The 488,289-nt window shown below is 43.3% G+C and overlaps 2 protein-coding genes across 7 annotated transcripts; one reads left to right on the top strand and one right to left on the bottom strand.

Annotated features, from left to right (window-relative positions):
• Positions 1-54,718: 54,718 nt before the first annotated feature.
• CDC42BPA (CDC42 binding protein kinase alpha) lies at positions 54,719-383,812 on the top strand. Of its 6 annotated transcripts, XM_075925322.1 has the most exons (40): positions 54,719-56,299; positions 171,131-171,222; positions 181,301-181,384; positions 189,432-189,527; positions 194,285-194,433; positions 253,872-253,965; positions 256,113-256,313; positions 256,904-257,152; positions 260,531-260,610; positions 262,036-262,202; positions 266,293-266,415; positions 272,540-272,673; positions 273,980-274,222; positions 274,503-274,613; positions 281,208-281,455; positions 289,917-290,022; positions 293,965-294,089; positions 302,478-302,583; positions 303,179-303,327; positions 312,386-312,477; positions 315,142-315,218; positions 316,397-316,444; positions 324,922-324,960; positions 338,763-338,882; positions 339,595-339,675; positions 341,762-341,867; positions 342,805-342,941; positions 343,657-343,796; positions 344,544-344,625; positions 349,272-349,488; positions 351,785-351,847; positions 352,911-353,504; positions 357,660-357,757; positions 360,117-360,201; positions 365,782-365,905; positions 367,245-367,362; positions 374,417-374,602; positions 380,931-381,048; positions 381,699-381,856; positions 383,280-383,812. In XM_075925322.1, the coding sequence occupies exons 1-40, from the start codon at positions 56,122-56,124 to the stop codon at positions 383,409-383,411; spliced, it is 5,550 nt and encodes a 1,849-aa protein (XP_075781437.1). In that variant the 5' UTR covers positions 54,719-56,121; the 3' UTR covers positions 383,412-383,812. The 6 variants fall into 6 exon arrangements, with proteins under 6 accessions (XP_075781437.1, XP_075781435.1, XP_014426459.1 ...); XM_014570971.2 differs by lacking the exon at positions 374,417-374,602 and having other exon boundaries at positions 54,720-56,299; XM_075925320.1 differs by lacking the exons at positions 380,931-381,048; positions 381,699-381,856; positions 383,280-383,812 and having other exon boundaries at positions 372,012-374,582.
• A 12,096-nt stretch (positions 383,813-395,908) lies between these two features.
• COQ8A (coenzyme Q8A) lies at positions 395,909-480,380 on the bottom strand. Its single transcript, XM_075925323.1, has 15 exons — positions 480,221-480,380; positions 459,936-460,130; positions 453,179-453,589; positions 451,629-451,695; positions 439,576-439,650; positions 420,538-420,660; positions 412,870-412,955; positions 411,537-411,677; positions 407,812-407,893; positions 405,806-405,899; positions 404,485-404,626; positions 401,757-401,864; positions 399,802-399,867; positions 397,966-398,052; positions 395,909-397,301 (listed from the first exon to the last, which is right to left on the bottom strand). Exons 2-15 carry the CDS (start codon positions 460,110-460,112, stop codon positions 397,002-397,004), a joined length of 1,959 nt encoding a protein of 652 aa, XP_075781438.1. The 5' UTR covers positions 460,113-460,130; positions 480,221-480,380; the 3' UTR covers positions 395,909-397,001.
• Positions 480,381-488,289: the final 7,909 nt, after the last annotated feature.

Here is a 488,289-nt window from a genome sequence, read left to right as displayed (position 1 = left end):
TGTACAACTATAACTTACAGGAGATGTGTGATTTTGCTGAAGCAAGTGTTGCCTGCAGGGGCAGAACATGACACTTGACTTTTGTCCTGTTCCTTATTAGTGTTTGGGTCAGTCCCAGCAGTAGTGCTCTCATTCTCCTTTTAGTAACCATCTTCCCACACAGCTGTCTCCTCCTCCTCCAGCTGAGAACACCTACAACCATTTCTACTAACTTCAGAGATTGGATTCTGTAACCATAGAGAACTTTTATCTGGTAACAGTTGATCAGTGTGCCTCTTTACTAGCTCCTGTAGACTCTGATAAATATGCCACTGGTCCCACTAGTCACTTTACCATACCTTTCCCCCACCATTTTACCCCTGTGAAGGCACTAGTTTCTCTTCATTGCTGCTTTGTCCACAAACATATCTTCCATACCAAAGAGAAAGTGGCCAAATAGATTTCCATTGAATGTGGCCAGCTGCCTTTCATTTCCTTTCTCAAATGAGAGTGGTTGTCATACAAAGATTTGTACTGCACTCCACCTCTCTCTTATCTTCCCCATCACTAGCCACCCCATCACTCAGATCTGTAACCAGCCTCTTGTCCCTCTGTAACATTTCCAAGAACCAGTCTTTTCTGTCCATTCATAACATTAAAACAAGTGAAAAGGTATTCACCAGCAGTCTTGACTACTTCAATCTCCGCCTCCCCGAAACCTACACTGATCCCATGTAACTCAATTCACTGGCTTCCCATCCCCCCTAGCCTGTCTGTCCCAACCAAGTGTCCTTCATGTTTTAGGATAACCCCATAACCACGGAGCACAAATTTCTACTTCACAGGAGGGCAAAGGCCCATTATGCAGAGCTGCCCCTCAGCAAAGCAATACTACAGTGGCTCTACTAACTACATAGTCCTCCACGCATTTCTTTATTTTACAGGTTTCCTGATAGGGAGGGCTGGCGGTATCAGAGCTAGAAATTACAACATATCCTGCACTTTGATGCTAAAGCACAGACATTCCCTGCAGCATTTCACTGACATACTCTGTTATAGGGTGTGTGTACCACAAACTGAACTGGGGATGTAACATTTCATTTAAAAGTTACATTTAATCAGTTAACTGGGACCCCCGGGTAGTGGGCTGCTCCAGTCCAGGCAGGCTGGAGCTGCCCCCCACTTGCAGCATGATGGGCCCTCCCAGGGTAGAGCAGCCTCCCATCCACTGTGTATATCAGGAGTAACTGCACTTAGATCAATACTTAGACCAGGGTTCCCAGTCTGGGGTACGCGTACCCCCAGAGGGTAAGAGAAGCTTGTCAAGGAGGTACGGGGAATATTTGGTAAATAACTAGATTATCCTAATTGAAATATTCCAAAAGTAGTAGTGTTAGTGAAAAAAATTGTGGATTCTAGAGTCTAAAATTTATTTCCTTTCATATTGAATAGGGGGTACAGGAAGGTTTACTAAAAGCCAAGAGGGTACGGGGACCGAAAAAGGTTGGGAACCCCTGACTTAGATTAAATATGGGTAAAGGCTTGACTAATAGCCCATAGAATGTAAGTGGAAAAGCTCTAATTGACTTTGGATCATGTCTGCTGAGAGGACAACTAGGTTGTTATCATGCTGCTAGAGACATAAAGTGTAACTAGAAAACACTCTTAAACATATTAAAAGCAAGGTTGGACATTAGAGAAACTGTCAGGGTGGAAAAGCACTAGAATAAATTGCCTAAGGAGGTTATGGACTCTCCATCACTGGAGTTTTTAAGAGCTGGTTAGACATACAGCTGTCAGGGATGGCCTGTATGGTGACTGATCCTGCTGTGAGGGCAGAAAATTAAATCTGATGACCTCTCAAGGTTCCTTCCATTTCTACAATTCTGTGAATTGAAAGATTTTTTTGTCCTTCAGATCTAGAAACATTTGAATAAATTCAAGTTATCCTTGGTCTTAGCAAGAAAACACTGACTTTTTTCTTAAAAGTTTCTCACCATTGCTACCACTAGTGAAGTCCTACCTGTGGTAACAACAGTGGGAGCATTAATCTTGGCAAGCCATTGGTATGTTAACCATTATATGATCTACTTCTGCTGAGAGTAGGTCTTCATGACATAATGGTCCAAAAGCTGGTGGCTTCTGATGCCTCATTCAGAGAGCAGCATTGTTGTTAGCAACAGTAGGAAATGCCAATCGGAGAAGTCTAGTGGAGGAAAGGGCATTGTGAGAAAAAATTGGGATTATGAGTCAGGAATTATGGGCTTCTAGATCTGTGTTCAGTAATTTGTTCAAGGCCACACAAAAAAGCCCAGCTACCCTGGGATTAACATTCAGAAATCCTTCAGTCCTATGCTCTGTCCATTATTTCTGGATTAAAGGGAAGACTATAGCCCTGAATCTCTGCTTTTCTGAAGTGTTTCAGTGCTTGAAATATACATTATCAATAAGGGAGATTTGGATAAAAGCAAAATAAATCATGTATGCTCTTCTCCTTTCCCCACTGACATTAATTTTGTCCATTTCTTACATTTCACAATTTAAATTAAATACATTTTTTCAGACTTTCAATTGCAGGCAGTGTTAATCTCCAGTTGCCTGTTGTTAATGACAGCACTGCACTGTACTTTCTTAGTACTGTTACACCTTGCTTCAACAAGCTGTCTCATCAAAAAATTAAAATGGGAGTGGAGAAAAGTAAAGCTAAATTAGAAAGAAGGTTGTAAGCAAGTTACCCAAACTTACTATTTCTCTGCTGCTACTGCTTCAGAATCATCTTCCAAATATGCTAGACTGTCTCTCTCAGAAAATAGTAATCCAAGTGAAGATAGGGTTATGAACTTGTTCCCTAAAGAAAGGAGAGAAGCAAAAACAAACTTGCCTGTCATCCAGGACAAAAAAAAAGTGATGATGAAAAGAGATGACCCAATTTTCCTAGCATATGTCCACACAGAAGGTGAAGAGAAAAGTAGTGATCAAATCACGCAGTAGACCTTCATACTTTCCATACATGTTACTTGCATTAGTTTATGACTGACCTCTGCAGTTTTCAATAGCAATGTCATTCACATCTAAAAAGATGTTTTGGTCTGGAGGAGAGACTTGCCCACGTGGTTTTCAATTGGTATAACCCCAGTGAAACACAACTATATAGCACCATGTAAGCAGTCTCATAAGGTGACAGATAATTGATCGACATGAGTGATATCAGGAGTTCAACCAATAATCAGAATGGCATTTCTACTGTGTGAATTCAGTTGCAATGGATTCTAAAATTATATGTCCCATTAGATCAATGAACTCATCACAGATTGTTCTTGACAAGTGGATAAGTAACCTTTCTTCTTCATTTCCATAGCTTTTAATATGCTTACTTAAAAGTGAATAAAATTCAGCTCTGGCTTCAAGAATAGCTAGATAATTTTTGTTGTGAAGAGAGCTGATAACATTTTCCCTTCCTCCTAAAACAAAACCCATCAGCTATGTATATGCCCTGCAAAGCTAATTCTCTGAATTTAGATGGAACTTGCTGCACTGAATTTTGCAAAGAAGCCACAAACTTTTTCCATTTTGTCTTACCCTTTTTTTACCTTTCACCCCCAAATGATGACAGATGCTGTGCAATACTCACACTAAGAGTGAACAAGGAACTGTCCTGGTCCTAAAAACCCTGTCATATAAGATAGTCCTCTCATGATGTCTCTTACAAAACAAGTGGAGTGAATAACGAAGGCTTTCAATGTAGTTTGCAAGAAACAATGAACTGTGCAAAGGAAAATGGTGAAACTCAAAAGGAAGCATGCTCATTGTACAAGGAAGTATGCCAACTGGAAACTATGAATATCTTATGGACTGTGATATCAGAAAAGTTTCCTAAAATAACTGTAAAGCTTTAAAAGCCAGGTCAGAATATTAGAGAAAAGATGGGTGATGTAATATCTTTATTTAGGACAACCTTTTTGGTCAAAGAGAAAATATTTTCATCCACACAGAGCTTTTTGTCTGGTCTGGAAAAGGTATTCCCAGTATCACAGAAAAATGCAAGGTAGAACAAATTTTTTTTATCATAAATAGCACATATTATAAGGCACCATTCAGAGTGGTCTATTAACACCTCTATGTCATAGGTAAGGGTACAATTTTGGCACAGGTATTTTTATTAAAAGTCATAGACAGGAAGCAGGTGATGAACAATAAATCACAGATGTACTGACACCCAAGTCCTAGCCCTGCTGCCTACGGCCAAAGCCCAAACCCTGCCACCTGGTACTGAATTAATGGAATTTTTCAAGAAGTCACAGATATCTCATAAAATGGAATCTATGACAGGCTCACAGCCTTAGTCATAGGATGTTGCTCTGGATGTTGTCATTGCTGTTGACTTAGAATATAAGAACATAAGAATGGCCATACTGGGTCAGACCAAAGGTCCATCCAGCCCAGTATCCTGTCTGGTGACAGTGGCCAATGCCACATGCCCCAGAGAGAGTGAACCAAACAGGTAATGATCAAGCAACCTCTCTCCTACCATCCATCTCCAGCCTCTGACAAACAGAGGCTAGGGATACCATTCCTTACCTAGACTAGCTAATAGCCATTAATGGACCTAACCTCCATTAATTTATCTAGCTCTTTTTTAAACCCTGTTATAGTCCTAGTCTTCACTACCTCCTCAGGCAAGGAGTTCCACAGGTTGGCTATGTGCTGTGTGAAGAAGAACTTCCTTTTATTTGTTTTAAACCTGCTGCCCATTAATTTAATTTGGTGGTCCCTAGTTCTTATATTATGGGAACAAATAAATAACTTTTCCTTATTCACTTTCTCCACACCACTCATGATTTTATAGACCTATATCATATCCCCTCTCAGGCTACATCTACACTGTAGCTTTCTTCCAGACAAGCTTATGCAAATGAATCATGGCGTGGAATATTGCTGCGCTTCATTTGCATAATTAATTAGCAGCCGCTTTTGAGCAAAAAGGAGCTATGTAGACAGTTCCTTTTTGCTCAAAAAACCCTCTTGCACAAGAGCCGTTCTTCAGGAAGAACGGCTCTTGTGCAAGAGGGAGATTTTGCGGAAAAAGGAGCCATCTACACAGCTCCTTTTTGCGCAAAAGCCTCTTGCGCAAGAGCGGCTGCTAATTAATTATGCAAATGAAGTGCAGCAATAGTCCACGCCGCACTTCATTTGCACAAGCTTTTCCAGAAGAAGGGTACAGTGTAGCCATAGCATCAGTCTTCTCTTTTCTAAGCTAAAAAGTCCGAGTCTCTTTAATCTCTCTTCAGTTGGGACTCATTCCAAAACCCTAATCATTTTAGTTGTCCTTTTCTGAACTTTTTCTAATGCCAGTATACCTTTTTTGAGATGAGAAGACCACATCCGTACGCAGTATTCAAGATGTGTGTGTACCATGGATTTATATAAAGGCAATATTCTCTATTCTCTATTCCTTTTTTAATGATTCCTAACATCCTGTTTGCTTTTTTGAATGCCACTGCACACTGCATGAATGTCTTCAGAGAACTATCAACGATGACTCCAAGATCTCTTTCCTGATTAGTTGTAGCTAAATTAGCCCCCATTATATTGTATGTATAGTCGGGGTTATTTTTTCCAATGTGCATTACTTTATATTTATCCACATTAAATTTCATTTGCCATTTTGTTGCCCAATCACTTAGTGTGATCTTTTTGAAGTGAGATCTTTTTTAAGTTCTTCACAGTCTGCCTTGGTCTTATCTATTTTGAGTAGGTTAGTATTGTCTGGAAATTTTGCCACTTCACTGTTTACCCCTTTCTCCAGATCATTAATGAGTACGTTGAATAGGATTTGTCCTAGGACTGACCCTTAGGGAACACCACTAGTTACCCCTCTCCAGACTGAATATTTACCATTTATTCCTATCCTTTGTTTCCTGTCTTTTAACCAGTTCTCAACCAAAGAAAGGATCTTCCCTCTTATCCCATGACAACTTAATTTACATATGAGCCTTTGGTGAGGGACATGTCGAAGGCTTTCTGACAATCTAAGTACACTATATCTACTTGACCCCTTCAAAGAACTCTAATAGATTAGTAAGACATGATTTCCCTTTACAGAAACCATGCTGACTTTTACCCAACAATGTATGTTCTTCTATGTGTCTGACAATTTTATTCTTTACTATTGTTTCAACTAATTTGCCCGGTACTGACAATAGACTTACTGGTCTGTAATTGCTGGGATTGCCTCTAGAGCCCTTTTTAAATATTGGCATTATATTAGCTATCTTCCAGTCACTGGGTACAGAAGCAAATTTAAAGGATAGGTTACAAACCATAGTAAATAGTTCCGGAATTTCACATTTGAGTTCTATCAGAACTCTTAGGTGAATGCCATCTAGTCCCAGAGACTTGTTACTGTTAAGTTTATCATTTAGTTCCAAAACTGCCTCTAATGACACCTCAGTCTGGGATAATTCCTCAGATGTATCACCTACAAAGGAAGGCTCAGGTTTGGGAATCTCCTTAACATCCTCAGCTGTGAAGACTGAAGCAAAGAATTCATTTAGTTTCTCTGCAATGACTTTATCATCTTTGAGTGCTCCTTTTGTATCTCGATCATTCAGGGGCCCCATTGGTTGTTTAGCAGGCTTCTTGCTTCTGATATACTTAAAACATTTTGTAATTACTTTTTGATTTTCTGGTTAGCTATTCTTTTTGGCTTTTCATATTACATTTTTACATACTTCCATGCAAGAGTTTGTCATAAGCTTACGGCTTCAGCTTGACAATTTTGAAGTACAAACAAACAAAAAAAGGGAAGTAATGTTGATGAATCCTACAACAAAAAATAGAAACATGCTGTAAATCAAAAAATTTTTGTAAAGCAGAAATGGCACTATGAGGAAAGGAAATTTGAAATTGAACACTTTTGTGTTGTCCTCAACAAAATAAGGAATTAAAAACAAGAAGTGAATGTCAGCTGAACTATCCAAAAGATTGACATTTTTATGTCTCTTGATCAAGTACAAATTGAAGAAGAAATGAAAACATAGCTTTGATGGGGTACAATCAATGAAATCTCTTTGGGATTGCTTACCACTGTGCTGATAATGACACGGATGCCCACCTTCTTGCTCTTTTAGGCTCCCTATCCCCCATCCTGCTAGGCCAGATCCTCTGATCTATCCAGGATAAGGTACATAGTTGGGATTACCAGCCCTCTGCACAGCAATGCAACTCCTGAACCTGCCCTCGGAGGACTAAGTTTCACACAGGGAAAGGTCATAAGATTAGGTCAGCCCTCCTTACCAATAAAAGAGAGAGATGCATAGTGTTTGCTCCCCCCAGGTAATATGTATTTAAAGTAGACTTGATAATAAACAAAAGAGTTTTAATTAAGTGTAAAAAGTAGGATTTAAGTGGTTGCAAGTGAAAACAGTCAGATCAAAGTAAGATACTAAATTAAAATTAATAGAAAATGCATAGCTAATTCTAATCCACTAAGAAACTTGTTACATGCAAATTCTTACCCTAAATTCTTATTTCAAAATCAGCCTTTTACCCTGACTGAGGTCTACATCCTTCTTCAAAGTTCTTTGGAGTCCTCTTTGGGTATGCCAGGCAGTTTAAAAGTCAGCTGAAGACAAATGGATGATTGCTTCCCATTGCTTAAACAGACTCCCCCCTCCCCCCCCCCCCCCAGGTGGAACTCCAGCCTATCCATTAGATCACAATTCCTCTCTGATAACTCTGTTGGATATAATTCCTATGCTGCATAATGCATTGACCCAATGGAGATGACAGTATTCTTCAAACATCATCTATAAAGGAGATCAATAAAAATACAGTATTAACATATTCTGATACCTTGTTCCAATTATATGTAGATAATTAATATATAATTGCCCCAACTGTCATAAGAACTAGGATGTGGGGGGGAGGGGGTTTTGTTTGGGGTCTGAACTGCCAGCCCCATGCCCAAGGTCTCTGCTCTTGGTCCTGCATCTGGAATCCCAGCTGCAGAATCCATGTCCAGGACTTTATACCTAGCCCCTCCACCCAGGGTTCTGCTCCCACTGGCCCTGCACATGGGATCCCAGCTACAGGACCCATGGCCAAGGTTCCGTTTCTGGCCCTGCATACAGGGTCCTGTGTACTGCTAGACCTGTGCCTGGGACTCCACTTCTGACCCAGCAGGTGGGGTATCAGCTACAAAACCCCATGCCCAGGACTAGGGCCGGACAGAGCCATTCCGGTGCCCCGGGCAGACAGGTTAATTGCGCCCCAGGTTGGGGGAGGGTGCATGCGTGGCCCCGCCCCTGCACCAGCATGTGGGGGAGGGCGCGGCCCCGCCCCCGCCCCCCGCCTAGTGTGTGGAGGAGGGTGCACGGCGCTGGTGGCAGCAGGATGCACATACCCAGCCCGGCCCAGCCTAACTACCACTGCTGGCGTGGAGCCCGGGGCCACCTGAGGCGGGCCGAGCCTGGCCGTGCAGGGCCCTGCAGCCACAGGGGGAAGGGCGCTGCTGGCTGGCGCTGCGGGGGTTAATGTGGCCCCCCGCCCTGGGTGGCTACAACAGGGTGGCTGCTGCAAGCTGCTGCAGCCCGCGCGCAGGGCGCCGGGAGCCGGGAGCCGGGAGCCGGGAGCCAGGCGCGTGGCACCTGATGGCAGCTGTAAGGGGCACTGTGTGCCCCTTACAGCTGCCATCAGGCGCCCCCCCATAGGTTGGCACCCCAGGCAGCTGCCCGGCTAGCCTATGCCTTAATCCGGCCCTGCCCAGGACACATCTCCCCTTTGGTTCCAGCCTCAGCTTCTTTATCCCTGTCCACATCTCCCTACCCGAGCTATGAGCTAGTCTTGGCCCCAGCTCTGAGGAGAGGGCATACAGACAGGGATAAGAGGGGGTGCGGGGTAAAAAAGTTGGGGACCACTAGTTTTCAGCAACCTCTACTGTAAAAAGTGTTCTAGCAATAGTTCAGACTGTTTTCAACTACACTAGTATAAATCCAGAGCAGTTTCAATGAATTCAGGAAATTTACCTCAGGAAAAATTTACTAGTGTACTCTATTTAGTGGTGTAATAAAGAGCAGAATTTAGAGCAGAAATAAAGAGCAGTCTCTTTTTCTACCAGAAATCGTACATCAAAATCAAATTGCAGCAAGGAAAATTTGAATTTCAAGCCACAGTAAAGCTGCAATTCTCCTAAATCCCACAAGATGGCAAGAGCTGTGCAAGAAATCATCTTAAATTAACCTTGAGGACCTGAATGCTTTGGTAGTTCTCTTCCAGCTCATGTTTGACCCGTAAAGAGTTAAATGAAGCCACATTTTTTTAATAAAACAGAAGAGCCCAATAAAAGCATATCAGTTATTGCTCAGATATTTCTCTGGGGCAATGGGCTATTATACCAGTGATTCAGCAGCAGTGACAGAAGATTTGGGGGAATGTATCATGTGGGAACAATCTCCAGTATTTGCTGTCCAGTAAGGGAAAGGAAAGGACAAAAATGGCCATAAGAAACAGTTATTGGCTTACGCAGAGATTTTACTTTTTAATATCCCAGCTTGCAGACATGCTGCCTAGAGTATTGCTCATAGCATGCAGACATGAGAAATCCAGGAGGATGCAGGCAGCTTGTCAAGGCAGAGAGATTTTATTTCCCCCCATTAGTTCACACAACTTACCTTGGTACCGTCCATCTCTTTCTACAAAGACCTGGCTTCAGTAAGCTTGTCCATTACATCCATTCCACACCAAGGAAACTAGTTTTCAGCTAGGGATTATGAAGTGTTCAATGTTAATTGATTAATTGTCAGCTATTAACGTAGTTTAATCGATGGCCCCATAAGTGGTCCTGGAATGTTACAAAATAAAAATGAAGACCACGTTTTTTCTTTACATTGAAGACAGACCAACAGCACATGGAGCAACAGTTCAGATGCGGGAGGCACATCAAGGTAACCTTAGTGTGGCAAGTTCAAGAAAGATTTGCATGCGAAGGAGAGGGAAGCTACTTTATGAATTAGAGAGGAAAATGTCAAATGATTTTAGTGCTGTTGAATGGTGCAAGATTAGCTGCTTCAAAGACACACTTTGCTGATTCAGAGACTCCATCTAGCACAGGCAGTAGCAAGGCAAGCATTTTGCCAGCATACCTCAGCTAGGACCTGAGAGAACCACTTGTATGAGGAGGCATTTCAGAACTCCTGGCCCATTCAGCTCTTGGCTTCTTGTTGATTGAGCCAACAGAGGTGTCCATTAGTAACAGGATCTGGAAAACAACCCACTGGACCTCAGTGTAGTTCCTTCCAGTGCTTCTCAGATGGGCCACCAAAGAGCTCTCAGAGGACAATAACCATTCACGATCAAGTTTGCCTGGATTCAGTACCTGTGCGGGGCAGGGAGGTTGCAGGGAGGGCCACCCAAAGGGGCAGGAAGGGACATGTGAGGGCACCCCATTGAGAAATTAAAATGTAGGCAGGGGCACAGGTAGGTGGCACATGTCCTGAGTGCTACCATGAATCACCCATGCCTGGATTTGAATCTATCAATTTCAGAAATGGAAGTGTCTGCAGCACACTTTTAATCCTCTGAACCATATAGTCTCTCTCTCTCCAGGCCTTCTTTTACTTTCTTACTTTTAACAGTAGAACTACAGCCTTTGGCCCATACTCTGCTCTATTCTATTCCATAGTTTGTTTTCTTAGAGCTCAGACTGGGTTTCTTCTTTCTTAGCGATACATGTTTAAAAATGTATTGGGTTGTTTTTCTATGCTGCTCTTGGAATGTTCCTGCTTTAAATTCATCAATATTCCCCATGCTGTGTGGTTTTGTTGTCTGGCTGTTACTGACTGGTCTGTGTGTTCTCTTCAGGTTTGCTGGAATTATTCATGGCTGTTATATTAACTGCTCCAGATTCATATGTAATGGAGAGATTTCTGTTTGCTTGGTATTTTTGCCCCCTGGTGGCCAAACACTACATTGGATGCCTCCACTTAGCAGTCTGGGTATGTCTACACTACCCCGCTAGTTCGAACTAGCGGGGTAATGTAGGCATACCGCACTTGCAAATGAAGCCCGGGATTTGAATTTCCCGGGCTTCATTTGCATAAGCGGGGAGCCGCCATTTTTAAAACCCCGCTGGTTCGAACCTCGTGCAGCGCGGCTACACGGGGCTCGAACTAGGTAGTTCAGACTAGGCTTCCTATTCCGAACTACCGGTACACCTCGTGGAACGAGGAACGTGGAACGAGGTGTACCGGTAGTTCGGAATAGGAAGCCTAGTCCGAACTAGCTAGTTCGAGCCCCGTGTAGCCGCGCTGCACGGGGTTTGAACCAGCGGGGTTTTAAAAATGGCGGCTCCCCGCTTATGCAAATGAAGCTCGGGAAATTCAAATCCCGGGCTTCATTTGCAAGTGCGGTATGCCTACATTACCCCGCTAGTTCGAACTAGCGGGGTAGTGTAGACATACCCTCTCTTATCCAGTTGCTGTCCCATGTGCATGTGTGTCCTAGACATTGCCTACCAAAGATGTTAACTGGGACCCCTATGCTCCAGAGGTGTCACTTCTCTCCCAAAGGGGAGTTTCCTTCCAGCAACACCCAGAGGAGTCTTGCTCTCTTCTCTCTCACTTTATAACTGATAAGGGCCAAAGTGGACAATATATACTGGATAAGCTCCCATCCAGCCAGGATGGCCATCTTTTCTCTCACTACTGCCTGCCCTGAGCACTTCCCATACATATCAGCACACAATGGAGCACAGTGTTTGTGGTTGCCTCTATCACAGCCTGGCAAATCAGAAGGACAGAGGCATGTTTTCCCATTTCCCTACAGACCTTCCCTGCTACACAGACCTCATCTGTACAGCAAGGGGGATTAGGGCATAGTCATGTAGCTGGAGCCCTGTCTGAGTCTGAAACAAATCACTCCAGAATGAGTAACTGAGAATCTTCTTATGTGTGTTTTGCTGGAAGGCAGCAGCTCTTGGATAAAGTCCTAGTCAAAGGATAACTAGAGATTCAGACACATCTGACTTTATTATAACAGTGGTCTCAATATTCAGAGTGGATTTTGACTATCTCAAAATTTAAGCATGTTCATAACAGGACTATTTTATGCAAAACCTGAAGAATCAAAGCTTGAATTTCTGGGGTAAATCACCCTCTAGAAAGATAGTGACAGTAATATAAAGATACAGGTTCAGATTTCCAACAAACCATCTGAATGTGAGGAGTGTTTGGATTCCTGGGCTATGAGCAAGTGCTTTTCTGATCATACTTTATTATTTTATTAACAAGAGTAATGAGAGCAATTGTCATTCATTATACTGAAAGCTACAAATAATCTATAGTCCTTGACTTTGCAAGTGGAGATCCAACTTCTGCAACTGTTTACATGCATGCTTTACTCACGGGAGTAGTTTAAGCACTTGGAAGAGTGCTAGAAGCCTTAGTTTTTCACTTGGATAAGGGCTAACAGGTCACGTCCGGAAAGCACTAGGGAGACCCTGAATGAAAAGATGAACAGCAGAAGGGTACACTGAAGAAGTGGGCTTAAAGGAGGGACTAGAGGGAGAAGGGGGGCACTTGGAAGAAAGGAACTGTAAATCCATTCCAAGTTTAAAAGGCAGAATGTAAGAAGTTGCCCATCTGAGAGGCAGGATTAGAAATGAAAGCTGCTGTTCAGGGAGATGGGGCACTCTACAGCCTGTGGGAAAGGGAGTTCAGTTCTTACTCAATGTATAGTCTGGGCTTGGTGTGACTCACTTGGCAAACTTTCCATTCTGTTTGTTTTCTTTCTCTGTGCTTTTTAATTATATAATCAATACAAGGACAGTTTTCAAAAGTAAATCCATCTCATGTTGTAGAGATTTCATACATGCAAAGGCTTCCTCCCTCCTGATGTGTTTCCCGAAAGCTGCTCCTGGCTGTATTGACACTAATCTATTTCGGTGATAGTGTTTCATGAAGCACCAAGTACAGTTTTGGCAGCTGGACTGTTTGTGCATCTGGTTGTAATAAAGAATTGGGCTCCAGCTGATGCAGTGGCTCATCACACTTAACCGCCAGGCGCTGGCTGGTCAGTTCTTTTTCCTGCAGCTTGAGTTCAAATCCCAGCAGTAAGCTGGAAGCTGAATACAGAACAAGAGAGCCAGGCCCCAGAGAGGGAGTTACCAGGAGCTAATTGGAGGTTGGTTCTTCTGCAGGAGACGCTGAAAGAAATGAAGTGACCTGCTGAAGGAGTGGGGGATATCCACAGAATGGAATAAGAGAGTGTCCCCAGAGTGGGGAGAGCGGACAGGACAAGAGAGAAAGGACATAATTCCCAAGCAATGTGGGAGAAAACAAAGAGGGACCCTCATGAGAGGCAGAGAGGCAGAAAGACACCCCCTGAAACATGGGGATGGGAGATGAATGGACACAGTGCTCTAAGGATGGGAGCCCAGTTTGGATTACTTATTAAATATAAAGTGGAACTTGCCCTGGATAGGGGCCAGTACAAGCTCCTGGACCACTTAAGCCATTATCTTAAGATCCAGATGCAAAAAAAGGACCATAAAGCTGTCTTCAGTAGACAGGCGAGGAATCCCCCGACAAAGGCGGAAATTCCCAGCTGCTAAAGAGCTGGTGCAGTACAAGCTGCATCCACTTAGGGGGCATGTCAGAAGGGTGCTGGGGAGATGGCTAGAATACAGTGCACTCTGGCAGTCCCCACATGCCAAAATGGCCCTTAGGAGGACAGTATCAGGCAGTGGAAGTTAGAGCATCATAAGGACTCAGGCCCGTACGCAGGAATTTCTGTGGGGGGTGCTTTTTTGTAAATGTGGACCACAAGGGTGTAAACACCCACCTCCCCCCAGGCTGGGGAAATCAGCACCAGCCTTCCTTGGTCCAGACAGCATAGGGGAGGGAGGCTCAGGCAGCACACCTCTACTGCCTTTCCCCAGCTAGCCAGAACATGCTTAGTTGGGGGATCATAGAGGGGTGCGCTCACCCCTTCCTCCCTTCCACCCCTCCCCCCACTCGCATACAGGCCTGATTCAAATTGCTAATTGGAAATCTGCCTGTATTTGAAACCACATTCAGGCTATGACTACACTGCCATTTTTTTGCAGAAGAGGATATGCAAATCATGCTCTCCTTTGCATATCTTCTTCTGATTCTTTTTGCAGAACAGGTTTTGCTGATAAAAAGCCCCTGTAGACGGGGTCATTTGTTGGAAGAAAAAAAACCTTTTTTGCAAGATCCTGTAAACCTCAATTTCTGAGGAATAAGGAAGATATGCAAATGAGAGTGTGATTTGTATATCCTCTTCTGCAAAAAAACGGCAGTGTAGCCGTAGCCTCAGAAGCTGCTCTCCAGCTTTAATCCTGTTGTGCTCTGGAGAACCACGTCTACCCCCATGCTGGTAGCTGAGGGGCTTCCACAAGCCTTAGTAAGAAGGGGATGTATGACTTGCAGTTACTTCCCAGAAACAAGTCTTGTATAAATTGTATTGGACCAATCTGAACTGGTGAGAGAGACAAGTTTTCTAGCTACACAGAGCTCTTCCTTAGGTTTGGGAAATACACTCCTAGTCAGTGTCGCTGTCAAATATAAGATGGAACAGATGGTTTAGCATCAATAGTTAACAAATTTTTCAAAGGACCACTTACTGTGAAGTGGCCCCTTAACAACTCCCCAGTCATGGACAACTTAAGGAGGTCACAGATTCTTGAATGAATCATAAATCCAGTGTGTCTGTTCAGTTCATATTTTATAGCAACTGGCAAAAGCATGAATGTATGTTCCCAGGCTCATTTTTTTGAAGCTGTTGTACAGGTTTCCTCTGAAGGCAAGGCCTGAGGGATCAGATACAGCGTGATGGCTTTGTGAAGTGTAGTTGCTTCAGAGGTATTTCAAAACCTGCTCATACCCTCATTCCCCCTCTGAGCAAACTGCAACACAATCAGATACCACCCAAATAGATGGTCCCCTCACTTCCTATGGCCACGTCTAGACTACAAGCTTCTTTTGAAAGAGATTGTCTAGACAGCAACCAGTATTTTCGAAAAAGCATCTCGCTTTTTTGAAAGAGAACACTCAGGGTATGTCTACACTACCCTCCTAGTTCGAACTAGGAGGGTAATGTATGCATACCGCACTTGCTAATGAAGCCCGGGATTTGAATTTCCCGGGCTTCATTAGCATAAGCGGGGAGCAACGGTAGTTCGGAATAGGACCCTAGTCCGAACTACCTAGTTCGAGCCCCGTGTAGCCGCGCTACACGGGGTTCGAAGCAGCGGGGATTTAAAAATGGCGGCTCCCCGCTTATGCTAATGAAGCCCGGGAAATTCAAATCCCAGGCTTCATTAGCAAGTGCGGTATGCATACATTACCCCGCTAGTTCGAACTAGCGGGGTAGTGTAGACATACCCTCAGGTAGTTATTGCTGTGGTTAGGAGGTCACTAAGCAGAGCAGCAGCACCCTCCCACGCCCCATGCTATGAGATTTTTGAGATGGCAAACTTGTAATGAAGGTCTCAGAGGCCTCCCCCCCACACACTTTTGTTGTGCTCAGAGTTAGTCCATAACGGGCTGGGCAATAATTTTTGATGGGGGGGCACTCAAAGAATTTGGAAAGTGGCAGGCAAGGAGTCTTCCTGAGGCTCCCCACTGCATTCCCAGGCCGAGGATATTTTGCCCAGGCCTGGTCCATACTCTGCCCCTACCCATACAGGAGAGCCACATGGCATGTTAGGATTTGTAGCCCTTTTTTGCCTGCCCTGCTTCCCTCCCAGTGTTGGGTGATGCAGAGGGATGAGGGCGGGACTACAACTCTCAGAGGGCTGGGACCCTTCCCTTCAGTGCCAGCCAGGCACTGGTGGCAGGTCCCATTCTTTGCCAGCTCTGATTAGCCCCTGTGGTCTCCTTCCTCTGGAGACCAAGACAACTTAAGACAGCCCCAGAGATTGAGGCAGCACAGCAATGGCTTAGAGCCACTATCCCCTCCTCCCCTCAGAGCCTGTACTAAACACACAACTTGTCCAGACTCAAGTATTATTCCATTGATCCATTGTCTGCATTCGATTAGAGGGCAGGAACTGGCTGTTAATGAACACTCAGAATCCAGATCACTTTCCAATAGGTGTATTAACTCTCCAGCGCTCACAGATGTAAAACATAGTAAAAATCTTCATTCAGGCATTATTTTAGCAGATATGACTGTCAGGACACATGCAGGAAACAGATGCATTGAGCAGGAAAATGCCATTTTTACACTACTGTTCTTCAGTATTGAGCCAAGTAGATCAGACTGAGCCTAAATTCCTTAGTTACACCGTGTAATATTTACATTTACAAGTCTGTGGACAAATCTTCTTTATCAACCTCAGCACAAGGTGTCAGTATATTAACACAAATAGAATATCAACCCATTTTGCCCTGTATCTCCTTGCTGATCCATACATACTCCATTTTGCAGTCACTTTTGCCTTATTGCAACTTCACAAATCAATGTTTATTTCTCCTTTCATACTTTAATCCTTTACATTGGGGTGCTAGTTTAGCACACAGAGCTCAAAGTAAGGTTGTTTATTATGCAGAAATGAAGTCCATACAAATTTAAAACTCTTGGCACTATTAAACATTTTTCTCTAAGACTCTGTTTCATATTTGGGCTTTGTCTAGCTGACAGGAATGCAATCTTTATTTAAAGTGTTAGTCAGTTAGTTTAATAACAAAATGCAGGATTTTTAAGAACAAAGCCAAAAAAGTTGGCTAATATCCTCTATTCACTTCCTCATCACTTTCCAAAACATTCTCTTCTGGGCTGGAATTTTCCATGTTTGGTCTTTTTCCAAATGTGAATTTGTAGACAATTTCTGCCAGTTGTGTTCAGTGAATTTTTAATGGCTTGAGGCTGAAACATAGCCCTAATCCAGGGATGGGCAAGACAGCCTCTGCAGGCTGGATCCATCCTGCCAAGTGGGTTGATCCAGCCCGCAGACACCCTGCCAGTCCCCCGCCCCCAGGTCAATGAAGACTTCGGGCAAGGGGAGTGTGCAAACTCTTCTCCCTGCTGCCAGGGGCTCACGGCACCTATAGGGAACCTCCAGATGTTCAGCTGGTGGTTATCTCTAAGCGCCAGGGGACAGAGACTTCATGCGTTCTCCCCTCCACCCCCAAGTCAATCAGGGTCTGTGGGTGGGGGAACATGCAAGTGTTCTGGTCCCACCCCTTCCACCTGAGGCCCTGCCCCTTCCAGGGCAGCCAGGGGCCACTTCAAAAATGTTTGACGTGCCCCCCCCCCCCCATTCTAAAATTATTCCCCATTCCTGCTTAGTCCTAAAAATGGGAAAGAATGTCTGTATTTTCTCACAGATAACTCAGAACTGTCTGAAAGCCTAAAGTTCTGAGTGTAAATTGGCATCTTATCTCTCTCCCACCCCCACATATATTCTGTCCTGCCCTTTAGAAAGCAAATACTAGGAAAGATTTACTACTGGGGAATCCCCTCATTACCAGGTATGATGTAAAATCTCTTTCACCTCTACAGATCCTGACAACAGCTGTTCTAGCCCTGTGGTGGTCACTCTTTGCAACTTAGTCTTATAGATAGGTACCATTTAATCTCATCCCTTTCAGAAAAACAGAACACAGAGATCCCCACATCTGGTCGTGAGACCTATAGTTCTCACATCTTTCTCTCAGGATTTAAATTATCCATCTCCCTTAATGTCAGGGGTTTCATGTCACCTTCCCATTGGCTGATGAAGGTAGCCCGTGGGTTCTTCTAAGACAGGGTTCCAGTCCAGGGACCCAAAGACAAGCAACTAAGCAGCAGTTCCCAACTTTTGCCAAAGGGGGACCCGTTTTGACAATTCAGGAGGACTTGGTGACCCAAGGCAATTCAAAAATGGGGGGAGGAGAGGAGGCAGAGCCACCTGGGGAGACACTTGGCGACCCTTTTGAAATGTAATGGCGACCCATATTTGGGTCCAGACCCATAGGTTGGGAAACCCTGAACTAGAGTCTGCACTGTTGGACACATTGCTGCTGCATCCCTGGACTTCTTCCTATCATTAGCTTTCTTCGGGCCTTTTCCCCAGCTCCTTTCTAGGACATTTGTAATGAGCAACACCTTGTTGGGCTTCTTCCGGAAGGGCCGGTTCCTACCCTTGTGCCAGGGTCAGCCATAATTTACGAGTTGCCAGTTTTGGTTGGATGTATTCCTGGAGGTTTCATCACATGACATAATCTTTAATTAAAGATAAACCTTTAATTCCTGAGGAGTTGGCAAACTAACCATAGGTGCATGCCCCAATCCTGTGGATTCCAGGTAGCTTCTCTCCTCCACCCTTGCGGGCTTCCTCTTCACTCTGCAGGAGCCTTCCTGTTCCCCACCAATTCCTCTACTACCCACAGAACAACCTAATAGTCCTTCAATCTCTCCCTGCAGCAATTTTCTTCTCCAGATTGCATTGCTTCGTAGCACCACTAGTCTTCCCTTGCTGGGCTTCATCTTTCCTTACACCTGGCCTGCCCTCCAGAGAAGACAAGGGGTTAGCCTGAGAGGCCAAATTAACACATTAACCCTTTGAGTATCTGGAGAAGTAGGCTTCCCATCAAAGCCCGTCACAGTTGAAATCCCCTTACTGTTTCCTTGTGGATTTTGACACTTATTAATGTACATCCAATAAGACTATTTTGGGACTATGTAATGTGAGAACTAGAGGTCACCAAATGAAATTAATAGGAAGCAAGTTTAAAGCAAACAAAAGGAAGCATTTTTTCACACAACATAGTCAACTTGTGAAACTCCTTGCCATAGGATGTTTTGAAGTCCATGACAACAATCAGATTAAAAAAAGAACTAGATAGATTCATGGAGGTTAGGTCCATCAATAGCTATTGTCTGATATGGACAGGGATGGTGTCGATGACCTCTGTTTGCCAGAAGCTGGGAATGGGTGACTGATGGGGGATAGATAAGTTGATATTTAACTATTCTATTAATTCCATCTGGGGAACCTGGCCCTGGCCATTGTCATAAGACCAAATACTGGGCTATGTGGACCTTTGGTCTGACCCCATATGGCCCCATATGTAAGTGAGCATGACAAACGCTGGATCTTGTGTATAAAGAAGTTTTATCAAAATCTAAGACCAACAGAAATGTTTCCAAGAACTATTTTTGTTTGTTTGCTTGCTTGCTTGCTTGCTTGCTTGCTTGCTTGTTTTTAACCAGTAAGCTTTCCCTTCCAGTGTTTGCAACCCAAATGCTGCAGTATTCAATTAGGGCATGAAAGAGAAAATCAGTTATAATCAAATGAAGCCAATTAGTCTATTCTTCTTGTTTGACCCAAAAAAACCCAGCAAAAAGTAAATAAACAATTGGGAAAATCTTAAAGTGCTTATATTTTTACTCAGAGACCAACTCTGCTGAATGCTATCTTACTCAGTACAGTTCTGTTGATTTTATTAACATCGTTTATGGGTACAAGGTACTATTCAGCATGACCAACGCAATCAGAATCTGTACAGAGAATGAACAAAGACTGAGAGGGAAAGGGAGAAAGAGAAAGGAATGGACAAAAAGGGTAAAGAAGGAAGACAAGGAGGAGAGACAATACAAGCAGAACTTGTATTGGCCCATTGTTCCATGACATAAGCACTAGTGAGATACCAATCCAGAGGGCTCCCAGCACAAATATATACATAGCAATTTAGCCCATCAGAATGGAGTGTGTGTATGTGTAAAAGTGAGTGGTTTTGTCTGAGGAGGAAAAGACACAAAACTGGAAATAATGAAGATAATAGGCCAGGATTATTGGATACAGTCTGGCCTTTTCTTATGCCTCAAACTTCATAAGTTCTCCTACGAAAATTCTCATAAAATGCTTGACCATAAAAATTCCAGACTTTACTATTGGCATAATTGATCTCAGAAATGTCACCACAAAAGGAGACAGATGAGTATTCATGTAAGACACATTCATCTTGGAGGGGAGCCAATTGTAATATATAATCTTTCCTTCTCAGAAAACCATGCATGGCGTTTTTGGAATGGGCTTAAGCTTTTAAATCCTGCTATCCAACATCCAATACACTTCAGGTAAAAAGCTTTCAAGAACACAGTAAAATGCATCCAAATTTTTCAGAATTTTGTGTGTCTAGTTTTCAAAAGCTAAATTATTTATGATACTGTCTTATTTAATGAAAGAGGCAAAACTATGAAATTCTTTTTAAAAATTAAGCTCTTCAAAGGAATCTGTCAGACTGGAAGTCATAGATCAAATTCTCAACTGGTATAAGTGCTCATTCCAGTGAATTATTTGGGGCTTAAAGAAGTATTTTGCCCAACCTGAGTAACTTGTAGTGTAGACCAGACTTAGAGTGTTACAACTGTAAGAATTTTTTTAATCAATTTACCTTTTACCATTTATGCTATTTCTTTATTTTATGCATTTTACTCTTCTTGGATAGTGGGGACAAATCCATTTCAGTTTCTCATCAACTTTCTCCATAGTGGCCTCCTGAGACCCTTCCTCCTCTCCCCAAACCCTCATGCCAACTATTTCATTCCCCTTCTTGAATTCCATTGCTGGCTACCTTTCTTCTGCCACATGAAGTTCAAGTTCTTCATCCTTTCTTTGATGGCTGTACTCCACTTCAACTATTGCTCTTACTATACTTTGTAGTAGAGTAGGCCCTAGAGGCCAGAACCAAGATGAGAGCCTTGTTGCACTGCATTGTAACAATATGGTGGGCACAGCAATATCTTTTATTGGACCAACTATTGTCTGTGAAAGAAACAAGCTTTTGCCCTTATCTTGTTTCCCTCATAACCTGAGACCAACATGGCTACAACACTACAAAACATAACATGCTGTAAGACTTTACTGTACACAGTCTATACAAATAAACATATTAAAAGGAAACATTATCATTCCCATTTTACTGAAGGGAAAGCCAACACAAATGACCATTGAGATTAAATGATTTGCCCAAAGGCACATGGGATATCAGAGTTTAGTTCTGGTCCTACCAAGTTCAAGTACAGAGCCTTAACATGAGATCACCTGTTCTTTGCCCCCCCTCCCCCCCCAGTTCTTCCTATGCCTCTAACTCATTTTCTGTGTTTCTTCATTGTCTTCCACAACTGGTTTCACACCACATCTTTCACATAGCATCCTACTCACTTTTCAGCTGCCTAGATACTTCTTTCTTCCTGCATGCTTATTCTGTGAAATGTCACTAGTTTGAAAAGAATCATGTCATCAACTAACTAGGTGTGTGATGTTTTCCACCACTATGTGGTGTATCTTGTGTGTCTAGTAAAAAAAAAAATACAGTAAAAGAATGTAAAGGTTGCAAAATGAAGCACTCAGAAATTAGGAAATGCAAAAATAAGGTTGCCATTGTCATAAGGTGGTGAATAACCTGGTGAATAATCACAACAAAAATCTTTAATTATGTAATCACACAATTTTTTCCCTACAAGACCCCTGACTCACTTACTTTTTTATCCTTATTATTTAATGCATGGTCCCATGTTATTTACTACATGCCATCCAAACTCTGCAATTACTACAGAATTATTAATTTTGTTCTGGGCTTTACTATGAGCCAATCATTATACTTTCTTAGTTCTTGTTGAAGATTTAACTCCACAATGCCCCTATAAGATGAATGTGTGTTATTGTCCCCTTTTTACACATTTACTGAGGCATAGAGATTATAATCAGAATTGTCAGAAATGTTTAATAGTTTTGGGTGCCCAATTTGAAAGCCTAAAGTCTGATTTTTCAAAATTCTTGGTATTTTACAGCACTTCATATGTTCAGCTCCCATTGACCTCAGTTGCAGCCAGGGCCGGCTTTAGGAAGAGCGGGGCCCAGTTCGAACAATTTTGATGGGGCCCCACAGCAATTTTGGTTGAGCAAAAAAAAAAAAAAAGAGGGTACAAAAAATCCCCCACCAACATACACACACACACACACTCACACACATACCCTTCCGTAGCACAGGTAAACCCTGTGCTAAACTCACACCTCCTGCAGCCGATGCACTCCTCCACCGGGGCCAGCAGGGGCGGCAGATTTGTATAAGTTTTGGTGGTACCCATTAGCCACACTCCCGACCACTTTTAACCACACACTGACCCCCATTAGCCACACCCCCTTTGGAGGCCTCTGGAGATGACAAACTCAGGGCAAGATGGACACATGACCAGAAGTAAAAGGTGTCATGTCACCCCTCTCGAAGGACTTTTCCCACCATCATCCTACCAACAGGGATTAGTTTGGCCCCCACCAAACCCCCCTCATGCAACTATTCTGCAATTGCATTAACTCAATGTGTGTGACATTAACTCGGGGGCAGAGAAGCTGGGGGAAGTGTTCCTTCTAAGGCTCTGACTACACTCGCAGCTTCTTGTGCAAGTACAGCCGTTCTTGCACAAGAACCCATAGAGCAGCCACACTGCCCGCCTGCTTTTGCGCAAGGAAATTTACAGTATGGCATGGTAAGAGGGTGTCTTGCGCAAGAGCTACGCTCTTTTCTAACAGGTGTAAGATCTCTTGCGCAAGAGGGCAGTGTGGATGCTCGGCAGGGATTTCTTGTGCAAGAAACCCCTGTGGCTAAAATGGTCATTGGAGCTTTCTTGCGCAAGAGAGCATCACTGCCATGGATGCTCTTGCACAAAATCACAGCTCGCACATGGCAATGTGAACATGTTCTTGCGCAAGATGTTCTTGCACAAGAAGCCACCAGTGTAGACATAGCGTAAGAGTTTCCTCCCATGAGCAGAATGGATTTTGTGTTGTGCACCTGTACTGAGTTCATGTGGCTTGTTTGGATGTGCCACTGTGGCACCCAAGTTATTAATAAATATTTTATAAACCTTTACCTTTTCTCTGCTGCCATGTCTCCTCCCCTTGCTCTATCAGCTCCCCTGGTGCCTGCTGCCTCCCAACTCCTCAACCTCCTCTGCTGTCCTGATTCCTGCCATCTCACTTCCCTCAGCCCTCCTGCAACCTGCCTCCCTCCACCAGCCCTTCTCCCCTCCCCTGTGCCCACTCCTCCAGTAGCCCCACTCTGATCATGTGAGCTACCCCTCTTCATCCCCTCTTCTAACACCTCCCTCTACACACCTGCCCTGCCTCTCTCCTCTGGTGGTGGTCCCTCCCTGCAGGTGTCTGCCCTTTTGCTTCACGCCAGAATCCCATGGCACCTGCACCTTCCCTTAGCCCTGCACCCTCCTGGTGCCTCCCCCTTCCCTTTCTGCCCCTGCCCCTTTGCCCTCTTTTTCCTTGATGCCCACCCACTCACCACTCTCTGCCCTCGTTTCCTTCCTGCCCCGTGCCCTCACACATGACTTGCTCCATCCCCACTTTCTCATGCCCACGCCTTCTTTCAAGCCTTTTCCCAGCACTTCCCCCTCTCCCCTCTAGTCCCCAGTGCCCTTATTCTTGCCTCTCCCAGCATCACCCTGTCCCCCTTCCCACTGACACCTCTCCTCCTGCCCTTTTCCTCATTGTCTGTACTTGGCCCCCTGGCATTTGTCTCTCTTCCCCCTCTGCACAAGCCCCTTCCTTTCCCCCACTCCTCCTCCGCACAAGCCTCTTCCCCTCCTTCCTCCGCACAAGCCCCTTCCCCTCCCCCTAGTTTTCCCCCTCTCTTACCTTCTGCCTTCCACTTTGTGTGGCCGGAGTCTGCGCTCGGGCCCTGGATGCTGAACCCGGAGCCAGACCACATGCCGCCGAGCAATTTTAAAGTCCCGGGCCATGACGCCACGTCACGCCTGGGCATCCTCCCCACTCACCTGCAACGCCACGCATGGCAGCTGCAGCCGGCGAGGGGGAGCTGCACTGAGAGCTGTGCACGGCGGGGCCGGGCCGGGGGGACGCTTTGGGGGCGGGGTGGGAGGACGTGCAGTGGGGCTGGGAGGGGCTCCAGGGTACGCTCCAGACAGAGCTGGGGGAGAGACCCAGCTCCACATATTGCTGGAGCAGGGCCCCGGCTCTGAATATTAACTTGCCGCCCATGGCACCTGGCACACTTCCAGGTTCAGGGCATGGAGCCCCTTTAGTCACGGGGCCCCATTTGGGGGAATCGGGTGAATCGGCCTAAGGCTAGCCCTGGTTGCAGCTGAGAATGTCAAGCACTTCTGCAAATCAGACCCCAAGGTTCTCAGACAGAGGCGGCAGAAAATGAGGAACTCACAGGGGGCATCTACACAGCAGGGCTTAACTCGAAACAAGTTGCGCAAATTGAGCTACGTCAATTGCATATCTTATTTCAAAATATCTTATTTCAAAATAGGAAGCGTCTACCCAGCACTTATTTTGAAATAGAACACTCTTCCTCCGACTTCCCTAATTCCTCGTACAATGAGGGTTACAGGAGTCAGAGTAAGAAGTCCTCCAGCTTGACAGTATATTGACACTATTTCAAAACAACTGCCTGCAGTGTAGATGTGAACTAAGTTATTTCAGAATAGTGCTAGTTATTTCGAAAGAGTGTTACAGTATAGACATACCCTACAGTGGCCACCTTGGAACACTTTTATAAACATGATTTGTCCGTCATCACATAGTAACCCACATACTGCATGAGTCAGACTAAACTGTGTGGGTACGTCTACACAGCAGGGCTATAGTCAAATTAAGTGACACAGCTTCAGTTACGTCAATTATGTCGCTTAAGTTGAAATACTTAATTCAGCTTTTGGTGCTGTCTGCACAGCAGGAAGTTGAAGGAAGAACAGTCTTCCTTCGACTTCCCTTATTCCTCATGAAATTAGGGTTATCAGGAGTCAGAGTAAGAATTCCTCCAGCTCCACATTATTTTGAAATACAAGCTTGTAGTGTAGACACACACTATGTTCTTTCAGAATAATGTCAGTTATTCCGAAATAATGCTGCTGCATAGATGTACCCTTTATGGGCATGTCTACACTAGGAAACTATTTCAAAATAAGTTATTTTTAATATTTTGAAATAACTCCCTACTATAGATGAGGGCCCTATCTGACTTGATCCTCGTCTTTATGTACGTGAAAATGGCTGTGTGCCCTTATACCTAGACTTTATATGCCAAGATGCTATTAGATGTGGATTGACAACTCCAAAGGGGAATGTTTAAAGTGATACTACTGAGTTAAAAATCTTATTTAAACACCCTAGTGCTTATTTACTGACATAATACAAGCAGTTTAATTAATTAAAATAGAAATCCTAATTTGACTTTTAACATATCAGCTATTTGCTCACTTTTCATATAGATGTATATTTTTAGCTTCAGCAGTAATAAACAGGCTGGCTTCTCTGCCCTGTCATTTCTGTCATTTCACACTCCTACCTCTGCTCTGCAAAATGATACAATCCCAGGAAAAACATATATGGCCAAATATGATGTAAAGTCCATTGACTTCAATAGGTTTTGGATCAGATCCTAACTTCTTAATACAGATCTTCACCAGTGAATTAGGAAAGGCTTGTTGAAGGAGAACAAAGGAAAGCTGTCCTCAGGAGGAAATTGCCTGTCTACACCCAGGCTTCTCATAAGGTTAAAGGTGAAATTGTTTGCCTAAATTGTGTGTGACGTATCACATTAGCGTCTTTGAACTGCTAAATTCACATGGGCTGCAGCTGCTGCCTGCTAATTGTTTGGTAGCCATGACTCACCGACTGACTAGCAGCCTGGATATCACGCTTCATTGTCCTCTCTTCCTCTGCAGCTTCCCATCTGAGCCATCGAGATCAATGATTCTGGATAAGCTGGGAGCAATCCCTTGATTCCTAAGCCATGCAGGAGCTCATATTTCTTGACCAAACACCTTGAGATGCAAGCATAAGTGCATGTGTTGTTGGATTGCTGAGCACTTCAAGAGCAAGACCGAAGGCTTAGATAGCATACAATGCAATATGAAGTTTGTACACACTTCAGGGTAATAAAGGATTCATTTGGAAAGTGTGTGTGCCAAGCTCAAGAAAATATTGGCTTGCACAATATAAAATGTAGAGAAGCACATAGAGGTTGCAGGGTATTGTAACCAGAAAGGTGGGCGGGGCGGGGGAGGGGGGGAATGTACACAAAAGGGAAGGAGAACCACACAGTGACATCATCAAACAATTACGCATTTCTGCAAAATCTGGATGGTGACAAATACTGTGGCTAGTGAAAAATAACATCAGACATGGGTGCACTGTCTCCTCAGAGAAACCATAGCCAGTAGCCTTGATCCACATTGCAATCAATGTGTTCCTGGGAAAGAAACCCTGGAAAACTTACAAGCCAAAGCCCCTATTCTGTAATAAGCTGGGAGTCTCCTGAGGAGTGTCACTTGCCCCCTAACTCTTTTGTCTTTACTGGCAGTTGAAGGTGCTCAGTACGTTTGCCAGAGATGTTCAGTACCTCACAGAATCCTCTCTCTAGTTTGGGGATATTAGGAAACCAAGGGTATGTCTACACTACCCTCCTAGTTCGAAGTAGGAGGGTAATGTAGGCATACCGCGCTTGCAAATGAAGCCCGGGATTTGAATTTCCTGGGCTTCATTTGCATAAGCCGGGCGCCGCCATTTTTAAATCCCGGCTCGTTCGAACCTCCTCATTCCACGAGGAGTAACGGTAGTTCGGACTAGGAAGCCTAGTCCGAACTACCTAGTCCGTGCCGCGTGTAGCCGCGCGGCACGGGGTTCGAACTTGCCGGGATTTAAAAATGGCGGCGCCCGGTTTATGCAAATGAAGCCCGGGAAATTCAAATCCCGGGCTTCATTTGCAAGTGCGGTATGCCTACATTACCCTCCTAATTCGAACTAGGAGGGTAGTGTAGACATACCCCAAAAGACTAAAAAATTAGTTCTTCAAAGGTCTTCTAGTGCTTAGCTCATTGCCAGATAGATGATGGTGAAATGCTGAATGTGAGACTAAAAAATGGGTGCAAGCAGGAGTTGCTTAGAATGGTGGGGCCCTTAAGGCTCCTTTTAGAAGAAATGCAATGTATACACATTGTTTCCAAACACAACTGTGCAGAACTAGGGAGTGGGCAATATAGTGGCAAGAAGCTTAAGATAGGTGTCTTCAAACTGTGCTCAGAGGAACATTCAGGAGAAGGGGCCAAGACTTGTGTGGGTGGAGTGGGAGCACCACACTTCCATCCCCAGACCAGTCCCGCCCCCTGCCTCACTCCTCCCCCAGAGCTGTTCAGCCCCCAGTCCTGCTGTGTTTCCAGGCCTGTGCCAAACCCAATTATGAGAGGGAGTGCCAGGCTTCCAGTCTAGCTCTGCCCCAGGGCCAACTCCATCCCAACCTCATTCAGCCCCTATGCTTGCTCCACTTCCAGGCCCAGCTCTGCTCCAACCCTAGTTCTGCCCTCAAGATCAGCTCTGAATCTAGCCCCAGCTCTTCCCACATCTTCAGTTCTGCCCCAGCTCCACTGCTGAGGAAGCCATAGCTATGCAGTAATGGAGGGATGGGGGCCTGGGTAGATTCTATTAATGGTGGGGGGGAGCAGTGATGGGAAAAGTTTACTCAGCACTGGTATAAGAGCTGAATTATTATGCTGTTGTTTTGTTTTCTCTAGAGTTCCATCCTGTCATTTTAACTGTAGATCTGCCCCTGCTACTAAAGCATGGTGCGTTACCCTGAAAGGGATCTTTTAGTGAGCTGGCTGGGCTGATATGCTGTAATTACTTAGCCAAATACAAAACTTTGGGACTGAATCTATGGGGTTGCACAAGTATAACTGAAGTAGAATTTGTGTGACTGCTGGTGATTGTTAATAACTGTTTATTTTACATTAATGCTCAAGTTGTTCTAGGCAGGTCTGTTGGGGGAGTATACGCGGAAAGCTCGGAGAGGAAGGAAGAAGTGGCTAAAATAAGCAGATGAGTGAACAGATGGAAAATTAACAGTAAAACAGACATAAGGCATAGTGAGGAAAATGAAAGAATGTTAACAGAGACAAAAACAAAGTAGAGGAATTCAAACAAAAAGCAATAAAATGGCTACCACATGGCCATTTCCAAGCTGTGTCTCTGTAAATACAAGAAAAACTAGAATCCATTGTGTATGGGGACACTTCAGTCATCACAGGTTCACAACACATGGCTGAAGAAACAAACCTGTGGACATTAATGTCTCGATCCCGCTGTCTTTACTAGATGGGTAGTAAAGGAGATGGGCCTGAATGCCTGAATACTGTGGTGCTTTAGAAGTCATATGAGTGAAAAGAAGAGGTTAATACAGAGAAAGATCTAATAATGAGACAAAGACTTGGGAAAGCTACAAGCAGACAAAAGAATCATTATGGTCAACCTGGAGTCTGTCAGTAGTGGGAACTAGCTAACTGCTCCTGGTTTAGAAGGAATACAATGACTGGAAGACGAAAGCAGCCTTTTTTAAAAACAATCTGTGAAAAGAGCAAGGCAATGGTAGTAATAAGGTATTTCAGCTACTGGTTTTCCTCAGTGAGAATCTAAAACACAACATTATGTAGAATACCGGTAGCTAATCACAATGACATATAATGATTCAATTATATAGCAAGTGTGCAAAGACTTCAAATCAATGAAGTGTCACTATATCGTTATGGAGAAATAGAACCTATATCACACAGTAAATTAATGACAGAGTCAGAAATAGAACCAAGGAATCCCAACTCCCTATATTAATCATTAGGCCACAGGAAGAAAGTCTGCCCGTGCACAATGGGCCATGTTAATGGCTTAGAGATTTTCAAAATATTTATTTTATATTCCAGAAAAGAAGACCTAAATTCTTAATATGGATTAATGTCCTGCCACATATAATAGTCACTTGAAATAATTCGGAATTATTTAAATATATAAAGGCATCTTAAAATATTAGAACCAAAATATGGCCTTGCTCACAATGGTGGAATCTTAGGGTATGTCTAGACTACATGGCTCCATTGACGGAGCCATGTAAATTAGTTTACCCGGCATAGGCAAAGAAGTGGGGATTTAAATAATCCCCACTTCATTAAAAATAAACATGGCCGCCACAGCTGATCCGGCACAGCGCAGCAGTCTAAGTGCGGATCTGTCGGCCGGGAAAGCCTTTATTGACCAATCCCTTATGCCTCGTGAAACAAGGCTTACAGGATCCGTCATCAAAGACTTCCCCAGCCAAAAGATCTGCATCTAGACTGCCACGCTGTGTCAGATCAGCTGATCATCAGAACAGTGCGGCAGCCATGTTTATTTTAATGAAGTGGGGATTATTTAAATCCCTGCTTCTTTGCCTATGCTGGGTTAACTAGTTTACATGGCTCTGTCAACGCAGCCATGTAGTCTAGACATACCCTTAGGCTACGTCTACATTGGCCCCTTCTCCGGAAGAGGCATGTTAATTCCCAACTTCAGAATAGGGAAATCCGTGGGGGATTTAAATATCCCCCACGGGATTTAAATAAACATGGCCGCCGCTTTTTTTCCGGCTTGAGGAAAAGCCGGAAAAATGTGTCTAGACTGGCGCGATCCTCCGGAATAAAGCCCTTTTCCGGAGGATCTCTTATTCCTACTTTGAATAAGAGATCCTCCGGAAAAGGGCTTTATTCCGGAGGATCGCGCCAGTCTAGACGCTTTTTTCCGGCTTTTCCTCAAGCCGGAAAAAAAGCGGCGGCCATGTTTATTTAAATCCCGTGGGGGATATTTAAATCCCCCGCGGATTTCCCTATTCTGAAGTTGGGAATTAACATGCCTCTTCCGGAGAAGGGGCCAATGTAGATGTAGCCTTAGTGATTTAATGTAACAGAGGACAGAATTTAACTCTTAATACCCTCTTCTGTCTCTTGCGATTCAAGGCTGTTATGTATTCATTAATCTGAGATGTTCTAGGCTTCATGGGCTAGAACCACTGTGACATGAACCCTTTAAAGCACTGCCATATATAGAAAATTGTGTTGGAGAAATACAAAGACTGATATCACTTAAACTATACTCTCCTTTCTCCTTGATGCTATGTAATGGCTGATATATGCCTTGAAAGTCCAGCAGAGAATGAGAAATTTCTCCTCAAAATAGAGGATTCTATTATTACATTAGTCAGTCCACATAATGTACCTAATTTTGCAGCATTGTACATTTTAAAACCCAGCTAATAATCTGTAGAGAACAAGTGGCATTTTAAAAGGATGGAAACAGTACATTTGATTCTGTGCTGAGTAATTACACTGAATCATTTTACATTTTAGATGTTACATTGATAATCATTTTGAATGTCACTGAATGTATTAATAACTCATTTATATTTCTTGAGATGGGCTGAGAAAGGTGCCTTGTGTTTTGTTAAAGCTTTGTCTGTGTCCATATTGGGTAACTGGTTGGTCTCTCTGCAGAGGTAAATTAGATAGGAGTTCTGGTGATGCTTTTTGTAAGATGGGAAACTTGTTTACAGGGAACAAGAAGGAAACCACCAAATTCATTTCACCAAAGCTTCCACCTATGCGTTAGATAGCAAAAATGTATTTCACTAGTTTGAGGAGGGCTGGATTTGAACTGGAAATCCAGAGATGAAAAGTTCTACAACAGCCCCTTATCAATCCCATAGAAATACATCCCCCCCCAAGCCCTCACTTTCATCAACACTAAATTGACTCTTTTTTTAAAAAGCAGACATGCAGAAAGAGATAAATGCCTAGAATGTTTGTTCAGGGAAATGACACACCATCCTTTTTCCAGCATCTGGTTATCCATGAATGACTGTTAAATCTTCAGTAACTTTGTTGACTCACTGAACGCCATGCCATCTACCCCAAGGGAGACCTACGGGGGGAGGGGGGGAAAGAAAATTTGTACTTCAGGGCAATTTGAATAAAAGTCTGATGCAAAATAAGAGAGGGTATGTCTACACTACAAAGTTAGTTCGAACTAACTTTCATAGGCCCTACACTAGCGCTCCGTTAGTTCGAACTTAATTCGAACTAACGGAGCGCTTAGTTCGAACTAGGTAATCCTCATTCCACGAGGATTAAGCCTAGTTCGAACTAGCTAGTTCGAATTAAGGGGTGTGTAGCCCCTTAATTCAAACTAGTGGGAGGCTAGCCCTCCCCAAGTTTCCCTGGTGGCCACTCTGGCCAACACCAGGGAAACTCTACTGCCCCCCTCCCGGCCCCGGACCCCTTAAAGGGGCACGGGCTGGCTACGGTGCCCGTGCCAGGTGCAAGCCTGCCAGCACCCAGCCAGCAGACCCTGCACCTGGCACGGATCGAGCCACCCACCCGATGCCCCCCAGCCCTCCCCCTCTTCCCGGGACCAGGCTGGCGGCTCCCAGGAGCTTGCCCAGGACCGCAAGAGGCGGGCACCCACCTGGGCTAGTGCGGACATCGTGGACCTCGTCCACGACCTCCGCACTAGGCACAGGAAAGTGGCCGGCTTGGGCAGGAGAGCTGCCAGCCTGGCCACCCAGGAGCAGGTGTGCAAGAGAATCAAGGGGGTCCACTGAGACCCCCGACCCTGAGCCCTGAGCTTACAATGACCGTACTGGGTCAGACCAAAGGTCCATCTAGCCCAGTAGCCTGTCTGCCGACAGCGGCCAACCCTAGGGACCTTGGAGGGGATGGACCGAAGACAGTGACCAAGCCATTTGTCTCGTGCCACCCCTCTCCAGCCTTCCACAAACCTTGGACAGGGATACCACTCCTACCCCTTGGCTAATAGCACTCCATGGACCCAACCTCCATGACTTGATCTCACTTCCCTTTAAACTCTGTTCTAGTTGTAGCCTTCACAGCCTCCTGCAGCAAGGAGTTCCACAGGTTGACTCTTTGCTTTGTGAAGAAGAACTTTCTGTTACTAGTTTGAAGCCTGCTACCCATTCCTTTCCTTTGGTGTCCTCTAGTCCTTCTTTATGGGAACTAATGAAGAACTTTTCTGTATGCACCTTCTCCACCCAACTCCTGCTTTTAGAGACCTCTATCCTGGTCCCCCCTCCGTCTCCTCTTTTCTAAGCTGAAAAGTCCCAGTCTCTTTAGCCTCTCTTCATATGGGACCTGTTCCCAACCCCTGATCATTTTAGTTGCCCTCCCCTCTCCCACCATCTCTCTTCCCCTCTCCCACCTCCTTTTCCCAGTCTCCCCCAGTTTTGTTCAATAAAGACAGATTCCATTTTGGAAAACATATTATCTTTATTTTGTACATCAAGAAGAGGGGCTAGGGAAGGGTAAGTGGAAGGAGGTGAGGGAGGAATGGGGCACGAGCCCCCAATGGGGAGGACTGGGCTGGCTCTGTGGGCTTCTAGGGGTGGAAGCTCTCCTGCAGCCCTCCAATTGCCCCCTCTCCCCAGATGGCAGCCTGTGGCAAGTGCAGCCAGGCTGATGGCCGAGTGCTGTGATGTGCCCAGTGTGGGCACTCAGGGCACTCCAAGCCAGGACTGCTTTGCAAGCAGGGCACCCCTGAGAACTGTCTGTCTGGGGTGGGGGTCGGGACCCTTTAAGCACAGCCCTCGGCTAGCCTGAGACAGCAGCTCCACACTCTAAGTCCTCCTCTGATGCCCTGCCGGCACTGCTTCCGGCCATCCTTAACCCTGGTTCAGGGTCCACTTAATGTGGACATGCTAGTTCGAATTAGCAAAACGCTAATTCGAACTGCTTTTTAGTCTGGATCCATTAGTTCGAATTAGCTTAGTTCGAATTAGTTAATTTGAACTAAGTTAGTTCGAATTAACGTTGTCGTGTAGACGTACCCAGAGAGAGAGGATGGGTGCATCTGCATTTATTGTTTCAGTGGCCCAAAAGTTCTACCTTCCTATCCAGACTTCTACTTGCATTTGTCCTTCAGAACTTTAGATCCTATTTACAAAGTGTCTGCATCATTCATAGACAAGTATTTTCTGTGGCAGAGTGTAGAAGGGTGGACTCACCATTGGCACACCCCTTGCAACAGAGCTTGGCATAACAGCTCTTTCTTCATCTAGCATTTCAGTCAACAGTGGTCTGCCTCTTTTTGGAACATGGACTTCCAGGCAGATCACATGTAAGTCCCACCTATTTCAGCGTAACTAAGATTCCAACATATAACAACCTAGTGTCCTTACAAATGGTCTTCAGCCCAGACTCTGGGCACTGTGGTTCTCACACAGTTCTGTCAGGGCTCTCAATCTTCCTTATCCCTTTCTTATGGGCCTAACATCACCTTCCCTAGTGGCTCTTAGTAGAACACAGGATCACTCTCTACAGTGGGTTCCTATGTGGGGATGAACAGCTGAGGTCTGTTCCATCAGAGTCCTTCCGCTGCCTCCCTGGATTTTTCCTACTATGGACTGCCAACTACTACCTCTCACTGCTTCACCCTTTTCTCAGGGCCAGGACTCACAGGAGTCCTTGGAATCTCTCAACAAAATGTCAAACTAACAGTAGAAATGGAAACCAATTTTCCCCTCTTTGGACTTTATCTTTCATCTCTCTTTGTTCCTCATTTGAACACTTCCTCCCTCCCTCCTCCCCCCCCCCCCCCTCCGCCAGTGCTTTCTGCCCAAAGACCAGATCCTGCCTTTTTAGCATGGTTCCACACTACCAGAGTCTTTGGGTTGTGTTGGGTCTCTCCTGGCCTCCTGCTGAACTTTTCTGCCTAGGAAAGGCTGCCATCATCTCCACTATCTGTAGGTCTAGTAATCTGCTGACTTTTCTGGTTGAAATCTCATCTATATGAGACCGATGCAAATCCAGTGCAATTCTATTGACCTCAGCAGAGTTACTCTGGATCTGACTCAGCCTACTAGCAACTCATCATTTCTACCACAACAGATCTCTTCAGTGAACCTGCCGTGGTTATCATTCATGTGCAATGTCAAAGCATAGATATCATCTCCTATATTTTCAGGATACGTTGTTTGGTATCATTTTAACTGGTATAGAATCTGGTCTACTATCACAGTACTGCACACTATATAAATCAGACAAATAGCATGACAAAGTAAATTTCAAGCAAGCAATTGCCAAGATTAAAATTGGCACTAACTCTATAGACTACTTATAGATTTAAATGACTTGTGCTGTCCCAGTACACAAGGAGGAATTTCACCCTAAAAGCCTGTGAACTGAATCTGGTGGCTTAGAGCTCTGTATTCTTAATGTAAAGCTGCTGATGTTATGTGACCTAGTGAGATGTGACTGCATCTGTTGGAAACCATAATAAAAAGTGCAAGAGAGCTGGGGAATTAAACGGGAGGGGATTTGCATTACTGCTTCACCAGAATTAATCAGCTTTGTCCCTAGAATCTGTCTACAGCTTGTGGGATGGACATCATTCTGTTTTCCTGCTCTGGTCAACAGAAACCCAAGGGCTCTGACTTATGAAATGCCCTGCGGAAATACAGGAAGAAGTAAGCAATTGTTTCAGTTAAGTTAGCTAAATGCCTAAGGAAACAACACCCTATTTTAAGAATATATTGGTGCCAAGCCTAGAGACATTGTTTTTTCAAAGCAAGCATATTCTAATGTATCCATGTGTGGTAAACAATGTAAATATACTTTTAACATTTAATTTTTCTTTATGTGGGAACCCAGATAATCTAGGTGACCTAGAAAGTATTTTTATTTATATAATCTTATCCACAAACAAAGGTGTTAAAGTCCATTTGCTCCACATTTCATAATGGAACTCAGTGTTATACTATATAGAATCTTGGAGACCTATGTTATACAAGCAACTAGCCATTTCTTTATGGCAAACACACATTAATGCATTTCTGCAGGGAGGAGTAGCAATCTCATTTTGAGCCCTGTTCTAATGCCATGCATTTGAAAGTTCAGCTCAATGAAGTGTTGCTGCATTTAAATACATAGGAACATAAGACCTGCCATAATGGTTGAGACTAGAGGTCGGTTCCTATAGTCCGGTATCCTTTCTTCAACAGTAGCCCTTCCTTACCAGCTACGGCAAAGGAAGGTGTAAGAAAACCTAAGGAGGACAACTAAGGAATAGCGCTCCTTCAATCAGAGGTTGATTTGTACTCTGAAACATGACAGATCCTCGTTCCAATAATATTTTTGTCTTCTATAACTATCATATAAATGTCTGATTGGTTTTCAGATCCTGTTAAACTCTTACTAGAGACTGTTAGAGATAGAAGAAAAGACTGTGGAGCTCAGAAAAGATAACCATCCAAAAATGTAGGAAATGAACAGAGCTGGAACTGGGCAGAGTGAAAACAAATACAGAAAGAGTCTGAAATGTGGGAAGAATGAAAACCCCTTCTGAAAAACTGAACATGGTACCCATTTGTACAAGCCTAACTTTTTTCTGTTGTGGGGAGAGGTATGGGGAGGGGAGGGTCTCTCTCTTGGAAACATCACAAACTTGCCTTATAGCTCACAAAATACATGGGTTGACATTACATGGGGAAGTAGTTTGTGAATTCAAAACTCTGTACTTCTGGAACCCCAGAAAACAGGTCATGAAAAAAGATCCCCAAGAAGAGATGAAGAAACTCACATGCTCCATGAATGTTGTCCATTTCTGTGCAAATTCTCTAAAGAAAAGTTCTGCCTGAAGATGACAGTGCAGCATCCACTGTGGTTGACCTAGCCCTGAATAGCCAATAGGTGAACATGAAGCTCCTACTGGCCAGGTGCCTTACATCTCTACAGAATCCATCCACACCAAGCCAAAATTAGTAGGCTTGACATAGAAAAAGGATTTGGCTTTTATCAAGTACATTCATCAGTATGGTAAGAGTCAATTGATAAGTACAGGAATTGAGAGTTGCAATTACACTGAAGTCAGTTTGAGTTAGGGTGTTCTAGAATTGGCCAAATCACACCCTTAACTACATGTGCCTTAAAAAGATGCCTCAACTCCTTTTCACTTTTGTGCAATACCAGTAATGTGGGATTGGTAGGAGAATTATTTCTAGAGGACATATGTGGAAAAAACCTCACGGATCACTGGGAACTCACAATAAATGACTGGCAGTGGTCGAAGGAAAGCAATGTAATATAAGGCTACCCACAAATATCGGATTCAGATCTTTTTTTGTATATTCTTTCTGTAAGAAATCCGATTGAAATGGTGACTGTCATATCTTGGGACAATTGGGTAAGAACTACATTACTGGCAACACTATGATTCCATAAACAAGACAAGATAGCAAAGAACTCATAAAATCAGGATTAAATTACCCAGGTAGTAAAAATGTCATAAAAGAGTTTGTAGAATAAATAGAAGATGGAACACTGTGTTCATTGTAACAGACACAAGCAAGCCACTAACACTGGCATTGTGAAATTTCTACAAGTTGAAGAGTCTGTGTATACCTAAGTTCTCCGTGGCCAGATTTTTGGAAGAGTTTAAGAGAATGTGTACTAACAATTTATTTTAAATCTTGTTTTTGATATATATTAACAAGGAAGGACATTTTACATTTTTTATCTTTAGTTGTTCATCATTTGTAAAAACAAAATATGATTGCATTTTAAAACTATGCTGGTAATTTGACACCCACAAATATGCAATCATCTGCTCAAATGTTGCAAGAAATTATATTAATCTTGTTGAAAATTAATCGCTCCTTTTAATATCAGTTCTGGAAATATCTCTGTGTTAATACTGATAAATCACTTCTGCAGATGCTTCATTATGTAGAGGAAACATTGTGTTTAAATGTATCTGTTCTTGAACAGCAGAATGCCTCTTAAAAAACACCAGTAGTTTGTTTTACATGTAAGCTGCAAAAAGGTGGAAAAAAATACTGTCCTCTGAGGGTATATCTAGACTAATCTGCAACATTTGAGGAACACATCAGCTTTTCTGAAAAAAATGTTGGAAAAGCAGACATGTTTTGTTGGCATCCCTGTATACCTCATTTTACGAGGAAGAAGGGATGTTCTGAAAGAGGGTTTTTTTCTGAAATTTGGCCCTGGTTAGACAGGCCAAATTTCAGAAAAGCCTGTTTCGGAAGTAAATTTGAAAAAGATATGCAATTTGCATACCGCAAATTGCGTTTCTTTTTCCGATTTATCTTTTTAGCCTAGACATTGTCTAAGAGAAAAAAGAGAAAGAACAATTATAGATTGGGAAAGGGGGTTACAGAGCCTCCGGTATATAAGAAGCCTCACCCTTGGGTGCAGCCAATATGCCCACAGAGCACAGGTCTGAGATGCTGTGCAAAGATGATATAAAGCTCCCTCGAATGTGGTGTTTTTCTATATATGACCTTACACCAAGCTGTATTAGCCACAATGAACCAAAAATGCAGGTCATACCCCTTTCCTCAGTAACACTCGCTTTTCCTGCTAATGCTGGCACCAAGGAAAATATGTGATATAAGAAAACCCAGTGTCAGCTCTATTGTAACCCTCCCCTATGATCTATGCCAGTGGTCCCCAACCTTTTGAGGTTGTCGGGCGCCAGGGGGTGTGGCCGTTTGCCCGCTGGGCGCCAGGGGGTGGGGACACTTGCGCGCCTGGGGCGCCCCCCCCATAGCCGCATGCCCGGGGGCGGCCCCCCCCATAGCCACGTGCCCGGGGCCCTCCCATAGCCACGCGCCCGGGGCCGGGGCCCCCCCATAGCTGCGCGCCCAGGGCCGGCGCTTCCTCCCCCCACAAGCGCCACGTGCCCGGGGCCGGCGCTTCACCCCCTCCCCCCCGCAAGCGCCGTGCACCCGGGGCCAATGCTCCCCGCAAGTGCCGCGCCATGGCGCCGGCGGGCACCGTGTTGGGGACCACGGATCTATGCTGTTAGATCATATTTACAGGCAGATTATGCTGGAAGAAGGATGCAAAATGGCCACATCATACCAAAGGATCTGGTCTAAGGGTTCTATAACTTTTCTCTGGGGCCTGTTTCCTCCAAGGTGGTGAATATTGTCAACTCCTGAATCATTTGGTGTTAAGAGCACCAGTGTACTGCAACAAGCCCATGTACCTCACATGACTGGGACCCTGGAAAGCATGGTTTATGATCCATCCATAGCTCTGTCCATGCATGAGTTTATACAACTGTACAGGAAACACCTACAAGTCAGGAGTTGAACACAGTAACAAAGTACTCTAGTGAAGCTTCTACTTCTGCTCTTCTGTACAAGCCCTGTGGACAGGAGACATCAGCATGCTAGGTTGTGAATCTAATACTTATCACGAGGGCTAACTTCACTAGTATACTTATCATAGAATCATAGAATAATAGGACTGGAAGGGACCTCGAGAGGTCATCGAGTCCAGCCCCCCGCCCTCAAGGCAGGACCACGCTCCGTCTACACCATCCCTGACAGATGTCTATCTAACCTGTTCTTAAATATCTCCAGAGAGGGAGATTCCACCACCTCCCTTGGCAATTTATTCTAATATTTGACCACCCTGACAGAATTTTTTTCTTAATGTCCAATCCTAAACCTCCCCTGCTGCACTTTAAGCCCATTACTCCTTGTCCTGTCCTCAGTAACCAAGAGGAACAAATTTTCTCCTTCCTCGTTTGGAGTATGTACTTATCAGTTCATGATCTTCTTTTTGGCTTAGACTAGATGCAATAGCTCAGGGCCAATGTTCCTTCTAAGCTGCGAAGCAGCGGAGCTGACTCACTGGGTGGGGCACCTTAATCACCTGTGATGCTTCTTAGAGGGAATACTGCTTAGGATCCAATCACTCTTTCAAGCAAAGAGGAAATTAAAAAAAAATGTAGTACTTTAAAGTTTACTAGGTGATGAGCTTTTGTGGGGCAGACCCACTTCTTCAGATCATAATCCAAAAGTGAATTGGCATGATCATATATTACAAAGGAATATAATGAAGAAAGTAAACAGATTATAAACTAACAAATCAACTACTAGAACAGAAGATGGAGGCAGAGGGACATTGCTGACACATGAAGTATATTGGACAAACTGTTCAGTCACTTCACCAAAGAAGTAATGTCCACAAGTCAGACATCTCCACACAGAAAAACCTGTTATTCAACATTTTAATCTAACTGGCCATTCCCTTAAAGACCTGAACACATGTGTCTTACTTCAAAGAGACTTTAACACCAGATTACAGAGGGAAACCTCAGAACTTGTATTTATGCTAAATTTGGCACATTGCGAATGGGCCTTAATAAAGATTCTAAAGACCTTACACATTACAAAGACAGCCTCCCCACCTTTTGATATTTGTAGTAACTCCAGATTAGCCACTTATTGATTTACAATAAGCTATTTCCTCCTTCCTTATTTCTTCCTTGCCCCTCGTCCCCACCTTCGGTTCTAGTAGCTGATTTGCTAGTTTATAATCTGTTTACTTTCTTCATTGTATTCCTTTGTTATATTTGGTCATGCCAATTCACTTTCAGAATATGATCTGAAGAAGTAAGTCTGCCCCATGAAAGCTCATCACCTAATAAACTATCTTGTTAGTCTTTAAAGTGCTACAAAAAATTTCCTTTTGTTTTACCAAGATCAGACTAATCAGTCTATCTCTATTACTCTTCTAGCAAAAAAGAGGGAGATGTTTAGAAGGAACATTCTTAGAGTTTCTTCCAAATTCTTCCATTTTGGGGTGTGTGTGTGTGGGGGGGGAGGGATTTTATTAAACATTATTGAAGGGGAAATTAACATCAATCATAAAATGGCATAGGTAAAAATCTCCTTTCAGACATCTTCCATCAGGCAATTAACCCCCCAAAACCCTTCACACACAGATACCATTGGATCTCCTGGAGGCATTGTTCATTTGCTCAAAGTGGCCCTTTACCTCTGCACTGGGCCTAGGGCCCCCTATAATTCTCCCATGAATCCCTGTCAACACAGGTATAGTACACTGCAACGATAGGTTTTTACCATGCTAATTCAGTCCTTGGCTTATGCATCAAGACAGTCAACAATGAACCCCACATGACAGTGCAGTGTCATTTGGTCTCACGGTTTGTGGCATGCAGACACTAGAAACTGGAGTAAGAATGCCAGGTGTCTCTATGTAGGCCATCAAACAGCCATTAGCTGGTAACCACTTGGGCTATTACTGAGCTGGGCTAGATTCAAAGCTATGCTTTGAGAGAAAAGGTTTCATGTTCCATCATCTGAGCCAACATTCTGTTTTCTCACCTAGCTTAAATCTTTCCTGTGTTTTTCAATGGTGTTAGAAAACAGTCATCAGTACTTCATTCTATATAGCTAATTTAAGAAAAGCACAACTGAAACAGTGGGATGTGAGTGAGTGTGGATATGGGATGAAGAGGACAAGAGAAGGAATTATTAGTCACAATTACACATTAAGCTTTGGCTTCAACCACAGCTTGGGGAGGGTTAAAGGATTAGTGAGAAAGAAATAATTTTGTTTTCTAATGCCTGACTATGAAAACAGAAATACTGGTAACTGTGAACAAAATGGAAAAAGTAAATTGGATCCATGAAATACAGTGGCGGGAAAAAAAAGTTCTCAAAGAAAAAATATTCAGAAATTGCTTTATATTCTCTGTGGGTTTAAACAACCAAGAAGTTTTTGGGTTTTTTTTGAAAATTTCCTTTGCATCTGGATCCCCATCAGACATGGAAATATGAGCTGTTTAGGAAGGCTGTGGTTTGGAATGTTCAGACATTTAATCACACATTGTTTCATTGTCTTTGTAATAATAGCAAACCTCTTGCATCTGATGTACGTAAGCAGGTCTTTGCTAGTCTTACATGGATTGTTTGTCACCATCCAGAGGCTAAGAAAATTAATACACAATGAAAGATGAAGGTGGATAATTATCCACAAATAAGAATCTATTACACAATGCATGCAGTTGCTAATTATTTGAGGTTGAAGAGATACTAGGCTACTGTCTATGCTATACCCTCAGATCTTAACATTACTCTTACACCTAGTATTCTGTCCCCACTGTGAACAAAAACAGCTAGCTGGGGAGAAGGACCTGGGTGGAGAGAAAATGTCCCTGGCAGCTAGGACACTCCCCCCGCCCCCAACCTACCCCAATTGAGAACCATTGCTACAAGATGTGTGTTTAAATTTACTGCCCAAGCTGTTCAGGGTAATGAATTTATATTTTCCAGAAAACTGATACAATTCCTGTGTGTTTCTCTCTTCTCTCTCATACACACAAGAGCTTGATACAAAACTTTGGGCCTTCAGTTTTCAAAACACAGGACTCCCACAAGTGAACTATAGAAGTTTGGGGAGGCTCACTGAGGTCGCCTGTGGTGGTGAGGGCAGTGCTGCTCCAGTGACGGTAGCTTCCTGGATGCCCAAGGCTGTGCTGCCCAGACAGCAGTTCCTCCTGAGGCAGGTCAATGTTTGCACTTGGAGCAGGCTGTGTTGCCCAGCCCCAGCCAGCAGCAACTCGGAGGTGGGGGGGAGGGGCGGGCGGGAGAGAGAGAGAGAAGGCTAGGCTGCATTGCTGGCCACTGCTGCCAGCTCCTCCTGAGTGGGAAGGGCTGCACTGCCGGCCCTGACGGACAGCAATATGAAGAATCCTGGTCCCAACTAGTTGCTTTCTTTCTTATGAGGCTGTCCCTCTGTGGTCACTCTGCAGTATAAATGTCCCCTGAACTTGCTGCCCTCTGTGGTCATTGTGGAGCATAACTGTCCCTCCTATCAGATCCCTTCCTTTTCATGTGATAGAAAACAATCAGATTCCAGATGCATCCAATTGTCCTGGCACAACCAAGCCCTGTACTTGCTTTAAATTAGGATAAGAGGAAGCTATATACTGAATTTGTTGGTCCCAGCTCTTACCATTTAGGAGGAGTTCTTGAACAAACTGATTAACAGATAGATAGATGGACTCATGGACAGATAGACACACAAACACTCTAAAATATATATATATATATATATATACACACAGAGGTGACTGCGTGTAGGAAATTTTCGTTCATACTGACTTCACCAATGCTTTTATATAGCCTGTTGTAAAACTAGGCAAATGTCTAGATGAATTGATGTATCCCCTGGGAGACTGCTGCATACCCACAGGGGTATGCCTACCCCAATTGAGAACCATTGCTACAAGATGTGTGTTTAAATTTACTGCCCAAGCTGTTCAGGGTAATGAATTTATATTTTCCAGAAAACTGATACAATTCCTGTGTGTTTCTCTCTTCTCTCTCATACACACAAGAGCTTGATACAAAACTTTGGGCCTTCAGTTTTCAAAACACAGGACTCCCACAAGTGAACTAAAGAAGAGCTGATGTGTGTGTCACTGGGAGACGGTCCATTATCCTTTCTGTGAACCTGACACAAGAGGACAATATAATCATACACAAACTCAGCATATTACAACAGTACCTACTTTGGTGATAGAGGACTTCAATTTCCAGTGTTATTAATATAGCCTCTTTCATTATTGCTACATAAATATTTATGTTAAAATGTTTAAGACGACCGGTTTGCCAGTGTGGAAATTAAAAGCAACACATTGTCTTGTTTTGGCATGTAATTTTATCTTTTTAAAAAAGAATTAAACTCATCAAAGGTCCTGGAACTGAGGAAAAATAAATCTTTCATATTAACAACTTTCCCTGGCCAGCAAATCTGTAACCTTCAGCATTCTGACTCAGGTCATTTGAAAGTGAATGTGATGTGTATACATGATAGAGCTTTTCTATTATTGGAAAGTCTAGCAAATTCCAAGAAAGACCTTAGGCTTGCAAAGCACATTCTAGCTGTTCATGAATAGTTGCTAAGAAGAACACATTCTCTCTCTGAAATTGACGGGATCCAAAGAGCAGGTATTTTTACAAAGGCCAGCGAGTGTCAACATTTTTTATGTTGTCAGAAGTGGGAGTACAATTCCCACAAATTGTGTCCAGCTCAATTATTCTCTCTCTCCAACACAGTCTTTGGTTACATGGTTCTGTGTTCTGTTTGATAAGAAATGCTTTTGTCCAAGGCAAAACAATATGTACAGTAAATATGCAAAGCTAACAGAGCTATATTTCTATTGATTGTCCTTTTTTAAAACACTTATAAATCTGTATCAAACCACACAGAGATAAACAATAGGCCTCTCTTTATAAGCATTAATAGATATATTCTTAGCACACTGATGGGGCCCCATTTAAAATAAACAATAAAACAGTAACAATACTTAGGGTGCATCCCATTGTCTGTCAAACATTTTATCATGACGACCCACATGCTGTATCTGATGGAGTGCTATAAAAATAGTTTACATTTACACCTATATGTTTATATGTATCTACTAGCAATAAAACACTAGAATACTAAATTATCTAAAATATATCAACAGTGGTTAGTATGCATGTTTCTGTCACTGCCACTTTTCTATGTTCAACCTGAGAAAGCCAGAAATACAATACATTTCTTCCTCTCTCCTTTGCTGAATCCCACAGCTGCCATGTTTTGTGTACCTCCATGTATGGCATTCCTCACCACATGAAAACAGCCACTGATTTATGTCAGGGGGTAGGGGGCTGATCTGTAGGTGCTATCCTGCATACCCCACAGACATGTCAAGATGTGTGTGGGAGGAGGGGTGGCAGGAACTGAGGGAGTCATGGGACACTTGCAGGAGGAAGGAGGAGTCTGAGAGGGTTATTGACGAACAGAGAGAACTTGGAGCTTTGGGAAACTGCCTGGGTGGAAGCCTCTCCCATTCTGATCCTCTTCACATTATACCCCTTCTTGAGCTCCTTGTTCTACATCTCATCTCTCCAGCCTGCTTCCCCTTGTGCTCCTTTCCCTTGGTTCTAGCCCTCTTACCTGCTGGTGCTACTAACACCTCATCCTCTTCCATATTTTCTCTTTGGAAGCTCCATCCTGACTGGGCACCAGCAGAGGAGCATGGAGAAAAGAGGAAGATACTCTTTCCTTGCTTTCAGTGCTGGTGCTACACCTGGCCCAGGGCCCCATGAGCAGTCACTGCAGAGGAAAAGCTGATCATATCCATGAGAGAGAGAAAAAAACAGCAAGCAAATGGTCTGGTAGCACTTTATAGACTAACAAAATATGTAGATGGTATCATGAGCTTTCGTGGGCACAGCCCATTTCTTCACACTCAGGCTGGCATGTGATCACAGGTGCTGCTGCTGCTGCTGTCAGTGGGAGTTTTGTCACTTACTTCAGTAGGACCCAGGATTTAGCCAAAGGAAACATGAAAGAAAATCCCCTTCATCCATTTGCATTCTCCTTTTTCAAATAAGGGGTGGGAGCAGAATTTCAGGCCCCACTCTGATTGTGTCCATATCCCCCACTTAGGATTGCTTCCAAAGCCTGCGGAAACTTGCTGCCTCTTATCAGTCAGGCTTTCAGTGTGCTGAGCACCTTTATTTTGCATTACTTTTGTGAGAAATGTAGTGGTACTCATGAAAAATAGGCTCCCATGTGCATATATATTTAATCTCATTTTATTTACTGAAGTGACTCATACTCTTCAGTTTTACACTTTGAGATACAAGGAGATCTCACTTTATAAACATGAATGGCATAAACCTTCCCTCATAAAATCCCTGGAAGTCACTAAATGCTCTTAGTTCCATTTCACAAATGGGGAAATTGAGGCACAGAGGTTCAGTGCCTTGCCCAAAACCACACATATCTCTGGCAGAGTCAGGAGTGGAATCCAGGAGTCCTAGATTAAATCCCCGGCTCTAATCACCAGACTACACTCTTGCCCTCTAAAATAGGCTATTTTGATTGAAAACAGATGGTGAACATTTTTTGCATAGTATTTTAACCATATTAAAATGCTCGGAATGAACGTGTGCTTATATCATATCTATCTGTGTATCCATACATACTCTGTCTATGCAAACAGACACAGATATGATATAAAGATTTATTAATGTACATATAAATAAATTAATGGGTATTCTGACCGATATAACCCAGCTCTCATTAGCTACATCCATTTAAAGTATTCTTAATTAGTATTCTAATTGCACACTATGTACTCTTCTCTATCTCTGCTTTTGAGTGAGGGATGCTGCACCGATGCAACTCTTAATAGTATTTATCTTTTCATATGAAACTTTGGGCTTGTTTCAAGCAGGAATGAATCACACCTTTTCTCTCTAGATTCAAGGTCTATCTGCATCCCAGTATGAATAATGTGGTGATTGTACCTTCTATCCTTGTATCTTATTTTTTTCCAACTGAATCTCTGCATGTTACTCAATCATTTTTTATTTAAATATCAGCCTTTTTACTTCTCTGCAGTTTGATCCTTATCAAACAAGCTCTATCCACCTGTTAAGCCCTCTCTACGTACTCTCTCCTATGTGTTAGTCCCACCCATGAACTGGGAAACAGAGGGTATGTCTACACTACCCTCCTAGTTCCACGAGGAGTAACGGTAGTTCGGACTAGGAAGCCTAGTCCGAACTACCTAATTCGTGCCGCGTGTAGCCGCGTGGCACGGGGTTCGAACGAGCAGGGATTTAAAAATGGCGGTGCCCAGTTTATGCAAATGAAGCCCGGGAAATTCAAATCCCGGGCTTCATTTGCAAGTGCGGTATGCCTACATTACCCCGCTAGTTTGAACTTGCGGGGTAGTGTAGACATACCCAGAGTGTGGACTCACTGAGCCATTCTCCGTTGTGGTGCAGGTGTTGGGGAGCCATCATAGAGCTAAGGTAGAGCCTCTCAGTTCTCTGCCTGGCTTGTCCTGAACCCTGGCATAAGTTAGGATGGCCTCCAGGCTGCTGTAACCCATGCCAACCAGTAAAGAACTGACAAGGTCTGTCCACCAGTTGAGAACAGCCAAACAGCAATAACCCTTCAGCCATGACTTTTCCTATCTCCTGCATGTCCCCAGAAACTGGAAAGAAGCAGTGACATAAAAGGCTAACCTCACCAGGAGAATCCTCTGCTGCCTAGATAAGGCTCAGGTCTGATCTATTTACATGAAAGAGATCAGAAAAAGGGAGAGAATTTGGCCCTTTGCATTTTGGTTGTCTGAAGTTTGGTTTTACCCTCCACTCCCCATGGAAAAGACAGTGATATAGAAGGTAGTGCCATCCAAGCTCAGGATCAGAGACTGTGCCTGCAGATCACTCCTAGGTATTTCTTGCCTTAGGCCACAAAGGACACCAGTAGTATCAGAGATAAGATTAGAACTCAGGAGTTCCTGTCTCCCAGTATTGTACCCACAGAAGTGGAACCAGAGCAATGTTTTTATAGTCAGTTTGCATTAACTCGAACTAGACTGGAGCATTGGATTATATAATAAGTCGAGGAACAGTTATACAGATATTGGCCTCACTCAAATCGATTTCCATTTACAGGTCAAGATCAGGGGAGCACCTGCAGCAGGGCTTTTGAAGGGTCAAAGCAAAGGACAACATGCCATAATCCTAGCTCACCTATGGCCAGACAGAATATGGATACAGGCAGTCCCCGGGTTATGTACAAGATAGGGACTGTAGGTTTGTTCTTAAGTTGAATCTGTATGTAAGTCGGAACTGGCGTCCAGATTCAGCCACTGCTGAAACTGATCAGTTTCAACAGTGGCTGAATCTGGACGCCAGTTCCAACTTACATACAGATTCAACTTAAGAACCCCAGGCATCCCCAAGTCAGCTGCTGCTGAAACTGATCAGCCAGGAAGCCCAGGGCAGGGGCTTCCTGTAGTCAGCCGCTGGTCAGTTTCAGCAGCGGCTGACTTGGGGACGCCTGGGGCAGAGCAGCTGAGGTGCTGCTGGGTTGGTCCAGTAGCGCCGCCACTCCTCGGCGCTACTGGACCAACCCAGCAGCACCCCAGCTGCTCTGCCCCAGGTGTCCTGATTTAGCCACTGCTGAAACTGATCAGCAGCGGCTGAATCAGGACTCCTGGGGCAGAGCAGCTGGGGTGCTGCCGGGTTGGTCCAGTAGCACCAAGGAGCAGTGCTGCGGGACCAACCGGCAGCGCCCCACCTGCTCTACCACAGGCCCGGGGCTTTGCTCCATGTCTCCCTAGTCTGCTGGGGGGACGCACTAGCTGCATCCCCCCCCAGCAGACCAGGGAGACGCTGAGCAAAGCGGAGGAGGACCCGGGCGGGATCGCGGCGCTTCCAGATCAGCGCCACGATCCCGCCCGGGTCCTCCACGGCTTTGCTCAGCGTCTCCCTGGTCTGCAGACCAGGGAGACGCTGAGCAAAGTGAGGAGGACCTGGGTGGGACGCGGCGCTGATCTGGCTCCTCTCCCCCCCCCCCTCCCAGCAGACCAGGAAGAGGCAGAGCAGCTTTTCTCGCCCCGGAGGACGGAGGCGGCGGGACCGGGCGTCCGCCGCTCCCATCGTCCGGGGCGAGAAAATCCCCGTTCGTATCTGCGGATCCGACATAAGTCGGATCCGCGTAACTCGGGGACTGCCTGTACATGTTAATTTATATAAAAGAGAAAGAGCATATTCTTTCTGCATAGGAAGGGGTAAAGCAAAATCCATAAAAATCCACTGAATATATTACTTATATAAATTATTCACCATGTTGTTTTCTAGTTTCATTGCTTACACCGTAATATTAAAAAATATCTGGATTTGCTAGCTGTTTTGCAACAACTAATCAGGAGAGTAATTTTAGCTATTTTGATGTGAATATAAAACCAAACAGAAGAGAAGATCATTCTATAAGGCATAAAAATATCTGTAAACTAAACACTAGCAGATTTTTTATTTTGTTTTCCATAGAGGGGATTATAATGTTTAGTTTCTTTTTTTAAAGCCACAAAACTAATATCCAATTACAGTTACAATCTATTCCTACTACATATTTGTCATGCTGATTTCCATATGCATAATAAATGTGCTTTCAATTTACTTGGAGAAATTAGTAAGCATATGTATTCAAGACAGCATTCTTGCAGACAGCACAGTAAATTATGTCCTTCCAATATTCAGTATAGAGATCAAAATGAAAGAAATTAGGGCCTGATACTCCAAACACTTTTGCAAAGTCCAGGCCCCACTGAAGTCAGTGGCAAAACTCCTAAAGTGAGGTCCTCAAAAGTGTTCTGGTGCCTTTCGTGCCTTTAGATCTGGTTAAAGGGCCCTAAAAGCCCCCTATCTGGTGAGCAGAGGCACTGCAGACACACAGTCTTCAGGTTGTCTTATGAAAACACCTTGGAAGCCTTGATATGGGGGCATGTTGGAAGCAGAGCTGGGCATGATGTTGCACTGCAGATATTCTGGGCAGCCCTTTGGCATGCAGGATAGCCCTAGACTTTCTAAAATATGATAGAAGTCTCTCCAAGAATAGCCCAGGATTGGGAAGATACAAAGATGACTCAAAAGCACCATAGCTAGCTCCCAGACTTACCCTGCTCTTCCATCTCCTCTGGGCTGCAATTCTGTGCTACAGCACAGTCTCACTTCCCTTGGCTTCAGTGAAGTCAGGATTATACCTTTATTGCCTAGAATGCACATTAACTTTTAAATATCTGCCATTTAAACATGTTACCTGATAATAGTTCATGATAATGAATAAAAACTTGAAAGATGATCTTTTTTATATATAAACAGGAAAGTATGACAAGCATTAAGCCTATTGGAAAACTGGAGAGATTCCAGGGGACTGGAAAAGAGCAAATATAATGCCAATATAGAAAAAGGTAAATAAGAACAATCTGGGAAATTACACATCAGTTAGTTTAACTTCAGTATCCAGAAAGATAATGGAGCAAATAATTAAGCAATCAATTTGCAAACAACTAGTAGATAATAAGGTGATAAACAATAGTCAGCATGGATTTGCAAGAATAAATCGTGTGATAAATTTCTTTGAGATGGAGGGAAGCAGTAGATATAACATACCTTGATTTTAGTAAAGCTTTAGATTCTGTGTTGCATGACCTTCTCATAAACAGTCTAGGGAAATACAGCTTACATGGAACTACTATAAGGTGGGTGATAACTGGTTGGAAAACCTTTTCCAGCAAGTAGTTATCTGTGCTTCATAGTCAGGCTGAAAGGGCATATCAAATGGGATACCGCAGGGATCAATTCTGGGTTCAGGAGTTCTGTTCAATATTTTCTTTAAGTGGCAAAGGCCTGTATTTTCAAAGAATGCTTTTCATGACTTTTAAAAATATTCTGGGATGCTTTGGTGGATCGATGCTTTTCACACACATTTTTTAAAAATACTAGGTACAGTAAAACCTGTGTTATGTGACATACTTGGGGATTAGGGCATTCTGGTTATCCACAAATTCCGGTTATCTGAGGGTGTGTCTAGACTACAGGGTTTTGTTGACAAAAGTGGACTTTTGTCAACAAAACTATACCTGTGTCTACACTACCGTTGAGTTCTGTCAACGGCGGTAAACCTCATTCTACGAGAAATAACGCCTTTTGTCGACAGAATTGGATACAGTCTAGATCCGTGGTCCCCAACACGGTGCCCACAGGCGCCATAGTGCCTGCAGGGGCATTTGCATGTTCCCGCCAGGTGCTCGTGGCTGGCCTGGCCCCGGGCACATGGCGCGGCGCTTGCGGGGAGCGTCGGCCCTGGGCGCGCGGCGCTTGCGGGGGGGGGGGGAGCGCCAGCCCTGGGCGTGCGGTGCTTGCGGGGGGGAAGCGCCGGCCCCAGGCACGCGGCGCTTGCGGGGGGCAGGGGGTGAAGCGCCGGCCCCGGCCCCGTGACACTTGCGGGGGGGGGAGCGGCGGCCCCGGGCACGCGGCTATGGGGGGGCCCCGGCCCCGGGCGCGTGGCTATGGGGGGGCCCTGGGCGCGTGGCTATGGGGGGGCCCCAGGCATGCGGCTATGGGGGGGTGCCCCCGGGCGTGCAAGTGTCCCCACCCCTTGGTGCCCTGCGGGCGAACGGCCACACCCCCTGGCGCCCGACAACCTCAAAAGGTTGGGGACCACTGGTCTAGATGCTCTTTGTTAACAGAAGCTTTGTCAACAGTATCTGTGGACAAAGCCTCTGTTGACAAAAGCCTGTAGTCTAGACGTACCCCTGAGGGTCCCATCAACCTAGGAAAAAAAATGGATAATAATAGTAAAACTCAAGTTTCTAATATTGGTAGTTTTGTAGTATGAGGTAGTTGGTCTTACATTTCTATTTTGAGTTAAAGATGATTAGTACTTCTTAAATAAAAAATTGTTAAGTCAATCATGGTAAACCAAGCCAGGCCTATGCATCTGAAGATGTGACAATATTGTGGCTGGGGGCAATGCCGGATAACAAAGTTTTCTGGTTAACAGAGTGTCGGATAACAAAGGTTTCACTGTACCTGGTTTGTGTCTAGTCATTATCACCTTTGTCAGTGTCATTGCTTCTGTTAAATTCAATATTCTGATAATACCCTATATGCCATTTATTTAACAAAATTATCCCAGATTAGCTAAATAAAAGAAAAAACAAGGAAATTTCAAACCCAAAAAACTTTGCTTAAAAATATTAAAATTGATCAACATTTTCCAAATTTCAATTTTTAATGGAAGTTTAGGACCATTTTTTGTAAATGACTTTTTTTCTTGCACCTTTACAGGGGTTAGACTAGATGACCCTTGATATCTCTTCTAACACTGTTGTTCCATGATTCTAACCTCTTTGTAAAAAACAAACAAATCCACGTTTTGACCAGCCCCAACATATATATTAGTAGGAGATTTTCCCAACATTGCTCAGGTCCTTACCTCAATTAATTTTTGTTTTTTGGAAAATAAAATGAAAATGTACATGCTGTATTTAAATTATAGCTTTAGAGTGGGACTAGGATTTGCAGGCTGTCCAGAGGAGAGAGGACTATACCAGCCCTCTCTCACCACAGCAGCTTGGGGACAAGTGAAAAGTGCTTCTCCATGGCTGCGGCAGCTCCAGCGGGCCCAGCTTGGGGAGGGATACTCGTTTCCCAGCTAGGGCAGGTCCAGGCTTGTCTGCCCCTGCATTCCCCAACTAGCATGAGGAATGCAGCAAACTGCACTTTCCCTTGCTCCCTGACAAAAGAGAACAGCCAGTGATATTCCCATATGAAGGGAGGCTTCTTCCCCCCCAAAGGACATCTGGGAGAGTGGGAGGCTTGGGACTAGGGTGTTCCATGGGGTGGCACTCCCAGATAGCCTTTATCAGAAGCCTTGTGATTCTGTCTCTTTTCTGTATGGTTTTTATGAGACGCCATCCCATTCTAGGCACATCCCATTATCCTAGCACAACCAAACCCTTACTTTGTTTAAAGTTATGATAAGAGGAAACTCTATACCAAATCTGATGATCCTAGCTCTTAAACTATGTCTAGACTGCCCCCTCTTGTGCAAAAAAATATGCAAATGATGCAAAGCATGGAATTAGGCTCCATTTTTGCACAAGAGGCTTTTGCGCAAAAACCCCTCTTGTGCAAGAACCATTCCTCCTGAAAAAAGGAGGAAAAATGGCTCTTGCGCAAAAGCCTCCTGCACAAAAATGGAGCCTCACTAATTATGCAAATGAGGTGTGGCGATATTCTACACTTCACCTCATTTGCATTTTTTTTGCGCAAGAGGGGGCAATCTAGACATAGTCCTACTGTTTAAGGACTTCTTGAACAGACAGACCCTCTCAAATATATAGTAGATTCTTCAGTTGTTGATAAAGCAAAATACATACCTATTTAGGGTTACCGTATCTGACCTTCCAAAAAAGAGGACACTCCTGAGAAGGAGTGTATCTGTATCTACCAACTCACATTGTATTAATGTATTGTATATTATTATATATATTATAATATTAATTATATAATATATACATATTATCAGGGCTCGACAAACCGCAGTGAAAACCACTCGCCAGCCCCGCACTGCGCATGTGCGAACGCTGGTGAATGGGGCAACTGGCTGAAATCTACTCGCCACAGGCAAGTAGATAAGCTGATGTGTCAAGCCCTGAATATTATATATATGTTATATAACACATTAATACAAAGTGAGTTGATAGATACTGATACAGATACATTCTCTCTCAGAAGTGTCCTCTTTTTTGAAAGTTCAAGTATGGAAACCCTACATCTATGGCACTAAGAAATAATAAGTGCTAGATTTCATTTGTGGTGCTATTAAAATTAGGATGGGTAAAAACTTACATTGTGATTGTTTTAGAAATACTGCAACACAGAGCTGGTCCATTCCCACCCTTCAGTTCTACGAGTTTATGTCAGCTTTATTTGATTTTGTCTGTCTTATTTCATTGGGAGGCAGCATGAGCTAGTAGATAAAACATGGTATAGGGGAATCAGGAGTACCTAAATTATAATCTAAACTCTGTTACTGTTTCGCTGCATGGCCTTTGCCAAACCTTTTTAATTGTTTGTTTCCCTACCTGCAAAACAGGGATGTTAATACTTACATCACGGAGGTTTTGTGAGAATCAAACTGGTAGTATATGGATAATACTGTGAAGATTAAAAATGTCATTGTATAAATATTAAATATTGCTCATTATTCATTTGGAGGGGGTGGGGAGAATTAAATTCCTCATAGTTTCCATGAGGGCAGGGGACTGGACTCAATGACCTCTCGAGGTCCCTTCCAGTCCTAGTATTCTATGATTCTATGATAGTTTGTGTGACAGAACTGGTGCCTAGAGATATTTCTTCTGGTGTTATTATGGAAATTACCTGTATACTTTTGCATGTAGGAATTCTAGAATAGGTAATTGATTGGAAGGAGGAAAATAATTGCTGGGATGAACCATATGTGAACCAGAGAAAGCTACATTCCAACTTCAGCAGAGCTCTAAAGAGAAAGAATTTGAGATGAAAGCACCCAGAGAAGACCTGGTGTGGTGTGTTACTTTCTTCCAGGTGCTGCTAGCAGCAACAAGGTTCAGCTCAAGGATTGTGTGGGTCCTCTTAAGATTAACAAGCATTATCACTTCAAGTCCCCTCTCAGAAATTGGGGGAAACTAGCTATCTTTACTAGGCACTCTTAACAGGCAATAATTCCCCACTTCCAAACACGAGGAAATGTTTTACTGTATTGGAAAGAAGGAAACATAGCATTCATGTGGCAAAACACAGTTTATATATAAACTGAAACACCCCTCCTCTTTCCCCTCAAGATCTTTGGCAGTACTCCTTTAAATCCATTCTACACTCACCAGCATAAATGCCTCATACAAATGTCTCCTAAATATGTCATGGCCCTCCACCCTTCTCTGACTCTTACACCCCACTCACAGTTGGGTGTCAGTAGTGAAGCCAGGCAGACTTTTCTCCAGGCCGTAGAAGTATTTGCCTGATTCAGACTTTAGACTCCACCACTTAATGCAGCCTTTTAATGGTTGAGGATAGAAGACCATTCCATAAAGTTCACTCGTCTCCATTATTGCTCTCTATAGCTTCAACAAAGAACAACCTCAGGACTCTCTCTTCTGTATCCTGTCTTCTATTATAGGATATTTGAGCAGAGTTTTTGCCATGATGGATACATTCCCTACCACAAATTGGAATCCACTGTTCTCTCTTCTTCTGGTCACTCCCATTATGCCAGAAATACATAGTTCATGTACACTTTCAGTGAGTCCTCAAAGTATAGAGAGGATTTCTCTCTGTAATTGTATTTTTGCTGGTTCACCAACAGTTGGTAGTAGAGAGCTCCTTCCTTAGAGAACTTTCTGTCTAGTAGTGTATTTTATAAAGCAGCTCTGTTCACGAACAGATGGTGGCAGGGATCTCCATCCCCACCCTCTACAGCTTTAGCCCACAGGGTTTAAAGATATGATGCTGCCCTGAGTAACCCTGGGCTATTGAAAAGACTCATCTTTCTGTAGGAGTAGGAAAATTGCTTTGGAGTTTCTCTTTTTTTAATCTTGATCATGTAATGTTAAATCTTTGTGTTTTCTTGTTCTTTTGCACATACCAGTACAAACAAAACTCTTATTGCTTGATATTACCTGATAAGAAGGCTAAAGTAGAAAATAGCAGTCTTGTATTAACCATAGTTGTGGCCAAGACCAGCGGAAGCACTTTTGCTGATAGTCCAACCCCAGACATGCACTCCAAGGACAGAAGGAAGGGCATTGTCACTGGAATTTGCTTTCTCTACAAGACCATCAGAGATATACTTAACTTTCAGAGAACAGTACAAGTTCACCTTTTATGCTAAGACTTTGCTGCATGGATCTAAAGCCAAGTAGTGTTTTCGTCTCCTTGCTCTTCTGATTTCTGGTGGAAAAGTGATTAGTTCAAGTTTTGTTTCTTGGAGAGGATATATATTTAAATCCCTGCCACACAGAATGGCATTGCCATATGCTACTAAACAGCTGCCATTTTTCACCCCCCGAGATAAAAATGTCAGTGCTGAAGTGATCCCTGGTGTGTATTAGTTTGCATTGGGCTGTGCAGTGCTTTGAAATGGAAGTTGTTGAATAAGTGAAGATATTATCACAATGAACTATCAGGTGTATTTTAAGAGACTACATTTCTGACTTTTTAAAAAATTTAACGCAGTCAGGATTAGCACCTGAAGCATTTCTAACGGCACAGATTCAAGTTAAACAAGTAGCAATCCTCACACTGCCCTCTCAGGTGAAACAGGACTTCATTTTTAGAGGAAGGGTGTAGTTAGAGGAATGACAAAACACTGCCACCAATAGGACAACGAAAAAGCCCAGGTAGCAGCAAAGGGCAGGGACCATGGAGCGAGAAGTTAGGGAGCTACTAGCCCAGCTGGAGGCGAGATGGGCTGTTTTTGGAGGGGCATGGGAAAGTAGTGACAGAGCAACAGGGGTGGGGCTCCAGATGGGGGTGAGGAAAGGAAACCCCCCACAACCTCACTAGGGAGAAACAGGAGCTCGCAGCTGCCTGCTCCTGCAGTAGCCCTCGGGGCGTTCCATCCTCGTCTCCCCTCCACTTCCTCCTCCTATCCCCCCCCCCAGTCCGCCTGTATCCCTGCATTCCCTGCTGCAGCAACGGCTCCCCCCGCCGTCCCCCTCCCTAAATCCCATCAGTAGCAGCAGCTCCCAGGCTCGGCGCCGCTCTCTGCAGCTGAGCTCAGCGGCTGCTCCGTCCGCTAGGGCTGGAGAGGCCGCCATGTTGGATCCTGAGAGCCCAGCAGCGGCCGCCGCCGCCTCCTGTGGGTGTGAGTGAGAGGGAGAGCCGGGAGCCGGGCCGGTGACTGCAGGGCGTGCGGAGGAGCAGGAGCCGGCGGAGAGGAAAGCGGGGCGCAGGCGGTAAGCCCCGCCTGCCCCGCGCCGGAGGAGGATGCCCGTAGCCCGGTGGGGCGAAGCAGGGGCAGCAGCATCTCCCCATCCCCTGGACTGAAAACAGCAGCAGCAGCAGCAGCACTTATTAGCACCTGGGGGCCTTACGTGGCCAGTGTCTTCTGAGCTGGTGCATCGGGAAAGGGGGGCGCCCCGGCCCCCCGCTCGCCAGGGCCGACATCAGGCAGGAGGACACGCGCAGACATGGGAAGGATTTGACAGGGTTATTCGCCTGCCCCCACCATTCCCGGGTGGTGCTGGTATTTAGGGGGCTGCTTAGCCCCCCATTCCACACTCAGCAGAGAAGAAGGTGGAGGGGGGATGAAGCCTTTTATTTTTGGGGATCACTGAAAAGCCTTAAAAGGAGACTCCGGGAAGAGGAGGAGAAGGAGACAGGAAAAGCCTTCCTCAGGCAGGAGTTGGCTGAGCCCGGAGGAGGGGCTGCTTCAAGCGACTTGTGTCCCCCACCCTTCTGAAGAAATTGCCACTGATGCATTTACCGAGTGGTACTGGAAGAGGAGGTGGAGGTGGTGGGTATTTTGCAGCCCTATCCCCCCCCTCCTCTGTGCATTTAATTTTCTTCTTCATTTTATATATTTTTCCTTTTGCTGCTCCTTCCTGGGAAGTGGATTGCTGATGCGAACTGAATGGGATTTTACACTTTAATGATGCAGTGGGATTCTTTTCAGGATTATGTTGCATGATTTGAATTTTGAATGAAGGAGAAGACCTTTTTAAATATATAAATATACTTATTGCTCTATATATGATAAAATTGGTGTCAATCTTGATTGAATTTCATTTTAATTATTATTATTTAAATGTCAAGAGTGACTATATATTTTTCTTTCTTTTAAAAGCATTAAGATATTTTTAGGATAACTCTCTTCTTTCACATTGTGTATATACTGTATATTTGTGCGTGAAATTGACTTAGAGTCAGTTTTCAGACTAGGAACACTGAGGTGGATTGTAAATTCAGTACCACCTTTATTGCATTGAATTTGTTTAAAAACCATATGTTTTTCTTTTTTTAACAATCCATTTAAAAGTTAGATTTTTTTCTAAAAGTAATAATAATTATAAAAGAAACCACAATACAAACTGAAACAACCATGTCTGGAGAGGTGCGTTTGAGGCAGTTGGAACAGTTTATTTTGGATGGGCCAACTCGGACTAATGGACAGTGCTTCAGTGTGGAAACCTTGCTGGATATACTCATCTGCCTTTACGATGAATGTAATAATTCCCCCCTGAGGAGAGAGAAGAATATTCTTGAGTATCTAGAATGGGGTAAGTCTGAACATATTTATTTTGTTTGCATCCTTACATATTCCCATGTGCCTTGTGTGTCACTGTCATATACATGTATGTCTGGGGTTTGTTTTATAGTCCATGTTTTATTCAAGAGTTTTATGATGTCTGTTTTACAGTTGTAATCATATTTATTGCAATACTTTCACATCAGTTATCATAGGTGAATGTTTCACTAAAAATGAGAAGTTGTCTTTTGACACCAACAAATTCTGGCATGTGTGGGGTTATTTAGTTTATTTTAGTCTACTTAATGTAATTATTTGCATTTGAAGCTTTTTAGGATGATGCTGGGCAGCTCTGTGGATTGGAAAAAAGACAAGTGCAGAGTTCTGTAACTTCTCTGGGCAATCAAATTTATGGCCTATTAAACTAAAAAGCATTGATGGGGGGGGGGAGCGGAAGCCAATCTTTGTCATCTGTACATAAGGTCATTGTTGATCTGAATATATAATGCTTGGTTTCTGGTAGGGAAAATAAAGTTGGAAAGCAGAGTAAAATTGACTTTTTTTTTCTTGCTATTTTCAGATTTAGCACAATAATAGACTGCTTAGAAATGTTAATGAAATAGATTAATGATGATAATTAGTGGTTGAACTATCCTGAATTCAGGAGAGGGCAGGTTGTCCTGCTTTTTTCTTTTTCTAAATATAGATGTAATACAGAAGATACAGTCTCACATAAGAATCCTGGTGAGAACAGTTATTGCATGTGACCTTCAAGCTTCAAAGTCATGCTGTACTTTTAAGTGATATTTCACAAAATGTACATGAACAGACTGCTGTATTTAAGACCACTTTTCCAACCTTCATAGTTACCACTGGATACCTTAAACAAATAGTTGGAATCTTCACAATAAAGTCCCCTGAAGGATGTGTTATCAGAACATACTAAGCAGTTCTATAATGTTTGCTAATTTTATTTGTGGTTTTTCCTATATTCATACTGAAATTTAAAGAATATCTGACTCAATTTAAATTCGTGAACTCTTCATAATCATATTGGTCTTGTGCTTTCATGAACCTGAATAACAGAATATAACACATTTTGAAAAGATAATTTTAAAAAAAGAACTGGTACCCTAAAATTGGTACTGTGACAGTTTTGCCATATTTTCTGACAGGAATTTTTTTGTTTTTGTTTTTAAATTTAGTGGCTACAAAGATGTCTTACATTGGAGAATTTATTGCACTAAATAAGGGTTCATTTGGTTCAGCAAGTTGATATCCTGTAAATAGGCTCAACATACCAATGGGAGCAGAATAATGGGAATTTTTAGAACTTTCTACATTGATTGTTTGTGCTTACATCATGCAGAGAGAGTCACTTGACAACTGACTCTGATAGTAACTGCAGATTTTTACATTCAGTTTGGGGATGTACTTGTGAGGGAACTACTAGATTACTTTTAAGAGTGCAAAGACAAATCAATTGCTATTTTGGAAAGACTGTAATAAACACTGGTGTGCTTGTATCTGTAACTTTTCTGCTTTATCACTCTTTTCTCTTCCTCTTGCAAGAGCTCCACTTTGGAGAGCAAAGTCTCTCTTCACTTTATTTATAGGCATAGGTCTGCTATAGCAATTGCCATTCTGATTTTTAACTTGAAAATTTCAGATGGATTTGTCAAAGATTGCTGCAGCTTTTTACTCTTAACCAATGTCCTCTGATACTGAAGCACAAGAAATGTGACTTTTAGAATGTGACCCTTCATCTGCAAACCCATACTGATGTGAATAGTCCTTTCTCAAGCAAGTATTCCTACTGGTTACTCCCAGGAGTAAGGGCTTGCAAGGTTGGGTTGTTATTGAGATATCTTGTGTTATCTAGGTATTGGAGTGTATAATGTTACCTGGTTCTTTTACACTCACATATAATGCTCCCTCATCCATTTTCTAAATTAATAAGTGTCTGAGTGTGACTACCTTCTAGTAATGTCAGAGGCATCATTGGGGTAGTAATCCAAGCAGGAGCTCTGTTAGTGACACATGCAAGTCACTTCACATCTCTGTCTCAGCTTCCCCATTTTGTGGATGGGGAATATAATATCTACTTTTCTCCTGGGAAGTTGAGAGAGCTGCTGTTTGTAAATCGCTAATAGTTTCTCAGATGAAAAATGTTACACGGATACAAAGCCTTTGAATCTTTTTTTTATTTTTTTTTTCATCCATGGATGTTCACTTATCATGGCTGTGGCCAAGTTTCCCATGGCATACAGTTTTACAGCCACCACTCCTGGCTCTCGGTGTTCTATGCTGTTGTTTAGCTCTAATTTACCCATAAATGTCTTCTAAGAGCCCAGTAAGCAAAGGAAGTGTCAATAATGCTGCTAGACCATATTGACCTCCCATGGTCTAGCAAATTCTCTGGTTCAGCACCAGTCAGGTCCTGAGGGGGCTAGACTAGAGAGGCTCAACCTGTAAAATTGATAAGGGGCCTGATTCTGCTTCCATTGGAAGTCCACAAAGTGCTATTTGGTCCAGGAATCCATCAGCAAAAAAATATTTTGCAAGATCAGGACCTAAGGTCCTGTGAGGAGTTGTCCCATCAAAATTAGTGGAACTACTCATGCATATAAAGTTAAGTGCATTGTATAACAGAATTAAGGTCTTGTATGTTTTTAGCCTGTTATTGAACACAAGTGATGACCTTAAAAAGTAAAAAGCCTCCCCCAAGTTGTACCATCATGTTTGAAGGTTTCAGTAATGTCTTGCAAATTTTATTTAAAAAATCCTAGTATATTAACTAGGATGGGGGTGATGGGTGGAATAATCCGTACACTTGCAGTTTTTATGAACTCCTATAATTTAAAAACTTGTAAATAGATTTGATTTTTTTTTTTAGGGTGGGAAGAAGAGTTGAGGTTTTTTTGGTTTAAAAAAAAAATCTTTAGAAATGAATCTTTTGTATGTTAAATTTCTTGCCAGCTTGAATATTTATAGTGAACTTGTAAACTCTTGGAAAAGTTTTAGGCTAGGGTTTAGAATGGAAAAGTTGACATCTTACCAGAAGCAGTATTACTATGGCTATATTTAGTTAAGAATGTTGATGTTCTTTTATTTAGTTAGTCACTGGATCTTTTAGATCAGTTCTTTGAAATATGTTAACTGTTCATATGCTTCACTTTATAAGTAATGAATGAAGTATTGATGGATATCTTTTTCAGCTTTCATTTTGGATTATTATGGTGAATTTGATTATTATGGTGAATTAGTTGGGAAAGAAAAACTAATTTGAGTGTAACTAGCCCATTTTTTATGTTTAACTTAACTTTCAATCTTTTACATCATAGTAAGTCATTATAAAAACCTGAAGTATCAGGTTAATTTTATTTTTTTTAGAATAATTTTTATTTGTGTTTTAAATCCTTGTTTAGACTAAGGATGTTAAGAGGTTAGTAATTTGGCTTATCGAGTAGATGATACAGTTTGTATTGACTACACGATTAGTCAATAAGGGAAAGTGTTCTGTCCCAGCTCATGCTGGGTCCAGGAACTTCCCTCGCTATGGCTCTGCAGTTTAAATGTAGTAAGAAACAGCCTGGCTCTTACTGCATTTAAAATGAAGAGCCACAGTGGGAGTAGTTCCTGGATCTGGCACAAACCGGGACTGAGCTTACTCAGTTCTCGCTCACGCTGGGTCCAGCAGCCCCTGTCCCCTGGGGCTGGCTGCAAACAAAGGCTGCTCCGGGATGTGACACAACCTCCCCTCAGCATGGAGAGGGGGCAGGCGGCGCCACGGAGATAGTGTTGGGGGGAAACTGGTGTTTAAGCTGATTCCTCCAGCACCGACTCCTGCTTGCCTTCCTCCCCTCCCCCTGCTGCCTCTGATACAGTCAGCAAGAGGGGAATGCGAGTAATCACGTAGTCGACTGGACAATGCTGTAAGCTTAGGGTTATTGGTCAGTCGACTACTCAACTAGGCACTTATATCCCTAGTTTAGACTTAAACAAAAGTATGTTTGTATTCATATTGTATCAATTATGTGACATAATATATGGCTTGATTTATATATTCGTTTGTTTCTGTGAGCTAATAAAGACATTACACAACTACTTGATGGAAACAGCATGAATGAGTTCGGAGTGTTAATCAACATGAATCTTAGAAATAAATGCTATAGCCAAACTTGGTCACACTCCATCTACTGTATGTGAAAACCAATTTTAGGTTTGATGGTCAGTTGTATTTCTGGTTCAGAATAGAGAGATTCTCTACTGGATCCTGCCAACAGGAGAGACTGAGAATGCCAGGCATGTTGTATTTTTTCTTCTACAACAGCATGGGATGTCATTGATGCTTAAAAGTTTAGTGGTGGAGAGTAATGGGAATGCAGGCCAGGATGCAGGGGATTAGAAGAAAAATTGTAGTAAATAGGAGATGTACATATCTTTTTAAAAGGTCAGGTTTATAAATGTGCTTGCTCTTTTTTAAATACTTTCTTATTGTGAGGTTCATTTGGAATAGTTTCTTAAGAAAAATCTAGAGTCTCACATGCTTGGGACACTTCTTCTGTAATTTGTATTGAAAGTCATTTTATATTTCTCATACCATTTTTTTTCTTTTTCTGATACGTAAGGAAAGTTAACCTTACCTTATTTCTAGTGGTGGTTTGTTTCTTGTGTGTGTTTGCATGCGTTGTTGATGGCAATCCAGTTTTTGGAATGTAACTGTTGCCGTTGAGACTGGAAGAAGGATGTGCATCATTTATAGTTTTTAGTTCTGTAAAGTTAACAGTTCTGTAAATAAATGGTTTGATACAGTTTTAAAGATTTACATTTCAGAACCGTTTAAGATAAATGTATATGCAAATATAAAATAATGTATGGTTTTTGTTTTTTGTTTTTTAAATAAAAACCAATTTTCTTTGTCAGATCAGTTTGTAGGTCATGACAAAAATAGCAGGTGTTTTCAGGTACAGTTTAGTCATATTTGTGTGTATATGCAAAACTGATACTTCAGACAAAAACATTCGCATCACCAAATAAACAAAGGTTGTAGACAGCCCTCATTTCTCTAACTAGCTGAGAATTTTAGTTAGGTCTTCTGTTGCAAGGAGGTCATTGGTTTTCTAACATAATTGGTTAGAATTTCCCAATATAATTTCCCATATACAAGGTATCTTTCCCAATATAATTGGTAGTATACAAGGTATTGCAAATTTTAAAATTATACTTTTAAAAATAAACACCTTTCTCTCAAGAATTGTCCTGGGGTATGTATGTTGTTTTTAATTGTTTATTCACTTAGGATCCAGTCATTACTCTTATTGACATTAATACAAATGTTATTAGCTTCATTGAGAGCAGGATAGATACCTTACTTGCTAAAGCTCCTGTTCAGCAGGTAGTTAAACAGGTGAGGTGCTTTGACTGGAGATGGTGGGGGGCTCGGTTTGGGGGCCTTCTGTGTGGAGCCCTTTTAGGATAAGAGCCTAATTTACAAATGTCTGGAGCAAAATGGGTCTCCTCCCTCATCATTCATATGAATGATCAAGGTTCAGTTGTATCTGTTACAGCTTTGGAATTGCAAATGTCTCTTCTATTGCAAAATAGAGGTTTCAGTCTTGCAGTTGTCTTTTATCTAAGTAATTTAACTTCTTTACCAAATTATTAAAAAAAAAGATATGAATGAATTTCATATGCACCAAAGTGAGAACAATAATAGCAGTTTGAGCCATCTAATATACATAAGGCCCTACAAAATTCAGTGTCCATTTTGGTCAACTTCATGGTCATTGGATTTTTAAAATAGTAAATTTAATTTTTCAGCTGTTTGTAATTGTAGGGATATTGACCCAAAAATGAGTTGTGCGGAGGTTGCAGTGGTATTGTATGGGATTGTGGTACTACTACCATTAGTTCTTTGCTGCTGGTGGCGGCAGAACTACCTTCAGATCTGTAGAGTGGTGGATGCTGGCTGGGAGCCCAGCTCTGTAGGTAGAGCTGCTGCTAGCAACAGCATAGAAGTAAGAATGGTACGGTGTGGTATTGCTATCTTCATTTCTGTGCTGTTGCCTGCAGAGCTGGATCCTCAGTCATCAGCTACCACTTTCTGGTCATCCAGCTGTGAAGGCAGCAATGCAGAAGTAAGGGTAGTATGGTATGGTATTGCCGTCCTTATTTCTGTGTTGCTGCTGGTAAGGTACTGCCTTCAGAGCTGGACACCTGACCAACAGCCTCCATTCTCTGGCTACCCAGCTCTGAAGGTAGTGTAGAAGTATGTGTGACAATACTGTGACCCCTACCTTTCCCAAAATAAACTTATAACCCTCCTGCAAAGTCCTTTTGGGTAAATTCACCAATTTGATAAATACTCATCTCCTCCATGAAATCTGTGTAGTACATAGTAAAAGCACACAGGACCAAATTTCATGGGGAATCCAGATTTTATGATCTGTGACATTCATTTTCATGGCCCTAATTATAGACCATCTAAGTTTCTCAACATGTTTCTGATGGTGTACCTTAGTTCTGACCTCTAGCACACCTTTTTCTGTCTTGAGTATAGATTACCAATTATGGTAATTTACCCAGTGTTACTTGGGTCCTTAACTCAACTTTTTGTTTTTCTTCATTGAAATCATTGCTCTGAGGTGGAGCAGGAGATGGAGGGGGCTATTGCAGTACAGCCCCAAGTGTCTATCCATTGCAGTACAGCTGGAGGAGTGGTGCAAGTCCCCTGGATGTGGCAGGTACAGGTTCGTCTGCCTCCTGCACTCCCCAGCCAGAGTGAGGAATGCAGAAAACTGCATTTTGTCCTCCCTCCCTGATGAAGGGAAACAGCCAGCAATGTTCTAGTAGGATTTGTGGGGCAGGAGTGGTTCGGCCTCTTGTCCTCCCTAAAGGGCATCTGGGGTTTAGGAGGCTTGGGGCAGTCCTGTATGGAGTGGGAGTACACCCCCAGCCAGCCACTTTCACCTGCTTGGTGATTCTCTCTTTTCTGTATGGTTTTATAAGAAGCAATCAGATTCCAGTCACATCCTGTTTTCTTGACATAACCAAACCCTTACCTTGGTCTAAGTTATAAGAGGAAGCTGCATGCTGAATTTGGTGGTCCTAGCTCTTACTGTTTAGGATGAGTTCTTGAACAGACAGACACACAGACAAACTCTCTCAAATATATAGCAGTCAAGGCAATAATTTCTGTGTAGTCAACTGAACTATAAGACTACCAAACTAATTTTACTTATCTTAGTTTAGGATTTTAAATTAATCTGCCAGAGACTAATGTATTAACCCACTGAGCTGCCAGCCAGTTTCTTAAATACACAAACTCAAGATATCACAATACTTTAATTTCTAGATTATTGTATTCATTTAAGTATCCTTCAGCATTTATGAGCAAGTAATCTGTATTTGCAGCTATTCACAGGCTGCATGGTAGGCTCTCTTTGGAGCTGTTGTGTACTGGGAGAGTGTAGATTGTTATGTTTTCAAAGGAGTACAGCTCTGTTTGATGAATGAGCATTTAACATATCTTTAGGAATTCTTTTATTCCATATGGAAATTCTTAGCATGCTTTGGCTTAACAGAAATTAAAGGAAAAATATAATCTGAGATATTACTAGCTGTCATAATCCTTATGACATGATTAATATACTAATCAGGATAAAACATTTTTCAGGCTGAAGTGTTAATCTGTTATTTTATTTGTGGTATAATTATGATTTATTTTTAAATATGCTGCTTGGATTGTTTAAGGATTTCTGAACAAATTTGTAACTTCTATGTGAGGTAGGTGCAATTTAATTTACAATGCAGTGTATATATATCAAAATTAATTTTTCCCCTTACACTACTTCAGATATACTACATCTTTTATATCCTATTGTACATAAATAATTCACAAAAATGTAGTGCTAGAAGGTGAGTGGGATTATTTGGCTCAACAAATTATATACTTTGGTCTATATTTTTCAGCAGTGAGAGGCCCCACCTTTTTCCTGTTTGTTGGTACAGTCTGCTCTTGTATATTGGGCCCCTTGTAATTTCTGCAGCTGCAAATATGAGTAATTTCACTTCTAACCTTTTGATTCTCACCGATGATTCGGTAATGATAGGTGCAATTGCTCAGATTTGCTACTGCTATTCAGTTGGAAGAAAAAAAATCCAGGTACAAAATGGATGGAAGCCCTTCTGCTGCAAATTACCCCTCTTTGTGTTGTCTGATCTATTGATTTAGAATCCCCGAGTAATACCTAGAAATTTAGTAGGCTTGTGATCTAAGATCAGGCCCAGCATCATCAGAATTACTGCTTTGAAAACCCTGTGAGGTGCAGTGTGACACCACCATTTAGGGAAGACCTTCTGTAACTGTAAAATTTTTATTAAAATGATTAGTCCAGTAAGTAAACTAATCCAGACAAGTAAAGCGGTATAATACAATACTGTACTCACGGCATTTTTGGGAAGTGTTCTAGAAGCTGAGACAAATCTTAGTCTGACTCTGGTATGCAGCTGAAAAATTTCCAATAGCCAAACCTCAGATCAGCCTGTTTGTATAATAGGGGTGGGAACCTTTTTTGGGTTGGGGACTGCTGACCCACAGAAAAATCACTTGGGGGCCGCATACAAGTGAGAAACAAAACAAAACAAAACAAATCCTCATTGACATGGCCCCTGAGCGAGAAGGAGAAAGATACTTCCCTGTATTCCTCTTGTACACCAGAGCCTAGGGAGGCCCATAGCAAAATGCGGTTGGGGGGCCAGCATATGCTCCCAAAGATGGGGGGAAGCCCCGAGCCTTGGAGGCTGGATCCAAGCAAGCCGGGGGCTGTATCCAGCCCCCAGGCCTGAGGTTCCCCACCTGTGGTATAGACCTTGATGGTCTCAAGCATAAGTATGCATAACCCACCTCTCCTTTACCAAATTAAAACTTCCTCACTCTCATAGTGTTATCATGTAGGTTGGTATATTAAGGAAGGTAAACTCATTAATATTAGTTGTATTACTGTGGTTAACTTGTGATTTTTTTTTCTAATGTTCCCTCCAAAAATATTTTAAAACTGTTACATGTTGCCTTCTTGCAACACTTGTGACTGTTACAAAACAAAAAGCAAAGTTTTATGCCATCTTGTAATTCAAGATTACTGTTAGTTGCTCAGTATGTTGGCATAAGAAAGCAAACTATTCAGGCCTTATGCTAATTACTTAAGCTATTCTTATAGGTTAAGGTATATAGGTCTTTTGTGTTCTGCTGTCAGTTCCTTACCTTTTGTCCTAATGATGACAGCTATAATTATTGCATGCTTGTTTTTTAGAGAATTGTTGTACATTAATATTTATATTAAGGATAGTCCTTTTCATAGTATTAGCCAATATTTTAACATCCTGAATTATATTTAAAAACCAGGAGTAATCTGTTTTGCCATAACTATGACCAAACTGTGTAGAAAACATCCAGAAATAATTAGTTGTCATTGACAAGCAGTAAAATGTAGATAGTGAATGAACTGTTTCAGTGTTGGATAGAGTAGACATTTGAGAATGTCAGTTAAAAATCTTATAAGTTACTAGAAGACTTAACTGGTGTTCCCCCGGGCCTAGAAGGTAGAGGGGCTATGCAGGTGGCCTAGTGGTGTAAGGGGGGCTGTGGCTCCTGTGGCAGGGGGCCAGGGGTGTGCTGCTTGGCCCCAATAGTGCTCTGGAAGTAGGGGAGAAGTGGCGGGGCTCCCTAACCCTCAGTCTGGGACTGGGGCTGAAAGCTGGATGGTAGGGGTTTGGGACGGAGCTCCACTTACCTGGGTCGATGGCTGGCAAAACGGCAAGTTACATCCCCAGCTGGCCACTCGCTTGGTGATGTGGTTGCCCCTAGTGGTCTCTCTGCGGTAAAACTGTCTCACACGCTTGTTGCCCCCCAGTGGTGACTGAATATAGCATCCCCCTGCTTAGCTCCTGCCCTTTCCATGTTATGGAAAACAATCATATTCTGGGCACGTTCCATTTTCTTGGCACAAGCAAACTCTGACCTTGCTTTAAGGTAGGGTAAAAGGAAACTGCATACCAAATTTGATGCTCCTAGCTCTTACTGTTCAGGAGGAGTTCTTGAACAAACAGACTCACCGACAGACACACAAATCTCTTAAAATATATATATTCTGAAGATTGTAATGTTAGAACACTGCCTTGGTTTTATCTTTGGAGAAAAAAATTTTGAGTAATCATTTATTTACATTGATGTACACATATTTCCTTTTTCTGGCCGAGCATTTAGAATACTTTTGTTCCTCCCTGGTCCAAGTTACTTCTACACACTTATTTTCTTACCAAACTAATTAGGATTTTAATGCTACTGATGTGGACAAAGATGTATAAAACTGCAGCTGATTTAAGTCAGTCACATGCAATCTTTTGCTAACGGCAGAATTTTAATTTCAGATAGTTTAAACAAGATATTAGGATTAAGTGCAAGGAAAAACCTCTATTCAGACAGGTCAGTTAACTTTATTCTTGGAGGACTGTCCCTATGGGTGCTCCACTGTAAGAGTCTTGGTGCTTCTGCGCTTATTATTGGAAAATTTTTACATCAGTATTTGCCCTGAGTACTGGCTTGCAACAAAGCGAACGTGCCAATGCGCATGCGCCATCAGCAGCCCCTCATTTCCTTCTCAGCTGCTCCCAGCTTGGTCAGAACCCAGCAGTGCTTCACGATGAGTTCTTAGATAGTGTTTGTTGCTCATTAGTTAGTATTGTATTCTTAGAGTTGTTTGGGTTCTTTCCCCCTTTAAATGTTTTTTTTTTTAAGTTTTTTCTCTTGTTAGTCATATAGTTAGGATTAGAGTAGTGATGCCATGCTCCCCAGTTTTTAAGTGGTTCCTGATGTGCAGAATGTCTGTTCCTATCTCTGATGGGCATGCCCAATGCATTTGTTGTTGTCGTCTGTCACCAATGTAAAAAGCTCTCATTTAGATTGTTGGAAGTGAGGGAGTTACAGCTGAAACTCCTTACTATGGAGAAGACGGAGAGACAAGCGTCAGAACTGGTATCTCAAGCCTTTCCACTCTGTACCTCGCTGACAGCAGCCTCCAACCAGGGCTCATTGGCACCCAGGGATCCTTCCTTCAAGAAAATGGCTAAGAGGAAACACACCTCACCACTTGCAGATAGAGACCATCAAAGAGGCTATCCCATCAGCAGAAGCCTTCCTCCAAGGTACAGGCTTTGGGGATCTGCAGGCACCGGGGCCGTCCAGTATGGACAAACGCCGAGGGGCAGTGCCCTCTAAAGATGCATGCCCTGTGTTTTAGGCACCCAAGCTGTAGATGACCACTCCTGTGCTGTCGGTACCCAAGCTGTCGTATCACCACAGCAAAGGTCTAACTGGAACCACTATTACAGACTCCAGTGAAGAAGGCTCTGACATCTCATACTAAAGTATCCCTGGTATCGACCACGTCAAAGGCATGGGATGACTTGGTGCTGTGATGAATCCAGTCGTCCACACTGCAGGCACCGGTCTTTCCTCCACCAAGGTTGCTCACCACTCATCAGGAGCTGATGAGTTCCCTCCTATTCAATCATGGCAGGGATGGGATTCCTGGGGCCCCATGAGAGCTCAAGCACCAGCACGACTGACAGTGGTAGCAAGACCTCAGTCAGTGGTTCCTAAACCATCTGTATCCACCAGGTCTGACACTACACAAAGGGAGATGGAGGATCTGGAGAACACACACAGGAGCCTAACCTCCATCACACATCTCCTCTTCCTCCCCCAGACAAATCCGTAGTGCCCGACAGCAGGCGATGACTTCAGGTCCTTTCATGACCTGTGCAAGAGGGTGGCTGACTCCCTTGACTTTTCCTTAGTCGAGGTTCCGAAGGTAAAACACAAATGCAACTGATATTTTGCAGGTGTTAGCATCATCAACAATAGTTTTACCAGTCATCAAAACAATAGTTTTACCTGAAAACATTTTGTGGCAAACACCAGCTTCCATTTCCCCAACCTCGGAAAGGTTGCACAGGAAGTACTATGTTCCTGCCAAAGGGGCTGAATTTTTGTTCACCCACCTGGCACCAAATTCTCTGGTGGTGGATGCAGCCCATACCAGAGGCAAACAGACCCAATATAAATCCACTCCTTATGGCATGGACTGGAAGAGACTGGACATTCTGGGTAGGATATCATTCTCCTCAGCATCCGTCTGGATCAGGATAGCAAATTATTCAGCATTCCTAGCAAAATATACTTACTATCACTTGGAAAAAATGAAGATGTTTATTGAACACTTCCCAGAGGACCACAAGGCTTCCTTCAAGTCCAATATAGAGGAAGGGATCCTCATAGCAAAAATAGTTCTGCAGGTGTCGCTGGAAGCAGCAGACACTGCATCAAGGTCACTCGTGACATTTGTGATCATGTGTTGGGCATCTTAGCTGCACCTCTCTGGATTCCTTAGGGAGTTGCAGAACACAGTTGAGGACCTACCCTTCGATGGACAAAGCTTCTTTTCTGCCACGAAAGACACTTCTCTGCCTTCGCTTAAGGACTCACAAGCCATGCTTAAGAGACCATAGGTATGTATGTCCCTCAATCCAAAAATAAACTGAACTGCTTTTCCATGCTGCAAGGCAGGGCATCATCATCATACTCTGCCCAGAGGATTTATGACCGCAGACAGTGGCAGCAGCAGCAACAGAAGAGTAGGCAACCTCAAGAACAGCTTACCACGTCTCAGTTCTCCAGTGGTAGGCAGACATTTTGAACATCTGATGGTCAAGGGTTTGACATTGTTTCCACCAGCCAATCAGTACCAGTTCTGCCTTCAACCATTCTACCATGCATGGCCAGGATTACAACAGACAGGTGGGCCTTGAAAGTAATAGCAAAAGGCCTCCTGATTCCTTTCCTTACCTTTCCACCAACCCAGCCCCTTTCCCTGTCCCTCTTCAGGGACCCTTTTCACGAGACTCTGCTCCAACAAGAGAGTCACAAACTTCTGGAGATGAGGGCAATAGAGCTTGTACCAGCACATCAGAAGGAGAAGGGGTTCTACTCCAGATACTTTCTCACCCCAAAAAAATCAGCAGGCTGGAGACCCATCCTGGACTTATGCAGGCTGAACAAGTATGTAAAAAGGCAATGATTCACTGTGGTAACCCTCACAAAGATAATTCCAGCCCTCAAAAATGGAATCTGGATGTCGTCCCTCGACCTACAGGATGCATACTTTCACATAGCAATTTGCCCTTTGCACAGAAAATTGCTCAGGTTTGCACTAAAGGATTGACACTATCAGTATTGATTCCTGCTCTTTTTGGCCTGTCTTCAGCATCCATGGTGTTCTCTAAGATCCTCACTGTGGCAGTGGCCCATATCAGGAATAGTGGCTTCTATTGAACAAAAGGCCGCAGACTCTACCACAGAGACAATTCAACTATTCAGCACTCTTGGCCTACAGATAAACATGCAAGTCACACATTACTCCATCTCAGGAGCTAGACGTCATAGGCGCAACAAAAGTTTGTGTATAAGCACAGGCACGGCTACCAACACACAGGTTCCACTTATTTGCTGCATTAGCAAACACAGTTATGGACAGCCCTACAATATTGGCCAGACAGTGCCTACAACTATTCGGTCATATGTCTGCGAAGACATATGTGGTCCCTCACACCAGGCTACACATGCAGTGCCTGCAGTCATGGCCTCACGTGCTTTTAGTCACTCAGGCATTCTTTGCACAAACTTCTGAGTCCAACAAACATAGTCAAGGAATCCCTCAGATGGTGGTTGCAGGCCAGCAATCTCTGCTGTGGAGTCCCTTTTCAACAAATGCCACCATCCATACACATAACTACAGACGCTTCTTTAGAGGTCTGGGGTGCACACATCAGCAGCTATAGCACCCAGGGAAGATGGACATCTCCGAAATCAGGCTTGCACATCAACATCCTAGAACTCTGTGCAGTAAGAAGAGCATGTGAGTACTTTCTTCCCCTAATTCAGAGCAAACCAGTGAGAATACTCAGACAATACTGCTTGCATGTTTTACATAAATCAGTAAGGCAGGGTCAGGTCATATCATCTCTGCAAAGAGGCCACAGAACTGTAGGACTGGTGCATTCACCCTCAAGTTACCATGTCAGACACATATCTCCCAGGCAAGCAAAATGTGACCGCAGATTAATTAAGCCAAATATTTAATCAGAAATACAAGTGGGAGATGCATACCATCTTCCAGAAATGGGGCTTTGCAAAAATAGATCTATTTGCCACATTCTGCAACATGAAGTGCCCCAGGTATTGCTCCAGAGCAGGACTGGGTAAGTTCCGTGGGTGATGCAATGATGATCAGTTGGTCTCACAGTCTACTATATACCTTCCTGCCCCTCCCTTCCTCAGCAAAGTCACTCAAAAAATAAAACAGGACAGGGCTAGGGTCATTATGGTAGCACCTGCATGACCCAGGCAGACCTGATTCCCTTACCTGTCTCACCTGTCACCTGCTCCTCTGATTCCTCTTCCACAGTGGGTGGACATACTGTTTCAGGACCAGGGTTGTGTTCTTCATCCCAATGTCCACAATCTCCATCTCAAAGCTTGGCTCCTCCAAGGGTGATACACAGGACATCACCTGTTCCGAAGAAGTTCGTACTCGAATCATGAATGGTCACAAAGAAAGTACGAGAGAGACCTATTTGCAGAAATGGCACCATTTCTTTAAGTGGCCCCCCCACAGAGCACTTCAACATCATTCAACACAGCTGATGACCGGTCTTGGAGTATCTTCTTTCCTCAAATAAACAAAATCTTTCAAATTCATCAATAAAGGTCCACTTAGTGGCTATCTCTAGTAAGCATGATAATGTGGACTGTCACACTGTTTTTTCATACCCAACCACTAAAAAATTCTTAGAAGGTCTCAACAATATTTTTCCCCCAATGAAGGCTATAGTCCCATCTTGGGATGTTAAGTACAAGGTTGAGATCCCACCTTAACCTGCTCTCTGTTTGAACCGATGGCAACATACTTATTGTTGTAACTTTCCACTGCCCCTTTAAAATGGGTGGAGGTGGCATTTTCCAAGGGGAAACTACTGCACAGCTGATTTTGGCCTCCCTGTGGCAGTGGAACCTGGGGTCAGCTGGGGACTCCCCAGCTGATTCTGGGTTCTGGGGAGATGTTGTGGGGAGCCTGGGGTCAGCTGGGGAGTCCTCAGCTGATCCCAGGCTCCAGGGCTGCTCCTTTAAAATGCTGCCTCTGACCCTCATCATCTAAGTCCCGCACTGACCCCGGGCTCTATGGCGTAGAAATGCACAAGAGCCCCTATTGGGGCTCTTGTGCATTTCAAAGAAGGTACCTGCACGCAGCCTGGAGTCAGCGGGACTTCCCGCTGGCCCTGGGCTGTATGTGGAGTGCTGCATTCCTCCTTTGAAATGTACAAGATCCCCTGCTGGGGCTCTTGTACATTTCAAAGGAGGAATGAGGAAATGCCTATTGACTAGTTGATGTAAATTCTGTTAACTAGTCAGGTAACTGCATTTTAACATCCTTAGTGGTTACATGACTATTCAACTACTATCTAACATCTCTAAGGTCAACTCCTTCTGAACATGTCCAAAATTGAGCTCTTAATCTTCTTCCCTCTTTTCTAATTACTCAGTCACCATGGACAGCAGCACTTTCCTCCTTGTCACCCAGACTTGTAACCTGGTCAGCATCTTTGACTTGGCACTTTCCGTGGACCCACACACCCAGGCCATGTCTAAATCTTCTTGCAAAGTGAAGGCAATTGTAAGGAGAAGTACATGGCATTTGTGGCAAGAGACACTGAATTACTCTTTTGGATCAAAAACATTAGCTCTCTGTATTCAGTGTAGAATTAAATTATGATTCATAGCTCACCTTATGTTTATACAAATACATAAATATTGCAGATCCCATGAAAATGATATAATAATGTCAGTATTTAGATATGATATATAGGGATCTTTAAAAATAGCTAATTAAAGATAAGAATTTTGGAGTGTACTCATGTCAGGGAAGACGTGCTCAATTTTTGTAAAAGTTCAGGGAAAAAAATATGCCAATAATAAGAAATAGATGGTGTCTCTTGCTGTATTGTGGACAAGAACAATTAGTTTTCTAGCATGTAGGAGAGGTGTCTCCTTTTCTGTACTCGTTATTTCAGGCTAAACATTGACTTTTTCAGTTTGCTTAGGCTGATTTAGAACATTGCCATTTCTGAATCTGTGAATGCTTCTCTCATTATTAGTTAGCTGGTATTTCACTAAATATGCTACTAACAATACTAGGTTTTTATATGGCCCTGTGCACTCCTACTTAGTATTCTCAGTTTTTGAGTCCCATAACCCACTGAACAAGCCTCCCTCTCTCTTGTGCTGATCTCCAATAAATTTGCTGCTATATTGCTCCATCAGTTCTCTTTTGACTTCAGATTTTGCTATTTTCATTTTTTTAATGTTTCCAGAGGTATTTGAAAAGAAACTTCTGCTGATTAACTCATCATCTGAAGTCTTGTTTCTTGACAGGTCTAGATGCGTCTGTTGAGCTTCCTTCTCAATACTAGAGCTTAAAACTACTTCACAATCCCATATTTAGTATTGGAGAAATATAGCTGCTTCATAATGTCTATATTTCCCTAAAGAATTCAGAAAACTGAAAACTGATTGAAGTGTCGTCAGAGCGTATTAAAATCAAAACTGGTTTCAGGATATATAGGTGTGACCATCATCATCCAAATTTCAAGGTTTTTAAAGACCCGAGAGAAATGGAAAGTTAAAACCTATTAAAACAATCAGCTTTGTAATGAGAGAGGTGGCTGAACATTTTTGTGATCTGGATTGCACGGTGGTTACAGAAAATGTTAGCACTTTGGGATAACCACCATCCCATGATACTTGCAACTCTTCCTCATTATGGCTCTTTCCCCATTTACTATACTCTTTCTTCTGTAGTGAAATGCTCTGTTTAAATATTTTGCCAAGTCACATTCATGGGACCAAGTGGAACAAATAGCACTAGCAAGCTAAATTAAGAATACCAATTTCTACGTGGGTTTAGTTGTGTTTTCTGTCATTCCGAGAATTATGCCAGGCTACATACAGTTTGTCGCAACTTTTGCCATGTCCATTTTATGACTGATCAATAAGGTAACAATCAGTGAGCGTTTTCAGAGTCTCACAGGAATAGCTGGACCCTCTGTTCCGTAAATGGTATACTTTGTACGTATGCATAGAATTCCAAAGAAGGCTTATTTCATGTCAATTTCTTGAAAATAAGTATCTGTGTATTCATGTGTTCTATAGTCCTCAGGCAGTTGCCTAAAATAGTTCTTGAACACACCCAGAAAATTTGAATTTTAGCATTTCAGATTGGAAACTGCCATAAGGCAGGTGTGCAGAGATAAGACTTTTTTCAGTCTGTTTGCCTTCAATATAGCTTATTGAAAGACATTAATTCTTGCCTTAACAGACTTGGAGCAGCTGTGTTATTTCCCTCAGTCTGTGAAAAGCACTTGACAAAACTATGCCATTCTGTTTTGGGATCATTTGAAAGAGAGCCTTTTATAATCTCAGCAGTATCTGACACAAGCCATTTTTGTTATTCTTGTCATGATTTAATCTGTTAGAGGGAAGTTATGCAAACAGCTTTCTTATACAAATAGTGGGAAGTTTATGGAGAAATGTAATATTCTAATTACACTTTTTATTGTCATTTTAGGCATCCTGTTTAGATTTTTTTCTTTACTGTTGATTTACTTTTTTCATGCCTAGAAAACCACCTTTAGCTAGAGAAATAGTAGGTCTGTGTTAAACTTCAGTGGCATCTACTAAAGTAATTTATTAACTCTTTAATAAGGGGGAAATGTCCAAACTATGTTTAAAAATTATCTACTAGGGTTTTAATTTTTTTTGGTATATTACCTGCTTTTTTGAATTAAAACTGTCTCTAAAATTGTGGAATGATAGAAATCTTTCCAGGAATGAAAATTCAGATGTTAGGTATACATTTAAAAAATCAGTCCCTTATATGAAATCATGGATATCAAGAAACAACTGTGTGTGGTACATGTTATGAAGCTGACATTTTTGTTTGTGTTGCAATAATTTTATGTGCAGTTTGACAACATAAGTAGACTTGTGTTTGTGTGTGGATTGTGCACTGCTTTAGGCAATCATTATAGAGCTTTTCTTGTAAAATGGCTAATAAAATAACTAATAAATATCTCCTTTTGCAAGTGTAGTTGAAATGCTTGTTTAAACACCTGGGAGCATTGGTTCTGAAACAAGTTGGGGGGAGGGTGGGAGTAAATAACATTGTTGTGCATAAAACTTTAAGTACTTTTTCCAGTAAGTTCTGAAAAGAGATATGTTTTTTTGGTTGGTGGCCATTATAATTCTGATAACTTGGCAATGAAGAAAAATTTTGCTTCCTTTGGTGTTGAATCCTCTAATTACAGTCAAAAGTATTATTATTAATAATGATGATGGTTTATATTAGCTGTATACACTTGTGATGTTTTAGGTTGGGGGAGGGGTTGGAAGCTGGGTACCAGCTGCTCTCTGTGGCGTCATCTCTTGCTTCCCCCATGGATATATGAATAGATATCCCATTGAGAATTAATTCTGCCTGAACCAGGAATTACAACTGCAAAGTTCCTCCTATGCAGGACCAGCCTTAGGGAAAATGGTGTCCCGAGCAACCATTCTTTGGTGCAGTGGGGGCCACTCAGTAGGCAGTGGCAGCAGGTGGTGCAGTGGCAGAGCTGCAGATGTCATGTTACCTGGATTCTCCTCCACAGCTTCCTTTGTCCCCTCTTACCCCCCCAAAATGAGCATGGGATTTTCTGGAATCTCTTAATCACAAGACCAGGGCTGTTGCCCACGTTAGTGGCCCTGCTTCCAACTGCTAGTGAGGTATCTTAACAATGACTTAGCCAAGAACAGCATATTTCTGCTGGAGCTGTAATGTCTGGGGAAAAGAGGGAAGGACCAAGCATTAACATAGAGTTTCTGACCCTACATGTTGCTGCATCCTGCCCTTGTGCATGTCATGGGCTCCTCAGTCTGAGAGCCCTGGGAAGCCACAGAGTTGGGTGATCTTATTTCCATCTATCCTATGCTCCCTAAAATTTGAGAGGATACATCTTCCAGAATATATCTTAAGATTAAGACTTTAAATTTTATGTTCACCTCCCATGAGGCTTTCCATTGAAGAGAGATACAGCCTCAGGGTCTTTTGTCCACTTAAATTGCACGACCTTGTTCTGGCCAGTTAACTTTTTTTTAAACACTCTTGTCAAAATAAACTATTTAACCATATATATGGTCAGGATAACAAATACAAATTTTTCTTCATAACTATGGAGTAAATTGCTCTGGTATCTCATAAACTGGGTGCATTAGATTCTAAAGCACAAAGAATGTGTGACTATTGCAGTACTGAACTGTCAGTAAACACTTCATATCACAAACTATAATGTGTTTTTATGTAACTTGCCTAACTTCTTTGTATATTATCTTGTTTATATACTTATCATCTTCAAGAAGTAATATTACATGTTTAGACTATCACTTAAATATGCTCATCTGTAGCAAAATCAATATTAGCTCTCACAATCAAAGACAGTGGTTGGCAACCTGTGGCTTGCAGGCCACGTGTGGCCCATTAGGGTAATCTGCTTATAGGGTGAGAGACATTTTGCTGACACTGACTGTCCACAGCTTCCCTCCATTCCCCTGCATCTCCCAGTAGCCACAGTTCTCTATTCCAGTGAATGGGAGATGTGGGATGTGGTGCCTGCAGGGTGCTGAAGGGATGCACTGGCCACAACTTCTCACAGCTCTCATTGACTGGGAACAGAAAACTGCGGCCACTGGGGATTGCAGGGGGCGCAATGCATTTGGATGATCAACATCAGCAAAATGTCTTGCAGCCCACGATCAGGTTAACCTTATGCACCACAGGTTGCCCACCACTGTTCGAAGAACTATTTAAGTTATTCTCTTCTAATAAATGGGAATATTGATAAAACACAGATAATTATTTAACAATTTGGCTCACTTGTGAGTATGGTATAGCTTCTTGGTTCTCCTCCATCCCAAAGGTTAAGAAAATAACTTCTTTCGATAGACACACAAATGTTCTGTTACAAGTGGACTACGTCACTTTTTTTGCATTTTTTTTAATAAAAAGTAAAATTTTTGAAGTGTGTCCCTGAGGGTGCTACATTGTAGGTGTCTAGGTGCCCCTGTGCTTATAAGCAGAACTTTTTAGCAGCAGTATTCCTCCCAGGTGCCGGTGCGTATGCGCAGGACCTTATGTGACGCAGTGAGCATGCCAATGCGCGCACACCGTCAACCGTCCCCTCAGTTCCTTCCGACCAAGCCAGGAGCGTTGAGAACACAGAAGCACTCCATGCTAGAATTTAATTCGAGTAGTTTTACTTGTTAGTATTTAGTATATAGAGTTTAGAGTTTAAATTGTGCCTCACATGCAGGATGCCTATACCCATTTCAGATGGGCATGCCCAATGCATTAGATGTCTAATGCAGAATCACTCCCCCCAAAATTGCCACCATTGTAAGAAAATGTCAGCTAGGTTGTTAAAAGTGAAGGAACTCTAGCTGAAGTTCCTCACCATGGAGGAGGTAGAGCAACCTGCCTCGGAACCAGCTTCGACTGCATCGCTATCCCGTACCTCACTGACTGCAGTCTTGGACCAGGGACCCACACTGAGAGACGAGCCTACAAAGAAAATGTCAAAAAGGAAGCATTCCTTGCTGTCTGGTGACAGACCACCAAAGAAAGCCTCCCCTCAGCACAAGCCCCCTTCACTCAAGGCAAGAGCTTTGGGGGAAGTGCAGCTACCAGTGAAGTCGGGTCTGGACAAACCCAAGAGGCAGTGTCCTCCAAAGATGTACGCCCTGCGGTCTCGGTGCCGAAAATGAAGAAGACTTTGGTACTGATGAAATTGGTGCCCAAACCACCATTGCAGACTCTGGCTAAAGGGCTACCAGAACCTGCCGTGGGGACACCCACGCAATTGGTACCGACCGTACATACAGAGGGCTCCCTGGCACTGTCGACATCCAGGGCACGCAATGACCCCCTGCTGAGTGATCACAGGCCTCTGCACTAGCGATACCAGCCTTCCTGCCTTCTAGACTGCTTACCACACAACAGGAATTAGCGATTGTGGCACACCACTCTTCCGTACCAATACCACTCCTTCATCAAAGGGACAAAGTAGATTGGCAGTGCTGGCAAGCTTGGTACCTTGCTTCTCCAGTGATAGTGATCATAGAATCATAGAATCTAATATATAAAGGAGAATGTTTTTAAGTTTGTGCGCTAATAACTTGGACACTATAAGAGCTACCACAACCAAACTTTGCATGGGATAGATAACCTTTCATCCACGAGAAGGTTTTAAGGTACTTTTGGACCCGATTGGGGTCCCGCCCTGCCCCCTGCAGCACCTAAGGCCCTGGGTGTGAGCTGGGGCACCCCTCCCGTATGTAGCCTCCCAGGACTACCAGGAAGGGGGGGGTCGGCGAACCCCGTCACCGGATTCTGGTCTGCTGGTCCCGGAGTCTAGTCCAGATTAGCGTCTTTGGGTGCGATCACCCCCCTTAACCAAGTCTGGGGGATCCGCGAACCCAAGGGTCACCTGTCCCTTTGCATGGAGCTGTGGTCTCAGCTGGAGATTCCTGCTCACCGGCGCTGGAGCGACTCTCGGCTTCCTATGGTGGCGGGAGGGGAGGGGGACCCGGGCCCACCCTCTCCACCGGGTCCCAGCCCGGGGCCCTAAGCACAGGGGTCTGCTTGCTCCCTGTGTGGTAGACGTGGGATGCACTCCCGAAACACGTCTACCCACAGGCGCCACAAGGGCCCCGCCCTGGGCTTCTTCCTCCCCCCTCCCATGTATCCCGTTGTCCTTCCTGTGGGGGCCCCGGAGCCTACCGTGATTCGGTTGCCCGGTGACGGAGGCATCTGTTCTCCGCAGCAGGATCCAGGATCGACAAGAGCCTGCGTCTGGGGGGGGGTCCTCGGTCTCCGGGTGTTTACGCCTGGGCAGCGGACTCCCAGGCAGGTGGCGTCACCCTGCTCCCGGCTCCAAGCCCCCCTGGAGCCGGCTTCCGGATCCACTGTCCTCTGCGTTGCCGGCGGGCCCTTTTCAAAGGGCCCACCGGAAGTGGCGTGCTCCTGGAGCGCCACTCCTCCTGCACCAGCGTACACTCCTCCGCCCCGTCCGGCCCAGCAATCCCAGTGCCTGCCCTCGGCTGGTGCACGCCGGGAGCCGAGCTGGTCGCAGCACGGTTTCTCAGCCGCGGGCAAAGTCTCCGCGGCTGATGTCCGCTGCGCGCCGGCTTCTGATAGCCGGGCGCCACGGCCGGGGTCGCTGGTTCTCTCAGCCCCCCTCCGTGCTCCTCTGTGTGGGCCGCCTTCAGCCCATCACAGCAATCTTGAAAACTCTGACAGTGTATGTCCCTCAACCAAAAAAGGCCAGTTGTATGTATATGCCCTGTGGCAAAGCGACATCCTACCCACCTCAGGGGGCTATGAGCTGACATGCCGGCAGAGATAACAGAAGCGAAAGAAGCCTCAAGAACAGCAAACAATGCCCCAATCTTCAAATGGCAGACAAACGTTTTGAACCGTTGGTCAAGGGTTTGACATTGTTTCCACCAGCCAGCCACTTCAGTCTGTGACCATTCTGCCATGCTTGGTACAACGTAACCAGTAAGGGTGTGTCTAGACTACATGCCTCCTTCGACGGAGGCATGTAGATTAGCCAGATCGGAAGAGGGAAATGAAGCCGCGATTAAAATAATCGCGGCTTCATTTAAATTTAAATGGCTGCCCCGATCTGCCGATCAGCTGTTTTTCGGCAGATCGGGGGAGTCTGGACGCGATGCCCCGACAAAGAAGCCTTTCTTCATCGACACAGGTAAGCCTCGTGAAACCAGGTTTACCTGTGTCGATGAAGAAAGGCTTCTTTGTCGGGGCATCGCGTCCAGACTCCCCCGATCTGCCGAAAAACAGCTGATCGGCAGATCGGGGCAGCCATTTAAATTTAAATGAAGCCGCGATTATTTTAATCGCGGCTTCATTTCCCTCTTCCGATCTGGCTTATCTACATGCCTCCGTCGAAGGAGGCATGTAGTCTAGACACACCCTAAGTGGGCTCTAGAGGTCTTAGCAAAAGGTCTAGCAATTCCATTCCTCACGTTTTCCCCCAACCCAACTCCCTTCTCCATCTCCCTTCAGAGACCCATCTCATAAGTCCCTGTTGTGACAAGAGATAAACAAGTGGTTACAGATCGGGGGCAATAGAGATTGTCCCAGAACGTCACAGGGGAAAGGAGTTCTACTCCAGATTCTTTCTCACACACAAAAGTCTGGAAGATGGAGACCCATACTAGACCTGTGCAAACTAAACAAATACTTAAAAACAACAACAACAACAATAAATCACCATGGTAATGCTGGCAAAGATAATTCCTGCATTAGGAAAAGGAAACTGGATGTTGTCCCATGAACTTTAGGATGCATACTTTCACATAGCAATAAGACCATCTCACAAAAAGTTCCTTCAGGTTCACGCTAAATAATCAACATTACTAGTGCCAAGTCTTGCTGTGTGGTTTGTCAGCAGCACTCAGGGCCTGTTCCAAGATTCTGGCAGTAGCAGTGGCCCATCTAAGAAAATCAGGCATAGTGATCTTCCCTTACTTGGACGATTGCTTGATAGTGGCTATAACTGAGCAACAGGCCAAACAATTCACCCCGGCCACAGTCAAACTCTTTACAAAGCTAGGGCTACAAATAAACACACCCAAGTCAAATCTTACTCCATCTCAAGAGTTGGAGTTCATAGGTGCCACTCAGGACTACATATGAGCACAGGACTATCTCTGCCAAGATTCCATGTCCTAGCTACTCTAGCAAAAACAAGCATAAACAGCCCCATGGTATCTGCCAGGCAATGCCTGCAATTACTAGGCCATCTGTCAGCAATGACATAGGTAGTTCCTCACACAAGGTTACACATGCAGTCTGCAAATGTGGCTACACACATGCTTCTACCGTGACAGGCACTCATTACACAGGATGCTCAGACCTACAAACAAGGTCAGGGAATCTCTCACGTGTGGCTGCACCAAAGCAACTTTTGCTTGGGGGTTCCTTTCCACCAGCCAACCCCATCTGTCCACGTAACGGCTGACACTTCAGTGGAGGGATGGAGAGCACACACAAATGGACACAGTATGCAAGGAAGATAGTCTCCCATGGAGTCGAGCCTGCATGTCAATGGGCTCAAGTTATGAGCAGTAGGAAAAGCGTGCAAGCACTTTCTTCCCCTAATTCAATGCAAGGCAGTGAGAATATACACTGACAACACTGCCTACATGTTCTACATAAATCATCAGGGAGGGGCCAGATCATACCATCTTTGCAACAAAGCCTTTGCACTATGGATGTGGTGCATCCTTCATCATATCAGCATATCTGCGGTATATCTCCCAGGCAAATAAAATGCCACAGCGAACCAACTGAGGAGTTCCCACCAGAAGCACAAGTGGAAGATACCACTCAAGCCCCGAATTTCATTTTCCAAAGGTGGGGCTTTGACGAAATAGACTTATTTGCAACATCATTCAATTCCAAATGCCCCAAGTACTATTCCAGAGTAGATCTGGGCAAGAACTGCATGGGCGACGCCATGATCAACAACTGGCCTCACAGCCTATTGTACACCTTTCTGTCCCTTCCCCTCTTAGGGAAAGTCATTCACAAGATAAAACACGACCAGGCCAGGGTGAATATGATAGCACCTGCATGGCCTAGACCAGTGGTTCCCAAACTTTTCAGCATCACGCCCCCCTCCCCTTTTTGATTTTTGAAAAACCCTCACGTCCCCCCCCCCCCCCCCCAAAATAGCAGCAAAACTTGAGCAAAAAAGAAGGCAGCAAAACTTGATGGGGGGAGTGGGGCTGGGTCACCTCACGCCCCCCCCCCCAGAATTTCTTCACACCCCCACGCCCCTAGTTTGGGAACCCACAGCCTAGACAGACCTGGTTTCCTTACCTATTGCAGATGTCAGTTGCTCCTCCAATTCTTCTTCCTCTATGGGTGAACATAGTATACCAGGACCAGATCCGAGTTCTGCATCCAGAGGCTCACAAGCTTCATCTAATCACATGACTCCTTCAGGGTTAACAGTGCAACCTTTCTCCTGTTTGGATGAAGTAAAAAAGATAATCCTTAGTTATCACAAACAGAGCACACACAAAAACTTACCTCTACAAATGGCGGTGTTTCTCCCAGTGGACTAACCACAGAGCACTTCAGCCATGGTCAGCACAGCTCACAATGGTCTTAGAGTACCTCCTCGCACTCAAAATGCAAAACCTGTCTAATGCATCTATTAAGGTGCATCTGGCGGCCATATCAAGTGATCATGACATGGTGGACGGACAGACACTCTTTTTTTTTTTTCTCTCTCTCTCACCTAACCATCAAGACATTCATGAAAGGACTTAATGCCTTTCCTCCAACAGAGCCAATAGTCCCATCTTGGGGTCTGGTCTCAGCTTAGTCCTAAAAACATGATTCTCCCTCCATTTGAATCCATGGTGCCATGCTCCGTGGCACACTTTTCCATGAAGGTGGCTTTCTTGATAGTAATTACAAAATCGAGAAGGGTCAGTGAGCTAGCTGCCCTCATGGCTGATCCCCTGTTTACGACAGTACGACTTTGTCTTTATGGAATAAGACCACATAATTCCTTCTAAAAGTAGTCTCACAGTTCCACATCAATGAGCCTATATACTTACCAATCTTCCACCAGAAGCCTCATCTGGACACCAGTGTAGCAAGGCTCCATTCCTTGGACGTCAGGTGTGCTATTGCCTTTTACCCGGACAAAATAAAACAATTTAGACAATCACACAGGCTATTTGTGTCAATAGCAGACTGCTTTAAAGGACAAGCAGTATCCAAACAGACTTTCCAAATGGATTGTGAACTGCATCCAAGAATGCTATCACATTAACAAAGTCGCATTACCTTCTCCCTTCCCCCCCGCCATGTGGGCATGTTCCATGAGAGTGATGACCACATCGACAGCCTTTTTACATAAAGTGCCCATCAGAGACATTTGCAGGACAGCAACATGGGCTTCCGATGCCAGTCCTTCCTAGCGGTTCTTCCTAAAGGCTAAGGGTACTGCTCCACAGTCCCCTACAGTGGAGCACCCACAGAGACGCTCTTCAAAGAAGAGCGGTTACTTGCCTTATGCAGTAACTGATGTTCTTCGAGAGAGGAGTCTCTGTGGGCGCTCCACAACTCGCCCTCCTCCTCCTCTGCTTCAGAGGTTTAACATCTCTCCACAGTAAAGAAGGAACTGAGGGGATGGTTGGCAGTGTGCGTATGTCAGCATGCTTGGTGCATTGCATGCAATCCCATGGGTGCACACCAGCACCTGGGGGGAATACTGCTGCTAAAAAGTTCCGATTATACGTTGAGGAGTGCCTAGACACCTACAGTGGAATGCCCACAGGGGCACTCATCTTGAAGAACACCAGTTACTGCACAAGGTGAGTAACCTTTCTCTTTTTTTGCATCATCTTAACCATTCTAGTACAAACAGTTGAGTAAACGGAGTGGTAAATTTTCAAGACAGTTTTCTAATGTTAAACTACCAGCTGAGTTTGTTTTTTATTTAGTTTTTCCAGTTTGTTTGCTCTTAAACTTGTCAAGTTCTCTTTCTCTCGGTTTCCCTCTCAGCATCAGAAAACCTCAGTGTTCTGAAAAGAATGCTGTGACCAAGTAAGACGATCAATCTTTACTTCTATCATAGCATCAAGGGTACAAAATCATTTCCTGTGGAACGTGGCAGAGGAAAACCGCATCAGGGAGAATATGGTGAATGAAGTAGTTTTTGCAAAGTTACAAGGATTTCTTCTTTGTGGTGTGCTGGCCATTGTTTTGGATAATCCTGCAGTTTAGGGGCCTGTTTCTGCTCCCATTGAAGTCTGTGGCAAAAAAACCAAGGACTTCAATAGGAGTCAGTTTAGGCACATGAAAGGACAGTAATGTCATTGGAATTATACAAGGTAGACTCCCCATTGATTATTGCAGATTTTTGATGTTTAAAAATTTATAGTATAAATGCTTTGTGTTGAGTGCACCTTGTGTCCTCTGTCCTCTTTCCCTTTTTGATCAGTATTTGAAAAAAAATTAATATAGGTAATTAACTGAAGTACAGACATTGAAATATTGTAGCGTACCCAGCTCATTAGTGGATCCTGAAGCTAATTTCACTTACTTCATAGAAAAGTTATGCTGTGTGAAACTATATGCTAGTAATTGGGACATTTATTTTTTACAGAGTTTATACTTTAAATATCATGAGGTGATTTATAGCTGAGGGGTCAAAATCATGACTTACGTTGGTAAAAAGGAGGCTATATCTTGCAGTCAAATTCTGATTTCCATTACACAGATGTAAATGTGGAGTATGTTATTGATTTCACAAGCTTTACTCTGAATTTAAATGGATATAAATTCAAGCAGAATTTGACCTTGTTCTGTAGCATTTCACTGCAGCAATTATTGTATATCATTTTGGCATCTTTTCAGAGACAGAATTTTTTGAAAGGGATACCATCAAGCAGTTGGAAACCTTAAATTTAAATTGCTTGTTAAAATAGAGGGGAGGAAAGTCTAGATTATAAAGTTAAATAGGAATAGAAATGTTTTAAACATTCATTTGCAAATGATCTGAACTGAAACAGCAACAACACTGCAAACAGTCGGTGAAAATGATGAATTTAGGCTAAGTCTACACTGGCACTTTACAGCACAGTAACTTTCTAGCTCAAGGGCGTGAAACCCCATCCCCAAGCACAGAAATTTACAGCCTGGTAAAGTGCTAGTGTGAACCAGACTACAGTGCTGGGAGCGCTCCCAGCACTAATGCTGTGGCCACACTTTGGCCTGGTCTTTACTACAGCAGAAGATTGACTTAAGATATGTTGACTCCCGCTACATATTTAACCTTGCTGGAGTTGCGTGTCTTAAATGGCTTTTCCATGGCGTACGCACACAGCGGGCAGTCGACAGGAGCAAATGCTCCCTTCAGCTTCTCCTTGTGATTGGGGAGCCCTCTGAGTTGGATTTAGTGAGTCTATACTAGACCCACTAAATAGAACCCCAGAAGATTGACTGTGGCAGCATAGATCTTCCACTTTGTGCAGATGTGACCTTTGAGTTTAAAGAACTGCTGTGGCTGCGCTCTACACTTTTGTGTCCTTTAAAGTCCTTTTAAAAAACAAGAACTATTCATGAGACTGTACAATAAAAAAGGAGATTTTTTTTTCAGGTACTCTATAATTTATATAATAAAATGTCTTACATGGTACAGTAATATCAGTGACTTTTTGGTATTAAAAACTAAAATGATGTCTTTAGTAGGGGGATGGATTTATTTTTCAGTTAAAACATTAAAATATTTTAGTTTTATTATTATGAACAATTGCTATCATTTCAGATGTATGTTATGGTAAATCTGTATCTCCACAATCATTAGTTTCTTTCTGATCAAAGCTGTGTTCATAAATACTCTGACAGCTTGGAAATTTATGGCCCTTACACAGCTGAGTTAGTGTGCAGGCTTCCTTTGAGCATTTCACCAAATTCTTCTGGGGGGAGTGGGAGGTTGGCATTTTACCTCCCTGATCTTGCTATTAGCCTGTTCCTCACATCTGCTTTGTTCTCTTCCCCCATCCCACATGCATATTTTCCAAAACTGTGCAGAAAGTCCTCTAGGGTAATGGAGAATGAGGCTGTGGAGGTTACTATTCTCTGTCCCCACTGTTTCCTAATTTATTTTTATTACAGTAATGTCTAAGGACCCTGATCTCTGGTTGAGAATAAGACCCGTGAATCTTTTCTCTTTGCCTATTTGCCAGAGGGATACAGCAATTGTTACTCATTTGGAAAATCTTGAAATGAATTGGATTTTAAAGTAATAAGATTGACTAGAATTAGCTATTTTTCTCTTCTTCCTGTACAATTGAACCCATGATACTAATTCGACCTAGCTTTATAAGTAGATGGGGACAGAAAATAGGCACAATAAAAACATGAAAGTTTACTTAAACCAGTTATAAAAGAATTCTCTTGAAAATATGATGTAAACAAAATACATGAGGATATGGAGAATGAGGATGAAAACCTTTACACCAATACCTTAAACATTTTATAGTCATTTAGATTTATGTAGATTTATATCAGATCAGAATGACAGTATTTTTACATTCACATTGCACAGAAGTCAGTGACAGCACAATATGCAAGCTAGTGGGCAGAATTATCTTTACCCATATGCAGAATGTGCAGCTATGTAGAGCACCTGAAAATTTGGGGCACCACTGTGTGTTAATGTCCATCCACTTACCTCTTCCTATCCTGTTCTGTGACTTCTTCCTCCAGAGAGGATCTAGTTAACTTAAAAGTGAAAAAGCCTGACAAACCTATTAGCAGAACACTGAACCTGTGAAAGAGCCATTCAAGCGGTAATGAAGCCATTTAACAGGCATTTACCAACCCCAGGTATATACTGTCAGTTTCTGAATTTACTGCGTTAGTCGGCAGGAACTTAGTTTAAAATTTGCTTTAAAATTATTTCATTAGTGTGTTGAAGATTATAAAATCACATCTCTAAAAAAATCATCTCATCCTCCCCCACCCCTTGCTGGCGTTGGGCATAGGGGCACCAGTTTAATAAAACTGCGTAGGGCTCCATAAGTCCTAAGGATGGTCCTGCTAGTGGAGAATGAGACCTTATGTTGCCACTTGTTTTGAATTACCTTGATAACTCCTTTGTGGTTTTACTTGTGAACAAAGCAGTCATCCTCATTTCATGTTGAGGAAACCTTTGTACAATACTAGCATGGATTTCTTTGATTCGTTCTTTCTTTCCACACACGCAAAGAGATAGGTATTTATTAAAGTACATAGTCTCCCATTTGGTGATTCCCTTCAGCTAACCAATAAGACTAGCCGAAAAGAGTTATTTTCCTGAGGATTCTTGTCTTTTTATAGCAACGGCAGAGGCATCCTTCCATATAGTGTTAGATATAATATATTTTATCCACTCCACTTGTGAGCTCAGCTGTGCAGTAGGTCCCCTCTGGATTAAGTGAAGAATAATAACTTTATATTCTTGTCCTTCATTTCTTGTGGCACCTGGTTTGTTCTCTTTTACAGTTGATATGCAAAGTGAATATCGCAGTGTTTGACTGGATTTTGCCCATCTCAGCGGCGTTGCTGAACAATCTCTATTTTGGTACTCAGAGTTATGAGTCTTTTTTCTCCCATCATTTTGCTGTGAAAGAAAAATAGGTTAAATTTTCCAAACAGCCCATTTGAAGTGCTTCTACTAAACTTGAGCAAATAAAAGTTCTAGTCAGAAATTGATCAGTTAGAACACTTAGGGCTAATGCCTGCTTACCTCATTGGAGTATTTCCAATGATGTATATTTGTGCGTGTGTGTGTGTGTGGGGGGGGGGGGGTGATGATGTTGGTGATTATTCAGTGAATCTCTGCTTCAGTGTAAAATGAGCATGATTTCTCCCTTATATAAATAAATATATAGATTTTGGTTTGTAGATTTGGAAAATAGTCTTCTCAATTTGAGGCACATTTATTGCATTTATAATGTTATTGATTTGTATGGTTGTAGTGCCTAGGAGTCCTAGTCATGGACCAAGAAGAACCCCGTTATGCTTAGCACTGAACAACCACAAAATAAAAAACAGTATGTAAGGGCTTGAGAAGGCTCGAGGCTGGTATGAAAACAGAGGAATGGGGAGCCAGTTAGCATGATGATATGATAAAACAGGGTTTCCCCAAACTTTTTTGGCCATGGAGCCTCTACGGGGTACTGAAAACTTGGTGGAGCCCTTACTAGTTTTTTCTCCATGTCAGCAGCAAGAATGTGATGCACAAAAGCATTGTTTGACAGCGGCAGTGCTTCCACTTGTTTACTAGATTGCTCATCAAACATACACATTACAATATTTTTTTAACAAGGCTTGATGAGTTTTTCTGCAATTGTATGTGCTTCTGCAGCAAGTGCAATACAGAAGTCTCTTTGTAGTCTTCATTGTCCATTTTAGTAATTTTTTTTCCATTACTGAGAGTTTACTATTTGAAAGTGTGTCAAGCTTTCACTATAAAGAACTTATGCCATTGTTTCTGTGTTCAGAATGATTTCTTTGTAGTTTAGGAGGTATCTGCTATCTATTTGAAAGTATTTGTTTGCACACCATGCATTGCGTATTGTAAGCATCTTTATTTTCAGTGTAAGTAAGTCTGAAAGATAAATAACTCTCCCGTTACTTGCATTTCTTATTGACTGCTGCTAATCAGTGAAAGTGGTTTCTTCTTTGACAGTTTACTTTCCAATTTTTCAGTCACAAAAAGCTGTGGTTTTCCTTTTTCTGTTGTGAAATTTTGGTTGTTTGTTCCAGCCAAAGTCCGATTGTTAGAAGCCAAACTATCTTTTTGGAATAGTAATAGAGATGTAGCCGTGTTAGTCTGGTCTTGCTGAAACAAAAGACAGGACTACGCAGCACTTTAAAGACTAACAAGATGGTTTATTAGGTGATGAGCTTTCGTGGGCCCCTTATCCATGGACGGTATATTTGGTAATAAAGGTAGGCGATGATGTATTGTGAAACGTTGAATGAAAGTGCAAGATGAAGAGCACTGTATTGCAGCGGGCTTAAGTCTGAAGAAAGCAGGAAATCAATAACTTCTTAAATCTTTGATTTGTGAAGAGCTGGGCCAAATTATTGAATTGGGCATTTGAAGCATCTAGTCCCCAGCTGACTGCAGGCTCACTGTGGTATTTCAAAGCATCAGCGCCACATAGCTCCACTGGGGACTCTTGTGCATTTCAAAGCTGGCACGCCGCATTTAGCCCGAAGTCAGCAGGACTTCCCACTGGCCCCGGGCTGCACACGGAGTTCCACATTCCTCCTTTGAAATGTACAAGAGCCCCTGCTGAATGCGGACGTGCCTATGGACTAGTCGAGTAGTTGATGAAAGTTTCATCAACTAGTAAATTACTCACTATTTAACATTCTTATTCAGGACTAGTTCTGGGGAGCATTGAATCTTACTGGACTTGTCACTTTCATTCTGCTGATGCTTGTAAATGTTGAGAGTGGAGGCAGTGGCTTCATAGTTACTAGAACAAGGGATGCTGGGGACTGCTACCTCTTTCCCTTGTTTGACATAGTAATAACAACCCAAATATATAGTTGCCACCTTCAGCAACTTCACTATAATAAGTGTTCCAGCACCACTGAATGGCCCTATAGTTATTTGGTGGTAGCACATCAGTCCATATGGTAGATTATTTTTGTAGTCATGAAGCTTAGAAATTTTTAAAATAGCGATCTTGAACTGGTGATAGTTAGGCACCTGAATTGCCAGTGAGTACTGTGCTATTGGTGAATAGGAAGTAGATTTTGTAAGTACATAATGTGCTAGTTCCCCATTAGTAAAAAAGGCAGTGCTTTGAATATTGCTTTTAGATATTCTATGCAGCTAAGAAATTTTCATAATCCTCAATTGGCTAAAAGTTTGGGGGCCATATAAAAACTTGGAAAAAAATCATTTTTTTCCATAAAGAAGCTAGAAATATAGATTCAGATTAGATATTGGGTATTTAGTGTGTGTTTCTTGAAATGCTTTAATATGATCATATTAAAGCAGGATGCTAAGGAGCTTTACAATTTAATGGTCTTACAATTTTCTATGTTGTGACCCCATGTAACAAGAAGAAAAGCTTTCAGGGTATCCCATATAAAGAAAAGAAAGGTGGTAATGATTCTCTTGGACTTGTTTGCAACCTCCCACAAAGCAGTAAAATGAATGTGTATTTTGAGTAGTATTTTAAAAGTAATCTAAGTGACTTTTCAGTGGTCTTGTGGCTCCTAAATTACTTAAATGCTTTCGAAAAGGCATATTTTGTAATGTAACTTTGTTTTTGTACTGAACATATTTTATTCTTTAATTTATGGATTGTTTATAATTTATCTATAAATTACATACACTTAAATTGAAAGAACCTTATTCGTGTTGCAAAGTCAGGAGCTCAAAGCTTAGAAAATGGCAATTAAGATTTTGTAACTTTAATTCATCCCCACTGTGCATATGTATTATGATACATTCTTTAATTGCATGACCACATACTGTTTTTTTCCATACAAAGATGAACGTGTTCTTGGAGTGGAACAGAGCTGTGAAGTGATGGATGCTGTTGTCTGTAAGACTCCTGTTTTACTAGCAAGTTTCACATATATTTGCTGATAGCAGAGAAATATGGTGAGTCTCAGAAATTGTGGTATCTGTTTCAGGATCTGGAGAGGAGGCTCCGAATACACTATTCTGCCTGTTACCCATCCATCTTGATGTTTGACTCCCTTTTTCCGATTTCCTCCAGCTGTCCTTGTCCCAGTCTTAATTCTTTTACATCCCTAGCTCCACATACCAGTCACTTTCTCCTCACCCATCTGGTTCCAAACTCAACTTCTCAGGCTTCTCGTCCCGGTCTCCTTGCCCAGAAACTCCCAGACTTGTCCTCTGCACTCCACATCCTAGCCTTCACTCTCCTCTAGTACCAGTTCTAATCTCTTTGGAGAAAGGGGAATGATTGGACAGTCTTAACCTTCTCATCTGAGATGTCTTCTCCTTCCACTTGACTTCTGGTTGCCCCAATTACATGTTTTCTGTTCCCACTGGCTCTCAGTTTCCCTCCATGTGCTCCTCATCCAATCTAAATATCCTGTTTTGGGCTCCCCCCCCCCCATCTTGTTGTCCTGTTTTCTTTGCCTAGCCAGTCCCAGTTTTCCCAGTGTACCCTGGTTTCTCATCAGAAGGATCTCCCATTCTCCTACCTCCTTTCTCAACCCTTCTGGTTCCCAGTTCCAGTCTCCTTTCCCAGTCAGTATGTCTTTCTTCCTTTTCCCATTCCAGCCCCCATTACCTGTTCCTTCCCCTTCTCCCCAGGCTTCTAGTCTGCCTCATTTCCTCCCAGGGTCCTTCTCCATACAAGCCAATCAGCTTCCTCCTTTGTGCTCTCTGAGCCAAACATAAGGTTAATGAGAGTACGAGAGACACAGGCTCCCTGCTCTCCGTTCTGGTGCCATGGCCTGGTCCACAGCAGGGAGAGTCCTTCTCGAGCAAGGACTCGTGCATGGAGTTTTTAGGGAGTTTAGCTGTCAATCTCTATCAATTCTCTGTCGAATTTGTGTGAACTGTAATTTTTTTTTCAACATGAGCAAAATGAATTGTCTTTCTTTAGCCTTGTTCTCAAAAGTAGATGAACCATTTTGGCTGGGGGTGGGAAATGAGGAAGTAGGTAGACATCCACCATGGAAGACTTCACTTGCCTACAGCGTTTTCAATCTCTAACTGTTTGATTTGAAAACAGAGGTTTATCATGGGAAGTATTTGGACAACCTTAATGAGAAGTGCTAGTAGCTCCATGTATAATTAAATTTATATACAATATTTTTCAAGTTATTGGGTTTGACACCAAGAAAAATTTTCAATCTATATTTAATAATAGGTTTTAGAACAATTTAAACAAAATTTGTTTATATCATTTTAACTGTTGTAATAAGTTGCTTTTTTCTGAGTTGCATGTTTTTCTTTTTCTTATCCAGACTAAATTATCTGCATACGCTGTGCACTCCATGAGATTCATGTAGACTATGGCTTCCATGTTGCAATCCATTCATCATTCGTTCATGTATAGTAGATCTGAACAGCTAGTTTCTCAGAGATTCTTCTTTGGGAAGAACCTTTTTTTGTTTGGAGAAGATTAACTATCACCCAGGTTTTTCCCCATTTATCATCTTAGTAATAAATAAGCAGTCATTTGGCCCTGAAATCAAATCAAAGGAGTGAGGTAGAGGGAAACTGTGAATATCTGGAGTCCACTCCAAAAAAATAAAATGAAACACTGGGATTCTGGGTTTTCTTTCTTTCTCCTTAATGTCAGTATTTACCAGTGAACCCTTAAAACTCTTCACATGAGAACTTCTTCTTAATGTAGCTTCTTTTACAACCTATTGATGAACATACTCTACTTTTGTGAAGGATGTCAGCCAAACTATTTTGACAACTTTACAGCTGTTGTCTTTCCTTTTGTAGGATCACAGCCATAATTCAAGTCTTGGGATGCAATCCAAAATGTTTTCCTTGATTGTTGACTTTTAACTGACTTTTAATGGAGGAGCCTGGGGAAACCACACTTGCTTCAGCAGATAGAATGATTGACCATTTAAAGTAACATGCTTCAGAGCCAATAGGGAAAACTGCCAATATCTCAGTTCCAGCTCCAACCGCTTAGTCTGAACTGTAGTGTTTGAGCTATTGTGGCCAAAAGATAATATCCAGCTACGGTGATAATGGAAGTTCTATATGTTTCTGCTTAGCCTATTTCAATGCCAGAGTACTATGTTGTTCTTTTGAAAGTGGCAGGGCTGTAGAACAGATTTCCTCTTTCCCTTGCTTCATTAAGATGAGCATGGAGGTTGGGTAACTATGAAGAGACAGAACAGTGCAGTAAGGAGACCTAAGATCCAATATTTTGCATTCTTCCAGAGCTGCCTCAGCCTTTAAGTCTAGTCTCTCTAGTAGAGTGCTCCCTATAGTTTTACAGGGTGGAAACTTGGTCCTCAGTAGGGATGTGAAATTTAGTTTAGCCTAATCAACTAATTTAAATTGTATCAACTAATCGACTAGTCGATTAGCGGGTAACTGTTTACTCTTAATACATTTAAAAGGCTAAAGCGCAGCAGGAGGGACAGCTGGTTCCTTGCTCACACAGGGTCCCCCCTGCTGTGCACCATCCTTAAGGCTTTAGACTTATGTTCCCCCCACTGCACTGCTTAATACATTTAAAAAGCAGATGTGCAGCATCTGGGACTGGGCGTGAGCTGTGCCTGGTCCCTGCTACCCACCTGCCCCCTGCGGAGAAGGTGCTGGGGGACCTGCTTTTAAGGGCTGGTTCCTGTTTCCCCTCTCCCCCTTGCTGCCTCTATCAAAGGCAGTGGGGGGGAAGGGAGGAGCGGAGGAACGACTAGCCGAGGGACTAGTCAACTATCCGATAAGCTTTTGCTTTTGCTTATCGCATAGTGGACTAGTCGATTAGTTGCTTAAATCTCTAGTCCTCTGTAGATTCAGATCTCTTTACTCTCCTCAGAACCTTGGTTCTGCAGAAGAGATCAATAGTGACCCTGTTGCTTGGGCTCTTTCCTCCTCAGGGCCTTGTGGCTTGACAAATACAGAAATTGGCAGGAAGCCAGCTCCAAGAGGCCAACAACCTCAGGGTCTCTTTTTTTTTTGCTACAGTGCTATTCAAAGATGTAAGTACTAGCCACTAGCCCTGACCCTTAGTAACTTACAGCCTAAAAGACAGGACACTGTGACTATGAGAGAAATTGAGACAGAGTGACTGCTGTGGGAGACAGGGTAATAAAAAAATACCGAAAGTTCCTCGTTTTTAATCATCCCTATTGAGGGCATGTTGTAAAAGAGGGAAGTAAAAGTAATGAGCAACCAGTGGTGGTCCATTTCCCTAAATTCACATTAAGAATAATCATAAGAGTCCTGCCAAGGAGAGGCTATGCCCAAAGCACTGGAGACTGCGCTCAGAGCTTCCACTCATTGATTGCAGTGCAACTGCCTCATCTCCTTTACTGCCTCAGAAAAATCAGAAGATATTGATTTCCATTCAGATATCAAGGAACATGGAGACTACAGTGACTGACCTTTGGGTCCTTTCACCCCTACATTACAACCTTTCCTGCTCTTGTAGCAGGATATCCCCCAGTTAATATTCTTAGATCGCACAGCCCAAATGGGTTTCTCTGTTAATGGTCTATTTCAAGGTATATGCTAGATTTCTAGGGCTGGAGATAGGTTCCAGGTGGGTAGAGGTAACCAAACTTTTAACCATAGCACCTGACAAATTATTGCCTCTAAAATAGTGGAGGTATGGGATCTTCCTCGGGGCTCAATTCAATGTGAGAAATTCCATGTCTTCTTCCTGCAGGTCCACTAGAGGAACCTTGCTTGGTGAGCTGCAGGGCAAAGGAGCAGTTTCTGGAAGGAACAAATACACAGCTATGGGCAGACCATGAACCAGAACACCGGACTCCCCTCTTATCCCTCCAATCTGAAGATTCCTCTGAAGACTTTCAGAGTGAATTCTTCCCATTCAATTCATAGTGAAGAGAGAGGGAATCAAAGGAAAGTGGTTACAAAAAGAGGCCCTTCCATTGCAGATATCCCAAGAAAAGGGTTAATGCCCATTCCTGCACCTCCCTTCGGAGGCCTATCCCACTGTTTGAAAACTAGTAATGTAAAGGATATCTTAGTGCCCAGAAAGGGAAAGTGAGACCAGTGGTTCTTCCCTTCTCTTGCCTACAGGTCTGAGGAAAATTCAAGATCAGAAAGAGCGGGTTCTTCAGTGGAAGATGAAGGCAATTTTCCTAGTACTGTAGATCCACATAATCATTTAACCAGCCCATAAAGACCCTTGCACAGATTCATCCCATCTCTGCCAAGACCTAAACGGGAAAAGAATGGGAACAAACATGAAACAATCTGACATTACATTTGCTGCCTTGTGGAATGATAGAGCTCATGTCATTATTATTGTTCTATTCATGATTGTAAAGAAATCTGACAGGGTATGTCTACACTGCCACCCTAGTTCGAACTAGGGTGGCTAATGTAGGCATTCGAAGTTGCAAATGAAGCCCGGGATTTAAATATCGCGGGCTTCATTTGCATCTTGCCGGGCGCTGCCATTTTTAAATCCCCCTTAGTGCGGACTCCGTGCCCGCGGCTACACGCGGCACGGAGTAGGTAGTTCGAATTAGGCTCTCTAATTCAAACTACCATTACTCCTCATGGAAAGAGGTGTACCAGTAGTTCGAATTAGAGAGCCTAATTCGAACTACCTACTCCGTGCCGCGTGTAGCCGCGGGCACGGAGTCCGCACTAAGGGGGATTTAAAAATGGCGGCGCCCGGCAAGATGCAAATGAAGCCCAGGATATTTAAATCCCGGGCTTCATTTGCAACTTCGAATGCCTACATTAGCCACCCTAGTTCGAACTAGGGTGGCAGTGTAGACATACCCACAAGTACTGATCAGTCTTCAGATTATATTTCTAAATCTGCCTTAAATTCTCTTGGTGGTCTTGGGGAAGTCACTTTTATTTTCCTAAGTTTATCCATCTTAAAAATTGTGGACAATGCTTTTTATCCAACTCTGTTATGTGAGGTTTCATTAATGCTCTTAGTAAGCTCTAAACATGCCGAGGGAGCTACACTCTCTGGTGCTCTCTAATGTTCTCTGTCCGCTGCAGTCCAAGTTCTTTGATCCATGCTGCCATAGTTCCATTGTTTGTCTTTACAATACCTAGGTTTTTCAGTCAGAGGTCTGTGCATTAAGAGTGATGTATTTGGAACTCCCAATAGCACAGTGATGGAGAGGCAGGCCTTTCACTGATGCAGTGAAAAGGAAATAGGACGCCACACTTAGTGCATTACCCTGCTTTAGGGAATTTGATTTTATTTTGATTTCCTCATATGCATAAGGATAATAGAGTCCAGTGGCTGTAAATTATGGAATAATAATTGGCCAAGCAAGTCCGTGGATATCTACTTAAGGGTCACACTCTGATTTTTCCGAAAAGAGGTCAAATTGTTTCCTTTCACCAACACCACAAGCCAGTTTCAGGCAAAAATGTGAGAAGTGGCAGAGTTTCAGGCCCCTACAGACCCTTGAAATGGAGCTGCTGTTTACCTCTCTGGCTTTTCCATCTTATAACCTAATTATTATTATCTTTTAAAAGATGCGCAGCTATAGCAACTGTGTATGATACAATTCATGACACTTTCCTTTTGATATAAATTATCACTTAATTTCATCCTGGGGAAATAAAAACAGTTGAAACCTGTACAAGAGACCACTTTTATGATACAACTTCTGTCTTAAAGACCACTCCAAATTATCCTCAAAGGTAGAATATTGATGTGCTCCCAAATGGAGTTTGCTGGATTAGGGAAGGTCAGTTCTGGCCCCTCTCCTGACTGACACAGTGTTCTCCTGGGGTCTGTAGGCTGAGCCAGATGAGCTACCCCCTTAGCTGCTGGGCTTCTCTGCCCACTCTGTGGCCCCAGCTGCTGGGGTCCTCTGCTGGCCTTCCCGACTCCCTGGCTGCTGCCCCCTCCCAGCCACAGGGGCTCTCTGGCGCGACTGCAGATGTTGCCGGACCAGAGAGACCTGGATCAGAGGATTCAATCTGTACATTTTTGTTTGCTCAGTAAATAGTCACTGATGAGGTAAAGGGCATTGCTGTAAACAACACGTTAATTTTTTGCTAAAAAAATCTCATGCAACCTTGATAAACCATAACTGTGGTTAAAAGACATCCTATAGTAATCATGTTGGTGCAGACCATATGTAAGCAAGACTAATTGTGTTCAGTATCATTTATGAATCAATATGGCATTGATAGGGATTCAGCCCTAAAGATTATAAAGAAGTGCAAATTTACATAAGGCTTCTTGTAATGTAATAGAAAAGTGCAGTCCATTTTTATGCTTCTCTTCAACTCTTTCTTCACATCAGAAAATAACTTTACAAGGCAGTCTATAAATGCAGTATTTGGAGGCCTGCTAGGGAGTGGATTGTTGTCCTTAGTCTTAAATTGCCTGCCCACTGTAATTTCTAAATTAGAACCACTGCAAGTGTTCAGATACAAGTGTGGAGAGCACAATAGAAAGCCTATAAATAAAATAATGGTAATGTATTTGATGTGTTCTTTAAGATACATTCCTATTTAATAGCTGCCAAGACACATGAAAATTGATTTAATTGAACAGAAATGAATGAACAGTAATGAACAGAAAGGAAATTGCACATGTGCTAAAAATCAAAATGGAATTGAGATGTATTTGTTCAAGTTCACTTTGATAACCATTGTTGATTTACCTAATTCCACATTGAGGAGAATTGGTTCCAGTTGACTGATTCACGTGAGAGAATGAAGCATAGAAGGTCAGTGTAAAATATATAAATGGGAGTTAAGCATTTTACTCTCTTAAAAATAGTTCAGTTCATTTAACACTAGTACTTCTGAGTGATATTCCTGTTACCGATTCAAACTCAGTGGAAAAAGACTATACCTATACATGTAGTACTATTGAGACTTGGAATGTGTCTGAAATTGTAAGCCAGAGCCTTGCTTTCAGTTATTTGGCATTGTGATTTTTGGAGTGGGTTTCCACATTTTTTGATATTTCTGAAGTCTGTCACACAAAAATAGCACAAGGAAATTTAAGAACTTTACAACGTTTTTAAAAAAATGAACCAACTCCAGCCTTAGAGAAAATAGGTGCAACTGTGTTGGCTTCAGTCGAGTTATTGCTGCAATGTTAGTGATTAATTTGGACCATTTATTCCTGTTGGCCACATAGTGTAAGAAACCTTATATCAGAGCACTTTGATGAGATCCTAATGATCACTGTTTCTCGATTTAGCTGCATAAATTTTCCAGACTATTTTAATAATCCATGTGTGGAGCCAGAGTAAACAAAATTTGGAAGCAAGATCAACAGAAATGCTATTGGTGTTGGAGTCTATAGACTTAGTAATGTCTATGGCACACTGCATCTCCCCCATCATTCAGGGTTTTTGAAGGTGGGATTTGCAACTTGTGAGAATCCAGGGACTCTGACCTTCCCATTACCAGGCCTGCCCAGCAGTCACCAACTCTACACCCTGAAGAAATCAAAGAGTTCTGTTGGCAAGTTCATACAATTCCATCACCCCACTGGGTAGCAGAATCATAGTGGGTCTGTTGTGTTTTGGTCTCTTGTGGCTATACAGGGGTCAGAAACAGTTTACTAATCTATTACAATGGGTTTAAGGGTGTAATGGATTGTTTTAGAAAATAATGTTTATTTTTAAATGAACTATTTGTTAGCCAAATAATATAAACTGGCATGCTGTACATGTTCTGTCTTTATGCCTGTCCTGAAAAGGGTAGTGGTGGGGAAATAGAGTAACTTGCATGTTTAACTGTGCTGCTGAAATGATTCAGTGCTAATCAGTTATGGTACAGTATAGATACATCTCTCAGTAGATTAATTTTAATTGTGTTTATGCTGACTTTGAGTGCCTGTGTGGGGAGGGGAAAGGGGCTAAATAATTAAACACTTGAGATTTCATTTATTTGAACTTGTTATAAATACTTTAATGACTTTCTTTGGTTTTGGAGATGGAAGAGGTTTGACAATAGTAATATTCTTGCCTGATATCAATGTAATGTAGCATACATTATATTTAAAGAACTTAGCTGTCTCAGCTGAGAAGTTAAGTGGCTGAAGCATTCCTCTCTTCAACTGTGCAACTCCCATTGAAGTCAGTTGGAATGTCTGTGTCTATAGGACAGGTTTTGTCTATTATATATTGGGTTTGCATTGAAGAATATAACTAATAATTATAAGATAATCTACATGCGCAGCTTACTTAAAGTTACAAGGGGTATGTCTACACTACCCTCCTAGTTCAAACTAGAAGGGTAATGTAGGCATACCGCACTTGCAAATGAAGCCCGGGATTTGAATTTCCCGGGCTTCATTTGCATAAGCGGGGCTCCGCCATTTTTAAATCCCCACTCGTTCGAACCCTGTGCAGCGCGGCTACACGCGGCACGAACTAGGTAGTTCGAACTAGGCTTCCTAGTTCGAACTACCGTTACACCTCGTGGAATATTCTAAGTTTAGTACAGGCAGTCCCCGGGTTACGTACAAGATAGGGACTGTAGGTTTGTTCTTAAGTTGAATCTGTATGTAAGTCGGAACTGGCGTCCAGATTCAGCCACTGCTGAAACTGACCGCCAGTTCTGACTTACATACAGATTCAACTTAAGAACCCCAAGCGTCCCCAAGTCAGCTGCTGCTGAAACTGATCAGTGGCTGATTCCAGGAAGCCTGGGGCAGAGCAACTCTGCCTCGGGCTTCCTGTAGTCAGCGCTGGTCAGTTTCAGCAGCGGCTGACTTGGGGACGCCTGGGGCACAGCAGCTGGGGTGCTGCTGGGTTGCTCCAGTAGCACCGCTCCTCACTCCTTGGCGCTACTGGACCAACCCAGCAGCACCCCAGCTGCTCTGCCCCAGGCGTCCTGATTCAGCCACTGCTGAAACTGACCAGCAGCGGCTGAATCAGGACCTGGGGCAGAGCAGCTGGGGTGCTGCCGGGTTGGTCCAGTAGTGCCCAGAGCGGCGCTGCAGGACCAATCGGCAGCGCCCCAGCTGCTCTGCCCCAGGGTCCACAACAAAAGCCTGGTCTGCTGCGGGGGGGGGGGGGGCACACTAACTGCGCCCCCCCCAGCAGAACAGGGACACGGGGAGCAGAGCCGCAGCGGCAGTGGGTGCCGCGCCTCTGAGGCTTTGCTCTGGGAAAGCCTCAGAAGCGCGGGAACCCGCTGCTGCTGCGGCTTCAGTCCCGGTGCCCCATGTCTGCTGGAGACGGTCTCCAGCAGACCAGGGGCACCGGGAGCAGCTTACGAACGGGGCTTTCTCGCCCCAGATCTCGCAGGCAGCAATCCGCCACCTCGACCTCCTGGGCGCGAAAGCCCCGTTCGTAAGTGCGGATCCGACATAAGTCGGATCCGCGTAAGTTGGGGCCTGCCTGTACTAAATGTTTCTCAGATATTGTCTATCTGGCTTTTAAATTATATCAGTGGACAGGAAGGAGTCTTGTATTTGGAAATTACTGGAATCTTTGGTTCACAGATTACTTATGCAATACCAGTACAGTGCATGTGGGTGGATTCTAGAGGAAGAAGATTAGCCACCAATCTAACCTAGATATTATTGAGGGGCAGCAATTAAAAATTAATAGTTCATTCAAACACTTTTATTCAAGCATGGATTTGACATTTTAAATTATTTGAAAAGCGGAATACAATGTCTATATCAATTGCAAGATGGTAAAGGGACCATTAAGATATTTTAACGTTGTAAATTTTAAAAACTTTTTTTATTGACTAGAATAATTCATTTAAAAAATGAACGTGCACTTTGACTACCTCTCCCGCCCACTGTAATTCACCTATTCATTTTAATTTGTACCAGCAATGGGGGAAACATTACCTATAAGAGAGGAAAAGGCATAATAAATGAAAATCATCCTGTACCAGATAATTACAGGTTTGGAAATCATACTGGAAAAAATAAGTCTTCAGGTTTTCCACTAATAAATAGCAATGGTTAATTAAGACAACCTGGTCTATAATTTTTAGTATATAGCACTGGCAATATTAAATCAAGTTTATTAGGTGTTTTTCAGACTGGATTCCTTGCTTCTGATCTTAGCACCTCTTGTTAATTTCCCACCTCTTGAAGGTGTTAAATTGATGGTGATGTAAACTAACCATGGGAGGCATGGGAGATCAATAACAGTACAAAACTACAAAGAGCTAGCATGTGAAATTGTAAGAGAGGCAACAATTTAATTAAACAGGCATTTTTTTCCCCATTCCACACCTCTGTGTGCCTTCAGACCCACAGATCTAGTTCACTTTTGCTCTCACAGGATTAGGCAGCAGCATTAATGAAATGACTGTCCAAAACTTTATTTCAGTCTGAGATCCCCAATCATGAGCTGACTGTGTGTATGGACTTAAACATTCCAGATAGATCAGTTGTATATGTGAATTGAAAGACACTCTCCCAGTCCAAAAACAAGTTTGTGGTTCTCTCCTACAGAATGGCATCAGGAACAGTTAAAATAATATAAAAAACTGCATCTCTTAAATAGCTTTTAGTATCTACTGCTACATGGGAAAATACAAAATCCTGTACGTAATTTAGCAGGTAAATAAAAGGGTAATTGATTTTTATCTACAATATGTGTGTGTGCACTAGATCTCATAACTCTGCTTGAAGTATTTTTCATACACTGCTTCAGTTAAACAGTTCTCTCCACACTCAACACCTAGACTTTGTTACTAACACATTTGTGCTGAGTATTGTACGCCACGGTTTCTGTAGCACAGTTGCCTTAAGTAATCCCCGTCAACATGAGGTATTGCAACTGTTTGCTACTGCCATGTTATGAAACAGCTGTCAACCATGGTTCTGGCGCACTGCCATCTTCCTACACTGTTGTAGCTAATGCAGAAGTTCCTCCAGTTTAGAGTGTGACAAAAACTCATTCTTTTCCCGATTGAACACAATCTAATTACTCAGATGAGGAGATTTCAAGGAGAGGTCCTGCGTTACTGAAATGCAAAGATATTCCTTAAAAAAAAAGTGTCAGTGAGACGTCAGCATGTAACTAACTTCATCCATATGCTTAAGTGCTTTCCTAAATAAGGATGGACTTACGTGCTTTCTTGAATCTAAGTCGAAGATCCTATTTCTGATTGTCATTCAGTTAAGATAACATAAACAATATTAGCTGTAGCCATGCTGTAAGATTTTATCTAGAAACCAATATAGAAAGCTTATGCTATTTTCAGAGACACTTTCTTATTGTCACCGGCAAAAAAAGATTGTCGCCCCTCCTTACAAATCATAAACTTGAGTCTTAAAATAAAGTAAATGGATGCTGTAGAATGTTATTTTTATAATTTTTACTGATATTAATCCAGTATTTATTTGTAAACTTTTTTAGATTATCAATTTAGCTTAATTATTTATTTAATTACAGAAGACATTAAGATGTAATCATTTAAAACTTTATAGCTGTTAAAGCACGCATTATGAACATCACATATCAAAACATACAAAGTAAATATCTTTTAAATCAAACTCTAAAATCTCAAACAGCATTTTCTCACTTTGCCTAACCCTGAGTTTTTGTTACTATCAATAAACATATTTGTTGTTGGTTTATGTGTGCATGGTGAAACTGACATTTACAGATTAAAAACTGAATCCTTCCAAATCTAAAAATAAATTCAGCAGGATACAATAAACCATCTAGGAGAGCTCCTAAAAGTGAAGATATTTCACTAAAGCCTATAATTTCTTCTCAGGAATTCTAGTTTGTCAGAATGGGAACTCTACTCAAATTCTGATGACAAAAAGTGCAAATTATAATTTTTCTATATGTACAATAGTTTGCAAATAAATATTTCAATTACATCTTAAAATAATCCACAGTTCTAGTTAGTCTGTATTTTAATTCTTCTCCATCCCTGTGCAGGTTTTACTTATCCTTGCCAGAGCCCTCTTCTTTTCCTGGAAACATACAACTGGAAAAGGGTCAGGATATGGTCATCTAGTGCATGCCCCCCACCAATGAAAGATACTTCAACAGATTGTCTACTCTTGTAATCATCAGCTTTTTGTCAGAGGAAAACTAGTTAAGAACTCCTTTTGTAGTCTGTTAATGCATTTTAACTGGCTAGAGCACTGTCACTTGGCTGCTACATCAGCCTAGTTTTGTCTCCGTTCTGATGTGAGGCCTTGTATTGAATGCATCATGGTGCATAAAAAGTATGATAAACAAGGAGGATTTGGCACGTATGTTGTTTGTATTACCCTTGCATATTTAACATAATGTCAATTGTCTACCTAGAGATAATAACCTGTTATGTTCTCTTAGCTGATCAGTTTCCACTATTTCATATGGATAACTGTAAAACCATAAGTCTTCCCTACTAATGGGTTTTTCTCATGTAACAATTAATATAATAAAATTTAAATGAATTACTGTGCTTCTCCACATGAAAAGACGATTCACCAATTATGTGAATTTTAAATCAGTTTTAATATTTGTATTTTAACTAAATTTTGGTGCAGCATTGCCTTGTAGAAACCACATCTGGTGTGGGTTAACGTCAGCTGGTATGGACATCCATACTAGGTAATGAACTATGAAATTGGATTGGAACGCTGTAGGTTGATTATACTTTGTGGCTAATAGACACTTATTTGCCTATCCCATTTAAAAAAAAACCAAAAACTTCACCTGTGGTGATAAAAACAGATGTCGTTTTCATGGCTTTGTTTCATAGTGTGTGTGCTGCTTTGGAAGACTATTAATATAACATGTCCAGTAGTACTAACTGCCACTGGGATTTGTCAGGATGGTGATGCTAAAATAGTATACAGTTCAGGTCACTTAGGGTGTGTCTAGACTACAGGGTTTTGTCGACAAAAGTGGACTTTTGTGGATAAAACTATACCTGCGTCTACACTACCGCTGAGTTCTGTCGACATAACGTCGACAGAACTCAGCAGTTTTGTCGACGCAGGTAAACCTCATTTTATGAGGCATAACGTCTTTGTCGACAGAGTTCTGTCGACAAAAAGGGCAGTCTGGACGCGGGGGTTTCTTTTGTCGACAGAAAAAGACCTCCAAGGAAACCCCCTGCTGGACAGTCCTTCTTCAGGAAAAACCTCTTCTTGTTCCTGTCTGTAGCCATGTTTTAAAGGCACAGACATCCCTGGCAGGCATTGTGACAGGAAGCTGGCCACAGAGGAAGCCTGTCAGCACAGAGCTCTCACAGCTTCACTTGCACGTGGCCATGTGTGCAGCTCCAGAGCCACGAGGCCCCCAAGGACCTTTGAGGGAGCCAGCCCTGGTGCCGACAGCCGAGAAAAAGAGAGCCCCAGCCTGGTCAGGGACAGAGGTCCTGACACTGCTCGAACTGTGGGGGGAGGAGGAAGCGGTCCAGGCCCTGCACACCCGGCGCAGGAATGCCAACATCTACGGCCGCATGTCTCAGGGGCTGGCTGATAAAGGGCACCACCCAAGGACACTGCAACAAGTCCGGGTGAAAGTGAAAGAGCTTTGGCAGGGATACGTGAAGGCCCGAGAGCAGAGCTCAGCATCAGGTGCAGCCCCAGTGCACTGCGCCTATTATAATGAACTGGACCGCATCCTGGGAGGCCAGGAATCTGTCTGCACCGGTGCTCGTGCAGACAGGGTTGCACACACCGGTGCAGCAGAGCCGGCAGGAGGTCCCCAGGGAAGATGTGGAGGAGGAGGAGGAGGAGCAGACGGAGGACACCCTGACCCTGACTCCGCAGCTTGTCCTGGAGACACAGGAAGCCTCGCTGAAGAAGGAACATGAGGTGAGTGCAGGCAGGGTCACAGACACAGAACAGGGGAGGTGGGAGCAGAGAGGATGCAGAGCAATGTTCACATCTTGGTCCTCCCTCCTGGACAGCTTGCATCTCTCTGTGCATGTACAAGCAGGCGGGCAGGTGGTGGGTATGTGGGTGGGGCCAATGGGAGACCCAAGGTGCTGCAGGCCCCTGTCATACTGTGGCTGCACACTGATCTGGCCTGGATGGCCACAGTGGAGGGCGGGAGGATGTAGAGGGTGGAGGTGGACATTGTCCTAGCCACAATGGGTCCCCTGTGCAGCCGAGGCAGCTGGCAGGGCCAGACGTGGCCTATCAGTAACAATATTCCCATCCCTTGTTGTAAGGACTTTTGTGTGAATTGCTAACACTGATCGGTTCTCCCTCTTCTCCTCCACAGCTGGACCTGCTGCTGCTGACCGCCGAGCAACTCCTGTGCCACCACCCACCCGGTCCCACAGCACCCACAGGCATTGAAGGACCTACAACGATCTCCTGAGGAGGCATGTGGAGGCCATGGAGAAAATTGTGAGTTGATGTCCCTCACCACCTGCAAAAATAGACACATACAAACACACACAAAATATGAAGTAAGAGGGGTTGACCAAGTCCTTGGGAGACTGTCTCCCCCCAAGACCCCAGAACCCCCTCCCCTCCCAGTGATTGCTCCCAGTAGTATGATGGTGTAAGGCACAGGAGCCCTCCACCACCTCCCCTCCATTGCTCCCCACCCACCCTTTTTCGGTTACAGTCCCCTTACGGACTGGTCCCCCCCTCCGCCCCCGAGGGACTTACCTCCATCAACACAGCACCAACAGTAGATCTCCCCACACCAAACTGGTGTCCCACTGACCGGTAGCTATCAGGAGTGGCCCGCTTCCAGAGGGCAATAGCTACCCTTTTCTCCAGCGGGATGGCAGGGCGCAGGTGGGTGTCCTGTCGTTGCAGGGTGGGGGCAAGCCAGTTGCAGAGCTCCAGGAAGGTGGACTTCCGCATCCTGAAGTTTTGGAGCCAAGCCTGATCATCCCACTGCTCCATTACAAGCCGGTCCCACCAGTCCGTACTTGTTTCCATCCTCCAAAATCACCTGTCTGGGAAAAAGTTTGGAGGCAGGAACAGTGCTGCTGCATCCTGAAGGAGGGGCTCCAGTCTGGGCTCAGGTTCCAGACCAGGCATTAACAGCATGAAAGTCTCATGCAGTTGCAGCAGCATTTGAAGCACCGTGGAGTGGGGCCAGTGCCTGCCCAGGGGAAGCTCTTGCTCCATGGCAAACAAAGGTTTGGAAAACCTTCCCCCCCCCCAAAACAAAACAAAACAAAACCCACACTGCTGTGCTGTGCCGTGCCAGGAAGCAGGGCACTCCAAGCAAGCACTGCAGAACCTTTGCTGTCCTTCTAGGAGGTAAGCAAGGCAGCTGCAGCAGCAGAGCAACGGCTAGTCGGGGGGGTAGAGGGGCCCTTTTAGCATGCGTCTCTGCAAAGTGCAGGCAGCAGAACCAGGAAGTACATGCTGCCCCTGTGACCTGGCAGAAGCAGTTCCGGGTACTTTCTTCTGTCGACAGAGCCTCCTGCAGTCTGGACACTCTCTGTCGACAAAGCAAATAGTTTTGTCTATATGCCTGATGTAGTCTAGACGCTCTTTGTCGACAGAAGTTTTGTCGACAGAATCTGTCAACAAAACTTCTGTCGACAGAACCCTATAGTCTAGACGTACCCTTAGTACAGTAAAACTCCATTGGTCCGGCACTCTTGATGGTCCGGCACCATCAGGAACCTGGAAGTGCTCCGGGCAGCCGGACCATTGGAGCTGCTCTGCCCCCAGCTTCCCCTATTCAGCTGCTGCTAAAACTGACCAGCGGCTAAATCGGGGAAGCCAGAGGCAGAGCAGCTGGAGTGCTGTGGGGTAGGTCCCATAGCGCTGCCCCTCGGGACTGCGGGACCAACCGGGCAGCACCCCAGGTGTCCCCAATTCAGCCGCTGCTGAAACTGACCAGTGGCTGACTCCAGGAAGCCCGAGGCAGAGATGCTCTGCCCCGGACTTCCTGGAATCAGCCGCTGATCAGTTTCAGCAACAGCTGACTTGGGGACACCTGGGGTAGAGCAGCTGAGGTGCTGCCAGGTTGGTCCCTGCAGCACCGAGGTGCGGCGCTGCGGGGACCAACCCGGCAGCGCCCCAGCTGCTCTGTCCCAGGCGTCCAGATTCAGCTGCTGCTGAAACTGACCAGCGGCTGACTCCAGGAAGCCCGGGGCAGAGCAGCTGGGGTGCTGCCGGGTTGGTCCAGTAGCGCCGAGGAGCGGCGCTGCGGGACCAACCCAGCAGCACCCCAGCTGCTCTACCCCAGGCGTCCCCAAGAGCAGCTGAGGTGCTGCTGGGTTGGTCTCACCGCGCCAAGGGTCGGCGCTACTGGACCAACCCGGCAGCACTCCAGCTGCTCTGCCCCAGGCGTCTCGGATTCAGCCGCTGCTGGTCGGTTTCAGCAGTGGCTGAATCAGGGACGCCTGGGGCAGAGCTGGACTATTGAAGTGGGGGCTATGAGGGGTCTGGGGTGGCATCCCCATCCCACCCCAGATCCCTCATAGCCCCCCTTCCGATAGTCCGGCATATCTGATAATCCGGCACCCCCTGGGTCCCAAAAGTGCTGGATTATCAAAAGTTTACTGTATATTGAACATGCTGTGGGCATGAAAACAAGAAAATAACCAGCCAGCAAAGAATCAGTCAGGGGCTCCGATTCTACTCTCTGATCAACTTTTGTGTTGATGGAAGTATCGCTTTTATTAGTGGTGCTACACCAACATAAAACTGATGTATCAGTGGGTTGATCTTGTATGTATGGGTGGGGGGTTTAAAACATCCAATCAAATTTAAATACCTTCTCCCTCTGTTTCTTTTTTCTTAGATTGGACATTTTTTAAGGCAAAGACCATCTTTGTATGAACAGCATTAACTTGTGTTGTAGTAGCACCCACAATAGTCTAACCTTGGAATATCAGGGAAATAGTTAATCATTGGGGGTATGTCTACACTACAGCGCTAATTCGAACTAACTTAGTTCGAATTAGTTAATTCGAACTAAGCTAATTCGAACTAGAGCATCTAGAACTAAAAACTAGTTCGAATTAGCGTTTTGCTAATTCGAACTAGCGCGTCCACACTGATTGGACGCAGGGGGGCATTTAAGGGCAGCTGAAACTGGTTCTGGCAGGGCATCAGGTCAGTAGTTGCTTTGTGTGGCTGCTGTCTGAGGCTATCTGAGGCTCGAGCTTAAAGGGACCCCGCCGGACAGCCGGTTCTCAGCTTTTCCTGCTTCCTTGCCAACCTCGCCGAGGGACAGCAAAGTGTTGGTCTCTGTGCCTGTCTGTGTCGGTGCTTCCCTTCGGGGACGCTGCCGCAGGTGGCAACATGGAGCCAGAGCTCGCCCTGCACTTTCTGGTGCACTTTCTGGACTTGCTGCTGCAAGCCTGCCAGCAATGGCTCGAGGCTGCCTGGCACCTCCTGGTGCACGTCAGCCCCCTGCCTCTCCGCCTGGGGGCCATGAAGGAGCCGCGGCGGCGCCCCGGCACCGGTGTGCCCCGCCGAGTCTGGCGTCTGGCGTCTGGACACCAGCACCGACTGGTGGGACCACATCGTCCTGGAGCGCTGGGAGGACCGACAGTGGACCCAGAACTTCAGGATGAGGAGGGACACCTTCCTGGAGCTCTGCGAGTGGCTCGCCCCTGCCCTGCGCAGAAGGGACACTCGCATGAGGCCCGCCATCCCCCTCCAGAAGCGGGTGGCCATCGCCCTCTGGAAGCTCTCCACACCGGACAGCTACCGATCCGTCGGGAACCAGTTCGGCGTGGGGAGATCCACCGTCGGAGCGGTGCTCATGCAGGTATGGCACACGTCGGCCACCGAGTCGGGGGAAAGGGGGGCTGCGAGGAGGGGATGGGCCGCCCCAGGGACAAAGGGGGGGGCGGGAGGAGGCGAAAGCGCTCCGCACCGGAGGGGTCGGTCTTTCCCGGCCGTACTACACGCCGCCAGGGGGGTTGCTACCAGGAGTGGGGCGCGGGGCACTGCCAGGGCACGAATGCTCCCAGCCACCCGGGCGCCCCACTGATTGGCGCTTTGCTGTGTCTCTCTCCGCAGGTGGTCAAGGCCATCAACTGGGTGCTGCTCCGCAGGGTGGTCTGCCTCGCCGACCCGGACGCCGTCATCCGGGGCTTCGGCGCCCTCGGCTTCCCCAACTGCGGGGGGGCCATCGACGGGACGCACATCCCCATCCGTGCCCCGGAACACCAGGCGTCCCAGTACATCAACCGCAAGGGGTACTTCTCCGTGATCCTGCAGGCCGTGTGTGACCACCGGGGACAGTTCACGGACATTAATGTGGGCTGGTCCGGCAAAGCACACGACGCCCGGGTGTACCGCAACTCCTCCGTGTGCCAGCGGCTGCAGGACGGGACCTTCTTCCCCGACCGCCACATCAGGGTCGGGGACGTGGACATGCCCGTGTGCCTGGTGGGGGATGCCGCCTACCCACTGTAGCCATGGCTGATGAAGCCCTACACGGGGCACCTCAATCCCTCCCGCCAGGCCTTCAATGCCAGGCTGACCAGGGCCCGCATCGTGGTGGAGGGGGCCTTCGGGCGACTGAAAGCCCGCTTTCGATGCCTCCTCACCCGTCTGGACCTGGCCGAGCACAACATCCCTCCCGTGGTGGCAGCATGTTGTGTGCTCCACAATTTGTGTGAGCGAAAGAGGGAGGCTTTCCTGCCAGCCTGGATGGCTGAGGCTGACCGCATGGCTGGACACTACGATCAGCCCCGCACCGCCGCCATCCGGGAAGCCCAGCGGGGGGCCGTCCGGATCCGGGAAGTCCTGCGGGAGAGCTTCTTGGTGGAGGAGGAGGACTGACCTCTCCCTGCATGCCCCACTGGGGCCTTCTTCCACCCTACCCCTCTTCCCCTTTCCCCTCCCTACCTACTGTAAAATAAAGACACCTGTTTTTCAAACAAAAACGTCTGTTTATTTCACATAACTGGGGTGGGGGGAGGGAGGGGGGAGGGTAGGAGAGGGGAGGGGGAAACCTGGGACGAGGGAGCTGGAAGGGGAGGGAAGGGAGGAAGGGAAAGGAAAGCTCAGGGGTGGGAGTCCGGCTGCCTCTCCCGTCTCGCCACACTGCGGGTCCGGGGGCGTCGGTGGGAAATGGTTGTGGAGGGGGTGGCAGGAGGGACAGGGGGTGTGGATGAAGCAGGAGCAGAAGCGGGAGCAGGAGGGGGAGCAGGAGGAGGAGGAAATGGGAAGCGGTCGAGCAGGCTCTGGAGGTGGCCTCGCAGGGCACGGCCCTGCTCCTCCAGGGCCTCCAGACTCCTCCGGCGCAGCCTCAGGTCCCCCTGGACCCAGTGGTCCTGGGTGCGGAGCTGGTGATCCATGAACCGGAGGTGCCGCCTTTGGTACTCCTCCTCATTCCTGGCTCTCCTGCTTGCCCGGGCACGGGCAGCTGCTGCAGGCGGGGTGGTGCGCCCAGCAGGCCCAGGTGCTGCAGCTGTGGTGCAACAAGACCAGCGGTCAATTACCCCAGGGGCCCAGGTATGTGAAACCCAGCTCCCCTCTGCAAGGCCAGGGCCCCTGCAGGATCCCCAGCTGCTACTCCTTCGTGGGCAAGGCCCAGGCGCACGGTCCCGGGGCTCCCTCTCGCTCCAGCCCCGCACGGTCCCGGGGTTCCCTCTCGCCCCAGCCCCCCGTACACATAAGGGGAACACGATGGTACTCACATGTGGACGCCTCCCCGGCCTCGGACGACACAGGCGAGCGGCTCTGTGGGGTACCTCGGGGGACCCGGGCAGGCTGGCGGCAGGCTCCTGGCTCTCAGAGCTCTCCTCCTCCTCCTCCGTCTCCTGGAGCGGGCCCTCTGCTCCGGGGTCTATCACGTCCCGGGGGGCAGGGACGGCATGATCCCCCAGGATGCGGTCCAGGGCGTGGAAGTGGGGGCAGGCCTCTGGGTCGGCCCCTGGCTGGCAGGCCCGGGAGTAGGACTGCCGCAGGTCTTTGACCTTGCAGCGGACCTGCTCCCGGCTGCGTTGGTGGCCCCTGGCGGCCAGGCTGGCAGCTATGCGGCTGTAGACGGCCGCGTTCCTGTGGCTAGTGCGGAGATCGTGGACATTGGAGGCTTCCCCCCAAACCTCGATGAGGTCCACGATCTCCGCACTTGACCAAGCGGGCGCCCGCCTTTTGTGCCCCTGGGCAGGCTCCTGGGAGCCGCCAGGCTGGTCCTGGGGAGCAGTGGAGGGCTGGGTGTCGGGTGGGTGGCTGGCTCATGGTGTGTCAGGTGCAGGGTCTGCTGGCACGGGTGCTGGCAGCCTTGCAACTGGCACAAACTGTGTAGCCAGCCCGTGGCCCTTTAAGGGCTCCGGGGCCGGGAGGGGCGCAATAGAGTTTCCCTGGTGTTGGCCAGAGTGGCCAACAGGGAAACCTGGGAAGCATTAGCCTCCCACTAGTTCGAATTAAGGGTCTACACAGCCCTTAATTCGAACTAGCTAGTTCGAACTAGGCTTAATCCTCGTAAAATTAGGTTTACCTAGTTCGAACTAAGCGCTCCGTTAGTTCGAATTAAGTTCGAACTAACAGAGCGCTAGTGTAGCACCTATCAAAGTTAGTTCGAACTAACGTCCGTTAGTTCGAACTAACTTTGTAGTGTAGACATACCCTTGTACATCTTTTCATTTTCATGGATTTCAGGTCACATTCATGCTTTTATTTGTAGTTTCAATTAAGAGTCCTCAAAGAGGAAGCCAGAATCTAAGGAATGTAAAGTAGTAGAAGCAAGATAAAAATGTTTATTGGGAATGTTTACAATATAAACGGTCACTAACTCACTCTAGATAACACTGTTGGAAACCTGGAAAAAAATTATTTCAGATGTCAAACCCTAGTTGAATTATGTTTTGGAGTAGGCCCACTAATCATCTGAATAGTCCCAAAATATTAAACAGGCTGTTACTCCTATGAGTTAAGTATATTGTAAAGTTGATATTGTCTTGACAACAAATGTATTCTTTGTGTTTTTATCATACAATCATGACATTAAACTAGATCAGGATCAAACTTGACTGCATCACAACCCTCTTCTGACAAGAAAAATTATTACTAGACCCCAGGAAGGGAGCCTGAGCTTCCTGGAGCTCTGCTGCGCTGCCCCAAAGATTCATCTCTGGGCTGTGAGCCTCTAACCTGAGACCCACCACCTGTTGCTGAATTTGAAGTCTGGGCCCTATTGCCCATGGCTAAAGCCCTTGGGCTTTGGCTGCAGGCAGTGGGGCTTGGGCTTCAGCCCTGGGCCCTATCAAAACTAAAGCCAGGCCTGACAACCTTATTAAAAATGGGTTATGACCCACTTTCAGGTCCAGACCCACAGTTTGAGAGCCTATGGCCTAGATGCTTTACAGAACATTCTTATTGTTGTATAGAATACATTTTCAGTACAAGTATGGTTTTTTCCCAGTCTTAATGCAATATACTTAAGTGGTGAGGCTTCCATCATTACCTTTGAGTCTGTTCCATACATCTCAAGGTCAGGAATTTTTTTTCTTACATTTGTGATAGTTTATGGGCTCTGTACACATTATAAATGATAGCTATGAAAATGACTTGATCATGAAAGCCTTTTTGTATGTACATGCAGCCTGGGTTAGTAGGGTTGTTAATGTCTTCTCCAGCCAAGGGCAATGGGGAATATAAATACTAAGTAATAAAAATGGTGCATTGAATGGGCAATAGATGCGCTGATGGAATTTGCTTAAGCTGGGGAAAGGGTATGTGGTGTTCTCCTCCCTCCCAAAACAGAGGAAGAGCAGAGGAAAGTTATCTAATCCAGAACAAAGGAGACAAACTAGGGAAACTTTCAAAAAGTAATACAGGAACAGGAAATGTTGAGTAGGAGGAATGAAGTACATGGATGATCCAAAGAGGAAGAAGGTAATCTAGGGATTATGACCCCATGAAGGAAAATGATCCCAGTATACAGAAGGCTGGATGAGGCAAGGGCCCTGTCTAGTTTCCCCACAAGGACTCCCAGTGGAAGAGGTGACTAGTGATGTTTGGGATGTTTGCTACGTTCTGTAGGATGTAGGATTTATACTTTTGCTTTTTTTTGTTAGGTACTACCTTGAATAGTACTTAGCCACCCAATCTTTCTCCTATATTGTTGTTTAAAACTTTATTTTTTACTTTTTGGTGCACTTTTTAAAAATTATTTTTAGTTTTTTTGGTGTGCTTTTAGAAAGACTGTCTTTTTAAAAAAGTGTTTTTTGTATAGTTTTTTTATTCTTGTCTTTTTGGTCTTAAATCTAGTGTTTCAGGTTCACTGTATGGTTTATTTTGATCTGCTTATGTATTTTGAGCTAGACTGTGTTACAAAATGTTTTTTGCACTAGGTAGCTACATTGTTAATTAAAATCAGTTGTGTTTAAGGAAAGGATAAAGGAATTGAAGTGATTGCTCAATTGTTTTGTTGGTTAAAAGGAGGAAGGCTTTGAAGACACTGTAATTCTTCTAAGGCATCTCTATGACAAACATTGTTGCCCATGAATTTGTTTGGATCGATTTCATCGATCTCTACACCTTCCAAAGAACAAAGTCAATTGAGCGCAACAAATGGTTGAGTTGGTGCAAAGTATTTATTGCGGCTTGTGGGATGCCCCATGCTAGTCCCTGCACCCTTTGGCCTGCCTGCATGGGTGGACCTTGTGCCCCTCTCCCCCTGGTTTGAGGCTCTGCCTGTATTAAGAGGGGGGCTGCCTGGCTCACCCTCAGTAGTGCTCGCATGCCGGGGACCCAGGCTGCAGGGACATGGTCTGGGTGGGGACAGAGGGGGTACATGGGGAGCTGGGGTGGGGAGGGGGGTTGGATGTTCCTGCTTGGAGGTGGACTCTGGAGAAGCATTTCGCCCAGGCATAAGAATGGGGGAGGGGTGCTCAAGACGTGTGAGCAACTGGCTGGTGCAGCAGCCTTTTGTTGCGGTTTGCGGGGCGCCTTGTGCCGGTCCCTGCACCCTCGGCTTGCGGGCATTTGTGGCAGTCCCTTTTGCGGGGCTTGTTTGGGGCTCTGCCTGGCTCGGCCGCAGTGGTACTTGCATGCTGGTGACCAAGGCTGGGCGGGGGCAGGAGGACACGTGGGGAGCTAGGAAAGGTTGGATGCTCCTGCTCTTCGTGGTCTCCCATTCCCCTGTGATCTGCACCGGAGAGGCTGCCATTGGCTGCCTGCTTGTGTTGTGTGAGGACTGCGGTTATCCCATGTAGCATTGCTGGGCTCAGTTTTCATCCCTTTAAAGGGACCAGGATAGGGAACATTGACAGACCATGCCTGCCATGTCAGCCACAGCAGCAGTGCCTCCCTGCGAGTGGAGCCGCATGGCGTGGCACTGAGGCAGGCTGCATGACTGGGATCTACTGGTTGGTGCCCACTGCTATACAGGTTGAAACTCTCTATTCTGGTACTCTCTAGTCTGGCAACATCTGTAGTCCAGCATGATTTTAATTAGCTGGATGTCCACTTATCATGGGTGTGGCCAAGTTTCTGATGGTTCCATAAAGTTTGTTTACAGCCACCAGTCCTGGTTCTCAGTGTTCTGTGCTATTTAGGTCTAATTTATCCCTAAATATCTTCTAAGAGCCCAGTAAGCAGTGGAAGTGTTGGTAATGCTTCTAGACCAGGGCTGGGAAAAATAGGATGTGTGGGCTGGATCCATCCCACCAAGCCACTGGATCTGGCCCGTGGACAAAGCAGGGAGCCTCAGGCAGGCTTCCTGCTTGTCCCAGCCCCAAACAACACTCAGAAAAGCCGCTGCTGGGGCTGTTTGTGTTTCTCAGCTGTGAGCCAGGGGGAGTACAATCCCATTGGCTGGTTTCTGGCCAGTGGGAGCTATCTGTTGAAGAACAGGCAGCACGCAAATCACCATTCCCCTCTCCTCGCAGGCTCGCAGCTATTCACAGATGCATGTGGTCCCTGCACCCTGTGCGGGGGGTGGGGGGAGGGAGGAGAGAGAGGGATAGGCAGGGAAGCTGCGTGAGAAACGTGCTGGGCTGCTGGCTGGAAGTCACCCAGGGTAAGTCTCCCAGTCAGAGCCTGCCTCTGGCACCCCAGTCCACCTTTTCCCCCAAACATCTGGCCACCCCACTCCTACCCCTCAAACTCACATAAGCCAAACTCTCTTCCCCACTCCTGAGCCCATACCCCTTCCCAGATCTGGCATCCCAATCTCCTGCCCCAGATCACAGTCCCCTCTTGCTCTAGGTCATAATCAAAACCCTTGCACCTAATCCCGTGCCCCAGGTCAAAACTGCCTCCTTCTCCCAAACTCCCTCCCAGACCTCACAGGTCCTCCTGCACCCCAGTCCCTTATCCAGAGCTCCCTTCTGCACCCAATCTCCATCCCAGACTCTGCACCTCCTCCATTAATATCATGGAAGAGTGCAGACCTTGACCACTTTCCAAAACTTTGCAGTGGCCCCCCATCAAAAATTATTGCCTACACCTGTGCTAGACAATAACAACCTTCCCTGGTCCAGCAACATCTCTGATTCAGCACCAGTCAGGTCTTGAGAGTGCTGGACTGGAAAGGTTCAGCCTGTACAAGTTTCCCAGTGATGTGGGCCTTCAGTGTTGTGGCAGTCTGTGGCTTCAGTTCAAAGTAGGAAATGGATCATGCTTTAAACTTAATACTACACTTATTACGTTGTCTGAATGTTCTACAATATTTTGTACATTGAAATAACATCAAAGAAATTAACTAGACTATTTGGGGAACATAATATGGAGCCAAGTCTTGCAAGAGGGACAAAACTCTGTCCGTTGGTTGCCTTGATTTCTATAATTTGACTGGATAGTTTCTACTGGTCAGCCTTAAGGAAAATCCTAGATTCCTCAGGTGACTAAAAGAAATAAGTATTATCTGTAGAATCAAAACATGGTCTTGGATGGATACAGAACTACCGTAATGATGTCTAATAGATGGCTACGTTTCTGGACTTTGACAAAACTTTTTTTTTTTTCAGTTTAGCAGTGAGAGTATGTAGTCTGGGTATAGCCCCAATATAGGACTCTTCATATTAAAGTTTGATTCTTTTTAAACATTCATATGTTTGACTACTGTTTATGCACAAAGAGTTGTTTGTTTTAGAGTAAGAATTGGAAGTAAACCCTTTATCTTAAAGATACTCTAACTAGTTAAGTATTGCTAAAATACATGGGCTAATAAATCACTTAGTCATGTTTCTTACTTTATAACACATACGTTTGCAATGTTCCCAGGAACACTGACAGGTCCAAAAGTTAATGTCTCTTATTTTATTCTTTTGCATGTCCTTGTTTTTAAAATGTTATTCTGTGCCATGAAACTGATTATATCTTGCTTTGAAGCCTTATTTTCGAGACACGTTACAGAAGTTTCCATTTCTAGTAATTTAAATATTTTCCACTCTGCCGGTATTAAGGGAATCTGTTTCCTATCCAGTCACTAATGTATTTTGGTAAACTCCTGATGCTTGTAGTTTTCAGATCCTGTAATTCTGCTTTCTACTCAGGGACCACTTCCCTGTTGCTTGGGTGGACATTGCCATCATTTTGGGCTTCAGTCCCTGTTGTCTAAAAGAGAATTCCATGGGAACTGAAGGTGGCTTTTTTTGTTTGTATGTTTATACTTTGAGCTGTTTTGGTGCAAGTTCCATTAAAAAACCCTTTTTTGCTAAGGTAAACAAACCAAGGAATAACTACAGGCTGGCAAATTTAAACAGAGTGCATCTGCCTCCTTTCTTGCACATGCCTATGCTATGCATTGTAGGGTTTTATTTTTTAAACAGGGAGTTTTTAAATGAAGGAAAAATAGTTTAAGTATAAAGTTGCTAGCATTGTAATGTACATATTTTAAAATCTTCTTTGATTTGTTATTAAAGGAATTATTGTGGTGATTAGAAATGGGCTAAAGACAATATACTGCTGGCTCTGAAAAAAGTCAGTCAAAATAACAGGTGGCACCTCTGTACCTGCCTTAGCTTTCATTTACTCTGAGGTGTCTCTCTCCTCTATTTAAGCCTCTCCAAAATGAAATTCTCTGGCAGCCTAGGAGAGGCTTTTCTTTTGCAATAGTTTTACATTGTTGGCCTATATATAGTCTGTGATTAACTGGGACCTCTCCTCCTTCCACTCCCCCAGGTCTCTTTCCACAGTACTCATTCCTAGGCAGTCATTTCCTATTTTGTATTTGTGCAGTTTGTTATTCCTTGTCCTTAATTGAATTTCATCCTGTTTATTTCAGACGATTTCTCCAATTTGTCAAGATCATTTTGTGCCCTAATTAGGGATGTAAAATCTCGGTTAATCAGTTAATTTGTTAAACATAACAATGTAACAAGTTAACTGATTAAGTGGGAGCCAATAGGGCTGCCAGTTAACTGGTTAATTTAACATCCCTCTTTCTAATCCTGTCCTCCAAAATCCCTTTCATCTTGGTATTCCACAAACTTCATAGAAAGTACATTTATACTGTTATCCAATCATTTATAGAAATTTTGAATAGAACTGAACCCAGGACAGATTTCTGTAAGACTTCACATAATACGCTCTTCAGCTTGACTGTGAACCATTGATAACTACTTTAGATACAGTTTACTAGTCATTTGTGCACCTACATTGTAGTGGGGTTGTCTGTTCTGTAGTTTGGCTTTTGAGAAAAATCATGTGAAACAGTATAAAAAGCCTTACTAAAGTCATGGTGTATTGCATCTGCTGCTTATCCCATTTTATTATGCTTGTTACTTTGTCAAGGCAGGCTTTTAGGTGGGTTCAATATAATAGATTTGTGACTTAGCACTTTCTTTTCTAGATGCTTAGAAACTGATTGAATTTAGTGTGTCTTTCCAAGTACTAAAGTTAAGCTGACTGATCTGTAATTACCTGGATTGTCTCCTCCCATTTCCCTTCTTTTTTTGTAGATATTTGTCCTTTCTCAGTCCTCTGGGATCTCTCTGATCCCCTACAAATTCTCAGAGGTAAACAGTATTGGCTCAGAGATCCTTAAGATGTTTCACTGTCTAAGTAAGGCCATGTGTGATGTAACAGTGAATATATACACATTGCAGTACTCCTGCCACCACTTTAACTCTCTGTTATGCTAACATAATAAAACCACCTTGACAAGAGACATAGAGCTTAGGGTGACTTAGATCAGCATCATGTCAGTGTAAACACTGTGTTGCTTATGTTGTCCTAAATGGCCTCTAGGCAATTTCCCACAATCACCACCATGATCACTATTTTGAACTCCACTGCCCTGCAGCCAGGTACACAGATGAATGTCCCTACCCTGTTAAAGCCCCAAGTAGTCTGAAATTGCTCTTCCTGTTTGGTGTAAGGATGTTAAAAGGTGAATAACTGGCTAATTGTTTAGTCGATAAAATTTGTATCTGTTGGTGGCCAGCCCCGACCCAGCTCCTACTACATTTAAACTGAAGAGCTGCAGTAGGGTAGGTCTCGGACCTGGCACAAACTGGGACTGAGTAAGTCCGATACTACATTTAAACTGTAGAGATGCAATGGGGGTAGGCCTTGGATGCAGCACAAGCCAGGAGTGTAAGAGCTGGGCCGGGGCTGGCCGCGAACAGAGGCAGCTCTGGCAGCAGCCCCTCTCCACGGGAGTGAGGTCCCAGCTCTCTGCTGGGACCCCCCGTGGACGGGCTGCTCTGTGGGATATGGAGCAGCCTCTGCTTGTGGTGAGCCTGGGCCTGCCATGGATAGAGGCTGATTCGTGGCAGCCTCTCCTGCTGCTCTCCTGCGCTCCTGCCTCTAGTGTGGGAGAGGGGTAGGTGGCATCATGGAGACGGTGCTGGGGGGAAACAGCTTTTAAGGCTGCTCCCCTCCAGCACCAGCTTCTGCTCCCACCTCCCCACTGCCTCTGATATAGAGGCAGCAAAGGTGGGGATATGAGAGTAGTTAAGTAGTCAGTTCGCTTACATTCCTTGTTTGGTGTGGAGAGCTAACACAGCAGTTTTCAAGCTGAGCATGACAGCTTCATGCTGCAACCACATTCCTGCCACCTGGAGCATCTGGGTTGTGGTGGATCTTCTGGGTCTGTGGGGAGAGTAGGCTTTTCATTCACAGCTCCAGTCCACCTGCAGGAACTTGGTCAGGGCATGGAGGGGAAGGTCTATGATAGAGAGATTCAGCCGAGCTGTGTAAAATTGCTGAGCCATGACAGGCATAGCAGAAGTATAAGGGAGGCAAATAGTTGCGTGTGGTGCAGAACTGCAGATATGGTGCTGCTTACAAGCAAGTGGCTGGAGTTATGGTGTTGGTTAATAGCTTCCCCTTTCAGCTTCTCTGATAGACTTGTGTTCACACCACTCAGCACAATACTTAAGAGCAATGCAGGATCCATGCATTCTGACACACATGGCTGGCTCGTAGGTTACCAGGGTAGTTAAAAGTGACTGGACACCTAGTAGGATGCACTTGGAATGATAGGATTCAGAAACCTGCATCATGTGGCACTTGAACCTGCCCCCATGAGGTATTGCAAATCTGTCCCAAAGCACCTTGTGGCGAGTTGCACAGTGGGATAGCTAACCACGGTACGCTGCTCTCTGTGAAAATGCGAAAGCTGCTTTTGTGGATGCACTCTACTGGCATAAGGATCGTCGTGTAGATGTGCAACAGCAGTTTAATTACAGCAGTGGCTGTAAGTCAACATAACTTAAGTTGACTTAACTTTGTAGTGTAGACAGCCTAATTGTTAACTTTTTCCTACACCATTTACACTGATGTTCACTATATTAATTGTCCTCTGTCACTATTAATCTTTTTGATGAGAGCTTGAAATGAAAAAGACATTTAACATTTTGGACATTGCTGCATTTTCTGTTATCTTTCCTTTCCTATTGAGCAATGAATCTACCCTGTCCAGAGTTGTTCTCTTGTTTCTAATGTATTTTTGTCAAATGTTTTCTTGTTACCTTTTATGTCCCTAGCAAGTTTAATCATGTCTTGTGCTTTGGCCTGTCTAATTTTGTCCCTTCAGCTATTAGTATTCTACATTTCCCTAATTTAGGCAAAACTTTAGGTTGACTACAGCCTAAGGAAACTTAAGTTAGTTTAAACACAAGTACATTTACTTGAACATTTTTAAAAAATGGGTCACATTCTAAGTAGGGTGTGTACTGGCATAACTCTACTGAAATAACTTTGTGCTAATTTATATTAGCTGGGGGGATCTGGCTTAGTAAATTGAAACCTATCCATAGCCACCTTCATGTTGCTCCTTTCCCCCCAATGATTTGAAAAAGGACATTTGGTATCCTCTGTAGTATAAGCTCAGAGGAATCTACAGATACACAAAAGTTGAAAGTTTTTACTACAGTTGATAGAAAAATGCTGTAGATATTTTTAGCATTGTAAAAGTGGAAAAATTCATGTAAACAGTAAGTTTTAAATAATTTTCTCTTTGCCCATGTCCTTTTTTATGCAGAGGGGGACAGAATGCCACACCAATAGGCATAAGTTGCATAGTCTTATCAGAAACCTGGAATTTTGGATATTACTGGCACTTCTCTAGCTTTGGGTTGTCCTAAACAAAGAATTATGAGATCCGTGTGGGATCCAGCAGAATTTAACACTGGATGGTTAGGGGGAGGTTCTTATAGGGTTGCTAGGTGTCCAGTTTTGAACCGGACAGTCCAGTATTTGAGCTTTCTGTTCAGGAAACAAATGAGAAAATTTAAATGTCTGGTATTTTCTAAATAAGATGTAATATAGATTGTGATATAATGTCAAGTGTGTCCAGTATTTTTGTTGAAACCATCTGGCAACCCTAGGTTCTTATTCAAAACTAAATACCGGTAGTTTATATTAGATTGGGTAAAGCAGTGGGGATATATTAGATTGGGTAAAGCTAACAACATAAGAAGCATATCTTGTGTTCATAAATATTTTCTTTTCCAGTTGTGCGTAATGCAAATGTCTATTTAAAGACTGTAGGAGGACATATTCACTTGCTGTGGTGGGGCTGTGCCTCTTCTTAGAACATAAGAATGGCCAGGGCTCGCCGAACTGCGGCGAGCCCCACTTTCCAACCGCGCTGTCCGGCAATCTGCACATGTGCAGAACATTCAGCGCATGCGCAGATTGCCCGAACCCGGCTCTTCCAGGTTCCAATCTACTCGCTCGTGACAGGTGGATTGCATTATTTGTTGAGCCCTGAGAATGGCCGTACTGGGTCAGACCAAAGGTCCATCTAGCACAGTAGCCTGTCTTCCGACAATGGCCAGCACTAGGTGCCCCAGCGGGGGTGGACCGAAGACAATGATCATGTGATTTGTCTCGTGCCATCCATCTTGAGCCTCTGACAAACCGAGGCCAGGGACACCATTGCTATCCCCTGGCTAATAGCCTTTTATGGACCTAACCTCCGCGAAATTATCTAGCTTCTCTTTAAACTCTGTTATAGTCCTAGCCTTCTCAGCCTCCTCTGGCAAGAAGTTCCACAGGTTGACCACACGCTGTGTGAAGAAGACCTTTCTTTTATTAGTTTTAAACCTGCTACCCATTAATTTCATTTGGTGCCCTCTAGTTCTTCTATTATGGGAACTAATACATAACTTTTCTTTATTCACCCTCTCCATACCCCTCATGATTTTATATACCTCTATCATATTCCCCCCTTAGTCTCCTCTTTTCTAAACTGAAAAGTCCAAGTCACTTTAGCCTCTCTTCTAATGGGACCCATTCCAAACCCCTACTCATTTTAGTTGCCCTTTTCTGAACCCTTTCCAAGGCCAAAATATCTTTTTTGAGGTGAGGAGACCACATCTGTACATAGTATTCAAGATGTGGGTGTACCATAGTTTTATACAGGGGCAGTAAGATATTCTGTGTTTTGTTTTCTATTCCTTTCTTAATAATTCCTAACATCCTATTTGCCTTTTTGACCGCCGCTGCACACTGTGTGGAAGTTTTCAGAGAACTATCCACGATAACTCCAAGATCTCTTTCCTGATTTGTCATAGCCAAATTAGCCCCCATCATACTGTACGTATAGTTGGGGTTATTTTTTCCAATTTGCATTACTTTACACTTATCCACATTAAATTTCATTTGCCATTTTGTTGCCCAGTTACTCAGTTTCTGAGATCTTTTTGAAGTTCTTCACAGTCTGCTTCTGTCTTGACTATCTTAAACAGTTTAGTATCATTCGCAAACTTTATCTTCCCCCATTTCTGTCATTTTAAGAAAAAATTAATCTCAAGAATGTGCTCAGAAGAAAAGAAAAATCTCTTAGCCTAAATTTGTGGTTATAGGCCAAGCAAATGTGAATAAATGGAGCATAACACCAGCAAAAGAAACAAGAAATCCTAGGTTGAAAAGATTATATTCCTATTTGTAGCACTGTTCTACTTTGGTGTGGAAGATATCTGTCTCCCATGTGTCTGACAAACTGTAGGGTAGAGATGGCTGGAGGGAAGGGAGAATGAGCAGTAGAGTTCTTGACTATACATGGGATGAGAATGCAGTTCTACTTTCAGAAGTATTCCTAAATACAGAATCACAAACTGGTGCCAATATATTTTGCTTGTAAGTGTCTTGGAGATGATATCCAAACATTCAGAAAACAAATGTTTTACTCCCACTTAGTATGCAGCTAGAATAAGACTTTGAAAGTAAAAGCATAAGCAAGTGATACCTGAAAGCACAAAGAGAAATTTTTATACAGAGCTGCATTTTAGAATTAACAGGTTTTGGGATGTTAGTAAAATTTACTGTTAACTTAGGAGACCGCAGCTGTATATATACTTTGCTTGCATGCTGTCATCCCACACTGCTAACTCTAGAAGAGGCAGCAGTGCAGAGTGAAAGGCAGCTGGTGCGTGAGGGGAGCTGGTTTTTAAACTGGCTTCCCTTGTGGACCAGCTCCTACCTGGCACCCCACACAGAGGCAGCAGTGCGGAATGGCAGTGGGCTCCTTTGGAGTGGAGCTGGAGTGCGCTGGCTGCCGGCCCTGCCCCCGCCCCCAGGAACTATAGAATAGTCCAGTAACTGATAAGAATTCATGAGGTTAATTGACTGTTCAGTTAACTGATATTTAACATCCCTAGTCCGGCATCCTCGGGACCTGACTGGTCCCAAGCGAGGGGATTTGCTGGACTAGCCTCCCCTCTTAGCCAGTGCTGCCACTGGGTTAGTGTGCCAGCCTGCCTCCACTGCTGCCCTAGGCCCTGGGGCTCTCTAGATGCTGCTGGCCCTGTTGCTGCTGGAGCTGGAGCACCACAGGCAGAGCTCCTCAGTTGCCTGGCTCCGTGGCTGAGGGCAGAGCTGTACAGCTGGGGCCAGAGGGGCTGTAGCTGGAGCCAAAGCAGGGTTGGGGCTAGAGTTCCTTGGTCACCTCAAGGGCTGGAGTTCCCCGAGATGCTGCTGAGGCCAGTACTCCCTGCCATGCTGCCTGTTCCCTCCCTTCTCCCTCGACACAGGGCTCCCAGCTGAGTTGCCGGGGCTCCCTACGGCACTCCTGACCCACCATCAGACCTCCCTGTGTCTGAACTTTGTGGTCCATGCCGTATCACAGATGTTGCTGGACCAGGAAGTCCCAGTTAAGGGAGGTACAACCTATAGTGTGGCTGCAGCTACACTGGTATAAAAGTGCTTCTACTATTACATCTTATCTGGGAAGAAAAATAGCTACTTGCAGTGTAAGTGCTTTTGTACCATGCTAGGCATTGCCCCAATATAACTATTTCAATTAATAAAAAATAACCTCCTTACCTGAAATGGGTATACTGGTACAAAAACTAGGAATAAACCAAGGCATTAATATTTTTTTTCCCCACTGATTGATTTAAAATATGTTGATGTGTAAGTATGGTGATGGGTAAAGTACTGTTTAACATTAGGTTATTTTAAAGCTATATGCTCGGGTAGTTGGGGGGGGGGGGCGGGATTGGCAGGCAGAAGGGATGAGGAGGGTCCCACTTGCTCTGACCCAGCAGCCTCACAAAACTGTAATTCATCACTGTCAATAGAGATTTGCCAATTTAAGATATTGTGGTGTTTTTGTTTTCTTTTACCATTTAGTCCTGTATTGAACATTTTAGGGCATAATTCTACAAGGCACTGAGTGCTTCCACAGAATTGTTGTATATGCTGGTCTCCCCTGCTTGGGCTTCTGATCCCAGTCAGTCCTAGTTTCCTCCCACTCTTGTCAATCTTTCATTTTCTCCCAACTTGCCTTTAATTGCCTACTTCAATCACTCTGATGCCTAGGATCTGAGAGACTTCAGTATGCTCAGTGAGAATGGAATATGTGGAGGTTTTAGCCATTATATTGTAGTAAGCCTTTCTGCTAAGCATGCACAAAGTATGATAATTTTTTCCCTCCCCCAACAAAGGCTTGTTAGAAATCATTTAAATTAGTTATCATGTAACCGCAACAATTCTTATTATTCCCGGTCCCACTCCTGAGCAGCCCCCTGTTATCATGCTGTAATGTACAGGAGGAGTGCTGATCAGCACCTGGTGCCCAAGGAGTTAAACTCAGGTAGCTAGTAAAGGTGTTGGCCAGGGGGCTGGGAGAACCAATCAGGATAGAGGGATGAAATTTGAATTGGATTTAGATTCCTTGCCTGCTTTCTTTGCATGGGAGAGAAAAAACAGGAGTTGAGAAACACGGAAATATTTAAACCCAGGCAGGACTACCATGCCTCCAAGGAATTCAGGGTTTGGAAGTGGACTGAATAAAGAGAAGATTGGAAGTAAGTAAAAGGGCTAAGTTAATCTAGTCACATTCAGAGTATTTTTTTTCTTTTTTTTGTGATTTGGTTTGAACTGCTCTTTTTTGAATCTGTACCTCTCCTTCCCATTTACCATCTACCATTGTGCACAGAGACTTTTCTCTGTGTTTTAATTTGTTTTCCTTAGTTGCTCTGTAACATCAAGCAACCAAGTATGCTTTATCAAGTATATCTTTTATTTTGTAATAAAAATCACTTTTTTAAAGGTGATGATTTGATTCTCGTGTCCTGGAATGTTTGTGTCTGTGTATTTGTATGCCTCAGACTGAGGGGTCAGCTACCAGAGACTGCAGCTTGTTTTTCTCTTTTCTTTTTTCAAGTTTGTCACGGGGTACACCCCTGGCAAGGGGTGCGCCCTCCCCTTAAGTTCTCGTTGCCTGCTCGGGTCCCCAGATCCGGGCATACACGGCATTAACAGTCCCAACATAAAGTCCATGCCCCTCTATCAGGGTAAATACGGCTTTGGAGGCGTAGCCGCCCAGAGAAGCCTCTCCAGGACCAGGGATTGATTATCCAGGGTAGGAAAAATGGGGGTAGAAGGACCAGGCCCTCCCTCTCCACCAGGTTCCAGCCCAGGGCCCTTTAGGCAGGGACTGTGGCTCCTGCCTGCTCGGCAGGGAATCCGGCCAATACATGCCGAGCCACGCTTTTAGTCCTTTGCCCTGGGCTGCTTCCTACCATGCCCTGGTTCCCCGGGGGCCTATTCGCCTCCGAGTCAGTACTTGCTGGGGCTGCTGTCGGGGTTGCGGGTGAGCTCTTGCCTCCCTGGGGTTGGTGGCTGCTGGCTCTGCTTCCGGGTCGGGCACGGACAGCAACTTCTCTCTCAGCTGCTGCAGAAACACCAGCCCGGCCTGGGCTACTCCCTCATCCTGCGGCCTCCCGGGCTGAAGGGCTCCCTCTGCTTTTATACCCAGGCTCTGCTGGGCGCATGCCCAGCAGGGCTGGAGGGGTGGGGCCTTCTCAGCCAGCTGGGCCTGGGCTACCCCCTGCCCTTCAGTGCGGGAGCTGTCCGCCCCGTCACAAACCTCTTTTGGGGCAAAAAAGCTTGGGGTACCCCTGGGGGAGGGTTCGAGTGTTCACCCCTGGTTTTAGGGATAAAAAATCACTTGACAGTGGCAACTTGTTTGTTTGTTTGTTTGTTTGTTTGTTTATTTCTCAGAGCCAGGGAATCTGTGACTCTGGGAAGTTTTGGTAACCAGTGCCTGTAGAGACAAGGTTTTTAAGCTCTCTTGTGGGCCCTCACCTTCTGCACTCAGAGTGCCAGAGTGGGGATCAGCCGTGACATGTGCTGCTGTCTCTGTATCAAATATAGCAGCGTGGGGTGGCAGCAGCCCTTGTCTGTGGGGGGCCCCCCAAGCTCCCCATGGACAGAGGCTGTTTCAGCATCCCACAGAGCTGTCCATGGTGAGCCTGAACAGCAGTGTGGGGTGGCAGGTGGGAGCTGGTTTTTTTAAACTGGCTCCCTGAATAGACCGGCGGCTATTTGCTGCCCCAGAGGCAACAGTGTGGGGTGACAGACAGCTCCCCTGTGTATTCCTCATTTAGAACTCAGACCAGTGGGTTGGGACTGAGTCAGCCTGCCAGTCCAAGTTTTTTAAATGCAGAGTACAAGGGGGGATTAAATGAGACCATTAAACGGTTATCCAGCTAGCTGCTAACATCTCTACTTGTTACTTGTCCAAATTTGGAAGAGTTGTCACAGGAACTGCAAAAGGCATGTCCATGACATACAGGCCACCCCCTGCCAAACTTTAATATTTTGCTCCAAAGCATCAGGGCACTAGAATACCCCTGCCCTTCTGCCAGAAAATCTACCAGATTTGTAACACTTAAAATAGTTTTCCCTAAACTTGTCCCTGTGAAGGACTCAACTGTTAGGTTTGAAATGTTCCATAAATATATCCATCTGAGGCAGACCTACAACATGGAAAATTTCAGCCCAGACAGTTGAAGTTTGGCAGAATTTTAAGTCACTGAAAACAAGATCTTGTACTGGGAAGTGTTGGGGCAATCTTTATTATAGATCAGGGCTACTCAACATGCAGCCTGCAGACCATATGCGGGCCGTGGCCTGTTTGTTTGCAGCCCTCAGAGCAGTTTAGATTTATGTGGGATTCAACGTGCAGCCTGCAGATGGGATTCTTTGAACATGGCTGCCACTGGGAACACTCTCCACAATGGCAAGGCATCTCCCAGGCAGGGTGAGCATTGAAAGACGTAAGCAGACGGGGCTGGCTGGAACAGACGGGTACAGGGTGTCAGTATTTCTAGACCCCAGAGAGGAGTTGCCGGGAGCACCGGGGCATTGTGGGAAGTGCTGGCTGCTTAGCCTTGTGGGCAGAGCCTGAGTGGTGCTGACTGGCTCACACTGGCCATATTTGGGTCCGGTGCCGTGGCCAGGCAGCCCTGCCTCTGTCCCACATGGACGTCAGTCCAGCTGGGAATCCAGGACAGGGCTCCTGAGCACCTGTACTTTTTTGCCTCTCATGTCCAGCCTGCCTCCCCCAGCTTCCCGCCCGCCAGAGATTGGAGCACTCTGGCTTCGAAACTTTTCTTTTTATGGTAAAATCACTCCAAAAAATGCTTAACCTGAAGCTTCATGTTAAACACCCAAAACACTGGTATACAGTTTTCTTTTTAATAAGAACCATTACAAATGGCAACAAAGAAGAGACGCTTGTTGGATGATCACAGGTTTTTCAACCTTGTTTGGGAGATGGAATTCGGTTTTGTAGAGATAAATGGAAAACCAACGTGTTGTCTTTGTCAAAAAGACTATTGCTAAGTTAAAGAAAACAAACCTGCAACGACACCATGAATCTTGCCACCCTCAGTTCCAAGACTTGTATCCATCTGACAGCAATTTAAAAAACTAAGAGATGTTCCTTACTGCCCGTCAGTGTGAAGGAAGGTATTTGCATATATGTTTGCATGTATATGCAACCACACTTAAGTTTTGGCACTTGGCATGTGCCATGAGTATCATTGTGGCTGCTGTGGCTTCCAAAGTTGAGTAGCCCTGTATAGATGATTCTGTCAGCCCTGCCTATAACATTGGCATATCATTTATGCAACTGAACAGATACATTTTATTTTAAATCAGTCATAGCACAATCTCTACATCCAGGGTTTTAGCCATTTGTGGAGTTTCTTAATTCAGGTTGGGTAAGTTATATTACTTTTCTGTACAAGAGTTTAATAGAATTCAAAGGACCGAAATAGGATGTAAGTGAAAGTCAAGTATTTGACTACCTGATAAGCCTAGGCGAGTCACTACTCGCTTCCCCGCCCCCTTGCTGTCTCTGTATTAGGGTGTGGGGAAGCAGGAACCAGTGCTGGTGGGAGCTGGTTTAAAAGCTGTTCCCTCCCCCCCCCCCAACACCATAACTGCAGTGTTGGGGGGAGGGGGCAGGAGACGCAGCAGTGCAGCAGTTCAGGACCCTCCTGGCTTGCAGTGGGTCCCAGACCTACCCTCACTGCAACTCTGCAATTTAAAGGTAGTAGGAGCCAGGCTGGTACTACATTTTAAATTGCAGAGGTGCAGCAGGGGCCTCTTATTGACTAATTGTGTACTGAATACAAATTGTATTGAGTACACGATTAGTCACTTACCCGCTTCTTAACATCCTTAGATCAAAATGTCTATTTTGTCACAGATGCACATATGCATCATGTGTATCTCATTTATTGGAATCTATTTAAGATAATTTTGTTATTATCCAAGGCACTATGTAGAACATATCAGAGTCTAAATGTTAAGGCAAAGTTTCTTGACATTTTTATTCTGAAACCTTATTTCTCAGTCTTTGTCCAGCCAGAAATTCAATTCTTCTTCCCTCTGCTGTTTTTGGGTGCTCGCCAAGATTTCTCTACAGCTGTGAGGCATAATATTTCTATATAATATTTCTATAGCAGTGAAGGACTCTAAAACAAATGAAATACCAAGATGATTAGTATAACTATAAAACATTGAAGGCCAAGTTCTAAATGGCCTTTTAAATCCATATTTAGTCACCTAAGTAGGTTTTTCAAAAACAATTATGTAATGTAGGAGTTGAGGTCCCATTGCATTCAAAATGCAAACTCTGGTGGAGTTTAGCCTGAAATTTAAAAAATTTCAACTCTTTGATTTTTGGAATTTCAACATGTTGGAAGGTGATGGTTGCAAATCTGTCATGGGCTGTTTGCTTTTCAGTTGTGCGTGTTTTAATTTGGGGCATTATTGCAGTAAGAGTGATAATGAGGCTCAGGACTTGTTTCAGACCATTATCATAAATTCTCATAGTGGGGGGCAGAATGAATTTACAGATTGGAATCCCTACTGATATGAGAAGAAAGTCATTCCATGAAAAGAAATATTTTCTAAAGTCTTGCTAGGAGAGGATAACAATCAGAAAAATACAGTGGAAAATATTTTGCTGCAATAACTGTAGAAAAACTTATTTTCAGGTTCTAAGATTGGAATTCATGTCTTTTCTTCTGATTTAAGTCATAGCATTTTTAACATAATTACAGGATTTGGGGTATTTAATATATATTAAAGAGGCAGCTATGTTAGAAAATGTGCAGCTGTGTTATGACACTTCTGAGATTATAATAAATTAGTTGTCACCATACTGCTTTTCTCATTTTAATATATATAATTAATAAAGTATTGTGAAGTTCGGGTTGTAGACATGTTCAGCATGGAAGCTTTTATTTCTGTGGGAACCCTTGCTCTGATCTTTGATATTTTCAGCTCTAAATTTTACTCTAAATTGTTTGTATTTGAGAGCTACTGGAGGGTAATGCGCATTGTGGTCTGCAGGAGAAGCAATTATTTGTCTCCAACTTTGGCACCATCCCACCTTCTCTTATGTGATTCTTCAGCTGTTATTTCCCTAGTGCAATGTGTCTAATTTTATTTTGGCTGCTCTGGAATTAATTAATCCTTATTATTCATTATTGAACACCATACATTTATATAGTATTATACAAACATTACGTTGCTCTGTGTCTTTAGGGGAACATATGTTGGGGGTGGTACTAACGTATCCTGTTTCAGCCATGCTGCATTTTTATTTTGTTTAATTACAGTATGTTTTGATTATGGGTTTTCAGTACAAGTGCACTAATGGCTATGTGCATCTCTCTCATACTGTGGAACCTTACTTAAATACCATAAAACACCTTGGAGAACCATAAAGAAGCCCAAACCCTGGGAATCGGTGCACATCCTTAGAGTGGTGGTAATCTTTCAGACTATGGGATAGTTCTGCAACAAATGCTAAATGTGATAGAATACAGTCTTTCCCAGCTTTATGGCAAGCAGTGCTGGCAGATCCACTTAATAGTGGCACCAATGACCCTGCTGTTCTATGTGATGGAGCTTGTGACAGGGTGCTCCACTCATCGTTAGGATGACACCTTCTCCTAATGGTTATGGGGAATAGCTCATGAGGTTGTTGTTCCTGCCCACAGTTGCATCCAGTCTCTCTGACTATGTAGCTCTGCTGTCACCCCAAAAACAGCTGCTGCCTCTTTGTGAGGTGGCCTTCTAGCCAAGTTGCTGGATGTTTTTCTCTTCTGGGGTATACATTCTCCTTCAACAGTCTTGGGCTATCTTCCCATTCACTGCCTCATAGTGCTGCTGCCTCAGTTGCTGGCAGGGAAACCCAGATCAGCCTTTACTCTGGGTTTCAGTTCAGGGACCATCTAGTCAGCAGTCAAGATCAGTTCCCTTCTAGACCTTACTGCCTTTCTCTGAGCCTCTGCTACAGTCTGGCACTCTCTGTTGTCTAGGGTTTGCCAGCCTTCTGAGCTACCTATCATTGGCGGCAGGTTTGTATAATTTTTGGTGGTGCCTCCATTAGCCACGCCCTCTGCCCCCGTTAGCCACGCCTCTGGAGGTAACACACTCGGGGCAAGATGGACACATGACCAGAAGTAAAAGGTGTCATATCATTCCTCTCAAAGGGCTTTTCCCACCATCCTCCTAACAACAGGGATTAGTTTTGCCCCCACCAACCCCTCCGCATGCAGCTATCCTGAAGTTGCATTAACCCAATGTGCGTGACATTAACTTGGAGGCAGAGAGCTGGGGGAAGTGTTCCCCCTGAGGCTATGTCTACACTTGTGGCTTCTTGTGCAAGTACAGCCATTCTTGTGCAAGAACCCACAGAGTATTTACACTGCCCGCCTGCTCTTGCACAAGGAAATTTACAGTACGACATAGTAAGAGACGACATCTTGTGCAAGAGCTACACTCTTTTCTAACAGGTGTAAGCTCTCTTGCGCAAGAGGGCAGTGTGTATGCTCAGCAGGGATTTCTTGCGCAAGAAACCCCTATGACTAAAATGGACATCGGAGCTTTCTTAGGCAAAAGAGCATCCACACTGCCATGGATGCTCTTGTGCAACAGCACAGCTCGCACATGGCAGTGTGGATGTGTTCTTGTGCAAGACTTCTTGCACAAGAACCCTTGCACAAGATGTTCTTGCACAAGAAACTGCCGGTGTAGACATAGCCTAAGAGTTTCCTCCCATGAGCAGAATGAATTTTGTGTTATGCACCAGTACTGAGTTCATGTGGCTTGTTTGGATGTGCCACTGTGGCACCCAAGTTGTTAATACATATTTTTAAACCTTTACCTTTTCTCTCTGCTGCCATGTCTCCTCCCCTTGTTCCATCAGTTCCCTGGTGCCTGCTTCCCCAACCCCTCACCCTCCTCTGCTGTCCTGACTCCTTCCCTTCTCATTGCCCTCAGCCCTCCTGAGACCTGCCCCTCTCCATCAGCCCTTCTCTGCCCCCTGTGCCCACTCTTCCAGTAGCCCCACTCTGATCATGTGAGCTACTCCTCTTCATCCCCTCTCCTAACACCTCCCTCTACATATCTGCCCTGCCTCTCTCCTCTGGTGCTGGTCCCTCCCCTGCAAGTGTCTGCCCTTCTGCTTCACCCCCAGAATCCGCTGGCACCTGCACCCTCCTGGTGCCTCCCCCGTCCATCACCACCTTCTACCCCCATTCCCCTCATGCCCCTGTACCCTCACACATGACTTGCTCCATCCCTGCCTTCCTCATGCCCACCCCCTCTTTCAAACCTTCTCCCAGCACCTCCCTTTCCCCCTTATAGTCCCCAATGCCCTTCCCCACTCCTCTCCTAGCATCATCCTGTCCCCCTCCCACTGAAACCTCCCCTCCTGCCCTTTTCCTCATTGTCTGCACTTGGCCCCCTGGCATTTGTCTCTTCTCCACCCTGTCTCTTGGTGCTGTCCCCTTTCTTCTCCTGACCTGTCTCCCTCCCCTCAGCACAAGCCCCTTCCTCTCCCACCCCTTTTGCCTATTTTTCTCCCTCCCTTACCTTCTGCCTTGCAGTTTGCTGGGCAGCGGTGCTGGAGTCTGCGATCAGGCCCTGCCGCCCCACTGTCCGATGAGGGGACATAGGCTGCTCCAGCGTCTGCTTCCCATTTCTTCTGGGGCTGCAGAGTCTGAGTGTCCGCCCCGCGGGGTTGCCTGCCGGGTCCCGGCTGCTGCAGGAGAGTGGGCACCTCCCTGATCTCACCCCACTGGCCTGGGTCGGGGTGGACTCTCTCCCTCTTGCCTGCCACGCCGCTGGCATTTAAAATACCCGGCTCAGCATGAGCATGTGCCGCAAGGGTGCAGGGTCAGGACTGGCCCACCGTGCCCGCTTGCTGTAGCGTATGCCCAGGGGCGAGACCTCTGCATCCCGGCACCCCTGTCTGGTGTGTAGTGTGCGCATGTTCCACAAGGGCACGGGGGCGGGGCCAGCCTGCCGCAACAACTTGCCATGGTGTGACCAGTGGGGGAGCCCCTGCGCTCCGTCACATTGGGACTGCGGGCGCCCCTTTACAAGTCCTCTTCTCCTCCAAGGACGCTCTGGGGCCGGGGGGGAGGAGCAATATTCAGAGCCAAGGGAGAGACCCAGCTCCGAATACTGGTGGAGCAGGGCCCTCTGCTCTAAATATTGCTGGAGCATGGGCACCACGAGACCATATAACTCACCGCCCATGCTACCTATTCCTGTAGCCTCCAAACACTCTTCCTTTCTCCCAGGGAGTGCCTGTTTTCCTGGCTTTATATGTCTAGCCCAGCAACTTCTCCCCAGCTGGGCTCCCTCCTTGAGCCAGGCCATCTCATCCTCAACAACTGTGGCTTGTTGAGTTCACTAGTCCCCATCTTAGTCTTCTTGAACCCTTTATGGGCAAGTGTGTGGGGTATCCCACCTGAAGCTTGTTGACATAACTCTTCATTGTCGCTCAAGTAGCCAAGAGGAAGAGGGCTTCTGATGGCTATGCAGAGGTCAAAATTAATTTTCGAAAGGCTACTATTAACTAGTATCAGAGGGGTAGCCGTGTTAGTCTGGATCTGCAGAAGCAACAAGGAGTCCTGTAGCACCTTATAGACTAACAGATATATTGGAGCATAAGCGTTTGTGGGCAAAGACCCACTTCATCAGATGCATGTCTGCGCTTCATTTGCATAATAATGTTATGGCGCTATTTCGAAATAGTGCCTTTCTCTCGAAATAACTGGTAAACCTCATTGAATGAGGAATAAGGGTTATTTCGAGAAAAGGGTTTTCTCTCAAAATAACCATGTCTTAACAGCATCTATTATTTTGAAATAGTGCCATAACATTATTATGCAAATGAAGTGCAGGATATTTAAATCCCAGCTTCATTTGCAATTTTGAATGTCTTCATTTGCATCCCTCTCTCGAAAGAGGGTGCAAGTGTAGACATACCCTCCAGTGATATGACTTTGTCCGTGATATTTATGTCATAGTACGTGGACCAATGGTACTTTAAGGGGCAAGGGAGAATGGCAATATTTTATGAAGATAAACGCTAAAAAAATCTGGTGGTAATAATCATTTGGATATCAAAAATAGCACTAGTAACTTAGCAATATAATTAACTTATTTGCCAAATTGTTATTGGTGCTTGATAAAAATATGCAGAACGTTAGCCAGAAGAATCCAGAATGATTAGGCTTACAGTGTGCTGCCATTGTGTGTGTGTGTATGTGTGTGTGGGGTAGGGGGGGAAAGAGCAATATGACTATTCTTTCCATGAAACAATCTTGCGGATGGCTAACTGTCACCTCTTTCTTAAGCTCTAGTTTATCTCAGGTCCACACAGAATAGACTGCAGGTATAAGTAAAGTGGTCAAAGTTGCATTCAAACTTCTACAGCTCGCATAACCAGACTTCATGTGTAGGAGAGAAACGTTTCTTCACATGTAGCTTAGTTTGTGGATGGGAGTACAATGATTTAAGATCAGAGATAGAGTGATGACTATCTGGCACTCTTTTTCTGTAGCTGTCGTAGTTTTAGGCAGCACTATCAGGATTAATTGTGCAGTTAAACAATAATAGAATACCATTTATTTACATATTTTTGTATGTTTTCTACTTTTTCAGATATATTGTTTTCAATTAGAACACAGAATACAAGAATCACTTTACATTTTATTACAAAACTTGCACTGTAAAAAAAAAAAACTTTTTCAATTCACTTAATAAAAGTAATTTCTTTATCATGAATGTTAAATTAACTGTATGAAAACTATATTCAGAAATAAAACAATGCAACACTTTAGAACCTATAAGTCTACTCAGTCCTCCTTCTTGTTCAGTCAATCACTCAGACAAACAAGTTTGATTACAATTTGCAGGAGATAATGCTGCCCACTTCTTGTTTACAATGTCACCTGAAAGTGGGAACAGGTGTTTGCATGGCACTGTTGTAGCTGGTTTCACGAGGTATTTTTATGTGCTAAGTAGACCAAAGCAGTGCTTCTCAACCAGTGGTATGATTACCCTTAGGGATACTCAAGAGGAATCTGGGGGATATGTCAACACAACTGAAATTTGGAAAAAACTGAATTTTTGTTTTAAGTTTTACAGCGCTTTATTATTTTTGTACTTTTACACCCAAAAATTTCATCGCCCACCCGGCTACGATTAAGTTGTTTAAGCAAATCTGTTGCAATGGTAGAAAAAAAAATGTTGGTAGGTACTGGCGGTAATTATAATTTTTTTAAAGTGGTACTTTATAAAAAAAAAAAGGTTGAGAAACACTGCACTAAAGATTCATGTGTCCCTTCATGCTTCAACCACTATTCCAGAGGACATGTGTCTATTCTCATAGACTCATAGACTTTAAGGTCAGAAGGGAACATTATGATCATCTAGTCTGACCCCCTGCACAGTACAGGCCACAGAATCTCACCCACCCCTCCTAGAATAATCCTCTCTCCTATATCTCAGATATTGAAGCCTTCAAATATTTTGAAGACCACAAGATGCAGAGAATCCTCCAGCTGTGATCTGTACCCCATGCTACAGAGGAAGGCGAAAAACCTCCAGGGTCTCTGCCAATCTACCCTGGAGGAAAATTCCTTCCCGACCCCAAATATGGCGATCAGCTAAACCCTGAGCATGTGGGCAAGACTCACCAGCCAGACACCCAGAAAGTTCTCTATAGTAATTCCTATCATCCCTCCATTGACCTATTTCCCACTGATAATGAATGGTCAATTAGTTACCAAGATCATGTTATCTCATCAAACCATCCCCTTCATAAACCCATCTAGTTTAATCTTGAAACCAGATAGATCTTTTGCCCCCACTACTTCCCTTGGAAGGCCGTTCCAGAACTTCACTCCTCTAATGGTTAGAAACCTTCGTCTAATCTCAAGTCTAAACTTCCTACTAGCCAGCTTATATCCATTTGTTCTTGTGTCCACGTTGGTATTAAGCTTAAATAATTCCTCTCCCTCCCTGGTATTTATCCCTCTAATATATTTAAAGAGTGCAATCATGTCCCCCTTCAGCCTTCTTTTGGTTAAGGTAAACAAGCCAAGCTCCTTAAGTCTCCTTTCATAAGATAGGTTTTCCATTCCTCAGATCATCCTAGTGGCCCTTCTTTGTACCTGTTCCAGTTTGAATTCATCCTTCTTAAACATGGGAGACCAGAACTGCACACAGTATTCCAAATGGGGTCTCACCAATGCCTTGTATAATGGCACTAACACCTCCTTATCCCTACTGGAAATACCTCACCTAATACATCCCAAGACCGTATTAGCCTTTTTCACAGCCATGTCACAATGGCGGCTCATTGTCATCCTATAATCAACCAGGACTCCAAGGTCCTCCTCCTCCTCCGTTACTTCCAACTGATGTGTCCCCAGCTTATAACTAAAATTCTTGTTATTAATCCCTAAATGCATAACCTTACACTTCTCACTATTAAATATCATCCTATTGCTATCACTCCAATTTACAAGATCATCCAGATCTTCTTGTATGATATCCCGATCCTTTTCTGAATTGGCAATAGCTCCCAACTTAGTGTCATCGGCAAATTTTATCAGGACACTTCCACTTTTGGTGCCAAGGTCAGCGATAAAAAGATTAAATAAAATTGGCCCCAAAACTGATCCCTGAGGAACTCCGCTAGTAACCTTCCTCCAACCTGACAGTTCACCTTTCAATATAACCCGCTGTAGTCTCCCCTTTAACCAGTTGCTTATCCATCTCTCAACTTTCATATTAATCCCTATCTTTTCCAATTTAACCAATAATTCCCCATGTGGTACTGTATCAAATGCCTTACTAAAGTCGAGATAGATTAGATCCACTGCATTTCCTTTATCTAAAAAATCTGTTACTTTCTCAAAAAAGGAGATCAGGTTGGTTTGGCACGATCTACCTTTTGTAAAACCATGAAGTAATTTGTCCTAATTGCCATTAGCCTCAATGTTTCTAACTACTTTCTCCTTCAAAATTTTGTCCAAGTTCTTGCATACTATAGATGTCAAACTAACAGGCCTATAGTTACCCGGACCGCTTTTTTTCCCTTTCTTAAAAATAGGAACTGTATTAGCAATTCTCCAGTCAAATGGTACAAACCCTGAGTTTAGAGATTTATTAAAAATTTTTGCTAATGGACTTGCAAATTCATGTGCCAGTTCCTTTAATATTCTTGGATGAAGATTATCTGGGCCCCCCGATTTACTTCCATTAAGCTGTTCAAGTTTGGCTTTTACCTCGGATATGGTAATATCTACCTCCACATCCTTAGTTCCATTTGTTATGTTACCATTATCCCTAAGCTCTTCATTAGCCTCATTAAAGACTGAAGCAAAATATTTGTTTAGATATTGGGCCATTCCTAGATTATCCTTAACCTCCACTCCATCCTTAGTAATTGGCGGTCCTACTTCTTCTTTTTTTGTTTTTTTTTTCCTATTTATATGACTATAAAACCTTTTACTATTGGTTTTAATTCCCTTTGCAAGGTCCAACTCTACCTGACTTTTAGCCTTTCTCACTTTGTCCCTACATGCTCTAACCTCAATAAGGTAGCTTTCTTTACTGATCCCTCCCATTTTCCACTCCTTATATGCTTTCTGCTTTTTCTTAATCACCTCTCTGAGATGCTTGCTCATCCAGCTTGGTCTAACACACCTGCCTATAACTTTTTTCCCTTTTCTTGGGATACAGGCTTCTGACAGCTTCTGCAACTTTAACTTAAAATAATTCCAGGCCTCCTCCACTTCAAGATCCATAATTTCTTTAGTCCAATCAACTTCCCTAACTAATTTCCTTAATTTATTAAAGTTAGCCCTTTTGAAATAAAAAACCCTAGTCTCAGATTTATTTTTGTTTATCCTTCCATTTAATTTGAACTGAATTAGCTAATGATCACTCGAGCCAAGGTTGTCCCCTACAACCATTTCATCTATGAGGTCCTCGCTACTCACCAAAACCAAATCTAAAATAGCATCCCCCCTTGTTGGTTCAGCAACTACTTGATGCAGGAATTCATCAGCTATCACATCTAGGAAAATCTGAGCCCTATTATTATTACTAGCACTTGTTCTCCAGTCTATATCTGGAAAGTTGAAATCTCCCATGATTACGCAGTTTCCATGAGTATTTACTTCATTAAAAACATTGAAGAGGTCTCTATCCATATCCAAATTGGATCCTACTTGTCTATAACACACACTATCCCAGGGGAGGATCTGATAGTTTTCTTTCCCAATGTAGTTTTTACCCAAACAGACTCTGTTTTCTCCATTCCATCACTTTTTATTTCTTTACAATCTACCTCATCTTTGATATACAATGCGACTCCACCACCTTTACCCTTATTTCTGTCTTTCCTAAACAGCACATACCCTTCAATACCTGTACTCCAGTCATGGGATCCACCATGTTTCTGTTACTCCTATAATATCTGGTTTCACTTCCTGGACCAATAGCTCTAGTTCCTCCTTTTTGTTACCTAGGCTCCTCGCATTGGTGTACAAACATCTTAATTTTTGCTGTTTGGCCTCATTCACATTCTTTACCCAATTTGGCACGGACATCGTACCTCCAATATGACCTATTAGACTAGTATCCACCCTACCCTTCCTCGTGTACATTCTCCTACCCCCAGCTATATCCTTTCTTACTTCGTTTTCCTCCCTCTCAGTGTTAAAACCCAGCGTAGAGATTACCTTGACATCTCCCAACGGTCTCCCCCAAATTCCTAGTTTAAAGCTCTCTTAATAAGTTGAGCCAGCCTCCATCCTAGAAGTCTATTTCCCTCCCTACTTAGGTGAAGTCCATCCTGAGAGAACAGTCCTCTGTCCATAAATGCCTCCCAGTGACCATACATTCCAAAGCCCTCCTTATAGCATCACTGCCTAAGCCATCTATTGATCATCATAATGCTGTCACATCTTAGTTGCCCTTCTCTAGGAACAGGCAGAATCCCACTAAAGATCACCTGAGCCTCAATTTCCTTGAGCATCCTCCCCAGCCTAGCATAGTCTCCCTTAATTCGTTCCAGCGACAATCTAGCCGTATCATTTGTTCCTACATGAAGGATGATCAATGGATTCCTTCCTGCTCCCTTAATAATCCTCTTCAACCTCAGTTCCACATCCTGTATCTTAGCACCTGGCAGACAGCACACCCTTCTATTCTCTGGATCAGCTCTGGTTACTGGCCTATCTATTCTTCTCAATAAGGAGTCCCCAATCACATAGACCTGCCTTTTCTTAGTGACAGTGCGATTCTCTGGTCTATCTCTTGGTTCCTCTGGCTGCAAGTCCTTGCTATTCCTATTTTCCCTTGTAATCCTCTTTAACCCATCCTGTATCCTCCTAATGCTCATTATTGGTGTTGTCTCCATTAACTCTTCCCCTTTATCTATGGGACTAGCCACTCTTCTCTTCTTCCTTACCCTTCTATCTTCATTATCTACCTGCTGTACCCCTTCTTCATTCTCCAGCTCCACATACCTGTTCTTGAGCTCTATTTTTCCTTCACTGACCTATGTTTTCCTCTGCCTGGTTCTCGGAGTCACATGCTTCCACTGTCCATTTTCTTCACCCAGCAGTCCCCCCTCTGAGGCCCTTGGTCCTGCTTCCATCTGCATATTTAAGCTTTCCCCTTCAGCCATGTCATGCCTTTGCTCCATCATCTGCTCAAACCCCCTTCTAAACTCGACCAGAGTTTCCACCTGCGTCTCCAATCCTCGGATCTTTTCTTACATCAGCTCTATCAGGCAAGTGCCTGTAAGTTAATGCTAACAAAACTCCTTTCAGGTACCCCCTCCAGAATCATGTACATACCGCAGCTACCACATCCAATGAGTTCTGATTATGAGTTCTGCTTGATAACAATCCATAATAGAGCAGACAAACACATATTTTGTTTTTTATTATCATGAGTCAGATATCATCAACAGAAAGCTGGTTTTCTTTTTTGGTAGTTTGGTTCTGTAGTGTTTTGTCAAATCTGTTGTGAACATTTTCTTAAAACAAACGTGCTGGATCATCATCTGAGACTGCTATCATATGACACATATGGCAAAATGTGGGTAAAAGAGAGGAGGAAACAAAATTCTCCCTCAAGGAGTTCAGTCACAAATTTAATTTAAAAAAAAAATGTTTTATGAGCATCTTCTGCATGGAAGCATGTTCTCTGGAATGGTGACTGAAGCATGAAGGGGCATCTGAACATTTAACATATCCTGCACATTAAATACCTTGTAATGCCCGCTACAAAAGACCTGTTCTCACTTTCAGGTGATGTTTGTAAATCAGAAGCAGACTTCTTTCTCTCCCGTAAATCTAAACAAACTTGTTTGTCTTAACAATAGGCTAAACAAGAACTAGCACTAAGTGGAATTATAGGCTGTAAAGTTTTACATTGTTTTGTTTTGAGTGCAGTAATGTAACAAAAAAATTCAATATTTGTAAGTTGTGCTTTTATGATAGAGTTTGTACCACAGTACTTGTATGAAATGAACTGAAAGATACTTTGTCATTTTTATAGTGCAAATATTTGTAATGGAATACAATTCTCATTTAGTATTTTTGGGTTGTAATAGAAATATATATAAATATATATAAATATAAATATGAAAATATAGAAAAACATCCAAACTATTTAATACATTTCAATTCACATTCTGTTTAACAGTGCAATCATGATTAATATTTTAAATCATGATACATTTTTTGAGTTAATCAAGCGAGTTAATTGATTAATCATCAACTCTACTTTTGAATCATTTTGGATATTCCTTTACCCTGTGATAAAGTGTTAGGAAACATAAAAATAGAAATTTCTGTGAATCTCTAATATTTACTGTGATTGTCACAGATTTAGAGATTTTGGTACATACATTTTCTAATAACCGTTTATCCTTCACATGCAGACATTACAACTTTAGTATATTAAACTGGAATGGCAAACTGTGGAATCCGGTTTTATAGAACCTAGGCTTTGGACTTAAACTACCTGATATTGATACTTTAATTGTAAATTGCTAGGCAATGTGACACAGTCGTTGTGGCACTATTGAATGGTTGAGTATTGCTGTTAACATTCATTAAATTAATTAATTTGCTACTGTTAAATATAGAATACTAAATATATTCTTTCTGATTTATAATAATTTGAATGTTTTTCATGAGTATGTTGCCAGTATGCTGACTTTTTTTTTTATTGTGGCGAAATATACCTGGATGATGCTTGCGTTTCATTCATTTCAATAAATTTCCCATAGGAAACTGGTACAAGTTGTACATTCCACTTCTAGTGGTAGTGAATGCATTGAAACAACAAACTGGGGCAGCTGGATCCTGTTGTAATTTGATTTGTGAGAACCCAAGGGATTGGGAGAGCAAGGAAGAGGGAACCTATAGTAGCCTAGTGAATTCAAATAAAGGGGGAGGAGTGATCTTTCCCCATTTTTCTCTGAATTTCTACTCTTAATGGAAGCAGTAAAGCCTATTCAGAGATCTGTGTTTTTGTTTTAAGTTTTAATGTGCTTGTGGCTATTGTATCTGAAGAGAGAACTCCAGTTTATCAGATGATGCAGAATTTTCCAGGTCAGACACCCAGCTTAATCATAAGATCATCTGGGGCACAGGAAGCAAGCTTAGAAGCCCTCACAATAACCAAGGAATAAACTCATAGTGGAACAGCTCTTTCATGGGTCACTTCACAGCATCAGAAAGGGGCCTAAGTAGGAAATGGGTATGAAATCCTTTGCACTCTTTAACTCACAGCAATCTTTCAGTGAGCACTTTAACTATTGGACTCCCACAGTTGTAGTTACATTATTTCCTTTCTTCTTCTGGCAAAATAGAAGCCTTTTTATCCTTTATATCAGTGGTTTTCAACCTGTTGTTCACAGTCCCTTAGGAGTCTTCAGACTATGTCTATGATTTTCAAAGGTGTCCAGATCTCCATTTGAATTTTTTTAGGGGGCTGCAAATCAAAAAGCTCGAAAACTACTGCTTTATATGATGTTTAACTCTGACAATATACTTCAGGTCACCGAAGGTAGGTGAAGTTGTTACATTGAAAAAGATACCCATATGAATTTATTATAAGCAGAGTGGGGAAGGGGAAGCAGGGTCTCTTGTATTATCGTACCTCTTCCATTGATATATCTGTGAGTTGAGAACAAGTGTGGAAAACTAGGGTAATATGTTCAGTGACCTGTATTGGTAGGCAGAAGGGCTCCTACATTGTGTACTACAGTAAAACTCCAATAGTCCAGCATCCAATAGTCCGGCACTCCTGATAGTCCGGCACTCCTGATAGTCCGGCATCAAAATGGCAAGAGCCTAGTGAATGAACTTTGGCAAAAAAAGAGTCACAAGGTAACAGCGGCCACAGCTGAACTGAGTGAAAAAAGGGTAAAAAAGGGTTAAAAAAACTAAAACATTACAGTATACAGATTATCGGAAGTCTACTGTAGTTGGGGCTGTGTTAAGGTTATAATTTCTATGATTCAGTCTTCTGGCCAGTCACAAATTAAAGTGGGTGTATTTGCTATCAACTATATAAGCACCCTGTAACATGGAACCCAAAGGATTTCAGGACACTGGACTGATTTGACAATTGGAGAGCAGAAGTCCTCAGATTTTACATAGGATCGAAGCACTTCCAAGTGCTTCTTACACAAGCATAATCACAGTCTGACCAGGGTTCAGTTTTTTCCAGTTGATCTTTAGCCTCTTTGTTAAATGAAAGTAGTAATACACCCTCTTCCTTCCCCTCCTCATGGGTTTCATGGGGAGCAGTTGGCTACTTTTTGTATAGTTTTTGGAACATGAAAAGCTCTGTATAAGTGCTAAGTATTATAATTTGCCCCAGAAGAAGCAATACTCTTTTAGGCCTGAAGTAGAAGTTATATGCAAACTACTAAGAACTTCTTGGTGAACAAGCATTTTTTAAACTTTGGACTTTATATAGTGTGATGTTGCATGCCTTTTCAAGCCTTTATTTTTCATCAGTATTACAGGTGTTCCATCAGTACTCTCTGTGCCTCATCAGTGTTATATTTTGTCCTTTTTATTTATCAACAGGATTGCTTTCACAAATTTTGTATGAAAGAACAGACTGTAGTTTTACATTTACTACCTGATTAAAATATCTGGGGATGTAAATATTCATGAAATATATTTATAAGTAAAGAATTGTCCTGTAAGCACAGAATTGGAGCTTAAATTCATACCTAATGGTTTTGTCATATTTTCCTTGTACAGTCACTGATGAAAAAATTATGGATAAAAACACTTTGGTCATGAAAAAGTAGATAAAATCAGGAAAACCAATTAAGTGACTAGAATTTTTAATCTGATGGATTTATCTTGTCCTATACATCTGATACTTCAATTTAAATTAACTGTTAAAAATTTGGTGTGATTATTTTTTGTGTATGATTGATCAGCAACAATATTAATTTAAACTCACATTTTAATAGATTTTTCTGAGTGGGGTCATAAAAACATACAGGCAGTGTATTCATTTATAATTTAATATTATTTGTAGATAAAGAAGATATAAATGACCTTTTAAACAGTCAAACTAAAGCAAAGGAAGGAAAACTATTACATTTTATGTAATGAAACCTATAAACTATATACTGTCCTCATTCTTCACACACATGATACCAGTGATGCAATAGTTCTGTATATGTATAGAAATTGTCGTACCACAGAGAGGGCTGTGAACAGAGCAGTCATGTGTTGCCATCTTGATAGTGAACACGAAAAGATTGGAAATAGTAGGGATCAGATGTATTTTCTTTTTAAAGTAGGAAATGATGAGATAGCCAGGTGCTTTGAGGATGGCATAGAGATGAGTGGCAAGAGACTCTTGATTGGAGAAAAGGAAGAAGCAAGGGAATGAAGAAACTAGGAATGTGAAGGACTAGTCAACAATGCAATAAGCAAATGCTTATAGTCAACAAGCTTGTTGATTAGTTGTTCGCCCCCACTCCTTTGCTGCCTCTATCAGAAAGAGGTAGCAAGGGGGGGAAGAAGAGGGTACTTCAAAGTAGCAGTGCCTTGTGGAGCCTGGAGCTAGACCCTGGGCTCCACGTAGTGCTGCTGCTTTGAAATGCCAGGAGGAGCCTGACACTGGGCTCCCGCGACAGCATTTCAAAGCGGCAGCACTGCATGGAGCCCAAGATAAGTGGGGGAGTCCCCAGCTGATCCTGGGCGCCGTGCAGCACTGCTGCTTTGAAAAGCTGGAAGGAGCCTGACACCGGGCTCCTGCCATATTTCAAAGTGGCAGCACCGCCTGCGGTCAGCAGGGAGTCCCCAGCTGGCTCCACATGGCGCTTTCGCCTTTAAAGTGTAGCAACAGCCCAAGGGCTATTTCTATACTTCAAAGGCGGAGATGACCTTTCAGCTAGTCAAATAGTCAATTCAAAATGCATTGACTATTCAGTTAGTTCATTGCTCGCTATTTAACATCCCTAGAAGAAACTGGATCTTCTTTAAACAGTTCTTGTATTTTCTCTAAGAATATGTAATATATGACATGTTGGTAAATCTCTACAACAGTAATTGAGGGTAAGTCATTTTTCTGTGTGGTAAAATTATTTGGATAAATGCAAGAGAGGCATTTATTTACTGAAATAGTTATTTTGGTCAAAAGATTTTGGAAAGAAATCTTTTTATATACTCTATTAAGCCCTTAGGCCTTCCTGTTTGATGCTATTTGGTAGAGATAGCTAGGATACTTTTTCCATACAGTGAACAAAGTTTAGTTGGAGAAATAACCTTTTTTTTTTTTTTTTTTGCCTTTGAAAGACATAAAATTTTCTAATGTCTTAAGATAGTATATTTAAAAATATTTCTACCAACAGAACAAAAATAAAGGATATATTTTTATAACATGTGAAGCTTAGAGTTTGATTTTTAGATTAGTGTGTGGGTATTTTTTGTTCTATACTTCTGTAATTTGATAGAATTGTTCCACTGTAGTTTTTATGTAAGACATTTAGTTTTATTTGATAGTAATTATTTTTATTCCATTTGTCAATTCAAATATGCTATTTTCTGAAGTCAGAATGTTTCTCTGAGATGTGAATAGTGGATCAGTTTCAGTTCCCACCTTTACCTTATGCACAGAACTCTTGTGACCACGTTAGAGTTGAGATTTTTTTTAGAACTAAGAAAATCAGTTGTATTTTTCATGTAACCTAAGAGCAAATTAGTAATAAATTGTTCTGCCTATTTCGATGTACAAGTAGGGTAATACCTGAAGAGGTAATAATCACTTCTGCCCCAAACTGTCAGGAATATTTGCTTCTTAGGAAGGTGAAAGGGATGTGTCAGATATCTCTTATATGCTGGTGAGGAAATGATTTTTCCTCCTCAGAAAAGGAATAAGAAGCAAAATTATTTTGTTAACAATTATTCTGGAGGATGAAACAGGGTATTGAAAATTCTGAAAAACAAAAAAATTAGTTTTTCATATTTTCTGTGAAAATTTCCATGCAGTGAAAAAAAATTCCTAAAATTCAAATTAGATCTGTTTGCTTAATATCTGTAAAACTGTTGTCATGTTACTGAAACAAAATATCCACTTGACAGCATAGGTTAAAATGAATAGTAACTACGTTCTTGGTGTTAAGTAAACATAGTAAAAGATTTATGTTGTCAGTTTCAGTAATTCTGCCAAGAATTCTGAACAAATCCAAAATGTTTAATTTTACCTTTTGCAGAAGTAGTTAGTATATGTAGGACTAAGGCCATATCTAACCTACAAAATTATGGCAAACTAACTTTTATGGCTTTAGGTTTGAAACTAGCCCAGAGCAGATAGCAAGTTAAATTGTTAAATAGTTAGTGGCTATTTGGTGGCTTATGTGAAAGGATGCTAGTGGTCTCTGTCCAATTCACAGTGAGCAAGAATCACACACTAAAAATAGCATAACTGTTGGAATGAAATAAAATCACAGGGTTCTGGCCTGTCTTTTTGGTGTAGTTGGCACTGTTCAAGGTTGTGAATGATCTCTAACTAGCTTTAGATTGTATCAGCTGTCAGGATGGCCATGCTGATCTCATTCATGTGAATGTACAAGACTAGGGGGATTGTAGACATATTTAGAAGACCTCGGTGCTGCTGGGGCAATTGTGTGGTCATCACTGAAGGATTTGAAACTATATATAGCTTTATGTCACTTGCCCCTAGGATTCTGTCAATTCTGTTTCTATTTTGGAAGAATGTTTGAATGTTATTTCTGTTTGGGTATTTCTAAGCTACTTTGTCCTCATCCTGGGAAAACAAGTAGTACTACTGACAAGTCATCAATAAGAACAAGTTCATTCTCTTTTGTGCCTCCGTTTGTGGAGGAGATTTACTTGGAGATAGTGAATTTGGCTGAGAAACTTGGCCTTAACTTCAGGCAAGTTCTTCCCACGGAAAGCTTCATGTATTGGATTTGATATAAAAGTGTTTGTCATAATAGCTCAATTTACACAGCCTACACCTCTGTTTATCCCATGACAATCTTGTGAAAGCAGCAAATGTGATTTACAGCATAGTTTAGCCATCACTTCTGGTTCATTCAGGGGGAAGCAGCTTGTTTGCTCATTGGGACCGAGCCAATTGTGAACCCATTATGCCTGCCCTGTAATGTTTACATTGCCTGACGAGAAATTGGTGAATTGACTGTTGGCTGACAGTATTAAATTTAGTCTGATTCAGACCCTGTTATATTCAAGAGTTTCTTAAGCTTCATCCTAACCGGTACTTATAAGTAAACTTTTAAGAATTCCGCCATTGTGCTTTACATCCACAAATACAATAAAACTCCAATAGTCTGGCACTCCTGATAGTCTGGCATCAAAATAGCAAGAGCCTAGTGAGTGAGCTTCGGCAAAAAATGAGTCACAAGGTAACAGTGGCAGCAGCTAAACTGAGCAAAAAGTGTAAAAAAGGCTTAAAAAAACTAAAACATTACAGTATACTGTATACAGTATGTACAATAAAAAGGGTTAAGAATACTTTATATACAGTATATAATGTATACAGTATATATATAACCAGCTTATAGTACCTCCTGATAGTCCGGCATATCTGATAATCCGGCACCACCTAGGTCCCATAGGTTCCAGATTATCGGAAGTCCACTGTAGTTGTATTTTTGGTATTGTGGATAGGCGTGTAACTTGCTCACTCCTGAAAAACATTTTGGGTCAGCTCTATTTTTTTTTAAAAAAGCATCTAAAACCATTTTTCTCAAAGAGATTTCTAGAACGTTGTCTGTTTGTATACTACCTTTCCCTTCCCTCATTTCCTCCTCTTCCTTTTTGCTACATCCATCTCTCAAACTAGTTTTCAGTTTTAATGAGAGAGCTTTTAATACTATTTATTTAATTATTTGGTGTCATTTTAACACACTATTTTGGCTATTTCTGTGGTGCCCAGGATGGGGAGAGTAGCATCAGTAAGAAAAGTATTGTTAAGTATTTTGTTAGTTTCAACAGAGACCAAGAGGGTCATGGAAATGGAAATCCCATCAGTTTTAGAGAGTCACTCCATTTAAAACTGTGATCAAAATATATTTATGAAGACATTTGTGGGAAAACTTACTCTGCTGCTATCTTCTGGTCAGCCTGCTTCCAAGACTGTTAGTCCACTGCTTTTTCACAAGCACTAACTTCACTTGCATTAAAAAAAAATTACTGTTCATAGGTGAGTAAGGAAGTAATGAAAAAATTTGATTAATTCTAGGGATCTGTTTCTTAACATTGATCTTTTAATTAGAGAGTAATAATAGTAGCTCCATGGTTCAAACTGAATCTATCATTTATTTCTAAGTGTTATTTTTGAATCCCTTCTAATTTTTATTTATATAGATTAAAGATCAAATGTATCACATGAATACAGTAATCCCTCTGCCATCAGTGGTCCTAAGTGAACACAATTTGGCTCTTGGTCAGTGCTCAAGTATACAAAGATTCTGGGCTGATTCTTCTTTGCTTCACAGCTGGGGTCTAGATAAAGTATACTATAAACAAGAAATACTAAGTAAATTAAATCGATATAGACACTATCTATTTTATGGGTTATTCATTCAGTTAAATAAGCATATCAGAGTGAAAGCTCTATCCCTTGAATTACATGTCAGGTTCATGTTTAAAATATTTGAAAGGAATTTTATTTTAACAAATAAAGTTCTTCGAGTGGTTGCTCATGTCCATTCGAATCAGGTGTGTGCACCGCGTCTCCGGAGTGTTTTCCCTAGCGGTACCGATAGCACCGTCAGGGCGCTCCCTGGAGTGGCACCGCTATGGCGGTGCTTAAGTACCCCTGCCGGTGCTCCCCCACTTCAGTTCCTTCTTACCGCCCGTGACGGTCGTTGGAGCATGTCTCTCTCTCTTAGAGTAGTTAATGGTTCCCGTTTCTCTTAGTGTAGTGTTGTAAATAGTTATAAATAGTTTTAATTGGTTAGTTAGTGCGAGTTCTTTGTTTTTCTTCCCCCCCTCAGGGGTGAGGAATGCCAGGGCCGCAAGGCTTTAAGGCTTGCGCAGTATGTGCTAAGTTCATGCCTAGGGGAGACCCTCATGATAGCTGCTTAAAGTGTTTGGGTGAGGGTCACCTAGCAGACGCCTGTAAGATCTGCAGGTTGTTCAAGCCCCGCACAAAGAGGGAGCAGGACTCATGTTTGAAGTTTCTCCTCATGGAGGCATCTCTACAACCGGCACCGACTGGTCACTCCATGGTGCGCAGTGTGCCGGCATCGACGTGTGACGCTCCATACCATGCGCGGACTTTGGTACCGAGGGCTCGGCACTGTTCTCACTCCCCGGCACCGAAGAAGCTAAAGACTTCACAGGGTAGGTCTCCAAGCCGGAAGTCCAGGTCGGGCCAGTGCAGGCGTCTCCAAGTGCTGCTGTGCAGCGGAAGCGAGCGGGCTGACCATCCAGTCCAGGCCAGCTACCCTCGCATCGTTCCTCGACGCCAGACACTTTTGAGGCGGTGCAAGACTTGATTAGCCTCACTACCTCCCCTCCGTCGTCTGTTGAGGCAGAGAGGTCGAGGTCTTCTATGCCGGGAGCCATGTTGGTACTGGTTTCTCCTCCACACTGGTTGGATCTGTTGGCAACGGTCACGTATGCAGTGGGACCGTCTCCTGTGGGACCAGTACCGCTTGCCTCTACGCTGGTGCCAGTCTCGGCACAGGCTGCCAGGCCTCACCCGGCGCTCCGCTGGACTCGACCTCCCTCGGTGCTGGGACCTCTCCCGGAACCGGTCTTTGCTGTGCCGGTGCCATATTACTCAGGCCTTGCTGCACCGTCAATGGCACTGTCAGCAGTACTGGCACCGGGCCTCTTACCAAGGGTGCCGCTTCAGTCTTCGGCACCACTGCAAGTACCAGCATCGGCCCCGTGGGCCATGCTGGTACCACCATTGCTGGTGACGCCAATCCCTTCCAGAGCGACCACAACGGCTCCAGCACCTTCAATCCTACCCACCATTGTGCCCACAATGGCACCGATGGGGGCACCGCCTCTGGGGCAGTTGGACTCTGTAGTTCCGCGCCCGCAACTGGCACTGACCTCAGCACCACAGTCCACGTGCACCATGTCAGTGCCACAGTCGGGCCCGAAGCCTGTCTTTCCAGCACCAGCACTGGTACGACCTCACCGCACGCGCGTGGGCAAGCCAGAATCCATGCCAGGTTCGCCCCCCCCCGATGGTGACGGGGCACTCATCATCAGTGCCACCCTGGCCCGAGTCTGATTACTCTTCAGATTCTGATGTGGGCTCTTTCGAATCAGGGTCCTCGAGGGCTTCGTCACAGCATAGATCCCATTTCCGGCACCGGTGTGATCGTTCACATGTGCAACAGACTTGGCCGCCTCAGCCACACTGGCCCTTTTGGATGCCATGGGCATACCATCAGTGGCAAGGGTCCGCCCATTTGGCTTTGTCACTCAATAAAACTGTGGCTAAGATCACTAACGCCCTGTGGCAGACCCTGGCTTCCTTAACCCCTACCTTAAAGGGAGTCGAGAGGTGCTATTATGTCCCACAGTCGGGGCACGAGCACCTTTATTCCCATCCCATCCCAGGGTCCCTGGTCATCCAAGCCGCGGCCCAGAAAGAGAGGCTTCCACAGCCGGGGCTGTCCCCGAAGGCTAGGGAGCCCAAACGCCTCGATTTAATGGCGCGTAAGGTGTATGCCACCAGCGGGGTGCAACTCCGCATTGCTAACCAGCAGGCAATGCTGAGCCAACACGCCTATAACACGTGGCAGGTGATGGATAAGTTCAAAGATAAACTCCCCGCCGAGGTGCGTCAAGAGTTTGGGGCTTTGACCACAGAGGGCAGAACTGTTGCCTGCACAGCTCTTCCGGCTTCCCTGGACACTGTTGACTCTGCAGCCTGTACCAAGGCGTCGGGTGTAGTTATGCACCGTGGTGCCTGGTTGCAGGTGTCTGGAATACCTCCTGATGTCCAGACTACTATTCAGGACCTGCCTTTTGACAGCAAAGCGTTGTTCTCTGAGCATACTGACTCGAGGCTCCACACGCTCAAGGACACGAGGTCCACTTTCCGGTCCTTGGGGATCCACACGCCGGCTCCTCAGCGATGTCAGCTTCCCTATAGACAGCAGGGGAGAATGCATTCCCAGGTCCCCCGTGGGGATTACTAGAGATGCCGTCCTCACGCTCCCAGTGGGGGTGCGAGGGCGGCTGCGGTCCCGTCTTCGGCCAGAGCTCATCATCTCCACCCAAGAGGGGACAACCCCTGTGGGTTTGGTCAGGACCCCTCTCAATAGTCCAAGCACCCGTTTTGATGGTCCTCTGGAGCGTTGCGCACCAGTTTCCCCCTCTGGCCTCCTGTTTGGGGCCAGGTTATCCCACTTTGCCCACGCTTGGGCAGAAATCACCACCGACGCCTGGGTTCTGAGAATAGTCAGGGATGGCTATACTATCCCATTCCTGGGCTTGCCCCCTTCTAACCCACCCGCCCCGTCCCTTTTCAGGGACACCTCTCATGAAGGCATTCTCCGTCAGGAGGTGTTAGTGCTCCTCCAAAAGGGAGTGGTAGAGAGGGTCCCTTCACACTTGTTTTTATTCCTGGTATTTTATTGTCCCAAAACCCAAGGGTGGGATTCGTCCCATTCTAGACCTCAGGGACCTCAACAAGACAGTGATGAAATCCAAATTCAGAATGGTAACCAGGGCCTCTGTTATCCTGGTATTACAGTTGGGAGACTGGTACGCCACTCTCGATCTCAAGGACGCTTACTTCCATGTGGCAGTAATACCCAGCCACAGGAGGTTTCTCCGTTTTATAGTGTCCTGCTGTCACTTCCGGTTTACGGTGCTCTCCATTGGTCTTTCAACAGCACCCAGGGTCTTCACAAAATGCATGTCGGTCGTAGCGGCGTTCCTCTGCAAAAAGGGGGTACACGTTTTTCCGTACCTAGACGACTGGCTAATTCGTGGTCAATCCTACGAACAGGTGGAGGCTCATGTTTCCCTCACAAGGTGTCTCTTCCTAAAACCAGGCCTTATGCTGAACATGGAAAAATCATCATTGACTCCCTCTCAGCGTCTCAGATTTGTGGGGGCTCTCTTGGACACCACGGTGGTGAGAGCATTCCTCCCCAGGAACAGATTTCTGGCCATAGTGGATCTGGTCTCCGAGTTAACCTGGTTTCCCATTACGACTGCCTTAGTCTGTTCGAGACTGTTGGGACACATGGCAGCATGCACTTATGTGGTACACCATGCTCGAATGAGGCTCAGATCGCTGGAGGCCTGGTTAGCGAAGGCGTTCGACAAGTTCTGGGGTCTCTGGGACATGGTTCTCACGGTGCCTCCAGCGGTAATTGCTTCCTTACAGTGGTGGACTCAGGAGGCTGTGGTGTGCAGCAGGGTTCCGTTTACCATACTTCCCTCCTCAGTGACACTGGTTACAGACGCTTCAGACCTTGGTTGGGGAGCACACCTGGGGTGTCACAGGACCCAGGGCTTGTGGTCCCCTGCAGAGCGGGCCCTACATATAATGTCCGGGAGCTCAGGGCAGTCATGAGAGCTTGCGAGACCTTCCTGACAAAGCTGTCGTGCTGCTCTGTCCTGGTGTGCCTGGACAGCACGGTGGCTGTGTTCTACATCAACAGGCAGGGGGGAGCCCGGTTGCCTCCCTTCTGTCGCGAGGCTCTGGGGCTGTGGGCCCTGTGTGTAGCGCACAATATAATTTTTCAGGCGGAATACCTGCCAGGGTGCAAAAATTTGTTGGCCAATGCTCTGAGCAGGTCCTTTGGAGCCCACGAATGGTCCCTCAAGGATTCGGCCCTTCATCAGGTCTTCCACAGATGGGGTTATCCCCTAGTAGACCTGTTTGCCTCGGCACACAACACCAAGTGCTAGAGTTATTGCTCCCTTTTGGGGCTGGGGGACCAATCAAGGGGAGATGCCATGACCGTGCCGTGGCTGGCGGGCATCCTCTATGCATTCCCACCGTTTCCCCTAATTCCCAGGGTTCTGACCAGGGTCAAGACCTTCAAGTCCACGGTCATCCTGATAGCCCCTTGGTGGCCCAGGCAGTTCTGGTTCCCTATCCTGGTGGATATGCTCAGCGAGGAGCCTATAATGCTCCCGCCGGTTCGGAATCTCCTCACCCAGCCTGGGAACGGGGGGCTCATGGTTCACCCGAATCTCAGCTGTCTCCACCTGACGGCCTGGTTTATCCGTGGCTGACGCAGCCAGAAAGGGAATGTTCCCAGGAGGTGCAGATGGTCCACCTAGGTAGCAGGAAGCTATCCACCTTCTTCTTCGTCGAGTAGTGTCCCCGAGGGTGTTCCACTCGAGGTGCTGGGCTCGTCCCGGCACCGCAAACGGAGAAACTTCCTTAGCAGTAGCCCTGCCAGCCCGCACATGCGCTCCTGCTGCCTCGCACCGTTCGAGCCATTACATCTGAGCGCGGGCCGGCTCATCAGTTTCCTTTCAACCGCCCGCAGCTGCAGACGGACCTAGGACGTGCTCCCTCTCCGGCCTGAGGAGAAAAGGGAGTTTTACTTTAGAGTTGTTAATTGCCACTTGGCAGTTTATAGTTAGTGTAGTTGTTAATAGTTAGTAGTTAGTTTCAAAATCTCTGTTTTTCTGTCCTAAGTTATAGTTGTGTTAGTAGCCTTTAAAAAAAAAAAAAAAAGAACTGTTTATTGTGCTGGCAATCTACAAGCATTATGCCTGGGTTTAAGAAATGTATGCAGTGGCAGGATGCAATGCCCGACTCAGACGGGCACTTGCGCTGTGTCAAATGTCTGGGGGATGGGCACATTCCGATGAAGTGCCCTCGCTGTATGAAACTGACAGCCTGCGCTAGACGCGATCGTGAAATGCGGCTCAGAGTTCTTTTATTCAATAAAGCCCTCCAGGCTGAGTCCAGCGCTCCGTCTCCTGCTGACCCTGGGACTCACTCGGCTCGTTCACCAACTAAGGAGCCCAACAAGTCCGGTGAATTACCTCAGCGACGAAGTGCGGGGGACAGATCAGGTACCTCTGGCTCCCTACCGAGGCACCCGACAGACAAGACGGGCAAAGGCCGTAGTGCCTCAGCCCCGAGTCTTGCCCGTCCCAAAGACCTGATCCGGCTTCCTTGTAAAGGGCCACGGGCAGAATTGGCGCCAGCAACGGCTCTACCAGCCGCCTTACAGCCAGCAGTGGCGGCCCCGGCACCGGCTAATGCCGTGCATGCGCAGCCGATCACAATCCTGCCGGCGGCACCGGCTGCTGGGACCGTGATCCCCACGGTGCCGCAAGCACCAGCGTCGACCCCAGCACCGCAGGCGAGCATCGGCACCGCACAGCCCTCTGCACCACAGCCTCCTCCGGCACCAGCACAGCTTCCAGCTCCCACGGCACCGCTGATTCAACAGGGCAACCATTCGACCGGGGCTATACCACTCCAAACGGCACCGTCTTCCCCCATTGATCATTCGGTGCCGACTGAGTCCCTACACAGGTCAAGGCGTGTCCGAACTCCTTTCCTCACGCCTGACCGAGCTGGTTTCTCTCCGGGTCCCTGGTCTCCAGCTTCATCTTGTTCGGAGAACCGCCATGCTTCCCATTATGGCTCCACTAGGGATCACTACCATAGATCACCTCGTCGATCACCTCATCGATCACCATCATGTTGTCACTATCGCTGCCGCGATGAACGGCGTTACTTCTGCTATTCTTGTTCTCCGTCCCGTCTTTCTGGTAGATCTATCTCACCGAGATCCTCGAGACGCTCGAGATATTCACACCGATACGATGCGCCCAGAGCCTACTCTCCCAGGAGCCCCTCGGCGCACCGTCAGAGATATGAGCATTACTATGATGACTACCTACCTTCTCATGGCACGCGATACCCGCGCGTACAGTCTCCCCGACACACTAGTCCAGATTGGAAGAGAGGTACAAGGGCATAGGCGTGCGCACGGGGTGTGCCGGGTGTGCCCAGGCACACCCTAATGTTTCAAAGGGCCGCCCTGGTGTGCGGGGGAACAGACGCTGCGCAGGGTTTGCCACTCATGTGTGGCTAAAACCGGCGGGTCTTAGGACCCCACGGAAACAGGCGGCAGGGAGCAGAATCGTCACCCCGCCTCCCCAGCAAGCGAGGTAAGTTTAAACCTCGGGTGGGAAGGCAGGGGGTGTGCCTGCCCCCGGGCAGGGGATGGGAGCAGCGTGGCTAGGCTGGCGGTCGGCTTGGTTCGGGAGCAGCACAGCTGGGCTTGGGGTAGTGGGGCCTCGGGGAGGGGGCAGCGCAGCTGGGCTCGAGGCGGGGAGACCTGGGCTCGAGGTCAGGAGCAGCGCGGCTGGGCCCGGGGGCAGCATGGCTGGTCTAGGCCCGAGGCTTGGGGTCGGGAGCAGCGCGGCTGGGCCCGGGGAGGCTTGGGGCTGGGGGCAGCGCGGCTGGCCTGGGGCAATGAGGCTGGCCTGGGGAGGAGAGGGGGAGGTTGGGGGCAGCGTGGATGGCCTCCGCATCCTCCAGTGCTTCTTCCCAGCCCTCCTCTTCTTCCCTGCCAATCCCGCGTTCCTCAACCTCCCCTCCCCCCAGCTCTGCTTCCTGCACCTCCTTTCTCCTGGCCCCCCCTTCCTCCCAGCTAGCCCTGCGGCCCCTGAACTCCCGCCAGCTCTGCTTCCCACTCCCCCTTCCTCCTGGCCAACCCTCCCCCCACTAGAGGCTCCCAGTGCCGATTGCGCCCCACCTTCTAGTCATTCCCCTCGCTGCCGCCAGGCTTCAGTCTGGCGCCCAGTGGGAAAACCAGGAAATACCAGACATTGCATGTGTCCGGTATTTTCTGGATGTTTTTTACCAGACAGAAGGCCCAAAAACCGGACTGTCCGGTAGAAAACCGGACACCTGGCAACCCTATGAGTCGGACCTGGTGCAGGCACTAAGTGATGGGGAGACTGCCGGAAGTTTAGGAACCAGAGACTGCAGGGTGGGGGTTTGTGGCCCAAAAGGGGGCTAAGAAACCTAAGAGACAGAGTAGGGGGAGCACCAGAAGAGTGACAGTCAGGGCGACCCTAGAACTCTTACAGACCAGCTGACGGCTGTTGGAGGAGGATGGAAAAATAGGGGGAAAGGGTTGGAGAGGAAGGGGCTTGTGCTGAGGGGAGGGGGGCAGGTCAGGAGAAGAAAGGAGAAGGCACCAAGGGACAGAGTAGAGGAGAGAGACAAATGCCAGGGGGCCAAGTGGAGACAATGAGGAAAAGGGCAGTGAGAGGGGGGGTAGGATGATGCTAGGAGATGAGAGGGGAAGGGCTTTGGGGGGCTAGAGGGGAGAAGGGGAGGTGCCAGGAGAAGGCTTGAAAGAAGGGGTGGGCATGAGGAAGGCAGGGATGGAGAAAGGCATGTGTGAGGGCATAGGGAAATGACGGGAACAGGGGCAGAGGGTGGTGAGGGGGTGGGCATCAGGGAAAAAGAGGGCAAAGGGGGCAGGAGCAGTGAGGGAAGGGAGAGGCACCAGGGCGGTGCAGGGGTAAAGGAAGTTGCAGGTGCCAGCGGATTCTGGGGGTGAAGCAGAAGGGCAGACACATGCAGGAGAGGGACCAGCACCAGTGGAGAGAGGCAGGGCAGATGTGTAGAGGGAGGTGTTAGGAGAGGGGATGAGGAGGAGTAGCTCACATGATCAGAGTGGGGCTACTGGAGGAGCGGGTAGAGGGGGGGAGAAGGGCTGGTGGAGGGGCGCAGGTCTCAGGAAGTCTGAAGGCAGTGAGAAGGGCAGGAGTCAGGACAGCAGACGTGGGTGAGGGATTGGGGGGGGGGAGAGCAGGTACCAGGGGAGCTGTTGGAGCAAGGGGAGGAGATATGGCAGCAGAGGGAAAGGGTAGAGGTTTATAAGATACTTATTAATAACTTGAGTGGCACATCCAAACAAGCCACAAACTCAGTGCTGGTGCACAGCACAAAATGTATTGTGCTCATGGGAGGAAACTCTTAGAGGAGACACTTCCCCCAGCCTCTCCACCCCCCGAGTTAATGTCATACACGTTGGGTTAAAGGAATTGCAGGATAGTTGCATAGAGAGCGGGGGGTTGGTGAGGGCCAAACTAATCCCTGTTGGTAAGAGGATGGTGGGAAAAGTCCTTGGGGTGTGTGTGTGTGTCCATATTGCCCCAAAAGTATTACCCCCAGAGGCATGGCTAATGGGGGTCAAAGAGTAAATTTAAAAAAAAATTCTTTGGGTGCACACCCTAATGAAATGTGCTGCGCATGCCTATGTACAAGAGTGAAACTTAAAGGGGGTTGAATGGGCAGGGAAGACTGGCCACTAGAGACTACTTCCTTTTAGAGCCTCAAGTGGAGCCCAAGATCCCTAAGTTTCAACATTTCTTAACTGTTGGAAAATAGCTATGAAAAGCTACTGATAAACCGTGTTTTTTTATCCCCCACTATTGCTAGTCCATTTAGACCAGTGTTTGTCAACCCTTTTTTTATAAAGTACTCCTTTAAAAAATTATAAGTACCCCCAGTATCTACAGTTTTCAGACACACAACATTTTTTTCTACCACTGCAACATGTTTGTTTAAACAACTTAATCATAACTGGGTGGGTGATGAAATTTTGGGGTGTAAAAAGTACAAAAATAATAAAGTGCTGTAAAACTTAAAGCAAAAATTCCGTTTTCTCCAAATTTCAGTTGTGTCGACATATCCCCCAGACTTCTCTCAAGTACTCCTAAGGGTACTTGTACCACTGGTTGAGAAACACTGGTTTAGAGGATCACAGGTGACTACTGATATGTCACTCCATTAGCTCAAGCATCAGAGGGCTATGCAGTTGATCTATCAGCCTTGATAATAAACTGTATGGATGTCAATATGATATCATATATGCTGGAATATGGGGGAGGTTGTTCCTTTTAAAAAACTGTACTCAATGCTGTGTTAAAAGAACATTAAGGCTGTAGAGTGAAGGCAATCAAAGATAGGGAAACCTTAATTTGCCCCCTTTCTCCCTTTGTGTATACTTTATGATATAGTCTCTAGTCTTTAATTACATAATCACATACTGTTTTTTCCACAGGATCCTGCCTCAGTGCACAGAATGGATTATGCTCATTTTATTTCTCACTTCACTTTTTTTCTTATTGTACAGTGACTAAACCTGTTCATTTATTAGACCCTATTCAAATGCTGCTCTGACTACAGAATTATCAATTTCTTTATGGGATTATCTATGATGCTCATTATTATAATGTTTTACAAACATTAATGGATTTATTTTGCAATATCTAGGTGAGGTGAGACAAGGCAGTACTATTATCCTTATTTTATAGATTGGGGAAACTGAGGCACAGAGGTCAAAAGTATCCACTAATTCTGGGTGCCAAATGTGAGAAACTTAGGACTTAATTTTTAGAGCAAATAACCTGAAGTAACGCTTTATATTTTCAAAGCATGGTTACTGTTGACTTCAGTTGGAACTGTGAGCGCTGAGCATTTCTGTAAATTAGACCCCAGTGTCTCATGTCAGGTATCCAGAAAATGAAGAACTCATATATCACCTGTGAAAAGTTTGGCTTAAGTTACTTGCCGAGCATCACACAGAACCTTTGTGGAAGAGGTGGGGGTAGAATCTAGTTTTCTAGGACAATGTTCAATTGCCTTAAAAATTCTACCATCCTTTCTCTTCCTATAATATCCTGTCTTGCTCACTATAGATCTGCTGCTGCAGCAAAAATGAGGCAGGGATCCACCAGACAGCAACCTCTTTTACTATGCAGCCATGATTTATCCTCATCCAGTGCACTGAATGAGGCAGGCAGGAGTCATGTGGAAATAATGGCATATGATCATGTGAATTGATTGTGTCATAATATGTACACAAAGGTTTGAATGATTGATTTTGCATCCTTGATAATGTTCTTTTAACATAGTTTATTTTTCTGGGACAGGGTGCATTTATCCATCTTTGTTAACATTGGGGTTATTTTGCATGTGATCATTGTTTTTACATGTAAGTGAAATATCACTTCATCCCCTGATCTGAAATCCCTGGTTAAGAATATTTGGGGTAAGGTGTAACCAAAGATGGCTGGATGATCTCCAATTGATCTAGATAGGAACACATTGCTTTCCCCCCCGGCCCCACCCTTCATTACAGTTCAGGAACTTGCAGGTCTATTTCATATTTTCAGGAAATGCCAGCTGCTTTTAAACTGTACTACAGATGTTGGCACTTGCTGTTCATTGAGAAAAATATTTTAAGAAGAATTCCAAAACAGCGAAAACAGAGTCTTAACTGTTAAAACTGAGAAGAATTTAGTGGCTTATATTTTACCTTGGCCTAAATAACATTCTGTAATCCACATCCTATCACTGCTGACTGTAGGGCTTTGCATTTTATATGCTCAGCAGAGAGTTGGCAGCCAGTTCCAACCAAGCTTTTTTGTGTGTTTGGGCTACCCTACAGGCAGGACTTTCTTAGTTTTTCCCCACTTGTTTTCTTGTCTCAAGTAAAATTGGTTGTGTTTTAGAGAGCTCCCTCTTGCTCAGTCACTCCCCCCCCCTTTTGTTTGAAGTGGTGCTTACTGCAGATGTTTGGGTTTTTTACAGTGGTTTAAATTTTCTTTATCTATACATCATCAGATCAGGAAGAAAGAATTATTATAAATAAGAAAATAATAAAAATCACCAAAAGTATATTGTAGCAGCACTTTGGCAGACCTCCACTTTATGCTGATGAAATACCACTTGTATCTGGGCTGCCCTGCCTATATTAGGCTCCGAGGAACTAATCCTGTGCTCCTCATTCCTTCTTTAGCAGTGGAGGTGAAAGGGAACCACGTAATGCATCACCAGATGAGGCCACCTCTTGAAGCTTGATTAGGTCAGAATTTCTGAACTTCAAAGCAGTCAGTAGACTCAACAAGGCCTTTATTGCCTCCATATTTGTTCTAATCTAGAGTCTAACCCTTTGTGTGTCCACCAAAGAAGATGTAATGCATAGATGAGAAAGGAGATGAGATCCTCTATACCCTGATCAGCAACACAGAGTTTCCCTATTTCCTAACTCAGACCCTGCCTCCCCAAATGCGTGGCTTACTCGAGGTTCCCTCTTCCCATGACTGACCATTCACCCCCATCTCACTTCAGATGTTTTTTAAAGTCCTATAGTTAAATTCTGTGGTAAAACCTCAAAAATACTAACAACATATTTCACAGTCACTAACATCCTGATTCAGTACTGATGGAAGACAATGGAAAAACTTCAATTTCAATGAGTTTGCATTAATCCCTAAAGTAAAACATTGAACCTTTTCCTTCCAAATTGTGGTGGGGGTGTAAGTGTGTGAAGTCCTTCTGCAGAAATTACCAAACTATAAAGTTCGTATAATATATGAAAGGAAAATTTGATACTGCATAATTGTTCTGTTGAGTCTTACACTGTGCCTATCACTGTACTATCTGAGTGCCTTCCAGTAGTGTGTTAAACAAGGTGTTTTATGTACTTTCTCTTCCCATGATAAAATTATTGTGGATTATTGAAATTGTATTTAATGTTCTATGTGCTAGTGAAGGCAAGGTAGAAGAGAGGTGAGCCTTCCTCTTAGAATGGAAAGTGATGAAATGTGTTGGCTCATAGTTGTTGAGGGAGTTTATTCCACAGGTTTGGTCCTGCCTTCTAGAAAGCTAGTATCTGCTGCAGGGATGAACTTTACCCTGGCAGTAGACAATTTCATTGTGCAGAAGAAGTAGAGTTCTTACCCTGGCTTCAGAATGTGAAATCACTTGAAAAGGCCCAACAGCTTCAATTCAGTATGGTGTTCTATGGGGAGCCAGTGTTATGAGCAGAGGTTCTTCTTCGAGTGGTTGCTCATGTCCATTCGAAGTAGGTGTGTGCGCCACGTGCACCATGTCTTCCGGAGCGTTTTCCCTAGCGGTACCCGTAGCGCCGGCAGGGCACCCCCTGGAGTGGCGCCGCCATGGCGGGGCATAAGTACCCCTGCCAGCGCTGCCCCACCTCAGTTCCTTCTTACCGCCGTGATGGTCATTGGAGCGTCTCTATCTCTCTTAGTCTCTAGTCAGCTAATGGTTCCCGTTCTATCACTTATCTGTAAATAGTTCTATTAGTTAGATAGTTAGGTTCTTTGTTTTTCTCCTTTCCCCCCTCTGGGGGTGAGGAATGCCAGGGCCGCAAGGCTTCAAGGCATGCGCTGACTGCGGGAAGTTTATGCCCAGAGGCGACCCACACGACAGTTGCCTTAAGTGCCTGGGTGAAGCTCATCTTGCAATTGCTTGCAAGATCTGTAAGTCTTTTAAGCCCCGCACGAGGAAAGAAAGAGTTTCCTGCTTAAAGCTTCTCCTCATGGAGACAGTGCTATAACCGGTGCCGCCGGAACAGCCTACGGTGCACAGTGCACCGGCTGCCACGCGTGAGGCCCCTCACCGGCACCGTGCGTCAGCGTCGAAGTCTCGGCACCAGTCTCATTCTCCCCCATCCAAGAGGGTGAAAAAGTCCCGCGGATGGTCCCAAGCAAAAAAGTCGGCCTCGGTCAGGCACAGCAGTGCCGGCTCACCGGTGCACACATCGCCTGTGGCGCACCGCAGTCGGCGGGGAGGCCCCGATAGCCCCGGTCGCCTCCCTTCGCACCGACCATCCACGCCGGACACTTTTGAAGCGGCGCAGAACCTCATTAGCCTCACGACCTCCCCCTCTGTTGTCGGTTGAGACGGAAGGGTCGAGATCCCCCTCGCTAGAGGCTCAAATGCTTACGACTTCGCCCAAGCATGGCCCAGGTCGGCATGCTAAGGCAACCCATGCGTCAGGACCACCCCATGTGGGGTCAGTACCGATCGCTACCACGGCACCATTCTCGATGCCGGTTCGCCAGTCCCGGTCAGTTTCGGGCCACGCTCGATCTTCGGTGCAGCTCAGCTCCTTGCCAGCCCCCCGCCTGGTGGTACTGGTGCCGTACCCCCGCAGCCATGTGGCGTTTACTCAGACGTCTCTCCCCTTCACGGCACCGGGCCTCCTGGAGTTGACGTCCGTCTCCGCGCCCTCACAAGCACTGGATTCAGCCCGATGGCAGTCGGCGGCTCCTACAGCACCGCCCCCGGTACCGGGCCTGGGTCCCCCGGTACCGTATGTGACGGCGGCGTCTTTCCCGGCACCGGGCGTAGGCACCCCGGTGCCGCAACTAACACTATCCACACTACCAGCACTGGGCCTGGGCACCCCAGTGCCGCAACTGCCGGCAACTACCCCACCAGTGCCGGGTCTGAGCACCCCGGTGCCGCAACTGCTGGCGACTACCCTACCGCCGCCATGGGTCCCCCGGTGCCACAACTCATCTGGCCTCGCCGTACTTACGTGGGCAAGCCAGAATCTATAGCAAGGTTTGCCCCGCACTCCTCTTCGGCTCCGCCTTGGCCGGAGTCCGATTATTCATCAGATTCCGACGCAACCTCTATTCGGTCAGGGTCCTCAGGAGCTTCCTCGTCCCACAGATCTCGGTCCCGGCACCGGCGGGACCGTCCTCAGCAAACTTGGCCTCCGCATCTGCAGTGGCCGTTCTGGACTCCCTGGGCCCACCATCAGCGGCAGGGCCCAGCGCCCCCTCCTGCCAATGTTGGTATGGCAGGAGTCTCCCTTTTTTCTAACCCGGTGGTTAAACGTTTTCTTACTGGCCTGGAAAAGCTGTACCCCTCGGTGAGGGCCCCGCTTCCCGCCTGGGACCTTAACGTGGTCCTCCACAGGCTTATGCTACCTCCCTTTGAACCGCTGGCCACGTGTTCCCTGCTGCACCTTTCATTAACGGTTGCTTTCATCATGGCCATTACATCGGCTCGAAGGGTGTCGGAACTAAGGGCGCTAACTGTAGACCCGCCCTACCTTGTTTTTTCCCATAACAATGTAAGGCTACGGCCTCATCCAGCCTTCCTCCCAAAGGTGGTATCACCATTCCACCTGTCCCAGGAGATTTATCTCCCGGTTTTTTCCCCAAAACCTCATGCCTCCTCTAAGGAGCGGATTCTGCACTCCCTGGATGCCAAGCGGGTGCTGGTGTTCTACATTGATAGGACCAAGCCGTTCCGTAAATCACAACAATTGTTTATTGCATTTGGGGACAGGGTGAAAGGGTCGCCTATTTCCACACAAAGGCTATCAAGATGGGTGGTGCAATGCATCACAGACTGCTATCACCTGGCTGGTAAAACCCCACCCAGGGTGAAGGCACACTCCACCAGGGCGCAGGCGTCCTCGGTGGCCTTTGGTGCCCAGGTACCGATCACAGAAATTTGCAGGGCAGCCACCTGGAAGGTGTGTTTGCAACATACTATGCGCTACCTCAGCAGGCCAGGGAGGATGCAAGGGTGGGCTCTGCAGTCCTTGAATCTGTGATGTAAATATGTAAATATGTTCCGGTTGTCTTTGTTCTTAAATGGTTCCTTATAAGTGTTGAACTGTTCAAATAAATCTGTTTATTGTTCACCTCACTTCATGACTCTGGTGGTATGACTGCTCCGACCCCTCCTCCGTGGGGTTAGCTTGGTAGTCACCTACTTCGAATGGACATGAGCAACCACTCGAAGAAGAAAAGAACGGTTACTTACCTGTAACTATTGTTCTTTGAGATGTGTTGCTCATGTCCATTCGACTCCCACCCTACCTCCCCTTCGTCGGAGTGTCCGGCAAGAAGGAACTGAGGTGGGGCAGCGCTGGCAGGGGTACTTATGCCCCGCCATGGCGGCGCCACTCCAGGGGGCGCCCTGCCGGTGCTACGGGTACCGCTAGGGAAAATGCTCCGGAAGACACGGTGCACGCGGTGCGCACACCTACTTCGAATGGACATGAGCAACACATCTCGAAGAACAACAGTTACTAGTAAGTAACCGTTCTTTTATGTTTGTTGTCCTTCTGTTGGTGGAGAGGCACTCTACAGTTTCCTGAGGGATGAATGTTTCATGTCCATGTAGATTTGCACTGATGTGGTTCCTTTGGGAGGGAATGGAAGATCATCATCTTCCAGAGTAAGATATAGTGTTCTAGCTCACCCAGGACTCAATGCTGGCAATTTGTGCAGGTTTCAGAGGTTACTCCAAGGAGTGGGATTCAGCCCTGGATAGCAGAGGTCAGGGCGAGCACCTCTTTCACTTTGTGTTTCATCTCAGTGGGCCACCAAGCCTGTCTGGATTTGGGCAGTACAACAAAAATTGCAGCATCACTGGAAAAGAGATTTCTCCCCCTGCTATCAGAAGGGGGATTTCCCCAGTCACTTTCTGGAGTAGGACCAAATAGAAAGCAGAATTCCCAAGGAGGCGATGTGACCCCATGTACCCCCCATTTGTGATCTCTGGGGGCCTAAAGGATTGTCTCTTTAAGTGTAGGAGGTCCCTCAGTAAATATAAAAAGTATCAGTCATGAATCTAGAATTTCTAAACTGTGGACTGACTTGACCAATTGTGTGTATGAAACTTCACTCCGAGGAGGCTGCTCTGTTGCTGTGGATTCTTCAAAATGTTTACACCTGACAGTCAGCATGACCTCCATCTCACTTGGGTTTATCTCACTCAGGCTTTGGGCAAGCTTGATTATAGTAGTACTGTTATATAAATAAGGTGTGAACAAATTGGAGAGAGTTCAGAGGATATCAGCAATAAGTTAAGAAAACCTGATCTGTGAGGAAAGGTTGAAAGAACTGGGCACATTTAGTCCAGAGAAGGAAAGGCAAAGAGGAACATGACGACAGTCTTCAAAATGTAAAAGGTTGTTATGAAGGGGACAGTGATCAGTTGTTCTCCATGTTCAACAAAGGCAGAACAAGAAGCAATGGGCATAGTTTGCAGCAAGAGAGATTTAGATTAGATATTAGGGATGTTAAAATGTGTTTAATCAAGTAAATATGTAACTGCTGAAAATTTCGAGGTGTACCGGTAGTTTGAATTAGAGAGCCTAATTCAAACTACCTACTCCGTGTCGCGTGTAGCCATGGGCACGGAGTCCGCACTAATGGGGATTTAAAAATGGTGTTGCCCGGCAAGATGCAAATGAAGCCCAGGATATTTAAATCCCAGGCTTCATTTGCAACTTCGAATGCCTACATTAGCCACCTAGTTCGAACTAGGGTGGCAGTGTAGACATACCCTGAGATAATATCCCTATTAGGTATTATGAAAAACTTTCTAATCAATAAGAGTAGGTAAGTAACCTAGAGGTTACCAAGGGGAGGTTGTTGAAGTCCCTGTCATTGGAGATTTTTAAGAACAGTTTAGACAAACATATCTCAGGGATAATCTAGATGTACTTAATCCTGCTTTACTATGTGGGTGTAGTTGACTAGATGATCCCTCAAGTTCCCTTCCAGCCCTATATTTGTATGATGCTGTGAATTGTGGATGATCTAGAAAGCTGTGGTATATTTTGGTATTAGAGCCCATGATGATCCATCAGTTTTCCTACAGGTTGTTTTCATCTTAATATATGGCTCTTCAAAACAAAACAGAATCTCCATCTGTTTGAAAAGCATCGCGCATTTCTCTGGTGCTAAATAAACAGGAATAGTATTAAACTAATGCACTTCTCTGTGAATACACCAAGCAGATTCATGGAATCTCTTGGTCTAATATTTCAATATTTCCTGTTTGCCTTTCTTTACCTGTGTAACCGGGTAGTCCATCAGGGGTCACGGGGAGCCCCCAGTTCGTGGGCCCCGGCCCCGCTCGGCCCCTGGCCGCCCCTGCTCCCGGCCTCTACCTCTCCGTTCCCATGGTCCACTCTCTGCGGTCGACTCCCAACGAGCTCGCCCGCCCCATTGGCCGCTTCGCTCGGAGCCCGGATCCTCAGGCCGCCACTCCCAACTGTCTGTCGGCTGACCGCCACCGCCAGTGGGTGTCTCTGCTCCGTCCCTCCTCTGTGAGTCGGCCGCCCGCGTCGGTTGCCTCTCGTCGGGCTCTGGGCACAGCACTGCCTCCGGCGGGGCTCCTCTCTGGTCCTGCGGAGGAGGCTGAGAGCAGAATCGTCTCTGCTCTCCCATGGCCTCCTCCCTCTCGTGCCCCTCCCTCCGCCCTTTTGAATTCCCTGCTCGGCGTCCTGCCGGTCCCCGTCCCTCCTGGGGTCGTCCCCAGACCCCTGGGTCCTAGCGCCCGTCGGCTATCACCCGGGTCGCCCGGCACCTGCGCGCAGCCTGCGCCGGTTTCCTCCGGCTCTGCAGGCTGCACCGCCGTGCCGGACTCCCAGCGCCAGCTGACCCTCCGCGCAGGGCGCGGGGCCTCGGCTTCCGAGGCGGGGAGTGCGGGGGTGAGTCCCCCCATCACACCCTGGAATGTTTTTATAGTTCCCTTTCTATTCGGGATGGAGACTGCATGGTGGTCAGGCTGGCTTGACAGATGAAAATTTGATTTAGTTTTTCTCTCTGCATCCCTGCTACTAAGCATATAGTTGCTACAGATGGAGCTTTGGTTCCAGTAAGATGTCTACTTACAGATTTGTATTGTTCCTCCTTTTTACTTTACCTCTTTGATCCCCAGAGGCATAACTGAAATGATAGAAAATAAGTCAGAGAGAAGAAGCATTTAACTAGAGGATGGCTAGAAGAAACAGACCTGCTAGGGATACATTGTTCAATAAGTCAAGGTATTTAAAACAGTTAATAGACAGGTTTCTGCTCCTGAGGATGAACGGTTAGATTGACTTTCCTTGTTATTTGTGATTGACTGACAGCAGAAGGTTTTCCTAGGTAGGGATATGTCTGAAAAGAATTGCTCTGGTTGAGTTTTAAGGATCACATAATTGTAGCTGGCTTTGTTTGGTTTTTGTTTTTAAAGAGCCTGGTTATATTTTATTGATGACTGTAGAAATTTACAGAGAAGGAAAGTAAGAAAAATCTTGAGGGCATACTAGTTAAAATTTAATAATACATATTACATATTCATTAATACATGCATATTTACATTTGTATATTTTGACATTTGGTCTTAGTTAAAAAGCATTCACTTTTTGAATCAGTGTCTATTTTATGTAAACAAGAATTGTTTAACTACCCTGGCCATTATTTTCCACAATCATGAAAATTTAAATTTATAACATTTGAAAAAAATGCTTAAAACTCTTAATTTTTGCACAACTGTGAAAATTTCAGCTGAAGAGAAGAAAGAAGCTTAAAAATAAACATTGATATTATTTACTGAAATTATAAACAAATAAAAATCAAATTCTGCAGCCTATCTACATCATATTTGGATCACAGCACAAAGGAGAAAACAGTGCTCTTTAAAAGAGGGGGAGGATAAAGTGGAAAAATCTATTACCCTATCTATTCCTATCACCAAGTGTAGGTACCAAAGGAACGTTGCATGCACAATCCTCTGCTCCCAAAAAACTTTCATCTTGCTGAATGACATGTATCACCCAAAGTAGTACTTGTCGAGGAGTACATATTCCAGCTCTTTCAGCTCTTTGAGGAGGGCTGAATGATTATCCCTAAGCCTATCATATTACCAATCGATTTAGCAAAGATGTCCCTTCAAGGGACGCAGTTAGAGATATTTTATTAAACCTTTGACCTTGCAGTTTGCTTCCTTTGAAATAACTCGTATGATCTTGTCAAACTAGTGGCATCAAATGTGCTCCCATCTCATAGTCAGGAGAGCAATGTGTGTGAAACTGCTGTCAGAAGATATACTTTCCAATATATTTGACCAGGCCCCATTTTCTGTACTTTAAATTATGTTGCCATAAAAACTGTAGATATATGTATAACAAACAATGTTAAAGACAAAGCACATTGATCTTTCTATAGTACATACCATTTAAAATAAATTGCCTAGAGGATTAATCTTTCTTGGACTACTAATTATCTTTTCTTCATGGAACCATTGGCCCATACATTGCTATGTCTGTTTCTTGAGATGATAAAGTAACCTCAAATGTTTACACAACTTCCACTAACATGACACCATGAATCACTATATACAGCCCAAACCTATTTTTGTCATGTTTTTACATGAATAGACCTAGTGATGTTTATTGTTTCAGTATCCCTATGGGAACTCTGGAAGGTTCCAAAATGCAATAATTAAAGAATGACAGGCCTCTTGTTACAATAAAAAGGGAACAATTGTTTTGTGGTTTAAACAGCTATGCTGGTGCTTGTTAACAAGATATTTAACCTCATACTCCAGCCAAGCTTCTAATGGTCAAAAAGCACATATACCATAAACTACTCCTTTTTTTACTCAGTCACTCGTCAACAAAAGCCCCACCCTTTCACAGGGTGGTTTTTATTTTTTGAAAAATATTTGAACAATGATACCAACAACTTTACATCAGTTACAATATTTCAGCTGACATAATGTAATACAGTTTATGCTTCACCAGTAAAGAATCATGTTTTGGTTTAAGTTCAATTATTCAAAAAATTGTTTAAGATATGAAAGTTTAAAGCAGAGTGGGTGGAAGATGTATACTGTCTACTGTATCCTTGGCTTTAGAAAACCTGGCAACAAGTTTAAACTCTGCAACCCCTGAAATAGTGAAGGCTACCAGAGGCCTGACTGTATTCTGGCAATGCAATGATGTGGCAACATTTTAGAAGTGCTACTTACTATGAATTCCTTAGTGCAGTGGAGTGCTTTGTAATAGGGGAAGGTGTTGTAATCCCCTTGGTTTAGAATCGTTTCATAATAAAAATGCACTGTGAGGATTTATTTAGCTAGCCATTAATACTGGGGGAATTCTGTGTAACTGCAGTGCATCGGAAGAAAAGCCTGCATCCTTACAGAAACCATTTTCTGCAGGGAAGAAAGAGAAGCTGCACCAGTCAGTTCCCTCTCACCCTTCCCAGCAGCTCAAACACATCTGTTCAGGCAGCTAGGGGGAGAAGTAAATCACTGGGGTGGGAAGTCTAGGGATGCACTGTCACCCAGAGACATTAGTCCCAGTTAGGTGCTGGAGGGAGAGAAGGACAGAGGAGTTGTTCTCCCTCCCCCTTCCCTGAATGGGGCAGATGGGGTAGTGTCAGATCAAGCCCAAGAATTTTTCCCTGGTTGCAGGAAGGTGTGTGTGTTTGAGTGCAAGGCGGTGGAACTCACTGTTTGGGGGAGGGTTGTGGGATTTGGTGTGCGGAGGTCCAAATGCATGGTGGTTGGGCAGACTGGGGGGAACAGCTCCCAAGGAGCCTGATGAGTTCCCCCTCACCAAGCTCACTCCGTATCAGGAGCCTCTGGCAACCAAAACCCCACCCACTGAACCTTCCAAAAACCCATTCTGACAAGCTTCATCTTCTGCCTCAGGAGTCCCACCCCCTCCCATTGAACCCCAATCAGCTGTACCCTGACCCTTCCACTCTCCTTCACTGAGCCATAACCACTTTCATCTCACCCCCCCACCTTGCAGAGTCCTATTTCCCCTGCACACAGAGCCCCACACCCAAGCCTCTGTGCACCCAGATTTCTTCCCCACCCCTCAAAGACACTTCCACCAAGCTGCGTACACCCAGTTTGTGCCACACAAAACTCTGGTACTCTTGAGGAAATTCTGCACCAAAAAAATACAATTCTGCAGAGTTCTGCATATTTTAATTGTCAAAATAAACCAAATACAAGGGGTGGGAGACTCTGGGCTGGAGCAGTCTAGCCAGCCCCTTTTAATCTGCTTGGTGATTCTGTCTCTTCTGTATGGTTTTGAGATGCATTCCCCACACATCCCATTCCCCACACATCCCATTTTCCTGGGACAACCAAATCCTGACCTTGCTTTAAGTCATAAGAGGAAGCTGTATACTGAATTTGGTGATCCTAGCTCTTACCGTTGACGAATTCTTAGATAGACTCTCTCTCAAATACATAGTACATAATATAGTTTGTATATACGAGAAAAGTCTACCAAAGTCCCACTGACCTCCTAACTGTTCCATTACTAAATGCAATCACGGTTTGTAGTCACTGTTTTGGTAGACTTTGATTTAATCATTTGATTGCTTGAACATACTGTAGGGCAGCAGTCCCCAAACTGGAGAGTACATCCCCCAGCAGTTACCCAATATTGGGTGTGGTAGGGTCTGGAACAGCTCTCGTAGTGGGCTGGGAGGGAGTGCCTCCCAGCTCTGTTTTGTCCCAGTCGCTAGCCTTGTACCCTGAGTTCCCATTCCCCAGGAGCTGTGGCTTTAATTCCAGCCCTGGTTTGAGGGGGTACAGAGGAATATGGACAGAGGTAAGGGGGGGCATAACCCTGAAAAGTTGGGGGACCATTGCTGTAGACCAAATCCCCTTGTCTTCAAATATTCTTATTTACTTCATTTGGACTACCTGGCTGGCAGAGTAAGAAAAGCAAGTTCTTCTTCAAATGGTGTCCCCATGGGTGCTCCACTGTCGGTGTCGGGCTGGTCCCGGTGCCACAGATCGGAGACTTGTCAGCAGTTGTCCACCGGACCGTGCATGCGCGTTGGGCACCTCATGCCTTTCATGCCATTTCTGTAGCGCGTGGTCCGGATCCCGTCAGTTCCTCCTAACCATCCTCAATCGCAGATGGAGTGAGCTCCCTCTTTCATTTCTCAATTCCTGTCAGAATAGAAATAGAGTAGTTAGTTAGTCAGTTTTTTCTTGTAAATAGTTCCTAATCCTAGTTTGTTCAGACATTAATTTATATATATATATATATATATATATATATATATATATATATATATATATATATATAAACAAATAAACAAACAAACAAAGTAGTGAAGACCAGAACAAACTGCTATTATGCCTGGTTTGCTGGGTTTCAAGAAATGTGGTGCCTGTTGTGACCCAGTGCCTGCCTTGGATGACCACTCCCGCTGCATTCGCTGTTTGGGAGAGTGCCATATACCGCAGAAATGTCCTCATTGCTCGAAGCTGACCGCTGACGAGGTGTAACGGTAGTTCGAATTAGCCTAATTTGAACTACCTACTCCGTACCGCGTGTAGCCGTGGGCACGGAATCCGAACTACTGGGGATTTAAAAATGGTGGCGCCCGGCAAGATGCAAATGAAGCCTGGGATATTTAAATCCCGGGCTTCATTTGCAACTTCGATTGACTACATTAACCACCCTAGTTCGAACTAGGGTGGTAGTGTAGACATACCCTTAGATATTGTGTACTTGATTAGTTGTGTAACCGCATGAAATCTTAGCAGTTACATGACTATTCAGTAGTCCCCAGGGCGGGGCTGGCAGCCAGTACTCTCCAATTTTGCTCCTGGGAAGTCCCTGCTATTCCGTGCTGCTGTCTCTCTATCAGGTTGCCTCTCCCGACTGCCCCACCTCACTGCCTCTGTAGGAGGCAGCATATGAGGGGCAGGTGGGTCAGTGGAACCAGCACACACAGGGAGCCTGCTTGAAAGCCAGCTTCCTTGTGGGTATTGGCTACAGCCTGTCTCCCTCAGCCTCTGCCCTGCTGCCTCTCTATCAGAGGCAGGAGTGCCGGGGCAGAGAGGCAGGCTGATCTGGTACTCTTGGGGAATCTGCTTAAAGCCAGCTCCTCACAGGCACCAGCTTCCACTCCCTTCCCCCTCTTGCTGCCTCTGATACAGAGTGGGGGAGGGGAAATTGTTGACAGGAATAACCAGTAAGTTCAGGCTTATAGGTTAATCGTGTAATCAACTACATGTTGACATCCTTATGCTGAACCAGAGAATTTGTGTAACCACAGGAGGTCAGTATTATCTAGTACCATTACCAACCCTTCCACTGCTCACTGGGTTCTTAGAAGACATGTAGGGGTAAATTAGAGCTAAATAACAGCACAAAACACTGAAAGCCGGATTGGTGGCTATAAACAAGCTTTATGGGACCATGGGAAACTTGGCCACACCCATAAGTGAACATCTGGTTTACTGAAATCATGCCAGATCAGAGAGTGCCAGACTAGAAAGGTTCAATCTGTACTCTATCTAAACTGCAAAGGAAGTAATCCAAATATATAGGATCCCCTCTGCTCATGGATTTAGGGGACAAACAGTCTGGCCTGTTATCTGTCAAGAAGTTGAGTTAGATTTCTATATGTCTTTCAGAAGAGTTAATTCTAACACAAGAATGCCAAAAAAAAAAGTTTCCCTGAATCTTCTTTGTATTAATGTTGTGTTCAGTTTTAAAGGGGCAATGCAAAATTCTAAACATGAGTTTTAGAATATAACTAAAGGCAGACATAACTTAATATAGTCATTTTTATTTACTTCATTCTCATGGCAACGTTTATAATGCCTTTGGATAGTCCTAGGTGCTGTTACATAATTAAAATTTGTAAAATTATAAATGCAATCTACATAATACATGAGGCTTGATGAATGGTATTTAAATAGATATGTTTATCCCTGCTCATATGCTCTTAGTCATTTGGGATCTAAAAAGTTTTAAAAGATTTATTTCTAAAACATTTCAGTTCATCTAATTTATATCGGCATCAAACGTAATGCATGTATTGTCATCCTGGATTCAAATTTTCTTTTGCTAGTCTGCTGTTTTATAATAAACTTAATTCTGGTAAAATACATAAAATATTTATAAACACTAGAATTACTGGTCTGTGAAATGTTTGTACAAGTTTGTTCACCACATTCAAATAAAATATAATTTCATTCAAGAGTAAAAATATATGGCTTAGAAAAATAATTTTCTGCCCCGGGCAGATTCCTGGAATCAGCTGCTGATCTGTTTCAGTAGCGGCTGAATCGGGGACCCCTGGGGCAGAGCAGCTGGGGTCCTGCCGAGTTGGTCCCGCAGCGCCGTCCTTTGGCGCTGCGGGACCAACCTGGCAGCACTTCAGCTGCTCTGCCCCAGGCGTCCCCAAGAGTAGCTGGGGTGCTGCCCGGTTGGTCCCGCAGCCCCGAGGGGCAGCGCTATGAGACCAACCTGGCAGCACCCCAGCTGCTCTGCTCCCGGCTTCCCCGATTCAGCTGCTGGTCAGTTTCAGCAGCAGCTGAATGGGGGAAGCCTGTCCCGATGCCCCAGCACTTCCGGGTTCCTGAAGGTGCCGGACCATCAGGAGTCCCGGAGCATTGGATGCCGGACTAATGGAGTTTTACTGTATACACCTTCATGAAACAGTGGTATCAGTCCAACACCTTTTCATCAGCACTTTAATTTTCCTTAGAGTAATATATTGGTCATTAATATTGAGCTGGTGTAGAAGTTAGCATATTTCTTCCAAGAGTGAAATCATAACTTTACCATACTGTACTTTCACAACCAGAGATTCCAATCTATAACACTTACAAGCCTATTATGTTGAAAATCATTGTGTGCATTTATAAGTATAATAATAGAAGGATATAGGCAGCTTGATTCTATTTGTAAAAAGTATGTGCTCCATAAATTTCTTCTCAGAGCAGACAGAAAGTTTGACATAGCTCTTATTGGTCATTAGTTTCAGCTTCATATTTTGTAATATTACTTTAGGGAATAGACATATATGCACAAAATGTTCTGTTATTTTCAGTGTTCTTATAACTTAATATTTTGTATTATTAATGTTACCTGTTTTTTTTAGTGATTGATATTTTCCTTTATTTCAGCCAAATCTTTTACATCTAAGGTAAAACAGATGCGATTACATAAAGAAGACTTTGAAATCTTGAAGGTGATTGGTCGAGGAGCCTTTGGAGAAGTAAGTTTTTTTTGGAATGTTGAATGTATTACAGACAATCTTTTGCAGTCAGAAACTATTGGTACCAAGATATTGAAATATAAGTTATCTAGAAATACACAGAAATAGTAGAAACAAAAAACTGGACTATGTAGCACTTTAAAGACTAACAAGATGGTTTAATAGGTGATGAGCTTTCGTGGGCCAGACCCACTTCCTCAGATCAAATAGTGGAAGAAAATTGTCACAACCATATATACCAAAGGATACAATTAAAAAAATGAACACATATGAAAAAGACAAATCAAATTTCAGAACAGAAGAGGGATTGGGCGGGGAGGATGTAAATAGTACACAGAAATAGTACTAAGTGAACTTGTAAGGATATTTCGCAAAACATTTCAATTTCCACGTATCTGCATTGGTCCAAAAATAAATTCTGATCACTTCCACTCAAGGCAGTTCATATTTGGATACAGAAGTAGTTATTGCCAGCCTGCAGACAGTTTTCCAAAGGCCATATCTGTGAAAGTGTGCACATATATTTCATAATGTTTGATAAAGATGCAGGCGGATGCCCAGAAGCTCATTGTAAAAATGAATATTAAGGCCACTAATTCAAGTGTCTCATGTGATGCAGAAGATTTCAAAGATAGAGAATTTACAGGGTAGGGAATATTTGCTTTTTGCACTTATATAGCACTTTTTATCGGAAAATTGAAAGAAATTTATAAAGTTGGGTAAAATGTTATTCCCATTCTGCATATGGGGAAACTAAGCACAGAAAGGTTAAGTGACTTGAAAAAAATTGCATATAAAGTCAACTGGTCTTTTGTTTGACATTTTGTTTAGCAAAGGTTTTGAGTTTTCTAGATAGAAACAGTCATGTGGCCTCCAGGATGGTCTTAGAAGTGTATCACAAAAGATGGAAATATTTGTGGTTCATGTTCTCTTTTATTCAGAATAGATATCTGTGACTTATTTAATTTTTATAGCATCCAATTTAATTCCAACATTGTGGGTACACGAACTATTCCCTTTCTGTTCTTCCCTTTTTGCTTCCAGTTTTGAATGGTTATTTAATAATATTTCCATCCTTGTTGTTCTAAAACTATACCAGACTTTTGTCATACTGCATTTGGTAACACATACAATGGAGTTGTAAAGCTTTAATTTTCTGCTCCTGTTCATCTAACAGCTTAGATCATAGAGATTCCCTCTGAAGTTTGAACTTTCCAGAAAGGGTGACCAGGAACTGAAAAGCCTGCAGAAATCAGAGACTGAAATTGACAAGTTGAAGGAACCTTAGCTTTCAGCCTCTGTTTTTAAAGATCATTATGCGAACATGTCTCATACTTTCCACACACCAATAAGCAGTGCACATGCAGAATGGGTAGTTTTGTGAGTGAACAAAGTATTGAATGGTTTTGACAGCCTAATGCATTAAAGATAGGACTTCAAGGTAAAAATCCTCTACAGAATATATTCCTTATTGCCTTGGAAAAAAAATCTTAGGCAATAGAAAGCCAATGTTTTTAAGACAGGATTTGAGAGGAATATTCCTGTTGTCCATGGAATTTAAGGATTTTTGGAATATTATGTGATTTGGGGTCTGTATGATGGCTCATCTGGAGGACATATGCCATATTTATGCAGCAGGAGAAGAAGCTGTTTCAAGGACATTTATTTTCTTTCATGAGTAAGAATTAGGCTACGTTTGTCTAGAGTCATGGAAGGCTGAGTTTCTGTAGCTGCTACTAAAGGAATTGTAATTTTTACTTTAACGTTGGCCCCTTCTATTGCTGTCATCACCTCTATACACTTGTTTAAAATATGAGAACCATCACATAACAGATGCACATTACAGTGCTACCAGGAGCAAGTATATTATGTTTATCTCTTCTCTTGTTCCATTGGTATTTGTTAAAGGAACTGAGGTGTGTATTCTCTGCAAACTGTTCTCAAGACCATATTAAGGATGTGATAATGTATTCGTGTAAATGGCTAACTGATGAGCCAGATACAGAGGCAGCAGCCCAGGGGAGAGCAGGCGGGAGCCAGTACACGTGGGGAGTCTGAGGCAGTCGCACGAGGGGGGCCAGGTAGCTCCACGGGAGATGGCATGATCCAGCTCTGGGGACCCCCGTGTATAAATGTGTAAAAATTCAGCGATTTCATGTTTACACGAATGAACTTTTTTTTAAAACATTCCTAGACCATATGTATGGAAGCCTAAATCCTCTCCTACGCAGGTTGTCTTTTTGAGAATCAAGGAATTTTGCATTGGAGCCCGTTCAAAGCCGGTGGTGTATTCCTCTCCACTTCTGAAGACCTAAAAAGTGTTTCAGCCCTGTACGGCTTTGCATCCAAGGAGATATCAGGAGCTGTATTCAGTTTTCTCTTTGTAGTCACCTTCTAGCTTGGTGCATAGAAAGTAATATCTTGCAGAAGAAAAATTATCAAGAGGAATCCCTCTTTTCAGATTCTCACCTCTGCTCTCTTCTGCTCCCTTCTGCTCCTGCTTCAGTTGACCATCCCCTTCAGCTCATAGAAATCTCTCCTTTTGGTTCCGCTCTGCTGTTGCTGCTGAAGTTGCACGTGAATCTGAGCAGTGATGAAATGTTTGTCCTTGACCTCTGCCTCCAAGAAGGATGTGTGTGTGTTTCTTTACGCCTTGCCTAGAAACACCACATTCACCTGTGGTTTGTGGGGACATATTTAAAACCTAAAATGACTGACCCTGGCGATAGCATGGTGCATAATGTTGCATACACAGTTCCATTCAAGTTTGAATTACATACAGCACAGCTTAATTTATCTGAGTGTTTTTTATTAAGAAATTGAGAATAACTTGTTTTCTTGTGTTCAATCCATATTTGTGACCCCAGTTGTACTAGGCTGTTAGGTGGAAAAATTGTTGCCTCTTGAATCTGTGTCAGGCTCCCAGACAGGTAGCCAAAGCTCATCCAAACCAATTGCTTATTTAGCTGATGTGGTTAAGACACATCAATTTCATAGCCAACAGTACACAAGGGAGTGATGTGGTCAGCGTGTCTGAGTGGCTTTGACTGCCTTAACCCAAGGGAGCAGATAGCCATTTTTGCAGCTAAGTGGATTAACGGTGGCCTCTCACTGTGAGATCTACTAAGAATTGAACACACGATCTTTCAGGATTGTAGTTAAGCATCTTAACTGCTCTGCTAGTGCTCTGCAAAAGTAGAAATATGAAAACCTGCAGAGCTTCTGCAGGAAGCTCTTTGTTGTGAATGAAGCCACAATGAAAGCATAATTTTCCCCACCCTCATTTACTGTCAGCTTTAGGTAGTAATACAGCGATTCTGCATGCTCTAGACCAGTTTTTCTCAACCTTTTTTTAAATAAAGTACCCCTTTTTCCAATAATAATAATAATCAGGGCTCGCCGAACCGCAGCGAGCCCCGCTCGCCAGCTGCGCTGTCCGGCGATCTGGGCATGCGCAAATCGTTCTGCGCAGGCACAGATCGCCCAAACCTGACTCTTCCAGGTTACAATCTACTCGCCACGGTCGAGTAGATTGTATTATTTGTCGAGCCCTGATAATAAGTACCGTCAGTACTTAGTTTTCAGACACACACATTTTTTTTCTAACATTGCAACAAATTTGTTTAAACAACTCTATCATAGCCAGGTGGGCGAGTAAATTTTTGGGTGTAAAAAGTACAAAAATAATAAAGCTCTATAAAATTTAAAACAAAAATTCAGTTTTCTCCAATTTTCAGTTGTGTTGACATGCCCCCCAGACTTCTCTCAAGTACTCCTAAGGGTACTCGTTCCACTAGTTGAGAAACACTGTTCTAGACCGAGGTGGGCAATAAGTGTCCAGGCTGGGCCACAACTTCCCACAGGTCCTATTAACTGGGAACAATGAACCGTGGCCAGTGTGAACTGAGAACAGACATACTTGCAGATGCTCAGATAAATGAAGTGCCCGGTGGCCTGCCTGAGGCTAACCCTGGCAAACTACATCTGGCCTGTGGGTCACTTATTATCCACCTCTATTCTAGACTTTTTTATTGTTTAAAAATATAATTTTGCCTTAAAATAATACCATCAACCTTTTAAATTCTTAATACCTGTCTTTCATAAAGGGCCAGCTAACTCCATGCCATGTTTCTGAAGAACAATGTATAAAAGAATCTTTTTAAAAGACTTTGGAATTTGTCTTTTTTAAAATATTTTGGCCTTTAGTAACTAGCTATGCTGAATATAAAATAGATTTATTACCTACCGAAAGATAAATTTTAAGTGATTGTAAGTAACAGCAAACAGGACAAAATAGATTACCATAAGAAATAAAGCAAGACCACAATCTAAGTTCTGTTAACTGGATAGGATTTGAGTCAAGCAGTGTCTCACCCTGGTAGGTAGTATAAATAGTCCACCAAACTTCCATATACAGACAGGCTTCCTCCTTTCCCATCTGGGACCAGCACTTCCCCCAGTTCAGTCTTTATCCCTCGGTCTTTCCAGGAGTTCTCTTGTGTGGGAAGCGAGGCCCTAGTGATGATGTAATTTCTCCCTTTTATAGCTTCTTCCATATAGCTGGAAAGATCTTTTGCTATGAGCTGAGCCAAACAGTTCCTACTGTGTAGTGCTATCTCTGAAAGGTTTCCAATATTAACAAATCCTGGTGTAATCCTTGTGAGCATTTGTATAGTAACTCCTCACTTAACGTTGCCCTGATTTATATTATTGCATTGTTATATTACTTATCTATTAGACCTCATGCTTGTTTAAAGTTGCGCAATACTCCCTTATAATGTCATTTGGCCTCCTGCTTTGTCTACTACTTGCATGATTTTCTGGAAAAGCAGTTTGTCTTGTGGGGACTTGGGATCAGGATGGGCCAGCAGCCCACCCTTCACATCAGCTCCCCTATGTTCCTTGTGAAATAATGTATGCGGCTGGGCAGCTGCCCACAATACTTCTGCTCCCACTTTCCCCCACTGCCATGATGATCCTTGTCCTCTGCATTAGAGCTGCTCACGGGAGCCCCCTGCTTGCTGTGCAGGGAGCGGTATGTGAAGAAGAACGCTGATGACAGGTTGTTTTCCCTACCCCCTGATTGAGCCCCCCAACTCCACAAAGCCATCTCCACAAAGCATGTCTGTTGTAGTTCCTCCCTCCTGCCTCAGTCTATGTTGCCTTATAGAGTGTGAAGCTACATTAACAATGTTAGCCCATGACAACTCAGCCCAGTGCTAGCTCATCATTTAGTAGAAAACATTCCTTGTGAAATATTCCACCCTCTGACTCCATGACTTCAACCAAGCTTCACAATCATCATTGCTGTGTACAGTTGTAAATTGTTTAAAACTTATACTGTATATGTTTATTACTGGTCTTTTGTCTGCTGAAAAAAATCCCCTCATTTTTATTAATTCTTATGGGGAAATTGAATTTGCTTAACATTGTTTTGCCTAAAGTTGCATTTTTCAGAACCCTAAGTACAATGTTAAGCTAGAGTTACTGTATCTTTCTCAATGGGCCATAAATGTTGTTTGACCTTTTTATTATTGTACTTTGGAAAGGCTGCTTGTGGAGGTTCTCAAGTTCACAGCATGTTTCAGTGGCACGTACCTAGCAAAACTTCACATACAATAACACATACAATTTAACAGGATATTAATATTTAATAGATAAAGCCTTTTACAATGACACCTCACAAGGCATACTTTATACAAAACATATCATCATTATATCACCAATGGTGAATATGGAGTGTAGACTGTCTTTTTGGGGCACTGTGTTACAGGCCTGTGTTATGAAGCAGCTCAGTCTAGATGATCATAATGATCCCTTCTCGCTTTTAAAGTTCTAAACACATTTTTAAAAATGTGTTGGCAAGTTATCAACAATCCCTAAGGTTGGTCACAACTAGTTAACATGTTTTTAAACATAAACTCTGTTTAAAATTGAGCTAGTCAAAACATGGTTAGCCAACACATTTTAAAAAAACAACCCTTTATAGACTAACAAAACATGTATATGGTATCATGAGCTTTCATGGGCACAGCCCACTTCTTCGGGTGACCAGAGTTTTGAGTTTAGGATGTGCAGACCCAAAATAAATAGGGGAGAAAGGCGTGGGAGAAAGGAAGAAGGGTAGGAAACAAGGAGCAGAGGGTATGGAAATAACAAAGGGAAAAACAGGAAGGCAGAACTGGGGATTTGTGATCACCTGAAGATTGGGTAGTTAACCTTCTACATGTTTTGTTAGTCTATAAAGTCCTGCCAGACCATTTATTGTTTTTTAAGTTTATCCTGTACAGACTAACTCTGCTACCCCTGATGTTTTTAAAATACATTTTTCTACTAGACATGGTCAATCTGTACCAAGCAACGTTACAACCTTTATTTTGTGTAAACCTTCTACCAGGATCTCTGGATAAAACTTTTTCTGTGTATATCAGGTAGAAAAAGTCTCGTTTAAATCTGTGTTGTCTGTGGAGAATAATTTCCTATGGTATATTGTATTTTGTGTTGTCTGTCTAGCTACTTGGCAAGCTCTTTAGACTGAAGAGAGAGTTTGTATTATGCAAGGAACACAACAAGGAACACACAATATTGCTACTTAAATAATAATAAAAAAGGCTACTAATGTGTAATCAACGTGTTAAAGAAAATTTTGAAACCTTATAGACAAGTATGTGTGCATGTGTGTTTATGGAGAGAATATATAATATATACACATATACAAGGGGCCTTTTTTGATCTGCTATCCTAAAATAATGTTTTGAGCTGTCAAAGAAGAACAAAGTGATAGTCACGTCCCTCTAGTCATCCTAAAATGACAGTTCTTGAAACTTATTAAAACTGGACATTTGAAGTTTTTTTTTAATGTATTTATTTTTCCTGTGAGCAGCCCACTGAAAAATGTTTGGTATGTGCTGACATAAACATTTTGGTTTTAGTTGGATTTTATTTTCTCTTTCATTCTTCCAACAATTTTACATATTTCCCACAAACTGTACAGCAATGTTCTCTGGCATACTGTCAAACTGCTGCTGCCATTCATTAGCTAGGCTTCCTCTCTTTACACTATATATAGACATGTATATTTTTGTTCATGTATTTTTTAACAGAAGCTGCTAAAAAACTGAAACTGACCTGTTGTTTCTCAGATCAGCTAGGGGAAAGATCAATTTACATGAAATGGTTGGGATTTTCAGAGGAATCTAAGGGAGGTAGGTGCCCAAGTTCCATTACAAGTCAATGTGATTTGGGGACCTAACTTTTTAGCCCTCCTTGAAAATTGTAACCAACATGCTCAGGCCTTTTGGTCATGGGATGAGTGCCTTGGATAATTAACAGCCACTTCCAACACTATGGGCCAATTTGGAAACAACTAACTCCCTTTAGAAAGTCTGAAAAATCCACCTACTACTTTACTAGAAACCAATCAGAAGGGTTCCCTGGTAAACAAAGGAATTTAACTTTTTAATTATGCAGAATTTAACCTCTTCTTAAAACAAAACCCCTTCAAATCCTTATAGTTACAAAGATCATCTTCCAAATACGAAGCAAATGTCTTCTGGAGTGAGACATCCAACTCCACTTCTCTTTGGCACTGTTCATAGATTTCTTAATCCACAACAGTGAAACTGAAACTAAAAAGTTTCAGCACTGCTATTTAGTACTGTGGGACAGCTATGAAATTGACAAGAAATCTAAATGTTTTTCAGTACAGGCAGTCCCCGGGTTACATGGATCCGACTTACATTGGATCCCTACTTACAAACGGGGTGAGGCAACCCCGCACTAGCTGCTTCCCCCCCCAGCAGACCAGAGAGACGCGAAGCTAGCGCCCCCCCCAGCAGACCAGGGAGACGCAGAGCAGCTTTTCTCAGCAGACACCTCAGCTTGAGAATAAAGGACTGAGGGAAGTGAGGTGTGGGAGAATAAAACTGAGCTCTGGAGAAATGTTTGGCTAGAGTTTCCCCTACAATATGTACCAGTTCCGACTTACATACAAATTCAACTTAAGAACAAACCTACAGTCCCTATCTTGTACGTAACCCGGGGACTGCCTGTACTAACTTTGAGCAAGTCCTGAGCAATCCCAAGTCTAGATCTAAAAGTCTTTTTTATGAATATGAATCTAAACTGAAGTCTGTGGTGAATTTTTAATCACTGTCAACTGAAGGCTGGAAGTTTTTCTAAAAACTGCTGTGCTTCAAACAAGAATTATTTTGCGGAAGTTCTATGGCTATTTATGCAGGATACCAGAAGAGGGGGTCACAGTGGTCCCTTCTGATGTTAGAATCAATAAATTTTTGAATGAATATGTGTATGGGAACCTAGAATTGTATGTCTGACATTTATTGGGAATCTCCTTTAAAAAATTCAGTTTGCAAACTAGTTTTAACAGCTAGGTCAGATACCCTTGTGTGTTCGCCTTTTTAATTTCTTCTTGGATTGCATTTTATTTTCACAAGGGGTGGGATGTGATGGAGGTCAGGGCTGATTAATGTACCACAACACCCCTGGGAATTAATCGCTGTTCTACCCAGTTTATAGTTTAGTGAAAGAGTGAGTGTGTTTCTGTTTTAGACATCTGTAAGGATTGTAAATGGAGTTCAACATGCACCTTTACTAGCTTGATTAAACTATTTCAGCTGATGGCACCTTTGAAGAAGGATTGAAAGAAGCCTTGCGTAACTCTTTTTGATCAAGCTGTCAGCATCTGTTCCATTTTCTTTACTGTTGTTACTTCTCTGGCACATAGCCAGGTTGTGAAGTATGAAAATGACGAAGAGAGTATAGTGTTCAACCATACATATATGTTGTCACTGCCTGCAGGTAAAGATGATGTTAATCTGTGTGACAGCACCCTGGTCTACAACTAAAACACAAAACAGTCTTTTTTCTCCTTAGGATTTGCAAGTATGCCTTTCTTTGCAGGAGAAAGGAAGTTGGGGTTCATTGATATATGGATTTTAAAATGTATGAAGTACTGAACTTTTTTAATTTTAAAGATTAATTTTGTGGCTGAGTCACAATACTGTAGGCTGGGAGTCCTGGGTTCCGTTGTTAGCTCTGCTTCAGGCTGCCTTTGTTTTTGTGTCTTATTTGAACTAGAGAACTCAGGGTTGTTCCTATTATGTCAGTATTGTGAAAACAGGAAAAAATAACTGTGTTTTGTATAAGCTTCCCCACCTCCCAGGGGCCATGCCTCTTTATTGATACAATCCTGGCTTTAGATTAGATATAAAATGATAAAATCCTCAGGACAAGGACTTTGGGTTTATTCTCGTGTAAATTGCTAAATGTGTGTATGATGCCTAATGTAAAAGTTCAATAAGAATCATAACATCTCTAAGTTTTCCCATCCATAAAATGGGAATAATAGTTCCCCAGTTCACGATGGTGTAAAAGAGATCTCAATGAAAACCTGACATGTAAAATAGCACAGGAGTGCAGAGCATTATGCTTAATTATTTTTATTTCTTATTATTCCCCCTGTTCTTTGAAATGTATCTGGAAGATTTATCCTGTAGTAAATGTCTAGTACACAATTGGTTGAATAACTTGACATTCTAATGTTTCTTAGTTTTGGGACCTGACTACTACATTACCTAGATCTCGTTCTTTTATGCTGCAGCCACTATTTAGTTCCGTGATAGAAGAGAGTGGGTTCAATAACTAGTCCAAGCTTTGGGAACATATCCAGCGGCATATCATAGTTATACGATAGAAGGGAAAGGAAGTACTATACTGGAAGTACTATACTATAATGTCCTCTTTAAACCATGTTAAGCTAGAAAAATATAGAAGTATATACTTTTCAGTAATGGAGTTTTAAGGTGAATTTAAGAACTTTTACAGAATAAATATCCTAAACAGCTGTCAAATTACTTTTTATGGTTAGTGTGATGATGAATACTTGGTATGGCATCATGTACACAGAGTGAAGTTATTAAATCATAGGGCTCAAAATCCTATCACAACAAGAATAAATTAAAGCAGCTCAGCCATCTATATATTTCCGAATGAGGATTATTCTAGCAACCACTTATTTTCCTGTTTTAGGTTTTTTTATCTGCACTTTGTTTTCCAGGTTGCAGTAGTAAAACTGAAAAATGCAGATAAGGTATTTGCCATGAAGATACTGAATAAATGGGAGATGCTGAAGCGAGCTGAGGTAAGACTACAGAAGTATTTTATTTTTCATATACTCTTTTGTGAGGAATTTATTCAGTTATTCTTTTTTCATTATTAATGATTTTTTATAAAGAAACAAGCAATAAAAATCCAAAAAGGTGGTTGATTAACAGCTTGTGTATGTTACCAGAAACCTCATTTTCCAAGCATATCCAATATGTGCAATTATACAACCTTATACAGATGTAACATAATAGTGTTGGAATATCAAAAAATGAAAAGACGCAAATAAAAAAGGGGGAGAGTACGGGGGGGGGGGGGGAGTAGAAAGAGTAGGTGCAAAGGAACCCTGAGATTTTTCTGTACATTATTTATTCAAATATATCAAGAATCAGGTTCCAAATTTCTTCTAATTCATATAATTGCTCTCAACCCCAATAAGATATTCTTTCTTTCGTTGATAACTCAGAGAGGTCTGAATATTACTGCTCTATTCTGGGCATAAGTCTACTCCTCCACTAAATTTTGAACCAAAATCTTTGTGGTGGAGATAAAAACCAGCATGTAGGTGTGTAACCTGGGACTATAGGTTTGGTTGCAGAACCCAACATCTTATTACATTGTTGAATCCACCTGTTTCCACAGATGCAGAGGTCTTGGACAGTCCCATAGCGTACACACCCAAGTTCCTATTGTTTATAACAACTTCAACAAACATTAGGTACAAGGCCCCTAGCTCGTGCAACTTGTTCAGTCAATACATTTTGAATAAAATCTTTTTTGCTGTGTCAGCATAAACTGAGATCTACACAAGCATTTTTTAACGTACTTTTAGGGGCTCTGATAATTCCTCTTTCTACACTTTCACAAAGAACTCCAGACCCCCAGAGTTCCTCCTCATTAGTACAGCATACACAGTAGACATGGGGAATGTATGAAGCATTCCAGTGGTTCTTAATAGCTTAGAGGCCTCTGGCAGTCCTAGGGCATCAAGACTAAACTAGTAAGTTGGCTTCAGTTGTTAGGATTAGTCACACCACTAAAGATGGCAGGTCATATTATTGCTTTAATTTTAGAAATCTGCATCATACCCTTGTTTTGTCCAGTTGGTCCAGAGTTTTTTCCCCAATTTTTCAAGTCTAGATAGAGGTTTGAGGAGCACAACAAGGATGAAAATAGGGGCCTCTTAGCTAGGACAGCACAGATCCTTTGCACAGCCACTGCTGCAGGCACCCTGTTTTTCTCCACCAGACAGAAAGAGAAACTCAGCAGACCTGCAGGGGGAGTTGGATGCATTAATACTTGTTTAGTGTACACCAATGGTTCTCTCTGGCTCAAGCTCAGCTCCCCTCCCCTTCCACCTTCTCTCCCTCCCTTCCTTTCCCCATAGCAAGGAGCCCACGCTGGCGCTCCAGCCTCGTTTCCCTCCTTCCCCTTCCCCTTCCCCTGCGAGGTTGGAGCGCCAGAGCTGGCTTCCTTCTGTGTGGGGGGGGGGAGAAGCCCCGAGACTCCCCATTGGATCTGGCTTGTGGGGAACCAGCAGAGACAGAAGTGTCTCCGTGCACTGCTGTTCCCCCCCACTCCCCAGCAGGTGTCTGCCCTTCTGCTTCACCCCAGAATCACCTGGCACCTGCACCTTCCCTTAGCCCTGCATCCTCCTGGTGCCTCCTCCTTCCCTTACTGCCCCTGCCCCCTTTGCCCTCTTTTTACCTGATACTCACCCCCTCACCACTCTCTGCCCCCGTTCCCCTCATGCCCCTCTGTGCCCTCACACATGACGCTCCATCCCCAACTTTCTCATGGCCACCCCTTCTTTCAAGACTTCTCCCAGCACTTCCCCCCTCGCCCCCAATGCCCTTCCCCTCTCCTCTCCCAGCATCACCCTTTCCCTCATTGTCTGCAGTTGCCCCCCTGCCATTTGTCTCTCCGCCACACTGTGTCTTGGTGCCTTCACTTCCCCCTCCGCCCAAGCCCCTTCTCCTTCCATCCCTCCCCCTCTGCCCTAAGCCCCTTCCCCCTCCTCCCCCCGCCTCCGCCCCAACCCCTTTCCCCTCCCCCCACCTCTGCCCAAGCCTCTTTCCCCTCCCCCACCCCTCACCTCCGCCCAAGCCCCTTCCCTTCCCCCGCTGCCACTGCACAAGTCGGTTCCCTATGTTCTGCCTTCCACGTTGCGGGGACGGAGTCCGCACTCAGGGCCAAACCCAGAGCCAGCCAGGCCCCGCAACGTGCCTCCCACGAGTTTCAAAAACCTCCCCGCCCACCAGCAACACTGCACAAGGCAGCAGCAGCCGGCAACGGGAGCAGCGCTGAGCCGCGCATGGCAGGGACAATCCAGGGTCGAGGGGGGCGCTGTGGGGGCAGGGTGGGAGAACGTGCGGGGGGAAGTAAGGGGGACCGGGGCCTGCTCCAGGCAGAGCCAAGGAGAGACCCAGCTCCACATATTGGTGGAGCGAGGCCCCAGCTCTGTAACTTGCCTGCACTTCTGGGTGCAGGGGCGCGGGGCCCCCTTAGGCGCGGGGCTCGATTAGGCCGAATCGGCTTAAGGCCAGCCCTGCACCTTATCTCCACCTTGCTCCTGTACCCTCCCTTACTCCTGCGCCCTCGCCCTGCTCAGACCCTGCATTACTTGGTGCTGTTGAGATCATACTTCTGAGCATCACACAGTAGGAAAGATGTGGACAAATTGGGAAGAGTCCAGATGAGAACAACAAAAATAAATTTAGAAAACCTGACCAGTAAAGAAAGATTAAAGACATTGGCAAGTTTAGTCTTGAGAAGAGAAGACTGAGGAAGGACCTGATAAGTCTTCAAATATGTCAAGCCAGGACAAAAAATAATAGTCTTAATCTGCATCAAGGGAGATTTATTAGATATTAGGGAAAAAGTGTAATAATAAGAGGTAGTTAATGTATGGAATAGGCTTCCAAGGGGCATTGTGGAATCCCAATAATTGGAAGCTTTTAAAAACAGGCCAGACAAACCACCTATTGGGGGACGTTCTAGGTTTACATGGTCCTACCAGAGCACAAGGGGCTGGACATGATAACTTTTCTAGGTCCTTCAAGTTTTACATTTCTTTGATTTTATTATGTGTTATTTTAATGTGGTACCGTTTACATAAAACATACAGAAGCCATAAATCAATAATTGGTCTTAATTTTTCTTTGGAAATAGTGTCTAAGAAACTCAATGGATTTCCCATTAGTCCTGATTATTAACCATTGTCTTAGAATGTTGCAAGTCAGCAGAATATAAACATCAAGATCAAAACAAACCAGATGAATTCTATCATTTGTATAACTTTATACTGCATTTCATTCTAGAACTTTAAAACAAGCTTTTGGTGCTGTCTAATATGAGATTAAGTGTTGTAGACCATTTTAGTGCTAAAAATCCAATACAGTAAAACTCCAATAGTCCGGCATCCAATAGTCTGGCACTCCTGATAGTCTGGCATCAAAATGGCAAGAGCCTAGTGAGTGAGCTTCGGCAAAAAATGAGTCACAAGGTAGCAGCAGCAGCAGCTAAACTGAGCAAAAAGTGTAAAAAAGGCTTAAAAAAACTAAAACATTACAGTATACTGTATACAGTATGTACAATAAAAAGGGTTAAGAATACTTTATATACAGTATATAATGTATACAGTATATATATAACCAGCTTATAGTACCTCCTGATAGTCCGGCATATCTGATAATCCGGCACCACCTAGATCCCATAGGTTCCGGATTATCGGAAGTCCACTGTACTTTGTAAAATAATTCTGATTGATAGATCAGCAGAAGATCTGCCCCACAGATTAGGATAATACAGGTTGTACTTCCCTTACCTGGGACTCTGTGGTCCAGCAACATCCATGGTCTAGCAAGACCATGGATGTTCCTGGATCAGTCCAGGTATAAGGAGGTCAGGCTGCAGGGCAGGACTAGAGGAGAAGGGGTGTTACTCATCCAGGAGCCCCATGTTGAGAGTGAGGCTCAGGATCCAGGCAGAGGTTGAGTCATGTGAGAAGAGCAGAAGCTCAAGACAAAGTGGTGTTGGTGAGAGAACTGCTCTGGCTTTCTTTGCCAGGCTATTAAAATTTCAAATGTGATCTACTGTGGTAAAAGCTTTTGCTGCCAGCTCCAGGCACTCTGCCCAGGAGTGGGTGTGTTAGGTGCTCAAAGAATGCAAGAGCTTTTGTGAGTTTGTTGCAGATCTGATGGCACAATAAATATTGTACAGACTCACTGTAGAAACTAGTATTGTGCATTTGTGTTTAATTGTCATTATGCAGTTTGTTTAATTATCATTATGTTTTTAGAACAACGAGAGTTTATAATTTCTCATTGTTCTCTATTTCTGTCAAAAGACTTAAAACAAAACAAAAAAAAGCCTGCTCTTCCCCCAAATTCCTTTTTTATGTTATGCTATTTTCTCATTTGATTCCCAATAAAAGATATTTTTTATTGTGCAGCATATTTTATTAGTGAATCTGCTCCACTTCTGATTTCTCTTACATATTATTACTATTCAGGTGTAAAAAGTGAGTATTTCTACTTTCTGATCTGTGTGTCACATTTGTTCATTTTACTGGTCAGAACAAGGTTTGGTATTTTTTAGTTTGTTTTATATGTTTAGCTTCAGCTTTGCACAAAAATCGTTAAGCTGTAGTCTTCATTTGCCTCTATCCAAAGTTTACTGTCAACAATAACCATTCTCATTCTGGTAGTTGGTTGTTTTTGGAAATGAAGTTGAAAAAATAAGGAAGGAAAAAGCTTTTGATTTTTCTATAAATGTATCTATTGCTTAAATATGAAGATGCAGGATATGGCTTAAGCTAATAAAATTAACTGAAACTAATGAAACATATCTGGAGTAGCAGAATATTTACAGTGTATTTTGACAGAATGTCTCATCTACATTTTTACCTCCAATCACCCACTAATCTCCCCTGCTCTTTCATCCTTTTCTAACTAGCTTCCCTCAAAATCCAAGAATATTCAGGTCTCTGCATCTTCAACCCTCCCACCCAAAAAAACAAACAATCTACCCTCCTCCCCCCACTATCTGCCTCTTCAACTATCACCATATCCCTCTTCTGCCCTCCACTCTGAACTCATTGAAGATGTCATTTACCAGCTATTGCCTGGAATTTCTCTCCTGCAGTTCCATCCCCAATCCTCTTCAGTTTGGCATCCTTCCTTCCCAGTTCACCAAAACTGCTTTCTTCAAGATATCTACTAACCTTTTCCTGGCCAATATCTTCTTTTTGCTTTTGACATTGATTATTCTGTTTCTCAGCCTTTTATCCTCCCAGTCCCTAGGCTTTTGCAACTTTGTGCTGCTGTGGTTCTCCTACCTCTACGATGATTCCTGATCATCGGTTGGTCCTTTCTCCTATTCCCTTTCCTACACTTGGAGTCTTAGAGGACTCCATCTTTGACTTTCTCCTCTTCTTGCTTTCTGCCTTCTCACTGGGTGATCTCACTTGCTGACATGATTACAACTACTATCTTTAGATCAGAGGGGTATGCATCTGCAAAAACAATGAGGAGTCCCGTGGCACCTTAGGGTATGTCTAGACTACATGCCTCTGTCGCCAGAGGCATGTAGATTAGGCTACCAGACATAGGAAAATGAAGTGGCAATTTAAATAATCGCCGCTTCATTTAAATGTACATGGCTGCCGCGCTGAGCCAACAAACAGCTGATCAGCTGCTTGTCGGCTCAGCGTAATAGTCTGGACACGCAGGTGTTGACATCAAAGGCATTTGTCGACCACCCAGGTATGCCTCCTGGGATGAGGTTTACCTGGGTGGTCGACAAATGCCTTTGATGTCGACACCCGTGCGTCCAGACTATCACGCTGAGCCGACAAACAACTGATCAGCTGTTTGTCGGCTCAGCGCGGCAGCCATGTACATTTAAATGAAGCGGCGATTATTTAAATCGCCGCTTCATTTTCCTATGTCTGGTAGCCTAATCTACATGCCTCTGGCAACAGAGGCATGTAGTCTAGACGTACCCGTTAGGATTAACTGATTTATTAGGGCATAAATTTTTGTGGGTAAACCCATTTCATCAGATAAATTGGGGTGGAAACGACAGAGGCAAGGGTTTGTGTATGTATATAAAAGTACGACAAAAAAGTTACTTATCAAGTGTAGGACCAGTGTTAATAAGACTAATCAAGGGTGGATATGCCTCATTCACAGCAGCTAATGGGGACAGGTGATTATCAAGAGGGGAAATAGTCTTTTTAGTGTGTTTACCAGTTTAAATCTTTGTTCAGGCCTAATTTGTATCAAATTTGCAAGTGAATTGTGTTTAGCTGTTTCCCCTTGTAATCGGGTTTTGAAGCTTTTTTCATCTGATGAAGTTGGTTTTAACCAGAAAAGCTTATGGCTAATACATCTGGTAGTCTCTAAGGTGCCATAGGACTCCTCACCGGTTTTGCATCTTTAGATCAGTGACAAATCTGCATGTCTTTCAGTCACATCTGATTCTCAGTGATCTCTACATGTCCTTCTGAATGTCTCACCATTAACTTTAAATCTTACATTGCCAAAACTCAACTCCTTTCTCGCTGCCCTCAGTTATAATTCCAAAAATAAATCAGCTAGTTTGACTGATAGATTGAGGGGAAGATGGAAGTAGATGAAAGTTACTTTATTTGTAATAAATTTTAAAATATTGCTTATATAGAATACTAATATAACAGGGTAAACCTGGAATGGCAATGCAGTGAAATAAGCACATAATGTATAGAGCCAGATCCTACTCTTGTCAACTCCAGCTGGGTTACTACATTGTTTTTATGTATACCAATATAAATGTTAAAATGCAAACAGTCTCACAGAGAAACAACTCTGATTAAAATAAAGAGTGTTTCTGTTTTTTTCAGTGCAGCAAATTCAGAGATTTGAGTGAGACTCTGATATTGTCCTGTTGCTGTACTGAATCAAAGAATCTTGCAGCGCAATTGGCTATAATTTTTGGCAAATGTATATATCCTGAAAATGTGTATTTATGACAGAAACACATGTGATTCTTAAGGTGTAGCAGTCACGAAAGGAATTGTGCCCATGTAGGGCTAGTTCTGTCCTCAAGTATTATAATACAATCTCATTGACTTCCTTTGAAAAGGTTTGAGAGCAGGTTTTGACCTGTGATCTGGAGACAGTGAGCAGAAGTGTAGTTCTGGATTTTTATTTTTTTTTTAATTCTTGGTTTTGTTTTTTGTCTTCATGCCAAGAACAATAACTGGGAAGTATAATGTACTCCATGCAGATGGGAAGTGTGGATACACTTCTGGACCTATACAGGACTATGTAGCACTTTAAAGACTAACAAGATGGTTTATTAGATGATGAGCTTTCGTGGGCCAGACCCACTTCCTCAGATCAAATAATGGAAGAAAATAGTCACCACCATATATACCAAAGGATACAATTTAAAAAAAATGAACACACATGAAAAGGACAAATCACATTACAGAACAGAAGGGGGATGTGTGGGGTGGGGGGGGGGGAGGGGGGAAGGAAGGTGAATGCCAGTGAGTTAATGATATTAGAGGTGGGGAAGGGGAAATGTCTGTGAGTTAATAGTATTAGAGGTGATAATTGGGGTAGCTATCTTTGTAATGGGTGAGATAATTGGAGTCTTTGTTAATTCCCCTGCAGAGAGTGTCGAATTTTAGCATTAATGCCAGTTCAGAGGATTCCCTTTCAAGTGCAGATTTGAATGTCTTCTGAAGTAGGATGCAGGTTAGCAGGTCATTCAGACAGTGTCCTTTCTGGTTGAAATGACAAGCAACTGTTTTTTCTTTGTGATCATCATCTAATAAACCATCTTGTTAGTCTTTAAAGTGCTACATAGTCCTGTATTTTGTTTCAGCTACACCAGACTAACACGGCTACATCTCTATCACTATTCTGGACCTATGTTCTCAATATATCAGGAGTATGAATTAAATAGCTTTTACTGAAGGGGGATAAATATATCTTCTATTGTCATTCAATGTATTTGATTGCCATTTCATGACATACATTTCTTGTTTGAAACTAATGTCTATTGTATCTAAATTATCCTTTTTTCCCCTTCAGACAGCCTGTTTTCGAGAAGAGAGGGATGTACTAGTGAATGGAGATAACCAGTGGATCACAACATTGCACTATGCCTTCCAGGATGAAAACTACTTAGTGAGTGCTCCTTTACATCTCTATTAAAGTCATTTAGACCTTTAGTCTGTGATATTGAGATATAATGTGTGTGTGTGCTCAGTTTTTGAAATTGAACATCTGTAAGCATCAAAACCTTGTCAAATGCATAATTGGCTACGTCTACACTGGCCCCTTTTCCGGAAGGGGCATGTAAATTTCACCTATCGTAGTAGGGAAATCCGCGGGGGATTTAAATATCCCCCGCGGCATTTAAATAAAAATGTCCGCCGCTTTTTTCCGGCTTTTAAAAAAGCCGGAAAAGAGCGTCTACACTGGCCCCGATCCTCCGGAAAAAGCGCCCTTTTCCGGAGGCTCTTATTCCTACTTTGAAGTAGGAATAAGAGCCTCCGGAAAAGGGCGCTTTTTCCGGAGGATCGGGGCCAGTGTAGACGCTCTTTTCCGGCTTTTTTAAAAGCCGGAAAAAAGCGGCGGACATTTTTATTTAAATGCCGCGGGGGATATTTAAATCCCCCGCGGATTTCCCTACTACGATAGGTGAAATTTACATGCCCCTTCCGGAAAAGGGGCCAGTGTAGACGAGCCCATTGAGTATAGAGTTTCATAGTATGGAAACTAGTCAGGATGTTTAGTGGATCTGGACGCAAATATCTCAAGATACTAGTTTCCTTTGTTCCCTGTATGAGTCTGCAGTTACTGGGCAGGCTTCTGCAATCAGTTGGTATCAGGTCATGTGACTATGCTTTTTTTTGGGAGTGCTCTTGAAATTATGTTACTGTATCTTTCTATAATCATACCATTTACTTTTAAAAATAATCCTAGTGAAATTCACATAATGAAATACAGGTTGAACCTCTCTAGTCCAGCACCCTGGGGACCTAACCGGTGCTGAACGAGAGAATTTGCTAGACCACAGGAAGTCAATATTGTCTAGCAGCATTACCAATACTTTCACTGTTTAGGGGTAAATTAGACCTAAATAATAGCACAGAACACTGAGACCAAGGACTGGTGGGTGTAAACAAACTTCATGGGAAACTCAGCCACACCCAAGATTAGTGGACATTCAGCTAACTAAAATCATTTCAGACTACAGATGTTGCCGGAACAGAGAGTGCTGGACTAAAGAGATTCAAGCTGTAACACAGTGGTCCCCAACACGGTGCCCACGGGGGGGGGGGGGGCGGCCCCGGGCGCGCGGCGCTTGGGAGGAGCGCCGGCCCCAGGAGCGTGGCGTTTGCAGGGGGGCCCCGGCCCCGGGCACGCGGCGCTTAGGAGGAGCGCCGGCCCCAGAGCGGGGCACTTGCGGGGGGCCCCCGCCTCCGAGCACAGTTATGGGGGGGCACCCCCGGGCGTGCATGTGTCCCCGCCCTCTGGCGCCCGGCAGGCGAACGGCCACGCCCCTTGGTACCCACCAGCCTCTAAAGGTTGGGGACCACTGCTGTAACAGATAATTCTTTTCTGAGTATGAAATTAGAGTTAGCTATAAAGTTTTGGAATTAGAATGATTCTATTGGTTTGAAATTCACCCAGCACTGTCTCCGCGCGGGGAGGGGGAGGGGGAGAGGGAGGGGCGGCCGCAGGAGATAGAGGCATAGCGGGGGACCAGGTGTGAGCTGGGAATCAGCTGATTCACGGCTTGTGCCCAGTCCCAGATGCTGCACTTCTACTTTTTAAATGTATTTAGAGCCATCAGGATCTTAATGCATTTAAAAAGCAAAAGCGCAGCCCGGGGGAGGAGAGAGATAGTGGAGGGCTGCGCATGAGCCAGGAATCAGCAGTCCCAGCTCACGCCTGGTCCCCCCTGCTGTGCTTCAGCCTTTTAAAAGTATTAAGAGCCTAGTGGCCGCAGCAGGGTTAGCTTCTAGGTCTGGGAGCTAACCCTACTGTGGCTCTGCACTTTCCCCCTTAGCTACTAATTGACTAGTTGATGGAAATTCCATCAACCAGTCAATGAGTTGATTAAATGCAATTTTTAACATCCCTACATTCAACAGCTTCTGTGGACTGAATTCTTTTTCATCATTGCATTTGTATTTTGTCTTTGTAAAAATTATAAAGTAAATAGTGGCCTTGCTGAATAAATTAATAATTACATTTGAACCTGGTGTGTGCACTTGCTGATTTGATTATGTCAACCAAAGGAGATTCTTTTAGTGTTTGAAAAATACATAATTTGGAGGTTATAGTATTTCAAGTCCTTTTAGGATTATGCTTTCCTCTTCACCTAATCTCTGTATACAAAGTACTGTCACTTAGATGTTAGAGAACTAACTTGAAATAAGAGAATAAGATCATATTTGATTGAAGGATTCCTTGGGTAACTCTTGTTTGGTCTGCCAAACGAGAACCAATGAATTTAAGTGCGAATGGGATAGTTCCTCAGAAATGTATTTGGTAGAAAAGCGTATAGATTTGCTATATAACAAATTTATATGATATTATTTTAGTTCTCTATTTCACTCAGAATGGAACATGATGAGGCACATACAATGTTTGCTGACCTTTATACTGTTTAGCTGATAACATTAGAAGTAACCATACAACCGATTTGTGAAATTTGTGCTTAATGGGCATTTTTATTCCCTTTCCATGGTGTTCATGTTGTGATGGGATGAGGACTTGTGCACATACCCTCTTCAGCAATATGGGAGAAGCAATCAACAAAGTATTTTGTCCCTACTGGCTTGTCTGATATCTATAGGCAATCTTTAGCAATTACACTTCTTGTGGTAAACTTGCATTTCATAAGTGGTAATGCTTCTCTCCTCACTGTGTGCAATTTATAGTCTTAGCAAACATTTTTATAGTTACAAAGCAAATGTTTAAACATTACATGATAACATGGGGAATATAAATATTATAAGTAGGATTAACATATGCAGCATTCTACAAGCATACTGTTAAGTCTAAACACATTCTTACACTTCTAATATGTATTTTAAGAATACTAACGCACATGTAAGCCACTCTGGTTTCTAGCTGTGCATTAGTCAGTGTTCACGAGGGCTTTGGCAAGAGCTGGCACAGGCTCTGCCAGAGTCAGATAGAAAAGTTTTTCAGCAGCAGTGATTGAAACACTTCAGCGATGATACAGTGCCAATCATTTGTGCAGCTGCTGATGAAATTCCAGAAAATTAGGTTTTTTTTTCTTTTTCTAGTTTGCCTTTTCAGTTGCTATCTCTGAGTCCAGAGACTTAGATTTGTCTAAACGGGAGCAATCAAAACTATGGAGATATGAACTGTAGAGCTCACTAACATGTTGCATTCTAACTGCCTTGTGTAAAACTAGCTGGCATGAATGAAAAAGCATCTAGTTTGTGTTGATGCTCCCATCAACATGAATTATCCATCTTTTTGTTTTCACCAGCAGGGTTTACAAGTTAGGGTGCAACACAGTAGAACACTATAGTTTACACCTCTGTTGTCCTCACTGTGGTGCTATGTAGCCAAGCCCTTGAAGGACTTTCTTGGTTGTTCTTCTCTGGTACTCATAATCTCAAAAGTTTTTAGCTTATTTGATTTGTTTCAGGTCATCTTGACAATATATTTAAATGTATTTTCAGAGTTTACTTTGCATCAGGTAGGAAAATAGAGTTATGGTTCTGATCAGGTTATGATCTCTTCAAAATCTACAAGCATCCCATCCAGTTGCAATTATATTTTATGTTTTGTTGGGAAACATTTATTTAACTTTAAATCAGTAAACTCAAAATTTGCTTTTCTTTTGGTTTGAAATTACAATATGGTAATGCTTTCCACTGTGTGTGTGGATATGTCCCATGCTGTACACTGTCGGCAACGTATGGACATAGAATGTACTATGAACCAAAGCGAATCTGTTGGTCCTTTCCTATTCCAAGACTGATTTAAAGTAAAGCATTTATTTTCTGATTGCAGTCATTTAAAGGCAGAGGGGAGGAGAGGAAGAAATTGCATTTAACCAGAGAAACTGCCATCTTCAATTAAAAAAATCCCAATTTTTTCAGTTACATTTTTGATACTTTAAGACTTCTACATTCTCTTTAAGAAAATTTTTATCATACAGTACGGGCTTTGTTATCTGGCACTTTACTGTCCAGAATACTTTAACTGGCATCTGTCATAGATGGCAATACAATTCCTTTTCATTTAACTGTAAAAATTCCTGTAGCCATCTGGCATAAATTTTAGACATGAAAAGTTTGTGAAATTTGTACTAAAGCAGTAAAGTTTGTGTGTGTCGTGCTTCTGCATATAGTACAGTTATCAGATATTATCTAACCCATCCTACAACTATGGCTAGCAGAGGGTGTAAAGCTTGAATAACCAGCACTTTTGATTAACCGGCAACTCCCATTCCACATGAATGCCGGATAACAAAGCTTGTACTGTAAGAGAAACTGAGAGATCTTAACTTCATGATCTTGTCTATATGATTCTGGAATGCAGACATTTTCCCTGTCTTGTTTAATTTATTTGGTTGTCGATTAAATATGCAATCTCTACCGCTCCCCCCCCCAAAAAAAGATTTGCTAAAAACAATTTTATGGTTTGCAGGTTAACTAAGAATATCAACGATTATTTGAAAATGTGCATTTATGAAGGTTATTTAAAAACTGCTCCTTTTAATGTTTTGTCTTCATTTTAAGAAAAAGTTAAGGAAATGAAGAGCTTTTCAATGGTGTCTAAAGAATTATTCCGCAGTCCTTGGCTATTCTTGGATTTTATTGATCTTTGATTCATTGTGTAAACAGGTTTTTTTTCCTTTGTCTCTCATCCCTCCCTCTTACTCATAGTACCTGGTTATGGATTACTATGTTGGAGGAGATTTGCTTACCCTCCTCAGCAAGTTTGAGGACAGGCTACCTGAAGATATGGCTCGTTTTTATTTGGCTGAAATGGTGATAGCAATTGATTCTGTACATCAGTTACACTACGTCCACAGGTAAGGAAATCCAGCAATGAAATACAGAAATGACCTTAACACTGTGCATTATGGACCATTTCCTGCAGTTCTAGCTTACCCTCCAGTAAAACTCTCATTAACTCCAGCAAGAATTTGGTAAAGATTTTGCTGTAATGGAGCAACTAGCAAATATTGACTATAATGGTGATCACTGTTGCTTGGCTTATTCAACCTGCTTAAAAATATTTCCTGAAAACCCAAGAACATATGCAGGGGCATGGTCTTTGGCATATTCTAAATCAGTGTGCATGTTTTTATTTATTAAATATATATGTTTCACAAAATATGACCCTGATCCAGCAGTATGATTTGCTAACTTGGACACCAGATATCTGTGCAGACTCATAGTGGATAGGTTACACTGCTGGATCAGATATTTTGTTTGGAATGTGTCTTGATTAGTCAGTTCTATGTATGAACAATTATATAAGCACAAAATAAAGTGTTGGAATTTTAATTTCTTTTTTAGTTTTGTTTTGGATTTGGAACATAATTTCTAGCAATCTATAGCTGGTAGTAGTGACTAAGTTATTTGGGAAAATAACTGAAAGTATTTAAACTGAATTTAAATGTGGTGCATTAGTTTGATGTATAAAAATGGCTTGTTCCTGCCATTGCTTTTAACACAATGCTCATGGTGACATCAATGACAGCTTTATAATGATGACAGTGGTAATTCTAGAATGATAGGATACTGCCCAGAGAGAGAGAGAGGGATGTCCAAAATGACTCAACATTGAGCTAACTTTGCTCCCTTTGAAATTGATAGTAAAACTTCCATTAGCTTCTATTACAGTAAATTACATATACAGTATAAGCCCATCTGAAAATTCCCCCAAGAAGACTCCTTTTGAGTATAGGCAATACTAATGATTATTTGGCCATTCATATTGACTTGACTTCCTACTCCAGAAGTGATCAGATGGTTGCCACTGGGACCCATTTCTGTTTGATAGGAAGAAGTATCCTCATGACTGATTTGAAGTTGCTCTTCATGAAGGAGTTCTAGCAAGGAGCACCTTGTGATTTTAGGTTGTTTAGTTCTGATTTGTCTTTTGTAAGCATTGAATTAGGCATCATAGGAATTAGGTTTTGTCAGGTTCCTTATTTCTCATATATGTGAAATGTGTTTGAAGTCTTGTGACTCCATTTTCAAAGGAGAAAAACCTGTTTTTTCTGTCAAAGGGCTGAATTTATGTAGAAAGTAGCCTTTTGTGAAACTTTGTAAGGAAAAGACCCATTATCTTATTTTATCATCTTTGTGGATTCAGTGATTTCAAATGTGTGTCTTTGAGAAGGTGTGTTCTTAGATCATTTTGCACCTGATCTAAAGCTCATGGAAGTTGATGGACAGACTGGCTTTGACTTCAGTTGGCTTTTGATTAGATTTTTTTTAAAATAACTTGTGTGTGACTTGTTGAGCCGGCTGACTACTGTATTTTTTGATGACAGTGAAAAGCATTTCACATGTTTGCTAGGCTACTAAATTTCTCACAAGTCAGCCTGTAGAGTAGCTACAGTTCTCAGAAAAATAATTTAAGATTTTTCTTTCAGAAGACCATCTTGTAATTCCTGTAGTGGTGGTACATAATATTCAACATAGGTGACATTTACATCTTCAGATTGTTTGTCACCAATGTTAAATGGATTTGCATGTGAACTTGTGATACACAATTAAATGGCATCCTATTGGAGTTTTGCAGGAGCAGAAGTGCTAGATTTGAAGAGAGATGATTGTAGGAATCAGTGTGTGGGTAAATTAACCTACCCATACTTACTTCAAACTAGACTCCAAGTCCTTCTCTATTATTATTTGCAGCTTTGCCAGGGAGCTGCCTGTAACATATTCATAAATCATCTCTTTAAGGTCAGTCCAAAAATGACAGTTTTTATAGATCAAATATCAGTAACACAAAGTGTGTTTATAAGGAAAAAAGCTGTTTTGCAAAGATGAAAAATGCAAAAAGGCCTTGAGTAAGTGTTAACTGATCAGCCTTTGAAATGTGACCCATTTCCCTGTTACTTTGAGATGTTTGCAGCTGTTACAGCAGAAGAAAGGAAAACATTTGTAAGTGCCAGCAGTGTTCTTTCCTGAATGAATAACTCTATTGGCTTACTCTCTTTGGGGGGCATGTTGTGGGAAGTGGAGGGCAGAGGAAAGGCAAAAGAACAAATATTAATAGAAAGTGATAATGTAATATCTGCAGTGGCAGTACTTTTGATAGATGGGCAGCGTGCACGGGATTTGAACAGTAAATGCATCTTTCTTTCAAGATTATTTCGCTATCAAGATTCAGAATTCTGTGGGGTTTTATTTATTCTTGCTTTTTTGGTGTCCGATTTCTTCAGGACTGATTTTTCACATGGATCATAACCAGTCTCATACTCTGTGCTGAGAGCATTTCCCCTATTGCTTATATTTCTTATATACTTATTCCTCATCCCTTTTATCTTTATCTTTCAGCCGTTCCAGGCTTTTCTACTTTTAGAAAATAATTGCTTTTATATTCTAGTTATAAAAGAGTGTAGTTTTTTCTGAAGAATATTGTTGATCATCATGATAGTTATCCTGCAGAATAACCCAACAGTTAAACATAAACCATTGTTCTCCTTCCAAAATGGACTGTCAGGAGAGCTTAAACATCTGAAACACAAGCAACCTTCGCACTGTTTGGCCTCTGAAACTATAAACTATTGCAGAACAACTCAGTTTTGCGATGCTGTGCTGTAAGCCCTTCAGCAATTTCTGAGCTGGACTGCAGACCACTTATTTGGAAGGCTACATAGCCTAGAGAACGGTTTGTGTTAACTATTATATAGCTAGTATGTATATACATCTATGTATGTATATACATATATGTGTGTGTATCTGCACTATATGTGTATATTTATATATATTTGCAGATGCATACACATAGAATCATAGAATACTAGAACTGGAAGGGACCTCGAGAGATCGAGTCCAGTCCCCTGCCCTCCTTGCAGGACTGAGCATCTTTTAGATCATCCATGATAGATGTCTTTCCACCCTGCTCTTAAATATCTGCAGTGATGGAAATTCCACAACCTCCCTACGCAATTTATTCCAGTGTTTAATCAACCTGACAGGAAGTTTTTCCTAATGTCCAACCTAAACCTCCCTTGCTACAACTTAAGCCCATTGCTTTGTGTCCTATCATCAGCGGCCAAGGAGAACAATTTTTCTCCCTCCTCCTTGCAACACCCTTTTAGATACTTGAAAACAGCTATCATATCCCCTCTGTTTTCTTTTCTAAACTAAAATGTGGTGCTCAGTACTCAAACTGAGGCCTAATCAGCACAGAGCAGAGCAGAATTATCACTTCTCGTGTCTTGCTCACAACACTCCTGTTAATGCATCCCAGAATCATGTTTGCTTTTTTTACAACAGTCACACTGTTGACTCATATTTAGCTTGTAGTCTACTATGACCACTAGATCCCTTTCTGCAATACTCCTTCTTAGATAGTTGCTTCCCATTCTGTATGTATGAAACTGATTGTTCCTTCCTAAGTGGAGTACTTTGCATTTGTCTTTATTACACTTCATCCTATTTGCCTCAGACCATTTCTCCAGTTTGTACAGATCATTTTCAATTACAACACTATCTTCCAAAGCACTTGCAATCCCTCCCAGCTTGGTATCTTCTGCAAACTTAATAAGCGAACTCTCTATGCCAATATCTAAATCATTGATGAAGATATTGAACAGTCCCAAAACAGACCCCGGCGGAACCCCTTCCAGCATGATTGCGAACCATTAATAACTACTCTCTGAGAACAGTTGTCCAGTCAGTTATGCACCCACTTCACAGTAGCCCCATCTAGATTGCATTTTTCTAGTTTATTGATAAGATCAAAGTGGTCTCTTGCCATACTTTCTTTCCTTCCTATGCAGTGGAATAGTTTGCTTTTGGGCCCTTAATAATGTCCTTTTGAAAAACTGCCAACTCTCTTCAGTTGTTTCCCCCCTTATGTGTATATATATATATATACATAAATATATGTGTATATATACACATAAATATATGTATATATACTTTCTATATGAATAAAGAAACCTCTGAAAAGATGTTCAAATTTACATATTTGGAGCAGGTAATTGACTAATCATATAGTCGATAAGGGGAGGTGCTCTGCAGAGCTGCAGCAGGGGTAGTTCCCGTAGCCAGCGCAAGCCAAGACTGAGCAGTCCAGGCTCGAGCCAGCTCTGGGACCACCGCATCTCTGCCTCCCCTGCCCCCTTCTGCGCACCATAGAGCCGGTGCTGGGGGGAGCCTCCTTTTAACAGATTGTGTAGTATATTACTCATTTGTTTTACCAATCTCATAAATTCTAATGATCATTTAACTGCATTTTCTAGTAAAACATAAGTTATCAGCTTTATTCCTGGTGCAGGCCCCTAATGCATTTTGCTTTAACCAATGGATTTAAAGCTGCATGATTGGTTCTGGAAAGATTACTTGATATGAATTACCGGTAACTTTAATTGAACATGATATGCTTCCTACCTGATTGTGCAGCTCTTACTTAAATAAAACTTATTTGGGAGCTAATATAAGGACTGTGTTTACCTATCAAATGTATTAATTTAAAACATTATTAAATGATGATTTTTTTGGTAGTAGGGCAAGGTCAAATATTGCCTTGTGACATTTATGTGCAAGCTATACTGTCCTGTATAGTATGCGGTTTTCCATGTAGGTAACAGAAACACTTTGAAGCTAGAAGAAAATGAAAAGAAGCATAGCATTTTCATTATATTTCTGATGAAACCTCTAAATTTAAATTAATTCTAGTTTGATTTTAATCCACTGTAATTAGGAGTAAATCATTTCCTTTCATATGCATTGCATTCTAAAGCTCAGCTTCCATACATCATCAAGTATTTAGATGAGGGTAAGAGTCAAACTGTCTTAAGGAATGTCTACACTTGCCATTTAAAGCAGGAAAAAGTCCCCTTTGTGCACAAAAACCATGGGAGTGTCATACTTGTCATTAACTTTTTGAGGTGAAACTCAGAAGTTCCACTGCAAAAAGAAAATAACCTCCATGGAGAGTCATATATCTCTTACCAGGGATGTTTTTGCAGGGATGTGCAAGTGAAGACCTGTTTTTGCTGTTTTAGAGCTTTTAGTCTCTTCAGGATATCCCACAGTGCCTAGGTGACCACTCTACCTCCCATCAGAGCAGCAGAGCTGCTGACTAAACAGACATCCACTCCTATCCCTGTGAAGCCCAAGGAACTTTGAAACTCCTATTCCTGTTTTCTTGGCAGGTGCCCACTTATCTGGCCAGGTGTCAGTGCCTGCTCCATGGAGCAAAGGATCTCCTGCTTGCAGCAGGATTGAGGTAATGGAGCTAATCTGTGTTTGGAGAGAGGAGGCTGTGCAGAGACTCAGGATGCCCCATAATCTCACACACACACACCTCACACACAAGACCTATTGTCAAATGGGAGAGAGCTGCACTGAGGAATAGCTGCCCTCAGGGCACTGCTCTCATCAGTGATGGAAGTGCTACAGTTGTTAATACTCTCTGACACCTGTGGAAGTAATTGAGTACACAAACCCGCTCTTTTTCTTTTACTGGTTCACTATCACACGTGAAATTGACAACACAAAAACTCTGCAAGTGTAGACATAGCCTTAGTCTTGAATTAGGTAGGTAGTTTTCATTACTGCAGTATGGATGACATGTCATGAGCACGTGGAATTAGTGTCTTTTTTTTCCATGTGAGATTTTAGGCTAGCCTTTTAGTTTAATGAATTCTGAGCCATTGACTATGGGTTGATTTGAGTTCTTTAAATTAACAAACTAGAGTATATATATCAAAGATTTCACTTCAGGATAGATGTTACTTTTGGTGATGCTCATTATCTGCATTGGAAGACTGCTACAGTTAGAGACAGGTCTGTGCTGTAATCTAACCTCTTGTATATTCTGTGAACTATGTTCTGAACCTGCAGGAGAATAGAGAGATGAATCATCATTCTGAGACCAAAGGACATGAATCTCTGCTTTCTCCTGTGTTTGACACACCACAGCAGCTTTTTTACATTGAATAATATTAAGGAATGTGTGAGTGTTTCTGGTCTTGCATATTAAAAAAGAATTATTCACTTGATACGGGCCTACAGAAAAATAATCTATCCATTAATATTACACAGTAACATTAATTTATTAATAGTTTGTTTTTATTTCACTGTGCTTTCCCTTCTTGTAGTTTATATTTTTTGATAAATTATTATAATCACATAATCTGAGATTCCACCACAGGATGGAAAGAGTCCTATTTTAATCCAAGCATTGGCACAGGTTAAAACTATAATTCAAGTGTATTCTCCTAAATTTCTGTGCTAATTTATGGATGCTCACTGGGTGGCCTGCAGAAGCCATTTGCTTTATATAGGTAAATGTGCAGAAACTCAATTTAGTAGATGGATAAAGTTAATGGACATTTCCATAATAGCGATAAGAATTGATTTTATTTCTAGAGCTTTTCTTCCCTCTGTGCTCAAGCTGTTTTGAACAATTTATATTAGAACAATACAGCATGTGGAAATGTGTTCAGACTTTTTCTCTGTTAACTTGCCAAGAAGTGAAAGTTGCTTTTTAAGATAAATGTTCTTCCCTGGAGGTGGTTAAAATTCCCTTTGAAGAACAGCTATTATCCCTAGGTCCCAATTCAGCACTTGAATCATCATGTATATTCATTCCATTGACTACACTGAGTGCTTTCTCAATGTACCCAATGGGACTCTTCCATTGAAGAGTGTGACATCTTAAATGTGAGTTTTTGAACAAAAAAATCTTTCATTTAACTATAAAACCACAGTTTTGGTTTCCAGGATAAATGAGAAAAGGCTTTTAAGTTGTTATTTGTCTAATAGCAAAACAAGATAATTCTGAAGGAACTGTGTTGCTTAGTGATACGAGAAGATGACTATTTTGGGGTTCTGTTTTCAAATCTTCTAGTGACTTCCAATTTGCCTGTGAGTGAGTAATTTAAACTCTGTCAATAAGCTTACTTTTCTCAGAAGTAAATATGATAATGCTAAAAGAATAATATAAAGAGAGTTGATCAGTTCATTAATATTTACTAAGTGGTTTAAATCCCGAAAGAGGAACACTATGCTACATTACTAACAACTAAGCCATTCTGTAAAAAGAAAAGTAGCTTATAGATTTATAGCATGTCTGTCTAGATTTCCAACACTTCAGTTGATTGAACAGAAATTCAACATTAATTGTGTTTTCAGATGCCTCTATTTGACTGTGGTAAAGTCATTAAAAACTGTTTATGCATACAAACCCAAAATTTGGGGCTAAGACTAAACATTTTTTTATTGTTTGGTTCCTCATCTTTGAGCACAAATTTCAAAAGTAGCTAGAGCTAGATCATATGCAGGAATATTTCCTGTATCACCAACCAGCTTGTATGTAGTCTTTATAAGGCTTAGGCTAGACAAGCTACATACAAAAGATGGCTGTTATTGCCACAAGTACATCTTTGGAAATAAAAGCCTAAGATGTTTTGTATGCATCTGACATATTAAGTCAACATTGTTTTTCCTAAAGCATGGCCTGATGGCTGTCTCTTTGAATTTCCTTTTGCATTGTTTTAGCTCAACTATATCCTGAAGACTCAGTTCATTCAGTTATGAGGTTGTGGTACTAACATCCATCAACTTCCAATTTATACTTCTAAATGTAATCTGCATGACACCTACCTGGAGTTTTTGTGGTTTTTCAAAACAGTGTCTCAGAAGGTCTTTGTCTTTCAGAAGTGATTTCCTTCCTGGGGGCCTGCTTTAGGGAAGCATTGCAATTTGCTTAATTGTAAGTCTTCAGTTAAATTTCAGCTTCCAAAAGGTGCTGCGTGTCCTCAGCTCAAAAAAGAATTGAGGATTCTTCTTCAAGTGATCCCCATGGGTGCTCCACTCTCGGTGTCGGGCTCGTCCCGGCGCCACTGATCGGATGCTTTTCGTAGCTGTAGTCAGCTGGACCGCGCATGCGCAGCAGCCGCTGCGCGCCATTCACGCCATTTCTCCCGTTGCGCGGTCCGGCCCCTCCTCCGCCAGTTCCTCTCAACCGTCCTAGGTTGCTGACGGAGCTCCGTTGTCTCTCCTCAGAGGCAGCTCCTTTCAATTGAAAAATTCAAATTGTCATTAGTTTTTCTTCAGGTTATTGTTAGTTAGTTATTCATTAGTTAAAACAAAAAAAAAAGTTAAACGTAGTCAGTCAGTGTTACTGTTATTTTTACTAAGTTCTAGTTTATTATTACAATTTTAATTCGGTTGAATCAAAATGCCTGGTTCACCGGGGTTTAAGAAATGTTCCCAGTGTAAGGACCTCATGCCAGCGTCCGATGGCCATGACGCATGTATATGCTGTTTGGGAGAGTCCCATATACCGAGCAAGTGTGCCCACTGTTTGAAATTAACGGCCAGGACACATAGGGACAGAGACATAAGGCTCATGCTCATCCTCTTTGATAAGGCTCTGCAGCCTTCTGAAGCAGCTCAAGGGGACTCCTCTATGGAGCGCAAGCGGAGGTCGTCACCGCCGAGGGAGTTGACCATGAAGAAAGGGAAGAAAGCCTCCCCGGCACGATCCCTGGCTGTGGCCCCTCTGTCTAAAATCAGTGAGGGTGACCACCCAGGCACCTCTGGAATGGGCCATCAGCCCACGAAAGAAAAATTGGAGAAGCATAAGCCTTTGTTGTGCTCCTCTTCGGTGCCCGCACCTTCAAGGGCTATTAAGGCTATGGGGAAGAATGCGGCTCCTCCGACTCACAGGCGGCCGCCTACGCAGGTGCCGGATCCGAGGACCTCGGCACCGACGGTGCAACAGCATGGGAGGCATGATACAGCACCGAGGCTGGCACTGCTTCAGTCGACGGCACCGACAGCTCAATCGACACCGGGGTACCGAATGACTACGGTGCCGAGTGACAGGCACACTGCGGTACCGGAGGCAGCACCGCAAGCTCTTAAGAAACCAAGTATGGCACCAACGGATCACCGCAGTTCAGTTCCACATAAGACACCGGTAGGAGAGTTAGTCTCCCCAGCTTCATCAGTACGGCACTCCCCAATACTGGTTTTGGACGATGAGGATCAAGCCTCAAAACATTCCTCTGTTGATGAGGCCCACAACATGTCTTTGGCCGTTCCTACAAAGGCTCAAAGGAAATTGGTTCCGAGAAGGGTGTCCCCGTCTCCCTCACCGATGTTTTCCCCAGCACCGTCTTCATCCCCTCCACGGTACCACTCTCTGCAAGAGCCTCGTTATCAGTGCAGCCCGCGTTCTCCGCACTGGCATTCAAGGCCTCACTATACTTATGTGTACAGGCACCCCCTGCCGCATTATGGGATGCCTACTAGTAGATCTCATTCACCGACTCGTTCGCCTTCAAGGTCTTACCACAGTAGATACAGCAGTGCCCATTCATCCAAGAAGCTGTCTCCTGACGACTACTATCGCCATGGGAGAAAGATTACTTTTCTCATGACTATACAAGATCTCGCTCTCCTTCTTGCTGTTGCCATGCATCTCTGGCTAGACGCCAGTCCCTGGTGGGCTCACTCCAACAGACAGCCCCATCGCCCAAGGTTCCGGTGGCTGCCCCTCCTCCTCCTCTTCAGCTGTCCGAACCAGAGGAAGATCAGATTTCGGACGATGATGCCCCTCCGCACACAGTGTCTCCAGCTGGCATTTCATCATCCTCCCTGGACGAGGCCGTGTTTCAAGGGGACACTTTACCCCCGGATGATGGTCGAGAGTTCCAGGATCTCTTTAAACGGGTAGCGCAGACACAGAATGTCCAGCTGGCAGACATGCAGACCAAGCAATACAGGCTGCTGAAAAATTTACACCAGAGACAACAGTCAAGAGTAGCACTTCTGATTGATGAGGCCATTCTTGAACCAACATACCGCACACAAAACAGCAGGTTTGACTCACCTGTCGAGGGCACAACCTCACCAGTCGTCGTTGCCATCACTGCCGATACCATACCCATCTTTCATCATCGCCTTCGGCCTTATTACAGTTGTTGGGCCGAAGTAACCACCGACAAATGGGTATTAGAAATAATAAGATCAGGCTTCACCATCCCCTTTGCGTCTATACCCCCTACCCATCCACCAACCCCATCCCTTTTCAGGGACCCCTCTCAAGACACTCTTTTGCGACAGGAGGCTCTACGCCTACTTGCCATCGGAGCCATAGAGAGAGTCCCAAAAGAGTTCAAAGGGAAAGGCTTTTATTCGCGCTACTTCCTGACGCAAAAGAAGACAGGAGGATGGAGACCTATCCTCGATCTGCGTCGGCTCAACTGTTATCTGCAGAAAAGACGTTTCAAGATGGTGACTCTTGCCACAATAATCCCATCTTTGAATCACGACTGGTTTGCGGCCCTCGACTTGCAGGATGCATATTTTCACATTACGATTCATCCGGCGCACAGATGCTTCTTGCGCTTCATGAAAAACAACGACCATTTCCAATACAGACTCCTCCCCTTTGGCCTGGCATCGGCTCCTAGAGTTTTCTCAAAGACTCTAGCAGTCATTGCTGCATATCTCCGTCGCCAGCACATTTTCATATTCCCTTATTTGGATGATTGTCTCATAAAGGCGCCAACACATCAGGAGACCATGCGAATGATCTCGTTGACCAGAAACATGTTTGATTCTCTGGGCCTAATAATAAACGAACAGAAGTTGACCATTGTCACCACACAAAATATAAAGTTCATAGGGACAGTCCTAGATTCTATCATGGCAAGTGCATACTTACCTCTAGACAGGTTTCACTCGATACAAGAACTAGTGAAGGTCCTCGACACCGCTCCGACTGTATCCGTCCATACCTGCCTTCGTCTTTTGGGCCACATGGCATCCACCACCTTTGTTGTCCCTCATGCCAGACTTCACTTCCGGGATCTTCAACACTGGTTAGCAAGGGTATACATACCGCAAAAACACAGCATTCACAAGACACTCACTGTGCGGCCACATGTCCGCGTTTCCCTGCATTGGTGGAAGCATACAGGAAACCTCCTTTCAGGAGTCCCATTCCATCGTCCTCAGCCCTCTGCGCTCATAACAACAGATGCCTCTCTCATAGGCTGGTGTGCACATATGGACAACGACTGCGTTCAGGGCAGGTGGTCCTTCACAGAGAAGACTTATCACATCAATCTCTTGGAGTTACGTGCCATTTTTATGGCATGCAAGCATTTTCTCCCACGCATACGGCACACTACAGTCAGGATATTCACAGACAACGTGGCGGCGGTGTACTACATGAACAAACAGGGAGGCGCCAGATCCCGTTCCCTCTGCGCCAAAGCAGTGCGGTTCTGGAATTGGTGCCTAAGGAACGACGTAACCATCACAGCATCTTACTTAATTGGCATCAGCAATGTTGTTGCAGATTTGTTGAGCAGACGATTCCCTGTGGATCACGAGTGGGAGATAAGATCAGATGTGCTACATTACATCATTCGCAGGTGGGGTACGCCGACGGTAGACCTCTTTGCCACAACACACAATGCCAAGTGTCCCCAGTTCTGTTCCAAAGCGGGAATGGGAAGGGGTTCTCTGGGCGACACTCTTCAGACCACTTGGCACAGATCGCTCCTTTATGCATTTCCCCCGACAGTCCTAGTCGCAAGGACTCTCGAGGAAAATAATGTTCGAGGAGGCGACAGTCATCCTGATAGCCCTGGCATGGGCAAGACAGCCGTGGTACCCACTCTTGCACAGGATGTCAATATACCCACCATGGACACTCCCTCTTCACCCAGATCTGTTATCACAGGAGGAAGGGGCTCTCCTGCATCCCAGACTCAATTCACTCCACCTCACAGCATGGCTGATAACTGGCTCAAAGATGCCGAGCACCTTTGTTCACAATGAGTCAAGACAATTTTGATGAGCAGCAGGAAAGCTTCGACTCAAAAAACTTACCTGGCGAAGTGACACAGGTTTGCTCAGGTTTGAGGACACAGGTGGTGTACTCAAAACGCGCAACCCCTTGTCTCTCCTTTGCGTCAGGTCCTGGATTATGTCCTCCAGCTACACGATTCTGGCCTCTCCATGTCAACCCTGAAAGTTCACTTAGCAGCTATCAGTGCTTTCCATGAACCAGTGCAAGGTTTCTCGATTTTTTTCCCATCAAACCATGAAAAGATTTTTGAAGGGATTGACGAACATGCACCCACCTCACAGACCACCTCCACCAGTCTGGAGCCTGGATTTGGTCCTGCGCACAATCGTTCGCCCTCCCTTTGAGCCCTAGGTGTTGATATCTCTGTGAATGTTAACAATGAAAGTCGTATTCCTATTAGCAATTACCTTGGCACGCAGAGTCAGCAAGCTGGGGGCGTTAATGGTAAGTCCTCCCTACACATCTTTTACAAAGGACACAGTGAAATTGCGCCTACATCCAGTGTTTATCCCCAAAGTTAATACGTCTTTTCATATCAATGAGCCTATAGTTTTAACCGCCTTTTATCCTAAGCCACACGCTTCTCCCTCAGAGACCTTGTTACACATGCTCAACGTGCGACGAGCTCTTTCCTTTTACATACAGAGAACCCGCTCATGGAGATATACGGACAGGCTGCTTGTGTCGCTAGCACAGCGTTCCAAAGGCAACCCTCTTTCGAGTCAACGTATAGCTAGACTTATCACTACTTGCATCACGACGTATCATTCACTCAAGGAAAGGCCACTCACTTCTCAGCCTATTGCTCATTCCACTAGAGCGGTTGCCACTTCTACCACTTTTGCCCGAGACGTCCCTCTCAGTGACATTTGCCAGGCAGCCACCTGGTCCTCTAGCACTTCTTTTGTGCATCATTACGCTATAGTGCGGCGTTGGGCGTCAGACGTGGCAGTAGCATCTGTGGTTCTAGCCTCTTAACAGAATCATTGACCCGGTGCGCATCTTGACTACTGCTTTGTAGTCACCTAGAGTGGCGCACCTACGGGGACCACTCAAAGAAGAAGGGGAAGTTATTCACCTTGTGTAGTAATGATCGTTCTTCAAGATGTGTCCACGTGGGTGCTCCACGTCCTGCCCTCCTTCCCGCTCCGGGTCTGTCTTCCTGTCTCATTACAGATTCCAGACGGTGAGAGGAACTGGCAGAGGGGCCGGACCGCACAATGGGAGAAACGGTGTGAATGGCGTGCAGCGGCTGGTGTGAATGGCGCGTAGTGGCTGCTGTGCATGCGCGGTCCGGCCGACTACAGCTACAAAAAGCCTCTGATCAGCGGTGCCAGGACGAGTCCGACACCTGGAGTGGAGCACCCACAGGGACACATCTCGAAGAATGATCGTTACTACACAAGCTGAGTAACTTCCCCTTTTTAATAAATTAGACATAAGAAATCTAAGCTGTGTTCATTTCTCTTATTTTAAACTTTAAAAATATTTTACAGCAGAGTTCTGTAGCTAGCCACTTCATGCAAAAATCTGGTGTATTTAATTTAAAACAGAGTGTCTGATTCTGCTAAGTGAGTGTTCTACCTTTCTGACTTCAAAGAGAGCTCGGAGAAGTCACAGTTTCGTAGGCTTGGCCTCAAATTAATGCCTTTTAAAAAAGCAGTATCAAAAGATCTTGCATCCTTTTTTTCAATCTTACTTCAACACTTGACCTGTGCTGTACATACTGGTGTATAGAATTATAGGCAGATAGTTCATGAGCGTTAGTAATGGACTTTTTAAAAGGCATTTTACAGATGAGGGAAATTGAGGCAGAGATTACCACCCCACTGCAACCCCTTTGGCAGACCAAATGGCCCTAAAAGCTCTGGTTCATCCTGAAGGACAGCTCTCCCAGGCACTGCAGAAGATACTGTGAGGATCCCTCTGTTTAAATTACACTTAAAAGTGTCTTCAACTCTCAGAGCAGCCCACCATCAAGAGGGTACAAAGGTGGTTCAACTGCACCTATCTCTCACCGCTTGTTGGTCTGATGACTTCTGTGTCTCTTAGAGGTTCAAGGCCATACAGTAATTTATGGCACACATTAAATGGATTAAAAGTTGGAAAACTGATAGGTCTGAAAATGCCAATGTAACAGGGAGCCCATATCAAGTTATAGAGGGGTCACACAGGGCGTAATTCTTGGCCCTACATTAGCTAATATTTTTTATCAGTAATCTGGAAGAAAATATTAAATCATCACTGATAAAGTTGGTAGATGGTGTAAAAATTGGGGGTGTGATCAATAATGAAGAGGACAGGTCATTTATACAGAGCAATCTGGATCTTTTGTTAAGCTGGGCTGAAGCAAGCAAACCATCTAGGAACAAAGAATGTAGACAAGACTATAGAATGGGGCAACTCTATCCTGGGAAGAAGTGACTCTGAAAAGATTTGATAGTTTTCATGGATAAGCAGCTGAACATGAGCTTCCATTGTGATGCTGTGGCTAAAGGGCTAATAGGGTCGTTGGATGCGTAAACAGGAGATTCTGAAGAAGGGGTAGTGGAGTTACTTGGTACTAGTGAGACTAATGCTGGAATAATGTGTCCAATTCTGGTGTCCCCTGTTCAAGAAGGATGTTGGTAAACTGGAAAGAATTCAGAGAGCCATGAAAAAGATTAAAGGAATGAAAAACAGACCTTATTATGACATACACACAGAGCTCAATCTGTTTACCTTAACAAAGAGAAGATAAAAGGGATGACTGGATAACAGTCTGTAGTAATGGTGCCCAATTTTTTCTTGTCATACCCCATCTAACCAGTAATAGAATCTCTCCATTCTCCCCTCTGATTCTGCACAGTTGGCTTAGCAGAAGAGACTGCACTGAAGGCAGAACTGAGGATGGGGGAGGAGCTGATGCTAGAGGCAGAGCTAGCTCGGGGTCAGACAGGGAATGAAAGCAGAGCTGGGCTGTGGCTGGAACTGAGCTGGGCTGGGTGGCCCTCCTTCCCCCACCTCTTGTGGGGGCTGAGCTGTGCCCTGCTGTGTGCCACCCTGAACATTCCTCCATGCCCCTTGGGGTGCATGCTGTAGTTTGGGGAGTCACTTGTCTGTAGGAATCTGCACAGGGAACAAATACTAGACAATCAGTGTTTTAGTCAAGCAGAGAAAACATGATTCAGTGGCTGGAAACTAAAGTTAGAGAAATTTAAACTGGAAATAAGACACTTTTTGACAGTGAAGGTAGTCAATCTTTTGAACAATTACCAAGGGTCATGGTGGATTCTCCCTCTGACAATTTTTAAATCAAGAGTGGATGTTTTCCAAAAGCTATGCTCTAGGAATTATTTTGGGGAAGTTCTCTATTCTGTGTTGGGTACAAGGTTAGACTACATAATTGCAGTACAGGTTGAAACTCCTTTAACCAGGATTCTCCGATCTGGCAACATTCATGGTCCTGCGCAGATATTGCAGGATCAGAGAGTCCTGGTGATGGGCCAGTGGCAAGGATCACTGCGGGGCTGGCAGGGCAGTTAGCTGCTCACAGAGAGTTGATGGCAGGGCTGCTCAGCGTGTGGCAGCAGGGCTGCCTAACAGGACTGGGAACTGTGGTAGCTCACTGGGGCAAGGAGCTGCGGCATGCAGCAGCCCGGTGGGTCCTGGAGCTCCAGTGTGGCCCACATGGCTGCCTAGTGGGTCCCAGAGCCACAGCAGTAATGGCGTCCCAGTAGGGCCAGCAAGAGATGGGGATCCAATCGGAAGGCCAGCAGTCGGGCCAGAGGGGACTGGTGACGGGTCCAGAAATGTCCTCCTCTGGTCTGGCAAAATCCCTCATCCAGGACCGGTCAGGTTCAGAGGGTGCCAAACCAAGGAGGTCTAACTTGTACTTCTTTCTGGCCTTGCAATGTATGTATCTGAATGTTAGAGCCAATATTAGACTTTGGGAACATTCGACTCCTGATCTTACACACCAGATTGTTACAAAGTAATTATAAACCTAAGAATATCCACATACTAGCATGTGCCCACATAAATTGAGACTAATCTTTGTGATGAATGACAAATCCTCATATCCTTATAAAAAATATTTTTGAAAGATTATTACACACCTGTGTCCTTTTTGATTAATGCTGTACAAGTGCAGCTAAGTAGGGGATGTGAGCTCTCAAGTTCTAGCTGTGCATAACTTTTTCCTGTTCTTACAACTGAAAAGATTAAATATGCAAATGATAAACACATGTCATTCCTGCATGCTTTAAACAAATATACACGCCCACAACCCTGCTCAATCTTATTTTATTTCTGAATTCCTAAAAGTCATTCCTATATTTTATCTGGAATGGAATGTATTTTGACATTTTAAAAGTAGAAATATACCAGAGCATCATCTTCTCTTTTCCCCCCCTGGCTTTTGTTCTGACATTCATTTTTAGCTGGACTGTATTAGAGAGCTCTTAAAATGGAACAATTGAATTCTCTGCAGAGCTGACATCCTTTCTGAAAGAGAACTGATGTAAGAATAAATATGTTAAAATAATGAAAACACTCTCCTCTTCAATCATGATTTTCTTTGCCTTGCTTTTAGTAGGAAGACCCCATTTTGCCTCAGCAAAAATCCTGCTGTGGACATGAGAAATACTTAATTTCAGCTAGCAGTGAGTTTAGGATTTAAAATCATTTACAAGATGCTCTTCATTGTTCAACTACAGTAAACTTCTGATAATCTGGCACCTTTAGGACCCAGGGGGTGCCGGATTATCAAATATGCTGGACTATCAGAAGGGGGGCTATGAGGTGTCTTGGGTGGGGTGTGGGGGTATGCCACCCCAGGCCCCTCATAGTCCCCCCTTCCGATAGTCCGACTCTGTCCCAGGCATCCCCGATTCAGCCGCTGCTGGTCAGTTTCAGCAGCATCTGAATCTGGGACGCCTGGGGCAGAACAGCTGGGGTGCTGCTGGGTTGGTCCGGTAGTGCCACACTTCAGCACTGCGAGACCAACCCGGCAGCACCCTAGCTGCTCTTGGGGATGCCTAGGACAGAGCAGCTGGGGTGCTGCCGGGTTGGTCCCACAGCGCCAAGGGGCGGTGCTGTGGGACCAACCCGGCAGCACTCCAGCTGCTCTTCCCCAGGTGTCCCCAAGAGCAGCTGGGATGCTGCCGGGTTGGTCCCGCAGCCCCGAGGGGCAGCATTGCGGGACCAACCCGACAGCACCCCAGCTGCTCTGCCCCCAGCTTCCCCGATTCAGCTGCTGGTCAGTTTCAGCAGCGGCTGAATCGGGGAAGCCGGGCGCAGAGCAGCTTCAGTTGTCCGGCAGCCAGAGCACTTCCAGGTTCCTGATGGTGCCGGACCATCAGGAGTGCCGGAGCATTGGATGCCAGACCAATGGAGTTTTACTGTATAAACGTTGATGCCAATATATCCTTTTTTGATGTGCTGAGTTGAGAGTTTGTTGTCCTCTGGGTTTGTCCTGTATTTCCTGATTATTAATTTGCTTAAGTGGAAAATTGTGGAGAGGAGAGCACATCTAAAAAGTTACCAGCATTGGGTGTGTGTTGGTGTGGTTGTGAGGTGTGGGTGTGGATGTGTGTGTGTGGTTGATACAACTATAAGCCAAATATTCTGGCTTTTGGTGAAGTGTGGTTTTAAACAAACACAATTGCAAATTTTAAGTATGTTTACCAGACTCTGCAACAGACATCATGTCCAAAACACATGAGAAGATATACTTACCAAGACTGCTGAGAGTGAAGGAAACAGACGGAGCTGCAAAGGAAAAAATAACATAGATTGTTTTGTAGTATAGTGAAAGTGTATTGCTTGGAATTGTTGTAAGATTTAGTTTTACATTGACAAGTATAGAACTAGTATTTATTTTAGTGATCATTTGTAAAGTTGATGCTCTCCAGTGTAGGTTAAACATGGAGTCTGAGCTCTTAAGTTTCTTCCCCATTCTTCCTCTGTTGCTGCCAGTATTTTTTGAGGAGTTTGGGATGTGATGGAAATACTAAGCTCGGGAATACTGGTGGTCCAACAGCTAAATACTAAACTCAGGAATGCTGGTTGTCCAACAGTTCTGTGCCAAATCAGATCTAGTCTCATCCAGACATGAACAGATTTCTTAAAACATCATCTCTACTTGATCAGCCTTCAGACATCTTCTATGGGGCCTTCATGTACTTTTAATGCTCTTACTAAATATCCATTTAAACCATTACATTATGATTTGCTGTCAGGCAGTGTGGGAATATATTCCCATTTTAGAATGGGTTTTAATGTAGTTCCCTTTTAACAAAAGGATGAACATTCATGTGGGTGAAGATGAAAGATACGATCAAGAAGTATTTTTCTTTGACTAAGGAAGGTGCCTTTTATTCCAATGTCCTGATTAGAGTGTTCCGAGATCCAGAACCAGTTCTGATACCTGCATGGAACTTCCATTGAATTGGACAATATAAAAAAAAACTAGCCTTGCTTTCCACTTAATAGCAGTCATAGCAAATTTGATTGTAGTTTAGTGAAATGGAGCTCTCAAAGAGGTACAGCTAATTTGAGCTGGAGGCTGTTATGCATCTTTGGACTATGAAAAATCCTCTTTTGTTGTTTTGTGGTTGTTTTTTTTTTTAAATAAGCCATCCTCATTTGGAATATTACTACTATGATGTGAGGATTTGTAAATTACCAGGACACTCAAACTTAGTCTTCACAATAACATATCTTTTGTTTTTCCAGATAAAGACACTCTTCTACTTGCTAGTTGCTTTAGTTTCCAAAGACAATAGCAACTAAGGAGGACATAGAGTTCCTACTCATTTCCACACTCTGAGCAATCCCCTTGCTGCTAGCTAGTACGTTATTTGTTTACACAAGATGACTTCTTGTTCTTAGAATTCATCTTCTTCCATAAATTTCTTCAGTGGTTTGCCCTCCTTTTATAAAGTTCAAACTCCTTGTCCTTATCTTCATGCCTCCGCACAGCTGTCTTTGTATATATTCTTGTTTCTGACTCCTATATGTCCCAGTGTCTTGTTTTCTTCCAAGTCTTCTAGTGCTTCCTTTTTCTTCTCCTTTTCTGGGCATGGTACCTTTTTTGTGCTACTTCTTATTCTTGGTACTGTCTCCCACTTCTTTCACTTCATGCCCTTTATGTTCTGTACATACATTTTTCAAGATCCTTTCTCTTTTCTCAGCATTGTGAGGAGGCTTCTTTGTTTGCTTCTATGAAATTCACTTTTATTTTATCTGATTAGTTTGGAAGTTGTTCAGGCTATTGTCTTCCTATATGTTTGTAAAGAGTCTTGTGAAAATTCTGAGATAATCCTGAGATATTTATTGTATAAATAGATAAAAAGAATTGTTAATGGTAATACAGTGGTATGTTGTCATAAGACAGGATGCCAGGGATTACTTGATGCCGTAAGTCAAGAAGTCTGTTACTGAACCTATTTGCTTGTTACTGGTGGCATCACCCCCAACCAGTGTTCGTGAGAACATTTTGATCTTTAGTCAACCAACTTAGATTGGCAGATCTAATCAGCAAAAATTTTGTTTAAATGTTTGTTTGTTTTTTGATTCCTCATACTGAAATCCATTAACAGGAAATCCTCCTGCTTTGTTTTCTCCACAGTAAGTTAAATTAATTAGTGTTTTGTCCTTGTATCTTTCTATAAAATTTTCATATGGAGACTCTGAAACAAAAAATTTGATTGTTGAAAGGGGAAAGGGAGGAGTCAGTCCAAATGGTCAGAAGTGTATTGGAGAAATCCAAACAGTAGTAAGCATTTCCCTGACCTTATGTCATCAGAAAATCCTGCATAATGTCTTTTTTCTCTGATGACAATGTTAATACCTATACATTTGTTGTACTAGAAAAACAAATTATTTGAAATGATGCAAATGAAGATACTGCACATGAAAACAAATGCTTTTATAAGGTCACATGTGGTTTGATGAAGTGAAGCTTTGTGGCTGGGTACAGGGAAGCTAGTTTTTATATAGCTTTATCCAAAGAATTTTATCAAAGGCTTTTATTGACTGAAGTGCAGTGATGTTTATTTTGTTGAGAAGTTAAAGGAAATTTTAAGGAAACATATCCTTGACCAGCAGGACACTGAGATTTTATTATCACTGTAACATGGTTCCTCAAACTCATTAAATAAAAGTAAAGACAGGAAAAACAGTAACAAGGGGAAGAATCCAGCTAGAAAAATAACTGTACTATGGGCCAAATTAAGAATTGATGTAATTCCAGTCAGCACGGCAAAGCTTGGAGATTTGTATTAAGGAGTTTTATACAGAAGACATGTTGCCTATGAGGGCCCAATTTTGTGGGAGTTTTTCGAAGTCTGATTATACTCCCCATCTTCCAGGACCCATTCAGACTGCATTCATACATTACAGATGTTATTTGTTTTGGCCTGTTTACGTCTATCTTTATGAATCATTCAATAGCAATTTTTCTAAAAACCAGCACTTACATTAAGATTATTTTTAATAAAAATTGGATTATGGCTAGCAAAAAGTCAGTCCTCTGACTCAGGGTTTGTCTGCGTTGTGAGGTTTTTTTTTTTGTTCATTGAGTAGGTGCACTTTGTGCAAATCCATCCTGTTGAGACACAGAAGTGAAGTGACTAAATCTGGCTTCAGATTAGGGCATGCTGCATCAGTCTAATTTTGTATATATAATGAAATATTAATTGGCTGTGAGAGATACTGACTCTGAAGCTCTTGGTTGGGGTTCTTACCTGGGAGGTGATTGGTCTAGGTTCAATGAATACTTAATTATTTATAAAAAGTCTTTAACAGAATCGTTTTTCCTTTTCATACTTTTTTAATTGTTTTTACTTTTCATTAGTAGTTTATGTTTAATACAAGGTGCTTGTGTGTATGTAGTATGAATATATGTGAGTATATTTTAAGTATATGCAGAAAAGTGTGTCTGTATACCTTTTTGTGTAGGTAGAATTGTGTAAAATAAATATACAACCTATAACGTCTTTGCTATGCAAAGAGCAAATTGCTTTCATAACATCAGTTACATTGTACTAACCTGAAGAACTAATGTTTTCTACTGTTTAAAGCAGAATTCTAAATATGTAACTAGCTGGCTGATTGATCCTTATTATTCTCTATTTATTTCGAGTAAATGTAGTGCTCTTTGAAGGTGTCTAACAATAGAAGTCCTCTGTTTCCCCATTGAACAGGTATGACAAATGTCAGCATAAAGTTTTTTTACATTGCTAGACTGGCATAAATCAATCATGGTGTAAATGAGAATTGGAAGATATCGCCTTTGTTCCACTATTCCAAATTTTCCCGTTCTTACCTATTTAGGATTTTTTAAAATATGTAGATAAAAATAATAATTACTGTCAGCTGCTTGCCATGATTCTGAACAAGACCTGATCGGTAGCTAGTGTAAACTAAAACAGTTTGTCTTTCTTTTACACTAGCTGCAGAGCTGGACGAAATCTTATAGAAGAGTTTGTAAAAAATAATTTTAATTGTTCACATATATACATATTGACATGATGTATCCTATAATGATTCCAAAGGGTCCATTATACTCTAGAGAGTAAATGATCCAGAACTTTAAAATGGTCTAAATGCTTATTTATACTAATGAGCATATTAAGTCTGAATACATTATTTTATCAGATTACTTACAGGAGCAAACTGTTTTTCATTTTTATTATCATTAAAAGGTAGGAAATTAAACCACAAAAATTTGTTTCATAGTAACAGCAAACATCACATGTACAAATAAAAAAGTTGAGAACTAAGTTTGAAATTTCAGGATGGCATTAACCTTTTTACTTGTCCTACCTATAGTGTCTCACAACTATAGCTTATACATAGCATTGTACTGAGCAGTGTTCCTCTCTAATTTTTCCCATCCCTGAGCAGAATTAATTTTATGTGCACCAATATGGAGATAATTTGTGACGTCACTTTCATATTGGTGCACATAACAAAATTAACGTGTCAGGGGTGGACCAAGGAGTTCATAGTGTGGAAAGAGGCTCAGGCCTGGGACAGAAGGTTGGGGTTGAGGGCTCTACCTGGGGGGTGTGGTCTCTAGGGTGGGGCCAGGGATAAGGGGCTCAGGGCTAGAGCAGAAGGTTGGATTGCAGGTGTGTGAGGGCACCAAAGGGGGATACAGGCTATACAATGGGGTTGGGTGTGACAGGGTGCAGCGGTCACAGAAGACCCCTTGAAGGTACTTCGTGGGGTGTTGACAAGGCCATTGACACTCGCCTTCCTTCTCTCTGGGGCTTCTCAATACTCTGTTCTGCTGGGCCAGCTCTGCTGGTCTCCCCTAGCCAAGACACAGAGCTGACATCACTACCCTCCCTCCCCCGAGAAGCAATACAGACACTGAAACTCTTCATATCCAAGGAAAGTGCAGTTTTGTGCCCAGCTTCCGAGGATACCACTCCCTAAATGGGATCAGAATCCCAAATGAATTATTTAGGTAAATCCCTTTGACAAATGTTATAAGTGAGAGCAGGCAGAGCAAAGTAGATTACAAATTTAAAATGACAGAAAATGCTTAGCTAACTCTAATACTGAAACCTCAGTACAAACCTGTTACAAACTCACCCTAAAACTTCCTTTTCCAGCTAAGTCTTCCAACCAGGGACGTTCCCTGGGGTCTTTGGTTCATTTTTTTGGATGTGCCGTGACATGCCATGCCATGGCAACCAGCCAAAGACAAAAACCCTGCTAAGCTTCCCATCGTTTATGGATTCCCTGTTACATGGGGAAGTTGCCTGGCCAGTTCATACCAGTTAAGGAGGTCATGTGACTTCCTAAGACCAGCCACTGTTAAGACTTAAAGGACATAGGAGGGTGTTTACATATGATTGCCCAGACATTGAGGCATCCAGCATTGGAAACACCCTTGATGGCTTTCGTTTGCACAATTAAAACCATAACACATTCCATACTCTATATAGCTAACTTTACACACACGAATGATACATACACCCAAATAAGATATTCACATCTAGCAGATTATCACATGAAATAGATTACATGAGGCAATTTGTCCCAGACATCTTTGAGTTATGTATAGTTGTGTTCATAAGTCCATTTCACAAAGCATCAGGGTTTGGGAGAGGTTTGCAGTGAAATAGGGTGCTCCGGGGCTACTGTGAAGAGGGAGGACTCCCACAGCGCTCTCTCCTTGCAGCAGCACCTGAGTGTGAGGGAACAGATGGGAGCTGGGCCAGGCCTCAGTGGGGACTATGGCTGGGACTGGATGAAGGCTATAGCCAGATTAAGGACAGGTCTGAGGCCAGATGAGAGTTGGGGCTGGGTTGCTATGGCCAGATAAGGGATGGGGCTGGATGGAGGCCACGGTTGGACAGAAGCTGGGTCCAGATCAGGGCCATTGAAGCCAGATGGGGTCTGTCGTTGGGCCTGGGCTGCTGTGGCTGGAGGATTAGTACCAGACTGGGGCCACCGTTCTCCCCTCAGTTCCCCTGGTAGCAAGAGGGCTAGGTTGCCGTGGCAGGAGCTAGATCCTTGACCCTCGAATCCCTGGCCTGTGAAGCTTCAACGAGTGCCTGCACAGCGCTAAATAGGAAGCTGCATGAACACTTAGCAGTGCAGTTTACAGGGATCTTAGGTTCTTAGACTCCTGCCATACTGACCACTTGTAAAAATCAAGTCTCATCACAATTAGTATCCTGGCCTGATTTCTATTTGGGCACCATATGGAAGAATACAAGTGAAATAACTCTCTTCCTCACCACCAAAAGTGTCTCAGAAGCTGCAAAAGTAGCATTAATGTGCCCCTATATCTGGCCAAGACAACCTTTGTGTGAAACTTCTTCACATGTTCTGTTCCTCCAAGGAAGAAAAAATTGCATGGGACTAGAATAGGGACAGAGGGGGAGAAGCTTTGCATACAGTATGCTGCTGTTTAGTATGGGCAACCACAATGTGTAAATTCAAAAATATGTTACATAAAAACCAGATCTATTCTGATAGCTGTGTCCCTTCCTTTATATCAGACATGGAGCACTTTTAGAACAGTATGAATTTTTTTTACGGCAGAATTAATATATCCATTTTTCCTACTCTCCTATTTTTCTATTTGCATGTCATCCACTAAAATTTTCATACATTGTAAATTGAATAGTAAAATTTGTAGAACATATTGGGATCCATGTGTATGAAAAGCTAGTGTATCTGTCTGCCTGACTTCCTTATGCAGTACCATCACCTTTCTAACTTAAAAAACAACAAATGGTCTGGTAGCACTTTATAGACTAACAAAACATGTAGGCTGTGTCTAGACTGGCAAGTTTTTCCGCAAAATCATCTGCTTTTGAGGAAAAACTTGCCAGCTGTCTACACTGGCCACTTGAATTTCCGGAAAAGCACTGACGATCTCATGTAAGATTGTCAGTGCTTTTCCGGAAATACTATACTGCTCCCGTTCGGGCAAAAGTCTTTTTCCGAAAGACTTTTGCGCAAAAGGGCCAGTGTAGACAGCACAGTACTGTTTTCCGCGAAAATGGCAATCAGGGCTTTTTTGCAGAAAAGTGTCCATGGCCAATCTAGACACGGTTTTCCGAAAATGCTTTTAACGGAAAAGTTTTCCGTTAAAAGCATTTTCGGAAAATCATGCCAGTGTCGACGTAGCCCTAGATGGTATCATGAGCTTTTGTGGGCACAGCCCCTAACTTAGTACCTCCTAGAATTATGAAATGTGCAACCTTCTAGTCAGCGTGAACCAAGCACTTCTTTTTTTGCTTGCATATTATTTTGGTGAAACTAATGTAAAATTACCATAGTTGCAGTGTATAGATGCATATTATGAAAAGCCGTCTGTAAAAGTTTGGAGTTTCAGCCTTAACTTGGAATTTCCCTTGGTTTTTTGTTTGTTTGTTTGTTATTGACTACAATACTGATCTCTTGTATATTAAAAGTAACGTGTAAGGTTTTGACCATGCATCTGCCATCAAAAGCAATATGAGTTTCCTGCAGAACTTTTGCATTTGTTCCCTCTGACGTTCTGTTTGAGCTACATTGTATAACTTGCATAACTCTTACATTAAGAGTACCGACAATGCATTGGTACTCAGGAGCCCCCAATCTGTTGAGCATCGGAGTGGTCAATGAAATGCTAGTGTGGCTATGAAAAGACAAAAATGGAATTTTTATTGCCATACACATCAAAAGGATGTCAAGCCAGGATGTAAATGGTTTTGGGATCATATTGGAAAATTTGGGCTAATCCTGATTTAATTCTAAAGTTTAGTTACCATCCTCCTCAAGCCAAGCTACTTTCCTTCACAGTTTTTCTGAACTTCAGACCTCCTATTTTACTTCTCAGTTGTTTGCCGTGTGTGTAATAGATCTTAATTTTATTGATATATCTGTGTTTGGTTTAGCTGGTTGGTTTGATACTGCATCTTTTGAAATTTTAATAATAAGAATAACTAATAAACACTTTCTGATCTGAATAGAAAGTAAAAACCATATGTGTGTTTAGAGAAAACGGTACAGAATTTTTAAAGCATCACAGTGAGGACAAGGTGTGTGCATTTAGAGTAAAAAATAAGTAGGTAAAAGGCCTATTCTGAAATAACATATTTAAAATATTTTGTTTGTGTTTAATGCTTATGTGTATTAAAGATTTCTACTGCATTTGTGTTTTACTATAATGGGAATTCTTAGCTTAAATGTGTCTGACTGTGTGACCTTTGTTTTGTGTGGTATTCAGATTTAATCAGTAATAGTTCATTTTATCAGGGTTTATAATTACATGGCATAAAAGATTAAATATAAAAGCTCTGGGTATATCAGCTGCCATGTGCTACTTCACAGAAGGTCAAAGCCAGTCACTTAAATTAGTTTTATGAGAAGGCTTGAAAGCTGAGAGTAGACAGACACCAAGCAGACAGAGAACAAGAGTGCAGTTTAGGGAAGAAACATGATTAGCTCAAATAGAATTCAACAACTGGCAAATATTGTTTGTTTTTGTTGAAAGCTGTTCCTTTCCCCCATAGTGTTTATCACAAGAGTGCAGAAAATAGATAGCAATGGCCATTTAACACTGTAATTGTTCTGGCTCTCAAAATACAATCTCTAACAAAAAATTAATCTAAAGAAAATTTTGGAGGATTCTTCTCTACATTTCTGCTTTTAGTACTTTTAAATAGTTCCATTCTATTTTATAAAAGGAAAGACAAAGTCCCTTTTTATATGCCTTTCAAAGGCAACTTTCTACAGGATAACTAACTGAGGGTATGTCTACGGACGTTAGTTCGAACTAACATTCATAGCCGCTACACTAGCGCTCCGCTAGTTCGAATTTGAATCGAACTAGCGGAGCGCTTAGTTCGAACTAGGAAAACCTCATTTTACGAGGATTAAGCCTAGTTCGAACTAGCTAGTTCGAATTAAGGGGTGCGTAGCCCCTTAATTCGAACTAGTGGGAGGCTAGCCCTCCCCAGGTTTCCCTGGTGGCCACTCTGGCCAACACCAGGGAAACTCTATGCCCCCCTCCCGGCCCCGGACCCCTTAAAAGGGCACGGGCTGGCTACGGTGCCCGTGCCAGGTACAAGCCTGCCAGCACCCAGCCAGCAGACCCTGCACCTGGCACGGATCGAGCCACCCACCCAATGCCCCCCAGCCCACCCCCTCTTCCCGGGACCAGGCTGGCGGCTCCCGGGAGCTTGCCCGGGACCGCAAGAGGCGGGCACCTTCCTGGGCTAGTGCGGACATCGTGGACCTCGTCCACGATCTCCGCACTAGGCACAGGAAAGTGGCCGTCTAGGGCAGGAGAGCTGCCAGCCTGGCCACCCAGGAGCAGGTGTGCATGAAAATCAAGGGGGTCCACTGAGACCCCCGACCCTGAGCCCTGAGCTTACAATGGCCGTCCTGGGTCAGACCAAAGGTCCATCTAGCCCAGTAGCCTGTCTGCCGACAGCGGCCAACCCTAGGGACCCTGGAGGGGATGGACCGAAGACAGTGACCAAGCCATTTGTCTCGTGCCATCCCTCTCCAGCCTTCCACAAACCTTGGGCAGGGACACCACTCCTACCCCCTGGCTAAGACTACTCCATGGACCCAACCTCCATGACTTGATCTCACTTCCCTTTCAACTCTGTTCTAGTTGTAGCCTTCACAGCCTCCTGCAGCAAGGAGTTCCGCAGGTTAACTATTTGCTTTGGGAAGAACAACAACTTTCTCTTACTAGTTTCAAGCCTGATACCCATTCCTTTCCTTTGGTGTCCTCTAGTCCTTCTTTATGGGAACTCAGGAAGAACTTTTATGAATGCACACTCTCCACCCAACCCCTGCTTTTAGAGACCTCTATCCTGTCCCCCCTCCGTCTCCTCTTTTCTAAGCTGAACAGTCCCAGTCTCTGTAGCCTTTCTTCATCTGGGACCTGTTCCCAACCCCTGATCATGTTAGTTGCCCTCCCTTCTCCCAGCCTTTCTCTTCCCCTCTCTCACCTCCTTTTCCCAGTCTCCCCCAGTTTTTTTCAATAAAGACAGAGTCAATGTTGGAAGAAACGTTATCTTTATTTTGTACATCAAGAAGAAGGGGGGCTAGGGAAGGGTAAGTGGAAGGAGGTGAGGGAGGAATGGGGTACGAGCCCCTGATGGGGACGACTGGGCTGGCTCTGCGGGCTTCTGGGGGTGGAAGCTCTCCTGCAGCCCCCCAATTGCCCCCTCTCCCCAGATGGCAGCCTGCGGCAAGTGCAGCCGGGCTGATGGCCGAGTGGTGTGATGTGCTCAGTGTGGGTACTCCGGGCATTCCAAGCCAGAACTTCTTTGCAAGCGGGGCACCCCTTAGAACTGTGTGTCCGGGGTGGGGGTCGGGACCCTTTAAGCGCAGCCCTCGGCTAGCCTGAGACAGCATCTCCATGCTCTAAGTCCTCCTTTTATTCCCTGCCGGCACTGCTTCCGGCCATCCTTAAGCCCTGTTCAGAGTCCACTCAATGTGGACTTGCTAGTTCGAATTAGCAAAACGCTAGTTCGAACTAGTTTTTAGTTCTAGACGCGTTAGTTCGAATTAGCTTAGTTCGAATTAACTAATTCGAACTAAGTTAGTTCGAACTAGCGCTGTAGTGTAGACATACCCTGAAAGAGTGCCAAAGGAGGGTTTCATATTAATGTTAAGTCAGGATATTTTTGCTACGTTCAGGTCAAATTCATCACTGATGTAAACAGATGCATCTCTCGTTAGTGGCACATCTTAATGTCTTAGCTGAATTTGATCAGGGTATGGTTTTACATACCATGTAAACCCACTGACTACAGTTGCAAGGTGTGTAATTGAAACCAGAATGTGGAAATTTCTGTTTTATTCACTTTTTAAAAAACAAATCACTGTAAAAGAGTTATTCTCCCAAATGCCAGACTGCACCTTCCCACTGCTCCCCTGCTAAGGTTTCTTCGGCTTCAGATCCTTTTATACTTGAGAAGAACAGAGAGAACCCATACAAGCATTTTAGATTAACTAATCTATATGGCTTTGTGTAGTTAATGAATGCAGATATCTAATTGTGCCTATACCTGTGACATATAACAAAATCATTTGTTTTCTAAATATTCAGGTAGTCCACATTTAAAAGTAAATAATAATTTCAGATGAATGTGAGAGTGTTTAATAGGAAATGTATTTTTTTTCTTTAAACCTGTAAAATAAGCATATTGTCTGGCCTAGAGGAAGTGTTTTCTCGTTTATGCAGAAATTTCTTGCTTTGTCTCCATCAAATATTCTGATTACTGGACTGACGGTATAAGAATTGTAAATAGCAGTTTGGCTTCTAGTGAATTGTGAAAAGTAGAAATAGCATGCATCACAACTGGGGCTGAATCGGAGACCTTAAACAGGAGGGAAGTCTTTGAGAGCATTGAATTCATAATTATTGAAATTCTAAGAGTTAAACATTTGTCTAGAGCACTGCTAATACAACACACATGGCACAGGAGTGAACATTGATTTTAATTAACTTTTCTTGTCTCTGTGCTTGTTACAATGTTCGGGCTTGAAAATTGCTCATCCCCACCCTGCAGAAGATGCATCTCAGTTTAATTTCTGGAGAAAAGGGGAGAGCATTGCTCAAATCTCTGCTAGTGAATAATGACAAATCCAATAATCCAGCACATGGTGATTGACCAAAAAAACAGTCAACCCTTTAAAAGTAGATAGCTAAAATGATGGTTATGATAATAATCAGAAACACCACCTACTTCAGCATTATATGCTGCTGTCACTAAGGGTGCTTTCTGTGCGTCTCTGTATTAGAATTACTTGTCTACTACATTTCTATTTAAACATAACAATGACAAATGAGCTTAACAGTAGGCTAAGTGATTCTGAAAATAGCCTCTTCATCCTATGAGTAGCCTGTTACTCGAATAGAAAAAAAAAGACATTAGTGCCTATTTGCATATTTAATTTTGTTGTTGTTTTTAATGTTCTCGTTTTTATACCATATTCGTCACACTGACATCTGACTAAAATGTTTTCAGATCTGCTACATATCAATCCTCTACAAATATTTAGTAATGCTAGTAATTTATGGTCACCTAACATTTTTGCAGATCTTTTGAAACTTACCAATACGTACTTAGGTGACATGAAAGTCAGTTGGACTTAAGCTTTTAAGTCACAGATGCTTTTGAGAGTTCTTCCCAAAATTTATTCCACAGCTAGTGTACTTGACGTTTTCCCACTAAATTATCATCATGTTCAGTTTTTAGGATTTTAAAGACTTGAGGAATCATCATTGTTTTGGTTGGTTGGTTCATAAACTGTCCCTCTTTTTAAAGTATCCTCACATACCCTATTACATAAAGACCACCTTGCACAATTCTACTTGTTCAGGATAAGCAGCTGTTTTTATCAGTATATTTTTCTCCCATAATCATCATAGTAAAAGGTGAGCAAGTAGATTTTGTGCTTGGACTTGTAAATATGCATGACAATTGCTTAAATGTGCATTGTGAATGTAAAGCTCAAAAATCAAACATCTGTAGTAAAATGGACTGTCGGTGAAAATAAGGATAACCAGGATGATAAATTATATTCAGAACACAAGGAATATGCAATGTTTACTCTTATTTTGTGTAGGTCCCCAATAGTCTTAAGTTCTTTGGCTTCTGTTTTAATGATGGTGCACCAGGTGCTGTTTGTGACAGTGTGTAGGAAACTCCACTGGAGCATGGAGGTGGCCTGTAAAGATAAGACTGTCAAGCATTTGATTTTTGACCCATAACCCCTCCTACATTCTGAACTCCTTTGCTCCATCCCCAGGCACAACCTCAGAGCCCACATCTCCAGCTGGAGTCCTCATCTCTGTTTTCACCCCAAACCCCTGACCCAGCCTGGACCCCTCTCCCACACCCTGAACCCCTCATTTCTGGCTCCACCTGAAGTCTACACCCAAAGCCCATACCCTCTTCCACATCCCTGCCTCTTGCCCCAGCCTGGTGCAAGTGAGTAAAGGTGGGAACGAGTGAGTAAAGAAACGAGGGAGGGATGGACCAAGTGGGTGAGGGGAGCTTCAGGGAAAGGGTGAGGCATGTGTATGGCCTTGGAGAAGTGATGGGGCAGGGCTTCTGTGTGGCCTTGGAGAAGTGATGGGGTTGTTCTTTTTTTGTGATTAGAAAGTTGGCAGCCCTATGTAAGGATAAAGTTTGGAAAGGTTTTTTTTTTTTAACTTCACCTTTTGCGGGTTTTTATTGTAATTGATAAAAGGTGAACCCACATCTCAAATGCTTTATGGCCACTTAGTATCTCAAAGCTCTTTTTACAAGAGTAGGATTTTGTAACAGAGCAGCCAGTTCTAGGACTTTGCACTGATACTATAGGCTGTTCTGTTGAAAAACCCTAACATCTAGGCTATGTTACACTATGCCTCTTGCGCAAAAACATATGCAAGTGAGGAGAGGCATGGAATATCGCCGTGCTTCATTTGCATAATTAATGAGGCTCCATTTTTGCGCAAAAAACCCCTCTTGCGCAAGAGCCACTCTTCCACATTTTTTTCAGGAAGAACGGCTCTTGCGCAAGAGGGGGGTTTTGCACAAAAACAGAGCCGTGTAGACGGCCCCTTTTTCTACAAAAGCTTCTTGTGCAAAAATGGAGCCTAATTAATTATGCAAATGAGGTGCCATGATATTCCACACTTCACTTCATTTGCATATCTTTTTGCGCAAGAGGCTATAGTATAGACATAGCCCTAGTGTTGAAATAGTGCTCAATGGCAGTTGTTTCTGCTGACTCTTGCTGACAGGTCTGGCTGGTTGGCAAAAAGGTGTGCTTTTCAATTGTGTTAGCTCAACTGAGTTAGCTTAGTCTTTTTAGCTGGCTTAAGCTTTACAATCACCTTTAGCAAATTAATTTGAAAAATGCATTTATTTTGTTTTTTGCCTGTTGATAAAATATCAAGAGGAATCAAAAGACAGGGAAAGAGTGGTCCCCAAGAGGAACACTGCTTCCTAATGGTTTCTTCCTTGGCTGCCCAGATATTTTTGAGAGGTCAAATTGCTAATTAAGACTATCTCTTGTTTGTAGCGCTCCTGGTTCCCCTTTAACCAACAGACACATTAGGTAACATTGTTTAAAATTATTTGAAAGGCAGTGTGTTTTTCCTACTGACTTAATATTACTAAATTGAGTGATTTTTTCACCTATTTTTAAAAATTTTCCTAGCAAAGATCATTACATGAGTGATTTAAAAGTAGGTAAGCATTATAGAACCTTCAAGAGATTATAGGTATTATATTCCAAGAAGCATAGGTTTGTGACCTACATGATTAAACCTGGATTATAAATCTGGAATTGGCAACAAAGTAATGGATTATTTCCCCTACTTTCTTTGTATACCTTATCTCACGCTATTTTACCTAGAGTTATGACATCTTGGCAGATTCTTATTGAATATTGACTGCCTCAGATACTATTTAATTAGTACATTTAAAATGCCCTTTGGATGAGCCTTTCAGTGTCTGTTGGACAGTGATTTGGACAGCCTCAGGCTCAGAGTTGGGAATGGACTTGCAAATTCTAATATGAAAAGCTTTCAGAAGGGTGACAGGGAGATAAGTGAAAATCCCTTACAGGAGATTAAGAAGCTTGGGATATATTTTAACTCGGTAGTTTATGAAATGTAGAGAAACTGTGGTGAATATATTAATCAAAGACATTGTTTGCAATTGCGTAGTGACATACCGTAATGGAGATGCTTCAGGGGGTAGCCGAGTTAGTCTGTACAGGATAAATTCAAAAAACAACAAAAGGTCTGGTAGCACTTTATAGACTAACAAAACATGCAGATGGTATCATGAGCTTTCGTGCACACAGCCCACTTCTTCAGATGACTGGAGTTATGGGTTTAGGATGTACAGATCCAAAATAAATGTGGGAGAAGGGAGACGGGGGGAGGAGGGAGGGAGAAGGGGAAGGAAAAAGAGAAGGGGATGGGAAACAAGGAGCAGAGAGAATGAAAATATCAAAAGGAAAAACAAGTAGGCAGAGCTGGTGCCTATAAGCACCTGAAGATTGGATAGTTAAAAGGAAGCAGATAAGGATGAAAGGGAACTAACACAAGAATCCACTCAGAGAGCTTCATTGAATGTTAGGTTGGTAATGTCCCAGCCATCCATTATCCCAATTGAGGAGATGATGATCAGAGTGAGAATTGAATTTGTGGATGAATTGTAATTCCAGTGCCTCCCTGTGTATTTGACTAGTAGAACTGGTTTGTTACAAGACAGCCACCTGCAAATCTTTTAAAGAGTGATTAGGTAGATTGAAGTGTTACCCAACAGGTACGTTCACTACAGGCAGTCCCCGAGTTACACGGATCCGACCTATGTCGAATCCGCAGTTACGAACGGGGCCGTTCCTCTCCCTGGTCTCCAGCAGACCAGGGAGAGGAAGCAAAGCGGCGGAACACGTGGGCAGCGGACAGGGCTGTCCACTGCCCACGCGCTCCGCGGCTTGGCTCTGCTTTGCTCTGCTTTGCCCCCCCCCCCCCCCGTCCCCCTGGTCTGCAGACCGGGGGGGGGGGGGGGGGGGCAAAACAGAGCCAAGCCGCGGAGCGCCCGGCCAGCTGACAGCCCAGATGCGTCTGGGCTGTCCGCTGGCCGGGCGCTCCGCGGCTTGGCTCTGCTTTGCTCCCCCCCCCCCCCCCCGGTCTGCAGACCGGGGGGGGGGGGGAGGGCAAAGCAGAGCAAAGCAGAGCCAAGCCGCGGAGCGTGCTGCCAGCTGACAGCCCAGACGCGTCTGGGCTGTCAGCTGGCAGCGTGCTCCGCGGCTTGGCTCTGCTTTGCCCCCCCCCCTTCCCCTGGACTGCAGACCAGGGGGACGGGACAGGGGTCAAAGCAGAGCCAAGCCGCGGAGCGCGCGGTCAGCTGACAGCTGTCAGCTGGCCGCGTCCTCCGCGGCTTGGCTCTGCTTTGCCCCCCTCCCCCCGTCTCCCTGGTCTGCAGACCAGGGGGACGGGGGGCAAAGCAGAGCCAAGCCGCGGAGCACGCGGGCAGCGGACAGCCCAGACGCGTCTGGGCTGTCCGCTGCCCGCGTGTTCCGCCGCTTTGCTCCCCGTCCCCCTGGTCTGCAGACCAGGGGGACGGGGAGCAAAGCAGAGCAAAGCCACGGAGCCCGAGGGCAGCAGGACAGCCACGGCGCGTCTGGGCTGTCCCGCTGCCCCCGTGCTCCGTGGCTTTGCTCCGGACACCTGTGGTACAGCAGCTGGGGCGCTGCCAGTTGGTCCCGTAGCGCTGCTCTGGGCGCTACTGGACCAACCGGGCAGCACCCCAGCTGTTCTGCCCCAGGCGTCCTGATTCAGCCACTGCTGGTCAGATTCAGCAGCGGCTGAATCAGGACGCCTGGGGCAGAGCAGCTTGGGTGCTGCTGGGTTGGTCCAGTAGCGCCGAGGAGCAGCGGCGCTACTGGACCAACCCAGCAGCACCCCAGCTGCTCTGCCCCAGGCGTCCCCAAGTCAGCCGCTGCTGAAACTGACCAGTGGCTGACTACAGGAAGCCCCTGCCCCGGGCTTCCTGGAATCAGCCGCTGATCAGTTTCAGCAGCAGCTGACTTGGGGATGCCTGGGGTTCTTAAGTTGAATCTGTATGTAAGTCAGAACTGGCGTCCAGATTCAGCCGCTGTTGAAACTGATCAGTTTCAGCAGTGGCTGAATCTGGACGCCAGTTCCGACTTACATACAGATTCAACTTAAGAACAAACCTACTGTCCCTATCTTGTACGTAACCCGGGGACTGCCTGTATATATAATTTTAATTTAGTAGCTTGGCTTGTCTTTTCATGCCTAGTTTGTTAGTAAGCTTCTGTTTCTTTTGTTGTTGTTAGGTGAAAGGCAAGTAAAAAGAAAAGCAAAACACCATCATTAGTTATTCACAAAAAGCATTAATAATTGAAAAAATAATATTTATAATGCTGTATATGCAGCACAATAAAGAAAATGTTCAAGTTTCATCAAGAAAAAAAGCTATCCTAAATTTAGTTTGGTTGCTTTGCTCTACAGCACAGGTGGACAAATACTGGCCTGTGGGCTGGATCTGGTTTCCCAGAGCTAGCCCTCATGGCCGCTGCCACTATAATTACCCGTGCCTCCATGGGTGTGGGCAGTTGCAGCTTCTGTTGGCTGTTGATCTCTGTTCATAGCGAATGGGAGCTACCAGAAGTGGCTCAGTGGCACTTACTGCAGCTCTCATTGGCCAGGAACAGCCATTTGTGACCAACGGGAGCTGCAATGGCTGGTACATGCAGAGGTGCAGGTAAATATAATGGCAGTGACCCATGAAGAGCTAACGCTGGTGAGGTGCCACTGTTTTCTTGCCCACCCCTTTTCTACAGTGTTCTACTTTTTATCTACTTACCATGGACAACTTTCTCCTATTAAACTTTTAACCTATAAGCTATAAATTGGAGCACTTGCATGTTTGCAAAGAGGCATGCCTTCGTGTCTTATGTTATATAGCAGTAGTCCTTTCATCCTTCTGTTTATATTTGTCACCTTATATCTTTAAAGACCTTGATTCCTTTAAAAGAACAGGAATAATAATGTTCTGTAATTTAACTCTTGAATAAATCTTTAGTTTATGAAGGAGCAAAAAAAAAGACACTTCCCCAATTTCACATTAAAATGGGGGGATAATTTTATTTTCAGAAACATTCTTTTCGCTGCTAATCAGCCTCCCCAAAATGACATGCAACCCAAAATGGTACTGACCTGAAACAAAGGTGGAGTGTACAGAATAGAATGGCTGTTATAACTGAGTTACAAGATATGGGAGCAAGTACTCCAAGAATACATTTGTCCTTTTGAGCTGACACTAGTTTTCATATCACAGTTAAGTAGTTTAAACATTTGGGGTTTATTTTGCAGCCATCTTACTGTCATCCATTCCCCATGTAAACAGCTCAAGAATAACAACAAACCTTTGACTCTGTCATTTGCTTTATCTTCTCTGAAGCTTGATGTATTTTGAAAGTGCATTCTTCTGGTGTTTGGGTTTTTTATTATGTATATTTTTAAATTGTACTGTGTATTGCTGGTGGAGTAAATTAATGGAAAAGGGCTGAGATCCTGTCACTTGTATTAAGAATCTATTCCCCTCCTTTTTGAAAATCTATGTAATACATATAGTGCTCCTCTTTTTAAGTAGATACAAACCATTTTTTATCTTGTGGACCTGAAATGCAGAGAATAAAAGTTTTTGTAGAACTTTATATATTCTATATTAAATTAAAATTGAAATGGAAGAAGGCATTTGTCAACCTAAGAGTTGTATCTGGTAACAACTTACATTATAACAGCTGAGCATTTTCTGGATTCCTCTTTAGCCTCCTCTTTCAGGATTTCTTTGACAGATGGTACCCCCAGATGGACATGACATTCTTAAGAAGCTTACTCCTTTTATGCCTTTACTACCCAGTAACTCATCGCGCCATAGAAGTCTAAACACTTTAACATGAATTAGCCTTACTTAGCAGACTTTAATTTTTTAATCTTTAGAATATGCTGCTGGGTAGTGGTTATGGAGTTTTTAAACTGTCTACTTAAGGTTTAACATTTTTCAGAGACCCTTTAAATAATTCTGTCAACTTCAGCTTAGACACTTCAAGCAACATGTTTTTCTATCTTATATAAAATCATGATAAAGTTCTATCATGAACACACTCAGAGTATATTTTGGCAGTTAGCTAAACTAATCATTACACATTACTGTAAATTAATTCATTTTTGTTTGTTTGTTCCTCGATCTTCTAAACTCTGTTCCCGCTGCAAGAGCAGTCAGCTACTTGCAGTTGCAGTGTCAGTGTGAAAGAATCATGTGCAGATTCCATTGTTTGGCAATCATCAAACTCTCAAATCCTTGAGAAATGATCTAAGAAATTCATTTTATTATTGCTGTTGTTTTGAAATCCACAGTACTGTAACCTGAAAGCTGTGGTAAATCTGCTGGCTTCCCTCATACAAATAAGTATTCTGTGGGATTACTTGCAGAAAGACAAATCCTGATCACTTTAGATGTTTGCATGTATTCACCTGCAAAATGATGGTGTTAATGAACTATGAGTATGTGTTTGATGTTATAGAGATGAGTGAGAGACCAGTGAGCTGATTGGATTGATACTGAAGAAAGATGATCCTTGCAGTGTTTTGAATGGATATGAAAGGGGGTGGGGAGGGTCACGATTAAGGATGTGAATGTTTAATCAGTTAGGGTTAGGGTTAGCCGGTTAAACAATGTGTTTAACCAGTTAGCCAATTAAACTGGATTTTACATCCCTAGTCAAGATAGCATTTGAGAAGGCCAGAAAAGAAGAGGTAATAGTAGTCAAGATGAAAGCTAATGAGAACCTAGACCCAGTTAATAGTTGGGTAGACTGAGAGGTTGGATTTTAAGGGTATTGTGCAAGAAGCAGCAGCGAGATTTAGACATGACTGGATGTGAGGCGCTGAGAAGGGGTTCAAATGAAGTTGATAGCCAGATTATGTCCATAGTGACTCAGTAAAGGAGGAGCGAAGGTCTGGGAGGAAAAGATTAAAATTTCAACTTGCCACGTGGCACTTTAACCTTATTGCTGGACATCCACAAGGAGATGGCAGAAGAACTGGCCAAGATCATAGTTCAGACAGAAGGAAGCAGACCTGGAGTGGAGAGGAAAATCTGGGAGTAGTCAGTGTAGAGATGAAAGTTTAAATTTTGGTTTTGGATGAAATTGGTCAGAAGTAAAGGGGAGAGAGTGAAAGAGAGTACCCTATGAGACCCTCACTAAAAGTTGGAGGGGGTAATGATAATCTACTGAATTAAAAGCTGAAATTGCAATCAAAGAGGTAGGAAGAGAAGCAGGGGAGGACAGTTGCATACACCAAGGGAGCATGCGATTTCAGAATTAAGGGTACAGTTGGTAGTGTGAAAGGTGAGGATGTAATAGTGATCCTGAGGTTTGGTCAGGAAAGCATCACTGGAGATTGGTAAGAATGGTCGCAATACAGTACAAAGGGCAAAAGCTAGATTGAAGAGAGTCTGAGAAAGGAATGTCAGACTGCAGATGTAGGTAGGTACACTGAGCAGATTTGAAGATGACGGGAAAAGGTTATGGACAAAACTGCGGACAGAATTGTCAGACTCTTGGACAAGGTGAAGGTGCTGGCTCTGGGCCACTGGAAGGACCACAGCCTCGGGTGGAAGGGTTAGGGTTAGCATTGGAGCTGTCAATGCTCCAGCAGCAATTTAAAGAGCACAGGACCCTCCCCCCCCCCAATCAGTGATGCTAGATATGGAGAAGTAGTTAAAGAAGCAATTGAGTATTATTGCTAGAGGAAAAAAATGAAGGAGAGTTAGAGGTTGAAGAGCCAATGGAGAGCACATGACCATGGGAATGAGGGAAATCAGAAAGCAGAATGAGTCGGGTTGCTGAGACAGGTGGAAGGATTAGAGGAGAAGAATCTAATTTCAGTGATGGAGAATGAGAGAACGAAAATAGGAGCCAGTGAAGGGAGTTCCTATCAGATCTTTTTACCTGAAAAAGTCAGCAGTGTTCTAAGCAGACAGGGAAGAGGGGGGAATGATTTAAAAACAGAGTTGAAAGTGGCAAAAAAAGTGGTTTGTTGAGTCTTGAGTACCAGACTTCTCCAATACTAGAGTGGCAACAAAAAAGAAAAGATCATTTGATCTGTTTTGGCAGACTATAAAAGCTCCTCAGTGGCTGTTATACTATTTCATTTATAATGGCTTAGTTGCATACACGTTCTTTTGCTCTATTTTGACATGGTGTTCCACATTGTTTGCTTGTCTAAGATAATAATCTGTAGTACAGTGTCTTTTCTGTATGTAAAAATGAGGATACTACTTTTAAAAATAATTAGGGTTACCTCTGAGGTTTTGCCAAAAGGAAGTGATCCAGAGCTACATACTTTTTATTAAAAACAGACTATCTGTAAGGAAAATTAGTAAATAATGGGCTGAATTTGCTTCCTATGAAGTTGCGGGATTTTTTCCACTGTCTGAAAATAGAAGTAGGATAAGGCCAAAAGTTACAAATAACTGGATTCAGTGTATAAGTATCTCAAGGATACAGTTGACAGGCAGTGTGTAAAGCTGGGTAATTATGCCGTGTACATTATAGTGTTATAATAAAATTATGCATTTTTATAAGGGTTAGAGTATTCACTTGGCATGTGGGATTCAAGTGCCTTCTCTGCCTGAGGAGGATAAAGGGTTTGAACAGGGCTCTGCCATCTTGTAGGAAAGTACACTAACCTCTGCACTACGGGATGTAATCATGTGAGTTTCCCTTACTCTCTCCTCTTAAGGCTGTTCCATTCTAGATTCATAATTAAAGAGATTTTGAATGAGAGAGAGATAACCCTAGGTTAATGATTAGATCACTCACCCAGTGCGTTGGAGAGCCAGGCTCCAGTCCCCCTGCTCCAATAACTTTTTAGTTATTTACCCACAATGGAACAGCTTCAAAAGAAGAGACTGAGGGAGCCCCACATCATAATGTCCTATATCTCAGTGATTAGTGCACTTGTCTAAGACCTGGCAGATTACTATTGAAATTTGTTGTCCCTCTTAGGCAGACAAGGAACTTGAATTTGGGTCTTCTACATCCCAGGTGAATATTCTAACCAATGGACTAAAAGTTCTAAAGGAGGTGCTCCTTCTTCTCTCACATTCACTCATATTGTGTGAGTTATGCAGAACACCTACTTCCTCCTAGTTCATGTAAGTTGCCTAGTGAATTTCTACTGCAAAAATGTAGGCACCCAGAGAGTTTAGGTACCTATAGAGTTTGGTGGCAGTTTTAGCATGGTTTTTGTGGATTCCAGTGGGCCTGATTCTGGGATTTAGGTACCTAAAGTGGTAGTGAGGCTTCTAAGCCTTTTCGTGAATTTAGTGCTAAAAATATAAATTAAATTTAGATGCTTAAACATGGTAATTCTTGCTTATATGGACAGGATTTAACTGATCAGCCTTTGGGGACAGTAAGTTATTTCTCCAGAACTGTTCTCTCAGCCTTGGAAGTGATTCATGTATGTTGAGGTTCAGGTACATTGGACTGGGTAATGTGAGAATGTAGAGGCCATCATTCTTCAGGGCTGTCAGTCAGGGACCTTTCACCAATATTTTAAAATGGTCTTCACATATGGGGGTAACTGTCACTGTTGACTGTCAAAAAATCATATTCCTGTGAATTTGGACAAAAGATCCTGTATCCTTGTTGAAACCATGCCAACTTCCAATAAGAATGTAAATGTTATCTATCAGTTTGTCTACTCTGCAATCCTCTTCTGTTCTTCTTCTTCAGCTGTCCCTTGATGTGAGAGTGATGTCTGCCAAGAGGGTTCATTGGTAAGTTTTTAAGTTGCTGAGGGGTCCAATTCTTACCCTGCAGATTTTCCCCCAGAAGTGACAGGTATAATCTTGGAGGAGATGTACTTATTGGCAGGAGTGTTGTACCCTTTCTTTCCCCTTTGTTGCTTCTCTTTCTCATAAGCACATCTTTTCTCAGAGTGAGCTGTAGCTTAGTGTATGGTGTGCTGCCACTCCATTCTGTTCTGCGCCAAGTCCTCCCAGTTAACTGAATTGATGCCTCCCTTTATAAGATGTACTTTCCGAATGTCTCTCTTGAAATGCTTCCACTGCTCTCTGAGAGTTCTTTCCTGACATAACTGAGAGAAGACTACTTGCTTTGGGAGACAAGTGTCAGGCCTACGTATACAGCGGCCAGCCCAGTGGAATTGGTGTTTCATGACCTACACTAGGGATGTAATAGTGTAGTTGAAAAGCTTATCGGTTATGCTATAGACTATTCGCATTTCCCTCCAACCCCTCAACCCCCCTGCAAGTATATTTTTAGCAGGCTGGCCCGCAGCTGGGCTCAGTCCTGGCCTGTGATGGGTCCAGGACCTACCCCCATTGTGGCTCTGCATTTAAAGTGTATTAGGAGCTAGGCAGACAGGCAGCTTGGCTCAGTGGTAGCTCGTGCTAGGTCCGGGAGCTCAGAACCCACTGACACAGGGGCTGCTTCCACTCCACATTGGTGCCTCTTTATCAAAGGCAGCAGCACAGGGCAACAGGCAGCCAATCTGTAAGGGGAGCTGGTTTTTAAACTGGCTCCCCTCACAGACCAGCTCCTGCCTGGCACCCTGCACTGCTGCCTCTGATACAGAGGTGGCCACATGGAGTGACAGAGGGCTTCTCAGAAGTTAGGCTGGATCACACTGGCAGCTGGCCCCACCCCTAGGGACCATAAAATAGTCGACTAACCGATAAGCATTCATGAGATTACTCAACTATTCAATTACCCAATATTTGACATCCCTAACCTGCACTTCTACACTGCTGATTTTAGCTGCAGAGAGAAAACTGATGTTAGCTGATCTTGAGCATCCTTCTGAAGCAGAGCTGCTAGAAACTTCTCTAGCTGTTTGTGATGGTATCTGTAGATTACCCAGATCTCACACCCATAGAGAATGGTAGGAATGACAACTACCAGTTAAACCAAGATCTTGGTACCTGTTTGTAGATCAATATTATTGAAGACTCTCATGAGTAGCCTTCCAAAGGATATGGTGGCACAGCAGATCCTGTGCCCAGTTTCAGTTTGGTAGAGGTGACTACCAAAGTACAGAAAATGGTCCACATTTTCCAGGGGTTCTCTTCTGGTGGCGATTTTGTAGAGTATGAAGAGTAGCTTGGCAGGTGAGGTAGAGTATGTTTGTTTTCCCAATGTTAAAAGAGAGACTCAGACCATGATTAGGAATGTTAAAAATTGTGTAATACGGTAACCTGCAACTACTAAATACCCTGTTGGTTGCACAGTAAACTGTTACTTTTACCAAGGGAATTTACTACCACTCACTGCAGGCTCTGCAGTAGCAGACGGCAGGCTCAGTCCTTGCATGCACCAGGTCCTTGCAGCTGATCCCCCTGCACCTGCTGCAACTCTGCATTTTAAAATACTTGGAGCTGGCAGGCAGGCTGGCTCAGTCACGGTATGAGCTGGATCCTGGCAGCTATCCCTGCTGCAGTTCTGCATTAGGAACTGACAGGCTCCCTGCATGTACCAGCTCCCTGCTGCCAGTCAAGAATTTTTTAAAATACAGAGTCACAGTGGGGGCAGCCTAGGAGTAGAAACAGCTGTCGGGACCTGGTGCATGCCGGGATTGAGCCTGCTGGCTCCAAATTTACTTGCTGAGCTGCAGCAGAGGGATAAATGGCGTGGGGGTGGGAGGACTGCAGGTAACTGAAAACATTAACCGATTAGCATCCACTTGTTGGTTAACTGGTTACACTGTAACATCCCGAGCCACAAAAGGCATCTGCAAAAAGAATGAGGGTCCTTTTCAGGTTGGCCTCGGTGTGTGCAAGAATGAGACAGTTGTCTGTATTGAAGATTAGTGATGCCAATTCTCGTTATCTTAAATTTTGTTTGGAGACATCAAAAACAAGGAGTTGTCCGTCCATGCAATACTCAATCCCAACACCAGGAGGGCAGTTGCAAATGGGAATCAGGATCATGGCAAGGTAAACAAAGAAGTGTGTTGGAGCAATGACATAGCTTGATCCTAGTGTGAATGATGAATGGTTCAGTCTCTGTTACGCACAAAATGGTAGCAGTCCTCTGATCATGGAGCAGTGTGGTGGAAATGAATTTCTAGGTTCAGCCAAACCTACACAGCACCTTCCATATGGCATCACGATTGATAGAGTGAAAGGCCTTGGCGAGGTCGATGAATGCCATGAACAGATCCTGATGTTGTTCTCTGTACTTCTACTGAATTGGTTGTGCCATGAAGATTGTGTCTCGGGATGGCCTGAAACTACTCTGTGTTTTGGGGAAGAGTCCCTGTGCAAGGGGGAGAAGATGATTTAGTAGGATCCGGGCTAGAATCTTCCCTGTGATGGAGAGGAGAGCAATACCTCTGTAGTTCCCACATAAATATTTGTCCCTTTTCCTGAATATTGAAACATTGTTGGAATTTCTTCACAGATGCAGATTTTGTCAGGGAGTTGGGAATCTTTGTGCTGGAACATTGTTCTACCAGCTTTAAAAACCTCAGCTGGGATGCTGTCTGGACCTGGTGCCTTATGACTTTTTGTCTAGACTCTGCAATAAAAGACCCACAGCAACAGCTGGACTTGGCAGGCTGGCATGGGCTAAAATTTGCAGTTTAAGCATTTGGATTGTGTTGGAGCCTGAACTCTGAGACTCTGTGAATGGGAAGGATCTCAGAGCCTGGGCTCTAGTTTCATGAATGTCAGCACTGCAATTTTTAGCCGCATAGTCTGAGTCCAGTGAGCCCAAGACTGTTGACCTGGGTTCTGAGACTTAGTGCTATGGGTCTTTCTGTGTAGGCATACTCTTTAATTCCACTAATTACTATGGGTTGGTTTACCTGATGAAACTAAACACACATTCTACCATAAAGCCAAAGAAACATAAAGCTATACATACTACCGCAACTAAATATATAAAGTTTTATCCTAAATTCATGTGAGAATTGCACTTCCAGAGTTTTGATGTAATGGAATCAGCATCTTGTGTAAATTGAAAAAGAAGCTTTGCAAATAATCAAGCATTGTAATCCTGGATTAGCTTTGATTAACAAATGGCATATTACCTCCAGATCCTTGGAATACTATTCTGTAATTATGTCACAATTTATCTTGTTCCATTAGAAGATTATTTATCTCATTTCCTCATGATTGTCTCCTCCTTGAGCTTCACAAATTGAATCCAGCTAGCTGCAGTTTTTACTAATTTCCCCTGATGATGGTTGGAGTATTCAGTCTCAAACAGTATTTTCAAAATGGCTTTTTGTTTTTATTAAAAAGGATAATTTTCTTATCACCTCCCTTTTTTGCAAAACCTTCAAGGTAACCAAAATTTTGTTGCCTTCAGTTTTATATACTGTTAATCTTTACAGTCACTCACCATGTTTCTTTTTATTTATTTTAATTATTAGTAGCATAGCTAGTATTCACACAAAACCCTTCTGATCTAGTTCCACTATTGTATTGTGGTGGTTGTGAAGAAACTGACTCTGAAAGTACATTGTCTGTACTTCACCTCCAGGAACAAGAAGGTTGGAGCTCTACTTCCTCATCCTTAGACTTCAGTGGGCTTTAGATCAGACTGAGTCCAGAATTTCTCAAACTCTGGCGCATTTATTAGTGTTGGTACATAACCTTAATGTCCAATATAGTCATTTTACAATTTTAAGGAGATATATGGGAGCCACTGCCCTATTAATTTCCATTTCAGTTAATCAGATTTGAGGTGATGCAATGGAAACTGAATGGGATTGGAGATAAAGCATTGACTATAGCTTTGATTTACTAAAGCTTGTGTCACAAAGCAAACTAATAAGCCTTCCCACTGCTGTTCCATGAAGTTGGCAAAAGATAGAGGTGCTTGTTAAACAACATCATAAGGGGTTTTCAATGTCTGTTTTGTCACAGTGATAGGTTAGGGGGACATGTTCTGCAAATAAAAGCCAACCCTCCCTCACAAACTCTTCCATCAGTTGATAGAGTTTGGAGGAGAAACAAAAGCAGCCTGAACTATAATTACTTTGATGTACTGATCCTCTGAATGAAAAGTAAAGAAAAAGATTGAGAGTTTTCAAGATGCTGTGACACAAGTAGGTTTTTTCTATTTAATCCTAGTTCTAGGACTACAGAATGTTACAGCAAATAAATATACAATGATGCAACAATTTTCTTTGGGAAATTAGTTTGTAAGTTGCTATAGTAAAATGTTTTTAAATTGCTTGTCTTTTAAGGAGAACATTTTATAAGTTATCTGAAAAATGCCAGGGTTTGTTCATCAGGCACTATTGCACACAGTATGTGTGTTCAGGAATGAGCCTCAATGTCTGAGCACACCCAAAGTGTGTATATGTTGGCTGGTGAACACACACCCTCTTCTGTGTTATTGCTTTCTTTATTAGCATTTGAAATTCACAAAGAAAACCAAATACCAGAAAGTAAATAGTTCGGCCTTACTGGAACATCAGACATTAGTTTAAAGACTGGTATAAGTAGGATGTGTTTTTAATAATGAAACATAAAATATAGCATTGACTTAAAAAAACCCAAAATACTGGGATCTGCTTAAGTCTAGATTGTGTACATCTTGATTACAAATACCATTTGAGACTCAGAAGATCTGGGTTCAACTCCTGACTGCCACAAACTTCCCATGCATCCTTAAATAAGGAATATGGTTCTGTAATTGTTGGCTCTTCAGGGACTCTTAGTGCAATGGTGGGCAATCTAACTTATGTCCCATGGGCTGCATGCAGCCCATCAGGGTAATCAGACTGTGGGCAGTAAGACATTTTGCTGGCGTTAACCATCCTCAGGCCTCACTCTCCACAGCTCCCATTGGCTGTGGTTCTCTGTTCCCAGCCAGTGGAAGTTGCGGGAGTGGCATCTGCAGGCACAGGGGCCACAGGAACTAGCTGCTATTGCTTTCATAGTTCCCTTTGGCTGCGAACAGAGAATCGCGGCCACTGGGAGCTGCAGGGGGCGGTGCCTGTGGATGGTCAGTGTCAGCAAAATGTCTTAACGTCCACAATCAGAGTATCCTGTTGGGCCATGTGCAGTCCAAGGGCTGCAGGTTGCCCACCGCTGTTTTAGTGCCTAGGAGCCCTGGTTTCTGTTGGAGCATGTGCTCAATTGTAATGCTACTACCAATAATAATTGTAATTAGTTGTGTATGAATAAGCCAGACTCCAGGGTCTTTCCCCTTGAGATCTGATCCAGCTCTCATTAAGTCCATTAACTTTAATAGGGCTTACCACATTTAAAATGCAGAGTTGTAGCACGGGTTGCTCCTGGAGCCAGCACAAGTCAGGACTGAGCAGTCCCAACTCGCACCGGCTCCGGGATCACTGCGGTTCTGCATTTTAAATGGCTTTTACCACATTTAAAATGCAGAGCTGCAGCGGTCCTGGACCAGCGTGAGCCAGAACTCGATCTTGGCTCATGCTGGGTCCAGTAGCCCCTGGGTGGCCATAGGCAGAGGCTGGTGCATCAGCAGCCCTTGTTCGTGGTGGCTTTTAAGCCAGCTCCCTCCTGGCACCAGCTCCTGTGTCTCCCCACCCCCGCTTTGTTGCCTGCAGCAGGGGGGAGTGGGGAGTGAGTAGTCAAGTACTTGACTGTTTGCTTACATCCCTATTCAAAACTATTCACCTATTTACGTCTTTAAACCATTGTGTTGTCAGCTTCACAGGGAAGAATTTCATTTTTATGTAAATATAATGGTGTTTTTAGGCATTGTGTAAAGAACATTAAATAACACATAAATATATTTTGATCAAAAGGGGATTCTGAGTTTAAGTGAAAAACTTATTTCACTTAAGGAGGAAGGAGCATCTGAGGTAGAGATACAGTGGAACCTTAATAAGAGGCTTGGTCATAGGAGTGCAACGAAGTCCATTTTCCGTGTGCTGCTATGATATACTGAAGAATAGCTGCTGATTATCCAAATCTAATCTGGCTGCAGTGCAAGCTGCTGTTTTTGCCAGGTGGAGCTTAATTCTAGCATTGCTTGCTGGATTGGTGATAAGCTTAAATTGCAGAATATGGCAACTCCAGCATTTGATATTATCCAGTGCAATGTAATGGAAAATAACAGTAGATTCTCTCACTTGAATTACTGTATGTTTAACAGTGATCAGTCTAAATCAAGTGACTCCCAGATTTCTGGAAGATCACCAAATATAGTGGTTTGAGTATCTCTTAGGGCTCACAGTTCTGCATTGCTGAATATATAAACTTAATAATACCTTTGTAAGCAAATTTCTGTCTTTGAGTTGAAAAGTATCCAAATATAAATGTCTTCATTTTTATTTATCTATTTATTTCTTTTTTGAGTGATGTATTTTATTGCACCAGTGGGGAAAAAGAAGTATTTCTGAAATAGTTTCCAGAATGGAGAGAGAGAAATAATGCTTTCCTTCAGGGATCTGTATTGGGACTGATCCTATTCAACTTCTACATAAATTATCTGGAAAAAAGAATAAACAATGAGGTGGCAAAATTTGCAGGTGATGCAAAATTACTCAAAGTAATTAAGTCACAGTCAAAGAGCTACAAAAGGACCTCTCAAAACTGGGTGACTGGGCAACTAAATGGCAGATGAAATGTAATGTTGATAAATGCAAAGAAATGCACATTGGAAAACAGAACCACGACTGTACATATAAAATGATGGGGTCTAAATTAGCTGTTACCACTGAAGAAAAAGATTTTGGAGTCAGTGTGGATAGTTCTCAGAAAAATCTACTTAATATGCAGTAGCAGTCAAAAAAGCAAACAGAATTTTGGAAATCATTAGGAAAGGGATAGATAATAAGACAGAAAATATCATTACCTCTATATAAATCCATCGTGAATTATGCAGATATAGTCACCCAGTCTCAAAAAAGATTGGAATTGTAAAATGTTCAGAAAAGGGCAGCAAAAATTACTAGGGGTTTGGAATGGCTTCCACAATGAGGAAAGGTTAATAAGTCTGGGATTTGTCATCTTGGAAAAGAAATTTATTAAAGGGGGATATAATTGAGGTCTATAAAATAATGACTCATGTACAGTAAGTAAAGTAAGGACATGCTATTTACTCCTTCTAACACAAGAATGAGGGGTGTCAGCCGATGGTCATGGCAGAGAGTCCCTTATGACCGGCTGAAGTTCTTTTAAATTGTGCTTGGTTCTGTTACAGCAACTGAAGGAGTCAGGTTAAAGCTTAAACAGTAACTATTTTATTGTTACAGGGTAAACTTAGCTGTTAAATGCTACTGCTGTGTTACAGATAACACAGCCACTACAAAGGACAGGACAGAAATTACACTAATAAGTCACTTACAGGTACCATGAAACCCTTTTGGTTCTCTGAGCTCTTATTAAATGCATGCAAAATAGACACCGAGCAGGTATAATTCTCACCCCTGCGTTCCAGACTTGGCGTGGCCAGCATCTTTCTCTCAATCCCTCGGGAAGAAGAAGGGCGAGGTTGGGCATCCCACAGACCTCGGGAGACAATCAATACCTGCCAGCAGGTATAGATGATTGGAGCTCAAATGAGGTGGGCTACCAAACCCTCTTTATACCCCTTGGGTCATGTAGGCTTCTTCCTGGTCTCAAGTGGCCAATTAGGAAAAATGGCTTTGAATGCCAAGTTTCCAACGAAGGGTGCAAAGCATAATTCACACCTGGGAAAATGCAGACAATGGGCACCTCTGGTATGTGATGGGCGAAGATTCCTCTCCTGGGACTGTGCATGCGTGTCAATTAGTGGTACTAGCCATCAGGACGGCGGGAGGCCCCGGGTCGTCAGCTAGCCCATTTACTGTCTGGTTTCTGTTTATGGTAGAGTCAGGGACAGGCAGCAAACCTGTGTTCCCAGGGCATCAAAGGCTGACTGCGTCTCTCTTGCTCTCTGGAGGGGGGGGGGGGGGGGAGGAGGAGGGCGGAAACCAAGATGGGGTTCGTGTCTGGCTACAAGGGGTCACCAAATGAAATTAATAGGCAGCAGGATTAAAACAAACAAAAGGAAATATTTCTTCATACAACATACAGTCAACGTGTAGAACTCTTTGTCAGAGGATGTTGTGAAGTCCAAGACGATAGGGTTAAAAAAAAAGCTAGATAAATTCATGGAGGATAGGTTCATCAGTGCGTATTAGCCAGAATGGCAATGGATGGTGTCCCTAGTGTCTGTCAGAAGCTGGGAATGAGCGTAACGGAATGAATCACTTGATGATTTCCTGTTCTGCTCTCTCCCTTTGGGATACCTGGCATTGGTCTCTGTTGGAAAGCAGGACATTGGGCTTAGATGGACCTTTGGTCTGACCCTCTTATGTTCTTAGTAGAAGGAAGGGGCACAATTTACCAGTCTTCTGTGCTTATGGAGGAAAATCTTGGGTACTGGAGGAACTCTGGAGTGAAGGTCCAGTCATCGTTTTAGATAGATAGAGCTTTGTATTGTTCCTTGATATTTTCAGGTTTTCTAATTTCATGACAATTTTTGGCATGTGAATTTAATTTGCATGTCTGCAAGCTGGCCCAATGGCATAATTATTTGTAATGATTCTCTGACCCTTCTTTATAGGCACTTTGGGACATTTCTACCAGCAAATTTGCCATATTTGTGCATGTCAGTGTGTGTTTGTCTTTTTCTGAGACTGCCTATGAAATGAAACTCAATAATGCCAGGTCTACACTTGCAGAGAAAATTGATTCAAGATACGCCACTCCAGCTATGTGAATTGTGTAGCTGGAGTCAATGTACCTTATGCCAACTTTTCAGGAGGAGGTCAACAGGAGAAATGCTCCCATCAACTTCCCGCTGTGACATCAAGAAGTACCAGCTCTGATGGGGGTACTCTCAGGTCTGTACGAGACCTGCTAAATCGAGCCCTAGAGGATCAATCACCAGAGCATTGATCTTCTGGCAAGTGGCGACGTGGCCTAAGATTCTTTTTGTTTTAATCTTTTCCTATTGCAGTTCTCCTAGTGCAGTGTTTCTTAAACTTTTTAAGACCGAGGAACACCAAACAATTTTTTTTTTAATGAGGAACACCAAGGATTTTTTTGTTCAGCCAAAAAAAAAAAAAAAAGGTTGTGGGGAAAGTTATTGAGCAAAAATAAATGTCGCCTGCCCCTTTAAGGGCAGCCATTTTGAACTCTGTTGTTCTCTGTGGCACACTTCCAACTGCTTCACGGCACACCGGTGTGCCCCAGAACACAGTTTAAGAAACACTGTCCTAGTGGAATCTGTTATCCAGTTACTTACAGAGTGGTGCAGGTGAACCTCAGAAACCTGAGCAGACTTGGATACCACCAATATAATTATGCAATAAACGTAATTTCAGTGATTTAAGAGTCCAGTAAACAAAACAGTAGTAGTTATAAATTGTTACCAGTATAATTTCTGGTTTTCTAAAAAAAAACCAGAAAACCAATATGTGATCTGTAAGAAATATATATTTTATTTCTCAGTATTCATTATTCTGTATAGCTTCACAGTTAAATAAAAATATACTCCTCAAAAAATGAGGAGTAATGTTAGTTCAAACCAAGGGATTTGGTTCGAACTAACGCATCCCGGCGCACACCGGCGAGATCATGCTAATAAAGCGCAGGATATTTAAATCCCCACTTCATTAGCAATTTTGTATGCCTGTATTTGCATCCCTAGTTCGAACTGGGGTGCAAGTGTAGACATACCCATAGAGAGTGAGAAGTTACTACTGCTATCATTTACTCTGTTGGTTTGGGTAGCAGAGATCTGTGTTGTGGATGTAAAGATTCCAACACTACTGATAATATATATGATTGTCAGTGATTTTACCTGATGGAGTTTCTTTTCAATTTGATTTATTTTAAAGCCTAAGAAATTACTTTTAAAAAAATAGTGTTTAAAAACATTACAAGTTCGACCTCCCTGGTCCAGCACCCTCAGGACCTGATCGGTCACAGATGAGGGATTTTGCCAGACCAGAGAAGGTCATTTCTTGTCCTCCCCTCTCCCTCACCAGCCCCTCCCTCCATCCATAGCTTCACTTCCAGCCTCCCAGCTGGCTTACCCCAGCTGCCAGCCCTACCATGGCAGCCCCATCACCACAAGCACAACCCTGCTTCCAGGCAGCACCCCTCCTGGAGTTCAGGTTTACCACCCAGCAGCAGCCCTGCTTGAACTATAGACTAATTAGACATCTCTGCTGCCTCCCGGCCTCACTGGGCAACTCTCTGTTGGGCTGCAGTGAGGTTGCTGGGCTCTTTGCTGTGCTGCTTGGCAGCCCCATGCCCAGGTTCATGGCCCCACCACCAGGCAGCTCCGCAGTTGGGGTTCCCAGCCCCATGGGGGATGGTGGACTCCTGGCTGTGTGGCCAGGCAGCTCTGCTGCCAGGTTCTTGGCCCAACCGCTGGACAACCCCATTGCCTCCTGGTTTTGCTGGGCAGTTTTGTTGCTGGGTGACAGCTCTGCTGCTAGGCTACAGCCTTCCCAGGCAGCCCTGTTCCTCCTGCACCATCCCCCCCTGCAGTGTCACGACTGGGCAACAGCCCTGTTGCTGGGCTTCCTGTTTTGCTGCCACAGGGTAGGCCTGCTACTGGGTTCCCGCCCCGCTGCAGGCTCCTAGCCAACAGCCTTCCACGGGACTCTGTCCTGGAACATCCCTGGTCCGACCAGACCAGAGAGTCCCAGTTAAGAGAGGTTTAACCTGTGTTAATGTTGCAAAGTCAAGAAACCAAAAGATATTGAGCAAGATTTTCAGATGCCCTAGCTCCATTGAAGTCAATGAAGCTACACTAATCGAATGAAGTTGTGGATCTGACTACCTATATTTATGAAAAAAAAACAGTCTCTTACTCATGTGACTAATATGAACTTGAATTAATTTTAAAAATTGGATTAATCTGGTTACTCTGTCTTTATTCCTCTTTCACAGCATTAGATTCCCATGGATTGTTCAGGAATAGACTTTTGTGGTGATGAGTGTAATGGTAGCACAGCATGGTGGTTGGCCCTGCTGCAAGGGTGAGGAAGCTGGGAGGCTCATGAAAGGATAACCATTCCATGTATCTGTTTTGGATCCCCTCGAGATGTCATCCACAATTATGGCCAATGGTTTGTATAGACTCTGCCTTCATCTTCTTCAAGGCTGCCATCTCTGCTTCACTATGTGCATGATAAAGCAGAGTTGTAACAAGAAGAAGCTTGAGACATATTCTATTTTTTTTTCACTTTCCTATGGACATGACTATCTGGCCTGGTTTTCCAAAATGGCTCTTAAAAATAAATACTTAGCTGGAGTAGTGATGTCAGCGTGGATGCTCCACTGTTGGTGTCGTGCTCATCTCAGCACTGCAGATTTGAGACTTTTTCTAGCAATGTCCAGTTGGACCATGCATGCACAAGAGTGGCACGTGCCATTTACACCTTTAGAGTTTGCGTGCATGGTCTGACTCCCCTCAGTTCCTTCTTGACCACCCAAGGTTGCAGATTGAACTTTACCTTCTCCTCCTCTTCAGTTTTCTGTAGATAGGAATTGAATTGTAATTTGAAACTTTTAGTTCTTTGATAAATGTATAGTTTGTAATGGTTTAAAAAAATTGTTGTAAATAGTTAAGGTGCGGCTCTTGAGTGGCAGCGCACCATTAGCCTTGAGGTCCGTGGCCCTCAGATCTCTACTTCATTTAAAAAAGGGGGGGGGGGAGAGAAGAGAGTAAAGAAGAAGAGAAAAATCTAGAACAGAGAAGAGAAACAGGATAAGCTATTATCCTTGAAAACTGTCAGAATACAGCCCGCCAGGCATATAGCTACTGACACGTCAAAGAAAGAAAGGAAAAAGCAGAGAAACAGCAAAATGTCCAGCTCCCCTTATTTTAAAAAATATGAAAAGTGCCACAGTCCCATGCCCTCTTCAGATGGTCCCAGATCTTGTATTTTGTTGTCTGGGGGAAGCACAAGCCCCCAGAAGTTTATCCATTGCCGCAGCCTTCCTTTCAGAATGCTCAAGGATAGGGAGCTCAGGCTACACATTCTGCTATTTGATAAAGCACGCGAGCCGCAGACAAACAGGAATGGCATAATCAGTCCAAGTCTGCTACTAAGCAGAAGAAAACCTCAAGCTTTCCCTCACGTAAGCCCTTGTCCAAAAGGAGGGCCTCTCCCTACTCCCAAGGGGTTAGTTCGGTAGAAAAACCAGGCACCACATGTCCCAGTGCTGCATCAGGGATGGACCCGATATCACGGTCTGAGCAAACTGCGTCACTGACTACTACAGCACCAAAGAGCCCTGGTGCCAGGGAACAGGATAAGACTTCAGCAGTAGCGAACCACCGGCATCAACCAAGACTTTGGTGCCGATGTAAGCTAGATCTAAATAAGCTAAACAGGTGTCATACATGCTGAGTCCGCATCCCCTCCATCAGCACCATGCTCCCTGTTCTGAGCCGTTGTCATTCTGCTGCATGCACATAGGAATATGATGCCTCTGTGCCACGTATAGAACCAAAATCTAGATTCCCGTATACTTCCTCCTTGAGGCACTGATTCCGATCCCCCTTCTCATCTCATGGCTCATGGCTCTTCTCCTCCACCATGGTTGCCAGTACTTTCACACTATAGTGACTACGAAGGGGATTGACAAAGTGTATTCTCTTCCCAACACTCTTCGCCAACCACAGGTCATTCATCCTATGATAGACACTGGCCGTGCAGATGTCTTTATCTCCTCCTCCTTCTTCTAGGACCTCAGCGAGCTCTCCTAGGTCTCCAACACTATCAAAACACAATGTCTTTCACAAGGATCACAGGAGTGTGTTTTCTTCTAGACCAGTGGTCCCCAACGCGGTGCCCGCGGGCGCCATGGCGCCCACTGGGGCATTTGTGCATGCCCGCTGACAACCTGGGCCAGCCCCCGCCCCGGCGTGCGGTGCACGGGAGGTGCCGGCCTCAGGCGCGACACGCACCGGCGCTGGGTGCACGTTACTCAGGCGGCCCCAGCCCTGGGGCACATGTGGGCTCTCGGGTGCGCGGCGCTCGGGTGCGCGGCACTCGAGCAGCGCCGGTGCCGGCCCCAGACGCGTGGCTCAGGCAGCGGCGCCGGCCCCGGGCCCACGGCACAAGGCGCTCGGACGGCCCCAGCCCCAGCCCTGGGGCACATGCCGGCGCCGGGTACAAGGGCATCCCTGTCCCCTGGCATGCCCCCAGACGCGCGGCCCCGCCCCCGGGCGCCTGGCACGTGAGTGGCCCCACCCCCAGGCGCCCGGCGCATGAGTGGCCCCACCCTCCGGGTGCCCGGAGCGTGAGTGGCCCCGCCCCCGGGCGCCCGGGAGCCTCTAAAGGTTGGGGACCACTGTTCTAGACAATCCCCACAAGATCATACTATGTGTATTAAAAGCATAGGGGCTCTTAAGATGACCATCCACCCGATTGGCAGGCAGAGTACCATTATCCACCGGCCTACTCCAGACATGGGTCACCATGCTGTTACTGCTCTGCCTTGAGACACCAGTCTACAGTTTCTTCCACCCCTACTCACAGGTGACCCATCACTCCATCTCGTCCAAGTACCTCTCCTTCTCCTCAAAACCCAAGTTAGAAGAGGGACAAATATCTGATCCTGATGAACAAAAGCCTGATACCTTGCCCACTGATCAGTCATTCTTGTCCCCATATGAGGCAGTAATTCCAGGTGGTACTTCAGCTGCTGAGGCCTGAAGCAGTTTCAGGACTTGTTTAAAAGAGTGGCTGCTAGTCAGGAGGTCCAGCTGAACGAGGTACATGAGCAACACCACCATCTCCTCAAAAACCTCTAACCCTCCTAACGGGCCACAATTGCATTGCTCATCAATGAGGCCATTATGGAAGTGACAGAGGAAATCTGGCAGACCCCAGCGTCTGCCCCACCCACCAAAAAACAGGCTGACAAGAAATACTTTGTCCCTCTCAAAGGCAGGGTCTTCTTATTTTCCCATCCCCAACCAAACTCCTTGGTGGTGGACACAGCCCAACAGAAGGCTAAATTACCACAGTATAAGAACATTGCAGCAGACAAAGAGAGCGCATGGACCTCTTTGGTAGGAAAATGTGTGTGTCATTGACCCTATTACTTCATATTGCAAATTACTTGGCCCTGCTAGCGAGTCATGATTTTGATAATTATTCCAAACTGACTGGACCAATGGATCGCCTACCTGAAGGTAAAAGACCTATCAGGTCTCTTGGCCAACAGGGCTGTACTGCTGCACAAACCACCCTCCAAATGGCCCTGGATGTCACCGATACAGTGGCACGCTCCACTTCAACCTCAGTAGCGATGCATAGAGAAGACCGATGAGGTCCTCTACACAAGTAAAGATTCAAGAACAACCTCACCTACATTAGTGATGTACAGCATACCAAAGGCACCGCTACTTGTCTGGTCTCAAAGATGACTTCCAAAGTGGTCTTTCTACTTACCATAACTCATACCATAGAGTCAGCAAACTTGCAGCTCTTGAGGTGATACCACCATATACTATATTCAATAGGGACAGTGTGGTATTGCAACCTCATCCTTCTTTCTCTAATTTTCATGTCAATGAACCAATAGTTCTTCCATCCTTTCATCCTAAGCCACATTCATCTTGACAGGATGCTATCTTTTGTACCCTGGACATATGTAGAATACTTTCATTTTACATAGACAGAATCTGATCTTTTCGCAGGTTGCAACAATTATTAGTTTCCATAGCAGTGCACTCCAAGGGAGATCTGATTTCATCTCAACGCACATCGAGGCTCATAGTATCTTACATTACCCAATGCTATGCCATTTGAAACAAGCCACTCCCTGGAGCACCCAGTGCACATTCCACAAGAGCCATAGCAATATCCAAAGCTTTCCTGTGGGGGGTTCCCCTCCGGGACATTTGCCGTGCAGCCACATGGTCCTCAAACCATACCTTCACGAAGCATTATGCTCTCTCTCAACACCTCACTAATGATACCTCAGTAGCCTCTGCAGTGCTATTGACAGCCATTAAATAGTGACTCAGAGATCTGCCTACCTTGTGTTCTTGAGTACTGCTACAAAGTCACCTACAGAGGAGCATCCACGGGGACATCACTGGAAGAAGAAGAGGAAGTTACTCACCTTGTGCAGTAATGACAGTTCTTCGAGATGTGTGTCCCCATGGTGCTGTACTACCCACTCCGTCCCCTCTTTTGGAGTTCCTGTTCTTTACATATTTTTAGATACTTGGGCTTACATGAGGAACTGGTGGGAACTAGGCTGTACGTGCGAAGAGAAAGGCACAAACAGCACAAGGCACCTGATGCACATGCACAGTCTGATCGGCTACTGCTAGGGAAAACTCCAATCTGTGATGCCGGAATGAAATCAATTCACATCAGAGTTGTTTCCCAAAATATTTGGTAAGTGTGTTTTGGTTTTTATTTGAAATGTATTTTGATAGATCAGTGTCAAAATAAATATTTAAAAGTCTCACATTTGGTAATTGTAATTTTTGGTTCATGTAGCGTTAGCAATTCTGTAAAATTGGGACTGAAGAACGTTGTTTAGCGGATGCTCAAATACTTATTTCAGCTTACGTTTTAAGACTTAGCCATTATTTATTGTGCCCTCTTTTGAGGGTTGAAAAATGTCATTCATCTAATAATATTTGCTTGCCTCTTGATAAATATATTTGCTGTCTTTCAAGAGTGAGTGGCAGGAACTCTTTGTTAGTGAGAGTTACAGCAAATCAATGGGTGTTTCTAAATGTTGTGAAAATTGAGTTTTTTATTTTGTGTACTTTACTTTCAGGTCAGTTTTTTCTGCATATGAATATCAAATAATAATACCTAAATACTATTAATCTAAGACTTTTTAAAAATTTGATTTGTTAGGAATGCCTACTTCATAGCTTTACCAATTAATGTTTTTAAGATGATCACTGTAACTGTAACCCACATTGACTGGCAGCAGTATTCAAGATAACACAGTATTCTATTCTTGCAGTATACCAAACTGATTATATTAATGCAACATCAATTCCCCGCCTTGTACTGTGTAGTATACTTTTTCTGAGCTGAATCACAGCTCTGAAGGTAGTGGCCAAAGGAGATACAAGTTTGCTTATCTGTCTGAGATTGAGGGTCCCTTTGCATGTTCATATTTTTCTGTTTTTGCATGCCATTTACTCCATTCTTTGCACCTTGACCAATCTTTGTGACTAGGAAGGGCTTACACATAAATTTTATGTCAGTGCCCTGCAAATTGGCAGATATCTGCTTTATCTGTGAATATCTGCAGACAATGTTTGCCTATCACAGATTGGATGCAGATACACATTTTTATATATGCACAGGGCTCAACATAGGCAGAACCAAAACATAACTTGGTAAAGTAAAAATTAACAAATTATAGTTACAAGTAGCTAATTATAGATTTAAGTATTCTTAAAGATATCTTAAGTGCAAAATGAGCTATAAAATTAATACATATTTTTGAAATAATAGAATCATAAAATACTAGATGACTTCTAGAGGTCATCAAGTACAATTCCTTTCCCTCAGAGCAGGACAAAGCACCATCTATATTACCCCTGATAGATGTCTATCCAATCTGCTCTTAAATATCTCCATTACTGGAGAAACCACAACTTCCCTAGACAATTAATTCCAGTGTTTAACCATCCTGGCAGTTAAAAGGTTTTTCCTAATGTCCAACCTCTAAACCTCCCTTGCAGCAATTTAAGCCTATTGTTTCATGTCCTATCATCAGAGGTCAAGGAGAATTTTTTTTTTCTCCTTCCTTCTTGTAACACCCTTTTAGATACCTGAAAACTGCTATCATGTCCTCCTCTCAGTCTTCTCATTTCTAAACTAAACAAGCCCAGTTCTTTCAGTCTTCCCTCATAGGTCATATTTTCTAGACCTTTAATAATTTTTGTTGCTCTTCTCTGGACCTTCTCAAATTTCTCCACATCTTCCTTGAAATGTGGTGCTCAGAACTTGACATAATATTCCAACTGAGGCCTAATCAGTGCAGAGTAGAGCCTAAGAATGACTTCTCTTGTCTTGCTCGCAACACTCCTGTTAATGCATCCCAGAATCATGTTTGCTTATTTTGCAACAGTGTCGCACTATTGACTCTCATTTAGCTTGTGATCCAGTATGACCTCTACATCCCTTTCTGAATTACTCTGTCCTAGACATTTGCTTCCCATTCTGTAAGTATGAAACTAATTGTTCATTCCTAAGTGGAGCACTTTTCATTTGTCCTTATTAAACTTCATCCTGTTTACATCAGACCATTTCTCCAGTTTGTCCAGATCCTTTGGAATCATGACCCTATCCTCCAAAGCATTTGCAACCCCTCCCACCTTGGTATCATTCTGAAACTCAATAAGCGTGCTGTCTGTGCCATTATCTAAATTATTGTTGATGATATTAAACAGAACCAGTCCCAAAACTGACCTCTGGAATCCCACTTGTTATGCCCTTCCAGCATGGCTATGAACCATTAAATAACTGCTCTCTGAGAACAGTTATCCAGCCAGTTATGCACCCATCTTATAGTAGCCTCATCTAGGTTGTATTTCCCTAGTTTATTGATAAGAAGGTCATGTAAGACTGTATCAGAATGTTTTACTGTTACTTTGACTGTGCTTTCATCAGAGATTTTTTTAAAATTTAACATAAAAACCCCTCACTCTTCCTCCTGGCCTTCCCCTCACCCACCTTAAAAAACTACAAAAATTTCCCCAACAAAAAATCCCACTAAATTGTAAGGAATGATTTCTGCAACCTACTGGAGGTCTATCATAATTCTGAATCCCATGACTCTTATAGATAGGCTCTATTAAAATATCGAGTTTATGCTGTAAACTCATTTTCAGCACTCTCTTCCCTCTAAGAGGTGTTTCATGGGAGTACCTTTGAAAGTGAAGGTCTAAATTCTGTTTCTGTCCTGGTATAAACCTGTCATAATGCCACTTCAAGCAGTGTATTCACACTTCTGGTCCAGAGAGCCCAAAGCATTAGTGATTCAAGTTGACTCCTATGAAATTATTGTGGCTGAAGGTGTCACAGAAGCAGTACACACAGAATCAAATTGACTACTGACATGTATATGGGTTCAATTTCATGAAGCTGCCAATAATGAACATGGTTCTATTTATTTATGGCCTCCTAATTCTGACTGGTAGGTTAACAAAACATCTGTTCCCATACTCCCACTGCTTATAGTGTATAACACAGGAGTCCCTCCTCTAGGCTGGCAGGTCATCAGTCCTGGAATTAATTTTTTATACTTAAGTGATGTTAAATGACAATTCTCAGAGGTCATGTGGGTTTTGTAAAACCATTGTTTTCTTGCAGAAAGATGCTAAACCTTAATACTATGCAAATTATTAATTGACTAGTTTTGTTCCACAGTTACAAATGGAGGATCTTTTTCTTATCTTTGTGCCAGTGTATCCATTCTTGAGTATTCGTCTAGACATTTTGAAATGATTTAGGTGTCTCTCTTATTTCAGTAAAGTATTTTAGAGGTGCAAACTGTATTATCTAAACCAGAATTCTCTGGTCCGGCAACATCTGTGGACTGGCAGGACCACGGATGTTCCAGGATCAGAGAGTCCTAGTGCACTGCAGGATAATAGGGGCTGGGAGCCCAGCATGATGCGGGGGTGGGCAGAAGTTCTGTACATGTCCCAGCTGGGTTGCGGGTGGGTGCGGTGGGAAGAGCCAGGAATGCCAGTGCACAGCCCAGCTGGGCTGTGGGGAAGTAAGAAGCCTAGTGTGTGCACGATCCAGCTGAACTGTGGGCTGGGGCGGCAGGGAAGGGGGGAGCTGGGAAGGCCGGCACATGGCCCCGCTGGGCTGGAGGGTGGAAATTTAAAGGGAGGGAGCAGGAAGCCCGATGTGTGACCCAGCTTAGCTGTTGGGGGAGCCAGGAAGACTGATGGAGCAGCAGAGCAGGAGGAGGAGCCAGCAGCAGGGGGTACAGATACAACCTCCCTTAATCCTGAAAAATCCCTATCTGAGAACAGTCAGGTCCCAAGGGTGCTGGACTAGCAAGGTCCAACCTATAGCATAGTGTAAGGAATATATTAGGACATCTTCCATTGTTTTCTTTATATGTATACGAGTGTAAATTGTCTGTGATATGTGGAATTTAATGTTGATGATGGTTTATTATGATCCATGGGAGTTACATGATTAAATCTCAAGATACTGCACTGAAAAATTTCCAACTGTACGTATCAACTGGATGTCAAGTATTTTACATGTTTTACAATAAAATCATGTAGTGAGCCACTTTGCTCAGTCTAATGATCAGTGAATGAACACTTTCAAATTTATTGCCCAGAAGGATGCATTATGTTTTTCCTTCATGCTAATTATTGACTACATTTCATTTTCAGGGACATTAAACCAGACAACATCTTGATGGATATGAATGGACATATTCGGTTAGCAGATTTTGGTTCTTGTCTGAAACTGATGGAAGATGGAACGGTAAATTAGAAAGATTGATGCAGCTGTGATATCCCCTCAACCACCTTTCATTTCTCTCCTCTATTTGCCAGCAAAATTTCTGTTCACAAAGAAGTCCCTTTATGAAGGAAATGTGCACTTAAAAATGATATTTTTATAAATGATAGTGATAGCATTTTACTATTTCACAGTATGGTTGCATGTTTCAGTTCAAAATATATCTGCATTCTATTAGAATACTGTCTTGATTAAAATGCATTTTTATTTAATTTCATAAATAAAAGTTAAGGGAGGACATATAATCAAAATTAATACATAGCTGTTGGAAAGGTGTAAAGTACCCAGTTTTGAGCCTCATGCTGTAATCATGTTTCAGGCAAAGCAATCTTTGATTTCATGGAACTCAGATCAGGCCTTTGGTAAAAGCATAATGAGGTACCAGTAATATCACCCCATCCCTAGATGGATAAGAATCAATTTTTTTAAATCAAAAAATTTGATTTTTTTATTTAAATTGGATATTTTTTATTTTTTAAATAATCAATAAAATACGAAATTTGTCATTTAAAAATAAGTTGCAATTAAATCTCATCACAAACATGCTACACATATACTTAACACTCTCATAAAAATGAATTAATGGTTCAGCCTAACTACTAGTTCTTGCTTCTTGAAAATTCTGGGCTTTCAATTTCTGTTCCTCAGCAGACTAAAAAGAACCATATGCAAAGAAAGCGACAAACTGGATAGGATTGTTTTTGTTCTGTACTTGTGTGATGGTGGACCTTGGCCAAACACAACAGTGTTAGTTAAGACATTGTCTTAAGACAGAGAGACAATATATAGGAAAAGAAGCAAGCAGCATAGAAAGGAACAGTGGAGTGGACTGGAAAGAAAAAGGAAAGGTTGTATTCAGTGCATATGTATAGCTTTCTATATTCTCCCACACTTTTGCCACAGAAAAACTGTCATGGCTTCTGGGCTTAAGAGAGAATCTATCTGAGAATATTCTGAAGATATTCGTTTCCTGGGTAAAAAAAGAAAATGCGGCAAGTGTAAGCAGTGCAAGAAGCAGCTGCAGGACCTGCTTGTTAGGAGAGAAGTATGTGGATGAAGATGTGGTTATGTCTGAGAGGATCGACTGAATGCTAACTTAAATAATTCACTTGCTATGCATCATTCTTCAGTGCTCTATGCCTTTTAGTATAAATGTGATTTGATAGGTAAATTCCTATTCTGTGTGCTACATTTGATGTTGCTAGAAAAAAAAGTTTAGTTTAGCTAATCCTTGATTAGGTTGGCAATCTATCACTCAATCATACAGTACAAAAAGCTGCAGTAAGAGAAATTGAGAGTTACCAGTTAGCACTCTCATTTTCTTATTTTATATTACATAATACATGCCCCTTATTTGGAATATTATGGCCACAGACCGTAATGGTAATGCCATAAGTCTATTCCCTATTTTACTTCAGCATAACTCAGCTTTTTCAAGGGAAGTTCATTCTATATTTGTTTTTTCAAAAAACAGAAGTATCGGTGAGTTCACTGGCATTTACTCAAAAAATGGAGGGCAATCTAAGCACAATCAGTTTTAGCTTTTGGGTAATGTGATTTAAATCAATTATTTTTTTTTGTGATTGGAATAGTCTTGATTTAAATCAATCCATCCTGCTTCATCCTATCATACTGCTGTGTTGAAATGTATACAATGTATGGTGTCTGTGACAAGAAGGTAGTACCAGCGTAACGATTGTGTCTTGGAGTATTACAAAGCAGTTAATAAATGTACATGATTATCAGGGAGATAATTATTTTACAATAACTGCACGCTCAGAACCTGCCTTCATTTGGCATTCATCACAGTTCAGAGCAAAAGTAAATTATTATAATACCCCGTACGTTTTTTCAAAACTTCAGGTTTGAAACACTGAAGTGGCTCAGATACAACAGAACATTTTTTCTCATGAATTGTTATTTAGAAACTGCCTTTTTGTATTAGAGTTCACTGTTTATAATTTGAATTATAAACTTACACATGCACATTGTACTACTCAACCTCTTCACCCTCTCCCCCGCTTCACACCGCGCGCGCCCCCCTCCCCCAGCGCAAACACTGTCTGTAACAGTATATGCCATTTTTACTCATGGAAATGCTAACTCCCTAGGTCCAGTCTTCAGTGGCAGTTGGAACGCCAGATTACATCTCTCCAGAAATCTTGCAGGCCATGGAAGATGGAAAAGGGAAGTATGGACCTGAATGTGACTGGTGGTCCCTAGGGGTTTGCATGTATGAAATGCTTTATGGAGAGACACCCTTTTATGCAGAATCCTTGGTGGAGACCTACGGGAAAATAATGAACCACAAAGTTAGTGTTTTTTCTATCCTCTGTTAACTAATTTTAGTGAGTAAGAAGGGTTGGCTTAGAGGTCAGTTTGTAAAGAAAGCTCTTAGATAATGATCATATTCATGTTCATAAATCTTAACTAGAACTTTTGTTTCCATACAGTACATTTTGTGGTTATGAATTGCAACTGGCTTTGCTTTTGAGTAAGATAATCTACTACTAAAAATCTGGATATACAGTGATGTCTATTAGTACTCTCCAAGAAATAAGTCTTGGCTATGCTACATCACTTTTCTTCTTTTTTTTGCTGGTGGATCCATTTGTTGGCTTACAGAAGAGATCCTTAAATATTCTTCCACTTGGAGGGAAACATAGAATCCAAAAATGTACGAGACATTTAAATTAATAACAAAGAAGAGACAGTTATAGGATTTGAAATACTTTCAGTCATCTGGGGAAGACTTCTTTCCTTTAAACTTATTGCATTCATTTAACAGTGAGAGCCTAAATATTTGCAAAGCCTTGTTTTTCTATACAGAAACAATCATGAAGGAACTGACTTTTGTGACATTTTCTTGGTAGTAAACTATTTCCCCGTTTTATTCTTTAAGGAAAGATTTCAGTTTCCTGCACAAGTGACAGATGTGTCTGAAAATGCTAAGGACCTCATTCGAAGGCTCATTTGCAGCAGGGAGCATCGCCTTGGGCAAAACGGGATAGAAGACTTTAAGAACCACCCATTTTTTGCTGGGATTGAATGGGATAACATTCGTAACTGTGAAGCACCTTATATCCCTGAAGTCAGCAGTCCAACTGATACATCAAACTTTGATGTAGATGATGATTGTTTAAAAAACTCTGTAAGTCTAAGATTCAGGATTTGGAAAAATGCCGTTTTCTTCATTTTTATTATTTCAGAGATTCCAAAATGTGGCACTTAAAGCATTCTAAAATTTGGTACTGTATGATGATACCCACTGATGCTATGTTGATAGAAATTCCCATGCAAGGAATGAGGTTTGATCTTGGAAACACTTAAGAACATGAATAAATGTAATAAAGCTGTATAGAAGTCAGTCTGGGTAATTTTCAAAGAAAGGTACACACATACTTCAATATTTCCAGCATGAAACATGGGCATGTTAGGCTATGTTTAACTGCATTGTAAACACCTACAACTATCCCGTATCAGCTGACTTGGGCTTGGTGGGCATGGGCTGCAGAACCGTGAGGTTGCAGTATACTGTGGAGGGTCATGCTCAAGCTTAGAGCTAGGGTTGCCAGGCATCCGGTTTTCAATTGGTATGCCTGATTGCAAAGGGATCCTGGTGGCTTAAAAGTTAATTCAGCCTTTGTCAAGGCTAAATCCCCACTCTGACATGATAAATGCAGAAGTGGGGGCCCACAAAAGTACCCCAAAACCTTATCTTTCCAAGCTTTGATATAAAGCTTCCTTCCCCCTGTCCCCCAGAACCTTAAAAACCTAGATTTTGGGGATAAAAATCCACTGCCACCACCCAAGTAATGGTAAGAAAACTCAGCCCTAAAGTAAAACCAGGACATACAAAAATTAACCAATACCAGGTTAATAAAAAAGAAAGAACTTTTATTATCACCACAATACTTCTGTTACAAGCATAATGACTAGATGGAAAAGTCATCAATTAATATACTCATGGGGGACCCCCATGAGCCAAAAGCTTAGTTACAAAGGAAAGGAAACCCCATTTTTAAATGCACAGACATCAGATTCCCATTCCCAAACCATAAAACAATAAAACTTTACCCTACTTACAGATAGTGAAGAGTCTTTTCTTAGAGAGAGCCATGATGTCTGTCCCCCTCAGTACCTGGAGAGAAACTGCCCAGAGACGAAGGAAAAAACAAAAATTTCTTCGTCCCAGTTTGAAATTCCTACCTGCATTTCAATTGGCTGCCGGCTACCTGGTTAGGTACAGTTAACCCCTTAGTCCCCAGGCTAAGTCGTCATGACAGCCTTAAAAGTCCATTCAGCAGCACAGCAGGGGCCCAGAGCTAAGGCAAGCTTCCTATCTGCCCTAACTCTGCATGGCTCCTGCAAATGGCTGTAAGGTCCCTGCGGCCTCTAGGGAGTCTGTGTGCTGCCCCTGCCCTGAGTGCCAGCTCCACAGCTCCTATTGTCTGTGAACTGTGACCTGCCCCAGCCTGGTGAAAGTGAGCAAGAGCAGGGGAGAGTGAATGGGGCAGTGGATGGGAACAGATGTTTGGTGACCGTAGCTCCACTGGGGTTTTGGAGCATTAGCTTCAGCCTGAGCCTGAATGTCTATACAGCAGTTTTATAGCCCCATAGTCTGAATCCTGTGAGCCTAAATCAGCTGACATGGATCAGCATGAGTGTTTAAGTGTAGAGTAGATATGCCCCTAGAGCCTGGAATAATGAAGAATAATAATATCCAAATAACTTTAATAATCTATAACTGTGGATTATAGCCCTCTGCTCATTATTGCTCACAACTGCCAATTTTTAATCATTATAACTTGAAATTTTCCAGTCCTGATCTCTGCCTGGATTTGAATTTTTTGAAAGTTTTGAGTGAAAATTATTCAGCTATTTTCAAGGAGAAGCTAATGAAAAATAAGTAGTTTAACCATGCTTAAAAAATGTCTAGTCACTTACTGAATAATTTTAGCAATCCCGTGGTCTTGAACAGGAACTTTGAAATTTGGTAGGGGCTGTAGATAGTCTTAGTACCAGAGAGGTACTTTTGTTGTCCCTGTGAAAATGTCCCCAAATATAAGCCAAAAATGTCTGCTCTTTGCACATGTGCTGCAGTAATGCTTGTTCGGCATCTGCTTCTGAGTTTTCTGAACATTCCATCTGCAGTGTATATGCTTCTGGGCTCCATTGAGTTGTTCTTTTGCAGTTAAACTGATGTAAAACTCCAGGTAGGATGTAGAAAAAATTAATTACTGCTTCTTCTGTTTTCCCCCATCAAAATACCCTTTGTCATAAAGCCCTTACTACTGCAGCTCAAGTAGTAGAGATTTCTGCTATATAGCTGAAACTCTTAAATCAGAAGTGGGCAATAAGCGACCTGTGGGCCGAATGCAGTTCACCGGGCTTAGCCCCTGGTAGGCCGCTGGACGCTTTATTTAACTGCACATCCACAGGTATGGCTGCTCATAGCTCCTGTTGGTCGTGTTTGCTGCTCTCAGCCAATGGGAGTTGTGGGAAGCATTAGCCTGGCCCGCATTGCTTCCTGCAAGTTCCCAGTGACCAAAAATGGCCAGTTGCTTTCCACCTCTACATTTGTTCATTTTTTCCTAAAATTTAGCCCTTTCTTGCAATTTCAGGCCCTTTTAGAGCTTTCAAGATGTTCTTTCTCTTTCAAGTGAGTTTTTCTGGTGAGCAAGGTCATGTAATAGAATGTAAATACATAAGAAAAGCTGGGAGGTAATCAGGAATGTAAAGGTATGAATCTTGCATTGGTATTGAAGAGGATATTAAAACATTTGGAGTACATACCTCTCTCCATCCCCATAGTAATTGCATCTGCATGGCCTATGTGGACAGCCACTAACATAGTTGCTGCTGCTCAGGGACATGGAATAATTATTCTGATAGGTGAGCGAGCTCCCTTTGCATAGCGTGTCTGCACAAGCAAACACTACAGCAACACAGCTACATCTGTACAGTCTAGTGTAGACTAGCACATGGATGATCAGCATTAAAGGCTTGAGCTTGTTCTTTTTGTTCCTGCACTAGCAGGAAGTAGGAACATTTTAAAGGAAGCATGCTCTGTCCATTGATGGAGTTTGAGCATGCTATTGTGTCATTCTTTCCAGCAACCACTCTCACATTCCCTGTAGGAGAATTGCTAGGCTATCTCAAGAGTTGGATTGATAGACTGCAGAAAGGGATAATAAGTTGACTCAAGAGGTAGTGAAAGTAAAGGGAAGAATAAAAGATGCTGCTCTGTACTCTGACATCTTGAAAGATCCTGGGGGAGAAGGAGAAAAAAAAAGATCCAGCTTTTAATTTCTATTTGAAAAAAGTCCTCTTCCTGTGAACTATTTGTATATTTTTAAATTCAAAGCCAAGTTTATATCTGTGGTTTCATATTTAGCCTTCAGGTAAAAATCATCATGGATCTGGTTAGTGAAATAACAGCAGTAGCATTTGATGAGTGATTACAAGCTAGTAATGTCTTTCCAAATTGGTAGAATTCAGGTTACCCAGATGTTCTTTTATTTCCTAGGAGACAATGCCTCCACCAACACACACTGCATTTTCTGGTCATCATCTGCCATTTGTGGGTTTTACATATACAAGTAGCTGGTAAGTCAGAGTCCTTCAATTTTCAAAGTATTGTAAATACATGAATGTGCTAAATTTCTGATCTGTTACATGCTTCAAGTTCATATGAACCTGTAAAATAGAGTGAAGAAACAACTCCACCTAACTGATGAGGAATATGGTTTTATTAAGGAGATTATTACGTGCTTAGTAGTTGCATAGGATATATCCTTAAAATCATATCCTGCCCCAAAGAGTCTAAGGTTTGATCTACATCTAAAAGTTACCTTCACTTAGCTCCACTGCTCAGAAGTATGAAATATGTACCAAAAAACCAAGACCCTGACTCTGCCAAACAAATATGCTTAATGTTACTCATGTGACACTTTCCATTGTCTTCAGATAAACTACTCCCCTAAATAAAATTACACATGTGGGTAAGTGCTTGCATAATCTGGATCCTGTTGCTTTCATTATATAGTTACATACCTGTCTTCATGAGAAGGACCGGAAATGTCTCCATTTTAATTTCTGAAATTTCTTAAATGTTGTTTTTTCAAATAGGGTTGTTAAATGTTGATTGATTAGCAAATGGAGTAGTCAATGGAATTTCCACCAACTGCTTGATTAGTCAATAAGGAGGGGAGGCACAGCGGGGAATCCAGTGCAAGCGGGAACTGCTTCAGTTGCCCCTTGTGCTGAGTCCCAACTGCTGCGCTCTGCCTTTTAAATGTAGTAAGAGATGCATGGCTCTTGTTACATTTAAAATGTAGAGCCGCTGCACCTCTGCCTCCTAGCTCCCCGCTACCCACTGAACCAGTGCTGGGGGAAACCAGTTTATAAGCTAGTTCCCCCCCCTCTCGCCCCAGCACGGGCTCCTGCTCCTCCCCTCTTGCTGCCTCTTAATACAGAGGCAGCAAGGGCGGAAGAGAATACGATTAGTCAACTCAACTACCCGATAAACCTAGGTTTATCCAGTAGTCAACTATTCAACTACTCTTTTACATCCCTGTCTTCCATCAAACATTATAGAGGGGAGTTTGTTAACAATCTGGGGGAAATTAATTACAGAGGAGACAACCAAAGTACACTAATTTTCATCTAATAATACTTAAAATGGATACTGTGGCTCCTCGAAGCACTTTGCAAGCATGCTAATAATTAATATGAGCTAATACAGTAATATAATTTTAGATCTTGATATTATTGCCTGTTGAAAATAACTTTTTTGATTGATTCCAGATTATGCTTATTGCTTATCATGAATCAGAATTTTTTTACTTGTAACATTAAAAGATGCATTCACGAGATAACTAATGCTGTTTTCCTACTTAAGCTGTTACAGTGATTAGATTTATATTTTTACTTGGTTGGAAAAATTTAAAAAATAATTTATTCTTCTGGGTCAATGCTTTCATTATATTTTTCCTCTTAAAATTAACTAATGTTTAAAATACTTTTTTTAAGTGTGCTTTCGGATCGCAGTTGTTTAAGGGATACAACTGGGCCAACTTCTATGGAACTTGATGCCAGTGTACAAAGGACTTTGGAGGATAGCTTAGCAACAGAAGCTTATGAGAGGAGAATAAGGCGCCTAGAGCAGGAAAAACTTGAACTCAGTAGAAAACTGCAAGGTAAAGCTATTAAAAAGACTCTCTTGACACTTTCTGTTGGATTCAACTATAATTTTTCTGAAGTCCTTTTAATATAATGGGTGGGGGTACAAATATGTTTCCTGGAATGCTTCCCACTGGAAATTAATCTGCTTCCTTATTTCTGTTGATAAATAACATTTTAATTTTTTAAATTCCTAAAGCATGCCATATTTGCTACTTACAATTTGTTAAATTCGCTGAAGCCATGGGTTAGTTATTACTCCATGGTTGTGTCTACACTGGCATGAATTTCCGGAACTGCTTAAAACGGAATACTATTCCGTTTTCAGTTTTTCCGGAAAAGGAGCGTCTAGATTGGCAGGCTGCTTTTCCGGAAAAGCCCTTTTTCCGGAAAAGCGTCTGTGGCCAATGTAGATTCGCTTTTCCGGAAAAGAGCCCCGATCGCCATTTTCGCGATCGGGGCTTTTTTCCAGAAAAGACTACTGGGCTGTCTACACTGGCCCTTTTCCGGAACAGTGTTCCGGAATAAGGACTTATGCCGGAGTGGGAGAAGAATAGTTTTTCCGGAATAGCGGCTGATTTTGTACAGTAGAGCGTCGTTGCTTTTCTGGAAATTCAAGGGCCAGTGTAGACAGCTCGCAGTTTATTCCGGAAAAGCGGCTGATTTTCCGGAGTAAGTGGCCCAGTGTAGACACAGCCCATGTGTGAACACTACATACTTACAATCCGGGGGAAATATCTAGGTTTATGTGTTTGGTACCGACTGAAGATGTGTTGGCACCTTGCAAGTGGGAATTGTGTGATTTAAAGTCCTCATCCTACAAAAACATTGGCATGTTCTTAACTTTATGTATGCAAGTAATTCCGTGGATGCCAATGGGGATATTCACATGAGTAAGTCTTCACATCACTGAGCCATAGTCCATTTACATAAAGGCAAAGAAAGCCATAATACAGAAATTAGCATACAACCTCACAAAACATGGCTCTTCTTTGAGTGTGAGGTGCAGGTGCCATTCAGATGTATGGATTGTTTGGATTTTCTGAAGCATCCCTTGTTGGTTTATTTTGTTCTCATTTCTTGGTTTTGTGAACAAACACGTTATTGTAAGCACAATTTAGGCATCAGTGTTTGAAAGCTTAACCAATATGTTATATATACATCAGCATATGCTCTTTTCATAGATTTATAGCATTTATAGCCAGAATAACTAGATCATCTAATCTGATAGGCTATTAATTTTCACCCAGTTACCCCTTTATTGACTCTAACAACTTGTGTTTGACTAAGCATAGCTTGTTTCGCTAACATATACTTTCCAGAAAGGCATCCAGTCTTGATTTGAAAACATCAAAAGATGAAGAATCTATCTCTTCCCTGAGTAGTTTGTTCCAGTGGTTAATCACTCTCACTGTTGGTAGTAGCACTTGATTTCTAATTTGAGTTTGTCTGGCTTTAGTTTCCAGCTATTGATTCTTGTGATGCCTTTCTTTGCTATATTAAAGAGCCATTTAGTACCTGGTATTTTCTTCCCATGAATATATTTATGTATTCAAATCACCTCTTCATCTTTTTTTCTAATAAACTAAAATGCTTGAGCTTTTGAAGTCTTTCAGGGTATGTCTACACTGCCACCTTAGTTCGAACTAGGGTGGCTAATGTAGGCATTCGAAGTTGCAAATGAAGCCCGGGATTTAAATATCCCGGGCTTCATTTGCATCTTGCCGGGCGCCGCCATTTCCACGAGGAGTTCCACGAGGAGTAATTCGAACTACCTACTTTGTGCCGTGTGTAGCCGCGGGCATGGAGTCCCACTAAGGGGGATTTTAAAATGGCGGCGCCTGGCAAGATACAAATGAAACCCGGGATATTTAAATCCCGGGCTTCATTTGCAACTTCGATGCCTACATTAGCCACCCTAGTTCAAACTAGGGTGGCAGCGTAGACATACCCTCACTGTAACACATTTTCTCCAGCCCTCATTTTGGTGGCTCTTTTCTATACCTTTTTCAGTTTTTTCAATATATTTTTTTAAAATTTGAACAAACCAATATCAATCTCATAAAGCAATACACCAAAGAGGTAAAAATAACCTCTATGTTCTTTTTAACAGCTCTCCTCTTTATCCGTCAAATAACTTTTTAGTTCCTTTTGTCTCACTGTTCTAGAGTTAGTGTTCAGTTGCTTGTCCACAATGGCCAGAGATCACTTTGGACTACTCTTAGGACTCTTGAATCCAAGTTATTCAGATATTCTGAGCCTGGATGACCTGACCACCTTATGCAGCAATAGATACAAAAGGGTATCTAATTATCATCACCTGCACCCAGAATACTTTGTTCCATTTCTCCACAGGTTGTATTTGCTTCCACAGTAAGTCATAGAATCATAGAACACTAGAACTGGAAGGGACCTCGAGAGATCATCAAGTCCAGTCCCATGCCTTCATGGCAGGACCAAGCACGGTCTATATCATCCTTGTCTATTTAACCCGCTCTTAAATATCTCCAGTGAAGTCCATGTTTTCCTGTGGAGGCAAGGCCCGGCCAGTGCCCAGCTCTTCCCAAACCCAGTAGCTTTTGCTCAGCAGGTGGAGTTCCATCTTGTTCCCCTGATTCTTTTTTGTTTGTTTGTTTTTAAAGACACACCTAGCTATAGCTCCTAGTCTTCCAGAACACTGCCTCATCTTTCTCTCTTTTCTTTGGAATTCGAGCTAACTTATCTAGGCCCACTCTCTTTCCACTCCAGGTGTCTTTCGAGGACTACTAATGAGAGCCGGCTGCTTAAGTATTTTGTTTTTGTTTTCCTCTCCGCCCTCTCCCCCTATGTGACAGTTCACTCTTTCACACATTATTAGATATTGTGTGACCTGCTTCTCTATCACTGATGGACTGGATAATACTTCATCATCCCCATTTGAAAAACTGCATCATTTTGTTTCTTTCTTTTATGGCATAAAAATATTAATTGAACATTTCTGCTGCCTTTTCTGCATGATTAACACTACGATCTTTCTCAAGTACCATCTTTTTTGTTTTTAATATATATCTTGTAAAACTGCTTGACCACTGCACATGGACTTCTCCACTGTTAGCTTTCCTTGTCAATTATCCGACTATCATAACTTTTAATTTGTATCAAATGTTACCTATTTTTCAAGTTATTTTTCAAGTTATTATATATATATTTTATTTCTAATGTCTGTCTTACCTGGAACTCCAACCACATGGACTTTTAGCTGAAGATACTTGATTGTGTAATCATGGGTTTTTAGCCATTTAATAAACTCTGCTTTAAAAAGCTTTTTTGTCTAAATGTTTCCTCAGAATCAGTTTCACTCATAATTTTCCTTTGCTTTGAGAAATTACCCCTTTTGAAGCACCAAGTATATGTATTACTGGTTAAAATGGTCTTCTGTTTGCCAATATTGAATGTAATCATTCATCATCACTGATTCCTATAGGCTATCATCAGCTTTTTGATCTAGTGATTAATTAATCTTTATCAATCATAATGACATCCAAAATAGTGATCCCTCACGGTAGAAAAATATTTTGTGTTAGAAAATTATCTATACATTTTATGAAAGTCAAATGATCTTTTACTACTGGCTACATGAGACCTTCTGCATACATTCACCAAATTGAAGTGCCTTGTAACAACAGTTTTTCTTTCCACACATTACAGACAGGTGTTTATGGAGTAACTCATTCTGATCTCTAGTTTGATTTGATGGTCCGCTAGTTAACACATTGATCCATATGCATTAAAGATCCTGTGCTTCTGATTTACCAATTACTTATAATAGTTCCTTTAGAATGCTACTCCTCCACCTCTTTACCTGTACTGTATTTCCTGAACTGATTATAATCAGTGCTTTTTACATTCCAGTTATAGCAACTGGAGTCCATAAGGTCAAGTATATCAGATTTCTTCTCATCAGTATACATTTTCAGTTCCTCTTGTTTTTTTCCAGCCTCCTTCTATTGAAATAGAGACAATTTTGTACACTTGTCAATTATCAAATGTCACTTTCTTCTGATATCTTACAGTATATATTGAGGGAGTGCAGGAGGAATCTCTCATGGTTCTCTTTTTTGTATTTAGAATCTACGCAGACAGTCCAGGCTTTACAGTATTCAACTGTGGATGGCCCGATAACAGCAAGCAAAGATCTAGAAATTAAAAGCCTAAAAGAAGAAATTGAGAAGTTAAGAAAACAGGTAACTGGTAAGTCCCAAGTATTTGCATACAATCTTTCAATGGAAAAGATGAACTTACAAAGTGATCCCTAATAAGGGGGAAAAAAGACCGTTATTGAGAAAAACACGCCTTTTCAGAATAATGCTGATTTCATAAGAGCTTGATAGCATTTACTTTGTGGTGTCCCATCTTAAATTTACCATTCAGTATTAACTACTGAAAAAATGTTTTCCTTCTCATTCTTTTACGTGTTCATGTCTATCATTTTTGTAATTATTTAACATTGAGGATGCCCATTTTGCACCACTGTAACTTCTTTGATTTAAATTAAGTTATTCCTAATTTACACTGATTTATTAATCAGGCCCCAAAAGAGTAGCCATAAAACCTTTACTCTAATTTGCATTGCTATAATTTTTTTCTAACAATATTCTCAGGGCAGATTAAGTCTTTCACTTGCCTTAATTGTTGTGGAAGTACAACAGCAACTTTTGCAAAGTCACAGGAATATATGTTTGCACAATAGCCCTTCTTGCTGTCCCATCCCTTGCTGCATTACTGTATTTAGGCAATAAAGTGAAGCAGGTAAGTATTACTTTCATGTTCTTGCTAATGTTTGTAAACCCAAGAAGAGTGATTGTTATGGCCTGCCAGCCTTAGCATATTTTAAAGGTAAGCATCATTTACATCACTTCATCCTTCCCACTGAGTAATCTGGTGCCAATGGTGTGTGCAGTAAAGTCTTGAGTGAGTTTTATTGCTGTTTGATATTTCAAGCATAATGGGCTGTGATCATAATTCTGATTATAATCATACTTACATGCTTTAAAATATGTTTAAAATCAACACTGGAGCAGACAGTGTGCATTCTCATCATTTTCTTTATCATTTTAAAGTGTATTCAGCAGTTTGAATACAGTAGTGGAAAGATAAGATTTTGTTTTATCTGAAATATGCTAATACGTAGATATTTTTTCTGAAATCTTAAGTCTGCAGAAAGGATTTTTCTGGCCAAAACAAGTGGAGACAAATGAATCCAATAACTATGACAATTGAGCCTTGTATGGGGCGGGGAAATGTTAAAATTTCATATTACCTGTGTAAAACAAATATCCAGGTTTTAGGGATTGAGCACACATTTATGAATAGTGCTCTGTTGTATAGAAAATGCCATTTGTTCCAATAGATGAGCCTGAGCTGAACTCTAGAATTCATACCCATCTGTAAAGGCAGGGCTTTGAGATTGAGATCATGTGTCTGATAAATGGAATCACTTGATAATTTATTGGCAGTGACAATGAGATATGTCTCTATCTAAACTGCAAAACATAAAAAAATGCACATCACGTGATTGCTTTGAAACAGGTAATACAGATCTAGAAATCACTATATATTTTGGATCTTCCTGTTTTGGTAGTAAGGAGGTGGCTTTGGATAAACCTTCAACATCCTGAAGTTTACAGTTTGAGACATATCAAGTTGTTTGGCCTAAATTTTGTCTGATCTCTGAAATGGGATAGCATGTAGGGATTATTCACTGGATCCTAATTTTTCTAGCATGTCTGCAGATCTGTCAAAATCACTAAATTATATCATCTAATTTATTTAATCTTCATTTGACTTTATAAATGTATGTTAAGAAATGCAGAGCTCTGTATTTTGTTGCTGACACCTGTGAGTGTGGTGTGCAAAGAAAAAGGAATTATGCTGGCTTTGTCTTAATTAGAATGGAGGTAAAAACTTCTACTAACATTTACTATATCTCCAAAGACTATTGGTCAAACAGCCACTTGTAAAAGTAGCCATTGAAAGGGTGGAATGAGCAGAAAATCCTCTCAACTGTCCCAAAAACTGCTAGATGAAAGAGGATTGTACTTATGTGTGTGTCTAGATTTCCAGCTGGGAGTGTGATTCAGGGATTCAAGTGATGTTCAAGGAGACATTCCCATGCTAGCTTTCATTGAACTGATGCACTAAGAATAGAATGTAGCTGAGACTCAGGGTATGTCTAGACTAGATGCCCCTGGCGACAGAGGCATGTAGATTAGACTACCCGGCATAGGAAAATGAAGCAGCGATTTAAATAATCGCTGCTTCATTTAAATTTACATGGCTGCCGCGCTGAGCCGATCAGCTGTTTGTCGGCTCAGCGCGGTAGTCTGGACGTTCCGAGGTCGACATCAAAGGCATTTTTTGACCTCCCAGGTATGCCTCATCCCAGGAATGTCCAGAATGTCCAGACTACCGCGCTGAGCCGACAAACAGCTGATCGGCTCAGTGCGGCAGCCATGTAAATTTAAATGAAGCGGCAATTATTTAAATCAACGCTTCATTTTCCTATGCCGGGTAGTCTAATCTACATGCCTCTGTCGCCAGGGGCATGTAGTCTAGACGTACCCTCACTGCTGTGGGGATTTTTTGCAGTGTAGACATACCTTAGGGCTCTCACTTAGGAAGCAGAAGGTGTAGCTGCCAGATTCAGAAGAGAGATTTAATTCCACATATCCTACCTTCCAGCTGTGTGTGTTAACCACCAAGCTATAGAGTCATTCTTATTTTTTCACCTGTTGGCCCAGTGAATATTTATATAGTTATACAGATTAAACCTCTCTAGTGTCGAGTATGATTTTATTTAGAGGGATGTCCACTTTTTGTGGGTGTGGCCTAGTTTCCCGCAGCCCCATAAAGTTTGTTTACAGCCACCACTTCTAGTTTTCAGTGTTCTGTACTGTTATTTAGCTCCAAATTACCCCTTGAATATCTTCTAAGAGTCTAGCAAATAGTGGAAGTGTTGGTAATATTGCTAAGTGTAAGTATGGTGTTTATGCTTTATCTACTTATTTTCTTGTGCCAATACAATAAAATTGTTAACAACATTAGCACTTTGTTATAAAGAGAGCTGATAAGCTATGGCTAGGCATAGGTTTATATAGGATGAATCAGAACAGTCACACATTATTAAGCAGCATTACAAGCATGGTTCCATTTATTCACCTAAGTGAAATAAAAATAGAGACCCCCCACTCGTTACAATATTGACCTCCCGTGATTCAGCAAATTCTCTGGTTCAGCACTCGTCTAGTCCAGCACCCTTGGGACCTGAAAGATTCAACCTATACAACAAAGAACAGCTTCACCAGGAAAAAACTGAGGGCCATCCTAAACTGTTCTGGGATTAGCCTGGTGCTTTGGGTATTTACCTGGGACAAAGGACAGGAAAGACTGAGCAGAATTGAGAGCACAGCTGCTGGCTACTCCCTAGGGCTGGCAGAGGAGCATACAGCCCATCCACCAGTTGCTCCCCATGGCCAGCGCACAGCAGGGGATGGGGCACAGTCCACCTGGAAGCTGCAACCTGGAGCATACTGGAGCATGGGGGCCTTGCTGCTGGCCAATGGCTGCTCCCAGGGTCTGGAATACTTTCTGCTCCTGTGATCATTCTGGGTTATAACTGTCCCTTGTTCTTGCTGTCCCCAATGTGGCCATTCATGCGTATAACTGTCCCTGCTATCACACCCCTCCCTTACCATTGGATGGGAAACAATCACATTCCATGCATATTCCATTGTCCTGCCAAAACCCTGACCTTGCATTAAGCTATAAGAGGAAGCTGCATACAAAATTTGGTGGTCCTAGCTCTTACTGTTTAGGAGTTCTTTAACAAATGGACTCACAGATGCACAAACTCTTTCAAATATCTTACTATATATTTTAGAAATGTGCATCTGTTTGTCTTGGTTGTGCTAAGATAATGGGATGTGCCTGGAATTCGATTGTTTCTAATAAAATGAAAAGGAAAGGAGTCTGGTTGGAGGGAGGTAAGCTTTAGAGTTGGGGGAGCAGCAAGGGACCAGCGATGGGGACCAGGTCAGCTATAACTCCATTGGGTAAGCAGGGGACAGGAGTGGAGAAAGGATAGCTATCTACTATATATTTCAGAGAGTTTGTCTTTCCCTCCACCTGCGGGACATGCACCCTCTCCCTTGTCTGTGCCTGCTGGAGGTGCAGCGGCCATGGACAGGTGCTTCTCTCATGGCTCCAGGCTGCTGCAGTAGGAGAGGGCTGGAGTTTTCCCCTCTCTCTGGAGCAGCCTGCATACTGAACCCTTCATCTCTAGTCCCACCCCAGAACTATGATTCTATATATTTTTGTTTGTCTCTTTTTTTAAAAGTTATTTGTGTTAAGGATCCAAGCAACACCAGGTAAACTTTCTAGTGTAGCAGATAAAATAAAAGGAAGCTATTGAGAAGAGATGGGCCCAAACCAAATACTCCTATCTGAACATTTCCAAAATTCAGGGAAGTGTAGGGTTGTTAGGTGACCGGTTTTGAACCGGACACTCTAGTATTTGAACTTTCTGTTCGGGAAACAAATTAAGAAAATATAAATGAGAAAATATAAATGTCTGGTATTTTCTAAATAAGATGTAATGTAGATTGTGATGTAATGTCAAGTGTGTCCGGTATTTTTGTTGAAACTGTCTGGCAACCCTACAGGGAAGTTCAGAGTAGAAGGTAGAGCCAACATTCTGATTGCCCATTATCTTTAAATACAAACCCCAGGTCCTCTAAAATTTAAGAAAGTTCAGATACAAGTTTTGTGGTTTGGGCCACTCTCTATGACTAATGAATTAAGCCTACAGTTAGAGCCCTGAAAATCAATGCAGAAATATGTCAGATTCTGGGATCTTCCCAATGAGACCTTTGTAAATCAGGACATTTTTGTCTATCCTGTCTTCCAGGAAATGACAACTCAACATATGCTTTCAATTTTTGAGCTTAAAGTCATATTTTTTTGTTCTGTAAGTCACGTAGAAGAAAATTTTGAGGAATCCTTTATATAAAGGATAGCAATAGAAAAAAGAAAGTAGAACTATGGAAAAAAGTAGTTCACACATAGAAGACAGGTTTATCTTGGCTCAGCATAGCAGCATATAAACTTTCTTATGTTGGTAACTTCAGAGTAGAATACAAGAGACAGGAAGTTAATAATTTTTGGCATTGAGATATAGTTGTAGTTTAAGTGCATTCTTTTAGCGTATTAAAATCAGAGAGAACAAATTAGAACAGTAGAGAGTTTTTAGAGGGATAAAAGTTAATAGTTATTTATCTGCCTACAAAACTTGCCGCTCTTAACATCTATGTGTATTTGTAAGGCATTTGTATTGTATAGTTCTAAGAGCCAGGCTGTTAAGGTCACATTTCTGAAAATGTAATAAAAATAGGGTCTTTAGATTTTTATTTAAAGTGTATTTGTGTTTCTCTTTGCACTATGAAGATACAAGCATATGAAGTGATATCCTGGTCCCATTGAAGTCAATGGCAAAACTTACATTGATTTCATAGGACGTGGATTAAACCAATAGTTGTGTATATATCCAAATATAAACTTTTAAGAAAAGAGGTAGTAAAGAACAGAAATTGATTTATAATGCAATTTCCTTTCCCTCATAAACCTTTCAGTGGTTTACTATATTTTCTGCGATTCTGCTTTTGAAGTTGTATCTTTTGGGTATATTTATTTGACATAATTTTCAAGGCCTATCCACATTATTTTTGTTTTCTAAATGAGTAACAGTTTATAAGAAACCATTTTCAGAAATATGTGCCTTCCTGTAGTTACACTAATAATAAATAAAGCTGGTTACATAAATACAAATGGTGCTAACTCTAAAAATAAAGCCATCTGAAAATAATTTGAATAATTAGAAGGAGAAGGCTTGCCAGCTCTTGAGTAACCAAGCACTTTTTTGATGGTTCTTTTTGTTTGAGGGAGGGAAAACATACTAAGTGTCTGTGTCATTTGAAATGTGTCAGGTAATAAGTTACATCCCAGTGTATGAAAGCTAAGGACACATGTCATACAATATTAAATTATGAAACAAGGCATTATTTGGCATGTCATACTATAACATGTAACTGTTTCTGTTTCCATCACATTAAAAACAAACATAGCAATCAAAAACCATAATTTTTAAAAGATTATAGAACACCACACCTTGTAATCATTTGTAGTTTGAGATTGTATTTGTCATTCTACCTGCATAACTAAATGCAAATGAAAACAGTTTAGGCCAGCCAAAAGCTACGCTATCAGTTAATACGCATGGTTTCCTTTTACATATTTAGCAGTACTTTTTTTTTTAATAAAGATTCTGGTCAGCTGGAACAGCAACTGGAGGAGGCCAGTTCTGCAAGGCGAGAACTAGATGATGCTTCCAGGCAAATCAAGGCTTTTGAGAAACAAATTAGAGCACTGAAGCAAGAGAAAGAAGATCTTAATAAGGTACAAAATGCTTTGTTAGACACCTGTCTAGAAAATAAGCCGGTTGTACTTTTGTTATATTTCTCTTAAAATAAGAGATGTCTTAACATCTCATTTGCAGAGTAAAATTAATTAGAAGGTGATACAAATGTATCCATCATGTACATTCCCACTACTTAAGCATCATGCATACTGTCATACGAGTGGTCCTAGCAAATTGATTCCAGATCTTAAACAGATCCATGAAGTGAACTGTATATTGGCTACACAGAAGGCCTTTCTTGGCCTTGGATTAAGGTGATAATTAGAACTGCTAGTAGGCAAACCATAGATGACTGGCTACAGGGTAAGGATTTAATCTGAAATCTGGTGAGTATAGTGGGAAATGTTGCGCTAGCTATTCAAGAAACATTGGCTTTGTGGCACATAGACACTTGCAGAGGAGGAAGAAAGAAGATCTGCAAATCTGAGGATTTAAGAAATAATTTGGGAAGAGAAAAAAAATCAATATTTGTCACGATTGCCATTTCTCTTCTTCCCCTTATTTTTCTATATCTGCTTTGGAGGTTGCAATCCTCTCTTTAGTATGCAAATCTTGCTATCATAAATACATGGCTTTTTACAATGATCTCTGCATGGGGCTATACTTTAAATCAACTTGGAAACAGGATGTCATGCAGAATATGCAAATGTGCTTAAAAAAGGTCTCTCATTAATACATTAAATTAGTGCTCTGTATTCTGCTTTGGGTGCTAATTTATTAAGTGAAGTTAAAGATGTTGGTTTTGACTTAAAAAGCCCTCAGTGCATTGAGATCTACGTATCTCCCAGAGAGACCAGCTCTCTCTCTTCATGATAATACTGGGTATTAAAGCTTCTTTAACATGCTAGAAAAATTGGAAAATGCTCTTGACTCTGTGTAGCCAGCAAAGTTACAAAATATTTTACCCTCTAGCCTCTGTTGAATGCATAATCATTTACTGGTGTCTTCTGATGATAATTGAATCCTTCCCAAACCTACATTCATGGGAGTTATAATGGCTGTCTTGAGGTTGACTTCCAAAGGGTTTGTTTTCATTCACTTGTAAAATTAAAAATGCAGTGTTGGTATAGGTTGAAGCAATTCCACTGACTTCACTTGATCATAATCTGGCCCCATTACCTTTACAAAGAGTTTTCATTGTAAGCACCTGGACTGTCATATTGCTACCAGTTTGCTATCCTTGGATGTGTGTATGTGGGTCCCATTCAGTTCACTGAAAACCCTCACTCACACATCCAAAGGCAGAATTTGGCTTTATAGGTTTGTTACTTTTTTTAACTGTAGGAACTGATGGAATCTAGTGAACGATTAAAATCTCAAACCAAAGAGCTAAAAGATGCACACAGTCAGCGGAAACTGGCTATGCAGGAGTTCTCAGAGATGAATGAGCGGCTGACAGACTTGCACTCCCAAAAACAGAAACTTACCCGTCAGGTCCGAGATAAAGAGGAAGAGATGGACATGGTGATGCAGAAGGTGGAAATATTAAGGCAAGAGTTGCGCAGAACAGAAAGACTCAAAAAAGAAGTAAGTAGTCAACAGGAGTTTGTAGAATCCTCATGATGGTAACTATCTGTGGAAAATTTTCATACAAATAAGGCATGCTTATTTCACTGCTTTTTTAAAATATATTCAAGTCATATTCTGTAAATCTTTAACTCTTTATTCATTGATTGTCATTGATATAAAAAATCCAATATCTCTTTAGGGATTTGAATTTTTCATTCTAATACCGAATATTCAGTTCTTATACCAAAAAATATAGCTTTTTTGGGAAAAAACAAGTATTTGTTACCCTTTTTTGTAGCTGGAAGTCCATGCTGAAGCTGCAGCTGCTGAGGCATCCAAGGACAGGAAATTGCGCGAGCGAAGTGAGCAGTACTCTAAACAGCTGGAGCGTGAACTGGAAGGACTAAAGGTTAAGTTTCTTTTGGTTCAATACCTTTAAAGTTAATAGCCAGCTTGGATTTGAGCAGTAAAATTTCTTTCAGATACAGGACAAGAGGAGAGTATGAATTTGTGACCTCATTCTATATTGTACTTGTATCTATGAAAGGCTATGTGAAAAACATCCCACAATTGCAAATTATTAACCAGTGCCAACTTTTCATGCTAAATGTTAGCTGTGTTTCAAGGAGGTCTCTATCATAGTGACATCTTGATTTTCTATATTTATTCCTGGTTAGTGACTTCCATAACAGTTGGCTCACTTTACAAGTCAAAAGAAGTGTTTTGTAATGTTTGAATGGGTTTTTTGGCATGAATGAATAGTTGCTTAAAAACTTAATCAGCACATTCAGATATCGATGGAAGTGTTTTTAAACATTGCTTTATGATTGCATATTTCAGTAATAGAACCAAATATCTAATAACTGTTACTATCTGATGTTCCTCTAAAGGAATTTTTTTACTGTATTCTTACATAGCTCAGCCAAGCATGAATATATAGGTCTCAATTTTGCAAATTCATAAATGAGAGAGTAACTTTATATGTTTAAATAGTCCCATTGACATCAAAATGTTATCTCATGGTTTGGGGTTGTGTAACATGCTCTGTAGAGGTTCTACTTTCTGAAGATATATGCCTCAGAGTTGATGAATAGGAACAAATTGGTTTTCTGGTGTCCATGTAAAGGTAAGTGTGCATTTAGCAAAAAACGTGTTTTGTCAGAAAAGGTAATTAACCCCTAGACCTTGTTAGGGTGGATGTGGTGGAGTCCATCACTTTAACTCTGCAAATCAAGACAGCTCATCTTCCCAAGACACATGCTGCACTTCTCTGAAATTATGGGCTGTATACAAGAACTGATGGTTGAAATTCAATGGCCTGTGTTGGGGAGATCAGAATAAATAATCATAAAGGTCTTTTTTGGACTTAAAATTCTATGAATAATAGTTTTTGCCATTGATTTCTGTGGGACACTATTTAGAAACTTTTTTGCACATATCTATAGTAGGGTTACCAACTTTCTAATCGACCAAATCAAACATGCCCTTGCCCTGCCCCTTCCTGAGATCCTGCCCCATCCCTTCTCTGAGACCCCACTCGCACTCTATCTCCCTTCCTCTGTCACTTGCGGTTGTCAATCCTCACTCACTTTCACCAAGTAGAGCTGAAGGTTGGGGCATGGGATAGGGTGAGGGGTTCTGGAGTGGGGCCTAAGGTGAAGGGTTTGGGGGCACAGGAGGCTGCTCTAAGCTTAGGGATGGGGCTTGAAGGGCTCAGAGGATGCTTTGGACTGAGTCAAGGGGCTGGAGCACAGGAGGGATATGGGCTGTGGGGTAGGGCCAGAAATGAGGGGCTCAGGATATGGGAGAGACAAGGGTTGGAGTGTGGTGGGAGAGGAAAGGGCTCCAGCCATGGGTGCTATGGCCAGAGACAAGGGGTTTGGGTGTAGGAGAGGGCTCAGGTTTGTGACCAAGGGGTTTGGAGTGCAAGAGGGGGATTCTGACCATGAGTTAGAGGGTTAGGGTATGGGGGAGATGTGGCCTCTAAGTAGCACTGCATCAGTCTCACCTCTGTGGCTCCCATTGGCTGTGGTTCCTAGCCAATTTCAGTTATGAAGCCAGTGCTTGGGGCAGAGGCAGTATGCAGAGCCCTCTGGCAGTGCCTCATCCTAGAGCTGCAGGGACATGTCACTGCTTCAGGGGAGCCACAGACCTAGGTAGGGAGTGTTTCAGTCCTGTACCAATTGGACTCTTAATGTCCGGGTCAGTGGTGCTGATCAGAGCCACCAGGATCACTTTTCAACTGGGTTTTCTGGTCGAAAACTAGACACCCAGCAACCCCATTCTACAGTAGTACCTCAGAGTTAAGAGTGCCATAGTTACAACTGACCAATCACCCTCCTCATTTAGAACCAGAAGTATGCAATCAGCAGTAGCAGAGACCAACAACAGCAACAAAAAGAAAATACAGTACAGTACTGTGTTAGTGTAAACTGCTAAAAATAAGAGGTGAAAACACATTTTTCTTCCTCATAGAAGAAAGTTTTAAAGCTGTATTAAGTCAATATTCATCTGTAAACTTTTGAAATAACAACCATATCGTTTTGTTCAGACTTTCGAACATTTCGGAGTTATGAACAACCTCTATTCTGGAGGTGTTTGTCACTCTGAGGTTCTACAGTATTTATTTTGTCTTCTTCCTAAGTAAAATATACAGTGTAGGCCTTAAGAGAATCAGTCTCTCCCAAACATAGGGTACATAAAGCTGCCAGTGCTGCAAATCCAGCCTGCCAGCTGGAAATAAAGCTGTTCCTTCTGCTTCATATATCTTCATCTCAACAATAAAGAGTCTGGCATCAGAATTGAGATGGCAATTGTGGATAATGAATGAGGCAGAATAGGACATAGTTTACTCTTTAACACCTCTATGGGTTCTGTAGTGCTGACAGTAATGAAAACTCATTTATGTTAGTAAACTAGAAGATAATGACTTGGATGACAAGTAGAGAGAAGATACATGCAGAAATGGCTTCCCATTTTAATGGGTTACCATTTTAATTGCTTTGTAATCTTAACCCGACTTCAATGTTGAAAATAGTAGATACTTAAGTAATTTAAATATAATAAAACAAAACTGTATTTTCAACAAAGGGTAAATGTAATTTTCTCTAAATAATATTCGAGAAGCATTTTTCATTTTCCAAATTATTTCATTGCATTGCTACTATTACCAGTGTATTTCTATAGACATGAGGTCTTCGGTTTCTTGTTTATTGCAGTAGACTTCAATGCAAATACCTAGTTCTGTCTTTTTGAGCAAACATAAAATAATATTGTTGAATAATTTTCATTGGTTTTGTACGCTAAAGTAAAGCCAATAGAATTTCAAACTAGATCTGTTATCTCAAGCTACTTTTCTGGGATGAAGAGGTGAAGGGACAAGTTAAGTGAACAGGAGGGTGTTGTGGTAGAGTCTGAATTGGGAGACCAGACCTTTTGGAGAGTGACATTGTAAATAGATGTAACGTGTGTTAACTATTTAGACTGAATTTAAACTGAAATTCCCAGCTCCATGCCCCTTTTGTTGCCTACTTAAAAACCAACAATAGGTTTTTAAATTAAGAATAATAATAATCATAATATAAACAAAAATTCTATGGATAATATGTATAGCTATTCAACTTAAATGTATATATTTCATCTTCCTTATAAAGTTGCATCAGCCAGTCAGCCTTTTATAACCACAAAACCTGTAAGTCACTTGTTTAAAACCTAGCATATCACAAGTTTGGATTCCTGACATAAGTTTGGTCAGTTTCTTGATTTTTTTTCGCATCGAGGTGAGGATGATGAATAATATCCAAAGGGAGATACATGCCCTGAAACAAACCAAGCAAACTGTAGCAGTGTCACTAAAGGCTAATCTCTCCAAAGCCGAGCAGAACATCTTCTGAGATTATCTGTATTAAACACAGCCTTTAAAAATAAAGGAAAGAGGCCCTGACATAAAGTGGCCATCTTTACTGCTTTGCCACTGCACCTTACTACATTGCTGTAGTTTTTGTGATACTCCCTATGTTTAAGTGCAAACTCAATGCATTCTTAACTATGGAATTGCAATCTGAGCCGTCGCAGTGTACTTATGTTTGAATACGTTTTGTAATATTGCTAATAATATTGATAACATTTTGAAATAGTTGGCTTCAGACGTATTGATGGAATTGGGAAGTGCTTATTTGCTTTAGTTGAGAGATGGACACCTGTTCCAAATTCTCAAACATGACCTCTAAACATCTATGTGCAAATAGGTATATTGTTCAAATGGATTCGAGTTACACCGTTTGTACACTCAAATATGTGTGTATGAAAATAGTTACAGATTTACTGCTCCAAGTTCAGGCCAGATCAAAATGTATTTGCTTATTTCACTGCTCAGCTGTTGTTTAATAGTAAGCTGTTGAAAAATATGTAATTGCTCACGTTTCACTTTTGTCTTTCACAACACCATCTGAGCTCTGGGATAGTGTTGCTTTGGCACCCTGGTTATTCCTGAATTTACAGTAGAATTTTTTCATGTGCCTAGTACATGAGGTTGCCTTGGAGGAGCATTTTACCTAATGTATCTGCTCCGTATGGGCTGCATTTAAGTAAAACTAGCACTTTAGGCAGCATCAACACAGTTAAATGGTTACTGACTTGTGTCTGTCATCATGTCTCCACACTTTCTTCTGAATCAGAGTGCTCTGAGCCAAATTTAAGCAGCACCACTTTCACATTCCCAGACAAGCTTCATTTATTAAGGGCAAGATTTCACTAATATGGCTCATCTACACAAGGACATCTAGAAACGTTACTGTAAAACAAAAGTGAAAATTTGACAAATGAATAAGTACTGCAAAACTAAATTAAGGTCACTTTAATTCTAAGTAAGAATGATTAAATAGAGGTTTAACGAATCCACTTTAAATTCACTTATCTTATGAATTCAGATTCTTTCCTGAGTGTTAGCAAGTGTCTGAAACATCAACATAAGTAATTTTTGGTTTCCTGTGGCTGAATTAGATAAAATCTTGTGATGCTATAAACTAAAACTACATATCTCATGGATTCTGCATTCCTATGTTGACACTAATTACATGTAGTGTTCCTTCTAACTTTTCATGTCCATGTGTGGAATGAATTTTATGTGCACCAATATGGAAATGATGTGCAATGCATCGCCTCCAAATGGGTGCACGTTGCAAAATTCATTCTGTACATGGACAATTTAAGGTGAGGATGTTTGGAGTGAGTCGAGTGGTTCGGAGTGTAGGAGGGGGCTCGTGGTTGGGGGTTGAAGGGTTCTGGCTGCAGACTCTGGGGCAGGATTAGGGATTGAGGGGATTTGGTTATGGAAGGGGGCTCAGACATGGGGCAAAGGTTGGGATGAAGGGTGAAGGCTGTGGCTTCGATTTAAGGATCTGGGATGGGACTAGGGATAAAGGGCTTTGGGTTGAAGATGAGTTGGGCTGGGGAAGAGGCATCTCTCTCTCTCCCAGCTACAGGAAGTCTGTGCTGCTGTGGACAGTGGCAGTAAGACTTTGAAAAGGGGCTTCTCAGGCTCAGCACAGAACTGCCACAGCTGTAGGAGAGGTACATTCCTCTGGCCCCAGCAGCTCTGTGCATGGCAGTGCTGAGACCCTGCGTGGAACTTAGTAGACAGTTGTGTGGCCACAGATCTTAGAGGGAATCCTGGTTGCAAGGCATATTTTTTTTCTTGAGGAGTGTCTAGCAGTCTTTATAGTCAAATAATCAGATCTTTTTTGAGCCATATGCACAATCTGTTTAAGCATTAGCATAAGTAAAGGTACAAAAGACAAACTGATTGATGCTAATAGTATATGATTGAAAGTGTGGTTATAACCAGTTACCCAAACGCCTCGGATGCATTAAAAGGCAAAAAATCAATTTCAGTCATCCGAAAGAACAGATCTCTAGATTTCACTTCCTGATGCACAGCGTTGCTTTAGTGAATGTTCTTTCTTTTATAATATAAGAAACAACGTTTTCAGGGTGAGTTTACAAAGAGAATTAGTATATATTTTTTAAAAGTATTCTTCTGTTACAAATTATTTTTGAGTTTTAAAACTAAAATAGCTTAAAAGATTATTAGTAGTGTCCAATAATGTCAAACAAATGGGCTACATCTGATTTTGAGCCTGATCTTGCTGCCACACTAATCAATGGCAAAACTTGCATTGCCTTCAGTGGGTGCAAGATTAATCTCTCGTATTCAGAACTAAGTTAAACAATATTTAAGGAGCATTCAAGTAGCAGAAAAACTTGCCAAATGTCTCTGCAACACTCAAACTGACATAAAATGAAGTTGTTCTGCTGTCTAGCTTTTATGCTGTGATATAATTGATAAATTAAGTATGATGGGCCATGTTCTGTTGGCTTTTTTTTTTCTGTTCCTGGCTCAAGGGTACAAAATGATGAAATCAAAATTGTACTTGGCATCAGCACTTAAGCCAGCACTGGAATTTCTGCAGTGCTTCCACAAATTGCTCATTGCAGGAATTCAAGCAAGAGTGTGTATGTGCAGGGATGCAGAGGAGGACATGCTAAAGTATGTGGACCCTGGACCCTCTCTTCCCCATTCCATAATGTCACTGGAATGGATGCTCTAGATATCTGAACTCAAAAAAATTAGGGGGAACCAGGACTTGAGTGTAAAAATTAAACCCTGTGATCTTTTTCTGACTGCATATATATGAATGCTAGAAAGTGGCCTGTTACATTTAAAATGGCAGTATAACCACATTATACAAGCATCTGAAAAATATGCTCTATTTAAAGACTAGCTCTCTGGTAAGGAGAGGCATATCAGTCCTAACCCTAACACTGACTTTTAAGCAGTTGAGATAAATAATAAATATTTAACTGTAGTTTATTGTGTAAATTATACTCTCACAGTATTCCTTGTATAAACATTGGCTTGTGTATGTCAAGATTGTGTTGTTATTAAGCATGTTTCAGTCGTCTGCAGTGCAAAAAAACTAATTTTGAGATGTTCCTTTTATAGCAAAAGCAAGTTGGTCGCTCCCCAGGAGTGAGCAGCACAGAACATCAGCAAGAGATCACTAAATTAAAGGCCGAGCTGGAAAAGAAGAGTGTTTTTTATGAAGAGGAACTATCCAAACGAGAAATAATGCATGCTAATGAAATCAAAACCCTGAAGAAAGAACTGCGGGATGCAGAGAGCCAACAGCTTGCCCTCAAGAAAGAGATCATGATCTTGAAAGATAAGTTAGAAAAGACCAGGAGAGAGAGGTAAGTGTACCCCCACAGCTCACCAGTAAACTCTATACATTTAAAGACCACACCATCACACCAAGAGTCTGCAATCAGAGACATATTCAGGGCCAGCCCACAACATTTTGGCACCTGAGGCAGGGAGCTCAAAAGATGCCCCCATGTCCTCTCGCTTGGACCAAAACTTTCAAAGGTCTCAATACTGCCTTCTTCCTGTTCTACTCCTCTCATGGTACTGCAGAGAGAATACATATGTACCAGCAGCAGACACAATTTTCTACACTCTGGGTCCTAGGGGCACGCCCCAGGCCAGCCCTGGACATATTGATAGATCTGGTGTCATAACTGAAAAGTAAACAAATTGAAATCTGTTTACAAGCCATCGTCAAAAATGTATATTATGAAGTAGAACAGTTATGGTTCCTTTTGTCAAATTCTGCACCGGCTTACTACTTGTCTTGAAGTAACTAGAGTTGCAGGGTTGTAAATTAAGGGAGAAAGTGCCCCATTGTGTCTTAAATTGTAGATTAAATAATTTTTTAATTATTTTAATTCATTTGTTAATTTTGTAACTTAAACAGGCGTTTTCCCTGTTTGATATTTTCATTTTTTTATTGAACAAATAATATGCTGGAGATCAACTAGTGCTTACACTTTAGGTCCAGGAATATAGTTATATAGTTTAAGGTAGGCAGAGGATGATCTGCACTGACTTTATTTAGTGCTAACTATCTACACAACCCTCTTCATGTATACTGAAAGAGGGTATGTCTACACTACCCTCCTAGTTCGAACTAGGAGGGTAATGTATGCATACCGCACTTGCTAATGAAGCCCGGGATTTGAATTTCCCGGGCTTCATTAGCATAAGCGGGGAGCCGCCATTTTTAAATCCCCGCTGCTTCGAACCCCGTGCAGCGCGGCTACACGGGGCTCGAACTAGGTAGTTCGGACTAGGGTGCCTATTCCGAACTACCGGTACTCCTCGTTTCACGAGGAGTAACGGTAGTTCGGAATAGGACCCTAGTCCGAACTACCTAGTTCGAGCCCCGTGTAGCCGCGCTGCACGGGGTTCGAAGCAGCGGGGATTTAAAAATGGCGGCTCCCCGCTTATGCTAATGAAGCCCGGGAAATTCAAATCCCGGGCTTCATTAGCAAGTGCGGTATGCATACATTACCCCGCTAGTTCGAACTAGCGGGGTAGTGTAGACATACCCAGAGTGATTGCTCAAAGACGTGTTTTTATTCTCATGTGAGGAAGCTTACAATTTGGCTTGAAAGTTCACCGATTGGTATTCATCAGTAAAGGCAAGTTCATCTAGAAACAGTGTGTGCAGCACCTTTGTTGATGAAGATTTCAAAGTGCTTTACAGATAGTGACCCATCAGTTTCCTTTATCTTTCTCAAAGGCAGGAAGGGCAATAGAAAGACCTCAACAGTGTAGTTCATGCAAAGGGGAAAGGCAAGTGTTTGCCCTTCCATGACCAGTTTGGGGGCTGAGCAGAGGAGTGAAAGAGAATGCAAGAGGCAAGAAATAGCAGCTTTAATGTTATGTTCTTCTGTAAGTGCTGGTCCCTATGGGCATTCTCTGTGGAGTACATGCACTCATGCTCACAAGACTGGAAGATTCTTCACTAATGATGTTCTTGGTCGATGCCTGCACCTCTTCGGGCGCCAAACCGAGGTATAAGGATGGCACAGAACAACCATCTCTCTAGTTCTTATCTACTGCTCAAGGTCCAAGATCTAACTCCAACAGTATCTGTAACTTTGCTATCATTCCTGACTTCTATTCAGGTTTTTCTGAAGTAGTTTTTGTCTTTGTGTAGTTAGTGTTTTGGGATTAGGAGGTTTTACCCTCTCCCCTTTATTTCCACCATTCAGATCATATATTATGCCCTTCATGGCCTGTCCCATGATCTTCCTAGCTGGTAATCCCCATACCTCTTGCTTGTCCTGCCTTAAAGAGGCTCACATTCCATTCAAGTTCAAGGCTTGTTCATTTCCAGTTCATTTCCAGCACACTTGCAGATTCTGACTTAGGATACATCTTATGGAGCTCTCTGTGATGCCACAGCCCAATTCTGGGCCTTCTGACCCTGCTGTATATCAGCTAGATCCACCTATTACTGCTCGTCTAGATGGGGTTTATCTTAGTCCTGTATTGTTGAAATCCAGACCTAAACACTATATCAGGTACAGATAAGAAGAAAGTAAGAGAAAACATGCTAATATGATGTGGGAGAAATTCCCACCTAAACCCTCTAAGTAGATGATTGTCTCTCCTACAACTTCGAAGTCAGGTAAGATTCTGTGCCTTGGTGTGGTGTGCCTGGAATGGCTAGGGAACATAGGCTGGTGCCATCTGTACTGAGAGCCGAGAACACTCCAATTGCCACCTAGGCAAGGGGCGAGTCTGCCTCCATCCTCAGTAAAAAGGGGAAAGAGTGATTTCCTTCTAGACTAGTGGTTCCACACCACAAGAAGAGGTGCCAAGACTTATCACCAGACCAGCAATGCCACCACCTCTTACAAACAGAAACTACTCACATTCTCCCACTAAACTCGCCTGTGCCATCTTGAGCACTGCTATCAGCTAATACTGACCTGTAGTTGTTGCTTCTCTCAGATTAATTTCAGCAGAGGTACCTATGTTGTCTGTATATTATTTGCTAGACCCTAGCACCACCTATGGTTTTGAGCTGCACATATCAGTCGATTCTGAGGAGTTCTTGGGAAATATGATGCTGATTCATTGACTTGATTTTAGACTCTACAGGGATTCCAACATCTCTAGGGTGTCTTTTCTCTCCTGAGCAACTGTCTTTCAGTTCCAGGAACAGTGGCACCATCCCCCCTGGGCACCACCTCTTTATCCATACAAGCCTACATTCTGACCCTATGGAGTGTCAGACCCTTACTTTAGATATTCTGACTCTAGGAAATCAGACAGGAATACACACAGAGATTCCCTCAGCAGTGCTGTGGGAAGAGGAAACATCCTAATCAACCAGAGCCACTCAAACCACCTGAACCTCTCTTCCTCATCTCCTGATTAGACAGTAACACTGCCTTCTTCTTCTCGTCCTGTCCATTACAATTTCTGAACCACCTGAAGAGAATCAGAGAGGCTCTGCAGATTCCTCTGGAGAGAATTCAGAACCCTATCACAAGCTTATGAATATCTTTCAGACTACAGGCCCTAGAAAGGTAACACTTCCCATTAATCATGCCACTTTGGAAACATACAAGAGGGTCTGGTGCATTCAAGCCACCTGCAACCCAGGCTAGAAAGGATGGAAAGAAGATACTTGGTTCCACCTAACATGAAGCAACATTTGTTTTCCTACTCCAATCCAAATTATCTTCTAATTCAGGTTATCATTGAACCGAGCATAGACTTTTGGTAAGGACACCAAAAAACTGGCCCAGCTTAGGAAAGAACATTTATTAGCAAGCCTACAATTGCAGATAGTAAATTATTTTGAAATTATTATTTTGAAAAGTGACTTACTAAGTACAACAAACTGTCTGTTTGCTAACAGGCTTCCTCAGGAGCTCAGGCTACAATTTCAGTTTGTCCTTGGTAAGAGAAAGATCATAGCAGTTTTCCCTGCAAATGTTAGTCAGTGCGTCTCACGATGCTTGCTGTACCTTGGTGACTTCATGGTAGTAGTCAGTCAGCATGAAGTGGGCTTTTGGCTTCACTTCTCATGTCTGTCCTTTAAGAAAAACTATATTGTGGATTTCTGTTTCCCTTCCATCTTCAAGACATTGTGATGGATGGATAGGGTGTATGGCAAGGGGTCAAATGAATTTTAGGATAATGGAGATGACTGCTATATAAAGTAGACAGCTGTGATACACAGGAAATAGCCCTGCTGTCCCAATGGATACTGTCTAGGTCTAATAAAAACTGGATATTTCCTCTCTCTTTATTGATCAGTTGCTGATTGTAGAAGGTGGGATGAAATGAAAAATGATCACCCATTTACAAAGCTTGGGGCACATGTTGGGGAGCTGTTCTTCCCTAATGTGGTGTTTTGTACAAGGGGGAAGTGTACAAAGGAATCACTTCAACTTCTGGAATACAGACTTCTTTGAGACAGATGTGCAGCAGCCCGTTTTGTGTCAATACATTATAACTTTGTTCTAGGATGGGAAGTGAAGAGTAACATCGTTTTGAGACAGTAAGGGTAATAGCCATAAGCAGCCTGTTATCATTATGACAGTTACAGTTTTGTTCGAATTCTGTGATCAGAAACGCTACAAATGCAAAAAAGGCTACCACATCTTCAGATATTCAAAATAGTTAGGGCTATGGATGTCACCTGGATACTCTAGTGACCCTTTGACACAGGGGAGGGCAATAATTTTTGATGGGGGAGAGAGGCAATCCAAGATTTTAGAAAGTGGTCCAGGGCGTACTTTTCCACGATGTTAATAAAGGAGGTGCAGGGTCTGGGATGGAGGTTGGATGCAGAAGGGAGCTTGGGGTAAGGGATTAGGGTGCAGGAGGGTGTATGGAGTCTGGGAGGGAGTTTGGGTAAAGGAGGCGGTTATAACCTGGGGCACTGGGTGGGGTGCAGGTGTTTGGGTTGTGACCTATGGCAGGAAGGGGTTGTGACCGGGGGCAGGGATTGGGGTGCAGGTTCTGGGAGAGGGTATTGGTACAGGAGGGGGCAGAGGGTTTGGGTTATGTAGGGTGGGAAGCAGAGGGGGGAGAAGGAGGATATGAGGTGCCAGAGGCAGGATCTAGCCAGGAGATTTGACAGGCTGCAGGGGCCACATGCATGTGTGAATAACTACTAGCCTAAAGGGAGGGGAAGCTTTGTGTGCTGCCTGTTGTTCAGCACAATCCCATTGGCGGGTTTCTGTTTTGGAGTCAGGGACAGCTCATGAAGCCTTCCTGCCTTCCCTCCAGGCTCTCAGTTGTATAGGATAAATGGCCAGCAACTCCTTTTCTGAGCAGTGTGTGGGTGGGGCAAGGCAAACAGGCAGCCTGCCTGGGACTCCCCGTTGCATCTGTGGGCCAGATCCAGAGGCATGGAGGGCCGTATTTTGCCCAGCCCTGCTTTAACACCATGTTGACGTATTTGTTCAGTGCTGACTCAGTAGGAAGAATGTTAAATAACAAATTGCCAACACCACTTCCTGTAGCACCAAGTTTTTCTTGGATCTTTCTCATCCAAATACTGACCATCCATACTCTTCAAGGTTTATAAGAACTTATCAGGTTACAACCCAAAATTGTGTGGCTGCAAAAGTCAAAGGTGATAAAACTTAATAGCTGAACATTTTCATACAGTTACTGTTTCATGTTTGCTGTTTATAAATCTAGTTCCAATAGGATCTTTTAGATCTCGGTAAAGAAAAAAGTGGACATGAATTGAATTTACCATCAATGGAACTGTTATGAGATTCATAAACAAAAATGTATCAAAGATCCAAAATCAAGGGTCTTGACTCTTCAGTGGGAGTCAGACACCCAGCACATATCAGGAAGGGCTCAACATCTTACAAGACCAGCCCTCAGGTATATAAAATGTTCTTTATAAGAATCTGCCCTTGCACAAAACTCTTATAGAACAGTACATGCAGAGTCTTATTGTGGTCACTGGGACTCCACAGAGATGCAAAGATCTACCCTACCAGATCTAGTATTCTGTGTCCAACGGTTATCCGTACCAAATATTTTAGACAAAACTAAAAGATACCTGCATTAAGCAATATGAACTAGCCTGTCCTTAAAATAAGTTTTTTCTGAACCTGTGAATTAATACATTAGCACAAACAGGTTTATAAATTAGATTTGTACAGGGCGAAACACGTGTATGTCAATGTTTGTTTTTGACTTCAAGGTGGGGATATGATTAGTTAACGTGTCAGCTGGTGGGTGCTAGAGCAGCTTCCCAGCCGTCGTGGATAGGGAGTTGTTCCAGCCCCGTGGGGCCCGCTGTGGGGGGGAGGAGTGCTCCAGCCCAGGCAGAGGGGGCCATTCCAGCCTAGCTGTCCCCCTTTAATCTGTTAACCAGTTAAACGGGATTTTACATCCCTACTTCAAGGCCCTTTCTTTTTGTTTCAAAATAGTGAGATAAGATAATTTTGTGCCCTGCCCCACAATCACAGTAATGAGGTCAAGGTTGAAATGATGTCTTAAAAGATGTATTTTACATTGTTTTACTGTGTCTCATTCACAAATAGACAGCTAAGATTTGGAAGAGAAGAAAAGGTTGATGGGAGTGAGTGTTTCCAGGCTTCCCTGCCCAACATGTATATCAATAGATTTCATCACTTTTCTTAGACGGGGATTTAAAGCCCCTGAAGGAGATAGTTGAGGGCAGTAGGTGGGTCTTTCCACCTGACTCCTATTTCTGAGACTGTATCTCTCCCTCCCCACACTTAAACTTCTTTATCCTCCTTTTGATTTTGTTTCCCTTGCCTTATCCGTAATCAGTCTATTTTATTGGTATGGGAACTATTACAATTGCAATTAAGAAACTCAGTTTACAAATGCTAAAAACATGTCAATTATATATTCTGGCTCTTTTCTCTCCTCCCCAGAAACAGGAGTTGGCAGAAATCCTAAAAACCCATCAATACAGTGGCTGTGATGATCAGGGCTTTACAGAACAAATATTAGACAAAATGCATAGCAACCAAAACAAATTATAACAATAAACACACAAAACTAAACAAAAAGTTAGCCAAACTCTCTTTTTTTTTAACATTTTGATCTGCTGTTTGAGAAATTAGCCTTAATTCTGTTCCTCATACATGGCAGCGGGACTCATTATCCATTCCCCTAATGCTTTAATCTTTTTTTGGCTATTGCCCAGTATGCTCATCATATGCATGGAATCTCTTAGTCTGGGAAAGGATTGATGCTGGATTTCAGAACTGGTATTTAAACAGTTATGATTAATAGGATATATGGGCAGAATGAAGTACTTATGTTTCAAAGGATGCCTAGCAATGAACAATTTCAGAGATTAACCTAATATAGCGTACTATATTTCAAAGTCTGGTTAAAACGTTAAATGAGTTTCAAATTAGGAATAGGAAATTCAAACCAGGAATACTCTTAAATGGGCTGAGTATAGCCACTGATGTCCTCTCGGCTTGTAAGGATGGTTTTGCAGAACTGTATTAACTCCTTGTCAAATTATTTCTTAGAGACAGAGTAAAACTAGGATATAATTTCTCCATTGCATAATCTGAAATACTGACCTGTTTGCAGTTGAATTCACACACTTCAGGACAGAATTCTTGGTGATTATTATGGCACAGTCTAATTAGCCCATTGGTAAAGTACGTCCATATTACCTGTCTTTAGTGAAAGTAAAATGCTATAAAGTGGTCTTCCTGAAATTCTGCAAATGTAGGCGATCCAAAATGGGTGGATTTGAGGTGGTGGTGGTGTGCGTGTAAGTGGAGAATGCTAGCAATATAGCTTTGCTACATTGTATTACCCTTTTTCTGATCCTGTGGAATGAGAGGATTGTGCTCTATTTAGCAGGAAGAGAGGGCCACATCATCATTCACCTGCAAATCCACAGCGAATCCTTCAATTAGGATAATACTGATTAATTTGTTGTTATACTACATGGGTTCCCTCTCTGGTGAACAAAACCCACATGAATAGGCAGCAGTTGGGAGCAGGAACTAGTCTGAGGCTTTTCACAGAATGAGCAGTCTGAACAGATTTGAAAATCTGCTGAGATTAACATCTCCAGTTCAGTCATGATTGTCCCACAATTGGTCAGATGATCCATCCTCTTCTTACTACTGATGGGTGACTCTTCACTGGGTTGGTAGCTCAAATGAGTGACCTTTTGGGTCTGCTATAAATTAGCCTGGGAATTTTGTAACCAGAAGCTTTTTTTCGTCACTGGTTTAATCCTGCCAGTCCAATGACTTTTCCACACGTGAAATGCTCTTAGATTGAGGTCTCATCTCTGGCAGCTCTACCTTTAATCCTGCCTGGGACCAGGAAGTACAGAGCAATATGGAAATTAAAATGTCATTTTCACAAATATTGTATATGAAGATTTTACCTTTAACTGTCAGTGTCTGAACTTGTGGGAATACCTTGCAATTACAATACTTTCCTATCTTTTATACTGTAAAATCATAACTGAACATTTGAAACATCTACCCAAAGAATAAAGTATTAAAAGTAGATTGGGAAGTTTTTGCTAGGCTCTGTCAGTCCTGCCGTGAAGGAAGGTTGATTTTGTCTAATGATAACATTGAACACATTGACTCACTGTCCTAAGACTAAGCCTGTAATCATGTTCACATTTTAGGGGGATTCATATTTGTAACAAGATGTTCATATTTTTATTTTCAGCTGTTGTACATATTAATTTTTAGAACCTTTACATATTTACACTTTATACTGTAGTATTAGTTTAATTATACAATATGGTGGATTGTTTACAGTATATTAAACTTTTTACTTTATTTTATACCTTAGCCAAAGTGAAAGAGAGGAGTTTGAAACAGAGTTCAAACAGAAGTATGAACGAGAGAAGACTCTGCTAACAGAGGAAAACAAAAAGCTCTCAAATGAGCTTGATAAGGTGAGTGTTGCTTAACTGAAGCTAGAGGGTTTTACAAGCAGCAAGTATCCTGTATACAGAATCATAGTAAAGATGGATAAGACCCATTTTAGATAACTGAATCTTACTTCTAATCTCCAATATAGGCTATATCAGCTGATCTTGTACAGAAGAATGTCCCCCATTTGGTTTGAAAAGGGAATTGACTTTTAGCTGATCTTTTAAATGTATTTTAAAAGCACTAGATTACATTGATTTTTATGGCCTTTTCACAAACTCTTCACAATTCTTTTTAAGCCAAATTAAAACAATAATGATTTGCTTGCATGACCCAAATAACCAATAATGTGATTGCCCAATAATGAAATTAGTTTACATGAACTTGCATATTGATTACAATGAAGTGACTTGGTCATTTCTACCTTGGAAGATGATGTTTTACTTAGAAATCTTAAACTAGGCTATGTCTACACTGCAGCACTATTTCGGGATACTGGAGGTATCCCAAAATATCTATTCCGTATCTTTTGAGCACATCCATTATTTAAAATATAACAGGCTTTCTATTGTGACATCCCAGTAAACTTCATTCCACGAGCAGTAAGGGATGTTTCGCAATAATGATTTATTCCAAAATAAGTGCTGTGTAGACAGTGCCAAATTTCGAAATAAGTTATTTCAAAATGTACTCAAAATAAGCCATGGAATTTGCATAGCTCAAATTGCATAGCTTATTTTGAGCTATGGGTGCAGTGTAGACACACCCCTACAAATTACAAAGCTGTGTTATACCCACTGAGGAATGGAGGATGCAATTACAATGAAAGAAGAATTGTGCAAAAATAATTAAGCTAAGTTATCTCTTAAACATTCATTTTACATTGAGATGGTCCTGTTCATCATGGTAAATATGAATTTTTAGATAGAACTATTAACATGCATAATCACAAAGCATTGAAACCTGGAAAAAGTGCTTAGAGGATTTATTTTTGAATATGAGAGATGTTGGCCATGAAGGTGATGCTTTCAATTGATAAATACACAACTTAATAATCATGTTGGAAAAAAATTGCAAAATAGATTATTTTTGCATCATTCCAATTTGTTGTTGTAATTCAGTATTTAAAGAAATACAGATACTGTATGGTTGCTCAAGCCCACATAGTTGCTGGTCCGAATTTGTCCTTGATCACTGGTGCTAACAGAAGTCAATTATGTCCTTGATTTTACAGGGATTGCACATGTGAATAGAACCTGTGTGACTGCAAGGAAGGTTAACCACTGGGTATAGTCCTCTACTTAGGCTTGGTCTGTACTACTAACATTTTACTGGCATAGCGGTCAGCTTAGTGTGTGAAAAATCACATACCATAGCTGTTTTAGGTATACTGCCAGAACTCCTGAAGTAGATGCAACAGTGATAACAGTGTTTGGGTCAGCATAGCTAATTCCATTCAGAAAGGTAGTATGGCTATGTTGGCAGAAGAACTCTTGCCAGTTTCTGCTAGTTTAGGCAGTTCTGTTGGCATTGCCAGTCGTAGTAGCAAAGGCTCTGTATAGAAAAGTTCTTGGAGAGTTGTAGTAAGTAGCAAGATTAATCCCACACTCGGTCTATAAATGTGCAAGGTGTAAAATGGATTGGGGTGAGCAAAGAATAGAGTGTCTGAGGAGACAAAGTGGTACATTCCCTTCACAGGCTTCACTCCTGATATTAAGCAGGAATAACTTGGGGTATGTCTACACTACAATGTTAGTTCGAACTAACGGACATTAGTTCGAACTAACATTCATAGGCGCTACACTAGCGCTCCGCTAGTTCGAATTTGAATCGAACTAGCGGAGCGCTTAGTTCGAACTAGGAAAACCTCATTTTACGAGGATTAAGCCTAGTTCGAACTTACTAGTTCGAATTAAGGGGTGTGTAGCCCCTTAATTCGAACTAGTGGGAGGCTAGCCCTCCCCAGGTTTCCCTGGTGGCCACTCTGGCCAACACCAGGGAAACTCTATGCCCCCCTCCCGGCCCCGGCCCCCTTAAAGGGGCATGGGCTGGCTACGGTGCCCGTGCCAGGTGCAAGCCTGCCAGCACCCAGCCAGCAGACCCTACACCTGGCACGGCACAGAGCCACCCACCTGATGTCCCCCAGCCCACCCCCTCTTCCCGGGACCAGGCTAGCGGCTCCCGGGAGCTTGCCCGGGACCGCAAGAGGCGGGCACCTTCCTGGGCTAGTGCGGACATCGTGGACCTTGTCCACGATCTCCGCACTAGGCACAGGAAAGTGGCCGGCTAGGGCAGGAGAGCTGCCAGCCTGGCCACCCAGGAGCAGGTGTGCATGATAATCAAGGGGGTCCACTGAGACCCCCGACCCTGAGCCCTGAGCTTACAATGGCCGTCCTGGGTCAGACCAAAGGTCCATCTAGCCCAGTAGCCAGTCTGCTGACAGCGGCCAACCCTAGGGACCCTGGAGGGGATGAACCGAAGACAGTGACCAAGCCATTTGTCTCGTGCCATCCCTCTCCAGTCTTCCACAAACTTTGGGCAGGGGCACCACTCCTACCCCCTGGCTAAGACTACTCCATGGACTCAACCTCCATGACTTGATCTCACTTCCCTTTAAACTCTGTTCTAGTTGTAGCCTTCACAGCCTCCTGCAGCAAGGAGTTCCACAGGTTAACTATTTGCTTTGGGAAGAACAACAACTTTCTCTTACTAGTTTCAAGCCTGATACCCATTCCTTTCCTTTGGTGTCCTCTAGTCCTTCTTTATGGGAACTCAGGAAGAACTTTTATGAATGCACACTCTCCACCCAACCCCTGCTTTTAGAGACCTCTATCCTATCCCCGCTCCATCTCCTCTTTTCTAAGCTGAACAGTCCCAGTCTCTTTAGCCTCTCTTTATCTGGGACCTGTTCCCAACCCCTGATCATGTTAGTTGCCCTCCCCTCTCCCAGCCTTTCTCTTCCCCTCTCCCACCTCCTTTTCCCAGTCTCCCCCAGTTTTGTTCAATAACGACAGAGTCAATGTTGGAAGAAACGTTATCTTTATTTTGTACATCAGGAAGGGGGGCTAGGGAGGGGTAAGTGGAAGGAAGTGAGGGAGGAATGGGGTACGAGCCCCCGATGGGGAGGACTGGGCTGGCTTTGCGGGCTTCTGGGGGTGGAAGCTCTCCTGCAGCCCCCCGATTGCCCCCTCTCCCCAGATGGCAGCCTGCGGCAAGTGCAGCCGGGCTGATGGCCGAGTGGTGTGATGTGCCCAGTGTGGGTACTCCGGGCAATCCAAGCCAGGACTGGTTTTCAAGCGGGGCACCCCTTAGAACTGTCTGTCCGGGGTGGGGGTCGGGACCCTTTAAGCGCAGCCCTCGGCTAGCCTGAGACAGCATCTCCACGCTCTAAGTCCTCCTCTGATGCCCTGCCAGCACTGCTTCCGGCCATCCTTAAGCCCTGTTCAGAGTCCACTCAATGTGGACTTGCTAGTTCGAATTAGCAAAACGCTAATTCGAACTAGTTTTTAGTTCTAGACGCGTTAGTTCGAATTAGCTTAATTCGAATTAACTAATTCGAACTAAATTAGTTCGAATTAGCGCTGTAGTGTAGACGTACCCTTGGTGACTAGATAGCAGAGCTTCTAATACAGGATCAGATTCTCTTGCACCTTCTATCTTGCTCAGGACTTTTAATGTTGTGCTTCTGCATGCAATACTACATACCTGTATTCTGTAAGATTAAGCACTCAGATATGTCATAAATGTCACAAGATTGTAATTCTGAGGGTGTTCAGATTTGGACATGAGAAGAAAATGTTTCAGGCTTTGTTTCATGCTCAGTTTATTCTGATAGGTGATACTTATTTTTAAAGTAGGCACCCAGGGGTGAGGCACAGGGAAGCAAAAACTCCTTGATCAGGTCAGCAAAAGGGTTAGATCATAGCTCTTTATAGATTAAATGTGGTTTATAAATCCTCTTTCAGCTCACCGCCATGTTTGAGAGGCTAAGTATGAACAACCGACAGCTAGAAGAAGAAATGAGAGACCTGGCAGATAAAAAGGAATCTGTAGCACACTGGGAGGCCCAAATTACTGAAATCATCCAGTGGTGAGTACTAATCTCTAGTGTCAGTGCAGGACTCCTTGGCACAAGGCAGTTGTAGGGTAGGCTGTTAATGTGTTTTCATTAGCATGATGCGTCAGGAAACCCAGATTCTCTTGGTGAAATCTCACAGCTGTCTAGGTTTGAGCTGGATTATTTCCTGGGTGTTTCCTTATGTTCAGGGTTTAGAAACCAGTGTTCCTCCTTAAGAGCAAAAGTTGTCTTCACAACTACAACTGTTTAAGTACCAAAAAATCACACTGGATGTGACTTGTGGCTTTGGGAGAGTGCTGAAAGGAATTGAAGAGTGCCTAAGGAGACTGAGGGGATTTGTATAATTTCTCCTTCAGAACTGACTACTGGGGGCTGGTTTATGTGTGGCAGAGTGAAACTATTCATATGCAGTTTTACAAGACATCAACCATTCCTAAAGCTTGAGTACATAGGGTTAACATGTAAGAACCTCATCGATGTGAATTCCCTAAGAATGCTGTCATTAAACTGTCATGTTGTATTTATAAGAGTTCCTATCACTTTCTTGATCACTGGAGGAAGTACACGCCTGAATTTAAACTATTAATGAAAATAAATTTTACTAGGTGATACTAATTTTAATATCTTTTTCTTTTTGGCTCATTTTAATGTTTCATTTACGTGAAAACATTTTTATCAAAACATTTCTACATATCAGTCACCCGGGGGGATTTCAGTATCCTATTCTAATTTTTGTTGTTGTTTTTTAGTGTTTTCTCCCCGTTTTGTCACTTCCTGTAGCAGCTGAGTAATCTGACTCGTGTGTGTGTGTGTGTGTCAAAGCAAAAATGGGTAAACGTTGTCAACCTAATTAGGTTTCCTTACAAAGACAATGTTTTGACATCAGTGTAATGCTATTGTCCATATTTGGACAAAACTTTGATTTTTGAATATGGCCACTCAGTGCATATAAAAAAAAGTTGGGCTCTGGCGCGTGTGACATTTTCTAAGCAATGTTGTTTTATGAATGTGCATAATTCAGATCCATGTCTTGAGAACTATATTCTTTGAAGGCATCTTTTTCACAGAGGTAGACATTAAAACAAAATCAAATCTGCTTAATTTTGAGTTTTCTTTTCAAGCTCTTTGTTACATTTCCAATTCCGTCCTACAAAGATGAGTGCAGTAGACACTGTACTAGTATTTCTGCAATAAAACCATTCAGAGGAAATCTGTTCTTTTAGAATTGATCAGAATTATTTGTATAGTTAAAATCAAGATAGAAGATGAAAAAACTCAGTCATTATAAGTAAAATATCATCAGAGTTTTGGTTTTTTTTAACAAAAACAAATATATGGTGGTCTAGCAAAATTGTCAGAGTAACCAAACCCTAATAGGGGATTACTGTGTTATCCAAATACTTCATAAACCAACACGAGACTTGTGAAGGAAGCTATGGTCAGTCACAGTTATGTGTTGTTTCACTTCACAATTTCGATAGATTAAAATGTGTTCATATAGTTATCAAGAAATTCATTATTTCTCCTCTCCAATCTCTTGTGTGTGGTGTGTGTGTGTGTGTGTGTGTGTGTGTGTGTGTTAACATTTTTTTTAAGAAGTACCACTCTAACTATGATAATGGCAGGAATGCAAATACTTGTCAGACCCAAAGAAAACTTTGTATTCTCTTAGGGTTGTCATGTGTGGGTTTTTTTAAGGAAAACAAAACATCAGTAATATTTAAACTATAATACTTTCAGATCCAATTCAGAACCAAATTTAGACATTCTATTTGCTAAACTACACAAAGACTTGATAATCTTTCCAAAAATACAAAAGGGGGTGATATAGGAATATAGAGCATTCTGGAATGAAAAAGAAGTTGAGCATATTTAATTTTGAGAAAAGAAAACTGAAGAGGAATATGATAACCATCTTTAAATGTGTTAAGGGCTGCCATAAAAAGGACTGTGCTCAATTGTTCTCCTTGCCCACTTGAGATAAGGCAAGAAGTAACAGGCTTAATGTTCAACAAAAGAGATTTAGAATAGTTATTTGGAAAATTTTTCACTATAAGAATAGTTAGATGAAGTAGGCTTCCAAGTGAGGTTGTGGAATGCTATCATTGGGTTTTTTTAAAAGAGGTTGGACAAACATCTGTCAGTGATTGTGAAGATTTATTTGGTCCTGCCACAGCATGATGGGCCAGACTTGACTTCTTTAGGTCCCTTCCAGCTCTACATTTCTTCGAATACTGGGCGGCCCTGGTGCCCTATCTATATTCATATTCTTAATTGCTGTTTTCCATCCTGAGTACACACAACATTCATTGAGCAGTACATAGTCAGCATGTCTCTGCTCAAGTCTGTGCTGTTAGTATCTTTGCTCTTAGGTTATTACTCAAATAATCTTGTAGCATTGTTCCCTTCTCCTTAGAGTTCTGCATGCTAAAATGTGATCCTCCTGTTGGAGAGAGATCCCTCTGCATGTGTATCTGGAGTGGGGATGTTAAGGACTAGTCAGCTATCTGATAAGCAAATGCCTATTGGATAGTCAGTCGACTAGTCTGATAGAGGCAGCTAAGAAAGGGGAAAGGGAGTACTTCAAAGCAGCTGAGCTGGGGATCAGCCGTGCGGCTGCTCCTTGAAATGCGGAGGTGGCATTCAAAGAGGCAGCGCTGCATAGCTGATCCCGGGATCAGCTGTGCGTCACTGCCACATGTGGAGCTCAGGGTCAGCTGGGGACTCCAGCGCAGCATTTCCGCGGAACCTGGGAACAGCTGAGGAGTCCCCAGCTCACTCCAGGTTCTGGGGAAATGCCGCACGAAACCAACAGTCAGCTGGGGAGATCTCAGCTGATCCCTGGTTCCGCTGAAGTGCCGCGCAGAGCCCGGGATTCCCCATGCAGAGTCCAGGGTCAGCTGGCATTTCAAATCATCAGCGCAGCATGGAGCCCGGGGTCAGCAGGGGACTTTGAGTGCTGGCCCCGAGCTGCATGTGGAGTTCCACATTCTTCTTTTGAAATGTTCAAGAGCCCCAGCGATGGAATTTCCATCGACTACTGGACTAGTAAATTAACCGTTACTTAACATCCTTAATCTGGAGTCCTCTTGAATCTCAGTGGGAGTTGTATGTGTTTTGAGAGGAAAATATCACATAATCACTTCATTTTCAGATAAGAAGATCTAGTTTGGCTATTTGCATGTTCTCAATTTTTTTTCTCAGCCACTTGCAGTTTCAGTCCAAGTCTGTATGTTTCTTATTATGGCAGCCACATTAGCTCATAACTGACAGAAATTAAGGTGGAGTCTGAAGGCCACCTCCCAAAATCTAATAGTTTTCTGTCTAAATTACATGTTTTCTGCTTCCCACTCCTCAATAAAAGATGTAGATTAGCAACTTTCTTCAGTGCTAGAGTTATGAAAGATTCATACAGAGATGGGAAACACCTATTTGGTCATCTGAATTGTCTCTGCAGCCAGTACATTCTTGCTTCTGACAATATTCACAGGTTTATTTCCAGTCCAGTTTTAAATAAAGCAGGCAGTTGGATTTCCATCACTTCCCCTGAGACATTTTGTCCCAATCTAATAGAGATCGCTGTCAGGAAGTCTGTTCTGGAATTGAATTGACCGTCTATTCTGTTAATTTCACCTCTTTACTCATAGCTAATACCCCCTTGAGCCATCCTAAAGTGTTTATCCCTCTCTCAGGAGTTAGGGTATACAAATAATTGTAACTTTATTTTGTAACCCTTGCCCCCGTTTACTCTAGCATGATGGTAACAGGCTTTCACAAGCCATCCCACTCCTTCAGGGAGCTTTTAGTTTGACAAGCCAGTATTATCCAAACCATGACAATCCTGGACAAAAATAAGAAAACATGAGACTTCCATAGTCAACTGTAAGTTTTCCCTGCAGGTTTCAGGAAAAGTACTCATTAAATATAATGCTAATGCAGTCATTTTTAAACATCACCCTTTCAGATAGCCAGGGATACTATAATTCAGACCTGTGGCAGAAAGATGAACAGACATTTCTGCTGTTGATTTACTAAGTGACTTTGGAAGGTACTTACCACTTATAGATGGAAAAAGATAGATAACCAAACTGTTTAACGGAAGAGAAAGAATGTGCATTCAGTAGAGCAAAGGGAATCTAAGATCCTCAAATCTTTTGCTACATTTATTAAGGAACTGCAGGAAGGAATACCAGCACTGAAAAATTAAGTTTTGACAGGACTCTATGAGGTCTAAAACAAATGCAAGCACTTCTGAGGTCAGCAACACTAGTTTGAATCATTGTAAATCGTTTGCCACCTGCTGGCTATCAGAGGGATAGCAGGGCACTAGACTTGTTCATAGGTATTTCTAATCCACAGTTACTATCCGCTCAAACCTTGGCTTCAAATACCAATTTTCTAAAAACAAAAATTTTGAAACAATTACGCTTTCTCTTAAACACTTTCTCTTAAACATTCTCCTACAGTTTTTTCAGTCCTTACTTTGCAATACAGAGAACCTGAAAGTACAGTCAATAAAACAATGGTTGAGAGAGTTTTCAATGTCTGAGCTAAGGAAAATGCGTAGGGTGACCAAACTTCATAATCAGTGACAAGCAAACTGGGTCTTCAAAATTATTTGTTTTAAATTAGTAACAAAAGTAAGAGAGTGTACTTATTTAAAATCTGTATATTTTTAATCTCTCACATTCCTTTCAATCTGCAACAAAGGTGTAATGCCACATACTATAGAACAAAATCCCTAAAGTATTCAAAGCATCTCTTCTTTAGCTCCCATGTACCTGTGGCTTCTGCCTTCCCAGATAAAATTTCTCCTTCTTTCCTTCAAAGCTTCTCCCAACACCACTTATGTCTGCATCTCTGTTTTTTTTTCTAGCCTACTCTCACCCTTTTGCTCCTGAGGGCAGGTCTATACTACTGCAGAGATCAGTCTAAGTTATGGAAATTCAGCTATGTTATTCACGTAGTTGAAGTCAATGTACTTATATTTACTTATCACTGTCTTTTCACTGCGGTGTGTCAACTGGAGATACACTCTCGTAGACTGGCCTTGCACTTCCCATTGAGGTGTGGTACCAGAGTCAATGGAAGAGTGATCAGCAGTCGATTTGTTTGGTCTATAGTAGACGTGATAAATTGGCCCCCACTTGCTTAACCTCTACTCCATTGATCTGGCCCATAGTGAAGTCATGCCCTAATATGCAGCCTGAATCTCTCCCTTTTAGCTGTTTCCTTTGTCCCCTTCTCTTGTTCTGATCTTCAGCCCTATACCTGAAACAACTGTGCCACAGAATTTTTTTTAAAATCTCCATTAAAAACACACTTTTTCTAGGAATGCTTGGATGGAAGTGCCTTCTGCAATTTCTGGCTGAGTTTGAAAGACCAGGAAAGTCTGAGAAACAACTTGGAGTAAAGATTGATTCATGGATTGAGTTTTCCAAACCAGTATTATCTGATAAACTTGACACCTGCCTTATGTGGGTTGACAGGACACAAAAAGTACCTTGACTGAACCACAAAATATTTGTCTGGCAAACCAAACCAATTGTAAGAGAACCCGAGGCTCATTTGTGCCAACCCAGAGTTAGACTGGGAATGACGAGACTTACTAACCTCATGACCATCTGTTTAGGCAAGGCGGTTACATAGAATTTCACACTCCACAGACAAGAGGCAATCTGGAGCGTTGTATTGACTAGTGGTATAGAGAGAGTTCAGTAAACTGTGTCTGGCAACAGGGGGGAAGGTAGAAGTGGCACTTGCAATCACTGACCCGGTTCTGTACTTTGATGACAACAGAATGCCACAGAATATCCATGAAACAATAAATAAGTGAGAGAGGCCAGCTTTCAGGTTCAAGGGTTCAATCCCCTGTATCTGGTGAGAAGCAGAATTCTCCCAGTGGAAGGAACACCCTGCCGAGCTAATGGAATCTATTGTTTCCGTCATGATCCAATCAGCAATGATTGGATGAGACACCAGTAGGCTTTCACAGAACATTAATTCCTAATGTCTTTGGAACTGAATGCAAACGTATATCCCACCAAGGAATACCTATGGTGTGGAAGAAACAATTCAGTCAAGAAATGCAGACTCTGTTCTGCTCATTATAAATCACTATCTTATAGTTTGGGATAATGTCCACGTAAGGCATAAAGTATCATGTGAGATTTTGGTAAAAGAAGTATGAAAGCTTGAGTCAGTTGTGTGTGAGAAATCAAAACTACATATTGAAGGCAAATTATGAAAATTAGACATTGAATATGCCAAGGATGTGCTCAGCCCTGATGGCCAATGTCACAGTTCATTTTGAATACAAAGAAAAAGTCTTCCTAGATGCAGCAGCAGCAGAAGTCCAATATTATCAACCTTTGGCAAGAAGATCAAAATATTGATGAAAACCAAAAGTCTTATGACCTATCAGGGTGTTTGTGTACAGGCAAGAAGAAACTGCTATACTATTCAGTAAGAAAGCTTTGTTGTATTCCAAAAAGTAACTAACAACTTTGCTTCCAAAGAGAAAGGTGCTGGAAACTCCACTTGTACCGTGCCCGATGGAACTCCAAGGGAAGATGTGATCATTTTGTAATGATTACCGTTTCATTTAACTCATGACCATGTTCACTGGACATGACAAACTTGATTAGACAGGCTACCTGTGGTATGGCATGCCACAAATAACTTGGTGAGAGGGGACGGGAGGGGACATAGTTTTTTTTAACTGGCTGTGGATCATGACCTCTCTCTGGGTCTCTGGTGAAAACATGTGAATCATACCTCTATTTCTACAAATACTGGAGGGATGGAGCTGTGACTTATCCTTGGCACTGCTGAGCTTGTCCTTTCTGTCACCTCACTCTTAACAAGTATAGTACTTCCAAAACTGTATCGAAATAGTAAATTATTATTAGCAGGATAAACCTTTATTTCTTAGCAATAATGCCTTATTCAACCATGTTAACTATATACATGAACCCTGAAGAAGCCACTGTGTAAGTGTCCAAAAGACTTACCTTGGATAGGATGTCTGCAAAAGATTTCACGGAAATGAAATTGCCAGGTATCAGATTTGCCATTTTAGATCACTGTCTCTCTCCACATCAAAATTCTAAGGATGTAATGAGCAGTAACGTGAGGAGGAAAGGAGAGATCAGTAGAATAGAAGAACAAGATTTTCTCCTTCCATAAAAGTTACAATGATTGCAGAATTTAGGGACCATTGCTTGAGGGATGTTTTTGCCAAAATATATTCACATACTCAAATTTAATGGCTGTTTCCATCCAGGTTACCAGATGGGACATGTCAAACTAGCACTGGTCCCTTCTAGAACCTGCTAATCCATAAAATGAGTAGGCTTTGATGATATGGAATTTGGTTCACCTAGATGTGGAGAATGGAGTCTGAAATACAACCTTGTCTTTATGGAAGATGCAGTGCAGCTCTTATCTTCAAAGAGCAGGAAATTTGAAAAATCTTGTTGTCGTGATCACAACCAGAAGTCATGTATTTATGGAAGGCAAATTCAGTGAATAAGAGGCCCTTTTCTCACTTACACTGTTTAAGAAACAACTGTAAAAAACAATTATTAAATAGAAACTGAGGAAGAGTCTAATGTCACTAGTTTTGCAGTCAGTTATGATAACACCTTAGATTAACAATGGTTTTTTCTAATCCTTCTTATCTGAAGTTTCCTGGGTGCTTTGTTAATACATAGTAGAATATTTAATTTGAACTTACTGACTAAAGATAAACTGTTACACTTAATTGTTACAGTCTGTATTTTGGTCAGATGATGCTGGTCAGGACACAAATATTATCTGCTTTCTTAAGCTTTATATTTGGTTTCTTTATCTTCAATTGTCTTTGTAGAACATACCATATAATTTAACTGTACAAAGTAGCAAAGGGTTTAACTTTTATAATTACTGCCTTGTTTATTCTAAATCAGGCATGTCCAAAGTCCGGCCCGCGGGCCAATTGCGGCCCGTGTTCCGATTTAATACGGCCCCCGCTTCCTCCCCCTCTCCTGGCTCCCTGGCGCTCTTTTGAACTGGCGCGCTCAGCGCGCCGCTTCCGGCCGCGCCGCCGCCGCCCATGGCCTCTGCGGTCCTAGAGCCTGCCCTGTAGGGCACGTCCGCAGCCCCGCTCGGCTGCGGGTTCGCCCTGCCCCCGGGCTGCCGTGAGGCCGGCATTCCCTGCGCTCTCTGCCCGCCTCCGATCCTGCGGGCCCTCCGCCTTGGGGCTGAGAGTGAGGGGACAGCCCTCACGCATGTTCACTTCTTCAAATCTGGCCCTCTTTGAAAAAAGTTTGGACACCCCTGTTCTAAATTAATGGTTCCTTTACTTTTACATTTTTCATTTAATTTTGTTTGTTTGTTTTGTTTGTTTTTTTTGTCTAGGGTGAGTGATGAAAAGGATGCTCGAGGGTATCTACAAGCCTTGGCCTCTAAAATGACAGAAGAATTAGAGGCTCTGAGGAACTCCAGTTTGGGTGCAAGAGCAACTGTAAGGATCCCATTTAACATATCAAAAACATTTTGTATAAAAATATTAATTATGACTTTGTATCAGTTTTGCCTTCGATGTAAACTTTTATCTAAATAGGCTGTCTCATGAGACCTTGCAAACATTTAGAAACTTTACTATTGACCACCACAATTTAATTTTTGCCAATTAATGGAAAGGCACCTCTTTTATAATATAATTTTGTCGAGGGGGTTACAGACAGTTTTATATGGATTTATTGAGAGGGTGCTGCATAAAACTGCAGAGATTAAAAAGATCTGCACCGTCACAGTATGGCATATATTCTCTTTGAAGGAGCCTTTCCATTGTGTGAGTCTTCTCATAGTTGCCATTAGAGTCCATGCTTGTAAGTGACTGTGGTTTACAAAGTTGAGAGTATTGCAAACATGAAACTATCTTTCTGTCTCAAAATTTGAAGAGAAAAAAGAGATGATGTATTTGGGGACTTTTCAGAATCCTTTTTGGACTGACCAGCTCTCATGTCAAGAGCATAGGGGCTGAAGTACCAAAACAGGTAATACTAATATTTAAATTAATTCAATTTTCTGTGGGTGGTTTGCTTGGTTTTTTATAGGACATGCCCTGGAAGATGCGCCGCTTTGCAAAACTGGATATGTCAGCAAGGCTGGAACTGCAATCAGCTCTTGATGCAGAAATCCGAGCAAAACAGGCCATTCAAGATGAGTTAAATAAAGTTAAAGCTTCCAGCATATCTACAGAATGGTGAGACAGAATGGTTCTGATGGAATTTCACTATGGCAGCTAGCCAAAGATTTTTGGGGGGGAGAACATATAGTTATAAATGTTAAATAGCTTGTCAAAATCTGGTAATGAATGTTATGTTAGTTTCTTATAACCTAAAAACAACACAGGACTCTTTTTTGTATACTGTGAGTAACTGAAAAGATACTATGAAAAACTGCAGCTCTCTCTCTCTCTCTGGACTGTCAGATGGCACTCTTTCAATAATCAAATAATTACTCCCACAAACATTTCACAGCTTTAGGGCTGACGGAGTAACAGACACTTGTGTGTCTGTCTCAGAACATGTATTCCTTTCTACTTCGTGAACAGGCCTAATGATTTGGATGGACAAAAATCAATTTTTGCATGTTGATTTGTGCAGGAATAAAGTCTGCTTACTGAGATTTAAGAATTCTTCTTTCCTTCACTGATCCCTTCTTTACTTCAGTTTCAGAATTCATTTGATTAGGAGGACTGGCCAAAGCAGAGGATTAGTATTGAGGAATAATGGGGCATTTCACTTGTAGGTCATCAATTGTAATCTAGCCAAGGTCAGAAGTTAGCAAATGTTGATACCTAAGAAGGCTTCTTGGTAGCCTGCAGGCCCGCTGACATGGAGGAGCAAAGAGGGCAATTGCTTCAGAGCCCAGAGATTCAAAGGGGCCCAGAGCTCCCAGTTGCTGCTGTGGCAGCAGCAGGAGCCCTAGGCTCCTTTGTACTGCTACTGGAGCACCACTGCACATGGCTCTGAGGACTGCGGTGGGTGCGCTGCGATCTGGGTAGCATTCTTGGTCCTGCCCCTTTTTTCTTTCGCTCTTCCCCATCTGGGGGCACAGAGTCACCTCCCCTACACTTTGCCCCAGGGCCCACATTACTGTCAGCTTTACTGGCAGTCTGAAAATAAATTTGGTGGTATGAGTCTAGTTTAAACATCCACCACTGACATTGGTATTGATTGCTCAGACTACCAACAAAGGAAACAAAGAGACTAAGAACAAAGCAAGTATAAGAGCTGAATAGCTTTTTATTACCCCAAAAAGTGAGCCTTCCAAGTCAGACTTGAGCTTATTGTAAGAGAACTGTGCACTGCCACTATGTATGCTGCCACTATTCTGTTGGAAATTAGAGGACTTCAGTTTCCTGGGTTGTCCTACTGGAAAAAAATGCCCTATGATGTGTTTTAAAGAAGCCATACTAGTAACTTTTAGAAGCCTTTCTTTTTCTCTTTCTCTAAACAAGGAGACTAGACATGTCTATGAGTGTGTCTGAAATCTCTGTGTAAGGTATTTATACCATAATATGCCTGTCACTGTCCAATAGTATCTAGGTACCTAAACAGTAGACATAAAACATGGAAAGGGCCAAGAGTGGAGAATGGAATAAAGAACTGATGCATGAACACAAAATGTGGGAGAAGTGTTGATTCTTCTTCGAGTGGTTGCTCATGTCCATTTGAAGTAGGTGTGTGCGCTGCGTGCACCACGTCTTCCGGAGCGTTTTCCCTAGCGGTACCCGTAGCGCCAGCAGGGCGCCCCCTGGAGTGGCGCCGCCATGGCGGGGCATAAGTACCCCTGCTGGCGCTGCCCCACCTCAGTTCCTTCTTACCTCCATGTCGGTCGTTGGAGCGTCTCTCTCTCTATAGCTGTTAGGCTTAGATAGTTTAATGGTTCCCGTTTCTCACTTTGTAAATAGTTGTGTAGTTAGTTAGGTTTTTTGTTTTGTTCCTTGCCCCCCTTGGGGGTAAGGAATGCCAGGGCCGCAAGGCTTTAAAACGTGCGCTGACTGCGGGAAGTTTATGCCCAGGGGCGACCCACACGACAGCTGCCTTAAGCGTCTGGGTGAGGCCCATTTGGCAATAGCCTGCAAGATCTGCAAGTCTTTCAAGCCTCGTACTAGAAAGGACAGAGTTTCCCGCTTGAAACTTCTTCTTATGGAGACGGCGCTTCAACCGGCACCGCCGGACCAGCCTGCGGTGCACAGCACACCGGCCTCCACACGCGAGGCCGTACACCGGCACCGGGCGTCGGCGGCAAGCTCCCGACACCGGTCTCACCCTCCCCCTTCTAAGAGGGTGAAGAAGTCCTGGGGCAGATCCCCGTCCAAGAAGCCAGCATCAGCTGGACACCACACCGCTAGCTCACCGGTGCGCGCCTCTCCTCTGGTGCACCGTCGGCACCGAGGAGGGCTAGCGAGCCCGGGCCGCTTGCCCTCTCATCGTCCGTCTACGCCGGACACCTTTGAAGCGGCACAGGACTTAATCAGCCTTACGACCTCCCCGCCGTCGTTGGTTGACTCGGACGGGTCGAGGTCGCCCACGGGGCAAGCCCCAAAGGCGCCGCTATCGCCCTTGCATGACCAGGGTCAGCATGCTAAAGTGGCATATGCGTCGGGACCAACCACGCTGGGTTTGGCTCCCACTACTACTACGGGCTCCTTCACGATGCCGGGTCGTCATTCCCAGGGAGCCTCTAGCCATGGCAGGTCGTTGCTCTCCAAGTTGCCAGAGCCCTGCTTGGCCGTACCGGTGCCATACTCCCAAGGCTACCGTCTCCGTGCCATCATCGGCACCGGCTTTGACTCAGTGGTCCACCCCAGTACCGGGCATGGGCACCCCGGTACCGCTCCAGTCGGACACGATTCGGTCGGCATCGAGCCTGAGCACCTCAGTGCCGTACCTATTGGCCACACAACAGGCACCAGGCCTGGATACCCCGGTGCCAAAGCTACAGTCGGCGCAACCGGCACCGGGCCTGGACACCCCGTTGCCGCAGCCACAGTTGGCGCAATCGACACCGGGCCTGGGCACCCCGGTGTCACAGCTGCAGTCGGTGCAATCGGCACCGGGCCTGGGCACCCCGGTACCACAGCCCCAGACGGCACCGCTTCCACTATTTCAGCCATCGCAACCGGCACCGAGCTTGAGCACCTCGGCACCGCAGTTACTGGCAACGCAGCTGACACCGGGCCTAGGCACCCCGGTGCCGCAATTGGCGCACACGGCACCGAGCCTGAGCACCTCGGTGCCACAATTGGCGCACACGGCACCGAGCCTGAGCACCTCGGTGCCGCAACTGGCGTACACGGCACCGAGCCTGGGTACCTCGGTGCTGCAAATGCTGCCTCCAACGGCACCGGGTTTGGGCACCCCGGTGCCGCAGTTACTTACTGGGCAACTGGCACCGGGCCTGCGCACCCCGGTGCAGCAGCTGTTGGTGCCATCGGAGTTCGCCGCACCGGGTCTGGGTCCCCCGGCACCGCAGACGACCCGTCCACGCCGTGCACATGCAGGCAAGCCAGAGTCGATGGCCAGGTTTGCACTTCGCTCCTCGTCGGCTCCACCCTTCGGTCCCCGTCTAGGGCGCCCACCTCCCCTCTCCCGGTGCCACAAGACACAGTGGCACTGCAGCCATCGGTGCCGGGAGCAGCCCCTACGGAAGCTCGGGCCGCCCAATCGGCACCACAGTTGACCGCGATGGCCCCCCTGTTGGTCCAGGAGACATCGGCGTCGTCTTCCCCCGATGAGGCACTGGCAGACCCGGCGCCCGAGCTGCCATCAATGGATGCCAGAGTGCATCAAGACCTCCTGCAGCGCATGGCTTCCAACCTGGCTGTTACGGTTGAGCCCATAATTGAGGATACCGACCCGATGGTAGACATCCTCACTGAGGACACCCCTGCACGATTCGTGCTACCACTTAACAAGACGGTTTCAAAAATTACTAATGCCCTGTGGCAAACGCCAGCGACTCTGACTCCTACCCAAAAAGGGGTAGAAAGGCATTATTTCACCCCGCAGTCGGGTCACGATTTTCTGTACTCCCAACCCATCCCGGGATCATTGGTCGTGCAAGCCGCGGCCCAAAAGGAGAAGCTTCCCCAACCCGGTCCTTCACCGAAGGCAAGGGAACCTAAGAAGCTGGACTTGCTGGGCCGCAAAGTATACTCTACGGGAGCTCTGCAGCTCTGTATCGCTAATCAGCAGGCGATGCTGAGCAGGTACACCTTCAACACCTGGCGGGCAGTCGAGAAATTTAAGGACCGACTCCCAGTGGAGGACCGCCAGGAGTTTGTAGCTATGGCCTCCAAGGGTAAAATCATCACAAGATCTGCCCTCCAAGCGGCTTTGGACACCATGGACTCGGCAGCCCGCACCATGGCGACAGGTGTCGTTATGCACCGTGGGGCGTGGCTACATGTTTCGGGGATCCCCGCGGATGTCCAGCACACTATCCAGGACTTGCCTTTTGAAGGGAAGACATTGTTCTCGGAGCACGCAGATTCCAGGCTCCATACCCTAAAGGACACTAGGTCGACCCTGAAGTCCTTGGGCATACATACGCCAGCTACTCAGCAGCGTCAACTGCCGTTTAGGCAGCAGGGTAGAGCGCAGGCCCAGTCCCCCCGTGGGGACTTCTGTAGGTGCCGCTTCTGTAGGCGCCGCAGGCCCAGATCCCCCGTGGGGACTTCTGTAGGGCCTCCGGTGGAGGTTCCGGGGCGGCCGCGCACCCTCAAGGGTCTAGGGGTCAACGTCGTCGCCCCAGGTCAGATCCCCAACGGGCAGGCCCTTACGGCCCTTCCAATCAGGGCAAGCCTCAATTTTGACTTAGAGCTAGAGAGTCCCATACCAGTCTACCGCCCGGGCCCCCCATTCGGGGCCCGGCTTTCCCGTTTTGCCCAGGCATGGGCACAAATAACATCAGATGCCTGGGTCCTCAACATTGTACATTCAGGCTATTCTATCCCATTCCTGGGCCCACCGCCTTCAAAACCCCCTACCTTGTCCCTAACAAGGGACACCCCTCACGAACACATCCTGCTTCAGGAAGTGGGGGCACTCCTCGAAAAAGGGGCAATAGAAAGGGTTTCCCCGCACTTGCAGGGCAAGGGGTTTTACTCCCGTTATTTTGTTGTCCCAAAACCAAAGGGGGGTATCCGCCCTATCTTGGACCTCCGGTTCTTAAACAAGGCGGTGGTGAAACAAAAGTTCAGAATGGTAACTTTAGCCTCGGTCATCCCAGTACTACAACTGGGCAACTGGTACGCGACTCTCGATCTAAAGGACGCCTACTTCCATGTGGCTATCAGGCCCAGTCACAGGAGGTTCCTTCGGTTTATGGTGGGCTGTCACCATTTTCAGTTTACGGTACTCCCCTTTGGGTTGTGTACTGCGCCAAGGGTGTTCACGAAATCTATGGCTGTGGTTGCCGCCTTTCTGAGCAATCGGGGAGTACATGTGTTCCCTTACCTCGACGATTGGTTAATCCGAGGTCGCTCGTACGAGCAAGTAGAAGCTCACGTGTCACTCATAAGAGCTCTCTTCTTAAGGCTGGGGCTCTTGGTGAATGTCGAGAAGTCATCCCTGACCCCCTTCCAGAGCATAGAGTTCGTGGGAGCTCTACTCGATGTGAAGATGGCCAGAGCGTTCCTGCCCCACAGCAGGTTCCTTGCAATAGGGGAGCTGATTTCACAGCTAACCCGGTCCCCCATCACGACTCCCCAAGTCTGCTCCAGGCTCCTGGGACATATGGCGGCATGCACTTACACGGTGTGACATGTCAGGATGAGGATGAGACCTCTGCAGGCTTGGCTGGTGAAGGCCTTCTGCCAGTCCAAGGGCCTATGGGACTCCATAGTCACAGTGCCCCCGGACATTCTGGACTCCCTACTCAGGTGGACCCAGGAATCCGTGGTGCGCAGCGGAGTTCCCTTCAATGCCCCTCCCCCCTTGCTGACCCTGGTCACCGATGTATCCAACCTAGGGTGGGGTGCACACCTCGGGGGCCACAGAACTCAGGGCCTCTGGTCCCCGTCCGAACGGTCCCTGCACATCAACGTCCAGGAACTGCGAGTGGTGAGGAAAGCCTGCGAAGCATTCCTGCCGAGGCTCTCCCACCGCTCCATCCTGGTACGTATGGACAACACTGCAGCGGTTTTCTACCTCAACAAGCAGGGTGGGGCACATTCCCCACCTCTGTGCAAGGAAGCCCTGCTGTTATGGCACCTATGCATCATGCACAACATCTCGCCCCAGGCGGAATACCTCCCTGGGTTCAAGAACCTGCTTGCAGACACACTGAGCAGATCCTTTGGAGCCCACGAGTGGTCGCTCAAGGATTCTGTACTCAGCCAGGTTTTCCACAGGTGGGGCTATCCCCACCTGGACCTATTTGCCTCGGCACACAATACAAAATGAAGGAACTACTGTTCCCTGCTGGGGCTGGGGAATTTTTCCAAGGGAGACGCCCTAACGACCACGTGGCCAAAGGGCGTCCTCTACGCTTTTCCCCCATTTCCACTAATCTCCAGGGTGTTGACCAGAGCGAGAACTTTCAGGTCCTCGATCATCCTCATAGCCCCCAGGTGGCCCAGACAGTTCTGGTTCCCCATCCTGGTGGATATGCTGGCCCGGGACCCCATAGCACTCCCTCCAGTTCGGGACCTGCTAACCCAACCTTGGGACGGAGGAATAATGGTTCACCTGGATCTCTGGTCTCTCCACCTGACGGCCTGGTTTATCCGTGTTTGAACCAACCGGAAAGGGAATGTTCCCGACAGGTACAGATGGTGCTACTTAGCAGCAGGAAACCCTCTACTAGACGGTCGTACGCTGCCAAGTGGCGGCGCTTCTCGTCTTGGGCGTCCCGGAGAGGAGTACAGCCGTCCTCGGCTCCTATTCCAGCTATTCTCGACTATCTCTTTCAACTTCGTTCTTTTGGCTTGTCTTTTTCGTCTATTAAAGTCCATGTGGCATCTCTCTCCGCCTTCCATGTGGGTACGGCAGGAGCCTCTCTTTTTTCTAACCAGGTGGTTAAAAGATTTCTTACGGGTTTGGAGAAATTGTATCCCTCGGTGAGGGCTCCATACCCTGAATGGAACCTCAACCTGGTTCTTCACAGGCTTATGTCCCATCCCTTCGAACCCTTGGCTACCTGTTTGCTGAAGCACCTTTCATTGAAGGTTGCTTTCATAGTAGCCATTACGTCTGCTAGAAGGGTATCAGAGTTAAGGGCGCTGACCATAGAGCTGCCCTACCTTGTTTTTTCTCGTGATCCTGTGAGGCTACGACCTCATCCAACCTTCCTCCCGAAGGTGGTTTCCCCTTTTCACCAATCGCAGGAGATTTATTTACCAGTGTTCTTCCCTAAACCTCACGCATCCCCTAAGGAGCGTGTTCTACACTCCCTGGATGCCAAGCGAGCACTGGCTTTTTATATTGACCGAACCAAGCCCTTCCGTAAATCCCAACAGTTGTTCGTCACATTTGGGGGAAAGGGAAAAGGTTCGCCTGTTTCTACCCAAAGTTTTTCAAGATGGGTGGTGCAATGTATAGCAGAGTGTTACCAACTGGCGGGTAAAACCCCGCCCAGGGTAAAGGCACACTCTACCAGGGCGCAGGTGTCCTCGGTAGCCTTCGGTGCCCAGGTACCTATCACAGAAATCTGCAGGGCAGCCACCTGGTCTTCCCTCCACACGTTTACAACGCATTATGCGCTTCCTCAACAGGCCAGGGAGGATGCAAGGGTGGGCTCTGCAGTCCTCGAATCTGTGATGTAAATATGTAAATATATAGATCTCGTCGTCTTTGTTCTGGGTTGGTGACTTGTCACTGTTTATTTGTTCAAATAAATCTATTTATTGTTCACCTTCCTTTATGACTCTGGTGCTATGACTGTTCCGACCCCTCCTCCTTGGGGTTAGCTTGGTAGTCACCTACTTCGAATGGACATGAGCAACCACTCGAAGAAGAAAAGAACGGTTACTTACCTGTAACTGTTGTTCTTCGAGATGTGTTGCTCATGTCCATTCGACTCCCACCCTACCTCTCCTTCGTCGGAGTATCCAGCAAGAAGGAACTGAGGTGGGGCAGCGCCGGCAGGGGTACTTATGCCCTGCCATGGTGGCGCCACTCCAGGAGGCGCCCTGCCGGCGCTACGGGTACCACTAGGGAAAACGCTCCGGAAGACGTGGTGCACGCGGTGCGCACACCTACTTCGAATTGACATGAGCAACACATCTCAAAGAACAACAGTTACAGGTAAGTAACCGTTCTTTTTTTTGTTTTAGCTGGATCTGATAGAAAGGTTGGAGATAAGAAGTCATCTGTTTTATGACAAAATGTATTTTTAATGTGTGTTTGGGGAGACTGGAATGTATTCCTTCCAATCACTGTACAAGGTATTTAGCCACTCAATTCTCATTAACACCAATGACAGTTAAGGAGCTAAAAACCTACACATCAAGTTGATAATGGACCTCTTAATGTTTTAGATCAGGCTCTTCATAGAAAAAAAAAGGCCTTGAATGTTTAGGCAGTGCAATCTAGCACTAGAATTGGGAAGCAGAACTTCTGAGTTCCATCCTTGACTATACCACTGATTCATTATGTGATTTGGGTCTAATCAGTTTCTCTGCACCTCAGTTTACCCATCTTTAAAAGCAGCAATATAAACCCCTTAGACTAGAAGAATAACTAGCATTTTAAAAATGCTTAGAACTCCTTGAATGAAAAGTGCTTTGCATGTATATATTAATAATATTTGATTGTGAATCAGAAAATTCTTGAGGAGAAAACTAAAATGAGTGTGTTATTACCAAAATGTTTTATGCTCTCCATTGTGAATATTTGAAAAGAAAAAAACTTTCAATATACATTATATGAAACGTAATGAATTGGCAAATAAAAATAGCTGTGTTATGTTTATTTTTAAATGTGGTCTTTTCCTCTTATTCCCAGAGCATGGGTTCTCAGCTGCTCATAAATTAGAGACATGGGTCAAGCTAATGGTTAAACAAAGGCAATAATTCACACCTTTTTCAAGGTCCTGTACTAAACAAGTCATAACAGAATTCTGAACTTACCCTTTCATTTAATGATATCATGCTTTGTTTGACAACACAACTTGAGTGGCATTGATTTTAACCAAACAGTAGTTCAAATAACATGCAAAGATGAACACAAAAAAAGGAGAATTTGTGATGCTGGCTCTCAATAATTGTTTTTTTTTTTCTTTGTTTACCCCTTCCCCCTTTTTTTAAGTAAACTTCAAGAGTCAGAAAAGAAGAACTTGGAACTGTTGTCAGAAATTGAAAAACTGAAAAAAGAGACAGAAGAACTTAGATCAGAAAAGGGTATGGCAACTGGTGTATCAAAATAAATGAGAATATACTGCATAGTAGTGGGTATATCTTATCAGTTAAGAGTATCATCTTTTGGTGTAAATTCAAGAACCATGATGCTGAGATATTCTGGCATTTAAAATGTCTGCACAGCTATTACATGGTAAAATGTACCTGCAGCAAATGTGTGTGAATCTGTTGTATAATATTTTGGAGTTTTCTTGGTGCTTCTGAAGCATAAGACTCATTTGTACTTGAAATGAATTAGTTTTATTTCAACTTGTACATAGAGTTGACCACTATATAACCCTTAACAGTACATAATATTCAATAAACATTTTTTCTTTGGTAGATAAGGTTTTTTACACTTGAGTGTAGTCAGTCCGTCCTACCCATTTCTGAATTATCCAGCTAAATCTACACTGAGAGGAAACCATAGCAGGGGCATTGATAAAATTCAGTGGTGTTTTTTTCCTGCAGTAGATTAGTGCTTACAGATGGCAATGCAGTCATAGACAGAAATGATTTTCTAATTTTTGCCTTGCTGTGATTGAACCAGTGTTGCTGGAAACAGAGACTTTTGAGTAATATCCAAATACATGCTAGCGTACTGAGAGGTGGAGTTCAGAGACTCAGCTGACCTGGTGTAGCTATAACATTTATGTCCTGCTATCCAGGCTTGAAGAAACAATTGCAGATAGCATTGTTTCAGGTAGATGGAAATTAAAGCTCTTGTGTCACTTTCCCAGGTGCAACCACTAGTACTTAGAACAACAAAACTTTCTAAATTTGTGGGAGATCTGTTTTGCTTAGATTCAAGGTATTTTATAGGGTTTGCAATCTCAAGGCATTCCACAGAGAAGTGTCTGCTCCAACTCCTTTTCACCTAGTGTAGCTAGGCCTTTGAGTTATGACAGCACAAGAATACTACACAATTCAGAAATGACTGCTGCTGATTAGCTAGTAAGAGGAAATTATTTATAGTACTGATTCTTGCTCATTTTGATGCTTTATATTCATATTCAGAGTAAATATAATCTTGATATTTATGGAGATGCAAAATGGGAATTTGAAGCTAACTTGTTGCTTTTGAAAACTTGTCCTTGGTGATGATTGTTTTCCATATGTTTGTCCTCCCATTTATAGTTTCATGAACAGTACACAACTACTATGCTCCCAAAAACTGATTATTAATCTGCCTTGCAGCACTGAGTCATACAAATAATTTATAGTTAGTAGTTTACCTAATCTGGTATTTTCCAGTGTTACATTTTTGTATGAATAGAGATAATAGTTTAGTTCTAATTCAGAAAAGATTGTAACATTTATTTTGAAAACTTCTGGATCAAAAAAAAATCCATTATTAGTATAAAAATATCTTGATGGCTAAAAGATAAATATTACAGAGGATTCAAGGGCATTAATTTCGTGTGATAGAGCAGACTAACTCACTGTGCCTTGGCATTGTTTCCTAAGAAGGGGTAATTTAGATTAGCAGATGCATCCTTGGATAGGGGCTGGATAAGTATATTCTAAAACACGGGAGAGTGAGAAAATAACACAGGAAAAAAATGATTGCATAGCATGAAAACTTCTTTGAGAAATGCATTCAGTCTTGGTTTTGGAGTTTTGAAAGGGAAGTGTTGTATGCTTGATATTTTAGAAGGCGAAATCTTCTTTATAATGTTTTAATTTTTTAATTGTGAGATAGATATGGATTGAACAGTGTAACATCCATCCTTGTTGGAGAAGGAAGTGTGATGTAATCTCTCTCACACACATATCTCCTCTCCCACATTGTAGTAAAGAAACATAGATGTAATGACAAATCTGTTGGGAAAACAGCGATTCAGGCATACTCTGTGGTCATCTTATTATTCTTAGAACTTATTAGGTATTTGTAATTAAACTGTCCATTAATGAGGACCTGAATGATGTCAAGAAGAGAGATACTGGGCTTGATTCACCTTTAGGTTGTCCCAGTCCCTGTATCTTCATAGGCTGTAGACTCCTCCTGGTGAAAAGACCACCTGGAGTAGTACAGTTATAAAGCATTTTCAGCATTTCCACCAGAACTCACCTGTCTTAAATATTTAAAAGTAGGTGGTGCCGGCTGGGTGTGGCGTACTTTCAAAGAACCCAGATTAAGTGTTGTTTCAGCATGTTTCCTAGGCAATCAGCACTGGCATACCTTTCTTAGAACCTCATGCACAAGCTTAAGCTGCCTTTTCCTGACAGAATTTCTAGAGAAAGCAGCAGTGCAAATCTGTACCCTCTCCCCACCCCCCAGGGTGCATGTCTTCTAGGACATAGAAACCGTACTGGTACAAAGTGTGAAATGAGCCACGTATATGCATATATGTGAATCAGTATTAATATATTGCAAATGGACATATACACATGCATTACACAACCTATATACATATGTTCACTATATCTAATAAATCATCTTGGCATTATACACATCAAGGGAAATGAATATTCAACCATATGCTGTATACTCTGTGCATGTGTGTTTAAAAGGTACCTTCTTGAGTAGCAGACCCCGCATGACAGCCTGTAATATATTTTAGAAGATGATTCAGATGAACACCTATAACCAGATTCAGCAGGACAAAGGGCCTCCATGAAATAGTCATTTTGCTGTAGCTTAAAAAACTTGCTGCTGTTTTCTAGGTGTAAAGCACCAAGACTCACAGAATTCTTTCTTGGCATTTTTGAATGCTCCTACCTCTGCTCTGGATCAATTTGAAGTAAGTGTGCAGACATTTGAATTTCTTTGGCAGTCATTTACATATTTTTATTCTTGCTGTTATGCTGGTTGCGTCATGTAGGTTTTTGCTTAGTGGTTAATATTGGCTCTTAACCCCATTATCCTTCTATATTTGCAAACCATTTTATGTTATAATAATAATTTATAATTGTTTATTATACCTTCTCCCTGCTCTTGAATAGCTGGTAATTATGGTCCGTTCTTTTTAAAGGTGATGCATGGTAAAATGTGAAACTCTAAAAGAAAGATGAAGTTAAATTACCTTTAATTGTAAAACATACTTAGCTAACACAGATTACCTGTCTTCCATTCATTTTTATAGGAATTTGTAAACCAAGGGCTAAATACTGCCTTTGGATGTATTCGCTTCTGTTAAGATCAGTGGTACCATGCATGTGTCCAAGAAAATCAGAGTAAGACCGCAATAAAATTGTTTATTTCTTTTGCAATTTTTAGATCAAAGTTCTGGCAAATAGAAAAACAGAAGAAAACATAAAATGGAAACATATTTCAAACCTCCTCTTATTTATTAGAAGTAAACCTTATAAAATGTCTATAAAATATTAGGACTGAAATCCTGTTTCTATTTTAAGTCAATGACCAAATTCCCACTGACTTCATTTAGGCCAACATGCTATCCTTAATATCAAATCCTATCCTAGAATTTGCTCATGGCTCCTACAGATGTCAACAGAAGATGCATTTGGCTATTTTAATACAGGACAGTCTGACCCCTACAATTTAAGGAAGAAAATAATTTATTAAATTTGAAATTTTTTACTATTATCTTTTAAAGCATATTCACTGTTTCCTAAAGTCATTGCATTCACCACATCTGATGTTTATATTTAATTTGCTTTTTTATGATTTATGAGATGTAGGTTTTAATACAGAAATTCTGTCAGAATGGGCAAATATTTTTGTTGGGTGAAGGGTAGAACTTTTTTGGGATGGATTATGGATCAAGTGCCTAAGAAACCAAAAGGCAAATAACAAAGACTTCACAACTTTAACTGATATAATTGTTACTTGGCATTAAAATCTTTTGCAATTTTTCGTTAATTGTTTTTGCAATACATATTGCATCATTTATTTTTACTGAATAGTTCTCTTCATACATTTCTTTCTGTTTCTTTACCTGTTGTGTTTGTTAAATAGGATTCCTTTTCTTCTTCTTCATCCTCATTGATTGATTTTATGGATGATGTAAGTCTTTGACCTTCAAACCAGTAAATCCCTCAATAAAAGAAATTGGTTGTTTGATCTGGCAAATTCAAACATAATGCAGTCAATTTTAAGAATTGTATGATTTCAAGAGTATCTGAGAGCAGCTTGAATATAGTGAGTTGGGGAGGGAAGGTATAAATTCACACAGAGAAGTTTAACGAAACAACCAAAACAAAGAAAAATACCCTGATTGCAACTAAATACACATTGTCCCTTATTTATTCACGATCCCTTTTGGGTTCAGCCCACTTCCATGCTCTGAATTCTTTGGACACATGGTTGTCCTGCCTCAGTTTAAACCATTCCCTGTCTCCCAACTCCTAGCTTAAACTCACACACAAAGAGAGCAAGCAAGGTATCTTATACGATTCAGATTTCAGCACTGTATGCCATTGGTTCTTCTGGCCCCCTGCTAACACCTGTAACTACCTGAGTTTAACTCTTTAGTCACCGAATGCTATCCAGCACTCCTATCGATCATAGGGAAGGTGCTGTAAGTTTTGTCAGGGCTAGTCTACTAAACTGTCAACTATTCTCAGTCCTCTTGGTAACAGTTCTGAAATCATCAGTGATATTTAATTTATTTCACTATGTTGTTGCATGTTATACCCATTTTCACGAATTGATGGCTAGCAATTTTTAATCACTTTCCTGGGTTTTTTTCTGTTTGATGACTAATTTTCTCAAATAAATGATAGATTGTATGTTATTAATGAATTACTCCTAAAATTAGGTAGCTATCAGTATAGCCATCTATTTTTGTTGTCATTTGGCATTTGTTTTTAATTCAGAAAAACATTGAAATATGTGGCATTGGTGGCAAACTTAGTGAATCATTTTAAAAGCTGTAAATTGACTGCATTATTTATTTTCCAGACCCGAGTAGTAGGCTAGTAGATTTAAATACTTAGAAATGTTTTGACAAAATAGGCACCTTTTACCTTCTTTATAGAACTCTCCATTATAACACTGTTTGATATAAGGTTATGGTCTAAGCTGTATTAAAATGCCATATAATTAATTGTGTTGTGAAAACACCATTATAAAATTGAAAATGGGATTCTATCCAGAATGATGAAATAAAAAGGATGTAGTGCATAACCATAATCTGATTATAACATTTCATATCAGAAATTCTTTAAAATATTTCTTCTGATGTATATGGTTTATTCCTATGGTTGGAGCACAAACTATGTGAGTGCATATTTACGGTACCACATTAGAAGTATTAGTCTGTGTTATCATTAACTAAGCCAGAAAGATTTCTTTTCAGACATCTTAGAAATATCCTTATGTTTAGAGTCACCAAAGTAATCTTTGTCATGATAACTTCTATCCTGTTTCTGTGATTGGGTTAAAGAAGCATTCTGCTTTGTGAGAGAGAGAGCCTTATGAAAAGGTTGCTTACCTCAACCAGTTCTTTAATATCAACTGAGAAACATGATCATTTAAAACACATACCATACCGTCTTCAAAGTTTGTTTGAAGAGTAACAAGATCAATGTTTGGGAGACTAGTTGAAATGACCTAGCTTTGTGGAAGGGACCTAGACCAATTTAGGGAGGAGATGAGGGGGAAAGAATTGCTGTTTGGCTTTTAGGCTTAAGCTGAAAGGCATCAACAAATCAGAAATAATATTTATTAAAGCAGAGAGAGCTTTACTAAAACGAACACAAATACATTATTTCTGCAAGGAAAAGCATTTTATGCTACTTTCAAATAATTTACAATATATCCAGCATAAGTCTGGCAAAAGTCCTTGATGTGTTATCCATTGGGTCACATCACATCTGTAATAATATAATATAATTGTGCATAATGCCAAGCTGTTGATCTTGTGGCATGTGCAGGGTTAACTGTCAAAAGAGATGTGTTCCACTGTGGAGTCATTTGTTTTAGAGGACGGTTATCTTGATTGGGCCACCAAGATTTAACTTTCTCCTAATTATGATCTTAAAGTTCTTGGCAGGACTCTAAATATCACTGTATATACTATTAAAGATAGATGGGTTAACATTTTAATACTTAACATACTGAACATGAGATTTTCATTATTGGGTCTTCAGGCTGAGCTCAGTGGGAGCTCTCATCTCAATCTACAGTAGGCAAGAGGAGCTTGGAACTGTGGTAAGGAGGGACAGAGAATAACATAGGTAACAGAAATAGAATACTTTCTCACTCTGCCAAGAAGCATAAAGAGGTTACCATCTTTCCAAGTGAGGATAGAAGCCATTGCACACAAGTGAGAGAGATTTACTTAATTTCATTTGCTTGAGGTCTCTTCCAACCCTATGATTCTATGATTATCCTGTACACCAACGTACTAGCTAGAGCTGCTCAAAAAATGTAGGGGGATAATTTTCCATCAAAAAAATGCAGTTTTGTCAGAATGTAAATGTTTTTCAGAAACATACAAATTTTGACACAATTTTCAGTGGGCAAAAGTTGAAAAGAATAATTTTGACTGTCTTGTTTCATTTTGATAATGTTGAAATGTTTCATTTTAACTTTATTATTTCAAGTTTTATATGAAAATATAAACCTTAATGTTATGTTTATATTTAATTCAACATTATCTTAACTGAACATCGGGATTCTAAATCAATATTTTTCAAAATTTTTGTCCTGCAGGAAATGTTTTTCTTTCATTCTAATTTGGAATGAAAGCTGATTTCAGAAAGTTGAAATTCACCTTAGAATGAACATAACATTTTCAAGCCATCTCTCTTATTAGACCCTCCAGTTAATTTTTAATGCATCTGATAAACATTTAGATGGTATCATGAGCTTTCTTGGGCACAACCCACTTCAGATGACTAGAGTGGTGGATGTCCAGAACCGAGATTAAATAGGTGAGAAGGGGGAGGGGGAATGGGAGGCAGGACAAAAAAAGGCAGTGGGTATATAAATATCAAAGGAAAAACCAAGCTGGTATGTAACAAGCAAAACTGATAGTATTATAAATACTTAAAGACTGGATAGTAAAGGCATCAGATAAGGACCATTAGTTAGCATTTAAAGAGGAAGGGTACTAACACCAGAATCTACGCAGACAAAGAACCATTGGCACCTTCATTGATTGGTTGGTTGATAATGTCCAAGCCATCTCAATTCAAACGGTGGGGCATGAGAATTAAACTTGTGAATGAATTGTAGTTCCAACTCTTCCCTGTGTATTTGGCTTGTGGAATTGGTCTGTAACAAAACAGCAACTTGGAGATCTCTTAATGAGTGGACAGGCAGATTAACGTGTTCACCAACAGGTTTCTGTATGTTCCCTTTACGGCTCTCTGATTTGTGTTATTGATTCTTTTCCATAGGGACTGTCCAGTTTGTCCAATATATATTGCAGTGGGGCATTGCTGGCATTTGATGGCATAGATCACATTACTGGATGTGCCGTTGAATGAGCCTCTGATTTAGTGGCTTATGTGGTCGGCTACAGTGATGAATTCACTTGTATAGATATGAGGGCAGAGTTGGCAGGGATTGATTGCAGGGCTGGGTTCCTGGATGCTTATGATGTAGCTGTGTAGCATGGTTATCAGAAATAATTTGTTTCAGGTTGGGGGGGTTGTCTGTAAGCGAGAATAGGTCTTTCCCCCAAGGCCTCTGAGAGTGTGGGATCACTTTCCAAGATAGGTTGTAGATTGTGGATAATGCATTGGAGGGGTATAAGTTGTGGACTGTAGGTAATGAGAAGTAGAATTCTGTTGTGTTCTTTTTTGGGTCTGTCTTGAAGTAGTTTATGTCTGGGTACTTTTTTGGCTCTGTTGATCAGTTTTTGCACTTCTTCAGGTGGGTATTTCAGTTTTAGGAATGCTCTGTATAGATCCTGTAAGTGTTTGTCTCTGTGGGATTGGAGCAAATCCGGTTGTATCTTAGGGCTTGGCTGTATACAATAGATTGAGAAATGTGTCTGGGATGGAAGCTGGAGGCATGAAGGTAAGTGTAGCGGTCGGTAGGTTTCTGGTATAGGGTGGTGGACATTTGTCCATCATTTAATTGTACTGTAGTATCAAGAAAGTGGATTTCCCGTGTGAACTGGTCAAGGCTGAGGTTGATGGTGGGGTGGAAGTTGTTGAAATCCTTGTGAAATTCATTGAGTCTCTTTCCTGTGAGTCTGTATGATGATGTCATCGATGTAGTGTAAGCAGAGTAAAGGTTTTAGGGGGTGAGAGCTGAGGAAAGGTTTTTAAAAGTCAGCCATAAAAATGTTGGTACATTGAGGTACCATGCAGGTGCCAATGGCTGTGCCGCTGACTTGAAAACACAAATTGTCTCTGAATCAGAAGTAGTTGTGGGTGAGTACAAAGTTGCAGAGCTCTGTAATCAGGTGTTAATTGCTCTCATTGGGGATGGTGTTTCCAATGGCCTGTAGTCTTTATGTGAAATGTTGGTGTAAAGGGATTCTGTGTCCACAGTGGCCAGGATGATACTTTCAGGTAGGTTACTGATGTTTTGAAGTTTCCTCAGGAAGTCACTGGTGTCACGGAGGTAGCTAGCAGTTCTGGTAGCATAGGGTCTGAGGAGGGAGTCGATATAGCCAGATAATCCTGTTGTAAGTGTGCCAATACTTGAGACGATGGGTCATCCGGGATTTCAAGGTTTGTGTATCTCGTGTAGCAGATAGAAAGCTCCTAGTCGGGGATTGGGGGGATGTTAGTGTAAATTTGTTCCTGAGAAGCATCAGGGAGCTTCATGAGCAGTTGTTTCGGGTTATTTTGGTATTCTTTAGTGGGATCACAAGAGAGAGGCTTGTAGAATCTGGTGTTGGTCAATTGTCCGGGTGCCTCCTGTTCATAATCTGTTCTGTTCATGATAATTATAGCGCCCCCTTTGTCAGCCTCTTTGATTATGAAGTTAGAATTGTTTTTGAGGCTGTGTATAGCATGACTCATGCTATATGTTGTTGTTTGCTGACAATGTCAGCTCAAGCACGTTTGCGGAAGCAGTCGATCTAGAAATCAAAGCTCTCGTTACGACTATTAGTAGGGGTCCACATAGAAACCTTCCTCTTGTGGGATTGGCTGGGGAGAGCAGCAAGGTCAGCGTGTTGTACATCGGTGTGTTGGAAATATTCTTTCAGGCGGAGGTGACAAAAATAGGATTCCAGATCTCCATAGAACTGAATCCTATTCATAGAGGTAGTGGGGCAGAAGGAGAGTCCTCTAGACAGGACAGATTCCTCTGCTGGGCTGATAGAGTGGTTAGGTTGACATTGTTACTGGGTGAGTTGAAAGTATCTGGAATGAGAGATCCTGAGGCATATAGCAGTTTGGATAGTTTGTTGTCCTTTTTCTTCTGAAAGGACATTGAAGTGGTCCTTGAAGGTGGTTTGCTGAATTGTAGTAAAGCCTGGAAAAGATTAAGTGTGTGTGGATGGTTTTTTTATGATAGTTTCTAATGTTGAGAGCTCCTCCTTGATTTTTTTTTCTGTTTGTTGTACAGAATGCTGATAAGGAGATTCCTGAAGTTTTTGTGGGGTTTTTTTGTTTGTTTGTTTTTTTACAAGAGTGTGGCATAATCTCTGGCTGTAGTCCGTGGTGTATGTAGAGTGTAATGGGTTTTTCACCCTCACACCCTTAGATTAAACAGGCAGCATATATATTCATTCATAGTTAGCTTGGTTTCATGCTCCAGGCCTATTAAACAAGTTTTATTTCAGTATAGCAATCAGAATTGTAAAAAGTAAAATAGGAGTCTTAAAAAATACCACTGTAATCAGACATATCCTCCTTCTCCCATTTTGTTCCCCTGACTGACAACAGTAGCTTGGAAGAACAGTGAGAGGTTTTTGTAGCAAGACTTGAAGGGAATCAAATCTAGACTCTGGCAAACCAAGGAGGAGTGTGAATTCTAAAAACCAAAGGCCTTTCACCTGCCACTTGCCCCTACCCAATCAAAGCTGCTAGCTAGAGTTTCTCAGGATATTGCAGTTACTGCAATATCACTTTGGACATGGGGTGTTTGTTCTCTTGAGTAGACATTTCTAACTGCCTTTATCATCTTCTCCCGGCATGCAGCAACTGTATGCTCCCCTTATACTGGTAATAGTTTAGAGACCAAGACATTATGCTAAACTTTACCCTCATTTTATACCCTTTGCAAGCCCACAGAAGGGCATGTAATTTCATGGGTGTGAATCACTTCAGAATTTGACTCGCTAAAAACATGCTTGACAAATTATCTATTTATATACAAAGGCAGAGCTTTGGCTTGCATCTCTGCCATCCAAATAATTTAAATGTTTAGAGCAAACTGTGAATGATTGTAGTTTATTCTAATTATATCAACCAGGAACACTATAATTTTCCTATTTCTATCAGAGAAAAATAAAAATAGATGCCTGGGCTCCAGCTGCCTGTCACTAGTGCCTGCAGATGCTTCAGGGGAAAAAAAGCCATCTCACTGTGCTGCTGATTCACTGTGCCTCCCCTCCCCATATTAAATAGCAACTTGGGCTGTATTTTAAGGGTAATGATAGTGATCATTTTTAGTGGAGCCTACTGTGACCCTGGCAAGCATTTGCCCTGCTTATTGCAACAGGGGGAGGGAGGGGAAGTGTTGTTTTTAAATAATTGTAAATGAAATGTCACTGCCTCCTGACTGACTGAAGCTAGTGTTTGATTTAGGTCCTATCCTGTTATCGGTCCTTGCCCAAAACACCCTTTGGCTTCAGCTGGACAACCATACATAGAACATTGAATCTGGCCTTGATAAGCCTCCAATGTACGAACCAGATCCACAACTTTCCTAGTTAATTCCTTGATTGCTCTTTGCCACATTCTGAAGGGTAAATCCTGGTTGCACCCATGTATTGTAAATTATAGACTCATAGACTTTAAGGTCAGAAGGGACCATTATGATCATCTAGTCTGACCCCCTGCACAGTACAGGCCACAGAATCTCACCCACCCCTCCTAGAATAATTCTCTCACCTATATCTCAGATATTGAAGCCTTCAAATACTTTGAAGACCCCAAGATGCAGAGATCCTTCAGCTGTGATCTGTACCCCATGCTACAGAGGAAGGCGAAAAACCTACAGGGTCTCTGCCAATCTACCCTGGAGGAAAATTCCTTCCCGACCCCAAATATGGCGATCAGCTAAACCCTGAGCATGTGGGCAAGACTCACCAGCCAGACACCCAGAAAGTTCTCTATAGTAACTCCTATCATCCCTCCATTGACCTATTTTCCACTGATAATGAATGGTCAATTAGTTACCAAGATCATGTTATCTCATCAAACCATCCCCTTCATAAACCCATCTAGTTTAATCTTGAAACCAGATAGATCTTTTGCCCCCACTACTTCCCTTGGAAGGCCGTTCCAGAACTTCACTCTCCTAATGGTTAGAAACCTTCGTCTAATCTCAAGTCTAAACTTCCTACTAGCCAGCTTATATCCATTTGTTCTTGTGTCCATGTTGGTATTAAGCTTAAATAATTCCTCTCCCTCCCTCTAATATATTTAAAGAGTGCAATCATGTCCCCCCCCCCCCCCCCTCAGCCTTCTTTTGGTTAAGGTAAACAAGCCAAGCTCCTTAAGTCTCCTTTCATAAGACAGGTTTTCCATTCCTCGGATCATCCTAGTGGCCCTTGTACCTGTTCCAGTTTGAATTCATCCTTCTTAAACATGGGAGACCAGAACTGCACACAGTATTCCAAATGGGGTCTCACCAATGCCTTGTATAATGGCACTAACACCTCCTTATCTCTACTGGAAATACCTCGCCTAATACATCCCAAGACCGTATTAGCCTTTTTCACAACCATGTCACAATGGCGGCTCATTGTCATCCTATAATCAACCAGGACTCCAAGGTCCTTCTCCTCCTCCGTTACTTCCAACTGATGTGTCCCCAGCTTATAACTAAAATTCTTGTTGTTAATCCCTAAATGCATAACCTTACACTTCTCACTATTAAATATCATCCTATTGCTATCACTCCAATTTACAAGATTATCCTGTATGATATCCCGATCCTTTTCTGAATTGGCAATAGCTCCCAACTTTGTGTCATCTGCAAATTTTATCAGGTTCCTTAGGTTTGGAAGAATTGTAGTGCTTAGTGATATTTTAAACTGAACACATTGAGCCTTCAAGAGAAGAAATTATCCATCTTTTACTGAAGAGAAAGGTATTTATTGTGGAAGTCCTACATGTGTGGCCTAATGTAGTGTACACTGTAAAACGTTGTCTGATGTAAAGTTTTAGGATTTGAAACAACTGTTTCTTACCTATGTTTTTTCATGTTTTTTCCTCGTGTTGTTCTCCCATATGAGTAACATCTCCAAAATATGTACAAAATATTTGTCTTAGGAATGCTTATTTTAAAATATATTTGTATATGTATACAGTTTCCCTGTTAACATAGGGACAAATTTTGAGTTTGTGTGTGTGCCCTTGAGTTAAGTTTTGTAACACATTTTCCTCCTTTCTTTGTTGAAGCACTCTCCTTCCTGTATTCCAGCTAACAAAGGCAGACGTGTAAGATGCTGTCATACTTTGTGTGGCCCTTTATTTTTGCCTGTGGTGTACATGCCTTTGTTTAATGTAGACTGTCCTATGTTGACTATTTATGGCTTGTGTATCTATCTTATGCATGCTTTGTGCTGCTATTGCTGCTGCTGCTGCTGCCGCTGCTGTGCTCTTTGTTGTTTTAAAGCTGTGAGTTCAAAGCTTTAGGAATGCTGGTAATATTTCTGTGACCAGAATGCCATAGTAACTAAAGACGGTGCTTTGGGTTTTATTCTTTTTTTTTTACATAAAAGGGAAAGTCATTAAAGCTCATTGTGAAAATGGCTTAGATAGCAGCACACTGCTTAGAGAGCAAGGATAAGCAGAACTCAAAGCAGAGTATCTTTGCTTCCATTCTATTCTGAAAGTGCTTGCGAGATATTTTACAGGAATTTCCCATAAAAAGCAGACGTTTGGCACTCAAGAAGCATATTTAGGAACTGTCGTGATCCAGATATGTTTTCTTTAAAAAGGTAGAATTTTAAGCGGGTAATTCAAGTACTTTGTAGTAGCCAATAGAAGCAGAAACTCGTGTGTGTGATAATATATGATGTAAATATCTTCAGCCTTAGAGGCATTGATGGATTGATAAACGTTTCTGAAAATCTATATAAATAATGTGATTATATCCATCAAAGTGTTGTCAGAATGCTTGAAGTAGGTACATTACCCAACGAGGAGTAATATGTCTATCCTGGATGCTCAACAGTTGGTGATTATATAAGGCATAGAGTATTGGAAACCGCACCTATATTAATATTAAATTATTCAGCTAATTATTTTTCTCTCTAATAATAATAATAATATGTTCACTGCAGTTCAAAACACAGATTATTATATTTTTCCCAACCCAGTTTACAGTGTACAATATCCAGTATTTAAACATTATGGCTCTGATTCAGAAGTCCCATCTCAATTCAGCATGTACTTTAAGTGGATGGACTTTAGTAATATATTTAAATACTTTGCAGAATTGGGCTTAGTCCTACAACCGTTAAACGTGTAATCCTGTAGTAGTCCACAAGACTGCTTGCATGATTAAGGGCTATACAGTTGGATGATGATCATGCTTTAGATAATCTGGACGTTAGTTAATGGTGCTTTGAGGCTAATTTGAAGAATTTTCATTCAACCAGATTATGGCCTAGAAAGACATTACTAAGAGCTTTGTGTACATTATGTGGCAATATACACTATGCGGGTGTGAATTTTATTTCATAGTAACTGGCCCACGTAAGCACTTTTGGTATTCACTAAAAATTCCTTAGTGTGTGTTAACTTAGTGTTTTAGCACAGGAGAGAATTTTTAGTGTTCACCGGCAGATTGTATGCAGGCCAGTTAGTATGTAATATGTGGGGATGCTTTAAAATTCACACTTTTATTGTGTACATTGCTGCATCATACAGGCAAGTCCTAAATCCATTTTGTTTGGAACTAAACTTTGGAAAAATTGCAACATCCTACAAAGTAGGCCCCGCTTCTACAGTTAACAGCAAAACTTCCACTGACTTTCCAGAGTGCTGGATCAGGCCGTAAGTTATTTTTTCAATTTCAGTAAATGTTTCTTATAATGCCATAAATGACTTTCTAAGTACAACATTTTGTAGATCTTTCAATAAAAGTTTCATAGCTTCCACTATGTTGATGGCAAATGGTTTATCTTTTAAGGATGCACCTTGAAGATGTTCTTCTGTATGTAAATGTTAGGTTGTAAGATAACCTTATCTCTCCAGCAGATATTCTTTTCTGTACATTTTAAAATATTTATAAAACTCCAGACTAGATCGCCAAATTTAACTTGAAAAGGATGGTATTTCTGTCTCTTGCTATTGAAATTTATCCTACAATTAATTGTTGGGGAGGAGGTTGTTCTGTTTGTAAAGTTTGAGTGAGACCCAAGCACTGTTGTACATATGACTGGGGATATCATTGCTTAAAGGCATCATTAGTTTCTGATATTAGTAAAGATTTGGAATGATAATTTGCACCTGGTAAATCTGAGCACAAAAAGTTTGCTTACTGCTTATTATTGCCATAATGCTTAAAATATATTTTCTCCTTGTAGCAAATATTGGTAAGTAGGCATTTTTACTTTTCTGTATGGAAAGAGAATGCATGCATCATTACTGGTAGACACCTTTATCAATACGGAGTTTTTTAAGATGATGAACATTCTCTACCACCTGTTATCTAAAACAGTTTGAAGCCTTTGTAAAAATTATAAACCAGAGCACTCCCTCATGCTATTTGAAACAAAAATTTCAGATTACACCTGTTCCTTGTTGTGATTATATTTTTAGATGGAAAGGACCATTTATGCATGTTCAAGAAAGCAGCTTGGAAATAGAACATGTATCCTGAAGGGTTATGTAGTTTGTGATACTCCATCAGTAACAATGGATAAAAGCTTTCACTGGGGTGTTTATAGTTTTCATATTGCTTCTGGGCAGTTAGTTTTTGGATTACCAGGGTGGCCATTCACAGCTGATTATGTAGAAAAGACTGTCCTCTACAATCTACCCCAGTGGTTCTCAAACTGTGGGTCAGGAGCCAATTTTTAATGGAGTTACCAGGGCTGGTGTTAGACTTTGAGGCCTAGGGCCAAAGCTCAAGCCTGAGCCCTGCCACCCGGGGCTGAAGCCCTCAGTGGCAGGGGGTCAGGTTACAGGCCCCTTCTTGGGGCTAAAGCCTGAGGACTTTGGTTTGGTTCTCCCTTGCCTTCTCCCGGGCCCTCCTGGGGTCAAGTAGTAATATTTGTTATCAGAAGGGGGAGTAGGGTTGCCAGGTGTCCAGCATTGACCTGGACAGTCTGGTATTTTCACCTCCTGTCCAGTAAAAAAAATTTAGAAAATACCAGACACCTAAAATGTCCGGTATTTTCTGGTTTTTTTTCCCGGCCAAGAGGCAAAACTACAGGGTGCTTACCTGGTTTTGCAGAGGAGCTGTCTGGCCCGGAGCAGGCAGGCAGCTGGCAGGTTTTTTTGTTTTTTTTTTGTTTTTTTTTTTGCTTAATAACTCTCGGGGTCCTTTTTTTTTTTTCTCTCAACAACTTTGGTCTCCCCTCCCCTTTTTTTTTCCTCAACAGAATTTTTTCCTTGGTGGTTTTTTTTGGGGGGAGGAGGGGTATTTTTGGTTAAATCATGTGGCAACCCTAAGGGAGAGACAGTGAAGTGTAGTTTGTAAACCCCTTATCTATCCTATTGCAAACATCTTTGGTCTCCCCATTTATTTATAGTCATCTGATTGCTAACAGAGAGAGAGAAGCAGCTACTTAGCCTGCCTGCAGCTTAAAAATATATTTATACAAGAAAGTTCAACTCTGTGGAGACATCTTATTTTTTGGGTGGCTTTGCATATTCTCATGGAAGGGTACTGCACAACCTTGTGGTATGTTGAGAGAGAACCATTTTCTAGCACTGTCAGCTAGAATGCTCCCATGCTTGTCATCTCCTCGGCATCACACTCCCCTGAGAGAAAGGCTGAATGGGGGCATAGAACACCCTCATCACTTTAGAACCTTCCAACTGGATGCCATATGAAGATATGAATCTCTTTGGTTTCTTTAGAGCCAGAGCTGCTTTCTTTTTAGGTAGATAGTCTTAATTTTTTGTTTAAACTGTTAGTGATTTTTTTTTTCAGTTCCGAACTGAAAGTTTCAGAACTGAAGAAGCAGAAAAAAGGTTTTAAAGGTTTTAAAAGGTGCCCTACCTGCCTGTCTTCCAAGCAGCTGACAACCACCTATGATGCCTCAGGTGCTTTGGACAAGGATGTTCACATTCTGGTTGTTTGATCTGATGACCTCGTCTCCTAAGGCTCATCAGGATAAAGAGACTCCCTGCAGCTCCTTCTCTTGGAGTAAGCCCTGAAGGTCAGACCCTGTGGTTCCAAGTAACCCTCCATTCTTCTTTGAGGAGTCCCTGTGGGTGCTCCACTGAAGATGCTGGGCTTGCCCTAGCGCTGCAGATTATCACATGCCTCCGCCTTATAGGTCATGTGGCCGCCACCGCTTACGTGGTACGTCACACCAGGCTCCACTTTCGCAGCCTTCAACACTGGCTCGCCCAAGTGTACAACCATACCAAGCACGAATTGCACAGAACAGTGACTCCTCCACAGTCCATTCTCACATCACTCATATGGTGGATGAACCCCAGAAATCTCCTTACCAGTATACCTTTTCAACAACAGCAACCGTCGTACCACATAACTACCTACGCTTCCCTTCTAGGATGGGGCGCACACATGGGCACAATGTCAGTACAAGGCCAATGGTCACCTTCAGAGGCACGTCTCCATATAAATCTTCTCGAGTTCCGGGTAATACACAATGCCTGCAAACACTTTCAAGATCAGATCCATGGCACTATGGTGAGGATTCTCACAGACAAAGTAGCTGCTATGTACTACGTGAACCATCAGGGAGGGGCTCGATCACATTCCCTATGCAGAGGGGCAGTCCAGTTCTGGAAGTGGTGCATTCGCCACGCAATAACACCTTCGGCATCTTACCTGGAGCTACAAATGCGACAGCAGATTTCTTCAGCAGACATTTTGCCCAGGAACACGAGTTGGAACTTCATGACGGAGTCCTCTACCTCCTCTTTCACTGCTGGGGTACTCCCGCAATAGATCTGTTCGCAACTCACTGCAACAAGAAATGCAGAAAGTATTGTTCCAGAGCAGGTATGGGTCTGGCCTCCCTCGGCGATGCCTTCTTGATCAGCTGGACCAGTCCTCTCCTATATGCTTTTCCACCAACCTGTCTAATTCCCAGAGTCATACAGAAGGCGAAATAGGACAAGACCCAAATCACCTTCATAGTTCCAGCATGGGCACATCAACATTGGTTTCCCTTCCTTCAACACATGTCGCCTCTGCCACCATTCCCCCTCCCAGCCTTCCCAAATCTTCTCAGTCAGAACAAGGGGTTGCTACAACGTCCTCAGCTCCATACGCTGAACCTGACCGCATGGCTCCTCAATTGGCTGAACCCCATGGAAGACCTCTGCTCCTCACAAGTTAAAGATATCCTCGTTCATAGTAGACAACAAACGACTAGGAACTACTTACCTATCAAAATGGTGTCGTTTCGTATCTTGGTGCACAACTCATGATGAATGTCTGGAATTGACCCCGATTCCTGTCATCCTCGACTATTTACTCCGCCTAAAACAAACAGGATTGGCACAGTCATCGCTTAGAATTAATCTGGTAGCCATCTCAGTCTTCAGGCAACCTATTGGGGGCACGTCTCTATTTGTACACCCGATTCTTCAAGTTCCTGATGAACTTAAGCCCTCCTTGGGAGCCCACTCTTCTACGCCCCGCTCCCCCCCGGAACGCAGACGTCGTGCTCGAAGCACTGATCACTCCACCGTTTGAACCACTGGCTACGGTGCCACTTTGCTTATTAACGTAGTTTTTCTCCTTGCAATTACTTCGGCTCTCATGGCAATCCCGCCGTATACGATATTTAGCAAGGACAGCGTAATACTGCGTCTCCACCCTAAGTTCATATCCAAAGTATCATCCAGTTTCCACATAAATGAACCAATCGTCCTCCCTTCCTTTCATCCGAAGCCACATAGTTCTCCATGGGAGGCAGTCCTGCATACTCTCGACGTTAGGAGAGCCCTAGTGTTCTATATAGACCGTCCAAGCAGTTTAGGAGAACAGGCAATTTGATAGTTTCCCTAGCTCACAAATCAAAAGGACTACCGTTATCGTCCCAGCGTATCTCCAAGCTCATTATCAGTTGTATAACCGAAGCATATGCCTCAAGACACATTCCTCTCCCGACACAGCCCTGAGCCCATTCTGCGAGGGCAATGGCAGCTTCTATGGCCTTCCTTAAAGGTGTCTCTTTAAAGGACATATGTAGAGCCGGAAACTGGTCCTCCCATGTCACTTTCGTTAAACATTACTCTATACATCAAGGCAGGCTCTCAGATGCCATGGTGGCATCAGCGGTGCTCTCTTCAGCAGACAAATGAGGACTCCGATAATTTTTCCCTCCCTCCTGCTGTTGAGGCACTGCTGTTCAGTCACCTTCAGTGGAGCACCCATAGGGACTCCTCAAAGAAGAAAGTGAAGTTACTCACCCCAGGTGCAGTAACTGTCATTCTTCTACATGGTCCCTGTGGGTGCTCCACTACCCGCCCTCCTTCCCGTTTTGGAGTCTGTTTCTTGTTTATTATATCTTCTAGATTCTGAGGCGGACTTGAGGAACTGGCGGGAGCGAGACCGCACATGCTGCAAGACGCCACTGTGCATGCGCGGTCCTGCCGGGTACTGCTACAGCAAATGATCTCTGTTTCTGTGGCGCCAGGGCAAGCCCAGCACATTCAGTGGAGCACCCATGGGGACCATCTCAAAGAACGACAGTTACTGCAACTGGGGTGAGTAACTTCGTTTTCCAGAGTTAAAAAGCCAGTCACTCAATAAAGGACTGAAGTCACACCCCGACTGGGATAGATCCAATTCCTGAAGCCCTCTTATTTAAAATCTCTGAAGTTTCAAGGGGCCAGACCAAGGATCATATGGTTGAATAACTCTCCAGAAGAGAGACCAAGAAACAGTTGTCTCTCACATCTGACATTTGAAGGCCACTGGTCTGTTCAGGAAAAAAACCTTTTACATCAGTGCGTTGGAATTAAGAGCTGTTCATCTGGCATTCAGATCCTCCATCACTTGCAGGGGAGGATTGTGTAAGTGGTTAGAGGCAAAACATCAGCAAAGAATTACATTAACACAAGCAGGGGAGTGCACATTCTGCTTTTCTGTGTACAAAGATAAGTCCATGGAATTTGTCTTTTTGTCTCAACATTTATTCTGTGGCTCTGCCTCCAGCAGGAGAAAACAGTGTACTTGTGAACCGTCTCAGCTGAGACTACTCTCCAGTGCACAAGTGGTCTCCCTAAAGGATTAGTTGGTTGAAACTATTTTCCAGGCTTGGTTGACCAGACACAGATCTTTTTGCAACCAGACAACAACAAATGTCACCTTTTCTGTTCTGGAGCAGGTTGAGACAGTCAGTTTTTGTCAGATGTCTTCCTTCTACACTGGGAAAGTTTTATTGTCCACTTCTTCTCCTCCCACACTGATCCAGAAGATAGTAAGGATGGTATATCAGGACAAGGCAAGGATGATACTGATTGGCCGAGGTGGGCCATGTAAGCAGTTGTTTACTGATCTCCTTCAACTGTGTGGCGGAGTTTTCATGCTTCTTCCGCTATCCCAGAATGACACAGGATCTTTCATCCAGATCCACAGTCTCTTCAACAGATAGTATGAGCTATCTGACTTTGACTCAGTCTGCTCTTGAGCACTCATATTCTCCATCTGTACAGGACATCATGGTTAACTCTAGAAAAAAATCTACAAGAAACTGTTACCATCTATAGTGGTCCAGATTATAGTGGATGAAAATTCTGACTCCTCTATGTTGGCTTTGTGTTCTACCATAGTGCACTTAAAGAATCAGGATTTATCTAACTAATTATAAATAGTTCATTTGGCAGCTATTTCCACTTATCACACCCTAGTTCACTGGTAGGCAGAATGTAGCTTACCAGGTAGCTTCAGAAAAAATACCGGAGACACTTGATTGGGGAGGGGAAGGGAGGGACAGGCTGGGAGGGGAGCGAAGCTGGCCAGGAGGAGAGGGGGATGGGGCAGCAGAGCTGGACGGGAGAGATCAGACGGAGGAGGGTCAGAGGAGCGGGGCTGTCTGGAGGAGATCAGGAGGAGGAGAACCAGCTGGCAGGAAGCAGGACTGGTCGGGGGGAGCGGGGCTGACTGGGGGGGGGGGGAGAATCAGCCAGCGGGGAGCGGGACTGACCCGGGCATATGCAGATCCCAGGGCGCTGCCTGTCCCATGCACGGTCCTGGTGAAGCACAAGGGTGTCCGGCTATGGCTCCATAACGCGCTTGAACAGCGCTCAAGAGTACGGACAGGGCTTCTCCTCCCCCCCAAGGTGTCACTCCTATGTCAGACGCAACCAGAGGCTCCCAGCAATGATCACGCCCCACCTCCCAGCCACCCCCCCCCCCCACACACACACACACCTTTGCCAGGCTTCCATCAGGCGCCCAGCCAGAAAACCAGGAAATACCGGATATTGCACATATCCAGTATTTTTTTAATGGACGGGGGCGCAAAACCAGACTGTCCGGTTGAATACTGGACACCTGGCAACCGTAGCAGACCGTGGACTGCCCAAACAGGATGTTTACTTTTCATCCTCAGGTATGGCCGCCCACAGCTCCCATTGCCCACAGTTTGCCATTCCGACCCAACAGGAACTGCAGGAAGCAGCAGCCAGCAAGTCCCTCTAGCCTGCGATGCTTCCTGCAGTTCCCATTAGACAAGAACTGTGAACCAGAGCCAATAGATGCTCCGAGTGGCCGTACCTGCAGACACAAAGTCAACAACCTGTTTGACGGCCCACCAGTGGCTTACCCTGATGCAGATTGCTCTAGTTGATGGTTCAGTTAAAAGATTTATGAGAGGATTATCAAATGTGAATCCCCCTGCTAGCGGTCCTGTTTCTTCTTGGGATCTTAATTGGATGTTGTCCATGTTAGTGAAAGTGCCTTTCAGGCTCCTAGCTGAGTGCTCTTTGTACCACTTATCTAATGAGAACAGTTTTTGTTATAGCTATAATGATCAGGAGAGTATGTGAATTGAATGCCCTTGTGGCTGATGCATACTTCAGTTGTTTCCCTAAAGACAAGGTGGTTCTCAAATCAGATTCTAGATTTTTAAATGTAGCGGTGTTTGGTTTTCTTATCAGTCAGACAATGCCCGTTTTTTCCCCTAAGCTGCACTGTAATAAAGTAGAACGTGTCAAACATACTTTGGATATCAGAAGGGCCCTCGCCTATTACCGGTAGAGGACTAAAAGTTTTCATAAATCTTTCAGATTGATTGTGATTTATGCCAAAAGCCACGTGAGACATATGGTTTCTTACCAGACTATTTCTCTGTGGATTAAACAAAAGCAGAAGTCCTTGTAATCTACTGCAAATCAAGCGCATTTCAATAAAGCTGTAGCTAGGTTCTTCACCTCTCTTAGGCAGGTGCCAGTTATTGAAATCTGCAAAGCTGCAACCTAGATTTCTAGGAGAAGAATAGGATTTACAGGATTGTGCTTATCTCCATTCAAGTAGACCTTGGTTCCTTCCTCCAGGTTTCTTTCAGCACTGCTTATTAACATATCCCAGAAGTGAGACTATGCAGAGGCACTTGAAGAAGAAATGAAGGTTACTTATTAGTAATCAGAGTTCTTTGACATGGCTCTGCATATTCACACTTGCCACCTCCCTTTCCTCCTTATCAGAGTCTTTGTTTTCTGAGCCTCTGGCTTTGCAATGGAAGCAAGCAAGCGAGTTGGGGAGGGCACTCAGTGACATAGGCTCACCCTAGATGTAGTACAAGAGCACCCTAACGTACATTGCTAGAAGATGGTTCTACTGCAAGGACCATAAGTGGCATAGTATGAATATGCAGTGCCATCTTGAACAACTCTGGTTTGAGGTAAGGAACCTTTATTTTTCACTGAGAACTTGCTTCTGTTCTAGATTTTCCAGTAAATTGGCTAAGGTCCAGTGCTATACAATAGAGAGATGAAGTCTTTTCTCTGTGTAGAATCATGTACAGTAACACTCCAATAGTCCGGCATCCAGTTGTCTGGCACTCCTGATAGTCTGGCATCAACTGGAACCTGGAACTGCTCAGGTCAGCCGTTCTCACAGCTGGGCCACTGTGAGCCGCAATACGTGCTCACGGCCCACACCATTCAGCTCATGGTCCCCAACGCACACAGCATCCAGCTTGCACGTGCTAGCAGCTGGCCACTGAGCACAGGCAGCTGCTTCAGGACCCGGACATAAGGCGGGGGGAGAAAGGGGATTGGGTGACAGCAGAGAGGGGAGGTGTTTGGCTCTGGGAAAGGGAAGGGGAGAGGAGGGGGTTAGGTTGCTCATGGCATCCCAGCCAGCTCATTGAAAAGCCGGCTGCTCAGCGCATGTACCCCAGCGCCTGGAGGGAAATGCACAGCTGTACCAGCGGCTCCGGGACCCAAGCATAAGATGGGCAGGGGGATTGGGTTGGGAGTATGCCCCCTTATAGTACCTCCTGGTACTCCGGCATATCCAATAATCCGGCACCACCTAGGTCCCACAGGTGCTGGATTATCGGAAGTCTACTGTACTTAGAAAATATAGGAAGCTCAGTTTAGGGATGTTAAATTGTGTTTAATCAGCTAATCAAGTTGTCGATGGAATTTCCATCAACTACTCAATTAGTTGATATGGGGGCAAACTGCAGAAGTTAGCTCCTGGCCCCTAACCTCCTCTCCGCCCTCTGCCCCCCCGCTTGCTGTCTCTCTGTGATAGAGGCAGCGGGGGTTAGGGGGAAGCGACTAGTTGAGTCACTACTTGACAACCCAATAAGCACATGCTTATTGGGTAGTCAACTAGTTGCTTACATTCCTACCTCAGGGTATGTCTACACTACAAAGTTAGTTCGAACTAACGGACGTTAGTTCGAACTAACTTTAATAGGTGCTACACTAGCGCTCCGCTAGTTCGAATTTGAATCGAACTAGCGGAGCGCTTAGTTCGAACTAGGTAAACCTCATTTTACGAGGACTAACGCCTAGTTCGAACTAGCTAGTTCGAACTAAGGGCTGTGTAGCCCTTTAGTTCGAACTAGTGGGAGGCTAGCCCTCCCCAGGTTTCCCTGGTGGCCACTCTGGCCAACACCAGGGAAACTCTATGCCCCCCTCCCGGTCCCGGACCCTTTAAAGGGGCACGGGCTGGCTACGGTGCCCGTGCCAGGTGCAAGCCTGCCAGCACCCAGCTAGCAGACCCTGCACCTGGCACGGCACAGAGCCACCCACCCGATGCCCCCCAGCCCACCCCCTCTTGCCGGGACCAGGCTGGCAGCTCCCGGGAGCTTGCCCTGGACCGCAAGAGGCGGGCACCTTCCTGGGCTAGTGCGGACATCGTGGACCTCGTCCACGATCTCCGCACTAGGCACAGGAAAGTGGCCGTCTAGGGCAGGAGAGCTGCCAGCCTGGCCACCCAGGACCAGGTGTGCATGAAAATCAAGGGGGTCCACTGAGACCCCCGACACTGAGCCCTGAGCTTACAATGGCCGTCCTGGGTCAGACCAAAGGTCCATCTAGCCCCGTAGCCTGTCTGCCGACAGCGGCCAACCCTAGGGACCCTGGAGGGGATGGACCGAAGACAGTGACCAAGCCATTTGTCTCGTGCCATCCCTCTCCAGCCTTCCACAAACCTTGGGCAGGGACACCACTCCTACCCTCTGGCTAATAGGACTCCATGGACCCAACCTCCATGACTTTATCTCACTTCCCTTTAAACTCTGTTCTAGTTCTAGCCTTCACAGCCTCCTGCAGCAAGGAGTTCCACAGGTTAACTATTTGCTTTGTCAAGAAGAACAACTTTCTCTTACTAGTTTCAAGCCTGCTACCCATTCCTTTCCTTTGGTGTCCTCTAGTCCTTCTTTATGGGAACTCAGGAAGAACTTTTATGAATGCACCCTCTCCACCCAACCCCTGCTTTTAGAGACCTCTATCCTGTCCCCTCTCCGTCTCCTCTTTTCTAAGCTGAACAGTCCCAGTCTCTGTAGCCTTTCTTCATCTGGGACCTGTTCCCAACCCCTGATCATGTTAGTTGCCCTCCCCTCTCCCAGCCTTTCTCTTCCCCTCTCCCACCTCCTTTTCCCAGTCTCCCCCAGTTTTGTTCAATAAAGACAGAGTCAATGTTGGAAGAAACGTTATCTTTATTTTGTACATCAATAAGAAGGGGGGCTAGGGAAGGGTAAGTGGAAGGAGGTGAGGGAGGAATGGGGTACGAGCCCCCGATGGGGAGGACTGGGCTGGCTCTGTGGGCTTCTGGGGGTGGAAGCTCTCCTGCAGCCCCCCAATTACTCCCTCTCCCCAGATGGCAGCCTGCGGCAAGTGCAGCCGGGCTGATGGCCGAGTGGTGTGATGTGCCCAGTGTGGGCACTCAGGGCACTCCAAGCCAGAACTTCTTTGCAAGCGGGGCACCCCTTAGAACTGTGTGTCCGGGGTGGGGGTCGGGTCCCTTTAAGCGCAGCCCTCGGCTAGCCTGAGACAGCATCTCCCTGCTCTAAGTCCTCCTTTTATGCCCTGCCGGCACTGCTTCCGGCCATCCTTAAGCCCTGTTCAGAGTCCACTCAATGTGGACTTACTAGTTCGAACTAGCAAAACGCTAGTTCGAACTAGTTTTTAGTTCTAGATGCGTTAGTTCGAACTAGCTTAGTTCGAATTAACTAATTCGAACTAAGTTAGTTCGAACTAGCGCTGTAGTGTAGACGTACCCTTAGTTAGAATTGAGAATCAGTAATCTCATACATTATCAAGGCCCTTTTCACTAGCTGTATCTCTACTTAGGATGGCTTTACTTTCCTGCAGTTCAAAGGATATACACCTATGTCCTCATAAAATTGCCATTTCTATAGAAACAATGGCAAAGGAAACTTATCATTTGCTCTGTCTTTTACCCCTCACTGTGAGTAAGAAAAAGTTCAAAAAAGGGCAACAAAAATTATTAGGGATTTGGAATGTATGCCATATGAGAAGAGATGCAATAGACTGGGACTTTTCAGCTTAGAAAAGAGGAGACTAAGGGGGGAGAGGGTTAAGATAGAGGTCTATAAAATCATGACTTGTATGATGAAAGTGCATAAGGAAAAATTATTTACTTGTTCCCATAACATAAGAACTTGGGGTCACCAAATGAAATGAATAGGTAGCAGGTTAAAAGAAACAAAAGGAAGTACTTCTTCATGCAACGCATAGTCAACCTGTGGAACTACTTGTCACAGGATGTTGTGAAGGCCAGGACTTTAACAGGGTTCAAAAAAGAACTAGATAAATTCACAGAGGATAGGTCCATCAATGGCTATTAGCCAGGATGGGCAGGAATAGTGTCCCTGGCTTCTGTTTGTCAGAAGCTGGAATGGGTCACAGGGGGTGCATCACTTGATGATTCCCTGTTCTGTTCATTCCCTCTGGGGTATCTGGTATTGGCCACTGTCAGCAGACAGGATACTTTGCTAGATGGACCTTTGTTCTGACCCAGTATGGCCATTCTTATGTTTTTATGAGTATTTAGCAATTTTATAGTAAATTACTTGGCAAGAGATTTTATTTTCATATAATTTAGCAGCATTTGCAGGAGCAGACTGATTGATTGTGTTGTCTTTAGAAAAATTCAATTTTTCTCTTTCAGCTGATTTTCTAATTTTAAACTTTCAGTTCTTCTTTCCATTTAGAGCCTTAGTCCTGCCCTCAGATTCCCCATATCTATGCAGTATCGCACTGCCGTTAATGGGATTTCAAATATATAGGGTCCATATGAGCAAACCACATTACAGGACTAGGACCCACAATATCGGTGTTTGAAAATATCCTAATTTGACCTTTGAAAGTGCTGCATAGTCAGCCTCATCAAATACTCATTAAGGACCTGAACCTACAAATGTTAGCAATATGTTTAGCTTTAATAGTCCAGCTGAAGTCTACAAATATTTGCGTGCAAGGAAATTTAATTCTTTTAGTTTTTGTATATCCCTTACAAAAATGTTTAGCATTGTAATTGTATTATTCTTTCATAAGAAGTCTGCTGTTTCCATATTTTAGCTTGAGAAGAACAGTGAAATATTAATAGTGATTCGTTTATTTTTTGATTGTTTTCCCCTGCTTTGTTTTGCTAGATTGATTCAGTTGAGAACTTTACATTGTCTAATACTCCTTCACGGGATGAAGATATCAAGTCTCACCTCCATTCAAGATCTAGGTCTCCTTCCACAGCTAGTGACATCGAACCGATTGAGGTACTCTCAGTGCTGATGCTTTGATGTTTTACTTATGAACTAAGAGTTTGTTCTGTTGTGAGTCCTGCAAACATTTTGTCCTTCTATTGAAGATGAAATTCACTCACATGCCTCATATAAGAAATGTACACCATTTTAAGCCTTTAAACATGAGTTCTTTCCACTTTAGAGCAAATTAACTTTTACTCAGGATACAACTGATTGGGCTGGGGAATACACATGGAATGAATTGTAACTTATCTTTAGTTGTGATATATATTTGAAAAGTCTGTGCTAAAAATTACATTATACTGTAGTTTTGTTTAATGACTCATTCTGAATCGCTTTCAAAACCATATTAAGTCAAAATGCTAAATACCTATAACAATGTGGCCTGCATCTCCTTATTATAATGTACATTTTTAAAGGAAAATTTAAAGTTGAAAATTCAAACTGATTCTTTCAGTATAGACCATGCAGTATTAAACCATCTAAATAAATCTTTTCTTTATTAACAGAGCAGACTATTTTCTTGAAATTTTCTGCTGTGAGATTTAAGTTTTATTTTTGCCATTTTTCCCTTATATTAGTTTGTTCCCCACTTTGGTTGCTTTGCAGTTGATTGTTGGCATTTTGGTTTGGTTTGGTTTTTTGGTTTTCTGTTCTGGTCAAATAGCTTTTGATAACGTGCCTTTGATGTCTCACTCCTTTTTTGTGGGGTGGTTGTGTTTAGGTTACAGATCATCCTCCACGCTCAGTTCACACACCAGCCATGAGACCGGCATTTATTGGATCAGGACTCTCTGCACCAAAGGTACACAGTTACACCTTCAAAAAGTTTATACAGAAAGGGAATGCATTTATTCCTAAACACTGGTTTCTGGAAATGTATCAGAATTTTCTTGTCAGAATTGCTTGCGGGTTTTGTGTTCAGTTGAGTCTCCAAAAAAGCAAGGAGTTTAAGGCCCCCAAACTCTGGTTAGGGTTGACTGCCTAATGCAAGAGTACATGCAGTTGATCGTTTGCTCTGCATGTCTGATCACAGCAAAATTGCTAACTTGGGCATTTAAAAAGAACAAATGGAGATTATGGAGCTAGAAGGTAATGGAGGAAAATATTTGCCAGGAAAAATTGAGGGAAAGGTTCTCCCTTTATCTGTTTTGGCACTTCACAGAAGCTTTTAGCTTGTGCTGGAAGTAACAGAGATAAAGATGTGGAGATAAAATTCACTATTGGTCAGGAAGGATGCTCCTTACCATTTAACCACTGCTAGGTGGTTGCTGACTGATCAGCTGTGCAGGGGATTCTTAGGTATGCCCCTTCATGCTACAAAACTGAAGTCACTGACCAATGCAGGCCCAGCATAGAAGAACAAGATGGGAATAGAGGAGATATGGATTTGTCTGTGCAGATCCTGAAACCCCAGAATCTTTTGCAAACAACACAGGATGATGCAGTCAGCTCACACTCTGTGTCTGGTTGAGAAAATGAATCCCAGTTCTCCAACCTTCCTGGACTCCACTTGTGCAGATACTGTGCATTTGCCCACTCGCTCACTACGCTGGCTGGGAACTACCCAGCCACACAGCGCAGCCAACCATAGAGACAAACTTTGCCTGCTCCCCCTCTCACAGTTCCTGCTCCCCCTCTCACAGTTACCAGAGAGAGGGGCAGAGGTCTGGCCCCCAACCCCGTAAAGAGGAGGAGACAGATGGCCACCGGCCTGTCCTGTGACTGCTCGCAACAGACACTTGTCCACACATGGAGCATTCCCCATGGAGGGGATGACTTGACCAAGCAGAAGAGATCATCCCTGCCTAGGGGGATGCCCTGGTCAGAGTAAGGGGAAGAGAAACCCTGCTTCATTGAGAGAATTCCCCCCCTCCTCTCCATATCCTGTAACATGATGGGGAGAGTGTCTCTCATGTAAGGGACAGGAACAGGGGAGAGGGTCCGCTGGGTCTCTCACATGAGGTAAACTTGCACCAGCTTACTGAAACACAGAGTTGATGCAATCGTCTTCAGCCATATTGAAAATGGTCTCAAGTCGCAGAAAATCATAAACTAACCTCTGAAATTAAAACATTTACCTTCGATATGAGTATTTTACTCTGTTAGATGCCAGGAGTACTGACCAGTTTTTTTAATAGACTTCTAGGTCTATCAAATAAACATCAGGTCTCTAATACTAGCCCAGGGTCTTGGGCAGTTTCTAATCATGCTGGGGACTTCTATTGGAAGTTTTACGGTAGTGTATAATGACATTAAAGTATACAGTAAAAGCATGGCAGATGACATTGAAATAGATGCCAGTTCAAATTTTTGTTAAATGTAGAGGTATTGTGGAATATATCCAGTGAGTGAGTGACCTACTGACTTTGCAAAAGCGACGAAGAGTCCTGTGGCACCTTATAGACTAACTGAAGTGTAGGAGCATAAGCTTTCGTGGGCAAAGACCCACTTCGTCAGATGCATGCATCTGACGAAGTGGGTCTTTGCCCACGAAAGCTTATGCTCCTACACTTCAGTTAGTCTATAAGGTGCCACAGGACTCTTCGTCGCTTTTGCAGATTCAGACTAACACGGCTACCCCTCTGCTACTGACTTTGACAACCTTCCTGTCAAAAGTGTCAGCAAACTCATATGCTGGGACATGGTCCAAGTTTCAGTAGTTAGTTTATAGAGGATTGCAGCAATACATAAAAATAGAGCTATTTTAAGACCCGATAAGAGCTGCAAAGTAAATTTTCAGACCAGGAATCATGTGCACAGCTCTCATTTTTAATACACTTAAGCTGAACTTTCCAACCCACATGTGTGCTTTTTTGTAAGTTATGTCTGTGAAAACGTAGTTCTTTGTGAAAAATGTTACGAGACATTTGTGTTCATTTGTTTTACAGCCTAAGGCCCATCAATTTGTAGTGAAATCTTTTAATACTCCTACAAAATGCAATCAGTGCACATCTCTGATGGTTGGCTTAATAAGACAGGGCTGCACTTGTGAAGGTAAGTGTGACAAAAGTAAATGAGAGCTCAGGTCTAATGGAAGGTGTTATTCCAAGTTACACAAGTAGCATTATTATGTTGAAATAATGTGTTACATAATTCTAATGTTCAACTCATTTGTTGTGTTCTTTATCTTGCAACTTTGTCACAGTGGGAGCTAAGCATTGTGTGTATCTCTCACAGAAGATACTACAGTAAATTATGTAACTGGGTAAATGACATGGGGTAAAACATTTAGAATACTATGGTTCAGTGATTTATTCTTGATTTATAATGGCAGTGAGGAAACGTGGTTATGGTCAGGTGTGCTGACAACAGCCTGACGTGGGGGAAAATGAGGGACAAGCCAACATTCAACACCAATTTTACTCTCCTTCCGGATTTGGTTAGTGTAGATTTGTACCCACACAGGCCCATACAAATAATTTAGGATAGTTTCAGCTTTCACTGTTTTCTGTTAGTAATGGGCCTGAGCCAGAATAATAGATCTGAACTTTGCAATTGCCTCAAACCTAACTTCACAACTGACCCCTCTTTCTTCCTGCTATTGCAAACCAGAATGTTGTAACCTGATACTGAATTCATCGGAATCTAGCTTTTCAAGGCCATACATTTACTGTTTCTTTACCATGATTTTAAGATACTCCTATGAGTAACTACTTTCCCCTCTTTGAATATATCAAGTCTTACTGAAATAATTCAGAAATGTAGCCGTGTTAGTCCTGGCCCACGAAAGCTCATCATCTAATAAACCATCTTGGTAGTCTTTAAAGTGCTACATAGTCCTGTATTTTGTTTTTGAAATAATTCAGTTATTGGCCATTGGAATCACTTCAATAGAGGGAGAACCTGCTTCCCATGTATTACCATAGTTTTCACATTACAAAAGAAAGGAGATTTTTATGAAACATTAACTCCTTTTTTCTCCTCTGATAAGTGTGTGGATTCTCATGCCATGTGACATGTGCAGACAAGGCGCCAGCAGTGTGCCCAATCCCTCCTGAACAGACCAAAGGCCCTTTGGGGATAGATCCGCAGAAAGGCATAGGAACTGCATATGAAGGTCATGTCCGCGTAAGTATTCAGAAACAAATGGATAATTTGGTGTTAACTTTGCTGTTGTCCCAAGCGGTCAGGGAATTAAAGTCTCTCTCTGAATTGTTTTATTGTACAAAGTTTTGAAGTTACAGCCTTGGAGACTGATGACCTAATTATTCACAAAACAGTTATAACATTGGCAGCCACAACCAAGCTCCTCTCTCTGTGCTGTGCTGTGCCAATGTACTTTGAACTTGTCTTAGAGGGAGCACTTCTAGAGTAAGAGGCCAGTTCAGTTTCAAAGTTGAATCCATTTTTGGGTCCCTCTATAGAGACTAGTGTCAGCCGTGGTAATGATTTCCTCTGAGGTGCATGGGCACTGTGCTGAGATCACCGAACAGCCATCAAATATTACTCACTCTCTCTTGGGTGGATACCAACAGGTGAACTAGAGATGAGCACAACACTGTTTCTTCTATCAATCCCTCTGTTCCTTTAGTATGAGTTTATGGGTGTAGAAGGGTAAAATAGGGACCAAACCTGTGACACTACAGGTTTTCTATGATCTAATGTAGTGCTCACATGTGGCACTTGGATAGGCTGCTGAGCTGGCTCTCAGTTCTTTTACTGCATACTTCTCCTATGACTGGTGTTACTCTTCCTTGTTAGTGACAGGCCCAATACTTGCATTATGCTCATTGGAAAACTCACATTCGTGAAAATCTGATCAGTGCTAATTATTTTACTACAGGTTCCTAAACCAGCTGGAGTAAAAAAAGGTTGGCAGAGAGCACTGGCCGTGGTCTGTGATTTCAAACTTTTCTTGTATGATATAGCAGAAGGCAAAGCAGCCCAGCCCACCGTGATAGTGAGTCAGGTTATTGACATGAGGTAAGCTGTTTAGTTCTGAGTGGAGTTTTCTGCGGAAAACCAAACAGAGCAAATTCTTCACTTTTGAGTTCTTTCAAATGAAGGTTACATCCAGGAAGGTTCTGTATTCCTGAGCAGTATTTTAAAGTGAAGCTCATTTTCTAGTAAACTTCGTTGCTACTGAAAATTTCCAGTTAAAAAATCATAAAATTTTGTTCTGGCATAAAACTTGTCACACAAGATCTCAACCAGGGACCTAAATGAATCTTTTGTGGTAGTTCTTAACCAAATGTGGTTCTAACAACTGACAGTGCTTAGTGGCTGTAGCTGAAGTTTGATCTCTCTTGCTATATAAATATCCAGAGTGTGGATTTCTGTATAAATTTCCAGTGCATTCTTATACATCTATCTATGCCCAAGCATTTGTACTGATACCAGCAGTCCAGGATTAGAGGAAAATGTTCGGGGCGGGGGAGTGGAGGAATTGGGTTTTTGTTTTTTGCTTTTAATTTAAGTGGAAACCTAATGCAAAACTGCTTGGTAGATTTATCTCTGAACATATGTATAGTCAAAAGTTGGTTGCAGCACACTTGTACGTTATTTCTGCTGATACTAACAGGAGGATGGAAAATCAAGCTATTTTAAGAATTAGGTCTGAGTGCTACACTAATGTGTGTTCAGATAATAGCTCTTCATTTACTGTGGAAGTGCACACAGAGAATATCAGGCTTTTACTCCCTTCTGAATGATATCTGTTGTCTCTGTAAGGGATGAAGAATTCTCAGTGAGTTCTGTCTTGGCCTCTGATGTCATCCATGCAAATCGAAAAGATGTTCCCTGTATCTTTAGAGTAAGTATGCATGTTGAAACCTGTTTGGTATAGGTGAGTTTTGTTAGCATGGTGCACTGGGATTGAGCCATACACGCTGTCCTTCATTTTTTGAATGTTTCTCTCCATTGTTAACACTGGTCCAGCTCCACTCATCTTAGCAGAGGTGCATACAATTATTATGCATTATTTGTATTGCCATAGTGCCTGTATCTTTAGAGTAAGTATGCATGTTGAAACCTGGACTCCAGTGTGCTAGGCACTGTAAAACAGAAGAAGATGGCTCCTGCCCCAAAGAGATTACAATATGAGTAATATTTGAAGAATATACTTGCATCTCATTCTCACAGTAAAATGACTTTTGGCACCTTTTAGAGTTTCTGTGGCTTCCCTTTCACTAATTTTTTTAAAATCTTCTTGAAATGTCTTATTTTCTTTGTTGTTCTTTAGTTCTGCAAGGGTCTGATACATTTACATTTTCTGACCTTAATCTTCCTCCATGTCTGTATTTCATATTATTCCTTGAACCATAGTACATACATTTTCTGTATATATGCATATCTCTATTGACTATATGGGCTTGATTCCTGCCAGCTTCATGTCAGTGGATAGGAATTGAGTGCAAAATACATGTAAGAGATTTGCACTGTAGATCTGATAGTAGGATCTTCCCTTCATTGGCTTTTCTTGTATTCTTGCCCTTTATTTGCTAGATGGTTCCAACAAACTTTATATTGCTTTGTTTGATGCCTGTCTGAGCTTTTACTAACTTCCTAGCCATTGCTTTATGATCCCATTCCATTTCATTCCACGCTTTTCCTCCTCTTCTTTTGTTCATTGTGCTAGAACAAAAGAGAAACCTGAACCACAAAACTGCATCCAGAACTAGGGAAGATCAGGATTGATTTTAGTGGGCCCAGAATTTCATCCCGAATTCAGATTTAAAGGCACATCTTTTGCTGAAACACAGCACCTTCATTCCATTTATTCTAGGTCCTCCATGTGCTAAAAGATTACATTATCAGTCCTTAATGCTCAGATTCTGTCCCATGTGCTGTACAGGTACTAAATTCAAACCTTTCTTTAATTCAAAACAAAGTAATGAATTTCTTCCTTTCTATTTTACCCTTTTGCATTGTATGAAAAGGGAGCAGTTCTGTTCCATGGCAAGAAGCATTTTGCTAGATTTATGCTTTTCACTCTATGCCCAGGAGCTCCAATCTCCAAATTACTACTAGTAATTTCTTTTCCTGAACTTCTTAGAATTCAGCTACATCCTCAGCTTCATTGTTCCTTCTCATTAGGCAATGCAAGTCTGATTCATACCTTAAAAAGCGTGTTCCCTATGTTGTCTTTGATTTCAGGGCATAATGATTGTGCCTCCTTTTTCCTTTTATAATCTTCCTTTTTAGGTCTGGATTCTGCAATGACCTTCAAGGGAAAGATCATCTCACCCATAAAGTCCTGTTGAAGTCTACATCTGTGCACAGCTCGCTTCAGGAGTGTCTTACTCCTCTACAACTCATTTCTACTCAGTCTCTAGACTCTCCAGTGGTCCCCAACCTTTTGGGGCTGCTGGGCACCTGGGGGTGGGGCTGTGCATGCACCGCATGCAGGGCCGAATTATGGGGGGGAGAGGGAGCTAGTCAGGCAGCTTCCCAGCGTGTCAACCTATGGGGGGCACCTGATAGCAGCTGTAAGGGGCGCCCAGCCGCATGGCACCCCTTAGAGCTGCCATCAGGCGTCATGGGCCGTTGGCTGCATGGCGCCTGTTAGAGCTGCCATCAGGCGCCGCACACCCGACTGCAGCTATAAGGTGCGCAGCGCGCCAGGGAGAGGGGCTGCTCATGCATCGCGTGCCCACTGCCCGGGGTGCAGGAATGGCTCGAGCCGGCCCTGGCCGCACGCTCAGGGCGCGAGAATGGCTTGGGCTGGCCCTGGTCACTCGGCGGGCGCACATAAACGCCCCGGCGGGCGCCATGGTGCCCACAGGCACTGCATTGGGGACCACTGCAAGCAGTTCAGATTACTTAGTGCTAGAGAAAATACTGTAGTGAGTGGTTCTGTAAAATGCGTGGGATTAGACTAAAGGAGTTAGTGGTCTGGGTGGAGATTGGCCCTGTATACTTTTGATATGATTTTGTATTTAGCCTCTGCTGATACTCAGTCCCTGGCTATGTTTTAGTTATGGTCCTAGTCCTGAATTCTCATCTATGTGCATATTCCTTTACTCTTTCTATTTTATTTAATATTTTCATTTGTATGTTTGAAACTTTGAGCCAAATTCTGCATTCCTTTGCTGAGCAAAACTCTTGTTGACTTTCGTGAGAATTTTGGTTGGTAATAACTTCAAAATTTGACCCTTTACTATTAGGACTATCGTCAGATTGACTGGATATTTAGCCCCGTTCTTCTTCACTTCAATATTTTTCACTACCTAATAATCTTTCCTGTTTTATTTAAATTTCTATGCTGGTCTCTGTCTCTTGCCTTTCCCTTACAAATTAAAACTCTCGCCCAAACACATCCTCATCAACCAGTACATTGCTTATTGTGGTGTTGTTGGCTGTGTTGGCTCCATGATATTGAAGAGATTGGGAAAATGAGGTAATATTTTTATTGGTGTTTTGTCAAATGTAGCGCTTTCCATTGTTTAGCTATATTTATTACTTTAAAATCCCTAGTGTGTCTCAGAATTGAAGTGTTAGCAAGATGCTTAGATTCCTGATCTGCCACTCAATGACTTGGCCTTGATCGTGCCAATGATAGTATTTAAGAGAATATTTCTCTGGTTTTTTTTACTGCACTCCGCTTCGTACATCCTTAAATCTGAATTTCAGGAGCTCCAATCTGTTTCCACCTGTGTTATTGGTTCCAACATGGTCCAAGACTACTAGCTGCTTTTCAGTTTCTGCCTGTAGCTGGTGCACCTGGAATATGATGTTACCTAAAATAGGATGCAGAAGGCAACAAACTATTCAAGATTCAGAGTCATGACTGAACACTGTACAGTCTCTATTTTTAAGCTTTGAAACCCAGTATTGAAGTCTGCTCTTTTTCTATACCCCAGGCTCTGTTCTTCATTGGTGTTTGTGCTTCAGTGGTGTTTCCATTGAAAATGTTTAACAGAAGAATTACATTTTCCTCTCCTTCCTTCTTTTTTTTCTTGCATCCTAGTAGTAAAACTGTTCCTTCTTATTGTTCAGTTTTCAATACCACATGTTCTGTACCCACCTCGTTATGTCATGGTCCCCTGCCTAATTTCAGAGAGTCCTTCATAGAAAGCATATACAAACATAGCAACTGAAAAAGAACACGAAAAAAAAGTAAAGATGGCTTCCCATGTTTGCCATTCACTATCTCTTAATTAAGTGAGTATCATTTGGATTAAATTTACCAGATACTAAGAACTTACAGGAATTAAATAAGTATATTTCTTTTTTAGGCTGTTTACATTCTTTTAGAATAATCTTATTCAATACAACAAAGTGAGTGTTACCAGGTAATAGAAGAAAAAAATACATAAAATGAGCTAAACTAAAGTGAAGTAAATCAACTATACCGCAGTTAGATTCAGTTATTCACAAGAGATCACAGAAGATTACACACAAGCATTGTCTCCTGAACAAACCTACTTTCTTGTGGGAGAAAAACGTGAAACAGAAGTTTGCTTCTCTGTGGAGCCTTTTGCTTAGAGTTTTTTCTACTTTATTCTCCAGCAATTCACAAAGTAATATCAACAATTGCTACTTTAAATCCATTACAAACAGCCAAATTGAAATTGAACACATCAAATGCAAATCTTCAGCTGACCCCCCCCCCAGACAGAAATTAAAAAAAAGAAATACTGAATACTTTGCTTATAGAAGATCTCGCCTCTGATGTTTTTTGTTGTTGTCTGCTAGCAACTCCATACTTCTTATGAAGTGTTAGACTCTCACTTGACTTCTTAGTGATTTAGGTAAAGTAAATCATAAAATACTTTTTGGAAAAGATCTTTCAGGACTTGCTCTTAATTCAATCTAGTGAGTGACACTAGGATTTGTTCTAATGGGACATATTTACTCTTATAATAAGCATGTCAATGTTGGGGAAAAAAGCCCAAATAATAGTGAATATTTTAATATAATTTAGAATTTGATTACTGGATAAACAACCACTGTTGTTAAAGAAATTACATACTTTAAAAGGTTGTTTGCTACTGAGTGTAGTTTCAAATCAGAGATGTTTTTTCACTTTTACGTGTAGCCAGATGGTCCAGCTATTTGAAAAGTTGCACAGGTGTGGGTTGCTCAAGCATAGTTCCCATTACATTAATGTTAGTAAGAATTTTAGATGTGCACCAAGCACAGAATAGACCTTCAGAAATACATGGGAAGCATGTTTTTCATTTATAAAGCTACCATAAGACAATAGAGTGGAAATCTCTAAATTATATCCTTAATAATAAATGCACTTAAAATGAAGTTTTCTTGGTTCAGTCATGTTCAGTAGATTATTTTTGCACGGATTTCTGATGCAGAAACTCAGTTCTTCAGTTGATTTGAATGCAGCTCAAGTCAGCATCTAATACAAAGTTTAATGATAGCCATGGACTTTTGTTCAGTAACTAATGATGAAGCCTCTTTCTTTTGTTTCTTAAGCATATCCCTTTAAAACTTTTTCAGGTTACAGCTTCTCAGCTCTCTGCATCCAGTAATAAGTGTTCGATCCTGATTCTAGCAGACAGTGAGAATGAAAAAAGCAAGTGGGTAGGAGTACTGAATGAATTGCACAGGATTTTGAAGAAGAACAAACTCAAAGACCGATCAGTATATGTTCCCAAAGAGGCTTATGACAGCACCCTCCCTCTCATCAAAACAACCCAAGCAGCAGCAATCATAGGTATGAAGTTGATAATCTGGACACTGTTACAATGTTAACGCTTTCTGCAGTCACCTTTCTTCCTAGGAAGTATAATAAATCCTTGCACTCAGAAAATTACGATGAGTCAAACATTTGCATCTAGATCTTTTGTTTTAAATGTAGAGCAACTGATTTGTAAATTAGGAGGGTCAAGGGTCTATGGTGCTGTGTTAAAGTTGCTGAGTCCAGAATCCTATCTGACACATAAGTGCTAGAGAGATTTGCTTTCTATAAGCTAAAGATATATTCAATCCGTTTCCTCCTACCCTCTGAAAATTTAAGAAAAATAAAGCTTCTGTCCGACTTCTGTTATTCCAAGATATATGTTCATACACTTTACTTAAAAAGAAATGTTAACACAATTTTATATTCTAGGTCCAAATAATTAATTCCCATTTATTATGTATGTTATTAATTGTGCCCCTTGATATTTATTAACTTGGTTTTGCACATGCAAAATGAGTAATTGAATGAGCAAAAACCAAATGTGCAAATAATGGATTTGCACATTGAAAATAGTGGAGCTTGTAAATCTCAATCATGCAATTTAAATTAAATCCTGAGGCTCAGTTAATCCATTTTTACTCCAGCAATTTACCAGCAAAGTCTATGAAACAAATGGGAATTTGCCTGAGTGAAGCAGACTAAGGAAAGGTGGGTTAAAATATTAGGATTTGGCCCTTCAGGAGGCTCGGAATCTGGACCCTAATATCTAAAGTAATCTTGGGTTAAACATCAATGTGAATATATAGTTTGGATAGAAAAATTACCCACAGAATGAGATAACTCTCTGTATTGACTACTGAATAACATCTGTTGAGCATTTTATGCCATATGCCAGTATGGATGAGGCTATGGGGATGTGTGGTGGATGCTCAATGTTTCTGGGAAACCCCAAAGAACATTCCCCTATCCTGTTTCATAACTAACCATCTTTGTGGCTGAGGAGTGGGCATGATTTGCATTGTATTCTGTAAACACCGCTCCTTAACTAGCCAAAAGCAGCACCACAGAGTGAGTTCTACAAAACTTTCTTTACCTCTTTATCTTTAGCATTTCTATCCTCAGTATATCCATATGGTAAGAACCTAGGACAGACACTCAGTCTGGCTCTATCACTTGCTAATGCACAGCATCTGTAATTTGAGTATTTAAATTTGATGTTTTGTTTACTATAAAGCCAGTATTTTACTTAAGTGCTCTGACCACTTGTTATGGATAATGTTACACAGTGATATTTTTACTAGAATGAGAAATAGAAAAGGCTGTGATATTTCTTTCAACTATACCATGAAAGAAATAAAATGGGAAGCTACCAGTGCATTTTTGTCTTCATATAAATGTTTTGGTTTTGGAGGACAGAATTAGAATTCAAAATTATCTTAACAAACAAGAGAAATTATATGAAATAAAGATGAAATTCAGTAAGGACAAATGCAAAGTATTTAAGAAGGAATTACCAATTGCATAAATATAAAATGGGAAATGCGTATGGAGGAGAACTACAGAAAAAGTCTGGTGATTATAATGGATTACAAATTAAATATAAGTCAACAATGTAAAACTGTTGCAAAAATGTATTAATAAGCTATATTAACAGGAGAGTGGTAAGCAAGATACAAGAAATAATTCTTCCACTCTACTTAGTGTTGATAAGACCTCAACTGGAGTATCACATTTCAGGAAAGATGTGGACAAATGGGTGAAAGTCTAGAGGACAGCAACAAAAAATAAAGATCTAGAAAACATGCCCTATAAGGAAAGACTGAAAAAATAGTTTGTTTAGTCTGGAGAAGAGCAGACTGAGGGGGGACATGATCACATTCTTCAAATATGTAAAAGATTGTTATAAAGAGGAAGGTGTTTTCCTCATCTACTGAGGATAGGGCAAGAAGCAATGGGCTTAAATTGCAACAAGAAGATTGAAGTTAAATATTAGGAAAACTTCCTAACTATAAGAGCAATTAAGGACCTGAACAAATTACCTAGGGAGGTTGTGGAATCTCCATCACTGAAGGCTTTTTAAAGTTGGTTAGATCAACGATTGTTGGGGACGGTCTAGATAATACTTGGTTCTGCTTCGGTAGAGGGAACTGGACTAGATGGTCTGTAGGTCCCTTCTTCTAGTCCTGCATTTCTATAATTTATGGTTTTCTGTAAGAGACAGAACTTCATGTTCTTATACTTTTGAAGCAGTGTAAGTCCCTCTTTTGAGCAGTGTCCAAAGAGTAATGCCTCGCCTTTTTAATTTATTCATGTATTTTTTCTGTGATAGATCATGAAAGAATAGCTCTGGGCAATGAAGAAGGACTGTTTGTTGTGCATGTCACCAAAGATGGTAAGATATAATGAATTGTACCAATTATACTATTTTTCAGTTTTTGAGTAGTCAGAAAAATGATTCTGTAAGCTTTGTTCTCTCTCAATATCTTCTAGCTCCAGTTTTTTAAGTTTACCGTTCCAAAGATGATTTTAATAACTGCTGGCTGTGTATCTTCCACTTGGGAGCTAATAACCAAGCTGTTCTGCATTGTTTCTGCCTCTAGCATCATTGTCATTAATAAAGATTGTGCATTTGGAGTGTAGCTTTTTTATTATATTTGCAAGATTTTGTTGCATCAAGCAGAATGGTCTCTGCAGATATAACAGAAATAAAAATATGTTAATTATGAATAAATAAGTAAAATGGTGCAGACCTGCTTGCTGACTAAATATTTTTACCTCATGATTTTTCTGGTCATAGTCACTCTTTAACGGTTTTCACATGGAATTTGCTTCAATCAATTTGCAAGAGAAATGCACTTCTCCTTCCTAACACAGCTCTTGGGAGGAAGAGCTGCAGATGTGACTGAGATCACTGTAAAGGTCATCAAGCAAAGGAAGAGGACAGTCAGAACCTGTCTTTGTAATACAGGTTGAACCTCTTGAATCCAGTACACTCTGGTCTGGCAAGATCCATGGTCAAGCATGATTTCAGCTAGCTGGATGTCCACTTACCATAGAAGTGGCCAAGTTTCCCATGGTCCCATAAAGTTTGTTTACAGCTACTAGTCCTGGCTCTCAGTGTTCCGTGCTGTTATCTAGCTCTAATTTACCCCTAAATGTCTTCTAAGAGCCAAATGTTGGTAATGCTGATAGACAATATTGACCTGCGATTTGGCAAATTCTCTGGCTCAGCACCAGTCAGGTCCCAAGAGTGCCAAGCTAGAGAGGTTTGACCTGTATAAAAATAAGTGGGAAAATGGTTTTCTTTGTGTTGTAATTTTGAGACTGTTGATATGTCCCAAAAATGTGGTAAAAGGTTTTCTTTGCTATTCACCTAGAAGATAACCATTTTTGAAAGAATTTTTTAAATCAGAATGCATTTTAAGATAGGTTTACTTCAGGTTTTTGTTTTGTAGAGATTATTCGTGTTGGTGATAATAAGAAAGTTCATCAGATTGAGCTCATCCCTAACGAACAGCTCATTGCAGTGATCTCAGGACGAAACCGTCATGTACGGCTTTTCCCCATGGCAGCCCTGGATGGAAGAGAGACTGAGTTTTATAAACTGGCAGAGACAAAGGGCTGCCAGACAATAGTTTCTGGACAGTTACGCCATGGAGCCCTTACTTGCCTATGTGTGGCTATGAAAAGACAGGTCCTTTGTTATGAACTGAATCAGACCAAGATGCGTCACAAAAAAATGAAGGAGATCCAAGTCTTGGGTAACGTCCAGTGGATGTCGGTCTTCAGTGAGCGGCTCTGTGTGGGTTACCAGTCAGGATTCCTAAAATATCCCTTCCATGGAGAAGGGAACCCACACAGTTTGCTCCACCCAGATGACCATACGCTATCATTTATTGCACAGCAGCCAACTGATGCCATCTGCGCAGTCGAAATATCAAATAAAGAATATCTGCTGTGTTTTAGCAGCGTTGGGGTTTACGTTGACTGTCAAGGCCGAAGATCTAGACAACAGGAATTGATGTGGCCAGCAACACCATCATCTTGCTGTAAGTGTCCCTATGTATTAATGTAATGTTTGTATGCGTAGATAGCTATTAATTACTATTGTTTGTATTTGAAATGCATGTGCAGTGCCCCAGGTGCACTTGCAAGAGACATTTTATGAATGTATTACCTAAAATTGTGCCTAAGTCTTAAAATCTAGTCAGAGGCCTAGTTTTGCATTTGTGTAACTGACCTATGAGAGAACAATAGAGACTCAGGATTTTCAAACTTGAATATCTAAAATCATCGAAATGAGTGATCTAATATTCAGAAACGACGACGGGTCCTGCAACACCTTAAAGCAGTGGTTCCCAATCGTTTATACGCCACAGACTAGCAAATCCATTCACAACTTTTGGCAGACCAGTAACATTTTATTTGAATGTATGCATATTCATTATACAAATCATGAATATGCAAATGTGAAAATAAAATGTTGCCGGTCCGCCTAGCCCCCGCTCAGCCCCTTGCTCCCCAGTGCCCACCACCCTTTGACCCCCACCACTGCAGCCCATGCCAACATCCTCTTGCCCCATGACCCCACCACGCCCCTTTCTCCCCACCCCATCCCCGCACTCCCCAGAGTGAAGCTGCCCCCTCTGCAGAGCATGGCCGTTACTGTTGCACAAGTGGGAGGGTGACCCTTCTCCTGCGCTCCCCTTCCCTTTTCAAGCACATCTTGCGCTCCCATGGGGAGGAGCACACAGTCCCGGCTGGCCGCCATTACTGACAGGAGAGGAGGGAGGGAGGTGCCTCCTGTTCTGCATCCTCTTGCCACCGTCTCAGCCTCAGTGCCACTGTCAGCAAAAGCGGCCGCATGGGCTAGGGGAGTGGCCATTGGCAGCATGCACTCCTCCTCCTTTGTGCCCCCTTCCTCCCCAAGCGTGTCTCTCCAGGCATGGAGGTGGGAGGAGAAGAGGAGGTGCCTCTTGTTCCGCCGCCTCCTGCCTCAGCCTTACTCACCATGGCTGCTGGAGCTGAGCCACTGTGAACAGCCATCTTGAGCTCCAACGGCTGCCACAGCCTGGCAGCTGGTGTTTTGTGGACCAGCACCAGTCTTTGCACCGGCACTTGGGAACTACTGCCTTGAAGACTAACAAATGTATTTGAGCATAAGCTTTTGTGAGTAAATACCACATAGAATCATGGAATCCTAGGGCTGGAAGAGACCTCAGGAGTCATCAAGTCCAGCCCCCTGCCCAAAGCAGAACAAATCCGAACTAAATCAACTCAGCCAGGGCTTTGTCAAGCCGAGACTTGAAATTCCACCACCTCCCTAGGGAACCCATTCCAGTACTTCACCACCCTCCTAGTGAAATAGTTTTTCCTAATATCCAACCTAGACCTCTCCCACTGTAACTTGAGACCATTGCTCCTTGTTTTGCCATATGTCACTACTGTGAACAGCCTCTCTCCATCCTCTTTGGAACCTCCCTTCAGGAAGTTGAATGCTGCTATCAAATCCCCCCTCACTCTTCTCTTCTCTTCTGCAGACTAGATAAGCCCAAATCCCTCAGCCTCTCCTCAAAGGTCATTTGCTCCAACCCCCTAATAATATTGGTCGCCCTCTGCTGGACCCTCTCCAATGCGTCCACATCCATTCTGTAGTGGGAGGCCCAGAACTGGACATAATACTCCAGATGTGGCCTCACCAGTGCAGCATAAAGGGGAATAATCACTTTTCTAGATCTGCTTGGAATGCTCCTTCTAGTGCATCCTAATATGCCATTAGCCTTCTTGGCTACAAGGGCACACTGTTGACTCATATCCAGCTTCTCATCCACTGTCATCCCCAGGTCCTTTTCTGCAGAATTGCTACCTAGACAGTTGGTCCCCAGCCTGTAACAATGCTGGGGATTGTTCCTTCCCAAGTGCAGGACTCTGCACTTGACCTTGTTGAACCTCATCAGATTTCTTTTGGCCCAATCCTCTAATCTGTCTAAGTCACTCTGGACCCCATCCCTGCCCTCCAACATATCTACCTCTTCCCCTAGCTTTAGTATCATTTGCAAACTTGCTACGGGTGCAGTCAATCTTCTCATCCATTAATAAAGATGTTGAACAAAACTGATCCTGGGGGCACTCCACTTGAAACTGACTGCCAACCTGACATTGAGTCATTGATCACTAGCCATTGGGCCTGACAATCTAGCCAGCTTTCTATCCACTTCACAGTCCATTTATCCAAACCATATTTTCTTAACTTGCTGGCAAGAATGTTGTGAGAGACTGTATTAAAATGCATCTTTAGATGCACGTCTTCAGATGGATGGAGTAAGACATGGTTTTTTTACCCACAAACGCTTATGCCCAAGTAAATCTGTTAGTCTTTAAAGTACCACAGGGCTCCTCGTTTTTGCAGATAAAGTCTAACATGGCTAATATTCAGAGTGTTTGAGACCCCTTTTCTCCTGAGATTCATGGGATTTTCTTTCATCACTTCTAAAAATGTCACTTTTATTTAGGAACTTACATTTTAGGCCTCCAAAAGTAAAAGTTTTGGTCAGCGTCTGAAGCTTTCAGGGGCATGCTGTTCTGGTTGTTTGGATAATAACTGTCTCTAATATTATTGTTGCTTTTCACTCCTTTTCCCCATCATCTCAACACCCAACTCCTCCTTCTCTTCCCCGTCTCCCTCCAAAAAAATTAAAAAAAAAAAAATCTGGGAAACAGGTGGTATTGACCATGCATGCTGTCAATTTAAGAAAAAATCATCTGCCTTATCAAAACATGCCAAGGTTTCTTATTCCAAGATGTTCTCTGTTAAATATTTATTGCATATTTTTCAAGATATGACTTTCAGTCTACAAAAATAAAGAAAACAAAAACCCTATCACACTTTTCTTATATTTTTAAAAGACTGAATTCATTTTACAATTAGTTTAAAGCTTACAGAAGCCCTAAAATTTCCCAGTTAATTAACATGGTATTATATTTCCTGTTGGATTTTGTTGAATTTTTTTATTGAAATTCTTTCTTCCCTGTGACAGCACAATTCTCAGCCCCCCAGAAAGGAGGAGGGTTTCACATTGCATGAATGTAGCTCTTTTTGGTTCTTAAAGGAGCAGCACTGATGGACTCCAAAAGAAAATCTGTCAAATATTTCTCATTCAAATGGATGGTGGCTGTGGCCTTAGATAATGGGTCTAAACTAGGGGAAATGTGTGCTGCCTATGCAAAAATTCCAGATTTTTCACTAATAGGCTACCAGTTTAAAGACTACCCCACCTGGTCATTACCATCTTTAAAGAGCTTTTTGTTGGCTTGTATGAAACAAGTTGATGTTCTAATTCCAATTCCTAGAGAGTGTGCATCCAGTCTCCAAAAACACTATCACAAGCATCTCCAATAGACATCTTCAATGGTAAATTCATCCAAAAGGCCAAATATGGTTGGATAGGGATCACTGTTAGATTTAATCCCAATGAAACTCAGCTGAGGCACACTAGAGAGGCTGTATGCTATTTCTTTCATATTATATCTGATCTAAGGATGAATGGAGGGCTTAACTCTCTAGAGCTGTCAATCTGTCACATTTCACCAGCACCAAATTCCATGAAAATCTAGGAAAGAGGTAATGAAAATCAAAAGTCAGGGAAATGTGAGGACTATCTTCTCCATTCCTGGCTCTCACTGCTGTTCAGCACAGAATACTAGAAATGAACAACTAGGCTTCAACATCCAGTAAAGGTCACTGAATCCTTGCCTACCACATCATTTCATTTACCAAAGTACTTAAAAGCAAGGAAATGAATAGCTAAAAGGATACCAGAGAAAGAAACATTAAACAAAAATTAGCTTTTCAAACAGAATATTTAATGATTTATAGCTCAAAAGAGTTTGTTTCTGCATAGTTTTAGGAAAACTAATCATTCTTGTTTGCCTTCGAAGTAAATCTTTTTGCATGTTTGAAGTCAATCAGACTTTCCAAGCATATGTTACAGAGCTGCCAAAATACAGTTTTGTGATGCAAGTCAGTTGCATACTTAACGATAGAGAAGTCTTCTGCTTCCCAAAATTGGAAGCTAGCCCAGAGTTCTCAGAAGTACCAGTAATACCTGGAATATATTCCAGTGAATGCAGTTAAACTATCCTGAAGAAAGTCTGTTCTGTGTTGGCCAAGTGCATATGACAATATATTTAATCGTTCCCTCTAGGTTACAATGCACCATACCTCTCCGTATACAGTGAAAATGCAGTTGATATCTTTGATGTGAACTCCATGGAATGGATTCAGACCATTCCACTCAAGAAGGTAACTGGCATTGGGCAGCAAAGCCATTTGGCCAGACCCAGATACTCTTAACAAATGTGTCTTAAAAAGTTGATAGCAGCTGGGATGTGGGACATCATTAAAGAATATGCTAGAACTGAAAGGAGCTGCCAACAGAAAAATTAACGTGCATGGTTTTAAATCAGAGGTACCTTTATCTGTTGTCTGCTTTGGCTACGGTTTCATTATTGCAGATAAGTGAGTTTATCAAATTAGTACTCAGGAGAGTCTTTTGCACTTGTTGGTTTTATTATAAAATGTTCATGTCTGAATATTTGTTTACATGCTATTTCATATAAACTGATTATTTCTGTAAAAACCATGGTCTTGTGGCACCTTAGAGACTAACCAAAATATCTATATCTTAATAACTGTGTCAGACTGAAAAGAGCTGAACAAGTCTTGCCCAGCTTGGAATTTCAGAATGTTATAACCAGCTATGATTGGAAACACTTTGATGAGACCAGCACAGACGCTACCAGAGCCAGAATGCTTTTTGAGGCACTGGACCTGCATCAGTGATAAGGGGGGAATATGTTCCTTGCAAAAATGTAACATAACACAGCAAAGAAAATATTTTTGCCGGGAAAAAAAACTGTCATTTCACCAGTAAATATTGTATTTGTCTGCACTCAAATGTTTGAGTTAAAAATTGTCACACCTCAGGCTTAATTGACCAATGAGTTACTCCAGTTTTAAGCAGGCAAAACATTTCCTTCTGCTTATCAAGATGAAATGTATAATCTTTTCATGATTGGTAAATGCAGGAGAATGGCTACTTTTTAATCAATTACTGTGTTGGCCAGTGAGATTAAAATATTCACATACAGATTTATGTGTGTCCTGATGTCTGATTTATGTCCATTTATCCTTGGAGTAAAGACTGTCCAGCTAGGCCAATAAACATAGCCAAGGGGCATTGGTGGCACTTGATGGACCATAACACATTAGTGAATGTGCAGTTATATGAGCCCCTGATGGGTGTGGCTTTTCTGGTTATGTCCTGTGGTGGTGTCGCTTGTGTAGATATGTTGACATAGTTGGCAATGGGATTTGTTGCAAGGATAAGACACACCATCAGGGGTTTATACACCTGCACACCCACTAATGTAATATATGCCATCAAGTGCCGTCAGTGCCCTTATGCCATGTGTATTGGCCAAACTGGTCAGTCTGTAACCAAAGGATAAATGGACAAGTGTCAGACATCAGGAATGATAACACACACAAATCTGTAGGTGCACATTTTAATCTCCCTGGATATTTTCAGTAATGGATTGAAAAGTAGTCATCCTTCTACAAAAAAACTTTCACTCAATTACAGAGGGAGACAGCAGAACTGGAGTTCATTTACAAATTCAACACTATCAACTTAGGCTTGAATAAATATCTTAACTAGTTAATGCATGACAAAGGCACTTTTTTCTCTTTTGATATTCTCATCTCCACATCAAATGTTGCAAATGAGACACATCCACTCTGACTTAATTAGTCTTATTAATACTGATCCTACAATTGACAGGTTGCTTCTTTTCCTGTTATATATGCCCCAGATTCTGTAATTTCCACTTCAATTCATCTGATGAAGTGGGTTTTACCCACCAAAGCTCATGACCTAAATAAGTCTATTAGTCTCTCTAAGGTGCAACAAGACTCCTCATTGTTTTTACTGTTACAGACTAACATGGCTACCCCATAATGATAGTATAACAAATGAAGCTACTTTTCAGCAGGATGGGGGCTGCTGCATGTAGGAAATTCAAAGATGGTGATTAAATAGATTTTTTTAAATAGAATATACAGTTTAAGTATAGTGAGAAATGGCTTTCATCTTTTGAAATTTGAAACTGCAAAAATCAGTGTTGTGACACTGCCACGTAAAATCATCAGGTTGCAAAAACATCATCAAGACATGATGCTAATGCCCTGAGAGAGGCCCTATATGCAAGTTCTGAAAAAAAATGTTCTGTGCAGAATCATATATTTGAATCCTGCGACTTTAGCGCTCCATTATTTTATTAAAGAAATTGTTTATACTATGTGTCGACCAGGATCTTAAAAACCAGGACCGTGTCTGTTGTGTGACCACTAAAGACGAATTGTCATTTTTTACAAGAGCAGAGATTTCTCCTATGCCACTGGCCAAAATTTCTTTTATGCTGCCATTGTTTAGTGTATTCTGCACCAGTTAGCTTCCTTCTTTCCCTCATCTACATCTGATAGGGCTGTATTTCAGTAATGCTTGTTTTATGCAGTTTGTAATGCTCATTTGCAGTCTTTCAAGATGAGATGAACTATATAAATATGATTTATTATTGATATTTGTTTTCAATTGTTTCAGGTACGACCATTGAATACAGAGGGATCACTAAACCTTCTAGGACTGGAGACAATTAGATTAATATATTTCAAAAATAAGATGGCAGGTAAGAGAGAGAGAGAGCATTTTTTTTCTACTGCTATTACTTCTTTTGAAATAGTACGTTGCTCTGGTCTCAATCTTTGTGGACTATTATATCTCAACCCCCCTCTTTACTTATTATCTTGGAAGCAATCCAGGCACTGAGTATAATAGCCTACTTTAGTTAGGCTGAACTTTTTCTCTTTTCAAACTTGCAATGAAGAGCATGATTTTTTTTAAAATATAACTTTAAAAAGATTAGAAAATACTGGCTAGAGTCCACCCCAAGTCCAGGTTTGTCACCTTAAATATTTGGAAAATCCATGATTGTTTTACCTCAACTTTAGGTTCTTGTATTTTGGTGTATTCAAATCACAGTGTCACCATCTTAGTTGTGGTCTTTAGTTTATTGGAGATAAAGCAGAGAATTAGAACTACAAAAAATCCTGTTACAATCTTGAATCTGTTCCCTCCAAAAATGGTTTGTAATTCTGAATTAAAATCATTTTAAACTGATCCAACCCTCTCCCCCCAAAACCATACCCTGTGACTCAGAACCAGTTAGTGTCAGAAAGCAATACAGTACCATTCTTCATAACTTGCTAACAGAGGCTATCTGCATTTGTATACTGAAGAGTTGGCTGTGAAACGTTGACAATTTCTTATGCTTCTTATAGCCCATTTCTATGAGATGTTTATGTTGCTTTCTTCAGTAAAAATGATCAGTTGAAATATATTTCAGTCACATTTCTGTTTTTACTTTAAAGTATTTATACTGGTGTTTGAGGATTTGTTTATTGGAAAGTTAATAGAATCTGACAAATACTACATAAATAGTAGTATCATAATCCGATATTACAGTTAAATGTATAAAAGTGTTCCATAGAAAGAAGAGAGTAACTAGTTTAAGTAACAGAGGAGTAGCTATGTTCGTCTGTATCTGCAAAAAAAATTAGGAGTCCTGTAGCACTGTAGAGACTAACAGGGCATAAGCTTTCATGGGTAATACCCACTTCATCAGATGAATTGGAGTGGAAATTACAGAGGCCAGGGAGATATATAGATATAGATATATAGATATATGAAAAGAAGGAAGTTACTTATCAAGTTAAGGACCAGTGTTAATGAGGCTAATTAAGTCTGGAAAGATATGGCTCACTCACAGCAGTTGATGAGAATGTGTGAATAAAGAGAGGGAAAATTGCCTTTGTAGTTTTTTAAGAATGCTTGATAAAGATCATGTAGGTGTTTGTCTCTGAAGAATTGGAGCAGATACAGTTATATCTTAGAGCAAGGCTGTAGATAATAGATCATGTGATGTGTCCTGGATAGAATCTAAAGGCATATAAATTAGAATAGCAGTTAGTAGGTTTCCAGTGTAGCGTAGTGTATTTGTGATCATCATTTGTTTGTACCGTAGCGTCCAGGAAGTGAATCTCTTGTCTGGTTTGGTCGAGGGATGTAAAATTTCATTTAAGTAGTTAACCTGTTAAACATGATGTTTAACCCATTAACGAATTAAAGGGGGATGGGTGGAGGGAATGAAGGTAGGTGCCTGGGTTCCACAGTGGGTGGGGAGCTGCTCCAGCCCTCACTGGTGAACCGGGACCATTCAACATCACCAGGTAAGTTTAGCCTGGGAACAGCCACAGAATCAGTGCCTATGGAAGTGACAGGAGAAAGATCTGGCTTTATTGGTTCATCACAGGATGACTGAATCACCAATGTGATGCAGCTGTAAAAATGACTAATGCGGATTGGTGATGCATCAGGCAAGATATTTCCAGTAGAGGCAAGGAAGTGTTAGTACCATTGAACAAGGCACTTGTCAGACCTCATTTGGATTTCTGCTGCAGATATGATTTAATCCTGTCATCAAAGTTTATTTAGTCTGAAAAAAAACCTTTTTCAAGCTAAAAAGGAAAGGAAAGAAAACAAAACAAAGCAGGACATTTTTCATTCTCAGTGAGTTTTAAAAAAGTTTGCCAAACTCCCCTCTTCCCCCCCCAAAAAAAGCTGCAGCCCTTGGCATGATGACCTATCTCAGCTCCATGGGACTACTGCAGCAACATTAGCCAAACTCCCTCCCTCTTAAGGGCCTGACCACATTTCTCCTTGCAAAGCACCTCCCAAACGGTCCCAATCAAAATACTGGAGATGCCGCAGCAACCTCCACTGTGTCCCCCATCCACCCACCCACCCACACACTTTCTATATGCAGTTGTGTCCTTAGAGGATCAGCCCATCTTCTTCCCTTCAAGGTCAGCAGCCTGCACCCCTCTCAGATCTTTTCCAGCTCTCTGTGGCTGGCTTGAGCTCCTCTATCCCTCCCTGTCTGCCTGGCCACTGGGAAGAAGCCTCCCCTCCGAAGAGACACAGAACAAGCACAAGCAGGCAGCAGCAACAGGCTCTGCTGCAATGTAACTTTCTCCACTATTGCTGTGCCTCCATCTCCTCCTCCCTACAGCCCCCGAGGGGCTTTTGGGGGTGGAGCCTGGGTGGAGCTCCTTTGACTGAAGCTTCTCCTGGGAGTTTGACACCCACACACCTGCACCCTTCCAAGTGCCACCAGCTGCCGTGCCTGTAGCGGGGCTGTGCGGTGAGTCAGGGGCAGTGGCAGAGGATGGCAGCCATGCACCCTGCCTGCCTGGAAGCCCATTCCATGGCCACATCCCTACGCCCATAGGCACAGCCCCCTGCCAGCCATGTGGGGCCATGCAAGCCCACTTGCCCCACGCTGCTGGGCTTCTCCCTTGAGGGCAGGGAGGGAAGTTTCCCATGAGACCCTGGTACAGCAGGTCAGTGCTCTCCTGGCCCGCAGGCTGTCCTGCACCCTGCCCCACTCCTGAGCCAGCACTGCTGTCTGACGGTGCCTTCCCAGCTCCAGGAGCACTGCCTGCCCTGCTGCAGATGGCAGAGCGCCTCACCCGGACTTGGAGCTGGCCAGTGGCCACCTGCCTGACACGTGGATTCAGCTCTTGCCTCCGCTGGGGTCGCCGCCACTCAACATGCAGCTCTGGCCCTGGCCAGGGCTACCGGAATAGCTACCGCTCCCTACACAGCCTGCAGCTCCAGTCCTGGCAAAGGGCTGATGCTAGGGCAGGGCTGGGCAAAAGGGCCTCCATAGGTCAGATTCAGCCCGCGGAGATCCTGCCACTCCTCTACTTCCTGGCCAAATCAGGGAGTAAGGACAGGGGAGTGCACGATGCAGAGTCAATCCTTGCAGTTGACTCTAAGCACCGTATGACAGAGGGCAGGGAGTGAGAGACTTTGCGCACTCTTCCTCCCTTGCCCCCAAGCCAATAAGAGCTTGGAAGCAGGGGAAGCACACAGTCTCCTTCCACCGCCAGGTTCATGGGTACCTAGAGGGAACCACCAGATGTTCAGATCTGCTGGCGGTTCTCTTGGGTGGGGGAGGGGGCAAAGACTTTGCACGCTTCCCCAGACCCATCAGCATGTGAGTCTTGGCCCCGCCCCTTCCGCATGAGACTACACTCCTTCTGGCGTGGCCTGGGACCACTTCAAAAATTTCTAAAGTGGCTCCCAGTCAAAAATTATTACACACCCCATTGCTATGGCCAGGGCCATGTGGTGGCTGCCCTGCTTCTCCTGAGGTGGGGCAGCCCCCCCCTCCCACCAGCCTTGCCCCGGAGCAGCTGAGCAGCCACTGAGTGACTCTGTTGAAGTGGTGGGCAGGAGGCAAATTCACACACCTTAGAGGGAACACTGATCATGATGGTCCCTTCTGACTTGAAAGTCTATGAATCCGTGAGTCTCTGCAGGGAGATGATGAAGCACAGTCTGAACATGGGGGGAAAGTATCTCCCCTTTTCTGGCAGTTGTGGCAAAAGATAACAGTTTTTGTGTTTCATAAGAAACAGTCTGTTCGGACAAGATATAAATGAAGAAGCAGCTTGTATTGAGTAGGGATGTTAGGTAGCATGTAATTGAATAGTTGTGCAGCTGCATCATATTTTAGAAACCAGCTCCATGCACAGACCAGTTCTGCCTGCCATCCCACACTGCTGCCTCTGACATAGAGGCAGCAGCACAAGGCAGCAGCAGCCCCTCTCCGCGGGTGGCCTGAGCTCCCCACGACAGAGGCTTCGCCAGCATCCATGGAGCAGTCTCTGTCTGTGGTGAGCCCAGGCCCACTGTGGACAGAGACTTCTCCACAGCTGCCCACCTTGGTCCCCCACTCCTGCACTGCTGCCTGTAACAGGCAGCAAAGCAGAGGTTGGGGGAGGAGGCAGATGGAGCCGGTGCTTGGAGAAGCTGGCCTTTAAGCTGGCTCCTCCCAAGCAGTGATTCTTGCCTCTCCCTGTCCCCCCACTGCCTCTGTGGGAGGCAGCAAGAGGGAGGCAGGCAGCTGCACTGAACTGATACACATGGAGAGCCGGCTTAAAAATCAGCTCTCCATGCGCATCAGCTCCTGCCTCCGCCTCCCCCCCCATACACACACACACTGCTGCCTCTGATACAGCGGCATCAAGGGGCGGGAAGGTCACGTGTAGTCGACAGGATGGCCTTATCGGTTAATTGTGTAGTTGTCGACACATTGACATCTCTAGTATTGAGTTTCCAGATGTATGATGATCTAGCAATTACGGATGTGAAAGGTTAACTCGTTAACCAGTAAGTGTCATCCTTAATGAGTGATGCTTACTGGTTCTGGTTAACTGGTTGGGAATGGAGCAGCTCCCCACCTACTGTGGGCAGGGAGCTGCTCCAGTCCTGGGGAACCCACCACAGACTGGGGTACTCCAGGCCAGACAAAGCATCTATGGTCCACAGCAAGCCCTTGCATGAAGAAAGGACATGTGAAACTGACTTCTTGTTATTCCATAAACAAAAGCTATTTTAAAAGGAATCTGCCTCCAAACTCTTAAAGCAAGGAAATGAAAAGCCATGAGATACTCCTTTGTATACAGGTATATGCTACATATTATATATACATACATATGTGTGTACCTGGTTGTCTACACGGCATATTTCTACTGCCAGTGACAGACTTCCTATTTTCACAAGCAGCTTCCTCTGGATTCCAGTCATTAAGGAAACACATTACTCAAGATCTTCACGTTGATCTCCTTCACACTAGAATGCATACATTTAATTAGTGTCATCAGAATTAGAAATTTTTTCATGAGTATATGAGCATGGTTTAAACTTGCTGTGTATTCTATTTGTGAAGGGAATATGAGCTATTTTTAACATTGAGACTGCAGCGGGACTATTTAGTTGTAAATGTTGCAGAATCAGGTTGTTACTTGATTATATTACATTTTTACAAGCTTTGTTATGTTCATAGTATTTCTGGTTGCTCAGACATAACTTACATGTTCTCCTGAGAAGATGTGATTTCTGGGGTGAATCTTCCAGTGCAACTCTCGAGTTGACAGAGAGACACAATGTCAATGTATTTTGAGGATTTATTCATGATTTTACTGTTTTTCTATTTGGGCTTCTGAGCAACCACCAGCTTTTTTTCTCTCTCTCTTACAGGGCAAATTATTTAGGTTCGAAAGCTAAATAATATTGTTCTAAATGGTTTATTAAATTATCATGTCAGCAATCTGATGAATATTTCTGCTGTTTTTTCTAGAGGGAGATGAACTGGTAGTTCCTGAGACATCAGATAATAGCCGGAAGCAAATGGTTCGAAACATCAACAATAAGCGTCGTTATTCATTCAGAGTACCAGAGGAGGAAAGAATGCAGCAGAGGAGGTCGGTATTCAACCTATACTTGTCTTCTGTACATGCCTGTAGGCCCTGAAGGAATGTCTGTCTGATGTCAGTGTAGTGTGTCATTTGTTAGAGAAAGTTGTTTTCAGACATTTGTCCTTTCACCACTGTGTTTATCCTTGATGTAAAATGTGTACTAATACTAGTCTGGATATGAATATGCACTGAATATTTCAGTACTTTGATTCCTTTTTAATAAAATACCTGTGTGAAACAGTCACTGTAATTTGGAATGCATGCCTCCACATACTGTATATACATATATATGTGTGTGTCTCTGCATACACTGTATACATAAAGATCTGTAATAAACATTTTATAAAAGGAAATTACATTGCTAACTATGCATATGGATTAATTACTTTCAGACTCTGGTTCTGTGTACCCATCTCATCCTCAACAGTATTCCAAGGCATTTGTTTTCTAGTATCGCTTAACTGATGAGTCTTATGGAACTGTTATAAGCGTGCTCTAAATCACATGGTGCTTCAATACATGTATATGAAATATAAATGTCTTTCAAGAACTGTCATTTAGGCAAATACTAGTAATCCAAGTATCTTTAGAGTTCACATTAAGACTTCCCTTTCATGTTACTGAATATTTCAGCCATCTGAGTTCCTTCTGCCCCATAGAAGATTGCCAACAACTGTATTAGAACACATCTGAAGAAATAAAAGTTTTTGTTGGCTACCAACTTTTCTGCTGGAAAACATGGTTGACCTTTCACTTTGTTTCCTGTTCAGCTCAAAGAACAGCTATTGTACGGTGGTGCTAACGCCATAGGTCTTGTCTTTCTTTACCTTTTCCAAGTTGCTTGGGTTGTATCTTCTTTAAAAAAATATTCTGAGTTCTGAAATGAATGCATCTGTGCCATTTTTGGAGAACTCTTATAGTAATTCTGACCATTGAATATGAAAGGTAGTGTTCTTCTAATTCTTCTTTTATCTTCTGTCCTTCATCTATGCCTCCATCTTTGCAGCACCAAGTCACCAATGAGCCCGCTTCTGCAGCTTTTCTTGAGTACTGTCTCAGCTCACACTGGTTGTGCAGTCTCTGAACCTCAGTAACTATTTGAATTCTCACGGATGTGGGCTATCAGCCTGCAAAACAACATTCCTTTTGTCCTGCCCTTCTCCCCTTTTCCCAAGCTGGGGGATGGAATAGATCAGCAAGGTTTATCCTTCTATTTAATGTGGCCAAATATTGTTTATGAATTTTTATTTTAAAATAACAAATAGTGAAAATTATATTTGTGTGATCTTTTAATATCTATCTTTCTCGTGTATAAAATATTTAAACTAAGTATTTTCTCTTACAGGGAGATGCTACGAGATCCAGAAATGAGAAATAAATTAATTTCTAATCCAACTAATTTTAACCACATAGCACACATGGGTCCAGGAGATGGAATACAGATCCTCAAAGACCTGCCTATGGTAAGCAAGTGGGAGAGAATATATGTATGAGTGAATGCATCTGAGATTGAATATAAAAGAGAAATTAAAATTTGGTTAGTGTTAAATATATATGCAAAAAATTACATTTTTTCATACAAGCAGCAACATAACTAGTGAAAATGGATATAAAGAGTCTGTACGGTCCAAGGTGGAATTTAAAATAACATTGATAAATGGGAGTTTAACTGTGAGTGTGTGCATTTATACTGGAGACACAAATCGTTGGTGGCTCCTGAGTTTATACCAGCACCATCTTGCCGCCCCGATAGGGAAGGCTCAGCTTAAACAAGAATACCCGAAAGCTACAAAATACATTTGATATACTGTTTGTTATAGAATTGATAAATATATGCAGTTTTAAGAATAAATTACGATTTGATTTAAATGTCACGACTCACTCTCTCCAGCAGTGAAAGGCAACTCCAGAAAGTATGAAGAAAGCAATGCTGCATGGGGCTCAACTCTCTGTATAGCTCATGGTGCCTCAAGAAGCTGCCTTGTTACCGTGGCAACTTACCATGCCCTGAGTCAGTTTTATAAAGGCATTGCTGTGGTAACCACTGCTTGGTGAGGTGACGCAGTTAAGACTGGGCTGTTGAGGGTTTGCAGGGATTGGGAATGGGCTTATTCCCTGCACCTCCCCAGGGCCCTTTCTCTCTTCGTAGGACTCGTGCCTGTACACAAGTAGCTGGTTAGTCTTGTGCCCTCAACATGCTTTATGCTCTAGCTCTCGGGTCCACTGCTGCTTCACTATAAATAAGGAAGAGTTTCGTAGCAATGTACTTTATACATTGGGCAGAGGTGAAAATAAGTATTTTGTCATTGGTCAGATAATGGAACCATATCAGCATATCAGTTCCACTGTGCTCAGGGCCCAGATTTCATCCATGCTGAAGTACCCATTTTCCACGGTCTCTAGCTAGACTGCTGTGCCTGCTGGCATCACTGAAACAGAGCCTCTTGTGTGAAAACTCCCTTCTTTAAATTATTGTTTTGCATTATGTAAAATCATGATAGAAGTGTAATGTACATACACACAGGCACCTCCTCCCCCTTATCTTTAATGGGTGTTACCTATGTAAATTAGTTTTGCTGAGCTATGGCATGAATGAGGGTTTGTTTATGTAACTTGTAGGCATATGTCCCAAATACAGTGATCCTTTTGTCTAAAAGATCATCACTCTTAACTAAAGCTCATGGGCGGAAGGCAGTAGACCACGTTGGCAATTGTTAATGGCCCTTGAGAAGAAGTGGAGATGCTGATAGTAAGGCAGAGGAAGTGTGCAATCATATTACCCTGCTTAGGGTTTGGGGTATAATTTCTGGCCTCCGAATGTTTGTTTATCTTATTTTACTGTTACATTGCACATACTATAAAGCCCTGCCTATTGTACATTAGCTACTTGGTGGTATCATTATAATATATTATGACTTCACTGAGGGGAATAGAAGATGGGTGGGGAGTGGGCAAGCCTTTAGCTAAACACAGAATACTTTCAAGAACTAGAACATGAGGTTCAAAACTAATGAGAAAGTTGAAGAGACTTAAGAGTATTAGTCTGAGACATCTGTATGGTTTTTCTGCATGATAGTTCCTCTTTGAAGGAAAGGAAATGCCTTTGAAATTATTTTATGAAAATTTAAACAGATATGTATGTCTTCTGAGTGCATAATTTTAATTTAGGATTTTATTCATATTGCACAGATTGCATTTTCTTTCTTAAGAGAAAATAAAGTGTTAATGAAATTTGTTCCCAAGAAATATGGAAAAGATCAGAAAATGTTATTTTTGAACCCCTTTTTAAAGCAGAACTAGACAAGAGCAATCTCAATACTTTTTATATGTTAAGGTTTGTAGCACTTGGGGGTGCAGACTGTACAGCTAACATGCATTTTGCAGCTAACATGCATTTGTTAAACCGTTTTTTATCAGCTCTAATTTATCTTTTTATTTGAGAAATTTCAAATAATTGTATTTGTGCAGTTTTACATTTAAAGTAAACAGTTTATCCTTTAAATGTTAGAATGCAAAAAAATTTTAACACCCCCCCCCCCCCCCGAAAATACAAAAGATCAAAAGGCTCAATTTTTCACCCTCATTCATTTGAATGAATCCTTACTTGGCTACCCCAGTGCTACATCAGGATCTGCTAGTATGGATCCATACATCTTATATGAGGTTTCAGTGAAGTCAATGGAATGGTGCACAAGGAAAAGGATCCTTGCTTGTACATCTTGAGGCAAGACAGATATTTTATCATAGGATTGGATAAGAGAGAGGGGTTTAATTGTAAGATATTGACACTTTTATCTCTGGAACTGCAGTTTGTATCTACCTCAAGATGATAGTAATGTAAAAATAACTGTTGTCTAACATCGCCCTGGTGACTGTTGTCAAATGAGTTGAGTTTCTAGTGGAAACCTGTCCACCCCACAAAAACATCCACTATTGCAGTTGACACTAAGTGAAATTCTCAAGGGAAAGGCCAAAGATTGACTGAACTATAGAGATTGAATTCCTAGAGTACATCTTCCAGGTCAAGGTTGAGGTATTTTGTCAGGACAATGTGTAAGGAAATATTGTGCTGTCTAACCCATGCTGTACTCGTTTTTTCATGAGTGCTAAAATGCACTTCTAAAAAAACTGAAGTGGGGAGAGAGGAGGAAACAGGCTTAATTTTGTAAGCTAATTCCTCTTCCTGTGTTCCTTTTGGAGTATAAACTTCTCTGAGCAGACGTGTTAAACATGTCTTGTACAACACTAACTTAAAGTCAAAGATTTTAATTTCAGTATTTTAAAGTTCTAAATAATAATTAGCATAACTGAGGGGTTTTAGCTGTTCCAAAAGGATGTAAGTGAGTAGTCAACTACCCGATAAGCCTAGTCAAGTTGACTACTTGCTTTCCCCTATCCCCCACCCCTTGCTGCCTCTGAATCAGAGGTGGGAAGGGGAAAGCAGGAGCTGGTGCTGGGGGTAGCTGGCTTAAAAGCCAGTTCCTCCCACTACCGTCTCCACAGTGCCGCCTCCTCCCCACCCCTGCGCACTGCTGCCTATTATCAGAGGCAGCAGCGCGGGAAGCGAAGCATCCTCTGTCTTTGGCAGCCCAGGCTGGCTGCAGGCAGAGGTTGCTTCAGCAGCAACCCCTGTTCATGGCCATCCCCAGCCCCATGGGCAAGGGATGCTTTGTGGCAGCAGCTCCCATCTGTGGGGGTTCCCAGCTCGCTGCTGGGTCTCCCCATGAACAGGGGCTGTTGTCCCAGCTCAGGCCAGGTCTGGGATCTATTCCTGTTGCACCTCTGCAGTTTAAATATAGTAGGAGCCAGGCTGCCTGCGTGCCCTGCTCTTACTACATTTAAACTGCAGCGCTGCAGCAGCCTTCCCCTATCAACTAATCATGTAGTTGATAAAAATTTTATCAACTGCACGATTACAAGACGTCCCGCTCTGTCGCCCCAGTATACCTCCGTTCCACACATAACTCATTGACACTTACAGGTGTTGTAAGTCCTCCCATTCCCTGCTCTTAAGTCACGCAAATATGGAAGTCAGCCACGGAAAAAAAATACCCTGCTTTAAGTTGTTTCACTGTAAGTCCAAATCTTTTTGGAATGTATCTTGGACTTATAGCAAGGACAGCCTGTTGTGGATTACCCACCTCTTACATTCTAAGTTCCAAACTGTGGTACACTTTCTCCAACATTTGTGCCAGCATTTGGACATGGAAATGCACAGCACATCATTTTAAATTTGAAAAGAATAGTAGTGTTTGCATGTAACAATATTCTCATAAAGCTGTAATTGCTGTGTGCACAGTTTCTAGGTTTGTGGGTGCTAATATATACTTTGTGAACACAGTTCAGACACCTATTTTTGAAAAGTTGTCTGTTTTTAGGAGTAAGTCAAACTATTGGATCTGTTTGGAGTAAACTGTTGCCTTTTAACACAGACCTAGCCCGTACTCTTGGATTTACCCAAGCCTCTGCACGCAGCCCTGTTGACCTCAATGGGTCAATCTACAATGCAGCTGGGAGCAAGTTTCCTGGTACCACTCAGCAGACTCGTGTTAGCAGGGCTTGGCCCCGCATGCTAAAATTAGCAGTGTGATTAATCCAGCTTGAGCAGAAACATAGATTCCCTAGCCCACCTGATTCTCTAGGCTTCAGTGCTTGAGCTCCAAACTGAGACAGAACATCCATACTCCTGTTTTTCATGCGACTCTGGCTGTCCCAGCTGGAAAACTCACTGCCAGCTGTAGCTTAGACATACCCAGTGATGCTCCAGGCAGCTCTGTCTGCACAGTGCTCAGTGTAGGATTGGGACCAACGTACAAAAGTAAATCAGAACTGTAAAGTTTGTGAGCACAGTTCAGACACCTGTTTTTGAAAAGTCTGTTTTAGGAGTAAGCATACTTCCATTATATGCGAATAGTTAGTTTGAATCTCTTTGTGATAAATGTGTTCACTTCCTTTAAAGAATAAAAAGTTTTTATCTGCCACTAACTGGGCTGTAACTTTTATATATAAATGTATGTTCTAGTTCTGGATCGCAGTCTTGATTTGTGTAATTTAGAAACATTCCTGTTACTATCCTCAGACTTACTTATTTACACTTTTTCCCCCCTAGCAGTCTGTCACCAATTAAAAACACGTGCGCTTGTGTCCTGACAATTCAGTACATTTTCTGGCCTCCCTTCTGCCCTCTTGACTTTTGAAGCCAGCTTGTCATGGATGCTCCCTTGTAGTGAAGATCTGAATTCTGGAATTACACTTAACTGCAGCACATACCAACTACCTGTGTCCATTGGATATGCAGGCATGATTTTACATTCATACTCTGCATGCCTGATATTTTCCTTACAAGACTATTCTTGACAGCCATTATACTTGAACTTCAATTCCTCATACTTAAATCTGACTTCATGATGCATAAACCATTGTACTTTAGTAAATCCGCTTGGTTACTGAACAGGTAGAATTTTACATGCAGAGGCATTGAGTAATTACTGGTGTGCTGTTTTAATATTCTGTAAAGCCAGTGGGAACCCTGCATCTGAGGGGATATTACGATCCTTAGAGGAAGAATTAGTTTCCCAAAGTGCTACTGTATCTTGGCATTTCCACATTAACGACTGCAGCCTAAATGTTTTTTACAGTCTGCTGTGGGCCTGCCATCTGCTTGCAGGGAAGTAGCATTAAGACGTTTCCTTCCTTATTAGCTTTTAAAAACATGCTTCTTTTTGTAGCAAGCACACTATTTTGTATAGATGGCTCAGCAATCTCTGCTTTCCACTTGGGACCATAATCAAATAAGTGGTTTTCCTTACATAGATAATTGTATTAGATTCTGCTAACCATATTAATATCAATAAGTAATTATTATTCACCAAATATGGTAAATCAATACTTGATGCTTTTATTGATGTGCAATGCTTCATAACATTAATATGTAAAAAGCAAAATGTTAGAATCTACCCAGCTGGGACTGAGGGAACAGTAGAGAATAGTGTTTGATATTGGAGATAATATATATTGGGCTATCACTTAATGTTTTCCTGAACTTCCATAAATTCCCTATGCAAAATGCAATGTCTTAGGTTTAGCAGACAAGTCATCTGATTGATTTGTAGCTATTTTGCACTGTATTTTGTGTTTTAAATACTAACATTGGTCAGATTCATTTTTTCAAAAGTAGGTGAGATCAGCTGGATAAGGGAAGGAGAAAGGGCTAGAGATTAGGATAAACTAGCTTAATTTGCTAGTGGCCATTCCTATCCAAAGCAGATTGCATATTCAGGAAATCACGTATGGATTGATTCTGTAGATGGAAGAAAAATGAGATTTTAAAACATTCAGATAAACCTGGCTTCAAAGAACAAAAAGCACCTGTGCTAGCACATTCTTTGGAGGCTAATTACTGATGCTGGTTTTGTCTAATTTGCAGATTTAATTCACTTCTTTCATTTGTCTGTATTTTACATTTTGAGAGCACAGCACCTAACAGTGTTGAGTTGAGCTATATTCAGATGTACAAGTAGTTTTATCTTTCTGCCTCATGTACTAAGGGTGTAATTCATTGCTGCATAGAGAGACCTCTAATATCCCATAGGTCTTGGATCTTTGTTGATGCATAGGACTTGCCCTGTTCTTCTATACAGGGTAAATTTCATCCCACTAGCCTGAAACTAACCAGTTCATGTTTCCATGCTCACCTCCATTCCTGCCCTGATGATGCACTTTGTTTCCTGAAGCTAAAGATATGCTGATTGGTATTTGTAAATGAAATCCTCAGAATGTCTGCATAATGAGAAGCAAGTGTTATGTTTTTTCACTATCGTACCCCCAAATCTTCCCTCCCTTACCATCTCATCTTTCATGTTCCCTTGTTTGTGTTATGTCTAAATTAGATTGTAAGCTCCTCAAGGCAGGGATCTGATGCATTTCCTTTGTCTGTAAAGCACTTTGCACACCTATGGTGCTGTTTGAAGTATTAAATAATAATAAATATTAAAAATCCATTCCCAGTGAGTTATAAGTTTGATTTGTTTTAAGTTTACGGCAGTATCAAGGGTGACAGGGACGTGGGTAGCAATATAAAGAAGTTGATAAGGAGGTTGGAAGGGTAATCATAAAGATCTGCCTATTTTTTTGCAAGCAGGCTACATAGACCATGTATACACTTACCAGAGATAGATGCTGCTGTGATTGATATTGAGGCAATCAATTTAGTGGGGCTAGTGAAGACCCGCTAAATCAACCACAGAGCACTTTCTCAGTAGTCCATTGGAACAAAAGTAAGTCAGTGGGAGACAGTCTCTTCTTGATGCAGTGTGGTGTAGATATCATTTATTATTATTCCCATAGCTGGAGTTGCATAACTTAGGTCAACTTATTGCAGTACTGCAGACAAGATCTTACTGTGAATTTGATCCAGTCTTTCAAATTATGCATATCCTTGCAGATAGTGTTTGCTAGTAATTTCACGTCCTGTGAAACCATCCCTCATTATATTTTTCTCTCTGTTGTCTTTGATAGCCATGTTTTCCTTATCCAAACCCTCATCATCACTTCAGTCTGATCTCCTCTCCAAGTAACTTCGAGCACATCTATCACATGACTGTTAATTCAGCTGAAAATTTCCTCTTTTATGATTCCATAAACCCTGCATACTCCCCATCTCTGCGCTCTGTCCCTGGTACACCAGCCTTTATGACTCTGAGGGTATGAACGGCTGAGTTGGTTATTTGCTGTGCTAACACTGTGTGGTTTTCCTTTGCCTGGCTAATAATATTGGAGAAACAAAATTTTATGAATGGTTTCTTTCACCTCTTAACCCTCTCCCAGGTGTTTTGTATTCATGCCATCCTGATGTTTTCTACTGCTGGTGACACAACAAGAAACATTTTTTCATAAATTCAAATATTAAGGAGCAAAACTATTGGACTGAAACTTTTTCCTATGAGAATGTTCTTTTTGTGATTATTAAAAGGGGTGTGAAATATTAAATTATAGAGCTTTATATTCCACACAGTGTTCATCTGCTAGCAGTCAGGAATTGAAAAGATATTCTGTGTTCTTGTAGGTGAGGGCTAGAAAAGGACTCAGGATATTCCTATGTTAAGCCACATTTTTTAGCAGTTTATTTAAAATAAACATTTGTGTGTTCCAGGACTTTGGCTCTTTACAGAGGTTAAAAGAGACTTGTTTGGTGCCCTGAAGAGTTTGCAGCCTAGATAGATTAGACCAGTGGTCACCAACCAGTAGATCGGGATCTACTGGTAGATCTTGGAGCCCCTGACAGGTGATCCTAACTGGTTTGGCCAAGAGGCTATCAAGTGCCAGCACTTCACCTGCCCTTTGCCTTGAAGCTGCGCCTCCCCCCCCCCCCCCCCCCCCTCTCTCGGAGTCTCCCACTTGCGGTGCAGGGCAGGGAAGGGAGAGGAGGGGCACTGATGTCCTGTACTCTGTCTTCACAGAGAGGAGGAGGGCACAACAGGGCTTGGGATGGAGGGAGTTTGCTGGATGCTTTTGGGAGTGGGCCAGGGCAGGGGTGACCATGCTTTAGTCCCACTGCACCCCCACCCAGGAGTCACCTGAGGTAAGCAGTGCCCAGCTGGAGCCAACTCCAAACCCTTGCCCAAGTCATGAACCCCCTCCTGTACCCCTGCCCCAGGCTCCACTTAGAGCTCCTCTCTCATTCCAGATCCCTTAGCCCAAGACCAGAGCCTGTGCCCCAACCCTGTGAAAGGCAAGAAGGATGGGGGAAGGGAAGGAGGGAGGACAGAGTGAGCAGGGGTGGGGCCTCAGAGAAGGAGCACAAAGGGAGGTGGGGCAAGGGTATCTGGGTTGAAGTAGATCCTGGTTTGCACTTAAATTCAAAAAGTGATCTTGTGCTTAAAGTTGGAGACCCCTAGATTAGACAAATCTAGAACAAGATGATACAGAAAGGGAGAGACTAAGGAAAAAAATAAAAATAGTGTGAACATGATTATGGAGAAAGCAAATCCCACAACATTTTATATATTTAAGAGGAGATTGAGGTAGGACAAGAGATGATGAATAGGCACTTTGATTTGGATGGGGAAATCTTTGGGGCCTGCCAAAGTTGCTTTGTACTGCGTTTGCACAGCACCTAGCGCTGTGAAGTCCATGGATAGGAATACAAATAATAATAATAAAATGGACACAAACATACCTTGCAAAACACAGTGTTCTGGCCTCTAGTTCTGCCAGATTCTCTCCAGTAGCACCAGGAATAATCTGCAAGGGAAATTCTACATATAGTGCCCATTGCTTGAGCAGGGTTGCATGAAGCTGGTTCAAAGCTCGCTGCAGTCAGTGAAAGGGCTCCTGTTGTCTGCAGAGGGCTTTGGACTCAGGTTCTTTATGCACCTAAATGCAAAACCATGAGTGTTAGACTGCCTGGAATGCCCTTTTACTGCTTCTCTTGCAATGGGCTTACAAAGCAGAGTCTCTGCAGGTTTGGGTAACCTAAACCAGAATCTGCTGCAGGTTCCTGTTGCTGGAAGGGTTTTCAGGTCTGTGCCTATGTGTAATATTCACAAGAATTTGGACCCCCGAGGGAAATTTACTCTTTTCAAATAAAAAGAGAGAAAACTGCAGTAGAGAGTCAAGGTTGTCAACAGGAAAAAATTGAGGCTCGTAAGTGGACAGACATGCACAATTAAATCCTGAGGCCTGAACATATGGTCAGTTGTCATTGTCGGCAAAGCCCTGACCATCACAACCCTAGACACAAAAATGAAACAGCAGCATTTTGGAGGTCATCTGCAGCTGATTTGGTCAGTCTGTGTTTACACTTCAGGTTTTTTCTGTTGAGTGAAGTTGTATGGTGTGTATGAGAATACCACCCAAGTTAATGCAAAAAAGTAATAACATCCTTATTAAATAGGGTTTAAATTCATTTTTGTCTAAAGGCCAAGCCTTACGTCCCAATGAAGTCCCACTTTGCATCTATGACTATCCCCTTTGCTGCACATGCTATTTTCTACACTTACAAAATGCTGGGGTATTTCAGTAAGCAGTTACACATCAGGACCCAATCCTGCATCCCTTCCTTACACATGAGAGCAATCACATTGAAATCATTGAGGGCTGCTTGATTGGACTCTTACTGTCTTGGTAAAAAATGTTGTCCTTTCTTATGAAGAGCACTCACATTACTAATATTGCAGTTACACTGAAATCAGTAATATGACACCAGTATAAAAGTGAAGTGACACAGAATGACTGAGAAGCCCTCTGCATGAGGCTCAGTTTGCACTCCTTGGACATTTGGCTTGTAGGAAGGAATGTATTTTCTGAGCTTTGCTGGGGCTTGAGGGGAAAAATGGTACAAGTGTGAACCAGGGGGTGTTTGAGGTTTTTTAACCATGCTAGTACTCCTCATGGAACTTGGTGACTGCTTAGATACCACAGCAGTGGGCATGGTACAAGAAAAATAGGATGGAATCAACAATTTGAATTAAAAAAATGGGATCCCATATACTGCTTTACGATTTCTTATGACCAAAATAACCTTTACAGTGGGGAAATAGTAAGACAAGGCTTGTTAAGTGATGGGTAAATATAAATGCCAGTAGGAAATTACTTAGAAAATACAATGGAAATATGCTGTAGGGACACATTTCACCCACCTATGGTGCTGAAAGACCCATGTACAATGACTCTCTGGTGTAGTTTTATTTTGAAAGTGGTAGATTAGGAAAGACCACGTGGAGGTATCATTTTGGGAGTAGACATCGTCAAGGAGCAGAAGGAAAGCCAGTAGATATGCACCCTTACACAGATCTATCAATCTTTGTATCTGTGCAGAGTAGCGACCCTGTCTGTGTCTTTCATTCTCTGATTAAGATCATGATTTCCATTCTGATGCACTGAACTAAACTGGGACTTTCACTCTCTATCACAACTGTTCTGCAAGCAGTCATGCTCTGCAATTATTTTCACTTCAAAGGCATATCTTCTATCCATTGTTTGTTTGTTTTGCTGGTTCAGTGCTGGTGGTGGATTTTACATGCTGGGGTTTGAATTCGTGTAAAAATGGCTGTTATTTTTCCTTAACGACTTTTAAATTGCTCCTCTTTGCTGTTTCATAACCACTGCTTTTGGATGCTGTTTGTTTCCATACGTGAATTTTTTGTCAGCATTGTGTGTATGCTATTTTGTTACTGTTGTTTTTGTTCTATAGTGGCATTGATTTTTAGAAGAAAGAACAATGAAACAGTTGCTCTGAGGGGATAAACGCATATAAGGATTATATGGACTTTCCAAACAAATATAAGTGAAAACAGTGGTACTCAAATATTGTGCCTGCCAACTTTAATAGTTTACTGTATTACAGGTGATCTATTTAAAATGAAGGTATTCTTTCCAAGGATCAACATTTTGTTTTCAACCCTACCTCCTTTGTTGTTTAGGAGGTTAGCTACCTTATCATTTAACATACTGATTCTCTTTAAAGAATCATAACCACCTAATCTCATAAAAGAGTCACCTTTTGCAGTTAATCACAGCATATAGCAACTCAAGGTGCTGTATTTGGTTTTCCCTGATGTGTCTCAGAATACTTCAATAGGCAAACACCCCGATAGTCTAATTCCTTATCATTTTGTGCACTCTTTACTGTTACTGTAATATAAATATGCTTATGTTGTTGAAAACTGTATCAAAATTGTCTACCATGCTAGATGGCACAAGAACAAGCACTAGATACTTCAATGAATGTTTTGTGATAAGTGAAATGATGTTGTCATATGTATTTCATTTGTTCACTGCTTTCTGAAAAAAGAGCATCCAAACCATGCAGGACAAGATAGTCTTGTGAATGATTTGAAAGACATTTTAACACTTGCAGGTATTTACTGAAGTACTGTTGGAAATAATCCAACATTGGCAGGGAGACAGACTGGATAATCAATAGGGCTTTTCCATCCCGAAAGTCTCAGATTCTAATATGTTAGAAGCTGAAAGAAAGCATGGGAAAAATCACAGTTCTTGTTTGCTTATTGCACATTAAAAATGAATTGCTTCTTCCTCAAGTGAGAATGAAGAGGAGGCTCTCTTATGACTGTAGGACTGATTGTAAATACAGCATTAAAAAGAATGGCAGTAACAAACAATAATTCTTAGCACTTTACATGTTCCAATTGCATTGCCAACTTTAATCCACTCATGGACAAAAGACACTTTATAGATAATAAATAACTAGAGAAATGGACAGATGCTTTAAATTATTGTACATAATCTATTGGAGGAAACAAGTATATAGCTAAAGAAATGTGTTTTATACACCTATTTATCAGCTGATGAGAACCACAAAGGGTGATGTGATGCAAACTGCATGAAATAGTTCAAGCTCACATTTTCCCCTGTACACTGGCTTTCTAAACTCATTTATATGCCTGTATTATTATTGACATGCTGTTAGACAAAAATAACTGTAACTTAATATTAAATTATTATTCAATAAAAGACAAATATTATTGTTTAATAAAATGGTGTGGCATTAGATGTGTGTTCAGCTCTTTAACATTTCTTACTGTGGGGACTAAAAGTGTCAGGATAATGCTGACTTCCTTCCTCATGTCTTGTAAAAGTAAATTTGAGATCCCATGCAGCTAAGATATATGATAAATAGTAATGGTGGACATAAATATAGGTGAGAAAAATGTATTTAAATGTAACAATAAAAGGGTTATAAGCTATGGTACTCAGTACAGACAACATAATTGTATGTACAAGGGAAATGGCTGGAGAGTCTGCTAAGTTTCGGGCGGGGAGAATGGGAAATTGCATTGCAACAATGGAATGTCTGGGTTAGGGATTTTCCCTAACACAAAAATGGTGTGGGTCAGGCTGAGCTGCTTATTTTTTGTGGTGTAGGATATTTTGCTAACAAATTACTACATGTCTGATTCTATCTGAGAAAATGCCCACAGGAAGGTTGGGCAAAGCTCATTTTCAACTGTTTTACTGAATGTTTAAGTTTTAGTAACAGTCTTGCTTCAGAAGGCAGCTGCAATTGTGAATTTTCTTTCATACTTAGCGGCATTATCTTAGTATAATGAAGATTTCATGGGCATTAGTGACAGAAAGAAGTATAAGGAGAAGTGGTATTTTAAAGAAGAAATGTAATGAGTACTGCTTAGGGCGATACATTGTTTGGTTCTTTTTTTAAAGAAGGGGGCTGTGTTTTCACCTTCGTGCGAAGAGGATCAATATACCTAATGTGTTCTATATGCAAACCAACTGGGGAGCAAGATAAGTACATGCCTATCTTCAACCAAAGATACAGAGACAGGCAGTCACACTGGAAACAGTAGAGTGAGTCCTAATTTGGGATGATAATAAAAGAAAATACTTACAGAAAACCAAAACATCTGATTAGTGTTAAGAGTAAATATTCTTGTCTCTGCAATATAATCTGAAAACAGAACGCCAAAGTTTGCTCCTAACTATTCCCAGGAATTTCTGGAGTAACTCCACAGAAACTGGTGGAGTTACTTGAGCATAATTGAAAGCACAGTTTGAACTAATACATCTATATAGCCACAAGAAATACACTGCAGGCATGTCGTACAAAATATATACAAGTCATGAATTATGGCATCAAAGATGTACATTTTAACAAAGTACTACTTGGAGAGCTATAGCTAGCAACAGTGCATTACATTAAGCATCTTTTTTTTTAAACTGACTATATTATCTAAATTTGTACCAGTTGTCTGGCTCGTTGTTAGCATCAGCAAGGAAATTCTGATTCTATTAGAATGGTCCTTCAGTCATCTGCATGTGTCCATGTAATCCTGAACTTTGCTTTCATGCTATTTGTTCCTCCAGTCTCTGCACTTACTTGCACAATGGTATCCTGCAAATTTGCAGACTTATCACCCAGAAAATTAACTCTGAAAAGTTTGGGGATTGGGGTGTTGTGGGGGTTTTGTTTAACTCTCCCTGTAGCATCCACTGCTGACCCAGCAGTAAATTAAGAAAAACCTTTCTCTTTCTGTCTCTCCCTGAATTGCAGAATCTTCGGCCTCAGGAAAGTCGGACCATGTTCAGTGGCTCTGTCAGCATCCCATCTATCACCAAATCCCGCACAGAACCAGGGCGATCGATGAGCGCTAGTAGCGGGTTGGCAGCAAGTGAGTGTCTCCATCTTGCCACAAGCTCTGTGGAAAAACATAAGCTAATACTTGCTACACTTACTGCTGTGCTTGTTGAACAGGATTTTTGGAGTTGTTCTACAATGGCTCCTCTCTGTTCCCACTGAAGCGAATAGAAATGTTTTATCATTGGCTTCAATGAGAGCAATTTGACTAATGGTGAGCACTTTTGAAAATCCCACATAGTGTTTGCTGGTTTAAACAATATCTTGATGGTACTATTGTATCAGAATTAGTATAGTGTTCCTCAGTTCTATGACTTGACTATTACATAAGGGCTTTATCCTGCCTCTCATTGAAGTCAATGGCAAATCATCCATTCACCCCCAAAGTTTTGTTAGGGTTATTTTTAACTTTGTTGTTGTATGCATAAGAAGGCTCCAAGTAGTCAACTATAACAGCACTGGAAATTTGGCTGCTGACATGGACAATTAAATTTTACTCCCATCATCCCAGATATTTCAGGGTTCAGTGCATGAGCTCATCCACCATGCAATCCAGTGTAGGGAGGTAAGATTATGTAGAGGAAGGTTCTGTAGGAAAGCAAAACTAAACAAAGTAACAGCTAGCAAACTTCTTAGTGTCTTATATACACATCCATGATGCAATTTTATTCCCATACTTTTCAGGATCATCTGCACAGAATGGCAGTGCTTTGCGGCGAGAATTCTCTGGAGGGAGCTATGGAACCAAGCGTCAGCCTATCGCATCCCCATCAGATGGCTCACTGTCCTCTGGTGGTTTAGACCAAGGCAGTGATGTGCCAACGAGGGACTATGAACGAGAGGTGAGTAACAAGAAAGAAGGGAAGAAAACTGCAAACTGTGGGTATTTATAGGGCCCAAATTCTAGTGTCAGTTTTGGCGGTGTAAACCTGGAATAGCACTGCTTCAACAGAGCAGGGTTTGGCCCTGGGAAGCTTAGAAATCATTGTTCAAAAATAACATTTTCTATTGTTTGCCTTTTGAGATTTGCTGTTTTAGGATTTTGGTCAGATTATGTCAGCTTTAAACAACTGGATAGGTGTGCAGAAAAGGCATTAAGGTGGTATACTCAGCACCCTGGAATCAAGGTCTCATAAATGTAGTAGCCTGATAAAATAACTGCACATACTTGACCTTTTGCAGCTACAAGGGACAATACTCCTTTTGTTTTTTGGCAGTAGGAAAGCGTTAAGCCATAAAGCAGATGAGTCATGAAAAGACTCATTGGTTTTGTGTTCACTGAATGCCTAGAATTAATCAGTTAATATGTAACAATTCAAAAAATATTTGTTCTTCAGACAAGCTTTATATGCATTTCATAAAAAAATATTGAAAGGGAGATGAGATAAATCGTTTAATCTGTTACACCAATCATAAAACATGCCTTTTGCTAAGTCTCCAGGTGCATGTACAAATACAACCTCTCCAAGCCACCACCTCACTGCATCCCCTCTTCATGCTCTTCAGGCAGTCCTGAGTAAATAGATGAACCTAAAGATCAGACTAATAGAGAGGAAATTGCAATGTCGGAAGCCCTTCACAAGGAACACCATGCTACTGCTGGTTCAAACTGAAAATGGCTGCAAAAATGCCTCTGCATTGTTACACAGGGAAACATGCAGGCCCTGAAGTTCTCAGAGCTTCTGTAGCTCGCAATCAGCACTTTCAGTTGTAGATTAAAGTTAATTGCCAGCTCAGTCTGCAGGGTGGGCAGGTGCATTCTACACTAACTGAAGCTTCAACATGATCTCAAGAGTAGTCCATGCACAGTGCTTTACATTAGCATTCAATTGAAAGTTACAGAGGGACAAGTAACTGTGGCAGGTCTACATTAGAAAGAAGACTTCTAGAAACTCAGGTGTTTCCAGCCAACACAGCTATATGGGAGTCCAAGGGCAGCTGGGGGGTCCAGAAGCAATATAATATTGCAAACCTTACTGAGATGTATACCCATCACTTGACAATAACAATGGCAGATGCTTCTTCTGTGTATCATCACCATTTATGCCTTGTGTAAACTGGGTTTTAGACAACTCACTTGAATGCACAGAAAAGCAATTATTGAGCAAAAGAATGTTATTGGACAGAAAACACAAGGGGAAATGTGTGCAGACCTTTATAGCCACCCAACTGCGGGTCAAATATATGTCCCCTTCAGTCTGACTGATTTACTACTCCCGTTGTGTTATTGCTTATTGATGTTCTTCTGCATTTTTTGGGCTGCAGGATTCTGATTCTCCAAGGCATTCTACAGCTTCAAACAGTTCCAACCTAAGTAGTCCTCCTAGCCCAGTTTCTCCTCACAAGACCAAGAGTCTCTCCCTGGAGAGCTCTGACCACGTGAGTTGGGACTCATGAACTGCTTCAGCATTCAGATCCAACATCACTACGGCTTATCTCCATGATTCCCCCTTCACTCAACACAATTCTCACTCTCATCACCCTTACAACTCCCTCTGAAAATGGTCTGAGGGGAAGGGAGGGAAGAAGATAAAAGGTTTGCCTTCTCTAGTGCTACTCAGCGCTGCCTTGGCCTCCCCAGATTTAGCACCGGCAAACAAGCAAATCTAGGGTGTTGGTAAGCAACAGATGCAGTAGATTTGTATTAATACTGGCTTCATTTCACATGGTTACAGCTGCTTTCATTATTAGAGAGATATTTACCCCACCCCAACTTGAAAAAAAGTAGCTTAAATAGACCAGAACAGTATCAATAAAAGGACAAATCAGATGGATTTTGTTTCCATACAAGATATCCATACTAATTATCTTGAACAAGAGTAGCACAGAGACCTGGTCCTGGTGGGGAGCAATCAGTCCGCCAGAGGCACATGAAAGCTTTCAGCTAGCCGCTATATTTGAATGTCAATCTGATTGTTGCCAGCAAATCTTTATGAAAACGATGCATATTTTACTACAGTACAGAGTATAAATAAATACGCAAATCTAGGAGTTAAATACTTATGTATATAGTCAAGGAGAAAAAGGAGCATCATGTTTGCAGAAGATGGATGCCTATTTAAGAGAACCTTTAATTTAAAAAGATCTGTGTTGTTCCCAGTTTCATGCTAAATAACACACACATTGGAGACCTGGCATAGATTATATATATATATATATATATATATATATATATATATATATAATCTATCTCCACACAGGAGCAGGAATGTTCTCATTGGGTAGCACTGAGCAGTTCTAGGAGAAATCCCCCACAGTGTGTTCAGTGACCTTATCAGTAGCAGAATTAAAGCTCTAATCATTTTGAAGATGCTGATGCCTGTCATCTGCAAGAACATTGATTTGAAAATGAACCACTCCCGCATGTACAACAAAGCAACATTCAACCATGTTGTCATCATGGTTTCCAGTGGGGTGGGCACAAGTTGTGCACCTTGACCCCCTGGGAGCTGATGGATCTGGGCTGGATACAGTATACGCCCTCAGGCAAACACTGGTATAGCGCAGAAGAAATTGTAAGGGATACCATTTCTCAAGGTCAGTGACTAACCTGGTTTAATGATGGAGGAATTGGTCTTCCAAGCCTTCCTGGGCATATGTTGATTATCAAATGGTAGCATACACTCTACATCAGTGTCAAATGTGAGTCCTGTTAGCCCAAAAAGAGCCTCTGTTGAATATGTTGTTGCTGTAGCATAATGAAGAACCTTGAAGATGCTGACCTAATACTGTTTATGCTGCAGGAGTTTGACACCTGGTAGCCCAAAGCTGCCATACTTATGAGGTTAGTGATTTCCCTTCCCTGCTTTTTGGACTGTGGTTTCAATTTTTTTCTATACAATACCCTGCTGTTTGGTTCCAAAAGAGATGCAGGTTGCAGAAGAGAAAGCATACCATCAGAGGAGACAGATTCAGCTGAAGATGCAAGTCTATCTTTCAGTAAAGAGCCTAATATTTAAATCAAGGAAATGAAAAGGAGGCAAGATAAAAAGCAAATAGATGTCAAGCAGGAAAACCGTCCATTCCCTTCTCCAATGTGAGTGTCCCTTCTCAGTGGGATCATTGCTAGCTTTATGCCATGACCCCGCTCAAGCATATAAAGGGCTTTTTGTATTTAGAAAGCTGGTTTTCCTATGATCTGGAATTTTTTTATGGCTCCTCTCAAATCATTCCAAGAGCTTACACTCAGCAATGTAACATGTTTCGTTCACATTACTAGATGCTGAAATGAGTGGAAATTTTCCAGGTTCCCTTCACTGAAGGTAATTATGGTTAAGTTTAAGCAGAGTGCAGATGAATTAGGTTAATGTAAAGGCACGGCCAAAACACAATTGAGACACAGATCATTGCCTTTGCCGTGTAGCCATGCAGGGTCTCCTAGGTGCTAGTTCTGCTTTATTCTGCTGTGAGTGGATTGTCCACATACAAACTTGTCATTCAAAGTTGTTGGTTGCTTCATTGGTTTTTTGAGATGGGGGAATTCAAACATTTCTATAAGTATTAGGTCAAAATCTTGCCTGTCCTGTTTGGTATCATGTTGGTGCCATGTGTTTCATTGTCACAAATAAACGGCGTTGAATAGTAAAATCTCTGTCAAATAGGAAACACTTAAGAGTCACTTCCCACCATGGTAGCTTATTATGTTTTTGAGGGACACACATAGATATGTCACAGGGAGTGGCATTATTTACAGCCCATGGTCAACTTTTTTCTTAAAAGCAAGCTATATATTGCTCCATATGCACCAAAGGCTTTCCTTCCTACAATTGCCTTCTTCCCCTTCTGGTGCAGCCCACCAGCTCCACGTGTTTCAGTGTTGCAGACTAATTTTGTATTTACTGTATGCTGTACTTAAATGTTAATCCTACTTTGATGTTAACCTGGTAAAGGGGAGATTTGAGGCTGCAAAAACTCTGTGTGATAGTTTTACATGGGAAGGTCCGTTTATATGGAATCTAACCATGTATTCCTTTTGCTTCATCTCTGCTCCATTTGAAAAGTGGAACCAAAGAACCAAGATATTTATGTAGCTTACTTTTAATCTAACCCTAAACAAACCAGTACCTTTGCTCACCCTTATGGTGAATATGAACCTGTTATCACAAATATACATGTTCAGATGGAGCATTGATTTGTCACTTTACACAACTGACTTTCAGAAGGTCAGACCCATCCTGTGAGGCCTAGTCTGTTAAATACAAAACCTTTGTTGTCCCCATAGCCCTTAGCAGTGTCCTTTTCAAGATGACTATATTTGGTCTGATATTGCATATTTTACACTCATCCATGCCTGTTAAAAAGAGGAATAAACAGCAATTGTTCTCTCAGTTGAAAAGCAAATGTCCACGTAAGTTCTCTGAAAGGAAAAAGCATTATAGGAATTAGATAGTTCTATAAAGAATCCCTTCTGATGGATCCATTCAAGTGTAGGCCACCATGAAATCTTTTTGTTGTTGTGAACATGTGTTACAAAACATGGGTGTTGCAGGTGTGCTTCTAAAATTCTTATTGTGATAAAAAAAATCTTGATCATTTGAACTGTAAGACTCTTGTCTGACACCTCAGAGGCAGTTGGCTTGTAAGGTTTGGTGTTTGCCACTAGGCATTGTTTAAAGTTTCCAGTTATATATGGTTCCATTTATCCAGGCAATGTATAATCTCCCATTGAATTTTGACTAATATTATAGCATATGTTCTGTGTACACTATATATATATTTTTTGCTGAGACTGAAACATTCTTCACTTATCAATCAGAACATACTCTGCTAAGCAAATGCTTTTGCTTCAATCACTGAAAATAGATTTAAGCACGTCCTTGAGGACCATAGATTCCAGAATAAAAAAGGTACAGGAAATCAATTTAAGATTCCTCCCAGCTCCGCCCCCCCCCCCAAAAAACCCCACACTTACTTTCCACCATTCATAATTCCAAACCAATCTTTAGCACTTTGTCTGTTTCACATATCACCTGTAAAACCCATTGCATTTGCTAGTTTTAAAATATAGTTCTATCATCACTTAGGCATCTTAGCATCTTTTCTTTCCATCTTAGTCTCTTACTAGCTCACTTATTTGTTATAAATGTGGGTTTTTATTATTCAGTAGTTTTGCAGTTCTGACTTGTGCTTTTGAGAGCAATAATCTTAATTTTGATAGTTACAAATAACACTTGTTGCATTTCCAGGTACATGGTTTATGAAACAACATAGCAGGGGGATGTAGCATTTTCTGCGTACAAAAGCAGAGATAAGTATACCTTCCCCACTACATTAACTAAACCTACCACCTGGAGCTTAAGCAAAACACTCTTTGAACAGTATCAATCAGATTTCCAGAATGATCTACTGTAATCAGAAGAATTTCTGATGAATATGTAGAACCCTATGCAGATACAAAATTGGTATTGGCAACTGCAAAAATGATTTGACACTATCTACATCCATGAATGTGTATACCTGCAGTTACAAAGCAGATAATTGCAGATTTGCAGCACTCCACAAATGTGTGCACCCTGATCATGTAACTTTTGTACATCAAGGAGCTTTAGTGGGCCAAGCTGAAAAGAAAGCAGGCCCAGACTGAGAATGATAGATAACACAAGAGTTCCTAAACATGTCTATGCTGTAGGAAGCATTTTTTTTAAACCATGATCATAAAATTTAAAAGTAGTTCACCACTCTGTGATTCACTTGGGTAGCAGAGGGCTCATGTACCACTTAAGCCTTATCCTGTAGACTTAGTGCTAATCTGCTATGCAGGAGTTAATTCCGTGCAAGAGTCTGGTACAGACTCTTTGTGCTGATATGAATCTCGCTACAGGCACGACTTAGCACTAAATGAAATGGACTTGTGTTCTAAACCCTATTTGGGAAAAAGGCCCCAAAGAGCCAATCTGCTGAAGATTTTTCATCCCCAAGATCTTATGCAGTGAGGCAATTCCACAGCTTGTTTCTTGTTTCTTTCTTTCTAGCCACAAGGTTTTTTTAAAGCCCAACTTCATTCATGGGGAAGAAGTCCACAAAAAAACCCACGCTTGATATTTCAAAGCAATTATACCTGCTTTTTTATGTATGACAGTTTCATATCATTTTTTTAAATATTTTTAGGTTTTTTCATTGTAATATTATTGTACAGTTTTGCATGACATAGATGTAATCACTTTTTGTTTTAGAGTATAAAAGCTGACAAGTGTGTGTGGGGGGAAAAACTTTGCTTTTTGCCTCTTCTCAACTCTATTTTATTTTGTTTTATGCCCTCACTGTGGTAGGGGACATTGTAAGAGATTTTCTGCCACAGAATGATGTAGATTCTTTTGCACAGAAATATTTAAGGTGGAACAGTCAACAATGTAATAAATGACTTGACACCAATATTTTATGTTGGAAATACACATATTAACCTACTTTGATGTATTGCAATAAAAACAGGGACCTGTTAGAAATTCAGATGTTTTGTTGTTTTTCCCCATTCCCTCCCTCTGTTAATCTTTTGGAAGAGGGAATGGAAAGGGGAGGAATCTTGTGAATAACTATCCAGTAAACCCACCCAAGACAAAGTTATAGTGACAAACACAGATGATACTCCCAGCCTTCTTTAGACATGCACCACTGATAAAAGTTGAATTCTGATGGTCACTTCCATATTTGAATGGCATCAACTACATAGCTCCCCTGTGTTCTATGATTAGTTCAGTGACTTCCACTATAAATACTGATGAAAACATGGCCATTTAGTCATGAACTTCCTTCTGTGGCCCTCTTGCTTTTCTGGTGAGAGGTCCTGGTACCTGCTGCCCTATTATAATGGGGAAAAGTTCTATTTTTCTGATCTGCTTGCACCTTGGGGGCATTTGCCCCTTCTAGATCTTCATCTCAAAAGAAGCTGCAATTTAAAACATACAGCCCTAAGTTGGTCTGTTAGTGGCGGTCTTTCACGATGTAGCTAACTTGGCATTTTGCCCTCAAGGAAAGTGTGTTTGTTTTCCTTTTATTACCCTGTCCTTAGTGAAGATGCTGGACTTGAGTGTTAACCTAAGAGATTGGCTCTAGTCACCAACCTGCACTGGAAAGAACAAAATACTTGTATTCCTATCTTGACAGAAGCCTCAGAGTCCTCTTTAGTATATGTGCAACATACCTCAGGTGGCACATGGCCAGGATTCATCACCAAATTGGTCCACTAAGACCATTAGTTGGCCTGGCACAACACTAATATGGAGAATATGAAATACAAATCAGTGTCCCCTGGAGAAGTCCAGAGATGCCTGCACAGTAGACTAAACCTTCATAGAAATGTAGGGAAGAAAGGAATCTTGAAATTCATCAAGTCCAGGGGCCTGTGTGGAGACATAAAACCATGTAAACCTAAACCATCCCTGATAAGTGTTTGTCTAGCCTGTTCTTAACCTCTGACAATAAGCTTTAGTTGTTGCTTGTAGAATTCTCATTCCAGAAATGTTTTTTTTTCCTAATATCTAACCTAAGTATCCCTTACTGCAAATTAAGCCTTTGCTTCCTGTCCTATTTTCAGTGGACACAGACAATTCAACACTGTCTTTGTTATAACAGTGCTTTAACAAAACACTAGAAGTGGAAAGGACCACAAGAGGACATCAAATCCAGTCCCCTGCTCTCACAGCAGGACCAAGCACCAGCTATATCATCCCTGACAGCTGTTTGTCTGACTAACCTGCTCTTAAATAGCTGTAATGCAGAAGATTCCACAAGCTTGCTAGGCAATTTATTCCAGTGTTTAACCACCCTGACAAGTTTTCCCTAATGTCCAGCCTAAACCTACCTTGCTGCAATTTAAGCCCATTGCTTCTTGTCCAATTGTGAGAGGTTAAGGAAAATAATTTTTGTCCGTATTTGTAACACCCTTTTAGATACTTGAAAGCTGCTAGCCTTCTCTGTCTTCTCTTTTTCAACCCAAAAAACCCCTATTCTTTCAGTCTGCCCTCAGGAGGTCATTTCTTCTAGACCTTTAATCATTTTTGTTAATCTTCTCAAACCTTCTCCACATCTTCCTTAAAATGTGGTTCACAGAACTGGATACAATATTGCAGTTGAAGCCTAATCAGCACGGAGTAGAGTAGAATAATGTGGTCTTGCTCACAACACTCCTTTTAATACATCCCAGAATGAGGTTCCTTCCCCCCCCCCCCCCCACCCCCAACAGTGCCATACTGTCGACATGTATATACTGGTTACAAGACAGGAAACAAAAGATAGGAATAAATAGTGGGTTTTCAGAATGGAGAGCGGGGTGCCCCACAGGGGTCTGTACTGGAACCAGTTCTATTCAACATTCGCATGATCTGGAGAATGAGGTAAACGCTAAGGTGGAAAAATTTGCAAAGGATACAAAACTGCTCACTACTCTTAAATCTAAAGCAGACTGAAGAACTTCAAAAGGACCTCACAAAACTAGGTGACTGGACAACAAAATGGCAGATTAAAAATCATGTTGCTAAATGCAAAATAATGCATATTGGAAAACAGTCCCAACTATCTATATAAAATGATGGGGACTAAATTAGCTATTGCCACTTGAGAGATCTTGGAGTCATTGTGGATAGTCTCTATTGCTTTTTTGAGCTAAGACACAGAATATCTTATTGCCTCTATATAAATCCATGGTATGCCCACATCTCGCATATTGCACGCAGATGTGATCTCAAATAAGATCTACATTGGATGAAGTTCAAATTAAGGAAAATTTGTTCTCTTTGCACAAGAACTAGAGGTCACCAAATTAAATAAATAGTCAGCAGGTTTAAAGCAAAAAGGAAGTGCTTCTTCATGCAACATATAGTCCGACCTGTGGAACTCTTTGCCAGACGACATTGTGAAGACCAGGACTTTAATAGGTTTCGAAAAAGAACTAGATGAATTCATGGAGGATAGCTCCATCTATGGCTATTAGCCAGGAGGGGTAGGAATGGTGTCCCTATCTTCTGTCAGGAATGGGTTACAGATCATTTAATGATTACCAGTTCTGTTCATTCCCTTTAGGGCACCTGCCATTGGCCACTGCCAGAAGATAGGATACTGAACTAGATGGACCTTTGGTCTGACCCCATATGGCCATTCTTATGAATATATCCTCCAAAGCACTTGCAACTCCTCCCAGCTTAGTGATATGTGCAAATTTTATAAGTGTACTCTTTATGCGATTATCTAAATCTTCCAGCATGACTGAACCATTGATAACTGCTCTCGGAGTAGTTATGCACCCACCTGATAGTAGCCCCATATAAACTGTATTTCTCTAGTTTCCTGATAAGATCATGTGAGACTATCAAATACTCTATTAAAACCTAGGCATACCACATCTACTGCTTCCTTCTTATCTACAAGGCTTGTTATCCTATCAAAGAAAGCTATCAGGTTGGTTTGACATTTGTTCTTTAAAAATCCATGCTGTTACTTATCACCTTATCTTCCAGATGTTTGCAGATTGATTCCTTAATTATTTGCTCCATTTTCTTCCATAGCACAGAAGAGAGGCTGATTGGTCTGTAGTTTCCTGGGTTGTCCTTATTTCTCTCCTCATAGATGGGCTCTATATTTGTCCTTTTCCAGTCTTTTGGAATATCACCTGTCTTCCAGACGTTTCAAAAATGATGATTGATGGCTGATACCACAATCAACTCCTTGGCTGTGTCTAGACTGGCAAGTTTTTCCGCAAAATCATCTGCTTTTGCGGAAAAACTTGCCAGCTGTCTACACTGGCCGCTTGAATTTCAGGAAAAGCACTGACGATCTCATGTAAGATTGTCAGTGCTTTTCCGGAAATACTATGCTGCTCCCGTTCAGGCAAAAGTCTTTTTCCGAAAGACTTTTGCGCAAAAGGGCCAGTGTAGACAGCACAGTACTGTTTTCCGCAAAAAAGCCCCGATTGCAAAAATGGCGATCGGGGCTTTTTTTTGCAGAAAAGCACATCTAGATTGGCAGGATGCTTTTCCGCAAAAGCACTTTTTGCGGAAAAGCAGCCTGCCAATCTAGACGTGCTTTTCCAAAAATGCTTTTAACAGAAAAGTTTTCCATTAAAAGCATTTTTGGAAAATCATGCCAAGGTAGACATAGCCCTTGAGTATTCTAGGATGCATTTCATCAGACCCTGGTGACTTGAAGACATCTACCTTTTCTAACAATGAGTAAGTCCTATGGCACCTTAGAGACTAACAAAAATATAGTATGAGCTTTCATGGGTAAAAACCCACTTCCTCAGATGAGCTGAAGTAGAAATAATAGAACCAAGATATTTATAATGGGTGGGGGGGGGGGGGGGGTGACAGGAAGAGAGAGAGAGAACACGAACTGTCAATTCTTTTTTACCCGTTATAAATACCTTGGTTCTGTTATTTCCATTCCAACTATCTGATGAGTTGGTTTTACCCTCAGAAGCTTATGATACTATATATGTTAGTCTAACTATAAAAAACAATGAGTAGTCCTGTGACATCTTAAGAGACTAGCACAGCTACCCCTCTGAGACTTAACTTTTCTAAGTAATTTTTACTTGTTCTTTACCTGTTTTAACTTATGAACAATTTTCACTGACATGACATCTTACCATGCCACTCTTCTCAAAACTAACCAAGCCTAAGTTTAAATCTTTACTTCTTGGTCAGGCTTTTATCTACATCTTTCCTAAAGTGTGGCACGTAGAACTGGATGCAGTCTTTCAAGAAAGGTCTCCCCAATGCTAAGTGGGACAGTTATCTCCTATGGCCTACATACAACATTCCTAATAATATACTCCAGGGCTGTGTCTACATTGGCATGATCTTGCGCTAAAGTGTTTGTGCAAGAGAGCGTCTACACAGGCATGTGCCTTTGCATAAGAGCATCTGTGCCAGTGTAGACGTTCTCTTGCGCAAGAAAGCGCTGATGGCCATTTTAACCATCAGGCTTTCTTGCGCAAGAAATTCATGTCTGTCTACACTGGCCTCTTGCGCAAGAACAGTTGCGCAAGAGGATTTATTCCTGAGTGGGAGCATTATAGTTCTTGCGCAAGAAGCACTGATTTCATACATTAGAACATCAGTGTTCTTGCGCAAGAACTCCCCGCCAGTGTAGATAGGCAGCATGTTTTTGCACAAAAGAAGCCGTTTTGGCGCAAGATCACACCAATGTAGACACAGCCCAGGATATTCTGCCTATCACTGACTCCTATGCAATCTGTGGTCCACTTTAATAACCCTTGGTCCTTTCAGCATTAGCACTGGCTAATGAGTTATTCCCCACATAGTAGTGGCACATTGAATTTTTCCTTCCTAACCAGTAGTATAGTATACTTGTCTTTACTGAATTTCACAACTGAGCCCTGGCATTAATACTTTAATCAGAATCACTGGGCCCATTGTGCCACTTCATAACCTGTCTGGGTTTGATCCTGCAGGCTGACTTCACATCTCAGTCCTGGGGAAGCCCTGCAATTTTACTACTGCTCTAAATGCAACAATTGCAGAATTCCCTCAGCACTAACACATACCCTCAAGTCTTCACTCTTGAGTTATGGCACTATCTGAAGGAGCTACTTTTCCCAATGCACTGGCACAAACTATAGGAGACACAGAGCTTGCCTTTCCTCCCCCACAGCTGTGACTGTTGCAGGGTGAGAGCTACACAGGTTCAAAGGAGCCAAGCAATGGACATGCAAGAAGAACAGCATTGTGCTTGGACTTCATGCTAGCTCTTTGGCACTGCAGCACTGGGGAACCCCCTGCTACTCAGCACTGATGTAAATGGGTTGAGGCAATGATGGCTGTCATCACAACAGATTGATGGCATCAGAAGGCCAGCCTTTTTGGAAAGGCCTGTTTGGGGGTGGGTTGGCCTTCACTCTCATTCCCGAAAGCTGTCTTTAAAGGGAAAAGCAAATCTCAACCATCTCAAGTTCATAGTAAAGAAATAGTGGTGCTATGTCCTGGAGAAGAGGGTTTCAGAGATTGCAAACTGTCTGCTCAAGTGAAGACGCCATCACATCTTTTACCTAATTCCCACTAGTTAAACTTCAGCACCAATCCAAATTCCAACTCAGTCTAAAAAAAAAAATCCTGGACTTTCTTCACACCAGGGGTTGATGTCAGGGCACCAGGCCTATTCCTGAACCATGTCCAGCATGTACGATAGTAAGGCATAAACACTAGGTCAACCCTTATATATTTTTTCCAGTGTAACATGCTACAAAAGCTTCAAGATACACAATTCCATAATGGCACTGTGGAACTCGAGTAATTAAAGCCTCCTTTTGGGCCTATATATGAGGCCAAAAGTGCTAGAGCATGAGCTCTGATCATCACTCCTCCAAAGCAAGCCATGTTTCACCTTCTACTGGCAATTATCCTCAAAGTGAAGCCTGCATTCTCTATCAAACCCACTGACTTTCTCCTAAGTTAGGTATCCCACAGGAGATACTGCCTTTGCTTTAAATTGGACATGAGCACCTCCAACATTGCCTGTAGGAACAGACAATAGGTCCCTAATTAGAGTCCAGTACAAGAATCTGATCAAACTCTCCATTCTAAATGCTATTTACCAGTACACTAAAAGCCCACCTTTAACCAAGTGATTACTTTTGAGCAAATTCACTGCAGAAACTGAATGCATTAGCTTTGCTGTAAACATTCTGCTCTACAAGGGCACCTGTTTCTAGTTCCTTGTCAGCTTTTTATACTTTTTTAATGCTAAACAACCAACATTAACTATTTCACTTCTGATTTTAGCAGTGCCAGGTCTAGCCTTCCATGAGCATTAAAGCGTTCAGTAATTAGAAATTCTCCTCCTCCCTGTACATTACTATCTACTAGTGACATTTCAGCCAACTAGAAGGATAGTTCTAACATTAGTAAATTCAGATAGTCAAGAAGAGAGATTTGAGGGTAAAGGGCACAGAAGACTATGGTAGGAAAGTTTGTTCTGTACACAGGACTGCCGCCATCAGTGCGTAAATAAAAAGTACTGCATTTACAGAGTCAGGGTAAAAGCCAGCCATTTATTTAGCAGTATTCAGGAGCTAATCAGTGTTGGGCCATATACAGGAAGATGATTGCATTGGCCAGTAGACAATAGTAAGATTTACACTTTTCTAGTATGTCCTCTAACTCACTGGGTTTTAAAAGTAAGTAGGCTATAGCTTTCATGTGAAGCTATTTCCACATTTTATCCATGAGCTTGGGGGGAAAAAAAGATAACATTAGACACATAGGAATTTAATTCCTACAGACTTTTTTTTTTTTTTTTACAATCTGCAGGATAGATCAACTTTGTACACTTATCAGATTGCAGAAGGCTAGGTAAGTGCAAAATGGAGGCACTAGGCATATTCCATCTACATGTTTACCTATTCTTTGTGTAGTACCTTTGTTATGCAAGTCTGTTTTTCAGCTGAGTTTATTAAAAGTGTAAAATACTTATGCACCCATTGCCTTTTCCCATCCTGTGCAGATCCTGAACTAGCTCTCTCTCAGCTGTTCAGTTTGTGTTGAGTGTACTCCATTTGATGATGAGAGGAAGTAATTCCCATTCAGCACCTCAGTACCATCCAGACACAATAGAACTGCACTATTGGCTTTAGCTGAAACTTTAATGAAAGGGGAAGTTTTTTCCTTCATCTGTTTTGGGAGGAAGGATGAATGTGTTTACTCCAAGAGGCTGAAGGTGACATTCAAATCAATTACCAGGCTATGGAGACTGCATCAAGCACTGGTAAAAATGGTTCTTTTGCAAAATGACATTGCCCTTCCAGAAGAGAATGGGAAAAATACTAGATGAAGTTCTGACCCTTCTTCCTACTGTTAAAAAGTCGCTCACTGCAAATTACCATTTTGCTATTCTTTTACCATGGTCACGGGAAGCAGAAGGAAACAAGTAACTGCAGGCAGGAGCCCTCTGCACAAGCACTTTTTTATTGAAATCAGTAAATCACACAGAGACAAGAAATGTACAAAACCCTTCACAAGTTTGCTAGACTGACTCAATTTTTTAAAACTGTGCGTTTGGCTATAAACAGGAAGTACACATTTCAGCAAAAGCTTGAAATGCCCGTAAGAGATACCAGAGAACATTTTCCCCTTCCCTCAAATTCTGCATTGGAGAGTACAGACAAGGCGGCAAAGACTAGTTTCTTTGCAGGGACTTTTAACGAGCCAAGAACTGATGGCCAAAGTCTTGACATAAGAACTGATATGTATCAGCTAGGAGGATTGCTCACTATTTTTATACATTCAACTTAAAATTAAAAAGACAACTGACTGAGCACATGGATATGTTTAAACACAAATTTTGGCACTGCTTGTATCAGATTTTAGTTCTTTGCTTCCTAGTTTTAGCTTGCAAGCCAAAGACAGAAAGAGGCACAAGCCAAAAAAAATTCATCTTGTGTATACATCTTACACTATATTCCTTGTAAGTCAAATCCACGCTTCTCCCAATGCCACCATTCATCTTACAAAACAGGGGTCTGTTGTAGGTTACCAAGTATTCTAGTCTATAATTCACAGTATGAAAACCATTCAAATTCCACTTTAGCAAAAAAAAAAAAAAAAAATTGGTTGGGGAATCTTTTAAATGATTTTCAGAGAATTATAGAAGGTTTCAATGCAAACTAATCCTGATTTTGTTCTCTCCCCCACACCCAACACTTTATAAAAATAAACCACAGTATGCAGCCACCATCAATGTTAAAAATGCACAAGAGACAGCTGGCTGGTGCCTTGAACAGCGCAGAACACCACATCAGACTAAACCCCACCAACCTTAGAGGACAATTCCTGTAAGCCATGGGATCTAAATGGCAGAATGTAGGACAGACGCTGTGTTAAAGAAAGACTCTGTCTTGTGAAACAAACATTGAACTCCGTGCTCACAGGCTGCTATATCTCAAAATGAGACTATGGAGACATGACAGATTATGTTGCTCTTTGCTAGATACAGTATGACTGGGCCTTAAGAATGAGAAACATTGTTAGTTTATCTTCACTACTGCTCCAGCTCTTGTTTCTTGGCCCTCTTGCTCCAATATTTGCTATAGGCCTCCTGGAACATGTTTTTGCAGGGGATTTTGGCCTTCAGTTTGGCACAGATGAGGAAAGAGCCCCCCATCTTCCGGTGGAGAGAATAAGTCTCCTCTGGGGGAGGGACAAGTCGGTGTCTCAGCATGACCGGGATCAAACCATGGATCTTTTCCGTGGTGCTCTGGGCGCCGAAGTCAAATGGCTCCTCAGACGCAAAAGCCTCTCCCAGGATGAGAACAGCATTTAAGTGGGCATTTTCCATTTCCTGCCCGAAAACAAAGAGGAGTCAATCCAGCAGCTGCAGTTTTTAATGTGCAGAGGAAAAGACCAGGGGCTGGCACTCAGCAGTTCACAAAGGAAAGGTAGTACCCATGCCAGAGGCAAAGTCTAGTCTCCAGCACTGAGACCAGGAGAAACTCGAGAGTGATTCACCTGCAGCTGTATTAATGGCTAAAGATCTCTTGTAAGGCAAAGTTACAAGATCACAAGAGACTATGGAACATGCAGGATTTAGCTGGGATAATGGGAGGAATGCAGAATTGTGCATTAATGACAGGTACATATATGTCCTGGAGAAGGGATACAGATTCTTACTCTGCCCTTGGATATTTGTGCAGGGCTCTCAAAGCCCATGCTGCCCAGATATATAAAACAAAGGTGGCTTTTCTTAAGCAAAGACAGTGAAGGGAGAAGCTTGGATAAAATACATCTTGGCTACAGCCAATGTTATAGTTTTCCCCATATCTAGATCTATTTTGAGGCGCAGCATACTCAGCTGTGTGTCAGAAATCCTGTCTCTCTCTCCCACTGCCAACCCCAAGAGTGCCACTTGCATGGATTGTCTCTAGCTTTTCCCTACTACAGGGTCACAAAACAGAGCCAAGACACCTACAGAGCTCTGACAGCAATCAGAGGATTCCATTCCATACCTTGATTTCATAGCCAGTAAGGAATTTCATTTCTATCGACTTCCTCAAAACTGTCTCTCTGTCCTGATCTGCAGCCGCCTTTATTACCTGAATAGGAAGAACATCATCAGGAAGGCTTCAAACAAGGAGACAAGAGACTTGCATCCAACACACCTTTATGCTACTAAGCAATTACAACACTAGCATTTGCTATCAAGCAGTCTGATTAAGTTCATGCTCCTCCTTGCCCCTCTCCCTATATGCTTTGTGGATTGCATGACACCAATCTGGAAGATGACAAGTTTCAGAATTATTTTCATAAATGCATCTGTTGCAAAAGCCTAACAGGACTGGACTCAATGGCCCAGAAAACATGGAGTCCTGCTACCTGTGGCACTCTAGAACCAAACCTTGCTCGGCAGCTTTAGGAGAGAAGACTAAATAGCTGGTATTTGCCATATTTTATGAAGTACAGAATTCAGTGCTCTGATGAAGGAATCAACACAATTAAAGTGGCTTAGTGATTATTAATTGGCTTTGTTAAACAATTTATAAGCAGGCTGAAGTTACAGGAGATGAGCAGAGTATGAAATGCTCCAAGTCCATCGCTCATATCACTAAATTCTGATATGATACATATATTAAAACAAGCACTTCTGCTCACATCTCCCAGGGAACGATATTTCAATTCACTGCATGCAACTGTGTACATGTTGAGAATTCACTGAAAGGGACTGGAACTTCAGGAGAGAAGCCACTGTGGCAGCCAAGTCCTTATTACATAGCAGGACAGCAGCTCATCTGAAGGCATACTTACTAGTCTGCAGTAGCGATCTGCAGGTGCCTTATGCCCCAAGCTGGGGAGAGATGACCCAAATAAAGAGACTAAGGGTGCATCTACACGGCACACTAAGCTCAAAATAAGATACTCAATTTGCGCTATGTAAATTGTATCTTATTTCAGAATCGCTTATTTTGAAATTTGGAGTGTTTACATAGTGCCAAATTTTGAAACACCACACTGTTTTGAGACATCCCTTACACCTCATGGAATGAAGATTACAGGGTGCCAAAAAAGCACTCCTGTTATTCCGAAAAATATTTCAAAACAGGCAGTTTGTTGAGATGCAGGATAGCTATTTTGGGATATATCCAGTATCCTGAAATAGCAGCACAACGCAGACATACCCTAGAGCAGTGGTCCCCAACCTTTCAGAGCTGCCGGGCATCCGGGGGCAGGGGCGGGGCCGCTCATGCGCTGCATGTCCAGGGCGGGGCTGCCCATACGCCGGCACCATGCATGTGCCGTGTGCCCAGGGCAGGGGCCACCAATGCGCCACGTGCCCGGGGCCGGCATCACCCATGTGCTGCGCACCGGGGGCAGGGCCAGCCCAGATGATTCAGCGGGCACCATGGTGCCCATGGGCACCGCGTTGGGGACCCCTAAAGTGCAAGGAGCACAAAGTAATGGGGAAGGAGGTATTATTTTCTCTGAGACATGTAAGGCCAAATTCCACTCAAGGAGACCCCAGGTCAAGAGTTAGACCTTTATGAAGCAGCTGCCTCAGATATCCTGGTCTGTGATGTAAACTTACAACAGGATAACTGAAATAATGACAGGCTTGTAAGGGACACAGATGAATCTAAGAAAGGGACAAAGTTGTGGTCTAATCTCTTTCAATACGCCCCAGTTTGGACTTCCTCCTATGTCCGAGAGCAGATTCAGTTGCAAACAGAAATGTGCCTCAAACATGCACAATCTTGAGATCTGACAGAGCCAAGAGTTAAGCAGGGCAGTGTGAGTGACACTATTCTCCCTACCACACCACGTCAGCATGTGCAATTGGGAGTTCTCACCTCAATGTAGAGATCAGTGAAATCCTCATCAAACCCACGTGTTGCACCGAAGTCCAGCAGGGCCACCTGAATATGAATAAACCCCTCTGTATTACAATAGAAACCACTGCAAAGAGAGGATAGCCTGGCATGGGAAGCATATGACAGTGGTTTCGTTTAGCTCAATTATTATAAATCAACTGAGATTGGAAGTTCTTCTAAAGCAGGGGTGGGGAACCTAAGGCCCAGGGGCTCAAAGCTCCCACCAGCATTGGGGAGCCCACACTGGTGCTCCCCCCCACCCCCAATCAGGCTAGAGCGCACACAACCTACTAGCCAGGGCCTCTATAGGCTATGGTCCATGTGGGGGAGTGTCTTTCTCCTTCTCATTTGGGGGCCACATCAGTGAGTGGTTTTTTTTTTTCTTTTTTTCTTCTCACACTTGTGTGCAGCCTCCGACCCAAAAAAGGTTCCCCACCCCCCCATTCTAAAGCATCTGAAACTTCCACTTCATTCCCTCCTTACTGGCTATGACTGGCAACATTAAACCCAGTAACATACATCACAGCATGTTAGAGTCATTGCTAGGCACATACATACATTCAGAAAGCAGAAGAGGCAGGACTTATCGTTATACCATTGTATCTGCTGGGTTTGTAGCTCCCACACTACGGGTTCTGCTCTGGAGCACAACAGAAGAGAACCTTGCTTCCAACATTTTAAAATGTGGAATTCAGCCAGTCCAACTTTTCCTGGACAGCCCCTAGTACCCATACCATTTCCAAGCCTACCTGACAAGGGCACAAATAGATGCAGCAGTCAAATCTAGGAGGCACGAGGAAAGGAATACTGACCATACAGGATCACCTCACCAGTCATCAATATGTTTAACTCAGTACAAATGGCAAGCATTTAACTGAGGTGTCCCATATTCTGTAACAGGGAGGGAGGCCTGCCTGGATCAAGAGCCTGTGGCATTGGGGAAACCGTCCTGACGCTCCAACTCCCCCACAGGACAGGAACACACAAAATCTACTAGGCTGGGCCCACTAGGCTCTGGTGTGAGAGAAGAATATGGGGAATGTTATTCTTCTGTCAGTGGGGGCCCCCAAACTGATTTTTCTGTGGGTCTGCTGTAATACCTTAACTGTTCTTATGGCAGATAATACACATGGCTGTGGTTTTTCACCAACAGATTTCAGTAGTCAAAACAGACCCCGAGTCTTGGATCCTGGATACAGAATGAAGTGGGCAGCAGCCAGGGTAAAAAGGACCCATGCTCCCTGCCACCATCAGCTGAGGAGAAATGACCAATTCCATCACCATGGCTAGAGGCTAACAAAATGTTCATTCTCGGTCCTCTGAGGAGTGAGTTACCCTTTGATATTGTCCATTATGCTTCTTTGTTTGTAAGGAAGCAGGAGAGCATCATAAGCGCCAGTGCCCTGCCCATGCAGATTCTTCTGAGGGTCCTGGCAAGACAGCTGGCTCTGCTGGCACCTCTGACTGAAAATCTAACTTTCAGGAGGGTGGCAATCTAGAGGGCACAGGACTCCAGCACACTACCACAGCAGCGGTGGCCAGAGCCAACCCTGGGGCAACTGCTGCCATTCCCCTATCAGCGGGAGGGCCTGATCACCTTAATCTGTCGTCCCACTAGCAAGTCTTAGACTCCGACATCAGCATAGCGTTACCGAAAGCATTGTAAAACACTGCTTCACACAATCGACCCAACCATCAGGAGCCGGTCTTCCAATGTCACTGAAATAAGCCTACTTGTTCCTCCAACAGACTGCATGTTGTGAAGATTTCAAAACCCTCTTCAACAGATAACCCACTATGGAACCACAGCCCCTGTCTGCCTTAGTCTGAAAGAGAAGCATGTATAATAGAAGCTCAACAGGTGACTAGCTTTGGGGGTGCAGCTAGTGTCAAACAAATTCCTACCTAATAGGACCAGCTGCTGCTGGGCTTACCTTGTGTAGCTGTGGGTCATAGAAGAAGTTAGACCAGTTTGGATCAGTCTGCATGAACCTGAACTCAAACAGCTCCCGCAGGCACAGAAGCAAGATGTTGGAGCAGATCTTTAGAAGCATAATATGAGAGAGACAATGGGTGAGGAAAGCAGCAAGTCACAGCTATCTAAGTGTCAGACATACCACACAGGAACTAACATCAGCATGCTGGCCAGAGCAGGGTGCAGAGGGAATAACAGTGTACCACCAATACCTCTGCTGATGCTGAGATACATCTGACCTATTCTGCAGCTGTCCCCTGTGCACAGAGCACTCACTGACTTCAAGCCACCAGTAGGAGTCTGAAGCTGCTTCAGACCCATATGTCTCATTTAACATTAACACCTGTTTAACAGATAAGAGGATACACATTCCACTACTGCTAACTCCTCATGATGATTTCTCATCTCCCTGAAGTGCCAATCGCTGTGCCTTCAGAGCACAAAGTGGTGTGTTCACACATGCATGTCCCACACACAACCAAGACCCTGTGGTCTAATTAAGCCCGCTTTTTCTTAAAAAACTTAAGTTACAGAAAATTCAGCAGGAGCATTTATCCACTCCCTATTTGCTCTCAGTCCCAACAGCTCCACAGGAGGCAACGGACAACCTCATTTTCTTCAAGTGTGGTGATCAGTGTTCCCTGTAAGCTGTACACTGGAATGGATTTGCAGTAGAGTTGATCAGCAGAGAATCTGCAGTGCCCACAGCCAGCAGCATGTGTTTCTACTGGTGGTGGACATCTGCACATGCCTTGATGCATATAACATTTATTCTGCACATGGATGAAAAAAATTAGAGAGAACACTGATGGTGATCCCTTGCTAACTGCTGGAGTCAGAGAACCTCAATGCAAATTCTGCATTAGTGCCAAATGTAAGATGCAGATGTGCTGGTTAACTGGAGGTGAACATCTGCCCCCTGCTTGTCCTCATGATAAACTCTTGCTCAAGACACAGCACACAATATTTTGCTTTCCTTACTGATTAAAGGAAGTTTGCTAAATGTTAATTTTAGATGGCAGCCTCCTGGAGGCATCCAACAGGGAGAAGATCATTATTGCATCATTGCTTGAATATGCAGTCCCTTTGAGTGCTGCCAGCCTGACCAGTTTTACAGGATTTAGGGTCTCTCTCAATAAGTCTCTCCCTGGTGTCTCCATAGCAGGAAGGGGAGCTCTTCATAACACCAGGAGATCCAGCAGTGCAGAGATTGAGGCGGCAATGGAGCAGCAATTATAGCTCACCCCGTGAAAGAATCTGTAGTGTTGGTCAGGGTGAAATCAACAAAGCTCTGAAGAAATGTAATAGGGCTCTAGAGAAGTTTATCTAAAAAACCTAAGACAGTAATAGAAAACAATACTAACTGTGTTCTGAATCTTCTGGAGAAAGCTACAATATAGAAGTGTCTATTATATAATTGCTCAAAAAGCTATAGAAAGGGTCACACTCTTGAATCCTATAGGATGGCAGGGTTACTGCCTGCTTATTCTGAAGATCTTTAGCTTCCACCCAGCTATAGTTCAGAGTTGGATAGAAGGCAACTGATTTTAAATATTATACCCCATGGTAATTATGCATCACTAAACTGAGCTAGAACTGGTGAAGGGCAATCAAATTAGGGCCAGCAGGCCATGGGTTAGAGTGTCACTAAGTCAGCCACTTGGACACTTTGCAGAGTAATGGACAGACCCCATTCTAATTCCCTTTAAGTGGGAAATACTGTGTGTTGGTAGGAGGGTTATTACAAAAAAAAAGTCACCAAAGACATAAGCACCCACCATTATCACAAATGACAAGCTCAAGAACAATCACACAGCCCAGAGGTCGTAGGCAACTGAATCTGGCTCAGCTCCAAGTACAGTGTGTTGCTGGTATGTGTTTATCTATAGGAACACACACTGTGCACTTCCTCAGTGACCTGCCAACAGCTGATAGCTCAAACCAACTCATAAACAACTGAATCCAAATACCAGGGCAGTTATTTCTGCTAATTGAGCAGCAGCCAGAGCTGCCTGCCCTGCTGTAACTCTCCATCCCTTGCTATATTCAGCACTGATACTTCACATACTTGCTTCCCCTCCCTTCTGCTTCTTGTTTATTGAGAGGTACTCTTCTAATACCCTTGTGCTTCACAAGCCAACCCAGCAGCAAAGGAAGCTATATTTGACTGCTAATGTAATGGGAAGAGATGCATTTCTGTGCTCTTGTTCTCAGAGAGCAACTGCAAGCAAAGAGTCACTCTCAAGAAGCTGACAACCTCCCTCAAGGTCAGGTCTGCCCTTTAACAAGTAGAGAAGAGGGGCTACCTCTCGTTAGGGCAGCAATATAACATGCTGTTTCAGCTATATAGCAATACACAATAGAAACGTCTAGAAGAGCTTGGTGGGAGGGAGAAGGACATGCTCAGAGACATTCTCCTTGGACAATCAAGGATCTACTGCAATTTACTTCCCCCAGTCCAGAGAGAACAACCACTCTTTATACAATGAGTTTACAAGGTGTAATCACAGAATTGTCAGAAGCACCGTTACAATCTATGCAAGCCCCAATGACTATAATGCAGAGCTGCAGCTTTCAAGAGACCCAAGAGTGTCATCAGCGTTCCTCTGCCCTAGCAACTCTCCCTCCACCTTGCACTTTGTAGTGACTAAGCAAACATGGCTCCCTGCACACTGTTGGAGTAATACCTCATTCCGTATTTCCTGACTTAATCCTTCTGCTTGGTCCAACGGGAACCCAGGCACTAGATCTGTGGTCAGGACGTGCTGGCTGCACAGCTCATCCACTATGTCAGGGACATAAAAGAAAGGGTGATCCTTCAGCAACTCCCTGGGGACAGCAAGGAAAGAGTTAGGGGATCCCAAGGCAGCAGTCACTCCTGCATTGCTGCAAATACGAAGTCTCCTTACAAGCAGAGACCAACTGCCTACAGGTCAACTGAATGCCTTGTGCTGGTACACCTTATAGTCCCCAGCTCCTGCACTGTGGGATAGGGAGCAAGGAATTCCTCCCACTCAGCAGCAGAAACCATTCCAGATGGTTCAAGCCACTGATGGCTCGTAAGGGAGACTCCATTTAATGCCAGCCAGGACTACTTGCTAGAAGTGCTCAGAGCTCTATGAAATGGGGGCACTCACCAAGTTCCCATTCCTATGACTATCTGGTAGAGTTCAGACTCCATGCAGAAACAAAGCTGACAGCAGAGGCAGCAAGGATTACACCTGCTGCCAATAGCAGGACACAGGACAGAGAACGGCAGGGCAATTTTAAAAAGAATGAAGTGACCTTTTCATGAGGGTAACAAGCTTTTTAAGCCTTAGCTACCCGTGCCCCAAGGAGCTCAAATAAGCCCCTTGGCAAGTGCAGCTCTGCCTGGGCACAAAGCAGGGGGGCTAAGGGAAAGAGAAGCTTGTCTACCATCTCTCCCCCACATATAACAGGGAGGCTGCACTCTGAGGTCACCAGCAGGGCAGGCAGAGACAAGGGAAGTAGAGCTGTGCACTTAGCATTGACCACCTGAATGGATGCTGGGATGAAAAAAATCTGAAGGGAGACATTTACAGTCTCACCAAAGAATATGAGCCCGTTTAAACCACCGGGCAAAAGAACAATTCATTCCTGCCTCAGCAGCTGGCCGGATCCCTCCCTAGTTGGCCAAACAGGCAGTGTCGTCAATTGTGCCACCCCAGGATCAGAAAGAGCAGAGTTGCTCCTAACAGGGCACCAATGGGTGTCATCCTTGCTCTGCACCAGCATCATCTCCAACCACCGAAGCCAGCTTCAAAGAACTACAATGGAGATGACTAAAAGACTGCAGGTGTGTAAAATGTTCCCAAAGAGCTACCCTTTTCCCTCCAGTGCCTCCCATCTGTTGCGCTGGTGGCATGCACACCCAAGAACTTTTAGGAGCCAAGGCTGTTGCAAAAGTCCTAGCACTAAGAGTGAAATAATGGGTCTCCCCTCCCGTGCACCAAGGGGAGGCATCCAACAGCACCACTAGGAACGCACTTGAATTTCTTAGCACAGGCAGCTTCTCTCTTGTAATCGCACTCCATGGCCAATTCTCTGCTCAGAACTTCAATCATGTGCTCAGGAAACAGACCTAGAAACAAAATTGCAAAAGGAAGATCTATAGGCAGTATTGGGTTAAGAAACGCTTAGTGGTTCAATAAGGAGCAGGCCATTGGCTGAGAAGAGAACTTGCAAGACAGATAGGCACCAAGACAAGACAGTTTCCCCAAGCAGCTCATGTTTCTGACTCCGAGCTTAATCAGTGACCATTCTCATTCTTCAGTCTCTCATCAGAAAAAGCAACTTGTGTACACCAGGCCAACAAGGGCTGGAATTGTACTGGGGGGAGATAGGGAGATGCAGCGAACTGTGCTCCCACCTTCCCCCCCCACACGCGCACACACAGGTGTCATGAGCGCACACACTCCAGTCACTCAGCAGCAACCCTTTCAAATACACGTAGTAGCAGCAGCACATACAGAATCCCATTCAGCTCTCCAACTACTGCAACAGCAGAGGGAGAGGGAAGCATCCATTTGCTCATCAGGGATCACGCATTTGTATTTCAGCTTGGGGAAGGGTCTGGCCATGGCCATTTTCTTCCCTGCCATCTTTACTTCTACGGCTGGAGAGAGACTGGGGAATGAGCACACAGAGTAGGAGAGACTGGGTTTTGCTGTACACTGGGATTTGTAATGGCAAATAAAGGACATTAGAAAGACACATATAAGCCAGTGTCCATGCTGCATGCACACAGGCCCAGGAAGTCCTACCAGAAATAAGTTCTCCCATGCACTGCTCAGTCAGACAAGAGGCCCAGCAGGCCCTCTCTGCACAAACTGCCAGAAAAGGGGGTGGCCTTGTACCCTCCCTATTGAGCACTCATTCACCCCCTGGCAATACACTCTCCCTCCCCCCATGGAACGGTTTCTACAAGGAGCTCTCCAGCCAAACAGATATTTGATAATTGAAGAGTTAGTGACAACACACACCCATCAAGCACTGAGACGCCACACCAACAAAGCTGAGCAGGGGAATAGCTCCCTGTGCTGATGGTACTTGGGGTTGGTCCTGCCTTGGGCAGGGGGCTAGACTTGATGACCTACTGAGGTCTCTTCCAGCTCTATGATTCTAGTCAAATAACTCATATCTGCTGTACAAGGGCATACAGCATTCTCTTCTGGAGCATGCAGCATTTTCACTTCCAGATGCTGTTGCTGCCTAGTCTAGATCAGCAGCTCTGATTGTGGAAGCACTACGTTTCTGACCGGCTCCGCAGGGCCTGTTTTTGGCATTAAGTGACCTAGGAAGGTCGCACCCCCTTAAAAAAAAAGTTGGTTCCTACCCACAATCCTGGCTGAGAATGCTACAAGAAAGTGATCTATGAAGGTCATCTCAACAGCTTTTTTTTTTCCCTCCCATTGGGAAGGAGAGAAAACTGTCCTAAAGGTCTGCTCAGACTTCATTTTTAGCCATACCACAGACACAACCATGTTGAGTCATTTTTCAACCCAACCCACCCCTTTCCCCCCCGGGTGAATTTGTCACTGCTGTCATCTCTGGCTCAGGAGATCAGAGCGACAGCAGATGCATGCCCTGCCGCCCCTGCTGCCCTGCGACCCATCCCCAGAGACAGGAAGAAGAGAACCAACTCATCCTCAAAGTCCCAGTTTTTTTCTCATCTGACCTAAACAGGCAATTGTAGTTGGGTCCCAGTGGGCTTGCATGTGATTGCAGGGCTCTAAATCATATGCCTGCATGATTAAGATCCTGCAAGTCATAATGAAGAGATTCTGGAACTGCACAAACTCCAGTAAGTTTATAAGGAGGAAGCACTGAACAGGTAGGGAGAGGTGATGCAAATCAGTCAGCATCTGTGCTGGGCTACTAAGGTAGTGGCTATGTAACCAAGGAGAAGTTTTAGTAAGTGTCTGAACCATCCTTTCTCCACCCAGCCTTGCCTCCTAGGACCCCGCAGGGTGTTTCTCAACTGGTTACTTTACCTTCTGGGAGAACGTTGCTCATGCTCAGGACGGTCATCAGATTGTTAACATCGCTACTGATGCTCTGGGCTACTCCAGGGTACTGCAGGGGAAGAAGGGCAAGGACAGCAATAAAGTCAGGTCATTTTGGAGTCTTTATGCTACCACAGGACTCTCCACCATAACCATAATATCATTTACAATAGCCACTAACGCCTCCCTCTTCAAAAATAGACCCAATCAATGCTTCCTGTTGTACCAGAAGAGAGGAAACTCAACTAAGAAATCCACTATGGACCTCATGTAAATCTAATACCTGGAAGGTGCTGAGACATAAGACAGTGGGCAACAGAACAAACCCTTTAGAGAAGTTAGATACTACCCTAATCTCCCTGCAGGTAAAATGGCCAGGAATGGTTTTCTGACGTAGGGATTCACTTCGCACACAGAAAAGATCCCAAGAGGAATAAATATTTGGCAGATACCAGACTGTCACTTGGCGATCACTGCTGAGACACTCACTTGAAGGCTGGCTGCCCTAGAGACTGAAGCCCTTTGTTTATCTGCAGAACAGCATTGCACGGAGAGCAGCAGGGTAAGCGTAACCTGTGCTGCATGCCAATGTGCCCCAATCCTGAACTGGCAAGAGACTGGATCAGGTTCCTCACCTGTTCAGTACTTCACTTCTCTCCACAGAACAGTCAAGAAGAGAGCAATTCTACTTGTTTTGTGATCTGAACACCTGTCATTGGGAGCTGAAATGACAGCATGATGGTAACCTTCCATCATTATTAACTTGGCCTGAATTCAGTCAGATGCCCTAGAAATGAGAGGTGTTTGGTCGCATCACTGATTTTCTAAGCCAGTATTCCCAAAATATCCCTTGCCTACAAAAGAAGCTCACAAACACGACTAACCCAGGTGGAGACAGATCACAGAAGGAAGCATCAGGGCCTGCACACGTGGCTTACTGAGATGTGTTTCAACAGGACATTTAGCTCATCTAGATTACAAATGTATGACACAAAACCAGCACTTCCAATGACACAATTCATTTATATTAGAAGCACCAAATTGGTGTCAACGTTGAAACTAGTTTGCACACACACACTAAGTTTCTGCCGTCCCTGTTGACACTTTTAATTACTGACAGTTTTATTGGGTGTAGGCAAACAATGCCATGTATTGTTCTGACAGACGAGTGCCCGTCATTTCAAATAATAATATAAAGGAGAACGTTTGTAAGTTTGTGCACTAATAACGTGGACACTATAAGAGCTACCACAACCAAACTTTGCATGGGATAACCTTTCATCCAGGAGAAGGTTTTAAAGTACTTTTGGACCCGATTGGGATCCCGCCCTGCCCCCCACGGTACCTGCGGCCTCGGGCGCGAGCTGGGATGCCCCTCCCATGTGTAGCCTCCCAGGACTCGCCTCCTCCCGCCCACAAGGTTACAAAACCGACCCTCTCCCCACTTCCACCCTCATGCACACAACAGCTCAGGCACCTGCCCTGCCCACCTCAGCACCCGCAGCCCCAGGCATGAGCTGGAGTGCCCCTCCCGCATGTAACCTCCCCTCCACCCGGGGTCACTCCACACCTGCCAACCCACCCCTCCAGAAACCAAAACCAAAGCCAGCCAGCCTTTCTGCTCAGCTTGCTGGCCTTATCCGAGCAGAAGGAACACGTGTGCCTGCTGCAGCGCAGGGGCCAGGTTAAACCCTCGATGCGTTACACTGTTGTGAAGCCAGCTGGCTGCTGTTCGTACCATGAGTGGGGCTCTTCTGTGTCTGGTTCCAGCCATCGGGGTTAGATGTGAGCTCTGAGCTTTTGCTTGCCAAGGCAGGACAGGTGGATCCCTGAGCCAACCTTGCAAAGAGAAGTCCTCTTGCTACTGGCCACATGACTGTGTACTGTTCTCCTGGGGGGCAGGCTGCTCAGTCCTGGGGAGAGGAGGGTCCTGCTGCTCTCAGAGGGTCAGGTGTGGCCCAGGAGCCTTCAGTCCCCAGCGTCTGTGGCTCTGGGGGTCCCCTGGCTCAGGGTTCCCTCTTTCCTAAGTTTTCTAAATTTTGATCTTCCAGTTTCTCCCGAGCAACGCCAGGTAAGGACAGCTAGTTTCAAATATGACTCGCAACCAGTGAAAGATTTTTTTGAAACAGTACTGGGCACCAGCCAGAAGGACTTTTTTCATGAGGCAAGCCACCTAACAGATGGATTCTGATCTATTCATCAACTGTCCTATGTGCTATTAGGAACATACAAGCTATCATTCTAGAGGAGACCCATGGACCACTTGTCAGAATACGGGATAACAGCCAGAACCACATTTCTCAGGGGAAGGTACCAAAAACCCCACAAAAGACTAAGCGAGCTAGTCTGTCCCCTGTGAAGGAAGATCTCATACTAATCCCTAATAGCTTTTAAGTCCTGAAACATGCCCTTCCAATACTTTGTTTCACTCCTGGTGGAATTCTGTGCCAAAAAATGAAAATTCTGCAAAAATCTGCATATTTCAGTCAGTCAAAAATGCAATATAATCATGCCAGTTTAAATAAATTACCAAAATAATTGAAACTACTATATATTGGGAATGGGGAGCATTTAAGGAAATCTCTATACCCTCTTTGTCTAATAGTAATGTATCTTTACTTCTAGTTATTAGTCAAATATATAATCATGTGCTCAGTATTGCATCACAAGCAAATGAAGAGCAAGTGAGGGCTGGGAAATCAAGCTCAATTTATATTGGGTAACCCAGCGGTGCACAACCCGTGGCTGTCTTCCTGAGGGGTCGCAGCACTTTGATCCAGGTGGCCGATATTTTCTTTTCCTGATTCGGTGCCTGATGCACCCACAGCGGGGGAGTGGTGGGGAGCAGACTAGCAGTGGAGCAGACCAGCGATTTAATTTAAAGGGCCACAACAAAATTTTCCCAGCTCTCCCCCCTCAACAAAAATGTTTCCAGCTCCGGGGGCTGCATATGAAAAAAGGTTGAGCACCACTGGGCTAATCAACCATCTGCAGGAAGCTCCCAGAGCACATTTTGTTAGAAAAATCTTAGTCCAAAAATGCAGATCTGTGCTAATCACTACAGCACAATAAATATTTGTATGGCTATACACACACAATAAGGCTCTTACACACCACTCTAGCAATGTAAAGGAACATTAACAAAAACTTTTACATCTGTTTTCTACTCGTGGAAATTTACTAAGAATGGGAACAATTCACTAACCACAATGGGATCAAGTAGGCAGACATGTTACTACATTATGCTCTGCCTGTGGCATACATGGACAGAACCTCTCTCATTCACTCCATCGCACACCTGCCCTGCACCTTCCCTCCTGGCAGTGATGGACTCTGCCCATGCATACTCAGACCCCTCACATACATGCTGATTTACATGTCCGTCTGCTGACTGATTTGGGCTGCTGCGGAGGAGCAAATGACCATGCTTGCAGCTTCCTTTTGCTATCCCTCAAAAGTCATTTTTCTGTGAGGAAGCCAAGAGAACTATGGACAACATGACTTCTGCACCCGTGCAGTGACACAAAAATGCTTGCACCTAATTAACACAGTCCTGGGCATGCCTGTTATTCATACAATACTTCAAACCCCTCTTTGTATAGTAAATGTGATGTCTATGTAGTGAGGAATGGAATTGGAGGGAATCTAGCTTCATGAACTTCTGTTTAAGCCCTAATCTTAGAACCAAAAGAAACAGCAACCTACAAACCCACCTGGATCTTCATGGCAACTTCTTTACCATTCTTCAAGCGTGCCAGGTGAACCTGGCCAATGGAAGCGGCCGCAAAGGGACGTTCTTCAAAAAACTCCAGCTTATCCCTCCAGTTGGGACCAAGGTCATCATTCAAAGTTTTCTAGAAATACCAAAAAAAAAAAAAAAAAAAATCAGGATAAGGAAAGCTAAGATCTGGGCCAAAATTTTATTTCCCTATGTTGAAAACCACCATTTTCCTCTGAGATGCCTGGCAAAATCCAGAGTTATTCCCTTTGTGCCACTGCAAATCTAGTCGGATAACACTGCCCACACCCAGAATAGTTCCGTAAATCTTAACCCATGTTAATACAAAATTGTCACAGTCTTGCTCAGTCTACAGAGACATGCAGTATTGCTCAAGTAGAAGGCCAAGATCTTAAGAAACAACTACAGGAGGAGCTGGTTGTCAGTGTGTCAAGGCCTTTTATCATATTGTTTTTTCACTGCCTTCGAGAAAAAGAGTGCAGGAGGTGAAGACAACAGCACGGGGATATTTCTGCCATGGGCAACCCAGGCCCATGGCAGAAAGCTGCTCTACAGAGGTGCAGGATTTAGAATAGTACTCCTAATCTGTTCTTAACAGCATTTTGATCCACTGTCAACCTGTTATTTCACTTTCCACTAACACATGTGAAAGGCTTACCTGGGTTAGAATTCTATGGGGAACAAACACTTCTTGTGGATAATCTGCCTCAATCCCCTTTACTGATGTTTGCAGTTAAAGAAAAAAATAAAAGCTGGCCCAAGTCATTTGCTTCATTTTGACCCTGTTTGAAAGTGGGTAAAATATCACCTTGAAAAACTAACTAGCTAAAAATCTTCATTCTGCTATATTGATCTTAACTTTCACCCACTGACTATCCATGGGCTGAGGCACCTGGGTGCCCAAGTCACTTTTAAAAATGGGATTTAACTTAATCCACTCCTGTTTAGGAGAGGCTGGAAAAAAAAGCAAAATAAAAAAACTGAAAATGTGACGAACCTAAAGAGCCCCTAGTTATACCAACCTACCTTTGGGGTTGGTGGGTCTCAGCACGAATACAGAGAATACTCGTCACAGAACTGAATTTCCTGTAGATGAGTTAAGTTACTGGGAAAGAACAGTTCACTTAATCATACTTTGTAAAGCCTTTCAGCTCCACTCACTGCACCCAGGCCTTATAATGTTAATATATTTACTGAGAGTACTCTAAAAATACCAACCCCCGCTTTTGCCGGGGGCAAGGCACAGGATGTGTTTATTCCACTCCTACACTCTTTCCCCCTGCTAAACAGGATTGAATATTCCTCACCATCACTTGCTTTACTGGCATGAAGTCTGCACTCTGACGCACACGCTCAAAAATCCTCTGAAGATGAGGGTTGATGAAGGCATTATCTGCCAGGAGAAAGTACAAGCTGGTTAGAAAGAGGGAACTACACCCACAGAAATTCACACTTACAAGCATGCTTCTAATCGCTAGCGTACATATGGACCCCTTTAGAACAATGTACTCCAAAGTAGGGATGCCAGCATGTAAGCATCACCCTTACTGAGTGATGCTTACCAGATACCGGTTAGCTGATACCCAAGAGCAGCTGCTCCAGCCCTGCAGGGTGCCGGAAGCAGAAGCCAGTTGTCTGCACAAGGCAGTTGGCTCCTGCGGCCAGCCCCCTTCCCCAAAGCAGGGGAGCCTGTAGTGGGAGCCGAGAGAAGAAGCTTACCCACCACCCCATGCGCAGTGCTATTCACTCCTGATGCAAGCCACCCCCCTATGGGGGGCAAGGGGACCAGCAGCGGAAGCACACTTAAGCAAAACTAAGATTTAACCAGTTAACTAATTACCGGTAATCAGGATTTTACATCCTGAGCCTAAAGCCCTTTCATCAACTACAACTCTTCGGGGGACTGCTAAGAACAAAAGCCAACTCCAAGATTAAATGATCAGCAGGATGATTCAAAATTCTTCCCAACACTGAAAAAAGTACCATTCTAGACTCTCTCCCCCACCCCTGAGCATTACCACTTGGGAAGTTGGGTAATCAGTAGAGAAGTCACTTGCACAAATCCTGAGGCAAGGGAGGTGGAAGGAGCGAAGTGTGGTTGGGAACAGGAGAGCTGGTACAACAGCTTGCATTTTGTCCCCATCCCTCCAGATCAGAACAGAGTGACCATAGCAATGTTTGGAGAAACAGATTCGGACTGCACTTCTCACACACTTTCCCTCTCTCCCCCCCCCTCCCCCCCGAGACACAAACTGAAGCATAAACACTTGTAAGAATAAAATCTCTTGACTCACACTGCAGTCTAATACTGGTTTTCCAATGTTTGTCTGCTTTGTTCACCAAGATGCTAATGACATATCAGTGTGTTCTACACTTATATGGCAATCTTGCTGCTACAGGAATGCAGGAAGGAATTATTTGTGGTGCTGCGCACTTCACTAAAAATTGTGGTAGTTATGGATAAATCCAAACCAATGAAATTGTGCTTAATGCAAAACACATACTGTACTGCACAGACCTGTTTCCCACACACCCCAAATCAGCAGAATCTGTAGATACAGTCATTATAACAGACCTGATTCAAACTTCTTTGCAGGGCTTGCGTAATACTAAATTTGTGTGTCACTCCAAATTTTGTCTGAGAAAAGGAGAGTTCATCTCTCACTGATTCAAGCACAAGCATGCTAGAAGTGTTTAAGAGAAGCATAGTAGGGGCTGAATTAGGCATCAACCAGGATTTGAAAGAATTTAACCCACAAATATTTAAAAGTCAAGAACAGAAAGGATAGGATTTCCCAAAGGATTAGGTTTCCACAAATTCTCAGAGCACAAAGAAAGCCTATTGCCAACACCTTGTGATGTTTTTCCACACTTTAAAGGCACAGCAAGACGGCCACAAAATGCTTTGTTTACAGCTCCCCCCACATCTTGTCAATTATGCGGAAGTAATTCCTAGCCACCCTCTTTAGTCTTGAAAGAGCTGAATATTAACATTTTCAATCATATGAATGGGTTTTTTAAAGATACAGTGAAAAATATTTGAAATATTTCTGTGTGCTTAAGTTTGGATATGAATTATTATGGCTGCAGATTTGCCCAGGCAAGCTGGCAACATTAAATCAACTTAAGAGTGCACTCTCTTTCACAAAGACAGGTACTTCAGAGACAAGACACTAACACGCTTTCTCTCAGATGCTGTACCAAATAAACCTTGAATCTCCTGAGATGTCTGTCCACTAAGAGGAGAGTGGCTTTTCATACAACTGACAAGATTCCCAGCAACTGTATGCCTGGAGAGAGCTGGAAATGCAACAGATACTTCTAGTTGGTTAGTTTTATAAGCACCACTTAAGTTCAACATATGCACATTTTTTGTACATTTATAAACAAATGTGTTGTAGTTGGGGGTGCTTAATAGGCACAATCTTGTAATAGCTCCCCGACAAGGACTCCCAGGAGACAGGGGCTGCTGGACCCAGCATGAGCCAGGAATGAGCAAGCCTCGCTCAGTCCCAGCTTGCGCTGGGTCCAGGAGCTACCCCCGCTGTGGCTTTGCCGTTTAAATGTAGTAAGAGCTGGGTGGGCAGGCAGCCCGCCCAGCTCCTACTACATTTAAACTACAGAGTCATAGCAGGGGGATAGCTCCTGGAGGCTTCCTCCCATATCAACTAACCGTGTAGTCGATAGAATTTCCATTGACTACAGGATTAGGTTACTAATTGCTTCCTCACATCCTTATTAGGGATTTTAAAAAACAGTTATTGTAATCATGTAGTTAAAAATTTGCTTAGCAGTTACATACTGGCTCCCTGGGAGCAGGGCCAGCAGCTAGTGCACTCCCAGCTGCTAGCCCACCAGAGGCTGGCTGTCACCCAATGCTGCAGACTCTCACATGGTTTTTAAATTGGCTCCCTGCGCTTAATGGCTCCCACCTCGCACAGCTACCTCCGATACAGAGGCAGCAGCCAGCTCCCTGGTAGCCAGACCAGGATCCGGCATGTAATTGTTTGGTTAACCAATAAAAATCTTGAGGGTGATATACCAGGACTAACTAAATGAAAGTTATTTTCCTGGGAATACCCAATGCTCTCCTTGAAGAACAAAGCAAACCAGAGAAAAAAGGCGGAGTAGTTTTGCTTACTAGCCCATACATATGACCTTACCAGACCACAAGGTGGCAGGACTTGCACAAGCTCTGGCAGGCAACCCAAGAATCAGATCCATTGCTACCATGGTCAGTAAGGGAAGTTACTGCAGCCCTACCTTTTCCCAGAGTAACAATAGAGCAGCCACTCCATGCAGACACAACACCCTTCCTGGCCCATAGCCTCTTCCTTCCCTCACCAGGTGGAGCCTGTAGACCACTTGCCTTGATCCAGATAGCAAGGATCAGGGCTTCCCCCACACCTCTGGCAGCAGGGAGCCAGCATTGGAGCACCAGCACCAGCTCACCCCGCTTGGGGGTGGAGGAGGGGAAGAAGCCCCAAGCCTCCCGGGCCATAGGTTCCCCATCCCTGTGCTTAAGAGTTTTTTCTGAAAATACACTATAGCTGAGAAAGAGAAAGACACCCTTCCTTTACTCCGCCTCCATTCTGGCTCTGCTGAGCAACAGACCACAGAAACAAGGTAGCAGTGAGTTTCCAGAGGGTGAGGCAACTGAAAACAATTGGCAGCCTGTGAAATTGATTCAACTGCTGAGAAGAGCTCAGAATGAGCCACTGTATAAAAATAGATACTGCTCAATCTGTTCTCTCTTCAGAGGCCCTTCAAAAATAAAAAATAAATCTCCCTTGGCATTTCTGGGAGATAAAGGCCAGGGAAAGAAACTGCCCAGAAGGAACCACCACCGCTCAGCTGGCTTTTGTTTGTTTTTTAAAACAGCCCCCTGCAGTTCCATATGATCTTGTGTCTCATTCATGTTATAGATGCCCAACTCAGAAGTACTGATCCCCAACCTTTTTATGCCCAAGATCAATTTTGAAATGTAAGGGCAACCCAAGAACTACTCTGCCTCCTCCACAAAGCCCCACCCAACACACTCCATCCTATCCTCTCTCCATCACTCACTCCCCCCACACACTCACTTTTACTGGGCTGAGGCAGAGATTTGGGGTGCAGGGTGCTGGCTCTGGGAAAGAGATTAGGGCTAGGTCTTGGGGCCCAGGAGGAAGTATGAGGTGCTGGCTCAGAGTAGGGGTCAGGGCTGGAGCAGGTACCTAGGGTGGAGGAGGAGGTTCAGAGTGCAGGAGGGGTTTGGGGCTGCTTGCTCTGAGAGGGGGTTCAGGGAGGAGGGTCGGGCAGGAATGTAGGGCACTGCTTCTGGGAGAGGGCTCAGGGCTAGAGCAGGGCTGCAGGACAGTCATGATGCAGGCCCCATAAGGTCTGCACTTACTCCCTGGCTCCTGGTTAGCATAGCCCGACATGGATACAAATGTCTACCTGTGAACAGACATCTGTATCTGCTGCTCCGCAGGGCTCTGGGTTCACAGGCGACACTGCAGCCAAAGGAAAGGTGCGTGGTGCCACTTCTCAGGAGCCAGCACACCACACTATCAGCTTCTCCAGACCATGTGACTGCACTGCCTCCAGCCCTGCCACTAATGATTCCGGACCAGAGACACGTCCGGGAGAAGAGCTCGGAGCGATATAGCCACACAGCCAGAAGCAGCAGCTGGTGTAATCTGCTAGTGCTGCAGTCTTCTCCTTTGGTTACAGCATCTCCTGAGAGCAGAGCCCTGCATATCAGCAGTAAGGACATAAAATCCCATTTAACTAGTTGTCTAATTAAAAGAGGGGGTCGGCAAGATCACCGCCACAGCCAGAGCACCCCGCCTCCTGTCCACCACAGGTGACGTACATGCCTGGGCTCCCCACAGACAGGGGCTGCCCCAGGTGGGCCCTCCAGGGCTGAAGCAGCCCTTAGCCTGCGCTCAGTGGGGACCTGCTCTAGCCCCCACCAGTTAACCAAAATCAATAAGCATTACCCATTAGAAACAGCCCCTGCACACTCCTCCAAATACATGGGGCCACACTGACTACTCCTAGGAATGGGCCAATGGCTTGGGACTGGGGCAGGCAGGCAGACAGCCTGCCAAATGCTGATTGTGGTTGACTGGGGGACTGCTCAAGATCAACCAGTCAGTTGCAATCAACCAATTGGTGAACACTGCTGCAGAGAAACAAGGTAGGCAAAATAATAGCTGTTACTGGACCAACTTCTGTTGATAAGAGACAAGCTTCTAAGCTACAGAGAACTTTTCAGGCCACCATCTGAAAGATCCTAGGCCACTGCAGCACATGGCTCCCATCTCTCACTGCAGGTAGGCTTGTTCCCCAGAGCCTTCCCAAGCCATTACCCTTTCTTCCAAATCTCTCCCAATACTAACCCTTTCACAAGCAAGTCAGCTACTAATTACAAACACAATATGTAAATTAGCACACTGGAATTACTGATTCCACTTGTTACTTTCACTCTACAGATTAGGAGCTCTTTGGAGAAGTGACTTGGATTTTTCATATTACTAGTCATGTAAAGTGTCTAGCTCTCTTTAGAGAACCAAACCTTACAAGTCAAAATCTGCAAAATTTAAGCTGCAACATAATATTGACCAACCAAGTGGCTCCACAGTAGGAGCAGTCAGTTATCTGTCCATTTTATCAAGGACATCCTGAATTTAGGTTCCATGCAATTTCAACTGATTCATTTACACTTGTGGAAAAAGGTTCTAGAGGTTACAACTGAATCTGGTTTTTTCTTCCCTGAGCTTTGTTTTATTGCTGAGAACAAACATACAGGCACCACTCATTCAGTTTCTGGCCACTGCCTTTACAGCATACAGCGAGTAAATGCCAGTCTTTAAAAGGAACATTACTACTGATATTTTTAAAACCGATACAAAGATATCAAGCTAGACATTTTAGAGATTGCTGTCAATTAAAACCAGAGCTGCCACAACTGTGGATCAGTCCAAATAACACATCAAGTAACACAACTGTCAAATCCCTAAGAAAGCTCTTCCAATGTTTAATTATCTGCACTTAAAATGTAGAACTTATTGCTAGTCTGAGTTTGTCTACCTTTAACCTTCAGTCGCAGATGTCACTATGCCTTTGTCTACTAAACTAAAAATCCCACTATCATCACACGTTCTCCCCAGGTAGATCCCTAAGAGGAGATCTCATAGGATACAATCTAAACTGACTAGTACACAGAAAATGAAAGTCCCACTAATCTAATTCCCATTTTTCCACATTTTAATCCTAAAGATTATTGTTCTTCTAATTGAGAAAGCCAACAATACATTCCTTTGACCTCTCAGCATTGTTCAGAGGGACTGATTTTGAACAGAATATGCTCCCAGACATTGATTTCACAGTGAAAATCTCTATTGTTTCATTACCAATCCAATCATCCAGAATTAACCAGCTTCTAATCTCTACTATATATTTAAGAGAGTTTGACTGTCTGTTCAAGAACTCCTCCTAAAAATGGCAAGAGCTAGGACCACCAAATTTGGCATGGAACTTCCTCTTATCATAACTTAGAGCAAGGTACTGGTTTGGTTGCAGGAAAATCGTATGTGCCTGGAATGGGGCTGCTTCTCAAAACTATACAGAAAAGAAATAGAATCACCAGGTAGGTGAAAGGGGCTGGCTGGGGCACTCGCCCACCCCCGGGACTGCCCCAGTCCCCAGGTGCCCTTTAAGGAGAGCAGAAGGGAGGGGGCTGAAACTTCCCCCGCTAACCCCCCCCCAATTTGTATGGGGGAACAACCAGCAATGTTCCCAAGGGAAAGAACATAATTTGCTGCACTCCTCACTCCGGCTGGGGAGCGGAGGGGACTGATAAACTTGGACCTGCCCCAGTTAGGGGACACGTACCCCTCTCCCAGCTGTGCCCACTGGAAAGGCAACAGCCATAGGGAGGTGCTTCTCACCTGTCCCCAACCCAAACTGCTGCAGTGAGAGGGGCCCGAGGTAGACCTCTCAATGAAGCAGCCTACATACTGAATGCCTCATCCCCAGCCCCACCCGACCTTCCCACTCCCAAGCATCCTTCTGGGAGGGCAGAGGGGCCCTGAAGGGCCTCCCCCCAATCTGTGCGGGGATGTGCATTCACAGACCAGTGAACAAACAAGAGAGCAATTAACACTATCACTACACTAAATTACACAAAGGTATAGGTTTGTGCTGTGCATGGGTTTGGAGGTGCACTTTCAAGGCTTGTGCGGATCGCAGGACTGTGTCCGCATCTGCCTTCCCCATCTGGTTGTATGCTTACTTGTTCAATTTGACCAACCCCAGTCTTTAACACTCGTGCTAAATGTCATGATTTAATTTTTGCCTTCACTTATCTTCATGGTGTAGAGCCATCTTATTTTAGACCTATTGCAGAAAATTAGCTAGGTTTTAGGCAGTTTATATTTGGGAGAGTAACGTGTAACTATTTAAACAGTTAACTGATAAGTATTGTTATGGTTATACATCAGCTCCCAGGGAGCCAACTCCACTCTGGGCTCTGCAGCAGCATGTAACCGCTAAGATTCTTAGCCATTACAGCTACAGTTTTCAGCAATTTTTTACATCCCTACTTTATGAGAGACTCAATTCACATTTACAGCACAAACACTGTAGGAGGATGGATGTGTGTACGAAGGAGAAGGGTACAACATGCACATTTCCTGCCATTTCAGAAAATCCCACGTAACTGAACTAATCAGGCAATTTTGTAATCTTCATTCTCCCATGAGGGAACTGCTCAGTTAGGCAAATAGCTTCAAATGAATGGTGAAAGGCTGACTGAAGACAGTCTTCTGTGCTGCTGACTTGTTAAAAAAAATCTTGAGGTCCAGTCAGTCTCATTAGCAATGACTTCACGTCCTTCCTGCCCTCTGCGTACAATAAGCAGATTGCCCCAAGTAAAAGGGTCACTAAATAAAGCTGGCAAGCACTAGTGAGTAAGACCTGCTACTTACCTTGAATGCTCAACATCTGGCCTAGCTTCAGTGCAGCTCCCCGCACTTTGCATAGAGTTCTCACAATTCTTTCTGCATTGGCCTCTGACAGAAAGGGACTGGAATCCATAATCGCCTTCTTTCCTGAGGGCGGGAAGAGAGATTAAAATACCTTATGGATCCCCAGCAACTTCATCCCACCACATCATCCTATTTTACTCTATACCCTCTTCTCTCAAGAAATCAACATACCCATTTATCCTCCATCCAACATAAGCCATTTCCAGAACTCCTCAGAGAGGCAACTCTGAAGCAAGTATGACACCCCAACAGAAGAACAGAGGGGGGGTAGACCCTCAAAAAGGAAGCAACTGAATCAACTGGTTTTATACAATTGTATTGTATATAAAAATCTGTCAATAAGGTCTTTATGGAAACCTGTAATGCTCTAAACTTGCAGGTCATTATGAGAGGTATACCGTTATGGTTATGAACATATGCATGTAAACATATCAAGAAAACGAAAACGGTGGTGCAAATCTCTCATAACAAGGTGATAAAGCAATCAGGCAGGGAGGGGCACCTCCCCACCAGAAAAGTCCCACAACTGTCCAGCCCAGAAAAATATGAGCTGTTAGTGATAAAGGAAACACATTAAGTCAAATAAGAATTCCCCTTACTTTGAACGAGTCACCATATCAACACACACAAAAAAAAAATCTTTTAAAAGAATACACCTTTTTTTTTTTAAATCCATAAAACTTGAGGAGCAATTTCCAAGCAGAGAACAATTCATGATTCACTCTATAACAAAGTGCATGAAGGGAAACTGTTCAAAGACAAGAGGTAATTTATATTAGAAAAGATACTTTGTTTAATATGAAAGTGTAAAGCCTAAGGTTGCATTTTTAGGTTTCTTTTCCATGTAACTTGTTTATGTTCTCATTATTTAATTATTGAATCTGTGATTTTTCTATTAAATAAAATTTTGGTTTTACCCCCAGCAGGTCTCCAGTGTGCAAATTGTATAGAGTGCACACACCAAAGTGAACTGATAACTAGGAACTGCTTTCGCACCTTCAGGGATGACAAACCAAAGGGGAAATTTCAAGTGACTGGTAGTTAAGAGCTTGGGATACATGGATTTGGGGAGACTTGGTACTGGAAGGACTGTTGGCATCAGCCCTCCTGCAAGGAATAACTGGAGTTGCACTTATTGGCTGGCTGCTGGTGTCACAGCTCTGAGCCACAGCAGAGTAGCACGAAGGCATCCAAAGTCACAAAACATATGGTGACAGAACAACTTACTGGTCTGAGTGATACCAAAACATCACAGGGTACAACAGAACAAAAGCAAACATGGGTCTTGTTAAAAGTGCAGAGGCACTCTATGAGATGGGTAAAGATGTGCCAATCTACCTGCACCCTCAATAGCGCACCTCCCCCTGACACTGCCATCCTGAGCAGAAACAGTTAGCATCTGCTATGGCTAGTGAACAGCAGAGACTCAATCCTTTTTCTTCATTTGGGAACTAGTCCAAGGTAAAAGAAAACCAGTACAAACTGACTAAACTATGCCATCAGATACAGCAGCAGAAACACATCTGTCCCCACCCTATACTATCAAGTAATTTGCAAGGGACAAAATATATACATACTTGCACCTTTAACTTCCTTTCCCCCCCCCCCCCCCCCAAAAGGCTATTTTAATTCCATCTCTGTGAGATTTGATTAGGATGCTGGTATAGAGGTTGCTTGCTCAGATATTCACTGCAAATGATTCCTTAGTCGCTCCAGGTTATTTGTGACTGTGCAGGATGTTTCAGTTCTATCGACTTTTCACCCCACGCTGCTTTTTATTTTAGGATTCCCTTCAAATTCTTGAACTCAGTTGATCCACTCTACAAGATGCATTTTATTATATTGGCAATGTATTCCTGCTGGATCCCAGAATGATCTAGAAGTGTCTTCCAGCCACAATGGTGCCAGTCATTTTACCCATTTACTTGTGGAGGCCAGACTAGCCAACCTCTAACTGGGAACTCAAACATTAAGGAACTTAGTAGAAGTGACAAATTAAACAGAGCAACAGCTCAAGCTTGAGAAAACCTCACTGTTCTGTCTGAATTCAAGACTCATTCCTCTACAGATAAACCCAATCCTGCTGAACTTACTCCCACAACTGCAGCAATATTGAGGCATGAGAGATTAGGCCCAATGTGAACAGAATTCAGCTTCCCAGCAAGCACAACCTGTCACCAGGACTGTGGGTTCCTACAGGCACCTGTGACAAGCCTTCAGTTCACAACAATTAGTAGCTACCAACTGTGAGAACGCTCCTCCATTTTGGAGGGTGACTAGGGGACGGAGAGCAAAGAGGAGCAAGGTGGCTCAAATTGCAGTCCCCACATTTCCTTCCAAAGGTCAAAAGATGCCTAGAAGCAGCATCTCTGTCTAGGATATCTGAACTGGGAACATGGGGTCTGCAGCAGCTCCTGCCAGGCTAGTTCCCTGAGAGCACAACCACCTGTCAGTGTGATGGACTGTGCCAACGAGGATCAAAGGGTAACCTACCTAAATCTCCTGCAGACAAGCCAAAGGCAAGTTTGTTAAAGTGAAGTCCTGCAAATGAAGTTTGTAACATAGGGCTACACAGAGCTACAAAAGCTCTGTGCATGTCACTTCCTTTTCTCCTTGAGGATTAGCTGTTTGTTTAGACCACACTGCACATGGGATGCGAACACACTATCCCTCCAATTCTGGACAGGAAGGGACTAAATGAGAATACTAATGGGAGACAGGACAGGGAAGAAACAGATTTATTGGCTGCTGAAGCCAAAAAGGAGAGGGCCTCTCAGCGTATTATGAAACAGCAGCAGGCTGAGGCGCTTCTCCTCCAGTGCCTGTGAAGGTAACTAGATAGAGGAGGGAAACCAGGCTGGTTGGGAGAAGAGTTGAAATCCAAACACTTCTGGCTGCTCCATAATGAACACTGCTGAGTTTGCATAGCTTGGTACAATTTTTTTTTCACTGGTTTAGAAGCCAGATTTGGATCACAAACTTAACCTGCTACCCAAATGCACAGGCAATCAGAACTACCTGTTTTCCTTCACTGAGCCCTGGTCAACATGCCTAAGGCCCACAAAAAGTGGTCACTGAAGACAAAGGCCCAAGTGGACAGGATCAGAATCCTCCTTAAGTGGTACATAATGTTGGCAGGCAACATGCACATGCAAGAGACCCTACACTACCCTCCTCAGGACACTTGTAGCTTCCTCAAATGTCACTTCCATTTCCATTGGCTGCTTCTAGTGTTGTCAGCTGCAGGGATGGGGATGACTCATCGACTATCCAATAAGCAAAAGCTTATCAGATAGTCGACACACTAGTTGCTCTCCCTCCCTCGCCTTGCTGCCTGTCTATCAGAAAGAGGCGGAGGGAAGAGGAGGGGGCATTTCAAAGTGGCAGCGCCACATGGAACCTAGGACCAGCTGGGGACTGCCCCCTACTGATGCTCTGAAACGCCGCAGGGAGTATGGGGCAAGTGGGGGACTGCTTGAGTCCCCCGCTTGCTCCGTGCTCCCCACAGCATTTTCGCCTTTGAAGTGTAGCAACAGTCCTGGAAGGTGGAGGTGCTCTTATCAACTAATCAAATAGTCAGTGCAAATTGGATCGACTATTCAATTAGCCAATTAATCTAAATTTAACATCCCTAGTCAGCTGAGGAGTCAAGGACTTCTTCAGCCCCCTGCTCCAGAGTAAGAGCACTGGAAGGTTGCATGTGTGGAGAACATGGAATGAAAGAGAAGCAAGTGACTAAAGAGTAGATTCAAAAGGAAAAAGAGGAGAGGAGAGGAGCTCAGGTTTAAATTGGGACTCTCAGTCATTTGCTTCATACACGGGAAGAGTTAGAAATTCACATGGCTTATGATTCTGGTTTCAAAGAGCTTCTCTTAAAAAAACAGGATCTCCTGGTCCTGCCCAATCCAACAGAGTTTAAATCAGGTTTGGTTTGGTTTGGTTTTTTTAAATCTGCTTCTAGACAAGTTACCCTTTCCTCCACCTCCCAAAGATCACTAGCTGACACTGTCCAGGTCAAAAGGCTCTTCTAAATCAGCCATGAGAGTAGGAAGGTAAATAATCCAGCACATAAGTAGCTCAAAATAAAGTTGAGCCATGAAACCTGAATCATCATTGTCTGAGGCTTTTTCTACACTTAAAAGTTTAAAGTGCATCCACAGCAGCACTTTAAATTGAAAGTGTGGCCAAGGCACCAAGAGAGCTCTCCCAGCACTCTATGTTAACCACCTTCACAAGGGGAGTAGCTAACAGCGTTGGGAGTAGCCTGGTTCACTCTGGCGCTTTACAGAGCTGTACTGCACTGGGAGGGGAGTATTTTTTCAACCCCCTCAGCCAGAAAGTGCTAGTGTAGATTTATCTCACACACACATCCTTTCTGCATACAGCAGGCTAAGAAAACAGTTAATCATTAAGGTGGTTTCAAGAACCTAATGAACCCATACAGTCCATTGAGTACAATGTCCAGCTGTTTGCACTTGGAGAGGAAGAGGATGTCTGTATTTGTGCAAGTTTCATCATGAAGTTGATGGATTTCCACTTCATGCAGCTAATGCAAAAAGCTTATGCCCTATTAAATCTGTTAGTCTAAGATGCCACCGGACTCCCTGTTGATTTTGCAAATGAAGACCGACACGCCTGTCCTCCTCCCCCAGACTAATGAACCCTAGCAGCTTTATCAGAGAAAAAATATCCCTAACAATAGCTCTTCCACTTCCTCCTTGCAGGTTCCCTCCCACCCCCCCAACAAATAAAAACCACACAAACACTAAGCAGAACATAAGTCAAGCTTGTCATTAGCAATGAAATGTTGCCTGTTTATACACTGTGCTAAAAATGGACATAGCCCAGAAACTTAAAAAAGGGAGATAGTTTATATGAACAGTAGGTGGAAGGGAATATAGAATATAGGCACAATAAAATGAAAAAAACCCAGGCTTAAAGGGACTACTGAATTACATGTTACACGATGTAATCAATACATCCCTCAAACCTATTCAGTTCATACAAAAAGCCTTTTTCAGAGGCAAAATGATAGTGGCAGGCTAGCTCCTCTCAAATGACAGAAATAACCCCAATGCTTATATAGAACTTTTCATCTCTATTCCTCAAAGCATATAATGAAGATTGTGAGCATTTCACATGTTTTACAAATGGGAACATACAGAGGAAAGCCATGAGAGCACATGTTCCCAAGAATTCTAAAACCACCTTTCCAACCCCAGATTTAGCCCAGCCTCCTTCAAATTTAAGATGATCTCAGCTACATGACTGTTCTCACTCTTGACACATCCCAACAATTACTACTGATTTTTTCCTTACAATTATACCAATTTAAAAATGGATAACAGACAACTGCCTCAGAGCAAGTTACTGCACAAGGTATGTGTGGGGGAGGGTTGGCTGGTTGGGGATACTTTGTTTGTTTATTGGGAGGGGGGTTACAGCTGCTTTGCATCAGCTTTGAGATATGGGGACACTTTAGAACTTAACTATATTGTCACTCCTTCCACTTTAAGAAGAAGGGCATTTTTCTAAGTTCAGCTCACCCTAATTCTACCTGAGCAAGGCTGATTTTGAGTCAAAGAGTCACAAGCAGTTCTGTTTGCACAACACTTAGCACAAAGTAGTACTGGCTCTGGTAAGGCACCATTGTATAACATTAATCCATTAATAAAGATAAAATTGACCTTGAAACCAAGGTCTCCTTTGCTGGCAATGGAGGGTATTTGGAGGCAGGGTTTCATTTTTTTTTTTTAATCCCCGGGAAAAAAAAACCCCCTATTCCAACACCTATGTCATGCTGTGCTTTAAATAAACTTTCTAAATAATACACACACTGTGCAGCAATACTGAGACTGCTTTGAAGGTCAGCAGTGACCCAACGAGCTATTTTTAATTTGCTAGCTTGACAGAGTCAGTGAAACCCGTCCATGCTCCATATTGGAAATAGCATAAAGTTATTCCCTTTTTAGAAGGGCAAAGATTTTATTTATAAAGTGGTTCCCTTAAAGTTAAAAGGATTACAGCATTAAAGTTGACTAGGGTTCAGCAGAGGAAAGCACAGGTATGGGTCCTGAGCATGAGGAGACCGATAGAAAATATTGTCAGCAAAGTTCCTGGTTCAAAAAAAAAAAAAAAAAAGAGTGACTCCTGTGCTGAATCTCCAGGCCCTACATATGCTAACCTACAACACAGAGAAAAAGAGAAGACTGAGGAGAATGTGAGAGATGGAACAGGAAAGAGAGGCTATGAAACCAAGAATAGACAAGGATGAGAAAAAATAGAGAATATGGCTCTGCTGAAGAGGTTATCACACCTGTTAAATTAGCGGTTCTCAACTACTTGGACCAGTCAGCAGAGTTATGGCCTCAAGGTTACATAGCTAATACTGGATGTGGCCCACAGTGGCAAATAGGTTGAGACTCACTGCATAAAATAAATCAGAATAAGAGCAGGAATCACCTGGGCTATTTAGTGGTGGGAACATTTCAAGATATGAACTTAAGAAAACAAAATGAAATCAGATTGGCTGACTGCAAGATCTTTAGCCCAACCAGACCAGTCTCTGTCCTGGAATCAGAGAGACCAAATATGGAGACATTTTAGAATTACTTTTCTGATCATTAATCATTTATATTACAGTTGTGCCTAGACGCACAACCAGACTGAGGTCCCACTTCGCTGCACGCTGTCCACACAGTGGGAGACAATCACTGCCTGGAACACAAGAAACATAGGGCAAAAGGACAAAGGAACAGGGGTGAAATGATTTCCTGAAAGTCATACAGCTAATCTATGGAAGAGCCATTGGTAAAATCCAGATCTTTGGGTGCCTGATCCAAATGCCCTGGTCATTAAGTACCATTCCATCACTGCATTTTCCATCAAGGCCTGCATCTATCTGTACTTGTCTCAAACTACAGAGCAGGCAACAGAAAGTTCATTTAGAATTTAGTAATACAAGAGGGATGGGGGGGTTAAAATCTGAAGTACAGTTTCTTCATGTTGCAGAAATCCATAAAGTGGAAAGAGAAAAGGAACAGAGTCAAAGCTTCTCATCTTCAGCAAGTTTAATAACTGTGCAGTGTTTGTGTTTTCACTCTGGAGAGTGCCCAGCTGGAGATACAATTGTCAGAGCAACTGAAAACTACTTGCAAACAATTGTTGCTTTCACAGATCCAGGACTTTTGTGACTTTACATAGGGCTTTGGGGGTTTTTTTATTGGGGGGGAGGGTTAATCTTTTATATTGAGAAGAAAGAAAAAAAGGATGCAATGAGAGATTTACAAATGACCACAGCTAGAAAGTGACCAACACCATGCCATGGGCAAAATCTGCTATAGCATGTTGCCTGCAACTCCAAGAGAATGATCCATCTTCACATAGAATCTCTGTCCAGTCAACTGATGCTGCAATCTTCAACACTCAATGTTCTTATAGATCCAACCAGCATAGCAGTATTTCGCATTGGGAATGTTAAAATGGGGGCAAAGGACACACAGAAGCCTCCCGGGTTTAAATCTGTGATTCTAAGCAAAGCCTCTGAATTAGGAGCATTTTGGCTTTGTTTCTTGTGCATATTCTCTCAGGAAGGAGTTTAAGAAGGAATAAGCAAAGAAAGGGTTAAGGAGGAGGTCAGAACATACTGGGTATGCCAGGCAGAGCAGCATGTCCCTCCTAGCAGGGCAGAAAGGGATTTACATTGAGAAAGCAACAATGACAACATCATACTGATGTTACAGTCAAGTATAATTAGAACAATATAGTAATAAGAGGTTGTCCTTTGTACCCAACCCACTGATACCATAGGAGAAGCATTCAGTAGTACTGGAGTGGAGGATAAATCCAGGCCTTTAACAGCTGTGCGCTTTTTTTTTTAAATGTTATGCAGAAACTGGGGCTGATTTTCTAGAAACAAGGTGTTCTAAAGAGTCTCAGGCACAAGAGAATCTTGTCATGATGGACAAAATCTAGACTGAACCACCTGAAATGGCAATGGAAGAGTCACTGCTCCGCCCCCATCATTCCCGCTCATCCCCAAACCAGACTAATAGGTGCTAAATGTCCGAGAAACTAGGCCAATCGTTCCCAACCTTTTCAAGCATCTTTTCAATCTATTAAAATTTTAGGGACCCCCCCAAACATAACTGTTTTCAAGCATTCCATTATTTGATAACCATTTGAAATGTATAATAGTTCATGTTATCTAAATAAAAGTAAATATAAAAGTTATATAAAGTATTGAGAGATAATACAAGCAGGTCTGCACTGTAATGTATCAACTCTTAGGTGCCATATAATTTTATTGAACAAAATTGTATTGGATCCAGCGATCCATTTTTACTAGTGACCCAACTAAACCCTTCCTGCCACTCTAAAAGCTTATGAACAGTTAGAGCGGGGCCACGAATTCAAAAAAAGAGGAAAAAAATGGCAAGTGACTGACCCATTTAAAAGCCGACTCCAGAGCAGAATTGCAGCTTGTCAGCTTCAGCATGGGCTGAGGGATGTGCAGACTGCAGGGCATGGAGCTTCTCAGGTTTAACTGGCTACTGTTCACCCATGCTGCTATCTCAGTTCCTATCCCCTCCCCATTCACAGAGCGAGGGGGCTCTATAGCTGCCAACTCCTCAAGGGCAGAACTTTGGGAGGGTAGGGGACAAGGGTGGAACTTTAAAAGTGCAGGGATGGGGAGGGGGCAGCAGCTCTGTGCACCAGGACATGGCTTGCTTGCTCCGGAACCTAAGGGAGCATGGGGAAAATATCTGCATGTTGTACATGTCTCTCATGCCTGGCTGGTGTGTGAGATGGATGTACAGCAGTGGTCTTCAACCGTTTTACACCCAAGATCACTTTTTAAATCTCAGAACAGGCGAAGATCTACCGCCCCGCCCCTTCCTTGAAGCCCCACCCCTTCCTTGAAGCTCCACCCTCTCTATTCTCCTCCTGTCCATCACTTGATATCCCTAGCCCTTAAACAGTTTATTTTTAAATTATGCGATATATAAAATTAAAATCACGTGTTTATAGTTATGAAATAAATGGTCTGTTTTTTATTCATGCTATTTAAATCTAAAATGAAGCATTTATAATTATAAATTTTGTGGGGACAGAGTTCTGCGGCTGGGGGCAGGGAAGAGGGAACAGAATGCTGGGAGGGCAGAGGACAGGGTTCTGCAGCATGGAACAGTGTGCCAGTGGGGACAGGTTTCTGCAGCTGGGGACAGGGTGCCAGTGGGGACAGAGTTCGGGGAGTGTGTTCGGGAATGGGGACAGAGTTCTGTAGCTGGGAATGGGACAGAATTCTGTGGCAGGGGAGTGGGGGCTGGGAGGAGCTGGAGAGGGGAGGGAAGAGAAGGAGTGGCAGAGAGTCCCTTGCATCTGCCTCCTCCCAGGATTTCGCCCCCAGAGGGAAACCAGCGCATGCCTGCCCTGAGGCCAACCCCCACAGGGAAGCCCCACTGCCCTGGGGCCGACCCCGCGCAGGGAAGCCCCGCGCGCGCTCGCCCTGGCGCCAACCACCTGCGCAGGGAAGCCCCACGCACGCCTCCCCCGGGGCTGATTCACCCCTCCTGTGCGGTGCAGGGAGCCAATGCTCCCTCCCGCAGTACACCCAGCCAGCAGAGCAGCTAGCGCACTTCTAGAATCGCCGGAAGTAGCGCTAAGCTGCAGGACTTCTGTCCATGCCCGGGAAGCCAACACTCCCTCCATTTTCACTTGAGCTAGGAAGTGGGGCTTCTCGGGGGCGGGGCGGACAGGATGCCTTGCGATCGACTGGTCGAGGCCTCGCGATCGACCTGTTGGTGACCATGGATGTACAGGATACAAGCACTTTCCCCTCACTCCTTTAGCATCAGCGGGACAAGATCAAAAACAAGCCATGACCCAGAATGCAAGGAGTGGGCCCGATCCTTACCTTTAAAAACTTTCTGTGGACCCTCTGCAGTGCCCTTGCGGACCCCTAGGGGAAATTCCATTGACTACTCGATTAGGTCATTAATTAAAATTGTAACAACCCTCATCTGAACACTCTTCAAAAGAAGGCATCTATGTAGCATATCATCAGCATCAACAACACTGGGATCAAGCACAGGCAGAGGATCTAAAATGTTTACATGTTTATTGTGGTTAAGTTGTGCAAGATTGAAGTAATTGCTATTGCTCTAAGTCTCTCTTGCCACACCTTCATACTACCAATTTCATAACGCCTCACTGAGCAAGGGAAATTAAACAATGGACCCAGAATAAAAGGTATTGCATAGTTTGTCCTCATTTCCAACTCTCCTTTCCCGAGCTTAGGATATGACTGCAGGGGTGACCCACTGAACAAAGCGTACAGTGGTTAAAAGCATTTCCCTTTTCTAACTTACTGTAACCTTCACCTCAGGGACAGAAGATTAGCCAGATACCAAGGTAAAACAAACAGAGCTATTAATGGCAAAATAAGATCATGACATTTCTCTTTTTTCATATTAAAGTGGAAGAACTGGGAGAGTTATGTTAGCATGGATCTCAGACCTGCTTTAAACTCCTTAAACAAACCACAAGATCAGATATAAAGAGTACGAAACTGAGGCCACTGGACTGCTATATTGGTTTGTAGATCCCCAGTACAAAATAATTCTTTCTAGAGCCAGGCAGAATCTAGCTAGGATGTGGCAGGTTTCCATAGGACAACCTGCAGCCAGACACCTTTGATAAGATGACTACCTTACTGAAGTTGCTAGTGCTGCACAAGAATAAATGAAACCTAGTTATGAAAGCCTACCTGTCTTCACCCTTGTTTCCTTGCTTCATGTGATCAGATGTTTACTTTCCAATTCTATCACTTGGAGAGGCAGACATTGCTGAGGTTGAGGATGAACAGATTCAACTTATGAGACTGTCATACTATGGGATGCTGGTTTAGGAAATATGGAGGATCCATATAAACAAGCCTTCAGAAGGGCTGTGGGTAGGCACTGGGTTCAGAGTATCTTTGATACCATCCTCTCTCCAGACCCACACACCTAGGCCATTTCCAAATCTCATTATCTTCCCTCTGGTACATCTTTAAATATCTGGCCTCTTCACTGCCCGTAACACTAGCATGCACCCTAGTGCTCACTTCCAACTTTTACGGAAACTTCTCTGACTTCCTGACACTAGCTACACCACACTCAGTTCAAAAATATTGTGGCTAATCTCATGCTGGCCTGTTCCAACCATGTTATTCCTTCTTTCAAGCCCTGCTCTGGCTCCCTCTGTACCACAGGAACAAATACAAGTTGTCCAACATCTTCAAGAACCTTTGATGATTTGTTCCCACTTACTCATTGGCTCCCAGTTTCTTACTGCATCACTTTCCTGTTCCCTCCCTAGATCAAATTCTCTGCCAGCTATAGCAGCCTCCATTATCATCCCTCCACTTCCAACAAGTGCCTTGGTGCACAGAATGCACCCACCCCAAACTAATCCATAAGGCCACTATCCTGCCCTCTCAATACCTCAAGATTCACTACTGCCACAATACCCACTGAACGCTACAAGACGGTCAACAGGTATAGCCAATATTTAACTCAATTGAACTCATACACAACTAGCTACACTGCAAAGTTACATAACTACAATTTCCTATCACTGTAATACTCAACCTCTCTCCTCAGTTTCTTCCACTCATTATACCACCTTGCTGCATCTTGTCTTCTACACTGTAAACTCTTACTCTGTTCACACATCAACTAGTACAAATCTAACTGGTGGCTGGCTCTAAGCACTGCCATAATGCCAAGAGTATTAAATAAATCTGAGGTAAAGAAGGTGATTAAAAAAATAAAGATGTTTGGAGTGGCTTCCTGGAATGAGTCATCTAACAACTGCTAAGCAGAAAGCTGTTGCCATGCCCCAGCAAATGGGCTTTATACAGGTGGTCAATGATAGTTAACTAAGGGAACCTCATGCATACACTTGGATCAGGAGTCATTTTCTTAGTTATGTCTCCCATCCATCCTAAGCACATCAAAGGGAGCCTGCAAGTAAACCAATATCCAGCTTATTCCTGTCTCCTGCATCTGCTCTCCCCAATTTAAAAAAAACCACCATAAATATGACCTTCCCTGTTGACAACACAAATCTACCCAAGCATCCTAGATATAAGCATACCCTCATTTTCTTTTAGAATTACTGAGCCTCCAGTTACGAAAGCCAGGATCTCAAGGATCCTTTGAGGCAGTCCAGGGCTTTATAAGGCAGTGGGCAAGCAACCAAGGAGCTTGCGAACAGCAATGGATGGTGATAGTGCAGAAAAAATCTGTTCTTTCTTCCGGGAAGAAGACAAACATGGCACACTCCGTGCAGGTAACAACAGCAGACCTAAGTGCAAGCTGGTCGCCATCTTGGAAGAAAAAATTAGAGAACTGGAGGCCCAAGTGTCGACCCTACGCTTGATCAGAGAGGATGAAGATTTCCTCGATAAAATGCAGCGTTTAATCCTTCAAGCACGGCAGGCGAAAGAGCCAGAGAGGGCATTACGGGACCAGGAAGAGAACTGGCAACATGTAACTTCTAGAAGGGGAAAAAGGCCAGCATGGGAATCCCCCAATGCTATAGAGGTAAGTAATCGCTTTCAGGCTCTCTCCACAGGCTCTGCAGTGCTGAATGCTTTGGAAGGGACCTCACAAGGAAAAAACCGCAAGGGAACACCATCTACTGGAAGGTATGGGATGCGTAGTCCTAGAGATGGGGGTTCCACGACCACCACCCCCAAAAGAAAACAACAGGTGGTGGTGGTCAGGGACTCCCTCCTAAGAGGGACTGAGCCATCCATCTGCCATCTAGACCTGGAATCTAGAGAGGTGTGCTGCTTACCGGGAATTCACATTCAGGATGTGACAGAGGCTTACCAAACTGATCAAACCTTCGGATCGCTACCCCTTCCTGCTTCTCCATGTGGGAACTAATGATACGGCCAAGAATGATCTTGAGTGGGTTACTGCGGATTATGTAGCGCTGGGAAGAAGGATCGAAGAAATCAGAGTGCAAGTGGTGTTCTCGTTCATCCTCCCTGTCAAAGGGAAAGGACTGGGCATGGATCGTCGAATTGAGGAAGTAAATGCATGGTTGCGCAGGTGGTGTCGCAGAGAGGGCTTTGGTTTCTTTGACCATGGGACTCTGTTCCAGGCACAAGGATTATTAGATGGATCCCACCTATTCCTAACCAAGAGAGGAAGGAGTATCTTCGCGGGCAGGCTTGCAAACCTGGTGAGGAGGGCTTTAAATTAGGTTCGTTGGGGGACGGTGACCAAAACTCTGAGAGAAGTGGGAAAGTCGGATACTGGGAAGAAATGCAAAGAGGAACAAGCAACAAAGGAGGACCCCTGATTCAAATGGGTACACTAATGTGAGAAGCCTGGGCAACAAACAGGAAGAACTGGAGGCCCTGGCCCAGTCCAAGAAATATGATTTAACTGGGATAACAGACTTGGTGGGATGACTCGCATGACTGGAGAATGTCATAGAATGGTATAGACTGATCAGGAAGAACAGGCAGGGGAGAAAAGGAGGAGGAGTTGCACTATATGTAAGAGAGCACTATGATTGCTCTGAATTCCAGTATAAAGAGGGAGAAAAACCTGTTGAGAGTCTATGGGTTAAGTTTAAAGGAGTAAACAACAGCAGTGATGTCGTGGTTGGTGTCTGCTACAGGCCACGGAATCAGGTGGATGAGGTAGACGAGGCTTTCTTCAGACAACTGAGAGAAGCTTCCAGATCACAGGCCCTGGTTCTCGTGGGGGACTTTAATCACCCTGACATCTGTTGGGCAACCAATATGGCAGTACACAGGCAATCCAGGAAGTTTTTGGAGAATGTTGGGGATAACTTCTTGGCACAAGTGCTGAAGGATCCAACCATGGGCCATGCGCACCCTGACCTTCTGCTCACAAACAGGGAGGGTATGTCTACACTACAAAGTTAGTTCGCTAACGGATGTTAGTTCGAACTAACTTTCATAGGCGCTACACTAGCGCTCCGTTAAGTTCAAATTTAATTCGAACTCACGGAGCGCTTAGTTCGAACTAGGTAATCCTCATTCCACGAGGATTAAGCCTAGTTCAAACTTACTAGTTCGAATTAAGGGCTGTGTAGACCCTTAATTCGAACTAGTGGGAGGCTAGCCCTCCCCAGGTTTCCCTGGTGGCCACTCTGGCCAACACCAGGGAAACTCGTCTGCCCCCCTCCCAGCCCCGGCCCCCTTAAAGGGGCACGGGCTGGCTACGGTGCCCGTGCCAGGTGCAAGCCTGCCAGCACCTGCCAGACCCTGCACCTGGCACGGCTCGAGCCAGCCACCCGATGCCCCCCAGCCCTCCCCCTCTTCCCGGGACCAGGCTGGCGGCTCCCGGGAGCTTGCCCGGGACCGCAAGAGGCGGGCACCCGCCTGGGCTAGTGCGGACATTGTGGACCTCGTCCACGATCTCCGCACTAGGCACAGGAAGGTGGCCAGCTAGGGCAGGAAAGCTGCCAGCCTGGCCGCCCAGGAACAGGAGTGCATGAAAATCAAGGTGGTCCACTGAGACCCCCGACCCTGAGCCCTGAGCTTACAATGGCCATACTGGGTCAGACCAAAGGTCCATCTAGCCCAGTAGCCTGTCTGCCGACAGCGGCCAACCCTAGGGACCCTGGAGGGGATGGACCGAAGACAGTGACCAAGCCATTTGTCTCGTGCCATCCCTCTCCAGCCTTCCACAAACCTTGGGCAGGGACACCACTCTTATCCCCCGGCTAATACCACTCCATGGACCCAACCTCCATCACTTGATCTCACTTCCCTTTAAACTCTGTACTAGTTCTAGCCTTCACAGTCTCCTGCAGCAAGGAGTTCCACAGGTTGACTCTTTGCTTTGTGAAGAGCAACTTTCTGTTACTAGTTTGAAGCCTGTTACCCATTCCTTTCCTTTGGTGTCCTCTAGTCCTTCTTTATGGGAACTAATGAAGAACTTTTCTGTATGCACCCTCTCCACCCAATTCCTGCTTTTAGAGACCTCTATCCTGTCCCCCCTCCCTCTCCTCTTTTCTAAGCTGAAAAGTCCCAGTCTCTTCAGCCTCTCTTCATATGGGACCTGTTCCCAACCCCTGATCATTTTAGTTGCCCTCCCCTCTCCCAGCCTCTCTCTTCCCCTCTCCCACCTGCTTTTCCCAGTCTCCCCCCGTTTTGTTCAATCAAGACAGATTCCATTTTTGAACACAATTGTCCTTTATTTTGTACATCAAGAAAATGGGCTAGGGAAGGGTAAGTGGAAGGAGGTGAGGGAGGAATGGGGTACGCGCCCCCGATGGGGAGTACTGGGCTGGCTCTGCAGGCTTTTGGGGTGGAAGCTCTCCTGCAGCCCCCCAATTGCCCCCTCTCTCCAGATGGCAGCCTGCGGCAAGTGCAGCCGGTCTGATGGCCGAGTGCTGTGATGTGCCCAGTGTGGGTACTCTGGGCACTGCAAGCCAGGACTGCTTTGCAAGCGGGACACCCCTGAGAACTGTCTGTCCGGGGTGGGGGTCGGGACCCTTTAAGCACAGCCCTCGGCTAGCCTGAGACAGCATCTCCACGCTCTAAGTTCTCCTCTGATGCCCTGCCAGCACTGCTTCCGGCCATCCTTAAGCCTGGTTCAGGGTCCACTTAATGTGGACATGCTAGTTCGAATTAGCAAAACGCTAATTCAAACTAGTTTTTTAGTCTGGATCCGTTAATTCGAACTAAGCTAATTCGAACTAACTAATTCGAACTAAGTTAGTTCGAATTTACGTTGTAGTGTAGATGTACCCGGAGGAACTAATAGCAGAAGTAGAGGTGGGTGACAACCTGGGAAGCAGTTATCATGAGATGGTAGATTTCGGGATCCTGACCAAAGGAAGAAAAGAGAGTAGTAAAATATACACCTTGGACTTCAAAAAAAAGCAGATTTTTACTCCCTCAGAGATCTGATGGGCAGAATCCCCTGGGATGCTAACATGAAGAGGAAAGGCGTCCAGGACAGCTGGCAGTATTTTTAAAGAAGGCACAGAAAGAAAACCATCCCGATGCGTAGCAAGAGAGGCAAACATGGTAAGAGACCGGATTGGCTTACAGGGGAAATCCTTGGTGAACTTAAGCACAAAAAGGAAGCTTACAAAAAGTGGAAACTTGGACAAATGACCAGGGAGTGGTTTAAATGTATAGCTTGAGAATGCTGGGGGGTTATCAGGAAGGCAAAAGAGCAAATGGAATTGCCACTGGCTAAGGATGTGAAGGATAACAAGAAAGGTTTCTACAGGCATGTTAACAAGAAGAAGGTGATCAGAGAGGGTGTGTGGGCCCCTATTGGATGAAGGTGGTATCATAATGCCAGATGATGTGAGGAAAGCTGAAGTACTCAATGCTTTCTTTGCCTCTGTATTCACGGACAAGGTGGGCTCCCAGACTAATGCACTAAGTGACACAAGATGGGATGAAGATGGACAGCCCTTGGTGGGTAAAGAACAGGTTAGGAACTATTTAGAAAAGCTAAACATACACAAATCCATGGGTCCGGACTTAATGCATCCGAGGGTACTGAGGGAGTTGGCAAATGTCACTGAGGAGCCTTTGGCCATTATCTTTGAGAAATCGTGGAGATCGGGACAAATCCCAAATGATTGGAAAAAGGCAGATGTAGTGCCCATCTTCAAAAAAGGATGATCCAGGGAACTATAGGCCATTCAGTCTTACCTTGGTTCCTGGAAAAATCATGGAAGGGATCCTTAAGGAATCCATTTTGAGGCACTTGGAAGAGAGGAAAGTGATTAGGAATAGTCAGCATGGATTCACAAAGGGAAAGTCATGCCTGACCAATCTGATTAGCTTCTATGATGAGGTAACTGGCTCTGTGCACGTGGGAAAGTCAGCAGATGTAATATACCTTGACTTTAGCAAGGCTTTTGATAGTCTCCCACAATATTCTTTCCAGCAAGTTAAGGGATCGTGGATTGGATAAATGGACAGTAAGATGGATAAAAAGATGGCTAGAAGGCTGGGCCCAGCGGGTAGTGATCAACGGCTCGATGTCAGGATGGCAGTCGGTTTCTAGCGGCGGGCCCCAAGAATCAGTTCTAGGACCGGTTTTGTTCAATATCTTTATTAATGACCTGGATGAGGGGATGGATTGCACCCTCAGCAAGTTTGCAGATGACACTAAGCTAGGGGGAGAGGTAGATATGCTTGAGGGCAGAGATAGGGTCCAGAGTGACTTAGGCAAATTGGAGGATTGGGCCACAAGAAATCTGATGAGGTTCAACAAGGACAAGTGCAGAGTTCTGCACTTGGGATGGAAGAATCCCAAGCATTGTTACAAACTGGGGACCAACCAGCTAAGTAGTAGTTCTGCAGAAAAGGACCTGGGGGTTACAGTGGATGAGAAGCTGGATATGAGTCAACAGTGTGCCCTTGTAGCCAAGAAGGCTAATGGCATATTAGGTTGCATTAAGAGGAGCATTGCCAGCAGATCCAGAGAGGTCATTATTCCCCATTATTCGGCTCTGGTGAGGCCACATCTGGAGTATTGTGTCCAGTTCTGGGCCCCCACTACAAAAAGGATGTGGATGCACTGGAGAGAGTCCAGCGGAGGGCAACCAAAATGATTAGGGGGCTGGAGCATATGACCTATGAGGAGAGGCTGAGGGAGTTGGGTCTGTTTAGTCTGCAGAAGCGAAGAGTGAGGGGGGATTTGATAGCAGCCTTCAGCTTCCTGAAGGGAGGTTCCAAAGAGGATGGAGAAAGGCTGTTCTCAGTAGTGACAGATGGCAGAACAAGGAACAGTGGCCTCAAGTTGTGGTGGGAGAGGTCCAGGTTGGATATTAGGAAAAACTATTTCACTAGGAGGGTGGAGCAGAGGGGTAGACTTGATGACCTTTTGAGGTCTCTTCCAGCTCTGATTCTATGATTCTAAGGACAACAGTCACAGTGGAAGGGCAGATGCCAGAAAGATGCTGAGCTCCAACATTATCTACACTATCACCTCCCTGTTAACCTGAATGATGCCAAGATGCCCACATCAAATATAACAGCAGGGAAACTGGGAGACAGGCAGGAAATTCATGGAAAGTGATGCTGCATCTGATCCAAGCTTTTGTGGATCAAACAACATCTACCCAGCCACAAGCCCCAAATAACCTGGGAGGTCTTTCCAGAGAAGGAGAAAAGATCATGTTCATTTCTATCTTCTGCACCTCAGTACTACAGATTGCACTAGTTGTTCCCATGATATGGGCCTGGAATTCTCTCAGCTAAAATACAGGTGCAGAAAAGCAGTAAACATGTTATTTGAGACCAAAGCTACTTGAGCAAAGGAAGCATAAGCAGAAATAGCATTCCTTTTCTTAAGCTGGGAGATGAGATGGGCAAGACAGGAAGAAATGAAAAGTCTGATATAAAACTTAGCCCTTTCTTTTGCATATGTGCAGAAGAGTCAAGAGAAAGATATTAAAAAAATGAAATGTCAATTTAGTGTCTGAATTTATTCTCTCAATTTTCTATAGCTGTCATCACTTGAGTATCAAATAAGTAGAATGTTTTTGAAGTCTTTATTTCTTCAACCACTAACTCCACAAGGTTTCAGACATTAAAACATTCTACTCAGTTTTTGTTCTGATATCACACCTGACTGAAAAAGTTATTTTTTTAACCTGGATAGTTATACCAGTAGAGCTTTCTTCCTTTTCCATATGGGAATAAACTATATCAGTTGAAGCACTTTTATACCCATATAACTGTGTCCACAAAAGGTACACTGTTAAAGTGGTCTAAACATACAAGTTGTATAAATCTTATGCCAAAGAAATTAACTCAACCAAAAGAAAGTAAAAAAAACTCCTAAAACACTACATCACAATCACAGCCTTTAGAGACCTCACGGGATTTTATTCTTCTACAGAGTAGATCATGCCTTAAAAAAAAGAAAGTAGGTTTTCTGAACAAAACAAGCACACTAGAGAGCTCACCATTGCGTTCTTCAGATCTAAGGCTCTTCTTCGCAACTTCTGCCAAGGCCCCAATGCCAAGACCAACAGCTAGTCCTTTAAAACAAGAGGAAAAATAAATAAATCGGTGGTGAATGAGCACAAAAATGCCATCTGTGTATGCTTAAGACATTTGATACACTCAAAGGATGCCAAGAGGTAACTTGTAATCAACCTCAACTGCATGGACTGCAGAAATATCAGCTTTTCCTACAAACAGGGGGAGACAGGACTTTGTGCATTTATAAATGATAAAGTAACTTGATTGGTAAAGACTGGCTTTTATGATACTAATAGCTAGAAAATTCAACACTAATCCATGTTTCCTAGAGCTCCTTATTCTCTCTGGCATGTCATGGCTATTTTTATTGACTAAAGAATTCTAAAATTCTCAGCTCACAAGGATGCTGTAGAACAGTGTTTCTCAACCTTTTTTTGTAAAGTACCCCCAGCACTTAGTTTTTAGACACACACAATTTGTTTCTACCATTGCAACACATTTGTTTAAACAACTTAATCATAGCTGGGCGGGCAATGAAATTTTTGGGTATAAAAAGTACAAAAATAAAGCGCTGTAAAATGTAAAACAAAAATTCAGTTTTCTCCAAATTTCTGTTGTGTTGATGTACTCCCCCAGACTTCTCTGAAGTACCCCTAAGAGTACTGGTACTACTTGTTGAGAAATACTGCTATAGAAGAGTGGAGCAATATGGTTCAATATTCCAGTTGCAGCCAGGCTTTTAAGTCATCCTGAAGGATGTCTATTTGGGAAGGTAGTTTATAGTGTTTAGTAGTTCTCAGAAAAGAAAAATCCTCCTGTTCACACTTCTCAAGGAAACTGCAAACACCTTAAGACACAGAGGTTGAAGTTTCAATAGTAGAGCCAGATGCTTAAGCCAAATCTACATAATAAAATCAATCCTAAGTAGCTCTAAATGCCAATTGTACCCAAGCCATAAACATGGTTTACCAACAAGGTCTGACTCTGTTGAAGCGGGCTGTTCCCAGGAAAGCTCATGATACCATCTACACCAGGGGTTCCTGCCATGGCGCCCACCTGGGCATTTATGTGCGCCCACGCCGACTATCAGAGAGAGCACATGCCACCGCGCAACAGCTGAGAGGGGAGACGCCCAGCATGCCATGACATCACGGCCTGGGACTTTAAATTTTAAAACCGCACAGCCCAGCTCCAGGCCCGACACGTGGTCTGGGGTAACGGAAGCAACTGGGGCTGGGCCCGATCACAGACTCAAACTGGAAGACAGAAGGGGGGGGAACGGGGGAGGGGTGGGAGAGGAAGGGGCTTGTGCTGAGGAGAGGGGGGCAGGTCAGGAGAAGGCACCAAGGGACAGCGTGGAGGAGAGAAACGCCAAGGGGCCAAATGGAGACAATGAGGAAAAGGGCAAGAGAAGAGGGGTCAGTGGGAGGGGGGACAGAGTGATGCTGGGGAAGGTGCTGGGAGAAGGCTTGAAAGAAGGGGTGGGCATGAGGAAGGTGGGGATGGAGCAAGGCATGTGTGAAGGCACAGGGGCATGAGGGGAATGGGGGCACAGGGTGGTGAGGAAGTGGGTATCAGGGAAAAAGAGAGCAAAGGGTGCAGGAGCAGTGAGGGAAGGAGGAAGCACCAGGAGGGTGCAGGGAGGTAAGGGAAGGTGCAGGTGCTAGGGGATTGTGGGTGTGAAGCAGAAGGGCAGACACCTGCAGGGGAGGGACCAGCACCAGAGGAGAGAGGCAGGGCAGGTGTGTAGAGGGAGGTGTTAGGAGAGGGGGTAGCTCACGTGATCAGAGTGGGGCTACTGGAGGAGTGGGCACAGGAGGGAGAGAAGGGCTGGTGGAGGGGAGCAGGTCTCAGGAGGGCTAAGGGCAGGAGTCAGGACAGCAGAGGAAGGTGAGAGGCTGTGGGGGCAGCAGCCACCAGGGGAGCTGATGGAGCAAGGGGAGGAGACATGGCAGCAGATGGTGAAGACATGGTGGGGATGGGGAGTGTGAGATTTAAAGGTGCCATGATTATTTTTTTGGGGAGGGGGGTGCTTTTTTTGGCTCAACATTTGGACATCCCCCCCTTTTTATTACTGAAGAATTTTGTTTAAAAATGAATTACAATATAATTAAAATAAAAATTAACTAAATTAAGTTTCTATCAAATTTACCCAATTCACATTTAATATGAAAATAGCCTTCAATTTGCGCATTTGATGCCTTTTTTCTATTTTCTCTCTAAAGGGGGGCTGAAAAATTGCCAAATAATTTAATTAATACCTTTTACATGTAAAATTACCTTTTTATCTTATGGAGGCATATATTATGTAATATTAAATATGATGTTTTTCATATTATTTAATGTACAAATACAAAATAAGCCTTGAAAAACTGTTGGCACCTGCCACACTTTTCTGAAAACATGAATGTGCTATTGGCCACAAAAAGTTGGGGACCACTGATCTACATGTTTTGTTGGTCTTTAAAGTGCTACCAGACTATCTGCTGTTTTTTAAGTTTATCCTGTACAGAATAACTCGGCTACCTCCTGAAGGTTATGTAGGTGGCCAGTCTAGATCAGGTCCAGAGGCCACCCCTGAGGTTCCCCAGCTTGCCTGAATCTGGCCCCTGTGGCTCAGGGCTCCTCTCCTGGTCCACTCCTGCACTCTCCCTCCCTCTCAGACCCACACCCCAAGCCTGCTTCCCCATCCCACACACTGAACCCCTCACTTTTACCCCCACCACAGAGCTTAGGGTCCCACAACAGTTACTAGCCTGAGCCCCCCCTAGGTTCTGGTGTGTGAGAGGAATATGGGGAGTGTCTCAGTCGGGGGCCAAATTAGTGAGGGTGTTTTTTTTGTTTGTTTGTTTTTTTTTTTGCGCTTCTCACTTGTGTGGCCCCCAACTGATTTTTCTGTGGGTCAGAACCCAAAAAAGGTTTCCCACACCTGATCTAGATCAGTGATCCCTCTGATCTTGGAATCTATGAATGCCACTTGCACTGCAACTGTCTCTTCAGAGCTTGTACAGCACTTAAATCAGTGCTCTCCCCACAAGGACTTCTAAGAATTACAGTGATAACAATGCTAGGCATATAGTTTGGCTTCCTTCCTTCATTCTTTCAGGTTGTATCATTTATTCTGGTGCTTGATATTAGCATTCATTAACTAGAAAATTGCCCTTTGCTCGTGAGGACTCTGCTTCCTTTACATATTCCTGTCTAAATCTTGTTGCTTGCTACTATTCTGCAGCATAATGCTTGTAATTGTAAGTGTGACATCTAAAAATAGAGGATTTTTTTTCATGGAAAGGTTTTATAATCAGAAAATGCTGATTTATCAAAGCAAGTTTCTGAAGTCCATGATAGGAAGGAGGCCACAGTGAATAATGCCCTCCTATATTGGACCTCGGAAACCTTCCCAACGAATTGGCATTTTCTGGTGACAAAACTCTTCTGAGAAAAATTCCTCAATCTCTATTTAGGAGTAGGGATGTTAGATATCAGGTAATTGAATAGTCGTGTAACTGCATAAAATCTTAGCAGTTACACAACTACTCTACAGTCCACTGAGGCGGGGCCAGCAGCCAGTGTGCTCCAGCCCCACTTCCAGGGAGCCCCCTGCTGTAGCAGCTCTAATCTTTATCAAATTGTGCCTGGTTGAGTCTATGTGTTTGGTTGAGAGAGAAAACAGCCTTGTTTTTTTAAACTCTGCTGTCAATAGCTGAGGTTTATAGCTATAAAATGATTTGGCATGAGCAAGGTTATTAGTCCTGTAACTCATCTGAGAGGTCTATTACCATTTACAACTTCAGAATCCTTACCTTTTAAAAACATGCTAAGATCCAATAAAAGGTGCTATTAAGTGCAGTTTTATTATTTAAGTTACGTGTTTCATCTCTTGTCAAATCTCTATACAAGAGGATAAAAGTTGAGATTTGCAGTGAACTGCCTTATCAGAATAAAATGTGAATGAAATTAAATCAGGCAAAGAAAAATAGTTGCTGCTGGTTGATGTTTAATAATAAGCCACTAACATGGAACTGCTTGTGACTATACCTAACCTTTCAATAGATGTTTTGGTTGTGGCGAGGTTAATGTATGAGAGAAGGTGGAGCTATGATCTGAGTGTTGAGTACATATGATATCAGTTAATCATACAGGGAGTTAGAATTAATTGGAAGGAAAGAGAGACACCCATTACCCCAAGGGGGTCAGCTGTTCTGCATCCATGTTTTGTAAAATGACACCAAAAACTTATTCTTCTTGGGAGCATGCTTGTGTACCAAAAACATAACCAAAGCTCTCTCCCAATACAGCCGTATCAGTTGTCCTTGTGCATCTATGCATATGTTGCCTGACTATTTTGTGTCACTGCATTATGGGAAACTATCCCATGGTGCTGAACAGAAGCTAGAGGACATGCGTAAGGAACATCTGCTCCACATACAACTTGCTAGTAATGTGTCCTGGTATATCCTGGTTGCAAACCTGGTAAGTAGGGTTGACTGGCTTGATTACCCTAATACTGCTGGGTTCCCAATTTACCCAGAAAAATATAGCTTATTCAACATCAAATCTGTTGATAACACTCCCATTAAGAGATCTGTTTTATTGTTACCCCAATTCTGAATTAGCCTCATTTTAACTGGACTTTACAATGTCCCAGTCAAAAGAAAGACCAAAAAGAAAGACCAAAGTCCAGATTCTCTCTCGGTTGCCATTGCTAATCAGGAGCAATTCTAGCACAGGCTTTTCTACACTTCCAAGTTTAAGTGCATCTGTGGCAGAAGCTGAATTCATCAGTGTGACCATGACACCAGTGCTGGGAGAGTGCTCTCCCAGTGTTCCAGATAAACCATCTCCATGCAGTGGCCAACAACATTGGGAGACTGCTTACACTGGTGCTTTAGAACCCAGCAACTTGCTGTGCTCAGGCAGATGTTTTTCACACCCGAGCAAGAAAGTGAAAGTGTAGACATACCCTTAGAAATAGTTTTTGCTTTACAAATTGTACAACAGATCAGAATCTAGCCTAGTTCTCTTCACCCTAAAAAGTTTATAACCCAATTTTTAAAAGCTACAACACAATCCACTGTACAAACTTCTCCTGCATAAACCACAGCCTTTGGGATGGTGGCTCAGGCTTACACCACCTGTTTGCCTATGAATTGTTGGCAACCTTCTGTAACAAAATCTACACGCTTTGGGGCTGATTTTCAGTGGTGCTAAACATCCAGAGCTCTCAGTGAAGTCAACAGAAGCTCTAGCTGCTCAGCACCACTGGTATATGGGTAATTCCATGGCTACAGACTACAGCTTTCTTTTCCATCAATGAATTATTTTAGACATTTGCCAGATGTCTGCTGACTCCCATTACACTGCAAACTGAAATCAAAACATGAGCCATCCTGAAAACTAGTCTGTCTAAAAGGAATGTGCTCACCGAGCAATTAACGGAAAGCTAACGGCTGATGAACAGTTTGCTACCACTCTGAACAGCTTGTCAAGCTCTGACAGTGGAAGCTAATTTTCTCCTCTAGCAGTACCATGTACTCTGGGTATCGTCGTCTTGTACAGTGCCAGCAATATACAATGTACTGTAGTTCAGGACAGATTGACCCAACTGTGTGCAGCAGCTTTGCACACCAGGACTCTAGGCATTGGCGTGGATTCCCCTAGCTTCCTGAGCACTGAACTCACTCAACAAAAATTAAAGTAATCATAAATCCTGTAGCTATTTTAATTAGAATAAAAAGAACAGAACCCATATATTAAGGTTGGGCCTGTACTTCATGGCAAGTGGCTCAGAAAGCAATTACAGCTAGAATGACCCCACTGCAAGTTTTTAGCATTTAACAACCTCCGTAAAACACTAAACTGGAAGCACACTCTGGAGTAAGGATGTAAGTGACTAGTTGACTATCCGATAAGCAAAAGCTTATCAGATAGTTGATTAGTTCCTCAACTAGTTGTTTCCCCCACCCTCCTTGTAGCAGAGACAACAAGCGGGAGGGGGAGCAGGAGCCAGGTGCTGGGAGCAGCTAGCTTAAAAGCCAATTCACCCAGCACCATCTGCGCAGGGGGCCGGAGAGTAGTGGGGACCACACACTGCGACTCTGCTTTTCAAATGTATTAAGAACCCATTTAAAGAGCTAGTACACAGCAGGAGGGACATGGCATAGGAGGAAAAGAAAGGCACTGGTCTTGTTTCTTGTGGAAGAGAAGGAAGAAGAGTGGCAGAGCCAAATTAAAAGACTGGGTACCCAGTTCAGTATACTTTTGGAAGACTGAAATCTAAACCTAGGTTTTCACCTCCCCATCCATCATTTCCCAATAAATCAAAAGTTTCTCTTCTCATAATAAAAAAAAAAATCAACTGCTCCTGTCCCTCAAGAAAGTTAGCAAAAGTTCAAATTCCATTCTGCAGACTACCTATTCACCTTTCCAGCAGAAACCTATCCTAGCTATTCAATATACTCTCTAAAAATTTCCTCCCCTTCCCCTATGCATCTTCAAATGACATCAATGCCTGTAAAAACCTCCCTCCAAGTTCAGGGAGAAAAGACAACTCAGAACACATTGTCAGTTTCCTTGATGTTAGAAGTTATCTACTAGAGTACAATTTAAGAGCAATGATTGCTCTACACAAAGAAAGCAAAGCCTGGCTGGTAATAAGCCACAGAGGAACACAACTACCAGCCCGGAGTATTGTAACAAGCAGCTCATGGAACAGAAAAGGATCATATCTCAAAGTCATATGTTTTCATCAGATCACTGCACTCTTGTTCTCTCACAATCTCAAGTGCACCAACAGTAAGAAATATGGACAAAGCAGATGTACTGTTAACTCCTCTTAGTTTGTAATGTATGTGCAACACTGCACCCCATATAATTCATAGTGATAGTACTACAATATAATTATAGCATAATTATGATGTTTTTTCTACATGATGGGTCATGTGAAGTCATTGGAAAGCATTTCATATGTTAACCGTATAGCTGCTAAAAATCTTAGTGGTTATTTGCGCTGCTGGCTCTGCAGTATAAAGCAGCAACAGCAGTGAAGCAGAGTCTGCAGAGCCATGCTGCATGGCACCCCATGTATCATAATTTGTTCACACTATGGGTCAGGGATGTTAGATAGAGGGTAATAGTATAGTTGTGTACTTCATTAATTAGCAGTTACTCAACTATTCTATAGTCCCCGGGGGCAGGACTAACAGCCAATGCATTCCAGCCCCACTCTCAGGGAGCCCCTCGTCACCTTGCACTACTGCCTCTGTATCAGAGGCAGCAACATGGGGTGCCAGGCAGGAGCCGATCTGAGAGGAGAGCCAATTTAAAAACCATCTGCCTGCCACCCTGCACTGCTCCCATCTCCCCACCTCCCCTCACTGCTTCTGATAGAAAGGCAGCGGAGGTGGGGGGGGGAGAAGGGTTGCAAGTAGTTGACTAGATTAACTGATAAACAGGGCTTGAAAAATCAGTGAATCTACTCGCCTGTGGCAAGTAGATTTCAGCCGGTTGCCCCGTTCACCGGCAGCAGGCACATGAGCAATGCGGGTCTTGTGCATGCGCAGTACGGGGCTGGCGAGTAGATTTCCCTGCCTTTTTTAAGCCCTGCTGATAAGCATAGGCTTATTGATTAATAGTATAGTCGACTACTGATTTACATCCCTACTATGGGTTCTCCTTCACTGTTCATGTCTCTTGCCCTGCCTCTGTTCTGCAGCAGTTCCCAAACCCAGGCAGTATAACTGGTACCATTCTTCATATCCGTGGTGCCCAACAAGTTTGGCTATCGCTATAGCAAACTAGCCACATTCAACCAGCCAAGTGGCCACATGTAGCTAGCATGTTGGACACCACAGCTTTATATCATCCTGTCTCTAACACATCTTCTAAGAGCACAAGCTGAAAGGAAATGTGGAAGGGAAACACTATGTAGCTTCATGAACTCTTTCAGCAGATCTGCTTGTCTGAGCTCCAAAGTGGGCCATTTGCTTTGCCTCATGCTTACTCTGCCTTTGTGATGAGAGCTAATCTAGTGAACAGTAGGGATATTAAAATGTATTTATTTAGGTAAAAGCGTAGCCGCTGAAAAACGTGTAACACAGGAAACTGGCTTAAAAGCCTATCAGAGGCAGCAGCAGGGAGCAGGCAGGGGGAGAGCTGCTGCTCCAGGGGAGCCAGTAAGTGCAGGGACGAGCACTGGCTCCCACCCACCTGATACAGAGGCAGAAGCATGGATGTGGAAGGAGCTGCATGTAACCGTGCACATTAACCAATGAGCCCAGGCTATGTGGCTAGATCACCAGACATTAGCAGGTTAACAGTTTCCACTACTGATTTTACTCTGGATCTGCAGTGACTGCTTTGCTATCTTACTAGTAGCTGCCTCTTGCTTAAGACCTCAGTTACTGTAAGATGTTAAATAGGAGGATACACAGATCTGAAAACATGATTGGCTCTAGCTAGTTAATAACCTCTCCATTTGTCAGTTATGCCTGCCTCAACTGCCATACACAAAGTTACATGCTGTGCCACTTCTCTTTAGCAACCGAGGGGCAATTTCCATTCTAAACTTAGAATAAATAATGTATAGAAGCAGCCTAAAAGGGTAAACAGAGTCAGGCTTCCACAAACACAGAAGTCACACTTGCTTTAAGTCTTCTGAGGTTACAGTTCTCTCTGAAGCTAGGAGCTTTCCCTCCTACACCAAATGATCCAACTTGCCCGATTCTTATGATCATCTCCTCATTTCTTCAGAGGAGAAAGACTTCAAATATTAGCCAACTCATGCAGCCACTAAAGAAAGGAGTGGTTTTGGGTAGTGAATGAATCCATCTACTTCTTAACACGTATGCGAGGCGAACGATCACATACAAGATCATATTTCTCCCTTCTGCTGCAGAAAACTGCTAAGCAAGGATGAACCCATGGCAGCGGTGAAACTCAATAAAAGCCCCTCTTCTCTTACACCAAGACCCAAAAAAGCACACCAGGCACCAAGAACAGGCTGGAAGTAACAGCTCATCTGTTCTTACCTTCAATTTCAATCACCATTAAAAGTGGGAGCGATGTATGGGGTATGAAATGTTTTTAAAATGCCTCTGGCTGTAAATGTACTTTTTTTCCTTTTTTTAATTAAAGAAGTTTCACTTCTCTTCTCCCCACCCACTTAGTGTAACTTTCCAGCTGAAGCATGAGTCATCCATTTCTCACTTCACAGTCTTGGATGAAGACAACTGGAGATGTATGCCCACAGTACTGAAAGTCCAGAGACAGAGAACATGGACAGTTGCCATTTCACATCAAGCAGCTGTCAGCAGGCTGCAAAGATAATCTGGTTACATATTTGGGGGGGGGGGGGGGGTGGAGGACAGCCAGCCATAATGCAACATGCTTGCCTCGAAACATGGGTTAGAGCAGTGGTCACCAACCAGTAGATCGGGATCTACTGGAAGATCATGGAGCTTCTGAGAGGTAATCCCTATTGGTTTTGACTGGTGGAACACTAGCCAGGAGTCTCCTGGAATCCGCCTCAATCTCCTGCAGCCAAACTGGAAGAACGGCCACTAACAGCAGGTCTAAGACAGACTCTTCCCCCCGCCCCCGCACTGCTCGTGGAAACATCGGACATCCCCCTTGCAGCCCCTAGGGGTGGTATGGCACAGGGTCTCCACATGCTGCCCTTGCCTGCAGGCACCACCCTGCAGCTCCCATTGGCAGGAAATGGCGAACCACACCCAATGGGAGGCGTGGGGATGGTGCCTACGGATGGGGGACAGTAGGCAGCACCACCTGCCCCTCCTCCTCAGGAGTCGCTGCTGGACATGGCCACTTTTGGGACTGGTGCAGAGGCAGAGCGGGAATGCCTGCTATAGCCCCACTGCACCACCTCCTGGTAGCCACCTGAGATAAGCAGTGCCCAGTCAGAGCCCACATCCTGAATCCCTGCCTCAGCCCTGAAATCCCTCTTGCACTTCAATTCCCTTACCCAAGCTGAGCCCAGAGCCTCTCCCACGCTCCGAACACCTTGGCCAAGACCAGAGCCCTCATCCACATGCACCCCACCCTCTGGCCCCAGCCTGGTAAAGGAAAAGAAGTTGAAGGGGTGGTGAAGGAAGAATGGAGTCAAGAGCAAGGCTCAGGGAAGGAGGTGGGGCAGAAGTATTTTGATTTTAGGTAAATCCTGGATTGCACTTAAAGTGATCTTGTGCTTAAAAAGATTGGAGATTGCTTGGTTACAGTGCAGGAAGCACCATTCAGTGCTTCAATTTTAAGGAAGCCTGTATGCTCTCAGAGCTTCAAAAAGAATTTTGCAGCAGAGCAGACTGAGGCATATGGAACTCTGCACTGAAATGCAGCATTCTTAATTAGGGATGTCAGATTGCGTGTAATTGAATAGTCATGTAACCATATCAAATTTTAGCTCTTACATGACTATTCGATAGTCCTCGGGGGGGCAGGGCCAGCAGCCAGTGTGCTTTGGTCCCATTCCCAGGGTGCCCCCGGCACCTCATGCTGCTGCCTCTGTATCAGAGACAGCAGCATGGGATGGCAGACAAGTGCCGGTCCACAAGGGCTCACCATGGACAGAGGTTGCTCTGCTGCAGCAGCAGCCCCTCTTGGGGGGAGGGTGAGCTCCCCATTGACACAGGTTGCTCCAACAGCAATTTCTGTCCACTGTGAGCCCAAGCCCACTATGGACAGAGGCTGTTTCATGGCAGCCTCCCCTACCCCGACACAGCTCCCCCCAGCACCATCTCCTGCCTGCCTCTCAACCCTTCCACTGCCTCTGTAGGAGGCAGTAAGGGTGGGGGCAGGTGAGTCCATGGAGCTGGCACGCACAGAGAGCCAGCTTAAAAGGTAGCTCCTCATGCATATCAGCTCCTGCCCTCCCCCCCCCCCCACCCTACGTGCTGCTGCTTCTCTATAAGAAGCAGTAGCACAGTGGTGGGGGTAGGTTTAAAAGCAGGCTCCCCCCAGGCATGAGCTCCTGCATCCCTATACAGAGGCAGCACAGGGAAGGAGAATAAATGTAGTATACAAGATTAACCAATAAACCCAGGCTTATTGACTAATCATGTAGATGTCTACACATCAATATCTCTATTCTTAATCCCTGAAGATGTCAGGAGTCTTCTCCCTGCATCCTGCAATTTAAGCGTTGCTTATCCTAAGCTAAGCTATACTGCAAGAAATTGTTCCTTTCCAGCTCTTTCCAGCATGTGTAATATACAGATGCATACTCCAAAATAGGTAAGCTGAGGAAACTTGTTCACCTCATGATGTCAATAGTTTGGGGACATCTGGAGTGGGGGAGAGAAACAGAGAGAGCGCGTATGAATGTTTTAAGCTGATTTTGTGAAGAAATCCTGACAAGTGTAAGGACCTGTAAATACACTATAGAAAACCGACAATGCAACATTTAACCTCTAAACAATTTGGAGTGGCTCCAGCATCAATAAAATTATTGCCCCTGCACTGGAGGCACGCTGCTGCAATGGCAGATAATACAGGAAAGAATAAGAGAAGAAAGTGACAGTCAAGTCCCAGAACATGCACTTCATAACCTTGGAGTTTTGGTCTCTGCAATGCATCCCATACAATACAAAATTTTGTATCCACATCTGCAGCGGCATTTGTACCTGTGAAAGTGAGCCATGGATAGCCACACATTTGCCTTGTTCTAAATACAAAATTTGTACCATATCTGCAAAAATAAGCCACAGATGTCCACATCCACAGATGCAGATACCCACGGATTTGCCAGATTCATCCCAGTGAGAACTCCACTCAGATCTGTGAACGAGTTTTGTAACCTTAATAAAATAGCATGAATTGAGCATTAATCCAAGACAGCCATTTGTAACAAGGTACTTGCGAATGGAGTCCTTACATGGAATATAGGTGGGGTTATTGCTCATTATTGCATAACTCAGCTCTTCCTTGCTCTCTCACCATCAGCATTCTCATAGCTATTGATTAAAATAAATAAGTGCATGTGCCAGGCCCTTGCCTCCATTCTTCAACACACATGCCTCACCTCCAAAGTTAGCAAGCCTCCCAAGCCGTGTGACTGGCACCTTCCGTTCTCGGGCTCGTTCACTGAGCTGCATAGTTGGGAGAAAAAAAAAAGAAAAAAATGTGCAGTGACACTTAGCCAGGAGCAGTTGATACTAGCAAAAAAAAAATAAGAATATAGCTTATTGATGCTTGAAGACCTGAAACACACTACAAATTGGCATTTCAAAAATTTCACCATAAGTACTTCGAAGGCACTGATTCCTGTACCTCATTAAGCTCATGTTTTTCCAAGTGAACACAGTGTAACATGCAAAGTGTAAAACAAAGCAAACATTAAACATATCCAGTAACAAATACTGTGGGAGCATTAATTGAGCATTAATCCAAATACTGTGGGAGCATTAATTGAGCATTAATCCAAATACTGTGGGAAAAGAAGTCAGAGAGATAAAAAGGTTTGCATTCATCTCTAAGTAGTCTATATCTATAGCTACTTCCTTGGCAGCTGTTTGATCCACAGGATATAGGAGGGTCCACAAAAATCACACACCTGCCTGCATTAGTGAAGTTAATGCTCCTGAAAGTTACCAGGTTCATAAAACTAGAGACTACCTCCAGGTACAGATGCAATAGAACATGGGTTTACTAAGAGCAGCCCAGTAGCTTAAGTGAACTGTGTACCCTAGAGCAGGATCTGGAGAAAAAGGAAGCAGAGACAAATGACTTGCAAACCCCTCTGCTGTGCACTCTCATTCCACTACAGCCTGTCTGACTTACGAACCGGTTACAGATCAAGCAATTAGTCGTAAGCGCGAATCGTGTTCGTAACTCGGAGTCAGCCGTTTACGACATTTTTAGTTGTAACTGCGAACGGTCGTAAGTCGACGGTTCACAACTCGGGGACTGGCTGTATAGTTCCTCCCTCTTTCAAATGAGGGCATGGTGACCCAGCCAGCATTTGCATGATTATGCCACCAGGTAAGCTTATATGCTGGGGTGGAAGTTCAAGCTTCCCATATGCTATCCTAATAGTGTGGGCCACCCTGATCTGGAGGGATCACTACCACAATTCAGGGGAATTCAGCATATATGGCCCATGCAATCTTTTACACCTCTGAGATTGCCAACAAGCCAGCAAAGTCCCCTCTGACCAGAATGGATTTTTTTCAGAGAACATTCCTTGTCACTGCCAAAGCCTACAGCTGTCTGCACCTGCTCCGTGTCTCAGGCTGCAAGCTAAGAGTAAATATAGACCCTTAAATATCCTAAGCATGCAGTGGCCCATATGGGCCCAGCACAGGGTATGACAGGTGAGCACCTGTTAATAGAAAACAATTCTAATTTCAAGTACACATTCTAACCATTCTCTCAAAGATGATGAATGTGGGGATGGATTGACAGAATTAACATTGCATAGATTAAAACAACCAAAGATACCACCACCATTTTCCCACCCACCCAGCAAGCAATAAGCAAGATTCAGAGGACAAGGAGAAGCAGGAAGAGAGGGTGAGGAAAGATGATTGCATGGCTAATGCACAGGACTAGAAACCAGGAATAAACGCATACCATCTGTTTGTGAGGTTTGTGCTCCGGATCAGTTTTGGCCTGCCTGGCTTTATCAATATCTTCAGCTGTTAGTCCACTGACAGAAGAATGGTCCTGGTGAAAAGCCCTGTTTTGCCCAAAAGCAGCAGCAAAAGGATTTCCAGGGTCCCTAAAGCCTTCAAATAGCTTTGCATTCACTTTGGCAGAGAAGGGAATCTGCCCTGGACTTGCATCTCCAGTCTCACTGATATTTCTAAAAGGTCCATTCGTGACATAGGTGTAAGATGGACCCTCTGTTCCGCTACCTTTGTGGGGCTGGTTTGGAGATGAGATGTCCTTTGCAGCATCTGATGACTCTGGCTCCGAGAAATTGTAATCATTCCCAAAATCCTTATCGAGATTGGTTATGTTTTCCTGCTGTTCACCCAGCTCCTGAAAATAACATTGGAAATGGGTCAGATACCAGAAATTTTAAAAACCCAAGCACACTCAAAGAAGAGCCACCCAAATGTGAGTGTAGCTAGGTCATATTATCTCCAAGAGGAGATATAACCAATCACACTCCAAACACAGTTTTGGTACATAGGAATGTACAAGAATTCTGAAGACCATTTATATGGAAGACAGTACTTAAGCTAATACAGCAATGGGTGATATGAAAATACATGATGACAATCTGCTGTATCCTTCCCCAAAAAACATTCTTCACTCAAGACTTCAGTTTTTACCCTTCTTGCACTTTCCCATTATTCATAATTTAGATATTTTTATACCTTAAACTCTCTCACAAGTGCTTATTGAATGTTTAATTGGAGGGCAATTTAACTCAGTCACATGTGGTTTAATCCATGATTAGCAGAAAATAGTATTTCTTTAACCAGCCCGCAAGTTACTGTAGCACAGGGCGGCCCCAGTATACGTTGATACTGCACTAAACCATAGCATTATGAGTCCTCTCATTCCCCACTCTTACATTGCGCAAAAAAATAGACCAAGTTGTGCAAATTAAGGATATTAAAATGCGGGTAACTGACTAGTCGATGTACATTTCAAAGGAGGAATGCGGAAGTGCCTATTGACTAGTCAAAAGACTATTCAATAAGCAAATGCTTATCAGATATTCGACTAGTCTTTAACATACTTTGTGCAAATGGAAGTCAGCCATGGGGAAAAAAATTCCCCACTCCACATCATTTTGCTATATGCCCACTGTTTTTGGACTATCTTGGACATGTAGCAGGGACGCTCTGTATTTATACATTTCATTGTCAGCATTACTATTTTATATGTAAAGCAATAATGTGACTCACAGTCAAGCTCAATGATAGGTTACACTGGACAAACTTTTCCAACACACTTGGATCCTGACTTGCTAGTCCAGATAGTTACAAACATTGCAAAGTTACTGGCAGTATCAAAGCAAGAAACAGAGTATTCGCTCAGTGAGTTATCTAGTGCCTGTGGATTCCAATTACCTGCCTCAGCCATAAATATTATTGATGCTCCTGAGAAATACAACCCTATCAATGTTATTAATCCTATTACAATCAGGGAGAAAGCAGCAGATTCTAGGCTCTTTCCCAAATGCTAATTATTTTCTCCCATTTGAAGAAGAAAAACAGGACACAGCCTTTCCTGTTACGCAGGCAGGTCTCTCAGTTCTCAGTGCCAACATTACCAGAAAAAAAACCTCTGCAGGCTTAAATCAGTGAGGGGACAACCATCACCACCAACCAGGGTATGAAGTGAGTAAGTTTCTTCTCTTTGTCTACCATATATTTTAGAGAGTTTGTTTGATTAAGAACTCCTCCTAAACAATAAGAGCTAGGACCACTAAATTCAGTATATGGCTTCCTCTTATCGTAACTTAAAGCAGCTTAAGGGTTTGGTTGTGCCAGAAAAATAGGACGTGCTTTGGAATGGGATTGGTTTTATGAGAAGCAAACTGGAAGGAAAAAAAAAAAAAAAAAGACAATCACCAAATAAAGTAGTCCTCAAAATTGACATCACTGAGCAAAGGTTGAAAGAGACTGAACCAAGATGAGCCAAAAACATAGGAGGAACTTGGAATAGGATTGCTTCTCAATAAACCTTACAGAAAAGAGAAAAGAGAAATCTGGAGTAGTGCTATGGCACAGCTAATCGATGGAAAAGGCTTGAAAAAACTAGAAAATTTTATTGGAAACCAAATTGACAACCCTTTTTTGTTAAAACATAGCAAGTTATAGTTTATAGGGATGGGGGGGCCACTCAAATTTACTAAAAAATTTAAATGGACAAATTTTAACAATCCTTTTTTAAAAAAAATAAAAATAAAAATTAACTTCATAAAAATAACACTTTTTGAAAAATACAATCATTTAAATCAACATGTGTATTTTCCTTTCATTTTCCAAAAATAAAAACCAACTTCACTGTTATGGATCTAAGCAACACCAGGTAAATCTGCTAGTACTGAAGAATTAGTTTTCTTAAATGGTCAATACTTGGGTTGTTTTTCTTTCATCTCTTGCAGCCCTGGCCTTCTAGTGACATACATTCCCTTCTTCACTGAAGCCTTAGACTGCTGACATTTGTATACTATTTTGGCTACAGCTATTAATGAAACAATTCAGACAGCAAGATGTACAGGCAGTCCCCGACTTACGCGGATCTGACTTACGCCGGATCCGCACTTACGAACGGGGCTTTTCTCGCCCCGGAGCTTGCGGGCGGCGGGACCGCCCAGAGCGTAGCGGTCCCGCCACCGCGTCCTCCGGGGCGAGAAAAGCTGCTCCGGGTCTCCCTGGTGTGCTGGGAGGGGACTCCCCAGCACAGCAGGGAGACAGGAGCAAAGCCGCAGAGGCGGCGGGACCTATGCTCCTCCGCGGCTTTGCTCGGGTCTCCCTGGTCTGCTGGGGAGGGAGGAGCAGAGGGGGTGCAGCTAGTGCGCCCCCCTCCCCAGCAGACCAGGCTTTTGTTGCGGGACGCCTGAGGTAGAGCAGCTGGGGTGCTGCCGGGTTGGTCCTGCGGGGACCTACCCAGCAGTGCCCCAGCTGTTCTGTCACAGGAGTCCAGATTCAGCCGCTGTTGAAATTGATCAGCGGCTGATTCCAGGAAGCCGGGGGCAGAGCAACTCTGCCTAGGGCTTCCTGTAGTCAGCCGCTGATCAGTTTCAGCAGCGGCTGAATCTGGAGCCAGTTCCGACTTACATACAAATTCAACTTAAGAACAAACCTATAGTCCCTATCTTGTACGTAACCCGGGGACTGCCTGTATTTCAAGTCTATAAATGTGACCCCCTCCTTTTGCAGAGAAGTACATAAAGAAATGCTATAGAAATATGCCATTGTTTGAGCAGAGCTCTCCTTAACTCTCTCCTGCCAAAGCTGATCAGAACAAGAAAATGCTACCATGTCAGATCCCGGAACCAAAGAGAATGAAGAAAAAAATTAAAACATTTTAAATCTTGGATGACAGAAGAAAAAATAAGATTAAGGTAATGGTGGCAAAAAAGTTATCGCCACCAGCATCAATGACCAGATATTTAGTGGGTCTCTGCAGGTTACAAAAGTCATGGAAAACCTGAACTAAACATGACAACATAGGACCAAAGTGATATTTCATAGATGTTAAGGCCAGAATGAATCATGTAGTCAGGCATCCTGTATAATGCAGGCCATAGACTACCACCTAAGGATGTTAAATATCAACTAATTGACTCATAGAACAGTCAATGCATTTTGCATTGACTATTTGATTAGATGATAGGGCACCTCCGCCTTTGAAGTGTAGCAACAGCCCACTGGGGACTCCAGTTGATCCTGGGATCCATGCTACCATGCCACTGTGAAACGCCAGGAGCAGCCTGATGTTGGGCTCCCTGCAGCGTTTCAAAGCAGCAGCACCGTGTGCAGCCTGGTGTCTGGCCCCAGGCTTCAAGGCTGCTGCCACTTTTAAGTGCTCCCTCCTCTTCCACCCTCCGCCCCCCGCCTCTTTCTGATAGACAGCAAAAAAAGGGGGGGGGGGGGAAGCGACTAGTTGACTGGCATGTCGACTATCTGATAACTATTTGCTTATTGGATGGTCGACTAGTCAACTAATCCTTCACATCCCTGTCATCACCCAGTAATTACTGCAAAGGGTTGGGGAGCCTAAGGCCTGGGGGCCAAATGCGGCCCCCATCTTGCCTGGATCTGGCCCCGAGGCTCAGGGCTCCCGAGAGGAGTTGTATTGATGAGCTTGCACCTGACACTGCAGCAACCACCACCATCCACTGCTGCCCCCTTGTGGGGGTAGAACACAAAACCTACTAGCCTACCCCCTCCCCCCATGCTCTGGTGTGTAAGGGGAATATGGGGAGTGTCCTTCTCAATTAAGCGCCACATCAAAGAGTGGTGGGGTTTGTTTTTTGTTTGGGATTTTTTTTTTTGCTTCTCACGTGTGTGCAGCCCGACTGGTTTTTCTGTAGGTTAGTGGCCCCCGACCCAAAAGAGGTTCCCCACCCCTGAGCTATAACATAACTTTTAGAAAGACATGCAGGTTTGGATTAAAGACTCATGCCCTCCCAGGGCACTAAGCACCAGATTTTCAAGAGATTTCAGAACTCTGGGCATAGAGCATTTGCTTAAGTCTGGTCACAAGGATCACAACAGAAGCTCCTGAGCACTTTTGAAAATCTGGCCTTTATTTAGGTTCCTATATAGGAAAATGACCCCTTTGAAATTCCAGCCCCAATTGTGGGCACTGAAAATCTGGCCCTGAGATCTTCAGAAAATACTATCTACCAAGAGGTATGGCAGAAGAGCTGCAAAACAGCAGAATTCCACAGAAAAAGGAAAGACTGGCTAAGTGGAAAGGCAGTCTTTTTTATACAAATTGATTCTCACAGCCAAATGAGAGAGGTAACTATTAGCAACCAAAGTTTACAGAGAGAAGGTCAGCAGCTTAGGTATTTACAACCCAGAAGAACCAGATTAAAAAAAGGATCTCACCAAAACTGTAGAACCAATGTTTTGACAATGTTGATTTAAAATAATTTTCCCCCAGCGTTCTAGCAGCTATCACCCAAATTTTCCCTGCTCTAGCATTAACAATCCAGTGCCTTAGAACAATGTGTCAACTTTTTTTTATAAAATACCCCCTTTAAAAAAATTATAAGTACCCCCAGTACCTACAGTTTTCAGACAACACTTTTTCTACCATTGCAACACATTTGCTTAAACAACTTAATCATACCCAGGCAGGCAGTGACATTTTTTGGGTGTTAAAAAGTACAAAAAGAATAAAGCGCTGTAAAACTTAAAACAAAAATTCAGTTCTCTCCAAATTTCAGTTGTGTTGACGTACCCCTCAGACTTCTCTCGAGTACCCCAAAGGGTACAAGTACCACTGATTGAGAAACACTACCTCAGAATACTGACAGACCTTGTCAATAGTCTCAGCAGTAACTGGGAGGACCTTATGTAACTCCTGGAGGAACTACACGCCACTGTGCATACGTAGGAATTTATGTCCCAAACAGAAAAATGACTTTGATGGAGAAACAAAGGAAAGACACATGAGCTATCATGCAACCCTCCCTAACCATATGTTTCAGGTGTCTAAGACAGTCAGCAGAGAAGTAAATCACTCTGGGGCAAGAGGTAGGACTGGGCAAGACTCAACAGTGGCTCACATCCCTGCTCCTTTGCTAGTCCTGGCTGGGCTAGAGGCAACAGGACACTCTCTTCCCCTGCATAGCTTCTGAGACTCATCCTCAGATTTTTCCCCCAGCCACTGGAAGCTCTGCAAACCCTCCCCTTTTGTCTCCTCCATCCTCTCCCCTGCTTCTCGCATCCACTGCTCCTCAGCTGCAGAGAGAGGGATCCCTGTACAGGGAGCTACTCCCTCATCCAACCCTTGTGCATCCAAATGCCCTTATGCCCAGACCCCAACCCACCCCCTCCATGAGCCCCACTCCTCCAGCACCAAGACCACTTTGACAAGCAAGCCACTTATACCTGAATCCCCACCCCACCAAGTCCCAACCAGCTGCACCTAGACATGCACCCCACTGATCCCTTCTACCCCAGCACCTGATCACCCTGAGCCCCCCCACCCCCCATACTCCCTAAGCTCTACCCACCCACACAGACTTCCTGTGCTGAGCTACAACCATCTTCAGCTGGACTCTCTGCAGAGTCCTATTACCTTTGAACCTCCCAACAAACTCCTGTGCATCAGATTCCTTCCCCACACTTGGATCCCCCACTGAGCTGCCCACACCTAAATCAGCTCCAACACAGAACCCTCTCAACCCACGCCTAGATCCACCCTGTACACTAGGATCCTGCCTTCCTGAACCTACTTGCCCTCAGAGGAGCAGGGCACTAGGGTGTTTCTGGGGCAAGTCAGGTCCCTGCACTGTGTTACAGGTAGGTGCAGCTTCACCACTGAGTCCATGTCCTGGAGGAAGCTTCACATTGATCTTCCACCTCTCTGCAGCTAATGTCCACATTCATTTGACAAATAAAAGTTGCCGAATTTTAAAACGTTGTGTATGCAAGATATTTTTTTCTGGCACAGAATGCCCTCAGGAGAACTGTATGTGCAGAGACCACCCATTATCCCTTAGACACAGCTAACCCCTTTCACAGACCAGCAGCAATACAGCCCATGGAAAAAATCAATTAATCCTGGAAACTGATGCATGTGCACGTGTACACACAGACACAGACACAGACACAGACACAGACACAGACACAGACACAGACACAGACACAGACACAGACACAGACACAGACACAGACTTCCTTACCTGCATCTTTCCCATGGCAGCACTGAACTGCTCTTCAACAGTGGCCTGCAAGGTCCTTGCAACAATAACTGCATCACCACCAAAAATTGCTTGTCGCAACTGTCCTGTTTGGGTTTCTAGAATGGCCTTACTGAGCTTAGCCAAACCTCTGATCAGCATGATGATATCACTTGCCATGACTGGCCCCCTTCAGCGCTGAAAAACACAATGGAGAGTTATGGAACATATTGATAATAAAATAAATTCATTACCTACTCATTGAACTTCTCTTAAGAATCAACATCATGTATCAATTGCCCTTCGCCTCCTTTGGGCAACTGTTCATCTTGGGAATCTCCCTTTAGAGACCCAATAGCAAATAGATCAACACAGAAAGAAGACCTGTTCCTACGAATGTGCACAAAGGATGCTATTTCAGAACTTGTATACCTTCCAGTTAATACAAAACTGTTCTAGCAAAGGCAGAGACAGATAAAAAGCCAATAACCTTAGGCATATGGTCCCACTTCCCCTCCTATTCTATACACACAATATTCAGTGTATGTGTCTGACCATCTGATTATCAAGGTTTGAAATATTTCCTGAATATCTACCTCCTCAAAGTCTAAGCCTGCTAGTCTTAATGAAGAGTACTTGTGATTGTCATACTCTCTCACCCACACACAAACCCTATCCACCATATCCACTTAATTTACATGGACATATCTTCACTCCCCCATCAATAAGTAAATACTGACACTGCATACTAGTTAATTCTATCCTTCCAAAAACATGATACTATCTACACGTTTTGTTAGTCTCTAAGATGCTGCAAGACTATTTTAAGTTTTTAAAACTTAAAACTGTTAAGTTTTTCCAGTTATAAACTAACTCCGTTACCTCTCTGAACCTCCAAAAACAGTTTTTCTAGACCCCAGGGGAGTTGTACCACATGCATCCCACCGGGTCAATTCTTAGCTCACACACAACGACAGATGTGTTTTCAGCTGTCCCCCTCCAACTATCTGCAACAAAATGGGTTCTAGGAGTCCCCTCCTGGTCATGAAGGAGGAACCCAGACTCCCAGCTCCAACATTCCATGTGGGCCACTCAAAGGAGAAGTATGTTTGCATTGCTGTTTCCCTTCTATCCCCATCCATGAAAAGAGCAGCACTGGTGCCTCTTTCCCCTTTCCTGGAAAAACACAAAAAACAAAACTAGTGTTACTTGACCATTTTGCTGTTTTCCTCTCCCTTCCTGAGTAGGTGTCAGGAAGCCCCTCAACTATGCTCCCATGGACAAAGTTTCCACACAGTCTGTGCTAGCAGATTTTTCAAGCACTGCTAATTGAAATATACATCTTAAAGGCATTCTGAACAACATACAAACACACTGATTTTAAAATCTTCCAATGAATGCTGGACCATGTGTCTATTTTAAAGGCAGACTGCCCTGCATTAGTAATAACATAATTTCAGCCTACTAATGTGAACTGTTTATTTTCTAGGTACTTGCTAGATATATTAATTTAGAACAATAAAGTCAAGCAAGTGTAACTCTTTGCCACAGCACCTAGCACAATAGGGTCTCCTAGGCACTACAATAATACAAATAAGCAAAAAGTGATTTTTTCCTGCATATAACTGTTCCTCATATTGGATAAGGCATGGAGTGCAATGTAAACAGGACACTCACTATTCTTTGTATGTTGGGCCAAGTGGGTCTGCAGCTACAGGCAAAATAATGTTATTTCACTTTCATCTCCAGTAACTGTACTGTATACATGATCTTATACCAGGGCGGGCAACCTTTTCAAACCAACGAGCCAAACTACATCAAAATTTAGAACAAGCCGTCAAAGAGCTGTATAAGAATGCCTAATTTGCATGACTGAAAATATACAATGTAATATTATTGATAATTGACATGACTGACAATAGCATAAATGAACCATTGTACTCACAGACTTTATTTAATGTGACTTCTGCCGCCGCATCTTTTCACTTTTTAAAAAATTTTTACATCATAACTGGTCAAATCTAACTTCATTCATGCAATCAGGTTGTCTTTTGTCAATCTTATGGCGGGGGCTGATGATATGGGGGTACAAGAGACTGGGTTGGGATGTACAAGGGCTCAGAGCAGGAGATTGTGTCTCTGATGGATTCCGGGCACAAGGTTGGGGTGTATGGAGGTACAGAAGTGTTATGGCAGGGTACTGGGGATGTGAGGGTATGAGGGGTTCAGATATATGATGGACTCAGGGTTAGTGTGTGCAGGGGTGCAGGAGTGTTATGAAGCTGTGGCCAGATGGGGGCTGGGCCCTAATTAGGGGCTTGTTGGCCAGGCTTCATTTTTAAATTAAGTAAAATATTATGTTGAACACATAATGTTTCTACATTGTCTTTATTTATGGCAGGAGTGGGGGACCTTTTTTGGGTCGGAGGGGGGGAGGTTCAAAGCATGTGGATCCCGGAGTCAGCAGGACTTCCCCCTGGCTTGGGCTGCATGCAAAGTTCCAACTTTGAAATGCACAAGAGCTCCCACTAGGGCTCTTTTACATTTCAAATGAGGAATGTGGAAGTTCCTATTGACTAGCTGAGTAGCTGATGGAAATGGGACTACTTAGTCCCGGCTCCCACTGCCCAGGGAGTAATCTCCACTGCAGCTCTGCCTTTTAAATGCTGCACGCCCAGCTCCTACTACATTTAAACTACAGAGCTGCAGCAAGGGTAGCGAGTGCCCTCCCCCCCTCCATCAACTGACTGATTAGCCAATGGAAATTCCAACCATTCAATTAGCTGATTAATTGTAATGTAACATCCATAGGTAGGAATGGTGACCCTAGACTCTGTTTGTCAGGGGCTAGAAATGGATGACAGGAGAGAGATCACTTGATTAACAGTTTCTGTTCACTCCCTCTGAGGCACTGTCAGAAGACGGGATACTGAGCTAGAAGGACCTTTGGTCTGACCCAGCATGGAGGTTCTTACAAAGCAGTTAGGGTTTAACCTCATGTTTGCAGTAATGCAAGTAAAGATCACTGTTCAACACACATACACCACATTTTTACACACTTGGAGCAACGAAAGATGGTGCAATTAACAGCAAAATCAATGGACTCATGGAAAATAAAGGATCAACTTTAACATGCAGTCCTTCTAATAAATGTAAAAAATTATCTGGGCGATAAGAGGAGTTCATGAAATGGTTCTGTTACCACACCATAAAACAACGTGGGGGATAAAACACTATTTTGAAAGACTAATTCTGAAATTAATAGAGAAGTCTTATGGAAATAGTGTATTACTTAATGTGCCCTCATCCTCCACAGCTAAATATAACAATGAGCAAATATGACCAGTTCCCTTTTAGTTTTAACTGTAAAGAAGATACCAGGCCAAATTTGCTGCTGGCAAACCACCACTGATTTCTATGGAATTATACTCATTTATGTTAGCAAGAAATTTAACTCTGCCATCCCTATGTGCCCTGCCTGTCATTTGTAAATTCAAAGGCCTCAGTTAATGTTCCCCAGTCCTAAACTGCAGAACCGCAATTTACTGGCAGCACTTAATGCATTTAAAAAGCAGAGGCACAGCAGGGGGGGAGGGGGAGAGACGGACAGGACACTGGGAATGAGCTGGGACAGCTGATTCCCAGCTCAAACCCAGTCCCCCCGCTAAGACTCTTCCTCTAAATGTATTATTTAAAGGTGGTTCTTAATATATTTAAAAGGCAGAGTCGCATAGGAGTTGCTCTGCCCCGGGCTTCCTGGAATCAGCCGCTGATCAGTTTCAACAGGCTGAATCTGGATGCCAGTTCTTACGTACAGATTCAACTTAAGAACCTCAGGCGTCCCCAAGTCAGCTGCTGCTGAAACTGATCAGCGGCTGATTCCAGGAAGCCTGGGGCAGAGCAACTCTGCCTCCGGCTTCCTGTAGTCAGCGCTGGTCAGTTTCAGCAGCAGCTGACTTGGGGACGCCTGGGGCAGAGCAGCTGGGGTGCTGCTGGGTTGCTCCAGTAGCGCCGCTCCTTGGCGCTACTGGACCAACCCAGCAGCACCCAAGCTGCTCTGCCCCAGGCGTCCTGATTCAGCCGCTGCTGAAACTGACCAGAAGCGGCTGAATCAGGACGCCTGGGGCAGAGCAGCTGGGGTACTGCCGGGTTGGTCCCGTAGCGCCCAGAGCAGCGCTACGGGACCAACCGGCAGCGGCCCAGCTGCTCTACCACAGGCGTCCGGAGAAAAGCCTGGTCTGCTGGGAGGGGAAAGGAGGGGGGGCGCACTAGTTGCGTCCCGCCCCTCCCCCCCAAGCAGACCAGGGAGACGCAGGCAGCGGACCGAGACGCACCGCGGTCCCTCCGCCCGGGTCCTCTGTGGCTTTGCTCCCTGTCTCCCTGGTCTGCTGGTCTCCAGCAGACCAGGGAGACAGGGAGCAAAGCCGCGGAGCACGGGGGCAGCAGGACAGCCCAGACGCGCCGCGGCTGTCCCGCAGCCCGCGTGCTCCGCGGCTTTGCTCAGCGTCTCCCTGGTCTGCTGGGGGAAGGGGCTTCCCGCCGCTTCCGTCCTCCAGGGCAAGAAAAACCCCGTTCATAACTGCGGATCCGACATAAGTCGGATCCGCGTAACTCCGGGGACTGCCTGTAAAAACATCCAAAAGTAGGTATGAAGGAAGAGGGCTTATCCACACAACACTAAACTTGCTTTAACTGTACACAGAGAACACAGCACCATGAGCATTCCTGATTGTTTACAAATTAAAAAAACCACAAAGTAAGGACCCAGACTCTGCCTTTATGAACTTAGGGTATGTCTACACTACCCCACTAGTTCGAACTAGCGGGGGTAATGTAGTCATCCGCAGTTGCAAATGAAGCCCGGGATCTGAATTTCCCGGGCTTCATTTGCATGAAGCCAGCCGGCGCCATTTTTAAATGCTGGCTAGTTCGGACCCCGTGCCGCGCGGCTACAGGCGGCATGGGCTAGCTAGTTCGGATTAGGCTTCTAAAAAACGCAGCCATTTTTTCGACCACGGAAAACCTCATTTTACAAGGAATAACGCCTTTTTTTGAAAGTGCTCTTCAAAAAAAGGCGTTCCTGAACGCAAACAGTGCATTTTCGAAAGAGAGCATCCAGACTCCTTGGGTGCTCTTTTGAAAAAGCGGCTCTCTTTCGAAAATACTGGTTGATGTCTAGACTCTTTCGAAAAAGCCTCTTTCGAAAGATGCTTGTAGTCTAGACATACCTCCTGTATTTTGATACAACTGTTACTATAAACTCCCTCCTCCCCGTTAATGAAAAATTAACATGACAAAGGAAAACTGCACTGTAGCAATAAGTTATCCTTTAAATGTCTGGTATGAACCACCGTCTACTATCAGGGAGAAGTTATAAGCAAAGAACTCTGTTTCATTGAGTTATATTCCCCAAGGAGGACTTCTCTTAAAAAAACAACCTCAATGCCTAGGAGCGCACATAACTCTTATTTTGGAAGGGATGTGGAAAGTAGGAGTCTATGAAACTATCAAGGCAAGGAGAAGAGAACAATCATAAAAATAAAGAACAAAAGGTAATCAGGAAGAAAAGGAGCTCAAAAATTTTAAATGAGAGCTAGCAATGGACACGGGGCAAGAATAAACCTATGCTGTTGAACTGAAAACAAGGAAAAGAGAGAGGAAACACCTCACAGCTGCCACCATGAATTGTAGAGGATTTTGTAATTACTGACTAGAGGGGCTAAACTTTTGCAAATACCCACTGCAGCAAGCAGGCTTTGTTCCACAAGACCTTTGTTCCACTAGGACTCCATCTACACTGCTAAAATAACTCAAAGTCTGCAAGCAAACTCAACATAAAATTTGCTTAAGGAGTGGCTTCAGCCTCAGTTTTTCAGAAATATTTTACCCACTGTACCCTGCTTATCTCACTGTTATGACAGGCAGGCAGAGACTCATACACTTTTGCATACCCAGGTATTAACAAACTAGTCCTGTTTATGCTAGCAGTCAGATTGTTTCCGAGTCTAACTACAATAGGGGTGTGACTGATAGACATCAACCATGGGCTATTTTCCTAGTAGAGACAGGGCCATAGTGTTTTGGTTACTTAACCTTTGATAGCTTAATGCACTTCTGGATAGAGTCCCACAGTTCCTAATATGAGGGAAGGCAAAATGCTGTTGATAATTCTAGAATCAAGTCACTCTAAGGCAAATAATCGGAACACAGTAGGGTGTGTTTTTAAGATAACATACCACACCAGTAAGCAACCTACCCTTCTGCCACTGCACTGAATTTCAAACCCAGCTGAAACCTTTCAAATTAAATCAAAGAACATAGCAGAACACTGTATGCTATTACGAACAACATGCAGAGAGTTAAAATGTACTTTAACTTACTTTAATGTTGCAAAAACTCCTCTGGAAAGAAAGAAAGTATACAAAAAATGTGCAATTTTAACAGTGCACTCCCCCAGAGTGTATCACAAGGCACTGGATCAAACACCAGATGTAAAATTATTGAACAACAGGCATTATCAGATAACTCAGGTCCTTGCATTTACCCTTGCATTTACCCTCAGCAGCAGCAACAAAAAAGAATCAATTGATCAACTTCTGAGCCCTAACAAGGTTCTACCCCAATACTGACACACTGTGTCAAATTTGGCCAGATAAATTCCTCATTTAATGGTTTTCATTATTTTAAGGCAGCAATACCTTGAATCAGCAAAATGCTGTAGTCCCCAGAACTCATACACATCAATAGAATCAGAAGTTTATATGCCTTTGGATTGAGATATTTAGGAAGTGTTCTGCAGTCTGAAATACTGCATCCTATGCCTTTACTGGGCTGGTGAGATACTCTGATGCCATCAATTTTACTACATTATTCAAAGTTTATCTATGACTAGAGGGAAGACATTCCACTTTTTTATGAAGAGCAATGCAGCTAATAAAAGTAATTTTTAAACCTGGTGAAAAAGTGACAGTAAACAGTGCATTCTTCAAACTTGTAGGGTAAGAAGTGACTAGTAAAGAAGCTTCCTATCTGAATACTCCGATGTTATACACTCTCTTCCATTAAAACATACTGCCTCCTAAATCATTACTTACGTTTAACTGCCAAAATATCAGCTTGATGAAGGCAAATGGAAAGGAATTCAATTCCACACTTCAGACTGGGACCACATATACATTAAGAGACTAAAATAGCATAAGTATGGCTCTGTAGCTATGCTACTGCAATCCTGTAGTGTAGACATCTCACAGGAACAGCAGAGATTTTTCTGCAAAAGCGACAAGGAGTCCTGTGGCACCTTATAGACTAACAGATGTATTGGAGCTTAAGCTTTCGTGGGCAAAGACCCACTTCATCAGATGCATGTAGTAACAGAGATTTTTCTATTACTGTAAGAACTCCACCTCCTCAAGTAACAGTAGTATCCTCGCTCCATCTACAACTGTGGTTAGGTCAGCACAACTACGGAACTCCAGAGTATGGATTTTTCATACACCATTTTATGTGCAGACCAGGTCTGGTCAGCATTACAGATTTTTTCCACAAACTTTCCATCATTACAACCACTGTTCTCCCATCCAAACAAGAACAAATTAGGGATGCTGGAAGTTAACCTATGCCAATCTCTCCAGTGACAACCAGCACTGGAACTAGTGGTAGCACTGGTAGATATTTTGGAGAAATACACTAACGGAGACATGGCACAGGCATCAGTTTAATCAATAAACTCCTTGTGACACCATGAATTAAGTTTAGCAGGCTACAATCTGGAAATAAACAGCACCAATATTTTATATAGTGTTCTTCCATAAAGATTATTTCTGCTTCCTTTTGTACTGCTGTTCACCCTTCCATATTATACTACTAGGGGAATTTTATAGTCTTTTCAAATTCTATTCCTCTACACCTTTCTCTCAAAGCAGAACAAAAGACCCTCATTAGAAGCTTGTTCTGGTTAACTAGCTTTCTTTTGTTTTGACTCACCCAAATCTCAGGAAGCGCGAGGAAGAATAATACTGTAATACTTATGGGAGAATGTCTTCCTCTTCAAGAAAGCAACCAAAGAGTAGAATTTTATGTGAGACTGAAATTCCTAGTAACAAGTTATGTTTAAAGAACTGATTGGTTATAGAATCAACAAGTCCTCTCTGTTTTAGGAGTCCTGGTATCTTTGTAGAGTGGGCCTGACATACAATACAAGTTCACTGTAAAGTCTTGAAAAACAGTTTTATAAACATCCGTGCATAAATTTACCAGTGACATTTAAAACTGAGTGTTAGCTGTATTTGATGTTTCTTCAATCTCCTTTCCAAAAGTTCAGTTCTCATTTTGACTTGTTTCAGCTGGTTAGGCAGCCTGCACAAGTAGTTTTCCCCATACATGGCTTGACACACAATACAGGAGTTAAAAAAATATATATATGATGTCAACTTTAGACACTGCGGGTAAACAGCCTATCTACTTTATTTTAATCACAGATACATCTGGGCAAAATGAATGTTCTAGACCAATGGACTTACTTCATTCTGATTAGGTTAGACATTGTCTGGGGACATGCAAAAACAATGTAAGGATCCACGGGCCTGGAATTGATGAAACCTCTTTCTACCCTGGTCAGGGATCTAGAAATAATTCACTTGCATCAATTAAGACACTAATGTGAGACTGCATTTCCTTCATTATGGGCCACATGCTACACTCAGTAAATCTTGGCACACTGCATAGACCTTGCTAATGTAAGTTCTAAAGCCCAATTTCTGCTCAGTTCCACTGGAACAAATCTGGTATAATTCACTTGATTTCAGTGAGGCAGTAGGAGTGTAAGTCAACGGAGAATGAGGTCCATGAATCACTAACATATGTCTCCCAACTTCAACGCTGCACACTGGGACTCCTACATGAACAGTTCTATGCTTCTATCATTCTAGTCAAGATTTTAAGAGACTATTATTGCAAAGATAAAGTCTGAAGCTATTCTTGGTAGGAATGTGAACGGTTAACCAGTTACTGAGTGATGCTTACTAGTTACGGTTAACTCACGGGGGCTGGAGCAGGGCCCCGCCAGACGCTGGCAGGGGGCAGCTCCAACCCAGCGAGAAGTTTAAGCGGTTAACCAGTTAAACATAACATTTAACCAGTTAACTGATTAAATGGGATTTTACATCTCTAATTCTTGGTTTTTTACAGGAATCCATAAAACATCAGCGGGGCTCTAAAGCAGTAGCAGTTTTCCCAGACTAGAAGATACAAGGCCACCCGAAGAAATCTATTCCCTTTCTCTTCTACAAGGAAAGAACTCTGAACCTGAACTTTGAACCAGTCATAAGCTTTAATTCCTTCCTTTTAGGAGGACTGGCCTGACTTTTCTAAATGGCCTCAAATACTGTAATTGAACATTTGTCAACAAGACCATTTCCTATTTCAACAGCCAGAACCTGACCACACATTTTAGTTAAGTCCTGCTCCCTGCCCCAACATTTGTTTCTCTCCAGAAAATGAAACTCCACAATCAGAAAAGCAGTCTTTGATCCAATCAAGAAATAGCAATTCTGCAGAGAATGACACAGGTTTTGTTGTGCTTCTGCATAGCCAGTACAATATTGTTCTATTTAAGAAGTGTTGCAATTAATTTTTGCTGCAATGCAAGACAGTTTCTAGAGAAAGATCTGCTTACTGAGCCCGGGAGCTACATTTCAAATAAAGAGAAGATCACAAACATCTCTCATAAAAATTGCCTAATAATCCCTTGCAAATTATTTCTATCCTGCCACAAAACTCCCTTTACCAGCCATGATACTATTTAGGTTCTATCAAAGTTCAGTTCCATATCTTCAGCAAACACAAAAAGCTGCATCTTTACACAGCACTAAATTCCGAACACGTAACCAGGAGCCCAGAATGGCCATTCAAACACTAAGTTGGGAGATGCCTATAACCAAGGGATTTTCCTTATTTAACTGGTAATTGAATTTCTGGGGCAGAGTATTTACCATAATCATCTATCTTTTTGGGAAATTTTAAACACACAAGAGTACTGCATGTGGATTAGTTACATAAGCTATGTATTTTGTGCTAGGGATGTTAAAATTTAAGTAACCATGTAATGGCTGAAAATGTCAGCAGTGACAGGGTTGCATGAAGTGTTACGGGGTAGGGAAAGGGGCTGGCTTTCAAGCTTCCTGAGTGTATCAGTGGCTCCAGCCTGATACCCAGTGCTGCTGCCTCTGATACAGAGGCAACAGTGCACAGGAGCCAGTGCACATGGGAGACCAGCTTTTACCATGTGCACCAGCTCCCACCTGCCCTTCTCCCTCCTCCTCTGAGACATGTAGGGCAGGTGACAATGTAAGTAGTAACATATGATAAGATGTATGGCTCTTAACTTGTATGTCTGAGGGGTATAGGCACAAAGCAGGAATGTCAAAGTGTAACCATGTACACGGTTAACCGATGAGTGTGGGCTTATTGATTCATCTTCACGCAGTTACATGCAGGCTCTCAGGAGGCCACCTGCCACATACTGTGACTCACAAGAGTTCAAATATTCCCTGTCCACATGGTGAAGATAATCCTAACATGATTTTGAATAGGTCAGTTATCCCAACCTCTCACTATTGATCCAGGAAGTACCTAACAGACACCAGACATGTTTAGCCTTGCCCCGTAAGCTACGGTTAAGTTCAAATATACCCTCTTCTAACCCATACAAGGTCTGCTGCTCTATTTATAGGTCAGTTAGCCAACTGTAGGTATAGTTCCTACAAAAAATGTCCAGATCTATTTTTGGTACATATTCTCTTTATTGGAATAAGTATAGAACATAGGGTTATGACAAAAAGCAAGCCTTATACATGTCAAAAAAAATCAGTTTTAGCCTCCAACTAAATACTCAAATTTCATCTTCTGAGGGGGGGGAATCTGGTCTACAGGAACCAGAAATTCCTATATGCCTTGGACATAGGTCTTGGTTTCCCTTTTCATTATATGAAGATAAGCACAGGGGGTGTCTTGACCATTAGTTTGTACACAGTACTTGGAAGATAAGAGAACTACAGTGCTATGTATCAATACCAGAACAGACTACATACTTTGCAATCTCTCATGACTCTTAATACAAAAACAAACGCTGTCCCCCAAACTATGGGGGCCATGGCTGTATACAGAATAGCTATGGGGAATTAGGGAAGACACTTTCACAGATGGATTTTCAAGAGAACGTAAGAGAGTTAGGAACACAAGCAGAGCACTGAAAGCAGAGCATGGACAAGACTGCTGGAGATACAAAGAATTAAAATCACTCTCTTCTGATAAAGTATGTGCTCATAGCTCTGAGTTTCCATAGCTATCTCCCATAAATATATTTAATAGTCCAGTTGCCTTGGATTGGTTTTAACTGCTCCTCACTCTCCTGCCCCCAGCACTTCAAAACAGTCATTCATGTATGGGTTATAATCCCTATCTCATTAGGACTCGAAGGTCACTTTTCCTCTTCAAAAAACTATAATTTGATTCTAAGCATAAATGTTTAAACCGCTCCTTCCCCACCCCAAACAAGTTTTGGCTCCAGGAGCAGCCCAGAATACAGAGGGTACAAAGATGGCCCACAGCTTCCTGTGTGTTCCAATGCCTCTTTCTTTGAGTTCAAAGTTCTATGCTGCACCTACAAGAAATACAACACAGAATTGATAAAAATAAAAAACTATCTAGGAGCTCTAAAATATTCAAAAAGGTTGAGAGTCTGTAATTGTGCCTGCTTCCTGCTATGCACTACACAATCAATGTAAGCGTTGCCTGCGTGCATAAAATATATATAGGAGCAGGCCTCACTAGAAAATGCAACAGTCACAGTTGGAGATCCAGGTGAGAAATGGGAAAAGTCACATCTGAGGAAATCCAGATAGCAGCAGTGAGACTGAATAAACAAAGCCCTAATTTAGGCTTAGAAAACAGAGTAACTGCAGGGGCAAAGCAAGGGTAGAGTGAGACTTGGAACATAGGAAGAATGCTGTTGATTACACATCATCATCCTCAACATTGCCATTAGAACTATAAAACAACCCTATAAACTCTAAGTGCAAACAGACTATATGCATTAGACTATATGCATTGACTGCAAATACAAAAACTACATGTTCTAAAGATGACATGCAGGCCTTTATTTTTAAGTTAACAGTTACTAGGGGGCTGTGCTCCCTGCTCACTACACTTGCCAACCCCCCTCTCTCTGGGGGTAGGTGTCTGGCGGGGGGGGGAGAGGAGGCGGGCGCAGGCTGGAGGTAGACATCTGACCAAGGGTCTTGGTGGAAGGGGTGAGTGAGAGGGCTGGGGGGGGGGGGGGGTGAGATCTCAGCAGGGTGATATGGGGGCTGGGGGACAGGGTCTCAGCAGAGGCGGTGAGTGAGGGAGCTGGGGGTACAGAGTCTCAGCTTGGCGGGGTATGAGTGAGTGGGCTGGGGCTGTGGGGTCTCGGCAGAGAGGGTCTGAGAGAGGGCTAAGGGTGTGGGGTCTTGCCAGGGAGATGAGTGAGGGGAATGAGGGTGCCTTGCCCCTCTCACCCCCCCATGCAAGGTTGAAGCACCAGCTGAGCCCCTACGATGTTATGCTGCTTCCCCATCCCCGTTACTTCTCATCCAGTTGCCTCTGGCTCCGCTTCTACTTACAGGTCCAGAGTCCCCCCCACCACTGTGCAACCCAGCAGGGAGCCACTGCTGCTTCCTTGCTCAAGGCAGGCAGTGGCAGTCCCCCCCGGGGTCAAGGATCAACCCGAACCCAGAAGCAGAAGTGAGACCAGAGGCAGCTGGATGGGAAACGATGGGGATGGGGGAGCAGCTGAGTGCCCTGCAGCCATCCCCCACCCAGGCACTGCTGGCCACCAGCAGGACACAGGAGCCAGAGCCTGGCAGCAGGCGGCAGAGTGGGGAGCTGGAGCCTCTGCCACCCCTGACGCATCTGTAAGGAAGCCAGGGGACAGCTGGGAGCCCAGGGTGCCCTCCTAAGGAGGGGCCGGGAGAACAGCTGGGCTGAGCCAGGACCCCCCACCTGCCAGAGCCCCCATGGCCCTGCCCTGTCCCCCAACAGTGCCCACACTCAGACCTGGCCTTGTTCTGGGGGGGAGGAGGGAAGAGAAAAATCACCCCAGCCTCAATGCTAAAGGGTTCTCTTCCTGCCCTGAGCCATGGACACTGCTTCCTCTTCTGACTCTGCCAAGACTAGGAGAATGCAGATGACATGTCACACCGTCATCCCGCAAGAAAAAAAAATGTTTATATATAGAAATATTTTCTAAGATGTCTTGATTAAGTTGTTGGCTCATCAGTCTCTCTTAAAGATGGTGGTTATTTATAAACTTTGATTTGGTTAGGTAAGTTGTTACAGGGATGAACTAAATTTAAAAAAACATAAAATTTAAGATTGTAGCAATCTAAACAAGAAGCTCTGTAAGCATAAAACCTAACAGTTCTTTAGAACAGGGATCATCTTTTTTGCATTCTGTCAAGTTCCTTGGACACTTGAGGTGTTCTACAAATAATTTTTTATCTTCTTCACATAGATGCATGTTGACCTTTTCACAGATGGCTCCTTCAGTTAAAAAAAAATCCATGAAAAGGAAGGTGAAACATGACAATGGGCAGAGAGGACAAAACTGCAAGACAAATTGAATAAGTAAGCACAGCTGCAGCTCCTTGGCATAAGTACTACAGAAAAAGGGAAGGGTCCTCTCTGGCATAGGTAAGCCACCTTCCTGAGAGGTGGTAGGTAGAATACAATTCTTCCATCAGCTTAACACAATGGGTCATGAAGACACACTGAGCCATAGCCACCCTCAGTAAAATGGCACCAAAGTCAGAGCAACATCCATGATGAACTCGACCCAATAGCTACTAAAATTACGTGTGAATCATCAGTAACTCTAGGGAACTAGTCTCAACTATTATTTATCTTTACAGTATAGTGTCTTAAAAACTTGACTAGAATGACAGAAGCATAGAACTGTTCATGTGTGCTCCCAGTTCGAAACTTTGAAGTCAGGAGACAAATGTTTGTGATTCATGGACCTCATTCTCTGCTGACTTACACTTCTACTGCCTCACTGAAATCAAATTAATTACACCAGATTTGTCCCAGTGGAACTGAGAGCAGAAATTAAGCTTAGAACTCACATTAGCAAGGTCCATGCAGTGTGCCAGGATTTACTGAGTGTAGCATGTAGCCTATAATGAAGGAAATGCAGTCTCACATTAATGTCTTAATTGATGCAAGTGAATTATTTCTAGATCACTGACAAGGATAGAAAGAGGTTTCATCAATTCCAGGCCCGTGGATCCTCACGTTGTCTGGGGCCCTGCAAAAAACAGTGTCTAACCTAATCATAATGAAGTCCGTCTATTGGTCTAGAACATTCATTTTGCACTGATGTATCTGTGATTAAAATAAAGTAGACAGCACACTTACCCACAGTGTCTAAAGTTGACATCATATATATTTTTTAACCCCTGTATTGTGTGTCAACTATTCCCAAGTATTCTCCCTCCATCACTTTGTGTGCTTTTTCTTCTATAGTTTGACTCATGTTGGGAGAGTTGTACAATCTGACAGACACAGCAAGAAAACATGAAATGTTGTTGTAGCCATGTTGGTTCCAGAATACTATACAGAGAATGTGGGGGGAGATAATATAGCTTGTTTCTTTCACCAACAAAAGTTGGTCCAATAAAAAATAAGAAACAGCAGACTGACACCTGCTTTTGGAAGGGCTATTCTGAAGGACAGCAAGCAGAAAAAAACACCCATCCTCACGTTGCACACATTCTAACTGGGCTATTTTTAATCTGTTTTATATACTGCAAATGAAACACTCACTACTGTGCTTTGTATAGCCAAGTAGCTGGAAATTGGATTGAACATTCATACAGTTCTTTTTGGTAATAACCAAAGTGACCTATGGTCAAAGGATAAACATAAAAATAACTCTCCTCCTCTCTTCTGACCTTTCCTTGTTCTTATCACATCGAACTGCTTGCCACTTGACCCCTACATTGGAGCCTTGAAGGTCACCCATTTTTCTCCTACATAGCTAAGGACATTGTACTATGAATTACAATCAGGGTTTATTCATGCCTTCACAATTACAAAAGGTCACTGCTGGTAAACACAAAGTAAAACAAGCACACAGCATCTGACATATCAAAATAAATTTGAGTTGTTTGCTCTGATAGTAATTCAAATCACACAATGGTACCACTTCAGTTCAGTTAAACCATTCCTTCCACCAATATTCTAAGAAACAGCAGCAAAGAATCTGCTATATCAAAAAAACTCCAGAAACATTATATTTTGTTTATATTGAGACATATCAATCTGCCAGCAACTTTCCATTGCAGTGTGTTTCTACTCTACCCATCAATTCTTTCATTCTGAAGTCAATGGTACTCCAGTATCATACTATGCTACAGTAATAGTTTTGGGTTCTCAGATTGAATTTTTAAAACATAGTCCAATGCTCGATTTGCTAGACACTGTAAATAACTGCATCCCAGCAAAATTAACAGAACCCATGAGTACAAAACGCTTTCCAGAAGGCTGCTGTTGAAAGGGTTACAAGTATAACAAGCACTTAGACTAGATTGTAAAGTAAAAATAATTTTAAAATCTCAAATTCGTATTTGACTATTAACAGTTTAATTAAACAAAATAATATTTAGAATCTTTCCAAATTTCTCAGCTTGCATCCTTTCCTAATCAATTTCACATTGTTTATTGTTACTTTCACTTTCTGAAAAAAACTTAAGGAATGGAGCTGCAGGACCTTTGGTTGGTCTTTAATTTTTTTTCAGTTACAGACTAACACAGGTACCCCTCTGAGACTTTCATTTTCTGGTTCAATACAGCTGGGGGAACTTAGAGAGTAGTTAGAGCCCTGCACAGACACAAAATCAGTATCTACAGAAGCGTAGGGCTCTCCCAGGAACTGCAGTGGCAAAGGGAACAGAATTTGGGGTCACCATTCCCAGGATCTAGTGCCCCATGCCAACAGCTCATCAAGCACGGCCATTGGCAGCCATGCATCTGTCCCTTCACGCAGCTGTCTATATCTCCTGTCTAGCAGCACGCCAGTGAGCTTGGTACCCATCCTAAGGGAAATGGAGGAGCTGCCCACGCAAGGTGCTGGCTCCTGGTAGAAACAGCCCCAAGTTCTGCTCTTATCACTGCTGCAGTTCCTGGGACAGCCCTGAAGTTCCTGTCTGCGGTAGGTTCTGCAGGGCTGGAGCAACCTCCTACCCACAGCAGGTGGGGAGTTTCTCCAGCCCCACTGGACAATCGTAACCAGTAGCCTTCCCTATTAAGGGTGAGACTTACCCGTTAACCTTTCACATCCCTAGTCTACATCAGGGGTTACTGACCTGCCAAACCATATACAACTATCTTCAGAAGTTCAAGAGCCAAGGTGCATACGCCAGCCATAAGTCAGGGGCTCCAGCATCTAAGGAGACACCTGTCAGGGCTAAGGGTTTCAGCCCTGCTCCTGCTGAAGCCCTGAGTCCCAAGCAACAGTGCCTCCCATGGTTCAGCCCCAAATCCCCCCAGTTCCCTTTGCAAGGTGTAGGCCACAAATTCACCTCACCCAGTCTGGTAGATGGACAATGTGGGGGAGAGAGGCTCCACAAGCCACATTTTAACTAAAGGAGCCATGTATGGTCCACAACCAACAGTTGGCCCTGGTCTACACTGAAGTGCAATGGCATGTTGCAGCTGCCTTAGGCATTTTAAGTATAGGCAACAGCCTCAGTGGCATAGACTTCAGTAATTTAGAACAGACTGTCAGTAACTATTGTGAATGTAGCCGACATTTTAAACCATTTATTAGAATGTTTATAATTCAAGAAAACACTGCGCAAACAGCCATACATGAACACTGTGTAAGCTCAAATACTTGTCTCTTTCACCTACAGAAGTATGCCCAATAAAAGATACTACCTCACCCATCTCTCTCTCTCACACACACACACACACACACCCACCCACCCACCCACCCCCCTCCTGGATGAACATGGATAGAACAACACAGTCTTTATCAAATATACTTTTTTAAAGGGTTATCAGAAGAATTAGTCCAGGTCTATTAGTTCTTGCCTACTTTTGTTACTCAGCATAACAGATCCAAAAAAAACCCAGTAGATTCTGTATCTGAAATAAAAGATTATTTTTCTTAAAAGATTTATAGATACTGAATGGCCTATGTTTTCATTCACATTTTGGTCTTAAAGCACAGTAACATAACAGAGCAACTAACTAGGGATGTCAAATCTCAGTTAATTATAGTCAATTAACTTAGAGAATTCTTATCGGTTACTGGATTATTCTATAGTCCCCCGGGGTGAGGCTGACAGCCAGCGCACTCTAGTCCCACTCCCAAGGAGCCCCCTGTGACTCTGCGCTGCTGCCTCTGTATCAGGGGCAGCAGCGCAGGGTGCCAAGCGGGAGCTGGTCTGTGAGGAGAGCCAGTACAGGCAGTCCCCGGGTTACATACAAGATAGGGACTGTAAGATAGGGACTGGCTGCCTGTCAACCCGCAGCACTGGGTCAGCAACCCCTGCCTAGGGGAAACAGGAGGGTTGAGCTCCCAGACCTGGCCAAGCCAGAACTAAGGCACCTCCTAATACACTTTAAACACAGAGCAGTAGCAGGAGTAGGTCCCAGACCCAGCGCAAGCCAAGACTGAGCTGGGCTGCTTACCAGCCTGCTAAAAAATTGATTGGCGGTGGAGGAAGACGCATGTAGTCTATAACATTAACTGATGAGCAGAAGCTTATAGGTTAATCAGCTGCACTATTACATCCCTACAACTAACCAAAAGACACCAATACAAAGTAATTCACTTTTTACATCTCTTTGCAGCCTGTTATTCATTCAGTTCTTCATCAAGTTATACAAGACCCTCAAATTTGCTCGTCTCTAAGGCTCCCTGTTACACTTATGCAGCAGGAGATACAGGTTCAAGTTTCAATAGTGATGACAATGGTAATGTGCCAGAACATACACTATATGAAGTAAGCCAGCAGATTCTCCTCTTCCCCAAAACATAATATATGAGGAATTCAGACTGAATATAGAAGCTTCTCTTAATTGGCTATCCACCCCCGACTTCCCACAAGAAAAAAAATAATGGTATCTTTACAATAAGATAAATAACCCTGTGGAACACAAACAACTGAAGTCAGCATCCTGCAGATAGGGCCCCCGGAACACAAAGATTAACCTCATAGGCCAGTTAGCAATTCGATCCAATTGTGTATACACATTTAAAAGAATGTATCATACAAAAGGCTAAACACCGAGCAAATTCTGAATTGCAAACGTTATCAGTGAAGCAATATCATGCACTGAGGTCCAATATCCAAGAATGCTCCCTTTTACCGTCAGCAATCAAATACAACCATAAAGAGAGTTTAAAGCTATATACTCAGCCTCTAGCTCAGGGTTTATAGGTCGCCATTAAATTTAAAAGGGTCACCAAGTGACTCTCCAGGTGGCTCTGCCCTTCTCCTCCCCCCATTTTTAATTGCCTTGGGTCACCACATCTTCCTGAATTGTCAAAATGGGTCCCCATCTGAAAAAGGGTGGGAACCACTGCTCTAGCTAATACAGAAGTAATATATAGATTGCTAATGCAGAATATTAACCCAGCTCCTTAATAATTGCCCTTCTAGAAATGAAAAAGTAAAACAAAAGTCTCACTTCCATAAGGCCATATTAGAACAGGTTTACATGTACTTGGCTCCACACCCATTAGAAAAGAGACAGTTAACCCTAAAATGATCTCCTATTTCTATTACAAAACTATAGCTGACATACCACCACTGCAGACTACCAGCCTTAGGGTTATCTTTCTCTTTTCTACTGGGTGTGGAGCCAAGTAGTATTATGCAGGATAATCCCAGAATCAATCCAAAATTGGTCAAGTGGTTGCCACAAAAAGGCTTCAAAATACTATACCTGCAACAGAAATATAAACAAAGACCTTTAGTGGATGGCCCACTACATTCCACCCTCTTATGACACAAAAAAAACAAGCACAGGGGACTTAAGAGCCCTTAGTACCCCACTATCAGCTTCATTTAGCATGAACACACTAATAGATGATTTCTCTCCCTTCTTTCCCCCTTTTTCCTTCTCCCCCCATTCCCTCTCTTTTCTCAGCTATTTATTTGGAAACTAGACCCCTTAAACTCCATTCATCTGAAGAAGCTGGTTGTGCCCAGGAAAGCTCATGACACCATCTACATTTTTGTTAGTCTCTAAGGTGCTGAAAACTATTTTTTAAGTTTTTTCAGTTACAAGCTAACACATCTACCACTCAAACTGCTGACAGTGTTCATCCTTTATTAGGGCCTCAGTAAGGGAAAGGTTCATTCCACACTAAAACGCAGAATGAAGAACAAGATCCGGTGCATCATTAAGAACAAGATCTAGTGCATCCTCAAAAGGCATTGAACTCAAAGGGATTTGATGGTGCTAAGCACATTGAACAGAAGTCAGGGACTTGTAGGATCAGGCCACCCAGAACATTCAAAGGTCTCTCTCACATACATACAGAAAATTGTGCATGGGGGGGAAAGGGGGGAGATGGCAGGTCACAGAGTCTATTGTGCATGCGGAGGGGGACTGGGGAGGAAGCCGGGCCGTTGGAAAGGGAAGAGAAAGTCCATATGTCAGAGGGAGGGTGTTCGGTCAATCTGCAGAAATTCCAGGTTTGCCACCATGACCGTTTCCGGAGCCAAATTCTAGCCCCACTTGTATTCGATATAATTTTAAAACCGCACTATGGGCGTGCGTGACTGCCTAGGGCCCCTCCCCCTTTTCTGGTTTTTGCAGCCTCACGATGGTGGCCCCTTCTCGATTTTGGGGCTTTACTGCTTCCACCCGAACGGTGCCCAACTCGTTACTCTCACGGACACGGTTCCCCGCCCTGGACTGCCCCGCCGAGACCCCCGCCTGGCTAGCGCAACCGGGGCTGCCCTTCGCCTTGCGACCGAGCGAAAGAGCCGCCCCAGGCCCCGCGGCCGCGTACTCGAAGCCGCAGCGCGGAACGAAAGAGCCGAGGGGAGGGGAGGCCCAGCCTGGGCCCAAGGGGCTGCGGGACAGCAGCAGCGGAAACCCCATAAGCCACCGGAGAGAGGGGGTGGGGCACAATTCCCCCCCCCCAAACCAACCGCCTGGCCCGCGCGAGCCCCCAACCGCCCGCCACAGCCCGCGGGACGCGCCGGAGAGCCCGGCGGACGTTCGCTTACCTGCCCCGCGCAGCGCAACGCCACGTCCGCCCCTCGCCGCCCAGCCCCACCACGAGGCGCGCGGCGCTTGTTTACCAACTCGGAGGCCCCTGGTCAGGCTCAGCCCGCCTGGGCCCCGCCCCCGTCCCACTCCCATTGGCTCGCCCGCGGCCACCTCCTCCGCCCGTGGCGCGGCGGCTTGGGAGGAGCGCGAGCAGACCTAGTCCCCCGCGAGCGGAGCGTGCTGGGCCCGTGAGCGCCGCGCTTCCTCCAATAGGGGCAAAGGGCGGGGACAGCTTCAGCCAATCGGGAGGAGACGCTGGTTGAGCCGAGTCCTGCTGCGGGGCGCTCTGCAGGGCTGGCTGCTGGCGGGGGACTTGCAGAGCGGTCACCGCAGCCAGCGGCGGTTGCCGCGTGTGTGCTGGCGTCTGCGCTCTTCCCCCACCCTCCGTGCCGCGTGGGCGGGGCCCCTCTTCTCTGGCTGCGTCCTGCCCGTGCCAAAGGCGTGCTGGGTCCGGGCAGGGGAGCCGGGACAGTTGCCAGACAGCGCTTCTCCCGCTCCGCCCTGCAGTTCCGCATACGTGTCTAGGCAGGGCGAGGCCCCACCGAGCAGCTCGTAGCAAGAGCTTTAGGGTAGCTCTATAGACTTGCTCCTGCTTCTCCTAGCTCTCTCGCTCTCATCCTCCCTCCCCCCCCCCCAGCAAGTGGCGAGGACAGGGCCCTGGGACATGCTAAAATGTAGACAGAGCCTTTGAATGGGTTTTAATTGGTGGAAATTGTACGTTATTAGGCCCTAGGGCCTTATCAAATTAACAGCCATGAAAAATTTATCCCAAAACACAAAATCTGGTCTCCCCACCCTGGGAAATCTGGTCTTTTGTGTGCTTTTATCCTAACCTATCCAGATTTCCTGGGGAAGATCAGCATTTCTCAAATTGGGGGTCCTGCCCCAAAAGAGTTGCAAGGAAGGAGGTTGCAAGTTTATTTTAGGGAGGGGCTACAACATTGCCACCCTTCCTCTGGTGCTGACTAAAGCTAGTTCTGAAGATGGTGTCCACCAACAGCACAGCCGTAAGGATGGAAATAGCTTGCCTTGCCACCCTTATTTCTGCATTGCCACCTTCAGAGGTGGGTGGCCAGAGAGTGGCAGCTGCTGAGGGCCTAGTTTTGCAGGCTGCAGCACAGAACTCAGGATAGCACTAACATACCAATGTCATCTTTATCTCTGTGCTGTTGCTGGCAGTGTCTCTTGCCTTCAGAGCTAGTTTCCTGGCCAGCAGCTGCGGCTCTCCAATACCAAAGGCAATGGTGCTACAAGCAGAAGTAAGGGTAGCAATTCTGCAACCCCTTATACACAATAACCTTTTGACCTCAGATACCTCTTTTTTGGGTCAAGACCCCTACAATTACAACACCGTGACATTTCCGATTTAAATAGATGAAATCACAAAAATAACAATTTTTAACATCCTGTAACCCTGATATTGACCAAACTGAACTCTGAATTTGGTAGGGCTCTAGTTATTCAAGATCAAGTGCAGTGAGCATGAGCAGGGTAAGACAAGTAATAAAAATGTAGGTGTCACTATTGAAAGCAGAGGTGGAGCTAGGCGTACACATACAGAATGCAGCTTATCCATTTTTCCAGTGTAGACCAGCCCTACCTTACACATGTATTCATCTTACATCTTCATATAATATCTGTCATGATATCATCAGGAGAAACAGCTGATATTTGCAGGCACAGTTGGTCTACTCTTGGAGGAAAAAAAAGGTTGAGGAGTACATGTGGAGAGGGATTAAAAATCAGCACTAGAGTGGAAATGACAGAGGGATGTCAGTACATGTGGATGCTCCGTTAATGAGTGACTGGTAATGGAGAAGAAATGGTAATGTTAGCAATCTCACTACAGTGGGCATCTCCATGGTCTCTGTGGAGTGTAATTGTACTAGTGAGAGAAGCATGATTGTGATTGAATTACTCTGCTTGTCTTATTTTGAGAAAAAGTTTAAAAACAAGTGGTTCTGTAGCACCTTAGAGACTAACAAAAAATATAGATAGTATCATGAGCTTTCGTAGGCACAACCCTCTTCTTCAGATGACAAATATGGAGCAAGAAGCACAGAGGGTCAAATATAAGGCAGAAAAAGGGGGTAGAGCGAGAGGAGGGAAAAAACCTGTCAATTAAAGTGTCTGCTAAATGAGGCTAACAGAGTGGGCTGTAAGTATCTTATACTTAGCTTTTCATATCATTTGGGTGTAGTCCATCCAATAAATGTCTTTGTTCATTCCTTGGCTAAATGTGTCAAATTTGACTCCAGCCGGTGACCCTTCCCCCCCCCCCCCCCATCACCAGGCCCAGCAAGGCAGGGGACAAGGCAGAGCTGCCCACTGGGTCGGAGGACAAGGAGGAGGACCAGGGGAGCAGTGTCAATCTCCACATGGAAATCCTGTCAGGCAGCCCAGACGTCTCCTGTGTGTCATCGGAGGCGGGGGAAGGATCCACTGGTAAGTGTTGCACTTTGCACTCACAAGGGCAGGGGAGGGGGGCCAGGCGCCCGGGAAGGGAGGGGGAGGGAGCATCACTCAGGCAGCATGAGCTGCATGCTGTGTACCATACCAGTATGCAGCACGTGCAGCCTGGTGACCGAGCGGCATGTGGCCATGGCAGGCAGCTTCAGGGCACACCTGGGACCGTGCTGCTTGCACACATCCGGACCAGGGAGGAAGGGTGGATGCCGGCTGGAACCAGCCAGGGCCCCAGGGGCTCAGGCCAGAGCCCACACCTCCCGAAGGGTGCAGCACACAGACAGCACACTGTTCATGCCTGGCTGTGCAACACAGCCAGCTGCTCCTGGGAAAACCGGTGAGCCCCTCGCCTGCTCCCAGTGCCTTGGCTGGCCCCCCAAGGGAAGTCCCCACTGCAGCCACACATGTCCCTGGGCTAGGTGTGTGAGGGCTAGCCCTAGGGCCACCTCAGTTTTGCTGCAAGGATGGTACACTCCCCAATCACCCCTGGTTCCGTCCAGGAGACATCCACGTGATGGGGATCTGAGAGCCCAGACCACATCTGCCATATGTGCTCCCAGGTACTGCGTTTGGATTCATCTTACTCCCTGTCAAACACCATTGATTAGCCCAAAGCTTCACAGCCTCCCCGGCAGGGAGTCCCACAGGTTAACACAACACACGCCTTGCCTCCCCCCTCCTCCCTCCCAAGGGGCCAGGACACAGACCGGTGGTTACAATACATGGAGGAGCACCCTACTCCGGGGGCAGTCCTGTATGCAAAAATACAACACAGGGGGGGAACGAGTGGGTCCAAGCCACAGTACTATGGTGTCACCAGGGCTCAGGAGTGGAGGGCATGGGGTGTGGGGACGGTGGCTGGGCTGCCTGACTAACCCATCCTTTCCTCTGTTCCCTGCAGCGGGACCAAGCAGGAGCGGGGGACCCTCCAGCCCTGCGGCAGCTGCAGCACCCCCAACCGCCCAAGCACTAAGCCGGCGGGTCCAGCAGCAGGACCAACTCCTCCGGCGGCATGTACAGGCTGTCGAGAGGATTGAGGCGGCCATCACATACCAGGTGGATGCAGACCTGGAGTGGTGCCAGCAGGTTTGGGGCCGCTTCCAGGCTCAGTGCGAACGCATCGGCGATGCCATCACCGCCCTCACTGCACACATCAGGCACAATCTGCACTATGGCATGGCATTGCCCTATGCACCCGCCATCCCTCCCATGCCAATGCCCGTGCCTATTCCTGCTGCCCCTCCTGTTCCCGCCATGCCCTCTCCTGCTGCCCCTCCTGCTCCCATCCTGCCCACCTCCCCATGCTGCCTGCCCCGATGCGGCCCGAACCACATGTAGTGGTCCGCCCCCGCAGAGGCACTCGCAGGGGCCACCCCTCCCAGCAGTAGCTCCCTCCTCCCCCTCCCAGTTCAGAGCCCCCTTCCTCCTCCCCTTCCCAGTTCATAGCCTCCTCCCTCCTCCCACCCTATGTCTCCATTATAAGTAAAAAGTTCAAGACGTTTTAAAAAAAAAAACCTGTGTTGTTTATTGGGAGGTAAGGGGAGGGGAGGTGGGAAGGGTCAGGGATGGGAGGGAGATGTAAAGGGAGACAGAGGCGACCCTACTGTGGGGCCTGGGAGAACATCTCCGTCAGGGCCTCCCATATGCGCACCCCATCATGGTGCGCCTGGCAGATGGCAGCTGTGTGGGGCTGCTCGAAGGCCTGGCCCTCGCCTGTCATTCATGCTGGGAGGAAGGCCTCCCCCTTCCACTCCATGATGTTGTGGAGTACACAGAATGCAGCCACTACCTCGGGGACGTTCCGCTCACCCATGTCAAGACGGGTGAGCAAACAGCAAAACCGGGCTTTCAGACAGCCGAAGGTGCACTCCACCTGGTTGCAGGCCCAGTTGAGGCGGTCGTTGAACTGTGCCCGGTCGTGGTCTGTCCGCCCAGTGTAGGGCCGCATTAACCAGGGCAGCAGTGGGTAGGCCGCGTCCCCCACAATACACGTGGGCATGGGCACGTCCCCAACAGTAAATTCCCGCTGGGGGAAGAAAGTACCCGCCTCCAGCCTGCCAAACAGGCCAGAGTTTCGGAGAAAGCGGGCGCCGTGTGCCCTGCCGGACCAGCCCGCATAAACGTCCATGAAGCGGCCATGGTAGTCCACGAGGGCCTGGAGCACGATGGAGAAGTACCCCTTTCAGTTTATGAAATGGGCTGCTCGATTCTCCAGGGCACGGATGGGGATGTGGGTTGCATCCAGGGCTCCCCCGCAGTTGGGGAACCCCAGGGCAGCAAAGCCGGCCACCGTAGCCTCCACGTCCCGCAGGCAGATGACTCACTGGAGCAGGACATCATTGATGGCATGGATGACCTGCAGTAGGGTGCACAGAAACACGGGGGAACGCACCACATAAGGCAGGGTGAGTGCGTGCTTCCTTGGGGGGTTTGCACCCCCATGATGCCCTCTGTCCTCACACACACACACACACACACACACCAGGGCCCCTTCGCCCCACAGGCCAACCCCCCCCCCCCCCCCCACCAGCAGGCCTGTGCAAGAGAGGGACGGCCCAAACCCCTGGGTGATGGGGCATTCCCCATCGCCCCAGCCTAGAGTCTTGCCTGCCCCTGGGCCTGAAGTGCAGCACCCTCCAACCCTCCCCCCGATTTACCTGCGTGACAACGGCACCAACGGTAGATCTGCCCACCCCAAACTGGTGTACCACCGATCGGTATCTGTCCGGGGTGGCCAGCTTCCATATGGCAATGAAAACCCTCTTGTCCACAGCTCCAGGAACGTCCACTTTCGCATCCGAAAGTTCCGGAGCCATTGCTGGTCACCCCATTGTCCCAGGTCCAGCCGGTCCCACTACTTGGTACTGTTGTCCAGTATCCACAAGAGCCTCTCCACAGTGGGGTGGGGATGCCTCCCTGGTGAGGGAGTCCAGAGGGACCTGCGCCTCGAGGTCCTGGACGACGAGTGCGGCAGCACGGAGCAGCAGCTGCAGGCACTTCAAAATGGCCGGAAGGGGCCAGAGCAGTCACAAGGCCACCCCTGGCTCCATGGCACAACAAAAGAGCTGAGGTTAAAAAAAAAGCAGCAAATGGCACTAAGGCACAAGCTGTGGTGTCCAACAAGGCAGAGGGCAACCACAACCTGAATTGCTACAGCTGTCAGTCCCTGCAAGAGGTACTAAAGCACTCAGCAGGAGAGAAATGGCTGTCCAGGGAGATCCCTTTAAGCACGTGTCTCAAAGGAGCTCCAGCCCCCGCCCTCGCTAAAGAGTTTTTGCCCAAGATCGCGCCAATGTAGACGTAGCCTAAGAGAATGGCCGCTTTTAGATCCATTGGTGGGTATCCAAGCAAATTAAAATGTTCCCCAACAGGTTTCTGTGTGTTACCATTTCAGATATCTGATTTGTGTCCATTAATCCTTTGTTGCAAAGACTGTCCAGTTTGGCCAATATACATGGCAGAGGGGCACTGCTGACACTTGATGGCATACATCACATTAGAAGATGTGCAGTTATATGAGCCTCTGATGTGGTGGCTTATGTGGTTAGATCCTGTGATGATGTCGCTTGTATAGATGTATGGACAAATGTTTTGAGAAAGTTACTTAGTTAATAATCTAGGACAGAATAAGGTAATTCTTTTGGCAAAACTGTCAGAAAAGAAAGGCATGGACGTGCAACATTTTCACTATATGCATGGCATGGTCCAGGAAGCTAACATTTCATTAAATAAACAAGGGCACATCCAGGCTCATAGGATGAATTCCAATGGAGAAGCTGCAGAAGGAGTTACATAACTACTGATGGCTAAGCAAGCACCACACTATAGGAGCAATAAACATGATTTTGTTGTGCCAGGAAGGTTGCTATTGATAGTATTGCTATAAATAGCAATTTTTAAAAAATAACAACGTTTAAACTATAATAATGTTTAAACTATTGTTTAAACTATTGTCAAATTGTGTGTGCGCGTGTGCATGCAGGTGTGTTTTGCAAATAGAAGCACACGTTATATTCTAAACACTGTTTCTGGTAACTGATGTTTTAGAGTTCCTTGGGGGGAATTAATAACAAAAATAAATAAATATATTCTTCATGGTCTGTTTGGCAGCAAACATTGCTTAACATTTTGTATTAATTTAAATCACTATAATAATTCATAGTAAGTTTAGGCCTTAACATAAGTTACCAATATCTTACATTTAGTTTTAAATTGGTTTATTTTTTAAATATTAATTTAATTTAAATAAAATATCATTTAACATTTACATTATAATTTAAAAATCCAATTTTTTTACTTTAAAAATTTATCTATCTCCCTTGTTTGTCAGAGACTTGCTATGATCAGATTTTCAAATGCAATTACATAAAGATAGGGCCATAAAGCTATGTATTAGTACTTAACTTCAAATCAGTGAGGGTACATCTACAATGCCAGCTAAAGTCAAGTTAAGATATGCAACTTCAGCTATGTTAATTGTGTAGCTGAAGTCAAAATAGCTTAATTCGACTTTTGGTGCTATCGACACAGCAGGAAGTCGAAGGAAAAACACTCTTCCTTCGACTTCCCTTACTCCTCATTAAATGAAGGTTACAGAAGTCAGAGTAAGAAGCCCATTATTTCAAAATTATTTCAAAATAACAGGCTTTCTGTGTAGACTTGCACTGTGTTATTTTGAAATAACATGGGTTATTTCGAAATAAGCGTGCAGTGTAGACATAGCCTGAGAGATGAGGTACTTAGCACCTCTATAAACCAGGCTACTTATTTACCTTCATCCACATGTAGTAGGCAGCTATTTAACATTAGTAATCCATAATGGAAAATGTTTGTCTTAGTCTCTCTAGCCCAGATCTTCAAAGGTATTTTGGTGTCTAATTCCCATTAAACTCAATGAGATAAGAGTGCCTAAATAGCCCTGAGGCTATTGCCCTGTATAGCTCAGTGACTCCGTCTTTCAAATAGGGATTCTGTATAAAAATCTGTTTGTGAATGATGGTGGTGTGAGGATTAATTGGATAACCTTTGGAACATATAAAGCATTTTATAAGGGTTGCACGTCTCAGAGTTTATTATGAATAAATCAGTTTACATATCCAGTTAATCCATGCTCAGACTGCCAGTTATAGTTATATTGGGGTGCTTTGTATTCTAGGAACCGATCAGAAACTATAAAACATTTCACACATCTCATCATGGAGATGAGGTGACACATTTCACTCAGTGCAAGGGGGAGTTGAATTTGAACTACCAGCATAGTGCTGAGACAATCCAGTGAGGCGGGCTCCCTGTTGAGCCCTCTATACTACTCTATGTACAGACTGCAGCTAAAACAGATGCAGTTCTAAAACTGAGTAAGCAAACATGACACCTTCAACATTGGATGGATCAACATTGGATTCCTTTTTAGGTGTTGTTATTAGGTGATTCATCATTCTATATGATCCATGTCCTGAAGAGCTTTCAATTTCAAGATTGCTAATCTTTTTTATTTTCAATACTCAAGTCTCCAAAACTCTGTATATCTAGAAAGTTGCATGAGGCTTGTTTAAGGTTAATT

This window comes from Pelodiscus sinensis, chromosome 3, assembly GCF_049634645.1.
Source record: "Pelodiscus sinensis isolate JC-2024 chromosome 3, ASM4963464v1, whole genome shotgun sequence".
NCBI classification, from domain to species: domain Eukaryota; kingdom Metazoa; phylum Chordata; order Testudines; family Trionychidae; genus Pelodiscus; species Pelodiscus sinensis.
This window is presented reverse-complemented; position numbering and strand designations above follow the sequence as displayed.

Excerpts from the sequence above, each read along its gene's own strand:
- CDC42BPA (XM_075925322.1), top strand. The coding sequence starts at position 56,122 with ATGTCTGGAGAGGTGCGTTTGAGGCAGTTGGAACAGTTTATTTTGGAT. Across the intron at positions 360,202-365,781 it reads TTTCAAAAATAAGATGGCAG|AGGGAGATGAACTGGTAGTT; the intron begins GTAAGAGAGAGA and ends TGTTTTTTCTAG. Across the intron at positions 374,603-380,930 it reads CAGCCTTTATGACTCTGAGG|AATCTTCGGCCTCAGGAAAG; the intron begins GTATGAACGGCT and ends CCTGAATTGCAG.
- COQ8A (XM_075925323.1), bottom strand. The coding sequence starts at position 460,112 with ATGGCAAGTGATATCATCATGCTGATCAGAGGTTTGGCTAAGCTCAGT. Across the intron at positions 420,661-439,575 it reads TAGATCTGAAGAACGCAATG|GAAAGAAGGCGATTATGGAT; the intron begins GTGAGCTCTCTA and ends TCCCGCCCTCAG. Across the intron at positions 412,956-420,537 it reads CCAGATGTTGAGCATTCAAG|ATAATGCCTTCATCAACCCT; the intron begins GTAAGTAGCAGG and ends TTCTCCTGGCAG.